The sequence below is a fragment of the Harpia harpyja genome, chromosome 4 (genome assembly GCF_026419915.1).
Source record: "Harpia harpyja isolate bHarHar1 chromosome 4, bHarHar1 primary haplotype, whole genome shotgun sequence".
Classification (NCBI taxonomy): Eukaryota; Metazoa; Chordata; class Aves; order Accipitriformes; family Accipitridae; genus Harpia; species Harpia harpyja.
Window position 1 is genome coordinate 41,949,403 of NC_068943.1, and position 550,417 is coordinate 42,499,819.

The following is a 550,417-nucleotide window of genomic DNA, read 5'->3' on the forward strand; positions in this document are numbered from 1 at the left end:
CGTCCGCGCCGGACCACATCCCCAGGGCGACGGTGGCGGGTGACGGTCTGGTGGCACGTGGTGGGGTCTGTACAGCGTAACCGGCGGCGAGAACGATCCCGGCACGCGGGAGACGGGGCCATCCTCGGACACTCGGCGCCACCGCCCGTCCTCCGGCACATCGCCCGTCTGACGGAGAGGAGTCCCCAGGCGGCGCGGCGGGGCGAGCCCGCGGCGGGGGAGAGGCGCGGCGGGGCCTCTCAGGACCCTCCGCTCTCTTATCAAAAGTCGAGGAGGAGACGAGCGAGGAGGGTGGCCCAGAGGCAGAGGCCGGCAGCTGCCCGGGATGCCGCATTGCCGCCATCGTGCACTGCTCCAGGCCCTGTGCAGGGGAGACAAGAAGAGCAAGACAAAGGAGAGCGTTAAGGGCAGCGCCGAGCAGACATGAACATGCGAAGGGCTCCCTCCCCCTCCCTGTGGTTCCCCGGCCCCTTTGCATCCTACCTCCCCTGCCCTGTGCTGGGCATCTCCCAGGGTCGATGCGGGCTGTCGCATTCCCCTTGGGGGAGGGGGGAGGGGGGGTGGGCGGCGGAGGGCATCACTGGCATCAGTGTGGGGTCCCAGTGGTGTCGAGGAGGTAAGCAAGGAGCTTGAGGGACATTTAGGGGAGGCAGAGTCCTTGTTTGAGGAGGAAGATGCCCATGGCCAGTGCCAGGCCGGCCCCACTGCCCCTCGCAGCTTGCTTGCCATCCTTGGAGAGTCCCGTGCAGTGGCGGGTTGGGAACAGGCCCTGTGCAGGTTCAGTATCTATAGGTATGAGCAGCCGTGCCCCATCCGTGCTGGTAAATGAGGGTCCCCAAGATGGCAGGAGCCAAGCAGGATGCAGCGCGGGCGCTCTGAGCGGGGGACACGGTGTAGCTGGGAGCGTCCCACAAGGGTGTGGGTGGCGGGCCCGATGGTGCGGGGCACCTCGTTTTGGGCAGATAGGCCGTTCTGCTCCTGCTGCATAGGAGTCACCGGGCAGGCAGCTATGACCGAGGAGGGCCGGGAGGATGGACGGCCAGCAGTGGTTCATGTCCAGGGGCCGTCGAGGGGTTTGGCAGGCAGGGCATATGTTGGGGCAGGGAGTATGCACCAGGAGGACCCTGGTACCTCGTGCCTCAGGGTTTTTTGGTCCCAGGTGGCAGCGCTAAGTCGCTGTGGTGGCATGCTCGTGCACCGGTCACCGCAGGTTGGCTCTCGGCACGAGATGGGAAGGGCTGGCGCGGGAACAAGTCTCACTGAGACTCACTGGCCGAGGCTGGGGAGAGGAGGAGGTGACGGTGCACACAGCCGTAAGTCTGTGTGTCCAGGGCAGCTATGAGAGCAGATCCCCAGGGGAGGTCCCACAGGGCCACCCCGCCGGGGCATCGGGGTTGGGGGCACCAGGAGGGGCCCGCAGCCAGTGGCCATCGCAGGGGGCTGGTGCGGGCCTCGTTCCCACCAGACAGGTGTCTAGGCTGGCCCAGGGAGTGGCAGCGACGCGGGGCGGCTGGATGCCATTTAATGGGGTGGATCAGTGAGGCAGGCTGCCGGGACGCCCATCGTGCGGAGGAAGCCTGCATTTCAGCCTGAGCGTATACGGCCGCGGAGAAGACGCGAGCAACGAAGATGTGCCTTAGAGACATGCATCAGAGCAATGGAGACACGGCACTGGGAGAGGCTGGGTGTGCATGCAGGTGGAGGGTCACAGTGCAGGGATGCGGGGCACAAACAGCAGCTCACGATCGGCTGGATGCCGATGGCTGGGAGACAGCTGCCAGGGATGGCCAGGTCCTCAGCAGTCAGGCTGGGTGAGGAGGAGGAGGACGTGGGCAGGTGGCTGTCGACATATGCATCCCAAGCAGACGTTTGTCACATCTTGGGGGAACAAGGGCTGTTGTTTCATAAGGATTCAGGTCGTCGGGTGCACAAAGGTGCTCCTCAGCATTGGAGGAGACAGCAGGGCAGAACACAGGAAGCGGGGACGGCTGCCCAGCAGCCCCTCGAGGGGCATGCGCGGGGCCTGGAGGAGAGACCAGGCACAGGTCCACCCGCGCTCCCTACCCCTGTGGAGAGGCCAAAGGAGGCAACGAGGGCCGGAGGGAAAGGGACGGAGCGGGGCAGCAGCCAGGGTAGCCTGCAGGGCCATCAGGTGTGCCGCAAGCCAGACACCTGGCGAGGAAGCACGGTAGACAGATGAAGAGAGAGGGTGGTTTGTTTTTTTTTTTTTCAGCCAGGCTAATTGGTAGATGGGCCTGTATTGAGAGAAACCAATGGATGGCCATTGAGGGAGGCGGCCCAATGGCCTCATGAGGGCAGGAGGGCAACCAGGCCAAGGATGAGGGTGCTGGAGGGACCGGTGGTCCAGCGAAGAGCAAGGGAGAGGCAAGATGACCTTGTAGCGGGCGTCTACTACAGATTGCCTGGCCGGGACATCGGTGCCGATGATGAGTCGTCATCTAGGTGCTCAGGAGACAGGTCTAGATCGGCAGGCCCTGCGCTTAGGGGAGATTTCCAGTTCCTGGACATCAGCTGGGACCGTTGTAGCTCTAGCATGAGTGGGCCTTGCAAAGTCTTGAAGTTTGTAGGAGCAAACTTGTCAGCACAAGCGCTCAGGGAGGCAAGTGGGAAAGACGCCCTCCTAGACTCACCGTTTGGGAACAGAAAAGGACTCGAGGCAGACATGAAGGCAGGCGGCCGTCTCGGAGGTGGTGATGACAGTGACAAAAAGGCGGAGTTTAAAATTTCCAGTGTTGTGAGACACAAGGACAGCACAGTGCCTCCCCTGGAGTTCAGGAGAGCAAACTTCTTTAAGATGTTCGGGCAGCTATTTAATTTAGCAGAGTCCCCCAAGAATCTGCTTTTGGGGACTCAGGAGTCCGCGAGCGCCGGTCCGTTTTTAAGAAGCACCTTCAAGAAGCACCGGTGCGGGCATCCCCTCCACGTCACTGTTCAAGGGAGTGGGGCAGCAGACCAGCTCGGCCAAACTGTGAGGTCCTCACGGCCTTCAAGAGGAAAAAGAAAGAAAATCATATGCTCTGCAGAAGTGAGGTTGGGCTTTGCGGGAACGCGACGGAGCCGCGGTTTGCCCACGCAGGGAGAAGACATGAAAGGCCGAGGCTCGACTGAAGTTCAAACCAGCCGGCATCGGGTCCGATACCCACAAGGGTTTTCTTTGAGGATGTTTGTGGTGCAAGGAGGTGTAAAGATCACTGTCATCATCGAAATCTGTCTCTCAATCAATAGGGACGAAGAAGAGCCGGAGGCATTCTGTGATTTTTGTGTCTCCGTTTTTAATACTAGGGACCCATATAATAAGGGGACTTTCCACATGGGGAGGCCAAAACCATGAGGGAGCCGCTGCATCAGCCAAATGTTTGTGGGTCTGTGGGACCCAAAGGGACCCACCCTGAAAGAGCTGACAGGCGTCATGGCAGGACCTCTCTGGATCGTCTCCTGGAGGTCTCGGGAGGCCTCGCCGACCAGAAGCCCACCATCATTATTCCAAAAAGGGCACGAGGGAAGACCCAGGAGCCCATGGAACCATTACTGTAACTTCAGCTCCTGGAAAAAATCAGGGAGCAGATCGCACCAGGCGCTCTCAGAAGGCACGTTGAGAATCATGCAGCAGTCAGACACGGTTGACGCGGCTTTGCTGAGGGAAAGTCCTGTTTAGGTCATTGGATATCCTTGTTAGACAAGGTCACCTGCCTCGCCAAGGAAGGGATGTCACAAAGGCAGCGGATGCCACGTTTATGCATTTTAGCAAGGCTGTGGATCCCATACCTCCCGGCACCCTTCCAGATGAGGCATCCCAACCCAGGACAAGCAGCTTTGGGGCACACCAGGCAAAGAACTGGCCAAGGGGCTGAGCTTGAAGGGCTGCAGGGAACGGGGCGGTGGGCGGCCAGCCACTGTAGGGCCCGTTCTGTTGTGTGTATTTCTGAAGGGTCCAGATGTGGGAGCCGACCACACTGTTAGCTGGTTCGGCGACGAGACAGACCAACCAGCCAGGTGCCGTGGAGCCTCTCGAGGGGCAAGATACCTCCCAGAGGGATCCTGACAGACAAGAGCCTTGGGCCACTCTTCGTGGGACACAACCGAACGAGTGCAAATGGTGGATCGCGCTTCTGGGACTGAGTCAGGCCAGGCGCGAGTCCCAACCAGGAGAGGAGAGGCCAGCAAGCGCCCCCCCCCCCAGAAGAGGATGTGGGCATGCCAGCCCGCCGTGGGCTCAGTGGGAGCCAGTGGCACGCTCCAGCAGGCGAGGGGGCTGACCGCCTCCCCAGGGCACGACGAACTTGGTGTTGCTGGCCACTCAGCAGAGGTCCTGCCATGTTCCATGCTGGTGCAGTTACGGTCCCCGCCATTTAAGAAGGATGCACAGCTTCTCAGACACACCTGGAGGCAGGCCACAGAGCCAGCAACAGGGCTGGAAGGTTCGTCCCATGAGGAGCAGCCAAGGACTTTGGGTTGGCGTTGTCAGGAGAAAAGGAGGCCAAGGGGCAACCTCAGTGCTCCTCGCTGCTCACCTAGACGGGGAAGCGGAGAGGGAGGCAATGAGCTCTTCTCCCCCTTATCCGGGGACGGGGCGCACCAGGAACGGTTCCAGTCCGTGCCGGTGAAGGTTCGGGCTGGACAGGAGTGAGGCCGTCTTTAGCAAGAGGGTGGTCTGATGCCAGGGCAGGCTTTTTAGCAAGGCAGTCGATGGCCCATGCCCATCTCCATTTCAGAGCCATTTGGGCAGCACTTTCAATGATGTGCTTCAACTCAGCGAGCCCCCAAGCAGTCAGGCTGTTGAATGAGGTGATTGTCTTGGGTCCCTTTCAAGGGAAATATGGTGTCTTTTCTTGGATCGTATTCTATTCTATTTGGGTAGAGGGAGAGGTGTGTGGGCATCCGGGCAGGCGGCAGGGTGCTCAGGCACCTCATTAGGCAGGTGGACAGAGACAGAGATGGGTAGGTAGACGGCCAGACAGCAGATGGGTGGATGGCAGGAGAGAGCGGGAGCCTGTCCCCACGGGACAGGGGCAGTGGAGTGGCGTGGGTTTTTTTCAGGTGAGGTCAGGCAGGCAGCGGGCCGGCTTGGCAGCCAGGTCAGGAGATGGTGCAGGGGTGATGAGGTCCCAGAGAGGTGGATCGCCCATAGGCCATCTGGGCAGGGCCCGGCGCATCCTGATGGTGAGGCGGGCAGAGAGCGAGCATGAGAGAAGGTCGTCTTTTGCTGTCTCCCCGCCTGCCCATGCGTCGGTGTCTCTCCTCAGTTTTCCCGCCTCGATCCCTGCATCTCCGTGCTTCTCAGTGTCCCAGTCAGCCCTGTTACATGTTGGCCCATCTTGAGGCCTCCTCTGCATCCACGTGTGTTGCTCTGTGTCTGTATCCGCTGGCGTCCATGTCGCCATCCCATCGTTCTCCTTCCGTTCCTGCCCATCTCCATGTTCCTGTGTTCTCTTCACCATGTGTTTGGAGTTTATTCCTCTGCGCCTGCTTCTCCCTCCCCATCTGCCTGGGTCCATCCATCCCTTCCCACCTGTGTCCCAGTTGTCCATCTCCACGCCTTTCCCTCCCCAGGTCTGCAGCGCATGGTTGGCACCCCGGCACATCTCTCCACCCATCTCCCTGTCAGCCTGCTTCCCTCCGTCCCAGCTCTCCACGTCCGTCCCCATCTCTGTCCATCATCATGCGCTTGTCTCGGCCCACATCCCCTTGCTGGCATCAGTCTCTGTTGACAACTGTCTCTGCCCCCACCTCTGTCTTTCCCTCCGCATGTCAGACTTTATTCATCTCCCGGCGCCTTGGTGCAGGGCTCCTTCTGTCCGTGTCGGCCCTCCGCCCGCCTCTTGGTCCCTCATCCCCCTTTCTTGGCACCTGGGTCTGCATGCCAGTCCGCGCCTCCACCTCTCCCTCTGTCTCGGCACCTGCCTGCCCACTCCTCTGTTGTTCCTGTCCCTGCTTTTTCAGGGTCTCCCTTTTTTTTGCTCCGTCTGTCTGTGGGTGCGCCCCCACATCTCCCAGTCCCCATCCTGCAGTTCCCATCCATCCCCACATCCATCCATCGCTAAGGCCATCTCTTCTGCGGGTATCGCGGTCGCTCTCTGTCTATGTCTGCCCCTTTTTCTGTGTTTTCACACTCCTCACCCCCCACGCCTGGCCTCCCTTGCTCCATCTCCAGCCTCCCGCGTTCTTCGTGCGCTCCTCCTCGCTGCTCCTCCACTCTGGCTCGCTTTTTCTGTGTCTGTGTCTCTTCCCCCTGCCTCACAGAGTCCGTTTTCTCATCTCATTCTCTGTCCCTTCTCCCCTTGACGTTAGTCAGTTTGCGTGCCTCGACTCCCCGTCTCCATCTCGGTTCGTGCCCAACTCCCTGCCTCTGCGTTGCCCTCTGTCTGCCTCTCTCTGGGTGGCCAGCCTGCACACACTCTCCACAGCTCTCGGTTGTCATTGTGGTCCCTCGTGGTCCCTCCCCTCATCCCTCTTTCTGCACGTCCCTGCCTCTGTCTCCCGAGCTGTCCCATCTCCCTCGCCCCCTTCATCGCCTTCCTCCTTGCCTCTCGCTCACTCACCTTTCCTCTCTCTGCCTCCCTTCTTCCCCTCTGCCCATGCGCCTCATCATCCATCATCATCCACCTCCCTGCCCATCCATTCCTCTCGCTGCTACCGCCTTTTTGTCTGCGATTCTCCTGCTGCCTGCTTCTCCGTACGTCCACCTGTGTTCCACCACCTCCCACTTTTTATCCCTCTGCTTCCATTCCTCCATCTCTGCGGCGTCGGTCTGCGCACATCTTGTTTTGTAGCGGTCTCCCTGTCCTTTTCTCCTGCCGTCCTCCTGCTCTACCTCTCTGTCCTCTGCCATCTATGTCTCCCCGTCCCACAGCTTTCTGTCACCTGGTTCCCCATTTTCCGTGGATCCCCCCACATCCCCCTGTGCCACGTCTCCCTCTCTTTCCATCTCTGTGTCCGTTCGCGCTCGCCCGCACACCGCCAAGTCCCTCCCTCTGTCTCCCCGGTTTCGGCCTCCTGGCATCCCCCTCTCTTTACCGACGCCTTCTCCACACCACTCTCCCCTTCTTTGTCTGGCTCTTTCACCATCGTGAGCTCTGTAGCCCCAGCTGTTTCTCTGTCTGCCCCACTGGCGCGCGCTCTTTCTCTGCGCATCTTCTTGAGTTTGTAAGGCATCTCTAACTGTGCCCCGGCGTCTCTCTGGCTGTGCGCATTTTCCTTCCATGTCCCGTGCTCGTTTTGGTCCATCTCCAGAGTCCTGTCTCTCGCTCTCTCCAGACATTTGCCGTCGCACGTCCAGGCCCCTTCTGCATCTCCGTCTTTGTAGGCCTTTCCCTGCCAGTCTCAGCCGGTGTCCCGCATCAGCACCCTCCCCGTCCTTTCTCAGTTTTTGCAGCTGTCCGCACATCTCCTTTCATTTCGTCCCTCCTTTTTTCCTTTAGTTTCCTTTGTTCCGCCTCCCTCCCTCCATCTTTTACTCCCTCTCCCCATGTGCCTTGCCATCACCATCCGGATCCTGGTCTCTCCCAGTCCACGTCTTTCTGTGCCTCCCTCTGCCCCCATGTCGCTACTCCTCATTCCACACCTCCTTTTGACCCTCTGTGTCCCTGCGTCTGTCTCAGTGTCTCAGTCTCCCCATTCCTCCATCTCTGGGCATGGCTGGTGGGCCGTCTTGTCACCCCCATGCATTTGGCATCCCCGCGTCCCCCTTGTCTGCCAAGTGTACCTTTGCATCTCCCCACATCTCGCTTCTACCCCGACCCCCCTCTCCGTCTCTCCACAGATCTCCTCCTCCTACCTGCTGTCCAGTGCCACCTCCCTCTGTCCAACAACTCCCCCCCGAGGCCCTCTTTCTCCCCATCCATGGCTCTCTTTCCATCCAGCCAGCCTCCAGTTCGTTTCCCCGCCTCTGCTGCTTTGGGCAGCTGGCTCCACAGTTTGGCGTCCGGGTTTTTGGCCCGTCCCCTGCTCGATGCCTTCGTTCCTGGGTCTCTCCACGTATGTGTGTGCGCCCATCGGTCCCCTCTGTTTTTCATCTTGCCCTCCATGTCTCTCTTTCCATGCCTGTCTCCCCGCCCTGCGTCCGTGTCTTTCCTCCGCACGCGTACCATCGCCCTCCTCAGCATAGGTTGGTCCATCCCACCCATCACCCTCCGTCCTCCTACGGTGCCTCCTCGTCTCTCTGGGTGCCCTCCCTCAGGGCGCCTCAGTCCTTGTTCTCCTTGTGCCCCTCTGTGTTTTTTTCCGTGAGTGGTTTTCTCTCACTCCCCTCCCACTCATTCCACCGTCTCGTCGGTTTCCCCTTCAATCCTCTCCATTGTTATGGTCCCCCGCTTTCCTTCTCAGCCCCTGCCTCTCTGTGAGTTGGAGTGTCTCCCTCTGGCTGCCTCCCCATCTCCGGTGTTTCCAGGCCTTCCCCCTTCTCCACATCTTCCCTCCTCTCTGCCCATTTGTCTGCCTTTTCTTTGTCTCGGTGGGCGCTTCAGGGTCTGTCTCCAGGCCTCTCTCTCTCCCCATCTTTCCACCCTCATGGCTTCTGCCGTCTCTTGTGCGCTCGCTCAGTTTCATGCCGTCTCTCTCCAAGTCCGTCTGCCTGCATCACGCCGCATCCCTCTCGTTAGGCGGCCGCCTTTCTCTCCGCCGGTGTCTCCATTCCCATCTCCCCGAGGCCTTCTCCACGTGCCTGTGTAGCGGTATCCGCTCCCTTTCGTAGGTGCCTGACTCCACCCCCCTGACCCACGCGCTGAGGTCTCGGCACCCTTGTTCAGCGTCCTCGTCTTCAGGCGCGTGTCCGTTGCGTTCCGTGGGTCGTGCTTCCCACGCTGCTCCATGTCTCCAGCCCCCAGCCAGCCGTCTCACCGCGTGGCCTTCTTTCTGCCCACGTCTTTCTCCCTCTCCCCCCATCACCAGCTCATCCATCTCCACCCCCCATCTGGCAGGGTCCATCTCTCGTTTCCATCCACCTCTCCAGGGCTCCCTTTGCAAGTCTCCCCGTTGAGGCCCGTGCATGTCTCTGCTTTTCTGTCCCCACCTCTGTCCATCCCGGCCCCCTTCTATGTCTGTGTCCACCTGTTCTCCCTTCTCTCCCAAGAAGATGCCCTTCATTCAGTTGTCTTTTGGCCAGCCGTGGCCCTGGCCGCGTCCGCACATCTCCCCCCGTCCCTTTCCGGCCACCTTACATTCCGGCACTGTGACATCACCGCTGTCCCACACTGTCCCTGTGCAGTTCTGTGTCTCCACAGGCTCATCTCTTGATCTCTTGCCCTCCCCTTCTCACCCTGAGTGCCTCTTTCCATCTGCTTTGTTGTTTGTCCCCCTTTTTTTTTTTTTCTTTGTCCTGTCCGAGCCTTTCCCCACCTGTGTGTCCCGCCCCGTCCCCATGTCTCCCATTCGAGCCCCCCCCGCCCCCAGCACAGAGTCTATCTGTAGACATCTGTCCATCTCTGCCCCATCTCTGATTTTCTCCGCTGCCTATGGCGTGGTTCTGCTCCTCTCCATCTCTGTTCCTCATCTCCCTTCTGTATGTCTTTGTCATTTGCGGCACCCTCCTTGGCGTCTGGCCGTTGGTCACGCTCTTTTGTCATCGTCTTGGCGGTCCTGGCGTGTCTTTCTCCGCCTCAGTCTCTGTGCCCCTGGCTCGGCACCTCCCTGTCGTAGCGTTAGCGCCTCTCTCTCTGCCTGAGTCTTTCTGTTGACGTCCTTCTGTTTCGGGGTTACTCTCGGAGCCTCTCTGACCCTCTCCCTCCTCTTCCCTCCCTGCCTCGTGTCTTTCTCGCCACCTCTGTCTGCAGCAGGGCAGCTCCATGTCCCTCTGCATGCCGTCTCTGGTTTTGTTCCTCTGCCTCTCTGTCTGTGTGTCTCGGTCCATCACCTGTTGCTCTCTCTTCTTGTCCCTCTCAGTAGCTCCATCTGCACGCCTGCATCCACACACTCCTCCATCCGTGACCATGTCCCTTCCCGTCTCCGGTGTGCCGTGATGTGCCTCCCCCTGCCCTCTTTTTGTCTCAGAGACGGTGCCCATCTCTGCGGGAGCCTCTCTCTCTGGGCACCTCTCCCCTCCCTCCCCGGCCCTCCTCTGCACGCGCATGTGTTTTTCTGCGTGTTTGTGTCCGTCTGTCTCTTTCTGTATGTGTCGCTCTGTAGGTCTCTGTTACTCCCTCCTCCCCTCTCCGCGTCCCTCCCACTCAGTCCTCAGTCACTCCTCTTTGCGTGCGGTCATCTTAGGTTCAGCGCGTCCCTCCTGGCACAGGTGTCTGCATGTCACGGTCCTCCTCTTGTCCCTCGCCCAACCGTGTCTTTGGTAGCGATTCCCCCCCTCACTTTCGGCAGCTCCATCCCCTCAGTGTACCCGTCTCTTCCTCCCAGTGTCCTGGCCTTGCTCCCTCTTTCTGTCCATTCTGTGCATCCTCACAGCAGGTGCTCCTCTGTCTCTTGGTACCCTGTGGTCTCTCCCCTGTTTGTGTCTGTCTTCCCCTGCCTGCTGTACATCTCTCCTCCCCACGCATCTCCCTCTCGTCCCGGTGCCTGCATCTTTATTTTGTTACATCTCTCTCGCGGCCCGCGCAAGTTTGCTGCCTCGGTGTCACCTCCCTCCTGGAGCCTGCCAGACTCAGTCTCTCTGTTGTGGCCTGCCCGAGTTGACCGAGCACATGCCTCTGGGCGCCTGCCTGACTTGGTCTTTCCATCTTGGTGCCTGCTTGCCAGACTTGGTCCGTTTCTTTGGCAGTCCGCCTCTCTCCTCGTACCGGGCTTCCCTGCCTGCATGACCGACTTCCTTCCTTAAGTACTCAACTAACTGACTTGTTTTTTCTGTCCCTTGCCTCCTGCCCACATGACCGACTGCCTTACCATACTTACGTAGCCTTTCTCTTGCAGCCTGCCCGCCTTGGTTTAGCAGAGCAGTCTCTCTGCATTGCCGGCTGCTTGCCTGCCTTCATGGTGTCTCTGTCTTGCTGGCTGCCTGACTTGAGCGTGCTGGTCTCTCTCTTGCTGTTGGCTTTGCTCCTGGTGCCTCCCTGCCTGATTTGGCTTGCTTACTTATTTTATGGACTTGGTCTCTCTCCTGTAGACTGCCAGAGTCAGTCTGGATGGTAATGTGTCTTGTTGGAGTGTGTATGTGTGTTTGTTTACACAGGAGCAGGGTAGGGGAGTTGGAAAGCCTTTATTGGAAGAGGATGGGTCAGTAGGGAGAGGAGGGAGCGGCTCATCAGCATTCCAACAGCAGCAGATAGCCATTGTGGGCAGAGAGGCCGGTTGAATGGGTGGCTTGCCCAGCCAGGGGCTGTTGGCCCCTTGGTCATTGAAGAGTGGAGGGCAAGGTCAGTCATTTGCTCAGTTTGACTCTGTTGCTCAGGCATTAGGGCCAAAGCAAAGGCTCGCCTTCCCGGCAAGAGGCTGACCGTGCCTCTCAGCATCATTCCCCGAGGTGCTCCCGAAAGCACATGCCACCTGGGCGGCCCACCCTGGCCACCTGGTCCAGGGCCCCTGCCCAGGGAAAGCGGGCCTGCCCAAGGTGGCCCTGCTCCCCCAGGACTCACTCTCACCTTGGGCCACGCAAAGTGCCGTCGCTGTTTGTTCCATCCCTGTTTGCTACGCTCCCCCACTGCCTGCCAGAGACACCGCCAGCCCAACTGTGCCCACCCGCCCTCGGTGCGTACGGACAGCAAGAGCCAGACAGCGCCTGTTGGCAAGCACCCCAAGGAGATGCCTGGAAACTGGCCCAGGGGAATCTAGGGACACCTAGAGACAGCCTGCCACAGACTAAGGGACCGTACGAGAGAGACGATAGTGTGGAGAAGGACCAAGCAAGGGAGAGCAGGCACAGGCAACAAGGCAACGCGTGAAACAGCCGGACAGACCTCAAGGCCCAGAGGCAAAGGGGAAGCACCTACCCACAGAGAGAAAGAAAGAGAGGGGAAGGACCACAGGGAACCATTGGACAAACCCCAAAGGGGGAACAAGACGGGAGTCGCCGGCACACAGCACAGGCAACACGCACAACCGCACAGATGCACACTAGGTCACTTACGAATGCTCTAGAGGCCCCAACTCACTGACACAGGCGGAGACCAACACCCACCCGCAGATCACAAACCGCTGCGGAATGCTACAGCTGCCCCAAGGCAAAACTGCTGCAGAGAGACTGCCGCAACACACGCACGCACCACAGGAACAGGCTCGCGTGCTGAGAGAGGACAACACACTCTGAGGAAAGCAGCAAGACAGGCAGACGACACACGTGTTCCGAGACAACCGTGCAGCAGGCAAGCCAAGGGCGCTCCGCGCTGCCTCAGACTCAAAGCGCACGTAGAGCGACAGAGCCAGCGAGACCAAGAAATAGCCTCGTCACCACACAGGCACACCGCTAGGCAGAGGAGCACCCAACGTGCATGGAGTGAGAGGCACTGACACTGGATGTGCTACGGCAGGGCTCGACACCCGCAACCGCTGACCCACGGACAAACAGAAACAGGGACACCCAGGCACCCTGCGAAGAGCGGCGCAGCTGCACACGCAGAGCCCGACACGGAATACCTCCCAAGACACCGTCTACAACTTGAACAAGGACCCGGATGGAGACAGGGAAGACACAACAACTGCAGGAGACGCGGAGCGACACAAGGTCCAGCAGCCATCCTCAGACACCGGCAACAACAGACCTGAAAGGGAGGTGCCCCGAGACACCACACCACAGACAACGTGCCCCCGTGATCCTGGCTACAGCCTCACAATCACCCACCCTGACAACCCCACCGTGGCGCTGGGCACGGGCGCACACCAACCCCGCACCAACGCGCGATCCAATGGTCGGATGCGACCGCTCCAAAACCCGATGCGAACGCCGAGACAGGCACATAAACATGCCCGAACCCACAGACAGTGCCGGGCACAGGCCAGGATGCACGTTGCCGGCAGGCTTTCTCACATCGACGTGGCAGATGGGGGCACTCACGCACAGAGCAACATGCGCAGGGCCACAGCCAGAGAGAGAAAGCGCACGCACGCCAGCAACGCAGGGAGGCGGGGACACAGAAGCACAAAGGCGGCCACAAATACCGAGTCACCGACGACAGGCTCCGGTGCCTAGCCTAGAGGAACTCTACCGCACAGGGACAGACCTCCTGCCGCACAGCACCCTTTGCTCTCCAATCCCCCGACCACTCAATGACCACGAGGCGTGCTCTCGGCAATGACCGGCCCTGCTTGGGGTGCTACAGAGGCTGATGGCATGCACCACGGCACGCCTGGCAGACGGGCCCACATGAGCAAGCGCAGGCACAAGGGCTCGTCAAACCCACAAGGCCACTATTCTCTAAGGCGGCAGCAATCAAACCACAATCAAACAGGGCGGGACAACATAAAACACACCACACCACAACAAATGAGAAGAGGACGCCACTGTAGACCCTCACCTAAGAGGATAGAATGGGAACATGACAGACTGCAACAAATGAGTCCATGACATCCCCGAACAGCAGCGACTAGAACGCACCAGAACGGATTACGACGCAGTGCAACAGACCGAAGGAGGCCACAATGCCATAGACCAGAGGGGAAGGAAACGGAATAGAGCGGCACACAGCGGCAGGATAGAACGCAATATGTGAAACGCAAGGAGAGCGGAATAGAACAGACTGGAGCAGAGCAGACCCAAACACCAGAGAGCACAACAGTAACATGCAAGACTGGCAAGGAGCAGAGCAGAACTGCCCAGGCCCAAACACAAGATTGTTTGTTTGTTCAAACATAGAACACACCCAAGCCCATGAGACCCTCACGGAGCAGAGCAGGACAGACCTGAACAGATCATTGGCACTGACAACAGCAAACCCTGGCCGAGCAGAATCCTTGAGAACAAAACAGAACACAAGCGAGCAGACCAAAACAAACACACAGCAAGAGATTCGACCCCAATGGAAAAGGCCTGACCGTGCTGGAGCGGAAGGGAATGGAACGGAGCCGAGTATGCCAAAACAGAATAGAACAAAGAACAGACTGCTACCAAATAGAAAGAAAGCAAATGGAACCAAAAGCATTAAAACAAAACAAAGCACGTTAGCATCGATGACACAAGATCAGGAAGAAAAAAAAAATGGGGGTTGGTGCGGGGGGAGCAGGGAACGTGCCACACGACAATACTAGAATACATTAGTTCCTTTGGAAGGGACCGACACCATTCATGGCATCTGACTGCCCAAGCCTTTCAGGCCTGACAAACTAAAACCGCCAAAGGGTGGCATTAAGGGCCTCACCCCAACACCTCAGCCACCCCGCTCAGGCATAAGAAAGCCCTTGCGGGAAAAGCACACTTCACAGCATCTCCTTAAAACCTCCCCTGGCACCGCAGCCAGGGAAGCCGGACCGAGCCACGACAGCAACCCACACGAGACACCCTCCAGCACTTAAACATCCTTCTGAGGGGACGGGGCCCAGAACACCACACAATAAGCAAGGTGAGGCCATACCAGCACAACCGACAGGCAGGTCATTGCCTCTGTCAGCCAGCCAGTAGTACCACAGGCAACGCACGGGACCCTGCTAGGGCCACTGTCCAGCCCCTCCTGTCCTACTCTACGCTCACCTCTCACACTACACCATGCTGGGTGCAGACCCCGGTACATGCCCCTGTTCTATTTCACACCTCCTGCAGCTCCCCAAATTCCTCTGCCAGGCCGCCCATCCCTGAAGACAGGTGACAGCACCTCTCAGTTTAGGATCATCAGCGTGCTTACTTACTAAGGGTACGTGCCCCTCCTCCATCCAGATCATGGATCGACGCTTCGAATGGACCCAGCCCCACGCAACACCACTAACAACGGGCCCCCACCGTCCACCCGGCCCTGCACACCATGTTACCCTCACACGATTTCTCCGAAAGGATGCCGCGAGGGACGGCTTCAAAAGCCTGCTCACCTTCCGGAAACGCTACACCCGCCGCCTCCCCTTCACCTGCTAGGTGGGTGCCCATATCGCACAAGCACAACAACTTTGTTAGGTGGGACGTTCCCTTCCTGAACCCCTGCTGACCACGCCTGACAAACACGTGGTCCTTCAAAGTCTTTTCCTTGACACCCCATATGATCTTCTCTGTCATTCCTCTAGGCACCAAGTTCAGACAGCCACATCATGACCTTCCGGGAACCAGCGAGAGGGGACCCATCTGCTGCCTCCTTTGGTACTGCAGGAGGAACCCCATGTGGACCCATGGCCTTACAGGCTTTCCGCCCGTATGATCGGTCCCCTACAATCTCAGAGCCCGCAACCAGAAAGTCACCCCTCCCGCCGTCACGGCCCTCTGACCTGGCCTATCATCACTAGTAGGATTATGAAAGAAAGACAGAGAACGCGAACCGTGCCCTGCCTCCCCTCGCTTTTTGTCGCTCTTTCTTTCTCAGGCGGCCATCATCTTCGACACATACCGCTCGCCTGTTTTCCTTCACCTTCCTCTTGCTCTTCCCAGATTGCCACAAGCCTTTCATGCCATCGGCCCAGACAGCAGCCAGTTTCCGCTCTAGTCCGGCTTAGGCCTTTCCCCGTTTCTCTCTGCCGAGGTGAACCGCAGCTCCACGACATTCCCCAAAAGCCTGATCTCTGTACTGGAGACGCTACCATTGCTTTCTCCACCCAACCACAGAGATGAGGTTCCCGCTTGGCCAAACCTCCCTTCTACCCTGCCAGCCTGAGTTTGCCCCCAAAGGGACGGCCCGTTCCTGTGCCATCACTGGCCATTTCCGAAAAGCAGACCGGTGCTCCTGGACCCCCAGGCCCTCGACAGGACGTTTCCAGGGGCCACCGCTCGCTACCTCCCAGAGTAGGTGACACTTTGCTCTCTCGGCAGCTGGGGCAGCTGCTCTCCTTGCATTTATCCTCACAGTGCCCCAAAACTTTCCAACCCTGCTGTTTCAGGACTGCAGTCACCTTCCCATGACTTTCACTTGCCCAGTATACCCTAACGCTAATAAAGCCCAGCTTCCCAGGAAAGTGCTTAACATGCACCTGCCCAAGGACAGCACTCCCTTCATCCATTCCACTATCTTTCTCCTCTCTCTACCCAACTGCTCATGCTCTAACCCTCCCCATTCTCTTCCTCATCTCACTGATGAGGACAACGGAGAGAGGAAAGGAGCAAGACACCGAGCAGCGGCCACCCGCCGAGGTGACGCCACAACACGCCCTGGGAGCCTGCCGCCGTGGTCGCCGCCCCGGTCAAGCCCTTGCCCTGACGATGGGCACCCCCATGCCTCCGGGACCCCTCCTCTCCAACCCGCGTACACCCCTAATACTCCCAGACAGCTAGGTGCCACGCTTCTCCGGAGCACCTTCCAGGCCAGACTGCCAACCTCTCCTCCCAGCTCTCTCACACCACACAGAGGACCAGAAGCCTCATCCAGACATAAATAACCTTCTCCGATTCCCTGCACTTCTGACATGGGCAAGCATTCAAGCCACTGGCCCTGCCACAGCGCTGGCCCTTTCACCCCCCTGCGTCGCCACTGAATGACACCTTGACATCTTGCCACGACACTCGCACCGTCCTGCTGCACATCATCCCTTCCCACCCTGTGCTGAAAAGTGGCGGCCCATTCCCCCTAGTGCTCCACACCCCATCACCACCTATCTAGCAGCCCCCCTCAACAGCTATAATGACCCACAAACACACAATTCCTAGAAGCCGCCTGCCCCTCCTCGCCAAGCCCCGAAGACATACCCACAACAAAGCGAGGCACCTTGAGAGCCAGGCTCACCAATGCCCCACAACAATAACCAAAGACGTGCACCCCAGGGCACCCCACATCACCAAATGCTCTCCAGGGCGTGACATGGCCCGTGAGGTGGCACCTCCGGGAAGGCTGAGGGACATGCCGCCACATGCTCCAGTGGGGCCCCGGACACCCATCGGGGCCACCCCTTCCATATTGCCACCATGCGCTACAGCCCCAGATGGCCATGGGACAGGGGTAGCCCCAGTCTCATCCAAAACATGGGCCCCCACCACAGTGCGACCCTTTGCCCCCACCGCCCACCCCGAGGCTGCCCAAGTCTACGCCGGCGCAGATGCTGAGCCTGCTGCCTGACTCCATCCTCTCCCTCGCGCTGGAGCCCTGCCAGGGGAAGGCCGGCTCCTGCCGGCCGCCCTTGGCCTGTGACAGGCCCCTCGGCTTGCTGGAACGCCATGGGGACATGCCACAGCTGCACACCACCTTCCTCAAGGGTAGCTGACCAGTCCACTGTTCCGCAAAGACCTTCCCACCCTCGCCGCCTGCCACAAACCGACCGGCCACGGCTGTTGACGCCTACACCACCTGGCCTGCCGCTGCCGGTACAACATGAGAGCTGCCAGTAGTCCTGCCGGTACAATGCCCAGGAAAAACCCCGCACAGTGTACCCGAAGCGCGTGCTCACCTGGCCCGGGGTCCCTCCTCGGCCCTACACTCCAGCGATGCCACGGCTCAGCCAGGAGCCTCTTCTCCACCTGCAGCCCAGGCTCCATAAAGAAGACCAGCTGCCAGCCGACCAACTGTGCTGTGCACCCCTAAACACCCATGAGCGATGTGCCCGCCACTGACCGCCACCCGGCCGCATGTGCCCACTCGGGCCCATGCAGATCTCCTCATCTGATGCCTCCTCTCTGCGGGACCTTGCCACTCGGAGCTTGTGTCGTTCGGCACCTTTACGGGCCAGCCACATTAAATACAGTCAACTCCGCTCTGTTGCTCCATCGACGGCCGTCTGCCTGCCTCTCCTCCTCTTCATCCTCCTCCTCCTCTTCTTCATCCTCCTCTTCTTCCTCCTCCTCCACCTCCTTGCTATACCTTGCTGAAAAAAAAACAGGGCACCTACCGTACAGGATGATGCTGGCGTTGGTGTTGCCCAGCTTGTTCGTGGCCACGCACGTGTAGTTGCCGTAGTCCTTCTCTGAGACGTTGAAGAAGGTCAGCGTCGACAGGCGACCCTTGCTCTCGATCCGCACGCCCTCCAACCCGTTCGCTAACCTGCAGGGAAAAACGGAGGCCAGCGCTCAGTGCCGCGCTGGCGCTCTGCGACATATCCCACCCCCTCCCCGGGTGCCCCCTCCCTTGCCACCAGCCGCCACCACCGTATAGCCATTTGTTCGCCCACCGGACTCCCCACGTCCCACTGAGACAAGCCCTTCAGCCAAGCACATCACCCTCATTGTCCCGTAACCCATCCACCCGCCCGCCCCACACAGCTCACGTGAACCCCACCGCGAGGCACAGCCGCCATCCCTGGGAGGAACAACCCTGGGGCCCCTCGGCCTTTAGCCAAGCACCGGAGCCGCCAAAATGAGTGGATCCCAGCCTTCCTCCACACAACGCCTGCGGCCACCGCCACCTCCCGCCACCTCCTCGTCCTCCAGCCCCGAGGCCGGCAGGCTCAGCCCTGGCTCTGCCAGGCCCCAGTCTCCCCCCAGCTCCACAGCCGGCCCCTTACCTGGTGTCCTCCTTGAACCACTGAAACTCCGCCACGGGGACGGCCGAGGCCTCACACTGCAGGATGCCCTTCTGGCCCACCGAGGCGCCCGTGTTCTTGGCGTTGGAAATGTACGGCGGGTCTGCAGAGATGCCATGCCTCGTCACGCCGGGATCTGCGCGCCCACCCCCCCGCCGCCCCCTCTTCCCCTGTCCCTTGCGCTCACAGTTGACGGTGACTTTGACTTTCCGCACGTCCGGGATGGCCACGTCATTGACGGCACTGCACTCGTACTCCCCGGACTGCTCCCGCGTGATGCCCGTGATCTCCAGGTACTCATCCTCGCTCACAAAGCCCTGCCCTAGGAGACGTCCCGAAAGCGTGGCACCGTCGCCCACGGACACCAATGCCGGGACCTCCCCTGCGCCCCTGCCATGCCCTCCTCCACCACCCTCTGCCTGTGCGTCTGGCATCCCCTTTGCCCTAGAAGCTGGGGACATCACTCAACCAGCACCCTTGCCCCCATACCAGGGCACGCCAAAGGGCCAGCACCTCCACCCTCCGCAACAGTCACCAGTGGACCGCAGGCGGCCTTCGGGCCACCCCAGGCACCTCTACGGGGACATCCGTCCATCCCAGATGGGCCAGGCGAGACCCCTCCTCAGACCCAGGCGGCTCCTCCGCCGAGCGCAGTCTCACCTTTCCCAGAGAGGTGCCGCCACGTGACGGTGGGCTCCGGTCTCCCAAAGGCCAGGCACATAAGGGTCACGCTGCTGCCCTCATTCACGGTGATGTCCGACGAGATGTTGACGATCTGGGGGGGGACTGCAAGACACAAAGAAAAGCAGAGCTACCGTCAACGCACCAGCCCACAAGGCCCCATCACTGGACATCGGCATCCCCCCTGTTGCCGATGCCACATCCCCAAAGCCGCATCTCGGACCGGAGCTGAGCACGGACCTGGGGTGCCAAGGGGTCTGCTCACCGGTGCCCTGCGCTGGGTGGGGGCCAGAAACACCGGCACCCCCCTGCCACAGCCGAGACCCTGCTAACTGGCTCTCGTTACGGCCCACGACGAGGCTCCTATTTGAGTATATTTACTAAAGCTGTTTAAATTACCAAGCGTCGGCTCCATTCGATACTGGCCACAGTGATTTATATTACTTGGTCCCCAGATACTCCATCTAATAAATAACTTGGCAATCTCCACACCCATAAATATCACCAGCCCTGCCAAAAAGCAATTAAAGCCCGCTCGCCGATGCCACTTCCCAGCGCTCTGGGACAGCCCACGTGGTCCCCGAAAGGGTCTGCGCCCGGGGGAGCGAACGAGGCCATACCAAACGACCCGCCCAAATCTAAATACTGGTCTTACCTTACCAGAAAGGATGCCCCGGCACAGAAGAGGCGTCACGGCGGGACAAGCCGCAGCAAAGCTGCCGCATGGTCTGCGCGGCCCGATAGGCCCTGTGAGGCAGTAAATTTCCCGGCACCTTGACACGTCAATATAGAAGTACCATCTGTTACAGCAGAGGGAGATTGTCCGAGTCCTTCAGGGGAAAGCAGCAATCCAAAAATGAAAAGCATGCACCGTCAGCCACTGACAAACATAGTTAAGGCTCGGAGCGGAGCTGGCTGGCTCCAATGGCGTGGCCCTGACAAGCTCCACCATGGAAGGGCTGCCAACAGCCCTTCCTCACTTAGATGAGATGACCGTATCCCCTACTACCGGCATCCTTGCACCTCTCCCCTCCATTAACAGCACCTCCAATGGATAGCAGGAACACCTAAAAGCAACAATGGCATCCAAGACGAGCCTTCCCACAACTGGGTGTTTGCCGCCCGCTCTCAAGCCTGCGAAGCCATCCCTGCCCACGAGCAGTATTGCTGCGAGATGGCAGCGGTGCCAGGAGTGGGCGCCGAGACTCTGGGACACCTACCCCTGCTCCAGACGGCAGCCCATCTCCGCCTCGTGCACTCTTACCTACAAAAGCCACGGAGCCAGATGAGAACGAGAGCGCGCAACACAGGGCGCCGGCAAAATTGCGGCCATCACGCTATCCCTACCGCGCACAGGTCACCGCTCTCACTTCCCGCCCAGGCCCCTCCTGGCTCTTCTCTGGGATGACACCCTGCTCTAGGCTTCACACCACCTGAGGGGACCACACAAGCCATGGATTACGGGGAAAAAAAACCAAAACAAACAAACGTCACGCTGACATCAACCGCTTCTCACAGCCTTAGTAGATATACGTGCGCCTGGTACAGACCACTGCTTGCAAACGAGCGCGGTGCCAGAGGAAGGTGGGCACCTTCAGGGCGGCCAACACCAACTCCAAACGCTCGGGGGCCGCTGGCTCGAGAGGCCCTGCACGGCTGTGCCATGGCGAGGGTGACGAAAGGGACCCTGAGCAGAGCCGGGACCGCGCCAGTGACCCCACGTGCCTGCCTTCACCCCAGACCTGACCAGCACCCCAGCTGCTGGGGGCTTCCAGCCCTCCCTGAGTGGGTGCTGGGGCACTTGGCTCTGTGCCCCAATGAAGAGCTCGAACCACCTAAAAAGAGAATGATGTATCGCCAAGGAAGCCAAGGCGATCGGCATCGCCCAGCCCAGATTTCATCTGCTGGACAGGAGGCATGACGAGCTCCGTTCACCTTTCCATGCACAGCACCCGCTCCGCTCCTGTATTTGTTGCATCGCCTTCCTATCCCACCTCCTGCACGCAGCCCCGCTGAGGTCAGAACGTGGATAGAGGCACCCTGACAGACAAGAGGGATTGCAGACGGACAGATGGACCAGACAGCACCCCAGCTGTAGACCTGCACGGCGCCAGCCTAAGGATGCTGATGCAGCCTCGGCCATGGCTCTGCCAAGGCGGTCCCCCAGGACGATCACCGTCTGACTGTCCTGCAGCAACGCACCCCTAGGACAGGGCCATTCTCTCCCAACCTGAAAAGGGAGTCACCTGTGCCGGGGGAAAGCCGAAGTGTACCAGAGCACCCTCACCCTCCTGGCCTGCTGCTGGCCCTCTCCCAGCTCACAGCCAACATCCCTTTCCCATCCCCTGACTCCCAAACCGCTAGTACAAAGTGACACGTGGACACTGGTGCTCTGGGCACAGATGCGAGACTGTCCCCCTCCCAGGCACAGAAATACCTTCACGCCTGCGCAAAAAATCACCACTACCGATAACCGCTATGGCCCCGATGCTCCCATTTGGCAACCACCAAGCCACACGAATAGACACGTCAGCCCTAAAGCCCTTCCATCAGCAAAGGATGCCGACACAGCGGGCCGACGTGGCGGCAGGTCTCGCAGGGGAGAACGGTGCCTCCCGACCCCCCCGGCCGTGTTGCTGAAGCCACAGGGGCAGGGGAAGCACTGCTGTGCAGCTGGCCACCTGAATCCGATCGGAAATGCCCCCAAGAGCCAGCAGGGACGTGTGGCGCAGGGATGCCCATGGAGAGTGAGCTGGACAGCTTGATACCCTGCTGTGATGGCGCTCATTGCCTGTGAGGATACCAGGACTCGGAGAAGGACATATAAGGACCTTGATTACATTTCTATAGATCCCGCTGGCCAGGCTGTCAAGAACAGCAACTCAAGGGTGCACCAGCTGCATCTCTGGGGGGACTTAATGCCACAGGAGGAGTGGGCGGCAGCTGGGCCCATGCAGCGACGTGGCCGGCAGCGGACAGGACCTGAGTGCCGGCAGGCGGGATGAGTCCGGCGGCCAACACGACTGCGCGGATAAAACCTACCTGTGGCCACAGCCTGTAAATACGGGTACGGCTAAGACACACGCGTGGCTGCCCTGACCAGCGTGTGCCACCACAGCTGCCATGGCTAAGATGGGTGCAGCTCGGGATGGGTGCTGGGCAGGGAGTCCAAAACTCTCCCGTCCCCTCTAGAGCCCTCCTGGTCCCCGAAGGACCGGGTCAGATAGCCCTGCTAATACCTCACGGCCCGCCAGAGTGACTATGGGTGCTGTTCCTAGTCATGTACCTGTTGACGGCATCCTTTCCCTAGATGACCTTCGGTTCTTTACATTTACCTCCCCCCTGCCGTACATCCCCTGCACAGCCAATATCCCGTAGTTACAACAGCCTCTCCTCGCTACATATAGAAGATAAGAAATGACGGCCAGGCAAACATCCGAACAGCAGGAGAAATGATGACGGCGGGGCTGTCGCTCGGGTGGGGAGACGGAGCGTCGTCGCCCGCTCTGCCTTTCGCCAGGTGAACGCTTTCTCGTGCACAGTTTATAATAGCTTGCTCCCCTGAGCAGCTCCCGTTAGCCCACATGCATGTCGCTACACACCTGATCGTACAATAGCTAAGGAAAATGGGCGAGACACTCCTCGATCGCTCAAGGGCAATAAAGCTGTAACAGGCAGAGGCCCCCATGTGTGAGATACCTGCCCAAATGAAGCAGCCCTCGGCTGCCATTGGGACGGGATGCGGATTCCCATGGGGCTGCCGGGGTTGCACCGTGGACAGACGTGGCCGTCGCCCACTCTGGACGTCCTCCCCGGCCCCGAGACTGCTCGCGGGACAAGGGTTGAGATGCTCACCTTCCGGAGTTGCAGGGGGCGAAAGCGATACGGCAACGCACGTTCCCTACCCTCCTTACGCACGGTCCTGCCTTCCTTGTAAAAGACGACTACAAGCAAATTGAATACAGAATAAATCCGGAGGAAGCGAGGAGCGGCGCAGTCTCACCGGAGTGGCGAGCAGCCTGCGGAGGATTTTGTTGACCTGCCTAATACTAATCACAGGTAAGTTCAGTAGGCCCAAAAAGACAGTTGCACCATAATTTCTTGTTCATTCGGAAAGCTAGCGAGAGAAATTGAATGCGAAAGCGATGCCAGTAAATGCAGTAACAGTAAGCCCGTGATTTATCTCCTTCCTCTACCACTTCAGACCCGAACTGCCCGACGCGCTGATCCACGCTCTCTGTCAGGCCCAGGCGTGCACCAGTTTCTGCTGCCACTTGTGGGGACCGTGAGACGCCATCCCTCTCCTCACCCTCCCAAACTGGGGGCTGCAAATAGCCCTGCGGGGCTGGCGGTGGCATCACGCTTTGGGGACGCTGCCATGTCCTTTCACGCTACATGCGGTGCTCCGGAAGTCCCTCGCGTGCACAGCCAAGCAATCTCTGGGGCTCTCCCAAATGTCACCGGTCCTGGCGGCTTCTCCGGGTGCCGGCTTTGCCCCTGCTGCTACTGTGCAGCCGGCCCATCCGGGGATGAAAGCAATCGGAGAGTTTGAACCTTGCGAGCCGCTACCGGACACTCAAGCGTGAGGAGGGATGGCCGCTGCCTTGCCCAGGGGTCCGTGGCTCTGGCCCACGCTGGCGGGGACGCCTCTTCCCTGCTAAACTGTGCGGCAGGAGACGGCATGTCGGTAATCCCTGCGCGATCGCTGACTACACATGACACTGACACAAGCGACTGTGCGCAGGCTGACTCATCTCTCAGCCGCTCCTTAGCGCCGATCCCTACCGGAGGGGCTCGCCGCCACAGCCCCAGACTATTTTTAGCTGCCAGATCATTACCACAGCATGCCTCGGAGCGGAGAGCCTGCGTGAGCGCTGCGGCCGACAGGCGCAACTGATGTCCCTCCTCCATGTCATTAGCTCCTAAGCCATTAAAAGAGACCTCTTCCTACTTCGGTACAGTGAGACGATAGACGGATACCTATGGGCTCTTCAAACCGCTGGACGACAGCCACTTGCCCAGCTCTACCTGAGGAACGGGACCCTCTAGGGACGGCCCTGCCTGCAGAGGGGCACGTCTCGCCTTCGGCGCTCTGTGGGGAGGCGACAGCCACCACAGACACCGGCCTGCCTATGGTGGGCCATGCCCCCGCCCCAGCACCACACTTAACCACCTCTTCACTGTAGGCAGGATGGAGCTGTCAGAGGCGTCACCGCGTGACGACTCGCTAGCATACGGGAAGGCAGCACAAAGAAGGCAAATATGCCAAAAGTGGATGTTTTGCCTGGGCTATCTATCATCTTCACGGATGAGAAGCACAGATGAGAAGCGCGGCGGGACAGCGCTGGTGGCCTCCGGTCTGGCCCTGCGTGTCTGCTGAAGGCACTGGCAAGACAAGATCTTCCCAAGAACAGCTCCTGTTGGGGGCTGATGCCCTTAAAGAAGAGATGCGGGCACAGACCCGTGAGCCAGCTCCCGGCTGGGGAGCACCTGCTGCCAGCTAGAAACAGATGTGTTTCCCTACCTCCCGTTCCTCTTTGGCTTCAGGGCACGGGGGGGGAGCCACGAGGATGAGCACGGTAACCCTGCACGAACGTGCCTTGACGTCCCGTCTAGCCGGCAGGGGAAGCAACGGGGGTCAAGGAGGCGACGTCAGGAGTTTTAACAAAATGTTGATCGAACCTGTTCCAACAACCGCCCAATCGGAGAGGTTCGTCAGAGTTGTTTGTATTGGGGTAATGGATTAAGCGCATCCAACAGCTACGGTTTGGTCAATGGACTGACTTTTGTCAAATTTCTCAGCCAAGCGAGCGGCACGTCACCCCACTGCCACCTCATGCGCTCTACAGGCGCTTCGTTTCGGGGCAGATCTTCCCTTTCCCTTCTCTGGCTGTTAAACGCTCCCTTTTCTCGGCCTTCCCCGGTAAAACTTTCTTTGTGTGAACCTTTTATGGGAAAGGATCGTAACGCGCCTATTTTGAACGCATCCTCTCTGCCATGGAGATGAGATTTTTTCCGGCCTGGCTGACAGCCCCCCCAGCCACCGCATCTCTCCCCCTACCTGTGTGTCTTTCAACACACTGTTGGAGCGCAGCTGAAGGGGAAGGAAAGAAAAAAAAAAACCACCAGCCAAAATAACACTGCTACAGATGCCTTCGGAGCCCGGGACCGTTGCACAGGACCCCATAGTTCATTCTCCTCCCGCGGGAGCGGACCGCAACGCCGCAAGACCCATTGGCATGAAACGCCAAGGGATGGCCAAGCCAGCATGGACCCCTCGGTCTGAGCAAAGGCAAAATCCGGCCACGCCAGGGACTGACCGCTCACAAGATGTTGCCCAGACAAAATGGGGGCATCAAGCACCCTGTGCTAGGCAGTGTCTCCCGGCCGCTCGCCATGCTCCCTTTTTCTCCAGGTTTTTGCCCTGAGACAGGGAAAGCGATAAAACTGAAACTAAGAGTGTTATACCTACTGTGTAACCACCTGTCAGTAAATTTATGAACAATTAGGAAATGAGAGTGCTTCCCAGGGAGCTATTTGTGCGCACGCTAAAACATTCTTTCTGTTCGGAAGTATAATGGGGAAACAACTTCTCTGGTCCTCCCCCCTCTTCCCCATTTTTGCTTTTTGCAGTAATTAATTGGCTGCCACCACGCTTCCATTCCCTCGGCTCCCAGTTACCGCGGCACGTCCCGACGCCTCCGATGCCTCTGCTCCCGCCAGCTCCTTTTCGCCGATTTCAAGAAGCCTCGAGAACAGCAGCCCGAGGACGCTCTCTGGGCACTCCCCGTCCTGTCCTGTCCCATCCTGTCCCTTGCCTCCTCCGTGCTCCCACCCAGATTTCAGGTTAGCACATTATACCGGCTGCTCTAAGGACAGCAGCTGTTCCCACCTGGGCAGTGCGTGCTGTTTTCTTCCTGCTGGTCAGAAGACCTGACTCTTTCCAGACCTTCCCCCTCTCCGTGCCCTCGCTCCTTCATTACTCTTTCATTTTTCCCCTTTGCCACCTCATGCTCTTTCGATGCTCTGTGCTTTTCTGCGTGTGCACGTTTCCTTCTCTCTTCCCTTTGTTCTACAAGTCTCTCGGCTTTTCATCTCATCCTTTTTTTTTTTTTTGGTTTTTATTCCCCCTCTGCTTGCTTCCATCTTCAATCTTTGCTATTCCTTCCAGATTTTCGCTGGGCTCTCTTTGGCTTTGAATCTGCCACCACATCGCCACCAGTTGCTGCTGCATCTCCCTCGTTTAGCTGTCTTGGCTCTCTCACCCTTCCCTCTGTTTCTTCGGGGAGGGAGGAAGGCAGGGCAAGGTGGGGGTCCAGTTGCTCCTTTCAAGCCTTTTCCCATCCCAGGACAGCAGTATACGTCACTTGTCACGGGCACTCCTTTCCATCCACGGGAGCACCGCGCTCTGTGCTAGGCGAGACGCATGGCCATCGGCCACCACCTTCAGCAAGATGGGCATTGCTCTCCGAAACCTGACGTGCTCTTCGGGGAGACCGGGAAACAGCACTGGGGCAGCAGCGCTCCTTCCCAGCGAGCCACCTCACGAGTCCAGCACTGACCTGATTCCCAGCCGCAACCTCGACCCACGCCGCCCCGGTCCGGCCGAGGCGCGGTGGGCCACCGAATCCCCACGTCCTCTGGGACCGACCGTGCTCCTCTCTGCCATGGGCTGGAGGCGGCTCTGCAGGAGCATGGCGGCAGATGCCTCCCACTGCCACGAGCTCAGTGATTGCTGCCGCGTTCCTGGACAGCCCTGCTCAGCGCCGCCTGCGCCGTCCCCATCCAGCACCGTGACTTACATGCCCTCAAGTGTCCTGTCATAACCCTTACAGGCTCACGATAGCTAAACGTGCATACCAATTCAAATACATCAAGACCCCTGGGCAAGCCTCCAGCACGGTCCCGGATGGCAGAACAGCACGGTGCCTTGACAGGTGGACACCTCCCCGCTCCCAGAACATACCGTCAGCTCCAGGGCAGAAGCGAGTTCTGCTCCCGGTCGCATGAACACACATCAGGCCCAGATGCCGCATCCCATCCTGCTTCTGCCTCGGGGGGAAAAGAAAGCATTTCCCCGTGGCCTGCTGCCGCAGGGACGCCTGGCATGGCACCGCCACGCAGGCCAGGGTCTCCTCTCCTGTTTGCAGGCATTACGAGCATGTTTGTTCCCCGGACGCCTGATGGGAGTCTCGCGTGAGACCCGCAGGCACCGAGACGAGACGCACCGAGCAGCGGTGCTGATGCAAAGCCCCGGCGGAGCGACGCTTAGGGATTGCTGGAGGTTTTGACTGCTTGCCTATGCTTTCACTTCCCAAAGCAGCAGCTTTCAAAGGCCCCCTGCCTGGAAACGAAAAAAAAGCCTGCTCCTCCCCAGCAGCTCCCCCCGACTCTTCCTAACGGAGCTCACCCTGATTGATTTTGCCTGCGTGCTTGCTCACGGTTGTGTTTTGTCCCTCTTACACCGTCCCGCATCCAGCTAAATAAATGGCTCTGCCTGCGCCGGGCCCCTTCTCTTTCCACCCATGCACAGGCCCCCAAAGGAGGAGGTGGGAAACATTACTTTAAATGCCATGGACATTATGCATTTTGGGCTCTTGCTCCTGACGGGAAGATGTCTTTCCAGCCAAACTGATTCTTTTCCATTTCCTCTTAACAGCCCTTTGATTTCCTTTTTCTTTCCCTGCACTCCATCCCCACTGGCTACACGCTTGACCTCTGGGAGAGTCTCCTGCTTTGATTAACCGTTTCGCTTGTCCCCGCCAGGACAATGAACCTGGCGCTGCGAGGACCAGCCTGAGCCGAGCCCCTGAACAGAGCCGTCGACAAAACACTCAATTAGACCTGGAGGCACGGCAAAGGGAAGACGTGCTCCGATACATCACCGGCCCATTTGCCACCCCACCCAACGAGCAGCTTAGATGCCAAGAGGGGAGAAATGCGCACGAGGAAGGCTCTTCTACCCCTGCCTGTGCCGCCTCGGCTGGAGATCTCAGCCACCACCCCATAATATCTGTGCCCTTGTTCCAACAATGCTGAGACAAGCTTGGGCAGGTACGGAGGACCTGGGATGAGCCCTCAGCCTTTTGAGACGTTGGTGCGAGGAGCTGCCTTCCTCCTGGGATGTCCCCTTGCTGCTGCCAGCAGGACGGAGGGTGGTCGACCCCCTGATGCCCATAACATAATGAGCAGCCTGTACAGGATGGGCAGGTGATGAAGACTTCACTTGGGACATGATGTGTCACCTGGCAAGACAGAGGTGTTCCCTGACCCGCAAGAACCACCTTCGCCATCCCTGCAAACCCTCAATCCAAGATGTATGTAAAATCTCGCCAGCATGCTATGAGAAGCAATGGGAACCTCTGCCAACATTTTGTGTCGGACGTTTTGCATTGTGTCAACTGCACATCACCTCTTTTCCGCGCTATTGTCTTGTTTCTTAGGCAGTGTATTGGCTTTGTGTGGCAAGGTTTTGGTAGCGGGGGGGGGGTTACAGGGGTGGCTTCTGTAAGAAGCTGCTGGAAGCTTCCCCTGTGTTCGAGGGAGCCCATACCAGCCGGCTCTAAGACGGACCCGCCGCCGGCCAAGGCCGAGCCAATCAGTGGTAATGGTAACGCCTCTGTGATAACATTTTTAAGAAGGAAAAAAAGTTGGGACAGACGGTATTCGGCAGCCGGAGAGAGGAGTGAGAACATGGAAGAGAAACAACCCTGCGGACACCAAGGTCAGTGAAGAAGGAGGGGGAGGAGATGCTCCAGGCGCCGGAGCAGAGATTCCTCTGCAGCCCATGGTGAAGACCATGGTGAGGCAGGCTGTCCCCCTGCAGTCCACGGAGGTCCACGGTGGAGCAGATATCCACCTGCAGCCCGTGGAGGACCCCACGCCGGAGCAGGTGGGTTCCCGAAGGAGGCTGTGACCCCGTGGGAACCCCGCGCTGGAGCAGGCTCCTGGCAGGACCTGCGGATCTGTGGAGAGAGGAGCCCACGGAGCAGGTTTTCTGGCAGGACTTGTGACCCCGTGGGGGGCCCACGCTGGAGCAGTCTGTGTCTGAAGGACTGCACACCGTGGAAGGGACCCATGCTGGAGCAGTTCGTGAAGAACTGCAGCCCGTGGCAAGGACCCACGTTGGAGAAGTTCGTGGAGGACTGTCTCCCGTGAGTGGGACCCCACGCTGGAGCAGGGGAAGAGTGTGATGAGTCCTCCCCCTGAGGAGGATGAAGCGGCAGAAAATAACGTGTGATGAACTGACCATAAACCCCATCCCCGTCCCCCTGTGCCGCTGGGGGGTTGGTAGAGAATCCGGGAGTGAAGTTGTGCCCAGGAAGAAGGGAGGGGTGGAAGGAAGGTGTTCTGAGATTTGGTTTTATTTCTCATTACCCTACTCCAGTTGATTTGTAATAAATCGAGTTAATTTTCCCCAAACTGAGTCTGTTTTGCCTGTGACAGTAATTGGTGAGTGATCTCTCCTATCCTTATCTCAACCCACAAGCTCTTTGTTATATTTTCTCTCCCCTGTCCAGCTGAGAAGGAGGGGGAGTGATAGAACAGCACTGGTGGGCACCTGGCGTTCAGCCAGGGTTAACCCATCACAGGTAGACAAGAAAAAAAAAAAAACCTGCCCAGTAAGGGGCAAGTATCCCAAGTGCAGACGAAGCTCCCAAGCAGGAGCAGGGAGACGAGCCTGCTCAGGAGGTCACAGCCTGCCAGGCATCGCTTGCTCCCACCCTTTCCCTTCTCCGGGCTGCTTCTGTACACCGCATGCATGCCCCTCACGCTAAACTCCCCAGCGTCTAAATGCTAAGCACTTAAGAGAGAAGCACTTTCTACATTTAGAGCCTATTATTGGGTCTTTCCTACGACAACCGAAGAAAGCTAAGCCGCTCCCCTCAGCTTGCCGTGCACCATACGGCCTCCTAGTAAGCTGTAATAAGTATCGTGGTCTTAGCTCCTGCCTGGATATCAAAAGTAGTGCGACGAAAGCGAGCTGAACCACAACCGTCGTGAAATCTGTGGTCCAGAGGGGAGCCTGGAGCCCAGTCGGCACTGGGGAAAAAGAGCTTAAGGGGGCCAGCATGGGGCGGGGGGTGGGGGTTGCCCTTACAGAGACTCGAGGAGCCAATTGTTGTCAGGAAGAAGGATAAAATAAAGACTTGGTTTGCTTTTGAGATGCTTACTGCAGAGCTATGCCTGCACCAGTGCCGCTTTGAGAGGCGGCGGATGCGACGAGGGACACGGGACCGGCTCTGGCAGAGCATCCTTAAGTGCATTCAGAGAACCGACCGCAGGACCACAACCTCGCTACCAGGAGTGAAGGCCACAGTCCTTTGAAAGTCGCCCTGGCTCCCGGGGTGAGGAAAGCGGCGAACGCCGAGACGGGAAAACGGATTGCGCTGACCGGAAGCTAATGGTAACGATGCCGACAGCCAGGAGAGGTTTTAATGAAAAATCTATGGCGAGTAGGATTAAGGCAGTACAGAGGAGGGTTCTCTAAATAAATCAGAAACAGAGGACATCTGAGGAATACCAAAGACCGCTATGGGAGGGAGGAAGGGATGGCCAGTATCGACGTTTCCCGCCGGACAGGGCACCACACGGATCCTGAAGTGACGCCATGCTATGCTATGGCACGTATGCCCTCCTCTCTACATCTGCTGCTACGAGGAGGACAACAGGCTTCCTCTTTCCCGGGGCGCTGACTGCAAAAGCCGCGGCCTCAACCGAAACACAGACCCCCAGCCCCACTTTTCAGACTGAAAGACAGCCCGTGTCCCAAAATGGCCCACGCCACGGAGGTACGGCTGCGTCCTGCCTATGGTCTACCACGCTCCTCACACTGAAACCGTTTTGCGGCATGATGCGGGAAGGTCTGCCGGCTCATCCCTGCGGGTTCGCGCCTCCCAGGAGCGGAGGTGGGCTTCGCAGTGGGTCACACCCAGAGGCAGGAGGGCTCACCCAAAGTCCGGCCCCACGCCACCCTCCACTCAAGCTGTTTACAAGAGGAGGCGGGTCATCTTCTCCTTATGCGAGATGAAATGCCGGTTCTCTCCACATTCCTAACTCTCCCCAAAACGCACCGGCATGCCGCAAGCACTCGCGCACGTCCCCGAAAGCGTCCGTCCCGTTGTCACGAAGCGGCCCCTGAAAAAAAGAGGAAAAGGGAGGCAAAAATCCCCTCCTGGCTTCCCGGCGCCTACGCTCTTATAAACCCTTGTGAACGGCTGCGGCGATGAACCAATCCCAGAGACACATTAATAATGACACAAAGAGACGCATTTACTGTTGACTGCGACTCCCTGGCAGATTTATTGCTGGGTTGCTAGGAGGGAAGGCCAGGCCCCACAGTAGCACAATTAAAACCCAACTGAACATGGGGGCAAAGAATCAATAGCCCATCTGGCCACCTTTTCATTCTGCAAAATACAAATATAATTAATTGACCTGAACGCGGTCGCTAACCCATCATCACTACCTGCTTGCTGGCCGGCACGGGCAAAGCGTGCTGCCAGGTCGTGCACAGCCATCATCCGCAGTCCTCCTGCCGCTGCTGCCGGGACAGCTGCCTCCTTGACAAAGGAGGGCCCCAAACCTCGCTTCTGAGGCCGTATTTCAGGCCAGGGGAGCTCCACCAGAAACACGGCATCGCTCCTTCCCTGCAAAGCGCGTGCTCTGCTGGCATGCGCGGCCAGGACCGAACGCACCTATGGAAAACCGCTCCATTCCTCCCAGCGGCTGTGTGCTATTGGCCCTTGTAGAAAGCCGGCTCTTCCCCGGCGTGCGAGCACAGAGACTACCAGCCCTCGGCTACGCTGACGGTGCCGGTGGGCGATGCCGCTCGGCCTGAACCACCGGAAAGCACGTTTTAGCTTCCAAAGAACTCATTGGAGCTGAAGTGGGGACAGAGCGTGGAAGGATTTGCTTCTCCAGCCCTCGCCATGAACAAGACAGCAAAGCGGCACCTACAGATAGATTTTCTTGGCAGACCAACTCAGGCAAACAGTGTGGCTTGAGCTGAATGCATGGAAAGAGAAAGACAGAAACCGCTTGACCTGGGCCTGCATAACCACGTATCCCCAGCTCCTCTCAGGCTTCCCTTTGGCTGCAGAGAAGCAACGCTGCCAAGAACCGCAGTCACTGCTGCGGTGGGCGCGATCTAACGGGACTTGCTTGCACCAGAGGAAAACTTTTCTCAGCACAGTTAGCAATGCCTCACCACCAGACAGTCACTCTGGATGCAAACTCTCTCTCTCCTTCACCCGCCTGCCCACCCGAGCCTGGCAAGCGCCCGAAAAAAGGGTGAGGGGAGCGGGTGCTGAGCACCACTGCCGGTTCACCTGATTTCATGAGGCGCAAAGCACTCGTATACTTCACCGCTGTTGACCGGATGGATTAGCACGATTAGAGAGCAGACGGGATAAACTGATTAAACTTCGCAGACAGACGGCTCACACGCAACTCAAAAAGGGGGAGAAGGAGAGACCCAGTGAAGGGGGATGGAGGGGACACTCCCAGCCAACTCCGCTCCCCTCTTCCCGAGGCGAGCGCTCCCCTCTCTGATGTAGCCCGGTGCGCGCAGTGCGGGGCCCCCCGACGCGCTCCTGCCAAGACTGGGTGGGAAAACCACTCAGATGGGTGGCCGCGATCAAACCCTGCCTCCTCCGAATGAGAAGGATACATAAATACCTACACGTCTGCGTTGGGGGCTTCGCAGAGACACGTTGAGGCCAAGAAATTTTTCAGATTTGCTCATTGCAAAATCAATACCCATCAGCTGTTTGAAATTAAAGGAAAGATTAGTTCCTGGTTTTATACACGCTTTATTGTATTCCGAGAGCTTTCGACTCAGCCTGATAAATCTTCCTTAAGAGGATTAGGAAACTTTCATTATCTTTATCTAACCTGAACTAACACTAACTCTGAAAAATTAATCTAGAGACCGGACAAAAGCCGGTAGCCGGCACAAAGCCGCAAGGATCCGGAGGTGGCGTCCACCGGGGTGCTATGGCACCTCCGATCTGCCGGCACCCAGATCCCCCCATCAGAGCAGCCTCAGGAACACTGCTGGGCAACCCAACAGTGTCCGCTATGCCGACACTCTCACCTACAAAGCCCTGCACCAAAAGCCCTTTGCGGCCCCGCAGTGACTTCGACACGCTCGCACGATCTGCCCGCTCACCCAAAACCGTGGAGCCTCATGTCATTGGAGTCCACTCCTCCGCCGCGGGCGGTGGTGCTTTGCTTTTGGCTCTCCCGAAGCATCTTCGGACGCGTGCCCAAGCGCCTTACCAACAGCTGCCCTACGCAGCGAGCCGAGCGACGCGGGCCCAAGCAGTGGAGACAGGTCAAATCGACAGTGGGGCCAGGCAAGGCGGGGAGGAGGAAGAGCACGTCGGCCCCGGTTTCAGTTCTCAGGTGTCCCCTGCCCCACGTGATGACCATGCAACACAGTGAGGCTGAGATGATGCCAGTCTGTCTCCTCCCTGGCACGGCGGGCGCTTGCCTATGCCCCTGTTCCTGTGCCACTCAATCCCTGAAGCAACAGATGTTGGTCGGATCCCTCCGTCTCCATCACTGAGAGGGCTTCCGAACCCTTCACAAGTCCAGACAGCCTTCCGTATCGAGCAGTCAGTTCAGCAATAGCGCGAGGCACGTTAAGACCTACCTTGCACAATGAGATGGACACGCGAAGTCTTGGGGTGATTGTCTGTCTGCACGGAGCAGGTGTAGGGGCCCTCGTCGTAGACGTCCACGTTGTGTATCTTGATGCTGTACTGGGTCTTGGTGTTGGAGAGGATGACCACGCGGTTGTCTATAGACCACTTGTCATTGCCGGCATACAGGATGGTGCTGCGGTTCAACCAGGCTACCCGCGTGACCCGGTCGTCCACGGTACACCTGCAAAGGAAGAGACAGAGGGTCACAAAGCTGGAACAGAACACATGGCGAGCATCCCAGCTCCTAAAAGGGGACACGAGCGGGATGGGAGCTGCGGTGCCAGCTCCCTGTCACGCACAGGTGAACCACTGGCACGGAGGTGGCGCATGCCACAGCCGACCTACCCTGCTGCCATGTCCTGCATCCCCCCATCACCTGAGATCTCACAGAAATGGTGGGTTTGCCACAAAAAACCCCTGCCTTTTTCTTTTACACAGAGCTGGGGAACCGCAGATGAAAATCCCATTACATTTGACCTCCGCAAGCCACGCAGACTTGCCGTACCCCCCCTCCTCTTACCAACCTCCACTGCCGTGCCCACCTCGCCCTTGCTGCTCACTGAGGATATCGGATGAAGCTGTAAAATTTGCTGAGGGTTTGGCTTGTCAGCGCAGCCCTCGAGCCATCCCCAGAGTGATATACGCACCCACTGCCAGGGCAGAGGGGCTGCGGCATGGGTGCGGGGAGAGGGGAAGAAGAGAAACAGCTGGAGACGGCAAAGCCAGTGCGCAGGGAAGAGAAGGGAACATTTGGACAAGCAGCCGTAAATCCTACCAGCGCCTTGAAAACACAAAGCGGCTGTTTCCATTATTTATTTCCTGCCCAGCTCCCACCCTCCCCGCTCCAAGACGCACGGGGGCTCGGCAGCTCCGGTCCACGGCGCTGACTTACGCTTAGCGAAGAACGGAAGCGGGGGGGGGGGGGGATGTGGAATTAAAATGTTCCTGGAGAACATGGCTTTTTCATTCCGTTCAATAGATTTTTCTTGATCTATTTACTCATGGCCTCGGCCGCCACCACGGCACCCGCAACAAAAGCGCCAAGCATTCAGCTAAATTAAGAGCCCAGCATTTCTCAGGAGCTTCGCCTTTCCCACCCACGGACCAGGACAGGGGAGCTTTCTCTCAGCACAAAAGCAAACTGGGAGAACTGAGCTAGGCACAAGCTCATGCTGGCAGTGGCAGTGCCGCCACAGCTTGGTGCAGCCGAGACCGTATGAAAAGGCACGTACAGTCAATCGGGAAGCTCATCGTGCAAGTCCCTCTCCGCACTCCTGTAAATTCAGAGACAGGCTGGTGGGCCGTCCCTGTCCTCGTCCCCATCATGGCGCTCTCCTGGAGAGGCTTTGGGGGTGTTATATGCCTCCCTTGCTGGGATCACAGAGCGTCACCTCGATCGAGATTATTAATCGGGCTGAGGGAAGGGGCGATACTCGGTGTGTTTGAGGGTCCCCCCAGGCGCTCGGTTCAGAGGAACGAGCCATATATCCACCCGCAAATGAGTAATTTTCCCCTTGCAGAAGCTGTACGTCTCCGCCAGTCACATCGCATACGGACACCGGGAAAGACGGAGGGCCCGCCATGGCACTGCCGGCGCGCCAGGAGCTCACCCGGGTGTCGGATGCGCCCCAGCACCGGCTGCGCTCTGCCGGACCGAGGTGGCCTCGTGCCTGCGGATGGCAACATCCTTGTTGGGAAGGCGAGCCCTCCCTTTGCTCAAATTAACCAGGGGAAAGCTAAGCGCGGCCGAGTTAAGTTCGGCCCTGGGGGATTCCAGTCTAGTGGACTATTACTGCTGTCTCACTTCATTATAATGAATAATGAAGAGATACTTACGCACGGCTTCTGTAAATTATTCATTGCGTGCACTGAAAAATCAGGGCAGCAATATGTAAAACAGACAACTTGCATGTCTGCACTCATACAAATATCCAGACTACAGCCCTGCGAGGTACTCTTGGGTCCCCTCATTAGGGGTGAAGAACAAGGACTAGGGTTCAAAGCGACAGGGACGAGGAGCTCGTGCCATCACTGGGCGTGTGCGACCACCGCTGCCTGGCTTCAGCTGGTGGGTACCGGCTGCACTTCCCGGGGAGATTTGGGGCCAGCCCGGGGACCCCCACGAACCAGGGTCGCTCGTTCTCCATTTATGGCTCGCATTTACGGCTCAGAGCCGTGCCTGCATGAGCACGCAGGGACACCTGTAACACAAACGGATACGCTTACGCAAGGACGGGCAAGGACAGCATCACCATCCCTTGCCCATAGCACCTGGTGACCGGGACCACCCTCGAAACTGCTCAGAGCAAACGGGCGGGAGCAACTTGGAGACTCCTGCTTCTAACAAACTCAGGCCGAGAGCAAGGAGGCAAAGGCTCCTTCTCCCCATCCCTTGAGGTCGCTCTTCAGTTGCTGCCACTCCATAGCCGATTTGGGACCGAGTCCCTTCAGCTCCGCTTGCTTCCCATCGTGGTCCTCTCCACCCGAGCCCAGGCCGTCCCCTGCAGCTGCAGGTGGGGAGGGACCAGACGAACTGCCCTCCTTCAAAAAAAACCAGCCAGCCCTCCCACGCTTCGTGCCAGAGCAACCGTTGGCAGAAAAACCACCGTCCCATCAGCTGCCACGGAGAGCGCGACGTTTCTGTGGGCACCTTCTCACCCGACCTCGCCTTCCTGCCGCAAGTTTTCTCATGCCCTGGGAACGGGTGCTTCAAAGGCAAATACCGACCGATACCCCAACGTGAGGAGCACTCTGCCAGCTTCCTTACCTGGGTCGGAAAGCGATCTCCGTTAGCCACTAAGCCACCAGCGCTCCCTCATCTGCCGGGCTGTCTTTGCTACCTATTTCCAATTGACCAGGATTATGATAATGTCTGCAGTAAGCAAACAGGTAAAGAGACTTCTGCAAAGTGTTTAGATAAAGCAGACAAGCTCTGACAAAGCTGGATAATAAAGCAGGCCAGGAGGTTTTCCCTTGAAGGGATCTAATTAAGAACAAAGACGAACCCCCATTAACAGTCTCCTGAAGGCACCGTATCCATCTCCAGAAGAAACCCTGCCTTACAAGGCTGGAAGGGACAAAAGACAATAAAGCGCCTGTCAGACAGGAGGGAAATAAACCCGTCCTGGCTCCATGGTTCACCTGGAGAAAACCCGCCAGCGAGGCAGGGGGAACGTCTCAGGACTGATACTGTCTGCCCAAACCCGAGCCCCCAGCACCCTCCTGGTTCCGGCTCCCCCACGCAGCCCTTCTTTGTGCGACGCAACCCATCCCATCTGCTCCCGAGCCTCCGCATCCCACTTAGACCCCCCCTGCCTTCGAGCAGAGATTTTTCACCATCCGCAGCCCTTCGGCTGCCTCCCGCCACGACCACTCTCCACCAGAGCAGCTTGCTGAGGAGCCTCGGATGCCAGGCTTTGCCCAAGCTCCGTCCCCCCCCAGTGCTCGCAATGATACGTGCGGCCTCTCGAAGGCACAGTCTCCCGAGATGCGTATCTATCCCCTTGCTCTGCAGGGGGGACAAGAGCTGCCATAGAGATCCCGGCACTCCGCCAGAGACGAGGGCGATGAACCCAAACGTGGCAGCGTGAGAAGATGCACGAGGGAAGGAGTTGGGGGCAGCAGCGCTGTGCCACTTCCCCTCTAATTGCCCCTATTCCTCATCCTTAAATGCTAATTTTGAAGTTTGCCGAGGAATTATTTCACTTACTGTCAGCAATACAGATAACTCTGCATACACGCTCCTTGTGTTCGGCGGCACAAAGTGACCGTCTCCCTCCTCCTGGACCTATTAGGGGAGACCCCCACATAGCTCCCGCGGCAGGCTCCTGCCTGGCCCCATTGACGACACTGACAGCGCTCCTCCTACGCGTGGGACGTGACATACGACCCGCTGCCTTTGTCGCCTGCCTTTCCCGGTCCACGTCACACGCCTTTCCTGTGCTGCTGATTTGGCCGAGTCCAGGGCTGCACGTCTGGCGTGAGCCTGGGGCTGCCCTCAACATCTACCCCATGGTGAGGGAAATGCCGTGTCGAGGGTCAGCACAAGTTTTCCGGCATGACTTCAGAGGGATAAATGGCACACAAAGACTTGGAGGAATAAAGCCAGTCTCACAAAGCCCTCTCCGTGGGCAGAATGTATCCTGAGGGATGGGATGCTCAGGACCCTGAAACGTTGTTGCACACCCCAAGTGGTCCAGGTGAGGGGTTCACACCCGCAGGGCCAGGACTGCCGGTCCCCAGCTGAGCCGAGAGGCTCGGGGCAGATACTTGTCTTTGGATCAACCCCAAACCCTCCCGCTTCCTTATGGAAACCAACGACACTACTTTTACATGCTTCTGTGGCCCTTCAACCGCAAACCACTTTTCTCTCCTGTAGGCAGCGTGTCTCGTTGAAATGACAAATGGAGAGGCTGAAACCGGTCACGAACGGGCTGGCTGACCTGGTTTTTGGCGGCTAAAATAGCTCACCTAGATCGGGAGCAAAGCCCCTCGACAGAGACGGGGTGGTGCTTCACCCTGGGAAGTTTCCAACCGAAAGCACGCATCATGGGGGCAGAGCAAACACCCCGGTACCCTTTTCTTTGAGAAGAAGTTGTTCATTACTTTCGCAGGGGGCTCCTCATGGGATTTCTCCTGCACGCCCGGTCCTCACCCCAGCTACAAAGTTAACGGGCTCCGAACGCCTTTTATTCCGCACGGCCGGAGCAAAGGCAGAGGAGATTTATTTGTAATCGTCGGAGACAAACACGCTTCCTCACAAGTAAACACAAAAGAACAGAACCTGGCGTGGTTCCCACTTCGTTAAAGATGCAAATTAAAAGCAGGCCATCAAAACGCGGCGGCTCCTCTAATCCTCTCCCAACAATGTAAACCGTCGCATTAGCCGCGGGTACAATGGCATCTGCGGTGCGTGACGGCGGGTCTTGCACAATGGCTCCCCGAGGGCAGGACTGCACCGCCTGGGTTTCCGTCACTGTCATCCCTGACATTTATTCTCGGTGCAGAGGGCGGGAGGCGCTTTGTCTTCACTCCCGATCCCTTCCGCTGGCACCCTATCTCCTCTCTGAGGCACCCACAGTATCCCTTCTCCCAACTCTCCTGTCCATCCCGGCGCCCGGATGCGGGGTGCGCGGCCCCACGGCATCCCCACACCGTCCCAGTGCCCCGAGGATGGAGGGGACCCTGGATGCGCCGTCTGGCATCGCCCAGCACGACCACCTCCCATTCAGCCCTTGCCACCCGCTTGGGGAGTCCCAACCCGTCGCTGCACCCATGTCCCCTGTGGTCAAACAAAGAGTGTGGGACGTGTGGGAAGCTTGGCCAGCCTAAACTGTTCTCCTTTTCCCCGTAAGCTCCCTCCCTCCACACCGTACACCAGTGACCCCAAACGCCTCCCGCAAAGCCACGGCACCACCAGCTCCCACTCTCTGCAAGCTTAATTAATTGCCTGGCCCCACTGCACCGCTCCGATTCCCCAAGCGCTCCCAGTGCTGTTCAAACAAGCTCCGGACCACCGGCAAACCCTTCCCCACCGACCACCCCCTCCCCAGAGCCCTCCAAGAGCTGCAGGACTGCCTGCCCTCCCCAGAGGCTCAGGGCTTGTTGAGGAGGGTTTCTCCCTGACGGTTCTCCAGCAGCAGCGGTTTGCCCACTCGCTGCTGAGCACCAGAATAGAAGCTGCTCCCCGTGAAAAATCAAAGCCCAAATAGATACGTTAGAGGCTGCTAAATATAAAATATCCATCTGCAAAGATAATAAGCCTGTGAGGGCAGGGGCTGTCGAGTTGCTCCATTTCAGAGAGTTTAATGGTGTTTTGGTCCATGACTGCAGCTCCCAGACATTAGAATGATAACAAGATGATGAGGAGGGCGGGAGCTGTCTGTGCGAGGCATCAGAAGTCGAGACATAACGCTCACCGTGCGGCCCCTGAGGGGGCCACGCCACACGAAACACCACCAGCTGGTTTCAACCCAGCATTCGCAGGGCTTCGGGCAGCCCCTGCGACAACTGGGGGGGATGCAAAGCTTGAGCCCGATGCTGGGTCGCCGCCGAGCTTGAGCCAACATCAACGTGGGGACGGGGTCTGCGCCCGCCTCTGCCCTTGAAGGGGTTTGTCCTGCACCCGCACCCCGGTCCAGGAACTGTGGACGCGGGTACCGCTGTGGGTGGCACGGTGCAATGCTAAGACTGCCGCAGGCAGAGCTGTGCTGCAGACGACTCAAGAGACAGATTGTAGTTCGCAAGGGGAAGGGACGTACGGCGAGACGAGCTGCTACGCGGTACCCCCACTGCCGCTAACTGACCTCACCTTCTTCCTGAAGCCGCTCAAGGGATTTTTCTGAATTAACACTCCACGTGGAGCACATCCAGAAACAGCAGTCAGCTCTGTTAAAGCAAAGTAGGCTTTTCCTTTCATTCCTAAAGCCCTTCTTTCACTCCCCATTGCTTTTACTTCCAGCTTGCAGGGATGCGCGCCACCCGAATGACATCACCAGCGCAGGGAAGGGCGGCATGACGGGGTCGGGCGCTTGCGCTTGTTCTGTTCCCAGCTCCCACTTGATTTTCCCACCACGACTTCCTTGTTTCTGACGCGACAACGTGACCGTATCCTGATGACTCGGGGTCCGCTCAGAAACCCTCTGCAGCCCCCTGGAAGGTCGACACTGCCTTCGGCACACTCCGGATCGGGGCTCTACCCGAGCCCTTTCCTGCAGGGAGCCATCACATCCCTGCCCAGCACAAAGCTCCCTGTTGCTCTCCCTGCCGCTCTCCCTGCCCCGCGCAAGTCACAGCCATCGCAATCTTCTCCGAAATGCATCGCCGATCAGAAAATAGCAGCAACGCTTTCTGCCCTCAGGACCACAGCAGGTTTGCAGACAGCCTCTGGCTAGAGCCTAGCAGCCCCCCGTTCCCCACACGGCTGCGATCCGGCCACATCCATGTGTCGGGATGCTCCCCCAGCACAGCAGGGAAGGTCGCAAGGCGTCAGCCTAAGCCCCAGTGGCCGGCAGCTGTTACCAGCTTAAAAGAAATCTTCATAAGGAAATATGAGACGGCAGCAAAAGAAATAAAGCGGGAGGCCTTTGAATAGAGCAAACCAATGGGGATGTTTATAGAGCAGGTGGCACTTAAATGCTAACATCAGAGTCAGTCGATGCCGGTGGCCACACCTGGTCTCCCAAACAGAGATGAAAATGAAGGCACCAAGCAGGGGCAGCCAGTCCAGGAAAACTGCAGACACTGGAAGAAGCGCAGTGAGGCATCTGTCCTTGCCCAAAACGGTACCTAAGCGATCGCACCCTCTCCCCAGAATCAGGTCCCTGACCCAGCCAGGCACCGATTTCCAACTTGCTCGTGGCCACCAGGCCATCCTGCTGTTTGAAGAAGGCTGGGACATCTTTCCAGCTCCTCTCCAGAGAGAGGCCCAATGTCTGCCAGAATTTACCATCGAGGCATCGCTACCCGTCCTAGGAAACTTCGGCAGAGAGCTGTCTTCTCGCCAGGGAAGCCTAATTCCTCTCTACCGTACACAGGGGCTCTGCCCTATGTCCCAGCAGGGAAGAAAAGAACCATGGAGAGGCTCCCAATGACACCATTGCCACCGTGCAAGGGTGCCGATTAAGGGACACAATCCGGCAACTCCCCCCCCCGCTCGCGGCACACCGGCGTCAGCAGAGCTCTGCACCTCAATCGGCGCCCGTGTACAAATTCAATCAGCGCTAATCTAACACAATGCAGCACCTGCGCCCCAGCTGATTTCTAGTGTTCTTCAATCAAAAGGAGGAGAAGAAACTCAGAATTTATTGCTGGCAGTGCTAGAAGACCCGAGCGGTCGAGAACCTGGAGCCCTCTATGCCTGCAGTGGGGTTTTGGGGTTGGGTTTTTCCCCTGCTATTGCTTTGTTCTATGTTTTTTTCATCCACCTTCCCAGGCAGGGAGAGACAGAAGTAACTGTTTCACGGTCACAGGTAGCCATGTAGTTAAGTACCGGTAATTAACGTGCGGCAAGACGAGGCTCTGACCCCTGTGACTCAGCCATCCAGATGGGACTGGCGACTGCTGCCATCTCAGCCGGGCAAGGGGGCCGCTTTCAACCTGGGAGAGAGCGGCCGCGGCTCCGGCAGCATCCCACAGTTGCAAAAGAAGAAAGGATGCTGGCTGGCAGCCTGATTAAAACATGGGCCGGGGCGTGTTCACGACGGAAGGAGCTCCGGTACCGCCGGAGCAAAGCGATCGTACGCCTGTCCCTGGCTTGCAAGGAGGGAAAATCGGTCTGCCACCGTGGCACAAGACAGGGTGGCAACGCAGCAAGGTGGGTAGCAGAAGGGCATGCTGGTGACAACCCCGAAATGGGTCCCTGGGGGAAACGGTGACACGTGGGGCGCTTTCGATGGAAACCCGGCCGGATCTCCATCGCACGCGGTCCTCCCTCCAGCTGGCTACACCACCCTCCCCGATAGGAGCAAAGCTCTTCTCCTGACCCCCCGTTAATTACCACCAAAAATATATTTGTCATGAGACGCCCGCTCCTATCTCTGCGGCTCTTAAGGGTAATGGAGAGGTTTCAGTCTTTGGAGGATAAGTCTCAGGCTCTTGGCTGCTTGCCCAGGAGGATTATTTTACATCAGGTTGAGTTCTGTAGTAATTATCTTCAAAACAGCTGGACCGCTGGATAAACTCACGGTATCTTAATGCACAATACAAGAGCAAATACAGAGAATTAAACTGCAATTTCAGACGGGCCTGACAGATAGGCGGAAAAACCACTCGCCAGCGTTTCGGAGGCTGAGGCTCCGGGCTCCTCGCACGTCAGGGGTGGTGAGGAATTTTCTCATTTGAAATCAATTCAAACTTCCCCAGAGAGCGAGCGGAGGGGGAAAGGAGATTCCACATGAAGATGATTCACCCCCAAGCTCACAGTGGAGAAAAAAGCGCACCGTTTTCCTGACCCTCACAGCTGAAAAATGAAGCGGTATTTGATCCCGGCTGGAAAGCCTGGCGTTTCGCACAGCCCCAAGACTTCGATAAAAGCCCAAGCTTTCCAAGCGCTCAGCTCCACACCACAACCCTCACTGCGGTGCCAGCGGGCAGCTGTGCAGGGAAGGGTGAGGGGAAAATCAACTCTGCACCCCTCGCTCCTGAATGTTGCTTCCAGCGCCTCGCATATCCCATCCCAGAAGGACGGAGGGGCCGACAGATGGACAAGCCAACTCCCCCGAACAACCGGCCCGGACACAAGCACCCTCACCCCAATCAGCGGGGGGAATTAAAAGAAAAAAAAAAAAAATCAGCTTCCTTCAGGATGGTGCTGCCGCAAGACGTAGGTGCGAAAGCCTCGCAGGCAGAATGACTAACCTCTAAAAAGAGGGAAAATCTGCCAATGGAGGGCAAAGCCATATCACACGGCGACCACCATGAAGCGCTCCGGCCAAATGTGAAATCTGTAAATGACCTGGGTAAGCCATCGGCCCAACAATATAATGGCCAATTGGCAGGAATTTCTCCAGCAATTAGGCAAAATAAAATAACCCACCAGAGGAAATCCTCCGCTCGCCGCTCCTGCGCCTCCGCTGACCTCTCTGCTTTCCACCCGCCATTTCGCCGCTGGGACGAGGGCTGGATCCTTCACGCGATGGGCACCAAGGAGCCAGATGACAGCCCCACAGCACCACCGGACAAAGAAGCTGTCACCGGCACAAGAGGATGACGATGGCCACCCCCATGTGGGAGGTGGCCGAAGACCTCTCCCTCTCCCGCCGGCATCCCCTCTCCGAGCATCTCCGAGGGCTGGGCGCACTGATCCCGGCAATCCCGCAGGGCATCCGCGCGGCCAAACGACTTCGTGCAATTAGGGGGTTTATTTGTTTGAGTTGTACGTGAATATACCAAATTACATTATCAGATCATAGTCCTGCTTCTGATTTATTCCTTCTTTGTTCTTCAAGTCTTCGTACATCTAAGCAATTAACCTCTCAAAGAGCTGGAGAACACATAATTATCCTCATTTGTCTAAACGTCACCAAGATGGCTGCCTTTCAATTAACCTTCTGGGAATGGAGGGAAGTTGGAGTGATACAGTGATCATTTCCAACTTCAGCGTAGGCTTTTTTTTTTCCCTTAAAGTAATTTAATTGAAATATTCAGATGATAAAATATAGCGAGATAACTGTTACTGCAGGTAACGGGATCAAGAGGGGGCTCGCAATCGAAAAAGAAGTCAAATGAGGTACAGTAATATTATATCAATACGTGGCACTTCCATCTAAAAATATCAAAGCACTTTGTGCTTATTAATGAAGGGAGCCTTTCGCACTCCTCTGCCGGGCTGCGGGCTAAGGCTTACGTCACTTCTAGATGTCACCGCCACCGACGGGGAAACCGAGGCAGGGGATGAGCTCTGGTGCCTGGGAGGCCTCCATAACGAAGCGAGCGCGGGAGACACGGTCACGGCCGAGCTGCTTTTGCGTTTGTTTATTTTAACAATAGCCCCCGTTTTGCTGAGATAGCGTCTGCCACGCCGAGCGAGCGAGGGATTCGTTCCCACCCGTTGCCTCGCTAATAAACATGCATCGCTTCCACCAGAAAGTGCCAGGTCAAACTTTGCGCCCGCATTAAGCAAGACACCAGTGTCGTCTGGCGCAGGCGAGTAATATTTATACACGCCCCCGCACACAAATATATAGAAACAAGCAAACGCCAAAGTTCATCGCATCTCTTCCCCGACAAGCGTGGCTTCTCAATTCCTCGCAGCACCATGGCCTCGCTCCCAGCATGAAATTGAGCCCTCCAAAAAGCAATTTCGGCTCTGGCACCTTGCTGAGCCCCGGCATTCGGCCTCCCGCCCCAGCGGAACAGAGCTGGCCACTGCAGGGCAAGCGCTTGCCCTCCCTGCAAACTCGGCGGCTTGGGAGAGGCTGAGAAGGAGCTCCCACACAAAGGGAAACTAAGGCACCGAGAGATGGGGATGCACAGGACTCATTCCCCGCATCCTTCCCTCCCAGCCTCACTTGCAGATCGGCGTCGGTATTTCAGCGCCAGGCGGCCGCTCTTCCGATCCGTGCAGACGAGCGGGGAGGAAAGGACGTGGGAAAGCGAGACGGTCCCTGTTAGGGACACTGTAAACCCGCGTCTCTCCCGGTGCGTTCATCTGGAGAGAGGGAGCGAGGATAACGTGACAACCACCGAGTTTATTCTCGGCACAGGCTGACGGCGACATAATTAAACTGCAAGCTGGAGTCAAGGTACCTATCGATAAATCTTTGCTTTTGGCTCTTAGGCTCGACAGGAAGCCTACACCTGGCGTGGGGAGTTCAGACCGAGGGGGAGGCACGGATAAAGGCTCTGCTTTATGGACGGCCATTTTAATGTTTCATTTGAGTAATGGGCCTTGCAAATTAGCACCCCGGCGGCCTGAAATACATATTTTTCCAAGGACATGCAGGCTCCCGATCCGACAGGTGATGTGGGCAAACAGTCCCTGAGGGGAGCTGCGATCTCAGTGCTTCATGGCTGGAGTCATATTTTATCCTAGCCGGGATGACGAAGAAGAAAGCGGAGAGCTTGGGGGGGGATTCAAAGGCTGGGGGAGGAAATGGAGCAGAAAACGACCCTGTGCGAGACCAGCGAGGGGCTGATGAGCGGCGACAGTGGCAGGGAGCCTCCAGAGGGAACCGAAGCTGCTCCGGCACGGCACAGCACGGCACGGCACGGCACATCTCGGCCTCTGCCCCTTGAGGGAGCCCAGCAGCCGCCTGAGCAGCACCGCGGCAGGTACACGGGGGCACGTCGGCAGCACGTGCCTCCCCTCGCACGATCAAAACTATGGATTTCTGGCTCTCAACGGAGCTTGTGTGAGCATCTGGCTCTGGCCCGAAGGTTCGGAAAGGCCGGAGGTGCCTTTGACGCTGCAATTTCACTGGGGAGAAGAGGGGATGCCTCGGTCATGGGGAAAAGCACGCCTGCAGCCCGTGGGCTAGCTGCTGCCCAACGGGGGTCCAGCTACTCCATCGCAAACGTGGCAGGAAAGATCTAACATCCCTGCGTTAACTCTGAGAGGACCATCAGGAGTATGCTGGAGAAATATGTGCGGCTGAACACGAGGGGGAGCTCGGGCCAGAGCATGCAGGGGAGCGCGGAGCAGAAAGTGGAGCCTACCCGCTCGCACCCTCTCCCCATCCCTCCCTTTCTGCCTCCATCTGTCTCCCTCGTCTCCTTCCTTGCCCCCTTCCTTCCCCTCTACCCTCCCCACACCACCGTGCACATAATCCGCCTGGCCATCACCTCCCCGCGCCAGCACTTGTTGCACCGCATCTCCATAAAACCATACGGAGGGAGAAGATGCTCGGGCACCGAGAGGATGCATTCGATCTGCCCCCAGATGCACGTAACTCTGCACGGCATCTTCCCTCCTTGCACCGTTGCCGTGCACAGAGCTGGGCGTGCGGCTGGGCACGTATGCAATCACAGAGTCGAACGTTTGCCTGCACGTTGCTCTGAACCTCTAATGATGAGCCGGACGCCTATAATTCTCCTCCTTGTTGTCCCCACAGCCTCCCACAAGAGGCACGGGGTGACATCTCCCCACCGGCGCACATCCCTCTGCCCTGCTCCTCCTTGCCAGCAAAGCAGTTAAGACATGGAGATGAGCACAGCCTCTGCAGAGCCAAAACACAGCATGTTCAGGGCACAAGAGCCTGCTGGGCTCCCAGGAACCTGCTGCCGCTTCCCCATCCCCAACCTGCCACCTTAGGGACGTTATTTGGATTTCACTTCAAGGACTATAAGGGACGGACGGGCGGGCAGGCTCGAAAGCAAGCTCAGAGCCCGGAACGGGAGTTTGCATCCTCACTGCCGGCTCTCAGGGCTGTTAGCTCAGGTCCAAAGCATCCAGACGGGGTTTGGGAGCAGGCTGAGCTGGTGGGACCTCACCAAGACCCGAGCTCTGCCAAAGCCCCCCGCGTAGCATCGTGCCACGTCACAGAACCAGGAGACCAACTCCTGCTCTCAGTGAAGCACAAACCAGAGCCCTGAACGACCCCATGCCCTCAGCACGATTCGCCGCACCTCCTGGACAACTGCAGCGCGGGGAAGTTGTACTTTGGGAGCGGTCGGCTCTGCCTGCTGCTCCCGCTCACCCTGCCAAGTTTCAGCCATCCAGGACCTGATGTGGAGAGACAGCTATGAACTCACCGGGAGAGACAGGAGTTTCGGTGCAGTGTATCCAGCGCTCCCGAGGCATTCCAGGGGTACAGCAGAAAGCCTGCGTGCCAGCTGCCGGTGCGTGCTTTTCCAGCCGGCAAGATGCTTCGGAGCAGCCTCTCAGAGGTACTGCGTGTGCTTCTCTATCCCCACCAAGACGCTGCTATTTTATACACCAGCATCTCCCTCCGGGCCCGCAAGGTTGGACCACAGCTCACCGGGGTGAGTGCAATGACTTCTGCCTTCCTCTGGACCCGCAGGGCTGAGCTCTCAGCAATCTCAGCCACCCAGGGGCATCGCATTTTGTTTAGAGCTACCCAAAAGCTATGAAGAGTGGCCAAAGCCAGCCTGGACAGTTAATCTGCAGTACCGTCGCCACCCTAAGGGCCCAAGTAAGGGAAACCGAGAGCTGTTCTGGGAAATTCCTGCGGCTTTTCTACCTATAATGCCGAAAAAGGGGGATGGTGACGCCAACCCTTTCTGCCGCCCGCCTGCACACGCCCATGCACGCCTACGGAGCGGGGAGATGGAGGACCGGGCCGAGGCATGCAGAAATCATTTTCTCCTGGCAAAGCCACTGACTCAAGGAGAAACATAAAACCCTCGATGAAGGGCTTGTCTAGTTTATTATAACATCGGCTTTAATTTATGCGCCTGCCTTTTATGATTGTTCTCTATCACTGTTCCTGGGGCTTATTTATAGACGGCCATTAGCAGAGAGAGCAAGCCCTGATGAGTGAGCATTTGCAGCGTCTGCCATGGGACCGGGGATATAAACCGAGACGAGGAGGAGGCGGCAAGCTCTCGCATGGGGCTGCGGCGAGTCCTCTCCCCGAAAGCTAAGGAGGATAATTTGATCTCGGAGCGTGATACAACTTCATTTCACGTGGCTCTCTTTGGGCAGGCTGCAGCCTCCTTCATGTGCACTTTGCTAAATTCCCTAGCCCTGAACAAACTCAGTGCTACGCTGCTGCAGCTCAAACGGCAGGGAGGCAGAGAGCTTCGGATCCGACCATCCACACCTAGCACAAAGAGGCTAGGGATGCAGGGAAAGGTCTCTTGACGGCGCAAGAGGAGAGCCTCCAGGGCAAGGAGGGGGAAGGCAACCTCAACCGCACGCCGTCCAAGCGGCACATCACAGGCTGCCGATGCCAGCACTCATCCCTGCCCGAGCATCCCTGCCCTGTGCCCATCTCGTCCCCTTCCACCTCAAAGCAAAATGCCTCGAGGGCTGCGCAGACACCCTGTCACACACAGGGGACAGGGGATACCGAAAACTTCATGCCACAAAATTATGCCCATTTACAAACACCGCTCTGCAAACTCCAGCACAACCCAGACAGGCGATTCTATGCTGGTAATTAAATCCGCACCCACCAAAATGATGGGTTCGTTACAGGCGCGGACAGGGTCCAGCCCAGCCTCAAAATACACTGAAGCGCAGGGAAGAATACATTGGTTAAAAACAGAGCTAAGCGGGTAGGTGGGTCCGTTGGCAGATGGAGATGGTGTAAAATGAATTTGTATGATCAAAGCCTTCCCATACAGTTCGCAGGTAATTTGTGACGAGAACAAAAGCTTTAAATTCATCCACTAAATTATTCACTACAAATCGTCCTCTCGGCTCCCGCGTTTGTGTCCTTCAAGCTGTTCTAGGCGGTGATTACGTCCCCTCGGTGCAGGGGGAGGCCTCGGGGAAGCGGCCGCGGGAAAGACAGAGCTGCCGATCCGACACCGGCGGTTTGATTTACAGAGAGAACTGGGGAGAGGAGACAGCCGCCCTCAGGAAAAAAGAAACTATAAGCTCTAACTATCCCATCAAGGGAGGTTTCTGGGTTCTTGATGTGTGGGGGTTTTTTTCTTTCTTTTTCCACAACAAGCTCCTACTGCAGGCAGAATAGATGATGCTAAATTATTTTGGAATATGCTGAGAATGCCCTGCTTGGCCAACCAAAGCCTCATAAATCATTCCTCTTCTCCCACCCCCTTTCTCGTTCTTGATCTCTCTTTCAAGCAGTATAATGCCAGCTCGTCGGGGATCCCATTGCCCTGGCACTGTGAGGCACATTTTGGGCGGGCACTGCCGAGACACGACACCGGAGCCAGACCTGCTGCCAAGGGGACGAGACCACGTGACTGGGAGAGATGGACGGCACCAAAAAGGAGAGCCGCTCGGGCTGCTAACGAGGTCGCTACCTCCCAGTGACCAGTTTGCGAGCCCACCTTGGTGCAAGGCAGCCCTACAGCAGCCCATAGCCGAGCGGTGCCAAGGAGCTGCCTCGCCAGCATCGGAGCCAGGCACGCAGGCATTGCTCTGCCTCACCACCACATGCCGATTTGCCAGCGGGCAGCTTGGCACTTGTTGCTCTGCTGCCCTTCCTCCGGAGTCCCTCCTATGGGTACGGCACGTTTTCCTGAATTAAGGTTCATCGATGGCTTCTGGAAAAGCCGGGCTCACATCAGGCACGGGACAAGCTATTTTGACCAGCCCTGGCATCAGCTTGAGCACAGCTAGTTACCCTCACCCTAAGATCAACAGGCTTTGGCCGGAGAGAGGAATTCTACGCGCAAGCCGGAAGGGATGGGAGATGCGGTGGCATCCAGGTGCCGGATGCTCAAACATCACTCCTGATGAGCTGGTGACTAGGTCCGAGTTGCTCTCTTCTCGCTAGCACAGGTTGCCTCCAAAGCAGGGGGAGATGCTTGCGAAGGACCTGGCAGGGCAGAGCGTGCTAGCAGTGGTCCGGAGCAGAGGGAGAAGAAGGGGCTGGGGAGAAGAAAGCCCTGCATGGAGAAGATGCGGAGCTCATTTGGCATTTGTGCCATAACTGGAGTGGCTGTGTGGCCCGGTGCTGTCAGCCTGGCTCCTTGCACCGTGACTAAAACCTCACTTTTCTCTAAAAAGGCCAAAGCTGAGATGCCATGTTCGAAGGCAGAGGCCTCTCCAGTTGGGACCGATGGGGGGAAAAGCACTTTGGATCACGAACCGCAGCGCGGCAGAGGCGCAGTCATTTTCTAATACCTGCAGTGACATTTTGTGAGTCCCTCGCACTCAGCTGTGACACCGACAATGTCATAATAGGGATATGAGCGCTGCGCATCTCTGCGCTGGCCCGGTACCCGTCACTCAGGCATGATGGAGAGGCAGCAGGCTTGGGAAGCCGCTGACAAGAAGGATTGGCGAGCAGCTCTATTTGTGGCTCTGGGCAAAGACTAAACCCTGTTCCCTCCCTGGCTCACAACAGCTCAGAAAAAGGCGGGTTGCCATATTCCACGGCTTGGCCACGAGGTGACCCAGGAGGTCTCAGACAGGCATTTCAGAAGGGGTGGCAGGATGAGGGCAGAGTCCCCTGAGGTCACCCTGGAAAGCCTCAGGTGGGAGGGACCCCTGTCATCCGTCAGGGCTCTGAGGCGATAGATGCGCACGGGGCTGCAGGACGGGGCTCAGGGTACCAGGGGCAGAGCGAGGGTCCCCCACACCTCAGCATCACACCGTCATTCCTCTCCACCTTCATGAGTGGGATTTTGCTTGGGTTTTTTTAATCAATACCCTTCTGCCCTCCCTGGGAAAACACTAAAAAACCAAAAAGCAATAAAAGCCTCACCAGCCACCCTTGCCTCTCCAGAGCTTGAGCTTTACGACACCGTAGCTATTTATCGCTCACTGTGTTTTGCAAATACCAGATGTGACGCTCATCCCGAACAGCCTAGTTTAAGGCCCCTCGGTTATTCCATAGATGGAGCTGCTATTCTAGACAAGACAGACATGAAATGAAAACAAAACCTAAAGTGGGAGGGGGGAAAAAGCCCTCTGAGCACTTCAACGGTGACAAAAATCCATAGCGAGGTGTTCATCTTTGTTTGTTAACCCGGAGGAAGGTGAAAAAGCCAAGTGGGGCTGCCAGGTGCCCAGGGACCAGTGGTCCCAGCAGCCCTGCGGGGCTGGACGGGAGCTGCCGGCGGGCAGGGAGCTGCCGGCAGCTCTGCCAATGCCGCCACCGGCCCCGGGGCAGGGGATGAACCAGCAGACAAGGGGATGGACTAACTGGATTTGCACATCACCACCTCTCCCACGCCAGCCTCCTTGCCGGGAGAAGCGTCCGGCGATGTGCACACGCAGCTCCCTCCAGCGCTTCTCCCGCCACGTGTTGGCACAGGGCATTTGGGCCGCCCAGCTGCAATTCCCATGTTTTCCATTGGGACCTCCACCGGCATCAAACTCCCTTCAAGCCGGACCACCCGTACCAGCAGGGCCCAACGTACCCAATATTTCATCCCCAGTGTCCCAAAAGGGCTAAGGAACATGCGAACACGCTCCATAAACCCACCATTAGAGATCCCCTGATGGAGATGGATTATAATTTGCAAATGATTACAACACAATTAACGGTGGTAGGGAGGTACTCGAGGCTCTGCAAAGGAGCCGTGCAAATGAGGAGTTATCGGGACCTTCAGTGTCCTAAGCACCTGTCAATTCTCGGTTGAAACAAGTGCATTAGCCTCGTCCAATATCCATCTAACCTTTCCACTCTCCCTTGCTCTGTTTCCCTGGCAACCATTTAAAAGTGCTGGAAAAAGGCACAGCTGCTTTCAGAAAAAAGAAAAGGAAGAGGAAAAAAAAGGCAATATGTTCTTTTAAGGCGTGCGTGTGCTCATTTGCTCTTCCCCCCTCTTCTCTCGGTCTCTCCTTTAGGTGCCTGTGTTTTTCCTGCCCAGCTTGGCTCCGACCCCAAGCGCTCTGCACGAGCCGCCGCACTTGGAGGGCAACGAGCAGGGTGGGGATGGCCATGCCACCCTGCTTTCCCCAGGGATGGCCAGATGCGCCGCGAGCCGTTGCAGAAAACCAGTCGGGACTACAGAGAGACGGAGGAGAGCAAACTCAGGAGCTGGCTCAAGCATAGGAAACTGCTGAAAGGGGAGATGCTGCCCCAAAACACCCCGTTCCTACAGCACTCGAGCCAGGGGAGCTCGGCGTGTCCCGCGCTCCCCGCCTGGCACGCCACGGCGAAGCCGTGCCCGATCTGCGCAGCTCTGCAGAGCGGTACAAAGCATACAACTTGGTATTTTGCGGCACTCCCTGTCACTTTCCGAGGAGGAAAACAGCAGTTAACAAAGATCAAAACTTGAGGCTGTCGCTAAACCCTCCACTGCCGCCTGCTAAAGGGGGTTATTTTTCCCCCCTTGCTTTTTCTCCCCACTCCCGCCTGCCCGGGCATCATCTCCCAGCACATCCACGCCAATGAGAGTGGCATTTGTCCTGACACCTTTGGGGCTCAGCTCCAAAGGGTAGAAGGAAAATGGCAATGAGAGCAGCCGTCATAAAAGCCAGAGTGGGCAGGACAGCTCTTGAAGCCTGTCACCGCCGCACTCTCCTGTCTCCGCAAGCAAATGCCAGAAAGGGGCTGGAAACGCATCCTCTTCTTCCCTAGGGGCGACCCAGCACCCGGAGCAGCCCGCTTCGGGTGAGGAGGATGGGGTGGAAGAAGGAGAGATGGGTTTTCTAGGTGCTTCAGGAGCCATCACGAAGGATGGAGCTGGGGAAGCAGACGGGGGGGCGGAAGAGCAGCAGAGGTGGGACGAGGGCACCCAACACCCTCCGACGAACCCTTCGGTGCTTCGTGGCACTGCCCCCCCAATGCTGTTTGGTCCTGGAAAGAGCCGGGAATCTCCTCAGAGGGGAAGGAGCCTCACAGTGCTGCATTTGCAGGACTGAGCGCAAACCTTCCTCCGCACCGGCAAGGCCCCAGGGGAACGCAGCCCCAGGGGACGGCTCCATAGGCGATCGAGCCTCATCAGCTCCGCTGCTCGCTGAGTGGCTCGGTCTACACACCGATTTGCTGCTCTGTGTACCGGCCCGGCTACCGGCAAGCACAGGAATTGCTAATAACCCTGTATCCCCCACGCTTCGCGGCATGTCCCTCCCCAGCATCACAGGCACGTGTGGCCACCCTGATCACCTACAGATACGACCTCGAGCAGCACCGAAACCAGCGGCAGGGGCTGAGGACCACCCCGCAGTGAGGCGGAGGGCAGCAGCATCCCTCTTACATGGGGGCGAGGAGCAGAAATGGGTGGCAGCAGTGCGGGGAAGAGCTCGGTTGCATTAATCGCGCGGTTTGAAGTGCGCCATTGCCCCTTCACGCTTGGCATCTTAAACGGAGGGAGGAGGGCAAGAAACAATCCATTAAACAACACGCACTGGGAAAAAATCCCCAAACCAAAGGCAAAAACCCACCCTAATCTAATGTTGTACAAACACTGGGCACCCAAACAGCCGATCTTTGTCAGGAACCTTAGTTCCAAGAACCACTTACAGGCTTTCATCAACACATTATAATATTAATCAAGACTCATAATGCAGACTGATTTGCATGCCAACAAATATATTTACACTGTAAATTGTTTGTCGAGAAGCCTCAGAGAAATATGCAATTCACTGCTATTGAACTTGGGTAACAGGGAAAAAAAATAAAAGTACAAACTCCCTGTAGAGTTGGTTCCTCCTGGTTTTGGCAACACAACTCATTAGCATGCATTCTCATTTCCACGTGGGCTTTTGCTCGCAGCCACTTAGCTGGATCGCAGCAGTCAGAGATGGAAAGGCTTATTAAGGTCCTCGTAGCTAAATCCAGGCCACTGTCTTCTCAGCGGAGGAGACGCAGCCTCAGGTAAACCTGTCCAGCACTAGCCAACAAGCCAAAGCACAACAACTGTTGCCCACGGGGAACATTCTCCGACCCCCGGAGTGACCCCGGGTTATTTACTCAGCCCCGAGGTTTCTACTTCCCCAGCACCATGTGGGGCTGCCGGGATGCATCAAAGCCGAATGACCCTGGAGAAGTCCTGCTCCCGTGGAGGGGAGGATGGCCACGGCACAGGGAGCCGAGCAGCTGGGGAGGCAACGGACAGAGCTCCCACCACCCACAGCCCCCGGCTGAAGTCAGCTGAAAAGCCTGAGGGCAGGTGGTGTCACGACGTCAAGCTACAGAGGACCACGGCGGCATGTGGGAGGTGACTGCATGCTCCTGTATCCTCCCGCATCTCCCTCCTGACAGGGAAGACCGCTCGGAGAGACGGCTTGGTTCAGACCCCAGGATTTGGGGGTTTGACCCGCACCGAAAAGCCCTTACAGTCTCCAGGGCAGCGTGTGGCGAGGCCAAGAGGAGCACCTATTGCCCGTGTTATTACCAGCGGTTTCACAACACAATCTGTATCTCCATCCACTGAGGGAGAGGACAAGATGGGAGGCAACGCAACTGGGAATCGGCAAGAGCATTCAAACGGAGACAGGGCTCTCTCCCCTCTCACACGGTTTGCACGCTGATGCCACACTCCTCATCCCGAGGGATGTTCCACTCCTTTCTCTCCCGCTGCTGGGTCCCCTTCCACCCCTGCTCTTCCCACCGCAGCACGCAGGTCCTGCCAGATCCCCGAGATGGGTGTAAATGAGCGTCTGCTGCGCTCCCCGTCCGGCCTCTCCCCTCGCTGCCTGCCTGGGGCTCTGGGGCTGGAAAGGATGATTAGCAAAGGTGTTAGAAGAGAATTAAACTGAGTATTCTGTGGTGCCTCTCTAAGCTGCTGAAGAACGGATTAGCAGGAGGCATTGATCTCCTGGTTCAGAGATCTTCTAAAGAGCGAGGCAGAAAAATAATGGGAGGGAGGAGGGGGGAAGCTAATTAACGCTTCCAGGGTAGCAAGCTCTCCATGTGGAGCTGATATGAATAGACTAGATAGAAGGTGCCCTGGTCAGCAGAGTAAGCGGTGTTTGTTCACCCAGTGGGTGTCCTTGTGTGGCAAGCGGGAAGGAGCTGGGGGACAGGACCAGCACGGAGGGAGGGGAGATGACAGCTAGCAGCAGGGCATACCCTCTCAGGTCACCGCTGTCCCCACCGGGTAGGGACCGGACCGCAGCATCGTGCCGCAGGCTGCTCTCGCGCAGGTACCTCTGGCCACGGCTGCTGCCTTCGCTCCGGTTTTGTAAGATCGAAATGCGAAGGGAAGCAGCAAGCTGAAGATGCGCTCCCCGCATCCCAGCTAGTTATCCTGCCCCCCGGCTATTTGGCTATTTTGGGATGACACTAACGTCACGTTGGCTCCCACACACAGCGCTTTTTATAAACCACCGTGTGGCCAGGGCTTCATCCCCGTGAAGAAGAGCGAAATGATCTGAAAGCAGGGAAAGCATTTCGGTGGAGCAGTGAAAATCACAGGAATAAACTTTCAGGGTCCATCAGGTAGTTTGATCTGTTTACATTTAATACTCCATTTCTCTACGCGTGTGAAGTGCAAGCCCCTAATCCCTGCTCAGTAATTACCAACATTAGAGGACCAGAGCACAGTCTTGACCGTTCGCGCTAGCTAATGCATACACAAGAATTTCCCTAACCCTCTCCGTGCCACAATATTGAGGACAGGCAGATGCCTTCGAGCTCTCCATTCGCGACGATTGCCCTACAAAAACATCAGGGAAGGAGAACGAGGTTGTTTGGGGGCGAAGGGGCATTTTATTTGATAAAATCATAAAGAGCGGCACATCCTGCAGAGGAAGAATCTCCGAGACATAAATGTCAGGTTTATGAACAATTGAGCTGCTCTGCGCTTGCCCGAAATTGCTCTTTAAGGTCAGCGCCGTAAGCGTTCCCGTGGGCAAACGGACTGCGGGACGAGTGCCGAACGGAGAGCGGCGGCTCTCCCGTCACCAAAGTGGGACTGAGACACGGCACTGGGGTGAGGAGCCACGGCCCCGAGGTGTGGCCGCCCACACGATCCCAGCCGTGCACACATACCGCCTTCTGGAGAAAGGCCTCGGGAACAGAAGGAGCATCGCTGCCTCCAGCCCGCTGCCTGCCGAGCCCTGGGCTGGCACTCTGGGAAAGGATGAACCCCGCTCTCAGAAATAGATTTCTCTGTGCAGCCACAGCACTCGGATCGGTTGTGCCAAGATGCACCTTGGTCTCAAAGTGCGCGGGATGCAGACGTACCCTTCCCCTGACCGAGGGCCGGGGTCTCTCGTTGCCCTGAGAGCATACCCTCCATGGAAACGAGTCTTATTTTGGCAGCCCATACCCGTATCAGAATTTGGTAAAGGAAGGCTGGGAGACCACAGGGGAGCCAAGGGAGAGCCCCAGACTATTCAGAGAAGACAACGGGCTGAGCACACTCCAGGGGCACATAAATCTCAAGGAACAACCAGCCAGATTTGGCTTATCCAGCTTAGCAAATGGGCTGGCTGAGGGCAGAGGGGCGAGCCATCAATAACGTCAAGAGGCCGCTTCAAACCGATTTGAGAATGAGAAATCCTGGCAGAAGCTGTAAATCCTCTGGCACACCCTCAGGTGCCAACAGGGCTCCCGCGCAACACCCCATTTTGCAGCAGTGCGCACAAGGTCAACCGGCTTGCCCTACACCAGGCACGGTGACAAGAGGACTGATCCCGAAGCTGGAGACCCCGGGATGCCTCTGCTCCTCCTGCCTGTCCTCCAGGGAGGTCACCCCACGAGGGGACCCCTAAGCCATAGGGCGCTGGAAAGCAGCTCAGGGCCCAAATCAGAGCAAGAAGGAGCCGTGGAACTGATCTCGCAAAGGTTACAGCAAACAGCCTTGATAGGAAGCGGGAAGGTGGGTCGCTAACACAAGTTGTTTTATATTCCTCCGGGTTGTTACGACGGGACCTTGATGGGTCATATGGTCTTGTCTTGACCCTTAAATCATCTTATGCCCTTCTAACAGCAGCGATCGCTGTCGCTAGCTTCCATTCCTTGTTATTCTTGGCACTGGGAGGCCGGGATTGTGAGGCAGCTCAACCCCGTAATGAGATGCATCAGATGGAGACCATCTGGAAGGAGCATCCAACTTTAACCTTGAGGGCTACTTGGAAAAGGACCTTCAGTGAGCGAAAGCTGCCTTCCCGCCGATAAACAGGCCTCTCTCGAATGCTCCGTGCAACACGCCAGGGTCTTGGGAGCCGTCAACCTCCAAAGAGCTCAGCAGTAAGCCTCTCACGCTTGATGTCTACAGGACGGGTTGTCCATCTGCTCCCTGCCAAGCCACCGTGTCCTCGCATGGTGGGAAAGCGGTCGAGCGGGGCCAGAAAAGCGACTGCAGGCACTCGGGGGAAGCAGGGCAGCAGACAGCCAGGCGGGTCACGGCCAGAATAAATCAATTATCCAATGTTTCTCATTCGGAAAGGCAGGAGGGAACTTGGAGGAAGATCCAGCTCTGATCGGGGAGCTGCAGGGGACGGCTCTGTCCACTGGCATTTTGGACCTTCCTTGCCTTTCCCCTCACCTCTTGCTCCAAATTTCCATTCACTAATAGCCGATCCTTTGCATTTCCATATTTCCATCTATTTAAGGGCTCTCCATGCATCTGACAGATACTGCTGGCAAATCCTGCCCGGCCACCCCGAAGGAGATAAACTTTGCCGTTAGCAGAAAACTCATTTTCCAAATGACTCCAAGGCTTCTGTCTTTGTTTCCATCCCAATTCAGAAAGAAACCCATAAAATAGAAAAAAATCTTCACACCACAAGTTTCTGAGAGGACCTGCTCTAGGTGGATTGAAATATTTCCCATCAATGTGGTCTTGCTTCTGGGGGCAAAAAAGCAGGAGGGATTTGCGCCGCTAGCCTTAGGACCCCAATTTCACGGAGCAAAGTCCCGAAGCACCTCTAAGCCTGCACTGAAAGCCTAGGAAAATCTGTTACTTCAACCATTTGCTTAAGTGCCTTTCTCAATCGTGCCTTTGTTCTTTCCATTTTTTAATTAAGACCGAAAGGCCGGGGCTGTAAAAAGAGGTGTGGGGAAGTTGCACGCGCGGGAAGAGGGAAAGTTCATTTGAATGGAAATTGAGAAGCCAAATCCTCGGAAAGGCTTTCAAAAGCCCACCTTGAACGATTTTCTTTGTTGTCTGGTGGGTTAAACACCTCGTCGGAGCTGGGATATCTGTCTTGAAATGCCTCTGCAGATCTCCCCAAAGACCGTTCCCGACAGTGCGGCCACACACAGGCATTTTTTTTAACAAAGAGCTCGGGCCAGGGCCGAACAGGAGTGGGACACAAGTGGAGAGCACGAAGGGGAGACATACTTGCTGCCAACGCATCTCCGATGCCTTCCCTGCCTCTCGAAAAGCCAGGGCTTTGCTGACAAAGAAATCTCTAACCAGCCTAAGTACATCCCCACGGCCTGACCCCAGACGCTACTTGAAATTATTCGAGAAGGATCAGGCAAATCATTTCATATAAAACATCCCCCGAGACACACCAAGAAAAAAAGATTCATTAAAAAAAAAATAAAAAAGAGCAGCACTTAGGCACAGAGAGGCTGTGATGGAAATAGCAACCTGAGAGGGCTTCGGGAGGGCGAGCTTTTTTTCCCGCCGAGGGTGACCGGAAAGCACAGCGTGAGCTGTGCAGGCAGCTCTACCGCTGACGAACATCTCCAGGGGGAAGGATTTATTCCCAGCCACAGAGTTCTGCTGTCCAGTCGAGCTGGCTAGCATGAATCGTCCACGCACCCGATCTTAATTTAACGCCCGTCCACCCATCTCGCCAAAGCGGATGCCAATGGATACTGAGGCCCCGAGGCAGGATCGGGCTCGCCGTCTGCACTATGTCTCTAGGAGGAACCCAGCAGGCTCAGAGAAGATCCTGAGAGGCAACACTCCCTCGATGCTTCTCAAAACATCTACAAACTCTTTAATTCCTCATCCGGGGTTGGACAGCAAACAAGATGAGGGTGCTGTCAGATGACTTTGCTCCCACCCTTGGGGCCCACACAATTATAATTTCCTATTTTGCCCTATATAAATCTGTCAGAGGCTGTGCCCGTTGATCCAAGTTGGCGTCCTGGGGAAGGAAAAGCCTCTCCCTGTGCAACTATCCATCTCATATTTGCCCACCAAAGAATATTTAAACCTTTCTCCCAAGTGCCCAGTGCTGGTCAAGACCTCAAAAGAGGACACCGTACAATCTGCTGCGGACACATGGGGGAGAAGCAATTTGGGTGAGAAGGGCTGACACCGCTTGCTAGGAGAAGAGCAGACTGGCAGGGTAGGGGGATGAGATGGGGACAAAAGCCACAGATTTGGAGCAAACCCCCAACTCCTGACCCAGATTCTCTGCTGCACGAAGTCACCTCTTGATGATTTTCAGGACAAAAACAGGTCAAGAATGGTTGCAAAGCTCCTCACACCTGCTCTCTGGCCCCAAGAAAGCTCCTGGAGCAGTGCAAAGGGGCTGGGACTTGGCAACCTTTGCTGCTCATGTTTCTCTTCCTGCTGTCAGCATCCTCATCCCCACGAGCCCCGTGCGGGATGAAGGTGCCTTCGACGAATGCGGGATGCGGTGCTGATAACACCGAGCCACACAGGGAGCGTGCGAGCCACCCCACTGTGTTATTAATACATGAACTTTGCCACCGCCCTCCCACGCTGCCTGCTGATTTTTATACCATATTGCATAATTAATCTGTCAACATTCTGTGATGAGGTATAAATATTAATAATACGATCACACAGTTGGCTGTTCCTTTTAAAATTCAAACTCTGCAAAGATAAATCGCGCACTTAATCTTAGCAAGCTTTGAAGAGTGTATTAAAAAGGGAGAAAAAAAATAACAAAAAAAAAAGAGGATACATTTGGTTTTGCAACAGGATTGCCTGTTTTTACCTGGAGTTGCCCTCCCTTTATCTCTGCCTCTCCCCTTCGTGATCTCACCCCCCCAGATGCGAGTGCGACAGTAGCATTTGCTCAAACATTTGGCTGCACCGACACCACGGGAGCGATAGCGGGGAGAGGTGGTGGGTGAAAAGCAACCAGTGTGCAAGGTCTCCCTCCCCAAAGTTAGAACCAAAGCGTAGGGCTGTGCGGTGAGACACCAGCTGTGCCTGGGAGAGGGGATCCTTTGCTGGGTTGGGTCCTCCCAACAGCCCTGCACAGATTCAGCTGGGAAAAAAGCCAGAAAGGGCTTTAAAAATCCCATCAAGCAATGTCTGAAGGGTAAAGAATGGGGGGAAGACTGCATCCCCACAGAGTTTTGCAGCTGCTTTCAGTGCCAGCCCAAAAACCAGAGCTGGACGTTTAAGGCTGCGGTAACTAGCTAAGCCTACAGGAACAGGAAACTCTAAGCAACACGAACTTCGCAAATGCCTTTAAAAACACAACTCGAGAGGCCCCGAAGCAGCTCGGCACTTTGGAAAACGCCAGTCTTGAAACACACGAGATGTCCAAGCTAGCACGCGCAGTTTCTGAGCGCTTCGCCACGTGTGCGTCCTCACAGACCCTTCCTTAGACGGAAGGTCACCAAGTCTCCTGCCTGAAGAAAGCCTGTGGTACAGTTTGCAACCAAGGTCTCCGAGATGGCACTCCAAACGAGCATCTACCAGTGCCTCCGTGGCTCCCCGGCCCCAGCTCTGACTGGTAAGCTCTGCATGCAGAAAGCTCCCATAAGCCTTTGTAGGAGCAACTTTCCCATTCGCTCTGGGCTGCAAGACCTCAGTAACGCTCGCTGCCCACCCCACCCTGGGCTCGCTACCCCAAGACTTCTGCTCCATGCTACTTTCTACGTATTAGGCATCTCCAGTTGAGATGTTGCCTCTTCCTGAGCTGCTTCTGCTCCCCGAGACAAAAAAAAAGTGCTTTCTGCCCATAATGTACATAACACGTTGTGAGCCACGGGGGCTCCTTTCTTCTCCGTGCCTATTTTGTCCCAGTTCAGGTGCCCTATCTAACCCTGCTGTTGTTTCTAAAAGAGAAGGACAGGGAGGAAAAATCATAGTACCCTTTGCAATACAAATAAGGCGAAGCAATGGCAAACTCTTCCCTCAACACTCCAGTCACTTTGTTTTAGAGAGTACTGAAATGAAAGGGATACTTTAGATTTGTTTAATGGTCTGATTAATTCATTCCAAACAGACAGAGACTGTTCTGAGGATCTCTGTTAGCTCTTAACCTTTCCAGCTTGGGTTTTTTTTGTGTATAAGCGAGGATGTGTTTTAATTTAATATTCAGCGCCTGCTGCGCTCTCTCTGGGTTGGATCACATGGCTTTTCTTCTTCACATGGAGAGGGGACCAAATACTTCTTAAAATAAACAGAGAGAAGCTGGTAAACAAGGAGGGCGAAAGCGGGAGGGCTCACCTGACGGCCCGCACGCACCACGGGCAATTACCCCATTCACCCCGGTTCAGTTCACAAAATTAATTAGCACTGAACGCTGCTGGTCCATATTATTTATGAGCTAACGAGCAGGAGAACCTGCAACTCCAAAGGCAAGCGCACCAGGTGGCCAGAGGCAAGTTTCCAGCCCCCAGGGAGGGAGAGGACCCCAACCCTGTAATCCCAGTGAGACACCTCGCAGAGCCAGGAACAGGGCTGGGACTTCAAGCGCGGAGGTTTCGGGGAGGAGAGCTCGCCCGCAGGGACGGCAAGGCACGAGGAGAAGCTGTGATATCACTCCTAGGTTTTTGGAGACCTGGATCCAAGAGCAAGGGGTCCGGTCAATGCCCCATGCCCAGTCTTCACGGGCTCTGTATAGCAGCTATGCACCCTGCGGGGGACACAGTCCTCGGGCCACCACGGTGCCCGTGCGCTCTCGGGTGCGTGCAGGACAGCGTTGCAAGGATGCCATCATTCATACAAGCAATAGAGTCCTGCCGCCCCCAGCTGCACGAACGGCCCTGGTGCCTTCTGGTCCTCCAAGGAGACCCGAGGAACGACCAACCTCAGGCGTGGGCACGCACCATGACAAGACGGATGGTTTCCAGGATCCGCACACAGGCTAGACGTGACAGAGGTTCAGCTACCGGTTGGCAAAGGCCATCTCTCTAATGGCTGTCGCTGTCATGTTGAAATTCAGGGAGGCCTATCACATCATACCGGTCTCCTGCAGGCTTTGAGCTGTTTCCCTTTCCCTCTTTTCTCTCAAGCTACGAAGACAGATTCCTCCTCCGATTGAAACATAAGGCCACTTTGTCAGGAGGAGAAGGGACAGTGACAAACAGGTGCATTAGCATGGCGGGCGAGCGTGAAGTACTCTCACCAAGCCCTGGATCAGACAAACGCAACGTCTTGCCCTCGCTGCTGCTGCTGCTTCTCCAATCCCAGGCTGGCTGACCACCCCACAGCCCCAGGCTCGGGTACCCGCAGTGTGGCATCACCCCCGAGGAAAAGCAAGCTCAGCAGAGCGACGGGGAGATGATCCCCAGACACTGCTCAAGCAGCAGGCTGGGAGAAGACAAAGAGGCATTTAATTTCCGCCTGACGTGCTATCACTTACGCGAGATCACAGCTTCTGCTTTTGCTTTCGCTCGTCCCCCTCCTCTAGAACTGCAGAGAAATATCACCGCTTGCTTCAAGCAAGGCAGAAAGTTCAGCCATGGCATCTGCTAAGAGTGCTCCACGTCTAGTGCTCATCTCGTAGACGAGACTCTAACCGTGGGCCACTCCACGCCTCGCCTCCTCCTCAGCCGGAGAGGTGGCGCTCTGCTCCAGTACGACGGGACCGTAATGGGTTCACGCCCAGGGGACGGTAAGCGAGGGGTAATCGGAGGCTCCGTTAATGCAAAGTTGGGCTGATTTTGGGTTGCACGGACAACCTTTGAGCCGGCAAGTCAGGAGCGGTCAGCTTGGCAATGCCACCCCTCTTTCAGCCCAGGCATTTGCTCAGAGCTCCCTTGAACGCAGTGTTATTTCCACGTCCAGCCTGCTACGCGTGCCGCAATTAATTTCATCTAATCAGTCTATCTTTGCCTGTTTTACTGACAGTCCACCAGTCCAGATGCTACATTATCCCCCCCATACCAATTCTGACATCCACAAATGAAACAAAAGCCAAAAAATAAGCTGCCCAGCCAGAAAATCATTTTACTTTATTCGTCTGTTTATTATTTTTCACCCCATACGCTCACAATTTTTCTTTTTTTTTTTTCCGTTTTGCTGGTTAACAAGCAGGGGGGAGGAGGGAAATCATATTCTAGAGGTTTTGCTTCTATACGCCTTTTTCCCTTTTTTTAGCACAGAACAGATGTTTCACACGTCAGCGTCTCTCTTGACAAAGGCGGCCTTTTTCTGTTGGGGAAGAGATGCTGCGAAGGAAATTTTCCTCCGAGCTCTAGTCCCAAATTTCTTCAGCTTTCCCGTGGCTCTTCCTGTGCCTCCAGCTAGAGCACAAGAGAGAGCGTGTCCTCCGGGCTATCCCAGCGCACCGGTCTGTCTCGAGCGGTCACCCAGCCTTGCACATTGCCTTCAGGGCGGTTTCTACAAAAATGGCACAATAATGGAAACTGCCATTAATGGGAGCAAACAACTTTCATTAACTTCAGCTGTAACTGTCCCATAAGGTAAATGGCGTCCGCAATTAAAGACATAATGCGGCATTAGACCTATAGGAGGATATAACTCCACTAAAACCCTACGGACAAAACCACATTTAGACTACGCTTATGGCACAAAACCCCGAGTGCCTGCTAGTGATTGCAATCACTAGCTGGCCGTTATGGCCTTGACACAGGGCAAGGAGAAAGGAGGTCCTTTCAGCCATCACCTCAAAGAGGCATCGCAGTCAAAATGGTACAAGCCCAGGACTCGGTGCTGGGACATCTGGCTATTTTTTGGCTCACTGTATCTGCTGTGCTTGTTTTCTCCCCATGCCTCAGTTGACTCTTATGAAAAATGGGGATGATAATAGTCAAGCTAACGGTGGCAATCTTTGAAATATTAGCTCTGCTAAAACAGGTGAGCTGTCTCAGCTTACAGAAGTGACCCTGCTAGCATTGCCAGAGACCGATTTTTTTTTTTCTGGCCTTAACAATATATCACTAACTCATCTCTGCTCTGTGATAGTCAGGGAATCAGGGTAGCGGTCAACTAGCCATGCTTTGGCAAATCCCCCTGCAAGCATGAAGTACTGAATATTGGAGCACTGGGAGAGGGAGGAGAGGACTGGGGCTTGCTCTGCCTCTTCCTCCGGCTTCCTCATAGGAGGAGGACCACACGCTCAAAGAGAAAAGCAAATAAACCTCTTGCTACAGATAAAGACCAAAGGTGCATACCTCACGTGTATGAGAGGGCTTCAGAACTCCAGAGTCTGTTCTCGCTCAAGCCGGCGGCACAAACTGGTTTCACAAGTATGAAACTATGGCTAGGACTGCGTGTTTGGCCACGAGTCCCAGGCACAAAACCCCAAGAGCATTTTCACGCCATTGCCTCAAATGGAGCAATCCTTGGCTCGCCGCTACATCCCCACCTCGCTCCGTGCCCAAAACCCAACACTTTGGAGCTGCGTCTCCTCCAGAGACACCGTGATCGGTGCTGGCACCAACCCCTTCCACAGAACAAGATAATGTGCATTATTTGCTAAAATAAGTTTGACATTAATTAGCAGGAATCTCGCTGGCAAAGACTCACGCTGCGCAGCAGATGCGATGCGGGCTCACAGCTCCTTCCCTCCCTGCCGGGTGGATGTGGGGAAGAGCTGGAGTCACGGAGTTTGTGTAACGCATCCAGGAAGACTGCGTCAAGAGGGACTGTCACCACCAGTGCCAAGCTGAGATGTCCTCCCAGCAGCAGGCTGGGAAAGAGACACATGTCAACTGTGATAGACAAGGCAAAGGTGGGGGACGGCTGGCATCGGGGCTCTCCGCTCCCCTGGGAAGTGCCGGCTTGGTCACAGTCATTTGACTTCCTCCAGAAAGTGGGTAGCGAGCAATCGAAGCACTCGTCTGAAAGCGCTTGTTCCCTCCAGAACATCAGCTTCAGATTCAAGCCAGGCAGCTCAATTCCTCATCCTCTGTGCTCGATAAACCCTGGTCCATAAAATTTATTGCATGCTTCTAGATGACAACTGCAGGAAAAAAAAAAAAAACCAATGCTGGAGTCGTGTCTCGTGTAGACGGCCTTTACAGATGGCATTGCCACGGCTGGTTTACATGAGACAAGAGGCGGGCCAAACCTGAGCACCGTGAAAAATCCCACACCTGGGCGTGAAGAAACCCATTCCTCTCCGCAGCCCCATCTCGCTTGTGACAAGAGCCCTACTCCACAGGCCAGCTACAGCGTCCTAGTGAAAGCTACAGTGCGTCCGGGGACTTTGGAGAATCTGAGCTTGCTCACAGCCACCCTCACCAGGCTGTACATCGCTACGTAACCCACGTCCAGCCATCCTTACGTGCGAATCGTGTGTAACAGACATGGTGCAGGGCAAGACAGAGGACAGCAACGGCAGGAAACCTCTCTCTGAGCCCAGGAATGTTGCAGTAGGACCTGCTGCTACCTTTCCTATATCGACCATGAAAAGGAGTTCGGTCCTCCTGCGTTACACACTTAGCAAAGCCACAAGAGTGGACGGTCAGCCCCGGGGAAAGTGCGTGCTCTCTCCACAGCTGAGGAAGGGGAGGTTAAGACAGATGCTGCTGATGGTACAAGACAGAATAAAACCGAGCAGCCACCGACCCCGAGAAAAGGGCAAGGGCTCGAGACGACCAGGATATCTGCAGCGCAAGATGAAGCACAGACAGGTCTAAAGCACCTGGGGGAGCAGGGAGCAAAACCGTAAGGGTTGTGGAAGGTCAGCACTGGAGGATGCGGGACCAATGTACTGGCAGATGTGGTCCCTTCCCTCTCACCCACACCAAACTGACCACGGCCACAGAAGCAAGGGCCATGTGAGCAGAGTGACGTCTTTGTCACGCTCCATCCTCTTCTGAAAGCTTATTAACCAATAACAGGGGAGAAACACTGCAACATCGAAGTTCGAAGCAGATAAGGACCCAAATCACGCAGCATCCCTACATGAGGTGAGCTGACCACTAAGCGGTCTCCGGAAGGCTGGGTGGGAGTCAGGGTGGCGGTGACCTCCTGAATCCATCCTCACCCTTTGGTTCTCCACAGCAGAGGGGCTCAGGGGCTGGGAGAGTGGGTAGGCAGAAGGAGGAGGAAAAAAAAAAGGAAAAAAACCCAAACAAAACAGAACAAGCCACGCCATGGTGAATGGAGTGGAAAGATTTCTGAAGGAGCCACGTTTGTCACATTAAAGTGAGTGAAAGGCAGGCGCGGGCGCTTCCCTGCCTGTCAAGTGCGTTTGTCTCTGGTCCAGGGAATTTTCATTATTCATTATTCGCCCGGCGTGGACAGCAACAGGAGCGCGAGGCTCTGTTTAATCCTCACCTGATAATGTATTTCTGATAAGCATGACGGAGCCGACGCTACCGACCGGATTCACATTGCCAGCGGATAAAGTGCCATTTACAGGAAGCAGGCGCTACGAATTTAGATTGGGGAGATAAGGGGACGTGCGGGCCGACGGGTCTCAAGGGCGTGAGGGAATAGCAGCGACGTGGGTCTGGGGACAGAGGACACATCCACGCCGCTGCCTTGCTGTCCAGTAGCGAGGATGCACGCATGCAATTAATATTACACATGACCCAACTGAGGACAAATCAGTGGCAAAGACACAGGAAGAGTCTTGGGTTGACTCTTGTCTCATCCAACCTGGGTCTCCCCTCTACAGTACGGACTTCAAAACAGCAGAGGCCAAAAAAACCACCCCCGAGACACAATTCAGAGCTCCAGAAGTGCATCACACTTGGAGAGAGAACTAATTTGGCAGTCGCCTAGGGTCCATGTCCACTAGCAATTATCGTGCCTTGGATCAACCTCATTGACTCCAATACTACCACGGTACACAGCTACAGCAATGGGCCATTAATATTTATCAGGCTTCATACGAGGAAAAATGGCTTGTATGATATGTTCTGTGTAATTATGTCATGTATTTTAACAGTGGGTCATGGCAGAAGCCAGATAACAATAACCTTGTCAACTAGCAGGATTTATAGCCTGGTTAAGACACATATAAAGGTACCCGTATTATTGCAACCCATAAGTATTTCAAGTGTGAAAACTCTAAAGAAGAGGTATAGGTGCCAGAGGGCTAAAACTATGGTTATTTGAGAGAGAGAGAATTTAGGTCAAGTATAAATATGGAAAAAGTTCTTGATGCCAAGATCTAGAGGACTGTGCAACCGCCTTCTGGGAGAAAGGAGGAGATGCTCCATTGTTTTCGACATTTCAAACTAGACTGGATGGAGGACTAAATATTACATATGGTAGAGAGGAGCTTACACGTTAGCAAGGAGATAGACTAAAATACAACCCTGCTATGAAAAGTGGCAACGGGAAGATGACACAGCCTTTCCATCCTATTCCACAAAGCAGCTCCCCATGCGTATTCAGAGCCGGATCTGCTGATTTTGGGTGACACAGACAAGTTTGTAATGCTTTCTGCTCCTGTCAGCCCCACAGAGTCGATGCAGCCAGGAAGGAGGGAGATGGAGCCTCCCCTGACTGCCGCATGATGAGTGGCATTACTGCCATCCGGAGTACTGGCTCTGTGAACCCACAAGAGACAAGGAGGCTGCGTGGGTATGGATGAGGACGAAGCTGCAAGAGCCCAGCTTGACTTTTAGACCCCAGCCTGAGCCGGTAGAAAATCTTTTTTCCCTCATCCAGAGCCAAAATTCAAACCTGCTAAGGCTCCGGGAAGACGGCGCATGAATATTGGACTCGGTCTCCCTGGCAGATGGGGAACACGGCTAAAGAGCCCAAGATGCAGTCGCTAACAACGTCAGTCATTACAACAAGACACGTCAGCACATCTGGTCTCAGCCACCAAGAGATGTACACGGATTTACCCACGCCGAGGCTCCAGCCTTTCTGCGCCTATCGCCTAATGACCTTCTTGGATCCAGGATCTCCGTGCAAATGCCAAGGACCAGCTCCTCCAGGAAAAGGGAAGATGAGGACTAGCCAGTCCCAGAAGACAAGAGCATCCCTGCGGTCTCGCAGAGCTCACGGCAGCTGGAGGGCAGCGGGAGAAGCGCAACGTAACTCCCTCCACACAGCAATCATAACTTTGCAACAGCAGCTCTTTAACAGCTTCCCTCACTAACAAGCTGCTCTTGTTTTCATGTTTTGGAATGGCTTAATCCTGTATATGATAACATCCCCAACAAGCGAGTGCATTAAACTGTGACAGCTTTTCACTGACCTAAGCAATTGCATTGCGAAAACGCCATTAGCGTCTCTCTCTTCTTCATCTAATCCCCCAGCCCCTCCCTCTGCCTTTTCCCCAGCCAGTAAGAGCTATGCTCAATACCACTATTAAATTACCCTTAGAAATACGCTCCTCAAAGAAAATCAATGCACATGTGTTTTAACACTTGTCACAAATAGATCAACTGGGCAATCAAACATATATTATTCCACCCGAGGTTTAAATAAATGAAAGGGCCACATGTTGATGGTGTGCTCCCACAGCCAGCGTGCCTCCTGGGCTGCTGCCATGCCCAATGCTGCTCTCTGCTCCATCTAAATCTGCTCTAACAGCGATGCCGCGTGCACAGCGCTGCTATGAAAAAAGGCACAAGGGGGAAGGGTCAGGCCCCAACGCACCAATGCTCATCACACCTGGCTTTGCAGCAACGCTAACGTACACGCTGTGAAGCCTGGGAGCGTGCGATGGCCTGGCACCAGCACAGGCAGCACTCCCCAGCCGCAGCATCAGGCTGTGCGGAGGCTGCTGCGCGGGCTCGCTTTGCTGCTTTTTCAAACCTTTCTCCCCGTTCCCTTCCTGACACTATTACTTACTGCTCCGGGTGCCAGTGGGACAATTGTCCCTGGGAGTATGTCTTGGCGCCTGCATATAAAGGGCCACCACTGATGGTTTGTATGGGGAACATGCACACAGGTCTAAAGTGCCCGATAAATAGATCGTGAGCCTTGAAATCTATTCCTACTGTGAAGACGTTTGCTGCAACTATTTTTACTTCAACATCATTTTCGCTCTTCTTTTTTTTTACCCACCCTTCCTCTTTTTTCCTTGGTCAAATCGGGACAGGGAGGGATTTCTGGCTGACTAATTAAAGCCCCACATGTTAATGAACTCCCAACACTTTACTGCCTCAGAGTGTCTGCAGCCCCACAGGAAATTAATAAGAGCTTTAATCACGAAGAGACTTGAAAGGTCAGTGCCCGCTATGGGTCTCCAAACACAGAAGGCAACAGAATCATATCATATTTTAAAAACACCCCGCTGAGAAGCCACAGGGACAAGGCCAGAGACAAAATAACAGGCAGAAAATGAGAGGTGCGGCTGCCATCACAGAGTGAGGGAAAAGCGGGACAGGGGAGGCTGTAATCACATGCTCTGCCTTTGTCTTCTATTTAATCTGCCCTACTTTTGTTATTTCTTTTTTTCCCAGTGCAAGGCCAGATTACATGTGATCGATCTGCTTGAGAGTAACCCTTTACCAGCCTACCTGACGGCTCGGCTCGTAACCTTCCTCTCCATCAGCTTGCTAAACGAGCTCTCGCCAGTTTTCCCTTCCCAGCTATTTGCGTGCATTTTCCTAAAGCTCCTTTCAAGATATTAGGAGGTACGCAGATAAATTGATATTGTAAGTAGATGCTCCAGATGGACCAATTACTGAATTAATCCATAATACCTACCTGGCTAGAGTAGCTAGTTATTTACAGCAGTCACCAAAGCACACACATAATCTATTTGTTCCTCAGTGGTTGCAGTACCGAAGCACAGCACTGCAAGCACCAGCTCCGCGAGGTACTTGTAGCCCAGCCCCAGTGAAACTCCAGGGCTTGAAGGACTTTAGCTCAAGGAGCATCTCCAAGTAGAGGCACAAACTCAGAAGCATAGCTTGGAGCGAGCACTTCTGGGGCCAGGCAGCACAGCCCCAATTAGCAAATGGACTGGGGTGATGTTTCCGCATGCCTATTCCTGGCACAAACCTCAGCCCGTCATGGGTTTTACTATCCACTCCAACAGGAGCACCTCTAGGTCCAACAGGAGAAACCATCTCTAGGTCACAGCTATTAGTCCAGACCTGGTCTGGACACCGCAAGTTGTCCATAGTACAGAAGATAACAGACCGATATTGAATGCACAAGTCAGGAAGGCCTCAACCTTCCCAACCTGGCCAGACAAACCAAGCTCAAAGACCCTGGGCCATTCGTTCGAGGACCCTCAAAGCGAACACGCACAAGAAAAATATTACTGTGCCCGAGCTTTGCATCCGCACACAGCTCCTCCTTGCCTTTCCAAACCCCTCCGAGAGGCTCCGGCAGCTCTCCCCTCTCCTCCCACCCTCCCCGATTTCTCTGACCTCTGAACCTCCAATGATGTGATTTCCTACCTGATTGATTGTAAAAGCTTCAGCTACTCTAATCACAGATCAATGGCCCGCTCTGTGGAGAGAAAATCATCCTCGGTGGTGTTTATCATCCCTGCAAATTTCTGCCGTCCTCCTCCCGCTCCTCTACCTCTTTAACCCTTTGCTGCCTACAGTCTCCAGTTGCTCTCACATTGGGAGCTCCTCGGGACGGGCTGAGGAGGGAAGAAATTCCCCCAAGACCTAAAAGCGACTGCTTCCAGCACCCTCACCAGCACATTTTCTCCATAAACCTCTGGTCTCGCCTTGAACAGAAGCCTTTTGCCCCTCACATCCCCCAACCTCCACAAGCTGGTTGCAATCCCCATACCAAGAAGGAACGAGGGCCAGAAATGAGTCCAAGCAGAAACCAAACTTGCCTGCAAATTGGAAGGAGGTGCTGGAGGAGCAGGAAATTCGGCCGCCCAAAGCGAGCATCCAGACCTAAGAGCCAAGTCTGGCTCAGTCACGGGCCAAAGCGAGCTCCTACGAGGCTCGTACTCAAAAGCGAGGGATCAGACCTAACGCATCACTGCTCCAGCCCATCTCCAGAGCGTGTTCAAAAACCTTTACGCTCCAGAGGCCTTTCCATCTTTAGGTTTACAAGCTAAATCCCGAGAGGAAAGGAGCCCGCAGCACTGCTGCCGAGGCTCAAAGAGTTGGCAATACATAGCCCAGGAGAAAACCCAGTGTTGCAACAGCATCAGATACGCACTTCAGACGCCATCCCGTTTGCAGGCACACGGCAAGCACTTCTTCCCTCAAGTTCAAAGACTCTTCCCTTTGTGCAGGTTATAATTGAGCACCATGATGTTACCCACACCGGCCACTTTTGGAGACGCGGCGCCGGACGAGACTCATCATCGCTCCCCGTTTCTCTCCAGCAATTCCTCGGCCTCATTTTGACTTGCGGTTCCTTATCCCCTCTTGGGATTTGGCCCCATCTACAGAGATAATTAGAAACACACCCTCCGCATCCTCCTCCTGTCAGGAGCCAGCTGTCTGATGCTTTAAAAGGCAATCTCCCTGTTTTCCTCCCCCCTGCTCCCCGCGAAAGCCTCTGCTGAGATCCTGGCGAGACAAGCGCCATGGGGAGCAGGAGGAGAGAGCCCCGCTCCCTTCCCAAATAACTCATCCTCTGCAGGCCAGCCTCAGTTTCCCCTTTAATTTTCAGCCAGATTTCATCTGACGGTGCTTTAGAAAGCCGTACGAGAAATCACCATCGGAGCAATAATACGATTACAGTCCCTCAACGGCCATAGCTGAGGATGCAATAACTGCATCCGTCGCTCACCTCTGGCTTTGGCCTCGCCACAGCCCCCGCTCCTCCGAGCGACCCCCATCCCCACACTGCCTGCTGCCCCACAATCCCCACTCTTGCGATGTTTTTATTACATTTTATTATATGCTGGCTGCAGAGGGAGAGGGAAGGAGCGCCCAAACCCATGGGAGATGCAGACAGCAAACTTTCCTGGCGAGACTCCCTCCCTCCCTGCAAGAGGGGATGTCTTCCCTTTGCCGCTGGCGGCGGCGCTGACGTTAGCCTCCTAAAGAACTGGGGGATATATATATACACGCACACAGAGATACATATATATAAAAAGAAGAACGACCCGCTTAATGAGCTCTGATACCCTCCTTGTAAAGAGTGGGAAATTATCTGCGAGTCTAGGAATATCTTCATTAAAAATGCATTTAGCTGTGGAGCGCTCCGAAAGAGAGACCTGTAATACATGAAAGATTAGCCCCAGATTGCTGATTGGGCTCTTTCACATCGTTATGGTAATTAGGCTCGCACAGGCTGCTGTGCTGACTCTGACACTTTGCCGGGCTTGCCTTTGTCTGGGATTTAAGGTGGATTTTCCCCCTGCTCCTCACCCCTTCCCCCTCCCCACCAATTCCTCCCTCTCTGCTTGTTTCAGCCCCCGGCCGAGGAGCGGGCACTACCTCAGCTCATCAATATGCAAAGTGCCACGATCCAATTCACCGCGCTCCCCCGGCTGCCTCTGCCAACCCCGGCCCTACCTCGCACGGAGAGAGAAGAAATTAATGGTAATTACAAGGTGTGAGTGGATATTACAGCTCTCAATCTAGTTGCCACTGAAACCAAATAAAAATGCAACTTAATCAGCCGATTATTAAAGCGGGGAATAAACAAACAGCAACGCGCCCTTGTCCTTCCTAACACGCTGCCCCGCTCGCCTGCCTGCAGACCGGGGGGAGCCCAGCTGGGTCATGCCTCCGGCAGACAACCCTTGCTCTGTTCTGGTTGGGGTTGGGGTAGTTTTTTACCCCCTCTGTGTCATTTGAAAGGGAAATCCTGCTCAGCCCATCCAGCCTGCGGAGCTGGAGCGAGAAAATCTTGCTTCAGACAAGGTGTGAGGAGAAAGGAAAACGCTCAGAAGGTTCCCAGGGAGGACCACATCTAATGATTGTGGTTTGCAACAAGTCTCACGGCTCACTCCTTGTTGTGAAGTACTGCTTTAGCTTTCCTGAGCTGCTGAACCCCCTCCGCGGAGCACATGGCTGCAGACCTCCTCCGAACCGCAGCAGAAATGCTACGGCAAGGCTTGCAGCTGCCTGCGAGCCGCTTGTTTAACCTCGACAAGGAGAAAGGGCCATGTCGTGGCATGTAACCTGGGAGGCAGCAAAGCCAGGAGTGTGCCATATCACTGCTCGGGCATCACTGCATCTTATTCTCCTGAGCTACAGCAAACAGCAAAATAACCTCTCCCTTCAGTCTTAACTCAGGATCCACACACAATGAGGCCCTTCAACGCTCCCCAGCACCTGAGACTCAACCAAGACCTTTATTATGAAAGACCTAAAGCAAGATGTCAGCAGCTCCCAGGCAGCAGAGGTTTCTGAAACCCCTACTTGCCACCAACTGCTGAAGTACCTCTGGGCTAGAGGGCGATTTTAGATGCAGCGGCCAAATCCAGCCAGCCTAGAAAGGAGGGAGTACAACCAACTAAAAGCCCACCCCATCCAGCGACATAAAGAACAAGGCGCTGCCTCCTCCCTCCTAAAACAGGTCTGGGCTTCTCCACTGCCACCATCCTGGCTGATAACACTTCTCTGATCACCCCGATCCAGTGCCAGCCCGTATCATCGCTCGCTAATCCCAACCACGAAGCCCTCTAACCCTGCTGCTCACCCTCTTATCTCTTGCTCCCCTATCTGCCCACCTTAGATTTCAGCTGGCGTTTGCCTAATCCGGCTCCAAGCCCAGGGGATCTTGGCGGAGCCACTGGCTTTGTATTAACCTTATGGCACCGGGGCAGGTTTGGAGACTCTCCAGATGTGATCTGAGCCTCTGACTCAGAATAATAATAGACAGGAACGATCATAAATTAATCTTCTCGCCCATCTCTCCCTTCCTCATACATGTATTGATGTGTTTCTACAGCCCCTCCGCATCCTCCCTCTGCTCTTTTCATCCGTCTATCCCCTGGCATGTCCTTTAATTACCTACCCATTAGGTTTCCTCTTTCCTGGCTCCACATTTTATCCCGTCTGTAATTGCAGCGGGGAACACACTTTAACCCTACAACAGACCACGGAGTAAGAGTTTAGGCAAGTGTCCACACACAGGGGGGTGCTGAGCTCCATGCTCCCCAGGGAGGTCTCAAGAAATTCCCTCTTGGAGGCAAAAAACCTTCTGATTTAAGTGGAGGAGCTGTTGTCGCAGCTGTAAGCTGGACACCTACCCGTGGGGACACTGCTGGCTTGCCCATCCGCTCCAAACCAGGCACGGGAGAAAGCCAAGCCACAGCTACCATGAGAAGGACTGCAGCTTTGGAAACCCACCCTGTCCCCTTCTCATCCCACGCCCCCTTCAAATCTTTCTGCAAAGCCTCCGTCTTCTCCAAGGCCTTGCAAATAAGGCATGGCGAGCAAAGAAGATGCAATAGAGATTGCTGCTTTTCTAGGTAGCAGGGACTTGCAGAGAGGGGCCGGGGCTGCCCGGAGCTGCGCTATCCCTGCATGGTTTCGGGAAACTGTGGTGGGTGCTGACACAGCATCTGCCTTCAAAGCAGATGAAACTTTTTTCAAATACCAGCCCCTGGAGCCAGCATTCGTGTCCAAAAAGCACAGCAGAGGCTTTCTGCGAACACCACCACCGCCACAAATAAACCCGAGCACCGGCAGGATGACAGCTGTAATGAACCAATGCATACGTCCCACTTGGAGGTTTCGGAGAGGCTGTTCAGCTGCTGATGACTGATGACATTTGGATTTGAAGACACCCCCTCCACTTCCCCTAGTAATTGCTTAATAAGCATTGTGTCGCAGCAGCCTCGTTTGCTGCACGCCTGTCTAGCGGTGAGGGACAACACCACTCTGGGAAGCCAACACTTACATACTCGGGAAAGGACCTCATGAAACCGCCTGTCCCAGACTCCACCGTCAAGGCAGCACCAGCTGTCCCCATCCCCTCCCCACCGCATATTTGCCTACGTTGCTCTTAAAAGCCCCCTGCAGTGAGACACAGCCATCTCTCTTGCTGTCCTCTCCCAGCCCTTTCCAGTACTTGCGACCGGAGAGATTGCTATTCCCAAATATCTAACCTTGATCTTCCCTACTGCAAATTAATCCGATTCCTTCCTGTTCTGTCTCACGGTGGACATGGAGGGCGATCGATCGGTCTCTTTTCTATAACAACTTCTGACAGATTGGAAAAAACGAGATCGCATCTCCCTCTTTCGCCTTCAGGTCCCGCAGGCGGCACTCGGAGGTTTGCCGGGAGCTCTGCTTGGCCCCGCACAAAATGCCCAGCCCCGCTCAGCAGGGAGAGGAGCTGGTCTGCAGATCTGCTCCCTCCCTCTCCTGCTGCTCTGAGAGTTGTACTGGGGGGCTGAAGTCCCCCAGCCTGAAGGATGCGGCGCGGGGAAGGATACGGGAACTACTATCCGACAGACCAGATGGTCATTTCTAGTTTGGGCAACAGAAAGACTCCAAAAGGCAGCATTCAAGCCCTGCTCCCCATACGCGCGTACGGCTGCATCTCACCCCACCCTTGCATTTCTCCCACTGAACGCCCCACAAGTGGGTGCCCCAGTCCCGGGCTGCTGCCTCCTCCCGGGAAGGTCGGTGCCCGAGCTGGTTCCTTGGGCTGTGTGCCACGCCAGTTATCTGTGCCACCGTGGCTTGGCACCACCGCAGCGACGGGGATGTCAAAACAAGAGCGAGCGGCTCTCTCAGGAGCGCTGCTATTTATACCCCGCGGGACTGATGAGCACCAGAAGCAAGGGAGAGCACAATGGCGAGCGGCAGGAGCTTGATTACCGAGGGGTATTTTTAGAGCATGCCGGGGGGTGCGTGTAAATCCTCTACCCCCCGGTGGAGGGTTTTCATTCCTCCCCTCCCAAAACCCTGACGGCAGCACTGGCTAATGCCGTGCCCCTGCCGCTCCGTGCCTCGTGGGTGCAGCCAGCATTATACCCTGCCTGACAACTCGCTTGTGCTCACAACAGCAGACGGGGAAATCACTGCAATTACACTCAAAAAGCCACGTTCCCGGCCTTCCTCCCGCCCCTCTGCACACATGCCCGGCATCCTGCAAAACGAAATAATGGGTGGCAATTGAAATGCTTACACAGTTAATGGTACCTCGCTCTCGACTGGCAGAGCTGGAGCCAACGTACCGCACCGGTGGGTGCTGCTCCTTTAGCTGGCAGCGGGAGCTGGAGCTGGGTGTGTGCGTGGGAACCCAGCTAGAAACCATCTCCAGTCAAAGGGGAGGCATCAGCTTTTATAAACCCACAGGTGACAGGCCGGCCTTCCATTGCGGCTTAATCACAGGCAGACAGGAGCTGCTATTTGCAGGCACATTAACACAGCTGTGTCAACTTCTAGGTGAATCAGCTTTGCTTCATCAGACACATCAACAGACTCAGCACTGCCATCTCCTCTCCTGCTCAGATTTATTTTAATTGCGAGATGCAAATAGCATTCTCTCTCATTTTCCTACCCACATCCATCTGGAAATATCTCTCAGATCTTCTACTCTTGCGTTCCCGACATTTTTAGCACTCCCCTCTCCTCTTTCCCACTTTGCCCAGTTCCAGATCCAGGCTCAGGTTTGCAGAAGGGACCAGTGAGTCAAAAACAAGAAGGGCCTGGGTCGCAGCGGCCACCTTCTCAAAGACCGGAGTGTCTAAAAGCTGGGCCCTTTCTGGCCAAGACCTCAAAAATTGGTCTTCCAAAGATACCAGCATCCAAGCATCATCCTGCACGTTGCCTGTGCTGGACCCAAGGGATGGGTGCCAGCATACCTGGAGTTTCAGAGCCCACCTCCTTCCCCCCTGAACATCTCAGCCCCATATCAAAGATACCCAATAGTTTCTATCCGTATGGAAAAATGCTAGCCCAGCATCTCTGAAAACCAGGCTATGTCTTCAGGGACCTAAGGTGGGTACAGGCACAGAAGAGTTAAGGAGAGAATAACTCCACATCTACCCAGGTCTAACCAGCCACATTAAAACCTTCCCCAGGGGGTTCGTGGATCTCAGCCACCCTAGGAAAGGTGTCTGGTGGCACTCGGCTCCCCTTGAATCCATCAGCTCTTCCCGACTCCCCTTGGATACGCACAAGCCATTTCAGACTCGTCCTTGGACACCTCTTACACGCAGCAAATTAATACCGGCAATCAATCATTAATCAGAGCTCTCCTCTAGCTACCAGGGAAGGGGGCTGAAGCAGGCCAGGCTCTGCTCCCATTTATGTCAGACAAATGCAAGCCCATGGAGCAACTCCAGATCTACACGGTGCAACAGACAGCAAAACAGGGCTCGGCACTCAATCACGCAGCACCAGAAGCCAAGCACAGCAGTCAGCGGCCCAGCATCTGGGCTATATTTGACTGGCTCCAGCAAGAATGCTATTAGCAAAGAGAAAAGGGAAGAAAAAGTACACCAGTGGTTAGTCACCCACCCAGCACACGGCCTCACTAAGAGAATGTAATCGTTAGATATGGCTTTTCCCATTATCGTTCGTTAATGACTTGCCATTGTCCTCTGAACATGTGAGAAGGGAAGCATGGAGGACAGAATCCCTCCGGCTGATTGCAGAGGTGTCCTGGACTCACCACACAAAGCCCGCAATCGTAATTAAAAGCTGCTATTTCCCATTTCTTACAAGGCAGGTTGGCAATTAAATCTGCTCTATCAAGAATTGCATTTTCCCTTATATATATATATATATATATATACACACATTCATATATAGATACAGGTAGATTTTAAATGCAGTTATTTGCAAAATCAGAAATGGCCTCACTCTGCAGGCATTTAAAAAAGACTCCCATCATTCCAGAGTGTATAAATATTTTTAATATCCTTAACGCGGCCATCCAGCCTCGTCCAACTGCTGCAGGGCTGTTTCTGCCGTGCTTGAAGCCACGGCTGGACTGACACCCATGCCCACCCTGAATTACGGGAGCTGTAATCCACACGCCCAACCGAGGCTACTAACCTGCTTATTTTAATTATCTGTGACACCAGCTATAGATATGTACTGTGAAACTCATGATCTTGTGATTTCTAGCAGCTCTCTTCAGGGACCACGCAACACATTACTGCCACAGACAACAGCCCTGCTCATAAACTGCTCTGCCTGCATGTGCCGAGAGGCGAGCGTGGGCTTTTATGGGCTGCACCGCCTCCCAACTATTTGTAGCTACTGTAAAAACCATGCGGCAGCTGCCTGGAAATGGGCAGAAGAGCAATTTGGGGCAGATTTGAGAGCCAACATCTCTGATCTCCTAGAAGGACGCAACCTGCTGGGGGAACGCGGGAGGAATCGCCAGCAAGGCTCTGCTCCGGCCGCAGAGCAAACACGAGGCAGGCAACGCACACATCAGACACTCAGCTGATGCCACCCTTGCACATCTCCGGCAAGTCGGCAAGTCGGCAAGTCGGTGCCCCCACCGTGAAGAGCTCCAGCAGCACCAACACACTGCGTAGCCCCCATGTTTTAGCGCGCCTTGGTCCCTGCAGACTCCTAGAAGCAGCCTGCCATGGCTGCCTTTAATAACTTTGCAATCAGGTTTAAATTGCTGCTGCAAAAGGTTTATAAAAGTTTGTGTTGCCTGCTAATTAAACCCATACAAATGCCAGCTCTGCATTAATTTACTGTAAAATTAGTGTGAGGCTACAGTGGGTTATTTGCAAGAAACTTGCCCACGCTGAACTACCAGTGAGGAGCAGCTGACCTTGGGAATTATCTCCCCAAACCCTCCCTGCCACAGATCAGACGCAGCTATTCTTCGAGGCACCACATGCAAATATTGTTGCTTTTCAATTATTTGGCGACTGATCCGACGGCTCAGAGACAGCGGCTAATTAAAATCTAATTGAAATAAAATCATTTCCAATTCTGCCGCCTTTCATCGCCTCTTGGAGCAAAGGTTCCTCGTCTCGCGGACCGGCTGTCCTCAGTCCCATTTGTCCCTTAGCTCTGCAAACAGCCCGCATGCCATCCTGCTTTCTGCCGGGGTGTTTGCAATGGGGCCGCCGCAGATGTGGGGCCAAGATATGTCCCCATGGGGTGAAGGAGGGAAGGTGATGGGGGGACAAGGATAATCTGGAGCTGGGGGGGGGTAATAAATATGAAGCGAAGCGAGGAAAAGACAGAGGATGGGAAGGAGAGGTATGGAGCAAGCAGGGGAGGGAGAAGAAAGGACACATCCAGGGCAGAAGAAGGAAGCCAGCCCCAGCCCTCCCCATCTCCGTACGGATCAACGAGGCACCTCTTCTCCCGGAGCAGCCCCCCACCCTGCTCCAGCTCCACAGCACCCGGACCAAGCAACGGCTGAGCACGGAGGACAAATATACCCTCGGGTCCGCTCTGAAGGCTCAACCACACTGGTTGCGCTTGATCTGCCTCCGTGGGAAGGTATCACGGTGCCGGGGGGGGACGCAGCAGAAATTAGCACGATGACAACGCTGGCGCAGCCTAATCCTACAAGGCTGAGCCAAGGGACCCCCTCCAGCCGCACAGCGGGGTGGGCAAGGAGCAAGCCGGCTGCACAAACCGCCTCTGTTTCACCCTTAAAAGCAAGGGAAAAAATCATCTGCATAATTCAAACAGAGGTGGCAGAAATGGCTTCCCGATATAGCTGTGCCTCAGTCACCAAATATAGAACTGGACACACTGTATAAAACCCAATTACTACTGTGAAAACCTCTCTCAGACATACACACTTGAGACTGTATTAACTCCAGCAACACAGTATATCTTGTCATGCCAATAAAGTTCTTGACACTGAAATTGAGAGGAGGGAGAGCGTCTATATGTACACGGGGACCAGGGATAGAGAGCCACGGAAAGCAAAGGATACAGGAGAAGCAGCTGATTATAACAAGCCAGTTTAATTTGCCTGACACATTTGCCCTGGTATTTTTTCTTTTTTTCTTCAACGACTTTACAGCTCAGCAGGAGTAATCATAATAATAATTAAAAAAGCCAACCAGGGTTATAAATAAAATGAGAGACAAAGAAAGAAAGAAGCACACGCAGTGTTTAGAGGCAGCTAAGCCGCCACGCCGAGGTCTTTGGAGAGAAGTCCTCCCGTGCGCCCTGCCGGCTATCCTGCATTTATCCCTTTGTGGCCAGATCAGATGCTCTATCTCGAGCCGGTCACTCGGCACCACGGCCACGTGCAACCGGCAGCACGAGACCATCCCATGGCAATGCCCGAAAGCGCGGGGATGGGGAGACACAGCGGCCAACCCCCACTTTTCGGGGTGCAGAGGTGATGGAGAGGCACGGGGGGGTTCAGGGGACTGTTGCAACCCTTTGCTTAAGCGGAAGGAAAGCTGCCAGCGTGCCTTCCCCTTCCCTCCCCTTGTGTCTCCACATTTGCTGCATCCTCCCCATCCTCGAGCAGCATCTCAGGGGCACAGCTCCCCCGAAGACACCCGCTGCAAGTCCCTGCCCCTGGCAGTACCGCTTGCAGCCGGCTCCCACCTGAAGTGCTCGGCTAACAAAGTCTGCTGCTCCTCGGCTTTCACTCCAGCGAAGCGTTCTTCATTATTAATCCTCACAAGAGGTTGCAGAGGATCACATTGATCAAATGATATCTGCATTAGCAGGAACACAGCAGAGCTGTCACTACATTATGCAGCTCTTTCTCCCTCTCAATATTCACAGTAGCTTAAGGGCTAAACAAACTTGGTTTGAGGAAGGAAGGGAGAGTGGAAACCTTTTGCCTCTGCCACACAATTAACTGCGGGCTGTGGGAAATGGCAGCGACGTCTGGAAGCTCGAGGCCGGGGAAGTCGGGCAGGGTTGGGATACCAGGGAGGCAGAGGCACCAGTTCAGACCCAGCCTTAGCCAGAAGGATGCTGCCCAGCATCAACGACGGACCTGCTCCTGGTGACACATGTCCACAGCAGCAACTTGTCCCCCTTCCTCACGTGGAGACCAGAGGCAGCTCCTGGAAAACAAATTTTCCTCGCCAAGCTCAGGGGAGTCCCCAGTGGTCAGGGGATAGAGGCTACGGGAGGGATGAGGAGTATGGGTACTGCCTCTGCTGTGCTTCTGCAAGGGATGCAGAGCACCAGGACATAAAGTTCACAGCTGCTTCCAGATGTGGGAAGATTCAAATTGCTAAATATATGGGGGGGGGGGGGGGGAACAAAAAAACCAAACCCCTCAGCTTTAGTTTCATTCATTCCCGCACAGTCTTTTTTCTAGCACCCACCAGCCACCCATCAACATGCCACAGCCTGGGAGCAGCCGAAGCGAAGGTCCCCTCGCATTGCCGAGGTGGCCTCGCATTTGGGACGGAGATCTGCACGGGTTTCTCCTTGTGCAAACTGGTCCACCATCAAGCAGGGACCAAGGAGCAGGGAGAGAGGAGGAACGCACCCGGCTGCACGCCTCGCACAAAAACTTCTGTAGCAAGTTTAATTTTAAAAAATAAAAGAAAAATCATGGGGGGACATAAGGATTTGCACCGGGACAAGAAGAGGTCCTGCTCTGCCCCTCAGAGCATTGGCAAAATCCTTCCCATCCCTTCGTGCTCTTGGGGGAAGATGATGGTTCTTCATATTAATGGTAAGTGTCAGTGTATCAATTTCAGACTCTCTGAGAGTTGAGATGAAACATGTGCCAAGGTCAGGGCTGGAAGGCTTAAGTGTTTCTATTGTCATCCGCATAATAGCATACGGATTCATTTCTATCATTTTTATCTCTCTTCTTTTTTAATAATCCTATAGCGAGGATATAATTCTCTATTAATACATTATAGAAGAAGCTTAATGGAAAAAAGCGGGGTGCTGTCTTTTTTTTTCCAACTTACAAGCAGCACATACAGAAAGGTGGGGTTTGAGGTTGCCTGTTCTCTTATTTTTTAACTGAAAAAATGCTTTCGATAGTTGACTTGCCTCTTTTCTTTTCACATTACCTCAGACAAAATAGGAATATATAGCTCTGTCTCCTGGTGAGGCTCATTAGAGGTCCCCCAAAATTGGAGGTTTTCTAAGCCATTATTTCACGGTGCAGGGTTTAACAAGGACATCTCTCTCACGAGGTCCCCACCCCAAAATCATTAAAAAAGGAGGTGACAACAAAATCCACCCCCAAAAGCAGGGTTTCAAACAGCCAGCTATCCCTCATCCTCCAAAGAAATCATGTCTCAAACAACATAATCCTAACAAGTTCTCCAGACGTCCTCTGAGCCTTCCAGAAAATAGAAGACAGACATATCTTGAATTTTTAATGTGAATAACAGTCAGAAAAGTAAGAAAGCAAACAAACAGGAATGAAAACAAACAAAAACGAAGCTTTTTAGTCCTTCTATATATGTAAATCTCATCTCCCATAGATTCCAGCATCTGGTTTTCCCTGCTCTGAAATATCTCAGCATAGCTACCGTAAAAGAAACTACAGCAAACAACTCTGGAGCTGGCATTACGAGGTCTGCTTTGGGAGATCTCCCATCCATGCCATAGCCACCATCACACACAGCTACCGGCACACAAATAAATGCCTGTGCACCCAGTCCTTGGGAAGGTGAGCCTGGGCTTTGCCTGGACAAGCCAACTGCTGTCTGCAAAACACCTGACGTGCCATGGTCAATGCTGGCTTCCTGGTGTCCACTCAAGTGGTTGACTGTGGTCAAAAAGGAGCCTCCAACCATCACCTTGCCAAAGACGACCGGTCTTATGGCATCCTGAGATGCAAGTGTAGCAACATGGAAGAGAAAGCAAGGGGTGCAACTGCTGGACAGCTCAAAAAACAGTGACCAAGACTGGTGATGCTGTTTGTTCCTGCCAGCACGGCTAAGGAGCAGTGACACACGTGGCATGGTGTCAGCTGGATCTGCCATCTCTAATTGGGAGCCCGGCTTCCCGCCAGTCACTGCCATCAAGCAGCCTGTCACCTGCCAGCCACATTGCATGCAGCCCTAAAATAGGCAGCCCTAAAATACCGCATTGTTTTAACCAAGCGCTGGCATCTAGAAATGCCTCCTGGAGGAGAGGAGGTGGGAAGGGGAAGACAGAGCAATGACAGACCGAGAGAGCGACAGCCGTGTCCCTGCACTGATGCCAAGCCTAACATGGGGGAGTGTCGTCCCCCACTGCCACTACCACGCCACAAGGCATTTCTTATTCCCTTGTATAGAGGCAGCAAGAATGTCCACCTCCCCTCCACGATGATCCCTTTCCACAAGGGCTTCTCCTATGACTTATCGCCACTCCAGTGGAAAAGCCTTGCAGCTGTATTCCCACCAACACAGCCCTTACTCCTCTTGTTTAAAATATGATGATCAGGGTAAATGGCTTCCAATTCCCTGACATCCAAAGCCCAGAGCAAGGAGATAAACATTAACACTTCCAGAAAGCTGCAGCGATAGAGAAATTACGGCCAGCTCTTCTGTGGCTCCAAAGACCCGGCTGAATTCATTCTGGGGCCTCCTGCTATTCCCAGCAGAGCACAGTGCAAGAGCTGGACGAGACCCAGAGGTCCACACTCTCACCCTGTTTACTAAGAAGCCAAGGATATCCAGAAACCCAATATTTCTAGCATGGTTTAAAAAAAAAAAAAAAAAAAAAGAGAAAGAGCGAGAGAAGCCACCCTTCTATTCATAGCACGGCTCAAGAGGATACAAGCTGTAATGCTGAGTGAAAGCATCCTTGGACGACAGCCCCTGGATCCCTACTGTGCACAGCGGGGCTGAGGCTCAGGGAAGCAGCCGCAGAGAAACAGGATTCAACCTCTACCCAAACCACGTGCTGAATCCAAATGCCAAAACATCCCTGGGTTCACAAGCAGGGCTATGGCGAACACAGGCTCATCTAAAATGCTTTTAATCTTTGCTCCCGAAAGAGCAGCCTCCTCCCATGGGATTTCTATGGGAAAAGAAAGAGCTGCAGGTACACACGGGGGGAAAGAGAAGGATGAAAAAGCCTCTTTTCCCATCCTCGGAAACAAAGTTTTTGGCAAAAGCCTGCCCCACCAACATTTGCTGCCCCAGAGCTGTTGCTTCGCCGTGGCCGGGCAGGGTGGTACGCACTCACCGGCTCCCTCGGAAGGGACATCGATCTCATCATCGCATTAAACGCCGTACCAGCGCTCACCGTGTTGAATTAGTGCCGGTAGATTTCTCTGACTAGAACATGTTAGAAATCACAGTTGGGTTACAAGAATCAATTAGGGCCAGATGGGGGTGCGAAGAAGTTAAACAATTTGCCTTATTGTAGGATTTGGCGCTACAGCAAAGGGTTCCTTACATTTTCATTTAGATTTAAAAATCACTCAAGTGCACCCTCTGTATAATTCAATCGAGGAACGGAAATGAAACTACCAAGCGGGTAAGAGATATATTGTTCTTCTCCGGAAGATAAAAGTGGGAAAAAAAGAGAGGATTAGAGCACAGATCCTCAGGAGGGGGAAATCTGCATAGGGGCACCAAAGTCAATGCGGCACCATCAGTTTACCAGCAGCATCACCGTACTCCAGAGAAGGTAAGATCACGTCCTCTCCCACCAACCCTGATTCCGTTTGGTCATCAGTGGGAATTCAAGGTAGACATCTTGTAGGACAAGGTTTATGGGGACCGATGTTGAGTCACCACCCTATCCCCAGCCAGGACGGGAAGCCAGTCACCTTCCCATCAACGGGACAAGGACCCGTGCAGACTGACTCCCAGCAGAGCCGGGAACTGGTAATGAAACCTAGCCAAGGTTAGTCAGGGGAAAAAAACACTCGCTAATATGCAGCACACCTCCACCACCGCAATAAAGATGAGATTGAATTGCAGAACGTGGCTGCGGGTCTTGTTTCTATACGTTTCAATGTTGTGCTCCAACAGGTCGGAATATTGTTAGCAATTCCGTCTGCAGAGGAGACATTGCTGAGCTGGGTAAAACATGTGGCAAATTTCTTTCTGCGCTCATCTTGGATCAGGTAAAGCCATTTAATTATATAGGCTCGGGGGTTATTTGCATTATGGGATTCCCAACACTCCTCCCAAAATGGTTAGGAGCATTATGTAAATCAGCCAGAGGGGAAGCTTTCGACAAACGTCTCAGCTGATGGAGCAACTTTAATCTCAAACCTGGCTACTTTTGCAATTACCTTGTACGTCTTTTGCCACCAACTGCTTCGTAAGGGAAATCCAGCCTTTACGGGGGATCCCTGAGATGTTACGTTAGAAGAAGGAAAAGGGCAAAGATCCTCTTCAATTTTCCGTCTGCGTGCATGGGCTAATGCAATGTGCTTTCTTCAGACAAGAGGAAAGGTTAAACGGAGCCCTCATCGGAGAGGAAAGCCGGAAGGCTTAAAGCCGAGATCTGCAAAGGAATCTGAGAGCTGGGCACCCAAAGCCCGCTGAAAGTCAAAGGACGATGAACATCTAAGCCCACAAGGCTGTTCTGAACCGTCTAAATGGAAGTAAGCCCAGGTGCTTTCATGCCTGGGCTTGCCTGCTCCAAAAGAATACCACACACAGAGAGAGAAGCGACTGGGATCCATCCAGCTTCTCTCCCCTTCCCGCTACGCATGATGTGAAGGCAATACAAGGCTGGCAGGGATCAGCAGAAGAAACAGCAGCACTGGAGGGTAGGAAAGGGATGAAAAAGGTGGGCAGAGAAAGGAAGCTCCCTGTCTCGGACAGCTCCCCTTTTTCAGAGCCCAGCTTGAATTTGCACCTACTTAGCATCACTCAAGATGCTCAGCTCTGTTACATTTTTATTTCTACCTTTCCTCACCTTTTCCACACACCAGACAAAACTGGGACTTTGAAGCACCATGACTTCTCCAAGAGAAGTCGCTTTCTTGGTCATGGACAACTCTTCCTGGGAAGCAGTGGATCATTTAACACGAAATCTCAGAACAAATGACACTGTTTAAAGGAAGAGGAGCAACATCTAGAGACTCCTTTCCAGGTGGTTTTTAGGAACAACTTCATTTGTGTGTTGAGAGTTGCCAAGCTGCTCCCGAGCTCCCTGCATTGGAACGTCCATATCTCCCTTCAGATACACCTTGATTAATTTTGCTTCATTCACTATTTAAGCCTGGTACCTTCATGTAAAATATTGAAGACCTGACTCATTCTTTATTATTAAGCCCTGCCATACACCCTAGGAGGCTCTGCGATCAACGTAGCCTTCGATCCGCCAGAAGAGAACAAACTCATCTCAATCCCTCGGTAAATATGAGGGATTGCTGGAGGGATGCTGTCAGCATCATGCTCCCTCTTACCTCAGCTGCCGTACCGCCTCGCCACGGAAAACACTCTTAAAGGCTAATTCACTTTCCAACATCTGCACGGCTCATTTGCTGCTCTCCCCTCTCCCCCTCCATTTCTCCGCAGCTGGCATTGAAGTCGGTTGGCTCCCAGTAATCCCCGTTTGCGGATACAAATGGAGCGAGCCGGGAGCTGCGACTACGGCCAATTAGCCACCGGCCAAGGGCAGCTCTGCCAGCAAGGCCACGTGGAAATCCCGCTCGTCCATGGGGGCTGAGCCAAAAGACAACGCGGGGAATGCAATGGAGACAAAGTCTCTTGTTTCAGGTGCTTTCAGGGTGGTGATGGGCCATTGTATGATTTTTTTTTTCCCCACCAGAGTCCCAGCTGGCTCCCATCATTTTCAGCCTAACCTTGCATTTCTTTTACATCACTGACTCATTTCAGAGGCAGAGGTAGGAACAGCCTTTTTAAGCCTAGCCTTGGGAAGCTGGAGATGGGAAGGCTGTGGCATCATCCAGGACACACCAACACCACTCCCAACTGGTTTTCTGGATGCAGAGGGACTGCAGTCAGTGGTCACTCCTACCTCTAAGGAAAGCATCCCTGAGCTTCCCTTCCCGGGCACTGGTGCTCGCCAGCTTAAAAGCAAGGCGATCAAACCGAGCCTAGGCTTAGGAGGAATTTACATCTGAATTTCACAGCTTGGGTCCAACTCTGTAACAGGCTGAACAGAAACAGAAAACATACTGAATGCTTCCCTCCTTTGAGCGTGGATCTACACCCTGAGATGAAACTCCATGGCTAAAATTCATCCCTACTTCAAAGGCACCAGCACAACTCAAAGGCAATAAACCCAGGAAGGGGAAAAGAATGAAAATATTTCAATGGCAAAAGACAAGGCCTTGCGTTTCTACAGCTCTCGGAGTACTTTGAAACATAACGGAGCGCGCAGTCAACTACAGGTCACAAAAGAAGTCAAGTTCATGTCTTGAAATCAATCCCAGCTGATGGAAAGGGAATTTTGGAGCGATAAAACACTACTAGTTGGAGCCACAGTTACGCAAAACCCCAGGCAAGCACCTTGTGTTGGATACTCAGGGTAGCGCTGAGCTCAGCTCACCACAGCCGTTCTGAAGTCAGATACCCTCTGAGGGTTCACATTCACAGCTCCCACCATAGCTGACAAAGAGTGATGGCCAACCCCAATCGTAGAAGGGTTTGGGTTGGAAGGGACCTTTAAAGCACCCTTTAAAAGAGCACCCTTGCTTCAGATGACTTTTTAGGGTGCAATCAATCGCCCTCGCAAGAGACCCAACGACCACCAAGACATTCAACAGCTCCCACTAGATTCTCAGCCAACAAATATAAGCTCTTGCACAGGGGGGACCTTGCCTCCCCATGCCCACCCCCGCTGACAACGAGTTCACACCAAATCCGACAAGGAGCAAATTACACATTTGTAAATATCAAAGGCAGGTTGTTTTGTGAGCAGCTCAGCATCTTGGGTTTGGGTTTCCTTTTTTCTTCCACAACCCCCCTCCCCCCCCCTTTTAAGCTTTGTCAATACCAGCTGTGCTTTTCTTCCTGGAAACTGTATAACGATGAGAGAAACTGTTTATTTTTCTCTTTAGAGGGATGAAGTATTTTTCGCCAATATTTTACACGTCCATAAAAACGATTTACAGGATTGAGTGGACGGGTCACACGATGCCCTTTGCCTGCTCAAGGGAAGGGGGAAAAAAGGTCACTCTAGGGTGAGATTTCAAGAGCTGCTTTGCTTCTCAAAGGCTTTTATGTGAAATACCATCCCCCTGCGTTTTTGGCAGGGGAAAAGAGAATGGGACTCTAAGCACTAGCCAGCATGGGCTCATCTCGAGAAAAAAGATGGTGCAAGACAAATATAATTGCATTTGTTAAGGCACTAAGGCAGACAGACAGAAGGCAGGCAGTGGATGTGGTTTGCTTCGGTGTCAGCTAATCCTCTGGAATGTGTGCAGGCAAGGCAGCCCCAGCAAGGAGAGCAGGGGGCAGTAACAAATACACTCGTCATGCCTCTAGCGTGCGGTTACAACTAAAAACCCAACGGAGATAATAAGACACACGGACTCCCAGTAAAAGTCAGATGAGATCTCATAACAAGTATCAAGTGCAGTGTTTTCTCCACTCTGTGACAGAAAGGCAGCCAAGTTCTAGAGAGCATCCAAAGGAAGCAACGAGCGTCGTGACAGCGGAAAGGGGAAGGCTCTTTGCTGGTTAATGAGAGAGGGCAGGAGGCAGGATACCCACGTGAGGGTCCACAGCTGACCCCCGCGACTGAGGAGCATCTACATACAGCTCTTCCTCCACCACCTTGGCTTCACCTCCTGCCTGCTCCAAAAGAAACCAGCGTAACTGATCGGCCACGTAAGCCAGAGACGGCTGGAAGGAATAGATTTCCTCCCTTCTTTCTCTCTCCTTCTTTTTTAGATTTATGACAGAGCGCTGAAAACCAAGAGCCTCTATTCCTGGAAGAGCGGTGCTGTCTGGGAAGCCCTGCGGCTGGCAGATGCACGAGGCAATTAACCCCCGTGCAAGCAGAAAGGGAAGGAGGGGGACTGCTTGCAAAACACCCAGCAAAGCAAAGCGGAGCCGAGGTCCCCCGCATCCCCTGCTTGCTGCCATGGGGCACAGCCAGCCAGGGGACCGGGGACGTTACCTCCCCCAGGAGACAACACCGAGGGCTGTAGGAGCTGCCACATGAGCTGCTGCCCGGATCCTCCAAAGTATTTAGGCAGCCAAATATCTTGCAGGTCCTGAGCCCCTCAGAGTCTTCTCATGCCTGAATCCACACTCCTGTACCACGATGCGAACCGAAGCCCCACAGCACCTAGCAAGATCAGCTGCTAATTAAACCGTTCCCTCGACAGCTTGCAAGTTAGTTATGGCTCATTATCCTCACTTAACTGACTGGAGAAACTGAGGAAGGAGAGAGATTAAAGGATTTGCTAAATCTCCAGCAGCAGTCAGTGGCAGAGGCAAACCCGGAGCTCATAAACATTATAAATCCCCCACCTCAGGGCTCCCAACCCCGCACATCCCTCCACTTGCCATTTTTACTACTAACTATTGCTTATTAAGCGCTGAGGGCATGCAAGAAGCAAAGCCTGGAGAGTGCGTTGCTCGAGAGCTCACATCTGGAGGGCAGGTATAAAAGGGAGAAGATGCTGAAAGCCAAAAGACCATAAAACCTGCCTCTCCAAACACACAGCCCACAGGAGAGGTTACCCAGCCCAAACTGCTGCACTTGACCGCGATGCTTAAAACGAACGCGGTGCCCTTTTAGTGCCTTCGCCGACTGCCAGCAGCATCTTGAAGGAGCCGAAAACAGCCCCGATTTTCTCCAAGCAAGCCAATAAATCAGCCACGGGAAGGGCTGGCGAAGCGGAGGGCCCCAGGGAAAGGCTGCAAAGCCCGGCAGCAACAAGGGAGAGGATGCTGAAAGAGGAGAAGGAGGAGGGCTTGGGAGAGAGAAGCAGCAACGAATTTAAAGGGAATAAAGGAGTCAGGAGAGCGGAGGAAGGAAAAGGAGCTTTAGAAAAGAGCAAGAGATTGACAGAGTGAAACAAAGATGGAGGAGAGGCACAGAGAGGAGAAAGAGGGAGATAAAAATAAAGGAGAAAAGCAGAAGAAGGAGGTAGCGGGGAGAGCGAGGAGGTGGCGAGCTGGGGAGAATTAAAACAGTGACAGCAATTTAGCAGCAGAGTTTTATCTTTGAGTTTAACAGGGAAAACCAACCCCCTGCTTAAGGAAGGTGGGTTTCTCTCTCCAGCTGTCTCTAAAGCATGGCCACCGAGGAAGGAAATAGCAGAATTGGGTCCTTCCCCTCCTACCAGCAGCGTTACTGTTCATTAAAGACGGGATATCGCCTGCTCCCCCTTCCTTGTTCCTCTGCCGTGCTGGATTATATCCTCATTACCCCCTCAACGACAGTTTGCCAATCATCATCTGGTTGTTATTATTATTCCTGATAACAAACTCCGGCAGCTCCCGCTCCCTCGACAGAAAATCCCTGCCTCCCATATCCTGCCCCGCCACAGGGAAGAATCTTTTTTTTCCAAGGGGAAAAAAAAAAAGACCATTTCAAGTGTAGCGTTTTTTTTTTAAACTCTGCTTATCTGTTTCTTTGGGTTCTGTTTGTTATTTCGCCACAGATGGGCTTGGTTTAGAAACAAACAGGAATTGCTCTGACGCCAGTAACTTCCACTCCCCCAGGAAAAACAAAAACCCGGCAGAGCAAGGGGGAAGTCAGGACGCAGGGCTGTACGTCCCCGTTCTGCAGAGGAGCTCCATGCCTCCATCCACCCCATCCCTCCGCACATCACGCCCTGAGATCTGCAAATTGGGCAGCCGGGAAAGCAAAGCGGGCGAGGGGAAAGAACAGATTAGACCTTAGGTCTGAGACTCCCTTTGCCCCCCTAGTTTTATCCAGGAAGAGAAACCATGCCTCTGCTTGCCATGGAGAGCACGTCTGCTGAAAAACAGGGGGGTCCTGTAAAACCCAGTCTATGGACCCCAGAGGGTAAAAGCCCACAGAGATGCCATGAAAGGGACGGAAGGAAACGTTCATTTCCAGCTCTACTGGGCTCCCTGGTGACATCTCTAGTGCCTTGGCAAAACGCTGCTGACACCAAGATGTGATGCCAGGGAAGAGGAGCAATGTGCCAGCGGACATGGCTGCCCAAGGACGCGTGGCCTTGGGGCTCGCGGTGGGATGCTGACCCGCACAGAGACCTAGCAGACAGCTTTTGGGGGTTTTCAGCCCTGGATGTGGCAGCACACAGCTGTGAGCTCTGCCCAAGTCAAAACCAAGAGGGTATTTATGGATGGACAAGTGCTGTCAGGATTGCAGGCAGCCCAACTGCAGGAGAGCTCAGCTGGACAGACACACGGAGCCACAGAAAGACACACTAGCACCAAGGGGAAAAAAAAAAAAATCAAACAGGATCGATATCTCCCGATAAGGGCTTACTTCCTACAAGCCTTAAACCCCACAGCCCTCCTCCCTAAGGCAATATCTCGCCACAGACACAAAGCAGCGATTTGAGGGCAGACGTAGCGTCTTTCACCACTTGACCTCCCCAGTATCTCGGCAAGGCTGCCGAGCAAAACTGTAAAGCAAAAAGATCCCTCCGGAGATGGGAAATCAGGGGCATCCAGTTTGTCTCCGTAACGGTATCAGGCAGGACTGGCGCTGGAAGAACCGTTCCTCAGAGCTTCACCTTGCAAATAAATAGCTCTGAATTGCAGCCAGAAGCAATGGGATCTTTCAAAGACATTATCTGGAAGCAGTCAGTAGAATGCACCTAAAGTCTCATTAATCATCCCACCGCTTACAGTACTTCTTAATGGCTTTTATGGTTTATCCTTTGAACGCCAACAAAGAGTGTGATTTCTCCTGGCTTATTCTATTAAACAGAAATCAATATCTAATACAAATGTGCCGACGGTGGGATATTTGGAAAGGCCAAGGAGGCACCTGTCGGGCCTTTTCTCCTCTCCTCTTTGATGTGGGCAGCACGAGGCACAGGCTCCCTAAGGGGAGGGATCTGCTAATCACGGCTCCTCGCTTTGCAAAGCTGGTCCTAATTGAGAGAGAGGCCATGGGCTGCGATGCCCTTCGGGAGGGGCAGACCCTTGTACAGAGCCTCTGAAACCACGTATGTTGACAACATCTTTTCCCCAGTGCTCAAAACCAAGGAGGCAAGTGCTGTGAGTGTGCAAGAGAGAGAAAACGAAAAAGAAAGAGGGGCAGGAGCGGCGCAGGGCGGTTTTCATCTCTCCTTTCTATAAGGGCTCTTGTGAATTTGAGCAATGGTTGCAAGGCAGCTGAACCAACCCCAAGCACAGGTATAAATAGGCTTCTAGGATATTAATTTTTTCAGCTCAAGAGGGAGGCAGGCAGGTAGAGGAGGCTTCAGGTCTTTCACTCCCTCTAGGCCCCCTGGAAATGGGACTAGAGGGTGGAAAGGAGAGGGGCAAGAGGGGATGTGCTTTGATGAATTAACTGGGAAATGCATGCAGCTTTAGGACAGGAACGATCCTTTACCAGCAACGCTTTTCAGCCCAGCTCATGCTTAACTGGGGCCCCAACCCACCACCCCAAAGGTACCACAGCAGGAGCCAGGAGAGAAAGAGCAGCCACCAAACTGAATCAGCTTTGGGGTTTAGCCTGCATTACACAGGGCCGGCTCCTACGCTTGCAAGAACAGGACCCAAAACAGCTACAAAAAGCGGCATTAACCACCGTAGAAACCAGTTCCAAGATCCTAATAGAAAATGAAATTTGTATTTGTTAAAAACCACTTAGAAGGTTTGGAGCCTTCTTTTTATACATCACTTGGAAACACGCTGTTAAGTAATTTGCAATTTACCAGGTTTAAACAGTTAAGAAAATCCTTCCTGAAAACGCCAGAGGCAAATCACATCACTCCAGAAATGAGCTCCTTCATCCGGAGTCTTCAACGGTACCAACTAGCTCACGGTGCCAGAGAAAGGACAAGGCTCAGCCCACCCTACCACCACTTTAATACACACCCAGCATCCCAGAGCACGTGGGAATAACAGAGAGGAGGTGGGTGTACGTCTCTTTGGTGCCACCGCCCTCTGAATCTGACACCCGGAGTGCTCCGTCCTTGCACCTCCCAACCCTGACCCATCCGTGCACCCCCGTGACCAGGAGCAAGCGGACTCAGAGCCCAGAAGCACCCCAGAGGCACCAAAGTCCCCTCGCTGTACTCGTTGCCTTCCCGAGGGTCCAGCTCCAAATGGTTCCCTACTCAAAAGATGCCAGCAAAAGGATCCGGAGGAGATCAGAGATGGAGAGCGCGAAAGATGGGGAAACAGCCAGCCCAGGCAGCACACACTTCCATCAGCCCCCCACGCATCAGTATTGGTGGCACCCTTCTGCAGCACCCTACGGTATTTGGTATTATTTAGCACGGCTGATTACGCTTGCTTCCTTCTTCCCCTTTGGAAAGTTTCTCTTTGGGGAGAGAGGAGAAGGAAAGAAAAAAAAAAAAAAAAAAAGGAGCTGAATAGTTACGGATGCTCGAGGCACTTAGCTACACTTAGCAACCCTGAGCCTGCCAGAAACATCCTCACACAAGTGACGCTTCCAGAATTAACTCCCAGCTCTCGGCATGCTTCAAAAGAAAAAAAGGAGAGAAGCACGCTAAGCCCCTTAAATGGCAGCACTTGGTTCTGCTTCAGCCCTGGTTCACGCTCAGCTACTGTTATCCAAAAGGAGATGGCAACTGAACGCGGAATGCAGGCTGGCCGGGGCACAGCTTCTTACCTGCCATGCATCGCCTTCACAAGCTGCTGCCAAAAGCAGCTGGGAATTTGGGGGTTTGGTGAGCATCCTGGCCCGGGCTCAATACTGTAACCGCTGGCCAGGCTCGGGTCTAGCTCCTGGTACCTAATCCAAGGGGAATCACACAGCAGCGCAAAGGTGCATGCAAAAAGAGCATCAGCGGAAAAATATGGGGGGGTGGAAGCATGAGTGGGAACATTCCTGGCTGCAGCGCTGGTGAGTAAAGCCCTCCCGGCATCAAGTGCCCTGGCCCGAACAAGGGGTGTCTGCACAGAGCTGCTGCTGCGCCCACGGCCGGAGTCCGTCCATCCCCGGGTCAGGCTGGGCAGGGGGCTGCCCCGCGCTAGCTCCCAGGAGAGGAGAGAGGAATCGCCTGCTCATCCGCTTCCAAACGAATAAAGGGAGGCGATGAAAAGAAAATGTCATTTCTCTGGCAATGCAACAAAAGGTCATTTTTTTTTCCCCTCTTTGCCAGGGAAGGGCGTCTCTGGTTTAAATAATGAAAGCTGTCGGGATTGTTCTTGCGCCTATCTGGATCTTTTTATTTATTTATTTCGCTGGCTCCCACTCTGCCAGCCCATACATCACCGCAAGCCTCTCTGCAGCATCAGAGTCCTTCCAGAGACACTCCTGCTCTCACCGCCCCAACTCCGAGGCAGAGCCCGCGGCCAAAGCAAACATCTCCAACATCTCTCCTCCAAACTGAAATGTATTTTAATAATTTAAAGCTTTATGGGTCCTTTTGGTTGCATGGTAAATTATTCACAAATTTCACAATGACAACACCACCCCGCGCACGCGGAGCAGGTGCACCTACACAAAGAGAGATGCTCTTTACAACTTCTGAGATGCTAAATCATGTGAAAGAGAAGGGATGAAAGACGGAGGGAGGATGCCAGCTTCAAAATCACATCCTCCGCTATTTCCTTCAAATAGATAAACACGTCGGGAGAGTTTCACAGGGCATATGATGATCGGAGACATTTTTGTGGTACACAGGTGTGAGAAAGGGAGACAGCAGGGAGAATAAAACCTGATAACACTTCACTCGGGCAGCGGCAACGAAGGCAGGTGCTTTTCTTTCCCCAGCTGCACAGAGCTGAGAAGAGCAGAAGGGAATTGCCGAGCAGCCGAGCCGGCTCAGATCCCGACCAGGATCTCACCCTGTAATGTGAGAAAGCCTCCAGCAGCGAGTCAGCTCTGTTCTTCCACCAGACAGGTATTACGCTCGCATCAGCTCATCACTTGATTTTCAAAACTTGGGTGCGCGAAGCCTGGCTTCTGCCGACAGCCTATGATGAGGCCGATTGTAAGCAGCCAGATTCATTCCTGCCAGCCAAAGGTGTATTTTTTTTTTTCCAGAGAAACTGAAAGCAAGAGACGGTCAGAGCACCTAAGAGACATGTTTGTTTGCTGTCAGAAACGTGGAAAAAAGACCATCTGCTAAAAAAGGCGCTGTCTGATAAGCTGAGGGCAAAACCTGCCCCCTTGAGCTCAGCCTAAGCAAAACTGGAGCAGCGCAGCACACAGGGGAGTGATCCCAAACAACACGAAAATGAGAGGAATGATTATTATTAACTCCAAGACCAGGAATTACAACTTTGTGTCTTATCTGGGAACCACCTATGTGTGCTCACACATACACACATGCGCGTATTTGTAGGAACCACCTCCAGCTCTCACGCCCCCTCCCAGGACACGTGCACCTTGTTTCCATACCGCATGCTGCACCCTTAATTCTTCCGCATCAAAGACCTGCTCAGAAGCCAGCAGCTCCCGTTGCGATTTCGAACCCCTCAAGCTCTGGAGCTGCTCTGAACAGCATATGCTGAAAAGGTGTTTCATAAACAAAACTGGAAGGATACTGATCCACTGATAAATCCAGGTGGCGTTTTTTCCCCCCCTTGCTTGCTGCTGGTGAGGATTTACTGAAAGCTTGCCACGGAGCTCTTACACACCTTCTCCAGCATTTTATTCTGTCTGACCTCCTGCCATTTCATCTCATGGAGCCTGTCTACAGGGGGACCTCTCCAGTGACCTGCTAACAGGGAGTCTGGGGGCTTATTTTGCTGGTCACATCCCACGGGGAGATCCTTGGGATGCCCTGGGAAGGGGAACAGCGATGACAGCTCAACACTGGGACCCCGTGGGGCTTTTCAGACATCCCCGGGGGATAGTGCTGCTGCTGAGCATTGCCCCACTCCCCACGCTCACAGGAAAATATTCTCCAGCTTTGCCGTGAGGACAGCAGGGGAGAGACGATGCTCATGGGTGAGGTGACAGCAAGCGGGATTTATCACCCGACACGTTGGGAAGAAAAGCTGGTCCAAACTCAGCTGAGCACAGGGGTTTTGCCTCTGTCTGGGCTTGCGAGGGACATGACCTTTCTGAAAACTCTGGTTATTTATTTTGATAATCCTTTTGTTGGGATAAACGCTTTGCTCTCGCTATGGCCCCAGGGTCATCGGAGTTAATGAGGAGAGGAGAAAGGCCAAGTGAATGGGATTTGTCCTTTGCAACTGAATGCATTAGTGGAGGAGAGGTGAAATGAGGGGGCTGGACTCTTTCTCCTCTGCTTTTTACTTGAAAAAAGCCAGCAACAGCAACACACAGCTGCAAAACAAGTCTCTCTTTCTATCTCTTCCTTACTCCTTTCTCTAATTCCCATTACTCTCCTCATTGCTCTCCTTCAGTCTTCCCTAGCTAACAACATCACCTCCATACTCCAACCCGTTATTCACAACCCACGGCCTGATGGGAAGAGGAGAGGAGGCTCATGTCCCCGCACTAGATCCTCACGCAAAACACCCCCAAGGTAGCACTGTCCTACCCCGTCCAAGGACCCGCACCCTTTTACAGACCCTAACACTGAGGCTCACAACTGCCCTTTGAGCAGAGCAAAGGGGTGGAGGGGAATCCGCCTACACCTCCCTGCTCAGATGCAGCCATTTTGGTGCAGAGATCTGCAAGAAGAATATTAAGCTTGGTCTGAATGCAGCAGCCTCGCTCAAGATTTATGAAGGATGAAGGAAGGAAGATTCTGAGGCAAAGCATCATCTCAAAAATAACTGCCGAGTCCTAGCGGGTATAAAAGATCTGTCCATAAACCAGTTTGTCATCACCAGTCAATAAAAACGCAAGCGACAGGAGGAGAAGGCGACAGCCGGTGTCCCTTGCCCTCCACGTCGCACCCAAGTGATCCCAGCCGGACCATCCGCACACACAGGTGTGCAAAGGCGAGCGCGTTTTCAGCCTTGCTCTGAATATGCTTGCCCTGCCCCAAAGTCTCAAGGTGAGCATAGCTACACTCATTTCAATGCGTGGAGCAGCGGTCTAGGAGCTACACGGCAGACCGATGCCCAGGCAGGACCAGGGCATTTAGGAGAGAAGGATGGAGTCACATCCACAAAAACCAGCTAGGGCATGGCATCAGCACCGAACCAACATGCTGGTACCTACCAGATGTCCAGGAAGACCTTGTTTTTGCCTGCCATCTAATGCTAACGCTTCAGCCGCCTTCTAAGACATAGAAGAGAGGAGGATCTGATGCCGCATTGGGTGAACCACCCGCCCGACCTCCCGGGGCAAAGCCTCCCAGCTGTAGGCAGCAGACAGACAGAGCTGCCCAAGGCATGGTAAGAGCGTCTTTGATGAGGTGCACCAAGCTGAAGGCAGTTGGAAAGCAGATCAGTACGTTGCTGTCATTAAGTCTGTCTTTAAAGGAGGTTGGTGGCTTTTCTTTCTTTTCTGTGGTTTCTTTTTAAGGCTGCCTGATACAAAGGAAAATACCCCAGTTGGTAAAAGATGAAGGAAACTTCTGTCATCACCTTTCCTATCACAGGCAGCCCAGACACTCCTAGCAACTTCTACCTGCCAGCCCCGGGAAACCTTCACATTTGATTTCCCCATATCTTACCTTCAAGGAGGGGACATCCCTGGGAGAGCGGGGAGGCGACGCCAGTTCAGCCGCCACGGGCTGACAGCAGCAGAGAGGGACCCACCAAAGCTGGAAAGGATCTGTCAGAGTTGTCCAGGCTCTCATCCAGCTGGGGCAGGCCTGTTTCTTTGCTGCATTCTCCTGTGCTCTATCAAGTCAAGTTTTAAATAGCTCAGAGGATGGAGTGGACTGTGTAGACTTCAAGATCTCTCCAACAGGAGGATTTCTTCCCCTGCAAAATCATTTATTCCCTAACGGTACATCTCATCTCAGCTTTTGCCCACTTCAGCCTCTCCTCACCTTCCAACCCAATGGACCACATTCCTCTACCTCCATCCTCCTGTAGCACCCTTCGGCAAACACCTTTACCCATCGAGGCATGGCGACCACCTCTGGCACTACCAAGCCAGCCTGAGCCAGGAGACCCAAGAAGGCAGGAGCAGCAGCGACGTGGGGAGACGAAACCCCTTCTTCCCAATCCCCAGCCATAAGGCAAATTATTTGGGTACCTTCTCCGCTATAACCTGCCTACAAAGGGGAACACGCCGAGACATTACTCAGGTTGATTTAGAGCCACCAAGAAACGCATCTGACCAAGCACACCAGCTGCACGCTTACTTGCTTGCTTGTTCTCCCTCTTGCATCTTTTTTTTTTTTCCCTTAACCTTATGCCTGAAAAAAGCCTCGCCAACCCTTCTCATTACTAATCATTCATATCAACCTCCCAGGAAGCACTCTGGGGCCACTTGACTATTAACAGGGCACTAAATGCAAGGCGGAGGAGGATGTATTAATATCTAATAAGAGTGACAGATGATGTGAACCGCTCAGGCACTCCAACTCAGGTACTCATGTCAGGTACTGGAGCTAATTTAAAATAATAATAATAACAACAATAATAACAACAGCAGCAGCAGCTGCCTTCATTTTCCAAGTCAATTGATTCCTCAGCAGGAATGCCATCTTGACAGATTTATTTTGATCGAATTGTCTAATTGAATACAGTTCTTGTTTCCCTTCACTTTGTGACCTTTCACGCCTGTGAAATAAATGCAATTTGGAGAATTATTCCTCAGCAGCAAATTCAGCTCCTCCAGGGCTGGGGTGGCTGCTTTGTCGCTCCAACTTGCCAACAAAACACTATCAAAAGAGGCCTCTGCAAAGGAGGCACCCAGTCCTGGGTGCTGTGCCGGTATTTCTTTTCCACTTCCACATTAAAAAATGTTAAATAAAGAAAACAAATACGGGAGGTTTGCAAGAAGCACAACCAAATGTACTTGCTGTTTGGGCAGATTTTATCTTCTGCCTATTCAGGTCCTCGGTGTTTGCTGCACTGAGGCTTCGTTCAGTTTAATGAAAGAAGTTTTGCTCCCGCTTCTGTGATGCTACTGGAATTAGATGTACCATCCCCTTCCCTTCATCCAGCAGAGACACGGGCTTCAACCACCACCAGCCCTTCATCCAGCTTCACCTCCTCCCCAAGCCCTCCCAAGCGCATGCCAGGCTCCTGCCCGGGATGCTCTGGTGTGCCAGACACGAGGCAATGCTTCCCATAAATTTCACAAGAACAAGTATCAAAGATTAAAAATAACTAAGCCGTGTCCCTCGCAGACAAACGTGCTGTCTGTGCGCCAAGAGAGGTCCTGGTGAGAAGAGTTGCAGCTGAATCTTTTATAATAATATCAATCAATATTAAAAATGTATGGCCTGCTCAATTTTTAAAGCATCTTAAATTAATCTTTAAACACAACTATTTTGCTTAAACCAAAGGCTTTTGGTAGCCTGAGAACAGTATTTCCGTCTGTTCCCCCGGGTTCATGCCAGGTATATAGAAGAGGTCTAATAAGTAAGTAAATAATATACATCCAGCACAATTCCCTGGAACCATAAAAGGGGGGGGAAAGCAGAATTTACTATTAAATTCGTTATTGACTTAGCAGCAAAAACGTCTTTGTCTGCGCACTATGATAGGCCCTATCAATAATATTAAAATAGCTAAATCTACTGGGTTTAGGCTGGATAACGAATACGGCTGCTACCCCTGAAGATTAGGGCAGTACAGAAGAGAGGGATGGGGGTAAAGTGAAGCTACGGGGCCGTAGCAAAGTTGGACTGAACCCATCCGATCCTCTCCAACACACGCCCCTACCTAAACCAACATAGCAAAATTTGGGCGATACCCGCACGCTCCATGGGCTGCCCCATGGCCGGCAGCATCACGAGAGCTTCCCGGGCGTGGGAAACGCCACTCAGCCAAGCAGCAAGCTTCCTGGTGACAGTGTCTCTAATATATTCAGGGGAATGTGGCATTTCTGACGGCAAGACTTCTGCCTCACTTGCCATTTAATGTTAAGAGGCTTGTACAGTCAGCAGCGTTTAAAGAGTAATGACTGTTTTCATGGTAAATGCTCTGTTAAATAACCCAGGATTATTGTGTTGTGTTACTGCATATATAAAATGGCATTTCAAAAAATAATAATTGTTTTAGAGCTAATTGATGTTTTTAACTGGCTCCGTGCGTGGAATGTTTATTTGTTGGAGGGATGGGCTGCTGTCAGGAAGACAGCAATAAAGGCAAGGAGGCTTCCACCTGGCAAATTCACTTGCAGGGTCTGCCTGGTTTTCATCTGGTTCAGGTGCTACACCTAGCCAAGCAAGGGAGAAAGTTCAAGCCATCTGCTCTAAAATGCAAAAGGGAGGGAGCCAGGCCAGGGCAAAATCCCATTGCAGGTGCTGGCAGGCACCTCTGCACCCCAAACCTGAGTGTCCACTCCCCGCTGCCCAGCACAGGAGCATCCCTTGGCCACACGCAGTCAACGAGACACCAGAGAGTCATTGTGCCAGCAGCGCTCCCATCTCCGCCCTCGACATCTGCTCTGCAAAATTTCCTCCTCTCAACCCTCCAGCTGTGGTCCGTTATCCACGCGGTGGCACTTCAGAGCCACCGAAAACTCCCCGGGGGATGACACGTCCCCCTCCCCTGTCCCCAAGTGTTATTTCTGCAGACAGCAAAGGAGAACCGCCCTAGCACCAGCGGGCTGATGAATCACAGGTGAGCAATCCTGCTGCAGGAGGTTAACCATGATCATTCCAGAAGGGACTTGGACGGCTCAGCCCTTCCCCTCACCCACTTCCCGCAAGGCCACCGTTCCTCGCCATGTCCCTGGGGACGCAGCCTCGAGGCCAGGCGGAGCCACCACCATCACCTCTGGGAACCTCCTGTCCATCGCGCGGTTAATTTGGCATCTATCAGCATCCCGCCGTGGCCCTCCCCCACCAAGCTCTGCGCAGAGGGAGCTCGAGCACAAAAATTTAGTGACTGCAAGGCTGCTGAGAGCCCAAACTCCCTGTTTACACTCCTTGCAGTCTGCAGGCATTTCAGTCTGCCATCAAAGAGCGGGGAAGTACTCTTGGCTTTCAAACCTGGAGCCTTTGAGCTCCTCTGACAGTAACAGCCTCGCTGACCCTTGTCTGGAGGCTTGCGGGGCACTCAAGCAGTCAGAAGCACTGGCGGAGTCCTGAAGCTTTGCAGAGGCAGTGACTTTTGGGATGTGAAGTTAATCACACAAGCGAGCGTCTCAGAGTTGCCGGAAGGGAGAGCGGGGCCATCAGAGATGGCAGTTAAAAGTCTCAACCGTCTCCTAAGATCTCCGTGTCCAGACACGAGCCCGGTGCCAGCGTGCTCAAATCACAGGGCGAGAGCAGGGGGCTGTTACGCAGCTCCCAGGGGGGACCCACCGGGTCACTGGGTCTCATCCCTCGCAGTCAGGCAGCCGATTAATCCAAAAGTGTCCGCAGCATCTCTCCTCCATGTACCAGCGCACCACAAACCACCTCGCAACGGCTTATAACAAACCGGAGACCCGTAGTGCAGAGGCCAAAAGCCACCAGCTCTGAATCATCACAAGAAAGGAGAGGAGATGAAAGCTATCGCCATGCCCTGGACCCTCCCAGCAGCAGGGAACAGGTAAAAGGAAAACGTTTAAGTGAAGCGTGCGATGAGGTTTGCAGATGGGCAGGGAGGAAAGCTCCCCGCTCCTCCAGCACGGGAAGAACGGCATGAAATAATTGGACTATGAAATCTAAGGCAAGACTGCCAGGCCAGGAGAGTTCAAGACCACAAGCCTGCTGGTTTGACGTTGCTCCTCACCCTTAAAAGTCTTTGCCAAGACAACTGCCTCAACGTCATCACTTGGGGTGGACCCTGCGGTCTGTCCCAGCCCTGGCAGCTTCAGAGCTGGCCAGACTCACCCTTTGCTGCCCTACAAGAAGAGTTGCCACCTTCTGCTGCAGCCTTTCCCAGGCCCAAAGACAAGTTTGACTCGACAGCCTAGGAGACTGCACCCCGCTTGAGGATTTACGGAGAGGTGACAAGAGTAGTCTCCTTTCTTAGCATCACCCCAAGCATCGTACATATCCCGTGATGTTACAGCAGCTGCACAGCCCACAAGATGATGGCTAAATCCAGCTCTGTGCGCTCTAACAGTACGAGCAATATCGCTGGCTGCACACACAGACTCTATAAAACAAGATACAGAAGTGAGATCCTGAGGGCAAAACCTTCTCACCCTCATTTTCTCCGAACTCCGTCCTCTGCAAAAGCCAGAGACAACCTGTCCCCAGCTCCTCTCAAGGACAGGGCAACTCTCCAGTTCACTCTTTTCCTCTTCAGAAGGAGCCTTTTCCAGGTCGTGAGGCTCTGTCTCAAACTTCTCCCCTCCTTGGAGGCAACTGGACCCCAGGAGGACACTGCCCTAATGGGTTACATCTCATTACTGCAACCACAATGTCAAACTCTGTCTCTCTATCCCTTCAGCATCTGTCTCCACGGTATCTAAGTGCCTCAAATGACTACAAAAGTCCCTTTGTGTGTTTTCCCAACCCTTGGCTGTACAAGTACCATTTAATCAAGCTCAGTAATGAAGCCAGAAACTAGCCAGAGCAGGCTGCGCAGCCACAGGCAGGATCAGCGCAGCCTTTGAACGAGAGGTGAGAGCCGATCCTGCTACCCACAGGTGACAAAGGGGACAGGAGCAGCAACGGGGCCGGGTACCTCTGCGATGTTCCGAACGGCCCGAGCAGCCTCAAAGCTCCAAATAGCTCATGGGCACTTCAGCTATAACATAAGTACATGTGGTAAATCCCAAAGCTGTCCCCTACACATTAATGCCGTGGGGTATTTATTTCTCCAAGGTTCCCAGGCTCTAGTTTGACCCTCAGTACAAGCAGCACGCTCCACCTCAGGACCCCAAAAACACATTTAGGGCACAAAGTCCGCACTTTTGAGTGTACCCTTGCCTGGCACCGCACGCCCAAACGCTGCTGTCAGCTCCCAAGCTCCCTTCTGAACGTGACGCCTGCTCTCCAGGCTTGGGTTTCTCCCTCTCTCCAGCATCTCCCCTGCATGGATGCTGTTAGCACATGCTTTAATTAGCACCTTCCCTCCAGTCTGGCCAGCTTCTCTTGCTTACAGCATTTTTTAAGATGACTACCACATTTTGTAAATCACACGTCAGGAGAGAGATCTCCTTCACACGCCATCCCTGCCAGGGGTCCTGCTCTCCCCGGGGCATCCCTTGGATGCTTCAAGGGGAGTCGCACACCCACCAGCACAGCCTGATGGAAGGCGTTTGGGACACACAGCTTTCCTAAAATCGACTCTTTTGGTCAGAGCTCTCGCCACGACTGGTGTCATACCGCCAGCTCCCACCCGCAGCATTAAACCAGTCACGGCTCTTCCCTCTCCCCTCAAATCTACAAGTCCTGGCAATGTGATTATATGAAGATCTCACCTTGTAAAGAGCTAACATGCACAGGCATAGCTGTAGGAGCACCATTAAAAGTTTGCAACCACGATCTGAGACCATCTTAGAAAAACCACAAAGCAAATAACAGGCACCTCAAATCCAAAACTTAAGTAAACCAATCAAAAGACATGACCTTTGCTCACCACCTCATGGTCCGGGGCTTGACCCTCCTCTTTTGAGTGGTTAACCATTACTATTACTAGTAGGGAATTACTATTTCCCACTAATCACGAGGAAGGTGAAACATGGTTGCAGCCAAGCCACTGCTTGCAGCCCATGTTGCACTGGTGCAAATGACTGCAAATGACCTTTATTTCTTGGAAAAGCATGCTCAGGAGCCTCCTGCAGAGACCCGAGACATAAAAATCACTGTAAGCTATTCTGGACAGGGACTACCTCTTTGCTATACGCTTGCACAGTGCCTGTCCCTGCCTCTAGGCCCTACTATAGTATAAATAATGATAATCCCTCACTCAGCAATACAATGAAATGCTTGCTTGGTACTAAAAATTATTTAAAATTCATACCTACATTGGGAAATTATTCAGTAAACTCTAATTACTTATCAAAAGCAACGACGATATTTTTAAGGAGAGGGAGTGCCCATAAATACAGAGCCATAAATAAACTGCTACTCAGTAGCACGAATTAATTTGTATTTAATTGCTAGAAATTGCTATCAATTACTAAGCATTCCTTGCAGAATAGACAAATTCTTTTAAGAACAATTTCAATTGCTAATTGGGAATCTTTTTTTTTTGCCCCCTTCTTTCTCATCCCAGCTCCTGCAGAGTGCAGGAGACATCCATCCCAGCTGGCGGGGCTCTGCACTTTGCAGGACCTGGGCTTCTGGGGGGGGCAGAGAAAGACCCATGAGGAGCCAAGGAGCTGCTCAGGCTTCAAGAGGTTTCACCACCTTTAGCAAAACCCTGAAGGCAGTAGGTGGCGAGAAACCTCCCTTGACATAGCAAGGATAGCGATTCCTTGCAAAGGATTGAAAGGAGGGAGCTAGGAGCTGGAAGTTACATATCCATCGTGCACGGAGGGAGAGAAACACCTCCCAGGGACCATTCATCTCCCCTGCACGCTACAGCAAAGCCATTCCAAATCCTGCAGGGAGCCTCCCCGTGTTGTATTGCTCCTATCCGGAGTGCTGACCCTGCCCTCCGTCAGAGGCAGAGGAGGCTGAAGCGATGCTCCTGCATATGCCGGTGCGGCAGGAGGAGAGCCATGCAACACGCCTGGCTGCCGCTTCCCCGCGCCTCCATGCCAAACAGCCCCGGTATCACTTCTGACTCATTTTCTGGTGTTTTCTGCTTTGCTGGTGGCATAACATCCTATCTGCACAGTTAATTACATCCACGCTGAGTGTGAAGGACAGGCTGATTCTCGCAAAGAGCCGGAGGCCGTGCAATCCTTCCCGCTGCTCTCGCAAAACAGCTTCCACGTTTGCTGGCAAACGGCAGCAAGGCGCTTCGCCGCGGGAGACAGCAGCACCCCGCCGCCCCGAGGGAGCTCTTCCACGCGCCGTCGGGCTTCGGGGCTGCTCTCACCCCCACATCCCTCCAATCTTCACCCGGCAGCCCAGTCAGACTGATGGCCACAAACATCTCCCCGATCCTCATTGCCCCTCAAAATGCAGAAGAAACGTTTGCCCATGACGGCTGGGAAGACCTCTGCTTGCACAGAAAGCACCAGGAGCAGAAAGCACCCTGCTCCCCGCCAAAGCCCGTCCTTCTAGGTTGAGGCACAAGGATAGCCATGGGCGAGAGGGGATCAGAAGCAGGGGAGCGTGCTGGGAAGAACTGCTTGTGTCTACAGCTTCAGTAAAGAGAGACCTGGGGTCTCCGGGACTGTCAATCCAACATCGGGGCATCACTCCATCACCGGTCCCCCCAGGACCGGGCTGACAGTCACAGGGAGGCATGAGCCAGCCATGACAAGCAAAGCAAATGACACGCACATCTCCTGCTTACAGTAACAGCCCTTCTGTGTCTAATCCATCATATTTGATGCAGATCTCTTACCCTGAAGTGTTGTCAATGAGGATTTAATTTAGTGCTAATTAGACAAATATTGCACGTTAAACACCCATTGATTATTAAGAGACAGTAAGCACGGTTTAGCTCTGCAGTGTGCATGGACACGCTGTATTATATCTGGGATGAGGCTGGCAAATGTCTTGCTGTTTCTAATCATCAGATAGTAATTAACGTCCAATAACTTGTAACTTGGTTTATCATTATAGATTTAGGGAGGCAGTAATAGTACTGTATGCTAATTAAATATCAATTGATTATTTAAGGCATATAAAGATTTAGCAGCTAGGTAATAGATATACACAGTTGTTAAACTTTAATAACCATCACACAGCATTCTCCTGTACTATTAAGTTAGTGTTTAATGAAAGAGAGTGTTGCTCCTGAAGGTAAATTTGGGATGGGATTTTCAAAAGTGCTCGGCAGCACGCAAGTCCCTACCCAAGGATCAGAGTCCTCCAACTGTGGGGAATAGGAACAAAAGTCAGGAAATTTGGAGCCCCTGCTTTTTAATGAGGCAATCAAAGTCCCAAGGTAAGGGAGGTGCCCGGGGTCATAGCGAGAGGCAGCGGCAGAGCCCAAAGCGCTCCCAAACTTCCCATCTGACATTTTGCATCTCAGCTTCTCTCTCACTCCATGCAAACCCCTCAGAAACAGAGACAAATTGCCAATTCCCTGCCAGAGGAAAGCTTTCAAACCCAAGCCCGGCACCTGCTGGCATCCCACCAGCCGGCAGGGCAGCCTCATCCGAAAACCTCATCGGAAAAGACACGCGCAAGAAGCTGAAGTCTGGAGTGATCTCCCTCAAAATAATAACCAGAAAGGAATCGATAGCTGTCAAGCGGCATTGCAAGAAGCCCATCAAGTCCTGCCACCCCCTCGCCCACGGTGCCCCCTCCCCATAGCTGCCTCTCCTCCCCAGGGTGTTCCTGTGCTCCTCGGATGGAGTCTGACCCCATGCCCGGCGCCAGTGAATTGGGAGGGTTGGGAAGACGGGGCTCCTTCCCACGTGGGAGGAAAAGAAAGATGAGAGACAGAAGCCCCGTGTCTGAAAGGGAAAAGATAAATGGCTTCTGAAGGGAAATAACCTGCTGGACTCAGTGGGTTTGGCGGCACCCCGCTAAGTGCAGCATCAGTCTTGAAAACCAGCTGCAAGCTCAGCAATCACAGGACAAAGCACGGGTTTCGGAGAGCGAGGCCGAGCAGATGTCAGAGCTCCTTCCCAGAGGGAGCCTGCGGCCAGGACCATGCGGTCTCAGCCACCCTCAACAGCTCCTGCCTTGGGGCGGTGGGCTAGGAGAGGGGATGGCGAAGGGATTCAGCTGGGAGCCGGCATCACAGACCCGGCGTAATCCCCGCTCCAGTTCCAAATGCAAGCAGCCAGCCAGAAAGCTGGCGAAGGTGAAAAGCACCGCGTGCCCTCACAGCTCACCAGCTCGTGCACAGCGCAGGATGTGGCCACCGGGGAGAGCCAGCACCTTTTAGTAAAGGGAGCTGCTTCCCTCAGGTGGGCTGGCCCCACCACTGATTTACCGGGGGATAAAAGCGAAATCAAGGAAAACACGCCAAGTGCACCTCTGAGAGTCTGCAGCCTCAGTTACAGAGTCTGGGCAGGCCCCAGCCATCTCTTAAAACCTTCTCTTGGTCATAACGGGTCTGCATGGTGACCAAGGGAGGGGTGGGTGCATTCTGTCGGGGGGCTGGCTGGCTCTGCAGCAGATGCTGGAGCACGACATCCTTCGCAGGAAGGGGAGGAGGAGTACTGCCACTTGGGACCACTGTACGAAAGGCGGCAGAAGGCAGCAGGATGAGGCCAGCAGCCACCCTGCAACGGGCTGGCAATCCCCGTTGCCTGGAAGGAAAACCAACCCAACCTTACAGACCGGCGAACACGCTCCACCCTGGACCTTCTCACACGGAGCACCGCTGGATGGACTATACGACGAGACAGCAGCAACTGCGCATTGCTACTTCAGAAACCTTCAAAGTCCTCGATGGCATCCCAAAACGCCAGTCCTGCAGCACACCGATGCTATGAACAGACACACTCACACACCAGGAATCCTGCGCAAGGAGATTTAAAACACGAAGACGGTCCCCCAAGCCCTTTGTGCAATCGAGCAGGACATTATCAGCCAGCTGCAGCCTGAAACTACTGCAAAGGTAGCTTCTCCTATCAGTTGGGCAAAGAGTTCCTACTGGGCTGGGTCTCAAAAGCAGGGAAGCACCTTACAGCGGCCAGCCTGTTTCCTTACAGCCTGCTCCAGGCGGTGGTTGTCACCTTAGGCTTCCCATCAGCTCACAGGGCAGTAGCTACAGCCTTGCCTGGGTCACCATCTCAGGCATCTCCTGCTTGCCCCCCACCCACGGGGCTTGTTACGCTGTCGTACAAAGGATATTAGATTCGTCTGACACATTTTCTCCTTGGCAAATCTCTGCTGGCTGTGGCACAGCTTCTTATCCTTTCCTAGCTGATCACAAAAATTTTCCTTCATTGTTTGCTCCAGAGCTTTCTCAGGATGGAAGGTGAGCGATCTCCTAGGACAGTTTCTCCTCCCTTTTCCACACCAGGCACTATATTTGCCCTTCCCCAGCGGTCTGGAGCATCCCCCTGACCTCTCGGATGAGCAGCAGCGGTCCTGACGTCGCTCCAGCCAGTTCCCCGCAGAGCCAAGCAGGAACAGCATCAGCCCAGGCAATTTATACGGGAACCCCAGCAAGAGAGTAGAGCAGACCAGGGGAGGAGCAGTGAGCAAGAGAAACCCCTCTTAAATAGTTTTGCAGCGGGGTTTACCCGTGCTGCAGCAGGCAACAAAGAGAAACATCAAGAGCAATGAGACAAGGCAGGGAAGGCGTCGCAGCAGATAAAGGATTCTTCAGGTATGAGACAAAACCAGCTTTGGAAACCTCGCAGAAGTGAGTTTAAAGTCTCTAGAGGATATCAATTGAGAGTCTGTCACTTGGTGTCAGGATAACTTTCCGGACAGCTCTCGGAGCTTGTTAAGCTCTCATTTGGGCTGCATTTGAGCTCTGGTGGCAGTGCTGTCTGCTAGCACGAGCGCTGACACGAGAGATGAAAAAGACCTGCCGAGTGCACGCAGCTTCTCCGTTATCCCTCCAACATCCCCCACCGTGACCTGCAACACCCCCGGCAGCGACCGGCGCGGGCAGCTCCGCTGGTGTTGCTCCAGGACATGCTCCCTCAGGGAGGGGATATCTCTAAGCAGGGGCAACACACTGAAACTGGGCTCCTCCGGCCCCAAAACAGGGGCTGTGGTGTCCAGGAGGAGATTGCGGGTGCAGGATGGGAAATGTGGGACGAGGTGCAATGGCCTGTGTAATGCAGGCAGTCAAACCAGACAGTCGTAAGGGTGTCTCGGCATCGCGATCTATGGCTCCGGGAAGAAACTAGCCGCTTCCCCCACAGCAATCATTTCATCAAAAGCCCTGCAAGACTCCCGCTGTTCCCGCTAGCCCTCGATCCCTAACTTTAATTAAGTCCAAACAGCTTTCTCACAAGAACAACGGAGGAGAGGGTGACTCAGACTGCGATGGGACCAGCCGGCATAATTATCATACAGTTAAGAATATTAATTAAAAACAGCCCTCCCCCCAGTTAAAAAAAAAAAAGCCAAACTAATCAATTCCACTTAAAGGAATATATGGGGACAAGGAGGAAGAGCAGGGAGGGTGACGGAGAGAGAGATGAGATGGGATGCGACGTGAATGCTAACAGCTTCCCACCGTAGCCGCTGCCGCAGTAAGCCCCAGGCCTGGCTGCTTCCAACAGTTACTTAGAGTCCCCTTGGAAATGGGCTCAATCTTTTCTTCTACCTGCTGCTGCATCAGAGCAACTCCTGTGATCACACAAAGGACTTTAAATCTCGGCTTTAACTGCCTTGATTGAATTAAATGCAACAACACGGTAAAGCAGCCTCTTCATTTAAGGTATAAGCATGGAGGCTTTCTCTTCTGCTAACGGCACTCTCCCTCTTTCTGAAATGATGAGTTCCTCGTGGGTTATGCTCTTTAAGAAAGAAAGAAAAAAGTCATCTGATAAACTGGGTTATAAAACCGGTGGTGGTAATAAATGGAGAGCAAGGATCCTGATGCAAAGCCAGCAGAGAAGGCAGAAACCGCTGTAGGATGCAATATCTGAACCGTGATTAATACGTGACCGTGGGTGACGGTGGAGGGAGCAGCGCAGGAACCCGCAACGCAGGGGACACAGAGAGCAGCGCTGTGCCCAAGAGGTGACCTCACCCAGGCAGCAGAGCGGAGGGTATCGGTGAAGGATGACGAGTGGCTGGCTCCCAAGTGTCAAAGCTGAGGGAGGAGAGGCAGCTGGTAGCAGGACACCCTCTCGACTGCAGTCACCACGTGGGACAGACCGTGGGCTGCGGACCGAGGAGCAGAAGGGGACGAAGCCAAGCACCGACGTGACGTGATGGGTACAGCCTTGAGGTGACTGCCTGTCCTCCGACAAGACTACTGTCCTCTGACCGAGAGCTGAAGGGAGAAGGCATCTCATGTGCCTGCGTTCATGCTAGGGAAGGGAAAGAGTTGGGGAAAACTCAGCCTGCAGAGACACTGCAGAAAAGGACTGAGAGTGGAGGAAAAAGTTATGAGAGACGTTCTCTGCCAGGGCACAACTCTGGTGCTCCCAACTCCTACCCGCAGCCATAAATACCTGAAAAACTCTGGGCCACGTCACTCCAAACGAGATCAGCAAGGACCAACACAACCACAGACTCATCACGGAGGGTGAAGAGCTTAGCTTCCATCTCTCCTTCCAAAAAAAATCCACGTTTGTCCTCCTTTCATGGGACTTGCTTGCTTCTCTGCAAAACGGGGACAATAGCAGCACGCTCCCAAGGCTCTTACAAGCTGCAACGCAGAGCGGGATGTGTTACGAGAAGGTGCCCTGGGAGCATAAACCATTTCTTTTTATCAGCCTCCATTATTATCACATTAATGTCGTCTCTGCTCGCAGGATGAATGCTCAGGTGCCCAGGAAGCACTCCTGGCTCTTTCCTGCCCCTCCGCGGGAGCAGGGCACCCTGCCGGCAAATGCCCACGAGAATTACGGCCGGGTTCCCGGGCGCAGACACGGCTATCGGTTCCTTTTTATGAGCCTTCATTGTTATTACCACCTATTTCTTTTTACATTCCTGCCAAAATACCAAACATTAATCTCCCTCGCTCCCTGCAGGCAAAACATGGGTAATTGGATTTATATGGGTTAGAAATTTGTTAGATTTTTATATATATATATATATATATATATATACACACACGCAGAGAAAATATAAACAAATAGGAGGCAGCAGGGGGGACACACTGCCCGGTTGTGACTGGTCCTGGGACCTGGGTACCAGCTGGCTCAAGCCAAAGCCCCCCACATCTCAGCTCCCTGCAGCCGGCACATCCCCGTGGTCCAGTCAGCCGTGCTGACTGCTAGGTGATTTAGGAACTCATCCCACAGTGCTGAACTTCACGCGATGGGAGTTACCAGTCGTGGCTGCTTCTTTGGTTCACCCCTTCCAACGCTTTGTTTTTCCCTTTACTCATTCCCTTCTTGCCCCTGCCACTTTCTTTTTCCCCTCCCAACTTTTCCCCTCTCTTCTTCCACTTTCTCCATCCTAGCCTCCCATTCCTCCTCTCTCCAGCTCCAGCCAGGAGGTGACACCACACACAAGCCTTGGCACACCAAGAGAAGAAAAAGCAAGATGCTCTGTGAGACGGCTCCTCGGGTTTCCCTGCTCTGAACCCCACCTGCACGGGAGATGGCACAAAGCACCTTATCAGCGCCAGCACAATTTACTGATCCGATCCTCTGCCACAATAGTTGTTGTTCTCATTATCTTCTCCATCCACGGAAAAGCAGACTTTAAGACTCATTTTTATCCTGAGGAACAAGTCCCTCAAGTGAGTATAGTCATGGAAACAACTCATTTTAAGCAAATCTTGGGAAATATTCATAGGAAAACAGAAGCACAATATGTGAGCATTTTGCACTAAAGATCCGACCTTGAAGGCTTCTGTCTGTCAGGGAAGACAAGACCTATGCATCAAATCAAACCTGAAGTAAGCACCCCATTACAGACTAAGAACTGTTAGCAGGGGCTGGGGTGGGGAATTATTTTTCTCATTTAAAAAAAAGAAAAAAAAAAAACCACCACGAAGAACTAAAACCAGAACATCCTAACCCTCAAAGACTGCTCGCAAGGACGGAAGAAGAAGTGATAGTCACCGAATCAGATATTCCTTATGAACTGTCTGCTCAGCTGCAGTATCTAAAGATTATCACTTAAAACAATATGTCCAGCTGTTGTAAAAAGCATCCGTGGTTTAGGGCTGAGAAACGCAAGGAGGAGGCAAACTGTGAGAGCAGTCAAGGGAACAGAGAAACTCTTCGGAAACCGGGAATGTGAAAGACAGCCACTGTGCCCCGGTTTCATTTTGCAGCGTTAACACCTAATCCTTCTCTAGAAACAAAGACCTGAGCTCCTGGAGCAGCGTGCGTGATCCAGGAGAAGGACAGCTATTACCGCTTGCAATCCCAGGGAGTTTATTATGCTCGCAAAAAGATCTCGTGTACCCTATAGCGAAAGGATTGCTAACAGTTCAGCGTCATCCCCTGGAGCTGAATATCACCGCTTGTAACTATTTCTGGTTAGTAGAGCTCAAAAACTTAGCGGGGGGGGTCGCTTTTTGCCAGGCAAAAGGACATTCCCAGGGCTTGCATCCTGGCCCTTAGAGAGGTGACACCGAGTGACTCCTCCTCCCGCTGCAGAGCCGGACCAGCTCGCTGCACTCTCAAAACCAGGCTTTTCTGAAGCAAAACCCCAGTGCTCTGGTTGCGATCTCTGCATCAGCAGGGCTCTAGCTCTCTGCTGCTCGAGTCCGGTCCCACGCTCACGGCAAAGCCTCTCTTGCCGTACCCGGCACCAGCTCGGCAGGAGAGGCGTTGGCACAAGCAGCAGTGAAAGCCTCAGCGGCTGAGGGTCAACTCCCCAAAGCCGGCCCCGAAATCTCCCCCTCGCACAGCAGGACCGTGCTCCTGAGCGGGGACAACCAACCTCTCCCCGTGCAACCCAAGCAGGCACCCCACGCAAACCAGCAAGCCCTACCCTGGCCCGAGACGGAGACCGACATTCATCCAGCAGCAAGGACGCCAGGACTTCAAACTCCCTCCAGCATCTCCTCCCATGATGCTAGCAAGGATAACGGCATGGCGGGGGGGCTGCGAGGCTGCTCCAGCCCCACCGAGGTGGGAAAGGGGCACGACCGGGGAGGCTGGGTACCAGCTGCACGGTCTCAGCATCTGCATTTCGGCAGCAGCGTTCGCCTTCGTGGAACGGGCTGGGGTGGAGGGAGCCCTCCTGCAACCCCCCGACCTTTGGCCAACCACCCTTCCAACGGCTGCAATATTACAGTGAAATTAGCGGGCACTGTAATTATAACTATCAGGAGCAGATAAGACAAGTTAAATACCAGCTACCTAGGGAGAAATTATTATGCCAGCCAGGAGGATCCAAATGCCAGAATCCATGGCTGTAATTTCACTGAGTTGCCAATTACAGCTCTGCCACGCAGCGAGCTCTACCTTGGAAACGGCAGGTATATATTTAGCTGCTCCAGAAAACTTTTGGGGTAGGAGGGGGAGGGAGGGGGCAGCAATGGAGCAAGTCCTCGCTAATCTGCTCTTCGCTAATCCCCACGCTTTTAGCATTTGCACACAAAAAGCGGCAACTCTCTTCCCACTTCTCAGCAAGGATTTAAGAGCAGAGACGTGGCTGCATTAACGCTTTTTTTCGCTGCCGGGTACTGCGGTTGCACGTTGCATGGCGGCAGGTGAGTGTCACAACCCCCATTAATAGGTAGGTAAACCGAGGGCTGGTGGTTTGACTGAGACAGAGGCAAAAAAATCTGATTTCCCGACTTCCCAGACCTATGCCCAGAGATCGTGGTCCTGCCGCCTGCTCCTGCTGGTTTTATTTTACTGAGGCCTCATCGTGTGCTGGGAAATAGACTGCGGTAGATTATTATACCCCCAAAAAAAAAAAAAAAAAAAAAAGAAAAGCAGCATTGTCAGAAATAATTAAAACTATAATTGCAAAAATAAATGGAAGAACGGCATCTCGTGATGTTTTATTCTGGGTTTTTATTTTTAATTGGAATTGTTCTCATACTTGCTAATTGGCAAAATACAGCCAGTCACAGTGTCTTGGATGCGAATGAACAAAGCTACCCCGGTTTTTTGGTCTCCTTCGTGGACAAGCAATGGGGGAGGCCACAGAAGCGAATATAAAGGTGGAGGGGGATTTGACTTGAAAATCTGCCTTTAGATAGAGGGAAAAAGCATCTCTGTATTATTTACTTTAGAGAAAAGCCTAGTTATACATGCCTAACATCTTTTGTACAACCTTAGCACCACCGATGAACACTCATTTCTTCTAATCATCGCTGACAAGCAACTGCTGTTGGCTCCATTTTACAGATGGGGAAATTGAGGCAGAGAGCAACAGAGGAGCCTCCTCAAGTCCTGGTGTCCCTGGGGCAACAGCCAAGCAGAAAACCCAGCACACCCTGTCTCCCAGCTGCTCCTTCCAACCACTGAAACGCACTCTCTTTGCTTTAATAAAAAAAAGCCGGTATTTCTTAAATACTGATAAAACTATAAAGCCTTGAAATTTTGAGCAGCTGTTGTTTTATGTCTTTATGAACTGTACTGATGCCTGTTATAAAAGGTCGGTTTGCTGGCAGCACAAGCAATACGATCCTGTTTACTATACATCCCCGTTTTAACACCTCTTGAATATTTGTCACAGCAGCGGCATTACCTGCGGTTCAGCTGCTGCCTGCATTGCCTTTGCGCTCTGGCTCAAACTCCAGCAGCCCTCTGCGACGGTGCAGATGCTTCCACCGCTGCGATGCAGTTGGGATGAAACGCAACCCAAGGTTTCTAGCCAGGGTCAGCCCCTTGGGATTGCTAACCGTGCTGGGGACCTGCCAGTGATACCCCCGTAGCAACCTAGGGGACGGATGCCCATGCCCCGCGGCTCGCAGGGCACGCATCCAAGAAGCATCGTGCGTAGAAAGCCGAGACTCGGTGGCACTCTTCCCAAAAGCAGAGATTTAATCCTTGTTTCCACATCAAATCCCAGCTGGGAAATTAAAAAGTGACCTTCTTCAACCTCCCTGTCCATTACCAGTGTGCTCCTTGTTACGTTTCACGTCCCAAACTGGCGCGTAACACGGGTTACTCCTGCCATCTAAACATCTGCCCCGCTTCACAGCAGAAGGTCTTGTATTTCAGAGTCAGGTAAGAGGCAGCTTGATTTTCTTTTGAATAGCACACAGAGAATTTGCAAACTGCCTTGAGTTCCCCAGAGAGGAAAGGTGCATGACTATTACGGGAATTGTTTGTTCTTACAATAAAAAGTCGTGAATTATCAACAATCGCTGCTTAAAACAGGGGAATCATTTGCTGCTGATCTAAGATGACCTAGAAGTTGCCTGTAGATGGAGCCTTAGTTTCTGCAAGGATTATGCTGAGCCTCCCTCCAAAAAAGGGTGGAGAGCTGGAAATGGAAGCACCCAAAATGCAATACAGGAAAACCACAACCAGCCTGAAAAGCCTCCAGGTTTCCTCCACTGCTAGCGTGCGGTTCTGCTCTCTCTCATCTCTTCCCTTCTGCAATGCAATGTGTGGTTAAAGAGCTGATCTTGGAAAGCAAAGAGCTTCCATCAGCCCTGCCGAAGCCAGGGAGACTCACGGGCTCAGCCCGTCTCATGACCAGGCACGCAGCACCGTATGAAGCGGGATGGGAGAGGACCCCATCCCTCCAAACCTAGCAGGATTGCAGCTAATTCTGCAAGTGCAACAAGCTGGAATTACAGGTTTCTCAGTTTTTCAAGGCCCAACTCCTCGGTTTGAGCCCCAAGAAAAATGCCATTTTGCAGGGAGGTCAGCAGAGGACACCTCATCTGCTCCTACTACGGGCGCACAGACTATTTGCTGGGAGAAAACCTCATCAGGGGTCCCAGGCTAGACATTAACCAAAGCATCGCCCACACGGAAAGACTGTCCAGGGCAGTTTCCCCTTCCTGGCTCTCCTGAGGGTATTGCAGCCTGCAAATAAATACCAGCCACATCCTCAAGAAGCTCCACCTTTGGGCTGCTGTGGGCAACCCACAGTTGATGCTACCCGTTTGGGCTGCTGCGGGCAACCCACAGTTGATGCTACCCCTTTGGGCTGCTGCGTGCAATGCCTTGCCCGCCTCCAGACCCAAGGCAAGACAGAAAGCTGCTCACTACTCAGAGGCTGCAGAGGGGCGGCAGCAGCAGGGAAATAGGGGTGGGAGAGAAGAGGGGGGCCGTTGGGAAACAGCAATGCAAGGAGAGATGGGGCAGACTGAGGGCAAATGGGAGCTGGAGGCCAGAAACCCAACTTCGGCAGCGAAAAGCTAAAGCTGAAAAGAAAAAAGGAGAGGGTGAGAGCATAGAAAAGATGCACCAGAGAGCCTGGGCAGGAGCAGACGCTGAGGGGGTAAATGGGTAGAGAGCAAGTCCTTTTGGGGCAAAGGGTTCCTCTAAGTGCCAGCACCCGGAGTCCCACCAGGGGATGCAGAGTTTCTTACATGAAGGCTAAAACACCCCACCGCTCCTGGGCTGGCTGCTTCACAAACATCCCCTCTCGCAAACAGCACAGAAAAGAGGCCAGAAGCTTAAAAAAAAGGAGATCCAAGTCAGCCCTCTGCTGGCAGCAGCCTCGGCCAGTACCAGAGCTGTGGGGGCTCCCCGGGGAAAGGGCTCAGCCCCCCCTACAGCTCACCCACAGCAAGCACCCACCCTGCTCTGACCTCCACGAGCCTTGCCTCGGAGAGCCCCAAACCACACGCTTCACCAGGGAGACAAATTCAGAAGGTGAGGAAAAGAGCACCAAGGCCAAAGGCATCTCGCTGGGGGATTGTCGTCTTTTCTTTAAACTGCCTTGCTCACTCCAGCTCAGGTTAATCATTGTTGCGGTTCAGTTACGAAGAGCACACGGAAACGTGCCCTCTGCTCTCCCACTGCACCACAGACCCCAGTTACATGGGGTGACGACAAGTGCATCCCAGCAGGTCCCCTGGCTGGGACCGAGGAATAGGGATGCGCCTGGCACAGGCAACACCCCAAAGTCTGGCAGGAGCTGTGCCGGGAGGCAGGCAGACAAGCAACCAACACCTCTCCCGGCAGCACAGCCCTCGAGCCGGAGCCCGTTTCCCACCACCACGGTCACACACCGAACATTTCCCCTCTACAAAGACCACCCCAGCCACGGAAAGCCTGCCTGACCCCCCGTGCCTCCGCCGCCCAGGCAAGCGGAAGACCCTCTGCTCAAACCGGCACAAGCTCCTCATCCCCGCGACGGCTCGGCCGCTAACGGAGAGTGTGACACGCTCGGCTCCCTTGTGCCATCCCTGTGCCTGGCTTTGGGAGGAGGAGCTGCTCTCTGCTGCAGCCCTGTTACTCCGGGTCTGAGCGAGGGAGCAGCCAGCCTCGCGTGGGGGGCACACGCTGCTCGTTATTGCAGAGAAAGCAGCAGACTAACTCCTCCAGACTCGCTCGCTCCAGGCTCACGCCCCACTGTCCCCCGTGCTTCTTCCCCAAGTCCCAGGGTTGCTCGCCTAGCCAGATTAACTGACTCAGGTCCTCCCTGGGCTGCCTGAAGCGCGAACAGCACGACCCAAAGCCCTGGATGCGAGCTGACTCCCCACCGCCCTCCAAAAAAGGCTGGGCTGCTATCTGCTCATCTGGCCACACTGCTGCGATGTCTACTGAGAGCTGCCATCCTACCCAGGTAATGCACCATGTACACCTGTAACTCATTCAGGGAACGAAAAGGGATGCTCTGCCGTATTGTGCAGCATAGAAGCGGCCCATCTGCATTTAACCTGCCTGCATTTCTCCTACAGCAAACAGCGTAAGGTAAAGCATCCATCAGAATTCATAAGATGCACCCCTGGAGTAAAAGATTGATTTGATATTAACAGATTCGTGCAGAGACTATAAAGTGATCAAGGCGAAACACTGACACCTCGGAGGCATCGCAGCCCTGGAAACCCGCTGGCGATGCAGGCTGGCATCGGTGCAGGCAGTGCGGACCCCCCCACCCCTCCCACACAGACACACACGCACGGAGACAACTTTGGGAGCGTGAGGCAGCGCTAACTCGCTGTCTGCCACCTAAGCCCCTTTGTCAGCTCCTCGTCTGGCACCCGCAGCCCCCCGCCAGCACCGACGGGAGGTTGCCAGCCTCACACCGCAGCCCGCTCTCCGCCACGCAGCACCGGCACATCAGTCCCCCAAAAAACCGCTCTGCCAGCGCATCCCCTGCCACGCCGGGAACGAGCCCCGGGGATGCGTGCAAAGTCTCCAGCCGGTCCCAGGACCCTCTGGCAGCCCCGCACGGCGCACAGCATCCCACTGAGAGCCGCAGCCAGGACCCCCCCAGTCCCCCCCAAGGCAGAAATCCAGCTGCTCCTACCTGAGCGTGGCACTCTCCCCTTGCCGCACAGTCACGTTGTCCATAGCTTTGGGGAAGGTGGCATCTCCGCTGCGCACGGGCACTCCTGCGGGCACAAGGAAGAGCAGCCTGAGACAGAGGACGACTAGGCACCTCCAGGGCAGGGCTAAGCACCCACCGACCCCCATCCTGGGCAGCAGGGACTTTTCCGACACCCGACAAGGCCACCAGGAGCGAAAAGGAAGGGGGGGGGGGGGAGAGGAGGGATGGGGTGCGTGTGTGGGGGGGCGGGGGGGAGCAAAACCACCGGGGCGAGAGATGCGGAGCTCCACGGAGATCAGGAGAGCCCCCGGCAAGGCAGCCTGCGAGCGCTGAGCCTGCCGAGCGGCATCCGGAGGGAGTCCCCAGTATCCTTGGGTGAGGGAGGAGGACGGGAGGGCCGGGGAGGGGGGGGGGGGGGAGGAGGAGGAAGAGGAGGAGAGAAGGTGCAGAGCAAGAGATGAAGGTCACAGATGTGTGTCTGCTCGAGACGCTACTTTAAGATTCAGTTGGGCACACGCTGCGGAGATCTGGCATCAAAAGTTTATAACCCAAGGAGGAAACGTAAGTGTCTCTGGCAGGAAAGGGAGGGCGGCCATAAAAACAGGCTGGGGGAGCAAAACGGGCTTGGAGTTGGGTTCTTTGCCGGCTGTTGCTCTTTCGTTTAAATAATAGAGGAAGAAGGAAAACGAAGACGGGGAAGAAAAAAAAAAAAAAACCAAAACCCCAAAAGCTCCCCAAAATGCCGATTCTGTCGCAAGATCGAAACTTCCCCACGGAGCTGCAGGCGACGTCCCCGCCGCCCAGGACGCGAGGCAGAACCAGCGATGCTCCTCGGCTCCGCAAACTGAGATCTGGGGAGCGGCTGCTTCCCCCCCTTCTCCTCGCCCCAATCCCACCCCCCCACACCCCCCCGCCCCACCACCGGGGGCTCGGGGTGGGAGGTTGCTCTCCCAGCTGCCGCTCAACCAAAAAACGGGGAGCGGGGGAACGGGCGAGGAGGAGGAGGAGGAGGAGGAGGAGGAAGAGGCGGCGGCGGCAGCAGCATCCCAGCCCCGCCGGCGCGGCTGGCCGGCAGCATCCCCGGGCGGCGCGCAGGCTGACTTCCCGGGGTTGTCATGGCAGCGGCTCCATCACTGACCGGCACTTTGGCTTCCACGCACACCCGCACCCACCCCGCACCCGCACCCGGGCGGGCGGGGAGCGGAGCCGAGCCCAGCGCCTTTCACACGCCAGACTTTAACCCCTGCCGCACCGCGCTCCCACTAGCCAAGGGGGGGGGACGGCAAGCAACCCCCCCCCCCGCTTTAACCATCTCAACCCCGGCTGCAGAGAGGACTGTTCTGCACGCAGCATCACGCTCGTACAGCCCCCGACGAGCAGCAGGGTGCTGGCTCCCTTGCCCACGCCAACCCTGCTTCGCTGCATCTTTCTCTGCATCCACCTGTTGATGCGTCTCCCACCCCACTGCGTGCAGGGCTGGGACCGCTTTCTGCCCTGTGCCTGGGCAGCAGGTAGCAGAGAGGGGCTGGGAGCCTGCCTGCAGGCAGGGCAGTGAGAAACGGCGTCCTACCGCCACGTATTTGCCCCGCAGGATCGCGTAGTAGGCTGGAAGGGAGCTCCAGAGGATCGCCCTGCCCTGTCCCCACTCCCTGACACAGAGATCATTGCAGCAAGAAGCCCCAGGGCTTTCCGCCCCACTGGTTACAGCAGGGCAGCGCCTGAGATCAGCAGAGACACCCAGAGACCACCATTTACCTCCTCAAAGAGCAACTGAGGGCACCAAGACCTCGGTGATCAGCCAGACACAACTGTCTCTGTGCCTACAAAAGAAAGCCAACATCACGCTGCCACGTCCCGGCAGCATGCTGTACAGTTCCTCATGTCCAAGCCAAGACAGGCCGGACCTTGGTTGGGTGCCTTCCTCCAAAGGGCATCTGCCTCTTCTACCAAATATACCACGGGGAACCTGCACCTTCCAGGGGCTAGAGGAGAAGCATGAAGACCAGTGAAAGAGCTTTAGCTATTTCGGGACCCCAACCTCATCCAGGGACCCAAAACACAGCTGCTAAAACTGATAAAGAGGTTTTGCAAGCATTTTTCAGTGATCTCAAGCCCAATTATCAGCATAGCAGGTCTGTTGTATGTGGCAGTGGGACACAGCGATCCTAAATACACCGCTAGCCACAGGCTAGCACTGCAGAGATGCATGCTGGCTCCTGGCACCAGCTATGGCTGCAGGCACCAGAGGGATGCTCACTGCAGCTTGGATAAATAGGACAGCCTAGGAGCTGAGCGAGAAAAGCAGGACTGAGTTTTCCATCAGGAAGCTCTTCAGCTGCCGAAAAGTTGGCTTAACCCTGAACACGCAGCTTGGCTGCTTCCTTTCCCCCCCAGCAGTCAACGCTGGGCATCCTTCAGGGGGGAAGGACGGAGAGGAAGGACACCCCATCTCCTTCCCAATCTGTTCCTACCCTGGCACAGAGGAACTGTGTCTGCTGGCAGGGAGGGAGCAGCAGCAGAAAGGAGTCAGCACAGACCCATTGCAGCTCCCCACCAGCAAGACAGCCCGACCCTGGGCACTGCTGAGCCTCATCCAGCAGCAGGATGAGCTCCAGCAGGGAGGGTGCTGCAGAGACCAGAAGCTCTGCTGGGTAAAATGGTGTTTACCCCTTGGGATAGGAAGTTGTAGTCATAGAGTGTGCGTAGCAGAAAGCCTGCCAGAGCCAGTGCAATTCATGAAAGGGGAGTTTTAAAGGGGAAAAAAGCCTGTCTGCCTCAGAAAGAGTCTCTGAGGAGACTGGAGAGACATGGCTACATGAACAGATGTAAAGGCAGGGCATAAACGGATAGACAGATAGCTAAACCGGCTGCTACGGACAGCTGGGCACAGGTAAGCATATATGGGGCATCAGGGAGGGGAAAGAGGGGGCTGGAAAGGGAACGTTATACATATTTACAGAACAGAAACCTGCTTAACTGTGTAGGGACCCAAAAGCCTGGCACAACTACGCAGGAGACTGCGGGAGATACGTCTCGACCACACTCACCCTGGAGGCCACTTTGGGCATCCGACAGCAGGTGCAGGCAGCCAGAGCAGCCTCTCCGGCCCCTGTCTTCTGGACCACCCCATCACAAATATCTCCCAGTCCCATTGCTCTGGTTAACACTACCTCCTGAGTGAGCATGCTGCCATCAAATGAAGGGAACAAGCCGGGACATGGGAGAGAAAAGGGCAAGGGAATAAGAACTTGAAATCCAGGAGGCTACAAAATCTGGATGCAAACACTAAGTCAGCAGGCATGAAAGCAGAGCCGCTTTTGTACCTGGACAGTTTGCAGACCTGAGGTTGTATGGGGTAGTCATGCGGGTGGCTTCAGTTCAGGTCCCTATCTAAAAATATTGCCTAGCTGAGAGGGACTCAGAGGCTGGCACAGGCCCTGGGGGCATCAGGCATATGGCAGTGGCAGATCCTGCTCCTCACAGTGACGTTAACAAGCCCTGACCTTCTCTCATCATCCCAGAGGCTCAGAAAGAAACTGAGACTGCAAGGACAAGTCCCTCCACCTCCCCGTCTCTCACCTCCCAGCCGATTGTCAATCTCAGCTTTTATTAGTGGTGCAGTTTGGCCTCCATCTCCCTCGGAGATTTCTCCCTCATTGCTCTAATCAGGAGCTTGCAAATGTCAAGAGTACAGGCCTGGAAGTAATTAGTGAGGGACCGGAGCCCGGGGGCCACAGAGTGGCTCAGCAGCAGCGCTGCTCCGGCACCGCGCTGGGGAACAGCCTGCAGCCACCAGGACCTACGGATGGCTGCCCTGGATTTTATTCTTCAGCCTCACTGCTGCTCCCGGATTATGTTCCCCTTTCTCCACACAACTCAGGGCCTGCCGAGATGCTCTCTGTGCAGCAGGGAGCGAGTCCAGCTCCTTTGAGATGAACCGCAGTGAGGGACGTGGAGACTCCAATGACACCGGGACCATACGCACTGGGCCAACAAGTGTCACCTCCCTGCTCACGAGCAGCCTTTGGGACACTGCCTCTTCCAAAGGAGCTCCAAAGAGTATTTCTAACTCCTTTTAAACAAGACTCAGATATTCACAGCCTACGGCCTTCCCACAAGCACCCTGCCTGGGTAGGGGAATGCTATGAAGCACGGACACGGCTGCACCAGCGAGGTGCACTTCACCCTGGGTCAGCAACTTCTCCTGCGGAAGGCACAACAAACCACCATGTCCTTGTCAAAGGGGAAAGCACAGTCCTCAGCAGGCAAAGAAAACTAAATCTTAAGGCAAAGATAATGGGAAATAGCTTTCTTTTCTTTTTTCGAGGTGAACTTTGGTGTCTCTAAGCCATTCAGCCTTGTTCGCAACTGAAGGGGTTAATGCTGCGCCCAGGAATGCAAAAACCCAGCAGAGCTGTAGGGGAGAGCAGTCCTTGGAGGACCTGGGCTTGTTTAATCAAAGAGCTAATCCTTGCTCCCAGGGATTCGCCCTCCAGCACTGGTGGAAGTTCTCCAGATGTCCCTCTGGAAACCCCAGACAAGCTTTTTCAAAGACGCCAGCTCCTCTCCAGTCCCTGGCTTGCAGACAGCTGCTCGGCGCTTTCTGAACACGGGGCTCTTTTAAGGCATCTCTCTCCCGGGGCATGTGAAATTTCTAATCCTGAACATCTTGGCCACACTATCTGGCCAAGATGTATGTAACACCTCCATGGCAAATAGAGCGAGCTGTGTCTTGTTGGTATCCTGCTACGTACAGATGGCGTCTGGGCTCGGGGCTATAAGATTTTTAACTAATATCTTTCTGCACTGTTATCCCCTCCTCCCTTTTCTCCCACCTCCTCTTTCTCTCCCTCCTTCTCTCCATCTGTCCCTACCCCCTCTTTTCTCCACCTTTTCTCTTACACACTTGCAGCTGCTAATTTTTACCCAGCATATTTGGCAATCCATCCCGACACCTCTTCCCCCACACACTGCTGCCCTGCTTCTTCCTTTTCCCATTTGCTGCCGAATATTCTCATTTCTTCACCCAAAAGCAAGAGCATGCACAGAGAGCACCGTGCACGGGCAGGACGAGCACGCACACCCCATGCAAAGTAGCACAGCAGGGAGAATCGCATATCACAGTCCCGGGATAAAGCTGAGCATCCACCGGCGCGTGGGAAGGAGGGGGGACACCAAAGCATCACCCCCTTCCCAGGATGAAAGCCTTAGGAGAGCCGTTCACGGCTGGACTGACCACTGCCCAGCCAATGGCACACGCACAGCTCTCTCCCTCTGTCACCCCTGCCTCTCTCCGGCAGAATTTATTTATTCCACTTAATTTTTCCAGTTGTTTTATCTTGTTTTATCTTCACACTAAATCAGGCTCTCTCCGCAAACTGAACTTTTATTTTCCGTGCTGTTACATTTAATGCATTTTATCGCATGAATTTAGCAAAAAAACCCAAAAACCCGCTGAGGTAATTGTGAAAAAAATGCAGCCTATTCTTCAAATTGATCATGGTGCTTGAGCTCGCCTGGGCAGAAAATGCAAACTCAAGACTCATGCTCCTCGCTAATACCCGACCGCTGGACTGGCTTGGCAGTCAATGCCCAGGTAGCCCCTCTGACACCATCCTCGTGCCCTAAATGCAAGCACAAATCCTCCCCACTTCCATAAAATCCTTCCAAGAACAAGCAAACCCAGCCTGGGGTCACGCCAACAGCATGGTGAAGCAGGTCGTGGTTCAGGAGGACCTGCGACACCCGCTCAACTGCACAGTGATGGCTGTGGATTTTAACAGCATTACTTTACACTTAATGCTCAGCATGCAGCTAAAATCCCAGGCTGAACCAAAGACATATGGCACGCTTAAAATGTGTGTAAACCTGACAACTGAAATTCAGAAAGGAGGCAGCTCTGAAGACACCCACCTTGCAGAGTTAAAAGCAGCCTCCCTCATTCCGCCAAATATTAAAGAAAAAAACCCAACTCTGAAAACACCCTGCGCTGCTCAAGCAAACCTCGAAGGAGCTGGGACACCCGGGTACAGCAGAACCATGCAGAGCCGTCACAACATTGCCCGAAAAGCTTGAAAGGCGAGGATTTCATTTTCCAGCAGTCTTTCTGACAACGATCCAGGATTTTTTTTTAATTTTTTTTTTTTCCTAAGGAAATCAAAATGTTAAGATTTTCTTTGTAATGCCAAGATTTTTTTTGTTGCCATTCCTGTTGGTATTTAGTGCATTTGGGCAAGTTTTCAACTCCCATGCCGTTTTTCCGTTAAAACCTGACTCTCGAGGGAAGGGGGGTGGGGGTGGGGGGGGGCAATTACAGACATGTGACATTTTGCTTAGTTGCCAGAACATTTCCATATCAAAACACGCCAAAGTTCAGCCTGCTTCACGGAGGACATTGTCTTGCAAAAAAAATTGCCAGCTGATTATCAAAGAGCACAACAAAAACCCCACTACATTGCATAGTCCCTGCTGGCGTTTGCCAAAGAGATGCTTCCAGGAGCCCATTCCCAAATTTCCCACATCCCTGGGAAGCAGAGGCAAAAAATCAGACCGGGGCCAAAAGGAATTGGAGCATTAGAGAAGAGAAAAAAAGTGCAGGCTGGGGGAGTACCTTCAGCTGGGCTTCCTTGGGATGGACGGAGCCCTGGTCCAAAGAGGGGTGTCTGCAGTCACCCCACAGCAGGCAGGGCAGGGGACGCCGGGGGGGACACAGTGCTCGGCTATGGGGGACCCGAGGGGAGCTCCAGCCTGCACTGACCCACAGGGACAAGCGAGGGGGGCTTAAAGGCTATGTACTGGCAAGGACACCCCATTAAGGCACATTTATTTGGGCGCGGGGAGAGGACACAGGTAGTCCCTGCCTTCCCCTTAATCCTAGGGTGCAGGCAGACAATTTGCAGCCCGCGGAAGGCTCCAGCACCTACAGCACCTGCGGGAAGGGGGAGGGAGGCAGCCTGTCCCCACCTCAGCGCAGCGTGTGCAGGATGAGGCCAAACCCCCTTTGGACAGTGAGCAGCAATTAAAAGCCTGCCTGCTTCGATAGCACCCCAAGGGACACGGGTTTTCCATAGCGGGGTTGCTCAGGGGAACCTGACGGTGGTACAGGTACCTTTGCCTGCGTTACGGGCACGCTGCAGCTCGAGGGCTGCTGGGGACATTCACTGTGCATGGGGACGGAGCTGTAGGGCAGGCTGCTGCTGGGGACAGAGCCTGTGTCCCTCCCCAGACAAGGGCAGGGCGGGCAGGTTTGAGGTTGCAAAATGCCCCTTCTTGCTCTGAACCCTCTGAGCTGCAGGGGACAGGGGAAGGGGACAGGGGAAGGAAGAGCTGCTCCATCCACCCATGGCCCAAAGTCCTATTTAGAGGAAAAGGAGGGAAAGTAGGTTACGAACAACGGAGGCAGACGAGCTGCTGTAAACAGGGCAGCAGCGCTGCACACTCCCACAGGCTCTCGTCTGTTCGGAGCATGGCCAAGCACGGGGCAGCGCAATGGCCCCGTTTCCCCCCCCGGCTGCCACCTCGAAGGGCCCCCCCGTAGCCCCAAAGTGAGCGCAGGGGATGGGAGCCGATGTCGGGGTGCCGCTGTTGACGAGCGGGTGCTGATGGAGAAGTGGCGCTGCACGCACCCCATCTTCTCAGCCCCAGGGACTGGGGGGTGCCCCCAAAAACCTACATAGCTTTTCTGTGGAGGGAGGGACACAGCCATTTTGCCCGGACGCACACACCCACCACATCCAAGGAAGCATGAGCACAAGTCTATCACGTACGCTCCCTTCGCAAAATCATCTGTCAGCCTAGAGAAAGCCAAGGGCCATACGCACACTTGGGTCCCCACCATGCACGAGCATCTCCGGTTCACCCCAAACCCTACAAATGAGCCTGACTCAGTGCTGGCAGGCAGAGGTCCGAGTTTGGCAAAAGCCACGGCAAATGTTCAAGGGCCGCAAGCTGAACCCGAACCACAAAGACAGAGAGAGGGAAGAGGGGGAGCAAGTAGGAAGGATGGCGGTCTCCAACCGAGGGCACCGGCCATGCCAAGGTCCAAGGGTCCAGGAGCACGGACAGGCCTGAAGGCATCTCTGAGATGGAGGAGTTAAAGAAAGACGTGCAGATGGGAATGAGCTCTGACAGAAAAGGAGCCCGGCTGGGTTTGACGTGGTTTCTCCATCGTTAGTATCATACTCACGTACCACCTAATGACTTCTCACTGGGACAAGGTGTGGAGGCACAATCACGTTCCCAAATTAGTCCAGGAGTAGGAGAAACACCAGAAAAGAGGCTCTTGATCACAGATGGCTCGACATTGCTGAGCCTGGGCATGCAACGTGCATTTGAGTCTTACCAGCCATTACAGACTAGAAATGGAAAACAGGACCCGGGATTTAGTCCTGCATCTACCACAGTCTCGCCCTGACCGTGGGCAAGGCAGGGAGCATCTCGGAGCCCCTCAGCTTCCCCCACCTGCCAAGTGGAGCAGGAACATTTCTTCCTTCTCCTGGGAGCATTACAAGGCTCGTTTCATAGATGCTTGCAAAGTGTTTTGTGAGCTCTTAACTGAACAAATAAAAGAACAAATAAATAGACAGCACATAGCCCTGTTTATCCTATTTCTAAATATGAAGCCATTGCATAGCCTCTGGGCTTATTTACAAAATACAGAGACGTAGAAATGATCAGAGCGCAGTTGTGCCACCTACATTAGAAGCGGGAAGAGGGAAACACCACGCTCTTGGCTGTCCTGGGAGGCTTCGAAACGGTGCCCGCAGCACACATTCTGAAAGTTAAAGAAAGGAGAATCATCTCTCGCCATTCTCCTCGGTATGCACTGACATTTTTCACACCTGGATGACACAAGAGCTACCCACCTCGGGGCTGGCTGAGCCAAGACAACCTGCTCCCATGCTCGGAGGCAGGAGGACCAGGCGTCCCCCAGCACGGGGCTGAGCAGCAATCCCATCCCAATGCAACACAGCCACAACAGACTGCAAGCCCTGGTGCTCTGCCCAGCCCCGCTCCGATGCAGGGCAGCAGGGTTTGCCAACCCGGCCCAAACCTCAGACCTGCCTCGGTATCAGCAGAGTGGCCAAGACAGCAAGATTTAAAGAGAGGGAGGGAAGAAGAGAAAAAATTGCCTAATTATATAGAGATGAATGGGAGCTTGAAAACCTGTCTTCCCTTGCAAGCAACGGCTTGTGCCCCACAAAACAAGAGTCGAAGCACTGCACACATTGTGCTCCACCTGCCCACCAGGTACCCCTCATCCCCTCCAACCCAGTCCTCTCCTCTCGGGCAAGACGGTCCCCAATGGCCCCACGGCTCTCACCATGAAGCAATGCACCCCTCGCCCTGTCTACCACCACCCCGGGCAAGGCCGGCAGCCTGCCTCTGCCTCAACACCCTCATTTTTGCACCTACGCATGCATCCGCTCTCCCAAGGCAACCAGCCAACATGCAGGAGCCTTCAGAACATCTCGCTGGTTTGCGGGAGCTCTCAGCAGAGGCAGGAGGGCTGGGAGCAGAGGGGAGCCGAGCGGGGTCTCTGCAGAATTGGGGAGGAAAATGCCCCCGTACCCCCTCCTCGCCCCTGCATGCTCACCGCCACGGTGCTGCTGGGCAGGTTTGGCAGTCGTGTTAAGCAGGTAGAGGTCTAAACGTTTATTCTCAGCCTGTCTGAACTACCTGGGTTTCACAGGCTGCAGATCCCAGGAGAAATAAAAATTCTCAGTATTTTCAGTCTTTCCTCTCTGTGGCCAGTGCAGATGATGTTTTTTCACCTTTGAAATTCTTGCTTCTAAGGGCTGAAGGGAGGGGAAAAAACATTAGGTGAGGGAAGGATCTCGGTTCCTGCAGGCTTTGGAAAACTTCCCTGGGAGTTTGATTTGAGCTGTGGGTAAATGCCAGTGCAGGTCCCCCGTTATCTGAACCAGCAGATCTGCTCCGTGCGTGTCTTGCTGCTGATTTATTCCCAGTGGTATTGGGCACAATGAGATAAATACGCAAACTGCAAAGCCGGGGTATGGATGTGAACATCTCCATCTTCCTAGGTCAGTTTTAATTCATCTTTTAGAGTCAGCCTGGTCTGAGCTATTCACTTCTGACTCCAACCCAATTCTCTTCAAAGCCTGGGTCTGCCTGGATTCTGGGATTAAAATCTAGGTTTGCCGCAAACAAAACTAAGCTTGCTTTATGAGGAAAAGTAACCTTGGGGGAGGGTTTGACTGCAGTTTCAAAGGCTGAGCAAGGTTTCTGTACACAGCACTGACTCAGTTCTGCTTGCTGTCAGCAATCCCTGCTATCTCCAGGTTGCTGACAACCCGACAATCTCCGATACCGCAGTAAGGAAACAACCTGCAAGCCGCAAAGCCCGTTATCCCATTTTGCAGAGAGAATAATGAGGTAGGAAAAGACAAAGGAACCCAAATATCTTTGGAGAAATAAGAGACCTGCCCAAGGCCGCAATGGAAGCCCAGGGTCTCTCCGATGTGCACCATTCCCCATGGACACACGGCCTTGGAGCATCCTAGGTTGCTACCAGGAGCTGGCTCCTCCACCAACAAATAGCCCTGAGGCTCCTTCTAGCATATTCAGGGCAAAGCCCCTTGTACCCCAACTGAATTGGGTACAAGGGACACGCCACTGCAAAACCACGACCGTTTCCAAAACAGCGGGCACTGGTTCCAAAATAATCTCCCCAGGCTCAATGTGGTCGTTGCAAGACACCTGCCCAGGGCTATTCATCCCCAGGTAAGAGCATCAGAGAGCACGATGAGCTAGACAGCTCCATCACGCGCCCGCCCAGCCTGCAGCTCCTCACGTACATTGTTATTAAAGCTGGCATTTGTCATGTTAAGCAGCTGTTCTAACATAAAGCAAAACTGTCAAGGAAAATACGAGCGTTGCAGATGCGCGGCATTTTCTTCCTAACCCGCTTTATTTTTATTTATTTGTGGTTTTTCCCCTCCCAGCTCCTTCACCCTTTAAAACTACCCCTGCTATTGCAGCTGGCTCTGCAAGCCACCATCCTGATAAGCAGCCACTTGCTCGCTTCTTCTGGACTTCACAGGCTCTCCTATTCATTGTTGTTTCTCTGTCGCTACAAATTGGCACTTCTAAAGAGATTTCCAGGCCAAGTATTAACCCCCTCCAGAGCCCAGCCACATAAACACACACGTTATTTGTCAAACGAGAGGAAGGCAGTCAAGCTGTAGGGAAATTTAAGTGACTTGTCTGAAACAGCACCGAGGAGTGAAGGCAGAGGAGCCGAGACAGACAACCCTAACTGCCACAGGATCTTCTCTCTTCCTTCCAGCCCCGTCTGCAGCCGAAACCCTGAAATCCTCCATCTGCCCGATAAATCAGCAAATGCAGGCTCCCTTTCAGAGCTAGAAATAGGACCCAGGAGTCCTGACATCACACAGCCATATTTAAGCACAAAACAAGGTTTCCTCTCGTTGCAAATTCCAGTCCAAACTCCTTTTAGAAAAAGTTTTATAGAGGTTTTATTTATTGCCAACTCCTGGATGATAAAAAGAGGCCACTACAAGTCCTGTTTATTTCCCACCCTCGCAGGAATCGGAGGGGCTGAGATGTGAAACAAATGAAGGGCTCCAGCACTGACCCTGGGCTCGTGCTGGTTTGCAGACCGCTGGGTGATTATTTTATAATAGCTGATAGCATCTGTGATTTAATGCAGCTGTTAGAAATTAGCAAGGACTCTATCGAAGGCGTCCCAGTCACTCACGATAACAGGCTAATAAATCATTCCCCCAGTGCTCCGTGGCATTTATGGTTCTATTTTAGAGATGCAAAGCATAGATCCGGCTGCTCTCCTGGATTTATTTTTATTTATACTTTTAATAATGCAATTAAATAAATAAATTTAGGATGTTGTGACTCTGTTGCCAAAAACAGCACCGATGAGAACTTCCCCTGCATGACTTCCCTTCATTATTTTCTCCCCGCTAGCCAATTAAATGGAAAACAAATGGCTCCAAGGCTCCTCCAAGATATTGCTTGCTACGCTTGGGGTGAAAAATCTCGTACCACTGAAATCCGGGGGAGGCAGGAAGGGAGATGTGGGAAGACAGGGGAAATCTGGGGTGACTTTCACTCTTCTCACTGTCCAAATTTCTTCCCACCACACCACAATCCTGAATATCTAGATGCTACATTTCATGGAGGCATATGCGAATGCGCTCACAGTTGCCCAGTCTTCAGTTAGCCACCAAACCCAGCTTTGTTATTTTCTTATGGGGCAACGATTTGGGGCATTCCCTACGCTCCTGGAAAGAGTAAAAAAGCAGCAACTTCCCCCATATCTACCTATCATGGCTGCAACCTGGGTGCTTAAAAACCTCCCCTCAAATAGGATGCCTGATGCCAGAGCAGAAGGAGAGTCTCACGAGGCTGGCTGACCAGCCTGGCATGTCTTTCTCCACTGAACCACATCACGATGGAGCGCACCCTGCCCTGTCTGTATGCCTCCAAATAAAACCAAGGGAATTACACGTGCTGCCTGGGTTGATGTGCCTGCTCCAGACATCCTGCTTCGGAGAGAATGGCCAAGGGAGGTGGGAGCACCACCGCGGAGAGGGAGCTAATCATGCAGAGATGGAAGTGAGCTCCAAAACCTTCCTTTTCCCTTGCAGCACGAGAGAAGCACCGCACTTTGCAGCATCCCAAATGGCTCCACAAACCTCACAAGAGATGCACCAAGGAGCAACGCACCCCTCACTCTGTCCGCCATCACCCCGGTGAGCCCAGGAGCCTGCCTCTGCCTTGACACGCTCATTTTTGCACCTACACACATGCTTGCTCTCCCGAGGCAACCCGCCAACACACACGAGCCTTCAAAACATCTCCCTGATGGGGCGACTGGCTTGCAGGACTTCTCAGCTCCTGCCTGCGCTGCCCGCTGCAAAAAGCAGGAGGGCTGGGAGCAGAGGGGAGTCGAGCAGGGTCTCTGCAGCATCCTTGCATGCCAGGGAGAGGTCACGATGCATCTCTCCCGCTTTTTCCCTTAAATGAACTCCCTGCAGCCAGCATGTCCTGGAATACAACGCGCCACAGATTGACAGCTTCAGGGTCACAGCTTGTTTCAAAGGGCTTTTCTGCAAGGTTTCACCAGGCTCGTATTGAACGCCACCAAGGAGAAGCCAGGGGCACCCAGCTCAGCCGCTTCAAAACGAGAGTTTGTTGGGTTACGTTTTGAGCTTTTGTAAAGTTCTTGTTCTTTTTTTTTTTTTTCTAATGTCCTTAAAATGAGCCTTATCCTGTGATCTCTCACATGGCCGGTTTGCATTCTCACAGGGAGCCTGACAAACAAGGTCAGCTTCACCTCTGGGGGGTCTCCATCACTTGGAGACCTGACCCATCCTGAGTTCGGTGCAGAGCCCACCTGCACCCCAGGTCAAGGTGGGGAACAAGCACCCCGGTGCCTTACCTCAATGTTACCAACCCCCTTGCTTTCCTGCACTGCAACCCACCAAAATAAAAAAAAATAATTAAAAAAAAAAGACTGTTGCTTCTCCTTCATCTAAGAATATTTTCAGTTAATAAGGAGAAGGACCCAATTTATTTCTCAGCCACGCACTAAACTCTGGTGTTAGAGAGTTTAGAGTAAGCCAACACCCAATAAAGTCCATACAGACTTCACTGGAGCTGAATCAGATCTCTGCTGGGTCCATTTAAAATGCTCTAAGCATTTTCATCATACCCTTACTTTTAAGTAGAGTTACAGTCAGAAAAATTACTCTGCATACATGACCCCAGAGGTTTCATATTTCTTCTCCTGCAGTGACAGTTCCTGAGCAGATCTGCTTAATTTACAAGTTGGGAGATAGGGTTGCTTTCCCCACCCCCCCCTTAAAACTGCCAGCCCTGCAAATTCCTCTGGAATGGAAATACTTGCCTCCCCTTGCTGGCTCTGCCACCTCAGCACAGGACAGACAGCCCTGGGCATGGCTCCCGAGACATGAGCGGATAGGAGAGGGAAACCCAGCCGGCTCCCGATCCCGGAGCTGCAGCGGCGGCTCACCGGAGATGAAGCACTGGGTGCTCTCGTCGCCTGCATGCGACACAGAAGCGGGGAGGACGTGAGGATTCCTAGCGATAAGATGGAGATCACACGTAAAGCACCAGCAGAAAGCCACCATGACTAGCTGCGGAGGGGTTTTTTTTTAATTACAGAAACTGATTCTTCGCAATTACCGTTTAATATAATGGAATCTATCATTAAAGCAATGGGTTCAACTGCTCTGATCTTTTTCCATTTAAATAAAGACGGATGGAGAAGGCTCTGGGAATTGGCACCACCCACCAGACAGACCGGCATCTCTAACTCGGGAGCGCTACCGCAGTCAGGTCAGAATATTCACAGCTCCCCGCGGAGTGAAAACAAACAGAGCTTCTCCCTGGGTGTGCAGAGGAGGAAAGGGCACAGAGCACCCAGCTTGGGACCTCAGAGCACCTTTTCTTTGCTCCCCCAGTAAGTTTTTTTGGTGCACGCATCTCCCGTGGATGGAGGAGGAGTCGCAAGTCCAACAGCCCATCCGGGGTCTTTCCTGCCCTTCCCGATACTGCCGGCAGCCTGCTGCCATCCTCCACTGATCCTTAAACACAGTCCCCAGCCCAACACCAAACCTCTCCCGATGTCAAACACAGTCCCCAGCCCGACACCAAACCTCTCCTGATGTCAAACACAGTCCAACAGCCCGACACCAAAACTCTCCCGATGTCCTTCCTAGCCAGCAAAGAAGTGCTTTGATGACTGCAAAACCCCATTATTGCCTTCCTAAAAGAATCAAGACTAGCCAGGTATTCCCATGGGTACAGCAAGGCCTAATCCTGCATCCAAGATCCAAAGCAAAAGTCCCACTGCCTTCTGCAGAAAGCTGCTTGGTACTAATTATTCCCTTCCTTACCCCAAATCCTCCTCTTAGCATGCAAGAAACTAAAAAAGCCTTGATCTCAAAAGAAAGCAGAGGGCTTCAGTAAGCACTTTTAGCAATATTTTAATAATAAAAATTCTAATTAAATTTTTACATGTTTAAATACATTTGTCATGTATTTTCATTAATAACATTCTGTGCCATTTTTAATTTGATAATCTCCTCACCCTCTGCAAATAACCTCCTCCAAATACTCCAGCCTATCTGGCACACCAGCAGCACTGAGAGCTGAACAACTCTCCCAAGGCCACGCTGCCCATCGGTGGCAGTGGTCTGCACTCTTCTGCTGTGATCGATACAAGAGGGAATGGGAAATGCAACTGAGAGGGCAACCTGGAAAGGGGTCTTCATGGCAGACCCAGGAAGCCACACTACACCAAGCCTCTGGCAAGTGGAGATGTGGGAACATTTTTCTTGCTAGGACCACTATGGACAAAGCAGGTGAAGAAGCAGGAGGACAACAGGCACCAGGGGCAGTTCTCAGAAAACATCCTATTTTCAAGACCACTGGCACACTAAAGACAAACCACTCAACTTTCCAATGCCTTAAGGATCTGCTGAGCTTCAGCTTTTCTCCCTAACGTGGAAGAGAAAAGTGGGAAACAAGAAATGACCCCAAATATGCCTCAGTCCGTTCTGACTTCTGTGATACCATCTTTAGAGAGGGCAAAAATCCTGTCTCTGAAGACTAATTCAAGCTACTGGTTGATCATTGCCTGGAGCAGACTGGTATTTAGTAGCTGGGCAGAGCTCTTCTGCAGTTTTGTATTTATTTTATTAATATTATTATTATTATTATTTTTAACCGTGGAATCATTTTATTAATATTAATAAACCTGCAGAAAGTGCTAATTTCCTCCATCATTCTCCTAATTACCTCTATTGAATTGTGAGGATCATCTGCATGAATAATAACTCCCCATGCATTTGCTTCACTGTTCCGCCTCTGTTCAGCAAAGAAATCGGCAAGAGCTGGATCCTGAACCCACAGATGGGAGGGAAGGATCTTTCCAACCACCACCAGATGCCTCCTGCACTGGCAGCAGTAACTAACGGACTCTCCCCCAGCCTCAAAAGCCTGGCAGAGGTCACCAGATTCCTTTTGCATGAATACAAGGGATGGGACTGGTCTGCTGAGGGGAAGGCGACTGCTCTCATGCTACTTCTCAGTGCGCAAAGCCTCTCTCTGCTCCTCTGGAGCTCCAACGCCCTCACAAGCACTTCCAAACGAAGATTGCATGGGCAGCCTGTTGCACAGCGTCCAGACCTCCCGGCCACCCCAGTGTCAACAGCAGTTTTGCTACCGGTTTTGGCCGAGGCAGAATCTCACCCTGGATTTTGGTCCCAAGGAGCTAGCAGCATCACCACAGAATATCTCCCTTAGCCACACACTGACTGGGACCAGCAGGTCCTAGATCGGGTAGAAGAGGTTACGCCACAGGGACAGCTACTCCCAAAGCAGGGTGTGCAAGACAGTCTTCCAAGGAAAGACTGAGAACAGAGAGACCTTTTATTTTGTTGTTGTTATTGTTGCTGATGATGCCAAGATGTTTTTCCTTCCTAAGTCATCTACAAGGTCCTGAAACCACAGGCAGCACGGGAAGGCTTTCCAGCTCTGGAAACACCCCAAGTGCTGGTGTTTAGCACAAAAGCTAGGAAGACTCATCAGTGTCACTTCCATGGCTCCTTCACGGGAGTCCTCTGCGAGGTGAACCAGGAGGAAAAGGGACACCAGCACACCTCTACAGCGTGTAACTTCAGCACAGCCTGGCAGTAACAGCTGCGCAACACCCTCTGGCTTGCTAGGGGACCGTAAGTCTTTAAAAGATGTATGATGTTCTTGGATGGGATCCATTCCCCTGCAGCTTCCACATGCCAACAGGCTTGCACGAACGCAGAGGTCTGCCAGCACATGGCAGTCTGATGCTGAATCTCTGTGATGGACCCTTTGCAGGACCTGACATCCTCTGCCACCAGTGCTGACCGCTGCAGGACATCTGGCTAGGGAGAAAATTCAAAGCGCGAAGGAGATCTCCATAACCATCGCTGCTCTTATCACGGAAAAGCAGCTCCGACCAGCTGCTTGCTCAGGCAGAGGGAAAAGACAGGACGTTTCTGATTCCCCCACCCCGTTTCGCTTGCTGCGAGCATACTCAACTTGTGTAACACCCAGACTTGCTGCCCTTCAGCCACAACCCTAAGCTGCAAGGTGGCCACAGGCTGCCTTTTTGCCTCCAGAACGTCCTCTTCTGGCAAGGGGATAGGACACACATTGGTGTTTTCCTTTGTTGGCAGCAGCGTGGCAGGGAGAGAGACGGTAGGTTAGCAAGGCTCTTGCTTCACAGGAGAGGCTGCCTGGATCATATTTGTATTCATTTTCATGAACTCCCCATAAAAGTCACTAATAGAACACAATCTGCTAATTAAATTTCACGCAGGAAGGCATTTTCACCTTAGATTAGCAGTGTCCTTGCACATTTTTTGCTACTAATGCACTAATAACATCTTATTTATCTTATAAATGAATTCCGTTAGACTTATCATTAAATTTGAGATATTAACGTGCTCAAATGAACCCACATGAAGGGGGGGGGAATAATTCCAAAGGGATGGAAACCATGAATCCATTTTCTTTCCTTTTTACTGCTAGGAAAGAAAGGCAGCGGGCTGACAGCTCAGGGGAGCAATGTCCTGCCTTTAACTGCTGCAGAGGTGCAAGCGAAGGCAAAGAGCCCTCACCAGCCCCCAGGTCTCGCTGCCAGGGCTGTGCTACCCAAGCAAAGGGCACGCAGAGCTTCTGCAACCCCCGGTCTTCTTTGTGGGGAGGTCTACATTAAGTGCTTTCACGCCATAGAGCACGTAGGAGAGGACTGAGATGCATCTCGCTCCATCCCATTGGGGTCATACCTATAGACTTGCATCAAAACTCGGGGCTCCTATTTCCCAAGGACTCGCGCTCCCCCCGGAGATGCCCCATCTGGGTGTGCAAATAGGCTGGAGAGGCCAGCTGCCGCACCTGCTTCCCAAGCCGGGGCCTGGATTTAAAATATTTGTCGAAGGGAGAGAGGAGGTGGGGGAGAGGCGTTCTTGATCATGAATCTTGGCAGGATGCAGCTGCTGTCTGTGCTTCCCCGCGACTGGCTAGAAGATGGATAACAGAGAGGAGGCCAAGCTGCAATGTTTAAATCCAGATCTGCTTTCGCACGCTGCTGAGAACCCTCCCCTTCTAGAGCTGTATTTTCTGACTACACATCCTCAAACCTCCCTTGCACCCAGCTCTACAGGCGAGACATCACCGTCCGTCCGCCTGAACATCACGTAAGGGCCTGATGCCAACCACCAACAACTCAGCACACACCAAGTTATGCCTCGAAGAAGGGGATACGTTTTTATATCCGGCTTTTCATTCTGCTGAGGCTTTTTATCCCAAATCAGGGTTTAGACTTTACGCACGCTGGATCAAATCCCACCCTGGCTGAGCAAAACAAAAGCAATGACTGTTTCCTCCTCAGTACCTTCGTACATGGCCCTACGGTGCTTAATAGCCAACTTTGCAGAAGAAAACAACATCTAACCTCCGCTATTCTGACGGCGGCATTTTCTCCCCCTTTCTGAAGATCCAATACTTTCCCACTTGTAATTGGATGAGGCAACATTGACATCCAGTGGCCGATTAGATTAATCGCAGCAGAGCCAGAGTATTTTCTCTGGGGATGGAGCAAGGGCTGGCAGCGCAGGCTGAGCTGCAACAGGCAGAAAAGATGCCAGCATCCCACCGCTGTCCCTCCTCTGCATCTCCCTGCCAGGGCCGCCACCACCACAAACCAGGGGAAACTGCATTTCAGGGCTTCATTATTCCCAAATCCTCCGCCATGCTGGAAGATACTACGGCCCCACCGACATAAACCAGCATCTCTGCTCCAACTGAGGCCGCGGTAGTTTACACCAGTTGGCCCCCTTGTTTTGTGTCCGAGTCTTCTTGGAAGCCCAAACACTCTGCAGGGTGCAAGCCGGCATGCACAGGCTGCCAGTGAGCTGCCCTGCTGTATTTTACCCCTAGACATAGGCTTTGAGACCATTATAAAGCCGAGGAGCACCAGCCACGGCTACTTGTCCATTGCTCCTTACCTCCACACACACTTCTTGCAGGACACCCACTGCCCCAGCAACAGCGCTGCTTCCTGTGTAGGACAGCCCTGAGACCCCTTTGCACGCTGGATTTTTCCCAGTGGCTCACCAGCACCTGGTGTAACACTTCACAGAGATGGGCACACGCCGCTTTACTAAACACGGGGCCAACCTGCGAGGGACCAGCCATTCCTCAGGCATTTACACCATTGCCTACTCCCGCATGCAGCCAAAACCTCCCAGTTCAGCATCTGGCCTTGCCCAAGGAATATTTTTGCTCTGATATCTCAAGTTCGACCTGGATCTACCTGCCCATCCGTTTGCAGCACACACCTTCTGCCTATCACCCAATCCCACCAGCTCTCGGTTGTCTTTTAGCCGTACAGCACCATGGCACAGGGCTGGTTATGGGTAACTTTAATTCTTTGCATTCTCAAAACCCTTTCCAGATGCAAGCTAGAGCTGGCCATCTGCAAAGTCCAGGGGAATTTCTGTATTCCCTGCTTACAGACAACGAAACTGAGGCACCAGGAGAGCAGGAAGACCCCGGCGGATGGGGGAAGGCTGAAAATCCATGCCATCAAAGCCTGCATTCAGACCACTCTGTCAACTACAGAACAATTTGCATGCCTACAGGGGCAGTTAGATGTTGTTCCCTCCCCAGACAGCTGTAAAAAAAGAGGCTCCCCCTCCTCAAATCTGCTTTAAAGGTTCTCCAGTTTCTGTGGGGCTTTAATTTTATTTTAAAAAATACTAAGGCAGATTACATGCTACGCAATTAAATATTGATTGGGAATTCTCCCCAAGTATGTTTCCCCTCCATCTCTCTGCCTCCACCGGGAGATGTCAAGTTCTGTTTCCCAAGCTGTCCCCATCCAGTGATTACGTTCATTAGGACACCAGCCTTGTGGTTAAAAGTACTTTCTTTGCTGCTGTACGTTTAATTAGACAACTCTTTCCTAGAAATTATTTATAGTCAAGCTTGGGAGCTATTGTTAGTCCGAATGTAAATAAGATTCAAAAGGGAAATCCCAGGGCACCCCTGTGGCTGGTGAGCCGCTCACTTCAATCCATTAGCACTGGTCCCAGCGCCCCTGCTTAGCACAGGCTTCCAGGGGCTTTATGGCTGCAACTTGTGCTGTTTAACAAAATAATAAAGCAAGCCAGGCTAGGCATGGGTTTCCAATTCAACTTCTGATAGACAACGAGTATTTTCCCTCCTGTCAGTGCAGGGAGCCTGGAAACCCCCCAACTTGCAGAAAGAAATGGATGTGGCTGGAGGAGGGCAGCAGACAGCCTTTGCGTTCGGTGGGGAAAATATCAACTTTAATTAGAGCAATATACATCTTTGCAAAACCATCTGAGAACACCTGAGCAGGGTTATGTGTTTGTTTGAAAGGGCTGGGTTTGGAAACATGCCTAGGAAGGACACAGACTGAGCCCAGAGGTCTCAAAACCCTTTGCAGCGAGTCCATGACAAGCTACAGCACCGCGGCTTCTGAAGGAAAAGCGAACACATTGGTCTGATCCTCACCAAAACGACCAGACCAGCTCATAAACACAACCACCGCCTCCAGGCGAGATGTTCATCCAAGCCCTGGTCGTCCTCCTCCTGAGTCCCTTTGCAAGCAGCATGGATGAAAGACCAAATATCTCTGGTTTCAACCCAAATTAAGTACCGGGCTGGACAGGCACTCTCTTCCCGCCACCCTGCAAGAGCTTTGCTGGGAGCATTTGCCAACCACTGCATCCAATGTGCAGCAACGGGGCGATCAAGTCTGGATGCTTCCCCCTCCTGCCAGCCCAGCACTCGCAAATCAACTGCGCATCATCTGATGGATGATTCACAGGGTTAATCTTGCATTTTCACACCTTCGGTTGTCCTCCTGGCATTTGAGGGAGGGGAAAAATGCACTCAAGCAGTGTTATTTAGCAGAACAGCACTCAGCGGCTTGGAAATATCTGCTCCATACAGGGAGAAGCAGCAAGGCCAGGCGCGTGAAGTGGCCGATAATGCAACAAAAACGGTAAATCTCTAAAATCTGCAAATAGTGAGGAACAGCGGGCTAGAGGTCACTGCACCAGGCGTGCCCGCCGTGGGCACCGCACGGGCTGGCTTCATCCACATGCCGCACGGCTCTGTTAGGACCGGGAGGAAACGCAAAATTAAACACCAAAAGCTCGGCTGCCAGTTTTGATTTCGGCTGCCACCATGCCGAGCTCCCCGGCGCTGCAAAGCCGCCTGCGCAAGGTGTCCCAGCCCCAATGGTGACGGTGCCAGCAAGCCTGCCATCACCGCTGCCAAGCCCAGGCAGAAGCCATCACCGTTCTGGAGAGTAACACCATGGGGAGGTCTATTATTTTAAACATATAATTGATTCTAATTCATCACTTATCGCACGGTGACAGATTTTTATATAGTTTATTATCTCAGTCGCAGCACGGGGGCCCGGGGGGGCTGGCTCCTATTGTTCAGCAGTTCCTGCTCCTGCCTCATCTCTAGCTGCTCCCGTTATCTGTCTGATTAAGTTAGGGATTCTGGTATCTCAGGGTCCCCAGGTAACTGTCAGCGCTCATATCCTCCCCTTGCAGGATTAAAGCAGCCTTTATGCACCTCTCCTCCTTGACCCGCCTGTCACACACGGTCTCCATGTTTAGCTGATGATTTGGGGACCACAGAGATGGCCATCGCCCCCCCTGCTCCCAAATGCTCGGCAGCAACACCGGGGAACTCCCCAAGGACCTGGGTACCAACGGCACCAAGCCCTTTGGACCTTGCAGAATGCAAACCCGAACGCTGTCACCTCCATCCCTCCGCAGGGGCATCCCTCCCCTGCCAGCACCTCCAATGGGAAATTGCAAAAGCAGAAAAAGTACCCAAAAGTGCCCGGTTTAGCACAGGGATGCGCAAACACCGCATCGCTTCCCAACCCCATCAGAAAACAATTCAGCCCTGATCCACAGGGGCTGGGTGCTGCCGCAGCCTGGAGAGCCCCACTCCTCCTCCTCAGCGTTTCCCCTCGCACTGGAGCAGTACAAGACCGTAGCTAAAATGGGTCAATTTGGAGAATTGCCATTTCACAAGGTGCTTTTTGCTTCTCCACACTTTGTTTCTGTTCGGTTTCGAAATGAAAAAATACAAAAGCACCCGCACACTTTCTTCCGAGGAGCTCAGCGACTCCAAAAATACCAGAAACTAGAATTTTCTTTTGACACTTTAGAGAGTCACTTTGCAATCTCAGTATTTCATTTCAGCATTTTAGATTATTTTGAATTATTTCTACAACATTTCACGATGCTAAATGCAACACTGAGCATCACACAGCACAGCTACAAGGATGTCATTATGTGACATAACATAATGATTGAAACATTTTACAATTTGATCCTATTTTAAAATCATTAAGGGCTGCTGCTTCTCCATTCTGATTGAAACATCTTGAGTTTTTTTCCTAGATCAAAGCGTGTCTTGTTCAAAATGTAAGGAAACAGTTTGACATTGCTCAAAAATGGCATCAAAACCAGTTTTTACAACACAAACAACAGAGACTTCCATCTCCATGTCAAACTACTTCATTACAACAACAAACGCAAGGCACTTTTATCTAAAAACTAGGATGTTTTAGTTGACTTTAAGTAGCAGCTGCCCTTAATTATTTTAAAAACAAAAGGAAACATTGCAAGGATTAATCTGCTTTGGTGCCGGTGATGTCTCATAGAAATTTATGAATAATAAAAACAAACCTCCAAACACAGTCAAATTCAAGCAAAACTTTAAAAGAGCAAAATTCTTTGCGATTTCTCTGCCAAGGAGACCAGTGCAAGGGAGGTCTATGCTGCTACACCACGCAGTGGGGATGCTGGCAGGGATGCCTTGTACACTGCGAACCCTTTATCAGCCATCGTCAGTCCAAGAAGTAATTGCAGACCAGGTCTGGCATAAAATCCAACCGCCCTGACCTGAACAGCCAGCCTTCCCCTGGCAAACACACCTGGGAGGCTCAGGAAGGGCTTTTCACCTGGGGGGAAATGAAAAGCTCACTTCTGGCTTGGCCTTGATGACCCAGGCAATGCCATCCCTGATGTCCCCTCACTTCCATGAAACGGAGGCGAGGGATGCTCTGTACAGCCAGGAATGAGTAACGTCACCTACACAGACCTTGCTAGGCATATATTTGATAAGAAATACAGTCAAAATCTGATTTAAGCCCAGCTTGGCAAGCTGTGGTTAGGACAACTCTGCTCTCTGGACTAGGCACTCTACCACTCTCCTATTTTGAGGGCAAAAGAGCCACAAGAAGTATTTTCTCTTGCCTGGCTTCCGTCCAGAGGGGATAGCGGTTCCGTAGGTCTGGGACCATCACGTGTTTTTTGACACAGTACCTAACACCAAGGGAGCTGAATCGGTCAACCCCTTGAAACTGTAGGAAGTAAACAAACAGCAACAATAACTATATATATGACTTAGACTAAACAACATGGTATTTTGCAAACGCACATGCTTGCACGTACACGTGGAGCGCGGATGCTGCAGTCTGCCTAGGCTGCATCAGACAGTGTTGATTCAGATGGGATCAGAGAGACCCAGAGAGGACCACTCCAAAATGGAGCAAGTTAAAACCACCGCCCAACCAGATTAATTCCCATTAGCAGCAACCGGCTTAGGGGAACACGACTTTTTCTCATCCTTTGGGCGCCCGTTTGCAGCAGCGGGGTCCCGACACCGCGGTGGCAGGCAACCAGCGGCACGCTCGGGCTCACAGCAGTGCCCGGCACAATGCTGGCATTCCCTTGAGCCCTGCGTCCACGCTGCATCCTTGGAAACCAAACCCCTCGGCTCTTACAAGCGCAGAAGAGGCCCTTGAGGTGCTATCGGCTGCTCCCCGAGTGGCTGAATATTCCTGAGGTGGGCTGGGGCTGGGCTCTCAGTTGCAAAGAGGAGAGCACTCGTTTCCCCGCCAGCTATTGCCTTTGCTGCTGACATTTTGCTCGGTGCATGATGAGCTTCCTCCCCCACTTCCCCTAGGAATGACACCGCTGTTATCTCCGCTGCATCTAAAGCACACACAGACTCAGTTTAGGGACAGTTAATTTCCAATTCTTTCCAGATGGGTTGGAATAATATCCCCAGGTGGTAAATACATTATTAAGAAGGCAGTTTGGTGTGAAATTGGCTATTAAAATATAGATAAAGTTTAATATATTGAGCTCCTTGTCAGAAAAATCACTTTAGAGGGAGCTTATTATTTGTTTGATATTAAAAGAGTCACAGCTCCGCTCCAAGTGACAAATGGGGAGGGGGAGGAAATGCCACCAGTAATGAACAAAAGCTTTTTAACATTTAAATTTAGGTTTCCGCTCAAAGCCCCATGCTGTTCTGGGCATGCCCGCCCAGCGGATCCATCCGCCGCTCCTGAAATGTCAGCGGCCGAGGATGCCAGCATCCCGCGCCCATCTCAAACCCTGGCCACGATGCCGGGGGATGAAGACGCTTTTTCTTCCCCTTTGGGGGAATTTCAAAGCAAGCAGCCTCCCCTCTTTGCTCCATGTTTCCTTACCCTCTGGGGCATTTAGGAGCAGAAATCCAGAGAGGAAAAACCAACTTCATAACCTCCCCAGCGGTATCGCAAACCCCAAGGGGCAGCATGGGATGCTCTAACTGCACGCCGAAGGGCAAGCCTCCCCTCTCGCTGGAGCAATGTCCCATCGCTACAGCTTAAAAAGTAAAAAGCTTTACAGCAAACCCAGACTAAAGCTTTGGGATCCGCTTCGCACCCGACCAGCACGCACAGAGCAGCAGCATCCCCACCTGGGTGGGATCCACAAAGGATAATTATGCAAAACGTCACTGGTCCGGTATGGAATAACTAGAAGGTGAGAGACAAGCTGCGGCTTCCCGCTGCTCCGTACAGGGCTCAAGTTAGGTCTCCTATTACTAAGACTTCATTAGTTTTACAAAATATACTACAGAACATTTACTAGCAGGCTATGAAGAATCATAAATAATTAAAATTAAATTACACTTGTCAAGGAAATGAACGAACTGCTTCTCCGCGATGCATTATCCTCCTGCACTTATTTATTTATTTTTAAATCGCTTGCTTATGAACTTAGCAGGTTCTTATAGACAGGGGTTAGAACAATATGCTCTTTGGACAAGAAAAAAAAATACCACTGACCTGATTTTTACCCCACTTAGCCACAAAGCAGAAGAAATTACAATTTAAATCAATGGTGCTGCAGCGCGTGTACCCACATTTGAAATCAACAGTGGTGTTAAAAGTATTATTAATCAGCATTATTATTATCTGGCAATTAGCAAACTTCAATAATTGGCACTTATTAGATCTTCCACTTGATGAGAATTTACTGTCAGAAGCCTTTGAGGGGAGGCACAATAACAGTGGAAAACATCTTAACTAATTAATTAAGCCTCCCAACAGCCCCAGAACCCTTACGAAAAGAAAAAAAAAAAAAAAAGAAAGAAAAAAAAAAAGGCAGTTTGTTACTGCCAGAGTTCGTGTTAAGGCTCCTTACCCCCAAATTAAGAGATTGCTTTGGGCTAGCAAATGGCATCTTTGCACCACTGCCCCTTGCAGAAACTGGGCTCCTCACCTACGTCTTTGGGCCTTTTATTTGTACCTATTTATTCCTTTTTTCTCTCCCGCTTGCCAGCACCTCCTGAAAGTCCCTTCCACAAGTTAACACCCACCCCCGGGGTGCAGGGGTGCAAGCATCAATCCGGGGACCCAGGGAGCAGAGGCACGCGATCGCCTTTTATCTCCCATTTCTGTTCGCTCTTTAGATTCTAATGGTTTGGATGTTTTATTAAGGGTCCTGCTCTGTTCAAGGCAGTTGGAGGCCTCCTGTCATTTGGGATTGACAGCAGAAGAGCGGGGAGCGAGGAGGAGGAGGAGGAGCGGGCAGAGATGCAGGCAGGACTCTGTGAGCCCAGCTCTGCCACTGAGCTTGGACCAATGCCTCAGTTTACCCCTTTACCACGCAAACCACCCTGCTTTCAAGCTTCCTTAATATCTGGTAATGGGATTGGAGGTTTCTGGGATGAAAGGTGGGATAGGTGTGCATGGTACTAATTAGTTAATTTCTTCAATATTTGCAAAAACAAAACAAAACAAATCCCTGAAAAACAACACAGTTTACCCAGGAAGGTTTACACACACAGATTTACATTCCCGGGGTTGCACACGCTGGTCCTGGCACTTCACTGCACCAGAAGTTGCTTTTATTTGGAGGCTTTTTTTTGCCTTTCCCCTATAACACAAGGAAACGGCCCAGCAAAGGATGCAAGAAGCACCTTAAATAACCCCACTCTTCATCCCAGCGTTGAAGGAGTCAGCAAACACGCGGCAGGCGGCATACTGTGGATACGCAAGGGGAGAGCCAGCCACACTGCACGCTGTCCCTGGGAGAAAGGCGGTGTATGAGCAATAGTAGTTAAATCTATTTAACCTGCACACTGCAGCGAGGATGGCAGGGAGACCCCAGGGAGCATGGAAACCCCTCAAAGACAGCCAGAGCCTGGCACCAGGGCTAGGATGAGCTGGTGGCAATGGCATACTGGACTTCCCAATCCTTTTCCATCCAAAGGATGCTGGAAGAGAGGAGCCCCCGGTCCGCAAGCACATCCCCCGACTACCAGCCCATAAGCCTTCGGTAGCAGAAGAGCCAGGTCTCATCTGCAGTCTCCTCCACGTCGCGTTGATTAGCCAAGCGCCAGCCCCGAGCTGCAGCTGCTCCTCCGAAGAAAACTCCCACCCCTCCATGCCATCTCCTCCTCGTTTCTCTTCCCTGGCAGCCAGACGCATGCAATTATCCGCCGAGCCCGGCTCCCCGGCCCTCCCTCTCTGCCCCCGGCTCCCAGCGCCAGAGAAGTTTGCAGCGAGTGCCTCCGCTAGTAGAGGAGGAGGATCAAGGTTGCTGGTGCTGCTTTCAAAGAAGACCTGGAGAGGTTTGGAGGAGAGGCGGGGCTGCCTGCAGGCTTCCCCAGAACATCTTATTAGAGTCACTTTCACACATCACTTGAAAGCCGCCTGACAATGTCCTTTCCTTAACAAAGCAAATATTGTATAAATTAATAGCCCTTCAGGGAAAGACAGAGGCAAGCGCTTCCCATTGCAGGCCCAACGGCCACTTTCTGCAAGCCGCTCTTGCAGCCCACCAAGAGCAAACTGCTGGCAGGCTGGGGAGGTGACATGAAGACAAACCCTCCACCTTCAGCATGATGCACAAGCAGAGGTCCCCGGATGCCAGATGCACCCCAAAACCTCCATGGAGAAGGCTGCAGAAAGCAAAACAAGTGTTGAATCCTGATTGCTCTCCACTGCTGCATTCCTGAGGCGAGCCCAAGGATCTCTCTTATATTGCTATCAATATTTCAGCGTGCACCGTTGTAATTTATGAAGGTAAAACGACGCTTCTGCGAAAGCCATCACGTATGCGGCTCTCCCACTTGCAAATTTGAGGGCTGCTCGCAGTTGCTGCAAGTCGCAGGTGCAGAAGGGCTGCGGAGAGGAGACAGGCTGTGGTCTTTGTTCAAAAAGACCAGGAGACACCTCGATTTGAAAGGGATGGGAAGCGCTACCTAACCTGGCCACCTCCGCCTGCCACTCATTCCCGTTGCGTTTGGCCCCCGGGCCGCAGCAGTGAGGATGCTGGGCTGGGATGCCTGGCAGGCGAGCGGCTAAGCACGGCCAAGGGTAGTTTGGTTTCTACCCTTGCAGTCCGATTTGTGCTGAGAAGGAGCTCGAAAGCCTCGTAAAGAGGCTCAACACCTGGCTCTGCATGAACTTTGGGGGTGGGGATTGACCACGCAGCGCCTTGGCTTTGCTGCACCAGTCTGGGAACCTGCGCACAGCCCAGCCTGCCTCTTCCCTGCGGGACCCCTAAGAAACATGTCCCCGGCTGCTTATCATAAAGAGAAAAGGTTGGCAACCACTTTCTCCTTTTTTCAAACCACCGTGGAAAGGCCTAAGAGCAGACAGAGCTCCCTACAGCCCTGCCAGCCACTTTTGAACTGTATAAACCTCCCAGAGGTGCAGCCCTTGGGGGCTTCGCACAGTGCTCCTAAAATTACTCACGGAGCTGGCACTAGTTTCTCTCCCTTCCCTTACTTTGCTGCCTATTCCCTTTTATCGTGTTTAAAAACCCTGAGCTCCCTCCTCCATCCATCCCCGCAAAGCAGCTCCCTCTGTGAGTACCCTCACCAGAGCCCCACAGTTGATTTAACCTCTGTTATCTCCGCGATTAGCCCTGCCACAGAGCAGATAGTTGGCTCTTATCAGCCCATTAAAGAGCCAAAGAATGCTGTTACCAGTTTTTTATCTGCAAAACGCACACAAAGCCCCGCTGATTATTCTATTAATTTGTTAATGAACCTGTCTTGCCAGACAGACTCTCGGTGCCTTTACAAAGTAGGGGTAGGGAATTTTAATCTTCCTAGGGGTTCAGGCCCTGGGCTCACAAGGTTTTTCAGCTCCAAACTTCTGTAGGATCTGCAACAAAAAGTTCACCCCCATTATCAGCTGCCAAACACATCTGCAAGCGTTTCGGAAACTGCTCCTGTGTGGTGCTGCTGCTAAATACAGACAGAGAGCAGCCCTGAAAGCGTGCGCCAAGGCATGGCTTGCTGCAGGAGTCCCTTCCACGAGTAGCACCAGGTCCATAGCTCTGCAGGCACCCGCTGCGCTGCTGAGCTCAACAAACCTGAGCAGTTTGAGCTGATGTTGGGTACCAGCACCTCGAGCCCTGTGGGCTAGGCTTCAGGGAGTGCCAAGCACCCAGACTAACTCAAAACCCTAAATTACCCAGTCAAGAGGGCCAGAGAGAGCCCACGTTGCCAGCACCACGGGTGTTGGATCCACCTGGGGCTGGAGATAGTCCTACGGGTCCTGCTTCCAATGAAAGACAGAGCTGGGACCCAACGGCACAAAAGGAGTGAAGTCAAAGCAGCTGCCTTGGACCTGACATGGCAGGTCTCTCTCCCTGCCAAGGTTGGCTTAAAATCTTCCGATTGACTCAGAAATAATGAGATATTAAAAATAATAAATTTGAGGTTGCGTTTGTCGGCCCTCTGAGCCACGGAGATTTGTAAGTGCATGCTCTCTTGCTATGCAGGAGCCTTACCGCAGTACCTTAATGCCTTCCAATCTTTAATATATTTACTCTTGCAACACCCCTGTGCAGAAGTGATATTATTATGACTGCGGAGAGGCACAGAGAGCCTAGGATGACACAGAAAGACAGCAGCAAAATGAGTGATTCAGCCCAAATCTTCTAAATCCTGGGCTGTTGCTCTAACCGCCAGACTCCTCTTCCTCTCCTTCCCCTTATATTCACTCATGGCCAGAGCTGCTTCTACCTGGGGAAGGGATGAAGACCAAAATAACCAGAAAAGCATGGTTGACCTGTCAGGACGGTGTGCTGCATTCCTGGCTTGCAGCATTTGTCTCCTTGGCCCACCTCTCTTCCCATCATCCTGAAAATAAAACCCACTTGCTTTTCAGTTATTTTTAGACAAGGATAGCTGGATGCTTAAGTACTTCTAAAGCTGCCAATTGCACAACAAATTAAATGCATAACCCTGGAGCACTCAGAGGATGAATACATTACGGACAAAAGAAACATGTCATCACACCCACACACAGCTTTGTTTACTTTGCATTCATACATGACTCTGTTGTCACCTCCATCCCTGACTCCTAATGATAAAAGACAAAAGACACAGAATTCCTGCTCAAACCCCCAAAGTCTCCATCTGATATGCACAAATGTAATTTGTCTCAAAGCCTCCCGAGGCCCCCCCCATCGCAGGGACATGCATACAGAAAGAGTTGCAGGTAGGACCCTGCTCACAGCAAGGAAAGTGCCACCGAGTCTGGAGTAGGAGCTGAGCCCAAGCATCACACTGCCTCTTCATAACCCTGTCCAAAAATCTGGGACCAGCCTTCCTTGACGCTTAGGCATTCACGCCTCTGGAAGCAAATGATTTCCCATGGACGTTCAAGAGCTGCCACCATTCCTATAGGAGCCCTTCCTATTTACTTGTCAAGCAACGCGAGGTATTTGTATTCACGCTTCTGGGTTTCAGCGGTATTCTCCAGATCAGCCATCTTGTTTTTACGCTGAACCAGGGTTTGATCTGAAAACCAGAACTGATACTACACAAGAGTTTCAAAGCTATGTTGCCTTCATTAGATCCACCACTTGGAGCCTCCTCATCGTTCATTCTTGTCTCCTCTGAAATGAGTAACCTCATTTATAGGCTACATTTTGATGCCTCACCCCAAGTTTCCTCTGATAGATCCCTCAATTCCAGGACGGACTCAAAGTTTCTTTAAACCAAAGCTTTTAAAACCAAAGCAATCACAGCACCTGGCAGGGTACGGACCAGCTGGCCTGCAGGTCTACTCCATCTGCTGCTGGCAACGGCTTTCCAGGTCAAAGCACATTTTCATTGCACAGAGCAGAGACAACTCATGCTGTAAGGAGGCCAGAGGATCTCTACATTAAAGATCACGAGCATGAAAGCATGGGGTCCGTGGCTGAAAGGGAAAGGGTAACGTGTGGGAGACAGGCAGGTCTTCAAAGAGACAAAAATACCCATTTTGTACCCAAGCACACTCTGCCACAGATCCTCAGGGGAACAGCCTGAGAAGGTCTGCCTAGGAGATAATACTGTGGGAAGACCAAGCTCCACACAGCCCCATATCAGGGCGTTTATTCCTGACTCTCTCAGATTCTTATACCCAACAATGCATTTTGAACTCTTCCCTAAGTGAAAGGCCACAGTAATCCCTGCTTGCCACATGTTCTTGGTTCAATTCTGGAGACCGATTTAACAGGAGACATACTGGGATACTCCCAATGGCCGGCGGTAATCACCCCAAGTGAGGCGATCCTGTGAGCATCTTAACCATTAGATTCAGCACTGACCTAAGTCTGCCACACCACTGGAAAAACAGGCACCCTTCCAAGAACAGCTTTGTACTACCAGAGAGTCCACTGACAGCACTCCTTGCCAGACATTTTGTCTTTTTTTTTTTTTTTTTCCACCACTACAAGGTAACACTTGCAGCACGAAGACAAACCCACCGGTGCATAGTTTGTCAGCTCGATGGCTTCCTACAGCACTGAGCACAACTTGGCATCAGCTCCTGACTACAGTCCTAAGCACGACGACAGCAATAAATATCAGTAACAGCACACGAAATGGAGCCGAGCTGGAACACGCTGGCAGGAAAAATATCTGGAAAGGGGTTATTCTGCCTTCTGCAGTCCAGCAAAGGAAAACAAACCTCCAGCCCCCAAGCCTTGCGTTATCGGGTAGCCCGCTCCTCCCCAGAGCATCCCAGCATCATCCAGGTATCTTCACCCCGAAGGACTTCTTATAGCCCAGGATCCTCCCAACAGGCACTGTCGTCGTCTTCTCTGCCTACACCTTTCTGTCTAACCAGTGCTTGGTATTTGAGTCTAAAGGTTAATTAAGTGTGGCTGCAAGAATGAAAGGCCACAATCAATTACTGTGCCTGCTTGTCCATTTGAGTCAATTTTTAATCATGGTGATTTGGTATTTTGGGAGGCATGGGGCGAGGAGAAGGGTGAAATTCTCTTTCTTCCTCTCTTTTTGAAAGATATTTATTCGAGCTGGATAATTCCCCTGTCTCCAGGCAGATAGCATGCCTTCCCCTGCCACCTTCTCTTGCCTTCCCTTTGTTTCTGTGCAGCGCTCCAGAAGAAGGAAGCCAGCAGAGATGGGGCAACACAAGAAAAACTGGCTTCAATATATTCCCACCGCAGCCTTCCAGACCTGCTGCCTGCCCCGAGTCCTCCAGGTTTTACCTGACCTGAGGCTGGAGGGACTGGAAATGGACCCTGCACACTCAGGTGGAGCAGCAGATGTGCACGTGCCCCCAGACCCTCGTCTCCAGCAGCTCTTTGAACCCCTGCCCAAAACTTGTTCACTCTAAGATATATGCCTCCAAATCACCCAAAAGGCACGGGGCTGCCCACCTACCTCCTCATGCAGATAAAAGCCCTCGCAGCGCTCTCCGGGCAGCATCCCCCGAGTACCCTGCTCACAGCTATGCCGTATGCACACAAGCCCTCCAAACTTGACCCATCCACATCCCCCTCAAAACACTCACTGCAACCACACCAACTCTTGTCCCTTAACATACACCCACCACCCTGAAGGCAACACACTCACCCACCCCCCAACAAGCTCCCTTTGCCTGTTGTAATAATTAACTATTTAAAATTCAACCAGTGCTAATCGCAGCAGTCCGGGCTGTGTTCTCATTACCCAGGATCAATTCCTGTTTAATATTCACCTCCAGGGGCGGATGTGGCTGGAATGAGTTGCTGATTTCTCTCTCGCTACGCCAAAGCTAATGAGTGGCTCCTGCTATTGTAGTACAGTCACTCTTCTGTAATCAGTCAAAATAACAAGCAACAGCACCTTCCAGGGATGCAGTCTTCTACATAAATATACATAGACAGTCCACCACACCAATGGACTTCACATCTCAATGAGCTATGGCCAAGGTGCAGCCCTTCCCCAGCTGTAGGCGTGGGGACAAGCCCACGGCCCAGGAATTAGCTCTCGTTTTTACAGGGCGTCACAGCCATTTATAAGGGCTTGTCTACATCTGGAAGCTCCTCTGGATTCAGAACGTGGACAGCTATTCCTGCGTTCATGCACTCACACGTAGCACGAAGATGCTCCTTGTCCCTTGGTAGCTTCAACAGATGCATTGGCCCACCATAAGAACTATCCACAAGGTCATTCCCAAAGAACTCCACATGTGTAGTACATGCCACGCGGTAACTCACAGCCCTGAGAGTCAATCTTCCCTTCAAACCCTTCTCCATGGAAGAACACAGAGCTCTTACAAAATAATAACAGGGGAAACCCACCCTGCCTGCTCCTTCCAAGGCATTTGCTAACAGATCTTGCATGGGACATGATTAACTTCCATCCCCCTCCTCTCCCACCCGAAGGAAAAACGGAGATGCCTTCTTTTCCCTTGGCTTTTGTAAGCACTGGGGGAAAGCTAAAACCCATTTCTCTGGGGAAACCAACATAACACATTGAGCTGGTGGGACCATAAATAACAGCACGAGCGGGGTAACTGGCCTCACTCATGGGGATGTGCAACTAAACTAGCACGCAAAAAAGTCCTCCTAAGGCTGGCCATAATTAAAGGGCTGAACTGGTGAGACACAGAGAGCAGGGACAAAGAGGGTGGGCCTTCTTAGCAGGGCTGCAAAAATGTCACCTGCATGTCAGCCAGCTCGTCCACGTGGAGATGCCAGCGGCACGTCATCCAGGGACACACGGGGAGAAGCGAGTGCCGTTTCTCATCAGCCCTCATGCGGACAGGTCACAGGACAGCAAGAAAATGGGAGCTGGCAGGAACCTTCATCAAATGACCAAATGAGCCTATTTTTGTTCCTTAGCAGCAATTAAGGGCAGAAAATTAAACCAGCATCTTCGCAGCAGGCAGTTGTCGCCTCGGTGGGTGGCAGCGCTCTCCTCGCTCAGCTGCCCCACAGCGGTTAATGGCAAGGAGCAGGCCAGGCAATACCTGTCCCCTGCCGGCACCGCAGGGACGGGAGGGACCTTGCCCTTGGGGAAACCTCCAAAGGGAGATGGAGAAATGCCCACTAGCTCTGCCCATCTCTAGCGATGGCACTATTGATGGAGCAAAGGGAAATCGTCTACCTGGCGCGTGTCCACCACCTCCCAACAGCTCACGGGGGAGGAGAAAAACCACAGATGCCTCAAGGCAGTTTGCTTGCTGAAAATCAATAACTAGTATTAAAAAATGGATCCAGTTCCCATTGGAACAGACCGCTCAGGGCTCTGCCATAATTCTGCAGAACAGTCAATATTTACTGTAAGTGTCTCAAATAAAGACTGAGCTTCGATTTAGAAAGATCGTTATTGTGCGTTAATAATATGCCAATTGATTATTAAACATATTTACCGAGGGTATGAAAAATAGGCTAGGAGATGAAAGGGCATCTTACGCAGGAACATGATGTTAACTAGGGAACCTAATTGCGCAGAGCTGCATTAGCCAAATTATCTTTCTGTCGTTAGGAAACATTTTATAAAGGCATTAAAATGCTACAGATAGAGGAACGATACATGAACATTCAAAAGAGTTGGGCAAGAGGACAAATCGCACCCTGACGATGCATTGCCTGCGTCTGCTTCTCCCTCTGCACACCAGCAGCACTGGAGGACCCGCCGCTTCGTGCCGGTGCTAAGGGCTCTCACTGCCTTAAAAACTAGAAGTGAAAGGCTGGGCAGCAGAACAAAAAGCAACCAACCTGTATGGATAACCTCAATGCCATCTACGCCAAGCCCCTGGATGCCGCAGTGCATTTCTGTCGTCAGAGCGCTCGCGAGAGCATCGCAGGGTTCAATGCGACATTTGGCTGGGTGCTGAATGAGGCTTTTTGCTGTCTGAGGATTTTCACAACGCGTCCACAAATGTCACTTCAAGTAGCACTTGCGGCTCAGCAGTCAATTCTCACTTTGAAAATACAGGGAAACGTCAATTTCTGCGTGTTTTCCTCCTAGTCTAAATCGTACTCCTCTTGCTGAAAACCCAGCGTAACCGATGCATTTTTTTTCTTGTCCTTTTTCCACAAGTTCTTGATGAAATGTAAATCATTTTCAACTTTGATCTTTATGCTTCCTTTATGCTACCCTTCTTTCTGACTATGCTACCCTTTTTTCTGACTATGTTTCTTCCTTAACGATTTGACTCGAGTTATCTCCCGAAATAAGGCTCTGTCCTCCCATCTGCACCATGCAAATTACTGAGCAGTACAGTGCAATAGCACAGAACAGGCCACTCTCTTCCCTAGCAATAGAAATTATTTCCATTTGGAGTAATATATCCCCTTGCTCCTGCTCGATAGATTGCTGCTCACCAGGCATTCAAATTTTGCTCATCTTATGCCGCAGGGCAATTTTGAATGCACCAAAGCTTAGGCCGTTCAGCCATGGGATGCTGATCAGATTTGTGTTAGAAACAGGGGCCTCCCGAGCAAAAGGAGGACTGGGATATATGGTCTCCCATCTTCCCTGAAGCCTATGGAGGTTTAGGTGGAAGGACTTCTTTCAGAGCTACCCAAAAAGCATGGTGCAAACCAGCAGCACTGGGAACCTGCAGAGCTGGGCTTTGCACTCTCTGCACACACGCTACTTTGGCTCCACACTGAGTAAACTCATTATGTTTGGGCTACTGGGCACACTTTACATACAGCTGATAAAAAAAAAAAAAAAAAAAAAAAAAGAGTAAAGAGATCTAAAGCAGGATTATTTTACCAAAAAAGAGAAAAAAATATTTAAGGAAGGGGGGAACTAAAATTAGATTCAGACCCAAAGCACATGATGCTTTCCAAGAGGGAGCGCTGGGTTTCATGCCTGCATGCCCCATACCATGCCTGCTCATATCGCATCCCCCGTCTGCCCAGCCTCCGCAGCAAAGCCAGCGCTCTCCACGTCTGGGTTTGATCCTAGTCTCCAGGCGGCGAAGGCTGGATAATTCATGCGTTCTCAGAGGCAGCAAGAGAAGAAAGGTATAACTTGCCTTCAGGCTTCCCACCCCTCCTCCTGAGATGTTCCTGCCTGATGCCAGTATAAGACTTTCTACTTTCTGCTCTAAAAAACGGGCTTCTCGGTGTCTTTTGCACGGAGCATCTCACAGGCACCCCGCTGCCGATCCACCCCGGCACACCAAGCCCCGCCGCAGCAGGATGCGGTGCAGTGGCACGGCTGATAAAACCACCTCCTCAGCCCCAGTGCTTTCCCACCAGTTGTCCGCCTATCTATTTATCTAAAAATGGGAATGCTCGAAATCCTTGGTGCTCTACCGGCACCTTTCATCGGAGGATTTCAGAGCATTTTCCAGACATGAAGAGAACAAGCCTCCCCACTCCCCTAGGAGGAGGGTAAGTAAGATTAAGATTAATCCCAGTTCAGGAAACTAAGGCCTGAGAGGTGAGGAGAGGGGAAAAAAAAAAACCCCAAACAGCAGCAATGCAAGAAATCACACTGGGTCCCCAGTGCCTTTGATTTACCTTCCTTTGGTTGAACTACCTTGCCCAGACCTTGAAACACAGCCACAAGTCCCAGCACCACCCTGGGTTGAACAGACACCTCAACCCTGACTTCTGCCCCCCCACGAGACCATGGTTATCAGCTCGTCTCCAGCATTTTCCCATCCGTCCCCCCCACTTCACTGCCCTCCAGGAAGGCTTGGGAGAGAGACAGCCATGACAAGCTCTCCAGAGATGCATGGACCCATTTGCAGAATATTACTTTTTTTTTTTTGCGGTGTTTGATGGAGACGGAAAGTTCCCCTCAGAAGAGACGGCTCTGCGGCAGCCACCGCCACTGCCGGAGGGAAGGTGACGGATAGGGTGGCGGATAGCTCTCCGTTTACCTCTCCTGTCTGCCTGACTGCTGCTGGAATGAAGATAATCTATGAGCAGTAGCATGCATCAGCACCGCTCTCTCCCCCGTATAAATCAGGAGGGCGAAGCAGTATTGAAGGCAGCGCTCCCCGAGCCTTCCTCCTGCTCTGCCCGCAGCATTATCCGTCTGGTGCTGAAGGTCAAAGAAGCCTCTGAGGACAGGATAATCACTACAGAGAAGAGGGTTGCACTCTATCACTTGCAGGGTGGAGACAACACGAGCCATGGAAAGGGTGCAGACGTCCCGCCTTGCTGCACTCCCTTCTTCCCACCCACAGATGAAGCCGTCCCTGCTTCCACCTGGACTGAGCTTGGCTGTCAGCCATCCCAGTGGGACTGGGCATCAGGAGATTCTTGGCAGTGTTGCTTGCAAGGGTTGGGTGGGCTTGTCAGCTTGCCTGCTCTCCACTGCGGCCCTCTCTTGATATGCAGCCCTTGACCCAGAGGAGCAGAAATGGTTTCGTGCCTCCTTTCAAGAGAAAAGAGCCTCCAGGAACGAGACTACTCACCAGCGAATACAGCCAGCTGCCCATCTAGGAAACAAAGCTACTACTGCCTAGGCAAGAGGAGAGGAGGAGTAAGGCATAAGGAGAAACACTTCTGAGACCCTAAAGAAGAGTTCTGGTAGCATGAAGCTTCACTACTGATGTCTCTCTGGGACCACTGTCTCCACACCCACGGAGGGACCCTCGGAGCTGGGCAGGGAGGACGAAACCCAACCCAAGCAGAGCGAGGGTATCCCACACCGGGCTGCAGCATGCCGTGATGCTGGGCTCGGAGCCTGTCATTTATCAGCCCTGTTGACACAGTCAATAACCTCATCCCTCTTTTTGACATGGCCGTGATGGAAGAGGAGGTCAGAGGGTGTCCAACAGGCCCTGAGGTGTGACTGACGGCCAAGGTGGGGGAGAAGAGCCCGCCAGCCCATCAGACAGCCTCCCCCCTCAACTCCCCGCCCCAACGTGAGCCTGGCCCTCATCTACCGTAAAGCTCCTTCCTGCATCCCTCCTAGGAACTTGGCAATGGCCTTAATTTATCTGCTGCACAACTTAAAGTCAGTGCCAGAAACGAGCTGATCGAATCATCGAATCTGCCCTGGATCCTTCTCTCCTCATTCCAGCACAGCCACTGCCCAAAGCACCCCGCTCCTTCGCCAGCTCTGCACTCAGGGTTTCCTTTGATTCATGTTTCTCCTAGACAAGAGTGACTTATTCCTTACTTGTTTCCCTCCTTGCCATTTTGCAAGCCACGGTGCAGAGCTGCTCCTGCACAACTGGCAGAGGAGCGCATACAAAAAGCAGCCCCGTTCCCCTTCTCAGGACATGATTTCTTTCTTCCAGGCAGTAGAAAGGGTGCTTGTTTTAGCACAGTGGGTTTGCAACCCCACCGTAAGGAGAAGCAGGATGGCCCTAGGAAATCCAGGCTTGGTACTTCTGGCATTTGTCTCCGCCACTCAAAAGCCATAATTGCTCCCCACTTTAGGGAGGAAAAAGAAATAACCTACCTCCAAAAACACCTCTCCAATCAATAAGCATTTGTCCTTTGCATCTGTGGCATGGTGGCTGTGGGCTCCCTGGGGCTGCTGCCAGCCTATTTTTCTTCTCCTTTCTCTGGCCCATCGCTTAAGCTAGGTGCTGAGCTTCACCTCCGGACCCTCTCTCTCCCCCAAGCCGATCAATAACTAACCCTCTGCTAATGACCTTTCCATCCCTCTGGAGGAGCAGATCCGTCAGAAAGCAGGGACGAGCCAGGAGCTTGCTCATCCCTTCTTGGACAGTGACTAATTGCTGCCATTAGATACAGAATTACAGACAAAGAATGAAGGCAGGGAAATGACTGACCCTATGTTTAATGCAACCGATGTCCAAGTGTCCATTGCTACTGCAATGCTGGAGGAATTATAATGCAGCAGGGAGGCGAAAGTCCTCTCGTGGCCATCGCTGGGCCTGACTGCACGCCCGAGCTAGGCGAGTTATTCCTTACTGGAGAGAGAGAGATGTTGCTGGTAGCAGCAAAGTTTTCCCCATCGCAAAACATGACCTCTATCTAAGACTAGTTAAAAATCTCCTGCAGAGCAACAGTGTGCATTCCTCTCCTCCTCAGATTCATTTTGAAGATCTCCAGCACAATTCAGAGCATGACCAATACTTTCCCCCCCGTAGCTGAACCGCTCATTTAATCACCAAGAGGCACATTGCAGGGAACAAGGAGAAACGCATGAAATCACCATTCCGCACCAAAAAAATAAATACCCGCAACTGCTTCAGCCGGCCCCTTTCCACAACACGGCCACTCTCCGGGCATCTCTGAGCCCAAACGCATCCCCAGCCCGGCTCTCACGCTGGCGATGCAGCTGGGCTGGATGCACAGCTTCGCCGCAACCGGTGACGTTGGTGCCAGACACCTTCCCCAACGGGCTGCGAGAGCTTGTGACACGCCAAGGGCAAATGCGCAGATGCTTTTGACTTGTACATGGAGAAACCTGGCTCAGAAAGTCACTGGAAGAGAATAAACAAGCAATTCCCACCAGTGTGGAAAGCAGGGGGAGCTTTTTGTTGCTGCTATCGTCATCACTGTTGTTTTCCTCCCTGCAAACTCCAGGCCAGACTATCCCTTTTTGTAAAGCATCTCTCTGATATGGGAAATTTCAGCAGCTTTCTGTGCACAGCTGAAGCAACATATTCCCATCTCGACTTTGCCTGCCTGTCTTTATGCATCTGATTGAGCCTGAAGATCTGCATTTCTGCCAGTTGCAGCTTTGCTTTGGACTCCAAGTCAAGTTCCTATACACAGGTCTCTTTTGTGGGGGATTTCTAAGCCCTGAACTGCCAGGCACAGAGTGAAACAGTCAACGCAATTATTCTGTGCTGGATCAAGCCCAGCCGAAAAGCAGCAGGCACCTCTCCACCCGCTCCTGTTGGGTTTAGACCACGAGTTTACCGAGGAATCAGTGCAAATTGTATAGCTAAGCATAAGGATCCTATTAAGCTCAAAGGGGTTTGGTAACATACCGACGGCAGCGACCCCGCCATGCCTTTCTATGTCGCCACAGGCAGCAGGAGCAGAGGTGGCCAGACCGATGCCTTGCACGACCCCTCGCTCCGGCAAAATCCCTCTGGGCTTGTCAGACTCAGCCCCCCGCGGGACCATGACCCCCAGACCGGCCACCACTGCGTCCCGACACTGGCTACACCTTGGGGCTGGCAGGCACAAGCAGTTTGGGTCCGTGACGGAGCAAGAAGAGGAGCTACCTTTGGGATTTGCTTTGCAATCAGGACCGGATAGCTATCATGTCTTTGTTAGGATAAGAAATGACTGGTCATTGGAGTCAAAGCAATTAAGAAGAGCGATTACCATAACACGCCACATCCTTCTTCCCTGTCTGCTGTCTTGCTTAATTTCCCAACTCCATGCCTTTCTGGGGAGAGCTCATATGGGGTTTGTCACGCGGAGCTTTTAACCCCACTGAGTTTTTTGCCCCATCTCATCAGGAGGGGCTGGCTCCGCAGCCGCCAGCCTGCACTCCCTTCCCTACCTCCCGCACGCCTCCGGCAGTGGCACTTTAACCGCGCCACGAGATGATTTACCGAATTAAAAAGAAAAAAGTCCTTAGCGCTGAATCTTTCCTACAGGTGTGGTAAATATTCATCAGTGCATCACCGCACACGGCTCCGTGGCATCACTCCTGCCTAGGGCCCTGTTCTAATAAGGCAGAAGCAAGAGAGTGAAGGGCCATATTTTTGGGCTTTTGTTTTTTTTTTTTCTAAAGCCATTTCAAGTGTCCCTTGTGGGAGAGGAATGCAGGAGACATTTTCTAAATATACACACACGTATCTTTCTCAGGAGCGATATCATCGGCTGCAGACAGCGACAGGAGGTACAATTGCCAAGACAAAGAGAGATTAGACAGACAGACAGACCGAGAGCAGGAGAAAAATGTGGATTTAAAGCATGATTCATCTAGAAAGACTTCTAGACTTGCGAATAGAGCAAAACTTTGCAGAATCATGCTCTGAAGTGCACCCACTCCACACTCACGTTTATCAGTGTGCCCGGCAGAATACTAAACCCAACTAAAAAGCCAAGCTAAAATCATCTCGGGTAGAGGGAAGCAAAGTGGCAGACCTCGTAGTCGCTTGCCTTGCCCCAGCAGCTAAACAGCCACAAAGAGCAGGACTCGTTCCCTGAGCCCAACACAAACCTACATCCCATCCGGACAGGGAGCGGGATGAGCGTCACCGTCCTGAATCCTCCGTGATGCACCACCCGGCTCATGTTTTCCCAGAGACAGGGCAAATATACCCAGCTCCTGGGGACTTCTTTTCTGTGGCCTGAGCTGTAGTCACAGCTCCACGGGTACCAATCAGCAATTTAATCTCAAAGGCGGATATAGCCTTGTTTGGGTGCTATTTTGGCACAAATCACCAGACAGTGTGGCATAGGTGGATGGAAACGTGCCCATCAGGAGCGCTGGTCTCTGCCCTGGATCTCCTTCTACCAGGAGCGAATCCTGGTGATGACTGATCTCAAGATATATGAGCCAGCGAAGGATGCTGAAGCAAAACAGTTGCTATCTATCCTGGGAAGCCTGAGCTGCTTCTCTCCCACTACTCTATTGCTATTCACCGACGGATCGCACAGAGTGAGGTTTATTCTTTGCTTGATTGGCACGCACTTAATTAACGTTAATGGAGCACTCACATCACGATCAAGGAGAGACTCTGAACCCCAAAGTATACTAAATCTAAAGAATTACAGCAGAATTCATGGCCTAATTACAGTGCATTGTTGAAATACTACTTAAATATAGTGATTATTAAAAGCATATTATTGATTTGGGTTTAACTGCTATGTAAATAAATCTAGTCGAGGGAAACTGAGCTACAAATTCATTACCCAGCCGTAAATCCTCAATAAATATTTTTTCATGAATCAGTTGTTGTTTATTATACAATAAATGTCTTATTAAGTCAAAATTAATTGCATATTTGGGGAAACTTCATCGAAGGCTCCCTCCCTCCTCCGCTACACAGGCGCTTTGCCAGACATCCTTTTAATATCCCCCTTCCCGGCTACCTGTGGCCCCCGGGACCGGCGGGGAGCAGGTGCTGTGCTTGCCTCGTGCCAAAGCAAATCCAACCGGCACGGCGTCGGAAAAGACGTGGTCCTGCCACCGCCGCCTGGGGCTTGGCTGCCTGCAAACCTTGGCAATTAGCAAAACTCGTCAGCTGCCTTCTCCTCCCCCAGCTCAAGCACCCCAGTTCCCACAGGGGACCCCCTTTTTTATCCCACGCTCCCTCCTGCAACGTGCCAAGAACACGTACGAAGCAACCGGCCCTGGCAAAGCAAAGCCCGCTGGGTCTTTGGGGGCCAGAAGACATCCCCCGGCAGGGTTGGTCAAATAAAATAAAGAGTTTAAGCCAGAAACAATGAAATTTTAATGAATTTCTCATTTCTTCCACAACTACAAGCATTCAGGTTCCAAAGCTGGGTGATTTTCATAGGTCCCAGCAGCTAAGAAAGAAAGAATATGAATTCCTCTTTGGGCATGAACTATCATGATGAATAATAAATAAAATAAAAAGCAGCAATATTTTGCATCTACCAAGAGCTTTTCATCTGTAGAGCTCAAAATGATTTACAACAAAAAGTAAGTGTTAGAGGTGTTAGGAAAGCAGAATTTCCTTCCTCTGGGAAATCTCAGTAGTTCAACATTTGTTTTCATCTTGAGATAGGGTGAGAAGTTGAAAGGTTTTTCTGGAATCATCAGTTCCACAACGCTGAAATTCAGAAATGGGGACTTTTTTTTTTCTTTGTTTCATCAGACCGGTGCATTGTACCAAACCGCATTTGCAATGTTTTGATGTGCCAATTTCAAATGAAATGTCTTAGTTTGGATTTTCCCCAGGAAAGAAAAAAAAAAAGAAGTGGGGCATAATAGATGCTCCTGTTTCCAGTCCCTTCCTACCATCACAAATGTAAATCTCAATGAAACCCAGATTGCTTTCAGGAAATACTTTTTTCAACAAAATCCACCCAGCTCCAGGATCCCTAAAGTTCATTTTACAGACAAGGACACCAGAGGGTCGCAGAGGCAGGGCCAAACTCCCGTGGAGCAGGAGGACATGAAATATAATTGTTCCCATCCTCTCCTGGCCCGTCCATCACGGAAGGCAAGAGGACGAATTGCTGCCCGTGCTGTGCCTTGTCCTGAGCAACAAAGGCAGATGGAAAATTGAGTTTGGTTTATACACAACAACGCCAGGACAGGAAAGGCTGAATCCATCTACCGGAGAAAAAGTAATGCTCTCATTAGGAAGCTTAATTATTAACATCAGCCTCCAGTTATTTTCCCGGACACTCGTTTCATTTCTGACTTCAGAGCAATTGCTCTTTGCAAACCTACGGCACGCTCGGCGCACACTCCCTGTCTCTGCAGCCTCGCAGGTAACCAGCGGCCTCGCCAGTGACTCTGCCGCACGGATTTCCTTTTCCACAGGCCCTCCTATCCCCGGGGAATCGATATCCCCTCGTTCCTAATGCCTCGAACAAACACCGAGTCCCCATTTCTGCCTCCTGGAGATGTTTGCAAAAGGTGGGTGCGGCGCAGAAGGAAACAAAACGAGGACAGGACAGGATCATATATATTTTCCTGGATGTACCATTTATTGGAAACACATCAGTAGCCTTTCCAGAGCTCCTGATAGAGAATTGATTGCTAGGTCATAAAACTAAATCGTGGTGCTCGTAAGAAGAGTAAACACGGGAGCCGGTGGAGGGAGACGGCAGCGGGAGGCAGGCGCAGAGCTGCAGAACCAGCTGACTCGATACCTGCTTACCGTCTCCAGGGATTTGGGAGTCAATGGGATAAATTGGATCAATGCTGAGCTTCCCCCGAGATCCCATAAATCCCTAAATAACCAAGCACATAGCCCTTTTTTGACACCGTCAAAATGGAAACAACCAAGACGTCTACCAAAGGTGCCCAGCGCACGAGGGCAGGAGGACCCTGTCCAGGTGCACCCATCACCCTCCTCAGCAGCAGCAACACACGGAGCTGAAAACATGAAAGCCAACGAGGAAACTGCTTTTTGCCTCCACTTCCCTGGCTGCCCGAGGGGTTGTGCACATTTTGCCCTATCCTCCGTGAGACGCGCGGCCCAATTACACAGCAATCAATTTTGGGAGCACTGAGGAGATAATGGAGTGATAAGAAACAGCCACTGCAGATTTGTCAATAGCAAATCATGTCAAACCAACTTAATTTCCTTTTTTGACGGTGTAATTGGTCTCATGGATCGGAGGGGGGGAGCAGCAGATGCGATATACCTTGACTTCATTAAAGTGCCTGACATCGTCCAGCGTGACATCCCCTACAAGTGAAGTTGGGAAGAAAGCTCGGGCAGCGCCGGGGATGGAAATGTCATCGGCTGAACCGACACAGGGAATAGTTGCCGAGCATTTCCCCATCACTGGAGAGGACATTTCAAATGGATTCCCCTTGTCTGCCATGGGCCAGGGTCTACTCGCTTTGTATTTCAGCAGTGATGGGGATAATAAAGCAGAAAGCGGCTGAGATCTTGCAGAGGAGCCTGGAATGCTCCAGAAGCGAGGATCAGAATTCAAAATACTCATGATAAATTAGACAAACTGCCGAAAAAAATCAGCGAGATGAAATTCAACAAAGACAACTGCAAAGTAATACACTTAGGATGAAGAAATCAAACGCTGGATAGACAGTGGTACTGCGGCGCAGGGTGTACAAACAGACAGTCAATCACCAGATAAATACAAGCCGACCATCAGATGGCTGCAAGGGAGCCAGGGAGGGGGCAGGAGCAGCGGGGAGGGTCCAGTTTGAGATGCTAGTTCCTAAGGAAGACCATATCGCTAAGCAGGAACGAGTTACCTAGGGAGAATGTGGATTATGGTCCTCTTGGAGATTTTGTGAATAAATTAAAGATCCTCCTGAGACATTCTTAACCCTATATTAGTGAGATGGTGGCCAATCTCTTGATCATTGGCGTTCTGTCTGCTGCCTTGCAGCAGGTATGAAACCACAAAAAAGCTGTGTTCTCCCTTTCACAAGGTCTCTATAAATCCATCACGGCAGCTGGTTAGGAAGCACCCGCATGTTTAAAAGCTACTTTTATTGCTAAATGCCATCAAAGCATTGTTACAAGATAGCAACAGGTGGAGAAAGAACTAAGGGTTAGACAAAGTTTGGGCTGATATTTTCAAAGTCAGCTATGAGACAGATGTCCTGTTCTTATTAAAATTAATGGGAACTAAGCATCCCAGTCTCCCAGGTGACTTTGAAAATCTCATCCTCGATTCCCATTTGCTGCCCAGTGCCTACACCACCGCCTCCCTCTTTCCACCCCAGGGCCGCTGAGAGAAACAGGGTTACGAAAAACAACATTTGCACTGGAATAAATTTTTTTTTTTTAACTCTCACACTCACCTCCCTCTCTCCTGCTCCATCTATAATTTACATACATATAACTAATTGCACATTAGGAAACAGAGGAGGGGAGGAGAGGAGAGATGAGAGCTCAGATCTCGTGCAACTGGGAGCACACCCAGGTAAGGATGGGGCACCCATCCCAGGGGCAGCCTCTCCTGCCCCGATGGCTCCCCGTGCACGGCAGCCATCTGCAGAACTAATAACTCTGCTAAGGGCATTCATCCTCCGTCTGCAAAACAAATCACACTTGCCGGCCCTGACAGCCCCAGCCCTGGGGAATCGCATCAACTGCAAGCCCAGGAAATGTGCACAGATTACAGCCAACATTATTCAACAGCAAGTTAGATCCCCACCATCCAGACTGGCTAATATACTGGTAAAAAATGCACTAGGCGGGAGGGATGTCTGACACAGCTCTTCATAACCAGGAGGAAAGTGCATTGAGAAAAAGAAGAGTCAAGAAAATGATACACTTCTGCTGTGCCACGTGCCCGGAGGCACTAAAATATTCTCTGCCTTGGCTAAGCTGGACACTAAGAGACTCCCGGCTCAGCCGGGCTGCCACGGATGCTCAGGGCTTCACATACAGCTGTGGGGCGATGCCAGGCATCCCGCACAGCCAGGCTGCCCCATGTCACCTAAGCTGCAATGAGTACCCGCATGGTCTGGAGGAAATATTCGGACAAGCCCTCTGGGATCCTCTGCCTTCTCAAAGATACCTGCCGCCTGGTACTGTGCATCTAGCCATTAAAAGCCACATTGTGCACCCACTGCAAATAAAAGCGTATTAAATGCTCCTAGCAGGACTGCGGACCTTCGCATCCGCTGCATGTGGAGCAGAAGAGGCAGGTCTCTTTGGGTCATCTATCTGAAAACACTGCCCTCCCTATCCCCATCGCATCAGGGCTCCTGGAGGATGCTGAGCCTTGCACACCTTTCTTCTCCCCACCCCTCCCCTTCACACAGTGCAATATTAAGCTACCTGGAGACTGGCAAATGTAGCCCATTGCTGATCTGTTCAAGTCCAGGCTCAGCAAAGAGGTGTGAAGCTCCCAGGAGAGCTGAGAGCAGAAGTAAACCTCTCCCATCCGTTAATCATAGCTATACCTGGTGCTGGCTTCGTTTTGAAAGCGGCAGGACAGAGAGGAGGGACTGATGGCCTGAAAACCAGCTCTCCACTTCACCGGAGATTTCTTCCCTCTGCAATTCCTCTGCATCCTCCCATCTCCTAACACATCTCGCCTGACCCTGGGTCAAGACGTCCCTAGCTGACGCCAGCCCCAGGCCTCTAAGAAACAGAAAAGCTGCCGAAAGCTGATGATTTCCTCCCCTTCCCTTCCCAACCATCCCAAGATTGCGGCGAGAGGGAGAGCATGAATCACCCAGTGGGGACAGCAGCACCCAGGTACGGCGAGGGAGAGGAGGTGGGGAGCGAGCTTGCATGTCACCCACAGAAGAAACATCCTTGTGGGACTAAATTGCATTCGATATAATAAACTATCATCTTGAAACGAGTGCTCCAATTGAGTTTTGATGTAAACACTAATATTTTCTCCACTCCGCTATTCTCTTCCAGGGAGATCTCATGTATATTTCACTATGTGTCCTACCTACTATTGCTCTCATACATCAAAGGGTTCGAGGACAAGGAGCCTGATTTTGAAAACATTATTCTTTTAAAGATTTATTCGCTCCTCTTGACCACCTCCTCTGCTGAAAGGGAGAAGCTCTCCATAAATTATTTTAGCATCCTATGTAAAACACGCACATGCATGCCACCCTCAGCTTAGCAAACTTTGCAAGGAGAGAGACCCTCTGGCCCTTCTCCCTCCTGGTTCACGCTCTTCTGAGACCCTTCCCTGCCCTCTCCGTGCCAGACTACTCCAGTCACCGTCCCAATGCCATCCTATCGTGACCCCAAACAGCCACAAGAAGAGGCATGAGTACGCTAAGCGTCTTGCCCAAGGCCATACGGGGAATGTGTGGCAGAGATGCTGTCCCACCTCGCATTTCTGCCCAGGTAAAACCAGTCCTGGGGCTCAGCCTAACACAGGCAGGGCTCGAACACCTCTAAACCCCGCTCAGAGCTCTGCACGACAGCAGCGTGCACCAGAGCCCACATGCCCGCCCTGAAAAGTGTTGGCTTTAACCGGTCTAGACAGACATATGTCGGAAGAGATGAAGTATTCATATCCTCATTCTGTAGCCACAGAGCCTGACTTGCACAGGGTCACAGAGGACAGCTGCAAGAAACATTAAAAACTTTCAGAAGGCCGAATAATACACGGTTCTTTAAGGAATGGCACATGCAAAATTAACCACGCGTTCCCTCTGCCCCCTTCTGCAGCAGATGCTGGGAGGCACTCAAAGGAAGCTACGTTTATTTAAAATTAAATAAAAGAAGCTAATTTTGGCATGCAACAGCTAATGCACCTGGGGGACTCCTTGCTTCAGGGCACTGCCAACAGAAGAGGAGTAACAAAGTTAAGAAAGCAATTAAGAAACTGCTGCAGATACTCGATGGGAGGCTGGCTTTTGAACAAAGCCACAGCGTACACAGTTACGAGAGGAGATTTCACCCCTGCTTCTGCCACCCCACAAACTCGGGAAATTGCTGTCTCCAAGCCCCCACAAGCTTGCGGCACATCAGCAGTCCTCGGGCTGTGCCCTGCTCCTCAGAGTGTGGATGTGCCCTTTCAGCCTCAGCTTTTGACTTGAAACTGGGAGGAAACACCCTCTGCTTTGCCCACCCTGACTCCACAGCTTGGAGAGCAGCTGGAGAAGAGGAGCAGGATGTCCCCGGGGTCTCCAGACCCTGCAGCAATCGGGGAGCTAAGAGCTACAGTCTAAACATCCAACCAAGCAGCTCCTTCTCTTAACTGCATCCCTGGGGTCAAGTTTAATTCAGCCCTGGTCGCAGGGTAGACACTGCCAGCTTTTCGCCACGTTTGGGATGGGAGAAACTGCAGCAGCACTGTGGCGGATGGTGGGGAAAACACAGACCTGTGGAACTGAGTGATGATCTGGTGGCTTCTCCATTCGCCGTGGAGTTTTGTCAGCACCCTGTGGAAGAGCTGCAGCACTGCACGCTGCTCCCTGCTCCTCACCATGCAGCGCACCCGCACGCATCCCCACGCTCCCAGGTCTGGCATCTTGCTACGATACATCTTTTGGGCCCTGCTTAGTGCAAAGCAACGCCTGGCATCCCCGCCACAAGCACGCCAGCTCGCGTGGTGCCAGGATGCACAAGGTACGCGAGGAGGCACGTGGTGCATGGGGATGCTCAAGGTGCACGAGGGATGCTCAAGGTGCACGAGGGATGCTCAAGGTGCACGAGGGATGCACAGCTGCCTGCAAGGCACAGGTGTGAAGCCCGGGCACATCAGAAGGGCTGTGCAGAGGCCACACAAGCAAATTAGGGGCTGGAAACAATGCACAGCCCTCAAGGCTACTCTCTATCTAAAATTGCCCACCAGGCTGCACGCGGTGTTCTGGCTCTGCACCCCTTTGCTCTTCAGTGACTCATCGATATTTTGAGGCCGGAAGGGATGATTCTGGCAATTTTAGCATGGCCTCGGAAAAAATTGCAAAACACTGACTCAGAGCAAACACCGGGTATCTAGCGACCATCCCTCTGCGTGCCTGGTCCACACAGGGAGACCACAGAGAGGAGGAGGAGGAGGAGGAGGGGTAGGACTGCAGAGCATTTCCTAGTCCCTTTCAAAAGTCTCTCTCTCTCTCTCCTCAGCCCTGCTGGTTTCTTACAGGGCAGAAGCCAGAATGCAAATGGAAGCAAAGTAAAAAATTTCAAAGGCTTCAAAAAACACTGTGTTTGATTTGGGCAGGCCTGGAGGCACTCCTGCTTCTGTCTCCACTCGCACACTCGCTCAAAGTCTCACCCCAGAGCAGCCTGCCCGGTCCCTCTTGCTATTTTAATGTGGGCACACGCTCTGACCCCAGACTGGAGCAAAACCAGGGAAGGACACGCATCGTCCACAAGGGATGCATGACCTACACACAGCTCGGAGAGCTCCAGCTGAGCTGAGCTTTTGCTTACCACTCCCTCCCCAAATAATCATCCCAAGAGCCACAAGCAGAGAATATTCCCCCCAAAACCAATTTTCAAGATATTGCCAATTTGTCCATACCGATGCAAAGGATTTGGAGAGCCATGAATACTCCCAAGCTTTGGAGCTGTCTCTTCTGCAGCAAGGTAAAAGAAAATGAAAACACACCTCAGAGCAAGCAGAAAGCCAGGACCAGCAAGATGAGAGCCCACACCAGACTTAAACCCAGTAGGATGTAACTCTTTTACTTTTACTGTAAAGTAAAAACTCTGTAACTTTTACTATTCCCTCTGCTCAGCGAGGGGAGAGCAATACCCTGAAACAGTCTCTGCTCCTCTGGCAGGGTTTTCCTAGGGAAAACTATAAAGCCAGAAAACTAAAACCCACAAAAATCGGAAGTAATAGAAATTGGTTTGTTTTTTTTTTTCTTTTGGCACTGCTCCTCCATTGCTCCAAAATGAAAGCCAACCACCAGCAAGGAGCAGGACCTCCCCTTTCACTCCAAACAGAGCAAGGGTGGCAGTTGTTTACCGCTGATTACCTACAGTGCAATGTGGGGATGGGTTTGCTTTTCATTCCCTGTCAGATGGCTTCAAATCAGGATTTTCTGAGCACACGTTCATGGCTGCAGAAAGAAACCTGCACTTACATTTTTGGTACATGGGACACTGAGTAACAGAAGGGTATTTCTGGCTCGGAAGCAGCCCAACAGTAGCTGAAACATCAAGCACAGCTGACTTGCATGATTTTCCATTGATTAAGATGACAAAGTTGGGCCAAAATCTTACAGAGACAGATTACAGAGGGCTGATGCCATCTAATCTAAGCCTCAGTTCACTAGCTTTAGGCCTAAATCCTAGCTTAGTCTGGAAATGATCCGTGCTTCCTTGGTTATCTCTACCAACTCAGGGAATAAGCAGTCATGTAAAACCACACGCTGAAAGATGCGAAGGAATTAATGAATAAAAAAATATTATATGCTCTCCCACTTCGGAGCTGTTCCTTGGGGAAAAAAAAAAAAGGCGATAGAGGGGAGATGCCGGCTCCAGAGGAGGATGCTGCTCTCCTGCCCTGCGGAGCATGACCCCCTCCCTGCCCACCCCCTGCAGCTGCCAGAACCCCCCATGCCAAACACTACCTGGGCTTTGCCTCCGGCAAGGCACTGCTAGAAAAAAAAAAAAGCAGCGAGTCAGGGTCCACCCCCTCTGCTTGGCCAGCACGGAGGAGACCAAAGACATAAGCTCGTCAAAACGAGTCACAAAACTCCCCCTTCCAAAACCGGTGCGAGAGCGGGAGCAGGGGAAGGCTGGAGGGATGCAAAGCATCCTAATGCCCTCCGAGCATCGCGGGAGCATGCGACGGCCGACGCCGGCGAGGTAAAACCGCACCACGAGCCCCCCGGCAGCATGGCGGTGCCGGGGGGAGCTGTTTAGCTGAGGGTCTCACCCCTGTATCAACAATAAATACTTCTGCAATAAATATGCAAAGTTGTAACTGATTTGCATTGATATTTGGACTGGGGGGGGGAGCTGAGGGGAGAAAGAAATAAAGTCCATTATAGCGCAGAGTAATTTAGGATATTACCACCGGCATCTGAATTACAAATCTACCTCTCATTACTGGTATGTTAACCGGGAAAGGCAGCTTCTCAACAACATGCAAGGCAGAGTTTATTAGCATGAATTTGCATAATAATTAGCTCTGCAGCAAGCAAAGGCTGTTGTGCCTTTCAAAAAGCCAACTTTCAATGTCAATATCCAGCCCCAATTTGGCTCCCACCCTAGGGCCCTCCGGCAGCGAAACACCGCCGCGGGCGTTCGTTCCTTCGCACCTGGCTGCCGTCTCCCTGATGCTGTCGCCTGCATCGGGGACCCATGGAGGTCCTGCCTCATCGTCCCTCGAGCAGGTCTTGGGCGCTGGGAGGTACAGGAGAGCTCCTGGGAAGGGTCTTTGGCAAGCCAACCTCACTGCCCGGAGAGTTTCTGCCTTGCCCGGACAGTTTCTGCATTGCACAGAGAGTTTCTTTCCCTGGTACGTTAGCAGACTTGGCTGCTGGCTGGCTACAAAGAGCCCCCAAAATCCCTGTTCAAAGCAGCCCCGTGCCATTCAGAGCTGCTCTCCATCCCCGGCCCCCCGTAATGCTAAATCTGCTACAAACTCCTCATCATTGCCCCTCCAGCACCCCCACTGCCAATTAAGCCTTTAGACAACATGGTTCGCATAACACAATTTAGAGAAGATGCAGCAGAAAGGTATTTGCTATCTAACAATGCCAGGATGAAGAAAAAGAGTGTAGTAATAGAGGGAATTATATTTATTCTCCATCTACCTGAGCTGGCCCCTACAAACATGATACTGGACTGTACTGATCGATGCTCTCCAGCCTGGCATTTTCCAGACAGCCTTGTACCAATAACAGATTCTTTACTAGCCAGAATAGAAAAATAAAGGCAAAAACATGAGGCTATTTTAGTGTTTTTGCTGAAACTACAAGTTTCATCTTCCAGAGCTCTACCTGTAAATATATCTATTTGCAGGTGCATTTCAAATGCAAATATCTCAATTTGAACAAGACAAACAAAACACACTTGCTGGTGGGAAGGAGGCTGTAGTATTTTGTTTCTCCAAGCGTTTTCTTTGATTTTTTTTTTTCACAGCTTTTCCACAAAAGGCCTTGCCTGGAAAAACTCACTGCCTCCATCACCTGTGCTGCAGGCAGCTTCCCTTACCTTGCACCCTCCAAGCCTTCTGTTTCAAGAACTTTTTTGGGCACCCCAAACGTACCCCTGGGTTAGAGGAGATGCTTAATAAGATTTCTGCCCTGGGGAGGTCATGGAGGGAGTCATGCATCTGTTTGCAAGGCAGCTGCAGACGGCAGCAAAGCCATCTGCGCCCGGGCAGCAAGTGACAACTGGCATGTGCCTCGTGTCACAGCGAGAGCTGCTCGAGAGGAACCAGAGCCTCTTAGGGTGAAGTGTTAATTGCTACGTGTGTAGCTACCCCAGCCCTCTGCTTCCTTGCAGACGAGTGCGGGAGGCTCCTGCCTAACTCCTTGGCGTGACCCGCAGGGCTCCTGGAGACGGGGCACAAGGTTTCCTAACAGAAACCCATCTGGTCTTGCACTCACAGTGCCCAGAGCTGCTTTACAAAGGCTATAGCTGCTGTTACTGCTGTTTTAAGGACAACGTGCCTCAATTTCCCCTAGGAGGGTGTTATTCCCAAGCAGGAACCGAGCTGATCGCTTCCAGACAGCAGCATCTCAGCGTTGGCTTGAACTCTGCTGTTTCCAACACAGGAAAAACCTTACGCATCTCTAAAAAGAAATGTATTACCCAAGTAAGTCTCAGACCTGCCATCTCCAGGCCTTCGGCTGCAAGTCCTGCTCTTTGCAGCCTCTCCCCACCATGGAGCATGTGACTCCTGGCCAGCAAGAGCTACTACGCACTGGCTTTTCCTTTCAGCATCTCGCAGCACCAGAAATACTCCTCTCGGAGAAGCAGATCAAAATAAGCTGCTTTGGACCTTATGCTGTCCCCAGTCCTGGTTTCATCAGAAACCCTTTTAACCCACCATCTCCGGGTGTCGTGGTCTCCAGGGGCAGCAGCAGCCTTATAGAAGATAAAACTCCCTTAGGGGATGTGGCAAATCCTTGTTCCTTAGTAGTCTGAAGTCTGCGTCCTCCACACCCTTGAAAACCATACCTCAAAAGGAACAGGGCTTCTAATTACATTATCTGCAGTTATTACTTCAGACAGGTATAAAATAGGCTTCTATAAAAGGAGTTTGAGCAACAGCAAATAAACCTCAGCACCTCTGCATGTCCTCAACCAAACCCACCCCTACCTCCCTGGGAAATAAGATGCACTTTTGAACCATTTAACACCATCTCAGTTAGCAGAAGGCTTCAGAGGTCCCTGCCCTTGAAAAACAGGCGGGGGGGGAAAAAGGAGGAAAGTGTGGTCCAGGTCCTGAGAGGGCAGAATAAGGCAGTCGGGAAAGGGTTGGTGTTGGGGACTGCCAGCATTTATTTCCCTGGGTTCCCCAGGAGGTGGGATGCGCGCAGGTACCGGCTGTGCCAGCTCCAGACCGACGCGAGATGGTGCTGCTTCCCCAGGTACGGGCAGGGATGCAGCCGGGCAGGGATGCTCCAAGACCACCCTCCTCGCTGTCCCTCATACTCTTGCACTGCACAAAACGAGGGGCAGATGCTGGAAATGCAGAGAGCTGGGAAGCCAAAATGCTGGCAGGAGCGCGTACAAGCGCAGCTCCTGGTTTTCAGCTCGTTTAAAGTCTGTTCATAGGCATAGAGAGAGAGAGATGCGTAAATAACTCTATTCCAAAGCGCTCTCCAGCTCAAGGAAGAGATTTGTAGTCAAAGAAGCAAATGCTTCAGAGAAAAAAAAAAAGTCCACTTACAAGTTGAACAAGTGAAAAGCTATTGTAAACCAGCTAAACACTATTTTTTGTGAAAGTCAGACATTTGTTCCCAATTTGGGCTTTTTAAGAAAAGTTGGAGAAGCTTTTCCTAATTTTTTTATGAAATTCTATTAAAAAAAGACATTTCCGTGCACTTCCCATGCATGGTTTGCCTTTTGGAAAAACACGGAGCTGAGGATCCTGCAGAGCTCATCAGCAATCTGCCACCCGTGTGTGCCACCCCACGATAACAAACCCAGGCAGGGACATGGGGGAGAAGGGGGGAATAAGCATTTAGAAGATGATGATTCTGCAGTGAATTTAAAAGGAGTTATCAGCTGCTGCTGGGTAAATCAGCTTGGCTAAGATAAGAACCAGAACAAATATTTATTCCAAATTTACACTGACCTAAACCTGAGCGCTTGAGGGTTGAATAATTTCAGTGAACTATATATTTTTGTCAAATCATTTCCTGGGCTTCTTGCATGGGTTGAAAGAGATTTAGCTGGGAAGGATAAATCCTGGCTGCTCATATACTGTTGTCAAAAGGATGGGATAGAAACACGGATAGAAACACTGATAGATGGCAATAAAAATGATCTTTATAGTATTAGTCCGTGCTGTTTCACAACGGCAAAAGCAGGCCAAGTGATTTTGAACGCCGCCTTGTTCAAAGGGCTCATCTGGCAAAAAAGGGTCCCAAATTTTCAGAAAGCTTTTCATGACTGCTCATATGCGGGCCCCCGCTCAGACAAGCACCCTGAATCACTACCCCTTATCAGAAGGCTCAGCTCAACTCCTCAATAGGAGTTGGCCTGCAGCAGGTATCTAGCCAAGGTTGGAGGCTGCATCTGAAGGAGAGCACCTTTCCCTCATCGCCACCGAACCTCGCTCCCCAGGACAGGCATGCCAGTGCAGGCAGCACTGCCTGCAAGCATCCAGATGCTGACACAGTCCTTGTCACCGCAGACTGATTTGCAAGCTGTACCTGACACAAGGCACAGAAAGAAACATCCAGCTCTCGGCTCCTGTCTTACTAGCGTTGCTGTTTTCCCTTTGCAGTCCACGTGAGACACCCTTTTTCACCGGGAAATTTTACCTGCTCTATCTACCGCTCCATCTTCGCAGGAATAAGAGAGCAGGCGTGGCACGACAGGAACAAGCAGAAGCCAAGTTTACATAAACAGTGGAGAGCATGACGTAAAGCCTACGGGCTGCTTTGGGAACCTGTGAAATACAGAGGTCTCAGGCTGACTCGCGCTAGACACAAAGTTCCTGTAGCACTAAAGACTGCAGCTTTTTTAAGCACCTGAGCAGTGCAGGGACTCAAGGTGCTACCAAAAACAAGCACGAGGAGCTAGAGCTAGCGGTGCAATGTTATTCAGCTTCTCCCATCCCTTCCTTGTGCCGGACAACAGCCCCATCGCAACCTCTGCTCAAGCAAACATCCACTCACTTTGCTGAGATTTCCCATCTCAGTAAACACTGGGCAAGAGTGTGTAAAGACACAAAAATTAGCATTAACATGGTATTTTGTACTTAAAGCTCTTTATAAGCTCTTCAAACAACAGCGTGAGACTTATCCACATTTTACGGCTAGGGAAAATGGAGCCGTGGAAGTTAGGTGACTTATTCAAAGCCAAAGACAGAGCAAATAGAAGAGCCAGGATTAGAGCTAATGAAGCGGCAGAGATGATCTCCCACCCCCACGGATAACAGCAGGAAACCTGCTGGTCCTAACACCACAAAGCAAAAATAACCCAGAAACAGGCAAACCTCGCAGGGAAGAAGTTGTTCAGGGTCTGGTTTGTGGGACAGGAGAACAAGTGGAAAACAGGGGATTGGGATCATTGAGGAGCATGTTCCACTCTCAGCTCCAACACGGACCTCTTCTGGGTGACCTTGGGCAAGTCACCTTCATCCCTCTGCAACTGGGGATGGGACAGATGGGGAGAAACATCTCCCCTTCGTTAATTTTCCTTATTCTCTACTCTCTTAGAGGCAGAAACTGCCTCTTACCACTTGCTCATGGATGACCCAGATTAATTAGGCAATTCTGGAAGCTACCAGAATACACTACAACAAAGAGCAAAAAAGCACTGCAATTTCTTTACCTTTTCAATCCACCTTTAGATTTTGGGGAGGGACTAACAAAGTTCCTTTAATACCAGAAGGTCTTGCTAAAGGGAATGCAATTGAGAGAGAGGCAATGTGTTACAATCGGACTCACAAAGCTGGCACAAAGCAGCAGCCAGAGCATGCGTTTGCATGTATATAAATACATCTCTCCGTGTGTGTATACACGCATATGGACTTTGGATGAGCGGGGTGGGGGTGGAGCACATCAGCTTGGGGAGAGATAAAAATCAAATAAAACCCCACAAAAATTAACAAGGGAAGAAGGCGTTTTACTCAAACAAAGAAAGTCATTTTTGCAGCCATTGATATTTCCCACCCCACCACCCCCTTTTTAATTTTTTTTTTTTTTTAAGTCATCATTGTGCGGAGCCGTGCTCCTTTTCAAGATTTCAGATGTTGCTGTGTTCAAATGAATCCCATTTTGTCACAATCAATGACTTTCCCCGCTCGTGATTACCTCCAGCCCTTCGGAGCAGGCAGCGCCGCTGGCAGCCCTCCAAGCCCCAGGCAGGCAGGCAAGGCAGCGGAGCCCGCACCTCTCCAAAATGCGCAGCGAAGGTAAGCTGGAGAATGTCACCTACACCTGGGTAATTTTTAATTTTCTTTCTTTTCCCTATACTGTTAAATTACCTCCAGCTTATTTGTCTGGCTAGAGGTTAATGAAACATTAATGATGTTAATGAGCCTTTCATGCTGCAAGTTTTTGCAAGAAAGAGATATAATAGCTGTTTTCCTTCCCTTTTAATCTTTTTCATCATTCGGGAGTTGCAGGGCCAAAGCAATTAGCGACTCAGGCGGCTCTGTCTCCCCTCCCGGTCACAGCCCAGTGGGGCAAAGAGAAGAAACCTATTAAACCCCCTTCACATGTCCACAGGTGAGGAGCTCGCAGGCTGATGCTACCACGCTGCTTTAGCCAGAAGGCAAAATGCTATTCGGGGGAAAAACAGGGGGAATTAACAATCTGGAGCTGTCAGGAATGGTGAAGTGTCACCAATAGCTGTGCGCCGTTTGTTAGAGAAGGTGACGAGACAGGTGATTTTCAAAAGGTGAGGGGAGGTTTGGGTAGGGCTCCAGCAGCCAAGGGGTTGCTGGACACCTTCCCCCATGAAACGGCTCAGCGGAAAAAACCCACCCACCCCATTTCAGTTTTCATCCTGGTGAGGTCTGATTTCGGGTGCGTGACATCCCTCTGGACCACAGCCAGCCAAAACTCAGCCCTTCCTTCCCAGCTCATTTTGTTTAAATACAAAAAGTGTAGGGGGGGGGGGGAGACACAGCAAGAGAAAAACTAAAAGATTCAGAGAAATGGCTGCTCAGAAAACCGCTCTACACCCTGCTCATCTCTACCCTGCTGCCTCAGATACCAGAAAGGATTTCTTTATCGTTCCCTAATCCCCTCAATGCAACTGCACGGTAAAAAAAACCCACCGGTCTCAGCCCATTTTACAGATGGCTCGTCCCTCACTGAGGGAGAAGGACACGAGCCGGGGGTCCCTCTCACCACAGCCGAGCCCCCCGCTGCCGCCACGCTCCTTGGCGTGCCGGGAGGTGATGCTGCCTCTGCCTTTCTTGATGGATGCATCGGTGCCAAAGGGCACACAACTAAATTACGAGCTGGCACTTACAAGGAGTGAGGGCTCTGGCTTGTGCTTCCATTAGAGGGTATCTATCTGCATTTAAAGCTGTGGCGCTCTGATAAGGAGAAGGGAGGAAGCTAGAGAGACCTCAAAAAATTGCCTGGACGAACTCCGAGATAAGACTTTTCAGACAGACAAAAAAGCCTGTCCTGATTTATAGAGCTTCGTCCGTCCTTGACAGTACCTCTGGAGCTCCTGATCTTGGCTGTAAAAAAGAAAGTTCCATCAGAAATGTATGTTCTGCCCCCAAACTATTTATCCAGACAACCTGTCAACCTACCACAGCCAGATCCTCTCTTGACACGGACAAGGCAGCAACACAATCGGCTGCCTTTTATTTTTACCCTCTCCTCTCCCCTGTTCCTACTAATCACAGATGCTTTGTCCGCTCAATAATAAAGATCCTGGGTGCCTCAGTTTCCATTTTTTTGTTATCGTGCCTTTCAGCCAGCATGTTTATTTATGACTGCTACAAAGCGCTTTCACGAAAAGATGCCATTAGGCTGGACTGATGCTCCCTTGACATTGAGATCAGAATCTGCACAGACGCCATGCAACAACTCATCTTTATGTTTGCCTACTTGTCTTAATTCCTTCTCTTCTATAATAATAATAATAATAGTTATTATTATTATTATTGTTATTATTATTATTTCCATTGCAAGCGCTGCCGGGGGGAGGGGCAGAGGGGCACTTGCAGCACAAAGACATGAAGCAGCTCTGACTGATGCCACAGATGGTATGGGCTGGCTTGGCTAATTCTGCCCTCTTTCAGGGCAGCAGTTGGCACGCACACTCTTAACAAGCCCATTAAGAGAATAGGACCCCAGACTGACAAGGGCGCAGTAATAGATTTATTCTCACTCACGACATGGAGACGGCTCTCCCGCATACCACGGCAGGAGCTTCCGCAGCAGAGCCAGAAACCTGGAGAAAGACTGATTTTTTGGGGGGTGAGGTGCACAGTGGTGCCCGCTTGCCGCCCGTCGAGCTCAGGGAGGGCATTGCTGGGGAGCAGTGCACGACAGCTGAGGGTTAAGATCTCAAATCCAGCAAAACCCACACGGACACTGTGCTCAGCCTACGCTGATGAGTTCACCGGGTCTCTCTGCTTACAAAGCCTGACTTGTCACCGAAAAAGAGGAGTAGCCACTCACTGCAATATCATTAGGGTGACAGCCATGGTGACTTTAACACGCTCTCCAGAGCCCCCACGGCCCCGGCAAGCCCTGCTCCTTCTCCTTTCCCCTGAAAACTCCTTGCAGACTTCGTGCATGAGCACAGGACACAGCACAGCTCTCCAAAGGCACGCAAACACCTATGAGGTCTTCTCAACCTGCTTAGCAGATGAGAAGGGGGGAAAAAAACCCCACTGCATAGGAGCCAGCTGGCCCCTCCGCTTCCCAGCCCTCATCCACATTGGAAGGTGGGCCCTGGGACACACTCCCTTTCCAGTGCCATCCCCCAAATGACAGCGTGCCCTGCCCGCCACGTTCAGGCGAGATGCTGGGGCGGACAAAGAGAGGTTTTTGTATGATCTGGCATCTCTTTCAGCTGTTAGCCAAGGCGCGTCCTTCCCCGGCATCGGCTCTCTAATTAGTTCTATTGGTTTCAACAGTTCGGCAGGCTCGGTGAATGTAATATTTAACACCCTAGAGGGAAGCCTTTCACGCCGATGCCTCTTTCATCATCTCTGCCCATCTGGTGCTCACTTTAAGCTCGCAAAGCACCACCTGCTTGGAAAACAATGAACTTGTGTGGTTCCCCGGCTTCTCCAGACCAGCTGGACCCTCCGGGAAAGACGCAAGGGAGCAAGCCTCCCCACGGCAGCAAGCCTTGACGCCCATCGTGTGTGTCGTGTTCATTCAAAAAGCAATTATTATCGCATGTTTATACTGCTGCCCATCAGGGATGCCGATTCAAAGGGAGCAACGCAATTTTTCCCTCTATGACTTGCTCGAGAAGACCCCGTCAAATGCACACCACGTCCGCAGGGACGGGGAGGTGGGCAAGCAGACACCCTTGTGCTCCCCCCCCTTTCTCAACGGCTACAGCCTCACCATCACCACCTTTCTCGGTTTAATCAAGGATGAAGAACGGATAACTGGGTAAGGGTGGTTAGCAGAGAAAGGTACGAAAGGATAGGTGGTGCAACTCCACAACAGCAACAGGTAGCAGTGGGTGGTGTAGGCAAGTTAGGTGATGCCCAGGGGCAGGTTGTCAGGACCCCTGCTGCAGCAGGCGATGCTATGTGGCCACAGACACCTGCACCGTTACAGCCTCTCTAACAGGTCTGAGCAGAAATGGGAATCGAGCCCATAAAACCCATTTGCTTTCTGCAGCCACAGCACCACGGCTGATGTTTGGAGACATCGCTGTGTCTGGAAATGATTAGATTCCTTCCAGTGACTGACACCTGCTAATAACCTGGAAGATGGGTAGAGGATACTCACATTGTCATCTCCAGCTATCTACAACTTCATTTTCCATCATCTTTGTCACTCAAGGACAGCAGCAAAGGATATTATTGCTACTGGTATTGTTATTGTTATTATTTAAGCCAGGCAGCAACAAATCTGCAGGTATCTGGGCTGGGTTGGGCGGACGCATTACACCAGCAGATTCTCCTTCAGATCGGAGGGAAATTTATTGCGAGGATTATGTATAATGTATTTTTCTATTAAATTAAAATAAGCTTCCCTTTACAAAGTTCAGCATGTTAGCTGACAGCTGGAAGGACAGTGGTTTTAACCTCACGCTTAGCCACAGAGTCAGCCGCACAGGGAAGATGGATGGATGGATGCTCACTCTCAGGGAAATACAATGATCTTCTCTCTTTGCAACGGTGAACTGTATTTCTGGGCCTCCTGCCTCTCCACATAAAGCCTATTAGCCACTCATCAGTGCTAAAAAAAAAAAAAAAAAAAAAAAAAATAACACCAGTGCACAACAGTGCCAAGGGCAGGGAAGTTAAAGGACATTATAACTCTTTAATTACATCAGTCTTGGAAAGAAAAGAGCTGTCATTCCCTCTTCCTTCCCTCCAGGGAACACTTGGTATCTACCTTGGCCAGAACCCCCTTAGGAAAGTTGTCACAACATATGTCTTCCCTGTGATTCGTGCCAGAGATGGGTTTAGTCCTGTATTAATATTCCCCACCCACTATTTACTGTGCTTGCATACACACGCAGATACACACAAACATGCCTTTCATCTCCTGCCTTGAAAGGAGAAGGGGGAAACCTTAGTTAAGCTTTCAAGATAAGAGAGTCATGTGCAAGTCACTGGGTTTAGCCTGCAGGGAAGATTTTCTTCTGAGAGCGCCTTAAGGAGGGTTGCAACGTGTGATTGCAAAGAAACAACCCCTCGAGGGGCTGAGGACCCTGCCCTGGGGATGGCCACCGAGATGATACCGGCTAAATCCAAGCAGTCATCGCGCCGCGCACAGCCCATCGCGTACCATCCTGAGATGCCGAGGATGCACAGAGCCATCAAAGAGCATCCCGAGAGCTCAGAGTGGGTTTTTTTCAAATAAGCGTGTTTTTAAATATATTTCTCCCTGACAAAAACATCCTTTGTAGAAACGAAAACGGTTGTCAAAAACCCATCGCCCACCTCCTAAAAGATCCCATTACATTTCTGTATTGAACTTCTTTTTCATCAAGAAAGTTATTGAAATAGTGATGGAAACAGCCAATAGCACTTTCGATTAAAAATGTATCACGGCGTTTTGTGATTTAAAAGCAAACAAACAAGAAAGGCAACATGAAATGTTAATGTGCACGTGAGCGGGTTTGATTTCTGTTTGCTGTTTGTTTGTCAAACATTTTCAACTATCAATTAATTATCAAAACTGGGCCAGAAAGCTGGAGCCTGGTCTGCACGCCCCGTGACGCCAGTCAGGGGAGGCTCAAGCAAGCATCACCGTTCCCATGAGAAGGGCGTACAATTCGGGTTGCAGAGCGTGGCCCCCGCTGGCAATCACAACTTCCCCACCGAGCACCAGGCTACGCGTTGGTTTCTGCAAGGTCTAATTTGGCTGCATGGAAGAGCAGTGAGCAATCGTCCTTTCGCCCCTTTGAACCAAAGCCAGAGACCGATGGGGCTGCTACCCATCAACAGCTCCCTGGTCACCTTGGAGGCAAGGCCATCGCTCTGTGTTGTCAGAGCCACAGCACGAAGCCCAAGACGTCTTTTGCAGCGGTCTCTGACACTGAAGGACACGCCGCTAGAGATGGGGCAGCTCCCATAAAGGCTGTGCAAAGGGAAAGGATTGGGAGGTGCCTGGGTCAGCCCCACAACCTTCCCTTCTGCTGCATTTTCAAAAGCCCTTGCAACACCAACATTTACTTCAAAAGACAGCGGGGGGGCGGGGGGAAGAAAAAGAAACCATAGGAGCTGAGGCAGGTGAATAAGGAGATATGGCAGAGTCAGGACGCAATGGCCCAAGGGACCCATTAACAAGATTCCTCCCACACAACCTCCAGGAGCCCAGACCATCAATAAAACCCGCTCTCCTCCCCAGCCAGCCTTGCGTAGCTCTGAACTTTCCGGCTACAGGCTGCAGATTGGATTCTTCCGTCATCACCATAAAAACAGATGAATTGTCCACGGCTGAGGGGCCTGTGATAAGACAGGACCCTTTAGGCAACAACGCACACTTCATAAAACCGGCGCTGCCTTTCAGCAAGGGCTGGTTCTGCACTGCTGGGGTGGGTGCCTGGTCCCACACACTGCAGCAAACTCCCCCCCATGCTTTCCATACCAAAAAAAGAGGGGCTGGAGATCACCACCTGCCCTCTTGCAACCGAGCAGCTCAACGCGGCTAGCTACTGACGTAGCACATCCCAGGGCGATGCCCGCATCGCACACTGCCTCCTCCATCCCCCCCTTGCCAGGGTGTGCGAGGAGCTCCCTCACCCCAAAGTTCTCAGGAACAGCTACAGACCTTGCTCTGCTCTTTGCTGCAGGAGCCCAAAGCACTGGCCAAAGCCCTTTCACTGCTGGCTCTTGCACTTTAGCAGCAGGCAACTAGTCCTGCGTGGGCTGGGAACGGTGCACCCTGGTCATGGGTCTCCTGTTGTGAGCTCCAGTCCCAGGAGATTCAACGAAGCAGCACCCAGCTCGCACCCGTACTGCAATGGGTTGGTGCCAGCGAGGCCCCAAATGGGACATTTCTCTCTTCCCACAACTCTGGGGACAAAGAGGGGATGCCAGCAGCGCTGCTGGAAAGCACAATCCCAGCCATGAAGAAAGTCTTTGAAAACCAGCAAGAAGCTAGAGCAGATAGAGCCCAGGCTCTGCAATGAAAGCGTTTCTTCCTGTTTTGTTTTGCTTTGCATTCTCATTGCCAGATTCATTATCAGGGCCCTTATTCCTACACACGCTTCCCATTTTTCTCCCTCCTATCTCTCTGTGTCCAACGCAGCAGCCTGTATTAGTTTATGTTAACAAGCTGTGGCAGCAGTAATCCTGGCCTCTCCGGCTCCACCGCCTGTTTTGCTGACCAGGCACACTGTTTGTCTCTGCTGCCTGAGAGCTACCACCTAGGCGCAGCTCCTGGTCCCTTGAGCCTTCCTCCACCTCAAATCCAAGCATCCCTGCAGGAATTGCACTGGGATATATCCCCTGCCAAAAGCCATGACCACACTGTCACCGGTCGGTGATGGAGCGCAAGTTGTAAAAAACATTTTGTCTGCCTCCGCAGAGCACCGAATGAATGGCAAAGCTTGTTTTCTCCCCCAAAACAGACCTTTCTTCTTTGCTGCTGCGCTGCAGAAACAAGCATCACCCCCGTGGCCCCAGCACGATGGGGGCTCCCGTGTGCCGTGCGGCACCTCCTCCCGCTGCCAGCAGGGCAGGAGGACTCGCTGCCCTCTCCTTCCCACCCCACCCCTGCAATCTGACAGCCGGCATTTGTCTTTTCAGCTTTGACTTCCTCCTCAGCCCAGGTTGACAGCAAACCACACTTGGAAAAAGAAGAAGAGGAGCGGGGGGGGGAAAAAAAATAAAATAAAAGGCAGGCACGAGGCAGCTGCCATGGCGGAGGGGGTGAGGAACAAAGAGAGATTTCAATCACTGCTCCGCTGCTCCAAGGGCATGGCAGCATGATCGAGCTGCCCAACGTGTCCAGGAGGGAAAGGGAAGGCGAGAGGCAGGGGAGCTTGGCCACTGCCCCGAAAGCAGGACGCCTGGGCTCAGCCCTTCTGCCGAGGCACCTCTCACCGATGGCGCGAGTTCGCTCTTCATCACTTCAAAGCCCGTCTTCCCACGCAAGCTCAGCGAGCAGAGGCTGGGTGCTGGACCCTCTTTACCTCCCCTCGCTTCCCAAGCACAAGCAATCAGACAGCCTGAGGCAATAAAATAAACCTCCATGCTATGGTTCCAGCCCAGCGCCGCACAAAGCTTCGTGCCACCGCACCAAGACACTATACGGAGCCCTGCTGTGCTAATTGTGGGTCTGGTTTTAGCGCAAGCGTTTAATGAGCGGCGCGTGTGCTGCTGATTAACAGTGTGGCTCTCCGAGGCCAAAGAAGAAAAGAAATTCAGTGTACTATTGCAAACAATTACTCCTTTTAGATAATCACTGTTTTACAGTCCAGACACGTGCATAAATATTGTATAATGCTTGGGCTCAGCACGTAATTGTCAGATATTATTCAAACCAAGTCACTACTTTATTGGCAAGAGCTGTGAGCTTGTCACATCTCAGGGTCAGTGACTGGATGGTTGAAGGATTTTCAGGGAAAGCTCAGGTAATGCAAGCAGCAGACCAGCCGTTCCCTAAACTGCTCAGCACCGACCTTTGCAAAGCGATCTCACATTCACAAGCCCGAGGAGGCAGAAGCCCACGTGGAGCAGCGTTTTTGTGCGCGTACAGGGAGAGGGAAGCGAGGCAGCGGGGTTGAGCAGTGCCCAGCCAGCAATCCAGGGCAGTATTTGTGACCGAAGCCCTCGCAGCGTAGTCGTGAGGCTGTTTGCAGGAGCACAAACGCACGCAAGAGCCGCAGAGCCTGCCTGCCCACAGACATATGCCTGCACATCACGGGGGAAGATGCTCCTGCAAGGGCTGTGCGCTCACGGTGCTGGGGGCTGAGCTCCAGCCACATGCCACTCTGGACAGGTCTCGTTCCTTTTCTCAGCCGAAGCTGTTTTGTTTGCAAACCATCTGCTCGGCGCCCCGCCACGCCGGCAGTGGCGAGGGGGCCCAGATGGACAGGTTCTTTGATAATTCTTTAAAACAAAGCACCCAAGCACAACAGCACCATATGCCGAAGGGCCAGCCAGCTCGGAGAGCTGTCGCACGACCCTCCCTCCTTGGCTCGGCCGTGCAGGCAGCGTGCCGTGCAGGCAGCGTGTCCTGCCTGGACCCCAGCGCGCTCCCTCACCTGCTGAGAGCTTGCAAGCATTTCCAGGGGCCGCTTCGTCTCTGCCGAAGGCAAAGCGGCCAGAAGGAGATTCAAGCTCCTGGGCAGTCTCCAGCCTGCGCGCCGGGTCCTTATCTCCCATGGGCTGGGAGGGATGAGGTATTGCGCTGCCCTTGAGCTTTCCGAGACAGAATAGGGGGTCAAAAGAGGAAGGTGGAGAAGATGAGGCTGCTTCCTTTGCACAGTTACTTTTTGGCCCTGGTTCACACCTAGTTTAAATGCAGACACCTATACAATTATTCTGCACAACAACCAGGGCTGGACTTGGCTCAGAGCATCTCACGGACAAGCTCGGTGGCACAGAAGAAAGCCAGCTGCTTACGGGCAATAAACCCCTGCCTGGAAGCATGGCTTCCTCCCACTACAAAAGCTCTGCTTCACCTCCAAAGGCTCACATCTCCCAGTTTTGCTCTGGCACTCTGAGAAACTTTCTCATTAGAAGGAGAGGGCAGCCTGAGATTCCTGCACCATCGCAGGAACAGGGGCTTTAAGGAAAAAAAACCACCTTGCCACAATCAGATGAATTTTGATACATGCCGCAGTGAAGGACAGCTCTGTGGGATTTCAGATAAAGGCAGGCACAAAGGCTGGCGAGACTGGACTGACACCTTTCAGGCTATGCTTTCCCGCCCCTATGCCTTGAATATCAAATCCTCCCCGTCGCCAGCAGCCCTGAACCCCAAAGCTCTGGAGAGCTGGGTGGAAGGCACTGACTCCCGGGGGGAGATAACAGGAGCTCCCCAAAGCCTCTGCTGTTTATAAAGCGGGCATGCCAGAGCAAGGGAAACCCCTTCCCGAGCAATTTGCATTACCAAGGATCCCTGCTGTGGTCCCACACCACGGTCCTAGCACAGGACACCAGTCTCACCCAGCTCGTGAGCAGGCAGGAATTGCAATAGCAAATAATGGGGCTTCGGTAACCTGACGGCCCGGCTCCCGAGCTGCCAGCATCACCCCTGGACCGTACTCTCAATAAAGATCAGTGGTGAGTGTCAATAAGGAAAGAGATTACATCGGCTTCCAGAGAGAGAGTGCGAAAAAATGCATTGGAGCAAGGAAAAGCTGCTTTAGAGTACGAGCGACCGCCAGGCACCTGCGTGCAGCTAAGCAAGGTCTGCAGGAGCATGCTGCTTCCCTGGAGGCCCTGGGGATCACCGGAGCTAGAGGACAGCACAGGATGAGGGAGAGATTTGGGTGGTTCAGGGCATCCTTCCTCTGCCTTTAGCCCTCTGCCTGGCTGGCCTGAAAGGGGCCAGAGATGGAACACGGGGTGATGGGGAGAGGACCTCCCATGCCAAAGCCTCCTAAGCTCCTCTTCTCGAGGCATCAGACTCGCATCTCATCTGGTGTGCAGTAGATGAGTGCTTTTATTAACACAAATCACGTGGGTTGCCTCCAACAAAGCCTGAACCGGGGCCCACAACTGAAGAAAAGTAACAGTGAATGTTGATAACTTTATCATCCGACAAGACACACATGAAAAGCTTCTCTTCTGCTAATGATACACTGGAGAGGCGCTGAGCTGAGGCGGGACACAGTGCCTGGCCGGCTGGTAATGAAGAACAATACAGAGTGCACAAAATCAGCCCCAAGTTCCTTTCAGCAGCCCTCGATCAAGCAGCACCCCACCAAATAATGAAAACCTTGCTCTATTGCATCTATGCAAATCGCACGCGCCGCTTGAAAGCAGGCGCATTAATAACTTATCTGTTGGGCCAATAAGAAAATAAAAGTATCGCATTATCTTGTCCACTTAACCATTAGAGCAGCTCTGAAGTGCATTCATTCACCTCTTACAATGCTCGCGGCTTCCAGCTCTGCTCCCAAGTACCGCATTTGCCACCATCCCTGACGGCTGCTCTCCCGGACGGATGCCGGACCCATCCCGGAGCCATGCGGTGAGTGAATGGGCACAGGACTGGGTCTGAAGCCTTTAGGGGTAACTACCATGACTGCCCTGCTACTGCCTTGGAGGAGCCCTGAGCATCAAGAAACCCACGTTTGCACCCTGAAGGCAGAGGGGTCCGGCAGCCTTCCTGCCGCCTGTATTTCTTTAAGGCCAGCTAGCGAAGGATAACGTTATCCAGCTGGAATTGCACGAGGGAATTCAGGTAAGCAGACTGTAATTAACCGAGCTGGCACGCTGCCGCATCCAACAGATGTAGAAATGCACCTTGGGAGGAGGAAAAGGAGGAGGGAGAGAAGAGCAGAAGAGGAGCGACGGCTACCCAGGGCGCTCTGCTGCTCCTTGCCCACGCGCCCGGGAGGGATGCGCGGAGATGCAGCAGGTGCGAAGGAGCAGCCGACTGTGCGGCAGTGCCTTCCTTCTCCTCCCAGCCGGTGGGCAGGAGCAAAATCCCCTAGGAAATGCAGGCAGAGAGTTTCAAAAGCACTGATAGCGGGTAGGAGCTGGAGTTTGGCTGTCCAGCATCCTTGGGCAGAGATGGCCAACAGCTCAGGCACTTGGAGTAGGAAATGGGGAAATTTGTGCTCCTTAGCTTAGGAGGCTCAAGCCACAGCTTTGCTGTCAGGCGCATCGCGCCTGGCTTTCCGTAAGCAACCAGAAAGCAGGATTTGTATTACTGACCTGGAGCCAAGCAGTGGTAATCTCCATCCAGCCCAACTAACTCCCATGTCAGCCCCACTTCCCCTGAAACAGCTTGTAAGAAATTTTCCAAAGTAAATGCCTGCAAGTGCACGTCCTTGATTTGTTCTGCTTTGGCCCATCTCACGCCAGCACCCACACCTCCAAATCCTGCAGAGATGAACCTCTCCATGCCCAAGGGAACAGACCTTCAAGCCTGAGCCCAGACAACATCCCTTGAGTGTGGCAAGGGCATAAGAGCAGCACTGCCTCCCGCCCTGCCCCAGCAGGCAACTCGACCTCGAATGGCGAGGCACAAGTTTTTCCCTTTCTCGTTTTGCTTTGTTTGATAATTTGACTTTTCCCTGCTCTGCCTTGTAATCAGATTGGCAATGAATTATAGCAAGGGTGGCTCCGCTCATTTCAGATGTCAGAGCCTGCAGTAATTGCAGCACCCACTTAAATTTATGTCAATGGGAGGAAGCCTTTGTATGGAAGAGAGCTCACCCTGCCAGCGCTGAGCCTGGGAGAGCCTTCGCTCATCATCTCCAGGGTCTTGCTCCTGCCTTCCCACCAGGCATATGGGCAGCACACTGCCGAGCAAAGCTCCCCTTCGAAGGGGAACGTATTCACCGGCTCGATCCTGCGCTGGGAGCCCATCTGAAAAGCACAGCAGCCCTGGCCACCCTGTCCTGCCTGTCTGCAGGGGCTCCCCACACCCTGCACACCTTAAACCAAAAAAGCAGATGCTTGCTCTGCACACAGACTCCCAAAATCTTCCAGAACAACTTCAGCACACGCTTCTGCCCGCTCCTCTCATAGAGACAGCCTCAGCTCAGCATTTCAAGACACGCAAACCTTCGCCTCTGCAGGCATGTGCCAGGAGAGCAAAGGAGGCTGATGGGGGAGCAGAAGTCGCCCCGACCGTGGGAAATCTTGCTCTCCAGGTGGGAGATTTGCCCATCTGCAGCAGCAAAGGGTATGGTGGGGGCCAGGCGCAGGAGCCCGGCATCCCACAGGTGGGACTTGTGCGTGGGCACCTTGCCACAGCTGCTGCGCCGAGCCCAAGGGCACCCAGCTGCTGGAAACACTCCAAGGGAGCTGCCGGCAGCTCATTATCCTGCAGGAGCAGGGCCCAGGCTGGGAAAAAAGGAGTCTGAAGCAAGATCATCCAAGAGCTTCCCAGGAGGTCACCTCCCTGCTGCCACCCCCACCCTTCAAGCAGAGTGACACGGGAGGGGACTGGGGGACCGGGCACAGGAGGAGGATGAAAAGCCTTATTAGCATCCCAGCCACGCAAGAGGTTTCACAAGCGCCAGTCTCCGAGTGGCAACATCCCCAATGCCAGCGTCACCCGGCCGGAGGCTCCTTGTACAACAGCAAAACACCCGTCTCCTCCCCTGCGAGGACAGGTCCGAGGGGACTCACCGGGCAGCCGGACCCTTCCCCAGCACCAGAGCCTGCTCGGTCCCTGTGTGGTGGCACGTGGGTAGGGGTGGTCCCTTGCCTCCTCTTGCAAGTGGGAAGGATGCAACCACCTCTCTCCAGCTGGATGGGTGGATAGAGGAGGATAGGGAGAAGCAGCAGTAACCTCACAGGTCAGCCAGTGTTTCCAAGACACTGGAGTGTCACGTTTGCTATCGTACTGCTTTCCCTTCCCCTGGCCTCTCCAGAGAGCTGCTATCCACATTGCAAATGGGCAGCTGTTTCTGAGGAGCAGGTTAGGTTAAAAACAAACAGGAAAGGAAAAAAAAAAAAAAAAAAGCCAAAACCCACAATGCCAAAAACAAACATTGCAAAAGACAGAACACATCAAATATTAAAGGAATCACACTCCTCCTGTCAGCAAGGAGGACACACAAACTGTTCCCAGATGTGGCAGGGCTGTCACCTTCTCTGATCAACTCGGCTTCAAACAGCTTGTCAGAGGAATGTTTGCGCTTTCGGGATCCCTAACCCCGGTGCTTCTCCCACCCTGGGCTCCCTTGGAGGGCCAGAGCCTTCACTGGTGTAAATCAGCCTGGAGGTGCTGCCAAGAGCTCTCTTGACTGCTCACGCAGGCTTATGGCAGGTTTCACTGGCAGCAGCAAGAGCTGGTCATTGAAGGGGAATGGGGTGACAGATTCACGGGGAGGGGAGCAATCCCCAAAACACTTGGTTTGGCCAAGACAGCTCACAGGGGAGGGCACAGCACCCTTCACCCCAGGCACCCATTATGGCCTGAAAGGAGATGCTCACACCCACAGGGTGCACCCGAGGGACTGCAGCCCACGGGCTACGCACGGTGGGGCAGGGACACCGAGGGACGGCAGACACAAACCATTTTGCACAGGACCTCAACCTCCTGCACTGCCCTTCCCGTCGCTGGAGGAACTGGGACAGACCGTGTGTAACCCACGGTGAATACAAGGGAAACTGGGATTAGGAAGAGGGGTGGAAAGGCGTTCAGCTTAAGAAGCCGCTTCTTGTGGTAGTACCCCATGGGTGAAGGGTATGTGGGTATTTTCCTCACTCTAGGGGCAGGGCTGTCCTCTGAGGAGCAGGATTTTGGCTCTTACTGGGGAAGCAGGAGATGCCACAGCTGGATCACACTTGAAAAGCAGCCCCTTTCGCAGTGTATCCATCCCAGGCAGGTCCCACTTCCCCAGCCTGCACGGCTCCAAGCACAGCAGCAGCTCAGAGGCTGGATCCTGCCCACCACCACCCCAGCACGGGCACACGGGGAGCAAGAACAGCCCTGGGCTCTCCCTCCCCTCCCATGCTGTCCCTGGCACCTTGCACCACAGCTGCAATGTCCTTGATAAGAGGTAGCACACCCCGGCCATAAAGCAGCCCTCATTCTGCAAGGGGAAAAAAAAAATGATCTGTCTGGGACCGGTCCCAGTAGCTGGACCATTGCTCCGAGCACCTGATCTCACCTTCCCAAGGGAAATATTAAATATCCATGTCTCAGCTGCCTGGAAACTCTCACGCAGGGCGCTCTTCTATCTAGACATAAAACAGCCACGCAAAGACCTGCAGTGTGCTGCCCTCGACTCCCAGGGATGCTAACTCTGCGTCTCAGGGTGATCTCCAGCCACACATAATTACATTCACAGTCTGGATTCAGCACCTTGGTATTTTGCATCGCTGCCTGAGATTCGACCTCCGAATCTGGGCTTTCCAAGCCTATGAAGTTCATCTTCGCTCATGGTTGATGCCAGGAATATGAAAAAAAACCAAAACACAACAGGCTTTGCAAGGTGGCCGCATGTTCATCTGTTCCCAAACTTACTCAAAGTTTCATGAAATCCCTCCCTCCCTCTCCCTGCAGCACACGAGCTGCCTCCCCTCCTTCCCAGACCCCACCAAAGACCTCTCTGACCTTCCCCCTCTGCAGCCATTCCCTCCATGGCACAAAGCTGCCTGAGGGTGCAAAATAAAGTGGTATTGGATTGAACCATCGCCGGCGGGGCACTGTCTGCGCCTCACCTCACCCCGTGGCCTCTGCCCGTGCCGCAACCTTTTATTGCAGCAGCAAATTGCTAATGGCCCAGTGGTTAGGCGCAGAGATGATATTGGCTTTCCCATCGAAAAGCAGTTTTGCAGCCATTTCCCCAGGTCTCTGCTGAGCGGCAGCAGGTCCCATTTAGCAACCACGTGAGCAGACACTGGGGGAACCATGGCCTGGGAGCTCCTTCCAGCACTAATTTAGGCACATTAAATATTCAATAACCCCCAGAATAAACACACAGAAGATCTCACGGCCCTCTGGGACTCCCGGGAGATGGGTTCAAGCAGGGATCTCATCAGCCCAGGGATGCAGGGTCAGGATGGGGTGAGAGGTGCCGACAAGGACAAGGAGAACCAGCTTTTCCCTGCCCCAGCATTGGCAATATCCCAACCCCAAGCCATGGGCTCTGTCAGGGTCTAATGAACAATTTTCAGAGTGGCCAGTGCCCTCACACCCCAAAACAGCTCTTCTGAGGGGAACACCAACCCCGAGCGGCTGCTGTCGAGGGGGTGCCTGTCCACAGACCCAGCCCCAGGACCTCCCTCTCTCCCTCCCTACCCCCTGTTTTAACTTCTTCCAGAGCACAGAGTGATCTGCTCTCTAATCAAGAGAGCTCTAATGTGGTAATGCCAGTAAATTGTAATTAATTTTCCCCCTAATTGATGCGTGGGAATATCCAGGACCCTCATTCTCCTGCCTTCAATTCCGTTATAAATATATGATTTGACAGGTTAATTTGAAAGTAAAAGTTCGGTTCTTTACAGCAATCCAAGCAGAAGCCCCAGAACACAGCCTGCTGTCTCGCTATGTGAGGCGTAATGAAAAGGGTTGAAGTTAGGTTACAGTCGTCATCATCATCATCTTTTTAATTCCACTAATTTAATTTTTGTCTTCCCCCCCCCCCTTCTCAGAAGATAATAAAAGCTTCATTTCACAGTCCAGGAAATTTGGCAGCAGAAGGTGATAGACAGCCAAGGAAAGATGGAAAAGACACATAAGAAGGGTGCACTTCCTTCAAAGTTAAAACACAGTGCTCAGCAGCCCGGAGAAGGGCGGAGGAGGGCACACAGGACACAGAGGCATTAAGAAACATCTTTCCCAAGGCGGCAAAGGGAAATCAGGCAACACTAATGATGGTGCCAGGTGCCAGAGGGTGCAAAAGCACCCTGCACCCACAGGTAAACACACCGACAGCTCGCTTCATTGCTATCTGCCGCAGAAGTGCCGGGTCACCTTCCAGGAGTTTTAATGAGTTTGTGGGCGCTGTCTTGCTGACATAAAGCTTTTGGGGGTTGAAACTTATCAAGTCCAAGGCTACTTCTTCTACCGGCCAAAGCACCAAGCGAGCGCATAGCACTGCTCCCACCCAGCGCTGCCCCTCGCAGAGCCCCCAGGTCCTTGCACACAAATGCAAACTGTTCCAGGGGTCAGCAGGGGAAACAGCTCAAACGCGATCACATGAAAGATTTCAAAATCTTTCTCGACTTGTTCCTAATGAGAAGCATCAAAAACAACCCTTTCAATAAGAGGAAACAACCCATTTTGATACATTTAACCTTTCTAATGAGAAGTTGCATTGAAACATGCCCTTTCCCACTTCTTGCATGAGCTTCAGCACTGTTTCCCATTTGACAGCCCGCTCCCTGCAATCTCCACAAGGCTCCAGCCTGCAGCTTCAGGTCTGGCATCGAGTCAGTCTGGAAATGCCATCCCCGTCCCCTGCATCCCTCAGCACCAGAGGACAGGGGCTCTGCGCCTCGCCGTTCCCGTGAGAGTTATGATAAAAGCTCAAGGAGCTGGGGAAAAAAAGGACTAAAGTCACCCCGGACATTCACCAGGGGAACTGTGAAGGATAAATAAACGTGAGTCTTAGATGAGGATGACTGGCAGAGAGTCGAACTTCAATACCGGCTGCCGAGGATATTTACTGGAAGCAGATCTGGACTATGTAAAGCATATGGGAATACTGTTCCTCCAGAATCAACACCAGTGCTGTCTCTCGCCAAGCTGTGTTTTGGGGCTTAGGGGACTTTTTTGGTGGAAATCTGCAGGAAAATGTGATGGGGAATGTGAAAAACATGCCTGGATTTATGTCCCTATTGTGCCAAAATGATGTTCAAGCAGTACATTTTACAAAATCCCTGCTCCCGTTTGCTGTTTTCTAACCACATCTCTCCCTCTTGGTCACAAACTGCCCTTTTCATCCACGTAGCCAATTGCAGTGGCAAAACACCAACAAAATCAACCAACAACAAAGGCAGGCAGAGAGAAAGAGAGGCCTTTCTTGTCCTTTTTGGAATAATTCAGAGATTTGGTGGAGTTCCAGGAAACGTGACAAAACTATCAATTTTCAGTTCCAAGGGCAACTGATCTGATCCCTGCCCGTGCCTACCCCCCAAAAATACTTGTACCAATTGGTGCCGATTGCCTAAATTCAGGGTGGAGGAACTGCTCAGCCCCATTGCACCGGCGAGGAGCTGGGAAGTTTTCTGAGCGAGATGCAGCAGGGACCTGGTTTTCTATTGCATGCATCTCCCTCTCTCTCCTGCCATCTCTCATAAAGGGGAGAGATGTCAACTGACAATTTCTCAGCGAGAAAAAAAAAGAAAAAGAGAAGAAAAAGAGGGTTTGTATCTACTTTAGGTTATATTTTTATTGCCAGACGTTACTGTAACATTTGCTCTGATTACCAGATTAATCACCAGATTGCAAAGCCCATTAAATAAAATCAAGTCGGACAGTTGAGGTGTTCCAAGAGCGATGTCTCTCGGTGCATGTCCCAGCCTGCTTCTCCCTCGTCCTTTCTCTCCTCATCACTCAGCTCGAGAGAAAGACCTTTCCCCAGCCAGGACAGAAGTGGAAACACAACATTTCCCTCTCTCCTGGGGCCGTGAACCATTGGGAAATACCAGCTGTATCCCAGCCTCTTCAGCATCACCCCACTCCCTGTCCAAGCTCTATTTCCCAGCCCCACACATCATCAATTAGGATGATGGACAGCACAAACAGGTGAAGATATGTTTCACAACCCTTGGCTCAGGTCTCTGCAAATGAGTGCTGTAGATCTCCCCTTCTCCTAATGTCACCTGTCAAAGCCTCCACTCTTCCTGGGAACAGGATCCCACATCAAAGCACAGTTAAATGGGGTGTAAATGCCTCTTTCATGCACAGAAAATGGGCTGGTTGGCAGTAATAGGGGGAACTGTAAATGCTGTCAGTGGCTACATTTTGTTTATTGATTTACACCGTGTAATGGGATGACTCGATTTGAATCATATACGCAGGTGTCATGTCCCATTCATCGCCATCGGATTTAATAAGAGGAACATCGCGCCGCTGAACTTGTCTGTGCAGTGGGGCACAGAAACTCCTGAGGGCTCACGTGGATCCTAAAGCCCTGGGGTTTGTGACCCTGCCAGCAAAGCTGGAGTTAAGAGGTTGGTAGCCTGGGGCTGGAGCCAGCCATCCCATACATACAGTCCATGCGACGCTCGCTATGGCACGGGGACAGTTTTTATGCTTGCTCTAGGTTTTGGGCTGTGTAATTCCTTGCTAGGTACACACAGATTAACCCATCTACCACCCTGAAACACCTTCCAAAATTACCCATCTCTGCCGGTACAACCCAAGCATGCAAACTGCACGGTTCGTCCAGCCCTCCACCTTTGCACAGCCTCCCTAAATCCCAGCAGCCCACAGCACTGAGGGAGGACAGAAAGAATGAAGCTCCCCCATGCCTAGACTCTACCTGCACCATCCAAATCCCAAGCTGAGTTTGCCCTAACATGGAAAACCCAAGGGATTTCTTGCTTCTGCATCACCTGTCTCTCAAACGACACAGAGGAATTAAATCTCATTGCTTAATTTCTGCAGCATCTGCCAGGCCTCCCACAGACCCCCAAAAATAAGGAATCCAATCAAGAACCTCTGAGCATATCACCCCAGTGGTTACGATGCCAATTAGGAGAGAGTCAACCATTCAAATGGCCAAGCAAAACAAGGCAAGTGACAAGTAATTTAAACCCTGCTGGGCACTCTCCAACCGAAGGCAGGCTGCCTTGTTGCAGTGAGCTGCAGCAGTTGCCTAATTAGTAACCACTCAGAGGCCTGCAAATAGCCTTAAAATCATGCTCCAGGTACAGTGGTGCAAGACATACAGCAACAGGGTGTTAAGTTGACCCCAGCTCCCATCACCTGAGGCACCCAGAGCCATCTTCATTTCTCAGATGGGGACACAGGGGCACGGCAAGCTCATGCAGCCCATGCAAACATGTGGCAGGGACAAGAACAGCGCATCCCATGTCCTGGGACTGCAGACATCCCTTCCCATTCCCAAACCTCCAAAGCAACTCAGAGCTGCCTCTGCAGAAAGAGCAGGGTCGCTCCCAAGCACGGCAGCAACACGACTCAGCACCCCGGCCCCAAGCCCCCTTCCTTGCCAAGCGAGCGGAGGCAGGCCAGGACGGCATCGTCTCCTTTTTTCAGGTCACGCTTCCCCTTGAAATACCATCACTCGGAGCAATGAAGCTGTCACTTTTTGTATTTTTAGTTTTTCAAACCTTATATTTCATTCCACCGCCAGCTGCTGAAAAGGACGAGCAAAAGGCCAGAGCAGGGAGCAAAAAATCAATATGCTGCAGGAAGACAGAAGATCTGTTTCTATTCTTCATCTCTGATGCTGGGTACCCAGGGAACTTCACTGCAAACAAGGCGGTGGGTTAGTGCCCTCCTGCTGAAGCCGAGTCCTCTGGTTCCCCGCCCCAGCCACTGCACAGAGGGACACCCACTGCCAGGAAAGTGGCTGACTCTTTGGAAAATGCTTTTCCTACACGGAATGAAAGGAGCTGAACAAATCCTACACAGACCATAGGCAGACAAGGCAGCCCTCAGGTAGGTAGCACCTTACTCAATTCTCTCCAAAGCCCTGTCTTCACCTGCTCCATGGACCCTCTACATTTCTCCTCAGGCTCCTCCCCCACAAACTCCACATTTCTATTTTCCACACCGTCTGCGGCCCTTCCCTTCCCTGCTCATCAGCAATCACACACGAACTTTCTACTCGGAGCTTGTCCATTGCCGAGGCACTCAATTTTCACCTAATCCCTTTATCTTCTCTTGCTCCCTCTGCATGGGGAGCGAGGTCCCCATAAATATCTCCAAAGCCACCTTGGCATCATGCTCCTTCAAGCTACCCTGGCTCCTCTGTGAAGGCAAAGGATGAGAAGTCGCTCATGCTCAGCCCACTTCATGCTCTGATGACCTGCTGCCTTGTACAGCGTGCGAACGTATTGGACACATCCAGACAAATCATGCTCTCCTCTACAGGCATGATAAGGAAGCCAGTAGCTACAGGAGCTCTCAGAGTGAAATAGAAATGAAGGGATTTGGATCCCAGGCAGTAGAAACATCTCTTGGAATAGAAACCAGACTCTCTCACAAACCAACCCCATCCAAAGGGGTTGGAAAGACCTCTCTGCAGCAGCCCGGGGGAAGCTGGTCACAGGAAGGTGCTAGTAGGGGCTTTCTTGGTGGGGCTGAGGAGGCAGAGGCTGAACAAGATGCAGGACTAAAGGCTCTCTCCTGTTCTAGGCATCACTCTTTCAAGAGCTATGCAGTGCACCTAAAACGCCTAGAAATTGAGCTTATACGGCAGTTGAATAGGTGAAGTCCTGAGGAACAGCATGATGTAATGGCTGGTATTAGCCCAGCTGGTAATACCATCCATCCATCCATCTGCTCCTTCCATAGGGGCCTCTTCTCAGCGGTAGCCTCCCCATAAATCAGGGGGTGAGGAATAAGCATGGAGCATAGGAACTGCAGAAGCGGCAGCACTGCAGTCATAAATCAGAATCTAATTCAATCTTGCGAGATGCCTCGTTTGATTAATTTATGTCAGCATTTTCCGTTCCATCAGCGGTTGCTGTCCCTCCCTGCATCGCCTCTGCCTCTCGCTCTCCTCCACAGTCCCACGCCGGACAAGCCGGCAGGCTCCGCGCGGGAAGGCTGGCCACGAAGGGATGCAGCCAGGCTCTGTCTGCTCTGCCCGGCTGGAGCAGGTCTCCGTGGGACTTGACCAAGCCTGACCTCATGTCCTTGGCTGAAGCCCTCAGACCACGGATACGGTAGCTGCACCCACCTACCACCCCAGAGCAGTGGATGGCAGGGCCACCAACTTCTTCGGGAGATGGACCTGTTTGATAGAAGAAACTTTCCTGACACCTTCCCGACACGGCAGAGACTGCCTCTCTGATCCTGGCCTTTTCCCCTGTATCGCTCTCACTGACAGCATCCAGCACCACTGTACAAAGAAAACCTGTCCTTTAAAACGGGTGTAGGGGTAGCTGGGTGTGTTGTTTTTCACAGCTGGAAAATCGAACGCCTGTTGCAACCGCAAAATAAAGATGGACCTCACTGAAAACCCAGATGCTGCATCTGAGCCGGAGTTCCCTGAGGGAAAGAAATTACCGAACTAAATGGACATGAAGCAAGGAAAAAAAATAAAACCTGTGCTAGCTCTCCCTGCTGAATCTCCCAATAATGAGAGTCTGATCAAGAGCTGCATATATTAACTGGTATCTCAAGACAAGAGGGTATAAAAGTAACATCCCCACTGACCCCAGCAGCCTCGGACAGCCCAGCCTTGCCTGGAAAGTGCACATCCTGAGAGCGCATTACACCCCCCAAATTTCTCCCTGCACCGCTCATTTATTTAGTAAGGAGGTAAGAGACAGTGAGATTGGTACTTGGGCCATCTGTTTGAGCTCTCCCTCCTCCCTCCCTGCACAAAAATTAGCGAGAATCTGCAAGAAGTAACAGCACGTGTTTAATTCAGCCCTGCAGATTGCTGCAGCCATCTTTTGAGCTTGGTTTATGGAGGGTCAAACTCCATAACGAGGGTTTAAATAAATCACTGGGTCAGAGGTGCAGGCAGCCCAGGCATCGACGCACAGGCACTGCACCCTTTTCGGGCAAGCGATGGACAGCGCTTTTGCTCTCCACGAGCATTCCCCTCTGCCAAACCCAGGGCCAAGAGTTAACACAGGCACTCAGATAGCTTAACCCGGTACGGCTTGGTTAGCATCAAAGCAAGCTCAGATAAAGCTGCCCATGAGATGCAATGCCTTGTTTCAGAGCAGCCAAAACCTGGCGAAGATCAGTGCCAGGTCCCAGGTTGGAGGACTCCGGCTTACTGCTCCCCCAGGGGCTGGCAGGAGTTTGCTGGAGCACCAAAAGATCAAGCTACCCTGACACCACAGTGGCAGAAAGCAGACTGTTAAAAACGCGTCTGCTGAACCCGAGGAGCTCTGGGCATCTCCGTCCAAGTGCCAGAAGGCTGCAAACCACAGGGGCTACAGGCTGACACGCTGCCCAAGCAGCTCCTCGCTGGCACCTTGCAGCTTGTGCGAGGGAGAAGGTGGCAAGATGGCTTAGGGGCCCAGGGACAGCTGTGCCTGCTGAGTCTTTGTGTTTAGGAAAAAATCTGTGGTTTCACCCACACGCTCCATCCCTCAACACAGCAATGGAGAGGCCCAGCTAGGGACACTGTGTCAGGCTGCTATGCTCTGCTGTCAGCCCGAAAGCCAAAACACACTCACGGACCTTCACTAAAGAGGCACCAATATGATGGAGATGTTCCTACATGTCTCCTCCCCTCCCAGAGAGCCTTTGCCATGCGATGCCCAGCTAAACGCTGGCTCTGTATTGGACTACCAGCCTGGGGACAAGGCTGACTGAGCATGTAGCTAACACAGGTGCAGTTGTACCATCCCATCTGCCTTCCTCAGCCCTCACGCCACTCCAGAAGATGAGGTTTATAAGGAAGGAGGCAATCCTAGGGGGAAAACGCTGCCCTTCTCTTTTCACCCCCAGCTCAAGGCAAAGAACAGCTTCGCTTTTGCTGCTCTGGTCCCATGCCCTCCTGCTTCAATCTCTTCCCTCTTCGCCTCTGCTCCTGCCAGCTGCAGCCCTCTCCTCCCAGCACATCGCTCTGGGACTCAGCTCCCACCGGCACCCGGCTCCATCGCCCTTCGCCAGGCAGCGGGGAAGGCTCCCCACCGGCTCCCCTTCAGATGAAACTCCACTCAACCGATTTGTATTCATAGCAGCAGCAACTTACAAGGTTTGGAGTGATTTCAGAACATCTTCACTGGCAATTTTCTCAAAGGCTGGTCTTCAAATGGCGACAAACCTGCCTTGATCTTTTCTGCTGAGCAGCAGGAGACGGGCTGAGCCTGTCCTCTTAATTGGTGTTACTCTCCCATTATTTCCAGGCTGGTAGAAATCCTGCAGACTCCTTTTCTGGCTGGTGGGCAGAATGGGATTTCCTTGGGACTTAGTGGAGAGCAGTACTCTGAGGCAATGATATCTCAGTACATACCTCCCCAGGGAAGGAACCTGCAGCCAAAGGCTTACAGGCACTGTCATTTCACGCCTGCCTTGAAGTGCGGCAGAGATGCCCTCTGCCACTCTGCAGCAAGCCAAAAGACGCAGCTGTCTTCATCAGCCTCCACCGTACAGATTGGGAATGCCACCCAATAGTCAAGATGAAGGCAGGTCCATTGCACCCATACAGGGTCAGGGCAAGCTCTCAGACTAAGGTAATCTCTCAGAAACTCAACTGGCTTTCATATATATTATTCAAATGTCAGTCTCAGCTAAAAGCCGTTCCAGTTGCCAAGGTGGCTAACTCCGTGCATGCTGCAGATCATAGCTGTAATGTTCCCATCAATTCTGAGGCTTGCGCATGACAATATCAGCGCCTAACAGCTACCATCAATAACTGTGAACGTGCCTCGGCACAACTGGTCACCGAGCGCCGGCACTGCTTTTCCAGAGGTGAGGGAAACTGCTGTAAGACAGCATCAGTAAGCTGGCTGTGGTAGGCAGGAGCCCAAGGCGTGGGTCTGCTTGCCTCCCAGTCCAGCCCACTGAAAAGAAAAATCCTCCAAGTTTGAGCAAAATTGCAGGCAAGGAAAATCCCTTCCATTATCACACCATCAGCGTTAAGCTAGAGTTATGTCTGCATGGGCAACAAGGACAAAATGGAAGTGGGTTTCCAAAGGTTGCGCTATTTATACTGATAGCTCAGCCAAGTCTGAGACAGACCTCTTCATTTTAAATCAACATAATATTTATGATAGATCACAAAATACAATGGGCCAGAACCTCAGCCAGTGTAAATCAGCGCAACTCTATGCACTTGTGCTTGACCCAGCTGAGGACCCAGTTCTGGCTGTTGGCTTTTAAAGCTCTATTTTTCTTCAGCTACGTAGCTTTTGCCAGCCACGTCTGGGCAAGAAAAACCCAGATATGGGGAGAGACAGAGACCTGTTCACATGGTCACGGCTGTAGGACAGTCTCAATAAGTGAGGAAGAGGAGTATGTGAGAGGTCCTGGCCTGGAAGGGTCTGGAAACACGTGAACCGGCAAAAAAGAAGGTAAATTTAAAGAGTAGTTGATGCAACAGACCAGGAAATCTTCCCCTTGTGAACTGTGTAATCCCCACAGAGTTCAATGATGGGGGAGTGGGAGTGCAGCTCCACTTGACTCTCCATTTCTGGCGGAGCCCGAGCACAAAAGCACTCCATTTAAAGCAGCCTTCATTTCATAACTACATGTCAAGTGCGTGCAGATACTGCCTACGGGCAACGGGAAAACACAGTACCTGATTTTTTTTTTTTTTTTTTTTAGAGATGCCAAGTGTAGGAGGATTCGACAGCCCTCTGCCCATGCCCCAATCACCCCACCTGCCCTGAGCTGCCTCCCTCCAGATTTAGGAGGCTAACTGCAAGGCAGAGTTGAGTTTACCGTCGTGGTTTGTATATCTTGGCCTCAACAATCTCCAGAGCTGTTTATGTTGTTCCTGTGTCTCCTGTTGCCTCCATGCCCTTGAGATGAGGAATTTTGATGAGGTCCACCCAATCATCCTCACGTAACCCTAAGTACCGCTGATCAAATACGTAGTGAAGAGCAATTAGAGCAGGATACTTCACTTCCACAGGCCTGTTTCTGCGTGTTACCCAACAGCTCACTACAAAAAGACAACATGATGGATATCAACTACATATTACTTATTAAACACCTAATACGGCTTTAACGGTTCTGTTTACTGAAGAGTGTTAATCTTAATGAAAATAATATTTGAGGCAGACTGGCAGGATAATTCTCAACCCTTTTATCCAGGGATCTCAGAATACAGAAACAGTAATTGATCCTCACAGCATCTCTGCGGGTATTACACCTTTTTAAAAGGGTAAACAGAGGCACAGAGAGGTTAAATGGTTTGTACAAAGTGCATTTGCTTCTCTGAGTGTTGGTAGTGCAGTCCCTGAGCCCTCAGGAAACCCACAGAAGCATGTGTCTAACAAGAGAAGTCTGTGGCTTTTTATCCCACTTGCCTCTGACAAGCCTGGTTTGAGCTCTGCGATGACGGAGAAGCAGAAATAGCGCTTCACAGAAATTAGAGATGGAGGACACCCATAAGGAAGCTCATCGTTATACTAGAAGAGATAAAAACTCATCGGGGATCTAAACCCCTATGCTTTAGCACAGAAGTCAATCACTAACTGACTGAGATTTGCAGAGAAAATCTTTCCTAGGCAAATGATCGTATTAGGCTCTGTGCACCTTTCTCCGAGGTATCTGGTAGTAGGAGCTATCGGGTACACCCAACTAGACCAGTATCCCCGATGCTCGGGGCTGCCAGAGCATCTAAGGCACTCAGGTACTCCAAAGCATCAGCACCACTCGTGCTATGCAGACCAAGGACCGTGGGCATAGGCAGTGCTGATGGGGAAGGGAGGAAGGAGGGCTGGAGCTCCCTTAGCCCAGAAAAATCATTTTGATCTCCTTTACAGACAGCCTTTTCAGCCCTGCCAAGCCAGGAGAGGGTTTAAAAGAGGAGCCACAACACGGTATAGGAAACACTGCCCTGTGGAACGTTCTCCAAGTAATCTCCCAGCACTAAGAGTTCACAGGCTGCCTCTAGAGTGGGAGAGATGTCAAGGTTCATAATATTTTCCTATTCTTTAAGAGAAATACTTTTTACCATCCCAGAGCCTTCATTATCACTACTTGGGTCCACCTCCTAAAACTCATAAATCTTTCCCAAAATATCCCCCAGCCAGAAAAGCACACCTTAGTCTAAATTCTAAGCAATGCACAGACCCTTAATGACAAGCTCCCGATAACAAAGGCACTTGGGTGTCAATCTATCAACCCATGGACTGGCAAAAAACACCTTAAGAAAAGGAGAGGAGGGTCATAGCTGAATCACCAATTTCATTAGGATAATCACGGTCCAGATGCATTTGCATTTGCATAAGATTATTTGATTTCCCCCAGCACTAAAATGTATTTTATTACACACCAAAACCACCATAACAACAGCCCTGGAACGCGAAGGAAAGCCATCTAAATTAATACTGCTCTTGACTTCATCTCGCCATGTCAGCGAGGGCTGTTGAAGAGCCCCTCCGCACCCATGGGTACCACGTCACCAAGATGACACCTATGTTTCTATGCCCATAGCTCTATATACTAGCATATGCGCATACCTACATAAATTTATGCATGTACATATATGCGCCCAGTTCTTCAGCCGGGGTTTAATTTCACCCAGGTATTCTCCTGGCCTTGGAAGGATTTATTCTTTTTAATCACACCGTAATGCCTTAGCAGGTGCTTATGCATCTGCAGAGAAAGACTGCATATTTAAAAGCCCTTTATCTGCTTTAGTGGAACTCTTGTCTCCGAGGCCACAAGCACACCCATGCAAAACAACCAAAAAAACCCAAAACCGGCATTTAAAATGGGTGTAGGGAGAGCAGGTCTGGCAAATCTGGACATTTCCAACATCAGTATCTCAGCAGATGGAGACCGAAACAAATTGTTCTTACCCTGGCGTAATTTCACAAGATTTTATCCCTACAGCAAAGTCACTTTCCGCTACCAAAAATGATTTTCTGCCGTGCCTGCAGATATCGCCAGAGCACTCTCTCAGCTACGGCAAGTCTTGCAACTTAAGAGGGGAATTGTGGACATGCAAGTCACATCCATCTGGATTTACCTACCGCAGCCTGGGAAATGCATCCTCTTACAGCCACAGAGCTGACAACCTGTTAGCATCACCTATTAGCCTGATCCCAAGCGGGCTGCAATCTAACCTGCTGCAGCTCAAGGGTCTATCAGCTAGGAGAGATGAGGGGAAAGCAGAGACAGCAGCTTGGGGACTGATACACAGCAGGTACACACGAAAGCAAGCAGCAGAGTATTTACATGTGCATAGCCTTGTTAATGGCCTTGCAGCTTGCGCTCATCTGCCCGGGTCCTGAGGATACATACCACCAACGTTGGCTCAGCTAGCCTCATCGAGAAATGAATTCCCATGCCTTCACTAATGCAGTAGGAAGTCTAAATAAGTGCTTTCCACGCACTTTGGACTTGTTTACATGCAGTTCCTGTACTAGCTGTACTGGCTCAGCAAGAAACAGTACAGCCCAATCCAATGGATATAGTTATTCTGCCAGAAAGGCGCTGCGTCAGGCATAGCTTGTTTGCACATGCATAGAGAAACACGACAGGCAGCCCTGCCTGCCTCCGGGCAGCAGCGAGGGCTATCCATCATTAGGAAGCCCAGGAACGAGCCTGGACAGGCTCCAGTGGGAAAAGAGCAGATACCCATCGCCGAGGTTTGCAGCCCCAGGGGATGCCCAAAAGACGGCGCAGTCCCAGGGACGAACCCTCCTTTTTTTTACTGCAATGCAAAGCTGCCAGCACCTTCGTGGTGCGATGCTGGCACCTGCAGCCCTCTCCCTGCCCGCACGCCGCTCCCGGCACGAAGTCCGCATCTCTCCCCTTCCCTCCACACGCGCTCCCCCGTCACTCAGTCTGCCGCAGAGAGGCAGATGGCAGCATCCCTCCCGTTGTATGTATTTTGCTGGGGCTTGTCTGGCTAATGAAAAGCTGCTTTGGATCCCCCTTTGGGCTTTTCAGGAAGGATTAGCAAGGTTTCTCCAAAGCAGACACGGCGAGACAGTGTGTTTCTCTAAACACATCAGGGACTTCTCCAGCGCTTGGCTTTGGCAGGGGCTAAGTGCAGTTGTCTCACAAGTTGTCTCCTTGCTTGGGTATACAAATAGGGAGGTGCTGTCAGGCATCAATATGGGGCTGCTAGGGCTTTACCTCTCGTGGGTGCCTGCACAAATCCAGCCCAGGCTAATAGCAAGTGAAAGCTGTTACCTGCTGACAGCTCGGCCAAGGTCTAGCCGTGCACACACATGCACTCAAATCAGCGTGGGCTGAGGAGAAGCTTCCCTGCAGAAGATGCTGACCCTTGCATGGCTGACACCCAGGCTGGCAGCCCCCGCAGGGAGGTCAGCAGAGCCCAAATAATCCACAGAGCCACCGCCTCATCCTCCTACGTGTCCCCATGATGGAAGACTCGGGAAAGGCCACCCGCCGCTAATGGCTAGGGAGCGGAAACTCTGGCTTTACTCGCCATCTTCTCGACCCACTAGCCAGCATCCATGGCCTTTTGCTCAAATCCTGCCACAAAATGAAGCGACTTGCCCGTGGTCAAGCAGCAAAGCCATGGCAGAGCTGGGGCTGAGGCTGACTTCCAGCTCCACGACCTCCTCAAGACACCAGGTCTTTAGGGAACCACTGCGGAGTCCTAAAACTGGTGCTGGTCCCACTGATCCTCTCGGCCCCAGACAGGCTTGCAGCTGACTTGTATTTCTCATTTGGAGTAACTGGGGCAAGTGATTAGCTCTCTCAACAACTCTTACGGGAAGCTGCTCTTGGCAGGGGTAATTGAATGTTATCCCAGTAAAACAAGGGGAACAAGATGTGATAGCCATATCATCTCAAAATAGGCTATACACAGGCCATTCATCCTTCCCTCTGGGGTCCTGGCTTTGTTTGAGCAAGATTATGAACTCCCCTTCAGAAGAACTTCATCATTTCCACATATTTCCCATTGGCCATGGGCAGGCAGGATCAATAAAGATGTAATCCGAGAGACAGCTGCAAACACAAAAGTTCCTAATGAATTCCCGACCAGACAGACAGCCCAAACACGCGTCCCATCAGCTGGGAATTTGTGCAAAGCCATCACTCCGACACGCTTAAAATTTCCCCATGGAGGGCAGGACCAGAGGCAAGATAGTGTCAGATGGCTCCCAGTCCATCTCGGAGTCTGGCGTTATCCCCGGAGTAATTACTCCACCAGACATCACCACCTCCGACCGAGGGAGAGGTAGGAGGCAGAGGAAAGTGTATTTGACGAAAGGACTAAGGAAATTACCTGGAAGCGTGGCCCTGGGGACCCAGTGGGGAAGGAAAGTTCACACGTGTATAATAAGGATGACTCGGTAGCCCAAACAGTTTGCTCCAGCAAAGCTAATTCCCAGGATGTACTGCTAGTACCGCCTTGGCTTTCCCTTTCTTCCTTTTCTCTTCCTAACTCCTCCTTCTAAATGCAATTTAGTGTCTCTAAAAGTACATATTGTCCCACCATCTAAACAGTTCTACTACAGATGTAGCAAGAAAAAAATGCACATGGATTTACGTGTTCTTAAATTGTACTAGACAAACTGACATCTCTATGGCAGGTAAAAGTTGCACTGAAGGGGATAGCTAGAGTTTTATTTCACAACTGCATCCTCTGTTAAGTCACAACTTCCCATAGCTGCTAATAAGTTAAAAGCCAGTCAGCCCAAATTCACTGTTATTCTGGCAAAACACATTTACTGGTGGTTTTCCAGGTTTTTGTAAAACCTTCTTTTGGAAAACACATAAAAAAAACTTTCTAAGCCATCTGGGGAAACTTGGGTATTAAATTCCCATTCAAATGAGGCACTCACCCACAACTCCTGGGTGGGTTTGTAAATCCCAGTTAAACTGTCCTGACTTTCTATTAAGCCCCTTGCTCCCCTAGAATACCCAGTGGATCTACTGCCACTATTTAGCCAAGAAACTCCTCCAAGCGATAGAGATCTATCATTTTCAAAAGCTAAAGGAACAAGATGCTTATCCCAGCTTCCCAGAAGTCGTTTTTGTGCACAGGCAGAACTGCAGACGCTTCCATCTATGAAGCGCCCCAAACACTCACATCCCTCACCTATGTCCACAACAGCCAAAGAGGGGAAACTCTTCCCTGATGGGGCTGTGGTGCCACATCTGGTCAACAAAACATGCTTAATGGACTACCAAATAGCAGGTTTATTCAATAAAGTAGCCCACTCGGTAGCAGGTTGATATACAATATATATACATAAGTACAGAGTACAATCACAGGGGTCTGCCAGAAGCAAGGATAAGCACAGGGGTATTTAAGCAATGCCCTGCAGCTAAAGGTCCAAAGAACCAATTTTACTTATTGTGAGCACAAGAAAGCATCTCCAGACAGCATTAGTTCAAGGCAGGGCAGATAGAAATGTAAAAGGTCTCACATTTTCCCGTGTAACGCAGAGGTTAAACAGTATGTGTGTGGCCTCCGGCCCGACGGCAAACCCATGTGGGCTGGGGTTGTGGGCAATGAAGGGGTTTGCAGCTCTTTGTATCTGCTCGCTGCTTGCCAGGCCCTTCCTAACCCGCCAGCAAAGCCTGGAGTCAAGTCTTAGAGAGTAAATACTCCACTCGGTAAAGGTAATTTGAATGCCCAAGTGACTCACATCATACAGCAGGTTTTGCTACCACTCCTGCTTCCCCAAAAGTTTATAAATGATGTTACCGATGGCAATGGATCACTGGAATCAATAAGTGCTCTGCTGCAGTTTGTATTGAGCTAATAAAAACACTCAGCACAAGGTGCCGGCCCTGCTTGCAAACACTTCGCTCTGATTGACTTCAGCGGCTCTTTGGTTAAACGGTGCAAGGATTAGGATAGCAGGAGGTCACGTTAGCACAGGCGCCGAGGTCCTGAGGCTGGTATGCCAGCTCCAAACCAAAGGGCCGGGGAGAAGAGATCAATTCTAAAATAGCATGAATTATCTGCCATTTCCTAGTACTATCCCTCCCAGGCTCCCTGCGAACTTCATTAACACTTATTTGCCAAGGTAGGTGACGGATTTCCCAGCTCTGGCCAGTGGGCATCACTCCTCCCTGCAGTAAGGAAGCAGAGCTGTTCAGAGACCTGCCACAGGCCCTTTATAGATACGTGATGGGAAGGATTTAAGTGGCAGGACAGGAGGCTTTGAAATCAAACACCTTCTCTTCTCTTATAGGTGTTGCTGTGATTTTTTTGAATGGCCACAATGTGCCTGCCGTGAGAGCTCATGTACCTAGCAGTACTCAATTTAGCTGTATGAATAGGATTAATTACTGAGCGATTAAATGACTTGCTCAAAGTCAAAACGAATCAGTGGCAGCACCAGAAAAATAACCCAGCAGTCCTGGCTCGCAGTCCTTCACACCTGACATCAGATCACACCACTCCAGTCACCTGCTTGGTTGATATTTATTCACTTAATTGCAGTCGACTATCAGTCTCCCTGCCCTGGGTCGCAAGACTCAAGCAAAGCGGACCACCGAGTATCCAAAGCAAAAGGAGGCTCACCCTGTTGAAAAGGCTGCTTTGTCATTTGCTCCTCTCCAAAGTTAGCTGTCAAGAGCATCTGGGCATTTGGCTGGATTGCTCCCTGATATACGAGGAGCATGTTGAACATGTGCTGCCTGCAGTTGGTACAAGATTCTTTGTCAACCCAAGCATTGCTTAAGTGCCCATAATAGGGAACAGGTTGCCCAACAGTTCCTCCTCCCTGATATTGATTATGGGGATGTAATACTCCATAGAGCAGCAGCAGCTGTCTTTCACCGGCTGGATATTACGCATAATAAAGCACTGCAAGTTCCTTCTCTCATGCAGTTATTACCCGATGCACCACAACAACTCCCGCAAACAAGCTATGCTGGCTCGGACTAGCCGCGGGCATCCCTAACTTAAAACAAGCACACAGCAGGGACTGGCCATGTACCGCAGGGACTCGTAGGGCGATAGCCCGTGAAGTCCAGTAGCCTGAACAATCCCTATTCATTTGAAGGAACATTCAGGAAGCTCTATAAAAGAGTCTATACATCCAAAAAGGCAAAGGGAATGAGCAAGATCCTCCACTCATCCGCATCCTATTGATGGTAACAACATACACTACCAACTCTGCAGTCACCAGCATCACAGCAACCAAATCAGCTCCTGTGTTACACGAGACTTGCACTCCATCCACTGCCCTCCGGTTTCCTACGAAACTCTTAATGCCCACGTACACGCACGCTTCCATTTGACTTAAGCAAGCTCTCGGTTTTAGTCTTACAAACACAGACCGCTGCATGTGCACACACACAACAAAAAACAAGCGGAGGGGTTCAGCGTGGGTCCCCTCCTGCCTTATTCCAGTACGCTCCTTTTCCTTAAAAAGCACGCTACGCGTATTACAGCAACAGCTGGAACGAGAGGCTTTTGTGCAAAGTTCAATACACACACAGAGGAACAAAATCTTTTACCAAACCTGCCTGCAATCAGAGAAGAAGAGTGAGCAAAATGACACACTGCTGGGGAAGAGAGAAGCAGACTGTAAAACGATTTGCTGAAGGTCACGCAGTCAGGGCTGCAACACAGCAGGGACGTGTCCTGCATCCCAGGTCAATTCCTTAGCCATACCACTTTCTAGCTCCCATATACATTTGGTTTTACATCTTTTTGTATTCCTTCCCACAGGCTGCGAGGCAGTGCTCCTTGCCCGGAGCAGTCCTCCCAAATCTCCCTCCTTGCAGGCTCTGCCTGCACAAAACCAGCCTGGAAGCCAAGAGCTTCAAGCAAATGAAACCAGGACAGTCTGAAGGGAAACGCTTGGGCACCTTTAACCATTTCTGTTGCTCTGATTTTTATTAACAAATGGCTTCCATAATAAACATGACCTCTCTCAGGAAGCCAGCCAGGGCTGGCCAAGGAGGCAACATGTGCTCTCACAAGCTGGAGTATCCCAGGGGAAGACCCTGCATCCCCGCATCTGCATCTACACGGACATAACCCTTCCTAACTACTCCATACCCTCATGTTTGCCCCGGATGAAAGCAGCTCTGAGCCACGGCTCATTTTGCCAGGCTGTCACTCACCGCGTTGTTCATTACAGGGAAATGAACTCCGTTCCCAAGCGTCTGGGGGACAGAGAGTAATTGGGTTCTGTGCAGCCTTTTCACTTAATTTACTCAAGTTGTATTTATTTCTTACAGAATTAGGTTTTAGCGGCTGATAGACAAGACATCAGAAAAAGACAGAGGCAAATAGAGAAAAATGATGTCTCTCCACCTATCCTTTTTTCTTCCCCTCACTGTCTCAGTCATCTCTGCCACTCTTTCATCCTTTTACTAAGGAACATGGAGGGCTGTTGCTAAAAAGCTCTCCTTCATCACCATGTGGCTTTGTAAAAGGTAACCTTATTATCTAAGTTCATCCCAATATGGAAAAAAGGATATTTAGCGTGGGTTAAAACATGCCAGCAGAACAATCAGCTGAATTTAATGAAATCAAAACATTTGCAAGAACCTATTGATTGTGTTGACATTTTCAGTGAAAAATTATCAAAATGTTATTTTTTTATAAGGTTGAAGTACTGTATTTCAACATATTATAATTACATCTGATAGCCTTATGGAAAGAAATTCTGAATATAATATAAAAGTCAGAAGAAATTGCCTCAACTTGCCAAAATGAACCACGCTAACTAACATCAGGACTTCAGAAGACTTTCTCATGCCGACACTCGAGGCAAAGCAAGACCCAAAACCGAGAAGCCCACACCTGCCACCTGTTTTTAAAACCTCTTCCAGCAGCACAATCCTGCGCCAGAATGGCAGAAGGAGGGGAATGTCATGGGCTGAGTAATTAAACTTTGTTATCTCTGCCCCAGCAGGCAGGGACCAGCTTTGATGAGCTGAACGTCAGCATCTTGCATCTCCGATGGCCACAACACCCCTGTGTGCATAATCCTGCGATGTTAAATCCCTTCTCTGAGTTCACACGGGATCTAAAGAGCAGCCACCCTCAGTAGGCTATGGTTTGCAGCAAACCTGGTGCTACCACCTCCTTGGTTTGCTCGGAGAAAGGGCATGGGATGGCACAGGGGGTAAGAAGCGGAAGAAGAGCACACATGGCTTTGCCTCACCCTGTGGCACCATAAATTATGCAGCTGTCTTCATCCATTATTCAGCATAATTTATTTTGAACATTTAGATCAGCAGTTTGTGTGAGGGGGGGGGAAAAAAACCAAAAAAAACCCCAGAAGTGGAGGGGAAAGGGGGAAAAAAAAAAAGGGAATTAAGTGAAGGAGAGAGAGAAGCACTGGAACGGACAGTCTGGTCATTAATCAAAGACGGGCAGTGAGATGACAGGATGAGAAGGAGCAGCTGGAAAGCCACTTAAATAATAACAGGAGCTCCAATTCCCCCAGCCTTTGAGGAGCAGAGGGTGAATGAAAAGCCCTGTGCATACGCTGTTTTAAGGCTATAAACAGCTTTACCCCTCTTCCTCCCAAAGGCTAGAGCCCCTCGCACGCTCAACAGAGAGCAGGGCTGCAAAAGCAGGGTGATCAGCAAATGGCTTCCCCTCCCCGCCTTTGCAACACCTCCAGCACCCACCTCCTGCAAACACCTGGGTAAAATAAACCTGCAGACAGCCAGCATGCGTCCATCCGAAGGACGCTTTCCCCCAAAAACTCAGGGCAGCACTGCCAGGAGGGAGGACACCAGCCCACATCTGCCATCCTGAGCTTACCAGCCAGCCCAGCTTTCTGAATTACAAATGCTTTCTCATATATAAGTCTCAATGTACATTAGCATATTACTCCACGACTAATAAATTGGAGGAAATAGCAACTTGCCCAGCAGACATACCCCAAACTTGAGACTGGTGAGTTCAATGAATAAATTGCTTACATTAATTATTTGCTCAAATCTAACATGGACAGCACCGCTCAAGAGCAGCTGCCCCAAAGCCATAGCATTATCAGCAGCTCCGAGGTACTCGGGCGCAAGAAGAAAAATCGTGACCAAGATAAGCTAGGCCAAGTTATCGCCACGAAATATCACTTACTGCAAAGAGGAGGTGCCCTTGGTTTGCAAAAGTCTCCCTCTGCCAAGGAACTGACAGGTTCCCTTGCAGGCACCTTCGCCAGCATCTCAAAGGGCTTCTCAGACACTCATTCCCAGTCCTGCAGGGAGCAAGGAGTTACCATACCCTGGTGCTGCAAGATCCTCACGCAGGAGCAAGCGGTGGACTCAGGTTAGGGGTGTTTGAAAAAAATCACAGGGGTTTGCAGGAGCATTTACAGAGGAAATGCAAGCTATTCTCTGGAATAAATCAATAAAAGTTTTGTTTTGTGCCTTTCAAATCCGCAGGGGACCATCGCATCCAGCTAAGAAGAGCAAGTTTTGTTTGCAGCAGAAAGAAAAATGTTTCTATTGTCAAATTATCATGACACCTGAGGTGCTCGCTAAAAACCAAAATACCCACGAATTCCTTTCCCATCACCACACGTGTTGGGAACACACTGAAAAGCAGATGATTCGTACAGTAACCACTTGCATCCCAAGTCGGCACAGCAGGACCGTGTCCCAGCCAAACACACCGGCACCACCACCAGAGCTCGGTGTGAGACAGGCCAGCTCCGGGAAAGCCACCAGCACTGTTGAGCAGAGGGTAATTTAGTCCATGCATGCCCCTCCGCTCCCATTTTTCCAGGCCATAGCCCTGGAAAGGCAACGTGCTGGATGGGGAAGGGACTGGCAGGCTCCAAGAGCCTTGCCCAAGCAAGCAAACACTGAAACGAGAAGAGGAAAGCTCCAAGTTTTGATAACTCCACAGCTGCTCTACCATCAGTATTGGCATCACCAGCATCACCAGAGCACAAGAGCAACGACCCCAGCAGCGAGCCTGCCCGTGCTAGGGCTGCAGCTTCTGCTCCTCTCCTGACAGCAGCTATCTAGCCGGCTTTGCAAAAGCTGACAAGAGAGGGGAAGCAAGGTGGGAAATGAGGTAGCTGGACCACTTCGTGCACCCCACGGGGATGGGGCCATTGATGGGACCCAGCTAGAGACATTGAAGTCCCGGAGCAACTCATCACAGCACCTGCCTGGGAAGGGCACTCGCCTTCTGGTTTAGCCTTTTTTCAAGTTGTCACCGTTGCTTTCACAAAGAGTTACCAAGCTCTCATTCTCTCTGAGTAACCCCAGAGGAGAAGATGCTGATGGTGTTTCACCAGACAGGGACATTTTAGCTAGAAAACCAGTTACCTTCAGGGGAGACACAGCACGGAGCCTCATTACCACTCAGGATTGAAATGCTGCGCTGGAAATCTCTATCATTCCTCACACCCTGATGGTCTGTCGAGTTTACCAGTGCCCGGTTTGCAAGGAGACATGCTTCATCCCCACACCTCACCTACTCTTGGCTCCTCTTCTTCTCAGTTCCTGGGAAACTCAATACAACTAAGCTGACTTTCAAAGCTTTAATGGGACCAGATGGTTCCATAAAATATAAATGCAGCGATAAAAATACCAACATACCTCCTAGTGATTAACTTTGGATCTACCCTGACTAGGAAGGATTCAACTGAGCTTCGTTGAACTGGCAAGCTTGCCGCCTTCCTCCTGCAGATGGGTCCATAAACTCCCTCTGTGCCTTTCATCTGTTTCAAGAGCAATGCCAGAGGTCTCTCCCACCTCTTTATGGTCCTCCAGCCCCTTTTGAAGGTTTGGTCTGCCAACCAGCTAACATGCCGTCCAGTTCCTCCTCAAAGAGGTGTTATGACAGGAGAAAAGCTATAATAGGTTTCTCATAAACGCCACGTTACCAAATGGTTTCATTTGCTGCAGTAGAGGATATTGGGCAACCCAGAACAAAGCAGATCCTTTCATGTCACTTAAAAATACTAAGAAACTTTCATAGACTGAAAACTAAAATAAGACTAAAATTACCACACAATTTCACTCGGTAATTTTTGCTGGCATGGAGATGATCACTCCTTGCTTTGGTAGTGAACAGATAATTCCAGACTTCAAAGGCTTATTTCAACATTAAGTAAACTTGTTAAATTAGTGGTTTGAAAGTTGTAATAAACTACCTAGATGAACATGACATGGCAAACAGCATGGCTTTTAGAAAATAAAGTCACACCTCTCTAATCTATTACAGTTCTTTGAGGAAGGCAACAATACCTTCAAGAAAAGCAGGTACAATTTATTGGACTTTCAAAAATGTCTTAATTAATAATAACCAGTACCCCTGAAGAAGCAGCAGGCTATGAAGATGAAAAACATCTTCCTGCAGATGCCTTGTGAAGGGATGTCATTTGAACAAGGAATTTGGAGCGTAAAGTACACAAACCAGGCGGCAGCTGGAGAAGAGCAGCAGCTTGTCAAAAGCCATACAAAGCGGGGATGTGGGAGAGTGAAAAATAAAAGTCAGATCTCCTGAGTCATGGCTCTCCCACCCCTGTATCAGGCAGATCCCAAGCACGACAGCGACACGGCAAGGAGGACGTAAGACGACATGCACGGTAGCTAGATTCAAGCCACCGCGGCTGAGAAAAATCACGGTTTAACAACCCAAACCCATGTCCCAGAGCTCCTGCAGGGTTTACACCGCCTGTGCTACATCTTCACCCTTGCACCTTCAGGAAACTGGAGTTTTCCTCACCCATCCCGAATAAATCCAAGGGGTGCATAACACCTCCTACCACGGTGAAAACACCCCCTGGGGCCAGCAGGCAGCAACCACAGCAGAGCAGCAAATGGACAGAGAGATGGAAATGAAAGAAAGCAATGACTAAAAAGATGAGAAGTTGATAGCAGATTAAATCAGCCAAGCTGGGGTGAAGTTTTAAATGGCATGGGGAGAAAAGGTGTCAAGTTTGAAGCATTTGCGATACAAATGCTATTCATTTTAGTCAGAAGGAGAGGACTGTGGGAAATTCAACATTATCTAACACAGGCAATTAAGAAAACAATGACAGCTGAAATTTAATACAGACAAGTACAAGGTAATGCCTATCAAAAGCAACATTTCCAACAACTCATACACACTGATGGATTCTAACTTCATTGTAACCACTCAGGGAAAGGAAAAAAGCTACACATCGCTCTGGACAACTTAACAAAACCATCTGATCAACAGACAACGGTGGCCAAGAAAGCAAACCATAGTGACAAAGGGAGAGAGAACAATAACTGAAAATATTGTGATGCTATCATGGAAGAAAACAACATTCTCAACTTGCAAGATCTTCTTCAGCATCGGATAGACAGATGTATGTAAAAGGGATAGGAAGAAACAACAAAAAAATCTGATCCTAAACACATTTCCATACCAAATGAAAAAAAATTGGGGGTGTATCATTCAAGAGGAGGATAAGAAAGGAGAAAAAAAAAAAAAAAGATTGCAGAGCAAAAAAATAAGGTTATGTGGTGCCTTTTATTCATCCTCCTGTAATGAAAAGCACATATTCACTGACACTGAAAGCCAACAAATTTGGAAGCGATAGACAACATCTCAGCAGAAACGTCCAAGCTGCTCTGGGAGCCTTTGCCATAAGCTACCAGCAATGCACAGAGATTATCAGGTTTTGCAGTAGCATTAGACACGAGCACGAATATTGAAGCCCAAAGACCTGCTTGTAGGATAAAAATCTATTAGGATCCAAATGGAGGCCAAAGCGAAACCCCTGGGAGTCTTTCCCATTTGTGGTTTTGGGCAGCCTGGTATTTATTTAATGACAGCTCTTTGTAGAGGTCCGAGGCCAATTACCAATGGCCTGGAGTGAGGAAAGAAAATTTTCCCTTAGTTGTCTCTTGGGAGGACTTTTCCCCTTAGCTCACGAGGAAGCCAAGCATCAGAGGCATCCCCCCAATGACTGCCGCTGGAGGCAAATCAAGTGACGCTGACGGGAAGGACAGAGGTACTTCACACGGTGGATTTACTCAGGAAGAGATGAAAATCGGGGCAAACAACGTGGCCTTTCGCAGGGAAGCGTGCTCCTCGCAGCATGCGGGAGAGGAATGGCCGCTGGCAGCAATAGCAAGGCTCAGCAGCATGAGGCACTATTGATTCAGCTTTGACGGACGGCAAAAAAAAGTGCTGCTGGCCTGATCTGACCTGGAGGGAGAGATGACACAGCTTAAAAGGGCCTGGGTTATTCACTGCCATTTATAGGATGGCTGCACTGGCAGATTAATAAGGTCAGTATCTCAGCTGCGGAGTCCAAAGAGCCGGCGGGAGGATGAGGAGGACCCATGGGAAGAGGGCATTACGGGAACCCTCCCATCCATCCCTCTAACATACCAGACGAGGGGGGAAGAAAGCACTTTCCTTTTCCAGTAGGACACTTTATTAATTCCTAAAGTGTTGACAACCTTAGTCGGGAGGCGGGGAGAAGGGGAGGCAGCTCAGTGCGTGTTTACGGGGACCTGCGATTTGCAGCCACGGTCTGCCACCACTCATAACCAGGGGTGGATGTGAAGGGCAATCTGAGCACATTTGCAAACAGATTTAATAATAAGGGGCTGTCTGCCTCGATATGTCAAGCTAGCTGCAAGTACTGCAAAAGAATATCATCGAGTGTGACATAATGCAAAGCAGGATAAGGTCACTTGCTTTGCTTTCCTCTGTTTTAAAGCATCAGAAAAATTCTTTTCAAAATACAGCTTTCACAGAAACATGACCGGCTGCCTGAGGAACGGCTCGAGATCAAGCGTTTGATATTCAAAATTAATCCCAAGAGGACAAGGCACAATACATTTGCTTTCCCTTCATCCATTTCCAGGCTGGAGATATCTCTCATCCATTAACTCAGCTGTCCCCCTCCTCCCTTATCCCCCGACCAGGTTTTCTTCACAGGCTCATAGTTCACCTCTCTTTTTTTTTTTTTCTGAACCATTGATCTAAATGAGGGGTCTGATCCCATGCTCCTCATTCAACAGGGATTTTGAGCTGAGTGAAACCTTCACGAGTGAAATCTTAGATTTTATCATCTCCACAAAGCCAAATGCCACAAGTTTGCAGCCAAAAACACTCAAGGTGAAATTAAGATAACTAGGGACTCCCGCAGTTTTCACCTTCGGGAAGAAACAGAAACAAACCCGAGAAGGAGGCCTTTAATGACAACTCCAAAAAGTTATTTAACTCAGATCTGTTTAGGATTTAAATTGGGATCACTGCAACACAGGCAAGCAAAAACCTTGCATGTGGGGAATGTTTCAAAACACAATGTCTTGCTTTTTTCTTTCACACCAGAGTGCATTTCCAAGCTGTCCCTTCCCTGCAAAGCCCACCGCCTCTCTCCACCTGGGCACTGCCCGTCGTGCCCAGTGCTGTCACTACAGATGCGCTTCCCCGCAGAGCTCGTCTCGGGGGGAAGTCACTGGAGGGGACAGGAGCCCCATAACATGCCTTCCTCTGACACTCTCCGGTCCTAAACAACCACTCGGGTGCCCAAAACAGAGTGGCTGAGCATGCCCAGATGCTCCTAGCACAGCTGGATGCTCCCAGCACATGCCGGTGCCCCACCACAGGAAGCGGCTGCTGGAATACACGAGTACATGCCACAGCAATGCCCTGGGGAAAAGCCGAACTTAGGGAGGGAAGTTAACTTTGCAAAATACAAATGCTCCATATGAAATGAGGCATAAGAAATGGAGCCCTGGCGACGACATCTCAAGACGTGTAAACATCTGGTAACACTTATCGCTAGGGACACCCAGTAACTCACCCAGCGCTGATGGCAGCAGAGATGCTCGGGAAAGTGTCGACGATGGGGTAACGCATAGCTGAGAGGCAAGGCTGTCTACCAGTTGCAGAAGTGGGCACGGGAAGTCAAGACACATAAATCCAAGCTTTCTCACCACCACAGCGCAACTGCGGGGAAGTCCTGCTGGGAACACGTTGGGGTCTCTTGGAGGCTGTACGTGAGGCACGGTGCAGAAGCACAACTGCACGCAGCTGCGCTGCGGCAGCAGATCCATAAAGGGAAAGGGCAGACTGGTCCTAGGTGAAGACTTACCAAGTTCCTCTTTGCTATCTAACCCTTGGCTAGCTCCTAACATTATTATTAACTGCTGTGCAAAGCTGAACTAAAAAGAAAGCAAAAAAACCCCCAAGCAAGCTGATATTCCAGGAGAAAAAACAGTCCCTTCCTCCTACCCAGACATCAGCAATACTGCTGAGATTTCAGTTGAAATCTGCCTATGGTGTCTGACTTAGGAGGTGACCCTAGAGTCACCCAAGTCTATGGTGACTTTAGCCCAGCTAAAGAAAGGCCTCAAGCCACCAGCACAGTGCTTGACCCAACACCATCCAGCAGGATGGTTGCACCCTCCTGGCCAGGCTGTGGAGTAACACGACAGCTCTTGAGTCTCAGCCCACAGGGCCAGTAAGCTCACAACAAGCACCTGGATGTGCTTGGGTGACGGATGACCCACAAACAGCAAAACTCTCAGGAGGCTTTGGGAAGCAAATGCCATCGGCAGGTTGCTCCTGCCCTCTGGTCAGTGCAACCCAAGGGTTCGTAGCAGCTGGCACTACAGCCGTGCCCACGGCCACCAAACTGAACAGCTAAACTCATTTGGGTAGAGGAATGCAGACCCATGCCCAGGCTGAAGAATGATTTAAACCGTTTAATGATATGGGAAGCTTTGCTGTGCACATGGCCCGATGGCTCAGGATAACCAGAAACGGAGAGTCAGGACATTTGGCATCCACCAGCTCGCCCCAAATTCAGTGCCAGCCATGAAGGTGAGTCACCCTGCAAGATGACATGAGGACAAGGTATACCCACATGCTGTCTGTGGCCACCTGAGCTCACTGTTCACACCCAAAGCAAAGGACCCAGACCTCCCCTCCTTCTTCTCCTTGCACAGCACTGGCAAATACCTGCAGTCCCTCCCACACGGCCAAATCCATCCCACGCTCATGCTTCCCAAAGGTCCTCCAACATTACAGCTGCCCCAGCTGGTGTCTGGGCTCTGTTCAGCTCTGCCGAGGAGACCTATTCTTTTTAACAAGCATGTTAACATAACATACAAAACCCTCCAGCTCTCAAATTTCTCAGGAGCCCCAGAGGAGTACAGGAAATTCTTCTTAATTACAATGTGTGTGTTAAATAAGGACACCAGAAAGCAGTGTTTTAAAATACCTGGGAAAGGTTCTGAAGACATCACCATTGCCCCTGTTTGGGTTTAAAGGGTGGCCACCACTTTTAAGGGCTGTGTAATCCCCAGAGCCTCAAAGGGGTTGATGTTATGGCAAGGCCGCCAAGACTCCCATCTGAGGGGGCTTCAAACCCAGTGGAAAATTTGAAGCTGTGGCTGGAGAGAGATGTGAGAAGCCACAGTCGTGATGCTGCAGAGGAAGCAGCCCCCGACACAAAGTTTTCACTAAATAATTACAAGCAAGTCACTATTCCTTTAACAACAGACCAAGCCCTTGAAAATCTAGTTGCAATGCCACTGCAGCCTCGGCTCATTTGTCATCTGGTGAGTAATCACTCACCATCACAGGAGTTTAACCCTGTCACAGGAGACAGCAGCTCTGTCACTCCCGGCAGCAACACAGCGGCAAGCAGGACAGCCGCGCGGGGATGTGTCTGCGCAGATCCACACCTAATTCCCGCAAAAGTGGCTTTTTCCAGAAGGCACAGATGTGTGCGTGTCCCTGTGTGCACATCCCTACCTTACACCCGTCCGGCTGGTGGGATGCTCACCATGACCTGGACGGGTCCAGCCCTGCTCCTCCCCGGAGTGCTGCCACTTAGAATTCGCTAATTAAGTCCTGTTAATGAATTCCCTCCAATGCCTATTCACAGCACATTTGTGCTCCCCCTCTGCCAGCACTCTCGCCAATCAGTTGGTTGTTGGGAACTTGTCTGAAATCTGGGGGAACGTGCCAAGAAAGCCCATTTCAGCTTCACGGTCACGAACGCTCACGCCAGGAGCACAGCTTAACATTGCATTCATCCAAGGAGGGAGCAATCACAGCCTGCCTGGGACTCTGTCTGTGGCAGGAGAACAAGAATATGACACATCATCCATTTTTTATCAGGTCATTCTATGGCTACAAGAAGTCTCTACTCCCAAGCAACTACCTACAAACAAGCTACAGATCAAGTGCCACTAGCAAAAATTACCCAGCTACAGCAACCTGCTCGGAAGAAAGCACAGTCCATCCACCAGTGGAAGAAAAACAAGCAGGGAAGGTGAATTATTTGTACAGATGACCACGCGGCCCTTCGCATATTGTGCACTACTGATACCCACGTATAACTAACATGCGAGCAAACGAGGGTAATTCAGATATACGCTCAGTTGACACTAAATATGTTTGTTCCTTAGACACTTCTTTTCATCCCCAGGATGTCTCAACATGTGAGCATGTTAATTCCCTAGTGATTAACTTCTTTATTTATTTAAAAAAAGTAGAGAGGTTTTCACAAGCATGACTGTCACTCAGCATCTCTCACCGACAGCAAGACGGGAATGATTTGTGACAAACGCTCTGTGCCAACGGTGGGTGTCTCCTCCAAAGGGAGGTATCCCCTGACCAGGGCACTGTCTGGGGTGGGGGGGCTGTCTTCCAACCACTGACTGCAGAAACAGCTCCCACTTAAATGATACTCAGTGTCTGGGGCTCTTCCCTTCCCTCCAAATACACAGCAAAAAATGCAAGAGCATTAGACAAAGTGCATTAGACACAGCCCATGTGCATGCAGGAAGGATGGGACACAAGCCCATGGTGGTGATATGCAGCAAACCCAGAGAGCATCCCTCCGAGAAAACCCTCCCCGGGAAAGCACCCGCTGGCAGCCAGCATGAGAGGCAGCTCAGTGCAGAACAGAAAATCTCTAAACGCTGATAGAAATGCCACAGAAGCAATGGTAAAGCTTTGCAGCTGGTTTCCCTGCCTTCCCAGAGGGTGGCCAGGGCTTCTCCTAGAGAGAAAGAGGAGAAATGAGAAACACTCCTGCTTAAAATGAATAAAATATGTCACTCCTGATCTTGTAGCTATTAAATCACTGGCTATACAATTACTTAATTATGTAGCAGCAAAGGCGGGGGGGGGAGAGGAAGATGGTATTTTTCCTCCTGAAAACTTCAATTTGCTACCTCAAGAAAATAATTACTCGATTCAAACATTAAATAATTGAGACATTCATTAGTAGTCCCATTGTATGATTAGCACAAGGAAGGTACCATTTAAAGACTGAGAAATTGATTCACCAGAGAAAACGAAAGCCAGCCTTAATGGGCTAAACAAGAGCATGGCTTCGAGGGCTGGCCAGCTCAGTGGAGGACAGAGGCAGGTTGCCACCATGCCTGGCTCTGGCTGCACCCACCAGGACTTTCCCACTTGTTGGCCCATGGAGCACGGCTGGGGCTGGCAGTGCCTCCAGCCCAAAGCATCCCCAAAACTCCCAGCGCTGGATTCAGACAGGGTGCTGCACCCCGGCGGTGGAGCAGATATTTGCAGCCCGATGCAAAGCCCAGCTGGCTCCTGTCTCTGTATAGGTACACGTGGTCTCCTTGTCCGCACATAAATACTCCCCGTGGCATGACCAGAATCAGGATTTGTGTACTCACTTGCAATGCATGAACATACAGGACCCTTCCCGACGCATGCTACTTCTGCGTACCACTGCCCAGGTTGCACAGGTCTTTCCAGAAAGCCCTGACCTCCCCTCGGACACAGCACTTGGCACCTTCATTCACTGCCTGGAGAAAAAAAAGCTGCTGGTTCCAGCAACTCAGACCTGAGCTACACCTCAATAGGAACCTCGTGCGAATTCACTGCTGCTGCAATAACCAGCTGCCAAATAATTTGATGCGGGAGATGGGAAGCAGGAACCCTTTATCCCTCTAGATGCAATCGAGCGGTTTACAGTGTCTGCAGAAAAAACCCTGTTGCAGACGTGCTCCCGCTCAGCACAAGGTGGGGAGAAAGCCAAGCGGGGTGGACAGGGGACAGCAGCTCCTGGGAAAGAGAGAGGGCAAAGGCAGCACCGAAGGGAAAGCAATTACAAGCAATTATTGGCAGAGGCTGCCATGTGGAAATACTCTCATTGTTTAAAATTTGACCCACTGCGAATATCTTTCTTAAAATGGTTATTGCCTTATCCTCGCAGATCTAAATAGCACTCTCCATACTTGGCTGCTCTAAGGAAGACAGAGCAGCTTTGAGCAGCGGCTGGTGAACGCAGAGGATTTTTGGTCGGTCGCTATTTTCCCTCCCAACCCACCTCGCGGGGTCCCAAGGCTAATTGGAGGCACATTACGGCCTGAAACCCAGGCAAAACATTGCTGCTGCAGCCCACCCACTCCCTTAGCACCACACAGCACAGTTTTCCTCCAGGCAGCACTTCCAGGGAAAAGGCCACGGATAGGACAAGCATCCTTCAGCTTTTCCTACGGAGGAGACATTCAGAGCAAGCTGAGCTGCTGCAAAAGCCCCTGACTGTAGGACAGGCAGCTGCGATCCTTCAGCCCTGTTTATTCCCCTTCAACAAGCACGGAAACCAGGGAGTTTGAAGTCCTAGACAAATTATTTACCCCCAATTTAAGCCTGGAGTTGAAGACTGCAAAGAGACATCTTAGAACTGAGCATTTTTATAACTTAGATCATGAGATTGCTTCTTTTATGAGCTGACACCTTGCAAATACATTTTTTTTTCTTGGAAGATACTATTACATACACAAAGATGGGCTTTCCTAGTGAGGGAGAGACTTGTCTTCATCTCACTCTGAGGAACTGAAAACCCCACCTTTCACCAAAGATTTGGGTTCTTCCCAACAGTGTATAAGGCAGCTCAGAGACTCTTTAGGTGGAGCACGAGCTCCTGCGGCTGCCTTAGCAACCCTCCCCAAAGCTGCATCAATGTCATCTCCAAGCGATGCCACCGGCACGAGCGCGCCGAGATCTCAGTGCGGTAAGGCGCCGTATTGAACTGAAATGGTCGCGGAACAAAAGTGGCCATGTTAATCTTGTCTCCATTAAAAAATAATAATGGATCAAAGTTTGCCAAATAGAAAAGGACAAAATCAGCAGAGAATTACTTTAATTATTACCTTCAAGCTTGCAAAAAAAAAAAAAAAAAAAAAAAAAAGGGTATTGCAACTGAGAGCACACACGAAAGAAAAACTATAAAGGAAGTACTTGACAGTGCCCCTTTAATTAAGCTGCTCTGAATATCATTAGCAATGGACCTTTGGAATTTAAAGCCAATTACAGTCTAAATACAAAAGTTACTTGCTAACCAAGAAGCTTACGCAACATCTTTCAGAAGTGGGCTTGGTGCACAGGGAAGAGCTTTTCCTCTGCGAAGCACTTTTATGCAAGCTGGGCATCTCAGCACAGAGACATCCAAAAAGATAGGAGCGAGAGGATCCCCCGTTATGCTGCAATTACAGGTCCAAATATGCCCACTGTACCCTGCAACCCACAACAGGGGTCATCAGCCAACAGATGATGGACCTTTAACCCAAGCTAGTGGAGCTTCTGAATTGCAGGGAAGTCACACGGGGCTGCTGAAGAGTTAAATATTTGGATCACAGAGGCCAGCATCTTGGTTAGTGTCTCGCACAGACTCACGCTGCACCACTCGGTGCTCCTGGGGCCCAAGTGTTCAACACCAGCTCAGGAGAAACTCAAGCCTCCGGAACAAGCTTCCCATCACAGCGCTTCCAAATGAGACTCTCCACTGCTCACCAGCCCAAAAAAGGTACAGGAAATCCTTTCCTCTGCAATCGCAACATACAAGCTGCCGAGCTTCGGCATCTCCAGGGATGCAGCTCTACCTACAGTAGACCTGGGATAGTGCAAAAGAGCGGGACGTGCCCTGGCTTCTGCGCATCCCTCCCACACTCAACAGGCAGAAGTACATAGTCACCAACAGCATAACGGAGAAGAAGAAGGAGCCCTACACCCTGGGGTCAAAGGCAGGCAGCCTGCCTGCTGTCACCGCTTCTTGCCTTTGAAGGATCCCTCGGTTTCCTGAAGGTTTAGATCAGATCCTGATTGTGGTGCAGCAAAATTCTGCAGTTTCTCTTCTGGACAAAAGAATATGACTGGAATGACAGGAGACAGTGGCTGTTTGCATGGAAACAGCTCTCCCCGTGCCACGCTGGCACAACAGGGCAAATCCTGCTGCACTGGTGTTTCTGCTCTGCAATGGGTTTTGGAGGGAAAGAGTAAAACAGACGGCATGTGGAATGCTTCACCCCAAAAGTCAGACCACAACAGGGCCAAAACCATACCTTGGATCATCTGTGAGGTGCACGGGGCTCATGGCAGCTCTGAGAGAGAGGAGCCCAAGTTCACGTATTAGGGGGTAGGGAGGGGACCAGCAGGTAAAGACTTTGTTCTTTGGTGCCCGAGGCTTCTCGTCATTAAAGCAAAACAATAATTAAGGATCAACAATCATTCTTCTTTTCTCTCACACCTTTCACCTTTATGGAAAAATTCTACAGACATATTACAGACTGCACGAGTGTTTGACTTTCAAAGCAAAACGGGGAAATATCTCCCTATCACAGCATTCGGTGGGACAGCGACAACGAACCCAACAGAAATATTCATTGCCATATGTTCCGGGAATGATTTCCACAGACGTTCGTTAGTATCATCGCCATGAAACTCTGCAGGACTTTCCTGCAAGGGAAGTGGCAGTTGCTAATTAAACTGCAGACGACATCCTCAGCGAGGAAAGTGAGGCTCAATACCTCCAGCTGAAAGGCCAAGAAAGGGGAGAGTGATGGAGCATGCCGCAGATGCCCAGCTCCGTCCCTAGCGGTAACCCCTGCTCTTCCTACCTGTTTGAAAAACGGGCTTTCCAAGTGAGAATAATGATTTCTACAAGCTCCACGTATTTATGATTTTTGGGAAACAAACCAGAGCACAGAGACACTCTCTTGCACAGCTTTGCTCATGCAAAGTTACTCAGATAAAACTCAAACAGAAAAAAAAACCAAACAAAAAAAAAACCCCAAAACCAAAAAAAAAAAGGACCAACCTTATAATTAAAGTAAAAGTACCCAGTGGTTTGGGAAGCCAAGGCCGGTACTTTCCTCATGATATTTAATATTAACATTTCCAGCTGATTTATTACCTAATTGCAGGGCAGCTGAACATCTTGAGGGGCTTGTGTGTAGCAGAGCTGAGGAGCATTGCTCCTCTCTACCAACTGCTTTATGCTTCGCCTCAGCTCTGGTGTCCAGCAGACGAAGTTGCCGCCAGCCAGGAGATGCTCCAGGGAAACGACAGAAAAGCAGAGGCAGCCAGCAGTGGGCAACTCCATGTCTTAACGCTTGAAAAAGCTTCTTCAGACAACCTGAGTGGGAAATCAAGCCCCAACCTGGGAGATGTGCCTAGGGGAGCCACAAGAGCCTTTTGACCTGGAAGAACCAACTCATGATGGAAAACAGAATTGTTATTCCAAAGTTGCAGGCTTAAGACAAACTCTCAGAGCCTGAAACAGCAATTCAGAAGGGAATTAGAAATGGGCTGATGGCTTTTCCAGGCAATTTCTTCCATCCTTAGCCAGACTCTCAGGGGAGTAGCACAAACGAGAGAAACGGAGCAAGAGGAGGAAGACGGAGCCAGCATCACTGCTTAGACACGATGACTGACTTTGTCATCTTGCAGCTTCCAGCCTCCCTCCAGGGCCCACCACATGCCTCTTCTACCTGCTCTGAAGCACGCTTTGCTCTTCTCAGTCCTAAGAAAGGAGCACGACCCCTGAACGGGAGAACTGTTGGGCTCCATTTCCAAATTGCTCCTGACTTGCTGCACAATGTCGGGCTCTGCCTTGCTTTCCCCATGTGTAAAGGAGACCTCAGCAAATTGCTCTGAGACCCTCAGGAGGAAAGAGTGTCACAAATGCCGTTTTTAATAATTTAATCATTGCAGTCCTGCAGCTATCCCACTCAAGGATCTCCCCACGGAGCCAGCTGAACACGTGTGCAAGAGGACTGAAGAACACAGTTATTTTGAGAAGATGGATAGACAGGCAAAAAGACAGGGCTTGACAGCAAGCAGAACATTTCAAAGAATCTCAGCTGTTCGGTAGTCATCCATCATCCACTGAAAACACCGGCAAGCCAGGGCTGTATAATCACAAGAAAGTATTTAACACCTGTGTTCACCTATACAGAGTCCTAAATCGCATCTCTTGGGCTGGGACCCCAAATCTGGCTCATTGCCACACTAATGTCACCAGGGACATCACCTTGAATTTAATATGCAGAGAGTGAATTGATGTTATTCTCTAATACACTTATACGTACCTATTATGCATTTCAGGTGCATTTCTATATACATATTCATCCCCAGGTACAAAGCATTGCACACAAAGTAAGGTAAGTGCCCGAATGAACACGTCAAGCTTTGCTGATGGGGAAATCGAGGCAGGCTAAGGGCAAAGTGACCTGCCCGGTGTCCTGAGACTGAAACCCATGGCTTATATCCACAGTCTGGCCACCTAGTCAGTAGATCACACTGCTTTTTTTTTCCCCTCTGACCCCAGTCAAGAAAGTAATTGAAATTTTTTTTTAACACAGGCTGAGCAGATGCCCTTGTTGGTGGACCCCACTGGTGGCAGTGATTAAGCGCTCTTCCTTGCCAGTGCTGCAGACAGCACAGGGAAAAGTCCCACGATGCTGATGAGCAAGCAAAGACCTGGGTTTTGTTCTCTCCCTCCCTCCACCTAACGAAGCACAGGATCACTCGAGGATGTTTGTTGGTTTTAATCAATACAGAAAGAAAATGGTCATGTCTGTTCCCTTCCAAGAGAGGAAAACATCCCCTTTCTGCTAAGTCAAAGGAGTGAGCTGGAGAGCGAACTCCTCAAGGGAAGAACCACTTTTCCAAATTCCTGAGTCTACCTCCAAAATAAAGGGGAAAGTAATGAAAAATACTCTCTCTTTTTTTTTTTTCTTTTTATCTTGCTGCAGCAGCACTTACAGTCTCCCAACCTGCAATTTTCCAAGTAACATCCAGGAGAAATCACTAGTGGGGTCACCCTCACCCCAGCCCTGATGGGATCCCCGCGTGCTGGGGGTGTCAAGACAGCCTCTGCTCAGGGCAGCTCATCATCTGCACGGACAAGGGGACATAAAGTGACTTTGGCGGTGATGAGCTGGGGATCCCTTCGCTCCTTCATTCCATTCCCTCCCCCTTCTACCTTTACAGATACCGTCCGAAGCCAGCTTGTTTCCTAAAGCTCTCCAAAAAGATTGTGAGCACGGAGAAAGCAAGCTCAGGGAAGGCAGGCAGCCAGAAACGCTCCTGGGGTAACCCCCACCAAGGGCAAGGAGGGTGAGCATGCCTGGGGAGAAGCCCTGAGATTGTGCTGGGGGAAGCAGCAGTCCCTGCACGAGGCATCCCTCTGGGGAGGGAGCGCGGCAAGAAGCCATCTGCAAAACCACCCCAGTGGCTCCTGCAAAGCCCTGGCCTCTTTCTGCAGCCAAACAAGCCCTCATCTACCAGCAGAGAGCTCAGTGGGACAAATGGGTGTCCTAGAGGTGACCCACAGCCCTGACACCCGTGCTACCTGGGTGCACAGAGCTGTTCCGTACCTTCGCTGCAGCACCCGTGCAAACCCTCCGGCCCCGCTCTGTGAAAAGAGGGGGCTGTGGCATTTGTTTTAAGGAATGAACTGGAAGGGAACAGAAGGACCTGGCAGGCAGGCGAGGGTTTGGGCTTTGCAATCTGGATAATCCATCTGAAACTCAGAAAGCAACCAGGAGAATGGAAGAAGGAAGGGAGAAAAAGTAATGAATAAAATAAAAAGGAGCACAAATCTGCCTGCAGCCATTCCAAGCAGCAGTTTTACCTCCAGTGCTCCAACAGACCTAGGAGCTTCCCTAGTAACTAGTAATATGCTCCTGGAAGCCAGGGGATAGTTAGGCTATTTGGGTAATCATATGCAAACACACAACCTGCCCACGGGCACTGGGACAGCGTCAGGCCAAGGGAAACCTGCCCTTTAATCCTGCTTTGGTGCTCCCTTTCAGGGCAGGAGTCTGCAGAGCCATGGCTCCAGGGGACTGACCAACCCCACTAACCTGCGATCCCTGAGCTCCTACACCCCCCAAAAAACCCGAAACCAGTACCAGCCCTCCCTCTCTGGACAAGGAGGGGAGGGAGGGAAAGGGAACAGGCATGTCTGGAAGGGGAGACGGACAGCAAGGAGACGCAGCAGGAGACCTGCTAACAGATCCCCGCGTCTCATTTAAAGAGGATGAATCTGCAGTGCAGGCATGGCATGAAAATAGAGAAAAAGCACATCAGCGCAAGAAATCTCTAACAGATGGGACCATGAGCCTACAAGAGAAGACAGGGATGGAAGCTGGTAAATGCACGTACAACAAAACCTTAGCTTTTGCTCTTCTGCCCAGTACAAAAAACTTAGAACAAATATTACATGCATTGTTTTTCTAAACACCTTTCCCAGAAGTTAAACACCATGGAGACTGGAGGAATTCAGAGCAATTTCCCACATGCACGCCACTGTCAAGGCTCCAATCAGCGCACTTAAAATGGACACCCCGACTGGAATTTACTGTCTGCGGAGACAGCACAATTACCTGTCTTTGTCTTCCTCCTCTGCTGCACAGAGGAGGAGGAAGGAGAAGACGAAGCAGCCAGCTCCTCGGGATGCCTGAGTGCCTCTGAGGTGGGATCTCCCTGAGATGCTGAGGGTGAAGCCAGGCCAAAGGTTGCTTTAGCCAACACCATTCCGCTTGAAAACAAGGGCCACCCGAGTCATCGGGATACACGAGCCCGGCAGCACTGGAAGCTTTCCATCAATCCAAAACCCCTATTTTTTAGGGGCATTATTAAATTAGCAAAAGCCATTGCATCTCCCCGCGTGCTTTACACACACAGATGCTCCGGCTCCACCCAAATTTCAGGATAAAAAGCCCAGCACTGTTCCACAGCACAAGAGGAGGCTGGCAGAGGGCTCCAAGACTTACAGATATATTCGAGTGCGAGTTAGTTGGTGGCTCTCTCCCTTTCCCATTAGTGCAGCTGCACGGCAAACCCCTCTCTCTGGGTGTACTAAAACTGCCATGAAAGCTGCTAAAGCTGCACTCACCCAAAATTAGGGCTCAGAGCAGCACTTGGTATCTGCCCCAGCAGGTATAACCCATCCAACGCAAGCCAAAGGATGGTCTTTGTGGTCCACGGGGGGCTGCTGCTATTAAAAGAGAAGATGCCTTGAACCAAGCGATAGCAATAACTCAGTTGAGGCTTGAAAGTGAGACTGGTGGCAGAGCCGGGGCTGGAAAGGCAGAGTTTCTCCTCCCAGCCCACCAAGCTAGCAAGGCACAACGTGCTCCCTTTGTACTTTTAAAGGAGGAGGTGATAGCGGAGCCGAGACTTAAGAGGGGAAAGCCCTGCAGTGCAATACAGCGTTTAAAATGTGATAATTAAGTGAGCATCTTTTGAAGATGCCTGCGAGGGGTGCTTCCCAACACACCAAGGTTAGGTAGCTATTAGAAGTGGTTTTGTTTTCCCTGCGAGATGGGCCTGTTAAGCTGTTGGCGTCTCCTCTATGGAAAAGATAACTGATCTCCTCAGATCACAGTATATTCGACTTCACAATTAATTTAGATAACTCCAGACAAGCTGGGTTATTAGGAAAAAAAAAAAAAATAAGAGAAATCTGGAGATTAAGACTTATAAATCTGCAGGCATTAGGGAAAATTGAATTCTTTCTTATATGGATGTAAAATCAAGTCTTTTTTATATGATTCAATTACAGATTGATGGGAAGGCTCAGAAACATAGATTAATGATCTTTTCTTAAAGGAAAAATTATATAAGAAAAAATAAAAAGAGAGTCATATAACAGAAAGAATTACTACTCCCCAAACCATGATTAAGGTTTAGTAGGTTACGTTCAGAACAGCGTAAAAGGGAATTTGTGGATTCCCAACCACATTAAGTGAGTATAAACGGAGATAAAGGAAGCAGCATGGTACAGTAAATTATCGGCCCTGCAACATGGCAGAGGTGGGGGAAGCACGTCTCCAGGAGCACGGGACCAACAATGAGCCAGGTCAAATGAGATAGTGATTTCGCATCAGGAAGGAAGATATGGTTTAAGGGACCCTGGAGCCTTCCAAAACTTCTAAGAGAGTTTTACCGACATGGGGCAATTGCATTGATGGCAATGGAGCTGGGCTCCATCGATTCATGCCAGCCAGGGAGGAGGACATCAGCTTTTCCTAGCAAAGGGAAAATTGCTCAGACAGGGTCTGAATAGTAGAGGCACAGCACAAAATAGTCCTGACATTAATACCCCACAGCATCTCGCTTAGCCCAGTCGCCTTCATACTTCATCCCAGCATAACTGTTTGAAAATAAACACAATGCTCTTCCTACCAAAAAAAGCCACTCCAGCCCCTCTGCCCAGAGCTTTCCTTGCACTCCTGATACTTCAGTCCCCAGCCATTAAAAAAAAAAAAAAAAAAAAAGGATAACACCATAGGGTTAACATAAAAATAAGCATCTTCAAAAGCCGTAAGGCGCTCAGATACTATGGTAATAGAGGGCATCGGAGTACCTTAGATAATCTGGCTCCAAGTGAATATTTCTCTAATGCTAAGTCCAAGCCCTACTCAGCGTGAAGTAGCAGCCAAGCACATTGTTAGCAAAGCTATTGTTTATTGCTTTGTCCAAAAAGAAAGCACTATCTAGGTCACTCATTACAGGGGAGAGCTGTGTACGAGAATGTGGCCCGGGTGCCCTAGGTGCTATGGAAATGAAGGCAATAAATGTGAGAAGAATAGCGGCGAAGGAGGTGAGATGTGCTAGTGAGCAGCTCTGGAAGGATTGCATTGAAGGGGGAAGGCTGCGTAGCCAGAGCTCCTGCGCTGCGACAGGGAAATCTAATTCACACCTCTTTGCTGACTGCCCTTTTGGTTCACAAGCACGGCAAAAAAAAGCGGAGAGGACACCGGGGCTTATTTTTAAAGCTCGCTTCCGAGGGTGAAAAAAATCGTCCTCAGCCAGGAAACGGGAATTTGCAATAAAATAAATAAATGTCTAGTTAAATAAATAAAAGGCCCGTGGCCGATTCTCACATTTGGTATGGTGCCGGGGCTCTGCGCAAAGCAATTAAAAGGAAAATGGATTCCAGCGGGAAAAAGAACAACTTCCTCCTCTTCAGAAAGACATCTTTCTGATGAGACAAAACCTTTACTTCACTCAGTATGGAGCAGAGTTAAAGGCCAAGGCAGTATTTAAGCTTGCAATTAATTTCCAGTCGTTTCGGAAGGCTGTGATCAGTTAACGTTTCGACGGCAGTGATTTAACACAGCATGTGCCTTGAGGACCAGGCAGGGACAGAGGTGCTACCGGGGCACCCAGGAACACGGAGTTAAATCCAGACCTCTGCAAAGGTGGAGGAGGAGAGCTTTGAAACCCGGGTCACCGGGGCTGGAAGGAACTTCAGCAGGGTTTTCGATGGAGTTCTGGGGTTTGGGTGGGTTTTTTTCTTCCTATACGGTTATCCACAGACACTGCTAATAGCAACTCTTTTGTCTTTAATCCCAGGGATTTTATTCTAGCACTTTCCCCCCCAGTCGCCCATGCAGTCTACTGCTCTCCACCCCTAATTCCATTAATGGATTCGTACGGATCCTCTTGTCAAAGGAAATTGCCTGAGAAGTCCAAACCCTGAAGACAGTCACAAATTTTAGAAGCTGAAGTTTTTGTGCAATGGTAACAGCCAGTGGGATTTGGGAAACGTTATTGCTTCACCTCCTTGTTTGAAAATTAAGGGTCTTGGGTTAAATCAAAGTTTCTCTCTCCCTCTAATAAGATGACAGCCCAGACCATTCAACTGACTGCTGAGACACCGACTCCTCGCTGGCTTTAGATTACTCAAGTGCTCAGAATTTAATCTCAAATGGCTGTTATTGGATTTTGGCTCAGACTAGCTGGCTGACGGGCACAGCAAGAGAAGCCAGCCCCTACGCACCCGTGCAGGCGTTCACCTTCTGGAGTTTGAAAACCTGCTGCTACGCAATGGTTTTGCAGGAGCTTTTGCTCCAGCACCTTCTAGGAGGGAACAAGCATGGCTCAGGAGGAAAGAAAGCACCGGTTATAATTTGTTCGAGACAGGGCTGCTTCTCTGTGCACTGCTTCTTACACACAAAGGTATTAATTGTAAGCAACAGCAAGGAACTGTGCAAGAAGTGATCCCTCCAGATGTGTTTAAGCTCACGGTGAGGCAAGGCAATTCTCCAATGTACACACGTATCTCAGAAGGGTAAATGTTTCCCAGCTTCTACTGGCGTCTTCATGTCATTTACACAGCGCTGTCAATCACTGCTCTCCCAAGAAGGGGAGCAGTGTAAACTCATGTTTAATGCCAGATTTACACACATTTCTATTCGCCAGTAAATGAGACCGTTACATATGTCGTGTCAATTGATTTTTATAGTCTTCACTTTGCGCACATTTGGACAGCAGAAGTGCAAAGGAATGCAGGCACTTAAAATTGGACCTGGCTCCTGGTCTCTATGCATCAACCCATCGAGAAGCACATCCTGACCTTCACCTGGTGGAATTAAATTTCTCCTGGCCGTGGACCTACTCAGCTTTACCAGCTGATCCCATCTCTGCTACGCAAACCTTTCTCCCCGACCTCTTCCCCGCCACAGGGAGCGATACAGCTGTGTCCCGTGTTTCACGTACTGACCAAAACCCCAGAATCTGCCCCAAACTTTTCCTCTGTGCATACTGGATCCAAGCCCTCACTCAGGCTCAGGAACACTTTAGGAGACATCAGAATAAAACTCAGACCTGCACCATCCCTTAGCACAGGGCTAGTCGCACTTTGCTGAGGGCAGATGCACACTGGCCAGCACAGCTACGGTGCAGGATGCTGTGTCCCCCCCAACAGCACCAACATAGCCGGCGTTCAGCTGACAAGTTGATTCGCCATCCTTTTAAGAAAGTCCTTCTCGTTGCTTCTTGCCAAAGTAAAGTAACCTTCCTCGCTGAAATTATCCTTTGTAAATACCCCCCAAGGAGTTAGCAATTCCTTTCTCCAAGATGACTCACCCTCCTACACAACGGACCATGAAAAGAGCAATCACGCTGCCATGTCAGTCTGCTGCAGAGACGGCACTCCCCTCTCTGAATCAGTCCCCGAGAGCGGTTATGGGCATAGCTCCACCTGCTCCCCATAGCATCATCCACCCACTGTGCCCATGCCCACGCTGCTCGTGTCCCCACCTCTGACCAAGATCCCTCGTGAGATTGCCTCTTTGTACAGCGCAGGGCTCAAGCGGTGCCCCAAGATGCCACCCAGACACAGCAGAAGATCTGCAGGAAGCATTTTGCTAACGCTCCTATAACTTGGGTGCTTTGCCTTCATCAAAATGCACAGCAGCACCTTCCAAGGCTGGAGAAAAGGAAGATGATCCTTTCAGGGGTGGCTTTTCACACACACCCCCCCCAGCCAAGCAGAGCCTTCTCTCGGTAATTAATGTCTCCAGCCCGTGCGTTGCCTGAGCTCCACCGGCAACGCAGCAGAGGCAACGACCTCCAAGAGCAAAGCCCTGGATTTCGGCGGAGCCAATACTCCGCACCACCCAGGCCACACCATAAAAAGCCAGACTGCGGATGCAAGAGACAGCAGAGCCATTCAAACCAGCCACAGGCAGTTTAACAGAAACAGAGCTTCAATCCAACATTAATTTGCAGCATCCTGGGCTGAACACTTCAGATAAGCAGCGCCGGAGCCAGAGAGATGACAGAGAAAAGCTTGCGTCCGTGGCACATCCGTGCATGCACACAACACCCTGCCTGTGGTCTGCTGTTCGGCTGCTGATGACCTGTATAACATAATAGCAGCACGCCGAGGTGTCTTCGCAGGCAGACCCCTTCTCCAAATCCCCAGCAAATGTTTCTCCTCCCTGCAGGGCTTAAAGCCTCATCCTGCTCCAGTTATTCTGAAAGGGAATTTAGTGCCTCGCCATAAATTATACTAGCATTGGACATAAGCATCATTTATGCACAAATCACTGTTCCCTAGAACAAAGCTAGTATCAGCCTCCTGACAAAACACTTTTTAGTAGGATTGGCAAATGAATAAAACCTCCCAATGAAGACCGACATGCTGATGAAAAAGTCCTACTGATTTTAATAGAAAATGATCATTTTCCTATAGGATTTTTTGACCCATCTTGTTGAATTTAATGGAGATTTTCTATTCTGGTCCACAATTATGCAAGAGTTAAAATACCTCCAGAGACAAGGAGATTATCTATTACATTCTATAGGATTGCAGAGTAATTTCCATAGAATCCTGTTATGTTTCTACAGAGCCTGACAAATTTAATCCCTATTGAACTTTACAGGGACTTTTCCATAAGGGACAAATAGACACTGACATCTGTTAGCTGCAAAATGAGTAATACTCAGAAAATAGAGGCCTTACACACCACTGCTGTACTCAAAATGGTCAAAAGATGTCTTGAACAAGCAGCTTAATGGGGAAAATGCATTAAATTGGTGTCACATGGCTGCATTAGTACGGTTGTGTTGCAACATTTCTTTTATACAGAATGTCATTTATACAACCAACGCTTTACAAATTGCTTTTGCTACCAATGTGCACTTGATCTCATCATCCCATGCTGAGACGTTCCTGTATCAGCACAGAAAGAGTGAGAGCAATCTAAATAGAGGGGGAAAATGCCAGTTTAAAGCGTGGAGCTGGCAATGTATCTGTGCACATTCCTCTGCCCTAATGTTACTAATAAATGCATCGACTCCAAATCTCTCTCTCATTGAACTCTACTGCAGAGCTGGAAGAAGGGCTGCACTTCTCTTTCATGCACAGTACTAAAGAAAAAAACATTCAGCTGAGCTATCTGGAGACTGAACTCTTTTAAATTTAACCATAAGGTAGTTATAACTAGGAACAAAACAAGCAGGGACAGCCTAAGGTTTCCTACGCCAACACGCCAATTTGTCCTAGACTGGTTCAGGGAACAAATTAAAAAACACAGCAGCCCCCATGGGTCTTTTCCCACCTTCCCTTGTGCAAGCCTGGCATCAAACACTATGTACGCTTGCAATACAGCTGTATCGGTATCACCCACTCATCCCTTATAGCCAGTTATTCATCAAGAGCCCAAGACTCACTTCAAGAGGTCCCAATTTTGGATGCATCACCCCTGCAGAGTTGCTCGGGTTATTGCCTAGACATTCCCACACACCCCAAATACCTTTTCAGAGGTTGTGGATGCTTTAAGCTCCCCCTGGATAAAACAGAGCTTGAGTGCCCCTAAGCCAGGCTGAAACCCCTGCTTTGTGACAAAGACGTACCTAAAGAAATATCAGTCACAGCAGTGACTGTAGTAAGCCCTTGTAATAACATCATAGCAATAGTGATAGCGTAGTAATAGCCAAATTAACCTTCAAATTATACAGCTCACAGGGAAAAATATCCTAACACAGTGTAAGAGGCCTCTTAGAGAGGGAGGGCACCGGCACTACGGACGTAACACCCCTGGTAAGTGTGCGGCAGCGGGGGAGCTGAGGGGACCAAGCCAAAACTGGGCACCCAGAGCCGCATGTCTGAGGACACTGCAGACATACCCATGGCAACAAGAAGAACAAGCACCTCCATATGTCTCCCCAACCGCATTTCCTTTCCAAAGAAAAGGACAACGTGGTAACTGAGCACAGCAGTAAAAAATATGGCTTTAATATTTTATCATTTGCCAAATGCTAGCGGGCTGTGGATGGTGGGTGCAGGGAAGGCTGTGGCTTGGTTTTGCTTTTTTCCTTCTTCTGAGCTATCTGCAAAGGAATAAAGTCCTTAGACAGGGCAACTCTTTTTGCTCGTTAATGCCCGGAGACCCCTCCAGTGCAAGCACAGACCATGAAGGGGATGCAAGACATTTCTGGCATGGCAAAAATCATTATATATGTGTGTCTGCGTACAACTCACACCCACGCTGCTGCCCTTGCCTCTTCGCACTTTAATCAACCCCTGTGTTTCTAGAAAGCAAACCCAGCTTCAACACACACAGACTAATAAAGATGCCTCATGTCCCTTTTAGGATCACATTACGGAGTGTGCCACCATCCACGAAGAGAAAGCCTCATTGACTCTTCAGTCCTAAGCGTTATAAGATTGAAAAGTGGGAGAAATGAGGGAGACTCGTATTTCTAATACCCATAAGGAAGCAACATGATAAAGACTTTGATCCAAGCAGACAGCTGTGGGTTTTCACACACACACAGAGCTCACGGGGAGAAGTAAAAAGACAGCTATGGAGAACGAAGAACAAGCCAAGCAGACACCAGAGCTCAGCACTTAAAACAGAGACTCAAAGGCAACTCTCCAAATAAGCATTTAGGAGTAAAACGACAGGGTAGGATCTTCAAAAGGGCTCCACTTGGGTTTGAGCCGGCTCCCATCAACCCCACGGGTGCAACCCCCACTGACACCGTGCTCAGAGACAGGTCATCGAGAAGCTCTTCTGCAGATCCCATCAGGTCACACAGCCCATAAACCCAAACCTGCACACAAACACTACCTGCATCAACACAGGCAGCTAAGATGCTTTCAGGGCTGGATGATAGGTACACACAGGGGCCAGAGAGAGGATTTGTCCAGAGATGGGCTCTAGAAAAGCCTGGGAACCACATCCAGCTGGTCAGGCTGGACCAAGCCTTCTCGGACACCCTGTCACCAAGTGATCAAATCTCTCCTAAAGAAGAGGGTGGAGATAATCTACCTGGCAACAGTTTTCCATGCAAAGCATGGAATAAATAAAGGCTCATGTCTCTGAAAGGCAGAGAATATCTCCTGGGATGTGAGCCACCCAAGGTTAATAGAAACAGATGGTTACACAAAAGGACATGCTTATTCCCTACTAACCTGCCAGAAAGCCAGGCTTAGCCTACTGACCTCCTTCCAGCCATGCATTAAAATTAGGCAGCCATGCCTAAAATTTCATGGTATAAAATAAAGACGATCAAAATAATCACTACTGTTATAACTGCATACCCAAGTGCTAGGTGGATGGTCCAGTAGCCAATGCAGCTCAGGAAAGGCAGAAGCAATGGTAAGAGAGGTGGGTGCCCATTAACTCCTGCACCAGAGTTCATGACAGCCAAGCTGTCGTCCATCTTACACTTCTTATGTCCTTACACCACAAAATCTGGCCATTGTGGCTGGCATGTCACAGAGGAGGGGACTCCTCGGGTCCTCAAACGACAAGCTCGTTACAACCCCATCTTGACAGGTTGTGCAGCAGTTTCAAGGCAGTTGCTGGTAGAGCGTTTCAACATCCCCTCTCGTGAGCTGACGTGCCACCAGCAGTGCAGGGGGATGGCACAATGACACAAAGAGATGCAGCTCATCAGGGCTAGCAGTGCTTAAACGAAGGTCCCATGCTGGGTAAGATCCTGACCCCCCGGTGAATGGGAGCCCCACAGCACACTCCCACCAATGCTGCATCCCTATCTATAAGAAACTCCTTGCAATATTTCATCCAACACAAAATCAAGTATGGAGACTTTGCGGCACAGGGAAAGGCACATCTTGTCCCTAGCACCGCACTTCGAATACCCATCGCTCAGCGCAATTTCATCCCAAGGGTTAGGAAGGTCCACACAAGACAGAAGGTGGTGCTGTCAGCAAAATTTAGCTTTGTTAATAATATCGTGACACCGATGTGATAGGCTCTAGGTAGCCTAAGAAAAAGCTTTCCAAAGCGATGGCATCCCCACAGAGCCCGTGGGCAGGGCTGAGGGCAGGCGTGCTCCTCCGATGACCGGCGCAGCCTACTCTAACCCAACGCCGAGCTGGCCGCTCCATGATCCGCTGCTGGGGTAAAACATCACCGTAAGGGAAAGTTCGGCGCAAGCTTCAGCAAGAGAAAGTTTTGCTTTGCTTCGCTTTAATTCCTGCCTCCTTCATGGCGTACCATGGCTCTGCCCCAGCCCGTGGTGGTACACAGGCTCGGCATCACCAGGACGGTGATTTGCAGTCTGCTCAGATGCAGCTGTACATCACTTGGGAGAATGAACCTACAGTTTTATAAACTATTTATTAGCCCTGTCCTGTAGCGCTACATCAATATGGCCATCGGTGAAGCAAGGCAGGAGCTATAAAAATACCATCTATCCAAAATAAGCTTCATAAAATCAAACAGAGGCCAGTACAGCCTAGGATGGGATTGTGGCTTGACATATAAAGGGCCTCTCAATCTTTGAGATAGACCATTAAAATCCTCAAGCCCTTTTGGTTCACAGAAGTCTAAAACAAAAGGGGAAAAATAATGACACCTTTTCTGGTGGAGCAGGAGAAGGCAGCACAGTAGTCGTGCAGTATCATTTGTTTCCACAGAAGTCAGATTACTCCCTTCTCCCAGCAAGACAACTACCAGGTCCAAAAAAAAAGGGAAAATAAAAAATAAACAAAATAAAAGTTTCTTTTCCTCTGCCTTCCCCACCCACAAGCTGCTTTTCCACAGGCAAGAAGTTTCTCCTCCCTCTGTCAGCAGTGATGTATTCTGCTCTGCACGGGAAAGGCAGCGCAGAGGATGGCAGCGGGGGAAAGGCACGGCTGAAGCACACCGATATCCCGGCTAGCGCTCCCCTCCAGTTCCCCGAGGCAGTGGGGTAAGGCAGAAGGCAGGTCAATACATTGTCGGAGATGATGATTAACATTTCCAGCCAGTGCTCCCTCAAACCGCCTCTAAAACACGTCTTAATAAACTGCATTGCAAATAGCCTTGTATTTCTACCTCGCTGCATCTGCCAGGGCGAGATAATACGCCGACCTGAGAAAAAGTGACATGCTGGGAATGAGCCACCGCGAGTTATGTGACACGGCGAAACCTTGCTCAGCACATCACTCCCGGCCCCAGGCAGTTCACGCCGCCGGCCGGCAGCAGCCGCGATGCGGATGTCTCGCCCAGGCTTTATAGGGCTCTGTATGAAACGTGGGGTGCACTTCGAGCAAAGAACATACCGGCTCGCATGGGGTTTGGGGCTAAAAGGATTTGAGGGAGAAAACCGCTCTGAACTGCTATTGACTGTGAAAATCACTGTACAATGGAAATGTTTGAAAGCTATGCACATGATAGTTGCTTTTGCAGAGGCAGGTACCATACTTTAAAAGGTCAGAGGGAGGTGAGAGCAAGTTTAAGCATCATTTTCCCGGAAAGACAGCTCCGAAGCTTTGCAAAACTTCACTCAGTGCCTCCCCTGGGGAACCCACCCAGGTCAGCGCAATCGCACCCACCCCGGCTTTGGTGTGGACAAAACCCCTGCGTTTATTTGATGGCAACAGGCTCCGTGACGGTTTGCAGCGTTGCTGAAAAACTTGGCCGGATCAAGCACAGCACGTCTCAGCATCACCTTTCTGGGGGATTTTGAACCTCCACTTTCCCACATCGCGATGCTCAACCCCGTGCAGAAGATGGACAGTGCTGCCAATCCAAATTGCAACTCAACTCCTCAAAGCAGCCAACTGTAAATGAAGCTTGCACACCTTCACACCCTTCTCCTGCAGTATCAGTCTGCTTCAGTAACATCAGAAGAGAGAGAAAACAGCTTGGGCTGGACATGGCGGAGGGAGGGGGGGACGGGACAGGGACGGGCACAAAATAAAAAGATTTGGGTTTACCTGCCAAGAAACCTCCAACCAGGCAAGGATGTTTTACATCCCCCACTCTGGACCGTCAAGTACTTCAACATTAAGCAAATGCCACTTACCTATGAGGAAGAAGAAGAAATAAAAATAAAAGTTTAAGTTCACCAAGGATTATAACACTACGCATTTTAAAAGCAATGGAATTTGTAATTCACTTGTAGACTTGAGGAAACACAAAGGGAAAAACTCAAGTTTTAAATACACTTTGGTAAAGGTCAGCTTGAATGGCCCATGGTTACAGAGGCCACCCTGCGGGCTATTTATTTTCTTATTTATTCTTGCAGTCTCATTTAGCTCTTTTTTCCACCTCCCCTATTCAGACCCACAGAAAAGGAAGATGCAGCTTCAGAGGCAAGTGCTGCCTCTTCCCATCCCAAAACTTAAACCAACACAAGAGAGTCACTTCCTGCTTTTTCTTGCAAAGTTTTTTTCCTAACAGCAATATTGCACATCCTAGGCCAAGGTCTAACGTCATGCTTTCCATCTCTGCAGTCCCAAACAGGCAGCGCTACCAACTATTTCCAACATCAGCCCTGGTGCCCCGCTCTCTGGGAAGCAACTGCTCGACCCACCCCGCTGCCTGCGGAGAAGCACCCACACCCACAGCCGTGAGCGGGATCCATCTTTCCCAAGCTCTAGCTGCAGCAATTCATCCCTCCAGATGGGGATGTCCTACCCGAGCTCCAGCCCACCGGCCAAGACCATAGCCATGGGACAAATGCAACAAGCTATTTGTCCTTTGCTTTCAGAAAGACCAGTTTGACCTTCTCTAGGACAAAGAGAAATTCTACCCTTACCAATCCCCATCAAAAAATCTGCCTCATAGATAGAATAAATATTAAGATATCCCTTTGAGACACTTGGGAAGCCCTTCCATTTTTTCCCCAGGCATCTGGGAACATGGAAAACTGAGCGAGACGGCGGCTGTACCCATTAGCTGCGGCTCCATAGGCTGTTGTAGGAATTGAGGATGACGTGATGGGGCATGTCTTGCTAACGCGTGACTGTGTGTACTCTAAATTACTTAAAGGGTACCTGGGGCTACGGACAGATGCTGCTAAAACATACAATTGAATAAATAAATGGAAGGTAACGGAGAGGGGAGGGATGCGATGGGACAGCGATTGGCAGAGTTGTGTGCCAAGGTGTTAAAAAACTCCCGCAGAGCTGCCTAAACCTCTTCCGAGACTCCACTGCTACGTGTTTCAGATGCTGAGAAGATTGAACTAATAAAAAAGAAATGAGAGAACTGTCACTGCAGATTACATGGTATTTATTCCAAAATCTGCTCATTACAGAAATTTGCAAGACAAATGGGTTTTTAGCAGGAAATGGCAGCTTTTCCTTAAGTGTATAATGAGCAGCAGACCTGGTTGGGAGCTGAATCTTTCTCTCCCTTTTGAGCTACTCCGGCTCCAAGTCTTACCAACCACCAGAGAAATACTCACGAGGCTGAAAAAAACCCATTTTTTTTAACATTCTCCACCAGCCTCTTCATAATCCTATAAGAAACTACGATTAAGAAATATTTGAAGCAAGAAAAGCTCATTTGGCCTAGAGAGTTTCTAGGCGGTGAGAGCTTCTCTTGCTCCTCAACACCATGCAAGCGGTATTGCTAACTCTCCGGATCCTTCCTTCCTTGCAGGGAAAGCCCTTCACGAAGAAGAGTATTTGTGGTCAGGCTTTAATCCCTCTGCCTTGATAAATGTTTAATTCCTGGGCCTGCCTTCGTATCTGAATATAGACTGGAGGTGGTTTGCATTCTGCCGTATCCGAGCGCTTCTAATGACATTTTGGCTTCCTTCCCAGTTAATTCCAAGTGCCTGAAACCCAAGCATCTCCCTTCTCCCCCTCCCCATCATGGATGCACATGCGGATATTTGACTGATAATATACAAAGCCATAATATGCGGTTTTAAAACAAGTCTCTGCAGCAAAGTCTCAAGAAGGAAGAAGAAGAAGAAGAAGAAGAAGGGGGAAAATATGCCTTGAAATATTACAGAGTAGGAGCTGTCAAGTTGAAAAAGCTTCTACAAGGTTTTCAATGCCATAACTGTGTTATTTAGCTGGGGATGAGAATTTTCAGACACACATCAACTGGAAAAAAGGGGTTTCAGGAGGCGGGGGGGGGGAAGAGAGGCGGCCTGTCTTATTTGCGGCTCTCCTTTGTTGGAAAGCAATTACAGCCTTACTCAATTTATGACCCAGAATGCACCCTAATCTACTTGTAAATGCGTCTTATTCACCACACAGCACTTTCAGATACCGCCAGGGTAAATAAACGGGAGATTGTTCCTACTTACGCTGCGGCACAACTGTTAATTGTAACGCCCCATGAAACTTAATTATGCAAAGCAGAGTGGCGACACTGCAGCCATTAATGAGATGTTTGATTCAAGAATAATTTGTTGTTTGGAGCCTCGGACTTGTTTTGCCTGTCCCTTCCATTGTGCTGCACTAATTCTCAATTTGTGCTTATTTTAATAGGGTGGCAGTGGGGCACAAAATGGCTCAGCTGAGGAGGGAACAGGAGAGCTCCAGGTTGGGATCCCATTTTGCAGGCATGCAGCACCATATGGGTTTCTTCCACTGCAATGGTCCCAAGTTCAGCCTGCCCTCCCCAGAAAACCAAGGGAAAGCCAACAATGGGAAACACAACATTCAGCCAGGTAAAACGCTGGGGATGCTACTGAGCACTTTTAGACACAGGAGTGTCTAGAAAGAGGAGGACTTGGCTATTTCTAGACCCTGGAAACTCCTACAGCCACGCTGGGACGTACACAGGCATGGATCCCGTTCATTCCCTATATGCACAAGCACCCATGCTTTGCTTCCAGCTCCTTTGCAATGGTTGAATCCGAGCAATGGTTTGGGCTGAGCCATCATGTTGCCTGCCTGTTAAGTAGCATTATAGAAACCACAAATGAAAGTACAGAAGAGGACGAAGAGACAAAGAAAAAGATGAAGACTTGGTACAAGAACTTGTCGTACACCCACTGATAAAGTGCGTGATAAATAGAGGTACAAGCTGTTGCATGGCGACTTTCCCCGCTGCTGTAAGAGACTTTCTCCCTAAACGGGGAAAGGAGATTGGTAGTCAGACCAAAGTCTATTATTTAAGCCTCCGGTTATTGATAGAAACACACTATCTTTTTAAATTTACAAGCAAGCAAGAAATTCAATTCCACCCATTTACAACAGCACATGATGTTTGCTCATATCTGCCATGGAGATACCAGAGCCTTTCTCCTCTCAGTTCTCTCCCAGCCTCTGACTGCAGAAATCCCCCCCCTCCATCATCATCTCCGAGCTTTCCACTCGTTTTTCTTTCTGGAGACACGCGCTCCTTCTAACTCAGGCCGAGCACTGACCCACTTCTCCAGTTGGCTCCGTTAATACCTGTGATTAGCAGGCTTTGGAGACAACGGCCACCCCTAGCCCATGAATCAAGAGGATTTCTTCCCTAGCATGGCACCAGCAAAAGGAGGGAGAATGGGTACTTTATCTCTGATATATCTGCTGTTGATAGGAAAGACATTGTTGGCCTACTGCGACTGTCAATTTTTTTTCTTATAAATGCGACTCTTAAAATAGCAAGTCATGAAGAGGGTTTTAGACATATTCAAGGCCCTTGGGAACAAGCCCATCATGACTACACGACTGCAGCACGCAAAATTGATAGCAACCGAGATAAAGAGTAACTCGCAATCCAGCACACCGAATCCCACCGATGCCTCTAATAAGATCAGGACAGATGACAAGGCACTCAACTGTGCCCTGGCAAGGTCATTACAGAGCATTAATAAAAGAGTCTTATTATGAACGTATCACTCAGCAATATTGCATTTCCCACCTTCGTTGTTAGGAGACAAAGCAGTAGTCCCTCACGTCCCAGACCTGTGGGATTTGGGTTTTGCTGCCACAGCCAACCAGGCTAAATATGCCCACGGGAATCATGCTGCCCCGTGCAAAGCCCCAGAGGCAAGCCAGTCTTCCTAAGAAATGCTAATCTTACTTAAAAGCCATAACCAGCTACGTGCATCAAACCAACTTCTAATATTCTCCTTCCCCTTGCCTTGTCTGACGTCTGACCCCCTTACAGCCCAAACTAGCTTTTCCTCTGAAGACACTGCTCCCACCAAAGCAGCAGCCAGCCCTGCTCTCCTCTGCCACAGCATCCAGCAACTCTGCTCTCTCTCTTTCCATCTTACACAGAGGAGAACGTTTAGGTTCTTTTGATCCTCCATCCATGGCCCTTTTTCCAATGTATTCTGGAGGCTGAGCCAGTGAGAACTGGCTCCACCAGAAATTTGCACCTGGCTCCGCTGAAACTCTGAGTGAATTTATGCCAATCCCACTGAATGTTTTTTGGCTTCCAGAAAAATAAAAACCATGCCTGGAGAAGGACGTGATTTTTTTCAAAACATTTTTGGTTTTTTTCCACTGTCTGATATTTCATTTCGGGTGTTACTTTGATTTTATAGAAAAAAATCAAAAATAATCTGACCCCAATTGTTCAGAAGTGCTATGAAAAAAAAATATCTGATCTTCACAGAGCTCTGGTCCTATTGCCCTAATTCTCACCTTCTCTTATTCTGCAATTTCCTTCTTTGTAACACAGTGACTAGAGCTGTGTACAGTGTCTCAGACGTGCACTTAGCGAGGGCTGAGATATTATTGTTGATTTATATGGGCTGGCTTTGCTTAGGGAGCAGTGATTTACTTTGCTGTGTTTTCACAACGCTGCTATCTCTTTGGAGACAGATATCGCCCTCATCTTCCCCATATCCAAGCACCTGGTGCTAAGCGCTTGGTCACAGATTGCTAAGACACTTCCACATCTTTCCTCTTCTCTCACGCTTTGTTTCAAGGAAGGTCATTACCATGTTCTTGCTCCCTAACGCTTTAACAGCCCAATTAGGAGACACAGCAGCACTTCAGTAGGTGCTGGCCAGAGCATGCCCTTATCCCTGGAAAGCAATTCTCCCTCGGACTTAAATAAGTCCAATTGTATACCTCACTTATCTCCACAATGGAACAGGTCAGAAATTTTTCTTCCCAGCCTTATCTCGTACTGCAACTCTGTCTTTTGTTGGTCCCCTTCTTTTGATGCTGCAAAACAAGCAGACCTTGCACGTAGAAGTCTACAGGTCTCCAATAGTATTTATTTTTCTCCTATGTAAGCAGGCAAGCCCTAGTCTCAGGCAAACCTGTACCCTAAGTCCAGCTAAGCGGCCATGCCAAGATGAACCATGCTTCTCCCCAGGTTGTTTTTTGCAAGGGCAGATTGCTTGGGGAACTGTGTCTGCAAAACACTCCTTGGAGACAGAAGGAGGAACGGGAACAAAGACACAGCTGAACCTGACCATAAGTACCTACTAAAGGGACCTGTTACAGTTTTCTGTACGACGCCTTTTGCCCGCTATTTTGCAAGCGCAGATACGTCAGTGTAATATCAGGCTTTTAAAAATGCTCAGAAAAAGTTGCTTGCTGGTCAAAGGCTGGTTTCCAGCAGTTGGAGAACAACAGCGCGATCTATACATGTCACTTCGCCATCACGAAAAAAGCCATCTCCACCCAGCCCCCGTATACCATAACGCGCAAGCACTTATCAGATTAATATTTCTGCAGCAATTCTCCAAAAGCAGGGAATCAAGACACTTTCCGTGCCAGAGCTATGGACCAAGTCTCCTATGGACCAAGCCTCCCACGGACCACTCGGATGCAGAAATCGGAGGATCGCCACTTTGTTTTGCATGTCCCTTCGCCTCTGTTCGCCCCGCTGCAATAAACCTTGAACGCCAGCTCCCTAACAGAGACATTGAGAAGCTTAACAACTGAGCAGCGTTTTAAGAGCCTTGGAACGAGCGGTGCTATGTCGGTACAATGGTTCACGCCGAACAATAATGTGTTCTCGTTCTTGGTGCCGGCTCCCGCGATGACTGTCCTCAGCACAACTGTCAACTCAACTCCCAATGAAGGATCTTTATTATTAGTGACAAGCTAAGAAGCAGGGTGAATGCATCTTCATTTTGCAGCTCCAGCAGTTAGGGAAAAGAATAAATCTTGTAAACCCATAATCGGTGTTGAAACCATGGAGTAAGAATAAATGTGGAATACCATCAGGTGAAATCTTGCTTTAAAGTCCATGTTTTCCCTTGCTGCTCCCTACATTTCTCCTGCAAGAGGAGCACAAGCTAGACACCAGCTTGTCTTCTCTCCTCTCCCACAGCCTTTACTCTATAATTTGTACCATTTATATCCCCGAACAACTTCCTACACACTTTGTAAACTCTAATATGCTCTTAAGGAGTTTTACGCAGTTCCTCTCTGATGCTCAGAAGTATAAAATCTTTCAGTGACGGTCGCAAAAGGCAAGATCAAATGACAGGTTGATTTAGTGTTGCTCTTACTAACAGCTTGCAGGAATTAGAAGTAAATAGGAGGTCAAACAGCTTGCAAGCAATTTGACATTGGCAAATGCGGCTTAGTTAGGCTCCTCCAGTAATAAAGAACAACTGCATCTTTCCTTCACCTGACTGCTCAGCAGAAGTAGAAAGGTCATTACCAGCTAAAGATACTCCAAGAATAACACTTTAAACCTTTATTATTTTTAACAAGACACGGGTATTTTAAGTAGCGCCTGTGCAATAAACTGGCGGCATGCTACAGTGACTGGAAATGGCTCAAAATAATAAAAAAAAACCAACTGAAATTGGAAACACAATATGTAACCATCCATGGTTCTTAAAGCTATGTCAGTCAGTTAAGCAAAAACTATGCTGGGACATAAGTGAGCATGAAATTCAATATAAACATTCCCCCCCCCCCCGCCCCGCTCATTCAAGACACCAGTGGCAGAGAAATAGACAAAATACATACAAAATGCTAAAGTAAAATATACAATGAGCTTTGTATAAATAAACAATAAAAAAAGAAGATTAAAAAAAAAAAAGCTGTCCTCATGATATATAGTATTGCTGGGAATGAACCCATTCTGCAATTGTCTGACTTCAGATACTTTGGGGATGCTGATTACGCCTTAATTCTCTTTCATCAAAAATAGAGGTAATTAAGGACAAAATAATTCCAGTAAATGTCAACTGCCTAAGACTCGGGAAAACTCAAAAGAGGCAAAGTCATACACAAATGTTTTGAAGTGAATAACAAATGACTTATGTGCTCCAAACAATTATTTTTTAAAGTATCCCTAATGTAAACTAACCAGATGCCCTCGGTGAAGAGGGTGAGAAATTGCCTTGACAGGCCACTAATTCCCTAGATGCAGATCCCTTCTGTGAAGTGGGGATTATCAAAATAAATAAATAAACAAATGAAAGTAAATGCAAGAGTAACAACATGGCTCAAAAAGCCAGAGAAGGCCATTGCGATTATTACAAATGAGTGCAACCATAAAAATATTTCTGAAATAGTTCCTATTTGAACAACGGTACAGATTACAGGTGGGAAAAGCATGTCCCTGGATTTTAAGATCCCCACTAGCAAAGCACCCAGCTCTCCCAAGCTCCTCATCTACAGCCATGGTTTCTGCCCAGGGTCTGCGTTCCCAAAATAGTGACAGTAGCACTAAGCCCAAGTCAGTTCCCGAGTTCTCCGCACCTCAGTTTCCCATCTGTCTAATGGGAATAATAACACCGACCCATTTCACCGAGACACGAGCGTTGCAGAAGCACTTAGATGCCATGGTAACAGGCGACATTACACCCACCCACGCTCCCCCATGCCGGCTCCATTATTCAGCAGAAATGCAGGCAGACCAGCAGCCGGGCCAGAGGAAACCTCCTCTCACACTGGACGGAGGATGGGCAGCAGCACTTGGCAAACCTCAGTTCTGCTTCTAGCTCTGTTTTACAAGTGCCGGGGTGTCAGCAGCCCCTGCCTGGGCTTTTTTTCCCAGGGAAAACTCCCCAGCCCATGTCGTCCCACCAGGACACGTCGCTGAACATCATGCATGGGCTCTCCTCCAGGTCTTCTCCTCTGCTGGGACCCAAAAGTCCTGCATGCAGGTGCAAGGGAGCACATCTCCAAGGTGCAAAAGACTCCCACAGCGACCACATTACACGCAGGTGCTAAAAAATCCTAAGCAAGATTACCAAGATGGCTGTGAAATGATGATGCTCCTTGCCTGGAACCTGAGTTCAAGCCCGACATGGGCTTCTCCATGTACCTTCTTCTCTGCTGCCCTCCTCTACCTCCATGAGGTGGGAAAGAGGAGGGCTGACCTGCAACTCATGACACTTTCACTAAGCTGCAAGCAACTCATCATCACGCCAACCTAGCAATTTCCCAAATGCATCCCAACTGGCCACGCTGCAGGTAATTGGAACCCACAGTCATCAGTGATGCAGGAGGATCAGCAGCGAACCGCAGCGCCAGCTCCAGACGTGCCCTGGGAAATTACGGGACCACGTGGGTCACACCAGCTCATGTCCGGATGAACGGCTTAATCAAAGGTAGGATGGACAACAGAGCAGAAATTTTAGCTAGAGACTGGGCCACGCAGGCCAGCTTGGTAGGAGATAAAGAAAATCAGAAATGTCAGTACTAGGTTTATACATTCATGAGCCGTCCAGATAATTTCACAGCAGAGTTTTTTCCCTGGCTTCCTACCCTGTTGCAAACCCCAAAGCAAGGCTAAACCAAGGTGTTCGAACGCTTAAAGACCTTCCACGAAGCAGAAGAAAACCAGTGAGGGACACCTCTATGCCGACCTCCAGCTAGGGTGGAGGAAGAGGGCCACCGAAGAGCCAGAGGCAACCAGAGAAAGGCAGAAATACCTCCCCGGCTAAGCGAAGGATGCGGCTCCACACCACTTTTGTCATCTTTCCCCATTCGGCACCGGCAGACGAGCTCCTTGGTCACAGCAGAAGACCAGGGCCGCGGAGAGCAATTCTGAGCCGTCTCTGCCAGCAACCCGTATTTGTTGCTCCCTTGAGTGGCTGCCTCAGACAGGCTTTGCTGTATTTTAGACCTGACATTACCCAGCAGGCAGTGAAAACTGGATACTCATTAACTCCGCCGAGATGGGAGCAGCTCCTATAAAAGGTACTGAAACCGTTCTAGCATTCGGTGTGTGTCATTTAGCAAGACACAGGGCTGTGATGTGTCCCTCTCGCCGTTTGGCTTTTCCCTTTCCCTCCAGTTTTATTTTTTTATGCGGTGACATTTGGAAGAGAAAGCTGTTGAAAGCGGCAATATTGGACACTCGATTCATTCCTGCTCCCTTGCTGTCACTTAGCAGAAAACATTCAGAAATTTAATATTTGATCTCGTTCCATCCTCCTCCTTCCCTTTGATCACCTCCTTTTTGCGCCTCTATCACTCTTAGGACAAAGATGCTTAATAAATGGGAGAGATGGGCCGAGGAGGGAGCTCCGAGCAGGATCCAAGGCAAAGGCATGAATCAGATTTACAAATTACTTGCTACCCGAGATTTTGGCAGAGATGTTGATTTGTGTACTTCACGCTATTCCAGGCCAAACTTCCCGGAGAGGGACTCTCGGCTGGTTAACAGGGAGTTAAACAAGGCATAATAGAGGCAAATAGTTAACAGTTAATGGATTGCCGAATACTCGGCCAATAAGTCAGTGCTCAGCTTATAACCATAGCGTGTAGCCACCAGAAGCATCATCTACTGATGGATTTATACCAATCTACTACTAATATCTGCAATATGTTTCTAACATCTGCTAACCACTTATTAACTCTATACAGACTCCTGAAGAGCTATCAATAAATGTATCTTTAATAAGAAGGGTGACCCCGTTGCTAGCATCAGAACAGAAGCAGAAGCTCATTCAATCAACTTTTCTAGCTGGACTTCTTCTCTCTGCCAGAAATCTCATGAGAGCATGGGGCAGGATCAGAGCAGAGCACTCAAGGTCAGGGAGTCCCTAACCAGCCTTGTCCTTGGGACTGCAAAGCCCCTGCCTCAAACTTCAAGGCAGTAACATACCTTAGGCTGCATATTCCTCTTGTCTTCTCTGTGGCCACTACCCAGTTGATATTCAACTTCCAACCATAAAAAAAGAAGTTCATAACGAGATCAAGTGCAGTGACCTCATTCTGCATGCCGCAGCTTCATGTGTTACAGTGGATATTTTACTCTTTCTATATGAGAGGTGAAAAGCATATATTTAGGGGAGGCACCATAGCGAGAGCCGGCGGGAAGGACGGCACAGAAGTCAGATTTCTTTTCCCTGGAGGAAGTCATCCTCCTTCTCCACAGCCTGCTCACCTGCATGCCCTGCTGCTGCTCCACCCGAGAGTGTGCAACGGGGAGGAGGAAGGGGGACAGCAACCCGCTGCCTTCTCCTTGTCCTTCGTGACGGTCCCTCCCCGCCACCCTGGTAGCACATCACAATGCCCTAGCATCATGCGTCATGACGTGCTAACATCGCGCGTCACAACGTGCTAGCGCACCGTGTGGCTCCTCGTGCACGCTTGCAGAAGGAGACTCCTCACCGTAGAGATGGGGAAACTGAGGCAGGCTGGTTCACAGCGGCCAGGTTTCCGCTGCCTTTGGTAGCTGTGCTCCGTTTCCAGCTCAGCTCTCAAGGTCAGACCATGTGCGTCAGCAGCATTCACACATCCTGCAGGGACGGAGCCAGATCGCAAGCCAAAGCCCAACTCCTCCACCCTCTGCAGCTCCACCAACTTCAGAGTCACACGCAATCTGCAAGCCAATGCATTTGGGTTCAAGCAGAAGTTCGAGTCCCAGACTAACACAACTGTGCCCCGACTTCATGTCCAGAGGGGACCCTCTGTCAGCTTACCAAGAGAGGCAAGACACTGGTTTGCCCATCACTACTCCTTCCAAAACAAATAGGTTTATCTTCACTCATGCAGTTGTTCAATCGGTCCAAGATGAGCTACTCATGGAAAAAACAACCTGCACCGTGGCCAGTGCCACTGTCCCACACTCCACAGAAAGGCTGCGGATCTGTCGCTGTTTCAAGAGTCACTTTTTGCATCCCAGCCGTTCAACATGACTCTGCCAACTTCTACCACCTGTTCTGCTTTCCCTGCTTTGGCCTCTGCCGCTACAGCCCTCGGTAGTCAAAAAATGCCCTGGCATAGCATGGATCCTTCCAGCGAGCAACGGGGTTTACAGCCTCCGCCGTGGTTCCATCAGGCACGGCTGGCTGCAATGCTAATGCATCGCCATACCGCCGTGTGGAGTAATGGACATTGCGGCACAAAATTAACGGTGCATCTGCTCCTCACTGCAGACGCCGGAGAGAGTGGGCTGTAATTTCGTCTCCGATCCCCCAAATAATGTTTGTTGTCGTGCTGTAATCTTGGCAATCAATGTAACAGCTGAACAGATCGTTTCGGCTGAAATATTTGCTAAACACACTAAGACCTTGAAACCACACCTCAGCGTGTGCGTATTGTGTATGGAATTACATACTGAACTAAATAAGGACTGGATGGGGGGAGAAATGGTGAGAGTTGCCAGCCAATTAAAACGCAAAAACAACAACAAGGAGAAAAAAACACCCTGCCATGTTTATCTCCAGCACCTTTCACTAGCAACATCTTATTGCCTCTAAAGCAGAAAAAACAAAGCTTTGAGCACTGTTTCGAGCACACCGCCATCCAAGACGTATCAACTAAAATGTGTATGCAAGGCTTTCAGAAGTGGAATTTAATGGTCACAGAAATCAATTGGCCAAACCAGCTGTACACTTATTAACCTCCCGATGTCCCTCTGACTGAGCGCTGTCTTCACTCATCTAGCTATAAATAGGCCAAGCCACAAAGTGTTTTTATTTGGGGAATTTAGTGAGAGTTCCTTTTTTATTTCTGTTTCAACCTGCTTGAAATGCCAGCCTGGGAAACGAAAGCAGAAGATCTAGTGAAGACAAAGCCGCAGGAGACCAAGTTATACTCATGGCCACGCTACCGACCAGCTGCATGCCCGTCTGCAAGTGATGGCATGCTAGTATTTCCCTTCTTCCCCTCCAAAAGTTGTGTTTATTTGAACTAAGCTTTCTGAAAGAAGGACTGTATCTTCCTATGCATGCATACAACAGCTACGCTGCAGGACCCTGACCTTGGCAGGGGTCTCTAGGCATTAATGTAACATCTACAAGCATACGAGGTTCAATCACACTGACTGGTTCAAAACCATGCTGCGTTTTACAACCGGTCAACGCCACGATCGTTGCAACACCCAAGCGTACCACTGAAATAACGCAAGGTCTTTGGGGACAAGAGAGAAAAGTTGGTCCTTTTTTGGTCAAACTCTTGTGCTTCCAAGTTTTTGATTTCTTCGAGCACTGTGAAGCATTTGTATAAATTAGTGCAGACATCTGATATACATCAAATTTGACAGGCCCGGGGTAAGTTCAAACTTCTGGTCACAACATCCATCACAAGCACTGAGCTATTTATCAACAATTGATCGAAACAAAGAGGGAGAACAAAACCTTTCACTTCAGTAATTGATACCTGAGGACTTACAAGATCAGGCCCACCACCACCACCTCCCAAAGACTGCAGGTTGCTCAGTTGTCCCCAAAGCGCTTACCCCATTAAAGCACCTTGCCAAATGTAGATCTTCAGGAGACCTGACACTAAAGAAAGAGCTAAACCATCTCAGGAACCTGCTCAAGGAATGACCCTTTCTCCTCCAGCCCAGTCATAACCCTGTAATACTCTCATGCAAACCCCTTGATCACCTTAATCTAACAGGGAAATGGGTAAAGCTGGAAGATCAGAGATGTTATTGATGGAAGTGGGGCCTGGGACTCTGGATAAGAGGGGTCACTCTCCTGCTCTGCCACAGCCTCCCGGTGAGACCTTGAGCACATCGCACAGCCTGCTTGGTCTCAGCTCCCAGCGGGGTCTGGATCTCCTTCAAGAGTGCTTTGGAGAAAGCACATAGGCAAGTCTGGGGAGCCAAGATAAGACAGCAAAAGGGGCAAAATCATTTCAGCGAGACCCAAGCAGCCTTTTAATCCTCCCAGCCCTGCCAGATCACAGCTGCTGAATCGCAGCATTCTTGACTTGGACTCAAAAGAGAGAATTTGGGGTCACTGGGCACCTCCGTGGTGACCTGTCAGGCTCGATTCCTTGGCTGTAACATCCCATCCATTTCTAAACATCTCATTCAATGGGGTTTCAACCATCTGCACTGCACAGGGACTAGTATCTTGCCTGGACTGCAAATTTGGCTTGGATAAAACTAGCAGTAGCCAACGAGTGAAGCCAAGGGGGCAACAGCTTGAAGCCAGGAGAGCCACACCAGCGCAAACACCACCTCCACCGGTGCAGTTATCCCAGCACCCGTGAGACTGCGAGCTTCCCTCCCTAAGGGAGATGAGGGAACCACTTTGCACATCTTTATCACGCCGCAGACTCTAATCTGGCAGCAAGAGCCAACCTGGCTTGCCTGGATCCCTCATGAAGATGCAAGCCTGCCAACCTGCTGAGAAGCGAGCAGCTGCCAGCGCTCCCAGCCTTGGCAGCTCTCCCAAGGTGGAGAAGCAATGGGCTTTCCCTGGAGCCACAAGGCAGACAAAGGAAGAGCCGTGCTTCCTACAAGATGTGCATGGCCCTTGCCAGGGGACACGTGTCCCCAACAATTCCCCATCTTGGCACACGACTCCCAGGGAGTCGGTACACAACCTCGTTGCAGCATGGCTCGTGAAAGCCATGTGTGCCAAACATGGAAAGAAAAAACATTGTTTTCCTTTAAAAAAAAAAAAAAAAAATTTAGTAATTTTCCACACATTTGCTAATTACTCATCAGCTTTTCTGATGAAGGTGCTGTGCTGGGTACTGGGAGACCAAGGGAGTTTCTGCTAAAATCAAACGTTGAGTAAGTGCCGCATTTACCAAGGGATAGGCAGCTTCAAAGCTTTCCCTTCCACTTAGATTTTAAGCACTTCTACAAAAGAGCATCGATTTTGGGTTAAATTGACTGATTTTATTCATAGCTGGTTCATATGGTGTATTCAAAAGACAAATTGTACGAGACTGCAAGCTATGGATCAGCTCTGATAATTCAGAGTCCTCCTTCCTCTTTTTTTTCTTTTTTTTTTTTGTTCTAAATATTTTCCATGCTTATAATTTGCTATTATTTGGCCCCTGCCTGGACAGAAAAGGCATTTTCACAGTATGGGAGCCTCTCTTTGAAGGGAGAGTATTATATTTTAATGCCAATTACAACAGAAGTAAGAATCAGACATTCCTGCAACTCTTTAGAGCCCCTGCATAGGAAATAGCCTATTTGGGGAGGGGATGTGTGTTTTGTTCATATACATTATATTTATGCAGATTATTGACTCCAGTTTAGTTGAAATATATAATAAACGTGTATCAAGCACTAAACACTTGTGACAAAGATCAGCTCTAATCCCTCAGGTGTACTGCTATAGCTGTTAAGAGAAGTGCTATATGAATACTCTTTAAATATATAACACACCAGGAATGTTTAAGGCTATTGCCCGTTAGGCACAAGGCAGCAAGAGCAGGAGAGCCAGCGATGCTGCCAGATGCCTTTGGACACGGAGGAGGGAGGATCAGCTTCTGCCACCCCAGCGCAGGTCACCATAAAGGTCCCAAAACATACTCCCAGGCTGACTTCAGCACATCCCCTCCCCTGCCACAGCTGCCCAGCTACAAACAGCTGGACACAAACCGAAGCACAGATGTGACACCTTAGCCCAAACGAACTGTGGCATGAGGCTGGGCAGCCCAACCGCTGTGACTCAGTTTCCCCACATCAAAAAAGGGGGATGCTAAAAGCCACCGGTGAGAGGAGTTCAAGGGGGGATTGTTTGCAAAAGGCATCTGAGGTGTTAAGATATCAGCTGCTAAATTAACGTCTGCATCATCACTTATAACCCCATTAACTTTGGTTACGTTAGACATTTCCTTGCAGCAACAATGTAAGCCTAAAATGGCAGCATCCCTCAACGCCACATCAGGAAAGGCTGCAAGACCCATTTTTTTAACTAGGGGGCAAAGAAACCTAGACTATCAAACTTCTTTCTCTAAAAAACCAAAGGTTTGGTGACCCCAAAATATTTCCTGCGTTGAGCCCACTGGATTGTTTCGAGGAAGGGGAAGAAATGAACAACTTCAAAAGATGCTGAAGCACAAAAACATGCAGAGCATTCAGTTCAAAGGCCCATCACAGAGTTTCCTTCTGTTTTATTTAAACCCTTTGGGAATATATTTAAATAGTTGAAATCAAAACAAGACAGTGGGGTTTGCAGGGGGAGGGGCTGAGCTTCCCTTCCTCCCCCTCCCTTTTTCTCTTAAAGGAATTTTGCCATCCAGCAAATGAGCAGAAAAATGCGTTATTCACCGAGCTCTGCTCAATGGGCAGAATAATAATAACAAATAAATAAATAAAAGGAGAAAGAGTGCATGAATCTGAACATATAATGAGAGCCTGGTGGTGATGAGCTAAGGGAGATGCAGGACAAACCACCACTGAGAACTGGTGTAGGGAACAGGACCCGGCGCCGTGCCAGCATGCATGCTCCCCGACGGGTGCCAAGCAATCGGCAACAGCTCCTGCAGCGGCAGGCAATCCAGATTAGTAATTCCAAGGAACCTATTCACGGCACACCCTAAACGTGAAGGCTTGAAAAGAGGGGAAAAAGGGCACAGACTGCAGAGCGCGAGGTCAGGAATGCTGCCCCTTTAGCTGGATTTCGTACTGATCTGATATTACAGAAGTAGATACCTTAAAAAAAAAAAAAAAAAAAAAAAAAAAAAACAACCAAACCAAACCAAAACATCCCAAATCTCTCAGCACCCCCAGTATGATTAGGTTCTCAGCAGCCAACCACAATAACCAGCTACCTTACACAAGAGAGCCACAACACTTGAACAGGAGATGGGATTTGGACCAACCTAGGAGCATCTACACTGTCTTTTTCCCATGAAGTCCAACTCTCAAGCATCTCCACTTCCCCAACAGGCCAAAACCCACAACCGCTTTTCGACACATATTGGCACCTGCTGCCACAGTTTGCAGACAGCGAAAGCACAGATGCCAGGCATGTATCAAAAGCAGGCTCTTCTGTTATCGTTTCAGGGCATCCGATGCTACTAATTGATACACGATAATGCTCTCATTTACTCAGCAGCAAGCTGAAGCGTTGATAATTGATGGATTGGTTTGCCTTTGATGATATGCAAAATTAAAAGCCCCAACCCTGCAAGATACTGAGTACCCCACATGAGAGCCTGCAAACTCTCAAGCCCCCAGTGCAGTCAAGCAGAAAGGAAAAGCTCTCAGGACCAAGCAGGACTGGACCTTAATTCAACAGCCCCCATGACTGTGTGCAACTGTATCTATTAATATGGATTTAATTGTGGTTTTATATTTTACTATTGTCAGAAGAAATGAAATTAGCAGGAAGGAGTTGCTGATCCTCCAGGGACCATCTACATTTCCAGCCCGAGAGGACTTTTACTTCTGGGAGAGGGCAAATAGGCAACAACAATTTCAACAAGACATCTCTCTCTGCCTCTTTTTGATAAAAAGGTTTGCTGCAAAAAACCCCACAAAGCCGAGGGGACTGCAGGCATTGCATTGTACTATGCCAGTCTTTGCAACGCCTTCCTCTCCTACCCAGTTTCACTATGCTTTTCTTGAGAGGAGAAGCTTTATTCCAGCCCAGCCTTCCTAGGATGCGGCCTGGAGAACATCAAGTGAAGTGCACACAAAGCTGTCTCACAAGCCAGTCGCTGAGTATTTTTCTCCCAGCACATTCAGCAAGCTGAACAGTTAGTTACAAAGAAGGGGAGAATATCTGGCCACGCTGACATTAATCAAGACAGGATTTCTCTTACGATTTTTACAGATTTCTGACCCAATGTTGCCCACACGTCAGCAACATCAGATTCACGAGGTCAAGGAGACGTATGCTTGAAGGATGACAGTTGTATGGCTCCTCTCAGATTTGCACTGTCAGTCAATCCATACTTTCTCTCAATAAATTATTGCTTCTTCAGAAATGACTCCCCCATTTGCAAGTGATGATTAGCACTCTAATCTTGGCATCGTTACTCCCGCGTCTCAATTCACACCAAAAAAAAAAAAAAAAAAAGAAAGAAAGAGAAAGGGGAAGAGCAATAAGGAGTCGATACCCACCGTCACGCCACCATTTCAGAGCCAGCTGCCTACGAGACAAGTCACGACAGCAGTCCTGTCCAACTGCTTGTGAACAATGTCACAAGGAACTGAAGAGGACACTGCCATCTGCATATATTCACCTCATTACTGTCTCACCAGCTCAAGTCCCCGTGGCTTATCAGGTTTTAAGACATGGTAAGGTCATTGCTACAGAAGTTCTCCTATTCATGTCCCAGCATTTGTTCTAGCTTATTTCTATCTAGATTCTCATATTATTGCCATTCAATTATGATAATTTAAGCATCCTGCATTCTGGGCAAAGCAGAGAGAGATACCCCATCAGGATGCCTGCCAGAAACATGGGCTGGCTGCACCTTCTGAATATCTCTTAATTATCTCTTTCTCTTTCTAATGGGGAAAGGTCTGAGCTCAGGTGAGTGCTCCCTGCTCTCTTCTATTTGATTCAATTCTACGGCTCATGAAATATGCTCTCACTTCCTTCGAAGGACAAATGAAATGAAACAGCCTCTTGGAAGGAGAGAAACGACGGAGGATATGGGTGAAGAAATAATTCAAGAGACTTCGGGAAAGTCGTATGGTGATTTTGAAAGGTACCCAAAGAATTAATCCAGGAATGGAATTAACAGGGAAATAAGTCAATTAATTCACTGAAGCACTGCATGGACCTGTGACTGGAAGTCTGCTGCAAGGAGCACCGGGGGAGGCTGAAAGGCACTACGGAGCAGAGGGACACCGCATTTTCAAGAAAGGGCCCGAAAGGTGGATTTGCCACGCATACAGTGGGGATGTGGAACTGGAACAGCACTGAGGTGGTGGGCAAGAGCCACCAGGATTCACCCCTTCTTCTCCCTCTGGTGAACCCCCACTTTGGGTCTGAAGGGAGATAACTCGGATGGTGGTAGCTGGTAGCACTATGCACACTTGCCTAACGGCGACTGCAAAGAACTATGACATGTCTTCAAGGCCCTACAGGTAGCTGATGCAGGAAAAAGGGGATCTCTATGAGGTAGGAAAAGACAGCTAGGCACTAAGCAGCATCATGGGTGCTACAAGGCTGATGGGAGAAGCCAAAAGAAATTTGGCAGAGAGGTGGGCGGACAGGTGGAGTGTCTTCAGGGCAACTGCTGTGAGCAACCGCCACCCTTGGAAAAGTCCTCCACAAGCATTAACACCATCATTGTGGGGAGGAAAAAGCAACAACTGGGGTCAACATGGGCCAACTTTTGTCCTTAGAGACCCCTGGAGATACTGGACTCTCCTCGGGGCCAGAAGTGGGCCATCTCCACCAACACAGAGCAGTAGCCCTTGCCAAACGTTTTAGCGGAGACCACTTTAACTACCTTTTGTTTGTTCTTCGAGGTTATCCACGGCCCCAGCAGGGACCGCAGAGGATGTCTATCTAAAGCACCGACTGAAGCCAGAGGTAATTAAATATGAGGGGCCTCCCATTGTCAGCGTTGTGACTCTGTTTTGGCAGCCAGCTCCAGCAGAGCAGAAGAGGGAAGATTTGATTTTAATCACACAGATTTCAGGTTTTATTTTGCTCATTAAAATTTCTGATAAGGATTTAGTCTGACATTATGCAGTATTTTGGAAGAGCATGTGTGGCAGTGGGGGGGATGGAGAGGCCTCTGTTTCCTCATGATGAGAAGATCTTTCTGCCTCCCCATGACAGACACAAGGATATGAGCAGGTGTTATTTCAAAGGGAAAGGATTTCGGGGGAAGAGGGGAGCAGGAGGGAATCATCCGCACCAAATCAAGGATCTAAGCCTCAGATTACAGAGAAAAAAGGTCCAAAGTCTGAGATTACGTACCCCATTTCAGAGCCACCTCCCAGAAGTCACAGATCGGATACTCTCATAATGCATTTTCAGGCCCCATCAGAAGGAAGTGAGCATTTTACCTGGCAGAACAAAACCAGAGCTTTCCAGAGCCTCCCAACCTCCCCACATCCCTTAAGAAATTGCTCCAGAAACAGGCTGGCACTCACCACACAGCTGTCTTCTGGCAAGGGGAAAAAATCATGGAGCATGGGAAATGAAATCATTGCGACTTCACTCCTTTCTGGAGCATCCTCAAATACTTTGGAGAAGAGGAAGCGGAAGAGCTTGGACAGGGGAGGGAGCAATTCACCATTGCCCAGGAGTCCCTTGTTTGCTCATTGATTAGGAACCAGCAAATGCAGGCAATTTGCCTCCTATTTCTTCAGCTAGCTTCACACAAATACTACTTTAACACCTACTAAGCATTATTCATCAAGAACAAGAAGTTTGCATGAACCCAAAATCACCTGAGCAAGAGAATAAATTAGCAAACAGTGGGCTAGCTATTGCCAAGCATTTGAATTTGTACCCATAAACACAAAAGCATTTTGAAACAAGATGGATTTCTTTGTCCCTAGAGGATGTGTTGTTCTTCTTTTAATAAGCCTTAAACCCGCCAAGTTCTGCAGCGTGAATTGCGCAGAAGATGAGATGAGCTTTTAACTGTGGCTCCCTGTGCGCTCTCAGTCTGTGTACCCACCATCTAAAAGCCAAGCAGGAGATCTGGGGAAGGAGCAGAAATCTGTGAAACAGATTGAAACAAAATCTATGAAATACCCAGTAATTCCCACCAAACCAAGGGCAGCCAGAACAACACAGCAACAGGTACTCAGCCAAACATTTCAAGCATATCTGAAGGGCTTGTGCCAGCAAAGGATCACAAAGGTTCCTGGTGCATTTACACCAGCACCCAGAGCAATAAAATACCGCTGCAAAAGGGTTTGGCACTGCCAACCACCCCACAGAGGCATCACTTTCAACCAGTCCCCCTCGGACCTCCCCTCCATAGTGACTGTGCCACAGTTGCGTGCAAGGCACTGCAATTATTGTGCTTGGAAGACAAAGAAAATAATGTAAAAGAAATCATGCATGTATTTTTAACTTCTTCTAATGGAAATCAGTAGCTGGGAATGAGCAAGAGCACACATCCTAAGTGCAGTCAACTCTCAAGGGCCCAGAAATTCATCCTGGATGCCAGCAATGTGCTAGCTACAATCCGTCCACAACTGGATCCGTCCTTCCCACTGTGCACCATGCTGCTGGCAGCGAGTCCCCGTATCCTATCGCAGCGGCTGCCATAACACCCCGAGCAGCATCAAGGGCCTCTTGCTCATCATTCTTCATGGCCCTATCCATCAGGTGCTTCAAGCCCCCCCCGTACCCATTAAGGAAATCAGTTCCAAGTGAAAAATCAATGACAAGGCTTGGGCTGAGACCCAACCTGCCCCAGCAGGCACGGCACATTGGGGGGGGGGCACAGGCATAGGAAAAAAAAGCAGTCCGCATCCCACACATGGAGTCCTGCGCAGGACCCCAGAGTCACTGCGGGGCCACCCCCCCCAGCAGCAAGGGCACCTCCTCTCAGGTGTTTCAACTCATTTATTAGATCTCTCTTTTCTCCCCCACCTTCCACTGTCTTTATTATCTTTTTTTTTTTTTCAACCAAAGGGAAAAGAAAGAAAAGGAAATCTCTCTACCACAATAGCGTGTCAGGCTCCTATCATTTTCAAACCCTCCTCTCCCCTCCCTTTCAACTCTCCTTACTTAGTGGAGAATTTTCCTTCATTAAAATTAAGCCTCATTTCAGGCTCATCTTCTTTTCTCTCTCTCCTTTTCTCCAAATTGAACGGAACGTGATCTCCATCAACCTGACCTCCCCTCCCTTGCCTCTCGCTTTCATAACCAAACCTTCCTCACCATGAAAAAATTACCCTACCAGCCATTCTCCCCATCCTCTCCTCTTGCTACTCCACTGCAGGCAAATCAGCCCCACTGAAGGTGACAGTCTTTCTCCCAGGAGCCTCCACGGTTCCCCCCTTCCCTCTCCCCCCACACCTACCACTTTCAGCTCATTCTCTTTAATTGGGAGATATTTTCTCCCACATAATGGAATGAGACCTTCTCCCCTCCTTATTTTCTCGCCACCATTTTTACCTGTCTTAATATGCCTGCTTTCTCTCCTGGAAAGTAGCAGGAATGGATCTGGGGGGACCCCTTCCATTAAACCATACCCTGCGAGAGTAGCTAGAAGACTCAGCTCACACGAGCCTTGGCATCCCCTTGTAGGAAGAGCAACCAGACGGTGTTAGCAGGACTTTCTCCTCCCCTCCAGGTTCCTGATAACGCATGGCACCACTGGATGGTTAACAACTGCTTGCAATTGCCTTCAAAGACATGTTGGAGAGGATGCCCGACAAGATCCGTACATCCAGCTTGGCCGGACAGACAGACTGCCCCTTTGCTCCGTGGCCAATGCTCAGTGGGGACAACCCCATCCCACTTGCCGATTTCTCCTGACTTTGCCCTTCTTCCCTCCCTCCTTCTTCCCAGCGCCACTTTCTCTTCCTCGCTTGAGCTTTTTCTCCACCAAAAAGTGTGTTTAACATTCTCTGATGCTCAAGGCCAGCCAGCTCGTTAGCTCTGCTACACCTGGATCAGGATCTGGAGACAAATTGCTGCTTCATTATAGGAGCTGAGGCTCTAATCCATTTTTTTTCAGACTGTTTAACTTGTAGGGACAACAGATGGATACAGGGCTGCATAATGCAGACTCCTTAAGATCCATCACACAGTCTTGGAAGTGCAAAAACACAAGGCTGAGGAATGCGAAACTAGAGCAGATCTTACAGCGGTCACCTTAAATTAGGCACAAGGAGAAAATGTGCCAAGACTAGAACTGGACTGAAACCGCCAACTTGTTTTGCTGAAGATTAGAGGAAAAACAACCTTTTTTCCTCCACATCCCACAAAGCCATTTAAGTTCTTTGCTTCTCTCCAGTGAAAAAGAACAAGCAAAAAGTGCAGTAAAAAATTAGCTAAGAAATTAACATGCTTCTACTTTATTTTAGTTACGAAGGGACAGTGTACAAAAGCCACGGCCTGAAAAAATCAGGTTTTGCTTTCTGATTTTTCACAAAGACAACTGAAAACCCTGAACTATGCAAAAACTTCTGGCAAATACGTTCATCTTGGTCACAAAACGACTTTCTGGCAGGGGAAAAAAAAGAAAAAAAAAAAATTAAAGACCTGTTCTAGCTTAGAAAACATCCAGCGCAATCTTCCTTTCAGCATCTCAGACGAGCTGAACTCAGCTGCAGAGATCCCACATGGCGGGGGAGGCTCACTGCTCCATGTCCTCCCCCCCAGATGTGCAGAGCAGCACATCTGCTGACCCTGCAAGCCAGCCGCTTGCTTTCCCCTGTGAAGAGCCCCAGAGACCTGGAGGTGACTGTCCCGGTGCTTTGATCCACCAGAAGTGCACGTAGACACCTATAGGGTGAGTATGGTAGCTATAGGGAGCGGTGCCCTCCGCCCATGCCTACAGCCTTGCCAAAACCCGGCACTCCCCAGCCTCCGCTAAGCCAGAACACAGCAGCCGGCAGCGGCACATGCTGCGAACACCCTCTCCTTAGAAGACTGGGGAAAGGTGCCATGTAGGTTGACTGAATTTCTGAATCATCAGCCGTCAAGAGGCGTTTTCACTCCTCTGTCAGTTTAACTGCTACCTACCAGCAGCAGAAGGTGACTGCTGACGACCTGGGAGCGCTCATTTTCCCCCACTGAACGCAATTGTTTAGATGACAAGGCTGCGAATGCTGCAATTTCTCAGGTCTTAAAACACTTAATTCATCTTGGAGGTGATACTGAAACGGCGAGGCTGGCATTTACCCTGGTACTGCCAGCTCTTCCTGAAGAAGCCTTTGCTCCAACCAAGCCCAGGGGCTCCCAAACCAAAACAGTGCCCGACTGGCAAGTGCCCTGCCTCGGAGCAATGCCTTCCCCTCGCTGGAGCACATACTGGGGACATTTGCCCCCTCAGGAGACAGCTCCTGGGGTACCAGCAAGCCTTGGCAACAATTCCGCTCATGCAGGGACAGGCGACCGTCCTTCCCAAAGCCAGCGAATCCCCCGGGACCACCCCACCTTTGCAGAGGAAACCTTGGACGCCCGACCCAACACGCTTGCCGCTGGTTTAGGGATTTGCCTAGACAATGGCAGGACAGCAGCTCCTCCCCAGGGGCAGGCAGATGAATAGGCACAAGGCTCGCTATTAAACGCACACAATAAAGCATCCTGGCTGCCGGTATGTAGGTTCACTCAGCATTTATTCACGTTTCCCGCTTCTTGGACTCTCTCCTGGTCCCTCTCACAGCTTGGAGGCAATAACTTGCCTTCTTATCTGACCCAGAAGGACAGCCAGCTGTCAGCACACAAACATGGCCTTTGTTTATCCTTAAATGAAAGCTCAGTTAATTAAAACCAGAAATAACTTTCTCTTATCTGCAGCCTCTGGCCTATGTGAGGCAGACAGGAGGCTCCCTGACCACACTCGCCGCCGCCCCCCCGCCCCCCGCTGCAGACAACAGCCCCGACACATGCTGTCCCAATAACCCTGCCGGCGCCTGTTGCATCCTCCTCCGGGATGCGTTCCTGGGAGATGGGATTTGTAGGGCAGCCAAGAGCATCTCCGCGCTCCCAGGCAGGTTAACGCTGCTCGGCGCTTGCTCATTCCCTGACCGCAGAGCTGCAGTGCCTTCGGCTTACATGCAATGAGTTTAACGGTCTCAGGGCTCTGGGTTTGCAATCCTGGGGTGATAAAGCTGACACCGGGAGACCGCGCTGCCACCGATGCCCCCCTCGCAGCCTGCCACGGCGTATCGCTCAGCCCCACGCAAAGATCTTGCCCTCTTCTTCCCAGCAGCCTGCCGATCACAGCCGCCGGAGCTGGCTGTCGCCCTGGCAGACAGCAAATGGGCAAGAGCCCCCGTCGCCGAGGTGGGGGGAGGCTGCTGCCCACACCCAGCCCCCCCCTCCGCTGCCACAGCTCCGGGTGTGCTGGCCCTCGCCAGCAGCAATCATGGTTATGCAAGGCAGCAGCTTGATAGAGTGCCGGTTCTGCATGCTGAAAATTGAAAGTGATAGACTTCCACCTTGCGCGTAAGGCAGAGAAAATCACATTCAACTCATTGAGAGGCTTCAACAGCAGAAAGATTGATCAACTTGATGAGAAGTGACTCTCTCTCTCTGACATCCTCCTTCTCCCCCCACCCTCCTTCTCCTGTTGATACCAGTTTCGGTGCAAACAAGGCAGCCGAGGGCCAGGAAAGGAGCCCGCTTATTGCTAGCTGGGAAGCACGGGGGATGCGGGGCTGAGATGCTGCTGGTACCCTGTCCCCTGCCTGGGGAGGGCACTTCTCCCAGGTCCACTGGGAGTCTCTTCCAGAGCCCACCCACGAGTCTTGGCAAAGCCCCTCTGGTTTGAGCAACACACGGCTCTTGCCTTACGGGCACAAATAACTCAGCAATGCAGTGGTCCAAATGGGTCACCACAGGGTAGCGGTGCATCCCACCACGCGCATAGATGGTACCAAACCAACCATACCTTAAACCAGTAGAGTTATTCCTATCCCTAATACAGAGCTACCCTCATGCCACCACACATCGGCCCTGCCAATCTCACCACAACGATTCAGTAAAAGCAGCAGAAAAGCGTATTATCCATCCCAGGGTCGATTCTCTGCCAGACAGGGAGGGTGCAACAGTTCAAGCTATACCGAACTGCAAAGCACATCTGGTGACTGACACTAATGTACCTGGGTATCACAGAAAATGAAGCAATAGGCTGCATCTCGCTCTGGGGAGATGAGGAGGATGCCCAGGGTGGGGGACCGGCATCGCCTGCCCCCGCCTCCCTTTGGCTGGCTGGCTGCCTGCACGCAGGCTGCTCCCTCCCTTCCCTCTCGCCTCGCCCGGCACTCGTCACTTTGCCATTTACACGTGTCACACCAAAATCTTTCTCATTAAGTGGAAATTGAATTTCGTTAATTAAAGCAAAAGAAATCAATTAACCTTATCAGCAAACAGGAGCCATTTGAAACGGAATAAGGAAAAGGCTTCTCTCCCTCTCACCCCAAGCCTTCTCTCGATGCTTGGAGCTGTGCACGGGCAGCACACCGTGGGCTGCAAACAAGCGAGATGGGGGACTGCATGGAAGGTGGGGAACCGCTGACAAGAGGAACCAGAGAGAAAAGGGATTTCAAAGCAATTAACACCCCCAAGATTTACCATCAGGTTGACAAGCTCTCAGAGTAGCCATCACTCAAACTTAAGGATTCAATTAATTTTTTTTTCCCCTCTCCCCCCAACTCCCCCAGTCGCTTTGCATTGAGTAGCAGAATGACTCCAGTGAGGATGGAAGATTTAAAATCAAACAGAGCAGCATTATTTTAAAGAAGATAAAAGCATAGTTTCTGTGTGTCCCCCAACCATCAATGTTTGTTTTTTCTTCCTTTGCTGTATGCCTTATTGGCACAGCTTAGAAACGCAGCCATTTTGTAACTACCCCTGGATATTTGTATATGCTCGTTTTTCTTTTACAGCTTGCAGAACCTTAATCCCAGACTCGAGTCTCATAGGGAAAGGCCTGCTAGTCTACGATGCTTAGTCCATGCTAATCAATGGAGTGGTCCCAGCAAAGGAACTGGCATTGGCTCTGCCAGAAGACCTGTCCCTAGTAGAAGTGGTGGTGGTGGTGGTGATGTGAGACAGGAGAACGCAGGACACCCTGGCTTGAGCACACTTTTAACCTGATTAAGACCACTAGTCAACATATTGCATGGGGTTTTTTTTCCAGCCACGTGGGACAGGCTTGTGCTTTACGGCACAACCCTCTGCAAAGGGCTAGGTGAGAACGAGGGAAGCTTATCACTGCTTCCCGTGGACAAGGATGCTCCAGAGAAGAGCTGACATTCAGACTGCTGGTAGAAATCTGCAGTCTGAGCATGAGTCTCTCTTCCAACCCAGGCAGATGATCTCAGCTCTTTGCTGGTTCAGGTTGTCTCCTGGGGTGGATGTTTCCACCCAAATCTGTTCTGGCCAATCTTCTCTACCTCTAAAAGCCTAAGCTGAAGGAGTCCTTTAATATCTCAGTCTCTCTATGCAATAAAAGCATCACAATAATAATAGCTCCTGCCAAGCACCCTTAATCTGTAGGGATCCAGGCACTTTAGAAAGGAGCAAAGCTATTATACTGGGGGGACAGAGGAGAAAAGAACAGGGACACAGGAAAATACAGGGATTTGCACAAGGAAATCGGCAACCCAGGCAGCATTTGCCCCCAATCTCTCAAACCTCCCTCCGAAGGCTGAGCTTACAGCCTGGAAAGCAAAGGTACAGCACCCAAAAAGCAGCCAAGCTGCAGAGATGAACGAGTCAGAGCAGTGCCCGCGGAGGGCAGATGCTGAGAGCAGGGAAAGGGAAGGGGTTTCGGTAAGCAAGTGAAATGCTCCCCGCTTTTCTCTGCAACCCTGAGAACAGTGCTTTCAAGACCGTGCGCACCCTCCCCTGTCAGGGAGGAAAAGGAGGCAGAGGCGAGCCCCCCAATTTCACAGCCCCCAGGACAGCACGGAGTCATCCCCCTCCACCACCTCCCAGAGCCTCTGATCTTCCGTGAGCCCGACCTCCTCCTGGCACCATCCCTCACACCCCCCCCCAAACCACTGCCATCCAGGCAGGTCCCCTGAGGACACCCAGCTCAGAGAAACCTTTCCATTATTCTTTGTCCCCCACCAAAGCGCCCGCTGGCTGCAGAGACCCTCAGGTATCTGGGGAGTGGGTTACAAAGACGTACCGTTGCAGCAAGGAGCCAGAAAACCCCCGCGCTGTCCCAAAATTGCCTTACTGCAGGCTCTCCGCACTACTAGCCACCCTGCTCTGACCTGCACCCATTAAATACCCAGCAGCCATCTCAAACCACTCCTTCCTGTATGGAAACAACTAACTAATTACATGCAGATGGGTAAATTAGCACTACCCCAGGGAACACACACTCGAGGAGGTCAATCGTTTAAGAGTAAACACCCACTTTCTCCCAGATGCTGGACAAATACCCCCTTGTGCTATATGTCAGTCAAAGCCCACACCCATTCCCTGCAGCCATCAATTTTGACAGCAAACTCTAAAAAACTCCTGTACCAGCCTAACGAATCAGGTGGGTTCATGCAAACCCTGAGCCCAAGGATGAAAGGAGGAGATGGAGATCTCCCAGGTGGTTCAGTTTTTTCCATGCACCAGGATGCTCAGATCTACCAGGCGAGATGCTCCTCCTGGGACCAGGAGGACCAGCAGGCCAGGAAAGCCCAGGAGTTAGTTAGCAGAGATGCTTTCCTGCAGGCATCTCATCAGTATGAGGAACGCTACTTTGGGTGCAGGGCCAAAACAGCGTGTGTTTTCAGCAGCGCAGACAAAAGTAGGGAAGACGCAAATATCTCAGGAATGTGCCCGGCAGCCTTTTGTGCAAGCACATTAGAATACAATACAAATGTGACTAAAAAAGACTCAACAGAATAAATACTGCACTTATAATAGGCCTCAGAGAGAGAAAGAGATTTAATGGCAACATATTAAATGTAAATCAACACAAAAGGTAACTGGGAAGGGAAGAGATATACCAGCTTAGGGATTATAGCACAAAGCTGTAATATTTACTCACGAGATTAAGGCACTTATAGGAAATGAAATATTGTCCTTTTGTAATAATTCAATCCCCCGCCTTTATCCAGGAGGATTGGACATATCAAGCTATTTTAGAGATGCAGACATAAATTCACACCTATTATTAGTGGAGGGATGTGGACTTGGTGCCTGCATGTGTCATGGTTGCTTCTACAAGAATTCAATGTTTTCCAGGGGAACTCATCTTAGAGCAACCAGGCTTCAGAGCTGCAAGCAGTCACCGCCCACACATCCATACAGACACCCAGCAGCACCAGAGCTGCAGTGACCACAGATTTTGGACTGCTTGGACAAACCAGAAGATGACTGCTGACCATTTTGGGGGATCTTTCCTCCCCACAACTCTCATCTATGTAACACATCCTGGGATCTACTGACCTGCTGGTCCACCAGCTGCTGCCCTGGGCAGTTGGGTCTGGAGGATGCTAAGGGCAAGACAGCTCCCACGTCCTTGTGGGGTAGGTGAACACCATCACCTCGGTCCTCTGTTTCCACATCTGCAGCTTGGGCGTGTTTTCCTGCTGTATAAGAAGCTTTGGGGCTATTAGCCGAAACATGCTTGAGGAATGCAATATATCATCGCCGCACATATGTTCTCTCCCAGTTTACTGTATTTTTTTTCAGGCAAAAATAAATTTTAACAATTCAATTTGATTTCCAGGTGCCAGGCAGAGCTGGCAGGCAATAAAAAAGACGATCTCCTGATTTCTCAACCACAAACCTTTTCCTAAACTAGATACCGCAGCTACTTGTACGGTCCCAATCAGTAAAGCATCTTTAGCAGCTCACAATCTTTAATAGACTTGTCCTCCGCAAACCCCTCACGAGGTAGGAAAGGGCTATTATCTCCTTTATACAGGTAGTGAACAACAGCTAGAAATAGTCTGCCCACGGCATTGTCTCGCTGCATTGGAGACCTGCCCACGAAAACCTTAAATCAAGCAGGGCAGTGCCAGGCAGCTAGCCGGAGCTGCTGCAGCTAGGCTGAACTGCTCCTCGCCTGGCTTTTGCAGCCTGGGGCAAACTTAGTGCTGCCAATCCTAAAGACTTCCTGATGACTGAAATGGCCAGTTTAAAGTAAAAAAACAAAACCAAAACCAAAAAACCACCACCAACAAAAAAACAAAAACACACCACAAAAAAAACCAAAACCAAACAAACAGGCAAAAAAACCCCCAACAGCACAGAAAAAAACAAGGGGGGTGGAGGCTGGCACAGAGAAAAGGCAGGGAGGGAGAGAAAAAGAAAAAACATTTCCTAAAGTCAAACAAGAATTCTTCACCACCCTTTAAGCCAGAAACCAGGGAGGCAGGAAAGCCAGAGCTTCCCACAGTGCTGTCTCCTAGATGTGCTGGGGAGCCTGGTCAGCACAGCACAGCTCACGTCTTGGAGAAATGTCCCTTTTCCTGCATTATTTTTTTAATAACCAGCTCCTGGTGGAGAAAAGTATATTGGCATTAAAGTGCTGCTGCTGCATGCTCCAGGGAGCGAGCCCAGCTGGGGTAATGGGAGCATTAGGAGAACTGCTGGTATAGCAATGCTGTATGCACTAAAATCAGCCTCCAGTTAAAAGCTCCCAGGTTAATTCTGGCTGACGATCAACACGCCGCTGCAACAGCCTCTTCAGATGCCACGTCTGCGGGTGTCCCCTCCAGTGCAGTTAACCCAGAGCATCGTGCAGTGCTGAAGTGGTTAATGCCATTTTGAGTGCACGGGGAAGCTGATAGACACAGTCCCACTCTGCTCTTTATTTAATAATAATTATCTGGATAGTAAACGCGACCCTGCTGTTTTGGTCTCTCAAATTTTTTTTGTTTCCCCAGCTATGGCAGTGTCACTTCTCCCAAGGCAGCCTCCCCCACTTGGCAGAGTTAAATTGCATTCTGATTCTATTAAATGGTACTAAATGTCTTCGAAATCAAAGAGCAAATATAATTTAAGTGCCATTTGGGTCTTCCCACAGGTTCTCAGCTGTTCACTCAGCAACCAACCTGTAGAAAGCTGCCTGGTGACAGGGGTATAGTTTAAAAGGAAGCACACAGCCAGTATACACAATACAATTCCCTTCCACAACACATCCTTTATGAAAATTCACAATGCACCGTGGTTACAGCTTAAAACAATACGACTGCTATAATAAGAAGAGAGGAGGAGGAGGAAGGGAGAGTCAAGACAACCAGTGCAGCCAGGGCCAGAGAGCTGGTAACGGCAGCGCATATCATGGCATCAGGATGGGGTGCGTGCCCGCGCCAGGGAATGAGAGGCTGAAGAAAACTGGACATGCAAATCTCACCTGGATCAAGATCTCAGCACGATGCCAAACACAGCCCAAAGATGCTGCTCACACCAAAGCCCCCGGAGCCCACAGCCCTAAGCGCACCCCACTAGCATAAAAACACCACCCTGTTTTTACAACCAACGTGGCAGGACTCAGGCGTGGAAAGGTTTCAAGCAGGGCTGAGGTGCGTGCAGCCCTTCTGGGGAGATCCCGGGGGAGCAGCAATTGGCAGGCAGGGAAGAAAGGGGGGGAGAAGCAACTGCTCTAGGAAGAAAGAACCTGTAAGCAGGAAGTTAAGATGATAAAGAAACCTTAAGGTGTCGGTAATGTATTGCAATTTCAAGGCCGGTTTTTAAGGGCAGGGGCTCAATGGAAGCAAAAAGCACTTAATTAAGGTTTTCAGAAACACCAATTGACTTGAGGTACTTTCATACTCCCAGCAACTAACAACCAGGCATGCTTAAAGGCAAAGTGCAGTGCAGAGAGAGGAAGGCTCCTTTAATGCACCTGACATCGGGCAGCAAACCAGGAAAAATCTCACCCAAGCAACTTCTTGGAACGGTGCATCACTCCGCTGGCTGCAGCTGAGCCAGAGCTCACCTACAAAAGAGCAAAGCCACAGCCAGAGCACCTCTGTGAAGCAAGGAGGCAGCCTGCCAGCTGACAAAGTTGCTTCTTATCTCCCACCTTGGAGAGAAACGGTCCCGGGTGCGGAGCTGGCAATGGCACAGAGGGCAAGGCTGAGCCCAAACCATCGCATCCCCAACAGTCAGAGGGAAGGGAAGAAATACGACTGTGTACGGCCTTTCTCCAGTCTAGTGAACAACAAAATAACTGCCCCTCCATGCTGGATTCTGGCAAGTGGTTTCTCCCTCCCCCTTCCCCACTGCTGCCATATCATACCTAGACCCCATTAGCTCCATCAACGCTCATCCTCTGCTCTCCACCACCTCACCCGACACCCAAGGCACGACTGCAAATATAAGGGTGCTAAAAAGGTGGATGCATAACACAGAGCGTGATTCGAGCACCAGCAACAAAAGCCACCGGGAGGCAAAGCTCATCCGAAGTTGTCCAAACTGGGGGCAGAGGCGCAGGAGAACTCACTCCTCAGCTTCAAGACACAAATAGTTCAGGCCCTTGCTCTCCCTTGCGCTGGTGGAAGTGACTAATTGTATTTTGAGAAAGAAGCAAATCATCACTCAAATCATCTGCCCCAACTCCAATAATAGCTGATCTTCCTGCAATGATCTGCCACGCAGCACTAAAGCAGCCGCCTAAGCCTCATTAGGCAGCAAGAGCTGTGCAAAGATGCTGTAAGGTCAGAGTCCAAGGTTGTGCCCTGCCAGGCCACAGCTCCCTCCTCGAGCCACGTAAGCATCCCCTAAAACCACTCCAAGCTGCCAGCAAACGGTGCCTATTTGCAGCAAGAAAGCGCTTACGCAGAGAAGGCATTAGACAAACATCTCGGCAGCTCAAACGCCATTCAGTGCATACAGGAGCAGGCAGATAACAGCTCTCCAAAAAATACTCCTTGCTGCTGAAGAGGTAGCTCCGATGTGCAGCTTTGGAGGCTAGAAATGAAGTATTTTGTGGTGGCTTTAAGGACACGGCATCAGCTGCCAGACTCTTCCCCCATGAGCTTTCTGCTCTGAGGTTCAGAGAAAGCCACGGAGCAAGCAGCACAATTTGGGGGGTGCAGCCAAGGGGGCTGCCTCTCCCCGTAAACCCCAGCATAACAGCCGGCGCCCAGCCAGCATCTTGAAGACAGCAGTTCCCAATCCTCGGTGCTTTTTCCAAGCCTTTATCCCCACACTTGGAGATACTGAGGTGCCACTGGCCAGCTTGAGAACCAGGCAGGGGTTTCCTAAGGAAATTACTGGGTCACCAGGGATGGATGCACTCCTGACTCCTGCCCCATCGCGGGAGAGCAGCCCCAAGCCCCAGGGATGCTGCTCTAGCCTGAGGCACTGCTCCGAGTAACAGCACAGGAACAACCGTTAGATATTAGACTGCTAACTGGCACCCAAGGCATTTGGCAGGTGTCATCGTCCTCCCCCCCTTCTCCGACACACAACCCACCCATGGGAGGAACCACAGACCCCTTTTTAAGCCTGCATCGCTCCCCTGTAGCGAGAGCAGCTGAGGGTTTTTAAACATTCAACACTGCCTGGCCAGACTGGGCTGCACTACAGAGCTGCTCAGATCAAAAAATCTTCAGCTCAGAAGATTAAAAGGCTCTGGGGATGGGTAATAGGATGCAGAGCTTTTCACCTCTAGGTGGCTGGCCCGACTTCTAGGTCAGGAACAAGCAAAAACTCCATTTCTGCCGCAGCGGAGGAAGCAGCCGGCTTTGCTTCAGCTCCCGGCTGTCAGCTCTCCCCTGCTGGGGGAGAAACAGCAAAACCCCGGCTAGGTTGGCACCACTTCATCACGTTAACCATCCTCAGGGACCCGAGACGGGCAGAGGCCACGAGTCCCAGCCCGCTGCATGGCCACCGAGGAGAGGGTATTTGCAGAACAGGGGACATTTTGGAGGGGAAGGCTGCCCCACGCCTAGGGCAGACAGGGATGTCTTCTGCATGGCGCAGGAGGACTTGCCTATCGAGGGATGCTCCAACCCTCTCCGTGCAGCCAGGAGGTCCCCACACGGCACACACGCCTCTGGGAAAAAGCGCGGCACGCTGAATTCACGCCTCGGCTCCCTCCCCGATGATTCACAAGCCCGAAATTCTTGGCTGGGCTGGCAATCTGGCACTTTCTGCCGGTGCCGACTGCACGTTTGGGGAACGGCGTTAAAAATATCTCGCGTGCCCGCACCCTCACCGTCAAGACTCCCACAGGCGCACTTTCAGCTGTGCCCCCTTTGCTCTGCCTGCTGCGGGGAGGGGTGCCGCAATGCAGACAGTCACTGTGCTGCCTTCCCATCTGATTTGCAAGGAGAGGTGGGCAACAGATGGAAGGAGCTCTTCATCTCTTTCTCCATTTTTAACCCCGCTGCACGCGGCTGGGAAGCCGCTGCTGAGGAAGAAGGCGGCGCTTTCGAGAAACCCACCTTCAAACCATCGTTGCAGCGTTTGGGGATATCTTTAACTCGCAGAACAGAGGAGAAGAGCAGTGGGACTGTGTCTGTAGGCTGGATCCAACAGGCTGGGCTCAACGGTGTGGATGAGAGAGGACTTTTAAGAATTTAGGAGACGCTTTCATCATCTTGGGGACAAGCCATCTGTTGTCACAAGGATGATATCATAGTTACTATATCCTGTACCAAATGTTTCTGTTGTACTGAGGTTAAGTCATCATCTACATTCCCTGGAGTTCACCAAGGATGGGACAATTCCTCAGGAGCCGATTAGAGCCAACTTCAAAGTTTAAGGATAGGAGCCTCAAGAGAGCTCTCAGTTGGTCCCTCCATTCAGATTTTGCTCAAAACCCCATGTCATCTCATCCAGCTTTTGCCTTCTAAATGTTAGGTGCCCCGTCGAGCAAATCCTCCAGGTTTCCTCTACGGCAAATGGATAGATGCAAAAAGCGAGCAGTAACTCTTGGGTCACCCATGTCTCTCTAGTGACTACAGAGGAACCTGGGCACGTACCACAGACCAGACTAAGTCCCCAGAGGAACCATGTTTGCAAAGAGGTCCTGCAAAACAGTGCATTTATAACTGATACTATGACACCTGCCTGAATTTGCAAGTAACAATTTATGAGGCGGGGGGGGGGGGGGGGGGGGGGAACAGTTTGACTGGGCTAAAGCCTGCTGAGCTGCAGCAGATGGCTTGCTGCAAGAGTGGGGAAGGAGGAGAGAGATCCCTACGCAGTTATGAAAGGTTGCCTCCTCTTCTTAGTCTGCTCCTTCCCCACCTCCTTCCCCACACTCCTCCTCTCCGAGACAGAGAGAAATATGCGGGAAATATGCCGGTGAAATCCCACACAAGGCGCTACTTGACTGACTTCTCTAAGTTACTTCACTCCCATCCAATTTATCCTAACTTTGCAAGCAAAGCGTGGCCCACTGAGAGCAAACTTGGCCGGCTTGTCAGTGTTCAAATCACGTAAGACTTGCCCTGCTGCACCTCGGCAAGGGCTCACCAAGTTCTTCAAGGAGACCTCACGCAGCTCAGCAGCGCAAGGTGAAACCGAGTGGCTACAAAGCAGCATGGATCAAACCCAATAGAAATATTTGTACCAAGCTCCGTGAAGTGAAACCGCCAAGCTTCTCACGGCTTTAATTATGACTGGCAACCTTCCACAGTATTAATAAAACTCGTGTTTCTATGGCACCTTTCATCCCACAGGTCCCTGAAGTCAAAGCCCTTTGCTGATGTGGTGGGAGCGTGCGCGCCGAGGGCGCTGGGATGCAGCCACCTGCGGAGCGCAATGCTCCAGCCTCTACGGCAGCAAGCAACGCTGGCCAGGCTTCATCCCCCTCCTGCATTACAGGGGTGCATGACGGGACCGGCTCCGCTATCGCAGGGCTGACATACGCAGCATCAAGCCTGTTTTATCTAGCTGAAGGCAGAAGGTAACGGCTGAAATTGGAAGATGAGCAGCACACTCCAAATCTGATCTCCTGACTTGGGTCTTTCTAGTGACTTGTTTCTCATGCCGTTTATCTTCCCATTTAAATACATACTGCTTTTCAATTTTTCTTTTTTAAAGTCCCGGAGCTTTCTCCCTTTTGGGGGGAAACCTGCCCCCCCTGCACTGGCTCATTCTCCATACAGCTCTGCCTGCTAATGGGAAGTGATATATATGGAGGGCAGCCCCTGCCCTCGCAGGGAGGGCAACAACCTCGGGGGTTTGATAACCCACACATCTCTCTTCTTCCCCCCTGCACTGAAGCTCTTCCCAGTCGCAACAAGCTGCAGAAGGGGACCGTGAAAAAATATAAGGAAGCCACCCCCTCAACACATCCATCCATGCCTTTCTCAAGGTCACCTGCAGTCATCTGACACATTTTCTCCAGTCGACTCACTGGCAGCCAAAGCCTCGTTTAAGCGACAGAGCAGCCTTTCCAGGAAGGAAACAATTTCCTCGATGGTGAAGGAACAGAATTATCCATTTGGAAAAACGGCGCCTCGTCAAGCTTGACACGTACAACAAAGGCAGCCGTCCTCCGAGACTGACGGAGGCACAGCAGGCGAGACGAGCGGAATCCCACAAAACATCATTTGGAGGTATAAAATATTCACCATAAATTGCAATGCCGCTCGGGACTCGGCATTAAAAGAGCGGAGAAGAAAGCTGAGCCTCAGCAATGACATTCGGCTCGCAAGCTCAACTTTGTCCCAAAGCCCCGAGGAGGGATGGGAGGCCGGACGCAACGCTCCAGCAGTGATGATCCACCTCCCGTTCCATGCTTTTAACCAGCATCTCCCCCAGTTTTTCAGCAAGAATATTAATATCCTTAACACCATTTTACTAGGTAGAGAGAAAGAGAAATAAAGGGTGTTTTAGAGAACAGCTGCCTCATAGACATCCGAGTCCAGATCTCTACCCATTAGGCAACACTTCCCAGCGATAAGGATAAAGCCATAGATGAGGAGGCAGAAGACTTCCACAATGTCCCAAAGGAAAGAAGCATGGAAACATCCTCTTATAGGTGGGGAAATTGCCATGTATTTAACTCAAGATGAAGTTGCTTTAACGGAGAGATCAGACCAGTGTTTGATCCCAGGGATGGAGCCAGCTACCTGCATCCCCTGAGCTGAAGGTCAGATCAGCTATTCCTCAGCACGGGTTGAGTGGCCAATCACCCGGTTACCCACAAGTTACCTTTCCAGTCTGTATTTGCCCAGCACCCTGCACTAGCGATGGTGGCGGGGGGGCGGAATGACTTCATCCACCACTCGGCATATAAATTCCTCAGCTGCTTTCCGACTTCTTTTTTTGTTTTCTTTCTTTCTTTGTCTCCTACCAGATGCCCAAATTTCCCACAGAAGGTGAATGCTTCCCATGGAAATTTCACTTTTGATGAAAACCCAAGTTTCTGTCAAAAAAACTCTTCCCCTGTAAAATTTTCCACCAGCTCTAATAAGTAACAATAACACTTGGATCTGAACCGCCCCTGGCTTGGTTTTGTTGTTTGCAAACCCTGCTGGAGGCTTTGCCCACCTGTAGTTATTATTTCATTGCTTTGTTCCTGGCTGTCAAACTTCATCTCTTTTTTTTAACCTTAACACCATATGTTTCCTAATGAAAAACGTCTCCATATTCACACCTGAAATTAGAGTCTTGTGTGACTGCTCTTTCACAGAGCCCTTATGGAATTTTACTCCAAGGCTCATGGAAAAAGAAAAGGCAAGAGAGGGGACTTAAAGAAGAGAGAGAAGACTCTTTTCTTCTCATCTCCCTGTGACCGTTCAGCAGAAGCTGCCCTTCACTGGAGGTCTGGGGTTAGCTTTATGGAAAATGCAAATTTCAAAAGGGGGAGAAGAAAAAGAGCTTGGGCATCGCTCACCACAGCTGTGAGAGCCGCCTGGGCTTTTCCCCTCTGAAAGCAGGGTGGGGAAGGTCAGCAAGGCTGCCTTTTCTAAGCCGAGGAACTCTTTAGCTGTAAAGAAGGTGCCCAAGAGCCTCTTCATCTTGCCTCTTTTCGGAGGTGACCTTGCTGTTTGAGAAGATTCCCCTTGGATATTTGATTTACTGACTTCCCCTTGTCTTTCCGAAGGGCTGAAAAGCAGATACCATCACGCAGCTTTGGCAGAGCCCTGCACCCAGGTACGCCTCTTGCAATGGGGATGATGGCCCCGCAGGCAGCTCTCCCTGGGAACTCCCTGGTGGTGGGTACCACACACACAGCATCTTTGCAAAAAGCCCCAAAAGCCCCCCGAGCAACATCCAGATACAGACAGGGCACCACCACGGCTCGCCGGCAACAACCCCACTCTGCGGCGCGCAATGTCCTCAACACCACTGAGGATTCACGCCAAGGACGGGAAGTTTCAGAAGTTTCCAAGGAAATCTGACATGCTTTTACAGGAGAACTTGAAAAAGCAGACTGCACGTTGCTTGCAATAAGGGCTTAAAGAGCCTGCGCAGGTGTAAAATGGACATTTGTCTTATTTCTTGTCTGCAGCACCAGACAGCTGAGCGGGACGCGGCACCAAGTACGGGCTGGGGAGAGGGACCGCGGATGCCTCCGCATCCCTGCTCGGCACACAGGGCATCACACGGCGAGGATGGAGGCGTCGGAAACACGCTCGCCATCAGGCTGTGCTCGGCCGTGAGTCACCTCCTCAGCCCCTGCTCCTGCCAGCGACGCTTCGGAGGCCGGGCTGATGGGGCTGTCAGCAAGGCTTTCTCTTTACTCCGAGCAACCACTTAATGAGCCAGCACATTGCGTGTTTAATTAAACCGTGCTTTGCATATTTGTCATTCTTGAGGCTCGGGAAAATGAGCAGAGTTGGAAGAGGCTGGCGTGACACCTGCGGGCACCCCAGGGCTCCAGATATCCCCCGCAGCACGGGGTGCGCCCAGCCCCAGCACCCAAATCATTCACAGCACCTCACCCTGGCCCCAGAAATACTTTGCAAAGGACAAGGGGGTCCAGGGCCTCCCCTGTCCTGTGCCAACAGTGGGGCCAGTTACTGCGCCTGCTCTTCCCTGCCGGGAACACGCAATCCCAGGGCTTGACAGAAAACATCGTCAGTGCAATCAGGATTGCATCCTCCCATTTCCTCAAAGCCAGCGGGCAGTAATGAGAAAGAGATGCCGAGAAGGAAGAAAAGCAGCTTGACAGCAGAGATTCTGGATGTAAAACAGAAAAGCGAGTTGCTGCAGAGGAATTTATGGAGGTATTTAAGTCCTGGATGAGGTCCTGCACAAAACGTTTCTGTTTTGACAAGGAGGATGTGCAAGGTGGGAAACTATTATGTTTTTTTCACGCTGACTTCAAAGCCTCAAGCAGAGGTCAGTGAGCAGCGCCCGGAGCGATTCCCGCAGCCCCCGCGGGGCACAGGGACCCTTCGCTTCCCACCACCGTGTTTCCACCACCAGCCCACAAGGACTTCTCGCAAAAACTGCCGCTGCGATGTCAAGGATAGAGAAGGAACAGGTTGAAAATGTGTTTTGTTTACGTGTGGGCAGTAAGACTAGGGAAAAGATTTATTTAAGACGTTAGGAGACGTTTCGAGCCCCCTTTCCCCTCCTCCATCCACTTAGCAGCAATCAGGCATTTTCCTTCCCAGCTTATCCTTTGACAAGAAGTCAGATTGCTTTTTCTGCCTCCCCCTCAACACCTAAAAACTTGAAACCCAGGGGGACACCCAAGTAAAAGACCAGGGCACCCTCAGTTTGGGTGCAGGGCTCTCCAGCCCTATTAAGGCTGCACCAGCCCAAGCTGCTCTCCTGTCACACTGGAAGAAAGGACGGAGCAAGAAAAAAACCAAAAGAAAATAAAAAAAATAAAAGAAGGACTGAAAATTGGATCCATTTATTTTACTTCAACCTTCACCAATAGCTGCTGGTTATTTACCATTATCTCTCCTTGCAGTGTTGGTGTTGAGCAGGACTACCCTCCGCAGGCTGCTAACAGCCTATGATTACCAAGTAGCGCAGCACTTGCTGCAAAACCAGGCAGCGGCCAGCCCGAAAAAGATCCTCCGTGCCAGAGACAGACAAACAGCCTCTCGCGAGGGGGAAGGGGGAGCAGAGGGGAACAAGAGAGCCATGCAACGTGCTGAGATCATGCTGGGCACACAGAGGGATGAATTCTCCTCCCAGGGGACTCAGCAAGGGCTGGGCAGCAAGGATACCCCAAGCACCCGCTGCTTGCACCTTGCACCTGCTGCTATAAATTTGGAGATGCCACGCATAAATATTTCCCACTCGGAAGGACTCTCGCCAAGGCAGAGCTGCTTCTCTGCTGCACACCATAGGGACGACGACACATTGTTCAGGTAAAGGGTACGGCTGTGTATGTCAACTGGCTCATATGCTTTATTTGCCCAAGATAGTATTTGTTTGGCCAGGGCAGGAGGGGGCACACACAGCATCTTCTGTTTTATGAGAATATATTGCCCCTTGGGAAGAGCTTTAACTAGCTTGTACCATCAACTGTGGATGAAGGAGCACTGGAAACGACCCGCTCCAGTGCATTTCACAATTAATCTACGATTTCCTAGTTAGCTTTCAACAGCAGGGCAACGCACTTCACTATTAACCCCAAGTTCCCAGAGACAGGTAGGATGTTTCCAAACCCATTCCCATGAGAACACCCCTCCTGCCAAGAAATGGACAGAAATGAGGGAAAGCTTGGATGGGTCCCCCTACAGAAATGTACCCATCACTTCCATCCGTCTATGCCAAAGGCAGGCGATGCTGTTCAGCATAAATAAATTAGACTGGGAGTAACGCGTGCCCCCAAAGCTGCAAGCTCAGGCGCTGCGAAAGCAAATCCGACCAGATGAGTTAAGGGGGAGCAAAGACAAGGGGCTGCTATTCAGGTCTGCCTTGGCTTGGTCTTGTTTTTCAAGCAATCCCTTACCTCTGCCTCCAAATTAGCATCACACTCCTAAAGCTAGGCTTTTCCCCTGGTGAGTAGCCAGCTGGGGATGTCCTATATCTTAAACCAGATGCAAAATACACATGCTCTGCTGCGCCCCTTCACCGCTGCAACCCCCGCCTCGAGCCCTATTTGCTGCAGCCTTGGAGGGCACGCTGGCTGCTCCAGCACTGACCCGTCCTCCTCCCATCTTGTCTCGGGCAGGTCAATGCTCTGTCACCCTTCCTACCCATCCCCACAAAGCAGAGGGCTCCGGAGGGAGCTGCGGGTGTCTTCCTAGATTTATGGCCTCTTTATTTATTTATATTGATTTTTAAAAACTCTTTTAAAGGAAAAAAAAAAAAGCACAATGACTCTGCCGATCCCTGGAGGCCAGGCAGTGGTTAGTGCTTAATGCATCTGCTATTGCTCCATGCACCTGGGGACACCCAAGCACCCTGCAGACATCCAAACTGGGGTGAACCCCCCAACCCAGCAAGCCCCAGCTTTCTGAGGGCGAGCAGCCAGCATGGGACCACACCATCCCCATCCCCATGGATGCCAGGGTCCTGCAGCCAGTGGGTCCTGCACAAGCTCCTAACTTTCCTTGTAGCTCCTGAAAGCCCCTCAGAAACCCTCTTCCTTAAGCTTAAAGCCTACCAGTTATGGCAGCCCTGTTGTGGTTCAGAGTAAGTTGTTGCAATGATTAATTACCCTCTCTTTAAAAATTGGACACCACTTCTATTGTAAATGAGTCCAGCTTTATCTTCCAAACTGGATCCTGATACACTCTTTGCTGCTAGATTAAAGACCTGTCTATTTTCAGCAACTTCTCCCCACAGAGAAATATGTAGACCACAACTAAATCACCTCTTAACCTCCCTTTGATAAACTAACCAGGCAGAAACGCTTCCCTCACACTCCAAGGCGAGACTTGCATGCCTCAATTTACCCACGTTTTGTTTTAAACTTTCTGTGGGGTATTTTTTCTCCCATCCTCCTTTGAAAAATGCTCTCTGGATCTGCACACAGCCCCTCTATAAAGATCCTACTCGTATACGTAACACCACCTCCAAACACTCGCTATTCCTCACGTGTTCCCAGAGACACTTCTTGCCCAAAGGAGTTCATATTTATATTGGAAGAGCGACACAGGCTGAGAGAAAATAAGGATTATTATTCTTGTTGTCTAGATGAAGGAACCGAAGCACAGAGATGAAGTGATTTGCCTAAGGTCATGCGGAGTTTGAGGAGCTGCCTGTGCCTATCCATGCCAATAGTTATTTAGCTATAAGAGTATCGATAGATGGCAATGAAGAACACGGTTCAGCTCCTGGATCTTGTTGCTCTGATGATACTCCAGGCAGCTATCCAGCCTTCATTGCCCTGACAACAGGATTCCACCACAGAGGTATACAAGCTCCCCGGGATGGGAGGCTGCTTGTGGGGTTTTCCATCACAGGGAAGAAAGGAAAGGCCCTGCTTGAGCACCCAGACCAAGGAAAAAGCCAGATTTCCCACCAGCCCCATAGTCAGCTGTCCCAACAGCCCCATCATCTGGAAACACTCGGACCAAGGTCCAACAGCCACCTGAATCCTCACTCCCAGGGGGTTCGCTGCAAATCCTTGCCCGCACCCTGTCTGACGGCACACCGAAGGTGGGGGTACCTTTGCATACCAAAAGCCTTTGAAAAGCAAGTTGCGATTCTCGCTGTGCTCTTCAAAATGGAGACAGTCCCTATATTTCCCTCCCTGGGTTTGCAGCTTGTTACGTGACTTTGGATGGCAAGTCCCCCGCAATCCTCCCTGACCATCCTGTCTCCAAGAGAAATGCCTGCGTTCTGGTTTTCCGTCTTCCTGGTGACCCAGGGAAGTTTGAAAAGGTGGGGTTTTTTTTATTCCTACCCAACATGTGGCTCCCCCCCAAAGCTTCCAGCAGCCAAACATGACAGAGCGATGTGACAGCCAGCAGAGATGGCAGCCTCCTCCAGCTGGGTGCTGAATTAGCAGTACTACATTCAACTCCTGGCAGGATACTTCCGATAGCCTCAGAGATTAACGCAGCCATCATAAGCAATTTTTTTTCATGCTGCCAAGTACCCATGGCCAATACGGTTCTCCTCACTTCTTTTGACACAGTCCCACTTCATTCTCCTAAGCCGCCGATTAGGCAGTCAAAGCAGATGAAGAGAGATCCCGAGAAGCAGCACCGCTTTGCTTACTCCTCTCTGGCAAGCTGACATGAAGAGATCCCACTTGCTAAACAGTCAAAAAGAAAACGGTCCAGCACAGCACATCAAAATTGCACTTTAATTAACTTTGGATTGTTTTTTCTCTCCCCCTCTTGCCTTTCTTTTTCCTTCTCTTTTTTCTCTCCTGGCATCAAGAACCAAATTGAGATGCAGGTGAATTCATTTTCATAAACTATCAGTTTCCATCAAATCTATCTAATCCATCTCTCTCTACAAAATCCCTTAAGCAGAAGATCTTGCTCCCACTCTGCCTTCCACAGCTGTGTAAGCCTCGCAGAGCTAGCAGAAATACCAAGCGTGGGTGGCACTACAAGTTCCCAGCACTCTCTAGATATGAATATCACTGAGCTTACACGTCCTCGCCGTTCCATCTAAAACATATGGCTTTAATGTATCACCAGTCACTTCCCATCAAGATCAAAGTTTAAATATATCTGTGGACTAGGACAGGAACAGCAGGTGCTGCTCATGGGTCCGGACCGAGGGACCCAGCTCAGCAGCATGAGGGGGCTGAGCTGGGATGGAGAGGAGATGCTCCACGGCTGGAGCACAGCTGCAGGGAAAACCTAGGGATGGACAGAGGGACTGGTGTTTGGGAAAGGGGTTGAGCCAGCTGCTACCCCAGGAACAAGCACCCCTCAGTCCCAATCCCTCCACAGATATGGTGCAACACCCCAAAGATGCCTACAGCCGACTGGGAGCATCCAAAGCAGTACACCAAGCTGATGCAGGCAACATCCCACAGCTCTGCACCCGAGCTAAAAACTCACAACCCACACTGCTGAGTATGGCAGAAAGTCGACCAGTCTTGCCTTGAATTTCACACTGGCTTTTCTACAAACTCCAGTTTGCACCAGTCCAAACTCTACTACCAAGGGACTCAGCCTGCCAGGCAAGGTGTTGCCAGTGAGCAGGATTAGGGCTGGGGAGGTAGGGGAGGAGGCAGGAGGAACATTTCAGTTATTAAAGAATCGCCCAAATGTATTTATCAGGACCACACACAAAGGAATTGGCTGCAGACTGAATGCAGTTGGTGGCAAGTGTTTCCCAAGGCTGCTGGGAGCTGGAGGGCTCATCAGAGAATCCTAATTGGTTTCCTCTTAAAACCCCCAAATGCATAAATTAAAGCAAAATAATAAACCCCTGCCTGTTTTTCATTATTAACAACATTTACACAGCAAGACAACACTGCAAAGCAACTTTCTACAAATCCTCTCCCCCAAGATGGAGCAGCCAGGAACGGGGGAAGCCACGGCAGCCAGGGGAGCTCCCGCACCCCGGGGCTGGACTGGGGACGGGCAAAGATGGACCCAGAGGAAGGCAGGGAGCCTGACTGCAAGGAGGACGTATAGGGGGGAAAAATTGGGTCTGCTACGACCTCCATTTTGTTGGTGTTCACGGCTTGCTCCTCCCAGACAGGCCTCCTTACGCTCATCTTTCATCTCCCCCTTCTCCTTTTATGATCTCCTTTCCAGTACAGGCACATGCTTGCTCTCGATAACTCAGATTCTCTCCACTTTGTAGACGGCTCTGCCCTTTCATCACAGCCTCCAGAGGCTCGAGCAAACGTCAGTCTCACCTGTGTCTACCCTGGACCAGGCAATGCCGGCAAGGCAAAAATCAAAGCAAGAAGATGGTGGTCAGGCTGCGGTTCTGATGCCCATCTCAAGCCATAGCCTGACATCTCCCAGGCTGTCCCAGGGCTGTGCCAGACCTCGGTGGGCGATGAACCTCGGTGGGATCAAGCAGACTGAAGGTGGGCAATGGACCTCTCAAACTTGGTATTCAACCAACAGCCAAAACTACAACAGCGAGTCCAGTTTCCCTACTTCAAATGAAGTTTCCACTGCTCTTCGACATATTTAAGTTTTGGCTCGACAATCTTACCGAAGTCTCCAGTGAATTAAATCTCCTTTTTAAGAGCTCAGTGATACTATTTTCTAAGTTACGTAGCAAGAATCTGATGGGTGAACTGAGAATAGGAGCCAGTCCCGGTCTCTGCCTGTATAGTGAGATTTAATAAGGAAAACACAAAACAAAACAGACCTTGCTCCTTTTACTTTTGCTTTTTTTCCCCTCCCCAAAACTAGATTATTTATATTTTAATTAAAGTGAGCACAATGTAACTCCATAAGTGAGTTTGGCCATGGAGCGTTGTCTCAGCTTGGGTTGGAAGATAAACAAGCTCAGATACTCTCCATGTGGCCCTGCTCTAAGAAACACAAGGATCACGCTCACAATTCATCTTAAATCGTTGCAAGATGATGCCCATTAGAGGGGAGAGAATGGGTGTTAATGAGATGAAGTGCAAGAATGGGGGGAAAATGAGTAAAAGCAACAGCATGAATAGCACGAGAGGCAAATGAAATAATTACTCTGCTCACCATTGTTACAACAATGCAATAAATTTAATGCAATTCCTAAAGGCCAACCAGTTTTCTTTCTTACTTGCTGCTTCTTTCTTTCTCCCCCTTTTTTTTTTAAGTTCCTTTTTACAGTTTCAGAATTATGCTTTAATTAGCATAACATTTAAATTAGCGAGTGGAATCTTAATTATCTGAGGAAATAGACTTTTGTTGGAGTGGTTGCTAAAACAAATAAATCCTCTTCCTCTTTCAAGAGCCATTTGCTTATGGCACATTTAATAGCCTAGTGTACCATAAACAATTTGAGACAAGGATAAGTAATTAAATTAGAAAACATGCCGACAGAAGTACCCCAGCCTGGCCTTCTCAGAGCTAAAAGAGGATAATGCAAACCTTCCTTCAGCGGGGGAAAGTGTCCATGCCGGGTCTGTTCAATTATTGTTTGCAGAACTCCAGTTACCCCATGTTTCGGTTTCAATATTGGAGCCCCAGGGGTGGTTGATCCTTGACCCAACGCACTCAAGCTTGAAGAAGGGCTCTCATGGGAACCCAAGGAACAGGTTGCAGAAAGTTAAGCCAAAAGGAAAAACCCAGAAATGGCGTTTTCTCTCGTATAAGTGCCTTGCTGGAGAAAAAGCCCACAGTGATGAAGGTCTGGGTGCAGTGGGCAAGAGTGGGACAGGAGCCACAGGGTGCAATGCCAAGACAAATCCATACCAGAAAACGTTCTGAGCTGCTGTGTTTGAGGGACAGCAGCTAAGACCCAGGAGACACAGGTCAGGGACCACCTTCTCGGTTTGATCTAGCTCTGTTCCAAGACTGGTCCCTCTCTCCTGGGTAGGAAACATCTCCCTCAGCTTTAGCCACCTACAAGCCCGGCATCTAGCCTCAGCACTGCTGGAGAGGGACCAGCACCTGAACAAGGTACTCACCTCACCTATCCTGAAAACCTATTTCGTGATGAGAAAAATGCCCTCACCGGAAGGCTCTTCTCTCTCTCTGTGCCAAGAGAGTACCAAGTCAGGTACCTCAGGCTACAGCATCCATGTTTTGCCTTCCCCACACCATAAAAAGCAATAAAATTTTCCCACCCCTAAAAAGGTAGGCTCCTTCTGTTAAAAGGTACGAGGCTTGTAGATGAAACAGGTAAGACAGACGGAGCCATGTGACACCCCCACCTGAACCCCCAGCAGTGGTTCTGAGCACCCTTTGGAGGACACGCTTCAAGGTCCAACGTGAGTCAGTCTGCATCGGGTACTTCATAAGCTAGATAGTCCAAGGGTGCAACAAAAATAATAGTCTTAAATGTCCTGCCTTCCCAGCTTTTAAAGATGAGCAGCGATACTCTCTGTCGATAGAGGTGGGAAACAGCAAGACCCAGGGAAGGACCTACTCATACGTCTTCCTCTGCCTTGCGGAGGACTGGATGACCATTGCACCCAAAGCATCTTACAGCTGACGAGCAAAGCCCTGGGTGGCCCTGCATGTGGGAATGCCTCTCCCCAGTGTCCCTCTTCTCCAGCACAACCCCAGCAGCTGAAGACGGAGTGTTTCCAGCAACAGGGCCGCTCTATCCCGCTCCGGCCAGGCAACTGCAGAGAGCAATAAAAGTTTAATGGCTCCCAGTGGGTCGATTCAGAAAGAATGAAAACGCTATAAATCCAGCATAGTGCTTATGTGGAGCTTAAAAACAAACTGCTCCAATCACACTTAGCGAAGTCGTCCAGCCTTCACAGAAGACAGGGATGAAAAGGAAAGATTTAACCTTAGCCATGCCTTGGGCAGCATTCAGATTGGGCAGAAAAAATAGAGTTTGAGCTCACCGGGAAGATTTTCTTGGCTTTGCTTTTACTTAGTGTGATGTAAACCCACGTACGTGCATCCCTCACACAAGGGCTCACACTCAGAAGCATCACCAGGACTCACCAAGCAGGTACGCTTTGTGAAACAGAAAATCACCAGGGATGAGGCAAAACACACCTCCTTGCTTTCCAGGCAAATTAGCCATGCTGAGAAGCCCCTGTTAAAGCCTTTGCTACATCAAAGTTTCCCCGTGCAAACCTGTGCCATAACCACTGCTTCATTTCGCTTCTCGGTGCATTGTAATAGCCAACGATTTTCAGTAACAGCCTCTTTCAAGGAAGATGCTCTATTACAGGTCTAACTCATTCCCGGACGTCACTCTCTCTCCATCTTACCTTTCTTCCCTGCTTCACTACACAGCTGCAGAATATGGTGCCAGCTTCTTAGGAGGATGGGAAAAGCAAAACTCCTTGCATAATCACCATCTCTCACAGCAAAAATGCCTTCAGAGCCATGCCTCTCCAAACGAGGCAAAGGTGCACCACAAACCTATCCATCTTGTGTCCACTTGCTCTTTTGTGCTAATAAAGCAAGGGATGTAGATGGCTACAAATAACAATTAGCCTCTGCTCTCCAGTGGGGATAAAAGTCAATAAGCAGAGAGGAGCCAAAACCCAGCTTTTTCCACCCACATTCTCCTTTTCCAGCAGCAGTGGTAGTGCCATCCTCCGGGTTCACAAGTTATTTCTCACTCCTTAGCAAGCTGCTCTGCCCTCAGCAGAAAGAGCTGTTAGGTGGCAAGGGGAGGCCAAGAAGAGCAGCATTTCACAAGTACACCGACACGCATCTTCACCTGACCTCAGTGGCAGGGTGTCTGTAGATCCTCCAGATGGCTTGGAAAACCCATGCCCTGGGCAACGCTACCCATCCCGAGCTGATTGAATCTTTCACCACGAATAAATTATCCAAGGAATTCAGACTCTTTTCCGTCTGAAAGCTGGTCATAACCTAATCTTTGTTTTCCCTTTTGTTGGCATCCATCATCAGCATTCACAGCAGAGTCCAGGCAAACCATCCCACACATCCAGCTCCCATGAACTATTTGCTCTACCTGCAGTGGAGGGTTGATGACATAAATGAAGTGATCTTTGTTTCTAATCTCTGAGAGGGTATCTTAAATATAGAGAGGGTGTTTTGATACTGCTGAGATAAGGACATCCAGACTAAAGGCAGGCTATCCTCCAACGTCTCCCATCCACAGCTTCTCTTTGGGGAACCTAGCACCCACCGACTAATAACGCTTCATTTTTAATAGAAAATCCTGTTTAGTATTTTGACTCACCACTTCTAAAGCCCAGAAAGCTCCTGAGATACCACGCACACGGCCACAATGTTGCGCCACGCAAACATCCCTCTGCCAGACAGCAGCACTCTTGCCCCAGAGATTAATGGTTCATGTGGCAGTGACTCTAAGTACTAAGATTATGTCTACATTGCAGTCACAGAAGCCGAGCTGGCTTAAAACAAGCTATGCCCTCATCCCAAATAACACTGTTCATATACATACATACACACAAAAAAAACCCCAACCAACCAACCAACCAGAAAGAGATTCTCTCTTCTGGTAAAATACCAAATGGTAGCCAAATTACACATTGCAACCACTAAACATTTCTCCTTAGGATACTCCTAGCCCTCCCCTGCTTTGTTAGGGGCAGGGGATGCTCAGGACACAGAAGATGGGATGCAGATAATGGCCAGGATGCTGCAGCAGAGAAAAACAAGCTGGAGCTGGAGGGATGAGGTCTCTGATGGAGACTGAGGCAAAACCCTGCCCAACACCTTCATTCCTTTCACAGCATCGAACCAGCTCGGCTATTTATTTATTTTTTTAATTAGGTTTCAGCCCCCTGGAACCCAGACACCCAAAAAAAGCCCAGCTTCATCCTCTAAGCCATTACTTCAGCAATATTTATAGCTTTCCAAGAACAAACAAACCTATCATGCCGAAGCCTGTGCGTTAATGGCACAGCCTCGGGATAGATGACTTTGGGGAAATCACTGCGGCAAGCGCTGAATGATGATGGATGGCAGAGGAAAGGGGGGAAAAAGAAAGAAAAACCAGCAGTCTGCAGAAACAGGGGGACAATTTACCAACTTGAGTAGACTCACACCTCCTTGCTCCACTGACAAATTTGCTCCATTAGTCCTATAAACCATACTTTGCCATCACCGCACTGCAAAGTACAGACTCGCACCCAGTAATGGGCCTCTCAAGGCAAATGCATGCCCAAAACAAACACTTTCCAAAACGCCTAATAATTTTTTTTTTTCCCACCACATGTAAAAAGCACCCGACTGCAGTCAAGCCTGAACTCAGACCTTTCTGTTTCTTCCACCCACTGCAAACCTCTAGAAAAAAAAGCCTGGTAAAAACCCTCTGCCGTGTCCCTGGGCTGCACCAACACTTCTGGGCTTCCCACTGCACAGCACAGCTCTCTCATGCAAGCACAGAGTGTCTTCTTTACTATAGTGCATTTATTTAATGAAAAGCAAAAGGCTGGCACAGAGCTGATGGGAGTCAAGACTCCTCTCTGACCACCCATCTTCAGACAAGTGATTTTTCCCTGTATGCCTAATTTCCCCCAGCTGCAGCCCAAGGATGCTAATGTCTCCGTGCCTCGCAGGCGAGCGGCGACGATTAACACGCCTTGAGATCCACTGATGGAAAGATGCTGCGGGTAAGGGAAAATGTGATTCCCTTGGACACAAACTCTGACGTCCTATCTTAATCCTCAGCCGCAACAGGACCGTTACCTTGGGATCTCACCCCATGTTATTAAAGCACTCCAGATGGTTTTGATCGGGAAGAGACATTCATTGCGATACCCCAGACGCTGAGCTGACATCTCAGCAGCTGCGGGAACATCACAGAGAAAATCAGTTCCCCACCAGAGTGTTTGTGCAGCAAGGGGGAACTCGTGAACTGAAGCAGAAAATCCTCCACGACTGCTCTAGACTAATAATTGCCCAAACGCCGGGTGGTAGCAAAAAAAACCCAACCAAAAACCACAAAGCAATGCCTGGCTTTGAAACCTGCCCTGCTCTTCGACCCGGAGGCACCGGCTCTGCTGCCGCCCCGAGGCGGCGAGCGAGCCGCAGAATGCAGTGTCCAGCAACAAATTAAATGCCAACAGAGCCGTCTCGCTCAGCCCAAGCACCCTGTGGGCAAGCGAGATGAGCTTGCTCCGGCTCTCCGGTGCTTGCTCCTCTCCAGTCCCCTCCCGTGCATCCATCCGCACCGCCTCTCCTCCCATCCCTACCACCCTTTCCTTCGCCTCCCGTCCTTCAGGCTTTGGAATCTCCCCCTTCCCATGGGCTCTGCCTCGCTCTCCTCCCCTTGCAGCGATTGCACAGAGGGACAGAGCCCGTGTATGCATCGTAGTTATTTACAGGCACTTCTCCCTTTCTCTGCAGCTCGCTATCAGCACACCGGAGGGAGCGAAGCCAGCCGGAGCCTGCCTCGGACTAGAAAGCCAAGCGGGTTGCTCATGTTCTTGAGATGCCTTTGCGCAGGTCAGAGGCAAGAGAGTGGGGCGAGGAAAGCAAAACTCCTTGCAGCCTCCAAGGAGGTGCTGCAGGATGCTCCCTACCCCAAGCTGAGGCTGGATGCTGGGAGGCATCCCGCTTCCCAGTGTGCAGCCCGGTTGGGATGGGAGGGAGGAGCTGCCACCCTCCATCCATGCCCTGCGCAGACCTGGGAAAAGAGATGTTGCCGTGGCGGCCAGCGTGATGTTGCACCATGGGTGAGCAGAGAGTCCGGCCGTAAGCAAGGGACGCAGGGAAAGCTCCCAGCAGAAACCAGATGAAGGGGAAAGCCGGGCACCGGTATGGGGGAGCAGGCAGGCTGCCCTCGAGGTGGGGAGCAGGCGGTCACAGCAGCCTAACCTTCAATCACCGCAAGGCAGCGGTGCTTGGCTGCGAGCAAAATAAAAGAGATCACTGCAGCCTTTTAAAGAGCAATATAATCTCATGTTATTACCATACAGAGCGGCACACGGAGAGGCTCAGCACAGCAGGAGAGTTATGCGAAGTATGGCTGCTCCGGAAAGCACAGGCCGGTGCTTTTTGAACCATGCTGGCAGAGCATCCCTCCGACTCACCCACGCGTGGTATTGCTGCCCGTGCCCTTGCCCATCGCCTGCCCCTCACCAGGCACGGGCTGCCCCTGTGAGCCAGGGAAGGGTTTTTCATAGGTGAAGCTAATGAGGCTGATCATCCACTGATGTTCCTTGGCAAAATGCTGCAGAGCTTTCGCTAATTTACACCACCAGAGAGTCTTACCCCAGATGTTAATTATCATTCTGTATTTCCGGCACGCTTGATGACTTTGGTTTCTCCTCCTCCGCACGCTGGACGGTTTCCCCCTTCGCATCAGTGAGGCTGGAGCCGGTCCCTCCTGCCAGCTCCTGCCAGCACAGATGATGGCACAAACTCCTCAAAGGGAGAAAAAATAATAATGGGGACCAAACGACTTGGCAGAGCAGTGCCAGAGCCACATTGTCTCTCTCTCTCTCTCTCTCCTTCACATGGGAGATGAACAAGGACTTTTTAAGGGATCACTAGAGTGTGGGACAGGCAGACACTTTGCTAGCGAAGATACCCTGGCTGGAGGGCTGCAGATGGAGGGGGGAGGCAAGAACATCACTGGAAAAGGCACCTAAGGGTTAGAAGGCACTGTCTGGGTTAAATGAGGTTCCTCTCCAGCCAAGAGTTCCTGTTCGAGCCAAGCTCTCCCAAGGTGTCCACCTGCCGTGAAACCTTCTCAGCCGCTTGGTTTTTGCCATACTGAAGGCCATCAGAAATAATGCTAACTCGTGATGCTTTCACAACTACAATAACACAAGTCACAACTCTTCTGGAAAATTTTTGCCCTTGTTGCCACGAGACACTTTCTCCTTTGAGAAGACCTGGGCCTTGGAGGACTCCATGCTCGAATGTACAGCTCTGAACACCGCAGTCCCCTTGGCCAAGGGACCATCCCACCGCCCGGCAAGTGCGTATCCAGCACCAAGGAGGCCAAACCCTCATTTTTGGGGTCCTCTACCTTTCACTGCAGCCCAAATGAAGACTAATGATGATGGTCCCACCCCTCCACAGCATACAAGAGCATCTTCTCCTTGAAGGGCAATGATATGAAGATGCAGACAAGAGAGGGCAATACCATTTAAAACTCAGCTTCCTCTGCAAGTCAAGCCCACGTCTGACCTGGTGGCAGGAGAACAGCTCAACTGCTGATAAGGAAAACAGCAGACCAGGCAAATTTAGTTAGACTGGATTATTGGAGACCAGCACTCCCCAGGTTCTCCGCAGAAGAAGTATAGTCAGGAGTCTGCGGTGAGCTGTTCCAATGAGAGGCAATAATTGAATTTGTTTTCATTTAATTTGAAGGGCCTTTAATTAAAAGCCAAGCCTGTGTGTGCAGAGAGATAAAGCTGAGCACGTGGAGACTAGGGGTAATTTGGGTGCTGAATGCAATAATTAATTGTAAATGTGGAGGTCAGGAGACGGGCTCTATCTCTCTGCAATCAGCACGCCGCGCTGGCCAGCCGAACGGAATGGGCTCGCAAGCGCCGGAAACGCTTAAGTGATTTTTGAAGCCTTAATAGCAATTATAGAGCAGCGTGGAGGTTAATTTGCAGAGTTCATTAATCAGAGAAATAAACACGTCAGCGATCGCCACGGAGAAGGGAAGCAGAGGAGCCTGCATCTGAGACGGAGAAGGCCGACCTCGGCACCGATGCTAACCACGGAATCTGTGACGGTGGTTTCCATCCTCAACTCAGGGTGAACCCTAGCTTTTCACACCAAACCACCAGCCATAAAACCCTCAGCCACTCACCCTGGGGCTCCTGCTAGCCGGAGCTAAATATTCCCCAGCGCCACGAGGTGTTAACTGGATAACAAGACCGCACTGCTCTCCAGCTGTCATCCTATTCCAGCTGTCATCCTATTCCCCTGCAATCCCAGCTTCTCATAGATTATTATTTTATTATTATTATTGACAAGCTTCTCAGCTTCTCAACAATCCTGGCCACCAGCCTTGAAGTTACAGCTATCACCCTCAAATTGAGAACTCACCCCACAGCCAGTAACATGGGAGTCCTAAAGCCCAACCCTCCTGGGAGCATCCTCCCCAAAGCTTGAAAGAAAGAGATGGAGCTTTAACACAGCACCTTCAATGATAAGATATGCGAGGACACAGAGCGTCTCTTAAGGAACAACACTCAGAAATAAAGAAAATGGCTTGAATCCTATTAGGTATTAATGAAGTTAACAGACGTGGGGCTTCCTGGTCATGCATCGTGAGAAAGAGCGGTGCTTCGTGGCAGAAGTATCTCGGGAATGAGGTGAGGATAGCCCCAACCTGCAGCAGGACAGAAAGGGGCAGAGGGGTATCGTTGCTGCTTCATATGGCTTAGACAACATGGAGTTTAGCAGCAGGAGGAAAAACACTGCAAGGAGCCAAGGGGGCTGGCATCACCCCATGCCGAGCAGCGAGAGCAAGCGGGCAGCATGAGAGCTTTGGCAGAAGCCTGTTACAGAAGGAGAAAGCGCTTGCAAGATGAGGCTGGAGAGCTTCAACAGCTCCCCACATTCACTGGGCTCTCCTGACTCGCCCTTCCCCTTCAGCCTAAGGAGAGGTGACAGAATGGGGTAAGGCTTTAGCGAGGTACAGCAATGCTCCACGCTCTGGGGGGAGGTTTCTGGACGAGCTGGGTGGCCCCTTCCGAGGCTGGCAGCTCCGCCTGTACCTGCTGCTGGGGGACCAGCGGGAAGGGAGCTACAGAGGATGCACACACATGGAAAGGCATTGAAGGGAGCGCAGCACCAATCGCTTTTTCTCGGGCTGGTAATTGCTCCCCGGAGGAAGGCCGTACATCGCGCTGATTTTTTTCTTCCCCTCCTTCCTTCTCCACAGTCTATTTCAGGAACTGGTTTCTGAGGCTTTTTTAAAGCCATGGATGTACTTGCATGGAAGACCTGTGCTTCCAAAGGCAATGGGCAAAAAGAGTCCAAACTCAGCGCAGACAGGTCTTGTCTTGCTGATCATCTTTTTGTCCTAGTACAATTAACAGTAGCCAATTAGTACAGCCATTGCCCTGGCTCTTCTGCTACTTCAGGCACTGTTATCCCTGCGACCTCCACATGGGAAATGAGTTTTACAAACGTCAACACACTTCAGGGATTTGTTTTTACAGGAGCAGCTGTGTTCTTCAAAATATTGAAGAGTATCTACGACATTGAGCAAGGAAAAGTGCCAAGCTCAGCAACTGGGACAGAATAATCCCACACACTGGTACAGGCTGGGAAGGGATTAGCCAAGGAGGAGGGCTGCTGAGAAGGACCTGGGGGTTGCAGTGCACCTGAGGTTGAAGGAGATGAGCCACAGCTATGAAAAAGGCAAAGAACCAGCCTGCGACGGCAAGAGACCCAAGGAAGCAGCCATTCCTGTCTAACTGGCACCAGAGAGAAATCAATAACCAGCACACACACGTGTCACTGTGACTGCGGTCGTCTCCTGCCCTTCCTGCACGCTCTTAACAGGAGTCCTATAACGTTACTGATGGGCAGCTTAATGCATCTCCTCCGTGCCGATCTCCTCCTCTCCCCCGCCTCCACTAACTCCAAGTCTGGGGACTTCGCCAGGATCAGCGTTAACTTTTCTGCCTGCTAGAACTGTGCTTAATTAAACATTTTAATTAAAATCTACAAGAGTGATTGCCCCTGTCATCCTCTGAAGGGAAGGCTAATAAAGTCCCTTTTATCCAGTCCAACGAGCGACCCAAGGACGTGCTGCTGGGCAGCGGTCTTGGGTGGCAGCAGGAGAAAGTGTCTGTAAGGAACCGGGTCCTTACCCACACCCAAGCAGCAAATGCCACAGCAGAGCCAGAGCTTGGCACGGACGCAAAAGCTGGACGCTTGGAAGCTTGGGCATGGAGACAAGAGGATGCAAACCACCCAGTAAGGTGGCATCACTCGCTGGATCTCATTTCTTCAAAGGGTTTAGACCTCAGACCTTTGGAAAGACCTTCAAGAAACTGCTTTCACACCACAAGCAACCTCGGTTAGCATTGGGGCTGGTGGTACGTGTCAAGCCCACCTTTCACCAGCTCCATCCACCCGCACTTTTCCTCTACACCCCCCATCCAAGTGCTGGAGGGGCTGCGGCAGCACAGAGCATCCTCTTAGTGCTCACCCTGATTGCAAGTGAAGTGTTTGAGCAGGATTTCAAAAGTTTTCTCCCTTGGTGCCCGTCAAGAACAAACAAAGTATTTGTTGGTGGTGGAGTAAAAAATTCATCAAAATAAAATAAAATAAAATCAGGAGCAGAAATGCACATATCTACATTTGAGTAAGCAGGGAGAGAACACACTCGGAAACTTTTTGATCAGAGCACAGAGTCTCAAATCCTGACAGAGAAAATGTATTCATAATTTATTAAAAAAATAATTTATAATTTATTTTAAAATTCATCAGACTCCTTTTTTTTTTTCTTTTTTTTTTTTTTGCCTCCCTTCTGACAAACAAGATTTTCCTGTAATTCCCAAGAAGGGTAACCGACGGAACAATATTACTGAAGGCTCCTCTCTGCTTTCAGAGGTTGGGAACATGAAAAGATGCAGCATTGGTGCCAGCGACACCCTCCCCCCCAAGTCCCTGCTGACCTGAACCCTCCCAAAGATGCTTCTGGGAGTCCCCCAGAGTCCCCCACCCCTCCGCAGGGGGTTTACAGATGCAAAGTAAGCACCTCCCCACCCCCCGAACCCTCCAGCATCACCCAGCCAATGCCCCCAGCCCAGCGGGCAGGAGCATTGCAGCCACCTCCTCAGCTGCCGGTGGGTACCGCCGCCACGCTGCGCTTCATCCAGCACTGAACCCTGGCTCTGACAGGTGAAAAAAAAGAAGCCAAGGCAGAAAGCTGCAGCTCTGAACCCTCCCGCTGTACTCTTTATCCAGGAAGATTATGAGGTTTACTGCTGCTTCTCCATTATCCTAAATAAAGCAGCCTTTCAAAATTGCTTCAGACATATTAGATCATGTACTTTTTACACTTCCAGAGACACTGGTTATAATATCTTTTTAACAACACTGGGCAGAATCTATTTTCTTCTTCCACTGAGCTGAAAAATACTGTTTTCTCAAGGAAGAAGAAAAAGGAGGAGAAAAAAAAAGCTATTGATTTTGTTTAGGGTCAGAATAAAATATCATTGGAGTGGGTGTTGAAATCCTCAGCCACGAATTATTTCCAAAGTGACAGTTTGGGCTGTGAAGATTTTTCTTGTGAAATAAAACAAAACAAATGAAACATTCTGTTCTTCTTCTACAGGTATATGTTTGAGGTTTCCACCAGCTCCAGCTGGTTCCTGCTAGGTATATTTAACATTTCAATCTATTCCCTTCCCATTCCCATGCAAGCTGGAGCCAATGCACGGCCAGGACCAAACCCCGCCACCCACCCGGAGTCACACCGTGCCATGGGGCAAAGAGAAATGCTACAGGCGGGATCCTGAGGCACAAGTCTCAAAATCACAAGCGTAACAGAAGCCTCCTCCTCCGATGCCCAAGGGATGCTGTCGGCTCTCCGTTCGACCCTGTCCTACACCCTGCCCCTCTGCCATGCAGAAGAGAGGATGGTACCTGGCACACCGCGACACAGTATCCCTCCGGCCAGGACAGGAACCTCTCACGCTGCTTTTGAAGGCAAAATACCACCAGGAACCCCCAACCCCACTGCTCTCAGCAAGGTTTCACTTCTCCAAAGAGTCAGAAAATTACCACCCGTTTATATGCACAATCCACTTCCCTCTAATCTATCCGCCTATCTCTGCTCTTCTGCTGGTACAAGAGGTGAGTATTGGCTTTAAATACAATAATTCCTTTATAAAGAAAGAACAGGCAACACTTGTGAAAGGGAAACCAGATGTCTACCTCCCTCTTCTGTGCTTTCTGCTCCTCAGCATTGTGTGCGGGAGACAGAAACATGCCACTAGAACGAGGAGAGCCGCAGGTCCCTGCCTTCCTCTCTCAATTTTATTTTATTTATTTAGATTTATGCAAATGCCAAAAGAGGTCACCTATCCATATGCTCTCAATGCCTTTGATGTAACTTCAAAACGCGTCATAAAAATGTCCTGTGCACCGCAGTATAATTCAGTATCACACACCACCAGGAAGGCAAGTAACAGAAAAGCCAAAATCCTCCCCTACCGCACACAGATACGGTCCCTCCCCTGCCATGCACCCGCACACACAGGTCTATTTTAGCTTCCATCAGCTCTTTCCCTTCCCCATCACATTCTGTTCAGGGAAGCCGCAGCCTTTTTCCCCACACATCTGCTACTCCGCTCAACATCTGTCCCTTACCAGTCCCTCCATGTCCCCCATCTGCGGCTTTGGGCAAAGCACCATCCAGGAGTTGCTCCTGCCACAACCTGCCATCCCGTGCAGCAGCCAGAGGGACTGTCCAAACCCAGCCATCAGATTGGGACCCCTTGCTCTTCTCCATGCCTCTGAGCATCAAGACATGGTGGGCTTAGAAACCTCTTGGCTTCATGGAGCCAGCACCAGGTAGAAATAACAAAAGGGCTGCAAAAGCATCAAAAAATTCATTCCGAAGTCTGACCTCGTGGGACTGCCAAACTGGTCTCGTGGTGCTACCACGTTCAAAGCAGGTCAAGGTATCCCCAAGCACACGGAGGCTGTTGTGACACCGGGGGATGGTCTGGACCATGCTCCTGCTCGGGACAATCCACCCACCTACACGGCCACACCTGAGCCACCAGCCAGCCTAACACCAGCAGCATTTTGGGCAGGAAAGACCTGCCCACAATTCAAGCTGCCACGAGGACGTGAATTTTTAACCTGTGAACTTCCTGGAGCCAACCTTCAACCAGGAGTAGAGTTCCTCACTGCCAGCGCCTGCCTTCAAGATGCCACGGGATTTCTCCGCAGCAACTCTTCACGGTTCCCGGCCATCACCCCTTGGGAACATGCGCAAAGAGTGAACTAATGAGTCTATTAGACTTAATTAAGCTAATGTGAAATTATTTACTTAATCTGGGAAGATCTTATGATGGCAAGAAATCCCCACGGAAAAAAGCATACAGCTGCCTCGCACGGTCTGGCAAAAAGCTCGCAAGCAGTCGGGTGCTGAGATGCTCAACAGCAGGGGCAGCGTGGACCGGGGGACTCAGCTGAGGCCCTCCTGCGACTGGCTTTGGACCACACCACCAGCTCAAGGCACCTGGCTCTTCCAACGCATGCTGACACCGCCAGGAAAACCAGCCAGCAAGCCCCAGCCATGTTTTGCCTTCGTTTTCCAAATGCACATCTATCCCAGGCCAGCAAATCCATCTAAGTCTGGCACCCAGGTAGGAAAAGTTTTCAGAAGTGGTTGGCCCCTCTCGCTCCCAGGGACGGGGAGCGTCCCTCATCCCCCCAGCACCGCATCCAGGCTGCACCTCATCACAGTGGGCAAGGGCAGAGGGGGAGCGCACAGAGCAAAGGCTGCAAAGAGGAAAGGGGATTTTGCCTCGCACGTTTTGCTCGCTTTTTTTTTTTTTCTTAATGTAAAAAAGCTTAACACTTGCTTTGAATTCTTAATACGACTGAGTTCTTTTTGCCACTTATTTTGTTTTGTCATGCACTACATACAATTACACATCTCTAATCCGCAAATCCTCCCCCGACACCAGAACACGTGCCAAGCCTTTATTTTCTGCAGCCGCCGCATTAAAGGCCTTTCGAGACTAGCTCACATCACGGAGCGGCGGGATGCCCTTGCATCACCCACAGCCGTGATCTCTGGACCTGGAAGCCCCCCTACCCCCAAGGACAGTCACTTGTGATGGCGATGCCCCATCTCTTGCCCTGCATAGAGGAGGGGTCTCCAGCCCCGGCATCGTGGCTGGGAGCCCTTGCTGGGATTAAGTCCTGGAGAAGGAGCCGCCTTCCATCCCGGCTGCAAGGAGCTCAGCTCAGCATCTCTTAGATGGAAATCACATTTTGCAAATCTCCCACAGTGAATCAACTCACCAGTCAGATATTAGCTCAGCAAAAACTGGCAGGCAAATGATCTAATTAATAATCAGCACTATCAGTAGTTTCCGCTTTTCGCAGGCAGCCAAATCGGCGAGAGCTTCTCTGCAAACGGGAGGCACGGCTACCTGGGAGCAAGATGTAATTATTGCCCCAAGGTCGGACAGCGGCAGTGCCAGCAATCAATGCCCTGCTCACAAGTCACCTCTTCAGGCCACCTGCAAGGGGAGACCGAAGCCTTGGTGGCCCCTGGTGACGCCCAGGCAGGCAGTGGCTCCCCAGGGACAGCAGAGCTGGCTCAGACCCTGGTTCCCCATCCACCGGCTTTTCTAGCCTCTCCACCAAATGCAAGGAAAGCGGAGCTAAAAGCTCCCCAAGCATGTAGACCATCGCGTGCGGGCTCTCGCCTGCGAGCATCAGCTCCTCAACCAAGCCCTAGAGGGGACCAAGGTCCTCCTTGCATGCGGCTGCCATCCCTGCCACAACACCCAGGGCAAAGGGGCCAGCAAGAGCATTTCATACAGAGATATAAATGGCCAGGGAGGGTGCAAGCAAGGACAAGAGTTTCCCTCCATGCAAAAAGCTTCGCTGCGGCCTCAGAGTTTCTCCCAACCCCACTCGGGAAAAAAAGAAGGAAATAAGAGAGACATCAATTTCCAGAGCTCAGCGCCAAAATCCGGCCTTCACCTTTGAAAGCGTAATTTATTCAAGCTGCTTTATTATTGCAGAGCCCAGCGTAGATGGGGGATTATGGAGGGGTCACAGCTGGAGCAATAACAATAATAATAAAAAATAGTTAAGTCGGGAGAGTATCTTGTGCGAGTTCATCATGCATCAGGGAGACACCTTTTTTCGAGCCAAGGTGTTCTGAAGCAAACAAAGAAAAGCATCCCAGCCCACCACCAACTTAACGCAGAAGTGGCATCAAATGAACCTTTGGGGGAGCGACAGGGATGGGGGCTTCACACCCCCTCTGTTTGTGAACCCAATTAGACATATGTTGAGGAAAGGGTGTATGTATATTAGATTTTAATTAAGCAGTGTTAATTATAATCTATGAGATGTGCTTACTGCTTATCTGATAATTATGAGAAAGCCAATTTGGCTGCTGGCTTGTGACTAATTAAGTGGAATTAGTAATGATAATTATAGATTTAATTTTTGTTTGCCTTTATTGGCAATGGGGGGAAAGCAGCTTCGAGGGCTGGGTGGGGCAGGCGGGGAAGGGATAGGAAAAGCCATGGGAAAAAGTCACTGGGCCAGGGACTTGGCCCAAAGAATGAGGACTCACCTAGGACTTCCCAGCAAAAGTGGATTTTCCATGGAAAAAAAACAATTCAGGGTTAGAAAGGAAAGTTTTGTGGACACTGGTTGATGCAGACCAACTTCTGCTAAAAGGCAGCAGTTTCTGGAGAGATTGAGCTGGTTTTTTGCCAGCCCATTGCGCGAGCTGCCGGAGTATTGAAAAAAAATCTGAAAATCTGGGCAATTCAGGGAGTTTGGCTTTTCCAACCCACAGAGAGAAATTCCCCGGGGATCTCTCCCCTTCCTCCCACACCCGCCACGACCCCGACTCCCGCTCACAACTGCCAGCAAGAAAAGGGCAATTTTTGAACGCTTCTGAATTTTTTTCCCCAGTGTAGTTGATAGGCTATAAAATAAACATCAAATACTGCAAAAACTGCCCAAGCCCTGAGAACGGGACTTGCGCATTTTTCAACACGCCCACAGGTTGCTACCGCTGCCTGGCTGCAAGTCACCTTGAAAAACGCATCTTCCGCCCCCTTCGAGCATGCACCGTGGTCACACGCTGCCAAATTGGCCCAAAACGTCACAAGATAGCAAAGCTTTTGTAAGAGGCAAAGAATAAAAACACAAGGAAAGGGAAAAAAAAATAAATATACTGCAGCTGGATTTTTAAAAGGCCCAGATAAACTTGCAGCTGCACGACACCACGTGGAGCTATGCAAGCTAAGCTAATGATAATTAAATCTCCTGCTGCAGGGGTGAACAGCAATTTCATGCTAGGCCTGATTCCCGGGATGAGAGCTATCCCGGGAAAAGCTGCGGCAGCGGTGCGGGGCCGGAGGGTCAGACCGTGGAGCCACTCCGCTCGCTTCCCAGGCAAAACCCAGGCGAGCGCTGGAGCTGGGGATGCTCTGCCCAGCTCCTTCCCGCAAACTGCATTTCTGATCTCCAACACCGAGCTAAATAATACATGACAATCTCAGGTATAAATTACAGGCTGGAGCGGAGGGGAGACAACGCGGGCCAAATGCATTAAGGCAACAGCCCCATTGCAGCTTGGCTTATTTGCAACCCCGCCGCACAGGGGGGGTCCCCGCTGCGGCACCCCCCAGGTCACAGCGGGGCGAGCTCTGCGAGGACGGCTCGGCGCGGGGCTCGGCTCCAGGGAAAGCACCTGACCTGACTGCAAAGTGGCTTTTTGCATCCAAAGCCAGGGCGTTCCCAGGAAGAAGCCCTGGGAAGCGGCCGCGGGGCTAAAGCGCTCCTCTTTGCGTACCAGATGAGTCCCCGTTGCTGACCAAAATAGACGCTTCACCCGGCTACCGCGCAGCTAAATTTGGTCCCCAGCCCCCCCGGATAAATGAACGCAGCACAAGGCCATTAGCCAGATCTCTTGTATCACATCAGAAAACCTTCACCGCGGCAGGCAGGGACACAGCCCCACCAGCAGCCCATCCTCACGCCTCCCGAGGAAGAGGATGGTACGGAGGTGATGCTGCTTTCTGCCAGGCTGCTGGAGGAAGCGGATGTGAGACAAAACCCAAGTCTGGGCCACTTGTGAGCATTAAAGATTATTTGCCAGACAGGCTATTGCACTGAGCTCTGTGGCGGCTAGTTAGTAGGAGCAGCACAAGAGATTAAATAACAGCAAACTCACAATTTCTTTTTTTTTTTTTTTCTTTTTTTCATTCCAGCACTGACTTGAAAATAGGCCTGTTTATAAAGGGAAAAATTCCCCATGAGTCACACCGTTTTCAGACAAAAAAAAAAAAAAAAAAGCCAGCATCAGCCTGAAGTGACCAAAACACACGCTTGGATGGACAAAATGTGACTTCATTCTGACTGATGCTCGGGGTTTGTGCGGCCACATGCACCCCTACAAACTCCCTCTGCGGTTTCCACCTGGAGCTGCGATCCAGCAGCGCATCAGGATCCATCATAACAGAGCATCACATTCAAGTGCATTTGCTGAATCATTCATTCAGGCTCCTGTACTTAATTCCTCTGTGATACAGGGTACCTTCACGTCCTGTCCTAAAGAGCTGTGGGATTCACTGGGAGGAGAGTGCAGATGGCTTTGGCTCTGACCTCATGCTCAGCTCTGCAGGGAAATCATTCGTTTGGATTTCCCTGATGAACATCAAGGTAAGAGAGGTCAGTGTCCGGCCCTAGAGAGATAAAAAGTAGTTTAGAGATGACCCAACTGCACATCGGGATCTCTTGTTGAACACTTCTACCCATGGTTAGCAAAGGATGAATTGCTGGGTGCTTACCTACCCCTCTGAAAAGAGGAGAAATGGGGTTTTAAGAGAATAATGCTTCATAATACTAGGCGTGCTGTTGGATAAGAAAAAGACAAGGCAGAAGCCAGGAGCTGGTAAAAGCTACAGCTTGTAATTTCATTGCACCTTCTCTACTCAATAAATGGGTTTCAGTCAGAGCATCTCTTCCATCCAACCCAAAAAGGACCTGAAGGGTAAGTTGATTGCATTGATTGTGCATGCATTTTCCCGGCAGGGAAAGCGGCCCAGTCCCTTGCTGCTCCCATCCAAAGTACTCCACTTACTTATTACGGGAATATCACCAGAGACTCCAGGGCCAGGGAGCGGGACGCTACAGAGAATTCATTGCTCTCTGAGTGCTAGGAACATTAAGAGAAAGCAGAGCAGGGGGGTATGGCAGCGGCTCAGCTGAGCCTTTTCCCCATCACGGCCACTGGCAGCCTATCACTCCTGCTACGGGTTTTGACAGCCCCGTGGGATCATTCTCACATGGCTGTCTTTAACCCTTATGAGAACGGCACATAGGAGCTTGCCTGCAGGGAGGGCAGCACAGATCTGTTGAGACAAACTGCCCTCATACAGCTCCTGCCCAACACCCAGTCAACGCTCAGCCCTGCCACCCCTCACATCTTACATGTGCATCCTCCTCTTCCTCCCCAAGCAAGAAACCCCCTCTCCATCCTACCTAGATCCCTACACAGAGCTGTGACAACGCTCGGGCGTCCAGCCCCTGAGCCAAAACATCTCCTCCACTGCTCCCAGGCTCCCCGCTGCTGCAGAGTCTCCTGATACCCATGCCCATCCCCAAAACCCTGCCTCTCCTCCCCGAGGGATCAGGGAAGAGTGTAAATCACTGTGGGAAGCAGTGCCAGACTTAGCATGAAACACAAACTCATCTCACTAAGGTCAGCACTGCCACAGGGATGCGCTGGTCGGACAGCACTGCTGCCATCACCTAGCCTAAACCAGCCACAGCACGGGGCCGGCTGCAGAAACGATGGGTCTGAGCCCAAATTCGTCACCAAGCCCCAAAACTGGAGCAAAAGGCTGAGTGCAAGGTCTGCATCCAGCTGTCACATCCTTCGCCTTCAGCCGCCCGGTTGCGTCCCCCCGCCTAGGCATGGCACACGTGGCCAGGAGGTGGGAAGGGGACATCCCGGAGCAGTGCCAGCCTCCCTGCTCCGCTGCCATCTCCAGAGGCAGCAATGACAGGCAGGAGACAGGGCAGGTTGGCAGCCTCACAGCAGCACTGCCCGGGCCTGGGGAGACAGGGTCGGGGTACCTGGCTTTGCTAATTAACCCCCGAGGAAATCACCTGCCGACACAGCGCTCCTTTAAGCAAGCCGCCTCCGCCTCTCCCCGCAAGAGGCTGAGCTGTGCCTTGCCGTAGTGTCTTCGAAGGAGAAGGCTATCAGCTCAAAACAGCCGAGACCTTTAGCTCAAATCCATTAATCCTCTTTATTAAACCCAGGTCACCTCTGAGTCCTGGCAAATTAACCAAGCATCTCCCCACTGCAAGTACATCAAGAGGAAACGTGCTGTACAGCGCCTGTAATTTTCATGGACCAGGGCTCCAGGGTCAGAGGGCTTCCCGGGCTCCATTCTCTGCCTTTGTCAATTTAAAAGGGAACATCAGCTTGCTCCTGTATAAATTACAGGAGAGGCAGAGCGGGGGCCTGGGGCGGTCGCAGAGCGCTCTGCCGGCTACAGCCAGGCCAGTGGCTCCTTCTCCTGCCCGAGGATGGGAGCAGGGGACAGCAGGGCCATAAGCACCAAGTCTCCCGGGAGGAAAAAAGGGGTTGGGGACATCCTCCAAGCACACCCTCCGAACAGCTGAGCAGCCGGGATACCGCGCTTGGCATCGTCCAAGGCTACCTTGGCCACGTGCCTTCTCGCTGCTTCTAATAAATGGCACATCCCCGGTGCCAACCCAGCTGGGGAGCAAGAGAAAGAGAGACTGGAAGGGCTTTGCTCCAGCTCAGAAGTGGGTGAAAAATTGTTCCCTTGTTGCCTGAAATTTCACCATTTGAAACATCTCCCCCTTTCTGCTCTCTCCTGTTGGAGCCACTCTACTCTGAATACTCACCAAGCCAGCACCAAAGCGAGAGCGGCTCTATTTCTGAAGAGCCAAGGACATTTAGCTGGGCTGGGGAAGACCTGGGGCCAAATCCCTTATAAACACTAATTATACACCCAGTAGAAGAGCTCCAAAAGAGAAAGCCAGCCCAGCTTGGCCTAGGGAAGAAAGACTCTGTGTGGGCTGAGGGATAAGGGCAGAGCAGGGACTGGAGGTCACAGCACTCCCTTCCTAGGATGGCTCTCCTCCTGCTCCTGGAAACAGCATCCTCAAGACATGCAAACCTTCCAGAGCCAAGCAAAGAGTGCTTATACGTGCTGTGAGTGAAGAAATAGACATTTTTCAAGCAGGAAAAAAAAAAAATGTGGGAAAATTGCCAAGCGGCTCTGTAAGAGCTATAAGCATCACATCTACTTCCCTAAGACAACTCCACACCAGGGCAGCTCCCAGCACACTCTCCAGCCATAGTTCTACCACAGGGCTATAAATCCACCGACTCTAGCTGAAGTTGCTCTGGTTTTACACCAACTTAAGCCAGCAGAGACCAAGCTGGGGAACCGTGATCCAAACACCAGGAAGTTCACCCTTAACTCAGTCCAATAGCACTGGGGTTTCTCCACCTGGGTTTGAGTTACAAGAAGGATTAACATGTGGCATCTTAAATCTCCTGGCCATCAGCTCGTATCACAGCTTTAGTTTTTTATTAAAAACATCATTTCTTACTGTATTTAATCACCGCAAGGTCATTTCAGTGACAGTTGTCAGCAGCCTAGCCAAGGAACCAGAGGAGCAGAGCCCTGTCCTGCTGACCAGATAAAAGGAGGAGACGCTGGGTTTCATTTCCTTGTTTTCAATTGAGAGGTGCCCACCTCGGTGTGCAGATTAAGGTGTGGGTGGGCCAATGTCAGCCCCCCACGGCTTGAGATGGGAAGCTGCCGTTCACTCTGCTCATCAGGAGCCCTGAGGAGAGAAATTGCATAGTTCTCCCCACAGCCCTCTGCCCACCTTGAACCAATTTCTGCTCCTTTTAATTCAATTCAGCTCCTCCTGACCTTGGCTGGCTGGAGTTGCAGAGTTTCTCTCAACAGATAGCACCAATTACAGAGGTGTGAAAATGGAAGCCTTTCAATTCGGAGAACAAACCCAAGAAACCGGGACTTTATTGAACTGAGAAACAGGGGGTGGGAAAGGGGGAGCAGGCGGGGGCACGGGCTCAGAAATATTGCCTGTGCTCACTCTAGAAACCAAATGCTTTGGCTGTTCCCTCCGTGGAGGAAGGCAAAGGCTTCGCCTGGGAAGTGGGGCTGCCCCAGGGGCTGGGACGGCGAACGCCGCAAGAGGTGTGGATTCAGATGCTCAGAGCTGATGGCACCTGGGGACCAGGGATGCAAAACCCATCCACTGCATCCCTGGCATCACGCCTCACTCGTTAGCAGCTGCAAACCAGCGCTTTCACACGCGTTCCCCAAGGGGCTGATTTCAGACCCCCGAAATCAGATCTGACAGATCTGACAGAAACTGAGTTTGCTTCCCCACAGCAGATCCGGGCTGGATTCAATCTGCAGCATCTGCAGCCTGATCCGTACCGTTAGGCACCGGGGCACCTCCATCCACACCACCTCTTTACGCCGCTTTTTGTCCGCCCACGAAGCTATTGCCAGCCAAGGACTGCTGGGCCAAGACTCTGGAAACCCACACCCCAAGCGCCAGCACAAGCCCAGTTAGATCTGGGTAGGAGGGCTCTGGCAGGATCGCTTAACTGAATGCCTCGGCAGAGAGATCAACGCACAGACAGTCTCTATAAAAACTGCGTTCCAACTGCACAGTACACCCTGTGATGATCAGAGTCCCCAGACAAAAGCAGGGGATATTCAGTTCACGGGAAGGAGGCAGAGACAAGCACCTCCCCAGGCTGAGCTCACTGAAGCTCTTTGCCCAACATGCCCTGATGCTGAAAAAAAAAAAATTGAAATTAAAGCAAGAAGTCCTAGAAGCCTGGGATAGAAAACAGGGTTACTCTCACACAAAGGAGCACCACCGAGTATGGTCCCCCATCATCTCTGGATACTTCCATGGGCTGGAAGGATCCAGAAAAGCCTTCCCCAGACCTGAAAACTCCCCTCCCCAGTCCTGTCTCCAGCCAACTGCTCAGACCGTCTCTATCAGCACAACGCCCACGTACCAACCAAGCCCAGGGTCTCCCTTCAATCCAGATGTAACCTTTTCCCAGTGAGGACAACCTCAGGTTGCAAAGCTCTGCCTTCCAGGCCAACATACAAAGAGCAAAGAGGTCCTCCCTGCCTGAATTTTGGCCAACCTCCCGGCTAGCTGGCACACCTGAGCAGGCTCAGCATCCCCTTTTGGAGGCATCCTTCCAAGCCTTAGAGTTGGAGGGCCACCAAAATGAAGTAATGGCTCGTTCGGGCCTCTCTCTCAAGAGCTGCCACGACTCAGCAGGACTCTCAACAGCTCGGAGGCACGTGGTTTTAAAGCCAGTGCACGGCCCTTTCTGTATCTCCAGCCAAGCTGCGACCGCAGCTCCCCCCAACGCCTGCCCATAAATCCTCCAACCTGGTAAACAGTCGAATTACGGCTCCCCGCCATTGCTTAGCTGCTTTTGACACTAATTGCTCTGCGGAGTGTGTGCAACTGGCAACACCTTATTAAAAGTGAAATATATTATACTGTCCACTTATTGCTACTTTATAAAGATAAAGTATCCTGAGGATACAAAAAGGCTGGCAAAGGCATCGACTCTCAGCCTCAGAGCGGCCGGCAGATGCTGCAGTGCACAAAGCAGACACAGGGCAGGCATCGCCGGGACAAATGCACGCTCTCCGTTAAATTGCAAAGAGCATTTCCATTTGGAGCCCAAGGGTTGAGTGAAAAGCATGCTTGAGAATTTCTTCTCTGTTCACCTCCTGGTTTCAACGGGGAGTTCATCACTCAGACGTTGGGGGAAGCCAGGCAGACATGAGACACGAAAGTGTGGGGGGATGAAGCACGCGCTGCCGTCCCACCAACTTAGAGAGGAGCAGAGGGTGCCCCTTGGCTCACAAAGCCAGACTAAGTCTCTTGTTAATCGTGAATTCGCATTTGCCTGCCTCCAGACATCGCTGCCTCTCCTGCCAGTGACACTAACCAGGGCATCAGTTGCTCCGACATAAGTGCAAGCCCAAGAGCCTCATCATGCTCCAGCTCCGTGTCAGCCCCGCACAGGGATTTTAGGACCCAATGTATTGATCTCACAGTCCTTCTCCTGTGTTTCTCAAAGGAAGAAGCTGAAACCCACTGTTTCACAAGGAAAAACGTGCAGAAACCTCCACTTCAGATTTGGAGCTACAGCGAGGACATGTCTTTTAACACATGTCTCTGCACATGCCTCGGGCAAGTCATTCTCCCTCTTTATTCCTTGGCTTCCCTGTCTGCAATAACAGGGACAACGAAATTTCTCTTCACCGTGAAGTGTTTTAAGATCTACTGGAAACAACCACTACACAAGAGCGAGACCTGACACCACCGAGTTTCAGTAATAAATGTTTTGAACCAGTCAGGCCTCAGGCCTCGTCTCACCAGGTAATTTGGGGATAATTTTTGTTTTTATTTTGAATTGATAGGCTATTTCTGGTTGGGAACACGACAGGCAGCAGAAAAGAGCAGGAAGGCAGACACGGGGGATGCCATCAAAGGCGCTTCTGCAGCCTGCAGAAGTGCCCACAAAGAGACGGTGTGTGGGGAGGGCACAGAAAACTACCCGTGTGGGGGAAAAAAAATCAGCTTCTGGTGACTCATTTTCAGTATAATGGAGGTATTCCTTGTATACATCACAAAAGTCATTACACCTGCATCCCTCCTGTACTGTGCAGAGTACAGATGCTATTATTTATCACTTATTGTCATTTCCCATGTGGCAGAGACAACAGACCCACCGCCCATCAGTCCCCAGGACCAGGGGACACAGAAATACGGCCTGCATCATGCTTTGATTCCTGAAGGAAATGGCATGTCCTAAGCAACAGATTTGAAATATCCAGACTCTTTGGTTCAACAAGTTCAAATCCAAGGAGGATCAATACCTTCTCACTCCTGAGGTATCAGCAGGTAATTGGGTATCATGCAGTGATGAGCAACCTAATTTGCTCAGAAGCTGCAAACTTTAATCTTTATCCATTCCTGGTACACAGAGTGGAGAGGGAGGAACAGATCAAAGGAGAACAGATCAAATTCAGCTGCCTTTGGACTCAGATTGCAGAAAAAAGGACTCATTCTTAAGCAAAACGGCTCAGGCTTCTAAGGTTCAGCATCTTGAGAGGACTCAAGTACAACACAATGCAGAGAAGTTGCCATCTCTCCAGTGCAGCCACCTGCAATCCCAGTGCCGCCTCCCTTGGGTTTTAGGCTGCTCCTGCCACCCCGACTTTGCACCAGAGCCTTCTCCAATTTCACACTGTGGCATTTGAACACCTCGACCTCTGCAAATGGCTACATCCTCTTTTGGCTTATGGACCTCCTTCCCCGGCCCCCTCCCCAGTGTCCCGCTTCCAACCCCACAATGCCCACGGCATTTCAGCAAAGGGGCTCAGGAGTGCCCGTGCCGCTTCGTCCCACGGCACCAGCCCTGCCGCCGGCTCCGGTGAGGGTGAGGAGATGCTGGTCCACGCTTTGCAAGCTGGAAGGTCCCACCTGGCTATAGGAGGTTGCCACCTCAGCCATGGAAAGCAGAGGTGGCAAGGTAGACGGATGGGCAGAGAGAGACAGAAAAGCGCCACGGGCAGCAGAACAACCTGTTTGACAGATTTCCCTGCCAATCAAAGCTAACTTTACTTAGAGGATTTGACATCTGATTAATTACGTCGCGCTGGCTCGCCTCAAAAGGTTGCATTTTCGGCAGCCCTCGCCTTTCAACCTCGCAGCATTTGGCGGCCCAGCCTGCTCCCCTGGTGCCAGCAGAGGAGGGGACGGCGGGAGGGTGGCTTTGCCAAACGTCCTGGCCCATCCCTGGGAGGCAGGAGATAAGGAGGGCGAGGGACGGCCGGGGACAGAGCCCCTTTGTCTGCGGTGCCTTTTGCCACGGGTAGATAGGAGGCGGCTGCCTCACGCTGACATTTCGGTGACCAAATTAAAATGCACCGCCGTAGAGACTAAATGTCATTAGCCTCATTAGAAGTGATCACGTTAAAATAAACAAAAAAAAAGTTAAGTGGAAATTAGCCAACGCCATTAAAATAAACGGGCAGATCCGGCAGGGACCATGCAGCCGATGCCAATGGCCATCATCTGGACCACTGAGCCGGGAAGGGGTACGGCAGGAGCAGCCAAGGTCTCCATGGGCTCTGCTGCCACCCAGGAACATGCCAAGACAGGTCCGGCCACAATGTGGCCCCAAATGTAGCTGCCTGTTTGGGATAAGTCTGTGGGGTCCTTTGGGATTCGTTTCCAGACAGTTTCAGGACGTTCTGCACAGGCTGGCTTTAAGGACTTCAGTGTCCGTGTCCCCTGGGGCTGGTGCTGCAGGCAGCACTCTGCCAGGACCTCTGCCAGCAGCTGCACCGTGAAGGATGCACCCCGTGTTGCGCTGCTCTAACAGGGACAGAGGTGGTTTTTTAGCAGCATCCAGGTTTCTCTCAGATGCTTCCCATTCGATTACTGGACAACACCAACTGCATTTCTGTTATGTGCTGCGACAGCACTGCCGCACAAGGTGGAAGGCTTGGTGAAAGAAGTGCTGGTTTGTCCTTGTAAAGAGAGGAATTTTTCCTCTAACCCCTCTTGCTATGCAAACGCCATTTCCTTTGGGGCGGGAGAAGTCATCAGAAGGCCCTTGCAAGATCTTGCTTATGACAGAGCAGATTTGAAAGCCCAGAGATCTCCTTCCCCCTCCTTCCCTCCTGTCAAAAATTATAATCATCATTTTCCAGCTTGCTGAACAATCAAAGTGTGGCCTATATTCGCTGGAGCTCCTTCCACACGCCACATGCATAGCAACAAGTCCAGGAAACAAAAGCCAGAAGTAAACAGTTGGGCAAGAGGAGGCAATGGGCTGGCAGGTGGACAGCAGAGGAAGGCTGCTCAGAGAGCAGGTTGTGGGGTGCTGGCAGCCTGGCTCCCCCCCAGTATCACCAGTTTGGAGCTGCTCTGAGGGTGCAAAGCCCCACGTGAAGACCTCTTCTTCCATGCTCTGCAAGGAGCATGGGAAGAAATGTGCCTGGGCGATTTGGTTAGCAGAAATGGCAATGGTCCTGCTGTACCAGAAGGAAACCCAAGCCCTCCTGCTGCAGGTTTAGCTGGTCCTCATGCGGCTGACGAGCCGCGAGGAGCTCACTATAGGGTGAGCCACGAATGACAAAGCCACATCAAGCACAGGTAAGCCTAGCTGCCCCCCTGGGAAGCTTGTATCTTCTGCATAAAACCCCACCGGTGCACCAGCTCCGGTCAACACAACGGACCCCCCTCACCCTGTGATTTTGCTGTCCAGACAGTCTGAGCTGATGAGGTCCAGTCCCAGCATCTCATCCTGAAGCACGGAGCTCACAGGAAGGTTTGCCACTCTACCCCTTCCCCGTGGTTTGCAGCCCGCTTCAGTCTCCAGAGCTGTCAATCCAGCACTTTTCACTAGCGCTGAATTCACAGAAAAGTAAATCTAAAAATAACTCTTCTTTTTCCCCCTTCCTTGCCTCATCTCACACGTGTTCTGTGTGCACATGACTCTGCCGCACAGGCAATAGGGCCAACTTCTCCAAAACAGCTCCTCCCAAGGAGGCTGGTCTCAACACCGATGCACCGACGGGTCTCTGCAGCTAGCTGAACCTTGGTGCCCAAGGCTGATGTGTCTATCTGGGAAACTCAGCCCATGGAGACAGATCCAGGACACGAGATCCGTGACAGGCACCAAGTCCCCTCTCCAGAAATCCCCTGAAACCACAGTCACTGCTTGCTGCTACCATGCAACCGCTCCCTGCTTCAGGCGATCTTGAAGAGACACCTCCTCTGCAAAACACTCTTCCCTGGCCCTGCCAGGAGAAGCCCACCACCTCCACACAACTCAAACCAATGCCCCAAACCACTGCCTTTCACCACCCCACGCTCTCTGAGCCTAAGCCGGGACTAGAGGTAGAGCTCCAAGGTCCCGCTCGGCCAGACCCCACAACACCTGGGCTCGTGCTACCATCAGTTCACAAGGGCAATGCATCCCCTGCCATTCCTACCTCTCTAGACCTCGCAAGCCACCTTGCTTGGTCACCCTTAGAGGGTGACAATACAGTCCCAGAGCTTTTGAGAAGCAGGCAGGAAAGTGTTTCTTTCCTCTAAGCATGAAATGGAGTTCCCTGGAAAAACCCACCCACTGAGCAGCAAGTGTCAAAGCCACCTCTGTATGTGCTGTTGCCACATTGGTAATTATAAGTACCATGCCTTCATTAGGGAAAGGGAGAGATGACTGGGAGGCAAGGAGATTTGCAGCAGAGCTGTTATTATTTTTAAGTTTAAACAAAAAGGAGAAGTGTGACAGCTGAGATCATTCCCCATCCTGCACATGCCAGCAGCCGAGAGCATCTCGGGGGATGCTCAGGCCAGAAGGTAAGAAGGGACAGGGACCAGTGACTGGCTTTGCCTAACTGGGGACGGGGGAAAAGGATAGGGCTGCAAAGCCCAGGCTGACCACAGGGTTGTGAAGGGTGTTACAGAAAAAAAACCCACAAGTTTTCCTCTGTCCCTGCCTGACTGCAGCAAAAGGATCCTCCTGGGTACCCTGCTCCTCCACAAATGTGCCGGGGTTCTTCACAGCACCCCGGCAGCCTCCTTCTACACTCCTTGCCCAGCAACTCTGGTTTCTAACTGAGCAGAGCACAAACTTCGAATTCCATATTCAACTGTAAAATATGAACACGGCTGTTTACGCAGCTCAAAATTCACCATAACAAAATATTCAAGCCTTTGGGGAAGATTTTCAAAGGCACTGGTTAAGGCACCCAGCTCCCATCGGTTCCTTTGAAACGTTTCTCCTTTTTCAGTTTTTCACAGGGATTCGCACCAGCAAAAGCTCCTCCACCCAGCCATCTGCAACTACTGAATGCACAAAGGAGACGCTGTCAAAGAGAAGCTGCTGGAAACGCAAAGCAAGGTTCACCACTTTGGGGCATCCTGGAAGGCAGCTGCTGGAGCCACCAGTCCAGAAACCTGCAGCCCCCAGAGCAAATTGTTCTGAAAACTTGTTCCACGGGGCTTTGCACGGAGCAAAAGCTGCATGTGCCCGTTCTCCCATCACGCTCCCTCCCCACGTCATTTGGAAATGAGAGCAAGTGCTGCTCCTCCCCAGCAGAAACAAAACGTCCTCTAAAAGGCCAATGCCAGCTTTCTTCCTCTCCCAGGAGCCAGGGGATGCGGGAGTCGACCTCTGGCAGGGAAACTACAGCCCAAGCCTCAGGCAGAGGAAGACCAGGCAGTGTTTTTGGGCTGACACGCACTGGTGCAGGCTCCCCATCCTGCTGGGACCTCTTCCCCAGCATCTCTGACTGATGGAGGATTGATGGCTGCAGTGTCTTATCCACTACTACCCCCAGCCTTTGAGAGAGCGCAGAAAATCCCTTTAAGTCTCTCTCGCTCATATTGAAATGACACTAAAGCGGAACTAATGTGCTCCAGGTACTTATTCTTGGGCTTAGTCGCAGGAATCAGCAGCCCTCCGCCAGTCTGGCATCCCCCGCCAGAAAGGGGTGATGGCAGCGGGAAAAGCATGCTCCCGTAGCAGGGGCTCCATACTAGGAAGGGATGGGAAGGTGTTTTTAACTCCTGCAATGTCTGTTTCTTAACTTTAGACTGCATTTAAAACCACCACCAAAGCCATGCTGCCCAAGCGAAGATGAGGCAGGAGAGGCAAGGGATTGAACAGCCAGAGTCTCCGAGGGGACATAGAAAGCAGGTCCCTGGTGCAAGGGGTGATGGCAGAGCACTGGGGGACTCTCCAGGGTCTGCAAGCTTTATCTTGACCGCGATGCCCAGGACCAGTGAAAAACAAGATCGTCTGTCTCACCCTGCGCTGCCAGATTTCTGACCTCTGAAAGGAATGACAAGTCATTTCGCCAAGCCAGCAAAGGCAGCAATATAAATGTCTGAAGAAGCTGATGTGCATTGATTTTTGCCACCTGTAGAGCCATGATGTCATACTGTAACTGCAGATTAGCCAAATATACTCCCCCCTACCCCAGATTCATTCTCCAGTGTATCACAGCCCACCTCAGTACATCTCAAAACAACAACACCCAAAATGCCCAGCAGTTCAAAGCATTTGCCAATAGCTTGACAATTAAATTACCCACGCCACCTCCCCATCCTGCAGCATTGGGCTCATTAAAAATTCTCAGCATCCTTCCCATCAGAAAGAGCCCACCTCAGAGAGCAACTGATGTCCAGGAACCCGCCTCCCTCAAGGCACCAGATGACAACGGCATTAAGCCTTCAAAATTATTTTGGATGGAAACATGTCTTACAGAGAAATAAAAAGCTGCAGAGTAAGACGCTATCTATGACCAGAGGGGTCAGGGTTTCATTATTGCATTAACCTTTCATGTCTTTAGATTCCACAAGAGTAAATTGGTAACGAGACGACATGAGCCCCAATGGGTAAAACGCATCTTTCCTAACAAAAGTAAGGGGGAGGGGGAAGAACAGAGGTGGGAGCAGGAGAAAGAGGAAAAAACTGGCAAATAAGCTATTACAGCTAATAATAACTTTGCAATGCTATTTTCTGCAGGAGCCTTCAACTTGTGATGTTTCCCTTCACTCTAATTACACCTTCTAAAAGCAGGTTCCCTTCTCACTTTAACCACCCCGTGCGAAACTCCCGCAGGATTTGGATAAAAATGGAGAGGGAAAGAGTTCACACTTCACAAACAGCCTCTGCATATCCCAGGGGAGTGTCACCTGCATAAAACACACGGGATTACACTTGCAAATAATAAACAGCCCCAAAAACCCACTCTGGGAAAGGTGCAGGCTCCAAGGGTTGGCAGGGACCACTCGACTTCCCTCTGCACCAGCTGCCACCCAGGGAGACTTGGCCAACATGACTTGCATTACAGCCCACGGCAGCGAAACCACAACTGAAATCAGTGCTGCGGCCAGGTTGAGCAGGGAGGGAAAACATCCAACCTCTGCAAGCCATGCAAAAATACGAAGGTGAGGAAACGTTCCAATCCCGTGCTCCAAGGCAGAAAGCGGTTGGTATGGGGGCAGGAAAGCAAAGTACCAAGCAGCCAGGCCAGTGCACTGGAATATTTCCCTTCCTCTAACACAGGCAGCAGGTTTTGGCTTCACGGATTAACGGCTGAGCCCAGCTGGGCCAAGTCCTGGGCTGGTTTGGCTCAGGGGACATTCAAAGCCAAAGCAGATATTACTGCTTAATAGAATAAGAAGGGAAAGCTACAACCGCGTAAGTGTGGATCAAGAAACCTCTCCCAAATTACTGGGGGCTTAAATGCACAGGCCTTTTCCTTTCCTGGCACACAGAGATGTCAGAGCTAGCCCGGGCCTTGGACCAAGTAGCCACGTCCCGAGGAAGCTGCAGCAGGGCACCAGCAAACCGCCAATGCTTCGCGCCAGGTCTCTGAGAGCTCCTGCAGCTTAAGGACACCTTGGTGACAGCCCATCAAGTGTCACACATCCTCCCGTTCGACCTGCGTGGCTGCCTTGCATCCATTTCTTTGCAATTTCGACCCAGAGGAACCTCATCTAGCAAGAGGGTGAAAGAGCCAACGCTCTACTCGGCACAGCGTTGGTGAGGCAACCTGTCCCCATGCCACGCCAGGCACGCCTGCCTTATCTTGCTCAAGAGAATATTTTCAATAAAAACCCCCTTGATTTGGCAAAGTCGGGCAGCTCACGCGACCGCGTCACCCTTCTCGTGCTCACGTGCTAAACTATAGGCGCACCGTTTTGGTTTAAGGCATTGCTGATGAGCTGGAGGCATTGCTGTCACAGGTCCTCCACCAGCGCTCCTCAACCAGCCAACGCACACCCCAGGGGACGGCGCTGGCCCCCCAGGGCTAACGCACATCACGTCCCCCTGCAATCCCATGGAGCATCAGTGGTACCCGGCCCCGTTCCAGGAGCTCTCCTATCTGCTGACTGCTCGGGCTGCAGCGCGGCACCGCTCTGCCACGGGACCCCGGGATGTGGACGGTCCCACGGCATAAGCCTCCACAAGCAAGTTTTAGCCCGAGTCCCCTCGCGTTCATCACAGCTGTGGAAAGAGCTAGTTTCCAGCTGTGACACAACTAACCTCTCCCCTGCCAGCCTCATCCTCTTCCCACACATGCCAGCCCTGCACAGCAAAGTGCTGTAACTAAACCATGGAAAGCTGCTGAAATTATAGCCGTGCCTCTTCCCTGCCCTCCTGAGTCCAACATAATTCTTGCTGACAGTCATGAAAAACACATGTTGGGTTAAGATCGGATCTCAGCCTCGACACCCAGTCCCCATCTGCTTGCACAGGGACCATAATCTTTTCAGCTACTAAAAGTGCACATCATCGTCAAAAAAATGCCGGCGACTTTGCCCCCCGGCACGCAGCTCTGCTGTCCACCCCCATCGCTACCTCCCCACGGATGCAGTGCAGGGCTGCGCTCGCTGCCCCACCACGACCCACCCTCCGAGCATCCGCACGGAGCCAGCGCTGGATCCAAACCTGGCATCTCCCCCCTCATCCTCCCCTGGCAAGCCATGGGGACGAGGCCAACCCACATTTTGGGAGCCACCTGCTCGGCTCGTGGAGGTTGCAGCACTTTTGCCACAGCTCGACGCGATCCCCCCCCCCGAGTGCCCGGATCGGGGGTTCGTTTTCACTTTGCAAAAGGGAGCGAGAGGCAGGCACCCGAGTTTGCCTGGCAGGAATCAGGGAACCAGGGATGAGGGGGAGCATGGGTAATAGCGTGGCAGCTCGGGAGAGAGGAAGGGCACAGGAGGTGCCCAACTTTGAAGGGGAAAAAATCTCCATGACCCCACCATTTACAGCCAGAGGTTGCCCGAGGGGACAGACTCTGACCAGCCCGGGGGCTGCCGTCAATCCCAGCCAGCCCTCACCGCAGGTGCCAGCGCCGCTCGGGTGGGTGCCCGGGGGGGGCCAGCCCTGCCGCGGGGCACAGGCACGGCTGTTTGGACCCCAGTCGCCGGGAGCGCTTGGCGATTCCCTGCTGCAGAGCAACTCCCTGCCTGCCTGCATGTGTGCGTTCGTGCGCAATGTGCATGAAGTCTGGGTCCCCCGCACGCGCACACCACTCGGCTTTCCCACCCTGTGAGCCGATACCCTCCCATCACCTGGAGAAAAAGCTTTTTGCGCTACCTGGGATGAAGAGCAGGGCAGTTGTGGCCGTGAAGACGATCCAGCAGGCAGGATGGTACATCTTGGAGCTGTGGTAGACTAGCGGCTGATTTGCTTGCTGCTTGCTGCTGCCGCCGCTGCTTTCGTCTGTGTTGAATTCTGAGCAGGTTTAAATCCAATGTTTGCAGAGGGAGGGAGACTGAGTTAGTGAGCTAGAGAGAGAGAGAGAAAGAGAGAGAGACAGGAGCAGGCAGTCAGTGTCTGATTTTTTCCTTGCACACGCACGCACACACACACGCACACAACTAGCAGAAGGAACACCAGGCTCAGTGCGTGCACCGGGGAAAGCAAGACCTCCTACCAGGCACCCATTGGTTCGAGATGCTGACTGACACACGCACACTTGCTCTTCTGCGGGTCTCACTCTGCAACCAGGGAGTTAAATACAGGCATCGACCTCCTGAGCATCCCTCCCAGCACCGGCTGGCAGTGGTACCCAGGATGGAGGGAGCAGCCTGGCACAGGGACGGACACCGTCCCACCGACTCCTCGTGCACCACCCTGGGCTTCAGCCCCTTGGCTCACCCCTGCCCCTCTGCGGGCTCTCCTCCCCTCCCTGGGAAGCTGGTGGCAGCTCTGCCTACTGCCAAGAGAGGCGAAGCAGCGAGCGATCCAAGCTTTTTAGCATGAGTGGGTGTTTTTCGCACAAAATCTCTGAAACCGAGAAGCATCTTCTCTGTGCATCCCAACCAGAGCCTTATTTTTTCCCTTCAGCGGGCTCACAGAGCCCCAAAAGGACGCCAAGCCCAGAGTACCTGCTCCTGCAGACCCCCTACCCAATACCATCCTGTTCCCACTGAGGCCAAGGAGTGTTTCCTCAGGTTCTCTAATGCAATCCTCTCCTTCCAGGCTGCCACGGTTTCCCCCTGATCCCTGCTTTCCCCCAGACCCCCCCTTGGCCCGTTCCCACACTCTTGCCAAGCCCTGAGCATCCCCAGCACAGGGCATCGGACCCGGCTTTCTGCCTACCGGCTGCCCCTGCCACGTCCCCCCTCCCAAAGCCACCCCTAGATCAAAGCATTTGCCAGCTAGGGCTTGATTTTGCTGCATTGCCAAAAAAAAGGTTGCAAAGAGAAGTTTCAAAAAGAAAGCAGCACTTATTTTTGACATTTTCCAAACAAAATGTTTCTTATTTCGCCTTCATTGCAGCTTTGTTAAAAAGAAATTGTAAGCATTTTTTAATGCTTAAAGACAAACTAAAATGCTTAGTTTTGCTCAAAACGATCTCTTTCCCAGCTAACTCCGGGCTAAAGGTCTCTTTTTGTGTTCCAGGCCAGCCCAAGTGTACTTTTAGGCCAATACTTTCAACTTCCAGCTATCAACCCACCACAGCTTTTTGGCACCAGTGGTCATAAACTCCTCCACCCCACCCCCCCATCTCCCATCCCAGGGTTTCACCCTGCTCCTCGCTTTAAGTCTCCGTGCTCATCCGCCTGGGCATCCTCTCACCATCCCTGGTCCCCCAGGACACGTCAGTTCCCTGGACTATTCTCCCTCAAGACCCCTTTTTGCATTAAACTCATCACCTCAGGGAGTTTCTGGAAGAGAGACTCTCCACATCGGGCATGCACGATTCCTGGAAGGATGATGCATCCACGAACACCCGGCTGCAAACATTCATTCCCCCAGGTTGCTACAGAGCCACTGCTGGAGCAAACACCTTGCATCCAAACCCAGACACAGAACCCCAATAATTTCCTCCCCTGCAGTCTTTCTTCCCCAGGTTTCTCCCACCCACTTGTTGCAGCTCGACACATACTAATCACAGAGACGGCAACCGCATCCTCCTCCATGCACACACCTCTTATCTCACATTATTTTCATACAAAGCAGCACCAGGAGGAGCAGAAACGGCGCTTTCGGTGCACAAAGCTGTATCCTTCGTTCTCTCGAGGGGATACCCTCACCCAGCGAGGGATGGGAGCTGAGCATGCACCACTGGAACAAACTTTCTCTGGCTTTTAGCCGCTAATCTCTATTCATTTTCTATTCTGCATGAATAAATCACAAGTTTTTTAAAGCTTTTAACTCAGCCATATTCCCACATTATCTGCTGATGGCATCCCATCTCCCGCATCTTTAGGAACACGCCGAAGAAAACGTGCCCAGGGACTTTTTTCTTTTAATAGGAATAAAGTTACGTTGTTCGCAATAACCTTGACCTCTGAAAGAGCTAAATCATCACACTGAGTAAAAAACAACAAGCCTAGTGTCTCGCTCAGCTTGAAATGAGGATGGCGATATTTCTGTCCTGAATTTCCCTTTAACTGACACCCAAACAGCCGACTTCACGCAAATTTATCCTTTGCTTCACAAGTGTTTTGGGAAACCAGCTGCAAGGAGGCATTTGGGATTTCCCAGGGCTGCAAGGCACATGCCCGCATCCTACGTGGACAGCCCAGGACAGGGACATCTGTCCCCGGAGGGGACCGTGCTGCTTTGGGATGCAGCTCCCAGCCAGTGAGTTGAACCCTCCGGCTGCAGTTCACTCTCCAAAACCCACACAGTGAGCTCTGAATCCACCCAAGGCAAAAAGAAATATTGTTATCCTCAAGGAACTAAAGGAAATGAACAAAGAAATCATTTCTAATTAACAGAAATGTTTGATGGGCTCAGAACAAACATGTTGCTCCACTTTCAAAATCTGAGTTGAAAAGCTCTATTTGGGCAAATTTCAAAACAACACATTCTTACTTTTTTTCCTCCCACCACACTTCTCCTGTATGTTTGCTTTTTTTTTTTCCACCTGGCAATGACTATGAACCAAATCCAGCACACGCTTAACCGCTTTCCTTGCATCTATTTTGGCCAATTGGGCTGGCACCCGAATTGCCGAGCGCAGTTCTAAGAGTGACCTTGGACCAGACCTTTAGTGCATCGACGCCTTTGCTGTCCCACCTGCAAAATGGGAACAAATGTGCTTGGTCGGGCAAACAAATTTATCACTGCTCACTAGCTCTCCCGGACTGAACAGGGCACGGGCCTGTTTCATTTGTTTGATTTCCAAGACACACACAAAAAAAAAGATGTATAAATATGTATTTAGCTGGTGGAGCTTTTCTGGGATATTTGGGGTTGTTTGTTTTTTGATATCAAGCAGAGAATCTAAAATGCATATTTAAATTTGACAGGCAGCACCCGATCTGTGAGGAGACATTATGGTCTGCTGGGCACATTTAAACATTATTTTAGCATGTATTTTCAGAGGTTTTTTCCCCAAGCTGCCTCAATGCATATTCACATCTGGGACCAGTCTAGCCTCTGTGGTAAATAACACTTGAGTTTTCAATAAAGCAGATTGCCTCACCCTCTCCTTGCACAGTCAGGGATAGGAGGGGTGCGGAGCATCCCAAAAGCGGGAGCGCAGGGTGCGAGGCAGCAGAGCGGCCCTGCCTCCGTTCACAGATGCTCCACCACCACGTCCAGCCACGCATCCCCAGGACCCAGGCATCAAAGCAGCTTCCACCAGGTTGATCCCTGCCAGAGAACGTGAGCCGGATCCCTTGACGGGACAAGCCAAAGCCGAGTCCTGCATGACCGGAGGATCACACGAGTCCGCTGTCATCTGCCCGCTCTCCATCACAATCCCAGCCTCACCACCCCAGCTACCCACAGCGTTTGCACCAGTCTCCACGGATCACCCTTCCCAGCCCCAATCCGAGGTAATTTCCAGCTCCTCTGCACCCTTCCATAGGGCTGCTTCTTCGCAAAGCCCCCCAAGTGCTCCCTTACTGGGTCTCTGCTGCCCTCGGGGGTGTGAGCTGCTGGGGGAGCGATGCAGGAGCGCTGCGAGGAAGGGATGGAGAAGGCTCAGGGGAAATAGAAAGCATCCAAAAACCGGCATGCCTGTGGGCTTCACCTCCCCTGCCAGCAATGCCCAGCACAGCTCCCTCCTCCGCCCCCCTCCCTCCTTCCTGTCCCCTCCGGCCCCCCCTCCTCTCCCTGTGTGTGTTTGTGTCTCTGCCTGAATGAAAGGCTACCCTTTTCTCCTTGACATCTTGTTAGAATGTGAATACAACATCTATTGATTTGCATTTCATGCAAGGAAAGAGAAAAAAAAAAAAAGTAGCTTTTTTTTTTTCCCCTTTAAAAAAAAAAAAAGAAAAAAGAAAAAAGAAAAGCCTCTCTGAACTCTGAGCTACTACAGGAATAAACAGAAGATGCAGGCAAAAGCAGCCTGAGCTGCCTGCCCCCAGCACCCCGGCAGGGCTCTGCACCCCCAGCTTTGCCCGTTCAGCTCAGACCTGCTATATTCAAGCATCAGTCACTCCTGACTCCTGCGCAGGCCACGGAGAGCACAAGGACCTGCCTGGCCATCTTGCAGACCATAGGAACTTCACCAATCATCCCCAGGTACCTGTACATCATCAGGCAGATCTATCACTCTCCACAAGTACTTCATCCCTACAGCCATTGCCAAGGGCAAACACGGCGAGTTACCCACGGCTGGGCGAGCAGCTCGCGCCCAGCTCCATGGAGAAGGCAAAGAACAATTAAGACGGGCAAGGCGACTAAATTAGCAGCAAAAGCAAAGGGAGCAGCAGGCTGGTGCTCGGGAGGAGATGCAGCAAGCAGCACTGCTCATCTCTTGACGCTCCTGAGGTTTGCAATTAACCTGTAGGCATGCTCCTTCCACGCAGGTCCCCAGCCACCATGCTCCTTCCATGCAGGTCCCAGCCACGGTGACACGGACACCAACCGTCCTGCTAGCCCTGCCCAGGGGAGAGCATCCCACTCCTCAAAACCAGAGCAAGCAAACCCAGCAAGCGGGGATGCTCCGGGGAGAGAAACCCCATGCCACAGCACCAGGAGAAAGGTACCGGCACGAGTGGGTGAAGGCGAACAGCTCTCCCTCACCTACCGCAGCGGGGTGCTGGGTGGATTAATTAGTGTTTGTAAAGCACTTTTTGAAGATAAAGGCGGCCGCAGGAGAGCTCATAACCGGGAGCGAGATGGAGTGGGGATTGGGGAACCCAGTTACGGTGGGGTTTCTTATCTGGTGTGCAAGCTGCAGCCCTGGCTGGGTGAACGCCAAGCAGGTTCAGATGAAAGGTAGAATGGGAAAATTTCCACAGCGTGAAAAAAAAAAAGAAGAATCAAGCACGTGCTGCTTGGGAAAAATGAGCAAGAGAGAGATGAAAAGATGGGATCTAAGTCTCTAAAAGCTGGAGAGACCTGCTATTGATTCTGGCTTGGGAAGAAGAGGCCTGAACAAGAGCTGGTGTGTTGCTAAGTGCACTTATCTCCTCTTGTTATATGGCAGAACGGGGCCAGATGGACAGTGTACTAATTCCCGTCAAGAATCATTACCAGCCGCGTGCTGGATGAGGTACCTCCAAAGATGTGCTATGAGCAGTGGTGAACATGGCAGCACCGTGAGGCTGGGAACCCCACAACGTCCCTGGGCAACCTCTTCCAATGCTTGACCACTCTCACCGCAAAAAAAAAAAAAAAGCTTTTTCCTATGTTTAAAGAGAATTTCTTGTACTTGAATTTGTGCCTGTTACCTCTTGCCCTCTCTGGGCACCCCTGAAAGAGCCTGGCCCCCGTGCATGCATGCTCCCATCCACCCCCCCAAACACCCAGCCTCCAGAGCACCCCAGCTCCTGGGGGAAATCCTTGTGGAAGGAGGATGGTGGGAAAAGCCAGCAAGGGAGTTTGCTCCCCTCCTCAGCCATCAGGAGGTTGGGCCCGCTCCAGAGAGCGATGAAACGCAAGATACCCTCACGCAAATCTTTGATCATAGTAATTATCCATTGTCGTCATGTACAAAACATTATCTCCACACAGACATCAAGCTCCTTCTGTACCACCTGCCATCTCCACACACCCCATCGTTCCGGGCTCCCCTATCCCATCAGCTCTGAACACACACTCGCCAGCACCAGGGCAGGATTCTCTTCTCCCATCCACGGGTCAAGAAAGTAAACTTTTGTTTGCCTAGCTTCGATCAAAATGACTGAATGTCAGGGAAAGAGCAGGAGAAAAGAAAAGAAAACAGGGCAGAAATGATGCATCCTGATCCATAAGCAAGACATGGTTCAAGGATAATTCAGGCATCGCTCACTGGCGATGGGGGTTGGGTTTTCTTGTTTTCTCTTTTTTTTTTTTTTTAAGAACGAGAGAGAAAGAAAACATTTTTTCTAAGCTTTGCTCCCTTTCATTTTTCTCCGAGTTCAATGGCTTTCCTCGTCAAGCCTCTGTAGCTCAGGTAAGAACAGAGGGCTCCAGATTAAAGAGAAACACAGCAACAAGCAGAAAGCCATCAAGATAACAGAGAGGACAAAGTCAGGAAAGACAAAGGAGGGAAGTCTGCTTTCTGCAAGATTCCCACTTTTGGCTTTTATGTAGCTTACTCCAGAAATGGGGACCAAGCTGCACATTTCAGACTCTGATCCCAACTCTCTCGGCTTGGACGTGGGGATACAGGGCAACGAACTGCATCAGGAGCCCTCGACTCAGCAGCAGGGTTCAGCGTGTCCAGGGCTCTCACAGACATTTAATATACCCTGGATTTTTATAGATCTCTAGGTGGGTGGACAGACAGACAGCACGCTAGACTGACAGCTCTAAATACCTCTCTGCACGAGCGTGGGTAGTAACCAAGCGTAGTGCCTCCTGCCAGAGCATCTCACGTGCCGGCGACAAACCCAGCCGTGCAGCTCACCCCAGCCCTCGCTCCTCTACCAAGGCACCCAGCGAGACATGGTTTTGGGAAGAGGACTTGGTTTCATCACTCCCAATCCCAACAAGAGCCCACCAGCCGCTACCTGCAGCATCACCCACCATGGCAAGGCTCCTGCAGCCGTCATGAGACGCAGAGCTCCCTCTCCTTGCTAGGCTGCCAGGTGTCCAAGCCCAGCACTTCTCCTTGGGACCAAAACCAACCTGCAAGTTGGGAGGGCATTTGCCCGGAGCCATCCCCCCCCATTGCAAAGCCAGGCATCCCGCAGACCGAGGCCTTGGCAGGGTCCACATCTCCTTTCCAAATGACTCCGGCAATGACATACGCCCAGGGTCCTGTCAGGCTCTGCTAGGAAACCTTCCCTGCTGTCTTGTTTATAGATCTATTCTTAGCTCAACTTTGACTCGTTGCAGAAACAGCAAGGAGCCTTTCATCCTGTGACCCCGAAGCACCTTAAAGAATATGAGCTGAGCCTCGCGGAGAGGAAATATTGTCCTCTCTGTTAGACAGAGGGGTCAACCAACGTATGAGGCCAGGAAGGCAGGCAGCAGGCAGGCAAGCAGAGCAGGGAACAGCAAATACAGAGGAGAGGCTTTAGCTGTGCACAAGGTGAAAGGCAGCCCATGGACAGCATGGGCAAGATGAATGCACGAGGTGCATCAGAAATTGGATGAACCGGGGGGCTCAAAGGGCTGAGGGCAGCGGCTCAAAGTCTGGCTGGAGACCCACCACTTGTGCTGCAGCCCAGGGTTTGAGAGAGGTGGTCCTTCCCCTCAACCAGGAACCTCCTCTGGGAGCATTCTGGTGGTCTGTCTGCTCCAGGTAGCACCCATGAACCCACTGCCTTCTGCTTAAGGCACAGGGAGGTGGGATATAGGTGATCGAGACCCCATTTTCAACCAGGAGCCACAGAGGGGAGGCTGGGTGATCCCTTATTCTGTGCAAATAGCCCCATCCTTGGGATGGTCCCAGGGCAAGGGACCTCCTGGAGGTTGCGAAGAAGCTGCCAAACCACCGTGTTCTCACTCTGCTCCTGGATGAAAACCACTTTGTTTCCTTTTTTTATTTTTTTAAATCACGTTGAAATGGTGATCGCCCAGCTGCAGGGGCAGCCCTGCCCCAGGAGCATGACGAGGACATCTCCATTAAAGATGGGAGATGCTCATTGCCACGTCGCACCCCTAACTCGGGGAGGGAGAGCAGGTGCCGTGAGAGGGGGCACCGCATCCTCGCACAGCACAGAAAGGATTTTCCATATGCTGCCTGATCAGTTATACGTTTCTTAAAATGCTATTGCACAGATATTTCAGAGGCATCATGTAGTACAATCTGTTATGTTATATATTGCACCAAGCCCGGCCAATTTTGAGATACTGTAATTTTATCTCCTCCATTTCATATGCAGCACAGGCATTTTGCAAGGCGAGTTGATGGGGAACGGGAATTTGCAGAGGGATGGAGCGCAGGTAAACCAAAAGGCAAGGCCCAAAAATGAGCGGCAATGGCAGCTCCCGCCCATCCCAGACACCGGAGAGGAGTTTCGGGGCTGTACCCGGACATTTTCGGTCAACCACCTCGCAGCAACGCCTGCATTGCCCAGAGCAGCGCGTGCCCCTCTCCATCTCTCCCACTGCATCGCTGCCTCCGACAGCAACGCCGCGGGGTGGAGAGACGCCTCCGGCATCTTACAGATGTCCTTTTCCCTGCTTCCCCCAGCTCTTCCAGGCAGCACCACCGTCCCCCCCGTTCCCTATAGCACCGATGAGCCACAACGCAGCACATCACGCCACGCAAACCCAACATCCACTCGGCAAGGGATGCTGCAGGAGGGCAGCTCCACGCCAGGGTTATCCCCTCCATTATTAGCTTTTTCCAGGGAGCAGCGGCAGCAAGAGGAGCTGCCAGCAGAGCCAATTATTCTGCACCTCGGCCCCATTCGAGAGCCCATCAGCAAAAACCGTCTCTGCCTTGCAGGGTGAGCAGCGACAGGCCCTGACAAGCATCATTAAGGTGAAACCCTCCACCCAAGTTACCCGCATGGGTAACTCCATGCTGTAAGAGCAGTGGAAAGACTGGAGGCCAAAAAAAACCCCCTGAGGTTATTGAAAAAAATTAACTGAAGCAGGTGTGCAGGGCAGAGAGGGGGAAGCCCTGTCCCCTAAGATAAAAAGTTGCAAACTTTTGATTATTAAAGTGAGTGCTCCCAACTCATCAGCCAGACACCGACTCCACTTTTATCAACTCTGTCACAAGTGCCAGCAAAGTTTGGTGGCACTCCACTCAATTTATTCTGATTTCATTAGGAAAAGAGACATTTAAAGAGCGGAAACCTTCAGATTTCCTGTGTTTTGCTGGCTCCCTCCTCTGGCACTTGGAAATATTTTTATTTTGTAATGGGTTTGGCCATGAAGTAAACGGAAATACGTCCGGCGTTCTCCTTGGACCTGCTCTTCAAGACAAGCAAGCCTTGCTCTGACTCATGCGCTGTCAGAGAATCTGCTTTTAAAAGCTCTTTTTTTTTTTTTTTACATTCTTGCTACAATAATTAAAAGGAAAAGGAGAATTCACCAAAAATATTACCCTCGCTACTGTCTAATATTAAAAAAGCAGTTAAATACACTTTAAGAAAAGCAATGGCAAGCAGAGTTAGCAGCACCTGAGCACATCCACAGTACATTGCTTACAATGACCAGAGAGGAAGATGCAAGAACCTCACAGCTAACTCCTTGGGTGGTTCCTACCCAGAAAGAGTTTCTCCCTGACCACCATTAATAAGACATCACCTGAAGTATGGAAGCCCCGGGGCTTATTTTTCCCCAAAGGCAGAGGCACCCCCGCAGGGCCATGGCAAGCACAAGAGGCTGCAGTGCCGTTTCCCATCCCTGCTGCGCAGCCCGTGGCCATGCAGCAAACAGAGGAGTTTGCAGTCAGGTTAGATTTTATGACTTTTTTTGGTTTTAAATAAAGATACGACCATCTCCTACGGAGGTCTGGCACCGCCTTCACACAGGTTTTGGTGCCAGGCATAGATTTCTGCTTTCAGGTACTTTTTTTTTTTTTCTTAGTTCATTAGTAAGCATTAATACCTCAGGTTTGTGTGCATCTAATATTCTTCCCAGCACTTCAGTTTTTCCTTTGAAAGGGATATTTCAAGGGCTTTTTAAATATTATTTCGTTATTGTTCACGAAACGCTTCTGATGGAAAACAGCATTTCCATTCTGTTTTAAAACTTGTAAACAACCTTTCCCCCTTATAAAGAAACAAAGTATGTTTATCCATCCACCAAGTACTAGCAAGCAGAGAGCTACAGGGAGCCTGTTAACTCCGGGAGCTCAGTGTGGTAGGTGTTCAAAAATAATAAATAGTAATGCTCGCTCCCCTATCTTTCCTCTAAAGTTTCAAGGACTCTTGATGCCACCGCCCAACTCAAGCATGCAAAAAGAGCCAGCCAGCCTCACAACACTGTGCTGTCAGGCCTGCCAGTTCTCTTTGCAGTCAGAGAAGCCAAAAGACCTGGGACCCGGCTCGCATCACCCCAGCCTTTCCTGCTTGCACCAGAAAAAGCTGCTCAGGTCAACCAGCACCAGCTGGCAGGACTGGGAGGGACCCAATTTCCATGCATTTCCATGCAATGCCAGGGGAAAGATCCATGCTTTGCCAAAGACAGCTGGCAAATTTGAGCTGCAGTTGGGGCACCCATGTAAAAACAGGTTCTCTATTAAAGCATGAGCTTAGTTTAAGAAGATGCATCCCTCTTGCATGAGTATGCAGCACGCTGCACACAAATAACCTAATTGACGGCTCTCTGCTATGGGGCACCTAATCTAAGCAGATCCCATACTAACAACAGAAGCAAGCCCTGGTCCCCAAAGGAATTTTGGGTGGGTCTTATAGCAAGCACGTTATCTTCTGGCCATGGTCCCCTCCCTTCCCCAGAGGAAAATGTGAGCCAGCCCTACAGAGTGGGGGTGGATAGGAAAAAGGAAGCAGTTCAAAGCAAGAGGAGGGAACCTGTGACCGGCATGGGGAGGGAAGCTGCCGCTCCAAGGCACCGCAAAATCACTAGACCCCCTCAAGTGCTGCTCCCTCCTTCCCCAGGCACGCAGCACTTTACACCTGGAGAGTTACTTCTGCACGTCAGTCATTACACACGCTGATCTGGAATACCCAGCCAGCTACAAGCTACATAAATATTGACAGGGTATGTTATTAAATAAATAGTTCTGCTCAAGCATTCAATATTGACCACTTTGAGAAGGCAAAACAACATGGGGTTTCATCCAGTCCCAAATTGGATAAGCACAGATGCAACCGATGCACTGAATATGGCCCTTTGCTCCATGTCCTGGACACCAGCTGGGAGATGACAAAGGAAAGGAAAGCCCTGGAGAGACAAGAAGGCAAAATCCTTGCATGGGAATGATGCCTTGACAAGACATTTGTTTTTCTGGTTCTGTTCCCTTCTGGCCAAGTAACTTGAAAATTCAATAGCGTGCATGGAGAACTAGGGCAAGGGAGGAGCGGAAAGGCAATGTATTCCTCTGGGGACAATCAATCATAGAAGGAAGGCTGCCGAATCACCCTCGAGCTGCCCAAGTGTGTTAATGGATGGGATTAGAGAGCTCCTTCTGGGAATCAAAGAAAAGCTCTCCCCCAGGAGCACGCTGCCTTCAACTCCCAAAGTCCCAGAGGACTCCTTTTGCAGCAGCTCCCACAAATGTTTTCTTTGGGGGGCTCGCAATCCCCGGAGTCTCATTAAGGATCTTGAAAGAAAACAAAACTTGATTTGAGGGAACCACGCTTCATCCGGTTTCAAGTCAAAATCACACGCAGATGCTAGAGTTGCGTTATTTGGATGCAAAGCCTTGGGTCTCAATTTCTAACACCCCCCCCTCCCCAAAAGGTATGCACTGGTGCATCACCACCACCCCTGCACTGTAATTAAACTGGAAATTATCATTCAGAGTTTCAGCTCTTGAGCGGCCAATAGCATTCATCTCTCTAATATCAACCCGTAAAAAAATAACTACAACTGGTGCTTGCTGGAGAAAATCAGCGTTACAAGTCATCTGGTTTGGATCACAAGAGTTCAAAACCAAGAGTGGCAGTAGCCTTGCAGCTCATGGCCCCCGGTAATAGGAACTTGCCTATTTCATGCCTTTTCATTTCAGAAAGCAATCCAAAGGAGAATCATTCTTTATAATTGTTTTTCAACTTCTCCTCCAGCTGGAGAAATAATGACTGCACAATTCTCCTAACAACATGATCATAATCTATCAGTTCTATGAACTATAGAATGAACCCAAAGAGATAATTGGTGCAGGCACTGAATGATAAACATGTCAAGATTATGATTTCTTTGCTTAAAAATGAAACGAAGATATGATTGGAAATGCCATGCTTGGGGAGTATGAGCAATATTCCCATGCTCCATCATCTAAATTAGTTTATAATTTGCATACACTTGTATTTTAGGCATTGTTCGAAGGCAGGGGAGCTGTAAAACATTAAGATCCAAACATCATCAGACTTCGTCCTTCAACAGCACCTTCCCAGTAAAGATCTCGACATGCGTCAGAAAGTCCCATTAGCCCCACAAGCAGCTGCAGAGGTGCAGCTCTGCCAGGGAGTCTCAGGAGGGTTTATCACCTCCTTTCCACATGGGTTTACAACCCCAGAGATTTGCTGTAAGCGCAAGGTTCGTACACGCGCCAGTGGCAAGCTCAGCAGGCAATGAATTTTAGTGTTGCACCTTTCCATCTGCTGTTTCCCGACACTCCCAGAAGGACGACAAACCCAGGCTGACATTCGACTCGTAACAAAACCGAAACCACAGCAAAATTCACCTGATTTCCAGTTTTGTTACAAGCGTTGTTTTCACAGCCCTTGAGCTTAGCAGACTGCGGTGCTTCATTGGGTTAAACATGAGAAGAAAATACTAACAAACCCAAACCACATTCACATGCCGAAGCGGCCTCTGCCTCTGTTTCTTCAGCTGCACCCTCCTTCATTTTTCAGCAGCAACACAAATGAAAAAGGGAGGGAGATGGGCAGAAATAACCCACCTGCTGCAAAAACTCAGTGTGGTTCTTTTTTTCTCCCAGTATCTGGGGAGGCGATATTCGGGAAGAGCCGGGAGCTCCAGGTCTGATGCAAACCCTCGTCCTGTGCAAAGATGGCCTGCATCCCACAAAAGCCCCCGTCTCCCCCTGCCCAGCGTGCGGCAAAAGCCAGCTGCCGGCGAGCCGTACTTGGAGGCAACGCTTCACCCGGGCAGCTCTTGCTACGGGCAGGGCAAAGAGGATGGGGAAGAAGGAGAAAGGACCAAGGTCCCACAGCCTTCACCAGCCCCAAAAGCAGGGGTGGGCTTTTGCTGCAGCCCCTCCAACCCAATGGGTCGTCCCAAGTGCTTTGCAAACCTGCGCGCAGGGAGCGGAGCCTGGCCCAAAAACCCGGGCGCAGCAGCATGTGCAGGGACAAGGGACGGGGATGGGAATCGCAGAAAGGGACGTTTCTGCTCTCAGACAGACTCTGCAGGAGCCAGGAGCAAAGGGGGAAAAACAGTAAAGGAAGCTAGAAGGATGAAAGCACCGATCCCATCCTCTCTCTGCTAAAATAGAAAGTCCCTTAAAGCAAGTCTACTGAATTAAAGAAGGCGTCAGGCTCCTCGGGGTGCTCGAGCAAGCCAGGTCCAGGTGCCTTGCCCCATCTCAAAGCATGGTGACCGCACCCTGTGTCACAGGAATTGCTCGCTGGACACACAGCCAGGACAGGAAGAGAATTTGCATTAAGTCTTCCTACGGCATTATTTTTTATCACTTGTATTTACCCCCTCCTTGCTTCGTGCCGCCTAATCCAGCATCGCAGCAACACAGCTGCTGCAGGGCAGGCCAGCGGCTGCACGGGCACCGCTCCCCTCACCCACCACCTGCCAACAAAACAAATCCACCTTTTTAAATAAAAGCAAACTACAATCCAGTTCGAATGGAGACCCTGAACGGCAGCCCCTCAGCTGAAGTTACCCAGTACCTTTGCTTTCTATACGAGTGCGGCGGGGGTTTTGATAGCAGGGAAGGGGCCGCAGGGGTGGCTCCTGGGAGAAGCTGCTAGAAGCCTCCACGGCTCCGAGTCGGACCTGCCACTGGCCAAGGTCAAGCCCATCAGGGACCCACACTGGAGCAGTTCGTGAAGGACTGCAGCCCGTGGAAGGGACCCACGCTGGAGCAGTGCATGAAGGACTGCAGCCCGTGGGAAGGACTCACCCTGGAGAAGTTCGTGGAGGACTGTCTCCTGCGGGAGGGACCCCACGCTGGAGCTGGGGACGAGTGAGGAGTCCTCCCCCCGAGGAGGAAGGAGCAGAGACAAGGTGTGGAGAACTGACCCCAACCCCCATTCCAGAGGGAGAGAAACCCGGGAGTGGAGTGGAGCAGGGAAGGAGGGAGGGGTGGGGGGAAGGTGTTCTAAGGTTTGGGTTTACTTCTCGTTATCCCTGTTTTGATTTGATCAGTAGTAAATGAAACTGATTTTGTTTCTTCCCCAAGTTGGGCCTGTCTTTCGCCCGTGACCATAAGTGGTGAGTGATCCCTCCCTCTCCTTGTCTCGACCCACGAGCTTTTCTTTATCATTTTCTCCTCATCCCACCAGGGCCAGGGAAGGAGTGAGCGAGCAGCTTTGTGGTGCTTTATTACCAACTGGGCTTAAACCACAACAACAAGATACAAACCGCCATCAGCATCACTTTTATGGGACCCTGCAGGCACAGACAATTTGGCCCAGCTCCCACTTGCAGAAGCCCAGAGTTCTCTGCACACAGAGGGCTGCCGGCGGGACCCGAGCGGGTTTCTAATCCAGCTGCAGCACGGGGGAAAGGAGCTCTGGTGCATCTCAGGCGCGGAAGCCACGGGGTGCTTGCTTAGTCTCATCACACTTGCCCTCACTCCTCCTGCCCTTTCAGTTCACACTGGGAGCAGGCGAGAAGCAAATCCGGACCGACGCTCATTTGGTTTTGCAGATCCCACCAAGCCGAGCCCCTGTAAACCCTGGGGTTTCCAGCTACCACAGCAGACACCAAGCAGAAGGGACAACCCTTGGGCAGCCGAGGCCAAACCGACCTGATCGCATCCCTCCCTCCCCGAAATATTGTCACTCAAGCCCTAGGAGCGGTATTAAAAGCTCTGTGATTTTGACTGCGTCTTAATGCGTGCCGTGTCCCTCGCGTGTTGGGAACGCAGACAGCGCAGCCCTGCCTCAGTGCTCGGGAACCGGCACTGAAGCGCACTAGAAACTCAAGCCGATTGAATTACGTGCTGCAAGTAATTTGTTCAAAAAGCACTGACATTCCTGTCAAACTATTCACAATTCCTTTCTTTTTTTTTTTTTTTCCTTTTTTTAAAATTTCTGACTAGGTCTGTAAACCATTGGATAACATTCAGGAAATGATGGGGATGATTTTCTCTTCTTTCCCCGTCATTGCAGTCAAATGAAGTTATTTGTGAATACATCTGCTGGAAACCAAACCAAACACGACAAGTCTATTTTCACCGTCGGCAAGGCGAAGTTGCAGGCGCTGAGGTATGCACAGCCCCATGCGTCACGCCTGCATGCAACGCCGGCAAGGCACTTGCAAGAAGCATGGGGAGCAGTGTGGCCACAGGGCAACTGCAAGAGGAGCTGGGGTGGGTTTTTACACTGGGGGAAGGTTGCACAGTAATAATCTAACAACAAAAGGCTAAGCCTTCCCACTGCAGGGAAAGCCATGATACACAGGGAAAAGATGTCCGCTTTGATAAGATATAGGGTTTTGGGGAGTTGCATTATCCCAGTGCAACCTATTACTAAGTCATTAGCAGCAAAGTAATATTCTAGTAGTTAACAATTTGACTAATAAGCCTCTGTGGCAAAGGCAAAAGCTAAGACAAAAGGCGCTGCATGAACCGGCAATTTGTCCTGATGATAAACTCCTGAATCAGAGGCAACCACGTAGCGTTGCTGTGGGAAGCATCAGCTTCCAGGGGTCACAGGAGCTCCTGCCATCTACCCGCTCCTTGGCAGCAACCATTTATATCTGCACCGCAAACCTCCAGAGGTTACAAACGAGAAATTCTTCATTAAACACAGCCCCAGAGCCCTTGTACAGCCTCTACCACCTTCTCCCAGCCAAGCTGCAAGAGCCCTTCCCTCTCCCAGCCGTAGCTGGAGGTCCTTGCTGGAGAACTGGTCCAAGAGCCGGCAGAGGCTCCTGGGCTTCAAACTTCAGAGCCAAAGCCTGAGGTTTTGCAGGGCAGGGGGGAACACACAAAGCCGGCAGCAAGGTACACAGCCCAGGATGGGAATCAGGAGCCAAACGCTCTGGCTCGTGGAGCCACCGTGTTCATCATGGCCCTTTCGGGATTTAAAATCTCAATGCTTATGAAATCTCTTCCCAAGACAACGCCTGGAATAAATTGTCATCTGATAATAGCTACCAGGTGGCAAGGGAAGAAAAAAGCAGACATGCACAGAATGTTTTAACTTCAAACTCATGTAGATTGTCAGAGAGGGAGTGTATTTTGTGTCCCTTCCTCATCCCTGCCTCCCCCTCACCATTTTCACCCCTTCATGGATTTTTCAACTTTTTTTTTCGCTTTCTTCAAGTGGAAGGCAAACTCCCTGGGGCAGCAGCTGAGAGCCAGAGGCAGAGCCCAGAGCAAATCTCCATCACCATTCAAAGGCTCAGGGGTGGCCAAGTTGGGTTCACCATGCCAGCTCACCATCTCCTCTCTAATTAAGCGAGCAGATGAAGAAAGCCTCCACAGACATCCCAGCTCCTCTTGCCTTCTCCCATGGTCCCTACCCCCTGGCTTACCTGTCTGCCCCTTCTCGCTCCAGTCCTCTCGCCATCATACCTGTAACCTTCCCCATTAACACCTGCTCAGGCAGGGAAAACCCTTCCTGAGCTCAAAGTATCTGCTTTTAACCCATTTGCCACGGAGCCTGCCTCAGCCTCAGGCGAGAAGCAGGCATAAAACTCCCTCCCCGTCCAGGATGACATTTCCAGGGCAGGGTAGCAAAGGGCATCCTTCTCACGAGCTTCAGAGGACAGTAAAAGGCAACACCGTACCTCCCTGCCTGCATTTGAGGAATGCACATCCCTTTCTTCCTATTCCAGGAACTTGATGCTTGCTCTGTGCGAGCCTGTGAACACACACACACGTGGATTACACCTTGTTCTTAGCAGGAAGGGATATTGACTTGGAAAATATCAAAACCACCTCTGAGCCCACAGCACCTCTTCTCACAAAACAAAAAAAGACAGAGGTTGAATGAAAGAAGAAAAGCCGTTTTACTACACAGATGATCTAAGGAAATTAGCTTTGGTAATGAGGAGGTCAGCACGGAGAGCAAGAAGGAACTTTTAAATGGCACCTTGAAATTTTAGAGGTCTTTGCCACAATGCACATGACCCAGGAGGGACTGCGGCAGCAGCGGGAGCTGGCAGGAGGAGCAGAGCTGCTCGGCCACCCCCCGTGCAAGGGGCCATCCAGCTGAAGGTATCGAGAAGTAACAGCCAGGAAAGCATCAGCCAGTCACCTGCACAAGCGGCCAGACCTGCTCGGGTCCCGAAACCACGCAGGCATGCCCTGCGTGCACCGACAGCCACCCCTACAGCATTTCTGATGAGTGCTGCCAGACGGGGTCAGGATGGCTTTTCTAGGTGCCCAAAGGCAGGTGTCACATCCCTACCTGCGCTCCCCAGCTGCTCCCATTGCCCCGGGCAGGTCGGCGCTGCTGGGCAAACGCAGCATCCCAGAGGCAGCCTTGCCTCTGCTGCTCTGCCTCGACAGTTCAATGCCTGCTCCAGACACAACTTGAGGAAAAAGAAAGTGGCCACAGGCAAGCACTAATGATGACTGCCAATATAATGACACACGTAATACAGTCAGCTCCATTGCAAATGTAATTGCAATCATAATGCAATCAATACCGATGGAAACACCATATTTATACAGGGCCTTTCATCACTCACATGTAATGCAGTCAGTGCCAGTGCAAATATGCCAGCATCTGAAATAAAATATTTGCCATACATCTCATGTACGTGCAGACCAAACACTGCATTCAGGAGAGCCTTGCGACGTTGAAGGCTTTGGGAGGTTTCTGGGCATGCAACAAGCTCATTTAAAAAAAAAAAAAAAAAAAAATCCCGAGTCCAGTTATGGTTTGTAAAATAATAAAACCTACATTCACATTGAATTCTCCTTAGTGTAAGTCACAGTTTCCACATTGCTCTCCCTGTCAGTTCTCCACCCCGGCATATTGCCGTGGTCAGGCAGTCATTAACCTCCTGATGGGGAGAAAATGGGGAGGAACGTTCCTGTCTGCTGGCTGGGGTAGCATCCAGATTCTCCACCCAAGCGCTGCACCGGAGACATGCGGTCCTGCTTCATCCAGCAATGCCAACAGGACCGAGCACTCGAGCCTCATCATTACGTGCAGACATCCCTGTAGATACCAGTGTGACTGGTCCCATTAGGGTGACAGTGCCCACGTGGCAGCAGCCCCCCGGCTGCGGCGCTGAAGGACTTTGCCCTTACATTTCCGAAAACGCAGCGTTCCTGAGGCTCATACAACCATACAGCCCGGCAGCGCCAGGAGAGCAGAGAAAGCCTTCCTGCCCTCGCCCGCCATCCCGTCTGCCCTCTGAATCTGATCCAGACAGTCCATCATGGGTCTTGACACATTTAATGTCTCAGTAAAGAAAAACACGATGTGTTGATGCTCCTGTAAAGCTCTGACAACTGACAGCCTAATGGCTCCTTATTTTTTCCCAGCTGCAGTTTAGAAAATGAAATAAATTTAGCTCCTTAAGCAGGCTGGCTGCTCCTTGAGTAACGTGTTTGCTGTGCTCCCAGGAACTGGCACTGAGCTGTGGGACCGGGGAGCAAGGGTGGCCACGGGAAAGGACAGCACGAGGGGTGGAAGTGGACTAAGGAGTTGTTCGCTACTAATTCACCCATCCAAATCCACCCGGTGTGCTCCTTGCTCTCCTCCCCCTTTGTTGGACCCGAGAGCCAGGACCCAAAACTCCAGCTACGGGTGATGCTGCTGTCCTACCCTGGAAGGGGTGGATGGGGCAACAGGACCCCTCTCTGGTGACATCCACACCAGGAGGACCTGGTGCTCCTTGGCACGTCAGACCTCTCCAGTGGGCAGTAAAAGCCGAGAGACACGGTCGAAGCTTAGAAGTCCCCTTCTGCTGGTGGCTGCAGTGTATTAAGCAGCGCTGCTGTAATTAGGCTAAAGCACTGTGTGGCCACAGGGCTGAGAAAGCATGATTGAAAGCCTTTCATGGGGAAACGGCCAGGTCCTTGTACAGCACACATCAGCCATTACTCACCAGCGGCTGAGTTAGTCCCACTCACCCAGACGAGTCAGTAAGCCTCGAGCCAGCAGCCTGGAAGCCCTTTCTCCGAAATATTTCTAAGGCCGTGAGTGATGAAGTATGGACAGGGTTGGAGATGAAGCTCTCATCTCACCACGAAGACTCTGGAGGGTAGGAAAGGAGGCTCGGGAGTGGGGACACTACATGGGGTCCAGCACCTCCTTCTCCAGCCGCCCGTGCTGATGGAGGAACCCACCCATTTCCCAGCAGCTGGGATGCAACCCTCTCCCCAGCGCAGAGGAGGAGGGATGGAGGCGGGGGGGAGCCTGCTGCCTCTCTCCCCCCACACCTGACAGTCAGCATGGGACATGACAGCATCTCCGAAGCATCACACAGCTGGCAATCCCAGGCAGGGAGCTGGATCCCAGCCACCCAGCTTTTGGGAGACCTCTGCAGCACCTGTCATCGTTTATGGGGCACTGCAGAGGTAAGAGCCTCCTGGATCTTAATAACGTGGACCTTTCAGATTCAGCTAAAAGCTTTTTCTCTTTCATTTGCCCCCACTAATGAACACCTCTTAGGCAATTTCCCCCCACCCATGATGTCTTGCCACCTGCTACAAAGCATTGCTGCTGAGCGGTGGTAGCAGACGCTGCTAGACCCCACCAGCCAACATCAGTGAGCAATAAGCACCAGTGAATGTCCCATGGCTTGCAGGGTCACCACCAGACCCCCCAGCCTGGATGGTCAGGAGGCTCTTTTGTAAACCCACAGCTCGCCACCGGAGGGGAAAGCCAAGCAAAGGGACAGGACAGTTGCAAAGCCAATAGAGAGGGATGGGAGGGTACAGTGACAGAAGTACCTACCGACACTGTCAGCTCCTGGCTCACCGGCTCATAAACAAACTCATCTACACCAGTCTGAGCACAAACAGCCCCTCAGATAAATGCACAGGACAGGCTCACCCCTGCAAACGCAGCCCCTGCATCAGCACTGGCAACCGGACCGCCTCACACAACTACCCGAGCTCCGCTGCATCCCCACAGAGCCCAATGGAGCGCGGTATGGGGGCCGCGGCCCCCTCGCACACCCACAAAATCCTCACGGCGACAGGGAAAGCTCACACAGCCGCTCCGAGCAGCCTCCCCATGCTCGCACCCCAGCTGGAGCCCTGGGGGCCCTGCCCACCCGCACCCCCCGCACACAGCCCTCCCCGGCACAACACGGCACACAGACTGTTCCTTTCAGCACTTTTCTCGGCCCAAATTCCCTGCTCTCCCCCTCCGTCACTGCCAGAGGCTATTTTTCTCCTGATCCAGGCCAGCTTCAAAACCAGGGCTACTGCAGCACCTCTTTGCAGGTGGCATCTCCATCTCTCCAGAGGAGCTAGATGTATTTCCATCTGTACTCGGGATGACACCATTTCTTTTTGGAAGCATCCAGGAGCCAGAAAAGGGATGAGAAGGGAAAACATTGTGCAGGCCACTCTAAGGCAAAAGATGTCGAGATTTTCAAAGAGCACGTTGAAGGTAGGAAAGAAAAGCCAGCGCTAACTGCAGGAGGACTGGCAGTGGCCAAAGGGAGTGAAGGGATGGGAAGCAGCAGAGGAGAAACAAGGGGAGCTCCAGTGCATTGGGAGCATCAGGGCAAGGACACAAGCAACCTCATTTCCCTGGCTCTGCTACAGATGAGTTCGTCTCAGCTTGAGAAAGTTGTTTCATTTCACAGCGCCTCCCCTCTCCCCCAAAAATACCTGTCACTGCAAGAAAGGCACGTTCAGGAAAGCGAGAGAGGACGGGGAGAAGGCAGAGAGGAGGAGAGCAGTGAACTGATGCTCGATAGCTGCCAGAGCCAGCGAAGGGGCTAGTCTCCCTCGGAGCACGGCAAGACACATGGAGTGATGAAGCCGCCAAGAAGTTGTAATCAGGACTAATAGTTTGAGGTTCTTAATATTCCTGCAATCCAATAAATCAATGGTGCTAAATACGAGCGCGGGAAGGCGAGCACCAGATTGACAGGACAAATTAGGTTCGGCTGCAGGGAGAGATTTCTCAAACGGCTTATTCCATCTGAGCTCACAGCGAGCTCGTGAACGCGACGTATGGCGAGGGTGCTGCAAGAGACGTCCCTCGGGCGAGCCATGCCTCCTCACCGGACACCCCTCCTGGCATCAACGTGGTCCAAGGGTCTGTGCCATGCTCAGGGAAGCAATAGCAGCCCCACCACCACCCCTTGGCACTCCAAATGTTGACAAACATTAACTAGTTGTTCACCTTGCTGGTCCCAGGGCACCGGTAGGATTAGCTCGGTGTTTACCCTATTGCTTTATGGGTGCGTGTAAACCACCATTCAAGTGCCAGGAGTTATTATTAGAGATATCCAAGCACTGGGATTTATGATAGGATTAGTACCCTAACACAGAGCTGCTGCTGCTCAGAGTGAAGACCATGACTCCTCCTCTGATCCTCCTGAGTATCCCAAGAAAGACTATCGTATTCTGGAGGAAAACAGGGATGCATAACCTTCAAAACAGGAGAAAAGGAATAAGGCAGTCTAGCTATTCAGAGTCTTCTAGAAGACACCTTGCAGCTACAGGAGATCTAGATTAGATCTTAAACAAAAGCCACAGCTATAACCTCAGTCAAATTATAAATCATACCTATGGAGTAAATGACGCAAACATGTTCAGCATCGACTTCTGGGTTCGGGACCCAAGATGCCATACGGACAGCTCCTATCAAATTTAACTTATTCCATACTCAAGTCAAACTTAACACAGCCCAGAAATGTGTTAGCAGCATAAAAAATTGAGTGGACGGACGTGTATCTATGCACTTGTCCCTGTGTTAGCCAGTGGAACATCCGCAGAGAAACTGGCATAGTCTGCCCAATCATCTCCATCTTCTGCTCTATCCTTCAGGAAATGAGATGACCAGACTAAATATACCAGTCTCTGTATCCCTTGTCATATGGTACTTTTCCAGGTCCTTAAATCATTTTTGTCTCCATATGACAAGGGATTGGAAGGGCTGAGATTATTTATCTTAAAAAGGAGACAAATAGGAAGTCTTATGATAAATGTGTATGAATTAATGAATGAGAGAGACAAAGTACATCTGGTATTTCTATCCTCCCTGCCTTGCAACACAAGAAGTCCCCTTTGATTCCACTGAAATAGTGACAAATTCAAAACTGATGAAAAGAAACACTTTCCCCAACCAGCCTATGAAATCCGTCGAAGCCAAGATCTTGGAAGGTTTCAAAGACATTTATATCAATAACACGGCTATCCAGAGCTAAGGGTTAATGCTAATGAAAAGGAGATAATGAGTTTAAGCCCCTCTCTAATGACTGCATTGGGCTGGATATAAGTTGTGGAGTTTAGCCAGCAATTCCAACCTGAAAAACCTCTAATTCATATGATATTTGCAAGTCAGGTACAGCATGGATTTACTGGGGGAGATGGGGTTCTTCCCAACTCCTCTACCCCTGCCTGTGATTCAGGGCGCATCCCACAACCCTAGCCTGGGCTGAGCTCTGCTCTAGGCACTGTACCTATGAATTCAAGCAGATATTCCTAGGAAATGTTTGCACTCCCCTTCCTCCCCTCCCACCCAAGAAAAAGAGTGCAGGGAGGACTGGAAAGCTTGTTTCATCATATACCAGCTATCAGTCCACACTAGGACTGCAGTCTGAAGCTCTCCAGTACTTATTATTTCTTGTTAAAACTCATCTATATTCCTTACCCCTGAATTACCAATACAGGAGAGCACCACTGCTCTATTTTTCCTGGGAATTATTCCTTTGTCTTTGGTCTCTCACTATCATGATTGTTATTGATATCAAAAGCAGTGCCCAGAAACTTCAAATGAGAGGCAAACCTCGATTAAGTACACTTTGTAAGAGACGCTCCCTGCTCTAGAAAGCACAGTGTAAGCAGACTGCACAGATACAAGAGGAAAAGAAGGATTTGAAAACATCCCCAAGGTCACAGAAGGAGTCTGCAGTGCAGTCAGGGAAAAAAAGAACAGTGCTGAGACATCCCCGTCCATCAGCCCTGCCTGAAAGCCACCCCTCCTCCTATTTTCACACCACCTGCAGCTGAAAATTTAGTGTACCCATTCTGCATGTGCTGTGATGGCGACCAAGCCTGGCCCACAACATCTCCTTTCTTAAAACTCAGGGTCTGGACACGCACGTTGCACAGACCTCAGCTCTTACTTCCCTGCATCACCCCAACATTCTCCTCTACCTCCCAACATGTTCGTCATGGCTGGCAGGGACCTTTGCATGTGACAGCATCTCTGTCTGACCAAGACATTAAGCCCGTAATATTAAGGCCAGGTAATTAAGGCCAGATCTGCAGTAGATCCTGATGATAGACTGGGTAGGTCAATAGACCAAGTCAACAGAGGGACAGACTCCTCCCAAGGGTAGCTCACAGCACCAAATACAGGAGCCTCTCCTTCTCCACTGACACGACTTGGGACTTTTTTAGATAGCTGAACACAGACAGTATGAAAATCCTCCAGCACGTCTAAGCTCTAAATCACAAACCAAAAACTACTTGAGCAGAATGGCGTTTCCCTACACAAATATGTTGCAAAACACTCTGCACATCTGTCCTGGACATCAACAGCTGCAATGATCACCTTAAAAGGTTTGAACATAGCAGAATGTTCTTTACTCTGGAGTGTAACCTGCTCATTACTAAGTGCTATATAATGCCAAGCTCCTGCTGTAAAAGGCTCTTCAGAAATGACAACATAAAGAATAATGGCCTCCAAAGCAGGACTCAGGTGAAACTTGACAGTTAAAGCCAGGAGAATTTTATATCAAAATCCTGCAAGTTTCACAGGAACATAACACAAAGCCATAAATCACATTGGCTTTGCTTACAAGGTTGGTGGAACTCAGGAAATATAAAACACCAAAACTTTTGATGAACAACCCAAGTCCTGAGCTTGTTACACGGTTCTGCGCAACTGTTTTTCAAACCCTGTTTACCAACACATCCTCAAATAATTCACTGAGTTCTGCTGAGTGCAAGGTAAATATTACTCAAAATAATAAAGATACAGTCCTGGCCCAAGGAAGGTGCAACATTTTGATGGCACGTAGAGGACACGTCTTGTGATGCCAAAGGAATGAGTCCTCTGATGACTGCTGTAGGAGTCCAACATTGCAGCATCTGAGCTCAGCTGAGACAACTCCCACCCTCAGCCCCTGTGCCCCAAATTCCTCTGCCCAAAGCAAGGACAGAAGCCTTCCTCACAACTGCCTCACAGGCTTCAGCATGGAAATGATGAGCAAGTACTCGAATACTAAATAAAGGCCATAAAAAACCACACAAAAAAGAACAGGGTCACCGCAAGCACTCAGAGAAGACTATTCTTCAACAAACCACCAGCACTTTCCACCATGTTCTCCAGTCAATGTCTCCTACCTGGCCCTGAAGAGCACAGCACTGCATGGCCCAACCCTCTAGTCCAACCCTTGCTAGACATATTATGGGAACATGTATATTAACAAACAAAATCTGATGCAAAAATAAAGTCGGAGAGGAGTTTTAGTGGTTTCATTTAGGCTGTGTTGCTTCCACTTGCCATGGGTTATCGATCTCTCTGGAGAAGAGTCAGCAGCCATAGCTGACGTGCCGTCCCTCAGCCATGGGTAATATACGACCCTGTTGGGAACCACAGTTAACAGATGAACCCATCTGGCAGGGGAGCCGGAGAAGTGATTGATTTACTCTCCATCCTGGTACTTAGACTTTTCACCCTCAACAGGCCACGAAGCCTCGTTCATCATCTTCATCAATCAAATGGGTAAATATCATTAAATCTGCAGGCCACAGGCAGCATCATTTATATTTTGGGTTGGGTTTTTTTTTTTTATTTTGTTTCAAAAGTTTGCCACCTCCTCTCCCCACATCCCTTATTGAAAAAGAGTGCTTCCACCTGTCAGGGATTTGGTGAGGCGAAATGGAGAAGCTGAACCCTGATAAGATGGGATGGTGCCAGGCTTTGGGTTCTTCATCTCTCCCAAGCCACTGGGGATGCTCAGAGGAACAGAGTGTTCCCAAATACGCCAGAGATGCCTGGCCCCGTACAGCATCAGAGATGTCTGGTTTGATTCAGCTCACGATAGCTGTATGCTACTGAACGCATCAAGGGAGTTTTGCTGCAAGGTTGACCCAGGGCACAGCATTTAAACACACCAAAGCACCACCATGCAGGATTTGGCACAAATCAGGGTAATTCCTCAGAATTCAGTGGAGCAGCAATGATCTACCTGCGCTGTTCATCTGACCCATAACTTCCCAAGGACAACGCTCTGCTGTACAGGTACTTCCACTTTATCACAACTGTTTATTTAAGCATTGACTTGTCCCTTAATGCACTTTTTCAAAGTCTTTTTTTCCAAAGCACAGGGCCTGTTTAACAGCACGCATCGACACCGTCAACCAGAGTATGTGCAGAAAGGGGACATAAAACCCATTAAAAAGCACGGGCAGGTTTGAGGCCATCCTGCAGCAAGCTGACATTTCATTCTGGCAGGCTCCCTCCTGTCCCAGAGCCGTGCAAGCCCACCCTCTGCTTAGCTGAGTGCTCCGAGAAGACCACAGTCAAGGATGGATGGATGGATGGACAACAACCGCTGACAAGTTCACCGCCTTCTCTCCCAGCAAGACACTACATTAGAAAAGTTGAGAAAAAAAAAAAAAACAAACCAAAAAAAAACACAGTGGAAAACGCTAGACAAAATAATCTGACTCAGGCAAATTTCAGGCAAGTTCAGAAAAGCCTAGAGTGAAAATCCATCTCTAACATGACTGAAAGAGCCACATGAAGGAACAGATGCAGCAGTCAGCCCATAAATTAAATCACCGAAGAAAGGTTGGAAGAGCCAAATGAAATTCCACCTGCCATTACTTCCGAGGCAGAGAAAGGGCCAGGCATACCGAAGGAGGGCCAGCACCGCAGCGATGGATAGGCAGACGAATCATTTTATTAGCCTTAATTGCCATTTCAATACCATACCCATGTCTCCACATAAGCCTTCATTTTGTGCAAAGTTGTCAGTTCATGTCCTGAATGGGCCAGGCTTGTTATCAGCAAGCCGTTTACAGCCCCTGGGCTGTGCATTAATTAAAAAGGCTTTGTGCTGAGGCTCATTCATTAGCACACTGCTTCTTTAATCACTGCCTCTTCAGCCACCAGGACAATCTATAAATCTCCTCAAATATGAAATAATGAAGTGGAATGGTTCAATTTATTACAATGTAATAAGTCAGGATAATGTGGGGGTGGACAGGGTGGCACTAGAGCTGTCTCCTTGCCCAGTCTTCCCATCTCATTACTGACAGCAACCATGAATGAGAAGAGCAGAAGGGATGCAGGCGAGGACAGTGAACGCATGGGACATGGATCTTCCCATCTCCTGCCATCCCGCCCACCCAAAACCCAGCTTGCCACGGGTGATTGAGGATGCTGCTGAAAGCCAGACATGGTTTCTTGGCCCTGGGAGGAGAGAAGCAGCTTTTGCCCTGAAGAGGGCCCAAAGATTTTCCTCTTTGATGCAGACACCGTCTGTGGGAGCAGCTAGCAGCATCCACTCAGTAGTGCCGTGAAAGTCCACCTGCTTTGCATCCCCGTTTTCCCATTTGCATCCCTATTTTCCCACTTCTCCTTCCTTAGACCTCATTCCATCATCCCTGGAAAGATCCAGGTTGAGATGGATAGGCAAGTGCCAAGGAGCAGATGCTCCAGGGAACACCAACAAGCTACAAAAATCCACGTATTAACTCAACACAAAGCTTCTGTTTCTCCTCTCATGGCTCATCTCCCAGCAGCTGGGCTCTCAAGCTGCCAAATAAAATATGACTGTACATATTGGGTTAATTAACAAAGGGAGAAGGGCGAACACTAGCCTGGCTTTGCATTTCTGACATAAATGCATCAAAGACGCCTAACTAGTGAGGGGAGGCCAAACACGACTTCTTCTCTTCGCAAAAATTTGAGACTGAAGATGCCGAGGGAAGAAACAAAACTTCCAGCTATTTTAGAAAAGCAGCCACAGTTTCCAAGGAAAGTGAAAAATGAAAACTGCCCATACAAAAGTTAACAAAAGCTAATTACGCTCTGTCATAAAAGGGAAACTTCTAGAGAAAAGCAAGATTTGTAAAGAACATTGTGGTGTCTTTTAAAAAATTACCTTTTCCTGTCAAAAGATACCTAAGAAGAAATATCCAGTCCACACCGTAACAACTCTACAGTTTGCTGCTTTATTTTCAATGCTCTGCCTATTCAGTCTTAGAAAGTCTTGAATTCTTATGCACTGTTATATAATTAAGGTGTCTAGTAATATAATTAATACTATATATTGATTTATCCAAGTCAAAATGTATTCACAGGATTGACTATAAGAAAAAAATTTAAGTCATCAAAATATCCCATTTCAACATTTTCTTTAAAATTGAAATCTGTCTTAAAGTCTTTCTTCATTTCAAAATCTAGGTTACCATCGTTTTTTCAGATGGAATATGCAAGCAGATGCAAGCTATAAACGTGCACCATTTTAACTGACCCAACCTAACTTTGGTGGGAGGGGGTGCCTTGGCCCATGAAAACACTCAAGGTTTTGATTTTTTGTTCCCATTCATTACCAGAAGTGCATTCAAAATGGTGTTACAGGATGGGAAAATTATTTCTTCCCCTGTGTTAGAAAGGACCGAATGTACACACTGTTCAAACCCACAGATCTTTAATACTAGCAATCTGCTAAGTGCTAATTTGTCAACATGATACCTTTCATCTCCGAGGTTCCCAAGACACTTCATTTGCTCGAGAGTCACTTGTCCCACCACAATAAGATTTCAGATCATCCATACGGCGCCTCAAGCAGGAGGTTTGGTCTCCTCTTCCCCTCCAAGAAGGGCTCCTCCAGGAGACAGGCGACTAATTACTACTCAAGTCAACAAATTAACCCTGTCCCTGGCTACTCGAAGAGTTTTGAGGTGCTTTTTAGAGGGAACAGCATGCTGAGGTCCTTACCATCAGAAAACTTTATTATACAGATCTTCAAAAAAGCTCATCACTACAAAGCTATGAGCATTCAATCCCATTAATAAAACACATCACTATATAATTATAATATTAGGCACTTAAATTGCAGTTTTCATCTGCAGCTCTCAAAGTGTTTTACCGTAATAAATTAAGTCCCCCCTAATTTGGGCTGGTCAGAGTTTTCCATTTGAAGATTTTTCCTCAAGGAGAATTTGATTTTGTGTTCAAAAAGAAAATCACAAAAAGGATCTGTTCTTCCTCAAAACGTTCATTTCCTTCTGGCAAGGGATATATAGGGAGGAAAACGCACCCAAGATCTATAAAAATGCTATGGGGATGAAGAGTCAAAATGCTGCCAAGACAGCAATTGCCATGAATCTATAAACTTTTTTGGTGGCAGCAAAATTGTTTTTACTGCAAGCTGCTCAGGATGTGTTTGCACATCACCCCTCGCCGCACTGGGGTCTCTGGCTCGCACCGTCACACTGGGGATAAGCAAGGCAAAAATGCCTCATTATGTGAACAAAACCACCCCGACAGCCATTCTTCTTCTTCTTCTCCGAAGGACTCCCCAAACCTTCCTATCACCAGCTTTTTGGGGGGGGTGTCAAGTTGGCATCTCCTTCCTAAGATCTGCACCCTGGTTTTGGACCGACAGGAATGAAGCCACACTTATTGCAAGCTGACAGCGACATCGGGGCACGGCTGCCCTTGACTAGATCGAGGATGACAGCCGCTCCTCCGGAGTCACATCTTGGCCCACGCTGGAACAAATATGCTTCCAGCAGGCAACGAAGCTGAGTAAATCAGAGATGACAATAAAAGTATCGAGGAAATTCTCTGTCTGGGAGATGGAGCACACCCGGCACACAAGGTTCAACTTTAATTTGTGCGGAGACCTGTGCGCTCGAGAGGTTATCGCATGAATACCAGTGTAAATGATATCACCATGGGCACCAAACAGGCAGCTCGCTCGCAAACCTATTAGCTGGTAAACACCAATCTTCGGTAATTCCAGCTATTAAAAACAACTTAAAGAGAAATCAGATCTCATTTCAAAGAGAGCGCAGGGGTCTTGATGACTATTTTTAAAGTTTTCCCGCATTCTTTTGAATTAACAGTCTATGACTTTTATATGTTCAGCTGCTGTGCTGCTTCCAGGTTTATTAAATTTACAACCAGAGTGACAAGATGGCTTCTTATTTTTCCCAAAGACCCCCCAGAAGAAAGGCAGAGCTTCTCGGGCATCATGCTGAGCTGCAAGCGAGGAAACCATGGGGGTCCAGAAGACCCGTTCCCCAGGACCACACAACAAACCAGACAGACATTGCTCCATGCACCTATTTAGTCAAATTTCAAGAAATTTTTTATATACGTTGTAGCCCCACGAACACATGCATCTTTAGACACACACGTCTCTCTCCAGGCATGTTGACATCAGCGAACAGATTAAATAATTAAATGCAATATTCCAGTGCAGTGGAGAAGGGTTAACCTACCTGCTAGTAAGGGATAAATACCACAGCAGCATCCACCGTTGGGCACTAGCAAATATCTTTGGCATTTGCATCCCCACTCCTCCTGCTGCCCAAACCTCTCTTATTCACCAACTATTTATTCCCATGGCTCCCCTCCGAAGAAAGGGCTTCGTTTTGACATCTCAGAGGCATAGGCTGAAAAGACTGCTGAAAACACAATGGAAAATATATATATTTTCCCCTACCGATGACCGAAAGCTCTTTTTCCCTGAAACTGCTTTTCAATCAGCTCTCATTAAAATTAAACCCTTTTCCTTGGATCTGGAGAGTTTTTATGGCCCGTTCTCACATGTTTGACAACCAGCCGGCTGACGGGATGAGGCATCTCCAGGTTTCGCTTGGTGCTTATATGTTATACGTGAAGAGAGAGTCTCCCTCGTCACAGGTAAGAGGATTTAACGGTGTTCATCACAGACTGGCGTAGATGCTCCCTGCGATGTCTGGGTAAAACCCCGTTAAATCCATCCCATTTTTTACAAGCCACGAGAAGGGAGAAGAAAGGACATGGCCAGGCGCAAACCACCGACATCTATTGTGCATCGCCATGGGAGAAGAGGCTAGGCTACGGGGAGATTTTTCTTTTGGCACTTATTGTCTTCTAAACTCCACAATCTATACAATATCTATGTTTGTAATCACTCGAAAATTTTCAATTAAATGTAAAAAACCAGAAACAAGTAAATCTATTCTCTCTTTTGACTGTTTTATTGATTAAAATGGATGCCTGAGCTGCGGCCACTGAACCATGAAAAGCAATCTGTCTTGGACGGGTAAGAGATCGTTAGGAAATCGTTGTGCTGAGGCAAGAATAACTGTGCATGTGTACACACACACACGTGCACACACACGCATGGTGCACGGGCACGGATACACACATGCTATGGTGGAATAAGCCATCTGCAATGAAAAAAAATTGTAAATATATATATTTTAATATCAAGTTTGAAGCAATCTGAGGTGTTAGCCTGTCACAAGACCTCTTCTCATTTTCTAAGTGTCATCATTTTCCTCGGCAGGAAAACTTTGTCATTTCTGTTGCTGTGGAGCAAAAAAACGCGAGGTGGGAGAAGAAAAACCTCAAGGTCTGTCATTTGTTACCAGCTCCAAGAGCAAGGAAACCACTTCTTGAGTCATTAGGAGATTTTCAAGTTGATGACAAGGAGATTCTCCAGCTGATGTTTCACCTTCATCTTTTGGCCCCGTCCTTTCAGGGAGAAGTGGAGGACGCTAAATGAGTACTAGACATCACCAGGAACACTTAGTTTTGCAAAGCCTGGCTGGTTTGGGTGTGAGTTAACATCCGGCAAGGAAAAGAAGGGAAGAAACTTCCCACGTGAAGCTTCTGCCATGAGCACTCACTTAAGGATTCCCAGACTGCAGTGGAGATATCCAATATTGGCTCTTAACAGCCACAGGAACAGATGGAGAATGCTTTGGTCTGTGCTAACAATACTCTTCTTTTTAAGCAAGACTATCCTGATATCAACTCTATTTTATCTGAGCACCTCAAATTGAAGCTTAAATTACCCAAACATTGTTTTTCTGTTGTAACCCATCACCATCCCACACGCTAAAAGCCTTGGGGAGTTCAGCTCTGTGAATTCTCAGCCTTTGCAACAAAAAGATCTTATTTGCTGAAGCCAGCCTGTAGTCTGCTCATCTCTAGGCATCCTGGACCCACACATCCACCTAAGGGAAGAACCCTAGAGTGAGGTCAGGTTTGGCAAGCCCTGCTGCAAAGTGCGGCTTTAAGAAAACCTCGGCTAATAACCGCGATGCTCGCCCTCCCAAACAGGAGCAGCCTGAAACTCGTTTCAATAATTCACTTTCTAGCAGGTTTTCACAGGCTGGGACTGAGGCCCCAGCAGCTTTCTCCCACCAACACAGGTCCGGCAGAGACACATCCTCGTCTTAGCAGCGGAAAGACTGACAGCAGCCGCCCCGCCAGCCGGGATCTCCAGGAAAGACGGGAATGGCGGGCAGGAGCACTCAGCATTGACTGAGCAAGACTGGAAGGCTGGGAGTGTTCGTCAGAGCAACGTTACTAATGAATTTAGCGCTGAAACAAGCTGTCATTTAGGAATGTGGGGATACCCACCTCCCCACACACTCGTCCGTGGTATTTGTTAACGGGTAAGAACGAGGCACAACAGCAGATTCAGCCTGACTCATGCAGTTTGTGCTTTTATCGGGTGCCTCCCCCCCCCCCACTTCAGAGTGCAAACAACATGTATGAACGGAGCTGAATGGGAAGGGGTGTTTGGGAAATGCTGCTCCCCACCATTTCTATTCTACTTATTTGTGTGTGTGGTGCAAACTATGAGACCATGACTGCATCTCATGCTCCAGGCAGCCGCTGCCAGGGGGTCAGGACAGGGATGCTCACAGATGCTGGGCAGCAGCCAGGTGCTTTAGGAAGAGCCCCCAAATAATAAAAATCTTATTACTGATTTGATTTAAAAAAAAAAAAAAATTGGAAGAGAATAAAGTTTCAAGTCCCTGAACTGGCTGGGCCAAGAAAGGCATTGCCAGGTTTTACAGAGCAGATTAGTACTGCCAACACCACGGCCGCCTTCACCATGCAGGATCAGATAAAAGCAGCAGCAAACATGAGTGAATTGGAGGTGATCTACAGAGCCTCAGACACTGCTATAGGGTGGAGGACCACACAGACATGTACCCAAGAGGAGACTCTGAATGGGTTAGCATCCCTCAGATCCTTTAATATATTTTCCCTAATTAAGCTGTTCAATTCGCCAGCTTAAATAGCTGCCAATAGCTGCTACAAATTGATTTATCTTTTGATGAAGGTAAAATTTGCTGGAAAAAATGAGAGGCAAACAACGTATGGGTTTAGGGGGATTAAATTACTGTCTTGTGTTAAGATTCAAACATATTCTGGAGGCAGGATGAGCCTTTAACAAGTAAATTGTTTTTATACTATACATTCATTTCTATGTAAACAGAAGTATACTAATTTACACATCCACCTACAATACCTGCTAGATAACACAAGTATGTACTTAAAAGCCAGATGAGATCCCAAGCTCTCTGTGGGCACACACACACAAATAAAAAGCAATCATCCTGCAACCTGCCCGAAGGGGGAAAAAAAAAAAAAGCCTTCTGGAAACACAGGCAATCCATCCATAATAGATATGGCCTAAAGCAGTCTCTACGTGAAGGGTCATGAACGACTAACGCGGTGGAGGTCAAGTCTCACAAACTGCATTTCAATTCCCAAACCACTGCAGTCCCCTTGTATGGCACGAGCTTAAAGTTTACCACCTCCACTTCATTATTTTGCAGGGTTTTTTACTCATCAGTAAGAAATATAAGGTGAAGAGGGATAAATATTAAGAGTAAATCACAGCCAGCCTGACAAAACCGAGCAATAGTAGCAGCCAGCCCAGGATAATTTGCTTGATCTCAAATGAGAATTTTCCCCAGTGGGATGGGACATTATAACCCCGCTAAGTAAGAGAGGCGAGACAAAGAGTTGGCCTCTGCAGCTCCAATATCACAACGCACAGGGCTTCGAGCACCGATGTCCCCACAAATACAGATCCTTCTCCTTTTCCCGGCAAAAGCCGTGCTCGTCTCACCTCTACAGCAGAAATGAAATTTGTCTGTGTGCTTGCTCGCTCAAAACCAGCTTTTTCACTTCAGATCATCTCCGGCATCAGTTTCTCCAAAGAGGGAGTTAAAGAGAGTTCAGTGTGAGGGATGCGGCAATAGCCATGGGGGGTTTGCATTTACTAACTGTTATTCTCTGCATCCACTTTATCAGCTATTTTGGACACATGCATTTTCTACACAAGCACACGCCAGACATCTGAGAGTGGATAATTTGCCCAGACAGGCAGTAAATACATCCCATCTCAAGCTTCCTCCTAGAATAATGTGCTTTCCTGTGTCATCTGCCATGTAAATCATCACCTTGTAATTTATCCTAAGCTACATTTCAACCTGTTCTGGACTGACCAGAAAAAAAAAAAAAAGAAGCCAGCAGAAGGTCCAGTAACCCCTTCTGCCACAGCTGAACATGGATGCTTCTTCCCTGGCCAATATTTTGAATTTATTGAAGAAAAGACATCTACTGAATTTACGGCTTCCCAGCCAAATTTCTGACTCTTAGATTTAGAGGAGTCCTAGATTTTCTTCGAACTATACAAAAGGCATTTACATAAGTTTTTGTGCAACATCAGAAGCTCATTCCTTCAGTCTGTTTCTCTCTCCCACCATACAAGTATCCAACAACTACCCACCCCCTAGTTACTGCAACTCAGTAACTTAGAGGTGGACTAGAAAAACCTCACGAATTGCATGAGAAATTACATGCCTGCGGGTTTGTTTTTTTTTTTTTAAATCTTCCGGCAAAACCAGAGTCAAGTAAAGAACGGGGGTTGATGGCACTGTCTGGGCTGCAGCCTTCCAAAGGAAAAAGAGAAAAACAACATTTTCTTTCCAAAAAGTTAGCCCAGAAGTAAACAGAAATACCTCCATGGGAACTTTCCACCAGGAAAACAAGATATTTTTGCCAGACCTCCTTTGAAAAAATTTTTATTTCCCACAGAAATACCTCAAACCAGCCAGGCTTGTCGAAAAGATTGGATTTAAGCAGATATTTAGACATCTTGCAGCCTAAGCCAGCTTGGGGGAACACGGTCCTGGGGGGACCCCTCTAATCTGTGTCCTCTCTGGCTGCAGAGAGAAAAAGCCTCCCCTACATCTCTGTGTTGTCAATTTTGTGTTCAAAACACTTGAGAATCTCTCTTTTGTTCCTTGACTGTCTCCTTTAATCCTTTCCTCAGTCATTATTCAATATTTGGTTTTGTGACTACATTATTTAACTTGGCGGAACGTTTTGGGACGCAGCTTGCATAAAAGGCTCTATTTTTAAGAATCGGAGGGGACTGTCACACGAGCAGGGAGGAGACAGCGCTGACAACAAAGAGGAGACCAAAGCTTCACCCATCAAAAAAAAAAAAATCTCTGGGGAAAGTAGGCTGGCAGTCACAAAATCGTCATTCAAGGGAATAAATCACCAAAGCAAACTCCAATGTCGGTAATTTTGTGACGCAGAAAATTGATTCGTACTTTACAATCAAGGAGCACCTTCCTTGATAATGTATGCTCAGCATTTTAACATAATTATTTGCACAACAGTTTTAACATTTGCAGCCTTCTCTGGCTGTCAACCTGGAAGCAGAAAAAAAAATAAATAAATTTTAAAATACTCTTCTTCGGAGACAGGATTAAAGAAAAAAAAAAAAAAAAATCAATCTCCGAGCAACCTCCTTTGTATTTTGTTGTGACAAGCCTGAATTTAAACAGCCTGTGAAGTCAAAACAACAGGAGAAATATCAATACACATTAATTTAATCAAGAAACACTATTCTGCCATGCCAGGCCAAACTCAGCTTTATTTCCGCCACGGTTTCCGCGGGAGCTGCTAACACCCCGCTGCCTGCCCAAGCCACCCATGGTGGCCAGGGGTCTTCTCAAAGCCTCCAAGCCCCCTCTCCATTTGCATTCCTTCCCATACCCAAATCAAAATTCCTGGTGATGCAGAACCCCGCTAGCACATTGCCATGTCTCCTCACAGAAAAGGCTCATTTTGCTGGCAAACCCGCCCCGGCTGGCCGTCCTGCTGCGTCCTTATTGTCTACCGTGGAGCTTTCAAAGGACAGGCAGATAAAAGGGTAAACATGTTAACAAAAACTATCTCCACTGCACTTGACTTCGTCAAATCCTGTGCGTGCAGCGCAACACTTTGAAAGAAGAATCTCATTAAGAAAGGGAGAGTTGAAAGGATAAGCCCCGGCATACCAAATGCAGAAATCAGATGTACTTGACCTTTCAAATGAATGTACATTTTCTGACTGACTGTTCATGTCAGAGTAATTCAAACAGACACCTGATAATCCTCTTAAAAGACTAAAATTTGGATACTGGATTGAGCACAATGCAGTGAGATCTGTGGGTGGTCTCATCTCTTTGCTCGGTCCTGCCCTTGCCCCCAATTTCCCCAGGTACCTTGAAGTCTTCTCCCCTCCCTGGGCTTTCATGTCCCCACACACGCACAGAAGACGTTTCAAGTCCGGGATTCATTAACAAGGTAGCGTCTTCTGTGCTGGCACAGCTGGAACCCAAAATCTGATGCTCCTTAACACAAATTGGGTCATTTAGCTCTTTGGATGGACAATATATGCCCCAGTAGCAAGGTACAAGAGTGAGACACCTCCAGCTCCATCCAGACAGGCTCCAGCCATGTTGACCCCATGCACAAGTCAAAGGACGATGAACCCCACTTGGGTCCTGCATCTTGTATATCAACATGCGTCACGTACGCAGGCTTACCGAGAAAGAGAAACCCTACGATTAAGCCATGAGGATCTCCAAAAAGCCCAATGGCTTCACAGGGAGATATTTACATGGTGAATGGCTGCAAATTGAGAAGTTCACCATGCTAAGGGGGTACTAATTACTGCCCAAAGGCAATGGTAAATGAACACAGAGAGCAACTACAGGATTTTTCCATGGACAATGCTGCTGGAGAGGTCACTGCAACGAGATCAACTCCCCGGCTGGCTGCCCGGACCACCTCCCCTTTACAGGTTTTGGACATCTCAGAGATTCTGGTGAGATCTAGCTGCCTGCCTTGCTCTATAGTTCGGTTTCCAACAACAACTTCTGTGCTTCGTTTACCACATCCATAAAAAAAAAGGCACAGATGCTGCCAAGCCTTTGAGATCGCAAACCCCAGGGAGTCCACAACCCTATAAACACTGGAGGAAAAGGGGGTCTGGGTGTCTGTCTATGACCTGGATCTATGAACAACACCACAGTGTGACAGACCACACAGTGACTAATAACGAGCTTCTTTTGAGGAACACTGAAAATCAACAGCTTAGCATTTCCAGTGGAGTCCAGTGGTGTTTTCTGACCGGTAAGGAAGCTGGAAATACACCAGCCTATTCTGACGTGGCAGTAACGTCAGCCCCAGCCATGGCGGCGCACGTACTCACACCCACACGCGTGCTGCTAGCTCCTGCTCATGCCGCATGGGGCTCGTGGTCATTGCCATGCAGGACAGGTACCACACGGCTTTGTATCCTCTGGCGAGCCCTTTCCTCCCTCTGAGCTCCCCAGCATGTAATATTAATTGGCTAATATTTGTTTAGGTCGTTCCTGACACTTCGCCTTTTGATTCCCACTGCAGTGCATCAGCAGCACTGGCGTGAGTTGCTGAAGAAGCATTGCCTTTGCTGGGGGCGGGGGGGGAGGACAGAGGACGCAGCAGGCAGCCAGGGAGGAGGGTGGGATTGGGGGTCTGCAATGCTCCCGAGTCAGCCCCCAAACCCACAGGAGAGGCTGCGGAGAAACCCTTGGAAAAGTCGAATGCAAGGGGATAAACCAGCTTATTTCACAAGGCGACGGGCTCAAGCACACCGCCCATGCGGTGACTGCTCGGGGGAGCCGTGTTTCTCTGTCCCAGCCCTCCTGCATTCCAGGTAAAAGAGCTCATTTTGTGGATTCCCAACCAAAGCCCCCAAAACCCCCAAGCTCCTATTCTGAACCAGCGCCAGGGTCTCCCAGCAGGCTGAGCCCTCCTGTTTCCAAGAGCCCATCACCGCAGCATCTGGCCTCCGTCCCTGAAAGGATTTCTGTTCATCTGATGACTCTCCAAAGGCCACCCAAGAACAGCACGGGGCTCTGCAGACCTTCCAGCCCAGTGAGCAGGTCAAGACACAGCGGGTGTCACCAGGGGAAGCGAGCATCTCTCCTCTGGTAGGGACCCGTCCCCTCTGCCGCCCCCAGCAAGGGGCTCTCACGTGCTCACCCCACCTCTGAGCCCCACACTCTCCCCAAACCGGGACCCACGTCAGCAAGTGCTGGCAGCACCAGCCACGTCCCCGCTGCCTGCTGACTCGCAGGCATGTTTTTTCTCACTCGTCGCCCCTCCTCTCAACACCTCCTAACAGCTCATGAATTTTATAAACTAAACTCATTGTAACCAAACCATGAAATTGCAAATTTAACTCTGTCAACAAACAAAGCCTTGGCAGGGAACTGGCGCTGGCTGAGGCAGGGCTGCCGTGCCACCTGGCCACCTGGCAAGGGGGGGGATCTCCTCCAAGGGACAATGTGCCCGACTCGGTCCCCCCTGGGCCATGGGGCAATGACACAGACCGGGCTGTGAAGGATGCTGGAGCATCACAACCTGCACAGCATCGCAACCTGCGCAACATCACAACCTACACCCAGTGCTTTCGGCAGCGCTGGCCATTCCCATCATCCTTCCCCTTCACGGCCAGCCCTGCCACAGACCCGAGAGGCACTGCAAAGCCTCGGCAGCCCCAAGACCCCCGGGCAAAGCCCTCCCTGCCCAGCTGCGAGGGCTCTGCCGCAGCCCCCGGGTCCAGCCAAGCCTGGCTCCCGCCTCCGCCTCGGCTGGCAGCGCTGCACACCGTGTCCATGTCCAGGGTGGCCAGGAGAGCCCTCGTTAAGTTAATGGAGTGCTAATTCGCTGGCAGACCGAGGGGAGGGATCGGAGGCGCTGCCTCATTTGCTCGCTGGAAGCGGGCCATTAAAAGGAAGGGTGGGGGTCTCGGGATGGGGTGGGCGGCAGAGGCTGCCATGCTGCTTGAGGGATGGAGAGGGGTCTCCCCTGGGACGGCTGGGGCTACACAAACCATTTTAACAGCGTGAAGCAGCCTTTGGCACAGACAGAGTGGGAACAAACTGCCTTGTCGCTGCCTGCACCGAGGAGGATGGCAGAGCACCACCAAAAGTGACCATCTCCCCATCGCCATCACCATCTTCAGGGTTTGACAGTTGCAACCCTACCAGTACCGTCACCCCAGCCAACCCTTCCTTCCCACGCACACAAGGCCTAGCGACCAAAAGCGCTTGCGCCGGGTCGGAAAAGTGCGGCAATAGCCGCTCACGCGCAGCGTGTGTCCGCACCAGGCTCCTGCCAACATACAGATGCCACCTCCCTCCAAATAAGCACATTGCCACAGGGTGTTTCTATGGCAACGAGCATCTCCGACATAGCCGGCACCGAGACTCCGGCACCGCTCTGCTGACATGGGAGGCCACGGTCCCACCGGCTCGCCTTGCTCCAGGCAGGACTCCCAGAGCAGAGTTCAACCATCAAGAGGCCTCAAAACCGACTTACCGCTCCTCGCCCGGGGTGGTCACAGGGTCACGACCCATGCGGGTATCCCTCGGTCTCCAGACACGAGCACGCGCGGGAAGGACACGGCATCCCTCCCGGGGATGTCACCCGTCCCACAGCACCAAGCCCCTGGTTTGCAGCTGGCCCCGGCACCGACAGCCCTGTAAGCTCCCACCCCTGAGAGCAGCAGCAGAGCTGGGGTCATCAGTCACAGAGCCACGTTATAGGCAGCCTTAAATCCCAGGCCTACCTTCCCATTGATCTCCTCAGCTCCGTGAAATTAAGAAAAACGCAAGACAAACACAAGCGAACATCCCCGAGCAGGCTGTCTAAGAGGCAACCGAACAGGACCAATTCCCCCGAGCAAGGCTCGGGGAGCTGGCAGGCAGCGCCTAGCTGAAAAAAAAAAAACCAACCAAAACCCAATTCCAGACAGAACGCCAATCTCAGCTTAAACATCGCCCCAGGATCCCCAACCCGGGGCAGGGGGGGCCTGCAGCACCCAGCATTGCCAGCGTCCACGACCATCTTCATGTTACGCTGGAGGCTGCAGCAAGCAGGAGAGGGGATGGGGCTAGCAAATACCTGTGCCATTTCTACATGGAGTAAATTTGTCCTCAAAGGCGGACAGACACAACGCAGAAGGCCTGAAAGGTCTCCCTCCCCCCAAAAAAAAATCACTTCCCAGAGCAGACCCACGCTTTAAGGATTAAATGTGGCTGGACAACACAACATTATTAATGTCTATTTTCGACAAGTGTCTCCATTCCACCCATCCTTCTCTCTCTCTCTCTCTCTGGCTTTTTTAACCATCACTTTAAAGACTTTGCTGTCCAACTGTGCATTTTGAAAAAAACCTCTTTTATTAAAAAAAAAAAAAAGAAGGAAAAAAAAAGAAAAAGGGAATTTAAAAGCTTTGAATCCAGTTCTCCAGTCTCCGACCCCCTGAAGATTCCTGCACAGCAAATAAAGTGCTTAGCCTCCCTCCTTAAAAAGATTTAATCTCCCATATTTCCAGAGCTTGTATGATTAAACCCCACCTCTAATTCTGCTTTCAGAGCCACAGACGAATCTCTGCTTAAAGAGGCACAGGTGCCTCTCCTCCCATCTCCCTTACGCGCAGGGGAGTGGAGCTGCATCCACGAGGATGTGGGGGAAGAGCTGGAGGTAGCAAGGCAGCTCCGTGCATCCCTGGCTCCTAGTGCTTCCTTACCAGAGATGGAAATACCCATTTTAATGTAGCTTTCAAGCACGATTGAGCCTCCTTATAAGCAGCCCTGAAAGAATAAAGAGGGGAGGTAGCACAGACACACAGGATATCTGCTGGACCAGCTTGCTAGCTCAGAAGCTCAAGCTCCCAAACATCATCAGCTCTATCAAATCCATGGCAGCAGGGAGAGAAAGAGCCTCAAACTAGCAAGGAGAGGAGACCCAAAACTTCAGCTGGGAGAGTTAGGGTGGGACAGAGCCAGCACGAGCCTGAAAACCTGATATGAGAGCATCCAAGCAAGAGGCCTGAGGGTCAGACCACCGATCTCCAAGATGAGACACTGCCCCTCACGGCAGAGGACTCAATGCAATAGGGGACGTGCTGGAAGGAAGAAGTTGCTACTGGACCCTGGTGACTTTGTTATACGCTAATCACTCATTTACCCTCAGCTATTCACTATTGACCATTTACACCAGGCAGCGTCCTACAGGACAGAGTGACAACCCTCCCTGCCCCGAGGACCTTCATCCCAGGTCAAGAGATGGAGCATTAGCAATGGGACTGCGAAATAAATACCTCACTGTTGCAAACAAAACTGGCTTCAGACAAATGCGGGCAATGTCCCTGCAGTTCTCTGGTTTATGATATGCATGGAGTTCGTCAAGAACCTGCACTAATAAGGTGACGGGTTTATTGAAAGCCTGGGAGAAATCGACTTTCCAGTGAGACACAACACAGCAACCTTCGCCTGCTAATAATCTGTAGGGAGCTCAAGGCCAGCTCTCCAACACACCCAGCACACGGCAAACATGTCCCAGGGCAAGATGGAGATAAATCTCCAAGGAGCGAGGCATTGCAACAGCCAAGAAGAAGATCATTACCATAAGAGTGCTGAGCTCTACCCAGCATCAGGAGATTTGGGCTTGGGTTTGATGGGAAAACATCCCCTGACACTTGTGCTGGGGAACTTTTGCTGAAATTCCATGGGCAAACTATACCAAATCAAGTTTCAAACCTTCCCCATCCCCTTGTTCGACAGAGGCTTTTATGCTGCCAAAACCTATTTATTTCTTGCAAATCTCTATGAGCTACTGCTCATGAATAGAAATGCTTTTATCAAAAACTGTTCGCATTCTCCACTGAAAATTTTAAAACAAGTATTTTCAGGGGGAGGCAGGTTGCCTTCTGCGAGAAAGCCACATATAATGACCCTTCGGAGTATTTTTGCTTCAAAAACCAAAAGAAAATGTATTTTAGAAATGTCAGCCTATGAGATGGGAATGAAAAGCCAATACCAACGTTTCCAAGCTTGGTTTCAAATAACTTTACCGCAGACATCCCCCTTGGACCAGCTGCCTCTCCCAGGGGTCCAGGCATGTGTCCACAGTGGGACCCCCGCCACCTCTCCCATGCCGGGGACTGCGCAGAGCACTCGCTGCCCGGCCAAAAAATGCCATCGGGAGGAGGGAGCGTGCCCGGGAGCACGCAAAACCAGCCACTGAGGAGCCCCGGCTCATTTATCTTGATTTCTCTTAGCAACGCCAGCGAAGGTTAGAAAACATGGGCTGCCTTTTCTGGTTTTGAATTTAGCATGAGGCAAAAGCGAGGAGCACGGCGAGGGTGACGAGAGGGGCTGCAGCAGCCCCCTCTTTCCCCGAGGACCGCCCTGCACACCAATCCTGCCGAGAAGGGGACCCCCAGCGCCGCCTCCCCGAGGACATCGATGCTACGAGTTTCCCAAACTGAAGGGGTTTCGGGCCCTGCCCTCTGCAAGCTGCTGTAATTACTGGTGCAAACCGCAGCATTTGCACCAGCGTCTGCAGGCTGCTGTGCATCTATCGGCTTTGGGTGGTTAATTACTGCCATCTCCTCTTGGGGTTAAACACAAGCCCAGAATTAGAGGCAAGCCCGCTGTCCTTTCTGAAAGCCTTAATGTACATGTCACTTTGCTTTGGAAATCGCCGCATCTGTTATATTTGGATTGCTCTGGAAAAAAACAAAAAAAACCCCGACAACTCCCTAATGCCAATCAATTTATTGTCTCCTCACCCCTGGTAAACATTTCTATGCAGAAGAGAAAAAGCATCTCTGGTCCTTACCACCAGAGATCCAAAAGGGCAATGACATGTCTGGATAAATGAACAGGTAGATGTACTTTCATTAAAATCACCACATTTAAATTACTCACAGATGAGATTGAAGACATGAGGTTAAAAACTTAATTGACTAAATCAGCTGAGACGCCGAGGGCTGATTATATAATTTAAAATAAATGTAATATTGGCCATCAAAAACTGCACAATATATTATTACATATCAAAAGCCATTATTCAAGAAGCACAAACAATATCCTCCCAAAGCCCCAGCGGATTTAAGAGCATCGCCCTCCCTGGTTTTCTTTGATTGTTTTTCTTCTTCCGCAAACCAGGCTGGAAAAGAAAAGCAGACGCCTTCCCGTGACTCCCCAAAATCCCACATCAGAATAAAACTCTCCCTGGCTGCTTTCTCATCACAGACCGTACCCCCATGGGCAGTCACCAGGTTTTAAGGCTAAAGGGGGCCAGGCACAGCCACCCTGCCTGACCTCGCATGCAATTTGGGCTGTACCCTCACGTTTCTGCATCACACCACTAACCAGGTACTTCACCCACATTTTTCCTAGGAAAATCTTAGCACAAGCACTCAGAGCTGTGGAAAGCCCTCTCCTCTCACCATAAAACACCCCCTTCAAAACGCTTTGGGCTATCCAGGCTCTCTCTGCTTCCAGCTTCATGCTTGAGCTTCATTTCTGCAAGCCGCCAGCAACCCCAGCACTAGAGCCGGCAGCTGCCACCAGCCTCGTGCCCATGCCAAGGGACAGGAGTGCAGTCCCTACCTCGGCATCATGGGGACGAGATACCCTAGCACGCGATCTCCGCTCTCCACTTGCTAAAACTCATCCCCCACCATCCACCCAGAGGTATAAGCATTACCTTCTGCCTTACCCCCTCACGCTCTGAATGAGTATTAGCTGAAAGCCTGAAAGCCCTTCAGAGAACAAGCCCATTCCATGGAAATCCAGATCAGCTTGCAAATGATTTCCTAGCCCAGACTGGGAGCTCATTACAGCCTGGGCGTTATCAATTATGGATGGCTCCAGTGGCCCCCCAAACCTGGGCTGCGGGGCCACAAGGAGCCATTTGTTCTGCGCCTGCAAACCTCGTCCCCCTCATCTCCTCCTGCTCCCCATCGACGGGCTGGAGGAAGGACCCAACCGCAGCATCGCCAAACCCCACACAAATGCAAGGAGGGGAAGGTGGGGAATAACCCCACAAGCCTCGATATAACGTTAAGAACATGCAAATCAGCCCCTGGGCTCTCAATTACACCGATTACATTATAATTACAACCAGTGCCATCGAGGGTTTCTCAAAACCCACGTCTGTTCTTAAAGGATCTGTCAGGGAAAGGCTCCTCTACCGCAGGAAGAGCGCATTAGTATGCGTGCACCATGCACATGGAAGAGAGAGCGCGGGCTCCCGGCACACGCAGCCCAGCTGGGAAGCAGCCCGGCAAAAAGCACAACTCTCCCGGCTGCTCGCTATGCCGGGGCTGGCAGACAGCGGTGCCGTCCCTCCCCACTTTTCCCGCATCCCTCTGCCCACGGAGCCAGGCGTGCAATTCAATTAGCCATTCCCGTAGGTCCCGAGGTGGATGGGTTGCATCAGTTGGGCTCTCGCCCAGAGATCCCGGGGTCCCAAGGGATTGCTCGTGCAACCGGGCTCCCGCAACAGCTCACCCGGCTGCCAGGATGAGCTTTTCCCAGGGACCTGCAGTGTGGAGGGAGGACGACACCGAGCAGGGGGATGCGTCATTGCAGGAAAGCTCCTCGCCACACGTGCTCCCCAAAAGCACCGTGCGATCTGTGTTAATCAAAGCAAGAACATGGTGCCCCCTTTCCCGGACCCCCTGGCAGCCCGGGCATCGGGGATGAGGGCCGTGACACGGTGCTGGGAGCTCCAGTCCGCTCCCACGCAGCCAACAGAGCATCCCATCGGCTTTTAGGACAGAAAGCACGTTGCCTGCCCCACGGAGCGTGCCCCGCAGGGTGGCTGCATTACAAAGCCATTTACTGAAAATAAAAAGCCAAAAGACCCAACCAAATGCACTGTAATTGCAGGGTTTTCAGGCGCGAGGCTCTCTGACTCCGCATACAAGTGCTGTGATAAACCAGGGTTCAGGAGCCCTGGCCAAAAGCAGTCCTATGCCCTGCCTGAAATGCCTCCCAAATACACACACAGAGTTTCTTAAATCCTACCTGCTCCTCTCCTTCTCTGGAGGAGGGGGGCCGGTGGCAACAGGCAGCGGGAGGGAAGCCAGCCCGGCTGGGATGCTGCACATCTGGCAGCTGCCAAACTCAGCCCACCGGGATCGCTCCTCTCCCCGCGCTCGGGGGTAAAACTGGCAGGAGGGTATCCTGCAGCACACAAAAGCAAGGGTGCTGCCTCCCTCCCTGCTCCCCCCTTGCCTCACGGGGTTTTTAAGGTGCTGGGTGCTTTACGAAGAGCAGCCAAGGGCCGGGAGCGGGCAGGAGAGGTGTTAAGATTCCCGGCAAGGCCCGGGAGGAGACAGCACCAGCATCCCGCTGCAGAGTGAACTAATCCTGCCAGGTTAATTCTCTTCCTCAGTTCATTCCAGCTTATTAAAGCCAGCAGGCACCCTGCAGAGGATTCATTACCTGTGTCACTTGAAGGCAAGGCTGGGCCTTAATGAGCCGAGAAACGGGGGAGCAATGCTCCCACCGCTCCCACCAAGACGACCGGGTCCGTCCTGGATGTGGGGGAACCCGCAGCCCCATTCCCACAGGCAGTGCCATAATAAACAAGAGGAACATGCAGAACTTCTGCAAGGTCCCAGGCTTCATCCAGACATAATCTTGCTCCCGTTTCCTCACATACGCCTGCTCTCCCCGGCTCTCACCCAACACCCCAGCCCGGCCGCGCATCGTGCCCTGGCCTCGGAGCTCGCTTTGCCTTTATTTGCTGGGAATTACTGGCAGAGGGCAAAAGGAGACGAATTTTCAGCTAGGTGAGTGAGCACATTACCAGCCAGAGAGATGGCAGCTGCTGCAGTACATCTTCATCCCTTTAAATAGTTCCCAGCCTTCCCCCCGCAGAGCCAGGCTGGCTGTGTAAAAGAGATCTCTCCTAATTAATCTAGTCCTCTCCATTGCCGGTGAAACAGAGCCAGAGCTGGCAGATAAAATATTGCAGGAGCTAACAGAGGATGGCAGACTTGGGTTAGCAAGGCAGAAAGCAAGTGGTGGACTTCAGCTGAAGGGGCACAATTATTTTACCACCATGCTATGCCTCTATTCCTAGACCTGTCTGGCATCTTCCAGCACCAGACTGCCTTTTTCATCTGGGTTTTATCCCCCCTCCCCATTTTCCACTCCAATCCCTTTTTTGTCGCTGGGTGGCTATTTAATTTGTTGTATTTCATGCTTTCCCTTTCATGAGCAAAAAACTTGTATCTGGGCTTTCTTTTTCTCTCTCACTTCATTTCCAAAAATTTTGCTTTTTGTGGAAAAAAGAAAAAAAAAAACCAACAAAAAAAGAATGGAAGAGAGAATGCTAAAGGAGCCAGGAGATGAAAGCAGCTTTTACATACAGTCATGAGAGGAAGGATGCAAAGAGGAGCAGAGACAGCATCAGATGCCACTCGAACCAAGATTTTGGCCATATGGGGGTGAGACGAATTGGGCAGCAGCTTCCAGGGGCTTCAGCAGAGCAAAAACATGCCCAAAAGCACAGTGCCATCCAAAGAAGCTGGGAGAAAAACACGCTGGGGACACTTGGGAATCACTTGCCACCTGCACGGGGCTAGTCTGACTTTAGCACCTTAGCCTACCGCACGCTGCCTTCCTCCCCATTGCTTTTCCCCAGTCATCATCTCCCGTAGCAGCTCTGCTCCACCTCCTCACCTCCACACACTGTCCCTGTGAACCCCCTCATGCTCTCAGGAGCAGCATTTTGGGCCTCCCACACCTTCTCCGCAAAGCAGCTCAGCAAAATCTACACACCTCCCCCCCGCCCCCCGCAACACCTTGTCTATTTAAGCCCAAGCAGGACTGCTCAAGGAGGAATATTATCTGCAAGAAACAGGATGTCTAAAAAAATCATCTTTGCTGGTGATCAGTGAAATTGAGACAACAAACAGCACAGGAGGGATGCAATCCCTCATTTAAACCTGAGCGAGGAATCTGGTTGCCAGATCTGGGCTCTGCTGATGAGAGTATTTAAAAACCAGTGGGAAGGTTCACAGTGCACGCAGGGCCAAATTCACCCCAGGGCGAGTCCCCTGGCTCCTCGCGGGGGGTCACACCTCATTTGGCTGTGGCAGAGGAGGGGGGGGGGACAGAGAACATGACCGGGGCTTGCCTCAGACGCGGGGGAAAAAACCCAACCATACGTGACCGAACGCACCCAAAGCACATGCAGCCATCCTCACCGGCGCTGCTAGCAGGGCTGGCCGGCTTTCCTGGCCTCCAAAAGGTTAAAGATGCCATCAGGAACAAAAAGTAGATGACAACTGGGTGTCAGCATCTTCCCACCTAGGAGGATGTGGAGGCTGCATGCCTACCAGGATGCCCAAGGCAAACCTGCTCGCTATTGAATGCTATTTCATCCTTGCTGGCTGGCCTTCATCTCCTTGCTCTTTTACCCTCTCTCCTCTCCCATCAGGCTTTAAAGAGCATCCTGCAGCTCCAGTGATGGCTCTCAATTACTGCAGAGGCAGGAGATGTTTGCTTTTACTAAGATTTCCTAAAGAGTTGAGCAGCAATGTTTGAAGAGGGATGGATACCACAGCTCTGCCAGGCTGGGACCACCCGGCAGCAGCAACATCGGCTCCCACCGCCGTGCCGGGGCCTCTGCACAGCCCCTCTGCTCCTGCACATCTCCTGGATGGCTTGGACACCTTTCCCTGCTCACTCTCCTTGCTTTCTAGCCTGGGGCTCCCTCTGCCTGTCACCGTGCTGTGCATGCTGTCCCCTGTCCCCAGGGCTGCTCCCTGGGCCTCTGCAAACAGCGTTGGGCTCTATTTGCTGTTGGCGAGAGCCACGTTTCAGCCACGCACCGTTCGTGCCATGGCGGAAGGATGGACCTTCTGCAAAGCTAAGGTCTCTCCCTGCCTGCCCATCGGTGCAGGCTGGGGAGGGCAGCAGGAGAAGGCGAGCTCTCATGCGTGGGTGGGGGGAAATTCAAGGCTGCCGATGACAACCGGTGGCCACATCGTACCTCCAAGCATCACCAGTACCTCCTCCTGGATCTATCAGGCTCCTTCACGTGGTGGAAGAAAAAGCAGCAGTTTCCCTCTGGGAACGACGTCCCTAGTGACAGGAGTGGGAGGATGATGGCAAATCACTGCTGTGACCAATGAGCCCAGCTAGATTTTTCCTCTTGTCCTACCACTGCCGCTCGCCCCACGAGTCACCATGCCGCTGCCGAGGCACATCTGCTCGGGACGACAGCCGGAACCGGTGAGCTTGTGATTACAGCTCGCTCCCTGCCCTCGAGGGAGAACAGCCGCTTCTGCTCCCACCCGCAACTCCCAAACCCGTCACCGGTAGCCAGAGCACAGCGATAGCCACATTGTAAGGGGACCGGGGGAAGGTTTTCCCTCAGCTCGCATCCAGTCGACCTCAGGTCTCGCCTCCTCTTGCCTTCTCCTCACCTGCACCAAGCTCCTGCAGACACTGTGAGCCTCCCCTGCAAGCCTCAGCCAGCTGAGAGCATCAGCGGGCACAGATCTCCTACTCCAGATGCTCCTTCCACTATGGAAATTTGTTGCCAGCTCAAGTTTTAAAAATACTGATGGCTGTTATACACACCACATGTAAAAATAAAAAAAAAAAAAAAATCAGTAGGAACTATCTGGGCTTAAGTACAAGCTAATTGCAACCACCAAGAGCTTCCAGCAGGAGTGCGGGCCCTGTGCACATGACACATGCAGATATGTCAGCACTGCCGAGCGTGGGGAAACGACAGCATCCACATTGCCATGGCTCTGGAGATTTTACAGTCTTTCCCACAGCAATGGCAAAAATAAAACCCCACACCTTTCTGAGCTCAGATTCGCCTTCCCGCTCAACGTGGAGTTTGTATCACCGAGCTGGGATATGCTCTTTAACAGCATCTCTTCCCAGGGAGACCAGGCACAACCCAGCAAAAGGGGCCAGCCAGGCTTCGAGTTGAAAGACAAGAGCCCTGGCATCGCAGCGCGCGTGTTCCCCCGGCTGCACGCTGCCAGACACCGGCAGAGACGGGGGGACCTGGGAAACCTCGTCCACTGCCCTAGAAAAGGCTGCTATAACCTCGGCTAGAAAAGCCTACGCAGGATGACAGACCCTCTGCACGCTTAAGGGTGGGATGGCAGCAGCATTACCAGTGAGGTTTGACTCGAGAGTTAATGTTCACGTGGGGCAGAGCGGGATGCAACTGTACAGCTGCGCGGCACAAAAAGGGCACAAAAGCACCAAAAGTCTTTTGCAAAGCTTTGGAAATGCTAAGGGAGCCCTGTCACCCCACACCACCTCCCTGAACCACCCCCCCGGTCTCTAGACCAAGGCAGGAACCCTACGGCAGGCCACGGGAAAGGCACATTTCACCTTCATACAGATCCTGTGCTTCCCAGACGTGCAACTCGGCCACACCTGGGTCATTCCACCTCTACCTCCACGCTCGCAGAGAAGCAAACCCTTTGCCCAGGCCCGCAGCTGCTCTCTCCAGCAGGAACCGATGAGCTCCGCCGGGTTGCATCGGCCCCTCGTGCCTCGACCCCGAGCAGGCAGGCGGGTGGAGAGAACCCAAAAGCTGGGCGAAGCCGGGAGCGTTCGCCTGCCCGGCCCGTGCGTACAGCAGGGAGCAGCCATCTGCTCCCCGTCGGAGTGGGGCAGGAGCCAGCCCTGCCATCTGCAGCCCTCTTTAGCAATGCTTGGCTCCGCAGAGTCGGCCCTGCCTCCTTCCCAGCCCGAAACGAAGCTCCTTGTTGCAGGCAGAGCAGCCCAGGCAGCAAATTGAGGATGCTGCCTGTCTCTCACCCGGTCCCCCACCAGCGCGGGGCTGGGCAGGGGAAGCACTGGCAGGACCGCAGGACCGGCGCTGAAGACCCTGCCATAATTAGTTTGCAAATGCTGTTCGCCTAGTGCCATCATTTCCCCGTACCTGGAAGGCTGCAGCATTATCTCCGCCGCCGGCGGCAGCTGCCCCTGCTCCGCACGTTGCCCCTCAGGAGGTGGTTTGGAGAATTTTATACTCCCCCCCCCACTGCATTTCAGGTCTTCTCCCTCCTCCCTCTGCAAACCTGGGGCCACCACGGGCCGGCAAACCCAGCAGCACTGCTTTTCAGGCTCCCTCCTCTCCCCTTTCAGAGTCAGAGCATCCCCGGCGAGGCCGATACCCAGCCTGGCTCCCTGTCACACCTTGGCGAGATAAAGATGGGATAGGAATTTTAAACTGCCTATCAGCGGGATCTGAAGCCCTCCGAAAGGGAGGGCGTGATAAATTCACGCAGAGAATCACAGGCACAGAGTGCAGGGTGACGACTTATCCTTCACCATACATACAGATTTATTAAAAATTTAAAATTGCTACATAGATCTAAAGGGTCGGGTTATTTATTTTTGCAAGGGCTGATCAATCACACATGTCCCCAAAGGATGCCAGACCTTTAACTACTCATCTGATTATGCCTGCTGTACCTGTGCTGCTCCAGCCCCAGCGCTTAATATTTTATCCTCACGGCTCCTGGGCAAAGCCGGAGCGGAGTCTGATCTCCTGGCAGAGAAGAGACCTGCCTTTGGCTTTTTATCAGCTCCTTCTCAAGAGCAGAGGTGGAAGGAAAGAAATAACTTTTCTTTTGTCCTCTGCCCCTCCTTTCAAAGCAACAGATTTACTTTCAGTCATCGCCATCCTAAAAATATGGGTTTTTCAATCATGAATGGCAAAGCTGCCATGGTGTTTCAGCTGCCTGGCGAAGGGACGGCCGGAGAGGCTGCCACAATCTGGCCCCCGCTTCAGTCCCGGGACCGGCACGTGTGCTCAGCAGCAGGCACCTGCCTCTCCTGCAAATCACATTTTAACAGTAGAATCGCGGCTTTTGGCTGCGAAGGGGATAAAGTGTTGGAAAGGCAGGTTTTTGTAGTCTATAAACGGCAGGGAAAATCTCAAGTAGCCTCACCAGGCTGACTCCAGCCATGTGTTTAATCTCACCCCCATCTCAAGCAGCTCTCCCCCCCACCCTCCCCTGCAAATGCCGCAATGACGCAGCTACGGGCTGGGGGGGGCGAGTCTGCGACAGGACTCGGGTCCCTCCCCGTACCTGAGCATCCTCCAGGGCACATCCAAAAAGGTGAGGATGCAGCAACAATTGCCAGGGCTTCTCCAGCCCCGATGCTGCCACTGCCAGGGGACCGATTTGTCCCCTGGGAGGATGAAGATGCTCAAAACGGCTGGGCTCGCCCTGCATCCACCCTGGATTTTGCAGAAGACACGTAACCAGCTACTCTGCAAAGCAAGACCAAAGCACCCGGTTGGGAGCCAGCGGCGCTGAACACCTAAATAAATCCCCGCCTGTTGCATCTCTTGGCACGCTCAAACTGGACCCAACCTCCTGGACCTGGTCCCCATCGCTATGCCAATGGATGCAGGCAGAGGATGAGCGTCGAGGACTGGCGTGTGCCGCGCGGCTGGGAAAGCGCCGGCGCTCCCCACGGAGCGCTCTGCGCAGGACAGAAGCAGCTTTTCATCTAAAGGCCGTATTATTCCGGCACGTCTCTTTTGTGCGTCGGGGCTAATTGAATGGCGACGGCGGTACTAAGCAGCCCTCACGATCTGAAACCGGAGTCAGCTGAATCTCTGAAATCATGTAATTTTTTGCATGACTGAGTGCACAGATGTAATAAAAAAAAAAGAGAAAGAAAAAAGAAAGAAGGGGGGAATCAGGCCCTTAAATGAATCCACGATTGACAGCAATGAATGGTTGGAGGGAGCCGAGTTGCAAAGCAGCCGGCGGGGAACTGTCCCCCTCCGAGCATGCAGGGGACAAGATACATCCCCTGATCAAAGCTGTGCCCCCCTCGAAGCAGAGGTTCTCTGTTGGACCCGCTTCACCAAAGAGCAATAGGCTCTTTAGCAGACCCAGAGCTCATTAGGGAAATGCAGAGATGGCAATTACCCCTCCAGCCACGCTATGCCAAGCGTGGACACAGTCTGGCTGGGGGGAAAATGATGGGAAAGCAACCGGGAGAGACGAAAGCCGAACCTGGCTGGCTGAGATCTTCCTCCACCCATGCCACAGGAAAAACCCTCCGGAGCTATTACAGGCCAAGATGCCTCGGTTCCCCTGAGCTAGGGGAAGGACGGCTTCTGGCATCCCATGCTCTATTTCTGCATCTGAACAAATAACAGGGACAGAAATTCGCCCCCACGGCTCAAGTCACCCAGCTAAAACCCAACGCTTAAACCTGCTGCTGAGCCTTTATACGACTGCGGGTGCAAAGCGAGCATGCAGGCATTGCAAGGGCACATCTAGGTAAGATTAATAAAGCCTGCGTAGGATTGATAAGCAAGAGGGCGAAAGGGAATAGCTGGCTATTATTACTATTCCAGGCACACCAGGTGCCCACAGTGCCCACATCAGGAGGAACAAAAAGAGTTTTCAGAAGAATCATGGTCAGTTAGCTAAAGATTTATGAATTTTATTCTTAGTGCACTTTAATTGCACCTATAAATTAAAAATTAACTAATTCTGTACAGTGTAAAGTGACTGCATTCACCTAAAAAAATTCCACTTCAACTTTTAATTCCACTTCAATTGCACACACGCACCAAGGCAGCACTGCGCAGCAACCTCGGATCAGCCACTCTGCAAATTGCCGTCGCAATTTCATTCCACCTTGGCTGTGCCCATACATTTTTTAAAAGTTACTGCTGTGCTGTACAGAACAACATTAATTGAGTGTTAACGAGCTGTCTGATCAGCTTCCCACTGTCCTTATTACTGGACGTCAGGGTCTCTGCAATGTCCCAATTAAACAGAAACAAAGAATACTTAATACACGGTAAACTGGTTCCCAGCCACTTGAACTGATTAACCAGCTGTTCTCTTTATTTGGGTCCCCATTAAGCGATGCTCCACAGTCTATATTGCCCAAGCAGCTCCTATATTGTGGGAAAGAGCAGGGTTTAAACAGAGATTTCTAGGAGAGGCTGAGGGAAGCGCATCGGTTCAGGATGGCAGACTCTGCGCCTTGCGTTTCATCCCAAAACAGGATGGTGCAGAGAGACAGAATCGTGTATTTGGGGTATAATTCAAAGCCGGCACCCGGAGTCGCTGGTTATTTTGCAGTCCTGTTTTGTTTAACCAGCTCCAGTGATAAAGATAGAAAAGGAGGAAATAACTTGGATCACTGAAGAAGAAATCCTCCCATCTTAATACCAACATCTTAACACCAACAGAAATAAAAGACCTGCAAAACCCATTGGCAATATGAGATCAGCTCAAAATGCAAGGAAGGACCGGCAAAACCTCCCTGGGCATTTCCTCAGGGCTGGCAGACTGCTTTGGCATAAAATAAAGGGCTTTCTGGTTTTGCATTCACGTTAGCTCAGATGGAAAGTACACGTGCAAGAGATTCCCCGAGGAAAAGCACCCCAGGACCCGGCCGCACGCTTTCTGCCCCAGATACAAAAATACCCAGGGATGCACCACATCTCCTAGCTCAGGTAAAGCTCTTCATCTTTCATCCTCCCAGGTGGACTCATTGCCAGAAACAGGGGGGGAAGGAAACAGCTTCACGTAGCACCCAGCTCCTTTGTCACACCGTTTCTTTTGACACCAGGCTCTCGCCCTGCCACCCCCGAAGACTGGCAGCTTCCCTCCCACCGGCAGTATCCCTCCCACCAGGATCACGCACAGCCACGAGGATGGCCGGTACCCATGCAGAACGGACCATCGCATCCTTCTTAATGCCAATGCTAGTCCGGCCGGGCCGTGCAACAGTCTCGCGTCCCACGCAAAAGCTGGGGGTGGGGACAGAGCGGGGAGTCCCCACGCACATTTTCCAGCTGCAGGAGGAAAGATGCTACAGCTGTCTGCAGGCTCGGCGGTGACACCAGTTGAGATAAAAGAGAATTTAAGGTGTGGAGGAGAACTAAGCAGATCCTTGTAGATTGGAGTCGAACAAGATAAGGGGGCAATGATGAATATAGAAGCATTACGCTAGGACAATTCAAAGCACATGCAATTTTGGCAGATAGGAAAAAGCGATAGCGCAATGTACTTACAGTCCCCGAGCGATTTGCAAAGCTGGCGGCCAAGGTTTCCCTGTGTCAGCCTCAGCCAGGCTTGGGCAGCCACGCTCTAGGGGGCAAAGAAAACAGACTTTTAAAAATATCAGCATCTAACCTCAGGAGAGAAAGCCTACGCTTTACCAGTGAGGGCATTCCTCAAAGCTCAGGCAATAACATTTTTACTCGCTGCTTATTTTACAAGACATCGGCGGAGTGCACAGCGCAATTATCAAAGCCTTCAGCTCCCCCTGCTCCTAAATGGAACAGTCAAAGAAAATAGTCTAATTTGACAATTTTCAATCGGTTGAAATGATACGTGGAAGAGACAGGGAAGAAGGAAAGCATATTATTCACTATTTGACAAATTATCCCCATTATATGGAAGGCAAATCTGAGCCCGGGAGATGCACAAGGCTGCCGGGGACAGCACACATGTTTTCGGCAGCCACCGAAGGTCATTGCCACTGCCGCGCTGGGTGGACAAATCCTCCTTCTCTGCTCAGCCCTTGCTCATGAAGCTGCAAGACAAAACCAAAGGAACAGGACCAAACAGTTGGCAGAGTCGGGTCTGAAATCCATCACCCCCCACCACCGCCTCTGGGTACCCCACTGCTCCTGGGAACAGCCTCATCTCGACCACACTTTTCCCTTTTCCTCCTACTTCCCCGCTTGCCCACCAATTCGCATCCCACTGTATTGTAACAGCCCCACGCAAGCACTGGTCCAGGTATGGGTGCCCTGCTCCTCCCAGCCCCAAATGATGCCGCAGACGGGCCAGGGGATGGCACGCACACCCCAAGGGGACAACCCGTGCCATCGTCCCCCCACGAAAGGGGTCTGGGAGCTGTGTGAATGCAGACACCCCCTCCTTGAGGTCCTGCACCCCGAACCACCATCCCCATCGCTCCCGATCCACGCAAACGTATTCATGAATTCGTTCAGAAAGTTCTCCCTGTGCTCGAGCGGGTGCTGCTTGTAATTGCTGGCGGCCAAAATCTGTTCTGTTTTTTCTGGCTGAGGTACCAGGCAATCATCAGCTGTAATTATTTCGAGTCTTGTTACAGATGGATCTCCGAGTTTTCAGTCTTAAACAGAATTCATTATTCAAATGCCGGCTCCAGCCTTCTGCAGCGGGGTGGGCACAGGCGCTGCCGGCCCCCCCACAGCCGCCACCAGCAACAAATGGTTGCGGGGAAGGCGAAGACGGCGGTGGGATCTGCTTGTCAAAGCCGCCCCGCTGCAGTTCCCCGCCTTTCCCACCCAGCATGCGTTTTGGCTCAGGTTTGGCCTTGGTGCCCAAGGGGAGCGGGGCTGGAAGGCTGCGGGGAGCTGGGTGCCTGGGTCCTGGTGTTCAGCATCATCCATGCCGGGTCCAGAAAACCTCCGAACATTGGCTCTGCCTGTTTCCAAGCTCACTTTGGATATGTGACAGCACGAGAGAGGAGCCCCAGGGGCTCAGGAGTGACTCAAAGCACCAGGAGAAGGCGTTACTGGACCAAACGGCAGAAGTGAAATTGAAAAGCAAATCAATCTGAGCTTTCTCTTAGTTAAACCATCCATTTCAGCATTGTTTTCAGTGAAAAAGGAGAAATTCCAGTTTTGCTTACCGTACAATGACTTTCTGCTTTCAAAACAGACATCACTTATTATTTTAAAATGCAGTAAAATGCTTTTGAAACTTCAAAAGTCAAACATCCAGAGATCCTACAAATATACCGGGCAGAAACATTCCACTACCAAGGGGAAGCACTTGCAAGGACAGCGGTGGGCTCGGGGCAGGCAGACAGGCAGGGCTGCAGGCACAGCTCCCTGCCAGCGATGCTCAGGCACAAGCTACCTGGGGACCTGGCACCAAAAAGCCCCATGCTGACACTCCAGGAATCACAATTTACAGCCCGTCTTGGCGCGATTTTGGCTCAGCGCACAGACCATCCCGGCAGAAATCGGGGCTGTCCCCACAGCGAGCGCTCAGGGGATGCAACGCATCACCAGGAGCCCGAAAACCACAGCCCGGGAGCATCATTTCCAGTTTGCTGATTGAGGCCACCCGGTTCACCCCATATATTTAATTTTTGGCTCCGTGTGTTAACACCACAGAACACACACACACACACACACAGTTGTCAGACTAAACCAGCTCTGTTCAGCGAGGGTTTGCAGCTCCTGCGAGTGCTGCAGCCCCCCCGGCACACCTCCCTCTCCTCCCCTGGAGCTGGCAGCATCCGCACTCCCCATCCTTCCCCTTAAAACACATACAGTGCATTGGTTGCCTTGTGGTCAAGTAAACGCATACCTCCTGGTCTTCGCCTATGCTGTTTGCACATTTGGTCTCTAAAAACGTCCCTGAAATATTCACTGAAAACACACTGCAAGCGTTTTAAACGTTTTGGGGTTCAGATCCTGAGCGTGCACAAAGGAAAGCAGGGGTTTGAGGTTAAAGTGCCGCTGTGGAAGTTGGCTGTGAAACGCAGTTCCTGGCTCCTCTGCTGAGTCCCTGGGGCATTAAAGCAAAGCTCTCCCTCTCCCGTCCCCAAAGAGGTGCTTGCCTGCTTTTTAGGGTCCAATCTGGATAAACCCACGGCATATCCCCTAGCTACAGCAGCGAGCAACACAGAGCCCTGACTCAGGGCTGTTGCCGGCCAGCACGGGAGCAGAAATCCACCTGGAAATGCACGGGCCTGCAAATATCTTATTGCACGCGTATCTTTGTGCATGCAAGCAAACCGTGCCAGCAGCAGGACAGGGCCGTGGGTTTGTTTGGAGGCACGAGAAGAGCCCAGGCCGCAGCAGAAACCGCTTAGCAAAACTTTTGCAAGAAAGAGCAAAGCCTTGCAGGGCAGAAGAACAAATCCTAATACACGGGTCACGCAAGGAAAAGCCAAGGGTCTGCAGTCCCCCCCTGCCCCGGCAATCCTGCACCCCTGATGCAGCTGCACGCCTTGCTCTCCTCTGGCTTGTAATTCCGTTTCACAGAGCCAGGCCTTCCCTCTTCTCCCTCCATGGCCGCATGGATATCGGGTTTATGACAACATCAAGATTTACAGGGAAAGCATCTAATTTCCATTCAAATTTTCATTTTTTGTGGGGGAAAAACTAAAAACGGGTTGTTTCCTGGCTGCCTTCCAAGGCCAGAGCAGGGGCAGTTTCCAATTTAAAAAGTCAATATTTTCTGCAGGAAACTTCAATCCACCCGCCTCCAACCAAAAAAAAGATGGGGTTTTGTCAAAGTTTCCCAGGGGGAGGGGGAGAGGGACACTTGTAGCAGGCAGCAAAGTGTTGCTAATCTTATGCACATACAAAATGGCAACACTGCTTCCTGGTGAGATTTCTGGTATTTTGTTTTTATAAAAATTTTAATCTCTGTATCCCTCCTGCTACTGTTTGTATTTTTTGTGTGTCTATTTGAAAAGCAAACAATATTGCCTGCTCCTGTGGCGCTCTGGGTTTGGTTTTGCTTTACACTTATTTATTTTGCTCAGCAGTTTAAATTATTAGTCCCTGACCCTGCAAATATCTTATTGCACGTGGATCTTCGTGCAGGCAAGCAAGATGTGCCGCAGGCTCATTTGCAGATGTGAGCAGAGCCCTCAACCCAGGTGTAGCTAAATGCATTTTAACCCAAAAGAAACGGCCCCTGCTGATAACCCCCCCCAGCACAAAGGCCAATTTCAGCTTTATTTGCACCAGCCCTGAAGATATCAGCTCCCCTTGAGTTTGGTGGACAGGCTGGAAACGGGACAGCAAAGGGTCAGGAGTAGCTTTAACACCTCTGGGTGAAGCCGGGGGCTGTTTCAGTGTCCCAGGAGCATGGGGAAGGGAAGCACAGGGGATGCTAACACCAGGGAAAGAGAAGGAGAACTCCCCTCCTGCTCCATCCCTCCCCTTCCACCCCATCAGCCGTCGCTGGCTCAGGGATGGGACATGGAGAAAATGGCAAAAAGAGCTGTTTTGCATCAAGTTGAAACACTAAAAAAAAAAAAAAAAAATAAAAGAAAAAAAAGTCTCATTTTCTTTCCTGAAATGAAAACCTAAATAAAACAAGTCATTCCAGGAGCACCAGAGCTAATGAACCCTGCTTTCCTCTAGATTTACACCTCGTGGTTGAATGACTCTGGTGCCTCACGTACTGGGGGAGAGGGGGGGCAGCTTCCCCTGGGGGCCACCGGCAGTGCTTTTGGGGTGCCCCAAGCCTGGTTCAGTTGGGGTTGGTTCACAAGCAATACACAGCAGCAGGCTAAACCTAGCTTCAAACTACCCAGCTCCTATTACCCTTCAGTCCCTTTTTCTTTCTCCTTTTTAACCTTCCCCACAGAAGCAGATGGACCCGGCTCCCTCCCAGCCCCCAAAACCCAGCGTGACACCCCCCCCATCCCATCAGGGCGTTTGCTCTGGGGGCAGCTCTGGAGAAGCTGCCAGTCCCTGCCCGCTGCAGGACAGGCAGCACACCTTACTCTTACACCTTCCAACCAAACCACCGTCACCGGGATCGCTGCCCCGAAATCCAGCTCCCACCTTGCACCCTACAAACATCTCAGTATCAGGCAAGCCAGCAAGAAACGGGGAGAAAAACCCTTCCTGGGCAGTAAATGGCAAACCCAGCCCCATTGCCCCCTCCAAGAGCAATGAGGTTTCACACTCAGCGCACCCAAAACCGAGAGCAGGGCAGCCCGGGCTCAGAAGCACCTCGCACACGTAGCCCTGCTCCCTCCTTTGCCTGCAGTTTGGGGGTACACAGGCAATGGGGGGACCTCCTCTCCCCCAGGAGACAGCTCTGCAGCCTCCATCCCTGGCTCCCCAAAGCAAAGGACCCAGCCCTCCTCCTGCATTGGAGTCATTAGCAGCTTGAGAGCCAGTACGGGGGGAACAGAGCCTACCAAACCAAATCTGCTTACACCAACCTCAGAAGGACTTTTATTACCCTGGGAATTTGGTATTAACTTGTTATTCCAGCAGCACCCAAGCTGAGACACATGGGGAGCTCCCCAGGGAGCTGGACAATGCATGGGGACGTTCAGTGACACTAACCACACACAAGCCTTCTACTTGCAATGTACAGGGGGTGATTTGGGGGAGCACCTCTTGGTAACCCTAAATCCTAGCCAGCTCATTTTTGCAAGGGGCACGCACAGGGGTATCGAGGCATAGGGTGAACGGTAGGTGTTTATTTCACTGGAGCCTTGCAGCCACTCGTGGGCACCCCACAGCAGTTTGGGGCGTGATTTGCACAACGCGGCTCGCTCTCAGAGGAAGAAAACCACCAAAATCCCCTTTACTGAAACACCACAGTTGAGAGAAGGCTGCTGCACACAGCAACAATTGCTTACCTATTAAAAAAAACCCAAACAAAGCACAACCTTTCTATTGTAGCTAAGAAATTAAACCTCCAAAAGAAAGAAAACCACTACTCACCCCCAGCCTCCTCCACACTCTCCAGCTCTCCCACTCTGCAGTGCAAGATCCTCTGAGGGCTCAGCCCCCCCCCCCAGGCTGCTGGGAGCCCCCAGCCCACCTGCAGCACCCATCCAGCTGCAGAGGGTTAAGCTAGCCAGGGCTGGGGGAATCATCCCAAATTTCCTGCAGCTGGGCAGCCCTGCACTGGGCCCCTGCAACCCTTGCTAGCAAGTAAAAAATGTATTGGGGAAAAAAAGCATGGAAATATCACCCCAAAAACCTTGTTAGGGCTGAAAACGCAGAGAGCTTACCGTGGAGTTTATCATGCATTTGTTAGTGAGAGGCTCAGTTTTTCACAAAGCAAAGTGATAGGGCTGGGGAGGGGGCACACAGGGCTTTCACATCTCCCTGAAAATGGGCTGCCCCCCTGCAGAGTCACCCAGGCATAACCCCCCCCCCCCCCCCGCAACTCCTGCTAGCAAGAAAAAATTGTATTACAGTAAAAAGCATGGGAGTATCACTCCAAAGGCATCCTGAGCTGCAAACGCAGAGAGCTTACTCTCGAGTTTATCGTGCATTTATGAGTGAGAGGCTCGGTTTTGCACAAGAAAATAGGGTTGGGATTTCACTTTTGCCTGCAGGAATTCCCTGCCAGGCAGCTGACAAAGGGTGTAAGCCCACCGTCCTGCCCAAACCTGGGGAGTTGGGGTGCTGGGGGGGATCCAAAACCACAGGCTCAGCTATTTTAAAGATGTTGTAGAATCACAAGAGGAGCACAGGGAAATGGGGGGACCCCTGCAACCGAAAGCCCTTTGGGAGGGAGGGGGGCTGGAGAGCCAAATTCACCCCCTCATCCCCCCTGCATACAGTGGGTGCCTGGGCTGGGGGGTATGCACCCCACCTGGGTCAGAGCAGCCCCGAAGGGTGCTGTGGGTCCTGGGGAGCACACGCAGGACCCCCATGCAGCCACATTGCTTGAAAGCTCACCCAAAACCACACCGGCAGAGATATTTTTTTGCCAGTTTGCAAGGCAGCCTTTGTGTCTCTCAGAAAAAAAAACAAAAGCCCTGAAGAAATACAATTAAAATATTATAATTATTGGCGGTGGAGTATTTGCTTTTATCGGCTCCTATTTAAAAAGATGCAAATAGAGGTGATTTTAGCATTCCAGTCAGCCCGGGTCCCTCCTGCAGGGATGAAAACATTTGGTTTAGTCAACTTTGTTGTGTTGATTTTCTAGTTTCACTCTTCTTTTTCCTTCCCCCCCCCCCCCTTAATACACTTACACTCCTTCCCTGACACCCGAGCCCCCTTCGTTTGCTCTATCTCCCCATGCTCGCCCCGAGCAGAGCCCCGGACCGGGGCTGGGGGTTTGGGGGGGGGGAATGGGGGGGTGTTTGCAGTCGAAGCAAGGCAAGGGCTCGGCTGGGGCAATTGTGAGCCCAGAGCACCCTCCTCTGGCCAAAATGCAGCCCAGCACTCCCACCCCCCCCACCCATGACAGGCCCTCCCCCCCCCCCGGTGCAGCATACTGTGTACAGTGCAGGATGCTGGACTCGCCCCCACCGGCCATCCTCCTGCTTCTTTGCTTTTAATTAGCCTTAGAGGTGACAAAGCGGGTGACCAAAGCAGCCAGCGAGAGCCCGTGTCCCCAGCAGTCCCATATTTGCTGCCAGCTGGCACCGAGTCACTGTGCCAGGCTGCTGATGCCCAGACCCCCATGCCACGAAAAGCACCTTCCCCCCCACCCCCCACCCCGCCAGGAATTCCAGGGAGCGGAGAGGTGGCTTTTGGATGGGAGCCACCCCTGGGGACAGGACAGGTGGCACAGGAGAGGGGACAGAGGGACAGCCGCTGGCCTGCGGTCCAGCCAAAAGCGGCAGCGATGCTGCTTATGGCACTGTGCTGAGGGGGGGGGGGTCCGGTTGCGCTGCGTAGTGAGCGGCTGTGATTGAACCGGATTATTTTGGCTGTGAGGGGGCAAGGACCGACGGCAACGCTGCTGTACACCCTGGTTGGGCCTGGGACGGGTGCTTGGAACCGGTGGATGGTGGGGGCGGCTCATTGCTGTTATTGCCAAGGCTTTTAAAACTGAAATTATTGTGCTTTGTGGAATGACTGTTGTGGTACAGGCTGCATAGGCTCAAAGGGCGGCAACGTATGTGCTGTCTTTCTCCCTGTTAGGACTTGCTGCAAATCGGTGCGATTGGCCAAGTATTTTTCTTTCCCATGAATGGAGCTCTCCTCTCCCTGCACCTCCTAACCGGGGTGAGAGAAGTCACCCCCACCCTGCCCATCTCCCTTCCCCACCCGGCACTAGGAGAAAGGCCCTAGGACATCCTCAACTGGATACTCACAACCCCTCACCGGTGCCACTCATGTAAACAAAGCAAATTTCTGCAAGATTCTGGTGTTTGGACCTCAAGAAGAAGGAAAAAAAAAAAAAAAAACAGCATCAGCAAAAAGAGAGGTCTTTGTCCTTTATTACACTCACAAAGCAGCTTCATCCCATGTCCAACCACCCCCTCACAATGCAGTACATAGCTACTGAGGCTAATTAACTCTCTAATTAAAGATTAGAGCACTGTTGTTGCATTTTCCCCACAGGGATGGTCTTAAATGCAATCTTGGTAAGTGTTATACAAAGTCGTAGTTGTGGCTCTGGCCACTGGGTTTGGAAAGGGCATTGCAAGATACAGAGGATGCGCAGAGCTGGGCAGGACACGTTGCTTCCATTTCCTCACCCTTTGCGCTTATTTTGGGAAAGCAGAGAGCAAAAGGAAGGCAAAAGGCAGGGAAAATAGTTGTGTGGGTAGATGGGGATACACCCTGGCTGCATCATTCCCACCCTCCAGCTCTGGGTGATGGTGCTGAGGCAGGACAGCTGCGTGAGGAGGAGGTACCGCAGGGGATGTGATTAGGACTAACACGTGAAATCAGCCTTTTTATTCTCCGCCCCCCACAAGACCAGAAAATTGTGAAAAAAAAAAAGTTTCATGAAGTTTCAGACACTCGGGAGGACTGGTGGCGATAAAACCCTGCAGAAAAGCAAGTAGGGGGGAAAGGAGAAGTGCAGCCTGGCTCCAGCTGCCCACCCCCAGCTCCTGGGGGTCCTGGCAGCACCCCCCCCCCATATGCCCTCCCCAGGCCCTTTCTCCTTGCTCTGGCTCCCTGCATAACCTCAGGGCAGTGCTGAGTAAGTCTCTTGTCCCACATTATTAAGTTTACCTTGACCATAAAACCCACAAGATTATAAAAATGCAAAAAAGGCCATTTGCTCTTCACCTCCTTCGTCCTTTATTTTGCACTTTTGATCAGATTCCAGAACAGCCGATTCATTTCCCTGTTTCTAACCCATTTTGCTGCTGGCTTCTTGTGCCAGAGGGACTCCCCCCGGGGCAGGAATCTCTGCAGGAAGAGCCAGCCCTGACCCCCAAGGTGGGGGAGCCCACCCAAACCCCACTTATCTCCTAAAACTAGCCCCTATATTGGGGCAGAAATACTGGGTTGGGGATGTTTTCCCAGCAGAAGCAGCCCAGCTCAAACCCCTAACAGCCATCCTCAGCCTCAAAGCAACAAGCTGATATAAATGAATCATATCAAGTCTTTCTTCTTTTTATTTCTCTATTGTTTGCCCTTGTTGTGGAGAAATCTATATTTTAACCCTAATTGTCTCCCTCTGGTAATGATTAAGGCATGGCTGGATGATTTGCATTACAAATGCCACAGGGCTTTTGGTCTGGCCCTGATGAATCACAGGCTCTGTGTCCAAAGCCCATTAACGTGTGTTTGGTTTTGCCATGGTTTATGAATACCCTACCAGAGAAGAAAGCTTCTTGCTCCTCCAGTGGTCACCGGTTCATGTTCCCCATCAGAGCAGCATCAAAGAGGGGCAAAGCAGGGACTCTGAGAGTTTTATTTTTCCCTTGGGACGAGGGAATCAGCCTAGAGCTGCTTTCCTATCTCCTCGTCTCATGGATGCAGCACAAAAGCCTGGTGGTGGAAAAGGTGGTGGCTCAGGCCACCCTCCCTCGACTTTGGTCATGGTTTCAAGTATTTTCACAGGCTGGAATTAGCTGTAGCAATTCAGGAGCTAAATCTATGCTTGGGGAACAAATACAGCTAACCCGGGACGAGCTGATGAGCTTTTAAGTCATCCGTCTGAGTCATCCCTCACACATCTGAGGGGATGTTCTGCCAGACACACACACACGGAGCCCTGTCTGTCTTACACATTTCCTTCCCCTGACAGCTGTGTGCACATCGCTCCAGCACCGCTCAGCATCCCTCTGCTATCTGCAGTTACTACATGAAGGGGCAAGCAGGTACGCTGCAGGCAACAGCCCCAGGGGTTTAATGCAACCTCTGCTAACACATTAGGGATGGCTTTTGCTGTGCAAATCTTCCCACCGCCTCTAAACCGAGCAGGAAAGTTGTTTTCTACACCAGGCTTGAGCTAGGACTGTTCGTCTTCCCTCGGCCCACCTCCCACTGAAAGTGGATGTTTGCAGGCACCGGGCTGGGTTTATTTGCCCTGCATGGGGAGGTTGGGATGCTTTCCCCGTCGGCTTTCTCGCTGGTCCCCAAACCCATCATTCATCCCAAGAGGGATGTGGGAGCAGAGCAATGCCAGCTAGCTAAAAGCCCTCCTAGCACCACCTGCGAGAAGTCATCAGCTCTCACCTCCGGCTTCCCAGGGGGGCTGTAAGCGCAGCAGTGCCTGCAAGCAGGTCTCAGCCCACATATACACAGCTGTGGTTAATACAACCTCCACGGGAGGGGAAAACCCAAAATAGATTCATTGTCTGGGGAATTTAAAAGTTATATTTGGAATTAAACACAATAGAACTAGATAATTACATAGCCAAAGTACCTATATATAAAATATTTTATATGAAATCTGCATATTAAAAGAATTCCCACAAGAAATCACACAAAGCAACAAAAATGAGAGTGGAAACAAGTTTGTAAATAATGAATATGGATTAGAAAAAAATGAAATATATTCACTTAGAAAGTGGAGTAGTTGCTAGGCTGGTAAATATCAGTCTATAAAGAGCAAATTGCAGTGAAGCCTTAGTTTATTTAGTCTTATGCGAGGTTTTGTGAAGGCTCAGTCTAACCCTCTCAGCAGCTCCATAAATGGAGTTTTCCATTATTGTTTTGCAGATTAAAAAACACAGGCTGCTAGTTGAGGAAGGACATTAACCTTCTTTTTTATTACTTTTTATAAAATGACATAACCAGTTTCATTATATTTTACAAATCTCAATGAAATGAGCAGTTTTACTGGGATTTACACGTTCCCCTGCAGCATGTGAAACTTAACAGTGTTGTTACAGGTTATGAGACCCTGGCACCAAAAAAAAAAAAAAAAAAGAGTCAAAGCAAGTGTAGCTCATATCTTTATTCATATTTGTCAAAAACCACAAAAACAGCCCCACGAAAGGTTGGAAAACCAGCACGCACATACAAGAAAGCATGTCTTGTGAGTTGGAATAAATTAAAGAGGGTGATGCAAATCCTGCTAGAAATCACCATTTGGAACAGCAAAGGAAAAAATGATGTCTCTTGACTTGAAGAGCTGAGAACACGTCCCCACCTCAAATTAATTTTGGATCCACTGACTTCCCAACAAGCAGGGCTGTTTAAAGCCCGTACCCGAGTGACGCTGCATCCCCAGCGGCATTGCCCACTGCAGCCCTGGGGGCCACCCCAACCCCCCCCCAGCCACCCTCTGCAGAGAGGAGGGGAGTAAAACCCAGCTTTCACCAAAAACACCTAGTCCCACCCCACTCCCAGGAAGAAATGTCTCCAGCATACAACTCAAGCAAGCCTTAAGGTTTGCTAAGAACAAGGAAGAAAAACAAATACATACATATATTTTAAATTAAATGAGTTTGGGTCTATTTTATCATGCCGAGCAGGAGCCAGCAGCGCAGCAGCCTCCCCAGCAGCCCCACCTGAGTCAAGCTCTGCCCAGCAAAGAAACACTTTCCAAAAAGCTCTTTCCTTGCTAGACACAAGCAAAAGCACTGCAGCAGCAAGAAGCAAACCTCCCCCAGCCATACCTGAGAACATGCCTCTGAGGGTGCCTAATAAAGGCAAGGAGGAATTTCCCCCCCGCCTCCCCGTTCCCCATCGAAGCTGATTAGTGTGAACCACTGAAGAGCCTCTGCCAGCAGCCGGATTGGGTCTCTGCCTTTTGCCGCAATGGGAACGTTGCTGATTCAGCCCCCCCCACCCCCAGTCCTAGTTGGGGAGAAGACAGTAAAAAAGCGGAGCCTCACCCCAAAAGCTGGAGGAGAGCAGCGGGGTGCAGGATTTGGGGAGATCTGCCCCCCCCCCATCAGCTCACCGCACCTCCCACACTGCAAAGTTTGCCCAAGTCCTAATCCCACTCTATTTTACCCCAAAACACAGGGCCTTTGGGGCCACAGAGAATAAAGGGATGTGGTCTGGGGCATTGCCGCAGTTCAAGGGTTTCACAAGGGGACAGAGAACCAGTATTTATTTCCACAGAAGGCGAACACACACGAGTGCCACCAGCCCTGAGCGATCCCGGTGCAGCCTCTGCTCTCGGGTCCAAGCATTTGGGGTGGATTTGGGGCTGCGAGCTGGTGCCCAAAGCTCCCCTCTGACCACAGGGCTTCAAACTGGTCCAGCGCTTGGCTTAATCGAAGCAAAGATGTCTGAGCATTCAGAGCCCCGAAACAGGGAGGGAACAGCGGGGAGAGAGGGCTTAATGGGGCTGGCAGTTATTCATTGATTGCATTTGAAACAAAATATGACAGTTAGCATAGAAATGAACTTCAGTCCTATCTGACCCCATGGAGAGGGCCCGGTTCGTCCTGCTGCTGGTAGCACCACGCAGAAGAAGTGACAGCTCTGTGTATGAGCAGCCACGCAAACGCAGGCACATCTGGAAATGAAGCATCGCTGGAGAAAGCGGGAGGCCGAGCCAAGTCCGTCTCACGCCGCAGTGTTAGGAAACAGCCCGTCTTCGCTCCCTCTGCAAAACGCGCAGTGCTTCGCGTGTTGCTGTTGGTGAACGTAAGGGCAGATCTGATATCCATAAATCAACATATTACTCATTTTCGAGCATTGCAGTCTGACAGCTGTTACATGAGCACATTGTTAGGAACTGTCAGGCAGTGATACATAGTGCCTTTTACAACATATGTTGACTTTTATCTAATGTTGTTCCATAATTAGCCTCAGGGAGCAGGAATCTGGGCAGCCGGCTGGCTGTGTGATCTCGGCTAACCTTTCCTGCCAGGGGGAGAAGGGCAGAGCCGGGAGGGCTCCGAGCCGGGAATGCTTCAATGGATGCAGGAGAAAGCAGGCGGAGTGTGGATGTGAGTGGTACCCACAGCCCATCACCCGGGGTTGGAGTGGGTCCCCTTCCCCTCCTGGGTCCTTGAGCGTTTCGGAGCCATCATAAGAGGTAAAATAAAGCCCCGAGGGACTTGGGAGTTTTCCTCCTAGATGGAGCCCTGAATTTCAAGCTCAAAACAGAGTTGTGGCCCTGGGGTTTGGGATGGGGAGGGGACCCAGGGGTACTTCTCCTGTGCGTGGAGGGAGGGAGAAGGCAGGGATGATTTACTGATGGGCATAGTAGATAAATGAAGGAGCAGATGGTGGAGTTAATGAGTGGAAAGGGTAGATGGATGGACAAAGAGACAATGGAGAAAATGTGGTAATTGATGGTTGCGCTTCTACCTGGATGAGGACAAACATGCTGATGTGTCCTCACAGCCTGGCTCCTCTTCAGGAGCTGGCGATGCTACCCACGGAGGACTGGCTCTCACAGCAAGCTACTGGGAAAGCGGGGAGCGGGACCCCCTCCAGCCGAGCGGGAGAGGACTTTGGTTCCTCTGCAGCAGCACAGCCATGCCCAGCATCTCCCCTCGGTCCGACCGCAGTGTGGTGAGCCTGCCTGAGGCTGGCAAACCAGGTCAGACCCCTAGATCCCCAAACCAGCTGCAGATCACTCTCCTGCATCCCGAGGCTGTGTTGCTCTCACACACACGAAGACCCAGCAGCCTGCAATCACCATCCCACTCACCCCCCTGCCCCGCAGTCCAGGACACGCTTCACGAGCATCTTTGCTGTCACCAAAAATGATTACCCCCGTCTTTCAAATATTCCCAGACTCCTGCTCCACCAAAACAAGCATCAGAGTACTCAGACGACGTCGATCGCTATAAAGCAGCGCTCAGCTTTGTGGTTTCATCCTGCAAGTGGAGAAACCAAAGGGACTGCTTGGCTGGCGGGGGGGGGGAGGGACACGCTGCCCGACTGCAGCAGCCTCCCAGCCGCCTGGGCTGGTTTCTCTTCCTCGCTGCAGCTGCCCAAGCTCGAAAAACGGGTGAGGAAAATAAATCAATAAGACACAAAGATAAATACGCTTTTCAGTGCTTGCATGTTGCAGCCGATTCCTCTGGACGTGCCGTGGTGGCTGCATAATTCATAAACTCGCCAGTAATATGCAAATGGCGTAGGTCCCACCAGGCTGGCCCAGATGGGCCCGGCTCCCTCCTCGCCAGTAGCCACCGCGTCAGGCGCAGGCGACGGTGAAGGCGGCTGTGCCGAAACGGTGAGCGGTGCCGAGCCCCCCTCGTGCCTGTCGCTCGGGCAATGGGCTGGTTTGCAGATTCTGCTCCGGTGGCTGCAATCCATCGCTTCCCGCTGAGCTGCAACCCGTATCGCTTTGGGGAGAAAATATTCCCTCGCCGTTTGCATTCAGCCTACACCTACCCTGACCCCTTGTGTCACGCTGGTGGGTCACGTCCAGCACAATGCTCGTTCCCGCGCAGGCTGCTCCGGCTGCAGAAATCCTCCTTTTGGGGTATGAAGCAACCACAGACCGCAGGACCCCAGCGGAGAGTGACCTGGGAGCAGCCCGAGGTCTGGAAGAGGCTGGAGACCGAGGCACAGCTCAGCCCGCAAGTGCCCATGAAAATTGCTTTCTGGGGAGTAAATGTCTGCCAGCCCCCCGGCCGAGCACAGACCTCTCCTGCTCAGCCCCCACCCATCTCCAAATCTTCAAGGCAGAGCTTTACCTCCACCCCGCAAAAGCCATTTCCATCAACGTCTCCGAGAATAAACCCCAGCCAAAATTTGAGAAGCTCTTACAAAGCAATTGATAAAAACCTCTGCACACGTCTAATGCTGCGCCATCCATCAGCCAACTCACCCATAGCACGGCACTGAGCACCAAGCAGCGGGGAGCAGAGATGAGCCGCACAGCCCCCCAGGCCCTCTCACTGCAGGGTTACCACTATTTTTCTGGAGAAATATGTTTTTCCCAAATATTTATGCTGTCCCCATCACCCTGGAAGGATGGGGTGTTCAACGATGATGCAGCAAAAGAACTTCATGGGTGCTGCAGTTTTGTGAAACCGGGGCGGGGGGTTATGTCACCACATCAAAGACGTCATCCCCCGTTTGACATCGCATCCATCCCAGGGAGCCCGTACCCTCCCCCAGCCACCACTGATGGGTTTTATCTGAGGATCTGGGTATTTCAAAAGGAGGATTTGAGAGGTATTTCCTTCCCATCTTTGAGAGAAACACAACAGTGAAGGAAAGTGCTGGGCTAAGACCTTGATGTAGCAGAAGGGCAAGAAAACCTACATGTTTTTATGAGGGATTAGGGCAAACTTAGTTGCATCTTAAGCTACTAAAGGCTTATAAAAGCCCCAAAGAATAGACTGCAGGCCTCAGAAAAACCTCCCAGGGCTTTGCTAAGTAAAGTCAATTTAAAATTAGAGTGCAGCCTGCTTAGCTGAAGAGCCATGCTCTGCAAACAGCAAGCCTGGCCTGCCTGAAGAGGAGAGTTTGGGGGTGTGGGGGGGGAAAGGGGTCTGGGTCCCCTGTGCAGGGTGGCACCAAGCCACAGTCAGCTCTGATCACCCAGGAGCAAATGCCATCCTTCATTATGGCTGGGCGCACCAGGCGTTAATATAAAACCATACCAACTTCTCAGATGGAAAAAGTACTTTATTAGGCATTTCAGCATCATCAAGGACTCGTTTCAAGCAGCGCGTGGAAGTCAGGGAGCTGGCCTGGGGGTCGGCAGCAGCCCCACTAGGGATGCTGCAGATGGTACCCACCTCGCTCAGCCCTTGGGCTGCTCCCGGCTGAGATTTTCTCCCCTCCCAGGGGCTGTCGACAGCCTTCCCTCTCCCCTGCCTTCCCCTCTTCGCCACTGCGCCAGTTCTTCCTTCATCCTGACAGCAGTGCTTACCAGGAGTGGCTGCTTTTCCCAGATAAATAGCTTAATTAGCTTTCTATTGACTCAGGCAAACACACTCCTCAGGCAGCGGCTGGGAGAAGAGAGGCAATAAAGCCCCAGGGAGCAGATCCTACACCCCAGTGGCAAAACGGGCTCTGCAGTGGGAAGGGCTCCACACTGTCAGACTGCAGGCGTTAAAAAGGTCTTTGCCCCGTGGAATCGCAGGTTGGCTGAGAAGGGCAGATCCAGCCCCAAGATGGGGGTTTCTGGTCCCCACGTGAGTGTCCCTCGAGTAAATTCCATCCTGTATTCCCTAGGAGAAACACACAGAGGGTGAGACCATGGCAGGAGGACAAATCCAGGGTGGGGGAAATAGAAATAAAAAAAAAATAAATTAAAAAAAAAAAAATCAAGCGTCTGCTGGACAGCAAGGCTGGAAATCAAAGAGCGAACACCAAATATGTCTGCAAGATGCAGGGAAAATTTTTAATCTTGGAAATTGGCAAAAGATTTGAGATAGCTGGAGAACAATCAGCGCTTCCCTTCATGCCTGGAGGAACCGACAAACTTTGCATAAACAATTTTCCTTCCCTCTGATCTGGAAAGGCTGCCACCGAGCAGCAGGAGAGGCCAGCGCCGGTCCCCAGCGCCCTGCCCGGCAGCTGACTTGGAGAAAGCCAAACCCAGAAGGACCCCTCGAGAAATGACATTAATGGCCCAAGAGCAGCAGGGAGAGGGTTCAGCAGCATCTGCCCCGAGCTCGGCTTCTGATTTCTGGTCTGGGAACCCTGGGCTTCTTCCTAATCAGCAACCCTCAACCCAGCCACACTGAACCCCCACGAGCAAATATTTCCCTGCCAGGTTAAATGCCATCCACGCAAAACAGTGGGGGGGTGAGGAGGGAATTAAAAATAATAACCTCCCATGGGCAAGCCCCCTCAAACTGTGCCGCCCCGAGATGTGCGCCAGCCCAGGACGGCCCAGGCATATTAATGCGATGGAGGATGCCGTCCGCCTCGGCCAGACACCAGCTCCAGCGCGGGAGAGAGATACCAGGAGCTCAATTTGTGTTTGCCTGAGCCAAGGAGAAAATCTAATTAAACATGGCGTTGGGGCTTGGAGGAGCTGGGGATGGGGCTGGAATATAAAGCGCAGCTGCTTCCTGCAGATCAGAGGGCAATATTAATAAACTCGTGGAGGGGGACTGGAGGATCAGCTGGTAATATTGATAAATGTAAAGCAAAGACAAAGCAGTCGGGGAATATTGGATGGTAACGCTGATAAAAATGCAACCGGGACCGTCTCAACAGCATGCTGCAGATGGCCCTGCCGTCCTGCCGGGGCAAGCACTGCAGCTGCATGCCTGCTTCCCAGGCAGGGGATGCCATGGGGCGTCCCAAAGAGCCCCACAGCTTGGCATGGGGTGAATTTTGGCCTGATGGGCTGCTACCCTCACTGCTGTGCCCCCAAACCTGCAGCCCCAAAGCAGCAGTGGCTGCCCTACACGTCCCAAAGGCAGGTCAGGGCAGATAAGAGCCGTCAAGGCGCAGGCATGGCATCTGGCATCAAGCCTGGTCTAGGAGCTGGGCATGCATAAGGGACGGCAACGGGCAGGGGTTGCGTGGGAGAGCAAAGCGGGGTGGGCTGGGGGCACACAGCACCGGAGATGCTCACCCCCTGCTCCATCAGCTGCAGGGCTGGGTGCCGATGCAGCGGGGCTGGGGCTGAAGGTGGAATGGAGGGCAGGAGCAGCACGGAGGGGATGGCACAGCCTCCACAGCTACCTGCGCGGTCTCTCACCTGATCTTGAGCACGGGAGATGGAAGTTTGTTTTCTCCCGTGCTCAGTGAAGGAGAGCTCCCGTGTCCTGGTGAGGCTGGAGCGAGACAGAGGAGGGAAGGGACCGTGGATCTTGCGGCAGGGACTGCGATGGCAGCTGGTGCCTTGTACAGCCTCTCTTGGAGCAAGGGATCTGGTAGCAAAGGCACAGCTAGGACTCAGTGCAGAAATCCAGCACAAAGCCACCTCTCCAGGCTGGAAGGGACCTCCCTCACCCCCTGCCCAGCCTTGCCCCAAGCTGTCCTGAGCACCCCACAACTCCCATTCCCCAGCGGGGAGAAGCGAGGCACAGGGAAACAGCCCCAGCTCCATGATGCAGACCACCGAGCCCCAGCTGCCCTGCAAGCTCGGACAAGGAATGCTTGGGGGGGGGGGGGGGGGGAGCAGGACAGAGGCCCCTCAGAGCCTGCCTGGGTGCTCGGCTCCGAGCCATCCGCTCCCAAACGTGGCGCAGCTCCCCACCACCCAGCCCCTGCCCATTTGCACAGTTCCTGGGGAGGGACATCGGCCACCAGTGACCTTGAGCACCCCTGAAGTCCCTCTTGCACGGACCAAGCTCCCGTAGCCTTGCGCCCACCGCTCCCTCCCCTCCTGCGCTGCTTCAGGTTACCCCTCCCCAGCCCCCCCGCCAGCAGCGCACCAGAGCCAGGGGATCGGAAAAAGCCACCAAGTGCATTTTAAATAAAAGATTGCATCTTTCAGAGCTATCGGGAGTGATGATTTAAACATGAAGTCAAAGCCAGTAATGGTGTTGTCAGAGCCGTAGCAGTAACTCCAATCAATAATTCACTGATAGGCAGTAACTGTGCCTCCAGCCAGACCTATCTGCGGTGGGCACAGTGCTTTCCCCCCCCAGGGCGAGACGTACATCCCCTCGCCTTGCTGCGACCTCCTGTCTCCCTGCCAGCATCGCCCACCCCTGCAGCACAGGTTTGGCCCCCACTGGGGCTGGGGAAGAGCCAGGGGCCAGACCCGGAGCCCCGCAGGAGGAAGATGCCGCCTGCCTCCAGGGATGGGAGGAAAAACAAATTTGTTACCTGGGGACATTCAAAACGCTGGCAAGGCCTTGGCTTGTTGGTGATTGCAACCCAGGTCTTCTTCAGTTCCTGCACCCTTGGAGAGAGCCCAAACCACCCCCAGGAAACCACAGCTCTCCCTGCGGGACTTAAAAGCCCTGCCAAGGGACACCTGTGTGACCCCCACCCCAGCCCCATCAGCACAGATGAATTGCCCACCTACGCCGGGGGTGCCGACGGCTTATAGCTGCTGTGCACACCGGTGCTCTTCTCCCACACCCCGGTGAGCATCCCTCATCCCCACGACACCCTGCCACTCCAGCCCGTGACCCGCGCACCCCTTGATGAGCTCCTGCAGCATCATTTAGCTACACAAACACCTCGGTCACAGCCCAACGACCTCGTATTTGCCCACTCATTTCTCTCTAATGCAGCATGAATCAGTTCCCCCCTAACAGTGGATCCAGCTGGGGGGGCTGGCCCCCCACCTCACCCCTCTTCCTTCCCACAGGGCTTCATCAAGCGTGGAGCAAAGTTGGATCGGAGCACCCTGGACTCCCGAGCAGCCCCCGGCTGGGCAGGCTGGGGTTGGGGGGGACAGCAGCTGGGCTCTGCCCACCCTTGCTGGGGCACAGGGTGTTGCGGCACCCACAGCAGGAGGGTCCCAGGCCCCTGCACCAGCAGAGCGGAGGTGTGCAGGGTCCGCGTGCGAATCCCTGGGGCAAGCTAGGAAAGGCAAGGGACTGCCCTTGCACTCAGTTTCGGGGAGCAGTGTGTGGAGAAAGGCAGCCGGCGAGGGATGATGTGCAAGTGGCCTTCCTCCGCATCCCTGCCCACTGAGGGGGTTTAACTGGGAAGCCCTGGAGTTGGTACCCAAAGATGCTGCACCGCCCCGAGCCGCATCCCCAATGCGCCGAGGGGTGCGAGGGCAGCGCGCCTTCCTGCAGAGCAGCCAGCCCCTAAAAACCATCATTGCAGGGAGGCCGGGGGGGACTCGATGGGGATCCCAGCACCCCGGGGAGGGCAGCAGGGATGGCTCAAGGGAAAGCAGGTGGACAGACAGACGGACGGACAGAAGCAGCCCCTCCATCCCAGCCCTACGGGGGGGATACCCGCACAGCAGAGATGCTGGAGGTGGTCGAGGTCGAGGTGGCTTCTTCTCCCTGCATCCTTACCACCTTACCTTCCCCAGCGCCGGGAGCTGCCGAGCCAGCACCGCCACCTCGTGGCACGGCCACTGGCGAGACTGGGGACAGTGCGGCACCGCACACCGTATAACGCACATCGTATACCGCACACCGTATACCGCACACTGCACACCACACACTCCTGGACGTGGCACACACTCCGACGGCGTACGCAGACTTTATTAGCGGGGGAGCTGCCGCTGGATGAACTGGCACCGAAAAGGTGGCAAAAAACTTCAAAGGCAGCCAGTAAAGGGGAGCGGAGAGCGGGGTCAGCCTGGATAAAAGAGGGGAGTGAGAAAGGGAAACTGCGGCAGCGGATGGGGTGAGATCCCTGGCCTCAGGGGAGACAGCGAGGGACCCAGCTCGCTGCCCAGCCTCACCCCATCGGATGGTGTTGGGGGTCTCTTACCTCCTAGTCCTTGCTCGACAGCAGGACTTGGGCATCGGTGTCCGGCTCAGTGCCCGGCATGGTGTCCGGCTTGTCTTGGAGCACCAGCTCGGACATGCTGCAGCAAGCCAAGGTTAGGGGGGGTGCATGGGAACCCCTGCCCTGGGCAGGCAGCGAAAGGGCTGGCTTTCCACCAGGATCAACCAGCCCTTTCTCCTTGCAGGGGGCGGGGGGTTTGAAGCCCGCAGGCTTTAATACCCAGGAGGAGGGTGAACGGGAGCCTGGGCTTCAACCTGCCGACGGCCGGCAAGCCAGAGCACGTGGGGTCTCTGGGCGAGGGGAGCCCCAGGCAACATGGCAGCCCCCCCCCAAAGGCTGTGCTGGGGGATGCTCACCAGTTTTGTATTTGCTCCAGCCCTTCCTGCGCCGCCTCGTCCCCTGGCATGCCCAGCATGCAGCAGACCCGGGTTTGGCTGCAAGAACTGTGCCGGTCCCCTCAAGGTGCTGCAGCTGCCACCGCCGAGCTCCCCAGCCCGGCGCGGCGGCACATCCCACCCCATACCCAGCTGGTCCTGGTGAGCACCACGGGGCTTTACCTCTGCCTCAAGAGCTGGGTCGTGGTCCTGTCCTCCAGGAAAGAGTGGCTGAGTGACCGTCCCAGCGGATGCGCAATGAGACCCACGTTATCCTGCCAAAAGCAGAGAGGGACGAGGCTTTCGGGGCCTTGGCACTGGGAGCCGTGGGGTGGAGGAGCCTGGTCACGGCACAGACAAAGGGTGGCTGAAGCCTGCTGCCTCCAAAGGGTGCAAATGGGAAGGTTTCTCATTTGAGGGTGTGCGTAATCCCAAAGCATCCCCCGGGACCCCCTCCATCCCCAGCACCTCGCCGAGCTCCCAGACACTGCTGTGGGGCACGGCCACGCTCAGCCCACAGATCACAACCTGTGGGTTCAGCGTGCTCTCCGCCTGGCACGCCGGTGGAGCCGACGTGGACTCTGCCCGCTGTGCCACCGCGCCAGCCAGTGTCCACCTGAAGAACCTGGAGGTCCTGTCTTCAACCTGCAAAGGCAGCAAAGCCGCTGTCAACTGCCGGCACCCCTGTGGGAGGACCATCTGTTGCATCCCGACCCCCAACCCTGCCTTGGCATGAAATCCTGGGAAAAGCCTCCCTGGACCGTTTAAATCCCAGGCATCGGCATTCACGCGCCTCAGCCTCACCTCATGCAGCCACTGCTCCATCGAGACCGTTCCCACGTCCATCACAAGGATTCCCTGGAAAAGAGGCAGCCACTGAGCCCCCCACCCCAGCTGGCTCTCCGCGGGGGGGGAAACCGCCGCAAAGCCCCCAGCACCGCTGGCAAAGCCCCTTCCCGGCCCCACCACTTACCAGGGCATCAGCAGAGGAGAAGGGAGCACCGACGCTTTTCTGTACTACGATGTACACCAGCCACGTGGAAATGATCATCCCAGGCACGCAGTGGCAGCACCACCAATGCCGCAAGCCTGGCACATTATTGGGTCAGAGCCGGAACCGGTGCTGCGGCAACTGTGTGCTGGCATGGGGCTCCCAGAGCAACAGGGACAAGGGAAGGGTGCAGAAAGCAAATCCCAATTCAGGGCACCCGTGGGAGCCAAGATTGTGGCACCCAGCCTCGGGGCAGGGGGATGCAGGGCGCAATCCTCGCGAGCTTTTTCACAAGCCCTCCTGCGAGCGTGGCTGAATGGGATAGCAGAGAGCAAAAAGTGTTGCTGAAGGTTTGAGAGACCTGTGTGGCAGTGTAGCTCAGGAGATCCAGCAGGAGAACATACCTTGGGGCACCCCAAGGCACGGGAGGGCCCCCCCTTACATCCTATTGCACCCCATGGGATGCTCAGGGCAAAGAAAAGCCCATCATCCTCCCACATCCCAAGGGAAAAGCATCCTCTCTGCAAATATCCCTGGGGCAGCCCCCCTCCTCCTGACAGCCCCCCAATCTAAACCAATGACACCAAGTCTTTTTTATTTTTTTTAGCAAATGTTTATTTATATCAAAATACAAAACATTTCTGAAGCAGGGTAATGTTACATGAGGAGCAAGTTAATCGATTCCAAAACCCATCATTCTCCTACAGCATGGCTAGTTGTATGTAACATTGCAACACTGCCAGAATTTCTTATAGTGGGTACGTTAAAATTAAAAAACCAACCAAAAAGTCAATCTATGATCATGCAATGTTACCAGCGATAAATTGTTAAGTACTCAGCAGGCCTTAAAATCCCAACAGGCAGAGACCGAGGGACCAGCTACTCCCAGTAAGGCAGGGCTTCAAACTCTCATTTCTTCCAATTTTTGTTGGCTTATTAGCATTTATTCATTAACTGACAACAGTCCAAGAGCCAAAGGGACCCAACTTTCTTGGCAGAGTGGGATTATTGCTGAGAGCTATCAAAGCAGACCCAACTCCCGGCTGTCCCCAGGGAGGATGGGGAAGGGCAGGGACAGGGCTTGCAGGGCGAGAGCCAGGAGAGGTCTGCCTTGGCCAAGCACTGCGTAGGTCGGGCCGAGCTGGAAGATGTAAAAACCTCCTGGCTGAGGGGGCTCAGCAGGTCGTTATCCCCTTAGAGATGAGCTCGGAGTTTGCCCAGCTGCTGCCTGTAATTGGGGGGCCCGGAGGGCACCCAGGAGGAGCAGGCAGTGCTCCTGGCGAGGTCTCGGTTACCTGCCAAGGGCAGGCTAGCACCCAGTCAGAAGGAGAGGTTGGGGGGAGGGACCCCCACTTGTGCCCCTTATCACACACCTGGGGGAGCAACGCTGAAATTTGGCTTCCTCCCCCCCCCACGGTCCCAGACCAGCTCCAGGCAGGAGCCTGGCCATTCCCAGGGATGCCGATGCCGAGCACGCCATCGCCGGTCCCTCCTGCTGGCATTTTACCGGCCTTGGCGAGCACAGAGGCCAAGAGCAACAATACAGATACAGAGAGATTATATAGAGCACGGAATAAGTTTCGTATAAGGCTTTGGTACAGCACCATCATGTCAGATTTATTTGTAAATCGTTTACAGAAAAAAAAAGCTTACTGAAAAAATAGTGTTTTGTTTCTCTTATTTTTTTTATTTTTTTATTTTTTTTATTTTCTTCTTTTGAGGAACATACCTGAAGTTCAAAAATTAACCCTCTAGTTGCCGTCTGGGCTCCCATCAAATGCTATTTTTGCTGTGTGCAATTTAAAAACAAAGCGACTCGAACCCAACTCCCACCAACCTGTTACACAGCCCGCCCGGCTCGCAGCAGCAGCCCCCACTGCCCAGCCAGGCAGTGGCCAACGGTTCGCAGTGCACAAGTCAGTAAAATCAACACCACAGAGATTCAGCAGCTGATCGCTACTCACTTTTTAGTAAAAATTAAAAAAACCCAAAAAACCAAACAACAAAAAGAGAAAAAAAAAAGTCACGACAACAAACATTATGGAACCAGTGGTACTAAAGTTTCCTTTATTGTTATTGTTATTTAAAAAAGTCAGTTCCACTGGTTACCACTGAAACAGCACCAAAGAGCACCCTAACGTGTGTTATACATCGTAATACTCGACATTCAAGAAATGGAAACGAGGTTGGATGGTCTAGTCTTTATATCCATAGGCAAGAAATTCTTCTTAAGAAGAGGAAAAAGTTGTCCCATGCAACCAGAGACCTGTTGGGTCCGGAAGAAGATCCTGCCTTAGGGGAAAACACTATGAAGTTAGGAGGCAATTAAATCAAGAGCTACCTATGGAGGTCTACCAGGGTTCAGAGACTCTACAAACCTATCAAAGGGGATTAAAAAGTCCAGGCTCCCCAGGAGAGCCAGGGATGCTCTCCTGGGAGAGCTGGAGATGCTCCTCGGGGGATCCAGGGATGCTTCCCGGGAGCTGGCGCACAGGTGTGATCTCCGAATGCCCAAAGGATGGCTCGACAAACTTACGATGACGTAAGTGTTTCCAGGAGGATTTCTATAGGGTTTTCCCAGGCGGGAAACACAAAGGGACCGGAGCCCGCACAGCCGTACGGAAGGTCCTGCATTCCCCTGGGGCTGCGGGAGCATCCCTTGCCTACTCTCCGCTGGCCCCATGGAGAAAAAAAAGAGAAGTTTGGCCTTAAAGTGCATGTGGGAGGGCAGGGAGGGGGTGCCGGCATCTCCCACTGAGCCAAAATCATACCGAGTGGAGACGGGCGCTTTCCCACACAGCTCTTCCCACCGCTCCCAACAGCCGAGTGGGAAGAGCCTGGGAGGGGGCAGGAAGCAAATAACCCCCGAAAAAGCAAGCTCCCACCAGATGCACGCAGCTGCGGTGGATGGAGGAAGCAGGGTTGCACGTACAAAAAAAAAAAAAAAAAAAAACCAAGGGAAGCAGGACGATGCTGATGGCACAGTCGCCGCTTCATCCCACAGTGCCCAGGGAGGAACGGCTCTTTATGTGTCTGTTTGGCATCCAGAGGGTTAACGGTACTGTGGAAAGTGTGCTTTGTAAACATTTTTTTGTGGGGTTTTTTCCTGTTTTTTTTCTGTAAGTGATTCCAGGGGAGATGGGGAAAGGAGAAAGCTGCCCGCCCCCCAGCAATACCCCAAAGCCCTGCCAGCCGGGGGGCAATGCAGCCCCCCAGCCCGGACACCAACCGGTGAGAAATCTCATCCCTTCTCTTTCTCCTCACATCCTTTTTCTTTTTTTTTTTTTTTGTTTTTTTAAACATATAAAATACTCACTTATGTATTTACTGCTAATAAATGCAAGTTAGTCCCATCAAACATGCTTTGCTTTGATATCAAGAATTGGTGCTGAACAAATCTTGGCTCGATATTAGAAACACCACCCCCCCCCCCCCCCGTCCCCCCCGACGAAGACGACAGAAATATCATGGAAAATACAGGTGACACTTATGGAGGACACGGTGCCGCTGCGAGGGGGCCAGCTCCTGGGCATTACATTCGTGCCTCAGCCGGTCAGGGACACGGCATGACAATGGCAAGGGACCTCTGCCCAATCCTGGAGGGATGGGAGCACCCAGGCTTTGCACCACCATCCCCTGCCTCACTGCAGGGACATCTGAGCCCAAAAACCAGCATCTGGGTGCCGCACAGGGCCGAGAGCCACGGAGATCCAGCCCGAGGAGAGCAGAAGCCCCCCCTCACTGCTGCCCAAAGGCAATCCCCAAATCCTGCCCCGAGGAAGGTGGAGGGTATGGCTTGCCACTCGCTGGCATCGCTCAGTCCCAAAAAACTGGCTCTTCTCCCCCTCATCGCCTGCCTGCATGGGGGGAAAGGGGCGGGGGGGGGGGCTGGCGGGTCCGTACTGTTTTGCAGGAAAAGCCCCGAGCACCCCCGGCACCTTCCCCACCACGCCTGCTGCCCACCAAGCCGGGGCTCGATGCCGTTTCACCCACCGGGGCAGGGAGACCCCCGCATCCCACCCCGGCACCCAGCCCGGTACCGGCAGCCTCCACGACACCACTAAAACCCTGATGGTCGGAAATCTTTTGTTAGTTGTAGAGGTATTGACGTGCCTACGGAAGAAGGTGCCCTGCTCCGGCCGGGTGCGGGGATCCGGGGAGACGCCACCGGGGTCACCCAGGCGGCTCTGCGGGGCTCCATAAACCGTATGAGGGTTTCGTAAACCCTAAGGATTTATGAAGGTGGTGAGGATGGGTGGCCGACAGCACCCGGCGAGGTAGCGGCATGGAGAGCTCGTCCCCGCAGAGTCCTCCCCATCCTGTGCCACCCCCGAACGGTTGCAACCGGCCTGGTCCTTCCCACCGAAAACAGCACCCTTGGAGCTGAAATTCATCTTATTTCTCTGGAAAAAAAAACCAAAAACCAAAAACCAAACCCCAAGCAAGACACAGCCCTCGGTGGAAACACCATCACCTCGCTGCGGCACAGGGCAAGCTGGCAGCAAACGGGGTGCCCGGGCTCCCCCCCATTGCTGGGCTTTTTCCCTTTTCAATTTTTTTTCTCTATCGAAACAGCAACGCGACAGCAAACAGCAGCAACGCTGAGCCGGAGGCAGGACGGCAGCCGGAGCCAGCGGACCCCCACGAGCCCCCCAGACTTGCCCAGCCCTCCTCTCCCTCACCACCGTATTGCTCAAACAGCACTAGGCATGGATACAAAAATAAAACAGCTATGTGACTTAGATATATATAATTTTTTTTTATATATATATATTTGTATATATATTTTTGTCTATTTATAGGTGGATGGAGAAGCAGCGAAGCCAAAGCGCAATATAATGTAAAAATACTCGCTCTGCTCCTGCTGTTCAGACTCTCCCCACCTCTGACAGCCTCTCTCATGCTGCACAGAAGTTTGACACCTATTACTAAGGAATTATTTTAAATATTTATTCTCCCCCCCTTCTAAAATAGAAAGTAAATATATATTTGTTTCATTTTATATACAATGCAGTTTCAATACACCAATATCATTTCTTTAGATAGAGATACTGGGGCTCATTTCGCAAGTCAGTTGTTTTGTTTTGTTTTTTTAATGTAAGTGCTGGGGGGGAGTGGGTGGAAATCAGAGGAGCTTTCAAACCACAGGACTGCCTTGTCCCAGGAAGCTGGGCACCCCCCTTTGCAGCCCTCTTGGTCCCCTGTAACCTCAGGAGAACAAGAATAAAAGCCCCCCTGGGACAGAAATTGTCATTTCGATGGTAAAGCAAAAATCTGGGCAAACCCTCCTCCCCGGGGGATGCCAGCCCCTCCATACCGCGTGTCCCGCCCCACTGCAACCAATATAAAAATTCTTAGCTACCACTACAGTGCATGCTTTTGACATCCGAACCCCCTAAGCCTGGACCAGCCTGTCTGCCCCCCGTTTCTCTTGCCCACCCCCCCTCCCTAGGTACGGTCCTTCGTCCATCCATGCACGTATCAAAAGACAGCCAGAGCCCTGGGGATTGGGGATGCTCGTCGGCACGTATCCTGAGGTTACCCAGCATCACTGGGCAAGACGCCTACTGCCACACAAATGATGAGGAACAGACAGCTTAGACAACACAAACCTGTCAGGCCAAAACACATATAAACAGGAAAAACGGGGAAACCCGGCACCCAGGGAGGGCAACAGGCTCCCACCTCCAGCCCCTTTCCCAGAAACCAGCAGCTCCGCACCGGTCCTCACCGTGCGGGGATGTACAGGCTGATGGAAATTAAGTGCAACGCCAAGTTTCTTCTTTTGCTGGCGCAGGCATGGGCAAGTCAGAGATGCCATCGCTGCTTCCTCAGCCTCTAGTACTTGGCTCATGTGCTTCCCCAACAGATTTCAGCAGTCACCTCTAACAGGAACAAATTGGCTTCCCAGCCTTTCCTCCTCTGCTAACACAGGCAGGGAGGAGTAAAGATACTTGGCAAAATTAAAAAAAAAAAACAAAAAAACAAACCAAAAAAACACTAAGCTGAAGAGGGGAAATGGGACTAAACATCCTGTTTTCTTTAAGGGTTACCCCATGCCCAGACAGCACAGGGATGGGCTCCTGGAGAGCAGCGGGCATGCAGCCTGAATTCGGCCACCCCTGTGTCAGGAGCTGTTGGACACTTTGTCTGTGCGGGCTCCAGCATCGTTGGTGAACAAATCCCCTCTATGCTTCAGACCTGAAAAGTCCTGCTAATGAGGTTTTAACAAAAGAAATAAAATAAAATAAAAATAAAATAAAATAAAATAAAATAAGAGACACTCTGAAGAACATCTTGTCCTGCCGAGGAGCTACTGCTGGGACTGGCTGGCACGGCTGGCGCCACGTTCCACAGCCCAAGGGACAAATTTAGCCGTATCCCTCTTATCCCTTCTGACTCATGCTTTTCTGGGAAGAAGAGATGCAAAGCAAAATGCTTACACATGAGTAACCGGAGAGCAGCATCTAGAGGGACTTCAGAGAAGGGTTTCTGCGTAGTGGTGCTTTTTCTTTAAAACGATTGCACCAGAGATGAGGCAATGTGATGTCTCTTTCCCATGTCATGCCCCACGTGCGTCGGACATGCAGAGGAGAGGACCTGTCACTCCTGCTTCTCAATATCACAGCCCAAGGGTGAGTCACATACAATGAACAAAGAAAAAAAAAAAAAGGGGGGGGGGGGGGAGTAAAAATTTAAAAAAAAAAAGGGATCTCATTGTGTGCAGCAGGGATGCAGTGCAGGTCACGCTTGCCGTGGGGCAGCTGTGCCTGTCCATTCCCAAATCCCCCCCCGGGCTCCGGCTGCTCCCAGCCCCTACCGAGCTTCGCCCATCCCAATCCCCCCCCTCCACCGTGGCTCTAAACACTCTCCCCTAGAGACAAACATACCCCCGACATGCAAATCTACTGGACTTCTGCATACCTATCTATCTTTGTCCTACGCTTCTCTATGTATTTATATCTCATATATACAGTTGCGTTTTACTCTGGTTCCTTGAAAAGATTTCCTTCTACAAAAAGCATTGACTCTGCCAGCCCGGGGCCACAGCAAGCCCACGCAGGATGTATGGAAATCCCTGAAGGCAGCCGGCTGCCGGTCCAGCCTTGCTGAAAAATACCCCCAGCCAAGAACTACAGCTGAAACCAACCCAAAAGTCAGAGAACTCCCAAATCTACATCACTGCCTGAAGCAGGAGAAACCCAAATGCCAGGCAGATTTCGTCCTAATACAGACTGCAGCAATAAGTCTCGAATGCGTGTGTCATGCCCGGATGCCCCAAGACACGACTAAGCCCTGTCGGGACCATGCCTGGGCTGCTGAGCACAAACCCTGAGCCCTCAAACACGCCTGGAGGTAGGTACGGCAAAGCTGTTATTCCCTTTATATTCCCTTTACATTTATATATCCAAACACCATCACCTCCAGCCTTCCTCAAAAGCGGGTGGCACCGAACCAGCTGACAGAGACAAACACCAGATCAACAGCCTGGAGCCCACCAGCGACCGAAACCAGCCTCCAAGTCACGAGTGACCGACACACAGCAAAAGCAGTGAGCGTCCTACCCTGGGAAAAGCATCCCTGCTCACAGGGACACTCCCCACCACCCCGGCAGCTCACGGGGACCACTCTGCCCGGGGGGAACCTACGCACCCACCCGGCGAGACCACAAAGTGTGTTGGTGGTCCGGGGATGCCGGTGCCTTCCACCAAGGGCTCCAGCCCAGGTTCCTGGTGGTGCAGGTGTGTGGCAGAGCTGGGAAGAGACCCCAGGACCCTCCAGCTCCCCCCATCCTACAAACCCATCACTCCAAGTGCCCACAGATGCAATTAACAGCAGGCACAGAAACGGGGCCCCACAAGTGAGCCCTAAACCCTCCCTCTCTCCTTACTTACTAACTTGCGTTTTCATTCACGTCAACATTGCAAAACCAAGCTTCTGTGAGTTTGCACAGCAAAGTCACCTTAAAAATAGGAGGCCTCGATTGCTCAGCAGCTCCCGCTGGAAAACCAGGCGAAGCGTTCGCTCTGCCCCACCGCCTGCCTGCAACGGGATGGCACAGGTTTGATGGAGAGGGTGCGAGGGACGGCACCCCACGACCACCCCCTCTTTCCGAGGGACCCCAGCAACACCCCCGTACCTACCTCTCCGCTTTACCTTCCCCCGGCCCAGGGCGGCTGAATCCTGCAACCCCCGTGGCGGCACGAAAACGGCGCTGGAACATCCCCACCACAGCCACCTCGCAGGCAGAGGCACCAGCAAGGACCACCCAAAGCAGGGCTGGCGCCCACTGCACCGAGGCCTCGGCAGAGCCCGGGGACAAATATTCTTGCAATTCAGAGGTGTTTTTTCACCGTGGCCCAGGATTTTCCAAGGGACCTAATGAAACGCGTCACGTTCGCAATGTGCAAGGAGGAATCGTACGGTTACTGATAAAACAAGAGCCATCTACCTCAGACAAGCTTACAAAATAAGAGAGTTTGGCCCAGGAAGATAAAAATCAAGATATATTTTGCAGCATGAAAGAAAAAAAAAAAAAAAAAGCAGCAGCAGCAGCTGTGTTTGCAAACCACCAAAGCGAAACGGAGTTCAAACAGGGATGAAATGGGGGAAGCGTTTGGCATCGTCTGACACAGCTTCGATGTCCCAGGTCCACGGGAGGAGAGAGGAGTGACCCCCTGAAGGGCATGGAAACCAGAGGGCTGGGAGAAGCGAGGAGGTTGCCAAAGCAAGAGGCGAGCCTGTCTGCCAAAGCACGGCCCGAGTCTATCGGAAGGTAACTCGGTCTAGCGGGGAAAGGAGTTAAGGATGGTTTTAGGGAAGAGCCGCTTCCATGAGGCGCCCGGGCGGGATTTCCCACTCCAGCAGCGTGGCAGGTACACGGCTGAAAGAGAGAGGGCTGCAGCTCCAGCCTCTAAAGGTCGAAGACCATGAAAAGCAGGGGGCCCAGCGGCTCAAAACACCTGCAAAAGGAAAACAACTCTCAAAAGACTGACCCAGCAAGCCGGCACGCTCCATCAACCTGCCCTGCGCTCCAAGTCCTCTAGAGCTCCTTAAGACGGGATGGGGGCATGGTCCCGAGGTAGCGACCTCAAGAGCCTGAAGACACCGCCTTGCCCGCGCAAACGGGCATCATAAATAGTTTGGAAAGCACTCAAATGAAAAACCAACCTTCTGTTAGAGAGGTTGAGGCAACAAGAGCGAAAAGGAAGAGCAAGTCAGCTGCAGCACGGCCAGCACAAAGCCTCCACGCCTCCCCCCAACCGGGGCATTCCCCGGCCCCGATTGTCACCTGTCCGTCGGGAGCAGCCCGGCTCGCCTCCGCGCGGCAAGAGCCGCTGCCACCAGCTCGCCGTACCGCGCCGGCTCGCCGCGCCGCTGAAGTTACCGGCGAGCCGAAGTTAGCCAGGCAGAGTTTTCCCCGCTGCCGAGCGGGCGAATGGCATTAATTCAAGTCAGATCCGAGCGGATTCTAGGGAAATCCCTAAAACACACTCAAATAAAAGAAATTCGCAGTCATACTGTTAGCGAAGTTGAATTCTCACTCTGATAGTTGAGGGTCTTACATCAGGTCACTCATCGCATACTCAATAAAAAGCCCTGGTGCAGGCTGGAAAGAGAGGGGCATTTCCACGAGACCCTCCCTCCTTCCCGAGACAAACCTGCTCACGGTCTGAAGACCACCTACACAAAGTTGTTAATGCTCAGAAATATCTCGCTATGGATTTAGAGGATTCATTGTCAAGCGGTTCAAACCTAAGTGAGGGCTTCGAGATCAGAAAAGACGCGGTGCTCTGCTTTTTGTGGTTGCAGGTTTCCGAGCGTCCTGCTGGAAGAGGAAGCACAACCTCTAAAACCAGGTATTTCTAGGCAGAGCGATAAACAGGCTCCAGCCTAAAAGCTCCCAGGGAGTGCGGTGCCGTCGGAGTGGCCATAACCCAACCGTCCAGCTGAGAGCTGGCGTCTTTCTCCAAACATCTAAGCCCTTCGAGGTTCAACCAGCAGCAAGAGCAATAACCAAGGCAAAGCAGAATTAAAGGCGAGATTGCGGAGAATCTCTTGGCAATTCTACCTGGGAATAAACAAAAGTTTCCTATGCAAATGGAGAGCCTGGGGCAAAAAACATGCCTACAGGCTCTTCGATTCTCCTGACGCTTCTTTTACAGCCCGAATCCACTCAAAGCAAGAATATCCACATGAAACATTTGGTATTTTATTCCCAGGCAGGCTGGAGGGTTCAGCACTTTACTGCAGAGGAAGAAATGTGCAAACCTGGATGTAGCGGTTGATTTTACCACTTCAAAAAAAAAAAAAAATCTCTAAGTATTTTAAAGGTAGGGATCACTTGCTATTAGCACTCAGCATTTACGTAGCACTTGCAGTCTGTAGGAACCAAGTGCTTGTCCAAAGTGCTCAAATATGACTTATCCCCATTTTACAGATGGGAGAACTGAGGCACAGAGAGGTTGAGTGACTTGCCCAAGGCCACGCAGTCAGAGAGTGGAGGCAGAGCAGGAAAGCAAGCCCAGCTCTTCTCAGAGCAGGCTACACCTTTCCTGCTAAAAAAGAAAAAAAAAGAAAAAGAAAAAAAAAAAAAAGGCCTATGCAATCCAGAAAACCACCGGCCGCCAAACCTACCCTAAGTATTTTGAAGAGGAAATACATTCTGGTGAAGAGTTAGAACAGCTTTACCGAGAGGGGAACAGCGGGTCTCCTTGGATGGGGCAAAGGGAGGGACAAAACCCCAGAGGGTGTCAGAGCCTACACGGCCAGGCTGGAGCAGGAGAAAGAAGGGGAAAACAGTGAAACCAGCAGCAATGCATTTTAAGCTGACGCGAAACGCCGGGCTTAGCTTTGTGCGGTTGCACCAAGGAGCCATCCATCTCCATCCGCAGAGCCGGGGATTTTCCAGCTGCTCTCGCCTGGGCTCAGCACCTGCCGACAGAGGCTTTTGGGACCACGCAGCCAAACCCCCTTCGCCCGCACACCTGCAGCAGCATCTCCCCGTTTCGCAGTTATGAATAAAGATTACAAACGTTACCATAGTAAGAAATCACGTTACTGCACAGTATTGAAGAACATTCGCCAGCGATATACAGGTGTTGGGAAGAACTAATCAAAACCACCCTTCATCAAAGCTGACACACACCATACTTGGGGGAAAACACCCCTGGATGAAAACAGTCCCCACACCTGCGTGCTCGCACAGTGGTGAGTACGCGTTAACAAGGTTCAAATGCATTTGCACAGACAAATGGCGATTTCTCACTTCTCAGACCAATTCAAAGGCTCGGGGGTCTTTCTGGTTTTCCCTTTCAGAGATAGGTAAGGAAAGATGTCACGGATGGTTTTGTTGCTGTTATCTTCACATAAAAGGAGGCTGGGAAGGGGGAGGCAGGGAGATTTTCACAATTACAGCTTTCCTGGGATTATTTGGTCGTGTTTTTATCATAATCAGATTCATAGGATTACCAGTTCCCGTCTAGGTTGTTAGTTTCTTGTCAATTAATTACACCCTGTGTCATTTAATTTCTTCCGGCGATTGAGGGCCAGCTGCTCAATTCCACACTTTCTCCCTAAACGTGCGCTGCAGAAGCAGATGTCAAAAGCTCTGTCTATGCCTGTTAAGCTTAGAGATCTTTTCCGAAACCGAGGTGCAATGCCCCCCCCTTCCCACCCCACCGGAGCCATCCGGGGTGGGGGGAGAAGCGGATCCGAGGAGCGCCCAGCCCCAGGCATCCTTCCCCGTCCCCCCAACCTGCCCCAAGGTCCCCCCAGCTCGTCCCCACCACGAGCCACCAAACCGCCCCCCCGGCAGAGGCGGCAGCGTAGGGGCGTCCTCTCCCTTCTCCCCTCGCCTCCGTCCCCCGGTGGCGCGATGTCAGCTCCCTCCACCCCCCTCCTGTTTAACCTTGTCGGGCCGGCGCTAGGCTAAAGCAACGTGGCATGCCCGCTGGCGTCGTCGTGGTCCACGCTGTTGAGAATGGCTGTCTGGTCTTCGGGGAGCTGCCGGTGGCAGAGGTCGTCCTTCAGCGCCGAGAGGCGGGCGAAGGGGTCCTGACGAGGATGTCTCTTCTTCTTGCGGAGGCAGACAGCTTCGTCAGGCCACAGTACCTGAGAGCTGGGAAGGTGCTGAACCTGGGAGGCAGAGCCGTCTGGAGGGAGAGAGAAGAGAGATGGGACCAGAGCCGGCAGCCATCGGCAGCACCGGCAGCAGGCAGAGCACTTCGCGTGCCATGAAAGGGAGGTTACGGCAAGTCCGGCCCCAAACCAGCCGCTCGGTGAGAAGGGAGCGCGTTGAGCATCAGGGAAAATTAAGTTAACACTCAAAAATAAAATGCAAACCAAATCACTAGAGATGGGAGATGCATGGAAGGGCAACTTGGTTTGGAGGCAGGGGAGGGACAGCCTGCGGGTGAGCAGCTCGGGCAGCCATCCCTTCAGAGGGGCAAGGGGTGAGGGCAGCATCCAGGCATGGGCTTGGAGACCCGTCCCCGGCACTGGAGCCGGCAGGGACCTGCCCGAGCTCTGCCCACGGGGAGACAGAGGGGATGCTGTTGGGAGCCGCAGGGTCCATCGCACTCACTGGATTGTTTTCTGGATTTCGAGGAGCCCTTGGATGACTTTTTGGGCTTCTTTATCCGCTGGTATTTCAGAGCTTCGAGCCTCTCAGGTGCAGCAGCGTCCCCGGACGGAGATGGACATTTTCTAGGAAGGAAAAGCAGACAGGCACTGTCAGCAGCTCTCAGCCACGCTCGGGCCTCTGGACGTCCCCGGTGGGGGATTGGTCGACCCCAGCCAGCTCTGCCGTGGAAAAGGAAAAGGTGAGAAACCCGGGGCCGAGGGAGCGGGGCCAGCCAGGCGTGCCGGAGCGCGGGGCGGGAGGAAGCGAGGTGCCCGTGCGTGCCGCTCCGCGGGGTCCCCGCCGTCCCCCTACGTCTCCTCCGCCTTGCCAAGCGGCACCGCAAGCCCGGCCGGTCCCACCAGTAACATCCGATGCCGGCCCCGCGAGAGAGCCGCCGGCACCCCAGCTCACCTGCCTGCCATGCCAGCACCACTAAACAAAAAAGGACGGGGCAGATCCTATGTCCGATAAGGCATTTCTAGGAAGTGGTGGGAAACCCCTTGGGATGGAGAGAGAGGAAGAGACAGGCAGAAGCAGCACGGCAGCATCGAGACGGGCACCACGAGCCACCCAGGGCGGACAACACCGGTGCCACAAACAGCAGAGAGGCAGGATTCTGCCCAGCCCTGCTCCCACAGCCAAAAAAACCAGGGGCCACACGACAGACAGGGACACAAAGGGCACACGCTGACAGAGCCAGGAGCGGTACCTCATTCCCAGGTCCCTGCTGTAAGTGACAACAGAAACGCAACAGCACGGAGGTGTCTATTCCTTAACACCAAGAGGCTGGGAGCTAGGTTTTCTTGCCCTGAGGGACAGGACATTGAAATGAAAACACTCACCAGGTTTTATTGCGAGAGACAAGGAGGGGATTTGCAAAGGGATGTTTCCTGCAGGAGAGCCAGCAGTTTTACGTGGTAGTTTTCCAGCCTTAGCCCCTGAGTAACTCTTCTACAGGAGCCAGCTCGAGGTTAAGTGGTCTCCCCTTTGCAAAGGGTTTTTTTGCTCTGCTTTCTTCACTGTACCTGTTTTTCCCATCCATGGATCGGACAGTACGACTGCTGTGGAGAGCAGGGCAGTAGAGGAAAACCACCTCCTTAGGAGAGCAATCAGTCCAGCTCTTATTATCTATAACACAGCACAGCATCCACCCCTCTCGCTGCTTTCCCATTTCCTCCCCCTCTCTATTTTGCTTTCACGTCCTTCCAAATTGCACCAACGCCTAATGCCGCGAAAGGAGAAGTCTGAGTCAAGGCAGCAGAGCCCACAGGTGATGACCTGGCATCAACCTGAGTCACCACAGAGCACCCTGCACACGAGGTGCCCAGAGTTGACGGGAAGCATCCACACAAAGCGCCCTTCATTGCAATAAAGCCAATGCTTGAAGCCAGGCTCCAGAGAGAAAAACCTGGAGATTTAAACCAGCGTGCCTCTAACAAGCCTGTCCTACCCTTCAAGAGCAGATGACACTCTTCTGCTCTCACAACTTGGTCACCGGAGGTCAGCGACCAAACCTTTTCAAAACAGCCATGCAGAGGACAGCGCTGATAGCAACTCCTGCATCTTCAGGCCTCTGTGACCAGGGTAGGGATCAGGAAACCCTGCAAGCCACAGGCTCTTCACAAGGGAGCAGGACGGGCAGGTAGAAGAGTCACCTCGACTGACTGCAAGGAGGTGGGATCAGTGCATTCAGACTCCTGCTTTGTCACCAAAAAGCCGTGGCCAAACTCATCCACCTCGCTCCTGATCCGTCAGTAAGGTGCGACCCATCCGGCGTTGCAAAAACGCTGCCGGTGGAAGTGGCAGGGAACAGGCAAGCACACGGGCTCAAGCGCGGAGCCCCAGCGCGCCAGGGCTGTGGTAGAAGAGCACGTCCACCTGCGGTGGCTTTGGAGCTTCTCACCTCCCTTGGGTTTCAGGCAGAGCCTCTCAGGCATTGAAAACACCCCGCAGGCTTTCGCCTCTGCGAGTCTCTACTCATGCCACCACTGCGGAGAGCACGGCGTGATAGCAACGCTTTATGTCTGAGATCCCGAGTGGCTGCTGGAGCGGCGATACTTCAGCTGGAGCGGCACAGGCGAACAGCTCCCGAAGGATTCTTCTCCCTGCGGGGAGCAGACGGGGTTGTTTTTGAAGATGCGTGTGATCGCAAAGCTTCTCAGTTCTGCCGTCAGCATTGGAGAGCACCAAGAAAAGTGCAGCATAAGCTGATAAAGCAGCTGGGACGCAGCAGATGCAACAGAAACCCAAAGACTGGGGTATAGAAAAGCCCCTTTTCACGTTTCCCATCGCAACAGAGACATCAAGATGTGGATGCTCCTGGAGAGCCTCTGTTCCAGCTGCCAGCAGAGCAGCACATCAGCCAAAGATGAAGCAACTCATTAGACAAGCTGGTAGTCCTGCTGGCTGGATCCAAGCGAGAGCTTTCCCTCGTAGGAAAGATGACATTTACAAGCCTGTTGAGTCGCAGTGCTTAAATGCCTTCTTCCCAAGTGCAACCAGCCTCTCGTGAGGGATGCTGCGAGCAGCGGCTCCAAGCTCCGTTGGGGCACTACCCACTGAGCTGCACGCACCAACGCTGACAGCCGACGGACTGCACCCCGTACACACGCTGGCTCAGAGTAAGACCACAGTGACCCAAAGGGCCAAGAGCACGGGACTTCCCTGCAGCAGCTTCAGCTTGAATGGTCAATAGCAGGCTTTTCCCATTTATATCCGCCATCCTACGATTCTGTGATTTGCACAACAGTTACATTCAGGCAGGTACTCGGCTAACGGTGACCTCAACTGCTCCAGCCTCGGTCCATCTCCCGTGGAGCTCACATGTGCCAAGCCCTGGATGCCGGTGAGCTCGGCGATCCTGCCGCTGTCCTGTCCATGGGCATCTGTCTTCTACCGCCTGCTCCCACCACCCAGACAACTTTGCCAATATTATTAAAGCTCAACTTGTAAAAGGCTCTTGCTCTTTCCATTCTTTTTTCCTTCTAAGAAGATGTTACTGTGGCATGTTGACAAAATTAGACAGATTTACGCAAGGGATTATGAGGAAATTGCCTGAAGCTCTTTTCCACTAGTTCTCCATAATTGGACTTGTATTTATACACACAAATATAAACAGCGAGTGCACTGAACCCATGTGTCACTATAAATACTGTCTGACCTCTGGCAAGGAAGAGATACAGAGGACGAAACGAAGTTACTCACCAGCCAAATTTTATCTGCTCTACCCACCCTTTATTTCTTCAAAGGACTCCAATTCTTTCAAATTAATTTGCATTTAAAGCTCAGCCAAAAGCCTCTTCCTGCCCCCAGAGTTAGCATTTTGGGCAGCTGCCCGTGCACGAGAGATATCTTGAGCACCAACAGACGAGAGGTGGGCGAACTTCTAGAGCCTGCAGTGCAGAGCCAAGCAAAGGAGCTTCAAGAAGCACACATGAATTCCTGACGCAAGCCTTCCAGAGGTGCGACAAACACCCAGAGCAGCCATTTTCCTCAAGTCTTCAAAGGACAACCCTTCTGAACGAGCAAGGGTCTGAACTGCATGGACAGAGAGGTACTGGAGAGGCCGCAAAGGTACTGAGAGACCTCAAAGAGCCCCAGGACAGGAGGAGGTAGCTAGGGGAGAAGAACTATCCAACCCAAACACACATCTCAGCTGCTCTTCTTCAAACATCTTTCTACACACAAAGCAAAGATGCAAGGCAGAAGGCCCATGAAAGCATCATTAACCTCTTCCCACCCAAAAGGGGGAACCTATATAAACAAAGGGTCCAGGAGATTCAAGGGCACAATACATGTATTTCACCTCGTGGAGATCTCAACACACATTCCCTGCCTCCTCCTCTCCTTGAGTCAAGACATTGACATCCAGGAATAGTATGGACATGTTAGAGCATCCACTTGGGCCAGAGTCCACCATGTCTCAGCCACCGTGTCCTTCAACCCTTCATCCTCCTCAGACGAAGAGCTCAATTCACCTACGTGAGGCTCCGTCTCAAGCTCAAGTCCTGCACGATCCCACGAGATGTCCTGCAAGTCGGAATTCACCCTCTGCTCTGAGGCAGCGCCAGCGGCTGCCTCCATCCCGGCATGCCATCGCGCATCGCTTGAGATCCTTCAGCGCGAGAGGTGCTAGAGAAACACAGCGATGATGGCCCCTTGCCCCAGAGCTGCTGCTGCCAAGGCACCGCAATGACGGAGGAAGGGGCTGGTCACAGCAGGGAGCACACCGGAGAAGGGGGTCCCTTCTACAGGTCTGCAGACACCACGACTCATCTACACAACGGACTTCACCATGCTGACGGGAGAGGAGCGGGGAGGAGAGAGGGCGAGGGAAAAGGGGCCGGACTGGAGAGGAAGAGGGGGATACAGTCATGGGGAAGGGGGGGAGAGAGGAAGATAAATGAAAAACAGGAGTGAGAAAATATATAAGTAAATTAAAGAGACTGAAAAGAAAAAAATAATAAGAAGAAAGAAAGAAAAGGAAAACGCACTCAGACAAGCGGACTCACAACTTCTCCAAGCAGGAGGCGGCATGAAACACATGCAGAGGATCAGCACATGGACACTCTTTAAAGGGGAACCTGTTTTCTTTCAAGCGGGGAGCGAGGGATGCTCCTCCTCCCGCACACCAGGCGCCGACGTCCCTTCATCACTCAACGCTACGCCACGGCCAAGCCCCCGAACTCCCAGTGTCGGCAGCGCTGCCCCAGCAAGGGGGAGGCTGGGGTGGCCGCCCAGGGCAGGCTGCAGTGCCGAGGGGCATGGGTGCTTGGTGCCTTGTCTGTGGTTTTTGGGTTTCCCTCTGCAGGGAGAAGACAGCCCCCTCTTCCCCGTTAGGAAATGCACCACTGCGTGCTGCATCCAAAGAGAAGAAGATGGGAAAAACTGCTCGTGCCAACTCAGTAGCGGCATTTTTTTGATCCCTGCCCATCAGTAAAAACTTCCTGACCTTCATTCAGTGAAAGCCAACGTGCTGCAGCCGCCACCAGGCCCGCAAACTGCACCTCCCTCTCCTCCTCTCAACATTTATTACTGCAGTACAGAAACGCTGGCTGGTCTGGTATAAAATCCCCATGCTCCGCATGCACTGACAATTTTATGACCCCAAATCATCAAGAAATTACTTGGCTGGGCTCTTTACAGGATTCCTCACTTATTAAAGTGAGATTTATTCTTCTGGCTTCCCCTTTTTGGGGATAATGACTCTGGAGTCACTCCTGCGACTCCAACCCCTGGCAGCATCTCCGAGTAAGACACACGGCTGCTCCTCCGCAAGCATCCTGCTGGGCAATACGACCCTGCTCCTGAAACCCCATCAGCACCCAGCACGGGAGACAGGAGCCAGCCAGGATCTGTGCAACAGGCACGCCAAACTCGGACCTGAGCCTGGACTCACCTCTGCTGTGCTAAAGCCACGTCCACTTGTGTCCCTAATGCTCCTGAAGCAGGGAAGCACCACAGAAAAAGAACAGAGAAAACAGTTAACGTCCTCAGCGAGGGCTTCCCCATTTCTCGAGAAGTCTGGCACAGCCCAGATGTCACCAAGGCTTGGTGCTAGCTCTGCTCCTCATGGGACATCCTCCTCTGGGATCAGAAGAGGAAAACAGAAGAAGGTGGCCAAGCGCTCAAGAGCTTTGGAAGGCTGCAAGGCTCGAACTGGAGGAGTTTTGCCATACCAAGAGGATGGCTCTTCCACAGAGCACACATCCTGTACCTGCTCTCATCGGCCGTGACCCAACACTCCTTCCTCACCTCTCCCGCTCTCCCCACCCCAGGACAACCCTACGCGTCAGCTGAAGGAATTCCACTCTCCTGGAAACATCCACCTGATTTCTCTAGGCATCTCATCTCTCTCTCTCTTTTACGAGGCTCTTCTCCACGCCAACAAGGCTCCTCAGGCTGTTAAGAGAGCATCGGCCAGGACCTCGACTCTTCCCATCCAAGGCAGCAAAGCTTAAGTTTTTGTTAAGACCTGTCCTAAGGAAGCTTGGGCATGGCCAGGCCCTAGAAACGGTCCTATCTCCAATCCCACCTCTCCTTCCATAACCAGCCTGGCTGACAGCCAAATGGGTCAGCATTCCCAATCCTTGGGGTCAGGAGTGACTATTATCCCATCTGGCTTTAGCAGTTTTAGTGACATTCTCTGCTTCTAAGGTCTGAAAACCATCTCCCAATTACTCCATCCCAGTACCAGGGATGCCCATGGCCATCTAGGAAACTGGTCCCATGAAGGCAGCCCTAGAGGTATTTTCTTGGGAGAGTCTTTCAAGATCTGCTTAGGGCTGTTTAATTACAGCTGGGTCAGAAGAAGGCTTAAAAATTTCTCCAAGGAGTATTTCAGAGAAGGAGGGCTTTTACTATGACTACACTTGTGACGGGAACGATAAAACACCTCACTGGCAGACTGAAACTGTAGTTACGCTGCTGCCAACCACGCAGTCCATCTTGAAAGAAAGACTTCTCCCGTTTCCCGCGATTGAGGAGACTTGGGAAAAAGAATACAGATCCAGGTATTGCTGGGAACAAAATTCTCCATGTCCTGGACTGCAGCTGGAGACTGATTTTTGGAGCCCCACTCTGAAAGCACTGTCTGCAGCTGGTTGCTCCAGACGTGGCTGTTTTACCTGGCTCCAGGGGGTAGCCGCGAGCTCCTCCTGGTTTGGATCATCCGGGACAACCCCAACCTCAACACGCACCTCCCTAACACCGCACAACCCTCGCGCCACGCAAGCCCTGCCAGGGCTGAGAGGTGCCACGTGTCGCCATCCTCCAAGAAAGGAAGGACGGCCACGGGGATACAGCAGCTCGGCTCATCCCAAACCTCAACACGAAGACACGGCTGCCAGCACTGGGCTCTCCAGCCCCACTGCCACCCCAAAGGCAGGGGAGCAGCGGCATGCCGCTGGGAGGGGAAACCCAAAAGCCACAGAGACTGTGCGTCCAGAGGTGTTTCCTAGTGTTTTCGGATTCCTTATTCCCCTTTAAAGGAAGAGATGGTATTGGAAAAGCCCCTTCCATGTCCCCTCTCATGCCCCGCTCCCGGCCACCCTCCACAGCGCCCACACCATCCTTTCGGACATGGATCACCCTTACCTATTGAGCTGAGGAGAAGCTTGTCTCGACAACACTGCCCAGATAGCTGAGATTAATCAAAAACAAAGCAGTTATCAACACCCGCAAGGAGCCGAGCTCCGCAACACATCAGCACGTCAACAACTCCAAAGGAAAAGGAGGGAAAGAAACCAAACCGAAACACAAACGAAACGAGGCTGGAGAAGAAAGGGGGAAAGAAACAGAAGAGAAAGGAAAAGAAGAAACGAAAACAATAATCAACAAAGCAAATGGATACACTGCATAAAAGCACGGACAACAGTGCTGCTCTAACACGGATCTGTCCTGGAGCTGGGTCTCCTTGGGGTGCCCTAGTTAGGAGACGTGGACATACGTCTACATACTTAATTGCATCGCTCCATAGCTGTGTTTTCCAGAGGCACACAGAAGTCGTTTCAGGCTCGTTCAGCTCCTCTCCCTCCCCAACCTCTCCCCTGAGCCCTCCTCTTGCTTTCCCCACTGCGCACCCCAGGCGTGCCGTGCCGGAGGAGTTTTCTAAGGCCATAACGCTTCCAGGTACCAGAGGGCGGGAGTGAAATGCGGAGGGCACTGCGGGGTGAAACGCTGCCTCCCCCCTCCCCGAAACACACTTCTCTGTACGCCTCCAACCGCGCCGGCTCTGCGGGGCCGGGTGCCCCGGCCCCCCGACTCCTCTCTGCTGCAAGCCGGAGCGGGGCGGGCGGTGTTTCAACCCCACCAGACAACAAGCCGAAATGAAGCGAGACGAAAGGATGGGACGAAAGCACGGCTACGGGGTCTAAGGTGCTGTGAAAGACAGAGGGAAAGAGGAGAAATACAGAGAGAGAGAGAGAGAGAGAGGAGAAAGAGAGAAGGAGAGAGAGACGCTTTTTGCCTGGAGCAACCCTGGTACCTGGAAAACCAGCTGCTACTCTCTAGTGCAGCCACATCCCTCTTTAGAGCAGGATCTGAGCGTGCCAGCAGCCTCCCGATCTCCGCTGGGGTTAGTTTATTTTTATTTTTCCTCCTCTCCTGACATGTTGCTGGTGTGGCTAAGTCCTTGATCTCTCCCTGCCCGCGTCCTGGGGCTGCAGCATCCCTTTTGCAGGTGGGGCGGTGACCGTGATAGCTGTTTCTGTCATGCATTAAAGCTCTCTAGACTCCGCGGGAAGGAAGAGGAGGAAGACAGAGGCGCGGCGGCGGCGGCCCTAACGTTCGAAGAAAGCCAAGAGCCAGCAGCTAGAAGAGGAAACAACCGCCAGTGACACCAGGACACTTACCTACGCGAGCCAGGAGCCAGGTCTTTGCACGCCTGGTAGACGGCCCATAGCCCGAGTCACGGCACTCCCGGGTTCCCCAAAGGAGCCGCCGGGAGGAGGCAAGCGCGCCGCCGGCGCCGGGAAGGTCGCCTGCCTAAAACCCAGCTCTCCGGGGCAGCGGCCATGCAACCCGCGCCCGCGGCACCAGCCTCTTCCTAGCAAAGCCCGCGGGACGCCGTCTCCAAAAGGGATGCTGCAGCGCGCCCAGAGAGACCCTACGAGTTGGGATGGCGATGGCGGGGAGGGAGTCAAGAGGGAGCGGGTGAGGCAGGGTGGGGGAAGCTGGGAGGGGGCCGGGGTGGGGGTGGTCGGGGGAGCACGACGGGGCTCACGCACTTACCCCATGGCGGCTACCGTGGTGGATGTCGGCTCCGGTTGCAGAATCTCCTCGCCAGCCCTCCTCGGAGAGGGGATGTCTCCGAACACGTCCATGGTGTCCACGGGCAGGGAGGAGCCCTGGGAGCCGGAGTAGCCGGTGGCCAGGGAGGCGAAGGCGGCGGTAGGTCGGTAGCTGGGGCTGCCTCCCCGGCTGCTTGGCGCGGGGGATCCCGTCGACGGCGTGGACTTGCGGGAGAAGCTGACGGCCGCCGGGGGCTGCAGGGTGATCTCCGACACCTCCGCCTGCTGGATGAGGCCCGGCCGGGGCCGGGCGCGGACGGTGAGCTCCGGGGAGCTGTTGCGGGAGCTGAGGGGGCTTTGGGTCAGAGGAGAAAGCCTCGAAGGTTGTAGCACCACCTGATGTAAACTGGGCTCGGCCCTCCTGACCTGCCGAGGGCTGGGCCGAGGTCGGGGTTGGGGCTCGTACCACCTGGTGTCCAGGCCGAATGTGCTTGTGCCGCTGGGGCCGACGGGCTCGGACGGTTCGTGGTAAGGCAACACGGGTATGCCCATACCTTGGCTGGTATGTCTTAGCTGCCCTTGACATCCCATGGGTTGCATAGGTTTGTCCTGCCACTTGGTGGTGGTGGGCACAGAGGGTTGGCCCCTGCCGGGCGACTTGCCGGTCCAGCTCTTTGGTGCCTCCAGGGGCAGGATGCCCGGGTAGGACGCGGGGACCACCTGGAGGGAGGAGGGGGGCGGCCCCCGAGGAAGGCAGCCGGTGGGCTGGGGGCCCTCAGCCGCCTCGCAGGGCTGGAGCTGGTGGGGGAACGGTGCGGGGGCCGGCTCCAGGCCGCCGAAGGGGAACTCGGCCCTGCCCCAGGGCTCGGGGGACCGGCCCCCCGTGGGGGTCTGGGCCAGGGGCAGCGTGCTGTTGGAGGCGTTCTCCCCGTTCTCCTCGGGGATGGTGGGGTGTCCGAAGGGCCCCTCGGGGGGCAGCGGCGGGGAGGACATGACCGAGCTCAGCGGGCTGACTTCTGGCATGTAGAAGGGCGGCGGGTCCACCTCCCCGGGGCTGCTGCTGCTGAGGTAACCGTAAAACTGGTGGTGGAAAGCCCGGGGGGCCGGCGGGCGGGCCTGGCCGGTGGGCTGCAGGGCGCCGGGACCCTCCAGCGCCCGGTGGAACCGGGGGCTGTATGCTGGTGGCTGAAGGTAGGACTCCTGGCTGGAGGAGAGAGGGGTGAGCTGAGCTTTCAGGGCGGTGACCGAGGCCGGGACGACGGGGTCGTCGTTCTCCTCGTCCGACTGTCTGAACTCGGGGTACATGTCCGTCTCCTCCACGAAGGGGAAGCCCTCGATCCGCCGCGTCTTCAGGGACGGCTCCATCTCCGCCGGGTCCATGACGAAGCGGCCGTCCGGCCCGCGGCTGATGAGCTCGATGGGAGTGGTGGCCTCGGCTTCGGCCTCCGCCTTGGAGACGCTGTACTTCTTGCTGCTGATGGCTCGCTTGGTCTTCTTGTAAAGGGAGAGCTCCTTCTCCTTGGTGGGACTCAGCATCCGCTTGGCCTGCGGGCCCTGGTCGTCAGAGGACTCCGAGGGGGGACGGAGGGTGCGGATGCTCTCGGGACTCACCTTGCCGGAAGACAACCTGGACCACAGGGGAGAAAAACCGAGAGAGGGGACGGTCACCTGGAGGGGAAAGGAGGTCTCCTCACCCAGAAGAGCCGCCGGTCAGATCCAGAAAACAAAGTGCTACCAGCTCTCAAAAGAGGAACCGCTGGGAGAGAATTGCGGGGGCTAGCCGGGACGGCAGAGTCTTGCCTGGCCGCGGCACAGGCCAGAGGACCAGCAGCAGCACACATCATCCCTGCTCCTCAGGAGCGGAGCTCAGCACGCTCGGCATCCCCCCCAGGGCAGGCAGCTCACACCAACGCCTTGCGACAAGCTCCACCACCAACGCCTTGCGACAAGCTCCACCACCAACGCCTTGCGACAAGCTCCACCACCAACGCCTTGCGACAAGCTCCACCACCAACGCCTTGCGACAAGCTCCACCACCAACGCCTTGCGACAAGCTCCACCACCAACGCCTTGCGACAAGCTCCACCACCAACGCCTTGCGACAAGCTCCACCACCAACGCCTTGCGACAAGCTCCACCACCAACGCCTTGCGACAAGCTCCACCACCAACGCCTTGCGACAAGCTCCACCACCAACGCCTTGCGACAAGCTCCACCACCAACGCCTTGCGACAAGCTCCACCACCAACGCCTTGCGACAAGCTCCACCACCAACGCCTTGCGACAAGCTCCACCACCAACGCCTTGCGACAAGCTCCACCACCAACGCCTTGCGACAAGCTCCACCACCAACGCCTTGCGACAAGCTCCGCAGCCCCAGCAGGACAAAAGACAGATCCAGAGCCCGCTTCCAACTCCTTCAAAGGTTTCCTATGTTCACCTGAGCTATCCATACCCAGGAAAGCCCCCGAGAGGAGGGACATCAGGCAAACGTCCCCTCCCGCAGAACTCAGCATCTCACTTGGAGATGCTGATGGATCATTTCAGACCAACTTTTTCTCCTGTTCTCAACAGTCAAACTTAAGGCTGAGAGCCTCAAAAGGCAGAAAGCATCATTCATCCCTATCCAAAAGCCTCGGACAAACAGGATTGAAAGGCAAAAGGTAGCAGATCCAACACAGACAGTGCAGGCATGGTTATTTCAGTGCAGTGGATAAACTGAAAAAAAGCAAGATTAAGATCCACCAGCAGAAGATTTTGCAATGGTCCAGGAGCCAAAGCATCAGGCATCCACATCTCAAACTCTCGCGCTCACATTGGGAAGATGCTCCCATTCATTAGCAGCTATACATGCTTTTGATGGGCTCTGCAAGGAGCTATGGCTACTGCAGCAGCATGAACCACCACCTTTGGGCACGTGTGGAAAGAGGCTTCAGCAGGGCACGCTTCATGGGAAAAGAAAAGATACTGATGTAAGATTCTCTGAATTTCCCAAGAAAAACCAGAGCCAACAGAGAACAACCCAAAAACTACACTGAGCTTGTACGAAGGACTCTGTATGCAGCAGGCCAGCCCTTCTCCTAAGGAGCCCCTTCAAGCTGGGTGTGTAATTGAGGTCCAGCGGTCAGCTCCACCTTTGGTCAATGTTCACAGATCCAACGGGGTCATCTCTTAGCTTAAAGTTTGCTGCATTTGTCCCTGCTGCTTTCTGCTCCAAAGCCCGTTTGCCTCCTGTGAACCGTTGTGTTCCCACAAGTTCAGGGAAAACCCAAAACAACTCATCAGAAGCGACCAAACAAGGTCAGACATTTCCATCTGAGCCTTGCAACAACTGTATGAAGGAGGCACCTTGAAGACCCACAGCCTGGTGCTGCAGCTAAGACAGATACTTACGGGGACTCCAAACTCTTCCTGCAGTGGGTTATCGAGAGAGGAGGGTCTGGAAGAGAATAAAAAGGGGAAAGAAGAGAGAACACTAAGGAGGCGCAACACGACAGAGACAAGACAAACTCAACATCAAGACAACAAAAGACACTCAACAAGAGGCCAAGGTTTCATTGCTCCAGCACTTTAATGGTTGCTGACAACAAACAGCTCCCGTCACAGGGTCCTGCCCGTCCTACTGCCGCAGTCTCGCAGGCTAGAGGAGAAGGAGCCAATTCCCCTGCCCTCTCCGGCTCCCCAGCCGCCCTTTTCCCTAACAGCCGCTCCTGCATGGCGGCTGCAGTCCCAGCTTTCGGGAAGCAGAGCAGCAGGGTCTCCTTTGCAGGGGTCTTCTCTAGCCTAGCGCGGCCATCGGGCACTGCCCGCTATGGGTTGGGCAGAGCTGGGCAGGAAGCAGCTGGAGAGCCCAGCTCTGGGGGGACCTCGAGGAGTTGAGTGGTCCCCCCCCCATCTCTGGCCCAGAGGACACCCCGGCCCTAAACCCCCAGCTCTAGGAGTTATCACCACGCGAGAGCGCTCCCTCGGAAATCCCAGGCTAGTTTCTCTGTCGCCTCTTCACCCACCCTGCCTCTCCCGCTCCCGACCACGGGCGCTTTCAGGCACAGCCGAGGGATGAAGTCAGGGCTTCACCTGAGGACGCGCATGGACGGAAGAAGAGACAGACAGGGAAGAAGGTTACCACCACAACACAACCAGGGAGGAGAAACGAGGAGGAGGCGGGAGGGAGGAAGCAAGCACACCGGGGACCGGCTCACCTTTCTTGCGCTTGAGCTTGCGTTTGCGTTGCTTGTTGACGAAGCAGGCGGCGAGTGTGCTGAAGAGGATGGCAGCAGCCAGGAAGCAGATGGTGGCAACGATACCAGCCAGCACCGGGCGGGCTAGACCCTCGTCTGTCAGGTCAGGCTGAGGGAATATGTCTGGGGGAAAACCACGACAATTAGGTGTTATGCACACACCCCTGCCTGCTGCCTTCCCCAGGGACCTACCACAGCAGTGAAGGCAACTGGTACCAGGAATGATAATCTCTAAGTAAAGACCCTGCTTCCAACCTGGGGAGAGCGGTCAGCATTGCTGCAGGCCACTGCCAAGGGATTTAGCAACCTTGCACCAGGTAAACCTTTTTGTCTTAGCTGACAGACCCCCAGGGGAGAAGCCTCCAATGCCACACAAATACACACTTATGAGCAAGCACACACAACTGCACCAAACCTGCGGTTATCTCCTGGCCGAATAACCCGCTGCAGCAGCACAAGGTATTTTACCCTGTTTGTCAGTGCTTCATTTCAGCTTTTCAATGAACACTGGGCTCCGAACCCTCATGACGGCCCTTCGCTGACCACCAGCGCATCCAAACCACCAGCAGACCTCAGCTGCGGCCCTTTGCAGATGCAAGCCCTGCACACACCAGCGTTCCTGCCGTGCACTCGCATGCAGGCTCAGCACGCTTTCGCCAGCCTGGGAGGGCAGCTGCCTGGGGCCGGGGTGCATGCACGCCCCGCGGGCACTGCCAAACCCCATCAGAAAAATTGTGCAAGAGGAGCAAGGGCAAGCAAGCAGGCAGTCTGCAGCAGGCAGGCTCTCTGCACCGTGCCAGCACCACTTGGGGGCAGAGAGAGACTGCTGCATTCCTGCGTGCAGCAGAGCTGGGTGGCTCCTCAGCTTTTCCAGAGAGCCACAAAAGCAGGGTTCGCCCGCCGCATCCCCATCTCCTCCCTGCTGCCCTTGCCTTCTCCATCGCAATCACATACCCTCGCCTGTCCCCTCCTCGAGAAGCATCCTCCAGGCTGGACCGGGGTGCAGGGTATATGCATGAGCTGCAGCGTGTTGCAGTCTCCTGTTGCAAAGCTTTTTTTCCCCTTTGGACTCTGCACTGCAGTGCTACATTTCCCTCTCTGCACCTTTCATTCCCATTTCCAGGCTGCGCAGTGCCCGGTCAGAGCTTTGTTCTCTGGGCACCCCGCAGAGCTGAAATGTGCTGCCACTCTGCAGCAGCGGATGCCCGACAACACTGCGCTCCACGGGAAGGACTAAATGGGGCGGTTTGTCCTCGCCCGCTCCAACTGCTGCTGGTCCGTTTGCATCAGGAGGAGGCACGGGGCCAGCAGCGTGTCCAGGACACCAATCCTAACCGTATGCCCATCAGCCCAGCTCACAGCCCCAGCATCTCAGGCAAAAGCACAAAACCAGCCATCGCTGTCGTAAGCAAGTACCGATACATGACCTGAGCGCTAGCTTAGGTACCTGCAGAAGCAGAGATGCTCCCACAGCTGGGGGGAGAAGAAGGAGCCACCCCTTACCTGTACTGGACACGCCAGCAACGTTGCTGGGTTCGCTGATGAGATCCTGCATGACCGCCAGGACCCGGAACTCGTACCAGGTGTCCTGAAACACCAAGCACATCCGTCAGGTCCCCCGCCACAGCCTCCAACTTTACCCAGCTCCTTGAAGATCCCGGCACGGGGACCGAGCCACCCCAAAAGCTTCCCCAGAGCTGCAGCAGATGGTGCAACACCAGAGGTATGGTGTGGGCAGCCCCTGCTTACCTGGGACAAGTCCTTGGCAAAAAACTCGTTCTCGGTCCCCGGGATACCATCATCCAAGATCTCCCACCTCTCCGCGACGCGGAACTCCATGATGTAGCGGTCAATGGGGAAGCTGTGGTTAGCGGGAGGAAGCCACGACAAGAGGACGCCTTGCTGTGTCCGGTTGGCTGTTAGGCACCTCGGTGGGGTAACCAACACCAGAGGCTCTGGAGTTGTTACAGGGAATGCTGCAGACAGAGCAGATGGGACAGGGGACACCTTTGAGACGGGGCAAGAGACGCTCTCCTACGTGTGCCACATCAGCGGCAGATGGACCACCGCAGCAGCGGCAGGTCCCACCTTTCAGGAGTTTAGGGCACATCTCAGATGTGTGCTCTTATCTCAGAGATACGAAAGTGGCTTTCCAAAAAGCAGGGGACTAACGATGCAGTGACTTCAAGAAAAGGGGCACAGCATTAGAAAACCTCCTGCTTCCTCCCGCCTCCGCGCAAGACAGCCGCAAGGCAGGTACCAGTGCAAGGCCCTTTGTGTTAGCTCCTGCTCTGAGCTGCACGCAAGTGATTTTGTGCTCTAATAATACCTCCTGACCCCAGCTGAACTTAAGGAAGATCTGAAAGGTGACTGGTACAGCACAGTTCTCCTATGCTGTCTCTTAGGACAAGCTTTCAGGAGCCTCATGCATCCAGCAAAGTCTACAAGCTTCATCCAGGACCCTCCATGAACTATCTTCTACGCAGCTGCAAACTACTGCTGCTGATCACCATCTCTGTCCCCAGCAGATAGGACACACGGACCAAGGGAAAAGGCCACTTCTCCCCATGGACCCCCTGAATCCCGTCCCCCTCCTCCCCTTGTGCCCACAGAGGACCTACCTAGAGTGTTCACAGTGACCACCTCACTGAAGGAGCTGGTGCCCAGCTTGTTTTGAGCCAAGACGCTGAACTGGTATGCAGTCTCGGGTTCCAAGGTATCCACCAGCAGCCAACTGGAACCAGCTGGCACAGGGAGAGACAGCCAGTCGTGGGGGCCAAACTGGGCTCTCTTCATCCTGCGGAGAGAAAAGGGAGGATTCTCCTCAGGGAAGGTGCCTTTGACAGGGAGGACAAAGAGGCAGCATTAGCTTCTCGAGCAAAAATGGAGCTTTCCCGAGCAATGATTTGGTTTGACAGCAGCAATGTGTATGGACGTGGGGCAGCCGCTTGCCAGCCAAGAGCTGGCTTGGGGACAGCGTACGCGAGGACTGCCAGGCACGGGGCACCATCCCGTTGTGCCACACCAGCATCCCCCAACTCATATGGACACTGTCACCAGCCCTCCCCTCTGCCGTGCACCACCCGCACCCTCTGAGCAGGGTCAGGGACAAAGGCGGTGCCAACAGCCCCACTCTGAGGTTATCTCCATCAGATTCCCATGGGCAAAAGTGGAAGCTGCCGCATTTTTACTCCGGTGAGTGCTGCAAAGGGGACGGCTGGAGCAGGAGATGGGCCCTGTTCCCATTTATACCTTGACAGCTCCCAAGCCAGAGCCAAGTTTTCCCTCAGCTGTAGCCCTGTACATGCAATCCCCCAAGACACATTTAACTACATCACCATTTTTGCCATATTTGCACAAGTCGGGGGCTGCCAGCACAGCCCAGGGCATAACTTGGGGTTTGGCAGTGCAGCAGAGGCACTTGCGGGGAGCACAGGACACAGCTTTTCTGCAGGGGTCTATAACTCTCAAACCCAGGGCAAAAAAAAGCTCCCAGAGCCACCCCAGTGCGACCCCAGCACACACGAGCGTGCGGCCACCCCCACAAGCCATAACCCCGCTGGGAATCAGCACAGTCAAAGAGCCCCGCGTGCCAAAGCAGCGTCACTGCGCTGCAACGATATTGCAAGTATCAGTGCCCACGTTAGAGAGATGCTCTAGGAAGTCCCAGCCCTTGGCTGCAGGTTTTGGTGGTGTCCGCAGAGGATTTGGGAAGGATTACTGCAGACAGTCTATTCTGCATAGGTAAGTGGGCATATCTGTAGCCACTGGCATACAGCCAGGTAAATCCATCGCGTAGAAAGTAAAAGATGGAGCAAAGACATATAATGCCGCTGTAAAGGGAGCAAAAGGTGAGGCAGGAAAAGCAGCAGCAAGCTATGGAAACAAGCAAGTCGGCAGAGAGCCATGCATGTGCAGCGTGCCTCCACCAAATCGAGCGGCTGTGGGCAGGAAAGCCTCTGTATCACCGCGGCTCCGGCTGGGACTACAGCTGCCAGGATCCCTCGCCGCCACGGTGGAGGCATGGAGGGCAGCGGAGCAGCCCGTCACCCAGAGCAAGTTTTCCTTGCAGCATTTAACCCCACCACATTCGCATCCCTTCTCCCCAGCACTGCTGCGGGCAGGCACGCAATGGCAAGGGGCTGAGGGTGGGGAGAACGGAGGGTAAATGCAGCGCGGGGATGGGAGACCACCCTTGCCGAGGGAGAGCATGTACACAGGTGGGATGCCGCGGTGGCCCTGGCCATCCCTGGGGAGCAGGGTTTGCATTTCCAGCATCAACAACGGCAGAAGCGGGAGGAGAGCATTAACTCCACAGGAGGCGAAGCCATGTTTTGCTTGAGCATCCCATAGCCACAGCAGGGAGGAAAATGCATGGATGGCTAACATCCCTGGTCCCACAGCCTCCAGGGCTCACACCGTACAGTCAGGGCAAGAACAGGTCTCTGCCTCCCTACCCCAGGTCCCCACAGCACCCTGTAAATTACCTAAGGCAAGCTTAGAGCAAACATCCTTCCCTGCCGCTGGCTGCTCTCCCCGGTGTGGGGTCTGGAAGAGCCTTGAGGAGGCAGGAACCCAGCAGCAGGCTGCAGAGCAAGAGCAGCAGCAGCTGCCACCTCCCTCCAAGGTGAGCCATGTCTCCAGAGCAAAGAGGTTTAACCACTCCTTCCCAAAGACGTTTTCAGCAGAGCAAGGTCTGCACCGCTCTGCTCGCTCCCTCATTTTCCCCCTCTGCTCGCTCCATTCCTTCTTCTTTCCATCTCCCGACAGACTGTCCAGCCCCACCCCGCAAGTGTCCAGCCTCGGGCTGGAGCACAGCAGAAATCATTACAGGCAGCGTCCACCCTATCAGCAGTCTCCATCGGGGCAAATTAAGGCAAGGAAGGAAAGAGAGAGCAAGAACAAAGGCTGAAGAATGCCAGCCCGGGCCTGGGAAGGGAAGGCGTCATCCCCTCCACGTTTGCAAGGACAGCTCTTCAGAAGAGGAAGAGGACAAGAGCAAGTGCAGAGCCCAAAGAAAACCCCAACCTCCCTGCAGCTAAATTTCACCCTCCCCTGCCCTGGGGGAAAGCCTGCAGGGACGAGCCCAGCCCCATTGCAGGAAGGCAGGACGCACCCACTGGCTTTGGGTACCGGGTAGCGCAGGCTGGCACAGGAGCGATGGGAGCAAAGCCCTACGAGGGTCAGACCTGGCCAGCATCTCACAGTGGCTGGTTGTGAACTCAGCTGGGATTTAACCACCTCCAGGGAGCCGCAGAGCAAGGAGAGATCATTTCTGCTTAGTCACAGCTCTTCCAGGACGCACTCTATAAAGGCTGCATTTTCCATCCTCTGCCTGGCTGTTAAGCTTCATAAACAGTTTATCTTGAAATTAGATGCCAGAGGCAAAGTTACATGAATGCTAAGCGTCTCCCTTGTACCACAAGCAGAATAAAACCTGCTGGGGCAGACGGAGGTACTGGCTAGCACAGAAGGGAGAGGAAATACAGGAACTACATGATCCCACCACCACCATCTCTCCGAGGCACCAAACGGGAGCTCAGCCCTTTAATACCCGCAAGGCACAGAGCTGGGCACACCACCCTCACCACCCTCCTCCCCGCCGGCTGCTCGAAGCTCGGGTCGGCTAGGAAAGAAAAGAAGCAGAGAGCAAAGCATGCCGGGATGACTCACAGAGGGCCGTACCAAACTGAGAAAGTCTGCTCGTATCCACCGTCGTAGCCAGGCTCCCAGGAGACATTGGCAGAGGTCATAGCGACCACAACGTGCACGCCGGTCGGGGCGTGAGGGCTTGTGCCTGCGGAGAGAGAGGGATGGGTTAAAGGGCAGCAAGACCACGCACTAGCCAGCAAAGGCAAGGGGGCTGGAAGGAGTCTGCTCCCAGCCTTGGTTCAAAGGGACTCCTCTTGCACCAAGCAAAAGCCACCTGGAATTTCTGCTAGAAATAGCAGCAGGACAGCTGCGTCCACAGGTGGCCAAAATAACAGAGCAGAAAAAGGCAGCTCCACCAGTCAGTAACATTTAAAGGAGACACTGCTCTTCGCGGGAAGCATCCCCATCTCCTGCCTTACCGACACACTGCCTGGGGACTCTACCCAGGCACCCGCCACTGGCCGTCCCCAAGGACCCGTCCCCTGCCCTGCCCGTACCTACGACGGTAAGGTGGGTGCTGGCAGTAATGCTTGCGACGATGTTGGTGGCGACGCACTCCCACTCGCCATGGTCGTCCTTGCCAAGGGAGCGGATCTGCAGGGTGCCGCCAGGCAGCGTGTTGTGCTTGCTCCTGCTGGGCTTCCCTACCTTGGGCAAGGAGCGGGGGGAGCCGGGCAAAGAGAGAAAAAAACACGACTCAGAAGCGGGTTGCGGGGCAGGGTGAGGCGGCAGTGGGGTCACTAAGCTACCTGCGCGGCCCAGGGGACACCGCCGGCCACCGGCAAGGGATCTGGTCTCTCCGGTCGCGGCAAGGCAGCCGGTTCCCCCGTTTTCGAGAAGACCTGGCGGGGCAACGCAAGAGGCACGCGTCAGGGAGGCTGATGCTCAGCACTCACACACAAGCGGAAAACCCCACAGCACTCACACGGACACCGAGCCCTGTGCTGGGACTCAACCTCCGGCATCCAAAGCTGAAACCGCTGCAGAGGGAGGTGTACTGGCCACCCCTGGCAAACACCCTCCCGGGCCAGGGAAGGCACCGCCTGCCCCAGGAGATGCCCAAACTGCCCCTCAGCCTCAGCCAGTGGCAGAGGAGAGGCAGCACCCTTCACATCAGAGGTTTGGGCAGCAAGGGCCCCACAGGTACGCGGGAGGATGGCGTGCGTGGAGGTGCCCGGGAGCTCTCAAAGCCGAGCGGAAAAACGGAGCTTGTAACAACTCATGTCTACGCCCATCAGCCAAAGTTGTGCAAATCCCACGTTGTCCTGAGTCCTCTTCAGCCGTTCTTCACGCAGGGGTCTCTGCTGATTGACACCAGGACCCACGGTTCGATGCCACGCAGGATGAGCAGAGGAGCGGACGGGCCCGTGGGGTTACCAGTGCCAAGCCCAAGCTGTCAGGAGTCTTTCAAGAGACTGGTCAGCGCTGGTGGGCTGACGGGGAGCGAGGGAGCTTGCTTCTGCCACTGGGAAACTGAGCCCAGCCCAAGCCAGCCCTGACTGGAGTCAGCAGGGGGATAAGCCCAGAGTCATGAGATGAGGAGGACCGCCAGAAGGCACAAGAGGGGTTGAAAAGAAACCTGAATAAAAATGGGGGGGGGGGGGAGAAAAATAAGATGGAGAAAAAGACTAAACAGGCAACAAGTTTTAGGTAGGTCACTTGCAATCTGTGCAAGTCATGGTCCTCCTCATGCTAGTAAAAGGAACTCAAAGAGGTCCAGCATCTAACACCACAAGGACTGAGGATGGTGCCCACTGGGCAACGCAGGGACCCCGCTCACTCTCAGGAGCCCTAAGAAGGGGATGGGAGGCTTGGAGAGAAGATCCTGACAGGGGGACAAAGAGCCCAGGAGGTCCCCTGCATGGTGGCTTTCCTACGGGAGCAGTGAAGGTGGGAAGCGAAGGGAAGGCTGGAGGAGGACTGGAAAGCCCTGTTTGCTCCCAGGCTGTGCCACCATGCCGGATCCTACCCTGCTCTACAGAAAGGGACATCCTGAAATCATTACGTCCAGCATCATTAAAACAGCTTCTTCCCAGGGTCTTCGAAGTCACGGGGCAGCAAAGCAGCTGCCGACCGGTCCAGCCAAGCAGCTGCCGACCAGTCCAGCCCCTTGCCAAAACACAGCCAAGAGACCCCCGGACATGCTCCAGTGGCACGTCCCCTCCCGCCGCGGGAGGTCCACGCCACGAGAACGGCATCGCCGGGGCTGCCACGACCTGCCGGCGACCACCTCTCAGGCAGGCAAGTAGGAGGGCGTCCTGCGGGCAGTGCCGGCGAGGAAGAGGAGGGGGGCCAGGGTGGGGGCAGCGCTCAGCCTTGCAGATGCTGCTGTGACGGTTTCACGGGATTAAAGTACTCAGTGGCCACAAGCCGGGCTTCCCCCACCCACCTGCGGGACAGGACAGCAGTGGCTCAGCCCAAAGCGAAGCAGCTGTACCTGCAGTTTGTTCTTACCGGGACAGAGTGTGGCTTCTCTGTCTGCAATATTCACCAAAAGCCAAAGGCACTGCAGATTTGTCTGGCAGGCCGGGTACCTTTCTCCAGGCGATGATGGGAAAGGGGTCTCCGGCAGCAGCGCAAGGAATCAACAGCTCCCTCCCTGCCTCCTGTCTGTACTCCCAGCCTGGTAGCACCGTGAAATAGGGGGGGTCCTGCAGCCGAGGGAAAAAGCAAGGAGCATCAACCCGCGCCAACTCCCACCGCGCACGAGCGGCTCCCCACCACCAAACCCAGCCCTTTTCCAAAACAAATGAACCACTGGTTCAGGTAAAGTTGAGACATTGCAAGGAAAGCCACAGCAGAGAGCGTGCGCTACGGAGGCTCTACAGTACAGCAAATTATATACCCAGAGGGAAGTTTTCTTTGAAGAGCCACTGCACTAGGGCAACCTTTTTAAGGAGGTAAACAGGAAAAAAAACTACCCACATCGCATCAGACATCAACCTGATTTCATCAACTCCGCAGCCGCCTTAGCGGATGTGTCTATGATACAGAAAGCATTATCATGTCAACCTTAGCGAGACACCATGAATCACCGCCGCTCACAAGCACAGGACTTTTTGTTCAGGGAAGGAAGAGGCAGCCGCTCCCACCCCAGCAACACCGGGAACTGCACTGGGAGCCCAGCACGCCTCGGGCTCTGCACGCAGCAAGACCACGTGGAGCATCTCTAGAGCTCGAATCATCCATTTATTAAAATCCTCCGTGAACCCAAGCCCAGGTCAGCAGGGCTGTATTTTGTTGGCAAAAAGGCCATCCCAGGGACGTGTTTCCTCAACCTACCCCGGTCCAGCGCTACCAAGCCCTTATACTCATCACACACCGGCTGTGGCGCAGCCCATGCCAAAACCCGTGCCCCTGCTCCGGCAGGTTATTTCCAGATACGCCAGGCAGGGTGCACTCAGGGTTTGCCTGTCCTGGTGGGAAGCACACCTCCACCCGCAGCACAGATTCACCTTCGTGCTCGAGCCTCTGCTGTTCCCCTTCAAGGATGCTCGCGAGGGCCCACGTTCGCCTTTCTCAGCAAGGTAAGAGACAAGGCTCGGAGCAAAAGGCGACAGGTTTTTGCTCAGGTGAGTAATGTAGGTGGAAAAGTGGACGAGTTTGGGGGCACAGAGCCCTTCTTGAGCTCTCTTCATAGAGAAGGGCTCGGAAAAGCAAAGTAAAACCTGAATTTCTGCACAGAATTAACAACCAACCAAATAAGCAGCATGGAGAGAAAAAACCACCACCTCATCCATCCCTGCAGCTCTGTGCCGAACAGGAAGGCAGAACGAGCGACACGCACGTTGCAAAATCTACGTTAAAAAAGCCTAACTGCAGAGTGAGATACCTCCGCAAAGCACGCACGCATTCATGCCGCCTGGCCCGGGGCTCCAGCACCCCGCACAACCACGGGAGCTCTTCTTGGCACGAGAGGACACAACTCACGGCAAATATGCCGGCTGCAGAGCAAGGATTTTAGCAGGCAAATTACCTTCAGTACCAGTCGGGCAGGGGGAGACTGGCCCATCGTACCCAGGGCGTTATAAGGCACACAGGTGTAAGTGCCGAGAGCATCTTCGGTTGCCTCCTCTATCCGGATCGACCCGTCTTCCAGCAGGTTCCAGCCAGAATACTGCAGCAGTGAGCAAGAGAGAGCTGACTTATCCTACACCGACCACAGCTTATTATTCTCCCTTCGGCCAAGCCCCCTGCCTAAGCCCAGGGCAGCTGTCACGTCCCCGGACGATGCCCAATTCAATTCCCAGCATCCAAGCCATCTCCTCAACTGCAGAGAGAGGAAACATGGGCGAGATCAGCCTGTCCAAACGCAGCCCTCCCGGGAAGGGTTGCCCTGCTCTGTACGCAGCCCACGACATGCAGATTTATCTTGCAGCTGCCCTCCTCCCTACACACAGCCAGGCTTCTTCAAGTAGCCCAAAAGATTTAACATCAGAACCTATCACACCCTAAGTAAAACTCGTCCTGGTGGCACCAAGGAGACAACTCCACCCGAGGGGCTGAGGGCACCAAGGACCAGGAACCCACAGCAGCAACAGGTTTAAACGGAATTAAAACTTTGGATCGTTAATATTTAAGCAAAAATTTAAAATACTGAGTGTTTTCTTTAAATATTTAATGGCTAATATCCTTGCTCAGACTATCAAACCATGATTACAGGAAGACAGAGACTTGTTAAAAGGGTCTTTTAACTATCAGTTGCCATTGGAAAAAAAAACCAGGGCCATCAGGAGGTGACTTTAGAGGGAAGCAGGCATTAGGTCTGGGAGATGCAGACAGTGCGCCTACAGGCACCCAGGGCTCCACACAAGAACCCGAATTAACTCTGCCCACAGCTGATAAAGAAGCACAGCGTCATCCCACCCACGGCGCTGCTTCTCTCCTGACGGGCAGGCTGGACCCGCAGGGTGCCCGCTGATGCTCACTGGCGTTTGCAGAGGACACGAGGGTCTGAACCCCCTCTGTGCCCCCACACATCCCTCCCCAGGGGCTTCGTTACCTTCTCGATTCGCAGGGGACGTCCGTCTTTGTTCCACTTGACCAGCGTGACTGGGGGCTCTGCCTCGACCGGGCAGCGGATGTATCCATGTATCCCGATGGGAACATAGATGACAGGGGGCATGTTCACCACGCGGGCAGGATCTGGGAGAACAGCAGCACCGCGTTAGCACGGGGAAAAAGCCCATCCCTCCCCCACCGCCTGGCTTCAGAGGATCTACATTGCTTTTATAATGAATTCCAAACCCAAACACCACCTTGGCTCCTGCAGGCTGTTATCCCCAGGCTTGCTACACACAAATCCACTGTAATACCTGGCATTTCTGGGAGGCTTTACTCATGCCCAGGGTGTTCCTACCTGGGGCTCATTAAAAGTTGCATTTAAGAGGAAACATTAAATACGCCCGCTCCAACATCCCCACCGACTTGCGTCCTGCTGAAGCCCAAGCTGCTCCATCACACTCAGCCTGCGGCGCACGTGCAAGGTGCGATGCATACCCTGCAAGCCGCCCGTCTGCCCCGCAGCCTGGTTTTGCACAGCAGCAATGAAAACTATTTCAACTCCCAAGCCTTAAAACACACCAACTGCAGCAACGAGATGGGAGAAGGGATCCGTGGCCAGGCTGCCATGAGCCCTTTACCTCCTGTTTGTACTCGCAGCTCGTGCCTCATCGAGGCTGGGTTGCGTTGAGCATCAGACACCTCCACCCTTTCCAACAGGATGCAAAAAGCTTAAAATACGTACCTAACCCCCCCCGCGCTGCACCACCCACACAGAGAGGCGTCTCACAATCCTCCAGTCTAGAATGTGTCATTAACAGTGCTTCTAAGAGCTTTTTAATTAAGTGTGAGTGGGTTGGAGAGAATCTAGACTTTCTTTAATAAGAAGCTTTTTTAAAAAAAGTTACTTTTAATAAGAAGAGCGAGTATTTCTACAATCTTGTCTAGACACCGGCAGCGTGAGGTTATGGGAAAATCCTGATGGGGCTTATGCTGCATTAAGGGATGAATGCATTTTTTGGGGGGAGCAGCTTCCCTGCGCTGCTGATGCAGAAACGCAAAGCTGGGGTTAAAGGTAAGCTGTTTTGAAGGAAGGGATGAAGGATGGGGGGGTGCCCTCTCCTTATTGCTTTCTTGGGGCAAAAGCTACCGAGTTTGGGAGCTCTGCTCCCTCCCTGCCGAAACACGTAACCCCAACCGCTCCCTGAAACCATCCGCCCCCAGCAATGGCACCATAACCCAGATTGCCAAGCACTGCATATGGAGCAGGCTTTACCCCCCCCTGCTTAACTCCACCTCTTAGGAAATGTAATCAAGGGCTCCGGCGGCGTGGGAGAGGGTAATGGGATCGAGCCTTTCACTACTAGGTCACTGGCTGGGGGCCAGCCCGGCTCACTGATGACCCAGAGCCGTGTCCCCGTCCGACAGCTGCTTCTTCGGTGGGTGGGACATCAGCCCCCCTGCAAATGAGAAGGTTTGCTCCGGAGGAAAGGGGTTCGCAGCACAAAAAGCCAAGCACACCTCCTTGCACCAAAGCCTCGCCGGGCCGTCTGACCGGCAGATTGTCCAAACGCCAGTTTTCCTGCCATTAGAGCTATTTTTAACAGCTATCAGCCTTGACGAGTGGTCCTGGATTAGCGGCAGGGCAGATTTAATGGCCTGAGGCTGCATGCTTTCCCAAGAGCTGCCCAGCCGGGCGCATCCAAGCCCCGAATCACGCCTCTGCCTGGGCACGGCACCAGTCACACCATCCCCCTGCCCCTTCATCCATCCCCACAGGGAAACGACGGGACCTACCAGCCCTTCTCATAGCGGCTCCCTGCCAGCGTGGGGCTTCCCACTAAGCAGCGCTGGGTCTACAGGCAGCAGCTCTAAGGCAGCCTTCAAAACGCAAGTCGCGAGGCCACTTTGCACAAGCCTGTCTTTCATTATAAAATAAAACCATTGCAGTCTTTTACAGCAGAGCAACATTGCAATTGCGAGCGGCAGCAATTGAGGCCATTACTGTCGAATGCCACAGGACGCCGGTGGCACACTACCCATTACCGCCTGGGGAGCCAGAGAGAACAAGCGTGGGAAGCAACGCTCCTGCTACAGCCCCTTCTCCTCGGCTTGTTTAGATCAGTTACCGCCTGAAAAATATGACACGCAAAGCTACCGAGCTCACAGAAAAACCACGCCGCGGGAACAAGCCCCCATAATAAAAATACGAGTAGGCAGTTGAGAGCAAGAGCCTTGATCCCATGTTTCCCTGCCCAACACAATGATGAAGACAGCGTGCCAGCAGCAGCGGTGGGAGGATGCCCACCTAGTCAAAATGCACTTGTATCAAAGGTGGACACCGGTCCCAGCCGAGCGGTGGTACCCAGGATGCTCAGGCTACTTGCTTGCTTGTTGCCCGCACCCTACAAGCACACGTGGGATGCTCTCAGCCTTTTGCTGAGGATGATTGCGTGCTCATCCAAAGGCTGCTGTCACGTCAACCCAAGCCGCCTAGCATCGCACCGGGACGACAGAGCCTCTGGGGCCTGCCTCAGAGCCGGGAATTATCAATCCCAGCCCCACCCCTCAGGATCAGGCCCCGCTGCCCACACTCACACTGCACCGTCAGGTAGGCAGAGGCTGATGGCGAGCGGCCCAGGCTGTTGCTGGGGATACAGGTGTATTTTCCAGCATCCTCTGGCTTGACACGGAAAATGATCAGCGTCCCATCGATCAGGATCCGCACCCTCAACTTCAGGTCGCTGCAAGAGAAGAGGGGAGAAGGATCGCGGGGAGACCCAGGGGGCAATGCCCACCCCATTGGTGGCCCCAGCACGATCTGGGAGCAGGAGGAGGACACGCCAGCTGCAAACTCACTTCTTGAAGTAGACGTTCTCCTCCTCCCAGTACCACAGGTAGGTGAGGTTCCCGGGGTACGCCTCGGCCTGGCAGGTGAAGAGCGCGTCCTGGGAGATGTTGACCGTGATGTTCTCCGGAGGGGAAACGATGAAGGGAGGTCCTGGAGGGGGGAGAGAAAAACGTCACCCCCACCAGCACAGGTGTCCCTGCAAAGGTTGCTCAGGCTCAGCTCCATCACAGCATTGTTGGCTGGGGGCTGCTGGAGGGCTCTGGGGTAGAGCTGGCCCTGATCCCCCAGGACCACAGGGTGCAGGGGCTGACCTCGAGGGGCACGGTGGCTCTGTTATTCCCAACCCTTTCCCCTAATCTCTGCAGCTTTGGGGAGGGGGCCTGTGGCGCATGGCTCTGCTGCTCCCAGGGCACACAAGCTTACACCTCCCTTCATCCTGAGCACATCTCCAGGATCACATCACCCTCGGGGAAAAATGCAGGGCGAAAACAGCAAACTGCCAGGAGCGGGCAGCGAGCGTCCACAGCTCGCCGACATGGTGAAAGCGGAGCAGATGACACCCCACGCTCCTCTCTGCCAGTAGCTGTTGACCTAATTAAAGATTTATTTAATAAAAGAGGGAGCAAGGAGCAGGAGGCCTACCATACATCACCGCTATCTGACAAGGCGCTTTGTGACAGCCTCAATCTTTTCCCCGCTTTCCGAACAAAACCAAGCTGCCACCAGGGCCCAGATGTTCATCGGCACGGCCACCGCGGTTGCCCCAATTAAGTGGATTCCTCTGTCCTACAAACGGGATGCGGAGCCACAGGGCAGCCAGCACAACGCCGAGCCCGTAAGGCTTGCGGGTCCCTTCGGGGTGGCACCGCAGCCCACCGAGTTCCCCCCACGGAGCCCATTCCCGGCCCCCCGAGGTTGCCAGCAGCTGAGGATGAGCCGGAGGGGCTCGGGTGGAAGATCTCACCTTGAACAAGCAGGCGCGTGGTGTGCACAGCCTCTCCCTGGATGCTGTACGCCCGGCAGGTGTAGGCACCCCTGTCCTCCCGGCTGACGGAGAGCACCGTCAGGCTCCCGTCGCTCACCTAGGAATGACAAGGGAAGACCCTGGAGTGCGGGCAGGGACCCCAGGGGCAGGGGGGTGAACCCTAGCCCCAGCTCAGCACCCTCCCTCCATCCACTCTTCCCACAGTGGAGAGCTGCCAGCACTTTTAGGGCCCGATGAGAAACGGGTTTCCCCGCTCTGCAAGACTTCGGATATTAATAAACCAACACACGCGTTTCTGCTCGACGCCAAGGGGAAGGAAAAAAAAAAAATAAAAAAAATAAATAACCCTCACAACATATTCATCTCCTGCAGAAGTGACTGGCAGGCGGCAGACTCCAAAGCGCTTCTGCCAAGCGCCCCAGCACCATCAGCGCTTCACAAGGAGCGGGATGCCTCGCCGGAGCATCCCCTGCTCCCGAGGGACCCCCTCCACCCCTGGGGTGGGGGTACCAGGGGGAGACCCCGGCTCGGTCGCCATCCTCCCCGTGGGGCCACCTCGCAGCTGCAAGAGGAGCGGCCAAATTCCTCCCCGGGGACACAGCCAAGGAAGGACAGGCGAGGGACAGTCACCCCCGGGGTAGCAGCCCCCCCATGCACAGGGAGCCCTGCTCCCAGCCAGGCTTCCCACCCCCCCACCTCATTCTGCCTCATCCTTCTATTTCAATTAGTAACAAATGATTCCTAATTACTCTCATTAGTGCCTGTGCTGATTCCAATGCCTGATTTACCAATTACAGCTCAGGGGGGAATCTCTGCCCGGGAGACTGGGATGCAAAAAGGGTCCTGGGAGGCAGGGGGGGATGGGAAAATCCTCCTTGCCCAAACCTCCCGCTGCCCCAGCCCCGTAGCACCCATCCCGTTCTCCAGGCTACAGCCCCCACCCCATCTCTGGGATCCAGCACAGCACCTGGCTGGAGGACAAGCATTCCCAGGGAGCAGTTCGGGTGCCCTAAACGCTGGGTGGGGGGGTGGTGTCCAGCCCACACCCGAGGGCAGGCAGCACCAGAGGCTGCTGCTCAGCAGAGATGGATGGGGGCGGGGGGGGAAGGAATGGGCATCTCAGCAAGGAGAAGTGCTGAGAAAGCACACCCGGCTCCAGGCACGGCAGAGCTGCCGCCGCTGTGGTCCCATCGATACCGTCCCCGCCGGCGGGGCGCCCGGGAGCCCCCCGCGGCAGCCCCTGCCGCCCACCTACCTGGTACTTGCCATTGGCACCCAAAAGTTCTCCCTCTTTCAGCCAGGTGACGATGGGCTTGGGGTTCCCGAACGCCATGCAGGTCAAGGTGACACTGCTGCCTTCCTTCGCTTCTACGTACTGCGGCGGCGTCTCCGTGAAAGTGGGGGGAGCTGTGGGGCAGGGGGGAGACCGTGATGACCCCCCCCGTTTCACACGTGGCTGCTGTGGGTCTCGGGGGGGGGGGGGCAGGGTGACAGAGAGGGGGGGCTGCCGCCTGGAAATGGGGGACACGCCGCACATCCCCGCGGCGGGGCTGGGACCACCCCAAAGGCAAAACGGGGCTGCAGGGAGGGGGATGACAGCGGCTGTCACGGGGGGGGGCTGTCCCCAGGGACACCCGCCGAGGGCGTCCCCTCCGGGCCACATTGCACCGCAGCCCTGTCCCCTCTCCCCCCCACCAGCTCCAGGGCACAGCACCGCGTCGTCCCCCCCATTGCACATTAACTTGCTATTGTCAAAACATGGGAAAACACCGCAGTGCAGATCGAAAGGCTCCTTCCTGATGAAAGAGGCTGGCAGGATTACAGCCCGCCCCTAATTACCAGCAGTTGTTAAAGCCCACTTTCGAGGAAGACAGGTTGGCAATTTAATCTGCTCGGGGAAAAAAAGAATTATATTTTGTTTCTCCCCAAATGATTTTTATTTTCCCCTAAGAAAATTAAGCATTGTAACGAGCCGGGGGAAAGCCACAGCCTTCCCCCTGAAAGCAATTCCTCAGACCAGGAGGATTACAGTTATTATTTTGTTATTAAGCCCCTGCGTGCCCCGTGCCGCGTAAAACCCCAAAAGCACCCCATTTTGCACAGGGGGTTGAGCCCGGGGAGGGACAGGGCACCTGGGGCACCAATGGCCACTTCCAGCCCCTCGGGCCAGCAGTTTGCAGGATCCATGCGCGCCATGGAAGTGAAACAGGCACCATCCTCCTCCTCGTCCTCTCGCTTCCCTCTCTCCCTCCTTCCCAAGCCCTCTGAGCTCGTTAGCAGGCAGGAGGAGAGCAGGCAGGCGGGGGGAAAGGAGGCAGTGGCAAGGCAGGGTGCAGGCAGGGATGGGGCTGGTGTGCTGCACAGCCCTGCTTGCAAAGCTTCCGCTCGCTAATTGGGCTCAATTAGGTGGCTCTGCTCCGTGCCACAGCCCAGCCGTCCCCAGGAAAGGTTAAATTAATTGCTCAAGGTCAGGCAAGACCAGCGAGGAGCTGCCAGTGCCCACATCTCTTCTCCAACCACCCCACTGCAGCAGGAGAGGCACAGCCCTGCTGCTGGGCTAAAAATAAAGACCTCTCCTGATGTGGAAAACAACAGTTTGCTAATTAGTTTAATATGCAGCCTTAATAAAATGAAAAAGTAATTTGAGTAAATCTGAATTTCAAGAAAACAAAGATTTGATTTTCTGATCTGTTTGTTAAGAGGACACTCGTTCCCAGCCCCGTTTCTTGATGTCTCTCCTTCAAACAAGCTCTGCGTAATTAAACTGCGCAATCCCTAATAAAAGTTTGTCCCTTTTTAAGTCACGCCCCGGCTGGAGCAGCCAGCCTGGATGGCTTCAGGCTCGCTCGTCTGCAAGGCGCAGATCCCATCGAGGTCCAGCGTCCATCCGAAATCAAAGGGAAACCCATCTCGGCACCACACGCGACCCCACGGCGATGCTGCAAGCCCCCCCACCGCGCTCAGCTCACCGTTGACCGTGAGATGGACCCAGCTGCCGTTGTGGAAGGTGTCGTACTGCTGGTCCAGCATGAGCACTTTGCACTCGTACCAGCCCTGGTCCTCGGAGCGGACCTGGTCAATGCGCAGGGAGGCTTTGTCGTGCAGGCTGGCCCGGCCTGCAGGGAGAGCACAGCCATCGGTTCGGCAGCCCCCGGCCCCACGCGATGGCCCCACCACCACCACCAGAACCAGACCAGTCCCCCCAGAGCATCGCTGCAAGGGACACCCCAGCCCGGTGCAGGCACCGAGCGGCTGCAGCACCTTTGGGACCGGGCAGCATCCCACCATCCCCGCTTTTGGGGCTGGTTGCAGCCGGCCAGCAACATGCTCGCCCAACACCACTCACCCAAACTGCGGTGGTCGGGCAAGGTGCCTTGAGCGGCGTCTGCCCGCAGCGATGCCGGCCTTCTGCTCCCATCCGGGGGCTGGCGGCGGTACAGCCGGCAAGCAGGAGCGCCCCAAAGCTTATCCCCGGCCCGGGAGCCTCCCAAAAAGCAGGGTGGCCCTGGGCTGACCCCGTGCACAGCCTGGGAAACTGGGGCTGGCAGCAAAGCAGCCCAAACCCGCACCCCAGCCCGGCGGCCACTGGGCTCCAGCATCGCTCAAGCATGAGCTGAGTTTGGCAGGGCTCAGCCCAGGCTCAGGTGCTGGCATCCTCCCTGCTGCAGGATTTCCCAGGGGAGCAATTTCGGTGGAGGAAGCCCCACAGAGCCTGGAAGCAAGACCCAGGGAAGTTCCTCAGGATGGTGCTCCCTAGGGAATGGCATATGGAAACGGGTCTGTCCCACCACGCCACTCCACTCCTCCACTCGCGGCTGGTCCCCAGCCCAGACACCCCACCAGAAGCCACCGGCCACGTGGGGCAGGTGGCATGTTGGCGAGCTGCCACATGGCCTCTGCAGCTCCAACTTGCCACCTCCGCCCAGCACGTGGCCCCGGCTCCATCCCCACCATCCCCCCAGCATCCCAGCATCCCCCCTCTCAGGCTCACAGCTGCTCTGGGGTGCAGCGGCAGCAGCGGCAGCAGCAGCAGCAGCAGCCGCCGCCACCACCACCACACATCACCCTGGGTTTCTCTGCCTTGCTTGCTCCCATCCTACGCAGCCCAGCTGGCTTCCTAGCACTGCTGCTTAATTAAAACCAACTGGGTGGAAAGCGAGCAACGAGAGGCAGAGCCCCGCGCGGTTTCCGACAGAGGAGCGGATGGAGCAGAGCTGCACATCCCAGGCTGCGCCGCAACCGGGACCCGGCACGTCCCCCTCATACCCACCCACGCCCCCCAGACTCACCGGCATACTCCGGGTCGACATGGGGAGGGTAAAACCCAAACTTGATGAAGATGGGTATGGGGACGCCGAACTTGAACCACTCCACGACATAGGGAGGGGGCTGCCCCGTGAGCGGGTGGATCACGTCGCATCCCAGGATCACACTCTCGCCAGCGCGAGCGGTCACGAACTCGGGCTCCTCCCTCGAGCCGAGGGCACCTGCGAGCGGGCGAAGGAAGAAACTGTGGCTGATCCCATCCCTGGACCCTGGCATCGGTGTTAGCCGGAGGACCAGGACTCCCGGGAGGGCTGTAGCGGAGATGATGCCCGGCCCCGGCCACATGGCTCTGCCAAGGGTATCACCCCAGGGATGGGTCTCCCCCACCCTGAAACCCAGGGGGGGTCCCCAAGCCCCTCCACCCAGCTCCAGGGCTACCCCAAGCCGCTACAGGACTCAGGAGGGTGACCTTCAAGTACCTGCTGCTCTGGGATGGCTTCCCACCCCCTGCACCAGGGCGAGGGTGGTGCCCAGCAACCCCGCAGGGGTTTCGGGGACCCCCTGTTCTCAGCAGAGGGGGTGCCTGGAGCACGCCTAGCGCTGCTCCCCACCTAGCAGCTCTGTCAGGGCTGCCCCGCATCCCTGCGGCAGGGAAAAGGCTGCTTTTGCAGCCCCGCTCGCGCCCCTGCATCCTCTGGCGAGTGGGACCGAGCACGCAGGGACCACCGACGCGCAGATCCAGCTTTCCCACAGGAGCTGCCCCAGGCTGGGCAGAGCCACCGGAGCAGCGATGCTCCGGCCAAGCCCACCCATCCTCAGGCATCCCAGAGAACCCCGGGCCTGAAACCCGGCTGCAACCTGTGCATCGAGTCTGGCACCCTGCTCCTCCCACCCAGCCCCAGCCCTCGGCTGGGGTAATTAAACAGGGCTTTGGTCTCAGCCTCAAATGAAGGCACTGCTCCACCCTGGCCGTGCCTCCCTGCTCAGCTGCAGCCTGTTGTCATCCTGCTCTCACCATCAGCAGCAAAGCTGCATCCTCAGCACGGCTTTCAGAAAGGGAGAGGGAAACCCAAGGCTGGGGGGGGGGGAAGAGCCAAGGGGAGGTCTCCAAAACTGCAGGCGCAGGGTTCGGCCCCACATCTCCCTTCCCATCGAGGAAGGGCCCCCCCATTTTTCCTGGCACACACATGGCCACCGCCTGCTCCGGGGGGGATGCTCGGGGAAGCACGTTCCCACTCCTCCGCTCTGCTCCTCGGGGCTGCCGGTGATTGGCGGCGAGTGACATCACCGCTTCCCCACCACGGGAGCCGAGCATCACCGGCTATTTTTGGCTCTGGCACAAGCGCATACCGGCAAGAGGCCCGCGCCGTGCCACCCAACGGGCATGCCGGCCGAATGCCCCCACGGGAAGGGGAACGGGCAGAGCCGGCCGTGCCAACAGCCCGGGCCGCTGCCGAAACCCCCTGCGAGGCGTGCCACCGCAGAGGAGAAGAGCCCCGTGGCCAGCGCCAGGCGTCCTCTGTGCCCACAGCACCGGCAAGCCGGGCACCGGGGCGGGATGGCGGCCGTTTAACCGGGAGGGCTGGCTGGTGGCAGCAGGGAAGGCGACGCCGGGATGCGGAGCTGCGAACCATCTGCGAGGAGCAGACGTTGCATCGCACGCCCGCTGCAGGCACCCGGCCCTCCTACGGGGGGCGGGGGGGGTCCCCGCACGGCACACGCGCACCCCGCTCCTGCCCCCCGCTTTGCATCGCCCTGACGACGGCTCTCGCACCTCTCCATCCCTCCTTATCGCTGCATCGCCAGCGAGCTCGAGCGTTCGCGCCCCGTCAGCGGGGACGGTGGTGTCAGCCCTCCCCTGCCAGCCCGATCCCGCTGCACCCATCTGGGGGGCTGCACTGTGGGGCTGGGAACCCCCCCTCCCTGCCCACGGTTCCCCCCCCCAGTGCCGATCGGGGACAGCGGCTGTCACGTGCTGCTCAAGAGCATCCAAGGACGCGCGCTTCCCCGGCCGCCTTGCCCGAGCGAGCGGGTCCCCGGCACCTCGCCGCCTTCAAAGGGACGGTCCTGCTTTCCAGCGGCGGCAGAGGATGGAGGCGGCAGTGCCCCCAGCCCCTTCCCAAGCCCCCCCTCCCGCCCCAGCCCACCAGCTCCTTTGGGTACCAAGGTGGGATCTTGGTTTCCAGCTCCTCAATGCCAAACGGAGCCTGGGATGCTGACGCTTACCCAGCTGGAGAAGCACGCCGCCCAAGAGACCACCCAGACGCCCTGGGGATGGGCACCGGGGAGGCACACTCACAGCCCTAAGCCGGGATCCCCTGGCCGGCTCCCCCAGCAAACCAGTGGGTGACGTCCCCGGGGAGGGGACAAGCCAGCCAACTCTGCCGGACCCACGCCTGGCCAGGGCCGCCCAGCTGAAGGAAAATAGGTCAGCCCCAGCAGCTCGCAGCGCCGGTGTCTGATCGCGAGGCCGGTGGGGAATTGCACGCACGGCTGAGCATCGCCTCCCCACATGCACGGCCGACTGGCAGCCACGGCGGCTAACTGGCCCCCGGCTCTCCCCAGCTGCCACCCGCCCCGCCACCGGCCCCCGTGCCCTCCTGTCCCCGTTTCCAGAGACAGCAGGAACGCAGCGGGGAGATGTTTTACAGACCCCTCCTCGGGTCTCCCCAACCTCCCAACCTGCTAACCCTGCGCTCCCAGCGCCGACCAGGTTTTCCTCCCAAGTCCTGGCCGCTGAAGGCACGTGAGCGGTGGAGACTTCAGCTCTCAATTCAAAGAAGTGTTTCTCACCCCCACATTTGTGGGGAAACGCTTGAAAACAATCCACAGATGCCAGAAGAAGCAGAGCGCAAACAGACGAGGTATTTTTAAACCCACTTGATTTTTCCCAGCCAAGTTCAGGGGGGTTTCAAGGCTCAACGTGTGGTTTGGAAATAGGGTCAACATCAGGGAGCTGCAGCGGGGACACAAACGCCAAATCCCCCCTCGGTGCGGGAGCTCACGTGAAGCTGGGGGATGCCTCATAAAGAAAAACAAGTAATCAACAGGCTTCGTCATCCAAGCAGATCCAGGAAAAATAAAAGCACGCTGTGTGCCAGGAGGCAAGAATACAAGATGCGGAGGTGGAGTTGAACAGCATCCCAAAGGGAGAGGAGGGAAAGCTGCCGCCACGTAGAGACGGTGCCACCGCGGGTCTCCCCGGGATGGCGATTGCCAAGGCTGGGAAGACCCTCGCCCGGGCCTGGGCATCCAGTTCCTCCCGTCCTGAGAGCAGAGACGCAAGGCAACAGGGGACTCGGTGAAGCTGGTGGTACCCAGCATCTCGGGCGCACTCACTGAAGCGGGACCCTTCCTGCAGACGCTCCGCGAGAAGGACGCGGCCGCAGCAGAGCGGGTTTCCAAATGAACTAGCGCTGCACCTCGGCTCGCGGTGGGGATAAACACCAATGCCACACAGCCAAGGGACGATGGTGAAGAGCCCGGGAAGGCTGCCCTGCCCAGCGGACACCCATGCCCTGGGGTCAGAGAGAGGATCCCAACCTGACCCCCCACCCCAGGCGCTTGTCCCCATCCCCGTCCTCCCGTGGGGATGGGCTGAAGGAGCAGGCATGAGGCCCCGAGCCTGTGGACCTCTCCTCCCCGCCGAGCGGAGACGCGATCTGCTCTGACACATCCCGCTCACATCAGCGGAGGCGGGATATGGCGGGGATCTCTGAGGACAAGGCCACCGGCGTGGCATATGGAGGCCAGCAGGGAAGGAGAGCAGGCAGCCAGCACCACGAAACAAGCACGGCAGCGACCGCAGCCTGCGGCAGGGGTTGGGGGGACACCCGTTCCAGGGACCCAGCCTGCAGAGCCGGTGCGTGGGATGCGGGGAGAGCTGCCTGCCCCCCCCACAACAGCTCAGTGGGGGCTGCAGCCCCCCACTGCAAGTTTGGACCCGCAGCCCTCCGTCCCGAGAGCATCCACCTGTCCCCTGGTGGGGGGCAGCCTCGGGGGGGGGCCAGGAACACAGCCCTCGCCCCCTCCCCCAGCTGGAAAGAAGCATCTGGGCCTTCAGCGCGATTCCTGCGTTTTAAACCCAATTTTCCAGATGGATGGAGGGCGACACGCAGGTCAAGTGACGTGCCTCAAGGTCACGCGGGGCCAGCGGAGGAGCAGGATTAGCTGTGAGGGGTGGCTCGGCACCCCGTTCACGGCAAGATGGTGACTTCAAACCCCTGTCCCCGGGGACAAGGGGTGTCCTGTGGGACCGCCAACACCGTCCCCACGCAAGCAGGCAGCTGCCCCGGCACCCCCAGGGGAGCACGCGTGCCCAGGGTGCTGCCCCACGGCAGCCCCCCACCTGCCACGGTGGGTCCCCACTCCCCACGATGACACAGATGGGACAGTGCCCAGCTGGGTGACAGCTCAGCAGGCATATGTGCTAGCACGGGTCGGTGCTCAGAGAGGCACAGAGATGGAGCGTGCAAGAAAATGACTTCCTCGTGGGCATCCCGGTGTCCCCACTCCCGCCTGGGTGTCCCCGGCACCCCCTCCCTCCAAATGCCACCGGTCCAGCGTAGAGCATCCCCACGTGCCACACGGCAGCCGCCTTGTGGGAGCCATCATCTCCCAGCAACGACCAGCAGCTACCTGCACACTCCCTGCGAGCTCCCTCCATGCGCCACAGGGCCGAGTGAGCAGAGCAGCTGCGGCAGGAGGCTGGAGCCGAAATCGCTCCCAGGCGAGAACTCCTGCACCCAGAGAGCACTGCCGGGGTACTGTGCCCCTCAACCCAGCGCATCCAGACCCACATCGTGCCGGTACCCACGGGCAGGCTGCTCGCATCGCCTTTCCCGCGGAGTGGCGCGTACCACCCCGATGCCTTCGCAGCCCTCCGACTGGTAACTGGGATGCAGGCAGCGCTCTGAGCTGCCCGCCAGCAGCTCCTGAATCACGCTGTTCCTGGCTCAGGCAGCCCTCCCACCAACGCCAGCCTCTCCATGGTGAAGCAAGAGGAAGGGAGTTGTTTTTCCAAAGGCCAGCTGGTCGCCCAGGGCCCGCCGCTCAGGAGATGCCTACCGCAGGGGAAGGGAGAGGGAAGAACTCCTCCATCAGCACGGCACGGGGCTGGACCCACTGCTCGCCCATCTGCAAGGCTTCTCTTCCAGCCTGAAGCCACGACCTCCAAGACGGAGGACTGGAGGTGAATGGGAGCTAACCCATCGCACCACAGCTCCGGAGAGGAACTCGCAGGGTCCACCCATCACCAGCGAAGCTGCATCTTCCAAGTCAAAAGCCAACCAAGCCGGGAAAGCATCACCGCAAAAACCCTCCGGCAAGCCAAGTCAACGACCGAGACGCGCACATCCCTCCCTGCGCCGCGCGCTCCCATCCAACGGGTCCAGAGGAGCAGAAATCCTCCGGGGAAGGATGGAAATGGGAGCTGGGCCAAGGCCCTTGGCCGCTCCCAGTGCCAAACCATCCCCTTGCCAGAGGAGAGTGGGGCCAAAGCCGCACATGCCAAAGCCGGTGGCTGCCGGTCCAAACCCCTCCACAGCTGACAAGGCACCAGCCCTCGCATGCAAGGGCTCTGTGCCGGGAGCGAGTAAGGGATGCAGCACCGGCACGGCCACGGCAAGCCGCTCTGACCGGCCAAGGTCAGCGCCGCGAGCATCACCTGCCACTGCGTCCGGGGGGGACCTCTTCGACGGGAGCCCTCGCCCAGGACTGGTGAAGCCAAATCCTCCCTCCGCAAACCGCGCCTGCCGGATCAGCGAGCATCCCCGTGCGGCGCTGCGTCACGCTCGTGGGAGAGGGAGGAAAAGCCCCTCGGCTTCACGGCACCGCCGGGAATGCCAGGAGGCCGGATCCCTCCTCCGACACCCACTCCCGGCGCGGTCACGTCCCAGCTCTCCTCCCCCACGCCGTAAGAGAGAATAACGTGCCCTCCTTCCCTCTCTGAGCCGATTAACGCCTGGAAAGCCCCCGGAGAGCCAGGCCAGGCAAGAGGGCTGCTCAGGGCCAGCGCTGCTGCATCTCAGCCCGACTCAGCGAGGAGGAGGTGGCATGGGAGGAAGGCCATGGCCAAGGGAAAAGCCCCAGCGAGCGCGCTGGCGCGTGGTGAGCCCCAGCTCTGCTCCGAAGCCCCGTCCCCAAGCGACGGGGGGTGACAGCCCCCCACGAGGAGTGGACGGTGCTGGGGCGAGTCCCACGGGCTTCCCGTCCCCACGCAGCCCTCCCGCAGGGGCCGTGCCGGCCCGCAGCACCCCCTCGCCCGCTACGCCCGGCGCCCACCCACGCATTACTCACGGCGCGCTCATTCATCACGTACACACCGCTCCGTCGTACGTGCGGCACCCCCACGCCCGGGGTCCCCGGCGTGCGCCCACCCACCCTGGCACCGGTTCGGGAGCCCCATCCGAGTGGTTCCAAGGTATTTCCAAGTTCCCAGGCACTGAGCTCGCCACTCTGCTCCTCTCCCTCTACAAACCGCTGCTGCAAACCACCGCCTCGCCACGCCGCAGGATGCATTTCAGGCAGGCAGCAGCCGGCCGCTGCTCAACAGCAAGAGGGGGCCCCATCCCCCAAAAAAGGGCAGCCCCATCCCGACAGCACCATCCCACCCCCCCCACTCCCCCCTGCCATCAAGGAGCCGGCTGCCAGGCAGAGACGCCAAGGGTCCGTGGCAGGGTGCAGATGTGACCCCGCGCGCTCCAGGAGCACCGTGATGCAGTGGGGAGGCGGGGGAGGTTGCGGCACCCCGGCGCACGCCAAGGTGCCCCCTCTCCCAGCCCACCCGCGCCCGCCGAGGCGGTGTTCCCCCGTGCCGTGGGGTGGGGAGCGGCGGTGGCCGCCAGCCAGGCATCGCTTGCTGCTGGCGGCCACCGCATCCCCACGGGCAGGGCTCGGTGACGCCCAGGGCGCAGGTCCCGGGTCCCATCCCGGGTAGGGACCACCGGGGTGCAAGGGCCGCCCCGTGCCCGGCGAGGTACCGGCAGCAGAGATGGGAGATGGTGCTGCACCGGCAGCGGGCAGCTCCCCTTCTTCCTGCAGGGATGGCTGGGGGGGAAGGAGGGGGCTGGCAGTTAAAGAAAAAGAAGCCAGAGCAGGAAAATCAGGGTTATTCCCCGCTGCCGTCTCTCTCCTGACCTTGGACAACCCTGTGCCTCAGTTTACCCTGGCGCAGCAGCCTGCCTGCAGCGGAGGGGGAAGGAGGGCAGCCTCCCCTGGGCAGAGGGGAGCAAAGTCACCCCCAAACCCGCAGCACAGCGGGGGACTCTGCAGGGGAAGGCACCGAATCCCTTTTGCATTTCTCCTTGCCCAGCCGGGCTACCCTTGCAGGGAAGGAAGGGCAAACGCTGCCCGCGCCCCCCGGAGCTCCTGCCTGCTGCTTCCCCCCCCCAGCCTGGGAGAAGAAAAAGGGAGAAGGAGAAACGCTTGCCCGTCCCCGGCCAGGGGACCACGCTGCCCCGCTTCTCCCCCGCGCACCCAGCCAGGCGTGCCCCCCGCAAGGTTGCCTTTCTCCCAAGGGGAATTTGCAAGCGGAGACCCAGGCAAAAAGAAGCAAAACCTGCCGCACACCAGCGCCGGGAGCCGCTGCCGGCTCCTCCTTCCTCAACTTCCCGACTTCCCTCCGGGAGGTCACTGCCAAAAACGCCTGGGGAAGATGCGCGGGGGGCTCCCAGCTTCCCAACAGCCCCCCCCCCCCCCCCCCCCCCCCCAGACGCCAGCAGCGGGGAAGAACGAACTAGCCAGCGCCTACGCTGCAGCGCCGGCGCCCGGGGACACGGGCAGCGCTCAGCCCCCCCCCCTCGCTCCCCGCACAGGCGCCGGAGAGGACGCAAACCCCCCCCCGCCGGAGCCGCAGCGCGCCGCACCCCCAGGGCGTGCTCCCCCCGTTCCCGGTGCAAAGCTCCGGGACGTGCCCCCCCCTATCCCTCCGCTGCGAGCTCCCCGGTGCATGCACATCATCCCCCCCCACCCCCGCAGCCGGTACATCGAGGCGGGGGGGGGAGGATTGCAGAGGCGGCCCCGCCGAGCCCGGCGGACACCCCCCCCCCACGGGGCACCCCGGAGGAGGACGTCCCGCCGCCCCACTCACCTTGGACGGGCAGCCCGCGGGCGCCGAGCACACTTGCTACCAAAGCGGCCACATACCAAATCATAGTACTACCGGCCCCCGGTGAGCAGCATCTTCCGCCCGCCGGGCGGCCCGGCCGGGGCGGGGCAGGGCTCCCCGGGCCGGGGTAGGGTTCCCCGGGCCGCAGCGGGGCTGGCCGGGCCGGAGGGGCGGCTCAGGGCCGGCCGCCGGCCGCCGCCGCTGCGCCCATGCCCGCGCCCATGCCGCCGCCTCAGCCGCACCTGCCCTCCGCCGCACGGCGCGGGGCGCAGCCTAGCCTGCGCCCTTTAGCGGCTCGGTGCCGCCCCCGCCTTCCTCCCATTGGCCGGCGCCCCGGCGGAGTGGGCGGTGATTGGCCGGCGGCGGGGCCCGGGCCCGTTTCAAGGTGGGTTGGCGCGCGCGGGGCCCCTGCGCCGCAGTATCATGCGCACTGCCGGGAGCGGCGGGCGGTGCGCCGGATCGGCACGGCTCGGATCGGCTCGGCTCGGGGTCACCTCCGCCGACCGGTCACCTCCCGACCGGCTCTGCCACCCGCCCCGGAGCGGCGTCTCCTCCCGGTCCCCAAGTGTGCCCCCTGCACCGGCACAGTGTCACCTTCCCGCTCCCAGATGTGCCCCCTGCACCGGCCCAGCATCACCTCCCTGTCTCCAGATGTGCCCCCCTCCACCAGCTCAGCATCACCTCCCGGTCCCCAGATGTGACCCCTGCACAGCTCAGCATCACCTCCCTGCTCCCAGATGTGACCCCTGCACAGCTCAGCATCACCTCCCTGCTCCCAGATGTGCACCCTGCACGAGCACAGCATCACCTCCCTGGTCCCAGATGTGCCCCCTGTACCGGCTCAGCATCACCTCCCTGTCCCCTGATGTGCCCCCTGCACCAGCTCAGCGTCACATCCCTGCTCCCAAATATGTCCGCTGCCCTTGTGCAGCATCACCTCCCTGTCCCCTCATGTGTCCCCTGCCCCAGTGCAGCATCACCTCCCAGTCCCCAGATGTGCCCCCTGCACCGGCTCAGCATCACCTCCCTGCTCCCAGGTATGTCCCCTGCCCTGGTGCAATGTCACCTCCCTGTCCCCAGCTCTGCCACCTGCCCCTGCTGCCATACATCACCTCTCTGACACCCCAATGCCACTTTGTGCCCACGCAGGGTCACCTCCCTACCACGGGCTGAGCCGCCTGCCCCCCTGCACCAGCTCCGCATCACCCCAACATCAGTTGTGCCATCTGTCCCTGCCACCTTGCACCACCTCTGGGTCGCATCCCTGCCACCTGCCTGGTGCCACTGCAACCCTGCATCAGCTCGGGGTAACATGCCTCCCGCCATCTGTGCCCCCAGTAGAGATTTCGCATCACACATCCCCCCCCCCCCCATCAGCTGTGCTACCTGCCCCCTGCACCAGCTCACTGTCATCTCTGCCAGGACCCTGCACTGCTCAGTCACCTCCTTGCCACCTGCCACCTCACACCCAGCACCGGCTCGGTGCCGCTGCCACCCCTTGCACCAGCTGTACCACCCCCTCCTGTCACCCTGTGCCACCTGTGTCACCTCCCTCTGCTCCTGCTCTACACCACTTGCTCCCATCCTTAACCCCCTGCGCCCTGTGACAGCTCCGTGTCGCCCTGTCCCCCCCCAGGCCGTGTCCCTGGCACAGCTTTGTGCCCTGCTGAGCACACCCCTCCGTTTGAAAAGAATCAACTGGGGTCCACTCCAATGGAAAACAGGTAGAAAATCAAAAGTCCCCCTGCGCTCTCCCGCCTCAGCCCACCTCTCCTCCCTGCAAAGACCTCTGGTGATGCCAGATGGGCAAACAGCCGGGCTCACTCCCTGAGGAGCGTGCCAGCAAGAGAAACGGGCCACTGAACTTCCCCCGAGATGACAGGCAGCCCAGGAGGGGACAGGCTCGCACAGAGAGGGGGGCATGCCGTTTTGTCCCCAGCACTCACCATCTTTCCCTTGCCCACACCATCAGGAGTTTATGTGGGGAGAGGTTGGAGCAGCTCCTGATCTTCCCACCTCTTCCCATGCGCGTCCCGGAAAGAGGCAAAAAACCCCAACCCTTGTAGAGGATGCAGGCGTTTGAGGAGCACGAGGAGCATCCCACACCTTCTGCCCGCAATTACGTTTATTGAGGGTCAGGCATCGGAGTGGCCCGGGGCAGGAGGCGAGAGCCTGCAGGGAGCACGAGGCCCGGCAGAGAGCATCCCCCAGCCCAGCCCGAGCTCCTGTGAGCTCCCGGGCAGTTTGCTTCCCTAGCAAAATCCAAGACCTCATAAAAGTCTGACTCAGCTCTTAGTCCTGAGGTCTGAAGTGAAAGCTTGCAAATCTGCAAGGTGGGCTGGCAGAGCCAAGGATGACCCTTGCGTTGGGGCAGATTTGCTCTTTAAGCTGCTCTCCGGGTCGCACACTGAGACGGGTCGGTGCAGCCTGTTTCCTGAAAGTCAGGTTTGCAGCAGCCCGGGAGGGCAGAGCCCCTTGGCCAGCACCCTCCCCGCTCTGGTCCCGTCAGCTTCAAAGCACCCAAAAAACTCCAGCCATCACCCAGTGCCCGTGAGGGAGCAAGCCCAAGGCGGGCAGAGCTCCATCCACCCTCGCCCAGCCACTAAGAGTCAATATATTCTCGTCCAACTGGAGACCATGTTACCAGCCAGATCATCTTCGTGTCTTTAGCTGGGTTTTGCCACAATTTCAAAGAGGAAAAAAAAATAACGAAGGGTATCGATGACAGCTACGCTAACACAGCCCAACCCGGGAGGCATCAGAAGCCCGTGGTAGATGGGGAGGCCCCAGCCCCGCTCCCGGTGCGTACGTCCCCAAGCCGAGCACAGCACGGGGGCCCCACCAGCATCCCTCAAGAAACTGGAAATATGGGCTTGGGTTGGAGCACGGCTGCTGGTTCACACCCTTGTTTCTCCAGACGAATTTGCTGGTTTTATGAAATCCATTCCCCACTGTTTTCACACTTCTCTCCCTCTCTATTTATAGCTGGGTTTATTTACATGAACAGGGCACTCCGTGTACTTTCACGTCAGTCTGCGGTGGCAGAACTGGGAGCGGGTGAAGGCGGCAGGCAGCAAAGCAAGGCAAGGAGCACCCAGGTCCTCGGCCACGGCCACCTCCTGCCCGCCACGTGGGAGGCAGGCAGGCAGCCCTCCCTGCCGAGATGGGAGCTGCCGGGGAATGAGCCGGAACCGAACGAGCCACACACGCCCCAGACCCACACGTGTCCCAGACCCCGTCCAGGCACAGCAGTGCGGCTCCCATGGGATGCAGGCGGCCCCGGAGCCGGCACCTTCCCACCCCGCAGGTGAATCCCTTCTCTTTCCAAGGTGGAGCAGCTCAGGCAAGCAGCGTTTCGCTGGCCCGAGCCGTATCCATTTTTTGTGCCACTGGCCTGGGGACCCCCGTGGCCTCTCTGGCTCGAAAGGCGATGGAAAGGGGAAAAAATTCATTGCAGACCAGGACTCAGTAAGACTGCCCTTGCCCTCCACCCCACCACTCAGCCACGGAGAGCACAGCCTACCACGCACAGCTGAGTCACTTGACAACTGCCCAGCGATAAATTTACCACTTTGCCTAACAAGAGGGATAAAAATGTCGTTGCTTTTTGGGTTTTTTTGGAAAACTCTGACAGATGAGGCAGGAGTCCTCAGATTAGCACAAGAGCAAGAGACTCAGGGGATGCAGCTCTCCCCATCGCATGTACGATCATCTGGGAGAGATGCAGCCCCGGTTGAGCGCTGCTGCCAGCTCCCTGGGACTTGGCTCTCGGGATCAGGGACAGAGGTTTAGGTTTGGGTATCAGCACAAGAAAAGCGGGAATGAACCGCAAGTCCAGGCTGGACATTGAAAGACTTCCAGCCCTCGGAGCAGTGAGGTCCTGGTTCAACCTTTACACGGGGCAGCAAAACTACTTGCCGCTGGAGAGGGGCTGACGTGAAAACAGGGCTTCCCGGAGTGCGGGTCACTGCCGCTCTCCTCCTAGCCCCTCGCTGCCGGCAACCTGGCCGGGAGAGCAGGAGATCCAGACTCGGCTGCCTCCCACCTGGCCACGGGATGCTCCAGCCTACATGGGGCTGAGTCTCCCTGCACAAGTACATGATTATTCACAGCCTCCAGCATTTGCATGGTGGAGTCACGAGTCTCACAACACCTGATCTCCCGGGAGAGCTGCCTCCTGCACTTTGGGAGGCAACGGCCCACATTTGGAAAGTGGGACTCGGTGTCTCACGGCATCCCACATCGCCCAGCTGTCACCTTCTCCCCGCTCTGCCCGGGGACTTGGACAAGGGAGCCCACCCCATCCCTGCCACCGAGGCGAGGAAGATAGCTTCAGGGCAGGGACACACAGGAACCCTGAAAACACGGGCACTGAGCACAGAAATGCTGAGCCAGCCTGCAGCGTCACTGCACGCACAGTGAGCCTGCCACGGGAAAGACCAAAAAAGCCCCTCGACGGAGTCACTGAAGGATGAGCAGGCAGATGGTCTCGGCTCACGCCGAGCCGGGGTTAGGCTCATTCCCTCCCCGTCCCCTCTCCCATCGCCAGTGGCTCATCACTGGCGCGTGACTCCAGCTGGCAAGCAAGGAATAATATCCTGCCATGCCTTCCCGGCTCCACATCCAAGTCATGGAATAATCCACCTGTGGTATTTCAGAAAAGACACACTAACTTCTGTGGAGAGGGGTCAGTTGAGTCACGTTAACAACTTTTTCCCTCCTGTTAGCAGGTCTCCAACGTAGCTGATTACTCATCAGCCCACTAATAGACTCACTCACACAGCACTCCCTGGATCAAGCAGCAGCGATTGTCTGTCTTGTCTTATTAACCTCAAAGAAGGATCCGACTCCGGTAACGCAATACCCCATCCTTATCTCGTCACCTACTTCTCCAGCCAAAATACATCTCTCCTCAGTGCAGGGCATCCCCAACCCAGTGCTGGCCAGGGGAAGCCAACACCGTCGGGCTCAGCCTCGCGGCACCGCTCTGCGGGACCTCGGCTGGGGCAGATACAGCCCAGAGGGGGTGGGAGACCCCAGACCCACAGCAGCCACCTCCAGGCACCGTGGGCTGGGGTTTGCTCCCCCGAGCAAGGGGCAGCAAGGCACCGCCAACCTCCCTGGGTACCCACCTTGCCCTCAGCACAAGGCAGACCGTCCCCAAACTGGTGCCGTAGCCCCCCATCTTACTGCCCCCATCCCCCCCAGCACTCCTGGGGCTGGCAGCGGTCTCTCCCCCCCCCCCCAACCCTAAAAGGATGCCGGAGTGTGTTCTGCTCGGTGCCACCAACTGCAGCCCCCTCCAGCCTGGCAGCACCAGAACTGCCACTCCCCCCCCCCCCCGCAGCACCCCAGCACTGCCGCCCACCCCATTACTCACTGGGCCTCTCTGGTACTGGGAACACACCTCCCCACACGGGGAGCATGGGCACAGCACGTGCTCCTGGGGGCTGGGGGACTTGTCATCGGCACTGTCATCGCCGTGAGTAATGACACTTTGTCTTGGCTTCCCCTAGCACATCCCCAAAAAGCCGGGAGCGTGCATCTCTCCTTGCGGGGGGGGGGGGGGGGCACAGCCCCATGGCAGCTGCTCAGCTACCACCTCCCCTGCACCGGTGGGGAAACTGAGGCACGGGACTTCGGCAGCACGCCTGCCCTGCCGGAGAGCTGAGCTCCCAGAGGGAGAGGGACAGACTGGGCCACTTCAAACGTGCTGTGGCAGACTGGGGAGGAGAGGTGACTCACTGAAGGTCGGGCGGCAAGCCTGGCTCAGCACTGTGAGGCAGACACCGCTGTCCTGGTGCTCCAACTTCTCGCTCTGGCATCCTTTCCAGCCCCTGCACATGCAGCGTGTCATCAGCTGTGACACACTCTGCTGACGTCCCTGAATCATGTGGCATCAACCTCGTCGGTAATTACCAGCGGCAGGAGCTCTGAGCTCTTCCCTCTTCCCTGCTGCAGCCAGGCACGCTGGGCTCCCCAGTGCCCACGGCCAGAGCCCACCCCAGCCCTGCATGGCTGCTGCAGGACCCTCTGCCATGCAAGCCTTGCCCCCCTCCCTCAAAATCCCAGCAACAAGTGTTACATTTTAAAAGAAATCAAATCTGATTACAGCTGAAATATTAGGAATATAGAGTTGTGGTGTGTGACTATAGTAGATAAAGAACTTAAAGAATGTGCAGTACTGTACTTTTAGCTGATTATCGTTGGCTTATATTTTCTTTTAAGAAGCCAAGAAGATTTGCTTCTTGGAAACTCCCTACCTTTCCCATCTTGATAACTAACTGAAAGACCAATCATTGAAAAGGTTGGATTTCAAAAGAGAACATAGTATACATTTTTATGCAAACTAATATAGATAGTGATGAGAATCATACTGCGCAGAATCAGCTAAAAGAGGTCAAGAAGCGGACAAAGTGAGGAAGACTATGAAAGACCACCAGAGGGCTTCTGAAGACCACCAGAGACCTTTGCTGCGCCTGCGTGAAGAGACATATACATATGTTAATGATTTACTGGAAAGTTGATGATTATGTATAACATTTCCCAGAAACTTAATGAATATGTATAACAGGTGTGTATTTAACTGTATCGTTAGACAAGACAGGTGCACACGATAGGTGGAGCGATCCCCCGTGTGCCCAGCACTGCAATAAAGGAGTGCCTGCTTCTTAACTTCTCATTGCTGTTAAGGAGTTTTATTCCGGATTTCGGCAACACAAGGGCACATGCTGGCCCAGCTGCAGCAGGGGACAAGGCTGTCGGGGTCCCCTCCACAGCTGGACCCCGCAGCACCCCGGGAAGGGGACAGGCAGGCAGGTGCCAGGCTGGGCTCCAGCAGCAAAGGGGGTTGCAGCCCGCCTGGGGAAGCTGGGGGGGGGGGGGGGGGCAGGCTTGGAAAGGGCTTTTGCTGCCGGAGAGAAGGGTTCTCTTGTAATGTGCCAAGAGGCAAGGGAGGCTCAGAGAAGCCTTTGTTCGGAGGGGAGCAGACGACGGCTGCAGGGGGCTGGAGCCACGCACCTCCCTGCCCAAGCTGCACCAGCCACTGTGCTTCTCCCTCAATCCAAAGTATCCCTGGTGGGGGGCCAGCAGGGTCTCAAGGCAGCCCCCGAGGACAGAATAGCTGGAGACCGTCCCTTGCGGGATCACTTTGCCCACGGCCGTGCCAAGCAGCCCCCAGAAACCGAGCCGTGGGGAGCAAACCTGGGGGGTCTGCATAGAGGGGGGAAGCAGGAAGAGCCCAAACTGCTGGGGTGACCAGCCGTGCTCCTCCAGCCCCAGCCGCCCCCCCCCCCCCCCGCTGCTCCCTGCCCCACGGTGTGTGGGCAAACCCTCACCTCCCGTAAACAACTGCCTGACAATCAGAGAGCTACCTGTAACAGGATTACTGGAGGCCACAGCCCTCCAAGCTGTCTGCTCCTGCACATGCAAGTGAGCCCAGGCAGAGTGAAAAGAGACCATGGCCCTTCCATGGGTCCACTCCAGGCGCAGCCCAGATGCCACAATGAAGGGCTCAAGGAAACACAGTGTGCCCGTTTCCCCTGCTGCCCCGCAGCACACAGCCCAGGACCGGTGGCTCAGCCCCGCTGGAGGCTCCCAGCTCTGCACCCTGTGCCCCCAAGCTCAGGGCATCGCAACGACAGCCCGAAACCTTCCCTGGGTCCGGAGGGACCTGGGGGCTCAGGGGACGCTACAGTGACGGGGACGAAACCCCCAGCCAGAAATCATGAAGGCAGTGGTACCTGCCTCCAGGTCCAGGGACCCCCCCAGGTCACCCCCTTACAGCCCTGCCATGGCACTCCCAGGGGACACAAGACATCACGGGGCTCTGCGGGGGATGTGGGGGTCCTGCACCACCAGGACACACAGCTCCCAAGCCTGTCCTTTCACTTGAGGCTGGCACAAACTAGAGAGATGAGTTGGCTAGTCCTCAGCTCACTGCTGAAACCACCCCAGCAAGCCAACCCGGCCGGGGAGCAGCGCGGCGGCTGCCGGCATCACTTCCCCACAGCTGGGCTTGGCCCCGAGTCGGCTTCCCCCCCAACCCTCCCTCTCCTCCAGGCAGCAATCAGCCCTGCATTCAGAGGGCTGCCTGGGAAGATGATTAAGCAGCGAGTCAGACCACTTTGGGGACAAATGTGCAATCAGCCCTTGGGAGCACGCCTTGCTCTCCTGGAAGGGCAACACAGCCCCAGGGATGCCCCAAAGCAGGGTGCGAGCACGGGCAGCGTGGCACCCTGCTTTTGCTGATTCTCCCCCATCCCCAAAAGCAAACCTTCCCCCGGGATGCTCACCCACTCCTGCTTCACCCTCCTGACCCACGAGCTCCCAGCTTGGGCAGAAGGACCATGAAAAGGCCCCCCCATCTTTGCTGATGAAAGGGCTGAGGATGGTCCTGGGAGGGGAGCAGCTGGAAACGCTCAGCTCCAATCCTGTTCTCCCCCCATCAGACAGCATCAGGAGAGCTTTCAGGGCCCCGAGACCCTGGGCGACTCGTGACTGACGTGTGCCCCAACCCCGCTCGGCTGCAATAGCGTCCCCAATAACTACCTGGGCAGCATGACAGCCATGCTTTGACCCACCAAATTCAGGGAGACCCCCCCTCTGCTGTTGCCCTGGCCCCGATTCTCGCGGATTTGATCCCCCAGATAACAACCATTTCCTTCCCCATCTCGGGCCCTGGTGTGTCGATACTGCCACACACTGACATTTCTTTCCCCGGATGCCACTTATTTATAGCATGCCTGACCTTTTCCCCAAGTTTACATCCTCCTTTCCCTTCCCTTCCACCCACCGAGCGCTCAAAACCACCCCTGGCTTTCTCCCAAGCCCGGCTGCGTGCAGACATCCCCCAAGGCCCAGCCGGGATGTGGTTTTCCAGCATCCCCACCAACAGCACAGGAGGACAAAGCTGGGGGTGTCCGTCGGGCACGAGCCCCCTCCTTCCTTCTGCAAGGAACAGCTTCCAGTTAAACCAGCTGCCCGGCTGCTCTTTGAAATCCAGATGGCCCCATAATTCTTGCTGGGGAAGAACAGAAAGGCCATTTCACCGCAGCCCCTTGCGAAGGCAGAGCCGGGGAAAGCAGCAGGCTCGCTCTGTGTGGGTGGGATTTGCCAGCAAGTTGCAGGGAGGCTGGAAGGGCAAGGGAGAGCCAGGAAAGGTTCGGCACACAAGCGTTGCAGCCCAGCTCGGGGCATTTTGGTGCCGTTTCTTTGGGCTGCGGGGAAATTTTTCCTGTTTTCCCTTGCCTGTACCAAGACCTGACTCCTGCCGGGATCCCCCATCACTTGCTCCTTGGGGATTGCAGCAGGTCGCCGAGATTCCCCCCCTTGCAGGCACCTCCCAGCACCCAGCCTCGGCCCAATTTGGGGAAAATCTCTTCCTGGGACTGGAGACGCCTCTCCAGTGGCGAGAGGGAGGGACAGCACGCTAGAAAACCATTTAGCTTCAGCAACCAGCCCTTAGCAGTGTAAACCCCCTTGCTCCTGCCAGCCGGGGCAGGGGGGGGGGGCTTTGGGTGCCAAAGGGCATTCCGGCTGCCGGCCCCTTGCCCTCCCCGCTGTCCATCCATCCATCCCTCCCCAGGCGATGGGTTCCGGCGGCTGCCCCAGCACCCCAACCCCATGGCAGCTGGCCCACGCTGCCTGTGCTGCTCTAATTACTCCTCTCGCACCCAGCACTGGGCCCTCCGACCAAATTACGATCGATTCTTTGCTCCAGCCCAATCAATGCCATTGACTGAGGCATCAGAAAGACAAATCTGGGCTCCCCACCCTGGGAAGGCGGCGGTAGCCTCGGGTGGGGGGGGGATGCCACCGTGCATGGTGAGATGTGGGATGCACAGGGCTGCCTTCGCTTGATGCTCTCTGTCCCCAGAGCCATATGGATAGGGCAAATGCCTTTGAGGACCTGAAAGCACCAGCTCGCTTGTTCTCCGGCCACTGGATACAAGACAACCAGCAGCAGGGATCAAGCTCCTGGACCACACAGCCCCAATCAGCCAGAAATCCCTGGTACCGAAGGACTTCCCTCCCAAAACCTCCTCCCCCTCTGCCCAGCTCCCACTCCCATCCATAAGGGAAAGGATTTTCTCTTAACCTGCTGAATCAGCAAATCCAGCCTGTAACCAGGGCTGCATCCCCGTCACCTGAATTAAGCAGCAGTGATATTTAATAGCGCAGGCAGCTGATGAACCAAGCTAGCCTGGGAAGGGGGAGAGCTCACCTGGGCAGCAGTCAGCCCTGCATGGGACGGGAGGCTGTGGTCCTCCCCTGCCCCGGCACGGGGACGAGCTGTCCTTCTCCATCGCACCATGCGAGGAACCAAACCCCAGCCCGGAGCTGTGCTCCTCAGTAGCTGCAGGCAAGGCTGCAGCAGGGAATAATTGAATCAGAGCCCTGACAAGGGATCGCTGGCTAAACCTCCCCCTGGCCCAGTGTTACACAGATGGGAAACAGGGGGGGCTGGCCCTGAACCCCCTCCTCCCGTGCCTCCCAGGAGCAGATAATAGACCCCGCATGAGGAAATTACAAGGAATTTGCAGCTATCCCATCTAATCCACAGGAGAGACATCCGAATCCTACAAGGAGCATTTGGCTTCTGGGTACAGAAGAGCTTAGAGACATGCAGAGGCATTAAAAACACACATGGAGATTAAGCTGGGAAGTGGGAAGGGAGAACACAGCTGGAGACCACGGGTGGCTGTGGGAGAAGGCGCTTGGGGCTACCCAAGGGCTGTGGGTAAAGAGGCTTTAGGCAACATCTAAGTGTCCCAGTGCCCTGATCCAGCCTCGGAGCCCGAGGCAGCAGGGATGGAGGTAGAAACCCACAGGATGCTGCAGGACAGGTGGGATTTGATCATGGTGTGCAAAAATAAGGTGTCACAGGGTTTTGGGCTCCCACACCCAAGCAGGCACCGAGCACTGCAGCACATGCCCAAATCCATGGCCAGGTATGAGCATCCTGGCCGCGGGGCAGGGCAGAGCGAGCCCCGAGCATCCCCCCTGGCCAGGTCTGTGCTGGTGGGGTCTTCCAAGGATAGACTTTGGCAACGTCCTTCATCATTTAGGATTTATTCTGATCATCTCTAATCCTCCACCTTGATTGCCGAGGCTCCCAATCTCATTAGCTGGGCTACGCTGAGTCGTTATTTATGTCGGGGGGTGTTTAAAATTGATATTAATCCCATCTCGATAATCTGGCATTTATTGATTTTTATTTTTAACTTCGCATTTTAGTAAGACAAGCCGAGGCAGCTCCCTGCTTGCAGGGGCAGCCCCAGCCCTGCACCTCCTGCAAACCCTCAGTGGTGCAACGTGCGCTGCCCTAACGACACCAAAAGCTCCCAAAAACCTGGTTGACCCCAACCCACCAAGGAGATGTTACCTCCGGCTTTTGCAGGCTGTGAGCATCACCAGGGGCATGCGAACTGCCAACGTACCCAGCCGTACTGACCCCCAGCTGCTCTCCTTTAAACCCATTATTATCATTTTTCTTAATTATCACAGAAAGAGGCAGCTTCCGCTCGGCACGTTTGGGGACATCCGCGCTCACAATTGCCTGATGAGGAAGGAACCATTAGCACGCCGTCAAAACAGCTTCTCAAAAACGAGCTTTGACAAAATTGTCACAGGAGAGGCAGGGGGAGCAAGGGAGCCCAGCGCAATTGTTCATCATTTTGACAGCTTGCATTAAGGCAACTTCAGGCACCTCTGGGAAATTACCTCCCCATCAAACAGAGCTCGCAGCAAGCGTGGCGCCTGAGGGGCAAGCTCGGCAGCCCGGCTCCCCGGGCAAAGCCACCACCGGGCAGGATTTGGCCTCGCTGGGGCAAACCAGGGCAGGAGGGTGCTGGATGCGCACATTTGTGCATGGAAACCAAGGCCCCCGCGCCTCGGTTTCCCCCAGTACAAAGCCCTCTTGGCTCCGAGGGTAAACGCAGAAGCAACGGCTGCTGAAGTTGCCGCAACCTGGATGTTCGGATGGGGATTTTCTCCAGCCCCAAGCTCCCCTCTTCTAACTCACAGGAACAAGCCACCTCTTTGCTGCAGCTCAGAGTTAATGGCTGTTTACCCACCTCCTCTCTAGACCCACGGCAAAAAGCGAAATGCCAACAACTTCGGGAACAGCTCGTGTTTAGCTTGGCAGGACGGCTATTGTTCCTACATTGCAAATACATGTATCACACAGAAACGTTTTGTGCGAAAGCAAACTGTTCCCCCCAGTCCTGCTACAGCAATGGCAAGCATCGTCTTACAGCTAGAAGCACGTCAAGATGGGCTTTTCAGGGTGAAGCCACCTCCAAAAGCTCCCCAAATTATGGGGTGGGAGAAAACCAGCTGTAACATCCCATCCCAGCCCCATAGTAAACCCATCCTTACATCCCAATCGAGCTGCTCTGGACACATTTGAGGCCGAAGCCAGCAAGTTTTTTGCACAAGGTAAGAGAAAGCTTGATGGAGCAAAGCCAGGGAGTCAAGCACCAGGATCACACCGGCTCTATCAAGTGCCTTGAGAAGCTCATGGGGAGAAAACCAACACAGAGGTGACGGTCCAAGGGAGAGGTGTGGGGATGGGGAGGGCAGCTCAGCAGCCTTGCTGTGTTTTTAGCTCCTGGTTTTATTTAAGAGCCAACAGTTTAATAAGGAGGTTGTTTTAATTGGAACTCCAGTCACTAAGAAAAACACAAGGGGAGTAAATATATAAAAATAGTCATGTTTCTAAAGGTTCTGTGGTACCTGCCTAATTAAATGGAGTGTTTTAATTACAAATCAAAGTTAGTGCCATTTTAAAAAAAATAACCTGCAGGCATTTGCCTTGATTTGAAGAGCAGCTGACACCAACTTAGAAAAACAAGCTTGGACCCACTCATTTGCAATGGCACCAAAGCAGATTCGGAGGGACCCCGTGTCAGGCCACAAGCGCAGCGGGAACTGGGAGAGACAGGCATGCATCAGCATGGAGAGGCGACACGGAAAAGCAGCTCCGTGAAGAAAATGAAGAGCTGAAGGGCAGAAGCGATGCCAACCTCCCCCCTCTTAACACCCGGTACTGAGGAAGCCAGGAGGAGATGCACCGCTTGGAAAATAGATGGATGTTTTATGGCAGTGCCTGGTTAGCCTGGTGGGATGGCTTTCCATCAAGCAGCGATATTGCCTCTGCCAGTGTTAAAACAGGGCAGGTGGAATACGGTAATTCCTAAAATGTTGGGTGAAGAGCTGCTTCATTCCCCCCCAGCCCTTCTTGTCAGGTGGATGTTTAGAGGAGCTGACAGAGACGAAGAGGTTTGGGGTCCAAACCCACTGCAGCTGCCAGGGGTCCCTCATGCTTTGCTCCTACCAGGGAAACCCAGCGCTGGAAGTCCTGACTGTCACTTGGACCCAAAGCAGGAGGTTGCTATCCCCCTGGTCCAGGGGTAAAGGAAGCTGGTGGTACCCATAAGATGCTCCTCAAAGCCAGGCACTCATAGCCCAGGATCTGGGAACAGCTAAGCAGCAGTCAGTAAAATACTAGAGAACTGTAGACATCAAGACATGTGCATCAAGATGCCAACCATCTGGGCACATATGATGAGCAAAAAGCCACTTGCCTGTGTTGTTCCAGACATCCCGGTTCCCATACTGCCAGTGTTGGGCACCAGCTCTCTGGGGCAGGAGACCCCCAAGAGCTTTTCATCCTTCCTTCCTTCCCCTGTACCTGAGTGATGCACAGCCATCACCGGCGGCTGTGTGACTGACAGCTCCCTGCCTAGCGCTCCGAAACATCTCCCCAGCAATTACCTCCACAAAAAGTTATTAAGAAATGTCTTTGTCTGGAAGGGATTAGAATGGCACTCATTAAAAAAAAAATTGGCATGAAGAACTATGTATATTGCAAAACAAAATGTGTTGCTTTTTAATATGTTTTTATAACCCAAACAAATTTGTTTCTCACACTCCCAGGCTGGAAAAAGGAGCCGTCCGACAGTTTAGGATTGCAGTTTGCAGTCAGCTCCGCCAAAGAATCTGTTGCAAAGCTGTCGCAGCAAATAAATGCCGTTTCCCTGCTGTGCCGCAGCTCTGCCGGCACTCTGGTCACCGCACCATGGCTTGCACGGCGGCCGCGGCTCCCAGCACCGCTGCAGGGTGGCGGGGAATGCGAGCAGGAGCTCTGAGCCACAGGGAAAACAGCCGGAAAGCAGCAGCCACACGTACCTGCGTCACCCCCGGCTGACAAGGACACAGTGGCCTTGCACGAGGCTTTCTGCAGACAGCACAGCCTCTGCAGGGGCATCGCTCCATTCCCCCAGCCCTGCTTGCTCTTGCTCCACGGACTGCACCAAGCTCCACGTGCCGTGGCCTCGCCAGGGCGGCCGGGCACTGCCCGTGCCGTGGTTTGGAGGACAGAAACCCTCAGCTTGTCTCCCCGTTCCCATGTGCTCCTTCCTCCACCAGCATTTGCATTTCCCTCTCGCCACCTGGGCCTGACTCCTCATCAGCAAAAAAGGGAGGAAAGAATCGCAGCAGATGATTTTTTTTTTTTTTTAATGGAAACAAATGTACAGGCCCAGCTCCTTGAACCCTGGCAGAGATGCAAAGCATTTGAATATACAAATGTCTCCCTGTTGGTGCTGCAAAGCCAGAGACGGACTGGGGGGATGCAGCACCAGGCACAGCTGGAGCAGCCCTGCAACCTAAAGCCAAGGCAGGCTGGGCCATGGGAACCCACCAGTGCCTTTCTGATCCCCATGGCCAGTCCCACCGGAGAGCAAGCCACGGCAGAGAAATGACCCTTATATCCTTGGTCAGCTGGGAAAACCCCCCAGAACCGAGCATCCTTCAGGATCAGGGGACGGCAGAGCAATTCCCTCCCTGTAGCAGCACTGCCCTACATGCCTTTCCTCCCCCCAAAAAAGTCCATGCCCGTTACCTGCATTTTGTCATCTGAGTAGCGAGACAGGGCACAAGATGCTGCTCCCAAATTACCCGCACAGGCATCCCAACTGGAAGATCTGGAGACTCCTGACTGGTTCCCTGAGGGGGTCCAAAGAAATTACATGCAGACCCCCCCCCCCCCCCAGGAAAGCTGCCTGTGGCAGGCAAGGAGCCATCCCAGCCAACCCCCGGGGGGGGACACAAAGGGAGCCCGCTCTGCTTTGTGCTCAGAGAATGGCTGATTCACGCTTTTTCCAGGCATCCCCTGCAAAACCTTGGATAAGGACAAACCTCGAAGCTGAGCGGGTGTCTTCCACAGCACACCACGCTGGGCTTCCCTTCGGGAGGGATGCTGTGAGCCAAAACCATGTATTTTTTTGTAAAAACACAAGAGAAGGCCTTACAACTTAATTAAGGAGAACTGAGCCCCCCTGCGATAAATCAGCCCAGCCCCAGACACCTGCTGCTCCCCCCAGCTGCGGCTCCGACCCTCAGAGCCTGCTTATTTTTAGGCAGCACTGAAAAAGTCAAGCCTATTTTCACAGTATATTTTTGCACTTAATTTTAAGTCCTTAAACGACGCAAAGTGCCAGATCAAGAGCAGTGCAGGCTCAGAAAAGGAGCAGGAATCCCCCAGCACGAGCTGGGTTAGATGCTAGGGGACAGGGAAAGTGTAATAAAGGCAGTAAAAAAAAAAAATATCCTGAAGAAAGGAAAAAGTCAGGACAGTCTTCAGACCACTTTCTGCCTTAATAGGGCAAGGAGCGAGCAGAGCAGCCGGGTGCCCATGAGCCATCCTTGGGGACTGCACATTCAGATGGAGGATGCCAAAGTGACAGGGGGGACCCAGACAGGAGGGGATGCCCCCAAGGGACTGGCAGGGCAGGACAGACCAAACCAGGGCAACCAGTGCCTCGTCCTGCCTCTGACCGCGGCTGGGTCTGGGAAAACCACCTCCCTGTGCTGCCTGTCCTCCGGGCAGGGCCAGGGAGACAGGGACCTCAGCCGGCATCACACCCTGCCAGGAAACCCCGCGGGGCTGGGACAGGGACGCTGGGAGACACTTTGATATTCAATAGCTGGTTTTAGCTATTAATGTGTGCCTCCACCTCGCTTCATAAGCACGTAGGGCCATGCTTTCAGCACAGCCACCCTTGGAACACACCGGGACGCGGTGCAGTGCTCCAGGGATCCTTCCCGGGTGATGGCAATTGCACCTCGAGGTTGCCAGGTGGGAGCGGGAGCAAGGAGCCGAGGCCTGTTTGGCAGACCTCAAGGAAGAAAAAAAATTCAAGCCCTCCAAAGCTTGCTGCAAGCTGAGCAGCCGAGCAGGGGGGCCGCAGCCTGCTGTGGGGCACAGCTGTGACCCACCAGAAACCCCTCAGGGAAGCCTCCTGGCACCCTGCAGACACCCCGTGCACATAGATCAGCTCCGGGGAACAGCCCCAGCTCTTTGCTCCACAACCCACATTTCACATTAGGGTGGCATAGCCCCCTCCGCCCCATCACCCCCACAACCCTTCCCATCCCTCAGGCCCCCTCAAATACTCCTAGGCTGCACCTGAAGCCATGCATGCGCGCTCAGAGTTAAACAATAGCATCAACGCTTTATTAATTTGCAAGGATAGAGGCAATTAAGGGCCCTTCGCTTTGAAAAATCCTAATTGGTTTTCTGCCGAATCTCCTACGGACACGGGTCTCTGCTCAGGTAACTCTTCACACGAGCAGCACTGCGAGGGGATTAGAGCAGTGGGACATGCAGATGCCAGCGGATATTTATGACTGCTGCAAGATAAATAGCAAGGTGACGTGGGTGACGCTTATCCCCCAGCAGCGCTCCATCACCACAGCCTCACTGTACTGAAGGCATGATAATGGCTCCAAAATGTTTGGTGTGATGGATGCTGCGCAAGAGTGACAGTTGCTGGGGCAACCAGCTGCAGTGGTACCCAGCCCTCCCCTCGGATGGGCTCCAAAACGGACGGGGTCCCCTCACCCAGGCCAGGCAGGGACAAGCTCATCAGCAAGAGAGCAGCATTGCACGGCACGCTACGCTGAATTTTTCTGTGTAGCTGCAGTTTTAATTGCTTCGTAGGGGCTCGCAGGTGCATTAACAGGAGCAATATTAGGGACGCTCCAAGGGCGATGAGTAAGGACCCCCCATCGGTGTTGCGGCAGGGTGCTGGGACTCGACTCACCCAAATTCACTGCTTATTTCTCGGTAAAAGCAGCTCCCCAGCCACTCCTGTAATCCAGGGCACTGCAGCCAGGCATCCAGACCTACTGCCTGGCTCAGCCACGGGGCATCTGGGAACACACCACCGCATCTCTCTGGATAACGAGGTTTTCCTCCCCAGGAGCGGGAGCACAGCACGGGTACGTTCATTAGCGCCTGCGAAGCCACGTGGAGAGGCACGGCTGCAAGGGCACTGCATGGACCCTGCGGAGAGGTGCTAGCAGGAGCTGCGATGCCAAGCCAGCCAGAAGAGGTCTTGTCCAGCCCAAAATTACCCTTTGCATCTGGTAACTGAGTAAACACAATTTTCCCTGCATACTGAGCAACACAGGCACGTTTTCCTGCCCGTAACCAACGCCACGAACAAACAGGTCTCTCCTAACAGACCTGAGCATCCGCTCCATGCCCAGAGCACCCAGAGCCACATCCCCTGGAGCTCAAACCAGACTCCCCACCCGAACCACTTTGCACCGTCTCAGACACCGCGGAAAGCCGGGTGCTGCTGAGGGAAGGACCCGCTCTGCCAATTCTCTCTACCCCAAAGCACGCGCCAAGGCCTGTTTCCCAGGGTAGGGGACACCCTCTTGCAAGCAGCACCCCGCAAACACAACCAGTGCACCCCCCCGCCCCCCACCACCACCACCATGCAGCCCGGCTGTGCTGCCGGTACCTGGTCAGGAGAGCCACAGGGACACTAAGCCAGGGCAGAACAGCCAAGGAGTTAAGAAGGGCCCCGCTCCCCTATTTAAAGCTTCATGCTCCGCAGCTGCAGCCCCCATGAGGTTTGGGAGGCTCCAGGTGCTCCCCATCAGGGCTGTTGTCCTTCCCCACCCCTCATCCTGTTCCTGCTGGCGGGCATCCCCTCGGGAACGCTGTCCCCCTTCGTCCCCCTCATCCCTGGGAGGGCTTGTGCTCCCAACCCAGGGTGGCAATGTGCTCGCCCACTTAAAATCCCCTTCCCCACTTGAACCCACATTGATTATTTTCCTGCATTAAGAAGCTGCAAACCTGCCAGTGGCTCATCCCTCACCCCTGCCTGCCCTCTCCGGCGCCCTTCCATTAGCGTCTCCATCCATCCCGGCATCAGCCTCGCCAAGAGCTCCTTAAAAGACCTCTAAGCCAAGAGTAAACCTCAGGGGGAGATGCGTGCACCTTACCCACCGGCAAATCTCGCACAGGCACAGAGGCGTGCCTGTATTCACCAGACTCCGGCAAAACCCACAGCCCCAGTTGTGCTCCAATCACCGCCACGCAGCCTCGGGCATGTTGCAGGGACGGGGGCTTGGGGACATCCTTTGGGGAGCCACCCGGAGATAACCTGGGGCAGGGGATAGAAGTGCAGGAGGCTGCACACCCATCCTCAGAGCGGGGTGCCCGTGGGCAGCGGTGTCCGGCCGTGGCCCTGCAGACCATCAGCATCACTGAAATCCCACCTCGCTGGCTCGGGCTTGCTGGGAAAGCTCACATGGGCAGCCCTGGGAGCACGCGGGGGTGAAAACCGGGTCCTGGTGCTTACTGCCCCCCCCCCAACACTGTCTGCTACCCCCCAGGGGACAGTGCTGCGGAGCGGGGGTCCATGACCCATGGTGACGTGAACCTCCCCATTGCAACCTGGCCCTCCTGCATCTCCTTCTTGGATTAATCACCTCCAACGAGCCCCGGTGGAGGGGGACAGGAGGAGGGGGCCGGAGAGGGGAGGTGGGCTGTCACCACTCAATGGGAAAAAAGAACACCCCGTCCCCCTGCCCTCCTCCTCCTCCCCGGTCCCCCCCAGTTTGATGCGCAAAGAATAGACCCATTTGCTGGCGGGGCTGAGTAATGCGTTGAGCCGCTCCTCCCCGGCAGTGAGTAATCGTGCTTTTGTCTCCCTCACCGGCACGGTGTTAGCCGGGGACGTGGCACTCCCGGCACAGCACCGCGGCCGCCTCAGCCCCCCTGCCCCATGTGGGACCTGGCAGGATGGGACCCCGGGGCGGCATGCCGGAGGTGACGCCTCGGGGTTGACGCGTGACGGTTTCACGCCACACGGTGCCACCTCCGCCCGTGGTGTCGTGGCAAGGTGTGAGTGACCATTTGGGGACATCTGGGTGACATCTGGGCAGCATCCTCTGACCGGGTTCCCTCTCGCCATGGGAGCCCCAGGTCGGCGTGCCCATGATGGAGGGGCACCCCGGGCTCCCCTCGCCGCACTCCTGGACCCCACGAAGCATCAGGTCCACGGACAAGCACCTCCCCACCGGGTACCATGGAAACGTGGCTCCTGTGGAAAAAAAAAAAAAGTCTCTGCTTCCACCTGGTTTTTCCTCCTTCCCGAGGAAACGCCAGAGATGTGAAGGGTTTGACCCCAGCCGCAATGGGTTGCTGGTAGCTCCAGCCTGCAGTTGCCGCCGGGGCGGGGGGTTTCTCCCCTGGCTGTCCCTCCCAGGGCATGTCTCTGGGTGCTGCACGGGGCCAAGTGCCGAGGGATCCCAGAGCATCCCTCCCTCCCTGGTGCTGAGTCACTTGGTGCCGGCAGTACCCAGGCTGCAGCAGCAGCGCGGGGCTGGCGGGCGGCTCCTGCTCTGGCACCCACGCGGCAGATGGCAAGCCTCTCGCCTTGTGATTTTATTTTTGTTTTTTTTTAATTTTTGGCTGTTATTTCAGTCCGCGGCCCCCTCTCCCTCCCTTCCCCCTGCCATGTCCCCTTGCAACCTCCTCCCAGGAGGAGAAGAGAGGGCAGCTGTGGTGAGCACCAGGTTTTTGCATGAGGGAGCAGAGTTTTTGGTGCCTCCCTGCAGCCTTTGGTGGCTTCCCTGTGGGACATGGAAAGTCAGCAGTGTCCCACGTGGGACAGCAGTGGCTGGTGCACTGGGGGTCCGGCCAGCCCTGGAGCATCCCATGGCCCTGACACCGCGGCCGGATGAGGTGGATGATGCCGATGTCCCCCAGCTGAGGTCTACACGCTCCTTTGCACATCAGACGGTGGCCCTGGGCATAGGGATGTCCTGGGGTGCCCCAGTGAGGGGATGGGTCTCAGGACCACCGGTGAAGAGGTCCGGCACTGAGCACCACCCTGAAGGGCCATCAGTGGCACGAGTTTGCCAGGTCTCAGCCAGGTTCCCAGCCTGCAAGAGACTGGTGCCACCAAACTGACGTTACAGCTGGAGGGTTGTCCCTCCTCAGGGCCTGGTCTGTCCTTCACAGGGTCCCCGAGACCCCATCGCCACAGACAGGACCGATATCCCTCATGCCAACAGCACCTAATGAGGTCCTGAATGTGGGTCACGGCTGCGAGCAGCGACCTGATGCACAACCCCCCCGCCCAGCTGCCTGCCGGTGGGCGATCAGCACTAACAAAGAGCGCGGTGACGAGGCTCTTGACCGCTCCTGGAGAGCCGAATTCTCTTCCACTCCCTTTGCCACAGCCGTGCACAGCCAAGCTGCAGGAGAAGCCTCTCCGCGGCGTTACGAGTTCAGCAGCTCAGCTGCGCCAGGGAAAGAAAAAGAAAGAAAAAAACCCCAGCGCGAGCAAGACAGACTATAAATAAAAGCTGGAGAAGTGGGAGGCAGCAGCCAAGAGGGCTTTCTGAAGCAGCAAGAAAAGCAGGTGCACGTTGGCTCCGGCACTCGATGCCTTTGTGTTTCCCGAAGAAGAAGCCCGGGTATCCCTAATAGCCGGGCTCCGGGTGGGAGCACTGCGTCGATGGGGAGCGGGGCCGGGCTTCCCTCCCGCGAGCTGGGAAGGCACAGATGTCTGAAGAGCAAATATTGTGCGGAAGGGACGGGAGCGTCGCCGAGCTTGGGAAGCGGAGGGAGCCGAGGAAGAGGGAGGAAGGGAGGGACTGGAAGGCTGCGAGGGGGCTGCCGACATCAACGCAGCCCCAGCGGCTTCAGGGTTAATTCGAGAGGGGGGAATCCTCCAGCCAAAATTTGCTACTGGAGTTAATGGTGGATGGAAGGAACTGCCAGAGCTCAACGCCTTTCAGCCTCGGGTGCATTCAAACCAGGATCCCCCCCAAAAGTGCCCTGGCAAGCATCCAGCCATGCAGAAGCAATGGAGGGAGGTGAAATGTCTTCCACCCCCCCCGGGGTCAGCTGGAGCTGCCGGGGATGGGGACCCCGTGCTCCGCCGGCACCTGCCAGCGCGCAAGGAAGGGAGGGAAGAGAGGAAGAGAAGGAGACAGATGGGCAGCGATGGAAACATAAGTTAACTCGAAGGAAGCAGATAAACAGCAGGCAGGGAGCAGATCCCAGCACATATGCTGCGCCACAGCCAGCCAGGCACGGGGAGGTTCCTCGCCATCCCCGCTCTCCGGTCCTGCGGAGGGGACAGAGCCACGCGGGGAGGTCGGCGGTGGGAGGGGGTGAAGGCTAGAGGCTTGGGGGGCAAACCCCGGGGCGGGGGTTTGAAGCCAGGGCTTGCAGCAGAGAAGCGGGAGCGCAACACGGGGCGGCCGGGACAAGAAGTTTGGGTGCAGTTCATGGCCACAGGGCGTTGTGGAAGCCGAAAGCAAAAGCCGGACAAACCCACAGAATAAACATCCGTGAGATGGACACGACTCCCAGCTTGGGAATCACAGACCAATTCCCTGCGGTGGCCAGACTGGGGCCAGGCGATGTCTCCTGCCTTGGTTTCCCCAGCCGGGAGAGGGGAGCGGAGGGCATCAGCTCGTGTGAAGGGCTGGCAGGGCCCCGGCCGCACGGACGGAACACCATTCCCGGTGCTGGTGCAGCGGCAGCTGCGGGTCGCTGCTGAGGACTCGAGCAGCTGATGGGAAAGGGAATAAAGTCAAGCGGAAGCCGAAGCAGGGAGGCTGAGACCCTCAAAAGTTCTTGAGCCATGCAGCACAGCGCTGCCTGCTGATTACCGGCTACCCCAGTGCCAACACAGCACCACGACCTGCTCTGGCCACACTGCTGCGGCAGGAGGGGCACCCCAGCCACCCCCGCATTGCCCCCAGCTGTGCGGTGGGGGTCCCCGCTGAGGGGATTCTCCTGCTGCCGCAGCCCCCGACTCGCCCAGAATAACAAGCAGGCAGAGGCACAGAGCTACCAAGAGCATCTCTCCAGCGACATTTGGCTGGGTGCTAATGAGCCCCAGGCCCTCTGATCTGCTTGGCAAATGTCAGGACCCAGATCGATTGCTCAAAAAGACACCCAAAGGCTGCTGATAAAAGAAAAAAAGGAGAAAAAAAAAACCCAAAAAACCAAACCCAATCCACAACAAGCCCCCCACAGTAGCCAGCACATCCTCCCTTGCATCACAGCGCCGGCAGCCCGGAAAGCCCTGCCCGTTGCAGGAATGCGTGTCGGGGCGATGGGCCAGCGAGCGCGATGGGCACACACAGCCGCCCTTGTTCCCCACTCCCCGGCGGAGGGTCAGAGCTGCCGGCCGTCCTCGCCGCACAAGGGGAAGCCTGTTCGGAGGCACCCGTGCTCCCCGGAGGGATGCTAACGCCTTCCTAGCGGTTGCCAGCACGACGGGATGCTGCTGCGGGACCCCCACAGCCCTGTGCAGCCCCCTGCCTCTTGCTGCCGGGGGGCTGCACCTTTTAGGGGCCGCAATATCCCCTTGTGGGGGAAACCGGGGCATCGGGGGCCCGAGTGCTTTAAGGGACACGGGTGCTTCGCCGAGAGCTTTTTCAACATCACCCAGAGTCCTCGCTGGCACGGGGCGTTGTAAGCAGTTGGCCTTTGCGTCTCCATCTGAGACCTTCCTCCCGAGAGCAGCCTTTCTCCTCCGAGCCTGCAGACATAAGCATCCTCCAAGCCTTTGGCTCCCAGGCCCTCCGGCAGCGTACGGCTGGCCCTCAGGCGCCCTTGGAGCTGTCACTCAGCCGCTTGCTACCTTCACGCCGATTCACCATCACCCACGCAGCTCCCGGCGCTCTGTTCACAGCATCCTCCTGCTTGCCATCTCCTTCGCAGGCCACTTGGCTTTGCACGCCCAGCGGTGTCCCGCTGGGTCCCCCCAGTACCACATCGGTGCTGGGATTGGGGAATATCCACCAGGGAGGGGTGCACCCAAGGGATGCTCGTGGCAGGACGGGCTTCCCGCAGCCGCTGGCTCAACCACGCACCGTGGCTAGAGCCTCCCTACACCGACGGCCCCGGCTGCTGGGGCCATAATCCATTTACCGTGTGAAAATACCTCCCTGTGCGGAAGGCAAGTCCTGATCGTCCCATGGACATGGTGTCCTCTGCCCCTCCACAGCCCCGAGGAAGAGGAGGGGGCTGGAGGGTCTCCCTGCCCCACCAGCCAAAAAGGCAGGAGGAAAAGGAGAAAAGGGAGTGAAAGCAGATGGGAGATGACGGCTCACCTGGCTGCTGCTCTCCGGTCTCCACGACTCCCGATCTAGTTATTAGCCGGGGAGGTAAAGCACAAAGCAGAGAGGGATGGGGGAAGAGCCCAGGCCCAGAAATGGAGAAATAAACAGGTGATGGACAAGTTAACCCAGGGCCAGCGAGCTTCCGAAACGGTCCACGAGACGGACCCTGGCTCTGAGCCGCCGCAGCTCGTCCTGCCGCCGGTTACGCCGAGCCGGCGAAGAGCCGCGGCGACATTTCAAGAGCCGGGAGAAAACACCTTCTGACAAGAGACTTAAACTGCTGCACCCACGCAGCTGAGCGGAGATATGGGGGCTGCGATACCGCCGGGAGCACCGCTGCCCGCTGCAGGCACCTCAGTCTGCCAGGGAAAGGCAGCGCAAGGAGCAATGGCTGGGAGAGAAAACCAGGCAAGCACAAATTAGAATTAATAAGGCACAAATTGTTAGCGGCGAGAGGGATTAGCGCTGGGAAGAAGAGGCTGCCAAGGGGCACGGGGAGAGAGAGGCACGTCCTCGGGTTTCCGCTCAGCTTGGAGCCGCATCTCCCGTCTCGGCAACAAAATGGGAGCCAGCCCTGGCCCTGGTTTATTCCAGCACCTTCAGAGGGGAAGCCTCTGCAGCATCCCCCGGGTTCTCCCAGGGGGGGACAGCCGTGCCCAGGACCCGCTGCAGCCTGCACATGCCAAATCCAGGATCCGCACTACGCCAATGTGTGTTTAGCGACGCCAGCAGCCGGATCCTGACCTATTCGGGGAGCAGCTCATTCGCAGCAGGCAGACCAGCTCTGTTCCTGGCTCCTGCCCCATGCAGGGCTTGGAAAGCAGCTTGCAGCCTTGCCTGGCACACGGCAGCCCGATTCCCAGCCCAAGAGCATCACTGCAAGACAAGCACCGCAGCTTCCCGTGCCCGGGGATCTCTCCCTGTTGGGCAGAAGCAGCCGCAATCCCGTCTTGTCCGTCCGGGCGTCCAGCGGCACGTGTCGGGAAGATGCTCTGCAGTGCTGCCCGGTCGTGGTACCCCCCCACCCCGAACCACCGGGCCACCTTTGGAGACCAAGAGGTCACACGCAAGAACCCACCGGCTTCCCTTGCCTTTTCGGCAGCCCCCCAGCCCCGGCCGGGTTGGGTAGCAGCCCTCATGCGGTGCCGGCTGCAGGCGGCTGTGGCTGCGGCGGAGGTGGGAGCGATGACTCAGGAGATAATGAGGCAGATCAGAAGGAGGAGAGGAGAAGCGAGCGGATGTGGCGGGGAGGCAGCTGCGTCCTTCGGGCCTACACCCGCTCCCCCTGACGCGGCACCACAGCTGGGGTGCGGGCACACGCGCCCCCGGTTGCTCTGACTCACCCGGGGGGCACGGCAGCACCGGGGCGGGGGGATAATTTTAGCCCTCCCCGGGTACATCCATCCATCCCTCCTCCTTCTGCTGGGGATGGAGCTGTCAGAGGCTCCCAGGCCAGGAGGCAAAGCCCCAGAAAGTGGGGCTGCATTTGGGGGACCGTCAGGATGATGCCTCTGGGGTCCGTCCAGCCCCCACCCATCACCCAGCGCTCGGGCTCTGGCTGCTGGGTCTGCCCCGCAGGGAGCCCACAGACCGGCCGCCCTGGTTTTGAGCGGTGCCTTTCATCCACAGAGCTCCTCCTGCTGCCAAACCTGCCGGTTCCCCAGCTCCCCATGGGTAAACAGCCTCTCCTGCCTGGGGAAACTGAGGCAGGGAGACAGCAGACTCGCCCGAGGCTGCTGTTTGCGACACAGCCAGTGAGGGAAGCCAGGAGTCCCGGCTCCTGTGTTCATCTTCATCCCAAGCTCATTTATAAAGTTGTTTTTCCCGGCAGAGCAGTGCCAGTCACCTGCGGGGCGGCCAAGGTCACTGGATCACCCTTCGCTGGCCCAGCCCTTTGGTGGCTTCGCCCCCCCCCAGCACCAGAAGAAGGCAGCTTCTGCAGCTGAGAGCCACCCCTGCCTCGCCAGGTATCCCCGGGGCATGGCACATCACCCTTCCCAGCCTCAGTTTCCCTTCTTGTCCAAGGGCATCCACCCGCTACAGAGGCAGACCTGGCACTGTCGGGTGCCTCAGTTTCCCCTGTATCGCTGGTCAGCCTCGGGCCACCTCAGTCCCCGGCAATGCTGGGAGCACCGGGGACCCTCCCAGCACGGCCCAGCTGGGCCCCCTCCGGCTCACAGCATCTTACTTCCCCGGGAGCCGAGCCTTGGCAAGGGGAAGGAGCTGCTTATGCAGAACAAATGGAATCAATCAAAACAAAAGGCAGCGGGCCTGCTTCTAGTTATTACCCTTCCAAGGGTTTAAAACGCATCTACAGGCATCCACAACCACATGGAAAAGGGGAACCCGCCGGGGCCAGCCCGGCAGGCAGGGAAAAGTGTCCACAGTGCTCGGACGCGGGCGCACGCACCACCGGCCGGCCGTTCGCCCTGCTCTGCCCCGGGGCTGCTCCGCCAAGCCCTCGCCCCTGGGGTCTTGGGGACACGTCCAGATCTCTCGCAGCTTTTCAGCCCTCTGCATTGCACCCCCAGCCTGTTCCTTGGGACCGCACCAGTCCCGAGCCACCCACCGGTTAGGGACAACAATGTCACCCAGCAGCCGGGGTGCATGGAGCAGAGGGGGTGATGAGGAGCGGGGTGCCCGAAATAGCCAGCGCTGGGTGCAGCGCTGCCCCTGCAGCACCACTTCCACGGACACTGCAGGCGCTCGGGATCCACCGTGGAGGGTCCAGCAGCAGGATCCAGCCCACGCTGCTGAGTGAATTGAATCTGTGCCTGCTTTCTCAGGGTTGCCGCTCCCGCTAACAGACTCCCTGAACTCCAGGTAGCTTCTTGCCTCTCCCTCGGCTTTATCAGCTCATGGAAGAGGTGATGCTGGAGGTACCTCTCCGCTCCCTTCCCAGCTGGGGCAGCTCTACCCCTCTGGTGTCGAAACAGAAGTTGGCAGCGGCGAGGAAGGCTGGCGAGAGATGGTTTATTAATGTGCTGAAAAGGCAGCAGCCGGGCAGCGGCATGTCAGGGCATGCACGCCAGAGGGACAAGCTGGCTCCTGGCAGATATGGCCAAGAGGACCTGTGGGGGACGGTGCTTTTGTGGCCAGAGGCTGCTGCAAACACCGCAGACATTCGTTCTGCATGGCTGATACTAGACTGAGACAAAACTCACAGGTAACAGCAGACCTGGGCACAGTTGTCTCAAGGTCCTGCTCCTTAGGCTGGCACCTGTGAGCGAGCCACGCTGGGGTGCAACCCGCTCTTCTTCCCTACGCGTGCCCAGCACACGTGCTGGGGCGTGCCTCAGTTTCTCCTTGCTGTCAGACATTGCCTACCCTCCTCCAGGAGCCAGGCCCGGAGGACCCACCTGCAAATCCTGGGACCTGGTTGTTGCAGAGGTGGCGGAGGGCCGGCTCCCGTGGGGCTTGGCTCCAGCTCGCAGCCCCCCAGGGAGGACGTTGAGACGTTTGCTCAAGAGCAAAATGACGCCACGCTGCCGGCACGTGGGGTGCAGCCATGCGCTGCGCAGCCGTGACCCAGGCAATTATGAGATGCCAGCCAGGCTTTGCGGTTATCGGAGAACAAACCGGACCATGCAGCTCCCCTCGGCCCTTTCTGCATATCTGGGCTCCCCATCGCGTCCCCCCCGGGGACCACGTTAGCCGTGTTTCTGGCCTAATCCGAGGTCCCGGGCACTCGTGGGAGGGGGGATCTGGGGCAGGGCACGACCCTCACACCGTGCTGAGGACACTGAGGGCTCAACCTGAGCCCACGGCCGAGCATCCCTGCGGGAGCCCGACAGCTCCGGGCAGGGATAACCCGCTGCTCTGCCCTGCGCCCGGCAGCGTGTCCCAGCCCGGGACGGGGGGGGGCGGCTGGGGACGGTGCTGGGCAGGGAATGATGCTCGCCAGGGGATGATGATGATGATGATGATGATGAGGATGATGAGGATGATGAGGATGATGCCGCTCGCCGCGCGATGCCGCTCCCCGCCGCGGCCGTGGGCTCCCCCTGGTGGCGCCGCCCCCCCCCGCCCCGGTCCCCCCCCGGGAGCCCCCGGAGTGCCCTGCGGCCCGGGCAGGGGTGGCATCCCCCCATCGGCAGCATCCTCCACACCCCTCCTCCTCCCCCACCGCCAAGCCCGAAGCTCCAGAGCACCAGCACCCCATCTCCAGATTCCCCCCCCCATCTCCAGCCAGCAGAGACTCAGTTTAAGCTCATTCAAATCATCAAAGAGGGGCCTTAATTAAGGCTTTTGCACCTGGGTGCTTCCCAGCATCCTAAGGGACCCGATCCTCCAAGCTGGGCCCCCCCCACCCCAATTTGCTGCACCCCTGCTTTGGGCTGTGAAGCCCCCGTCACCTGCAGCGTGAGGACAGCCCCCTCCGTTGCAACACGGCGACTGCTGCAATGCTGCGGACCGCACAGCTTTTATTGCCCCCCCGCCCTGCAGAGACCCCCCCCAGCACGTACCCAGTGCCCAGCCCAGGCCCCCGCTCAGCATGGGGGGGGGGCATGGCCAGTTTGCAAGGATTTTTGCCACCAGAAGACTAAATCTGATAGGAATCAGGAGGGGAGGGGAGAATAGTTACTATTTTCTTTTTCCAATTTGATCTTATTAAAACTTCATTTAAAGAAATAGACTTTTCATTTCAAATCTCATGCAAGTTTCATGGCACTGCAGATGGCGGAGCGGGAAAATGCCTGTCGGAGAGTTTAATAACAGCATCTGGCGCTTAAACGGGTTCCTCACCGGGGAGGGCTCTGCCAACCAGCCCGTGGCCCCGTTGCCCACCCAGAGCACCCCCCCACACTGCCCAGCACTTTAAAGGCCACCCCCCCGCCTGCTCCCATCCTCTCATGGCTTTGCTCACATTCTTCCTAGTTAAATCTGCAGCACTCTCGCATTAATAAATCACCCTCTTCAACGTGCCAGATGTGGGCTGCCAGCACAGGAGCCATTAGGAGATCAGCGTGGCCGGGCCGTGTCCTGCTGTCACCCCTCACCACATGCCGTGCCTCAGTTTCCCCCATCTCTTGAGCAAAGATCCCCCTGTTGCTCTGCTGCGAGGGGAGGCAGCGAGCGACGTGCCAGGCAGCGTGGCAGCATCTGGCGGGGGGGTTTGGAAGCGGCGGTGGCATCGCCGAGGCCTCTCGTGGGACCTGGTTATAAGCGTGCTAAGTGGTGCGGGTGCCTGGGTGCCTCGGATGTCTCCTGAGGACAGCAGAGGAGCCTCCCACCCCGTGGCAGGAGGGGAGGCTGCTTCTCAAGCTCCGTGGGAGCGGTGACTAAACAGCATCCCCAATACAGTCATTAATAAACATCGATGCCGCCCGGGCGCTGCTCGCCTCCGCTCCGTGCTGAGCCCTGCTCAGCATTGCAGCGAGGTGCTGACTCATCACGGCTCATGGGGAACCAACTCCCCTCGGCTCCAGCCTCTTGTCCCCCTGGCAGCCGAGCAGGGACGGGGCTCGGAGGGGCTACACAGACTGCCGGCCTGGCGCAGGGGAGCCCGCGGAGGCCTCCTCTTTGTGCCGGGCTGCTGCAGCCGCCGCAAACATCATCAGGCAGCTGCAAAGCGTCTGGTTTCCTACGGAAGAGGGAAGCCCAGTCTGTCCCCCCAGTTCGTCCGCCCAGAGGAGGGTACGGAGGAGCCAGGGGCGCGGGTGGCTGCCCTGCTCTCGGGCCCTGGCTGTGCCACACAGCCCCCCTCACGGCTGCGAATGTCAGGGTTACCTGCCATAAACCGGCTGTCCGTTGCTCAGCCACTGCTGCAAGGGCAGGTGTGTGCCGCAGCATCCCTGCGCTGACGTGAACAGGGCGACGGAGGACGTGGGATGTTGAGACGGAGCCCGCCCGTAGGGATGGGGCGCAGAGGTACCCGCTGACGGGCATCTGAAACGGGTTCATCACCCGCTGCGAGGCGGGAGGGGAGCTGGGGTGAGGGGGGCAGCTGAGCAATGCTGAGCCGAGCCAAGCATCCCTGTGGCCCCACGAACAGCAAACCCCCAGCCAGCTGCAGCTCTGCAGCCTGGTAGCTCACCTCACACCCATACCCACTCCATAAGTGCTGAAGGCACCCTGGACCCCCTTGCCCCCCCCCAAACACCCAAGGGTGCTGCTCTTTAGCTGGCGGCACGTACAAGCACCGGCGTGCAGCCGCTGCCGACCCTCCCCAGCGCCCTGGGGGGGGGGTGGAAAGGGGGTTTGGGGGGTGCTCAGCCCACCCCGAGGTCCCCCCCACCCTGCTCGGTGGGGCTTAGGGACCGGCTCCGCGCCCGGCTGCGAGCAGGGCAGCCGAGCCAGGAGCAGGTTGCCACAAGAGGGAACCCCTGGGCTGGAGAAATTCGTCCCAAAGCTGCTTCACGGCTTTGCACCCACAGCCCCTGTAGCCAAAGAGGGATTTTTTTTTTTTTTTTTTTTTTTTGGCTGGGCAAGGATGCCCTCCCCTCGCTCAGCTCGCTAGCAAGGGGCCTTGGACCCCTTCTCTTGCCCCAAACCACCTGCAAGCATCTCCCGTCACCCTGCCCCAGGGGAGGTGCGGTCCCACGGATACGTGGCCCTGACCCGGTTTTTGGTTCGTGGGATTCCTCCTGCTGACCTCCTTTCCCCAGCTGATCTGATCCGAGTGATGAGGGTCAGGCAGGACACGCGACTCGCGCTCGGGATGCACGGGAGCGCTTAGTCCAACGAGGGACCGTAGCAGGGCAAGGTTTCTTAGGCATCTGATAATACCACAAGAAAAAGCCACATATTCTGCGTGGGCGAATCAGTCAGGCAAGGACAGCTGGGACACTCGTATCATCACGGTGAAGGAAAGCCAACAGGATTTCCAGGGAAAATGTAGCTGGCCTGGCTCCGGTTGCCACCCTGTAGCACCCACACAGGCATTATCAGGAGCAGGCTTTGCATCCCGGCAGGACTTGCGGCACCCAGGAGGGGACCCGGGGTCCTTTGGTGGGGCAGAGATAAAAGCCACCAGAGCTGAGCACTGGTCCCCAGTCCTGCCATTCAGCTTTATATCCCCAACAGCTCTTGGAAGCCAGGTCAAGCTTTGGGCATGGACGTGCGTCTTCCCCTCCACCTCCCCGAAGGCTCTAACCCCCCCCAGCAGAAGAGCGCAGTATTTAGGTTGGCTACGTGGCTCTCCAAACAACAGGGCAGTTCCAGGCTAAAGCTCCCCGTGGTGCTGTTAGCAAGAAGCCCACGGGAGTGTCTGTTTAGGTAAAAGTATCGAATAAACTCCAGGCTGGGCAGGCTCCAGCACTGAGCGCAGCCGACCACAACCTGGGCCAGCAGCTCGGCACCTGTGGGGTCCCCCCACTTGTGGGCTGCTGTCTGAGCTCCCCAAGCCTGCATCTGGGGTCCTGGCAGGAACATCACCAACACATCGGTGACGGGGCACCGAGCACGCCTGGAAGGGATGCGGGCAATGCTTCATTGCATGGACCAGTAGCACCAAGGGGGGCAGACAGGCAAATAGAGGTGACGAGAGCTACAACGGGGTCGGGAAGTTGTCTATCCAAAACCCTGGGATGACAAGATTTCCCTGTGGCTTTAATCTGCACAGGGACACTTTCAGGAGAAGGAAAAACATTCCTTGGAAGACAAACTAACACTAATGTATTGGGAGAAGCGGGGGGGATGCTGGGGAACTTGTCTGCCACACCAGGCCAGAGATACTAGTACCAGGAGCGAGGGAGAGAAAGGCAAAGCAGGGAAAGGGGAAGAAAGATGCCAGGGGGATGGAGAACAGAGGCATGGACCGGCAGGATTAGCAACGATAAACTCGCAGCTAAACTGGGCTTATGTCAGCATGTATTACCCGAGAGTGACAGGAACGATGGGCTTGCTCGTCTGCCATTTATAAGTGGCAAATTCTCCCTCCACCCTGTTTACTATGAATTAGCTGGCATATGTCTAATCGTCTTTGCAAGCGCAACTCAACTGGCAGAGATTAAGGCCCTGCTCCTCCTCCAAACCAAGCACTGCAATTCACTGCAAGGCAGGAGGACAGTGCTTTTACCCGCTGCTGAAGGACAAAGGGGAGTGAGGGTACGAAGGATGGCACCCAGCTACACAAAGCAAGTCCGCCCTGTCCTCACAGGCCTCCAGAAATCCGAAGCCCTAACGCAGCCAGGCTTCGGACCAAGAAATCCCCGTTCCTACTAGCTGGCAAGGGAGCTTGGGCAGCTCACATCATGAGACAAGCCCTTCTCTCTGGCTGCTTCAGATCTCAAGGCATGGGATGCCCGTCACCTGGTTAACTCGTCAGGTAGATGGGGATAAGGAAATAGCATTACCAGGTGCCTGAGAGATCAAGAAGAACCAAATTCTTGACTCCTTTCCAAGCAACCTACTGTACCTGAGCACAGTTGCCAATCCAGAGCCCGACGTAGTACTGATTTCCATGGGTGTCATCAAGAGCCATTAAAACCGGCTTTAGCTGGGGAACCTAGTGCTGTCTGCTGGAGACACGCAGAGGACAGCCGGAATGGCAAAACCCAAGGCTCGTTATTAAACACTGGAGCTGTGCAATAGGCGTGTGCGTGGCGGGGGTGTTTGCATGGCTAACTGCTCGCCCCAGGGCATGTGTTGTTTGACGAGCAAGATGCTGCTTGGGTAGTGGGAGACCCTTGGCTGACACGTCGACTGCTAGTCAAGCATGTCAAAACAATCTCGGAGAGTTTGGAAAATTCAGCTCGTAGACAAGACTGCTCCACCACATCAGCGTGAGCCCTCAGAGCCAGAATAAGCAGTGACTCAGGAAGAGAATGAGCAAAGGTGATTACAGGGGGATAGGTCTGCTGGGAGGCAGTGAGAGGCACTGCAAAAGCAGGCTGTTCGTACCTGCACAGTAAGGGTCTGAAGACCTGGCTGCCCTCTTGCCATGATGCTGAGGAACCAGAGCAGCTCCTCCAGCCCCAGGGTATCAGCAGCCCGAGTGTAAGATCAGGGCTGTGGGAGCCCCAAGCTTTGCAGGACATCGTCACTCTGCTTAAGCAAATATTTTTCCCTCTTTATCCCTGGCCTTCTTTCAAAAATAGAGATAAATTCAATAGAGCGTTAGCTCTAGCAGTTATTAGCGTGTTTGCGAACCAGCGTGTAGGTGGGATCGGGAGAGAGTGGAAGCATCCCCTTCCCACTGACAGTCAAACCTTGCTTCCACACCCCAGGCAGAGGAAAAGGGAGTAGCATCCATCTCCTCCACTCAGCCCTGGCCTGGGGGAAGCGACACTTTGCTATTACCAGCGACGCGTCCGGTAGCGTTAAGACCTGAGCCAGGTCACCAGCCCGAGCGCCCAACCTGCCGCTCTGCGAGTCGGTGCCATCTCCCGGGCTCGCCTTGGCAAGGGAAGAGAGCAGTGTAACATGATAATGACCAGCTGGCCTTGTAATCTGTAGCTCCAGTTTGCTGGGGGATGGGGCAGGAGAGAGAGGACTTGGCTGCGAACAGAGCTAAAGGAAATCTGCAGCACGATGCAGGCAGCCCCAGGGGTGCTCGCTGCCTAATGGGTCAGCCAGATGCTGTTTGTTCGTCAAGGGGAGAAAAGGGCTGCACGCACCAAACGTGTGCAACGGCTCCCTCGTGCCTCTGGGCTGCCGGTGGGATCACAGCTTCCTCCCTGGCTGCGGTTTAGGAGGATGCTGAGAGCCAGGTAGACAGCGATGCTTGGGCAGCGTGGTGCTGGGAAGCCAGGGAGACTGGGTTCCTTGTTGGGGAACCTAGTTCAAGGCCATCTCTAATTAGTATCGCTCTCTTCTCCATCCCTGGACCAGCACAGGGTAAGTGAGCTCAACTCGGGGATCCCCGGGGACGTAGGCTCCTCCAGCATAACGGTACAGCTTGGAGGCAGCTGCAGGCAGCTCTGAGCAGCCATAGGCAGCGGGCTGCAGGACGAGAAGGCAGCTGTGTCCATCTCCCGGGGGGGTTAGCTGGCTCCTCTATATAGCTCTTATCCCACCGCCCTTCTGCAGACAGACCCCCGAGGAATGCAAGCCTTTCCCCCACCCCATCCCCGGTCTCTCTGCAAACGGGCTGCTGGGAGGTGAAGGGCAGCATATTTATTTAGCAGGAAGGTTTCCATGCACGGCCAGTCCCCAGCGCTTACTGCCTGCCCTGCTGACCGCAGACGTGAGAGCCCTTGTGCGCAAAATATCCAGAGAAAACTACCTCTAATTAGAGGGTGGCGTTAAAAATACCCATAGTCCATAAACAGAGGCAGGCAGACAGGGAAAAGGCGCATGCCAGTGTGACTGACGCCCTGGGAGGGAGACGAGATTAGGAGCGACTCAGCCTCACACATACAAATGATTCAAAATAGACGAGCATATGCCTGAGCAATGAACTAGGGAAAAATGATGGGACTGGTGTAGGAGTGGGGTCATGGCCTGTGACACCAGGGAATCAACAACTTGTCTAGACTACAGCAGACAAAAAAAGAGATGCTGTCTTAAGCTAGGAGTGAGAGGCACTGCAGCATGAGCGCATCCATAGGAAGCTGCCCTAGCAGCAAAAGCAGCGCAGAAGAGGGAGGGATGCAGGCCAGATACCCACATCTGTTCCTAGAGCTGCTGAGAACGATCTTGGGTAAATGGCCTACCTGCAAAGAGCTTTGCGATCCTCCGATCAAAAGCGATATGTATAAATAAGAGTGTCTTTTTATCTGCAGAGCCTAAAGTCACTCTAGAAACTCTCCAAGACGAGGCAGGACTTTGCTTCCAAACATCCTACCCAGTTAGACCGAGAGGTCCTGTCCAGCCCCTACAAAAGGGAGACAGCCTCGTTCAGCCAGGGGTGGGATACAGCTCCACTTGAACACGGTGGCATCCCACTCACCCGAGCGCAGCTCTGGGGAGACTTTCCCTCTCCGATGGCCGATTCTGTCACCTATTACCGACGTCGCCTATGACCTTCCCTCTGCCACACGCAAAGAGACGCTTCAGGTCGTCTAACAAAACCCTGTCTGCTGGCATTTGCCCCCTGAGCAAATACAGTGGCCACAGCCCTCCTCTTAGGTGTAAAGAAGTTTTTCTTTAACGCTGACCAAAGCTGCTGTCCTCTGCCGGGGCAGCACAATCAGCTCCCGCACCTGAGAGCGGCCAAACTCTTGCAGTGGCAGAGGTGGCTGCCAGGACCTCCTTCTTCACAGGACGGCAGACCAGCCTGCCACAATTACAGCTTCCGAGTTAAAGAGGTCTGGAGCGAACCTAACAGCTGGGAGAGGTCCAGATGGACAGCCCTGAGGACTCAGACAGGCTGCTCCTCCGCACGCAAGGTACGTCTCAGCTCATTGGCAGCATCCTTGGAGCCCCGGTGCCTCAGATAATAACATTCCTGTCTGCCATGTGTATTGCCACTGAAAACTCATCATGACAGGCACAGCCTGTTATTACAGGTTTGAGCAGCTTCTTCCCAGCAGGGCTTGAACCTCAGTTTGGGCCTCCAGGCACTACAAGCATCAAAAGGATATCCATTTTCTCTGAGCTGCCTTTGGCTGCCTTCAGATTCCAAACACTTGGTATACAACATGGTCCGTACAACCATTAGAAATCCCTAAGGTGTTTTTTTTTCCAGTTTAGTCCTCGGTCACATTCCCTCCGTTCTCCAACGTGCCAGGAGTGAGGTCCCAGTGCCTTATCCTGCACCTCTCCGCTGCCACCACTGCTGCTTGCGCTTGGGCTGGGTCACGCAGCTCTTTCTTCTCCATCACTCCCCACCACAGGCCTTCGCTGGAGCTCGGGAGGGCTCCTTGGCAGGACACGTGCTCCCTCCCTCTCATCCTGCAGATTCCTCTTCTTGTTTTGTGCACGGAGGGGAAGCTCTTCAGAGAACAAAGAAATCATAGGAAGAGGCAGGTTTATGCTGCCCCTCATCATGCCTGAATACGTCCCCGTGCTACACGGGGCTGCTCTTAGCGCATATTTTATTCTAGTTACTTGTTTCAACATTGAATAATGAAATGGGAGCTCCATTTGTGTGTGAAAATCAATGTTTTACACTGCAGCGCTTTGCTGTCTTGGTTTGATGGGCGCTACGGTTCTTGTATAATATTTATTGTGACTCCTTTTGCTTGTTGAGTTTCACATTTCAAATGGCTCCTCAGTGGCAATGGCAGATTAAAAGGCAGAACTTTGCTGTAATAAAACCATGGAAGCAGTGTAAAGAGAAGAGCTGGCGCTAGCCGTATCTGCCTGAGATCAGTGATTGGCATGTATGTCCCGTGCGAGGATGTATGTACAAGATGATGTTCAAGGTTTCATGCCTTGGTGGTGGTATCCGCTAAGGTCATATCTGCTTTGCCAGTTGACTTCAACCCCGGCCTCTGTCTGCATCGATTAGTCACAAACGTACTCTCAATGCGTGCCTAGGCTAAGCTCCAGCAGCCTGGAGAGGGAAATCGAGGCTTAGAAGAGCTCCTTAGCACAGATCCAGCTCCCCCTCGAGTGGCCCAGATGGCCGGGGCAAGCCAGAGCACCGCAGCACTGTCCACCCGCTGCTCTCCCAGTACGGCTCTTCCCCAGTTGAACGTGGACAGGCTTAGCCTGGTTTCCAGGGGGGGTCCGTGGCCAGCGGTAGATGGAAATCCCACAGTGCAGGGTGCTGCAGACCATTGCCAGGTCTGCGTTTTACTTGGCCATGTAAACACAATTTAGGCGGCCAGAAGGAGCGCAGGAGCTAGAAACCCTCCCATCCATTCTTGTTTCCTCTTTCTCGGCTCCACTCTTCCCTGATCAAGCCGCTGCTGGAAGTTAAAGAGGAACCCGACACCTCAGTGATTACACTTTATGGCTGATTATACTCTATGTCATCATATTTTACATCTCCTGTCATTTCAGTCCAAATGGACTGTGTTAAAATGACTCCTTACTCAACAGGGACCCAACCCAAAGATTGCTGGAGTAGGATTTTAAGCCATATAGTCTTATTAGATGATTCCTTCCCCTTCATCCTCAGGGAAACGTCCCATCTGGCCATTAGAATTGATGAGAATCTCTGTATTAATTTCACCAGGCTCAGATCAGCCCCTTAAATCTACTCATTAGCATCTTGAGTTAGATTTGCTACATTATCAAGTTAAATACATTTTTACATCCCTTAATTTCTATCAGCTCTGCCAAGCTGGTTTACAGAACAGAGGAGAGCTCGGCTTTCATTCCGGCTGCTTGATCTTCAACAGGATCTTAATTACATCCCCATCACACGCTACTGACAGTTAGTGACGCATGAACCGGCATTAACCCAGGCTGACTCGCTGAATTGCAGGCGAGTGTCCAGTGCCAATGATTTTTGTTTCTTTCTGTTAATCAATGAAAAACATACTGGGACACTTTTGAGGACCGCACAGCAGCTCGGGATGCTCTCTGTGCAAAGCCACATTTTGGGGCAGGATCACTATGTTAAGCCTGTGGCCACATCAGAAAGAGTTTGGTACAGCACAAGGACTCGGGGAAGCTCCTCGAGAGAAGCGCGCTCGTTTGCGTTTCTCGCTTCCTTTAAGTCGCTGGGAAGTTTATAGTTAAATGCACAGGTCAGTGGGAGAGAGCTTTTGGGGGGAAAATTCTCACCAAGGAGTCCCTCTCTTTAGGGGTTCTCATTAAATACCGGGGGAGAACACCCACCCTAGAGCAACACTTGGGTGGGTTTGGATAACCAAAGCGTTGCCTTCGAGCTCATTTCCACCTTTTGCTGGCTGAAGAACATTTCAAGTCTTCCCAGCTCCTGGCTCTCGGTGAGTTTCCCTCCACGGACCGAGTATTTTGGCCGAGCTCCTCTTCCCACCCGCCGCCTCCAAGTCTCCGCCTCAAGCAGCCGGAGGACCCCGCGGGATGCGCCGGCTTTCGGGGCTGCGGGGTCGGTGTCGTGTCCCGTCCCCGTCCCCCCCCGAACTCCCGACCTCCGCCGCCCCCCGCGGTGCCAGGCGCCGGGATCCGCGCCTCCCCGCCCGGTTTCCGCGGCAACGGGACGGCGGCACCCCCGCTCCCCCCCTTCTCCTCCTCCTCCTCCTCCTCCTCCTCGTCCTCCTCCCGTCCCCCCCCGCCTCCCGGGCAGTGCGCAGGCTCGGCGCGGCGGGCTCGGCTCCGCACACCCCATCATGGCGCTGAGGCGGCCGGCGTTCCTCCTGCTCCTGCCCCTCCTCGGTGAGTCCCGGTTACCGGAGCCCTCCCCGAGGGCCGACTCTAGCCCGTCCCGTCCCGTCCAGACCCCCCGGTCCCGCGTCGGTGGGACCCTCCGCGGCCGCGCATAGCGGGGAAAAGGGGATGCGCTGCCCCCTCGTCCCGATCGCGGGGGAGGGTGGAAGGATGGATGCGGTGCTCCGATGGAGATCCCAGGGTAGGGATGCGCTGCCCCGGGGCTCGGTAGCGGGAGGAGCGCGGGGAAGGATGCGCTGCCCCCCACCCTTGTGCCGGGGAGGGGAGGGATGCGCTGCCCCGACCCCCGGGGGGGGGATGCAGGGACGGGACGGGACGGTGCCAGCCCCGCAGCAAGGACTCGCCGGCTTCCCCGCTGGGAGTATGGTGCTGAAGGGGGGGTGGTGGTGGAGAAGAAACAGCCCAAAACCCCAGGTCAGCAAGGAGCGGGTCCAGGGATGAGGGTGCCAGGAATGTGCAGCCTCGGCAGGCAGGCAGGGCGGACACTAGTGCCTATTCAAGACCCGGCACAGGCGCCTATTGTTCCGGGGGCCCCGCATGAATGTTTGCAGTTTTAATTGCAAAAACATTTGCTAATTCCGCTCAGGAATGAATTTGGGCTCATTTGTTGTCTGGCTATTAATAGTGGGGGGATGAGGAGGGGGACAGCAGCCGGCGGGCTTGCATCGCCCTCCCCCTCTCCGTTTGCCCAGACGGCAGAAGGAGAAAATGGGATGGAGTGGGGTTAGGGTGACAACCAGCAATTGATTACTAAAATACATGGGGCTGCGTACGCGCATGCATGTGCATACAGACACAAATAACTGTTTTGGGTCAACTCAAGACTGAAGTGTATTGAAATATTTCAGACAGTTTATCCAAGGACAAGACAAATCTCCAATGACTCCAAATAACTTGCAGAGCCTCTCGGGCCTCAAATAAAGTGAGATTTGGGCACTATTTACCAAAAAAGTGAGCGGAGGGGTGAGAAGACAACTCTGATGCTCATCCGCAATGAGGAGATGGTTGTCACGTGCTCCAGGGTCTGTTGTTCACTTGCTTTACTGTGGTTTGTAGCAGAAACAGTTTCAGCAGGAGAAATTGGGAGGGCCTGATCCTGGAGCATCGCAGAGTCTTCCAGGTGCTAACCCTGGATTCGGATGCTCCCTTTGAATGAGAAAAATGACAGACTTACTTAACACAACTTTTCCTTACAGTTGGGCTGCAAGGCAGAGAGGTACCCCATTTCCTTCCTCTGTTATGGGAGCAGTGCCTAAGTGTCCCGTTGAATCTGGCCTAAAAGATAGCAAGACTCGAAGCGAACTGCAGATACTTCCGCGTTTCTTTAGACAGACAAATGTTGCTAAAACCAGCCAAACAGCACTAGTTTCACACCTCTGCCTGAGAACATTTATCTGGTGAGTAAACCAAGTGGTAACAGGGTTTGCTCTCCATTTAAATACAAAGGTTTATGGCCAAATTGAAGTGCCTCATCCTGTACTGATTTCCAGCTCTTTTCAAATTTGAGGTCATAAGCCCCAGAGAGCGGGCAGAAGTGAGGTAGGTTGAGGATAAAAAAGTTGTTCCACTATGCTTGACTTTACGTACTGGGGGGCATCCCACTAAGTTAAGGTTACGCTGTCAGCAGTACATAAAATTAAACATGGGCTGAAGCGTGCAGAGTTGGTGCTGGATAGGGAGATAGGAGTGAGACCAGAAGGATGCAGTTGATGCCAACTGACTATTTGGGGAAAAAAACAAGGCACAAAAGGAAGCTGACAAAGGTGGCATGATACTGAGATCCCGAGCTGCAAAACTCTGACCTGTACACTTTAGACTATAAGGTGCTGCTTAGACTATAAGCGCTGCGGAGCAGGGGTTGCCTCCTCCTGCAGTGTTAGTGCCAGAACGGACCCTGCTCTTGATCGCGGCCTTAAAACATTGCCACGAAACAGGAGCCAGTGAAGCATGGAGTATTCAGTGCATACGCAGCTCTAGGCACTAAAAGCATCTAAAGATTCTGCACATCAGAGAAATGCCATGGTCATAATTATACTAGTGGAAGTTACTGGCATCAGTGTTGGAAAGTGGAGCTTTACAGTTGACATCAGTGTTACGTCCTACCTTGAGGTCTCTGTTGCAAGCTTCCCCGTGGAAATGGGCATTTGGATTTTGAGGACTTCACATGCTGGACTGAGGGCAGAGCTGTGGGAGACCTTCCCAAAACTCTCAAGTATTTCCTGTTAAAAATAAAACATGTTGATACCTTTTAGTCCTTGATGGAGAGATACAGCAAGTCCCTGGCACATTTCAGTTTTAAAGCTCAATATATTCAAATCTCCCTTTGATTTAATTCTGGGGTTTTGGTAATAGGTTGGATTTTGCAAAAGGCTTTTCAAAATCTACGGAGTAGAAGTTCTCATTTCCTTTTTTTTTTTTTAATATATGAAGTCCATCTGTCCCAGCCACCAACAACTGTTCCGAGTCAGCTGTCAGTGCCAAAAATCACTCGGTGGAAATGTTGTTAGCTCTGTTGGAGTTATGATAAGTTGTTTGTTGGTATTTTCTGATGGGAAGTATTTGCAGTATTGCTTTCTTTTCAACAGGCAGTAAAAAATCAGGACAAACAGCTTTGAGAGCCATGCCAAAATCAGACGCTTAATAACATCTTCAAAAAAATTCTTAGGAAGGGCTTGGTGTTCCTATTTGGGTAAGCAGTATCTGGCATCACCACCAAAGAGTAGTTGGATGCACATCTACTTTACAGCTGTTGACAAAGAACGTGACACACCAGCACATTCCCTCTTGCTCTGAATACTTCTGAGAATTACTTGGTTACTGAAGCACAAGTAGATTCAAAGAGTAAAATGTGTTTTCTTTAGTGAGGAGAAAGAGCTGTGGACTGAGATGTTGCTCTGATCGTGAACTTAGGTTCTTATACTGACCTGTTTGTTTTCCTTGTACAAGTTGAATTCTGGGTCTCTTGGCCCACTGCAGCTGTTTTTCAATTATCTGTCCACGCACTGAGGATTTGCACCAGGAACACAGGGTGAGCTGCCAAAAATCACCTAAACAAGTAAATAAAGCGGAATGAGCTTCTGCATTTAGCTTCGCAAATAAGGACAAAAGCTGCTCCACATAACGGCTGTGGGTGGGCCTGCTTTCTGAGGCTCCTGCCAGTTTGCCCCTAACTTTAGCCATCTCCAACGGGTAAAACGTTGGTTAGCCCCCACTTGCTCCTGCTTTCCTTGCAGCTGACTTGGATTATTATTTAAGTTTCTCTTGCAAATTGCGCTCACTGCTTTATCATCCTTTGCGATGAGCCTTTGTGTGTTGAAGCAGAACTGGCCTCCCAGTTGTATATTTAGAGCTAATGCTTCACAGTTGATTGCATCAAGCCCTGATGATCCGGAGAAGGTTCGTGAACTCCTTACAGAGCAGGCCTGAAGTGGTGGGAGGGAGTTAGCAAGGGGAAAGATTTCCACAGACCAACAGGATCCCGAGTCCTCAAGAGTCCTTTCCTGCAAAACAAGAAGTGTGTATTGCTAACGTGCCCCTCGACAAGATTAAACAACTGCTCTATGCGTAAAAGCTGGTGGCCTGCTTTGAAACTGCTGTTTATATCAAAAGACATGAATTCAAGATATAAAATTAATTAAGATAATTACATTCTCAGTCTGGCTTCTCTATCAACTGGAATATGAACTGCACCATCTTCTTCCAATTGATAAGGGCTGTTTGCCTTCCCTCTGAACCCCTAGGGAGTATCATGTTTTTATGAGACACAGGATCAAAACCAAATTCAACCACTAAACATCAGTTCCATGTAGTGGCAGGGTAAGGGTGTGTGCCAGGCAACAAAACCCATTCCTTTGCTGAGTCAGGACATGGTCTAAGAACCATTTAATAGCTTTAATTGCACTAATGAATGTTCTGGACACAGTCTTAATTTTCACCCCAAGGGGCTGGATTGGCGTTTGGGTGCAGTTCTGTCAATAGCTGTGCTTGGGGCAGAGGAAATACCTGCTGGGTTGCAGTTCTCAAACTCCCATGCTGGAAAGGAGAGTTTTCAGTTTCGGAAAAATAAACAGTAATATAAAAACAGGACTTTTTTTTCTGGCTGGAAAGCTCAGGTCTCTGTTTGCTTATGACCGTTCAGAGTGCTAACACCCTCAGTATTGACTTGAGCTTAGAGGTATTGTTTGGAGAGTTTAATTCTTTTTCTAGAGACTTACCAGCAAAAGAGTACATTTGTGGGGAACAGGACAGCAAGGCACTCCGTCGACTTTGGTCTTAAGGACAACCAACTCCTCACAAACTTCTGCTTCTCATTTTAGATAAGTGGAGGTCAAGCAGGCTTCCTCAGGGGATAAATGTTGAGGGAGGTGTATATTAAAGATGTTTCCTGCACAAGAATGGCCAGCTGAGGTTCTGTTACCACTTCTTCCTCAGCAGTCGCTAACTTTGATTGCCTTGCTGCATTTCATACTGTAAGAAAACTTTGTGTGACTCCTGTGCAGAAGTTCAGCTGTCTAACACACAGCTTGGAAGTGCAAAACCAAGACAGCTGCATAATTGAGCTGGTGCCCAGTTCTTATTAGAGCAGCATCCTAAGCCAGGCCTTCCAATTTCTTAGAAAAATCACTAATATGCAAGAAGCAAGGTCTAGAGAGGGTGTTCCTCTGCAGTTCTTAAGTGTCTTGTCAAAGCTTTTTCTCTGCTGCGTTGGGTATTGAAGGAAATCACTTTTGGTGCATGTTCCAAACCAGACAACTGGCAGAGAAAAGACCAGCCGATGCAGAAGCAAAATTTATAAATGGGAGTTGGCAACCCCCCCCCCCCCAAACCAAAAACCCAAACCCAAAAACTCTGCAATTTCCTCTGCTCCTGAGAGCACAGTTGGGTAGGATTCCCATGAACTCACCTGCAAAGTGCTGAGAGTTGTCAAATGGGAGTCCAGTCAACACTGGGCTGGCATTAACTAATTAAAAAGAAAACCAGCCACATACATGCTGTAACCTGACAGCCCACAGGTACTTGAGATAAGCTCGAAAAATTAATGGGAATTGTTCTGTCATGCAAGAATCACTTGTCAGTATAAATAATATAATGTATTGGGTTATGTAGTGCCCCTTGTGGGATGGAGCACAGGGCTTAACACCGCATCAGTTACAAGGGGAAATGAAGGTTTCAGCGCAGCAATAGATGAAGTAGATGAAATTAAATTGTGTTCAGATAATGCTTGAGGTTTTCTTTTTTTTTTTTTTAAATCACAAATCCCAGGGATTTCAGAGTTAAAGCCAAAACACACTCTAACCTATTCCCATCAACATACCTGATTATTACAACACAAATGTGAGATCAGTGGGTTTTTAAGAGTCCTCTTAATTCATTTGGGCCCAGCTGCCTTATTTGAAGACACTGAACTTTAAAACTGCAATGTGCCAGGGACTTACTATATCTTGCATACGGCTAAAAGGTAGCAGTGGACAATGTTCAGCAGTATTTCAAGATTTTTTAATCACACTATTAAAAATGTATTTTGGTAGCCTAGGTAAGATTTTCTGCTGAGCTGGAGAAATCCACTGAAATCTAAGGGGATTTGTTCCCATTACGAGGCTGTGTTTCGAACGCCCATGGCTTCTTCTGAAAATCCCCGCCTTAATAAACTCTGGGGCAATTCCTTATATAAGTGGCCAGCATTTTACAGGTAGGGTGTAAATTGAGGCACTCTGTTTTAGACTCTGTTTTGGAGGGTGGAAGCATACTACTTCTAAAATTCAGGTCCATTGAAAGTGTCTGACTTCCCTGCTCACTCCCCCACCTAAGACACCTAATTCACTTGCCATTTTTGACAGTCTTGTCCGGTATGTCTCAAGATGTATAACCACGAAGTCCTTCAATGGTTGCTGAAGGAGCCCATAATATTCTACATATCCAAGATAAGTTAGAATTTTTGTTTCATTAGGAATAAGGAAAAAGACTGGCAAACAATGTCATGGAAGAGAGCTGTTCTGAGAAACCAAGCTTACCTTTTAACAGAGCTGGTAGTGAGTGCTCTGCCTAGCAGTCCTGCTTTTCATTCCCAGTAGAAAGGTTCCTGCCACTTCGCATCTCTCCAGGGTGGCTGTGTGCTCTCTCAGACCTGCTTGAGTGGAGTCAGTTACACAGCTGAGGACTTAACGATTTTGTCTGCACGTCAATGTACAAGGCTGTGCTTGATCTTTTAGGGCAAGATCAGCCATGGAGACAATATTTTTGTTTTGCTAGGATGTTATCCTTGGAAAACAAAGGCCTTGATAGATGTTACTGCTTTTACCTGCGTTACAGTAGCATGTGTATGGCTTCTGTTCGCAGATCGGCGTCTGTCTTTGCTAGGCGCTCTCAGAAAGAAAGAAAAAACTCAGTATACCAATTTGTGTCCTCACTCAATGAAAGCTACCCAAAAGAGTAATTCATTGCGCTACCGGGCTGCCATAAAGATGAGGAGCATTCCTTAGAGTATTGGATGATAATGGCTGTGTGAGCAGCCCTTGAATCACAGCAGTGGAAAGAACCGAGTGTCCAAAGGCAAGGCAGTGTCTACCACATACCCCCAGGGTCCATTAAGGAGATCGCTGCCTGCTAATGGACTTCCTCCTGAGGAGCTCTGGCTGCTAACACTCTCTTGAATGATTTCCTGGAGCTTACACACTTAACGGCAGGGAAGGTGTTGTGAAGTCCTGCAGTTCTTGCTGCTTCTGTAAAATAGCTTTTATCCCCTCAAAGGATCTTATCGGCCGCTATTTTTAATACCCACTTAAATCTTTGCTTTAATCTTTTTCTTCTGCATCGATCTCTGCAAAAGCCCAAAGATAAATATTTCTGTATACCCACCATGTTGTTTGGGGTTAGTTATTTTTAGAGCCTGGAAAACATCCCTTCTGTAGTAGCGAGGTCCTGTACATCAGTTACATACCTTAGAAAGGGAAGTCCCAGCTCTCTGCACAACAGTTACTTGTACCTCTGGACCAGCCCTGACTTCCCCGGCCAGTGGGACTCCCCCGTCCTTGGAAGAGTGGGTTGGTTTTCTTGAGGTGTTTAGATACCAACAACCAAGGTGGAAGGAGTAATACGCAGCTCCCTATTAGCGTGAACGATCTGTGCTTTGCTGACAGGACTGGATACACGTGCCATGAAACAAGTTAGCTTCAACCACCATCATCTCCTTGTTGATCTACGAGCTCCTACAGCAGAGGCGGTGCTGGTTTGTTTCCCTCTTTGGTCTTAGCTACTCCACTGAGATCGCGTGTAGTGTACATCGATGGGGCTGGTCTGATTTCTCAGGGAGCAAGGAGGCAATGGCTTATCTCGTTTCTTGTGCATGAGCAAATAGCTAATAATGGCTACAGCTTGGTTAGTGCTGATGGAGTTGCCTTTGAACTGGCGATCTGGAGATGAAAGGCAGAATGCCTTGTAATCGCCTCCTGAGTCTGTCTCATGGGTCAAGCAGAACTGGCTATTTGAGTTGGTAAGCATCCTTACGTATCTGGTGTTTTACCTTCGTTTTGGCCAGTTTTCAACATCCCATAAATAACAGGGCTGTGTGGAGCTCTGCTTGCCAAAGCTGCCTTGTGTGTGCTGGAGGGGAGGTTAAACCAGGTACTAACTTCTCTCTTCTTCCATCAGAAATCCTCTGGTGGGCCTGGCCGACTCACAGGTGTCCTCATCCACAGGCACTACGTGCTCTCCCACACAACAGGGCAGGATAAGCCCTTTGAAGCCTGCGTTTGGGCTGGCAGCAGCTTCTAAGGCACTCCGGTCCCCCCCCTCTCCCAGTTGCCAACTGCGCCTTGAGTTCTCCAAGTCAACAGCTGAGCTGTGAGCAGGGCTGATAAGTCTGCAGTGCTGGATCGCTGGGGCTTTGCCAGAGATCCCAGTTCACTTGCGGTGCTCTGTGAGCATGGGAGGACTCGGGGGCCTTTTCCCGACATTGCACCGAGGCGTGCTCGTCGCCCGCCGGCAGCCCGCTGTTGGTCAACAATAGTGATTGTTCTCCTTGCCCGGGGAGGCTCCTGGTGTTCTGCTGCAGGCTCCTTGATCCTCCTCTTTCTGCAAATATTTGGAACAGATCCTGTTTGGCTGTTCTGACAGTTTGACTCAGCTGGTAAATGACAAAGGCAAGCTGGACCCAGGTTGACCGTGATAACAAGTAGCTCTACAAAGAGGGGAGACGAGGGTCAAATTCAGAGATGAGGCAGCAGGCTCTGTGGGAGAGACCCAGAGGACGTGCAGTGACCTGGCCTCAACTGTTAGAGCCGGAGCTGGGTTGCATGCAGCAGTTCTGCCTGCAGCATGTAAGGGGATCCCTAACCTTCTTGGCTGTAACACTGCACAGTCTCGAGGCGAGCGTGTTTTTGGAGCTTCTTGTGGTCCACTGACAAACATGTCATAATTCTGGCTGCTTAAATATTTCCCGAGAGCTTTTCAATTCCTGGCTTATCCTCGGTCACTTCTGAGACACACATGCCGTACGTCTCACATCTGTCACTCAGCTTCATGGATGCGAGGCAAAGTCTTTCTTTGCTACAAAGGCTTCCTTCCCTCTTTTCCTCCCTCCCTGGTTTCCTTTTCCTATCTGTGTCCCTCATTGAGAAGCAGTAGCTCCTTTAAAGAAATGCGAGGGAACCCATTTGCAGAATTTACAGCTGCTTCCCGAGGCTTGAGTGTCCTCCTCTTTAACAGCAAGCTGTTAAGCATGTTCTTAAGTGGGAAGATAAGTGGTGTTATGATCCTTTCATCTTCTGGCTCAGAGCAGGCTGGAGATAACTGATAAAGGGATGACAGCAAGGAAGATGCATAGGCACCTTTGGATTTAATTCCTACTTTGCAAGGCAGTCTTTAAAGCACATCTCTGGTGGGAACACAGGCTGGTAAAATAAAGCTGGTCCTTCCTTTCTCAGCATATGTCTTTTCCTCATGTCTCTGAGGCAGATCCTCTGTCTGTGCCAGCAGAGCCGGTGCAGAGTGAGCTAGGTTCTCCATTTCAGAATCCTCCTTCTGGTGCTGACATTCGAGGGACTTGGCTTGAGTTGCCTCTAGACACTGTTTCGGCTGGTGATTTCATTTCCGCATTTCTTTTTTTACAGCGGTCCTTTGCGGATTTGAGCTGTACTTTAAACAGGGCTGCATTTGCAGTCTGGGAGTAGCAGTCTTGCACGTGATGGGCAAAGATGCATTCCTCTGCAAGGGTCTGTAAGAGAGCACACATCAGCGACAGCTTCACGTGGGTGGGAGTCTTCAGACCACTCTGTAACAGACTGTGCATTCAGTTCCAGAATTCCTGGTGTAGTCCCTCGTCTGCTGGCTGAAACAGGTGGCAAGCACATGCCTGTAAGGGTCTTTACTGGGGGTGGTCTTCAAGGTCAGCCGTATCCAGCCCACATTCCAGCTGAGTACCTCATCTTCTGGCCTGGCTGGCTCTGGGCCATCCAGCCCAGAGGTTCCTAACCATGGTACACACGCTGCTTGTCGAAAACAAACCACTTGAAAGTGCGTGTCTGCGGCACGAGCCTGTGCCAGCCTGCTGCATTTTCCTCCAAGGAGACGGGGAAAAGCGGTTGGGGCAGAATGTGTCAAAAGCTCAACAACACCTCCGAGGCACGCACGCTGCCTGGTGCAGCGGAGAGCCGCGGCTCATCTCACATCCCCGTGAGAGGAGGCAGCACCTGCACAACTCTAGTCCGTGGCGGGAGAGGCTGCCTCCACAGTAGTACGTACCACAGTCGCTGTTGGTAGCAGCGGTAGCTGCACAGATGAAGTTGGTGAGGCACTCTAGGCCTAGGAACATAGGTAAAAAGTTGAGCTATTTGAGTCACGGAGTTAAAGCCTTTGGCAGGGTTTTGGCACAGTTTGCAAGCAAGCATCATCCAGAGGAGACAATGCCTATGAGAAGACCGCATCCAGGTGCTGCTTCAAAGGAGCCCTAGCTAGCGCCAGGCTGTTTCCAAGTGCCTACTTCTGTCTCTACTGTTGTGTTAAACAGAGATTTCTGCTCTCAGCGCTCTACATGCGCTATGTGGTGGCAAGCCTTTTACAGATGAGGCTACACACCTTCCCGTAGCAAACCCCCGTCTATCTGCCTGGCGAGCCTCCCCTCTGCTTTATCTGGGGAGGTGCTGCATAGCTGAGCGGTGCTGGCTTTTTCCACCCTAGAGCTCTTGCATCACACCCCAAAGTGTGAACAGAGGCTGCAGCCTCCCTCTCAAATCGGCCCCCAGTGCCTCTGCACCTCGCTGTTACTCAGCACTTCTCGCTGACAGGGAATTAAGTAGGATTTCTAGGTCATTGTGGGCCTGTCAGGAGGAATCGTCTTCTGTAGACCTCATTATCAAGGCTCTTTCTGCAATGCCAGACTTCAGAACAATTGCTGCCTGGTTCCCTAAACACTGACTAATGAGACAGAGCTGTTAGCAGCAGTTTGCTAAATAAAGGCTGTTTCTGCCAGAGACAGAATAAAGCCAGACTGGATTTTCTTAGCTGTCTCTTACACAGAAGGTATTTCAAAGGACCCTTATTAAAATAACGAGCTAGATGTTGCTCTTGTGGTGGCTGCATAGGGTCAGTGCTTGATGTTAGTGCCAGGTGCTTCCCCAAAGCAGTGACTTCAAGTAACTTGTGCTCAAGTGACCTAAAAACCTCTCCGGCTCCCTTGGTTTCAGTGTATCTTGAGCATTTACCTGAGCTCCTGTGACTTTGTCCTGCTCTGATAGTGACTTGCTGCCTCATGGTGGACAGGCTGCTTGTAGCTGTCGGTGACCTCCATTTCCTTGGGTGCCATAGGAAGATATTGTTTGATCTCTGGGTTGTAGCAAAGCTTGCTCAGCAATCACGTGCATGGCTTTGGCAAGGCAAGGGATCCAGCATCTGAGCAGGTGGGACAAGTGGGACTGCTTAGAGGAGCGCCTTGTATGGCTGCTTTTGAAAGGAGCTGGAGGTTTGTAGAACACTGATAGGAGGCAAGTGAGATTTCTGCTTGTTCCTGGATGCCGAGCAGAAAGGACATAGCCCCCACTTGAGTAGCCTGAGGCCAGGTAACTTCTGTTGATGTTCCTGTAATGAGAATTTTCATCCTACCTCTCTTCCTGTTGTCAGAAGGGCCTGGATTAAAGATGAACTCTGAAGCACGATGGGATGGGTCTGATTGCCTCTAGCTGGAGCAGGGACAGGAGAGCTGGGGATTATTACTTGGCCAGTTTGCAGGTTTCTTTGAAGTGGTGCTTTGATGTGGCAATGGGAGTCCATGGAAGGTAAATGGTGTCTAGACAGGTTTTTCTCACTCTCTGTTGTTGTCTCTGAAGCAGCAGAAACGGTGCCAAACAGGCTGAACGGCTCCAGGATGCGAGAAGCAGAGCTATTTCTAGAAAGATGGAACAATGGTTCTTCAGGAGAATCCAAGCCGGCTCTCGCTGAACCCTTGTCAAACCTCCTGCAGGTGGAACGGCTCCTCTCTGTGCCCCATGCACTGCCTGGATCAGTTAATTGCAGCTAGATGCTATTAAGAGTGAGCAAGGGGCAGTCCAAGAGGTGGCCGGTGTGTTTCCAGGTGAGCTGGCATGGCAGAGAGATACAGGAGAGGTCCATTAACCGGTGCTCTGGTCAGCAGGGTTAGGAATCGAGGACATCAGTCCATTTTGGCAGCATTCGGAGAGGGATCAGGCTGGCTCCAGCGGTAGCGTGCTGAGAAAAGACTTCCTCGGTTTGGCTAGCTGGATGCTGCCAGGACTTGCCCAGCAGAGCTGGCCTGCATGCCCAGTAACAACTGTAGCCAGTGGTTCAGCTACACTGGGAGGGAAAGAAAAGGCAGGCCGTGGTCTAGAGAGACTTGTCGCTGGCTGGCAAGCTGTGCTGTCAATGCTGTCTTGGCTCTGATATGCTATCTCCCCCAGGCTGTTTGGGAGGGGAAGTGGAGACTGCATTCAAATGCCTATTGTCTGTCCTTCAGCTGGGAGCAGAGCCAGAAGAGAGAGTGGCTCTGGCAGCATCTGATACAGGGGGCAGATGTTAGGGGAAACATACTCATCCGTAAAACGCTGTTGCCGGGATTTTCAAAGGAGCCTCAAAGGTTAAGTGCCCATGTGTTGGAATGTGTACATGAAAGTCAAGAGAGAAATCCTGGGCTCCTGGGATTCCTGCTGGGCTTGGGGAAGCTTTTTGAAGGTAGCTCTTGGCCACGGGGACAAGCCCTTGTGCAGCATCTGTGGGTTGTCCAGGTGACTGCTGTTCTCGGCCCCATTTGTCTCAGCATAGCTGGGAAGAAGGGCAAAGCCACACAGTGCCAGATTTGATCTCTCGTGGGGGCCTTCAGAGGTGTGCAACTGAGTTCAGTCTGGCTCCGCTCTCCTGTAGCCAGCTGCCAACTTCTGCAAGCAGGCGCTGAAAGCGGAGTATTTCCTGACCCTGCCTGTCCTCTCCCTTCACCCCTGCCAAAGTAGGGCTCGGCCACAGGTTTCAAGCAGAGCTGGAAACTTGGCACTGAGGCAAGGAGCAGAAAAGAGCCCAGCTTGCTCTTCTGTGTCTGGGTTGGCTTCTGTACTGCTGTGGGGAGTACAAATATGTTCCCAATCTGTTTGCTTCACTGACGTGACTCCAAGACACACAGGCAACAGATACACTGACCAAGAAGGGGCCATTGTTAGAGGGACCTTCCTGACTGTGGCTCTGCTGTAACCAACCAACCGCTGCTGCTCTCCAGCGCTGGACTGCAGCCTTACCCGTGCTTCATTCACAGGATCCAGAGCGCTTGTTCCTCCCGGGTCCCCCAGCTTTAACTGCACATTAGCACAGACAAGCCAGGGGTTCATTCCTGTTTTACTCAATTTATCCATCCACGTGCCCTGATCTGGCCTTTTGATTTACATGCTCATCTCTGGCAGGCAGGTATTAAATCAACCTGTAGATAAAAGAAGTTACGAGCATTGCTTCCCTGTGAACCGCCCCAGACGTTCACTGACACATTGCTAATTGCACATAGGCAGACAGCAGGCAGATAGTTTGCTCTGTGCTGGAGGCTGAGCAGCAAGAAGCCCGGGGAAGGGAGTGATGGACGGATGGACAGGTTAGCATTTTGGCTAAGGAGGAATAAGGGCCCCAAGAAAACCAGAGAAGAGGAAGGGAGTTACCTCATTGGTTTCCAGCAGCCAAGGCAGGGTTGTCTTCTGAGAGGTTATTTCCTTAAGCTTTATCCAGTCCGATTTTAGTTGTGACTTTTATGAACAATAAAGGCTTCCATGGTTTCCCTTGGAGGAACTGGAATGAATCCAAATAGATTTTAGTGCTGAGAAGCAGATCCTGTTATTAATGTCAGCCTAATCATTTCTATCTCCTTCCCACCTTTTTTGCCATTCATACTCCTAAAAAGCCTGCAGGTGGTTATCAAGTCCAGTCCACCCTCTTCTTCAGCTGCTTCTGAAATTGCAGACCAGATTGCAGCCTCCCCTGGCTTTTAGGGTCTGTGAGAGCATTTAATATGCCTGCACCAGGCTGGCGGGGGGATCATCCCCCATGCCTCAGGAGGGACCTGGCAGTGCGACATGTAAACCCCAAAGCCGGCAGGACAATGAAACAGAGATGAGCTGAACTGGGGACCAGCACACGCTGCTGGGCCTGTGTCTCTCTGGGAAAAGGGCCTCTGACCAGGACTCAACTGGGAGCATTCAGCTGAGAAAATTCTCTGCTAAAAATAGCAGCAGGAGATGTTTAAGGAGAAAAAGAAGTCAGGGTCTGGAGAAGTTAGTTCCCAGATATGTGGCTAATTCAACTCCCCCAGGACAAGTAATCTTTTAACCCCTCCGTGCCAAGGCTCATTTCTGCTCTACTAAACAAGCTTGCCTTTGTCAGGAATCCAGGTTGGGACAAGCCAGAATGGCTTTTGTCCTCACTCTTTGCTCTGATACAGCATTACTTTCCTTACTCTTCCTCTGCTCATTTATGCTAGCATCTTCCTAATAGTGCTCTGTGTCAAGCTTTCCATCTTTATCTGTGTGTGACTTCATTTGGGCTCCCTTTAATTCCCGATGTATTTCCTAAGAAAATAATCTCTGTTGAACCCTGCAGCACAACTCCCTCTGCAGGTTTGCAGCCTATGCTGAGGCTGATGTTAACAAGGTAAGTCTTTTCAGATCTGTTTGCATGATTCAGGGCTGCCCCTAAGAATGATATTCCCTCAACTCACATGTCTTCAGGCCTGCACATGGCTTGAGCAGCTTTCTACTGAATGCCTTTTTCCCTTGTAGATCTGCATCCTTTGTTCTGACAGATTCACTGTAAAGCTTCAAAGCCGCCTTACAGAAGACGGCCCCACCTCTCCAGCGTGGAATGACGGCAGTAGTTTCACAGGCTCTTGGTCGCACGCTCATAGGCAGATGTGAATGTTCCCTTGGTGCCTGCAGTCAGTCTCTTGCAACGTTCATTTGTACATGTTTTGTGCAACGCATTAGCTAGACAATTGTGTTTTATACCCGAGGCTAGAATTATACACACAAAAAAGACAAAAATGATACTGTAAAATCGGAAAAAATGTTCTTAAAAAGAGAGCTGTTTTCAGCCTTGTCATAAATGATTTCTCTGTGTGCTTGCTCACGCCCTCTCCTGTTCCCTTCTCTAGCCTACTCTCAGCTCTTGGCTCTGATGACTACTACTGTCTTCCCAACTCCCATTTTCCACAGGAAGATGACATGGTTGGTCTCTGATAAGCAGAACTTCAGATCTGTGTTTTGTTGGTCAAGCTATAGGCTGGAGGAGAACGGAGGATCAAGAGATTAGAGTCACAGACAGAGGAATAGAGGATTATAGGCTAAAACCCTGCGAGTCTCTGTATTGATGGTTGGGACACAGCCAGACGCTAAAGAGTATTGCAAAGCCTGGTGCTGATAGCATATCCGCTTATTTCCTGTCTTTGCATTTCAGGCAGCTTTTGATATATGTGTCCTCATCAAAAGCCAGGGTCAGGCAGGTACCGAGCATCCTAGCTCCCGTCGAAGTCAAATACCTGCTGAGATCAAGTCTGTGCCTTGGCTGGCGCTCAGCCTGGAAAATGTCACTTTGGCTTGTGAGATTCTCAGCAATCCTTGAGTCAAATTCCCACACAAGACAAAAATAAAGGAACTCGCCCCTTTTCCCGTTACAGTTCATTCTGTCTCCCTGATCCTGGCCCTCGATCCCTGCCATGTCTCACTGACTTGACTCTGCCCTGGAGACTTCCCTTAGCATCCGTCTGCTGCAATGAGAGCCCTGCTGGGAGGAAGGGAGAGGACAGGAGGAAGACCATCGCCCCTGGCTCTTATCACAGTTATCTGCTGGTTACCTCCCACTTTGCACTAATTTGGTATCAGCATCTGCGACTTTTGGGAGGAAAGGGACTTGCTGAAGTGAGAAGTAACGTAGGATGTGCCTGTGTGGCAATTCTTGGGGCTGGCTAGGGAAACAATGGAAGGCAAGTGGGAATAGGCAGGAAGGGTTGGTTTCAAATCTGCCCTGTGCAAATATTGCCCCTTCTCTTCAGTGCTCACCATTTTTGTTCCTGGCCTTTGCTTTTGCTTTTTGTAAGGCACTCTCATCCAGTAAACAGATCATAGAATGGTATATCCACTGCTGGCTGAGGTAGTGTGTTCCTTACTCTTCCTGTGACTTCCCATTCCTCAGTTTTTTCCTCCAGTGAACTGGAACGGTACATCCTTACTGAATTGCAGGAGACATTGAATTTGAAGGGATGAGGCTTAACTGATAAATGTGCAGCATTTTAACAGATGAAAACGATCATGGGGAAACACTGCATGTGAGAACCATAGCAGACACCCAGAGGTCCAGCCAGTTGTATTCCTTGGGTTTTTGTGCCCAAAAGCAGAGGTGGGGATGAGCTGACCTCCTGAGATCCCCTCATGTCCCATTTTCTGTGAATGCACTGATTTTCATGGTCTGCATTGGCTGTGAGCCAGACCAGTTTGAAGATGTAATTATGCTGTCCATTTGTTAATGAAAATGGCGAGAACAGTGCTCTGTACAATGTGACTGTTTTTATATATGCCTAGCCAAGTGATCTGTAATTGTTTCCTTGTTGCCTTATTTCTCTTCTGGCTTTTGCCAAAGACTTGGTGCAGACGTAATTAGAAGCTCTCCTGCCTAATGGCCTTCCCTCAGAGCCACACAGAAAGGCCACCTGCCCCTGTTTTTTCCTCCTGGAGCATCAGCGTAACATTGCAAGCCCAAAGCATCTGTGGAAGGGGCTTGACCTCAGAGGACAGTAGCAAGGCAAAATAAATGATCTGGGCAGGACTCAATTCCCTGGTTAGTGGTATCTAATGCAATGCAGAAGCTTGTTCCCTGTTTCTTACCCTATTCCCCGTTGCTTACCCAAGGAAAATGAGGCTTTCAGTTCAGCCTCACGTTTCTTTCTTGGGAAGGGAGAAGCAATTCAGGAATGCAAGGGCTGGTAATAGCCCCTTCTATGCACAGCTTTCCTATTCATGACCTTTCTGTTCCCTCTCCATTACCCTTCATCCCAGATTTTGAGGGGCAAATTCTAACTCTTTCCATCTTTTCTTTGAGCTGAAGGTAGCCCGAAATATATTACAGAAAGAGAGGCAATCTGACATGCTGGAAACTCTCTAGCCCTTGCTGCTTCCATCTTAAACTCTTTTAAGTATTAGGTATTAGTCATCCACCCAAAGCATTGCTTCCTTCCCATCTTGCACGTACATTCAGTGCTTTCCAGGAGAAGAGCCAGAAACCGGGGTGTGAGCTTGGGAAAACAGGATAGCTAGGACCAGATCGTGCGCAGATTAAGGTGTTGGGCAAGGCACGTACAGCTACATCTGCAAAGTATTAAATGCCCATCTTCCCCTTGAGGTCAACAGCATTTAGATACCTTTGTGGAGCCGGCTCTTGGTCTCTCGAGCCGTGTCTGTTCTGATGGGTGAAAAGCTATTTCAATAAAATGGGCTAAGCGTGCTAGGCCCTTCAACCTGGGAGCTTTCTCCCCAGGTTGCCAGCCGTTGGCTCAGCTCTGGCTCTCTCCTAAACCATCTGTGCTCCCTTAGGGAGAGCAGAGCATGAGAACCTGCTAGTGGACGAGGTCCAAGCTCAACATGTCCAGCCAAGAGCTCAGACTTATGCTAAGACTGTGAGTAAGCTTGAACTCCTCCTGTTCGGGCAGCTCTGGAGCATGGCTCATGATGCCTTCTCCTCGCACGGGCCTAAGGATTTGCAAAGTGGGTGGCGTGCAAATCTGATCTGAGAATAGGCTGTCTCACATTTGTGAAGGTGCAGATATGCAGGGCCTTAATAACTCATCTCTAAACGTGCTGCGATGCCATGAGCAAAACGGCAACCAAAGATTGTGAAATTCTTACCTCCAGAAGCCCTTGTCAGATGGATATTTGAGGCCATGTGTCTGCAGCTGCATCCTAACGTGACGAAACCAAACTTTGGGAAACCATCAGAAAGCAGTGTGCAGTCCTCAGCAGGCAACACCTACGCTTCCCTCCCTGCATGGGAGAGAGGAGGAATGTTTGTCTGCTGAAGGAGGCTGCTTTACAGAGAGGCTTTTGTCTTAAGAGGGCTCCGTATCTTCTTGATAGCAACCTGTTTCGCTACTGAGTGTGGGTGTGTAGGCTGTGTGTATACCCATGGCTTTGCAGTCTCATTAGAAGGTAGAACAGTAAATCCTCCTGCCCAAAAGGGGGGAAAAAAAGAAAAAAAAAAAGGGGGGAGGAAAAAAGACTGCGTGCATGGTCTGGATGCTAATGGGCCTTCTCTGCAGCAGATACAGTCGGGTCTTTAAGGTGCCAGTTTAAATCAGGAGATTTAAACAGGTTAAGATTTTGTTCCAGAACTGTACGTACTTTATTCACAGACAGGCGTCTCCTTGCCTTGTCTAGTGGTGAGCAGGAAGAGAGTGAATTAAGAGCAAAATCTGGAATTCTTGCATCTTCAGATGAACACAAATACTCAATGGTCTTCCACACAACTTTGTCCTGTGGGGTCCTGGTCCTGCTGAGACCACCAGAGACTCCCGTATCAGCATTTCAGAAGAAACAAGTGCCATCAGCTAGCTACCTAAGAGAGGAGAAAAGCAAAAGTCAGAACCATGTGGAATGCCAAACTCTGCTCTGTAATGTTGCATTTGCCGTCTCTAGGTTAATTATGCTTCACGTTCCCTGCCCAGGTGGGCACATCTCCTCTGTTTGTAGGTGCCTCTCGGAGAGTTGGCACCCTTTTCACTGAGCAGTACAAACCGTGCATCTAAAATAAGTCATGCTGTTTCATGATAGCTGGTAAAAATAAAGCCTTACTAGCTCAAGCAGCTATAACAGCACAGAGGATTTACGACTGAGTGGGTTTTTTCCAGGGTGGGCCGGCCACAGTCTGGTGATGGCCTTTTTATAACCGTTATCAGCTCCCACACAGACCAGGTCCATCTGTTACTTAATTTGAATGGAGACACCCCTAAGCTTTTGTTCGCTAATCTCTCGCTGCACATCTACATTGTTCTCTAGCAGGGCAGCCCACCAGGCTTGGCTTGCTGATCTCGGGGAGGTGCCATGGAAAACTGGAATAAAAGAAAGGCACGCAGCTTGCTCTGGTCACTTGACCAGCATGGTCCACCTGCCTCCTCCCTTATATTAGCTCTAAGGGGCTTTTAACCTGCAGCTCGGATGCCAGAGCAAACATACAGCCAGCTCCTTGGACTGGAGGCAAGGTTTGAAAGTGAAGACCAAGTACGACAAAACGCTGATGCACCCTTTATAAATCTGGTCTTTATATATCACAAGTACATTTAAGTCCCCGAAGGTATTCCCAAAACCCCAGCCAAAGGACAGTTGGGCAAAAAACCCCAAAAACCTAACAGAGCGGGTTACGCATTTTTTGGTGTCTCGTTCCTATGCCATACCGTGTTGCCTATCCCATACCACCTTGTCTATGCTGGCACGAGTTGCGTTGTGGAATCACAATGAGATGCACAGGGGATAGAGAGGAGGGAGGATAAAGAGCCTGAAGCACCGAGAGACAAAAGGATGGATGTTTTGAGGTGCAGATGGTCAGATGTTTCTGAAAGTTAGGGTTTATGGTGATTTCCTCAAAATAAGCTGAGGGCAGAAACCTGGCTTCCCTCTTCCTTGTCTTATCCAGTCCAGCACTGCGTGGCTTCCTCTGCTCTTCCTCTGGAGGTTTCGCACACATTTAACAGTTAGCTTCCTCTCTACTGCATACACACAACACTTCTAAGGCAGGCAGGGACAGTCCTGGGGTCAGCTGGGCTGCCCCTAACAACAATGCTCGCCTCCTGCCTGCTGCTTTGATCATCTGTGCTGTACTGTCCTTGTCACCCTTTCTTTCACTGCAGCTCACAGTATTGAGGATGGATGCTCTGGGGGCATCTCCAAACTAGCAGTCATAAACATGCTGACATGCAGAGGGTTCAGCTAACATGTTTCTAACACCTAACAATATATCACTCACTCTCACTCAGTAGCACTCCTGCTACACAGAGTAACCATCCAGAAAGCAAAGATGCTTAACAAGGCGTGTGGTTTATAGCAGCATTCCCACATGGCTTAGATGCACTTTGAATTGCAAATCAAGCAATGGCTTAGTGATGATAGACACCTCAAGCAAGGCATATTTTTGTTGCTTTAGTGGGCAGGTGTTTAAATACAGCTGCATGTTTTCGTACTGCTTGTGCCTGACAGTGCATTAACTAAAATTACCGTATCAGATAACTGCAATATCGGCAAAGCAGCATGGAACGATACTGCAGCGTAAACTGTTGGCAGCAACTTACTTGAACTGTTTCCTGGTCATCCTTTTTACCCTGCCTGTAATACTTTAGCAATATTTCACCTCCTCTTCAAATTTCTGCCTAGAGTTTTTAAACAGAGAAGAGATTGGGGCGGAAGGAGATGGAAGGTCACACTTTGCTTTAAACCTGGTACAGAGAGAGGAGATTTAATGCAGTATAGTTCTCTATAAAGCTGCTAGGTTTTTTTTTTTGAACCTATAGTTTCAGTGTAGCATTTTAAAATGATTCAGATAACATGAGTCACAGTAACAAGCATGGGCTGGATCTCTTTAGCTGAAAGAGGTGCCATAAGAATATGCTATAGACTTCACTGCCTTGTCCTGGATTCTATTTTGGAGAACTGATGGCATTTGGGATTCAACCATATGTCTGGCTGAGTCTGGTAGGTATTCGGAGATGTAGCACATACAGATCTGGTAGGTGCGTCTGTTGTGGCATGCATACTGCTCTGGAAAGGAATGCATGTCTATGCCTGGCTGTTCTCCAAATCCTGGGTGCTGAGGCCTTTAAAGGGAGATTTACATAACACAAACCCTTTCCTGTTTATTTGCACTGGGCTGAAAGAAGCCTAAAGGAACATCTTTGGAATACTCTTTTTAAAAGGTGGCAGTTGCCACTAACGATGATTTAACACGCAAAACAAAGCGACCCATAAGCGTGTGGTCACCAAAGAGACAACACTTGCCAACAGCAGGGAAATGTGACATAGCACAGATGCCCCAGCTCCTTGAACAGGAGAGTGCTAACAGCTGGGAAGCACTGGCTTGGTGCAGATTCCTCCAGCCCCAGGGAGACTGGTGAACAAGGGACACCCCAAAGTAATGCTAAGAAGAGCTGGAAAGGTGTTCTGTTCCTGCTCTACAATCTGTATGGTCACTTGAGGTTTTTGGGTTGGTTTGCCCCCTGCATAGTTGTAGCTTTCTTGTAATTTAGAACATGCTGCTTGCAGTATTCTTCTGCCACACACAGAAGGATAAATCTGTCTTAGCAGTGATTTAAGCAGCCACATTGATCTCTGCCCACAGTCAATCCATGTAATAATGTCAGAACCTCTCACACAGTCTCCAAGGAGCCAGCTTCTGTCTAAAATTTGTTGACATCCTGCTTTGTGCCTGAGGGATAGGCCTAAATCTCTCGTGTTTAGTGGGTGGGAAAAAGCCTGCTGTGAACAATTTCCGAGAAATGAGATGGGGCTGGAGTTTGATGGAGTCCCACTGTCTTAGAGTGAGTACTTCTAGAGTCATAACTCCTTCAGAGTAACACAACATTGTGGTATTACTATCTCCAGCTTCAATGGAACTTGAATTGTACCTACAGTAGATGTACTTCAGTAGGACTGTTACCACGCTATCTACTTGATGGGACACAATTTTTCTGAGAAAAGATCTTGTGTAAGCAAGAATGTATAACAAAGACCAAACTGGTACATCAAGTTTCCTTTAAGGAACGAGGAACCCTTTCCCTCCCCATCTTTCTCTAGCTTTTCCAAAATGAAGATTTATAGGATAGTACAGACCAGATAGACGCTGTGCAAGCTGCCTTCTGCAGCTCCTCAGGTGCAGTGCAACTCTCTGTAGTCATCTCCTACTTCAGGTCTTGGAAGAAAGCTATCATTTGTAGAAGTGTCTTTGTAATGCAGTTCCCTGATGAAGGAGGATGCTGTCTGTGAAGAAGGCAGAACCTCCAATTTCCCCCTTTTTGAAACCTGAGCCAAACACGTTATCAGAGCCACCTGTCCCAAACGGGAAGCCAGCCAGGAAAGCCAGCCAGGATCTCCACAGTTAAGCTGAGTGCTCAGGCCTGGGTCCTCAAGAAAAGCGCTCTTGGTTCCAGAAGCAGGAATCGCACAGCAGAAGCAATCAAATGCCTCGTTGGTAAGAAGTGTCCTATGCTATTGTTGAAAACCCGTCCAAAGATTTCAAAAGGATTTTCTCAAGATTGTTTTCTTGTCTTGTGGTGACTAGCTACTTCTAACGCTCTGGGGTTTTGCTGGGATGAGTGAAATCTGTTTATGCTCATGAGGGAGCAAAGCAAGGATCACAACCCCAGACAGAACACCTGAGAGGATCAAAGGATGAACAGAGGGAAACGAACATGTCAGCGTCTTGTGGCGTAATTACTTTTCTTCAAGGAGTAAGTCTGGAAGCACTAGGCCTGATGAAAACGGACTCTGTTTCATTGCAGACTTGAACAAATCACTCATGGTTGCTTAGACCACATCCTGACTGAAACAAACCCAGACCAGAGCACCTGCTTCAGCCTGCTGGGAGCCAGCTCTGAAAATGGCATTCTCCTGGCTCTCTGAAGTAAAGCATAAGCAGACTGAAAGCAAAGTGCTCCCTGCACAGCCCTGTTACTCCTTTCAGCTCTGATATAGAAGACTTCTCCCAAATAGCTACGTTATAGTCCAGAGCACTGTCATCTTAGTTCAATATTGGATTTCTCCCAAATGCTGCATGAATGTCTAAAGTGCAGATGGGGGAAGGGTGGATAGGTCCTGCTAAGAGCAGTTTTGGCTGGGCCAACTATTAGTTTGCATTAGCCGGTGGCTTTTATGTGAATAACAGTTATTTTGTACACAAAGGCAGCTTCTAAACCTTGCCAAACTCCAGCTCTCCCCTGTGGTCTTTGGGGTATAAGCACTGAGAGCCAAGGCACCAAGGAAAGTGTCAGCATTTAACAATGAGGGATAAGAATCAGCAGGGAACATTTAAAAAATGCTGAAAGGATTTTAGGTGTTCAAGACCCTTGAGCTTTCAGTGGGAGTGACTTCGCAGCTCTTGGGTATTTCTCAGACTGCTGCCTTGCTCTGTTACGCTGTCTGATCCTCACCACCAGAGGAATTTTGGCCCTGCATTGTCAGATTCTGTCTGTCCAAAAGTTTTCCACCCTGAAGGGCAGCACACAGGAATTTCCAACTGTCTGTCATGATGCTGAACATCCTTTCTTTCTCCACATCTCCCTTCGGCTGCCTTTTCTGCTTTCTCTTCAGGATTGTTACGACTTTTTTGCTCTGAGTATGACAGTCTTAACCTTTAGATACATCTCTTCTTGTGTCACTGAGGCACTGGTTTCCATCATCTTTAACTTGCTGTTTGATTGAATGCCCAGTGAAGTCAGTGGGCATCCTCCCTTAGATTTCAACAAACTTCTGATTGGATTTGTAACAGCAAAGTTGCATGTGGGGCCATGGTGTACCCCTGTAGCTGATTATTTGGCACCGATTATAGTATGTATCCTCCTCCTGTAAGACAGGGCTTTGGAGCAGCCTGTGTTTTGTGAATACCATAGTCTGACTGAGAGGTGATGGGCTTTGCAACAACCAAAATACCCAGTTCCAAAATATCCTCTATGATGAAGGCATGGCTTGCCTCTGCTGTCTGGTTTGCTTTCTTCCTACTGCGCCATGCTGGAAACTGCCAGCTTGTTTCCTTCTCCCTCAAGAGAGTTGCTGGTGAGTGTGGGTATCCAGTAGCGTATGCATGTTGTTGGTACCTGTTCCGATGAAAGGCACAGCAGAAAAGACAGGGAAGGCAGATTTTTCAAAATAAAATAATAGGCGAAAGAGGGGAAATGGCTGTATTAATTGGAAACATTTTGGTGCTCAGAGCAAGGATGTAAAGGGAAGTAGCTTGTGGTATAAGGATGCCTTGCAGCGTTGTGTGATTGAACTTTTGTCCCAGTGTCAGCCTGGCTGGGACTCTACCCAAAGGGCTGAACTCCTCTGTTTTCTCCTGAATTGCAGTCCTTTCATGATTTACTACCTCACATTTTACGTTACCACGCTGAGTCTTAAAATACTTGAAGATGTAATCGGCATATGTTAGAGGCCTGGCACATTTCTTCTTCTAGGAACTGACCGGAACTCTTGAGGTTGGTCTGCCTCCTGTCTTTTCCCGTTCATCAAATTAATTTGCAAAGTAATACTTTCACTCTTGCATTATCAGAGTAAGAGTTCCTTTACCATCTAAATAAGCATAAGGCTCAAGGAAATGGCTTGTGCTGGCACTATTTTTGTGCCATTATGTTAATCCTCCTCTTTAATTGCTACTTCTAACAATTACATTTTCCTGTGTTTACACCACAACTCCTAAATAAACTTAGGCCTGCTGGACTGGCGTTAGTAGCTAGGAATAGGTTTTATCTAGGGAAGTTAGTCCTTGTAGCTGGCCGAGAAGATTTCTCAGCAGGCAGTGTGTTTCTAGCTGGGTGACTTATGAGCTGTGCTATTTCTTATTACCTTCTGTTTGTTTTTCCAGGCTGCAGACTCTTGGCTGTGGAACTGACATCCAGCAACACCAAGCCCGTGGTGCAGGAATTCCAGAGTGAGTGCTGCGGGGGCCCGCTGGCTGGTTGACATGATGGCTGCACTGCCCTCTGCCTGGGGATTTGCATCAGTCCAAACAATTGAGAAAAATTTTGCTTGTTGCTCATGGTATCTGGTTTCTTGGGGGAGGCAGGACTTCGGAGAGCCTGAGATTCAGAAAAGCACTTAAGAATGTGTCTGTATTGCTCCCTGTTTAGCAAAGCACTTGACTGAAATGGTTTATTGAAGTCCCCTGCAAGCCATTGGCATTGCAAAGTGTCTGCCTAAGTGCTTTTTTGAACTGGATCCCAAAAGGAGGAAAGGCGGTCACCTTGCAATTAATATACTGAAAAGGGGGTCGGGAAATTTCTGTTTTATCTTGGCCCTCTACAGATGTGCAGCGCGATACTGGGTAAGCCACTTCTCAACCCTGCTGCAATGCCCTCTTCTGTAGAGGAGATGGAGATGACGATGCCTACTTCAAAGGGGAGTGGGTTTGCTGAATTTATCCTCAGGCATCGTGGTCCTCAGTACATTACCAGACACCACCCAGGGAGATTCTGCATCCCTGACTCACACTGTAGGCTCTGATTAACAGCAAGACAATGCTGTGGACTCACCCTGTCATAAGGTCTTGTTTGGCATAAGTTAGAGCCTGTAGAGAACAGTGTGTTCATTTCTCTCCATAGTTGATATCTGTTCGACTATTATTTTTGCTGGCCAAAATCCATCTTCCCCAATAGCTTCTGGAATCCAGCAGTGTTACTGTTTGTGAGGCAGATGAAAGAGAAGGCTTTGCTTTGTGGGCAGCATCTCCTAATAAAACACTGCACAAGACTGCTTAAAGCAGAGCAAAAATACAGCTGCTTCCTATTAATCTGTATTTCCTTTATTTCTCTTGCTAGGTGTTGAGCTGTCCTGCATCATTAAATCCACCATAACACCAGATCCCAGAATCGAGTGGAAGAAAATCCGAGATGGCGAAACCTCTTATGTATTTTTTGACAATAAAATGCAGGGTATGAAGATTCATTGTTCTTAAACTTCCAAAACAGCCTCAGAAACAATACAGCTGAGAACAAACAAGTCTGTAAAAGGCAGTACATCTGGCTGTCTTGCTGCTTTCTTCTGGAACTAGAGTTCAGCAGTTGAAGTACAAGATGGAGAGAGAGCAGGATGTTCTTTGCTCTCTGCCCTCATTATTGACAGTTCACAGTAGGGAGCCACAAAGAGCTGGAGTGAGATCCTAGGTAGGAGATACTTCTTGGGTAGGAAAGCAAATGCTACAGCTTCCCTTCTCCAGCACCTGTTGGTCCTTGCATGGTCACTGGGTGTCTGAGCTCTCAGGACCAGACACTGACCCCTCCTGTCTTTCCATATGACACCTGAGGGCTCCACCTGCACTTCAGAAAGGATCTCTGTCTTGAGCTGTCAGCGCTTACTGCTGAGGTAGCACAGTGCTTTGCAGCATCCTGGGAGCACGTGATTAGAAGCAGACTCTGGCTTGACAGTGAATCTAAAACACAGGACTGCCAGTAGTGCTTAACTCCATCTGGAATTACTCCAGCGCTTTAGGTGAGATCAACAGCCACATCCAAATGAATCTTCCAAAGGAGACAAGACCTGAGGCTATCTTGGAAGTCCATTTTTGCCAGTTTTTGAGATTTGGGGTGGTGCTTTCCATTTCGTCCTCTTAGATGGTTAGCAGCGTTGGTTTCCTTTGTGGTCACTAGCGAAAGGAAGGCTTTTACCAAGTTCCTTTTAGGTGGTTCTTTTGACCCCAGAAAGAGTCCAAGATCAACCACTTAATTCAGATACCTAAAGTTAGTCTGTGTGACTACCCTGAAATTTTTCTCTCTCTTTCCTCTGTATCAGGAGACTTTGCAACTCGTGCAGAAATTCTGAGCCGGACATCGCTGGTGATTAAAAACACCACCCGGATGGACACTGCCACATACCGCTGCGAAGTGGCAGCACCTTCTGATACTAAAACCATAGATGAGATTAATATCCAGCTTACAGTCCAAGGTATTACTTTAAATCCAGATACCTCTGCAAGCACTGCTAGCTAACGGAAGAGGCTGTGAGTCTTCCCAGAGTTGAAACAGTGGCACTCAACAGACTCTGGAATTTGTTGTTTAAAACCAGCTGGAAATAGCGGAAAGTTTCGATGCCTTTGTAGCACAGCCATCTTAGAAAGTATGTCAGAAATTATTTAGTTCTACTGAGCAGTGCCGTTCACGCGGTTTGTGTCTTTCCCACAGTGAAACCTATGACTCCTAGATGCACTGTGCCTAAAGCTGTACCTGTTGGGAAGACAGCCTCTCTTCACTGCCACGAGAATGAAGGTTACCCAAAGTCCACTTACAGCTGGTACCGCAACAGTGAACCTTTATCACCAGACACGAAATCAAATGCCAAATTCCAGAATTCCTCCTACACCTTGAACCCCACCACAGGCACTCTGGTAATGCCCTTACAGACATATTGGAGATTTATTTTGCTGCACAGGTTATTTTTAAGGTCGCTTGTAAAAGAAGAAAGTCATTGCATGGCTTTCAAGGAAGGTATAATTTGAAGAAGGTTAGGTGTTCTAGGATCTGAATGATGTGAGAAAGGGAAGGTTAATGATGGAAGAAGATGGTTTTGATCACTGCCAATACCACATGCCTTTTTAGAAGGAGGGAAGGAGGGTGTCTCACAGCCCACCGTGAAGCCTGGGCGATGGAGAGTTGCTTGTACATCCTTATGCCCTCCCTCATGGTGCCTTCTGTCTCTCATGTCCTGCTCCCCCGCCTTTTCTCCTCACCAGGTTTTCCATGCCGTGCACAAAGGCGACACAGGCCGTTACTCCTGCATAGCAACAAACGATGCTGGCTTTGCCAAGTGTGAGGAGCAGGAGATGGAAGTCTGTGAGTGGCTCTACGTACTTTTCACCAATGTATATTAATATATCACCATAAATAAATTGTCATCACCATAGGGAAAGAAGGGGGACATCCTAGAGCATTAAGTCTTTCCTGCTTTCTCAGAGCCCCCAACACAGGAAGACAAAAAATCTAAAAATTCAGGGAAACATTAAAACACTCTTCAGGTTCCTGCACAGTTTTATTCTTGGAGTCAGGGACTCACTAGTTCCCTATGAATTATTGGGGTTTGCTTAAAATATTCAGGATATGTCATTCCAGTGTATGTAAAGGTAGAATATTGCTACTGCCTTAAAGAAATACTGAATGAGAGCTTCTCTCTTTGCCAGATGACCTCAATATTGGTGGGATAATCGGTGGAGTCCTGGTGGTCGTAGCAGTTCTGGTGCTCATCACTCTTGGTATCTGCTGCGCCTACAGAAGGGGTTACTTTGCAAACAGCAAAGAGAGTGGGGAAAGGTAAGCTGGGATCCCAAGTGTTCTTATACAAGTCCCTGCACCCACAGCTAGCATGAAGTAGTCTGAAGGATGCCAGAAATTGGTGGCTGAAATGCGTTTCAGTGCCTGACTTGGACATATTTCTTCCTAGTTCCCTACCAAAGACTACAGGCCAACCCAGTTCTTGGAAGTATCCAATCCCCCGCTATAAGCCCTGCACCATGGTGAAGGTTTATTTGCCTAAGGGAGAATTTTAGTATGGCTCCTCTTGTGCTTGCTACCAAGACCAGACAGAGGAGTGATAGCTGTGCTCTAATGTCCTTGTACTTTGCACGGGAAGGGGGAACCAGCACAATTAAACGCCTACAGGTGTTTGTCCAATAGGTTATGTGCTGTTGGTATAATGAGGTCTACAATTTAATGAACAGAGCTCACTGCACAATTAGTTTAAAGCATCAGGACATGCATAGAAAATATATGCAGAAGAGTAGGCTCTCTACAGGAAATCTCACTAGTGAGAACCTAAATTTGGGATTAAAAACAACCATTTTAGAATGCACATTAAAACGTTAACAGCATTAGCATCAGACACAAGCTTTGATGTCCTTACAGAATCTGTAGAAAAGATAATATATGTAAACCCAAGATTCTCACCAGATAGATCTGTACCATGTTAAACGTTGCTTTTCAGCAGAAGTCCTGTCTTTTTTTGTTTGGTTTGTTTTGTTTTTCAGAAAAAGCTCCAAATATCCTATTTAAATGCAGCTGAGGGTTGGCATACACTGGACTTGACAGTCGTATATAAATTCTGAATTCATATGGGATTGCAAACAAGTGGCACTTCCTTATAACTAAGGAAAATGCTGAAGGCATCTGGCAGTGAAGGTTTAAAATGAACTTTATAATTGCCACAGGAAACAATGCAGGAGGCACACAGAAAGGTAGTGCACAGGGACCAGAGCAGGAGAGCCCAGAAAAGAATCAGTTAATCTCTTTGCAGAGTTAGTCTTGTGGAAACATACAGCAATTTTTTTACCCTGTACTAAAGGGAAATTTAGAAAAAATCCTAGTCGCGATGAATGATGGAATAAGCAGAGCTATGGTTTGAGCAATGAGCTGCGTTTCTCCCTGCTTTCTTTTCCTTCGGCTGTTCTTCCTCATTTTCATCTTTCTCAGCACCTCCCCTCCAAAATCCTGCAGTCTTCTTGTCCCAGAAATGAGATCTTTTCCTTTATTTCAGCTACAAGACTCCAGCAAAACCTGATGGACAGGACTATATCCGGACAGATGATGAGGTAACAAATGATTTGCATTTAACATCTCTCTGTTTAGGAGAGGAAGAGGGTGGGCAGAGGACTACTAGCTTTTTTAGGGCCTACAGACTTTCTTAGAGTGGGCACCACTCAGAAGCAAGGATGTAGAACAGAGAGAAAACAGAAGGGTGAAGGCTGAGTCATTTCCTTCGAAATGATGAACAGTTTAAGTTGCCTTAAGTGACTGATGCCAAGAGCGATCAAATGCGACTCTGCTCTGTCTCAGTTATCTTATGGCTTGACCCCCTTAGGATGAGTTTCATTGGATTAAGTGGGCAGGCCATGATGCTTTTACAAGAGAATTTGCATTTTGGGATTTGAATAGATCACTAAGCTTAAGATCAGAAAAAGCCTCTCCCTAGTAGCAGAGATACTGAAGAGGGAATGAGAAAGTCCCCTGCCATGCCTTGGTAAGTGAGGAGGACAGTAGAAGAAGCACCCAGCCAGTATGACTGGTGTCTCCCTCTCCTCACCAGCTGGAAGGGGGTGCTACCTAGACAGAATGCTGGAAGTTATGCAGATTGGATCTACCTTGCACGGGCATGTTGCAATTGGGGGCAGCAGCAACAAAGAGTTGCCTGGAAGGCCACTAGATCCTTCCTACATCCAGAACTGTTTTGTTGCAGGGTGACTTCAGACACAAGTCTTCATTTGTCATATAAGATGCCAAAAGAATATTGCAAACCAGCAAAAGCAAGTGTGAAAATACCTCCTCCAGGAACTCAAAGCGAGAGCAAAAGATGAATTAAGTGCGCTTGGAAGAGTTTGGAACACACAAGAACTTGATAGCTAGCTATCTGTATATCTTTTTTTTCTTTGCCAAAGTTTAAAGTAACTCCTCACTGCCCAACTTGCATCTCCCCTGCCTCCGGAGATACCAACAGGATCACCTAAACCTGTCCTTGGACTAAGGAAGCGTTTTAATACTTCCCAAGAGACTGGGCTGTGGAAGCTTGTGGAATTGCCTTCTATTTGTGCTGCAGGGACACAGCCACAATGTGCAAACCAACCAGGGGAACAGCGTTAGGTAAACGTGTAGTAGACATTACTAGTACATACTACTAGTAGACAAAAAAAGGTGCTGATACGGCAATAGATGGACTTCAAAGAATAAGATTTATCCGTGCAAGGGGGAGTCTTCCTCTCAGCAGCTTGTTGCCTAGGCCTGGCTGGTGACTTTTACACATTTGTGATTGTCTTGCGCTTTTGACTCTGACTGCTCAGGTGCAGAACGGGGTATCTGAATAGCCTACAGTGACAGATACCAATACAGTAAAAGCAACTAATGTTCTCAGCCCTTTTGTAAACTCACTGAATTCTTGTTACTCCATTTAACATGAAACACAGGCAGCATCAGGTCAGAAGGATTGCTCCTGTTCACTGCTTTATAGAAAACTCATTGCACGCAGGTAACCCCTCATTCTAATCTGCACAAAGCAGGCTTGCCTCTTGCGTCTTTTGGTGTTTTAAAGAGGCTTATAGCGGAGGCAGAGAACCTAGTGCTAAGACATCCCTTTCAGGAAAATTAAAGCCAAATACTTTCATGGGCTAAGATTGCCATAAAAGGTACTGAGATATCTTCGAGCTTTTTTACCTTCTCCATTTATTTTGTAAAATCCCACATTCTAAATTTTTTGCAAAGATATATTTTGATTACTTCAGAAAAGGTAACATTTCTATTTAAAGTGTAAATACGTGATGCCAGCAGTGTTTAAGTAATGTAGCTATTTTTTTACTTTTTAAGCTACGGAGAGGAGCTCAAACGTTGCTATAGTATGGCACTGTCAGAGCATATCAGTATTATTACAAAATATAATAAAAAACCGCAGGTGGAACGGCATCTCTTGCCTCTTAAGATAGCTTCAGCAATTTCCTTGTCACAAGAGGTCTTACCAGACACAGAACAGAGTCACTCAGGGATAGTTTTTGTAAATTTATGGCAGGAGCTATCAACTTTTTATATATAAAACTTAGTTTTCTTGCCAGTGACCAACACTTTGTTTTTGTTGTTGCAAGAAATATCGAGGGATGGCTTTTGGATTCAGTTCCAACAAGGTGACAGAGTGACTTCAATGTTTGCTACCCCTCTGCAAGTTCCCTAAAGCACTAACACAGTGTCACAGCTATGGCAACTTTACAGGTTTAAACTGCATAGCCAAGGCAACTGTCTCTCAAGTTGGGAAAGCAAAAGCTCAATACAAAAGCACTTTTGTAGTGTCAATTGCAACTTTTCTCTAGATGGTAAAAGAAAAAAGAACAGAAAAAAAAAACCCAAACAAATCTAGCTCTCTTGGCTTTAGAGAGAATAATTGGAAACATGTGTTTCCCAGAAATACACATGTTGATAGTGTTGAACAGCATTGGGTAATATAAGACTGCAAGATGTGGATGCAACACTAGAACTGTGCTGTGGTTTAAGAATTTTTTTTAATGTAGCATAATTTAGTGTTCTTGTATTTCCAATATGAATTGAGTTGTCTTAACTTTTCCTGTATACAGTATTTTGGATACTTGACGATTTGGACTGTCAGTGTTATTTTTTAGTGTTCTGCATTAATCTGCTTTGTTTCCTAGGGGCCTCGCTGGACATGCCATTGCTGCATTTGTTTTGCCTAAACAAAGTGTTACCACTTCTCCTTTTGCTAATGAAAGTAAAAATAAGGATGGGGCAGCAATAACCGTATGTTCTCTGTGTAACTTGGACATTACCACTGCTATCTTGCAACTCCGTTTTGGTTACCTTCTTAAGACATGCTCTTCAACCAAGCCACACAGTACTGTTCACTGGCTGCACGCTGCCTCTAATCATTATGACAGTAGTGAGCATAACATTCCTTTGCACCTTCTGTATATCCACTACTCCTTTTCTATGCTGCTTTTAGGATACCTGCAATAACAGAAAGAAAATGTTTGAATCAGGGTAGCTCTGGGCGCTATGGGAGCACAATCTACAGTCTCACCATGAGCCAAAGGCAGCCTTCATGTGAAAAGCCAGCAAGCTAAGAATCAAGACTTACTTTTCAGTTCTAAAATGTGACAGTGGCATCTCTAACGAGAAAAGGGGAGATGATCCCCCTGATACAGCTCACGAGATCTGATTGATGGAATTCATTGTATCATTGTGAATAATATTCAGGTTTGTACTAATGTATTACGTTTAACTTTGCCAAGAATGTTTTACATAAATACCAAGCTATAAAGCATTCTTGTAGGGTTGTTTGGTTTTGTTTTTTAAACAGCCATATTGTTGGAGGCTTTTGTTTTCAGTTCAGTGAAATAAGGGAGAGTCTCTTCTGTCAGAGCACTCATTTACTTACATTGGACTGAAGGTTACAGAAAGTCCAAGGTACGTTGCTGTTCATGAGTTTATTCTTGGACATTTGTCTATCCCTGGTTCTTCTCTAGAGAAGACAGATTAATGCTCACAGGGCTCATCTCAGTGCTGCTCAAGCACAGAACAAAAACTAGAAAAGCACAGATTAGGAAATAAACTATTCCAATTTACCATTCAAAGTGGTTAAACAATATTTTAAGGCAGGAGAGAAGGTACAAAATAAATGGATGTGGCCATAACTGACCATCGCTTAAGCCAAAGCCATTCCATGCATCCCCTGTTCCCAGGTTTTGACTTTGATTTTGAGACTAAAGTTTAAGCTCACTTGAAGGTTTCTCTGATCTTCAAAACAGAACAGGGAAAGTGAGAGCAAATTACGGGATTCCAGTGCAGGAGGTAAGTGCCTGTGGAAGGGCTGTGGCCAAAGCACGCTCAGCCTCTTTGTTTCTACTTGTGCGGAAAAGCCTACTCCGTTCCTGTTGTTCATGCCCAAGTAAGACAAACCAGTATGAATAAAACAGATTCCATTTTCAGGTTTCAATGAAATCTAGGGCGAGAGCTGTAATAGAAGTTAACCACAGAAAAACTTCAGTTAGTTTCACATGGCATCAGAGAGCCTCAGGAATGGTCAAGATTCCACCATTTGCACAGCGTATTTATGATAAGTTATCTGTGTGGAGCACAAAGCTATGCATATGACTTAGCAACCTTGATTTTAGTGAGTTACTCATATCCTGCTTGCAGTCAAATTACAGTCTACTTTAAAAGCTGCTGGGTCCAACATTAATTGAACTGAGTGCCTAAGATACCAGCGATGTAGTAGAAGAGACTTAGAGGCTGTAGAAATCTATAGAAAAAAATAATTTCTCTGTCAGATCAAGAAGAGGGGAGAAGCTGTGGGTGGAATTAATTCTGTAACCATTTATTTTCATAAAATGTTAATAGTTGGAAATAACATAGTTCAAGAATGGAAATATTCCATATAAAAGAACATTAAGGCTGTTCATACACACAGGAGTTTGCACAACAAATAAGAGGTGATGTAGTGTGCAATTACCAGATTTAGGGGTGTGGCAGTGACAAGCTGTTTTACCTTTGTTCAAATTAAAGCAACTCTAGTATATAACCAAGAGGGACAACGAGGGACTGAGTGAATAAGCTGAGCCATTCACTTCCCTGCAAGCTGTGATAAATGCATTTATTGCTAAGCTTGTGGCAACATTATGCTCTTACTTTTCCAAATGGACAAATTATACATCCTGTGAGTGAAGAGCAAGCCTCCCCTTATTCTGCAGCTTTCTAGCACTCCAGTGATCTTTGTCAACAGCAGCAGCTTATAATACATATGTGTGTTAATGCAGGCTTTGTATGCCCATATTCTAGACAGTTTCATGTAAAAACCAAATAAGAATAGATAAGGAAGGCAGGACATGTGCCCTTGATGATTTATAATTACAGAGGAAAAGGACAGATTTCAAGCAACATGATGATTCTGTACAAAAGTTCAACGAAAGGATCAGTTGTCTGGTTTCAGTGGAGTTCTCCGCTGGGACCGTCTCAGAGGGACACGTTGGCTGCTTTTTTTCCTTGCTGGGGATTCTACTTTCCATTCCTGTGGCAGGGATGGGCTAGAAGAAGGAAGCAGAATGACCATTTATTTTAAAGCACTTTACCAGTTTTTCTCACTGCGATTGCTGTTTCAGACCTGCATTGAACTTACAGTTTCTCTGGTGACGTCAAACAGATAAGATCTCTTGGCTTGTCCTCAGCCTTTCCCTTCCCTGCAAATAATGCATATATTTTCATATTTAAAAAAATGCCACAGATTTGATCATTTGGGGTTTCTTCCCTCCCTCAAGTTAGAATCACAAAGATAACTTGCCTGGAGCTGAACTGGGTGTCTGCGTCAAGCTGATGTAACTGACCTCAGCACCAAAAGTCAAGTTATTAATGGTCTCTGAAAGAAAAAGCACATATTAGCAGTCAGCTTGTGACACAGCCAGAGGGCAAGGCATGCTGTAGTAGAACACTTAAGTGTCACAGAGTAAGTATATCCAGTTAATTGCAAGCCCACATACATCTCTTTTCCAGCCCAGCAGATGTCAGTGTCTGCCGTCCAGCCTCGAAACTATGTGCTGAATTTGATGGGCCATCTGTGGACATGAGCTTCATACTCCAGACTTACAGCCTTCCTCGTATGTGGAGGAAATTAATTTAAATATGGGACCTCAGTCATGCACCTCCTTTTCCATTAAAGCTTTGCCATCTTTCACAACATGTTAGATTCAGACCAGTTGCTTTGCCTAGTCAAGGCAGAATACGGAGCCCCTGAAGACTGACAAAGGACCTGAACAGCCCTTCTGTGAGGAACTGCCTGCAGCCAGACAAGAGGAATCACTTGACAAGGAAGCTAGGTAGAATTTAGCTTGCCTGAATAGGCCATAGTTGTCAGCTGTCGCTTTCCTGTCATTTATCTCAGAAGAGATGTCACAGTATTCAGATTTTACTTTACTCAATGCTCTGGTTTATGCTCATGTTTCCCAGAACCTTTCACAAGGAATTAAGGTAGAAAGTGCTTTATATGGCAAGAGTTGGAAACACTGCTAAAAGGACTTCTCTCTACAGACTGACTGGGTTTGCTCTTTAACTGCTTCCCTGTCTTGGAAGGGAATCACTGAAGCTTATAGTGGAAATCCAACTTGATCTGTCTGCCTTAGTTGGCCTCTGCCTCTCTCAAGACTGACCTGCAAGTGTCCTGACTTTGTGCAGTGTGTGCCTTAACAAGTTATCTTGGTTAATGAGAAGTTTACATGAAAGGAAGGAAGGGACAAAAGGAAATGGTAGAGAATTGTCATCAAGTAGGGCTTCCCATCCAATCGAAGGTGGTATCTTCACAACGTGTGTTTATGTACCACAGTGAAGCAATCTCCACTTGCCCAGACCCACTTAGCCATTCTCAAAGTAACGAGCAGGAGTTGAGGAGACCCAAAGATGGCAGGGGAGAGAGTGACAGCCAGAACAGTTGAATAAGGTAAAGAGACAACTGTTCTTAACTTCTCAAGGACAAAATGGTTTACAAAGAACTGCATCTTCAATAGTTTTAGAATGATATACCAGAGAAATAAAAATGTTTTGATTGTCAACCAGCCTGCAAGACCCAGCACCACCATGCAGATGGCTCAACACACGCTAACTGAAGTGATGATACCGCTCTGTACAGTTTGTGTCCCCACTGAAGGACACGTACTGCCTTGAAGCAAACTAGGAATTCAGCCCTAGTACCACTGCAGTTTAACGTTCTTCCTCCTTTTCCACCATATGGTGCTTAAGAGAAACAGCCGTGCAAGCTTCCAGAGAGAGATATGCCGCTTAAAGATTTCTGCTCTCTAAAAACATGCCCCCAATTTCTTTGCACAAAGATCATTGCTTGTTGCTCAGACAGCAAAGAGAAACACTGAGGCAGACAAATCTAGCCAAACAGTGGAGCATACAGGGAAGAGAAGGGTCAGATTTTCCAGTGGATGCACATCACTGCCGCTGGTTTGCTCCTGCCTGCTCGCGGATGTCAGGTATTTGCAGACTGCCGCACAGCCGACTGCCTTATTGGCTGTATGTTGTTTGCTCTCCTGCGTGCGTGCGTGCAGGTGAGGTATTTGCACAGATACAGGCAAAGAGTGCAGTCAGATAGCTATGCTTCGGGAACATCGACCCCTCCCCGCAACAATTCACAACTGCCTAATGAGAGCTGACCTGTCAGACACTTACCTATATTCCCCAACTTAATTGGAGCTCTCTCCAGAGCGCATGAGGGTGTTCATCACACTGAAAATTCGCACTACAACAGAGATGCCCTAAAGGAGTTCAGCAGTGAATTGACATAAAGGAAGGGAATCTACTGCTGGAGCTCAGCTCCGTTTGTGTTTTACTATAACCGCCTCTTGCGCTTGCAGAAGGTGACACTGCAAAATGCTGCGGGGCTGTCAGAAAGCATTCCAATAAAACCTAACTTTTGAAGGTCAGGTTTTGTGAGATGGCAATTCAGCTGCAATGGACATAAGCGCAGCAGACTCTCACAATTTGTGTATTAGAGATTCCTCTGTGTATTTTTAATTTCCACAGCAGAGTAAAAAAACCAAATCATTCCTTCTCCAGTGCTCAGTTCAGTTCTTTCTTAGGATAGAACAGACACACACACTCAGAAGTGACTGTGCAGGTTATTAATCCCACTTGAGCAGATCTCTGTGTTCTCTTGCAATTGTCACAGCTCACTGCCTGCTCTAGAAGCAGGTCATAACTCACCTGAGATCCTTTGTTTGGACAACAGGAACCCCCTATCTTAGAGCTGAAAAGGACCAGACCGTGAGTGTTTCCCTCCACAGCAGGGTTCTGTAATTCAGTCTAAAAATGCTAAGCTATGCTTCCAGAGTTCAGGAGAGGAAGTGTCTCAATGCAACAGAACGTTGCACACTTTAGGCAATGTATGCTATTAAGGAACCACAACAACATGCCTCCTCGGCATCCCAGAGTTGATAAAGGAAGAAAGGGCAGTAACTCTGTTACTTCAGCAGCCCAAAATAACTGCTCTCCTGCACTGACTCAATGCTATAATACCCTGTGACATGTAAATGGAGACCATATTGGACTGACTTTTCCTGTGTACATCATTCATCTGAGACCTTCTATTTCAGAACGGTTCTTATTTACTACAACCATTTAGATAAATATCTACAGTTGTCAATGACTAATTTTTTCTGCTCTTTAGGGGAGCCATGCATTGCTACCTCTCTCAGAGAATGAGTGCTCACCCCAGTTTGGAAAGGGTTCCTTTGGGTTATACTTACGCTCTGGTGTGCTGATTGCGCGGCCCACCACAGAAACATTTTCTCTGGTAGACTGTTGATTCAGGCTTTGAAAGGATACTAGAAATAACAAGGAAATAATTAAGAATAGAAATGCATTCACTCAGAGACCTCGAGTCTAACAATCAGGCTGTGTCAACTAGGTCTAGTCCAATGCCAGCTCAGCTTCCTACCTCGCTTGCTGCCAGCTGTGCTTGATGGAAGCGATACAGCCGATAAACTTCCTCCAACACTCTTGCTGCGTTGCTTGCTTTTGGCTTCCGTTGCTTTCCTGGCAGAGTTCAGGATGGCAAGTGTGCTCAAGGATGCTGGCCTACAGGGCAAAAACCATGACAGAAACAGTGAAGTGATTTCCTTCTGCAAGCCCAGATGAGATGCGTGTAATAAGGAGAGCGACCTGTCCCCTCCCAATCCCTTATGATCTTAAATGAGAGATGTAATGGAGAAGATTATGCTGCAACACTGGTGACTTTCATACCACTAAGTAAGGAGTGGATAAGCAAAGCAATAGCCCGGCAGAATATCGTAACTGGTAACACAAACAGAAACCCATACCTGTGACTGAGTAACGGCTGTTTCAGAACATCAGTAATAGATGTAGTACGCTCAGAAGGCACAGAGGAAGGACTTGATCCAGGTGGCAAGGACTGTCTCCCACTTACAGGAGACTGAGCATTATTACTCCAGCCACCAGAAAGTACAGCTCTCTCCAAAGATGGAGGTTGCTATAGAAAACAGGAGAAAAGATCATATGTCTAACAATGGATACAAGTGTAGAAAACCCTAGATACAAGATGCTTAGAACTACCTGCTGCGTGATTAAGAACTGCCCTTTGTGTGATGGATGTAAAAGGGTGCTACAGAGAAAGAATTTAATGGCCAAAATTTTAACAAGACGCAAATAGGAAGTTTTGATTGGATACATATGTCCTAGTTTAGAGATCTATATATAGGTGCTCTTTTAAAGTCAGCAGAGAGAGAACGGTACTTCTAGGGTAGAAGTCATCTCATCCTAAGGTAGGTATCTATAATAGTTCAGGTCAATTGACCCAAGCACATACTTATTTCTTTACACTGACTTTAAGAGAGGATCAGCACGACTAGGACAGATAAAAGTTTCCAATCTGTATACACCTAAAGTCAGACAAAATGAACCCGTTTCTTTTTGACCTGTTTATCATCTTTATCACTCTGGGAATAGAGAACAATACAACACATAAGCGCAGCCAGTAGCAAATTAGACTTAGTTTTCCCTTTAAATTGAATTCTTTTTACATTAATTGTTTGCTGCTCCTCTTTGCCTAACGTGTGTTGTTTGTTGTCGTTCTAGACGTATTAAATAACTGAAACCAAAGCTTCTGTCAGCATATGCGAAGAGGTATGAGAACATGACATAACCATTCTGTTAAAAGTGCTGTAACAAGGTCGACAGACATACAGAATCTGGGTGTTATGCGTACAGAAACTTTAGCAGAGGAGACAGTACGTCATGTACAGAGTTAATGGCACCAACAACCTCTGCCTGTGCTGCCGAGACCTGCTCTTGGTCTGACTTCTTCTCCTTGGCCAGCTGCTCTTCATATTTCTTCATATCGTACTCCAGCTCGGCTGCCAGCTGCTTGTCCACAGCAAAGAAGTCTTTGATTTCATTTCGGTAATCTTGCATCATTTCCTGGAGCAATAAGGAATGTTTAAACTCTTTCAGAAATCTCTCCTGACTACTGATTCATGTCTCCATTCAGATCACAGCTGCTTAAGTGCAAAAGGAAATACCAGTTGGTAGAGCAGAGGTGTTTTTAACAGACTAAAGAGTTTTGATTCCAATTTGTACTTCAGAACATGAAAAAGCTTTCCAGCATTCAAGCTTTCTGCCCACGTTCCACTGAGGAGGCTCACACGTAACACACTGTGAGATCCTTATCTAAAATCCCTCCACCTCCTACATTATTTAACACAGTAGCAGTGTCACAACATCATATGCCTTCTAAATTTCCTTCAAAGAAGGCTGTTCGTTCCATTACTGGTTGCACATCCAACACATTAACTCAAGAAAGGAAAAAAAAAACCAACAAGAAAACACTTCCCCTTACCCGTAGGTAGTTCATAAGGTCCCCAAGAGCTGGGATCCTCTTCTGCTCCATCAGAGACTTCAGTGATGTGATCACTGGGATGATGTTTTCTACAAAGTTTTTCTTCTGAACCTTTGTTTGAACAAGGCATGAACAGTTACACAATGCAATAAAGGAAAAGCCATTCTGTGGTTAGATGAATGGTCTAAGTGAGAGGAGTTACTGCTCCATAGCAATGGAATTACCACAGTTAAGCCTGCTCTTACACTGCACACATGTACATAGGCTTTTAACCTAAGTGGAGTCTTTCAAGATATATCACTAAGTCAGTCAGTTCTCACATTGAAGGCAAATTGCCAAAAGGTGCACCAAACCCCATTGTTATGCTCAAATGCTTTAGCAATAAGAAATCTGTAGAACAAATTTAGCCTAGCATAGCTTCACTGACTTCAGAGGAAATGCATTTCTGATCACTCCAACTAACCGCTCTAGTACAAGTATCCTTCACAAATCTAGCCATAATGTTCTAATTTACAACACATGGCACTTCCACAGGTGCCCTCTGATCAGAGTGGACCTACAGACAGAACCTGAATAACAGCTATGGACACAGTATGTCATTGGCATCACTATATTACTTGGATAATTTTTGCACAAGTTTCTCCGTCACAGAAAGGTAAAATTCCTCCCAGTATGGTGGCCAGTCCTCTTCCCACACCAGATCAAGTGCCATTCACCTGCGAGATGAGCTTTTTTTGTGCTGCCTCCATGACAGCATTGGCCATTGCCATTTCATCTTCATCAGCCTGAATGTCTTCATCGGGTTTTGATCTCATAGTTGATAGCTTGATTTCTTTGCAGCTAAGGACTGCAAACGTATCCGAGAGCAGCTCACTGGCCTCAAGGTCCAAAGGAAGGACGTTATCCACAAAGCATGCTGGAACACACAGGGAAGAAATAAGAAGCATTTTACTGGAAACAGCAGTGCCAGTAAAGACAGGAAGATAACACAGCTGGGGTGGGAGCCTAATGGTTTTATATAGACACCAGTTCTTTGCCAGATTTTTAAAGACAGCTCCTAACCTAGGATACTCTGGCTGATCTTTGTTGTGATGCTGAACCTCTGCTCATCTGTAAAGTGGTCTAGCAGGAACTTGTAGATACGCATCCTTTTTTCTTTGTTATCTTTTCCCTTCAGAGAGAAGAGATTCTTCGCCCTGTGGCAGAGAAAGACATTTTACAAGAGCCAAGTCACATTATGCGAACTCACAGAAATAACAAGACTTTAAATCAGCAAGGAATATGTGAATGTCACTTTCAAGACCCATAAACCTGTTAGGATAACCACACGCTCCCACAAATTACATGTACAAGTCCTCCCAAAAGTGTCACGGGGAAGGCAGGACAGTCTTAATTTAACACTGTTTCCCCTAGCTGTTTCCCCCGTACTGCATACATAATTATAAGCGCCACGAGCACTTTGCTGTATGGCCAGACAGCCCATCATTTAGCAACAAGGAGATACAAATGTGCTCAACTGACCGCACGCTCCGGGGGAACCTGTTGTACTTCTCATGTTTCTCATAGCTATTGAAATGGAAGATGCACTCAATGAAGTGTTGGGAGAACATTACTGGATTCCTCTTCAGTAAGAGATGCACCAGGCAGAACTCTCCAAACCTGGAAAGGAGGGAAAGAAAGAACTTATCAGCAGGTAGCTTCTAGAAGCCACTCCTGAAACACAGTGTAGGGTTCACAAGCTGTAAAGCAGGAGGATGGTTTTCCTCTGCCAAGTCTCCCTCCATACCACATTTAATTCTTGCCCAGCTCCATTTGGACTTGAGCAAGGATATCAGCTCATTGACTTTAAGCCTTTTTTCATCCAGAAAGAGACAGGCGTTTTCAGCATCCACAATACTACTTCATTTTTTTACCATTAAAGTAAACAGAGACAGAAATAAATTTGAACTTGAATCCAGGCACAACACTTTCATTATTTAAATAACTTAAGTTCCATTGTGTCTGAGACACTTAGAGTACTTTGCAAAAAGTTAATCACCAGAAGTCCTGCAAGAGGTGCAAGTCAATCCCAGACTCGAAGAACACGTTTTTGTCTGGATGCAGTCACTGAATGCAGATGCAAAGAAAAATGCTCCCAAAGAAATAGCACCGTGTTCCTTAGCTAAACCTCTAGGAACATGATGTTGCAATGTCACCATCTACTGGAAAGACGTTTTTACATAGCAAAAACTCACTGAAGAGAAAAGAATGTATGAATATGCACTAGTAAGCAATGATAGGTTGATGGCCCTGGAAACACCCATCTTCAGATTAATTGTTCCAGGTAGAAACAAGTAGCAAGGTGTCCAAGCCTCCTCTGCATCCAGCACCCCACATGATCTACCATCCTTAGAGAAACGTGCCACACACTCATTTCTCACATAACAGAGCAGCTTGAGCCTTTGAAACCTACAAAAACTTCATAAACATGCACTTAAAGCCAGCATGCATAATTCCGTGTACATGTCAAAGTATTACAAAATGTGGTAGAAGGTTTACAAAGACAAGGCATGCCACATAAGAAAAAAGAGACTATTTAATCCTATTCCTAAAACAAAACCAGTACTCAAGACAGAGCCTATCTGAAAACCATGAGGAAGATTTCATAAAGGCTTGTTTCAAAAATTCCTTTTTTTCTGGATAATAGAGTCAAAAATAGAGCAGAGCTGCATGTTTTGAAGACAGCCAAGAACACATAGCTTGCTACCTTGGGACCTTCAAATGACTTGGAAAGAGGTTCACCACTCCTTTGCTACCATTGCAGACCCTAAAGCATGAACAACTGTGTGAGTGAAGAGGTTAACGGGAGAACCATCTGCTCTCTCACTGAAATTTTTCTTTGCACGCTGCACGTGCAAGACTGGGACTGGTTTTGAGTACATCTCTGATCTTCAACTCCTTCATTAGTTTACAGATGAGTATTTTACCTGGCAATATCTGGATTTGGATCCACCAAGACACTGACAAAATGGAAGAAAAGACAGTCTTTCCATTTCACAAATTCCTCCTGTAAGAAATTGGCAGACAATAAATTCTCAACCTCAATCAGGAAAAACCTAGTATGAACCTTCAGACTGTAGTCGGGACAGTATCTCATGCAGCCTAGCAGAATGTACATCAGGCAAATGAGCAAGCCATACAACTTCAGCTGGAGGCACACAAAATAAACCCCAAGGAGACAATGTTTTGGAGGATGCTTTAAACAGCATAATTGCCACAGCGGCAAGCATCTAGGTTTACCACAGGTATCAATAAAAAAGTAGAAACATGAAAAATCTGTTCTCCCATCCCAGGGCACACATGCTCTTCAACACTGTTCTCAGAGCCAAATGCACTCCAAATCTGCCTTGGTTGGCTTCATATGAACAGTGGGAGAGTAAACACCTTGAGCCTCTCAACCTTTACATCTTTAGAACAATAAGCAGAGACAGTAGGAGAAAAAGGTGCTGTGATGCTTGTTATATTCATTCGTATAGGAGTGAAATTGAAAGGAATTCAAAGAAACAAAGAGAAGACAAGAAAAGAGGTAACCATTGACTAAAAATAATCTCATTATCCAACTGTGTTAAGTGTCCTCTATATGATTTCTGCCTAGCTAGCAAAAAAACCCAAACAAAACACATAGTTTAAAGTCTTCTTGATTAACTGTAGATTAATCAAGGTACGAACAATACACCCACTGCTCAGGTTGCCAGTATTCAGCGCAACAGAGGTACTTAAATCAGGTTCTCAGATACATGCTTAGAACCCCTATTTACCTGCAGAAGGTTGGTAAGCAGGATCAGCGTCTGCTTACGGATGAAGGGATTTGGATCCTTCAGACACAATGAAATGTTGGGAATGTATCTATCCACCATGGATGTGTAGCGGATACATAAATCACACATAACGATGACAACGTTATTGCGAACAGCCACATCATGTGACACCTCTAGTTCTCGAGCTAGAGCTGCAATGCATTTCTTTGCCAGATCCTCATGCTGTAAACACAATTTACCTGTGAAACAGAGATGAGGCTGTCAGTGCCGTGAATATATTCTTGCTCCTAACCACCACAGCCCAGCTTACTGCCTCCTTTGAGTCCAATATGAGCCAAGAAAGGAGTCAGGAAGTAAACAGGGGAATAAACAAGAAACACATGCTGAAACTTGATGAGCAATCTGCACGATCTCTCAAAGAAATGATACTTCAAGGAGTTCTTCCAAACTCCTCTTAGACCTATAGTGTGGGTCTCTATGCCAAATTCCCTCCTTCACAGAGAACTATTTCCGTGTACAGGGTATTATTCAAAGCAGCTAAAAAGAACAGCCCCAGCTGTCATAGGCATAGCAGGGAGACACCCACCTCTAAGAGCATCACTAAACCAACTTAATATAAAATAGCCTGCATTCTAACATTACTTCTCCCTAACTGTTTCTAAGCTCTGTACAAAAGTATTAAGCTTCCCAAAGCAGTTAAGGAAAAAATAATACTATCTATCTTCAAGAGAAAAGACTTGTTCCTAACCACAGCGGTACTTCGAAACCAGAACTTTCACTTAGTACTCTCCAAAACAGTGGAGATGCAGATTGACCAGGCTTCTCTCAAAGAAGCTCTTCATTCATGCTGAGAACAAGTCACTATGTGCAGGCATTCTGCTCTAAACTGCATCAAAAGCATCAAGTTTTCTTCATCCTCTGTTGAGCACCTTACTACATGTAAGATGATCCTTCAGCCAGACAGCAATCAACTCCGAGTACAAGGACAGTACAATTCTGAAGGACGTTGCTAATTATTGATCACTACTAATGCATTAACCACCTTGAGAAGCAGTCACATAGACGGCAGAATTTTTATGGTTTATGCAACTTGTTACCATGGATATTTGCACTGCTAAAAGCTATGAGCTGAGGCAATGCAAATGTTGAGCACTGTGACTATCTGTTACAACTGACACAGCTTTTGAGCCGAACTTTAATCAGAAAGGCTGAGAACTGGATACACGAGGGCACGCTTCTACTGCAGGATGGTACTTACCTAGAGTAATGAATGCATGAGCTCTGACCACTGGAGGCATGGCTGATCCTCTGAACTGGGACAGTGGCTGAGAAGCTGGAATCACCTCACCATCTGGAGAACTAGACACTAGAAAAGAACAGGTCGGGAATGAAAACATGCTTTTCTGGTAAACAATGTTGTCTGTAAATGCAAAATTAAAGGCAGTATGGAGAGACCCTCACATTGGTCCTCGTTGACAGAAGCAGCCAGAATGGACTGAATCAAAAGAAAGATGCGTTTCTCCACTTTGGCTGGACACAGCTGTGCAGCCTCACCCAAGATGAAGAGGTGTCTCACCTACAGAGAAAAAGCAACACTGCAGTCAAAAGGCAATGGCTGAGCTGCAAATTAAATCAGCAGGAGTTGGTATGGTACTTCTCCAAAAACAACTTAAAATTCCCTCAGTCCTTTCAAGAGAGTGGCTAGAGAACAGAAGGTGAAGCTTTGAAACAGAAATGGTGTGTGGGTGTGTTTAATACGCTATAACCCCCTCACATCTACTAATAATATTGAAATACTCCTCAAAGCATTCCACACGTTTTACAGACTTATTTCCCAAACAGCTCATCTAAGAAGTATGAGTGGAAGAGCAAAGGAAAAAATGTGTCATTTTATTAAAAATACATGGGGTATCATATCCTTAAAGCAACTGCTGATGTATAAAACTGTTGTATGCTCCCAGGCCCATAAATACCAGATTTCACGATGAGCTTACACACAAGGTGTGCACATCAGTATTTTCCTACGTAACACAGTTATTGGCGTGAACTTTAAGGAACACCAATTTCAAGTACCCCTACATACTTGGACCAATCTGTGAAGGGGAACAAAACTTACCAAGAGATCTTCTTGCAGCTGCTCTGCTCCATCCTCTTTGAGGACTATATTCGAAATACAGCTTTCACAGGTGGATACTAAATCTCCATACACCTGGTTGAGCAGCTCCTGTTCCATAATTGAAAAAAAATAATTTGGCACTTTATTAATTAAACAAAATGTAGCTGTAATATCTGTCCACACATGAATCCCTAATCTGAAAGTCCTTATATGCTTTTAATAATCTTAAGTCCTATTGAAATAAATCAGACAGTGCCTTAGAGCTTTAAAATTCTTCCTGCACATCAAAGGATGTGTACAAGTGTCAAAACACCTTGGAGAATGTGGCTTTTAATGATCCACAGGCCCAAGTTTACTTCATTATAGATATCACACAGGTTTAAACAAAAAGGATTTAGATGACCGTTTCATGTATATCCAACACACTTGAGGTTGTCTGTGGATTTTTAAATGTTGTTTGGAAAATGCAGTTCCATTCAAACGAAAACACGATGCGAATTCCAAGGGGTGGAGGGGAAACAAAAAAGCTAATTGTCTACCAGATTGTGATGAAAATAAAGCATCATTTCTCTTTTTCTATCATCTAAAACTGGTAACATAAGAAACTAAATACATATATGTATGGCAGCTAAGCTGTTAGAACTGCTAAAGTGACCAATGTACAGGAACACCTGCATTTGGTTGTAAGCCAACATACTGTGATGACTATGCCTACAAAGGAGGATTTTCTGACTGCCCGTTTGAAAAAAACAAAAGCCATTAATCCACCCTGGCTTCTGAAGCACAGACTGTGCAGTTTTGCATACTCTTTACTAAACTTTATTGGGATGCCTATTATAAAATAGCTGTCATCAATATTGAAAGAGAAATGTAACACATACACAAAGAAAAAATCATTAGCAAGAGAGACCTGCATCAGTTTTAGCTTCTTTGCGACTGTGCTCAGGCTTAGATCTCTATTTTACCAGCAAAAGATAGCCCACCTTCTCACTACAGGAGTGGAACAAAGCTATGGCATAGAACATGTGGGGGCAGAAAAGAGAAATGTGCAAATGACATTTTATTAACTCCGTGTTTGATCCCATGAAAGAGGTCTAGAAATATGTGTACCTTCAGCAGCTCTGATATAGAATAATCAGAGCTTATAGTATAAACCTATAGCTTCAAACTGGACCAAGCCTGAGAAATAGCTATCATAAAGGCACAGCAACAGGTCTCCTTTAGGAATTCTGAAAACTTTGACAGAAGGCAAATGCAAGGTATTTTGGGAAGGGGGGGAAGGGGGGCAGGGAAATCCTTCTGAAGAAAGATTTCTTACTAGTCTGTCCTTAGCTACAGGATACTCTCCAGCACAACTGCAGTAAAGCAAGTAAGAGAGCTGGGCAGAAAAGACTCAAGTTGCTGGAGTCAGATCCTCTTTGTTTAGAGAGCTAATCAACCTACAGACTGGAGATAGAAGCTGCCTTCAAGAGACAGCCCTTCTAAGTGTGAAACAAGCTATTTTAAGACATATTTTTAAGTCACACCTGTGCCTCCTCTGGCACATGTGCAGACGCATGGCAGAGCTTCTGCAGAGTTTCTACAGCTGGGCTAATCACCTCCAAGGGACAGTGAGACTCCCTCAGCCAGCACTTGATATTATCTGAAAACGAGATCACACACATAAAATGAGCATTTTCTAAGTTTATCAACTGCTTATGGAGAAGAAATAACTGTTAAGATGGGAGGCATGAACCCTGCCTTCCCCTCTGCAGTTTCTCAGGGCCACTCACCAATCAGCCTCTCACAGGTGCTTTTAGGGAGGTGCTTTGCAACATGACCCATGACACACAGTATATGCCCTGTAGTATCAGTGCTCATGTTCCGCTGCCTGAAAAATAGTAGAGCAGACAAACTAACATTAAGCTAAGGAACACCACCAAATCACAGTAGAAAAATCCTTTCATCTGGGATATGCATTATTAAGGCAGACCTGTCAAACCAAATGAAAGCTCAAAAAGCTTAAGAGTTGGTTACTGAACAAATGTGCAGGCCATTGCTTGCCTCCTAGCTGCAGAACCAATGGCCTGAATAAAGAACTGTGATCCAAGAAGCTAAACAGCAATCTGCCTGTGGAAGGACAGAAAGTGCTCACTTGCTTTGTTCCTCCTCTTCATCCCCATCTCTTTCCTCCAGAATGGAGCACGGAGTTCAAAGCACACACATACCTGCTGACATTGTCCCAGGATTCAATGATCTTGGAATAATCCAGCTTGGGTGAAGAACCCACCACCTTGGCAAGCAACATCCAAGCTGGTACAGCATGCTCCGTTTCCACATGAGACATGACATTATTAATGAAAGTAGAGGTGAACTTATTCTGTCTGGACCACATTTGAAAAGCTTTGCTCAAGTAATGGCTACAAGAAAGAAAGAAAAGAAAAGTAAGTTAAAGGAGGAGTAAACAAAACACTTGGTCTTAGACACTGGCAGTAAACAACAACATCCCTGTCCAGGATACACTGGGCAATGTAACAAAGCTGCTATCGCTTGTCATTCCCGCTACTCAGAATACATAGGGATTCCTACTAAGTATTTTACTAGCAATATTTTCAGTCTTTCTGTTCACAATCCTGACACTCTACAGACCTGGTGTACAAGCATGGATGTAGTGCTCTGTGTCAGCAAAATAGACAGTCCAACTGGTACCATGACAGATCAAGAAAATATAATTTCAGCAATCTGTAATAAAGACTTTCTAGTAGTTGTTATTTAATACCAGGATACAGTAATGTTAAGGCACCATAACTTGCTCATTTTTCTATTCAACCCTAGTTACCTACTTCACGTTGAAAGAGTTCTGAGATTTATCAAGCTGCAAGGTACTCTAAGGTCATTAAGAAGAAGGTACCATGAATCTGCAAACTATGTTATAAAATAGCCCAAATTAGAACATTGACAGTTTCACAAATTGGCAAGGCAGCACAACCAGTATCTCATTTTCTATTTCTGAGCTATTATGCCCTGTTGAGTAATAAACATACAGCTGTCTTTAATCAATGTTGTGTCCTTGTCATACTGTGTGTCATCCCATTTCTTCTGCTTCTTCCCACAGCATTCTGCAAAAGGCAGAATAACTCTATTTGTCATAAGACAAGTAACATATTATACATCAGAATTAATAAAAGGCAATGTTCTCCTTTCTTTATATATCCTCTCTTACTTCTGTCATCAGAACACCTCCTTTTGACTTAAATATTCATGCTGCTATCAACATGTCAAGAACAGCATGCAACACTCCTGTATATGAACACTTGAGTTCAGGGAGAGAGCACAGGTAACAAGAGCAGCAAGCGAAAATACAAAGACACATAGGAAAACTGCACTCTTCTCACCAACTGCCAGCTTGTCCATGCTTGACATCTTCTCTGTCCCAAGAACTGTCAGAGCAAAACAAGCACCTCACAACATGATGGTTTCTATCTCTAGCAGTAATATGCACTTATACTGACTGTTTCAAGCAGGGAATTCAAATAGCTTAAAAAAACCTCACCCAATAAATTTAGTTTCTTGTCCTTGCACAATAGACGGCACGTGCATTTAAACAATATGTAAACTGTGACACCTAACGGTCTGTGGCCACACAGTGAATGAGAGCACTGAGAGTATAAACTCATACTCTTATCTTAGTCCTCCAGTCAATAGGCAATTTCCTTCTGTAAAGGAAAAGTTCTGTATTCTAATGGGATTAAAGGTAAAAAAAATTCTGGATTTTGTCCCTGAATGCTAACATAGTAAGGGCAATGAAAACATCCAATACATCAGACAAAGGGCTATTACAGAAAAGCCATCAGAGCCCACAATGAAGGGAAAAATGCACTTACTTCAGCTCCTGGCTTTCTGACGTCAAGAGGGTAAGGAGATCCCATGCTAGAGCCTGCTTTCCATCTTCACTCCTGAATTTATTGTAATTTTTTATATGTTGCAACAAAAGCTGATCAAGGCAATCCAAGGCCTTTTCTTGGACAGAACTTTCAGCGTCCATCACAACAGGCACCACTCCATTTAACCAGGCCTTTTGCACTAGAACATTATTGTGCTGAGACTGAGAGAAACACACGTTGTATTAGAAACATTTTTAAATCATTAGAGGGTCCTGTATGCATGGGTAAGATCAGCAAAAGCCTAGAAACCTCCAGATTCAGCTACTAACTTTGAAAATAAATTTTAATAAACCCCAGCATACTGCTCCACTAGCACTGCAATGTGGCAGCATATGGGACAAGGGAACCTATATCTCCTTGACACCACAAGGTATTTGATCATATCTATGATCAAGCTACTTGGTGCTTCTGCTAAAGTACTGTAATAATTTGTTTTGAAACCCTATAAATAACGGTATTGCAATAAAGCTGTACAGCAGATCATTTAACACACACACACACAAAAATAAAATTAGCTTTGCTTAATATAAACCCTATGCTCCAAACCTAAGTTACTAACCCTTTGTGAATAAATAGAAAAGAAAGAAAAATATTGCAGTGCTATCATCTACACATTACATCTTAGTAAAGTGATTCAGATTTTTTTTTAACTTGAGAAGGCCAGCAACATAAACATTTTCTCCATGACACACAGATCAACAGCCAGGAAAATAAACATTTCCAACAGTTGGAAGCATTCTACATAAATCACAAGTATGTATAAGAATGAGTCATGACTTCCAAGTCAAAAGGTAATAAAAAAAATTAAAACACAGTCATGAAATGAAATTCACTGAACGAACAACTGACATGTACCAGATTTGTCTGCTTCCTCCTTCTTTTAACCCACAGTTTGCTCATCTCAGGTCTGTATTAGAATTCATGATATTTTTTTCTCACCACGAGGAGCTCTGTTATAGACTGCAAGGCCTGCTTCCGCACAGAAACAGCTGGGTCCCGGCAACGATCTTGAAGAGTGGACAAATCTTCTGCAGTACAAGGGATCACTTTGTGCTTCAGGATGCTCATAAAAACCTAGAAGTCAAATACCAGCATAACTTTGTTGGGAATACAGGCCATGCGCATTGAGTAGCAAATCAAAACTACAACCTACCCCCTACCAATTGTAACTAGATATTAATTTATCTCAACGAGAGTGAAACATCACATTAAGTTTATGAGTACTGGGCACAACCAGAGATGTAGAATAAAACAGAAAGAATCTTTTCAGTCATTCTGATTTTATAACAGCATTTGGATAGAGTGAGTGTTACAACTTCCCCTTGAAAATAATGTGTCTCTTGTATGAACCATGTCTTTTACCTGGTAATAAGGAAGAGGGGATTTTTTTTTAATCAAAAAGCATTAAAACAAAACAATTGTAAAGCCTTAACTGGGAAGCTCAAATCAGTGTGTGAACTGAGTGGGAAGAGTTGAGGTGAAGGGGACTAACAGAGGAAGGCAGTCAACAGCTGACGTATATTTTTTTAAAACGAAATTTTCATTGAAGCATATCTCTTTAAAAGCTAATGACTTCATTAAAAAAACTGAGCAACAAGCAAAGCAATGCATACCTCAAAAAGAGGCTGGATATAACCTAATCTCTTTGTTAACAAGGTCAAAAAACTAAGCAGATAATATGCTCAGTTTATAAGGAAGTCGTTAATTGAAATGCCTATTGACATTTGAAAAGAGCCTCTCTTTCTAAATGACAGAATAAGAGAATGCCAGCAAGAGTACTAGAAAAATTTTCCATCATCATGCTTGCATTATTTACCCTGTAGGCACTCTGCAGGAATAGCAGAAAGCTACAGGTGGGCAAAGTTACATACAGTTCACTACAGTACTACGGCTTAATTATTTATTTTAACGGCATTCTGGGTAATCACCGAGAACAGGGAAGCATGCAATAAACACCATACCTGGAGAGCAGATTTCCTCACATTGGTTTTCTCATCCTTGGCTCTCAGTCTCAGCATGGCCATGACTTCTTTTCCTATCCAAAACCGTGACAAAAAGAAAGTACCCGCATCACCGTTTAGTAGCACTAGGAGGAATACAGCTCCGAACTCAACTGAACAACAATTTGTTGCCCGAGACTTTCAGAGGGCAAGAGAGGAGGACTGAACAAAGCACAACAAAAACCCACCCAAAATAATTTAGAATGAGGTATAAGCCAGAGGGGAAAAAAACCCCAAACATTTTTCCAAGTTCTTTCATTAGAAAATATATCTTAGGACATACCACAAAAGAAAGTGAGACACCAAATCACTTGATACACACAGCAAAAAGAAAAAAAATAAATCTGTAATTTCTGACGTATTCATTTGTCTGTGTAAAAGATGTTAGGCTACCTTCACAGTTTGAAAGCTCATCAGATGAATCATGCACAGTTCTAACAAAAGTCTGTAGCGCAGGTAACCCTGCCATCTGTGGGAAAAGCACGTTGAGGGCAGACCACAGACAAATGGAACCAATGCAGACCCAAGGCAGGTTAACAGACTTGTATGCCGAGAGCTTAGAATGCTTACAACCTTTTGTGAGTTATGCCTCAGAGCTCCACAGAGTATAAATTATTAATATATGAACTTCTGTGTTTTAGAGAGGAAATAACTCCATTTATGAACTGACTGAATTCCTTGAGGCTGCAGAATGGCAGCTGCAAAGAAGAACCTAAGAGTCTACAAGGAAACCAAAACACATCTCCCCTCCCTGAATGTCAAGTTAGGCCTCAAATTTTACTCTCCATAGCCATCCATCCTTATTTCTGCACGTTCTCAGGAAAAATACATAATAGAGATGATAGTTTATTAAATGACACACAACTGAATACACAGAGCCACAATCACTTATTCTCACCTTTTGAATCATTCAAATGGCCTTTTACCGTTGCTTTTAAGGTTCTGTTTACTGCTGTTTGTTAGATTTGTTACAGCATTAAGTAAGATTTCCCAAATATATGCCAAATTCAGAGATCTCTTACTTAGAGAGATTCATGTGGAGATCCGCTCTGTTGCCATTAATAAATAGGAGTAGTCACAGGGAACTATTGAAAATAATTTTTTACCAAAGAAAGAAAAGGGACTTTAATCTGTGCTTTCTTAATGGGCAGCTAACTGCAATTGCATCTTCCTCCCGAGAACAGCTTGACAGAAAAAGCACAGAACATTTTTATTGCAAGATTTTGCCATTAAAATAGTCCAGCTCTTGTGAAGGTGACCAAATCTGCTAAAATAATCACGCTTTGCCAATTGACATTGATTTTACTCACAGTGACATAGAAAAGAGAAAAAAACCCCGAAACCAAACCACCAGCCAAACAAAAAACATGAGTTCTAAATGGCTGAGAACTATCAAGGGAACATAATGTTTGTATGCTGTTGGGCAGTAGTAATTCTGCTGTGCATACCTCACCCTGCAGATTATCCCCACCCTCCTTATCTTTGCCCTTGTGCATTTAGCATGTTTTGACTACCCTTGGCTAAGATTTATTTTGCTTCTAAAATATGAGCTGTTTGGTCTTCACAGAAGTGCAAAATTAGCACAGGCATAAGCCAAACACGAGCACGGGCCAGACAGCTTTGCTAATGCACCTCCACTGACTAGGAGAGCCCTGTATTTCCGCTGTTCTCTTGAGCTCCAGACAGTCCTTTTTCATCCAATCCTTTTCTTAATTTGTTTTGCCAAGTGCCAAGTGTATGCTCAGCTGGGTATCAGATACAAAACCAGGCATCCTCTGCCACAAGGAGTCTGCAACTAAACAGGGAATACACAATACCTTAAGTTGCCTGGAGGCCTTTTCTATCTGAGAGCAGATTAACAAAATTTATCAGTGAAATGTTTTAAAAGAAAGCTTTCAGTGGAGAAGATTGGAGCCTGGCTCATGGAGATAGGGAGAGAGATCCCATGTGAAGAGCAGCATGAGACGCGTAACAAAGACACAAATGCAGAAGACGAACCAAGCAGCGAATTGAATTGTCAGCAGTTCAAGAGAGGTGAACAGCAAGAACTGCGAGCAAACATACTGGCAGAGGCCTAAAGGTTAGGAAGAAAAGCTTTTACACAGAAGAGGAAAAGAAAGGAAGAGATTCAAAGAAGGAACACTGTGGCCACAAAAGCGAACTTACATGCTGATTTCATGCTATCAAAAATTAGAACTAGCTGCTGGCCATTCTGCACCAGTGCATTTAACCTCACACTTTGCTTTCAACTCCAGCCAATACCTGATGCTACAGAGAAGTGAATTCTTCCCTACCTGACAGTGCTAGTCAAAGGTGCTGTGTTTTATGTAGCAAAAATGTATTAGTTCTTTGTGCGCTGGAGCAAGAGATTTAATTACCCTTAAATTTATGGAGTTACAAGTATTATATCCCACATCAATTACCATCCTTTTTGGAAAGAATAAATTACCTGCTTTTCAACAAGTGTTGCCACCACATTAGTACAAACGAACATCAGTATTTCAAGATTAAATGTATTTTTCAGACTAGAGTGGAAAGAGTATTTCTTTATGGCTGGCACTTCCGCCCCCTTCATCACCTATAAGTGTTTTTTAACAGCTCTACAAAAAGCTCTCTCCACTTTCTTTGAAAAATGGACAATGAATACACTTCAGAAAGTCTAATTTCAATTAAGATTTTGAAAAGTTATCTGAAAAGGCTAGTATAATTTTGACTTACCATCAAGTACAGCAGTATCGCTGCTATCTGTTAACTCAATAGTTTTGAAAGTTGGTAAGGTCTTCAGTGGATGGTTGGATGTAGCTGAAAGAAAAGTTAAAAGTTTCAGAATAAAAAAGGCATATGTTCACTCAGCAAGATGGTTTACTGTTAAACAGAGCACCTCACGCATGCCCTCGGCTTTACAGATATGCATGTTTTTAGAAAATGGCATGCCAAGAAAAAACTGAGACTTACTATAAGAGAATGACTCTATACCTTCTGCACTGACTATCGAACTCGCAGTGTTTGTGTTTGCTTCCAAGACTGTATGGTCAGAGGCTGCCAAAAAGAAATAAAAAAAGAAATTAAATGAAGTATTTTAATTCTGGATATTCTGTCATTCCAAATTTTTTTCAGGCAAGTAATCTAACCGTAGGATGCTATGTGCATACTTCTGAATTGTGCCATCTGGCCTTTACCGCACCTGAGGGAGTTCAGAATGCCAATCACGAACAAAACAACTTAGCAGAAGCAAAAGGCAACTCAAGATTTAATCAACTGTCAGGCAAGAATGAACTTTTTTTTTTTTTCCAATGAGCAATTTCAGTCGTCTGTAAATATCCTTCAAAGGCATCTCATGGAGGAATCTATTTAGAACCGATATACGAGGATAAATCCCTTCCAAATATCAGGCTTCATGAGTAACAAGACTTGCCTATTATGTCTCATTATGACACAATACACAAGGACAGTATGTGCAGATTTTTAAGTTGCTGACAACTAGTTCTCCTATCTCCCAGTAATTATTCCCCAGAAAGTTCAAGAAATATTTTCACTATCTAATTTATCTTTAATACTTACAGCTTTGTAATAAGTCCTGTATACTCTCCAAGGTAGCAGCAGCTTTCATTTCAAGACAGTGGGCAAAGCTGCTTAAAGCTTTGCTACGGACCACGGGTGCTTTGTCCGAACAGCGGCCAAACACCATGACCTGTACTAAAAACTTATGCTTTAGAAACTTCTGATGATCCAGGGACAAGGAGCTGTCCAAGTTCCTCTCGGGCACATCCAGCAAAGCTAACGCTACATCAAGAGCAAACACTCTGTAGACAACCTGTTTGGAAGAAAAAGCACGCAAGGTTCTCTGTTAATGTGAGCAAAGACACAGGCATTGCCTACTCAGTTTGCCTGCCTTCAGGTACCAGCAATAACAACAATACTATTCAGTACTGATATTGAACCCTTCGTCTTCAAAATACTGCTGTATCCGAACCCTGAAACATCAAGGAGGTATACTTACTTTAGTGTTGCGTGAGTATTTATAAAGCCAAGCCATGAAGTCAGCAAACTCTATACAAGGGAGTTTATTCAGCAAATTCACCAAGGCCTGCGCAGCATATGTACGATAATCAGCCTTATCTGGGACCTAAAAAACAAGGGCAATTACATGGTATGATATTTCGATGCTCTGCTCTAGAAGCCAGAAATGGCATTTCAGGGCTTAAGGTAAGTAATTTTTTTATTTAATGAGGTGATGCGGTCACATTCAGCAATGACTGGGAGAACAATCACAGCTTCCTTGGTCACTACTTCAGGACTCACCCACAGCCACACGGCAAACTCCCAATGGCAAAGGTGGAGCTTAGATTAAATCCAGAGGCAGTTATTTCTACACGGCAGTCTTCAGATAGTTAGCTAGGCAAAGAGCTCTCAAAATCCTCATTTTCCTCTACCAAAGCAGTGGTAAAAGCAACTGCAAATTTTGGAAAGGTCACAAGTAGGGTACAATCAATTGTGAATGAGGGGGGAAGCGTTCACCCTCAGTACTCTCCTAGAGCGTGACACTATTTTTAAGATGTCTGAAAACTCCAATAAAGAACACAAAACCCAATCAGGCTGTCAAGAAATTTGCAAGTGACGAAAATCTTTCCATTCCTTACAAAACATTGTGAAAACGGATTTCCTAACTATACTGCAATGTACCCACACATGAGTTCTTCAGCTTAAGATGCAACAAAGCTGAGCATACCTTGGTACAGATATGTTGCAGTAATATTCGAAGAACAGGAAAAATAACTTCTTTCAGCTCATCTGCTACAGAACTGCACAGAAGAAAAAGAAGCAAATTTTAATAAGGCCGGTTTTATAACAAAGCAAAAATCAAGTCAAGGATGTTCCTTTTGGAATGCATTTCAAAAGTCAGGAAACGTGTGCATTCTGGAATCACAAGCACTAGTGCAACAGGATATGGTCAGAGAGCAGACCTGCTTACTTTCACGTTAACCTGGCTTTGCAGGCAGAAAACATTTCTTCCAATACCTTTCTACAAGTAGAAGGACAATATGAAAGGCTTCCTTATTCTCAATCTACTTACTACATGTTGTCTGGGGATCTCTGCACAAACTATGCTTTCCAACAACACGGATCCCCACACAGGGAGAATAATAAACATAGGCAAAACATATCTTTAAGCAGGAGAACGCAAAGAACTAAGGAGAAATGAACTCTGCATTAATCTCTCATTTCCTTGGCAACACTTTGTAGTAAACCACAAGACCTGAAAAACTGACACAAAGCAAAATACAGAAGATAGGTCCGTTCCACTCGCTGCCACTCTTCTGTCAAACTGCACCTTCTTTCTCCTCTGCCAGCAAGTTCAGTAAATTCCCATCACAGGCATTTTAATTAAACCTCATCTGCACAAACAACTTCAAAGCCAGTGCCAGTTTGTCTCATCCCTTTATCAACGAAACAGTAAAGCGAAGGCATGCCAGAAGAAAGAGCAGACATACGCAGGAAAGGTAGTGCCAGAGCTCTGTACTTCACCTGATGAATTTTATAGCCTGATTCCTGGCACTGATCACAGCTGATGTGATTGCAAGGACTGCACGTCTGGAACCCGCACCACTTTCCAGCATCAGAATGACATTGAGGATTCGCTGGAAGACACAACGAAGAATCTGGAAAGAAAAGGTTATTTTCAGGTTCATTTCAGTAGCAACTGGAGCCCATGGATAAGCATTCTGACCAGGTTTATGAAAAAATTCTGAAACAAACCTAGCAGAATAATTCAAAGAGGACCCGTTCATTAACAAACACAACATCTTTCCTAGTTGTGATGTTCTCATACAAGTTCAGTAAGGCCTAAGAAGGGCTTCCTGAAAACATCAACAGATTCCCTCCAAAGCAGTGGACTTCAACTCGCCAGAGACGTTTGGAATTTGGGGAAATTTATTGGGTTTTGGAGAGAAGACATCTTAAGCTAAATGCAAGTTTTTACCACCACGTGGACTTGAACTTTTGGAGCTTCCTTCCTCCCTGCCACACTTTTGGGACCACAGCATGCCTCATTATCCTGACGTTCACTGAGCAGTCAAACAGGAGATGCAGGGAAGATGAGGCAGGTCTGAGAAGGGGAGCTACTACATCTTCCTGATACCACAGATGTCAACAATTCTGAAAAGCTTGTGCTGCACTGAGAAACCAAGGAGGTTGAAACACACAGGTCTAAGGCTGCTAAAGCTGGGCAGACACACAGGTATATATGTCAGGTTGGTGTGCACTAAGCTCCAGGCTTTCCTGACTAGACAGCCGCTAATACTCCTGGCTTGCTAGCTCAGAACTAGTTCAGGTGGGTTTGCACAGACTTGCAAACACAGCAGCACGGTCACACCCAAAGCTCAAAAGCCCCATCCACAGGGGCAGCACACACGTAAGTGGGAGATGACACAGTGCGCTTGACAATTTCACAAAATAAAAAATTTAAAGCTGCAGACACATTTCTGGTAGAACTGGATGTTCCATGATGACAGACTATTCTCTGAATAAGAATCAACCCTGCTTACCATCATCTGCGCATAACACTTCCCCATCATGCTTTGCTGCTGCACAACCCAATGCCACAGCACGCTACCAAGCAGTGCTGGAGCTCCACCTAGCAGGAAACAGGAAAATTCCAGGCAAATGCAGTGACCTGGAATTCTTTTTTTTTTTAAGATACAGAAATCTAATGCTGCTGTAGCTATCCTCTGTTTCCGATTCATTTGCCACAAGTCACTCAAGCACAGAATTCAATGCACACAAAATGCATCATCATACAAGTCAAAGGAAATAAGGACTGGTGTGGAAAACAGCATCTTGCCTCTGACCCAGCACATGCACAAAAAGTAAAACTAATGTAAAAAGTAAAAAGCGTACAAGCAAAAATGACATGCAGAGAAGGAAAGAAACAACTGCTCCTTTTCAATACTGCAGTAAGGATTTTAAAGATTTGGTCCAACTTTTACCTTATCTTCTGGACCATGCAGAGGGGAACACAGTAATCGCAGTCCGCGATAGGCCAGCTCAGGAATGTACTTGGCTTCGTTAACATTCCTAAGCAAAAGAAGGCAAAGAGATGTCTTCATTTCTCATCAGAGAAACATTTACTACAACTATTAAAAGTAAATATGCTCATTGACTGGAAAACATTCAATATTCACTAAGTGTTGTTTACTGTTAGCGAGGTGGAACATGTTCCAATTATCTTTAGCGAAAGAAATCACTGCTTTCATTTTCGTATACACAGAATAACAACAACATAAGCATCGAGCACTTTACTTGTTCAAAGCACAGTATAAACATTAAGAACTACTTGCTCACATTGCTGGTGAAAACTCAAACTCACGTACTGCTGCCTCAAAGTTTGTCATTTCAACAAAGATCTGCAAGGAAAGAAATACAAGCTTAGCTAATTCACACGAGGGCAAGACGTGCAGGTCTGCTTGGATGCTTGGGGGTCAGACCATAGAGAACTTGAGTCTAAATTTCAGACCACAGCACCTCCCTTGAAGCAGACCCCAAAGCCCAGAGGCTCAACACCGTGTGTCTTCCCCCTGGGTACGGTGAGGGTTAAGCATCTCAGAACAAAACAAGAACTGCCCAGCTGGCACTAGCCAGCAAGTGCTAAGGAGCAGGCACCCCATGCCAAGATTTACACTGAGGACACTCGAATGTCTAATCAGGGGACCAGTTTATGAAAGGCAGGGCTGCCATCACTCCCATGGCTATGGAGCGCTCTGCATCCACCAAAAATTTGTGTTGGGGGACATAACGATCCTTGAGTTGGATCTTATTACCTGCAGGCAGTTCTGCACACACTGAGGTTTTTCTTTTAGGGAGAACTTAGGTAGAAGTCTTAAGAAGTTTTTCAAAAGAAGGAAGATTGAGTTGCGAACTTTAAGAAGATCGTCCGTTGTAAAGTAAACATTTTCACAATCCTCTTCCTCCTCCTCCTCTTCCAACATCTCGTCCATCTATATCGGTAGAAAAGAGAAATGGCACCATCCTGTCCCACAGCACTGGCTGATCTCTTTTGCACATTTTGGTGCTTCACAGAGTTCTCAGGCTAGGTCCTTCCATGATTTCACATCCAAAATTCTAAACCTTTTCTTTCAGATTAGTTAGTGCACTTAACAGTGAGGAAAAAAAAACCCCAGACAGAAAGATGAAAGTTGGACACAAAAAAAAAGCTCCAACACAGCCTATTCTCGTTTTGAAGGATAAAGTCCATCAGAACTGAAGACAATTATCTGAATTCTAATCTGACACTTGGAGATTCATCTCAAGTAATTCCCATTGTGCCTATGACCTGCTTTCCTTGCTTGTCATGACTCTGCGGCACCAATGTTCTCTCAGGACTTCTGACGTGTAATCATCAGTTCCGTTAAAAAAAAAAAAAAAAAAAAGAAAAAATCATATAACTGTTAGAATGAGCAGCTGAGTACAGATAACCAAAGCATTTAGCCCTTAACTTCCCATCAGTAAGTTGGCAAGGAAACACAAATGCCATTTGCAAGCTGGTCACGTGCTAACTTCAAGGTCTCTTGAAGAAGCTGATACAAATTAGTTTCTCCCTCCGCTACTGAGCTTTCTAACAATACACCAAAGACAAATAAACTGTATTTTTTCTATTACTCAGCAGCCAGGAAACTGCAGCTAATGTTGAATCATCAGACCTCTGAAATTCCTAATAATAGGTAGAGGATCAAGAGCACAGCTGAACAGCTGAATAAAAGGTTAAGAATTTAAAAAAGGGTGAAAAAGAGGAAGATTATCACACTGACCTACAAGTGAAGTAGCTTGCCAATGATTGGCTTATTAATAGAGATTTATATCTGAAGAGATTACACAAACATCTTACGTTGCCATTCCTGCATGGTTTTCCTTTCTTTCTATTTCTTCTTGCATCAGTCTGAGAGCTCTGAGCATGCATCTTCTTTCTTTTCCTCATCAGATCTGGTTGTGGAGGCCAACTTTTTGTCAGGGTGTGAAGACATTTATCAAACATCACTTGATGGAACAGCTGGTTAGCTATGCTGCCTGCCCAGAAAAGACAACATCAGGCACCTTCCAGACAAAATACAGAGAGAGCATCAAACCATCTGACCATCTCTCCATTTGCTTTGACAGCCAAATAGATGGCCAGGACAAGGGCATTGTCCTGGGAGCCTAAGAGAGGTCAGGAGAAGAAAAAATAATTGTTTGAACAAAGCCAAACTGCACCAGGATGACGTGTCATCAGCAACGACACTCTCCAGTAGGATCACCAGCTGATTGACCCCTTCTAGCTGGTAATGTGCTGCACAACAAAGATCAGCAAAACTTTAGGGTACGTGCCAGCCTTGAATACAAAAGGATACTGCTGTCAATCAACCTGCTAGAAAACTCCAACTGCTGGTTATTTTAAACAAATACTTTTGTTTTCACAAATGAGCCTGTCCAAAAGCACTGCACAGTGAAATCCGCTCTAGTTACAGAGCAGGAACAGGAATAAGCTTCTGCCTTCACTGTGTGTTATTGTCAAACCAGAGGGGGATGTGTGGTTCCAGCTCTGTGTACCGTGCAGACTCCTCTGTCAACCTTGTCACAGAACTACTCAGAAGGTGTGTGGCAACGCAGACCCGGACAGAGACCATCAAGCCACTTTATGACAGGAGACCAAGCTGCTATCAGACCGTAACAGCTGTTCAGTGCTCAACACCGCGACTGAGCTTCATCCCCAAGGATTTCGGGGAGATCAGGCAAACAGTTCAAAAGCCATCACTTGTTCCACCTGGAATTCTTTCAAATGAGAGAAAGCTGATTTTGCCTGAACGATGTTTTATCCAGCAATAAAGAGGCACAACCCTTAGCTCACCTGGGATTTCCAGCAGCAAGAAGTACAACCCAGCCGCACGAAGAGCGTAAACCCTCTGCTGTGCATTAGCTCTTTTACGCTGGCCCGCTTGGACAAAGTGGTGCAACACAGCCACAAGAGCATTAGGCGAGAAGTTGTTTTCCGCAAAAAAGGTCCAGATGTTCTGAGGCAAAATACACGAGTCACAGCGAGAAATCCCATCATAACATAGCTCTCTGCCAGTCGCAACTATTCACATTTTAACAATTGCCACCGCAACCAACCCCCTATATATATATCATATGATACGTGTTTTTACAATAGGCTTTAATAATGATGTTATGATATATAATACTGTGTATAATTTATATTATATTAAATTGTAAACACCTATTTTTAAACTTGGGCCTCTTTTTTTTAAACTTCAGCTTGCCTCTGAAGCATTCCGGCACATACGACAAGAATCGTTTGGGGCGGTCTTGGCACGCTTTGCAAATTTTCAAGGCAGGATAGGCTGGAATAAGGGAAAAAGCTCAGGACCCGCATCTTTGCGAAGCCGTTGGCCTCACCTCTCCGTTCTCACGGTCCTCCGCAGCGAAGGGCAGCAGGGACCGGTAAAGCCCGGTGAAAGCATCAAGTCCATCTCCTGTGATCTCCTCTGCTAGCGTGGAATCCAGAGGTTCGGCCTCGGTGAAATCCAGCTCCCAGACCGCGTTCACCCAGACTGAAAGAAAAAATAAAAAAAAAAAATTTAAAAAATCGAGTTCGCAAGCATCAGACCCGGAGTTTCTCCGGCACCCGCGCGTCGCCACCAAAAAAATACTTCCAAATAAACGCGGGATTCACCCGGTACGGCGGAAACATCCGCTCCCCGAGGACAAATCCCTGACGGTTTACAGACGTGGGTGCCCCCCCCACCCCGCCCGCCCTTCGGGGTGCACCGACCGACGGGCGACCCTCGCCCCCCCGCCCCGCACCTGCGCCGACGTCACGCAACCGCCACCCCGCCAGGGCGCGCGACAGCTCGGCCGCCGCCATCCCGCTGCCGCCGAACCCTTCGAACCGGCCAATCGCGCGCTCCCGCTGAACGGCGGGCCAATCCCCGCGTGGCACCCGCCGGCCTCCCGGATACAACCGAGCCGTCCTCCTCAGGGCGCCTGCGCCGAACGCCGTACCGGAACGCGGGGCGGGGGAAGAGCGCCGCGGTCCCGGCCTTCGGCCGGCCGGCGCATGCGCGGCCCGGCCCGGGACGGCGCCAGCGCTCAGGCGGCGAAGCGAAGCGAAGCGAGGCGAGGCGGCCGGGGCGGGGGGGGGGGGGGAGTGGGCAGCGGTCGTGCGTGGCGTGGCGTGGCGGGCTGCGGGGCCGCCGGGCCGCCCCGGGCTTCCTTCAGCGGCAGCCGGGGAAGCGCCGGGCCACAGGGCCCCAACACCGGCATCCCTGCCGCATTGCGGCCCCTGCCCCTAGCCCCTGCCCCGGGCGCTGAGCACACGCCGCCGCCGGGCCGCCGTCACCTCCCGGCAGCTTCCCCGCTCCCCTCCGCCCGGCTCGGCTCGGCAGCCCCTTCTCCGCCGAGGGCCGGGGCCGCTCCGTCGTCTCCGTCTCCGCCGCCCGGTCCCCGCGGAGCTCTGTCCGTGGTGCCTGCGGGCAGGCCGGCAGTCGCCGGCCGCGATTTCCGCCCCCGGCGGGGTCCGCGGCCGCCGCCACCTCCCCCTCCCCTCCCGGTGCCATGAGTTTCTTCGGGTTCGGGCAGAGCGCGGAGCTGGAGCTGGTGCTGAGCGACGCCGAGAGCCGGCGGCGGGTGGAGCACAAGACGGAGGAAGGCAAGAAGGAGAAATACTTCCTCTTCTACGACGGGGAGACGGTCTCCGGGCGGGTGGTCCTCACCCTCAAGAACCCCAACAAGCGGCTGGAGCACCAGGGCATCAAAGTGGAGTTCATCGGGCAGATCGGTGAGCGGGGCCCGCAGCGGGGTGGCTCGTCCCCTGGTGGGGTCGGGGGGAAGGTTGACCTGCCGGCCCCCGACATCCCCTGCCCGGCAGCCTGCCCTTCTGGGTCAGCGTCATGTCACGCGGAGACCGGCGCGTTCCTCTGGCCTTCGTGGCGCTGCCGGTTTGTGGGCACGCTAGAGTGAGTGCCGGGAACGTCGCCGCGCCCTATGGTACGGAAATCCTCGGCGGTGTGAAGCGGGTTACGCTCATTTCCAAGCAGTGCTTTGCCGGGAGGAGAATTCCCGCGGCCGCCGGGTATTATTCCAGCCTTCCTTCGAGCTGGGTGACCAGGTCTGGTCTCTGGGCTCGAGCCCCGGCAGAAGGGAGGGAGCTCCGGTCCTTTTCCAGGTCATTGTTCTCTCGGCCTATTTTCTCGCTTCTGCTCGGCCACCGATTTCAGCTCTAAAATGCACGCGCTCGGAGGTTGGGTAAAATTCGGTTTCCGTCCTGCAGGTGCAGGTCTGAGCCCGGACACCCTAGCAACGCCAGCTCTCGGGCGGTATGCTGCGGGCTGTCTTTATTTGCAGCTCTGCGAGCTGTTTGCATTTCTTGCGTGCCTATTGATTCAGTTAGGGAAGCAATGGCTCTGCTGAGGACGGTGAACCAGGTGGGTTTTGCCCATATGTCTCGAATCACCAACTGCACCTTCCCAGCCCCTACCCCGTCACACGTTTTTACCCGGGTAGAGCAGCTTTCGTGAGGCCGATGGGCTCAGCTCAGCCGATTCCATCTTTTATTCTCTTATTCTTCGAGTGAGTGACCACGCGTCCCGGAACGGTTAGTTGGGTGACTTCAAGTGGTTCACAACTTGTGGTTATCTGTGCGTGCAACTGATTTAGATTTAATATTTCCTGCTTTCTTAGAAGAAAGGTAGCTGCCACGCCCACCCTTTGATCGGAGTGGAGATGGCCGTGTTTCATGGATGCACCCAAATCCCACAAGCCAAAATAAGTTCAAGATGTTCCCAGTGACGCGACCGTGCTCAGTGTGCTCGGCGTGTGCAATGCCTCGCGTCTGCGGCCCTCCGTACTCGGGTTTAACCCTCGGAATCACTGCGTGAGCCGTGGGCCTCCAACCTTTGCATTGCAAATCATGCGGTGTAGGAAAGTGAAGTAGAGGTTTTCCCACCCAGCCCCGATACCACCGTTTAATATTTCCGCTGGCCTCGCTTGTTTTATGACACCACTTTTTGGAAAGAAAGGGGAGGGCAGGCAGAGGGAGCCTGTAAATGATGGAGTCTAAGTAAGCCTGTTCGCCAGGAGCTAGCTTGTGACCTCCTGCTATTTGATCATGATCATCAGTAGAAATTAAGCATGAACTTTGCTTCCGGCTCCACTCTGTCTCCTCTGTGTTGCCTCGCTGGCTTCTCATTCCCCATTTTGGAAGACTTTTGAGCCATACATATTTAGAATAACTGCTTTGAATTCACATTATTGCCCAAGCAGGGTGTGTTAGGAGCTTCTGTGGCTGCATGTTAGTCCTTTCTTTTCGCCCATCAGGCTGCTTTAATAAAGCACTGGAGTTTGTACTGCTGATGGCGCTTCCTTAATGCTTTCCGTCTCAAAACAGCTTGCCCTATATTCTGACTTCTTGCTGCCATGAGGTCAGTATCTACATGAGACAATTTAACAGGTGGGGAGACTGAGATGTAAAAGGAGTGATGTGTCACAGGGAAGATGGCCGTTCCAGACCAGGTACCAGAGTCCAGACTCTGAACACTGTCCTGCGCGATCTCTGGTGAGCACGGAACCCATTTAAGATTTTGGTTTGCTTGCGGTTACTGTGTCCTGAGCATGCCACCAAAACATTGGCAGGTTATTTTTTTTTCATCTGGAAGGCTTATAGCTCTGAAAACCTGAAATTACAGCTTATACCTGTTTGACATGCTAATGTCTTCTGAAGTGTGGGAAACATCAATCCTAAGGCTGCAGAACGCCAATCTGTGCCATTCTGAGGTAGCAGAGAACTTACTTAGTACACTGACATTTGCCTCCCCTTGCTTTAAATTCGATTATTGCCTTCTGCATCGTGTGGGCAGATGATATATTCCTCTTTTTATGTGGCGTGTGGCTTCTCCCTGTCACATCAACAAGCACTTTCCTCTCAATGGACATGTATTCAATGCAGAGACAGTTGGTTTATTTATGTCACCTGCCTGCCCAGCCTAAAGGGCTTGATGGCACTCACTGTTCTGCCTAAGTGAGGGGTGTTCTAGTGCCAGTATTTCCATTACAGAGACAAGGTGAGCAAAGAGGTGTAAGGAAAAGACATTACTTAAAAGCTGAAATCTCATCGTGCATCTCAAGGAGTGGAGAACTGAGTCTCACTGCAGTTGCTGAACGCTACTAATACCTCTCAGAAACCTCCTCTGCACAGTTTAGTGCTGACAGTGAACTTGTCTGTATATGTTTGTCTGATGACTTAGGTTTTTCTTTCCTCATCTTGCTGTATCAGATTGGCTAAGGCTTTACCTTTTAGAAGGACTGTGTGGGTGTCTTGTAGTCACAGAGCTCACACGCAGGGTTGGGAAGGGCAGATTTCATTGATGGTTACGTGTAATGCAGAGCTGTTAATGCAAATTGCAGAGTTTTAAGTTTCTGTTGCTTTGACTTAAGGGAGAAAACTTTGTGGACCTGTAGAGAGGATTGCTTTCATTAAATGAGGAAACCTGTAGTTGTTTCCTGCTGACGCAAGAAGGTTGTGGGGAAAACTGAAGCAATGTGACCATGTTGGTTACTTGAGCTGGTTTGAACGGTGCTTCCAAAGGTGAATGCTCTTCCCTCACCAGTGTTCACATGGCCGTTAATGTGTTATCCAGGGGCTGGTGGAACGGCTGACTCAACTAGCTCCCCACACACTTGGTAGTCATGCACTGAACACTGGCTTTATGTAGAATTGGTGAGGATCTCCACTGTTACTTATTCCCTGGTGTGAATCAAGACCACTCTTTGCAGACTTTGACCAAGTCTTTGTTGTCAAAGGATAAGCAGGAACAGTTGGAAGCCTCCTAGCCCTTTGTTTTTGCTCTGTCACTGTTTGCTGTTCCAGAGAAGCTGTGGTGTTTTTTCCTCTCTTTACTGTGGCAATGCCTTTGGCGTGGAATATTGTGTAGAAAATTATTGGAAGGGATTGTGTGAGCTGCTGGGTCCTTTTCTCAAACAGCCTGAATGTAATTAATATTGATGATAGGTGACCCATGTCACTCTAAGGCAAGCCGAGTTCCTGATTTGTTGTAGTAGGTGAAGCTGTGCAGACCTCTTCCTTCCTGTTTCAGGGCTGAGAGTTCTGGCCTGCACCTGGCTCTGATGGAGAGCGGTGAACAAGTGCAGTATGTTGCAGCCACAGGCTCCCCTGGTAGCTTCTCTGAACAGTGGTGAAGGAAGTAGTGATCTGGACAAGAGAGTTGCTCGTAGCTGTGAAATCTCCTGCCTTTCCTCACTGCGTCACGTGGGATTAAGCATCACTGCTTTAACCTGGACTTATGTCTTCCTAGAACTCTACTATGACCGAGGAAACCACCACGAGTTCGTATCTCTGGTGAAAGACCTGGCCCGTCCTGGTGAATTCACTCAATCGCAGACATTTGACTTTGAATTCACACATGTGGAAAAACCTTATGAGTCCTACACGGGGCAGAATGTGAAGTTACGGTGAGTCTCCTCCCCTTGCTGACCCCAGTTCTTGGTTCTGTGCAGTGTGCAAGTGCTGATATCTACCATGATGATACTGGAGTGCAGCATCCCTTCCCAGACATCCTTGCAAGCTTAGAATGTAACTCCAAATGAATCTCAGTGGGCTGGGTTGTAAAAGGCTGTCTTTGAGGGCTCTACTTTTATAAGCATGTATCAGGCTTTATTGAACTTGTTTTGCCCCATTTCAGTGATAAGAGAAATCAGTCCCTTCTGAATCAACCAAATACTTTCTAATTTGTTTGGTAATTCAAAAACTAAAAGAAAATGTTTGGTTTAGTCTCTAATGGGGACATTTTCGCTGTCTTGTAATCAGTCTTGTCGACTTTAATTGTGCTCTATACGCAAACAGATGCCTAGCTTGTATCTTGTTCATATGTTGCAAACTGTATTTCATGTCTAGGCACTCCAGTTGACTTGAAGTCCAGTCACGGGCTTTGAAGGGAGGGGTTGGAAAATTCTGAGATCTGCAGAAAGAGGTGTCTGTGGAGACTGGTGTGATCTAATCTCTTGCAAAAGGGCAGTGGTTTTAACATGTGCGAGCTGTTATTCAGATCCCCCAAATGGTGCTGAGGTAACTCAGGCTCACAAATGCATGAAAGCTGAGAGAAGTCTTAGAAGAGTCTGCTTTTCCATTTGAAAATTCCATTCTGTCTTTTCCAACATGGTGTATTGGCTGCTCCAGAAGCCAGGATACCAGTAAGACTGCTTGGATACCCCAGTGCAATCCATTCCGCCCCACGTCCCTCCCTGCTTCGTCTCTGTTGCTACCTGTACAACCCTAATAGGAGGGGGACTCTCCTTGCAGGTATTTCCTCCGAGCGACTGTCAGCCGCAGACTGAATGATGTGGTGAAGGAGATGGACATAGTTGTGCACACTCTGAGCACCTACCCAGAGCTCAACTCCTCTATTAAGATGGAGGTGGGGATTGAGGATTGCCTGCACATTGAGTTCGAGTATAACAAGTCCAAGTAAGTGTCTCAAGAGCAGCCAGTGGCTGTGGGGAACCATCTGCTACAGGGGACGGCTTGGTTTGGAAGCCCGAGGCATGTGTCTTGCATGTGATCCTCAAAGGGGTTCTTTGTTCATGCGCTCCAGCGAGGCTGGCAGACAGTTCGGATCCTGGCTGAGGATCTGTGGGTTTCTCTCCTTGCCCCATAGATGTACTCTCTGGACCAAGGAGTGTGAAGCAATGGCTGTGGTTTACTGAGCTTGGAGCACAGCGTGAGGCTGTTGCAGTAACTTCACATTCCCTGTATCCTTGGCAAGACTGGTATTTCCAAGTGTCTTCAAAGAATAACGTCTGCTTTTTCCCAGACAATACAGCTGAAGTGGGACCTTAATTCAGGCACAGAAGTTGGAAATGGCTCTTTTAAAGTACTTTTAATGCATCTTTCCCAGCTGATGCTAGCAAATCTCCCTGCGGTGTAACATTTGGGTTAGTTTTAGTTGACCTAAAAAATTGGGTTTGGAGGCTTTGCTGTCGTGGGGGTTTCTTGCAGATATTCAGCCTGAAATTCTGTTTTTAATTTATCTGATCATGCTAAATGTTCTTGTCGATTTCCAAAAGACTGGAGGATGAAAGATGAAGTGCTGTTTACAGCACCCTGGTGGAGGTGGTAGTGGATATGCTGTCTGAAATTTACAGCTGGGGTCGTGGATAAGAGCAAAGTGCCTGACAAGCAAGTTCCCGCTCTTCAGTCTGAGTTCTGGTCTGCTGTGCAGTGGTTGATTGTGGTGCTTGCTTCCTTCATGTGCTAGGTATCATTTAAAAGATGTGATTGTCGGGAAGATCTACTTCCTGCTGGTGCGAATCAAGATCAAACACATGGAGATAGATATCATCAAGAGAGAAACAACAGGGACCGGACCCAACGTATATCATGAGAACGACACAATAGCTAAATATGAGATCATGGATGGGGCACCTGTGAGAGGTGAGAAGGCAGATGAACCCTTCAGAATTCCTCTTCTGAAGTTTTTTGGGGTGGGAATGTGAGTCCTGCAGTATCTTCAGCTGAATCTGTGTGCTCAGTAGTAGTATGCATCCTATTTCACCAGTGGACTCAATGGCAGTTTATATAGGTGATGAAATATGATCCCCTTCCTTCTCTGGTATGATGAGGGGGCTTGAGGCATAATGAGTTGCAATGACTTAATTCTTTCGATGAAGCAGTGGCAGAACCAGGAACAGATGTAAATTCACTGTTGGCATGGGCCACCAGCTGGCATTGCTGCAACTTGGAGCAGAAAGATGGTGTTCTAGCTCTGTGCCAATCTCCTGTGCCACTTGTTTTCCAGCTCCATTGCCCAGCAGAGTCACCTGCCAGAGAAAATGTCACCTTACTCATTTTTTCCTGCAGTGCTGTCTTGATGCAGGTCACAAATGAGTCCTGTGCTGTTAAAGCGGAGATGGAATAGCTGTCAGCAAGGGCAGGATCTGGCTATGGACCGTGCATGCTGATTTTTGAAGGGAGTTTGAGGTCTTTTAGCTCCTCTTAGTCCACTTGTGGAAATGGTCACAAAGTTTGTGGCCTAGTAAGATTTTGTTTTGCTTGTTCTCTCCTCGTTTATATCTGTGCATTCTGTCTGTGCTGATGGTTCTGTGCACTTTGTAGGGGAGTCCATTCCCATCAGACTCTTTCTGGCTGGCTACGAGCTGACTCCAACGATGAGGGACATCAATAAGAAGTTCTCGGTACGTTATTACCTCAATCTGGTGCTGATCGATGAGGAAGAGAGACGCTACTTTAAACAGCAGGTGAGAAACAGAGCTGTTAGTTCTTCTTGGACCTGTAGACTGTCGCTTGGGATGCTATGTTATAAGGACCTTGTGGGAATTTGAGATTCCCATGTGGGAGAATCATGTACATGACTGAATACTTGTAAGGACTAGACAAATTAAGAGTGTGCAAAGACGGTCTAGAAGGAATGGTCTATGCAGGTCGGATGTGCGTGGTGGTGGGGATGCATGTAGGGGGTCCCTGCCTGGGACTTCTTTTCTGCTCTGTTGCCCTGTGGTGGAGCTTCTGTGCTTCGCCTCATCAATTCTAATGTGGTAGCCAACGGCAATAGGACAGAGCTGCCCTAGATGTCCAGTGGGTTGCCCCTGCGTGCTCTGATCCCGGGGAGGAGCACTCTACCCACGTTTCCAGGAAGGCTGCATTGCGAGGCCTCTGCTTGCCACTGCAAGTGGCCTCACGCGCACACGTGCAGGTGGAACGTGCCAGCACGGGCCGAGTTCTCACTGGGTGCAAGCTGCTCGCCTGGCAGCTTCTTTCAGCCCTTTGGGTCTGGGTGGGGCCAGGAGAAGGTCTTCACAAGCCCTGACGAGCCCTGCTGGCTGTGTTACTACAGGAGGTGGTGCTTTGGCGGAAAGGAGACATAGTGAGGAAGAGCATGTCCCACCAAGCAGCCATCGCCTCCCAGCGGTTTGAGGGGACATCCTCACACACCGAGGCCAAGACCCCCAGCCAGCCTGCAGAGAACAACGGCCGGCAGTGAGAGGCCACGCAGAGGAAGGCTGCTGTGGAGCCAGTGGGCACAGCAGCAAGGAGGAAGAAAAAAACACTTCAGAGACTTCATGGAAAATAAATATCCGTTTTTGACTTAATTCCTTTCTTCAAAGGACTTGTAGGGTGGGAAGGGGATGGGAGGGCAAGGCAAGCTGGAGCACTGGTGGTGCGGAGTTGAAGGTACCTCAGTGCTTCCCAATCAACTACATTCCTCTGGGGTTGGCTGCTTTGAGGCATGTGTCTGGAGGCTGCGGAGCTGCCTGATCTCCTCTTTGCCCCGAGACCCTTTTAGTGTGGCAGTGGGGAGGGAGAGAGCAAGTGAAGGCCAAATCTGCCGCTTCTTCTCAGCAGTGTGGAGGTTGCTTTGGGGCTGTGTAGGATGGATATTTTTCTTGCCTTTCTGAAATCTTCACAAGGGAAAATGACAGAGTGATTAGCTGGAAGGTAGAGGAGGCAGTCAGAGACTGAGGTGCGGCCTACTTGAAATTGCTTAGCGTTATCCCCTCGCTGCCTCCCCTTCCTCTTCATGCTGGCGTTGGATTCCTTGTCACAAACAGTTACACAATGTAGTTGACTCAGCCCCGGGACTGCCACACGGCCGCGCGGAGCATGGGCAGCAGGCGCGCTGTTGTGTCCTTGCTGCGGAGCTCCCGACTGCGCGTTGCGTCAGTAGGAGGGAGTGAGGCATGCGATTGCGGTGGGAGGTGGCACAGGTTGGGCAGAGCGGTGAAGGTCTTGGTGCTGCTGGGTGGGCAAGAAGTGGGGACGGGAAGGCTCCTGGCCAAGAGCAGTGCCTTCCTAGTCTTGTCCCGGCAGCTGCCCGAGTGCCCCTGAGATTCAGTCTCTCTGGTTGCCGCACTCATACAGGTCCCAGTTGCTGCTGCAGAGCAGGGGCAGACCAGCCTCGAGAGGTCTAGAGAATAGTTTTGGAACATGGGAAATAAATGGGGGCTGTCTTGGGAGCGGGCTTACACTGCACACGCTGCCCTGCTCGTGTCTGTGTCCCTGTGACAGAGCAGGCTTTGTAGTAGGGACAGATGGCAGTATAGGAACACGTGTGTATTGTTTTGTTTGCTCCCTCGCGCCTGTGGGGTGAGGATTAGTAAGGACAGAAAAGTGGATGCAATTGTTTTAAGAAGCTCATGGCCTGTGTGTGCTGCTAGATGAAGCCAAGCAGCAACTGGAAAGATGGTAGAGCTTTCTGATTCAAGAGACATATTCCTGAGGCCCCTGAGCTGAAGTCACCAGTGAGGTCTGAGGGTATGCCATGAACTGAGAACCTGAATGCGGGTTTTCTCTTTTCTAAGATAAGCTGCTTTTAGTTTTCAGCTAAGTAGAATCATGAGAACATTCCCAGAAGGGAGCCACTCCTCCATTAAAAATTAGATGTGGCTTTGTAGACTTGATTGACTGAGTCTGGAGAATATCCCTCCTGTTTAGATGCTCATCAAGGAAGCAGGTGGTTAGACCTCCCACCAGATGGAGAGACAAGCCTGCACTAAATGCTGGGATATGAGCTCTATCAAGTGGGATTTGTCTGGATTTCCCTGTGAGTTTGTGGCTCTTTAGGGTTTTGTCCAGCTTCCTTTTGACTCTGGAATGACTGTCCTCTGCCTCTGTCCTACAGCTGAATGTAGAACAGTTGTCTTGCAGCTGGGAAATGGAAGTATCTTCTGCTTTGTTTAGTGGAACAGTGCTGGTGGAGGGAGTGGGGCCTGGGTGGGAAGGGGAGCTTTTTATCTAGTAAGACAGCTACTGTATTTCAGTGATAAATGTGTGTTTCTGCTTGCCAAAGTAAGTTAACTTTTACTCGCCACGTGTAAGGTTGTGGTTTTTAGTAGAGCTGGACAGTCTCGCTCTGTTGTAGAGGACACTAATGATCTCATCTCTGCTGAATGCTTGTGTCACACCATGTTTCTGCTCTGTTATAGTGAAGACGTGGCTTGCTTTTCTTTACATGAGAAGTCTGTGCCATGGGCTGGAGCCGTGTCTTCCTAAGACTGAAGCAAAAGCTTACTTTAGATAACTACCTTGTTACCACCTCTTGCCCTGGCATAACCTGCTGCAGGTCTCACACGGCAAAGCAATCTGGATGTTACTTTTGACGCTCACTCTACTCCCTGCTCTGTGTAGGGGGAACCACCTGTGCTGTGGCAATACACAATCTTTTAGATACAAGCAAAGCTCCCATTGGGAGCCCCTGGGGATAGCAGACTATCTTTCCAAGGCTAAGCTGAGCACAGCAGCACCCTAACCACCCTCTAGCTTTCCCTCAACTCCCATCCCACCTAGAATTTTTTTTCCTTGCCTATTCCTCTTGATTGTAGGCCATGTGGTATTAAAGAAACCCCGTGGATGAAGATGTCTCTGCATTCCAGGAGTGTTTTGTTTACTGGCCGAACAGCATCAGTCCTGGATGTAAGATAATTGTCTGACAAGACAATGCACTGTTAAGGAGATTTCTGTTAAACATCTGTTCATCACTTCTGGGGGGTTTACTCGGAAAAGGTGCATGAGCCTATACATTGGGTTGTGGGTTTTTTTTTTTTCCTACTTTGTGCCCCTCTCCCCTGCATCCCTACTTGTGGAACCAGAATTTAGAAATGATCCCCCTTTTTACTTAATCTAAATGGACCATTCAAGCTGTTACCCACTAGGCCCTCTTCGTCTGGGGTGGAGCTGATGGGCTGAGCATCTTTAGAGAGAAGTTGCAGCATAAGGTCACTCCAGACAAGGTACTATAGAAGAGCATTTCATTAGCATGGTAAGGGGCAGACACTATTTGAGAAGTCATGTACCCCTGAGGTGGGTGGTTCTGTTAAGTACTTGGGTCATTCCCTTTCTCCCAGGCAGAGTCAAGCAGGGGGGAGTGTACAAGTACTAAACCAAGAAGTGCAACCTGTAATTAAGCCTCTGCTGTGTTTAAATGTTTCCTAATTTGTTGTCTTTTCAATGGCTGTATTTTAAAACTTGGGGTTTTTTGTCTCTCCAATTAAAAAGAGCCAGCCCTGGCTGTCAAATGCTGTGCATGAGTTTGTCTGATATGGTTTATATTGCCTGGCCTGGGTCTGGTTTTGTTTGGGGGGGGGGGGTTGTTTTGGTTTGTTTTTTTTTTTTTTCCACAGTATTAAGACATCTTTCTTTAGTGCCATACTGTGCAGCCCTCCAAACATGCTCAAGGAGTTTGTCTGTTGTTATCTTTGTAAATTCTTGGTCTTTCTTTAAGCTATGTCACCGCTTAGAAGCTGTGCTGGTGGAGGACCCATGTAGCTTAAAAATTAGCAAGCTAGCTTTATTTTCTTCTATTCCCCTGATGTCAGTACTAAAATAACATGGGAAGT

General features: G+C 51.8%; 5 protein-coding genes and 2 long non-coding RNA genes across 26 annotated transcripts; 3 read left to right on the top strand and 4 right to left on the bottom strand.

Moving 5' to 3' along the window:
- Window positions 1-245: 245 nt before the first annotated feature.
- LOC128141546 (opioid-binding protein/cell adhesion molecule homolog) lies at window positions 246-312,630 on the bottom strand. 5 transcript variants are annotated; one of them, XM_052786398.1, is made up of 9 exons: window positions 312,500-312,630; window positions 312,160-312,350; window positions 117,654-117,738; window positions 33,809-34,041; window positions 19,129-19,254; window positions 18,656-18,790; window positions 18,451-18,571; window positions 17,839-17,990; window positions 246-361 (listed from the first exon to the last, which is right to left on the bottom strand). In XM_052786398.1, exons 2-9 carry the CDS (start codon window positions 312,218-312,220, stop codon window positions 261-263), a joined length of 1,014 nt encoding a protein of 337 aa, XP_052642358.1. In that variant the 5' UTR covers window positions 312,221-312,350; window positions 312,500-312,630; the 3' UTR covers window positions 246-260. The 5 variants fall into 5 exon arrangements, with proteins under 5 accessions (XP_052642358.1, XP_052642360.1, XP_052642361.1 ...); XM_052786400.1 differs by lacking the exons at window positions 312,160-312,350; window positions 312,500-312,630 and adding an exon at window positions 236,201-236,264; XM_052786401.1 differs by lacking the exons at window positions 312,160-312,350; window positions 312,500-312,630 and adding an exon at window positions 216,211-216,229.
- On the top strand, window positions 112,893-113,804 carry LOC128141547 (uncharacterized). 2 transcript variants are annotated; one of them, XR_008235092.1, is made up of 2 exons: window positions 112,893-113,000; window positions 113,621-113,804. It is a non-coding gene; the product is annotated as an uncharacterized LOC128141547 (long non-coding RNA). The 2 variants fall into 2 exon arrangements; XR_008235093.1 differs by having other exon boundaries at window positions 112,899-113,000; window positions 113,552-113,804.
- An 82,902-nt stretch (window positions 312,631-395,532) lies between the features above and the next one.
- On the bottom strand, window positions 395,533-439,747 carry IGSF9B (immunoglobulin superfamily member 9B). 12 transcript variants are annotated; one of them, XR_008235095.1, is made up of 23 exons: window positions 439,484-439,746; window positions 431,418-431,615; window positions 430,098-430,244; window positions 428,384-428,535; window positions 427,108-427,225; window positions 426,152-426,293; window positions 425,891-426,036; window positions 423,294-423,436; window positions 422,268-422,408; window positions 420,826-420,942; window positions 419,041-419,133; window positions 418,789-418,939; window positions 418,313-418,436; window positions 415,261-415,436; window positions 414,389-414,615; window positions 414,143-414,227; window positions 412,601-412,762; window positions 411,795-411,840; window positions 408,403-410,028; window positions 399,634-399,755; window positions 398,959-399,202; window positions 398,520-398,634; window positions 395,533-398,427 (listed from the first exon to the last, which is right to left on the bottom strand). XR_008235095.1 is itself a non-coding variant. In XM_052786408.1 (23 exons), exons 1-22 carry the CDS (start codon window positions 439,545-439,547, stop codon window positions 398,979-398,981), a joined length of 4,284 nt encoding a protein of 1,427 aa, XP_052642368.1. In that variant the 5' UTR covers window positions 439,548-439,747; the 3' UTR covers window positions 395,533-398,634; window positions 398,959-398,978. The 12 variants fall into 12 exon arrangements, 8 of the variants coding, with proteins under 8 accessions (XP_052642368.1, XP_052642365.1, XP_052642364.1 ...); XR_008235094.1 differs by having other exon boundaries at window positions 395,533-397,982; window positions 398,241-398,634; XM_052786408.1 differs by having other exon boundaries at window positions 395,533-398,634; window positions 408,403-408,747; window positions 408,868-410,028; window positions 439,484-439,747.
- Window positions 439,748-476,970: 37,223 nt separating this feature from the next.
- Window positions 476,971-509,109, top strand: JAM3 (junctional adhesion molecule 3). Its single transcript, XM_052786413.1, has 9 exons — window positions 476,971-477,094; window positions 501,182-501,247; window positions 502,134-502,247; window positions 503,104-503,256; window positions 503,493-503,695; window positions 504,041-504,140; window positions 504,485-504,614; window positions 505,834-505,888; window positions 506,533-509,109. Exons 1-9 carry the CDS (start codon window positions 477,049-477,051, stop codon window positions 506,566-506,568), a joined length of 903 nt encoding a protein of 300 aa, XP_052642373.1. The 5' UTR covers window positions 476,971-477,048; the 3' UTR covers window positions 506,569-509,109.
- On the bottom strand, window positions 477,914-482,087 carry LOC128141551 (uncharacterized). Of its 2 annotated transcripts, none has more exons than XR_008235100.1 (4): window positions 481,321-482,087; window positions 480,031-480,606; window positions 479,210-479,325; window positions 477,914-478,252 (listed from the first exon to the last, which is right to left on the bottom strand). It is a non-coding gene; the product is annotated as an uncharacterized LOC128141551 (long non-coding RNA). The 2 variants fall into 2 exon arrangements; XR_008235101.1 differs by having other exon boundaries at window positions 477,914-478,381.
- A 1,032-nt stretch (window positions 509,110-510,141) lies between the features above and the next one.
- On the bottom strand, window positions 510,142-538,984 carry NCAPD3 (non-SMC condensin II complex subunit D3). 3 transcript variants are annotated; one of them, XM_052786412.1, is made up of 35 exons: window positions 538,859-538,984; window positions 538,451-538,605; window positions 537,903-538,065; window positions 536,907-537,085; window positions 535,843-536,019; window positions 535,367-535,428; window positions 535,012-535,099; window positions 533,552-533,685; window positions 532,755-532,827; window positions 532,026-532,151; window positions 531,587-531,839; window positions 531,002-531,064; window positions 530,744-530,827; window positions 527,987-528,060; window positions 526,965-527,099; window positions 525,966-526,186; window positions 524,310-524,501; window positions 523,875-523,972; window positions 523,629-523,744; window positions 522,103-522,210; window positions 521,448-521,562; window positions 521,245-521,352; window positions 519,987-520,225; window positions 519,156-519,235; window positions 517,711-517,848; window positions 517,252-517,385; window positions 516,906-517,105; window positions 516,190-516,300; window positions 515,616-515,771; window positions 514,655-514,824; window positions 514,273-514,412; window positions 514,082-514,159; window positions 511,123-511,197; window positions 510,961-511,021; window positions 510,142-510,868 (listed from the first exon to the last, which is right to left on the bottom strand). In XM_052786412.1, the coding sequence occupies exons 1-35, from the start codon at window positions 538,917-538,919 to the stop codon at window positions 510,757-510,759; spliced, it is 4,479 nt and encodes a 1,492-aa protein (XP_052642372.1). In that variant the 5' UTR covers window positions 538,920-538,984; the 3' UTR covers window positions 510,142-510,756. The 3 variants fall into 3 exon arrangements, 1 of the variants encoding a protein (XP_052642372.1); XR_008235099.1 differs by having other exon boundaries at window positions 510,961-511,197; XR_008235098.1 differs by having other exon boundaries at window positions 510,961-511,197; window positions 530,981-531,064.
- A 240-nt stretch (window positions 538,985-539,224) lies between these two features.
- VPS26B (VPS26 retromer complex component B) lies at window positions 539,225-550,101 on the top strand. The gene is made up of 6 exons (XM_052786427.1): window positions 539,225-539,831; window positions 543,364-543,520; window positions 544,368-544,532; window positions 545,323-545,498; window positions 546,180-546,322; window positions 546,919-550,101. Exons 1-6 carry the CDS (start codon window positions 539,609-539,611, stop codon window positions 547,063-547,065), a joined length of 1,011 nt encoding a protein of 336 aa, XP_052642387.1. The 5' UTR covers window positions 539,225-539,608; the 3' UTR covers window positions 547,066-550,101.
- Window positions 550,102-550,417: the final 316 nt, after the last annotated feature.

Excerpts from the sequence above, each read along its gene's own strand:
- JAM3 (XM_052786413.1), top strand. The coding sequence starts at position 477,049 with ATGGCGCTGAGGCGGCCGGCGTTCCTCCTGCTCCTGCCCCTCCTCG. Across the intron at positions 503,257-503,492 it reads TATCCAGCTTACAGTCCAAG|TGAAACCTATGACTCCTAGA; the intron begins GTATTACTTTAA and ends TCTTTCCCACAG. Across the intron at positions 505,889-506,532 it reads ATATCCGGACAGATGATGAG|GGTGACTTCAGACACAAGTC; the intron begins GTAACAAATGAT and ends GTTTTGTTGCAG.
- NCAPD3 (XM_052786412.1), bottom strand. The coding sequence starts at position 538,919 with ATGGCGGCGGCCGAGCTGTCGCGCGCCCTGGCGGGGTGGCGGTTGCGT. Across the intron at positions 537,086-537,902 it reads CTTGCTGCTGGAAATCCCAG|GCAGCATAGCTAACCAGCTG; the intron begins GTGAGCTAAGGG and ends TTTTCTGGGCAG. Across the intron at positions 514,413-514,654 it reads CAGCCGTTACTCAGTCACAG|GCCAGCATCCTTGAGCACAC; the intron begins GTATGGGTTTCT and ends TTTGCCCTGTAG.
- VPS26B (XM_052786427.1), top strand. The coding sequence starts at position 539,609 with ATGAGTTTCTTCGGGTTCGGGCAGAGCGCGGAGCTGGAGCTGGTGCTG. Across the intron at positions 543,521-544,367 it reads GGGCAGAATGTGAAGTTACG|GTATTTCCTCCGAGCGACTG; the intron begins GTGAGTCTCCTC and ends CTCTCCTTGCAG. Across the intron at positions 544,533-545,322 it reads TTCGAGTATAACAAGTCCAA|GTATCATTTAAAAGATGTGA; the intron begins GTAAGTGTCTCA and ends TTCATGTGCTAG.
- LOC128141546 (XM_052786397.1), bottom strand. The coding sequence starts at position 117,820 with ATGGGGGTCGGTGGGTGCTTAGCCCTGCCCTGGAGGTGCCTAGTCGTC. Across the intron at positions 19,255-33,808 it reads TGTCCATCTCATTGTGCAAG|TCCCCCCCCAGATCGTCAAC; the intron begins GTAGGTCTTAAC and ends TGTGTCTTGCAG. Across the intron at positions 18,572-18,655 it reads AGTCAAAGTCACCGTCAACT|ACCCGCCGTACATTTCCAAC; the intron begins GTGAGCGCAAGG and ends GCATCTCTGCAG.
- IGSF9B (XM_052786404.1), bottom strand. The coding sequence starts at position 439,547 with ATGATTTGGTATGTGGCCGCTTTGGTAGCAAGTGTGCTCGGCGCCCGC. Across the intron at positions 426,037-426,151 it reads GAGAACGTCTACTTCAAGAA|CGACCTGAAGTTGAGGGTGC; the intron begins GTGAGTTTGCAG and ends CTTCTCTTGCAG. Across the intron at positions 410,029-411,794 it reads AGGAAGAGTTTGGAGTCCCC|GTTGTCTTCCGGCAAGGTGA; the intron begins GTAAGTATCTGT and ends CCTGTGGTCCAG.